The sequence below is a fragment of the Myripristis murdjan genome, chromosome 13 (assembly GCF_902150065.1).
Source record: "Myripristis murdjan chromosome 13, fMyrMur1.1, whole genome shotgun sequence".
NCBI lineage: Eukaryota > Metazoa > Chordata > Actinopteri > Holocentriformes > Holocentridae > Myripristis > Myripristis murdjan.
The window spans coordinates 26,518,616-27,018,383 of NC_043992.1; the positions used below are offsets into that span (position 1 = coordinate 26,518,616).

The following is a 499,768-nucleotide window of genomic DNA, read 5'->3' on the forward strand; positions in this document are numbered from 1 at the left end:
GAGAGAACACTGTCTGACCTTTCATCTCTGTCAAATTTCATGTCAGTCTAGCTGCTATATCAGGATGAAAAGAATGATTCTCCACTGAAACTGCTGAACTAAGTGTTGTAGATTTAACAATAAATGACACTAATTCAGTGTAATTTTACTTTTATCATTATAGTATTTTTCTAATTCATTTTATACTATATTCACTGTTGCAGACTAGATTCTCACAATAGTACCGATATTATTTTGGCTTTCTGCACTCAGACACTATTGTGGATATATAGATGTCATAAAAAGCAGATGGGAAGCACACCAGTAGCTCATCTGGGGGAGTGTGTGCCACTTGTTGAGTCCCAGCCGCAGTGTCCTGGGTTCAAATCCTGGCCCAGGTTACGTTACATTACGACCTACGTCATCTCGTCTCTCTCCCCTGTCGTTCCTGTCCCTTTCTCTACTGTGTCTATCAAAGCAGAAATGACTAAAAATAATTTTAAATCAACAAATGTGTTGCACAGTGAAAAGGAAAAAGGTCAAACATTTGTCATAGAGTCACAGAAAGTGCCACCTCTTTCATTCAGTGGGTTTGTTTAGCGGGTGGTGTTGCTCTGTTTGTGAAGGCCAAATAAACATACTGATTGAAAGAAGCTTTTTGTGCAGAAATGAAAATTACTTGCACAGGGTGTTTTTTTTAATGGGATCCAAAACAAAACTCATGCCAAGCATTGTGTCACCAGCGTTGATGTCAGTTGAAGGGCTATCATTTTCAGCCTCACACTGTATCCATTTCAGCTGAACTCAACTCAACTTTATTTTGAAGTTGTGTTGTTAAGACTTGCATGTGTCATTCTGTCAGCTATGTCACTTTCCCTCCAAAGCTGACATTTGTCTTTGTCAAGTCCTTGACAAGTTGGTACAAGACAAATTTTCCAGAGAAAGTGTCATAAATGATTTAGAGGCAGACTATTCAGTATGAAAGTGGAGGCAACCACACTTTGGTGAGATGTGCTAGAGAATGATGAATGTCACTCACTTCTCAACAGAATAAAACTTAGAAATGCCTCAGGAGTTTAGGACAACTCTTTTACCCCATCATAACGCAAAATAGGAACAGCATTTTCCTCCATTGTTGATGGTTTTTTTTGTACAATTTGACGTCAAAACATTAGATTAATAAATTCATGATTCTATGCTTTGTTGGTCTTGGTATGAATTCTTGAGGGGTTTTATCCTTCCTCAGCCCTCTCCTTAACCTTAGTAAACAAAATGGTGCGCCATCCCATTTGAAACTGCATAGTCTGCCTTTAACCCTATAAAGCCTGAACTATGGAAGAATTGGCAGAAAATTCCAATTTTTTGAAACTGAACCCTTTATTTAGTCCTATAACAAAAAAAAATAATAATAATAAAATAAAATTATATATATATAGATAGATAGATAGATAGATAGATAGATAGATAGATAGATAGATAGATATTCAAAAAATCTGTTATTACACAACCTTTCTGGTGTATGATATATGATATGTACTTGAAGTGCCAATGGTATGGTCCAGGGTGAACAGGGGAAGTGTTCAAAGGTATACAACAGTATTTTGGTCAAGTATTGATTAAACTGAAAACGAAAAACGGAATTGAAAATGTGTATCATATATTATACAAATGGCTTTATAGGGTTAATGGCACTTAATGACAACAATAAAAAAATATTCATTAATATTCATGACAGCCATTAAGTCATGGTTATGTCAGTGTTATGAACTCTCATGAACACATCTTAATGTAAAGTGAATACCATGGTATGTCACAGCCAAACCACATATAGATAGATAGATAGATACACTATATTACCAAAAGTATTCGCTCACCCATTCAAATGATCAGAATCAGGTGTCCTAATCACTTGGCCTGGCCACAGGTGTATAAAATCAAGCACTCAGGCATGCAGACTGTGAAACAAGACATTTGTGAAAGAATGGGCCGCTCTCAGGAGCTCAGTGAATTCCAGCGTGGAACTGTCATAGGATGCCACCTGTGCAACAAATCCAGTCGTGAAATTTCCTCGCTCCTAAATATTCCACAGTCAACTGTCAGCTCTATTATAACAAAATGGAAGCGTATGGGAACAACAGCAACTCAGCCACGAAGTGGTAGGCCACGTAAAGTGACGGAGAGGGGTCAGCGGATGCTGAAGCGCATAGTGCAAAGAGGTCGCCGACTTTCTGCACAGTCAATTGCTACAGAGCTACAAACTTCATGTGACCTTCAGATTAGCCCAAGTACAGTACGCAGAGAGCTTCATGGAATGGGTTTCCATGGCCGAGCAGCTGCAGCCAAGCCACACATCACCAAGTGCAATGCAAAGCGTCGGATGCATTGGTGTAAAGCACGCCGCCACTGGCCTCTAGAGCAGTGGAGACGCGTTCTCTGGAGTGATGAATCACGCTTTTCCATCTGGCAATCTGATGGACGAGTCTGGGTTTGGAGGTTGCCAGGAGAACGGTACATTTCAGACTGCATTGTGCCGACTGTGAAATTTGGTGGAGGAGGAATTATGGTGTGGGGTTGTTTTTCAGGAGCTGGGCTTGGCCCCTTAGTTCCAGTGAAAGGAACTTTAAATGCTTCAGGATACCAAAACATTTTGGACAATTCCATGCTCCCAACCTTGTGGGAACAGTTTGGAGCGGGCCCCTTCCTCTTCCAACATGACTGTGCACCAGTGCACAAAGCAAGGTCCATAAAGACATGGATGACAGAGTCTGGTGTGGATGAACTTGACTGGCCTGCACAGAGTCCTGACCTGAACCCGATAGAACACCTTTGGGATGAATTAGAGCGGAGACTGAGAGCCAGGCCTTCTCGACCAACATCAGTGTGTGACCTCACCAATGCGCTTTTGGAAGAATGGTCAAAAATTCCTATAAACACTCTCCTCAACCTTGTGGACAGTCTTCCCAGAAGAGTTGAAGCTGTAATAGCTGCAAAAGGTGGACCGACATCATATTGAACTCTATGGGTTAGGAATGGGATGGCACTTCAGTTCATAGTATGAGTAAAGGCAGGTGAGCGAATACTTTTGGTAATATAGTGTAGATAGATAGATAGATAGATAGATAGATAGATAGATAGATAGATAGATAGATAGATAGATAGATAGATAAAATTTTATTCATACCTGAAGTATCCAGTAGCTCATTCAAGACAAGAGGTATTGAGATAGACACAGGATAAAATAAGTTTTTATCCTGTGCTATTGGCAGTAAATTCTGCTGTTCATGCCTGATCTTTGACTTTCCAGTCTCTGTAGTAGCAGCATGCCAAATAAAAACGTTTTCCTGTTTTCCTGTAATTAATTGTTTTAGCCTAATTGTTGCTTTATTACTGTGAAAGTACAAAGGTGCAGTTCACGGCTTCGTCCACATGGGGCCGCTGTATTCAAGCTAATGCGACTGTTGAACAGATTCAATTCAACTGTTTACTACGGATCCCCATTGGGGTCAGCTGAGAAAAGTAAAATGCTGTTTCCACATTCAGCTGCTGAAGTCACATTACTCTCAGGAAAAGAAACTAGCAAGCTGAGAGTTTCCGTAGAGAATAAATACACAGTCAGATGACCCAGTGGCTGATGGCATGGGTGTCGCATTTCATTTGAGAAAACCTTTCTCCAGTTTGACGTGTTACGCTACCGGTTTGCGTGTTTTTTTGTTAACCTGTAAACACAAGTTAGCGTGTTTAAGTTAGTTAAGTTAGTGTGCAGCGGTTAATGTTTCCCAGCTCGACATGGACGAGCCGGACACCGCTGCCATCCTCCCCGGCGACGTGCTGTCGACCCCAGAGGAAGACATGTCGCCGAGCGGTTCGCTCGACCACATAGAGGAGACCGGCAGGAAAACATGTCGGTGTGTCCGGCCGCCGTTTGCCTGCCCTCTGTCCGTGTCGGTGGAGCCGGTGATGTTCCTCTCCATGTTTTCTCTGGCCCTGCAGGCACCCCTGGCCACCCAGTACCTGTGGGACCGCATCAGTGAGGACCTGGGCTACAACGGCACCAGGGGGGAGGGCTGCGGCGGAGCCCCCGACCCGCTGCAACAGGTCTGCCTTATATTAGAAACCACTAGGGACACTTTTCCACCATGTCCCTTTACAAGTAACCTAGTGTTGGCCACAGCTGGGGAGTAACTGCTGTGATTGCTCAAGGGCACTTAGGCAGGAAGCTGTTAACGTTACAGCTTCACAAGATTATAACTGATAGTTGTACTGTAGCTTTCAATCAGTGCATTCATGTGTGTCATACAGAAATTGGAAGTAAAATATTCAATTGCTGTAAGGTCTTTGGAGACAGTGTTGTCGCTTTTTACCATAAGAGAGCAGGCTGCACAGAGATGTGGTTTGGGGTTTGGTAACTCTGTACAGTGCTATAGTGCTGGGACTGAGCATTTCCATGTCGTGATATACTAATGTTATACAACTCTGAAGTTAGTGTCAGAGTATCTAGATTGTCACTCAACCAAATCTCTAATGTTTTCAGGAAGTGCAAACCTTGACAGCCCACTGGAACCTGTACATCAGCCTCGGGGGCTTCGCTGTGAGTCTGTTTGTGGTGACGCTGCTGGGTTCATGGAGTGACCTTGCAGGCCGCAGGCCGATCCTCATCATCTCCAATCTGGGCATGGCCGTCCAGGCCGTGGTTTACCTCGTGGTGATGTATCTGAAGCTGCCTGTGGGCCTCTTCTTAATGGGCAGGCTGCTCAGCGGCCTCTCAGGGGACTTCAATGCCATCCTGGCCGGCTGCTTTGCCTACGTGGCTGACACCAGCGACAGGAGGTCACGCACCTTCAGGGTGGCAGTGCTGGAGGCCTGTCTGGGCGTCTCAGGCATGCTGGCCAGCATCATTGGAGGGCAGTGGCGGCGGGCACAAGGGTATTGAATGGTTATTGTTTTGTTGTTACAATACTGCTGTTTGTGTTATTCATATATGTGCACTTCTGCCAAATTAAAACAAAGGTATTAGTGTAGAATTACTATCTATAACCTCGTCAGTCCCTCCAGTCCTATCCATGGGTTTGTAAGTACAATCCACACTACATGGCTGAGCTTGTTCTGCCCCACAGAACTTTATTTTAAATTCTAGTTTAAATGCTAGTTTCAAAAATATCAACTATGTCCTGATGAATTACAGGGAAATATGTATACAATGATGTATAAGACATCAATATATTTTCTATTTGATGTCATTCTTATGCCATGAACTAATGGCATCTTGGGTTTGAATGTTTCACTCAGTAAAAGCTTCAGTGAAGTGGAACCAGCAGGTACAGAGTATATATGTGGCATTATTGTGCAATATAGAAAAAAAATTCTAACTTTGAAGCTACTTAAGGGGAACTTTAAGGGAAAACCTGAGTTCAAGACATTAATTGTTATGCCATTAAGTCATTTATTGTTCCTATGTCATTAAGTCGTTAGTGATGGTCATCTCTGTTATTGGTTATTAATTTTACTTATGTATGCAGGTACATCAACCCTTTCTGGCTGGTCCTGGCTACCAACCTGGCTGCGGCTCTGTACGTTTACCTGTTTGTCCCAGAGTCTGTTGTCCCAGACCCCAGCGCCAAGCTGCTCACCACTCGCCACCACCGGGCCATCTGGAGCCTCTACTCGAAAGGGAGCATCACCGGTGAGGGTGGTGGAAATTATCAGCGGTGCAAGCTGTGGCTCTACACGTTGTGCTTCTTTTTGGTGGTGATGGTGCACTTTGGCAGCCGGGAGCTGTATGTGCTGTATGAGCTGAGTGAACCGCTGTGCTGGGGGCCGGAGCTTATTGGCTATGGCTCGGCGGCTCAGCACCTGGCCTACCTGACCAGTTTGCTGGGGCTGAGGATCATGCAGGTGTGCCTGGAGGACTCCTGGGTGGCGCTCGTCAGCCTGGCCTCCAACATAGCTGGACTGGTGGTCATCTCTATAGCTAACACCACCGCGCTCATGTTCACAGGTGAGAACTGATCTACACAAGTTTAGTCCACACTTTATTTGGATTCACTTTTGGAATTGGATTTACAATTGGTTGATTAATTAATTAATTCTGTCTTTATGGAAATTAACTCAGATTTCTTGTGGTTAAAAGCCTTTCACAAGCAATTAAGAATGTTAGCTGTTCTTGAAGCATGATTAAATCTATCTGATCAATCAAATTGACTTTGACTATCCCCAACACTAACCCAACAGAATCCTTTTAAATATAACTTTGATAAAACTTTACATGCACTTGTCTTTTCACTTTCTTCCTTTTTTTTAAAAATTTCCCTCTCATACTGTTTTCAGAAGGTTTGCTTGTTTGTGTCACAGGTCACAATGATCTTACATTATCTTGCCAGCGCTGTTATCATAACTACGGCTCAGCAAGCGACACAGTGAATATGTGTGATAGAACATTATCTCCACCTCTGAAAATGGAGGTTAATGTTTGTTGTATTTACAGCAGTCAAGCCAGGGCAAAGGTTTCACCATGAGCTTGTGATAAAAACAGGAAGAGAAAGTATTGTTTCATGAGGGAAGTTTTGAGATTCATTGTCTACTTTAAAACTAATTCCTTGGAACTGACCTTGATAATAATAGTATAACTCCCATGTCCCCACTTATACATGCGCATTTAATTTGTGTCTATGCAAGAGCAGCTGAATATTTGATCAAATGTTACTCTGTGATGTGATTTGTTTCTTTACTGTTTCTTGCCTTAAGAAGTAAGAACTTGCATTAGAGAGTTACTCTTGGAGTAACTTGTCACCTCCTGCCAAAATATGCCTTAGAATTAGGGCTTGTGATGTGTGTGGCTGATGTTTGTTTTACAATGCCAAGTTGGCAGTGTTAATCTCTTTAATGTTCAGGATTCTTTGCATTTTTTAAAGTTACCAGCAAATTGTGGGCCCAATAGAAGGGACTCATTTTCCATTCTTATATTGACAGCCTGTCAGTTTTTTAGTTGATTACGACACTTAATTAACTCTTGATGCATGTGGAGGTCCTGCTCCTGGCTGTGTCTCTGGCCCTTTTATTGCCAATTTAGCTGCTCAGGATCTCCAGCAAAGTTCTTGGCTCGTCCTCAGTCTAGGTTAAAGGAGACAAAAGGTGACTGAGCTGGTGCCATCAGGGCCCTGAGGATGTGGAGGGCCCCGTCTGCCGAGCTATATTAGCGTTATCCATTAACTGGATGGTTTGGCTTATACTTCATTTTCTGTTCCTTAATACTGTTTAATGTTATTGTTGCATGTGTGACTGTACATTACCCAGAATGCAAAAAACACCACCAAAAAAAACAAAAACTAGATGTAGCCTCCCTTCCATGTCAGCTCCCTTAAGTATTTTATCTATCACAGCCTCTGTCAATGATTACAAGTAGTCACACAAAAAATTTTACTACGCAATGTGAGAAAATTCTCCGATAGAAAAACAGTTTAATGTGTTTATGTAATCTCGTAACCAGCTGTTATTAGATTCAACACAAATATCTGTTTCCAACCAGTTTGAATCATGTGCTAGTTAATATATTTAATGTGTTTCTTACATTGCACAATTAAATTTTACAACTAGTTATTATTGCAAAAGCTCCAAAACACAGAGAAAAAGTAGTTTTGACCCAGATTGAGAGATCCATCATTTGAGTGACATCTGTCATTACCGAATGTCTGATAGCAAAAATTATTTGGTATCTTGGTTGAGAATTTTTTTTTTTTTTTTACAGACTGAATCCTGTATATTTTAGATGTATATATATGTATGTATGTGTGTATATTTAAATGTGTGAAAAATGAAAACCTGGAATATGGAACATATTGCAGTTGCAACAGAGCTTGTACTTGTAGAATTAGAGGGTCTGGTATATGTCCAAAGTTAAAATTGTGTGACTGTTTTGACTCTCAACAGGCTATGGTGTGTGTTTCCTCTTCATGGCTGCAACCCCGGTGCTCAGGTCAAAGCTGTCCAAGTTGGTGGGCTCATCAGAGCAAGGTCAGTCACTGATCGACCCTGTAAGGCCGTCTGAGCGTAAAACATAATTTCACCTGCCGAGTATACAAGATAAAGGTATTTTCAAAGAGATCTGAAACACAACAAAGTGCAGTGAGTTAAGGGATGTGTGCACTTTCACTGAGCTACTTTGTGTTGCATTTTTGTGCTATTTTTAATCCTACCATGTGACCATGACACATCTAAAAATGTGTTTGCTCAGTGTGTGATTTTGTGTATTTGTTGAATGAATAGGTGAAGCAAAACTGGGTCAGCTTCTTGCACATTGTGCCTACTCCCAAGAGATATAGCTGGTGCATCGCAGGTATTATACATAATTTGTGTTTTTGGGCTTTTTTTTCTCAGGTGCTCTGTTTGCTTCTGTTGCCTGTGTCGAGGGCTTATGCTCTCTGGTGGGTAGTAGCCTCTTCAACTCCCTTTACCCAGCCACCCTGCACTTCATGAAGGGCTTCCCCTTCCTTTTTGCTGCCATCATCCTCTTCATCCCTGCAGGAATAATTGGGTGAGTCAGGCCTCGCCTTGTCACTGCTCCAGTGCTTACCCATAAAGCAGAGTAAAGTCACTTGTAATGTTGTTTATTGTAGCGATGTGGTGTGGTTCAAAAAGCCACAGACTCTCACCAGCGTAGTTCCTTTTAAATCTGTAAAATGAGCAAGAAAGACCAGCAGTAGAACAGAAAGTTACAACTATTTACATGTGTATGTATTTATTCCTCAATTCTGTGGCATTTCATCCAGCCACTGTTACAGCTGTGACATTAATACTGTTTTTTGAATCATCTTCAGTGCCCTGCAGAATGCTTTATTATGTATTAATAATTTTAATCATGTTATGGCTACAATCAGCAGTGACAACCTTGAAAAAACAACTTGTTTGAGCCTGTAGTGACCACAGAGTTAGCTGCTAATCTTTACCTAATACAGAACAATGTTTGTTTTTTGTTGATTTTAGCAGTAAACATGGGTTGTGTCCTCACAGTATGGAAGAATGATAAATGCAGAATCAGACTTATTCAGCTCAAAACACATGGTTTCTCCTCTCTTCCCTGGGGTGTGAAAACAGGATGCATCACCAGAGGCAGGCGCTCTTGCTCTGCTGTGGCTGCTAATGTTAAGATAGCACTTCCTGAAATGGAACTAATTCAGTTTTTACTAGACAGGATGTGTTTGGAGGGACGTGCCAGTTTTTGGTGCCAAGGTTGTTTTTTTTTTGTTTGTTTGTTTTTATTTCCGCCAGCCAAAGCTTTCAATGTGCATTGTTAAGGATGAGTTGTTTTGTTTGTTTTTTTTTGTTGTTTTTTTTTTTTACATGCAAGCACTTAATTTTACATGTTTTTGTGTAGGACGGTGGAATGCCAAGACAAGAGGAGAGACAACAGAGATTCAACAGCATCCTGACAGAAGGCAAGGAGGAGAGACAAGGCTTATCACTCGCTCAGAGCTCATCTTGGTGTCAACCTGTGAGGTTAGCACCTCTCAAAGACACACATGCAGTGTGTCTGTCTGTGATGCCAAGAGAACCACAGTGATGGGGCAGCTGACTACTATTAGCTAGGACAGAAATGCAATTCTTCCATCAGTCACACCAAAGTGATCAAAACCAAGAATCAGCTCCATGGCTGACCAAACTGAAACGATTCCTCCCTGTGATAATGATTCCTCCCTGTGACAAAGCAAGCTTTGTCAAAGATTGCTGGAATTAAAACATTATAGTGTTCAGGAAGCTGCCGCACGCTGCCAAAAGCCTTTGAATGTGCCAGATGCAAAATGGATACTAAAAGGGATTCTTTCTTCATACATATCTCCTTTGCAAATAGCATTTATTAGGTATTAATATTGAACTTGATTTGCAAAGGTGATAAGTGTGTAGAATAAAAAAAAAATTAAGTCATAGCTAATTGTGAGCAGACACACCAAGACGTTTTTACACAGAAGTAACTGATTTTAAGGAGGTACAGTGCACTGTGGGAAGCTCTGTGCTACTACTTATTAAAAATGTATTACTTTGAGATATTGACATTGCTGAAACACTGGAAAACAATTTTTCAAAGCAGGACTCAGCTGTTTGTGGAAAAGCAGCCTGAGCGTGATCATTTGAGACTAAACAAGTCAATGATTTGGTGAACAAGCAGAAAAAAATTCAAGTGTACTCTTCAAATATGAAAGTGAACACCAAACAATGCTGGTATGGGCTGGCAAGCAGATAGATCAGCCTATGCCGAACATGTCCAGGGGCCTTACCATAAATAAAACCCAGCAGAGCAGCAGTCAGGAGTGTGTAGCTGCACCCAGGGGTTATTGAGTTACACTTCTACCCTCCTCCATAAAACAGATAGCCATGACCAGATTCCCTTTAGAGTCTTTCTTTCACACACAGACAACAGTGGAGAGCCCCAGAGCACAACAGACACACAGGGGTCAGGCCACAGACACATTCAGGGAACCAGAGCTGCCATAAACGCTTTAAAAGGCACAAAGGGAATGTAATATGTGCTGTGTCATAGTCTTTATGATGTTTAGCAAAACTGACTGAGCGTTGTCATAATAAATGGTACAATTACATCTATAGCCAATTGCAGCCAAAAATGATTTTAATTGTTTGTTGTTGTTGTTGTTGTTGTTGTTGTTGTTGTCGTCGTTGTTGTTTTTCAACTTCTCATGCCTCTCCTGTCCCCCTTCAAGAGCACTAGTGTTATCATTTTTTTTGAAAGACATTACTCCTCCTCCAAGCACATCACTGCATTGTCTTTACTGACACATTTATAGTTAATTCCCAAAATTAAGTCTAGAGTACAGCATATATCGTATGCACTGTAATGGGAAGTATACAGTTTAGTGTTATTGACATAATACACTCAATTCAGTGACGGTGAAATGACAGTCTTTACTTTTCCATGTTTATGTTTATTTTTATTTTTTATATTTTTTATAATGAAGGGACCAAAAAAAATAGTCTGACACTGGGAAAATGTTTCACATATCAGTATGGAAATCCTAGATGGGAGTATGCACACACATCTAAACCAAAGAGGGCAGGTACTGGGCTGAAAGCAAGCACTGCCCTGCAGTGTGTGAGCCATTTATTTGTTTATTTCACAAATAAAATCCTGCCTAATTACGTGAATTAAAAGTAAGGAAACCAAATATACACATTTACACAGTCCTTAATGAATGCTTTTCTAAGAGGTGAGCATTACAAGCAAACGATATTAAGGCAAGATCAAATCAAAACCCGGCAGAACAATCCCAGAAATCCCATTTTGCGCCTGTATGTGCCTTAGAGATACAACGCTGCATAACAAGCATGTCATTCCAAGCTACAATATCATGTTGTTGAACAATAAACATGTCCTGTACAACCTTGATGACAAAGTAAGATGCTGTCTTTCTTATTTTCTGTGGAGGCATTGCTGGTTTTCTTTTTCTATGGAGCTGTTTCTATCAAATACAGTCAGGTTACAAGGAGAGGTTTTCCACTGTCAAGCAGCCAAGCAATTACTCAACAAACACTTTTGGGAAGGGAAAGTCACCAGTGTTCGTCTTACCTAAACTAAAGTATTACAGCATGTTGTGACGGCACATTACGAGACATTCTGGGAAACAAATGGAATCAGTTTCAAGATGCTATTAATGCAGATTTACATGGATACTGCAAGTTAAATTACATCTCTTCACAACACTAAGTATTTCCTCTATCCATTTTCTCATCAGCGACAGTCTTTTGATACTGCACAGGTAGTTTTCTTAGCCTAAAACATACTGAGGTGCACTCTTTACATCTGTATTCAGATAAATTTAGGAGCGGGGTTATTTCGAGCAGAGTGCTGTGGACAGAAATGACATTAATATCCGAGACCTATTTTGGCCCCACAAAAATATGAGGCAAATAAAACCGATAACCACACAAAACTTAAGAAGACTGTACGCAAGTGGATACTTCAGAGATTGCTATTGATCATTTTGCTGGGTGCCCATGAAGGCTAATATATCACAGTTATTTTCCTGAGAAAAAGACAGAAGGCATTTACCTGATAACATATAGAGGAGTATGATACTGCAATTAAGGGACAGGGTTAATTAATATATATAATCTGTAATCTCCAGCTATTATTTATCATTTGATTTACTTTTTTTTTTTTGCATGAGTACCAGTGTCTTTAGCATATAATCTACCCAGAACTGATCAAATTGGTCTTCACATGCATTAGGGCAAAGTAAAGAAGGTCATGGTTAGTATAGACCTTGCTGTATTTGGCATCATTGGTGTTGATTAAATAGCTGAGTTCAAGCTGAGTTTATTTCTGTTTAGTTTTGGGGCCTTTGGAGCCTTCTGGGCCGTCTAGCAGGTCTTGGTTTCCTTTCAGAAAGCGCAGGATCTTCTCAATTGTGGCCTCCTGATACTCATGGGACCATCTGTGACAAGAGAAAGAAACAGGGATTTGATGATGTGCATTACAAGCAGACCAGTGGTCTACTAAGTGGAATTTTACACATGGACACATACAACAAAAACTGATATATTATTAATACTGATTCATCAATTATTCAAGGATACACATGGAGCTGTAAAATATTAAAGATGTTGATGTTAACAGAGAATCCTAACACAGAAAAACTCTGTTAAAACTTAATAAAAAATAATTTCTTCACCTTTTGAGTTATGTAATACTTTACACATCCTTACACATCCTAGATCTAGTAAATCTCTCTATAAAAATCAGTAACTCACTTTATGCCGTTGAAGTTGAGAATAGATCTCATGTCCTCCGGCAGAGACATGGGGTCAGGCCACGCAAAATTATCTGTGACAGGAACAATGTTCTTCTTGCCATTCAAGGCTGTGGCTATCTCCTGCAAAAGTAGGAAGGAATCCTCTCAGTCACTACAACACTGAAACACAGCATCTAGAGGTGTAAGACGACAGGTAATAAAAATACAAACAGGTGAGAAATGGTTTTATGTACTCTGATCTCTTGGTCTAGGGTTTGACCTCTGGATTATGGCATGTAAATGTGAGCCAGGAGTGACAGGGTTGCATAAAGCACTGTAAATCTCAGGCTGCAGTCTTTTGGCCATTCTGCAGTCTAGCCTTTTCCTACAACACAGTGACATCTGACTAGCCAAGTCAGTGCCGTCATTTACAGGCGCATTATGTGATTTACGGCATTAATCGACCTCTAGTGGTGACAAAGTAATTGCAGCAGCCATGAATTTATGACAGCAGCACTGACTGGTCTCTGATACAGGTTAGTGTAGCCTGCAGTGGACAGCAATATAAAACTGTCACAACAGAGTGCGTAAGCAAGCTGCATGGAGTATTTTACTGAAATGAAGCCCTGCATGGTGACTCTTCAGCATGCCAAATCGTCTACTATTTGCTTATGATCCATGAAATACCTAACGTCTTTCTCTACACTGCATGTATTGTTTGTCGATAAACAGACAATTTTTGGATTTCCAGAGCCTTTAAAGGTATCTGGTAAAACATTATATCATCTCATAGTTTGCCAGCTTTGATGAAATTCAACAGGAATATTTTATTATAACTACTGAAGCGTCAAATGGTACCTTGCTGGGAACCATAAGGAAGACACCAAAGTTGAAGTTTGTGTGATGAAAGCTATTTTTAGATCATTGCTCCACAGTAGTTGTGATAAAAGAGAGCATGTGAGAAAAACAGTCCAAAAACTAGTCCAACATGAAAGCTGGAAGTTGCAAATGTTTAGTCACAAAAATAGCAACAACTGGGGCCAAAATCAGACGTTATCTGCCAATTTTACCGATAAAATATATCGGTATACAAAAAAAGACAGTAGATATTGCAGTAAGATCCATTTAAGATTGCTTAAAACCTGTTATTATTAAATATTTTGTCTTGCAGATTCCACTGTTGACAATATTTTTTATATAGCGCATGAGTTGGCAGAGTAGTGTCACAGCTGAACAGGTGGTGATACAGATTGTGTTTGTTTTTCAGTTGTATAACATAAAAGTCTCCAGTGCATATTTCAATTACAACCATGTGATTAGCAACTTTGATGATTCCTTCACCACAAATTTGTGTTTATATGCATTAAAAAAAATATCAGCCACTATTTCATTATCAGCTGTTTTTTACTCCCACATATTAACATCAGTATCAGCCGCAAAAATATCTGTTCCGCTCTGTTAACAACAGTGTGTGGTTTCCAGGTATCCAGAGTGTCCCTAGATGAGGGAATGTGGTTTAATGGGGCGCTGAGGCGGAATGGTTACACATATTCAGGCCTGAAATTTCAACATGTATTCCCTCAGATATAGAAAATGAAACAAGTCTGACCTTGTGCACCCAGTCCTTCATGGCAGTGTCGCCCATGCACTTGTCGAGCGCATTGGCAGAAAGGACCAGGATGAAGTTACGTGCCCGCTGTACACTTTGAATCAGCTTATCTTCAAATTTGCCAGCTTCCAGTTTCTCCACATCTATGAAGACACTGAAGCCTCGAACTTGCAGATGCACCTTCAGGAGGCTTCGGTGGAGAGAGTGAGAAAAAGTAAGTGACAAATTTAAATTTAGTACAGGTATGGACAAGGGAAGGAACAACTACACAATCCATTTCTTTAAACATATACTATTTATATGTGTGGTATTTTTATTCAAAATCTATAGTACCTATAAAATTAGGCAAAATTTTGGTGATGGAAAATCGGGCAAAGGGGGTCCCAAAGGTCGCAAAGGCGTCCCTTGGCCGCTCACCTCAAGATATCTGAATGAAAATGGGTTCTATGGGCGCCTACGGGTCTCCACTTTGCAGACATGCCCACCTTATCCTAGTCCAATGCAATTTATTTCAAAAACTATGCAGTTTTTTGTGTGCAGTGTTAATTAATTATTAACACTGCACACAATTAATTATGGTGTTCCTCAATGCCTTGGTGTCTCAGTGTCATATTATGTAATTACATTTTTAACCAAATCTGTGTAACAAATGGTATCAACCCAAAAACTGCTGCAACAGTTTGTGAAACATAACTGAGTATGGGAATGGCTATCATATAGTTCCATTATAATGTTCTAATAATGTGGTTTTATCTCCCTCTGAACATCCCTATCCCCAATTAAAATGGGTCTAAAAAGGGTGGGGTTTGGATAAGAGGATAATTTAAAAAAACAATACATATCAAGCTGGCACCCGAGTATTGTGATAGTATCGGAATATGTATATCATCCCAGCCCAACTTTTTTGCCTATCTTTTTATGTCCCTGTGCTGCATAGTTTCACCCTTCCTCCTGACAGACTTCTTTCTCTCCCTTCCTTATTGCTTCTTATCCTGCCTCAGCTCTGACCTGGCCAGCTGGGAACCTGTCGTCCGGCGGTAGCTGATGAACACGTCGGGCCCTGGAGGCTGGGAGTCCGTGAGGCAGGGCTTGAAGGGTCTGCGGTTGGCAGCCAGGATCTTGGCCCGGTGGACGCCATTCCCTATGAGGCAGTCATACTGGAGCTGCTGGTCAGTTAGAGTCTGGATGCTATTGCGATCCACTCCTGATTGGACCAGGCCATAGGTATACTGGCGGAAACGTGGGTCCAGCTCAGCTAGCCAGTCAGCCATATTGTTTGGGTCACATGTGGAGTAGTTGGCGTAGGTCTTCAACACACGCAGGTCTCTTAGGAACCTGGAGGACAGGACAAAATGGAGGTAATGTTTAACAATGAATGAACTAGGTTTAACTTTAACTGCTTGCATCCTCAAATTGAAAGCTTTTTAACACTTACCTCTTGCGCGTGAGGCCTGTGGTCATGCCCAGGTCAGTGCTCAGATCCTGGTCTGTGATGTTCAGCAGGAGGTCTCCGTCCACCTGTAGCTCCTATATTATAAACACAGTTAAAAGATATATAGTATATTTCATCATTAATTAATTTCATCATTAAGTTCTCTATCAAGCAATTAAACTCTTTGATATTACACACCTGGAAACGGTCACAGTAGGCACTAAAGCCAATCTGCTGGAGCCACGTCTGCACTTCACAGCTCTTCCAGTTGGGCACAGATGACAAGATTCGTCTTGGCACTTCCTCCCCCATCATCCCCAGTGCCCGCTTGGCAAGGGAACAAGCTGTGCCATTACTGGAGTACATGACGATTCTTTTGAGGCTCTCCACTGCTCCAATCTCTTGAAATATCTTGGAAGGACAACAAATGACAATTGATTTATTTCAGCTCATGAAGACCTTGAGACTTAGCCTCAATGAAAACCACTAGTTATATCGCTCAAACTTGGGGCTATCTGGAAGGCATACAATGGCAGTACCTTGGTATTGCGCTGGCGGGACTTGATGCTAGTCTCAACACAAAGGTAGAAGGCGGCAATGCATTTCCCTTCCAGTCTTGTTCCATCCAGCAACGGCAAGAGATGCTGAAGATCCGCTGCTGTCCTCCCTTGCATGGAATCGGCACTGTCCAATAAGCTCCGGGCAAAGTCATCCGGGTCCAGAGATGCAATGAATGGCTCTACCAACTCCAAGGTCCCAGATTTCACCACCTCTTTCTCAATTTCTCGATTAGCAGCTAACACAGCGACAGCCAGGCATGCATGGAAGCGAATGAGCTCGTCCTCTTTAGAAAAAGCCAGTGGGAAAAGCCACTCTGCTGCTTGTTTCTCAATCATCAGTCGCTGGCAGCGGTGGCCTCCATACATGGCACAGTTGGCTAGGGCCACAGCGCAGTGGCGCAACACGGTGGGGTCTGTTCCTCGGCACCAGAAGAGGAGGGCGTCCAGGGCACCGTCGGTTATGAGTTGGACTGATGTCTCCTCTGTGTGTTTGAACATATGTTCCAGGATCCCTGAGACACTGCGAGCCAGCTGGGCGTCTTCCTGCTCTTTGGTTAGGTTAAGGATGACCCCCAGCCCCATGCGTGCAACGTAGTCTCTGCCAATAGAAGCATATAGAACATATGGTGAGGAAGTTCAGTTCACATAATCTACTATTTAAAATTATGTTAATTCAAGTCTGAACCCTGAACTCTAAACCTAAAACCAACCCTGCCTGTGTTGGAGTTCAACCAATACTCATTAACATTGACACTTACGAGATTATTATCAAGTAGATAGATAGATAGATAGATAGATAGATAGATAGATAGATAGATTTTATTTTTCAGAGAAAAAACAGCTAAAATGAAGATGGCGTGATTTTGGATGAGGTCTGTACCAAATAAACATATTTTCTGTGCAGGTGCAAAATATTGAAATAAATAATTATATGCAGCTCCTGCTATTTTGGCATTGCACCTGGCCATATTGTGATTTTGATAATATTTTGACTGATTGTTAAGTCATGTGTTGTGTGAGTGTGTGTAGTAGTAGTAGTAGTAGTAGTAGTGGTAGTGGTGGTAGTAGTAGTAGTAACAGTCGTGTTAGTAGTAGAAAGAGAAAAGGTATTAAACTTTTCCATGTTCAAGTTGACCTTCATTCAGATCCCCATTTGAACTGATTTTGCCCTTTGCTATATAAAGATAATTTGGATCATTAATTTTGTGTGTATTAATTATTTAGATGTCATTCTTGAACACTAACAGATAAACTCAAAGTGGTGAGATTAAAAACACAGGCAGTGGGTCCCCTCAGACCACTTGTGTTTTAAAATCACTGGCCTACAGTATCTCTTGAAAACCCCCTAAGCTAGTATTCAGTGTGCATGCTGACCTGTTCTCTGACACCAGTATCTGCTCCAGCAGCTTGGCTGACTCGTATGTGATCTCCACAGCAGGTGTGTTCAGCAACTGCAGGAGCAGCTCCAGGCCTCCATCCAGCCTGATCCTGTTGCAGATTTCCTCGGCCACCTGACGCCCCACGGTGGGCAAAACCCAGGCCTCCTCCACCAACTGGAAGGTCTCCGCAATGGCCCTGCGGGTCTCATCTAGATCATTAGTGTCTTTGGCTGACTTGAGTGTCTTGATGGCGGAGCGCAGGGCAGGGAGGGAGCTCTCCAAGACGGCCTGTGCGTCAGCGCTGATGCCCGGAGACACGGCTCTGGGGTCCGCGGAGCCGCTCCTGCGGCTCTGGAGCCGGCTCACATAATCTGGGACGGTGAGTCTGTCTGAGCTGAACATGATGGAGAAGTGTCGGTAGAGCCTCCACAATAAAAGAGTCAATGAAAAGAGCATCTACCGACTAGCTCAGACCAGGCCGACCAGACTGGATGCTGCGGTGTGTTTTGTTTACAAGGGCCTCCACTCTAAGTCTGTAATGTTATCGCCTGCCTACTGTGCAAACACGATTACTGCCTTCTTCCGCTGCGTCAAACAGGCCTCCAGCTGGATTCCCTGTTGTAAATCAGAAGTGACAGCCTTCAAAATTGCATCACCTCACCCTGATGTCATTGGAAATAAGCGGATGAAGGCTCACACATGTCATCAGCCCTACCAGTGCCGCCTTGCCTTTCCTCTGCCTTTCTTTTGTCTCTCGTAACAAAGCCCGTCAGAGATGACTCACAAACAACTCACCGGAATCTTAAAGACCGGGACACATTCTTTTTGCGGTGTCTTTAAAGAGATACCGGCTCACCACTGCGTCTCGGCTCGACCCCAAACTAGCACATAGCCAATAACTGTATGGAAAAAGAGTGAAATAACAGACAACAGTTGTCTGTCTCTCTACCCGCGGAGGTTATCCAGACAAAGAAGGCCCGTTGTTCGCACATTCCGCCCTAAATAGCTTTTTCCCACCGCTTCCGACGCACAACATCCCAGGAAAAATATGATTTCGATGCTCCCAACAGACCTCTTGCCTCACATCCTTTGGTCAGCATCTTCGAGGTGCATCTTCGAGGTTTGGACCGCCCACCGGCTTCAGTGAGGGAGGAAACCTCCCCCTCTGCTGACCCACTGCATCAGCACACTCATCCCCAGAGAGCTGTGTGTGAAGAGCCGGCCCCCTTGTGGAGATACAAGAGATAAACCACATGAGATAAACCCATGAGCGAGACCACTGTAGACACACACACACACACACACACACACACACACACACACACACACACACACACACACACACACACACACACATACACACACACACACACACACACACACACACAAGCACAAAATGCCAGGTATTTATTGGAGATAGTGTGGTAACAACAGTAATATAATAGAAAATTGTCTGGAAGATGGAATGCCAGTGATAAAGAAATACCTGGTAAGATGCCTATTTAGAGCCTCACATGGAAAGCAAAATATTGTAATTAGTCAGTTAATTACCAAACAATAAGGCGGTGACAAACAATAGGGACAACAGGAATTTGGTAAGTACTTGCAATGGAGCAAATTTCTAGATAACTGCTGTTTCTTACCAAGTTATTTCCTAGGAAACACCTGGCAGCCTGATTAATGGATGTTGAGGATCATAGTAGGTAGAAATAAACAACATACAAAATGTTAAGGGCTCTATAAACTCAGTGCTTAGTAGGCAGTCACAGACACAAAGTGAGTCCATATACGAGTATAGCCTAACAGAAATATCAAGCCAAATTAAACTGTAGTTGTAGCCTATAGCACATTTCATATATAAAAAGATATTATAAATTTAAGCTTAACACTCAGACAAAAATCAGTGTGTATCATTGTTCAGGTCATGTGGAGCTGCGTAGAGAGGCAGCAGAGCCTTTAAGTCAGCTCTACTGCTTACAAGAAGCCAGTGCACAGGTGTAATTTGTGATGCATTCAGTTTATTTTGTCCCATGCTGAATTAACTGCAGCTGCCCTGCTTTTTTCAGAGGAGGGCTTTATGCTGCAGTAGTCTAACCTATTTATAATAACCAGAAGTTTTTAAAAGGACATCCAGTTTAAAAAAAAAAAAATGTTTTAGCGATGATAGATTGTCAAAGGCTGTTTTCATATCCAGCAGCGCTAACACACTGAACCTGTTTGCACTCATATCAGCCCTGAGGTCATTAACCGTCTGGGCAAGTGCTGTTTTTGTTTTGTTGTTAGCAACTAGGGTGGAAGTTGTTGGCATTTGGTGACATTTGTTGAAAGTTAAATTGTTAAATGGCCAGATTGTTCTTTCCTAGCTGAGGTTTGATAATAGTTTGGGGAGGGTTGGGGGAAAAACACAATATTGCAAGGAGGTCTTAGTGATTTTCAGTACTTGATTATATAGGCAATAACACCGTATTCATAGAGGACCATATGAACTGGATCTGGGGGACAGGCAGCAGATTTGAACTGGTGTACAGGTGAGAGGAAAAAAGAACGCAGGTTTCTTATTAGGCCAAGATTTAACAAAGTTAAGGTTATGTTGTGTAGTTTTGAAAGATTGTGCGTTCCTTATATTTGACAGCAGAGGAAAAATGCACTGGAAACAAAATTGTTTGTTTCATGGATCAACAATAGGGGTGAGAGGAATCTGTTCATTATGTTTCATCAGCAGTCTTGGTGAGATGTGAGCGAGATCTCATGGCCAGTTTGTCGTGTAGATGCTCACCGTGTCCTCAGTTTTCACTAATCCATTTTCAGTCATTTTGTTATTTCCCGCCATGCTAAACTGTTTTAGGTGAACTACACAAAGCCACTCGTTTGCTCTGACATTTTCACTTTGGCCCCTCAGTGATGACACACAATCTAAATTCAGGTCAGGGCCTGTTCTTTAAAGAAGTGACCTTACAGAGGACAGAAAGGGCTTTCAGTCATAATAATGATAGACTCTCTTAGACTGCAAACAGGCTGTTCTGGTCCAATAAAAATGCAAGAAAATGATCAGAGGATAACAGTGTTGCAGTTTTCAAACTTCTGTTGTGTGTGAAATTGTGAAATTAACAATTTTCTATTGCCCCCCCCCCCACTCCCTCTCTCTCTCTCTCTCTCTCTCTCTCTCTGTTCTTTGCCTGAGCAGAAACAAGTTTGCAAAGTTTAAGTAAACATGGACGTTGGGTGAATGTCACATGTTTCCAGTGATTGGTAGCTCAAGATCCATCATTACTGTTGCACTCAGTTCACTCACACACCCACAGAGACACCATGAGGCTATGGGCCGTCCTACTGCTCGCTCTGCTAGCCACTGCATTTGCTGCAGAAGGTACGTGACATGTTAAAAATCCTTTTTACTGTTCAAGAAAGAAAACAATTCACAGTAAGTAAATACAAGGGTACAAAAAATATAGTTTTGCTGGTTGTAGATAATCTGTCTTAAGTATATTATGCATTATTTGGGGCAATTGAAGTAGTTCTTTTTAATATAATATATAACAATAATGTGCTCACCTTAAGATACTTATACTGTGGTGTACTGATTTAAAGATCCACATGAAGATATAGCCAGCAGTAAAAGCACCCATACACAAACTATTTCTTTTTGATTTCCATCACTAACAAAACTATAATTTGTTGATCACTATATCCAATCTTTGACTTCATCTCCAGAGTCCTGTATGGGCCGCTGTGAGAATGGCTTTGACTCCCAGAAGAACTGCCAGTGTGACTCCATGTGCAAGTATTACAAGAGCTGCTGCTATGATTATGAGGCCACCTGTCGCATGAATAGTAAGCTGCTTCTTAACTGGTGTTTTAGTAATCCACTCGGTCATGTTTTACCCAGTAGGAATAAAACTGAAGGAAACATGTTTAAGCCACTGATACTACCATACTTTCTCCTCAGCTCGCGGGGACACATTTGTTTTTGCAGAGGATGATGATGACTTTTTAGACAGCAGTCCCACGCCAGCCGCTGGACGTCAACTGAATGATGAGTCTCTGCCTGTTAGCCATCATCGGCCGACGCCCCCACACCTCTTCACTCCAATCTCTAGTTCTAAACCACGGAAACTACCGTCAACAACACCAGAAATCACCACAGCCACAGAGGCACCAGAGACCATCACTGAGACAGTCCCCGTTATGCAGATAACACCGACTGCAGAGAGTGCCACCAAAACACAAAAGGCCCCCATCTCACAGGACCCCATCAAAGTCCCAGTGACCCACGCGGCACCTGTCACAACCACAGCCCCGCCTACAACCACCACCACTGCAGCCCCTGACCCAGATGCAGAGACCTGCAGTGGGAGGCCTTTTGACTCTTTTATGCAGCTAAAGAATGGCTCTATCTATGCCTTTAGGGGTAAGTGATCACACGAAGAAAAAAAAAATAAATAAAAAAATAATATATATATATATATATATATAGATAGATAGATAGATAGATAGATAGATAGATAGATAGATAGATAGATAGACAGATAGATAGATAGATTTGGCATTTGACTAAGAGTAAACTTAGGGTTCCCCGATTGCTCTTATGTGGACTCAAAGCTTATGGCATTTGATGTGGTGGTACAGATTATACTTTATGATGTGGAGGATTGTTATGGCAGTATATGATCACTGTTGCAGGGAAATGTATCTTTAAAAGTACCACTGTGTGTGTCCTAGGGGAATACTTCTTTGAACTGGATCAGAAGTCAGTGCTTCCTGGTTACCCAAAGCTCATAAAGGATGTGTGGGGCATCAGCGGACCTATTGATGCCGCCTTCACACGTGTCAACTGCCAGGGCAAGACCTACATCTTTAAGGTGGGGGTGGTCTTCTTGTATGTATAAAATGTACACATGAACTGAAATTAATCAAACCATTTGGGTTCTTCTCTGCTCTGAATGCTTAAAATAATCAAAACTATCCACAGGGAAACAAGTACTGGAGGTTTGACAACGGTGTCCTGGATCCTGACTATCCCAGAGATATCACTGTGGGCTTTGACAATATTCCTGACCATCTGGACGCAGCTTTTGCCCTCCCTGCCCCAAATCACCATGGCAAAGAGAAGGTCTATTTTTTCAAAGGTACAGTCAGATATTGTGCTCAAAGTCACTGATTATCTATGCTAGGGGTCAGAAACCTTAGGCACCTTAGCTTAACCAATGGCACATTACCAAACAGTGTGCAAGAAAGGATTTGTTTTTGTTTTTGTTTTTGTTTTTGGAAATGTTGGAGTGCCTTTTCATCTGAACACCACATTAACCTGCCATCCTTAAACTGCCATTTCAAGGATGAGCCAGACAAGGGAAAATCCATCAAACGTGCCCACTACGATCGCTAATTGTCTTTACTGGTGAACCCTCAAAGTCTATTGTTGCTATGCATGTGGCCTGTAGCCTATGGATAGAATAAAATTACACATCTGTGGGAGATTTTTATTTTCATGTGGTTTAACATTAATGTCAAAATGGCATGCTGATTAACAAGAAATTTTAAAACAGGCAATTCATATCAAACAGGTTGCAGACCCCTGATCTATGTATATAGTCGTTATGTAACACTTGTGGATGTTTTGTACATTTGATGATGTGATCTGAGGTGATTTGCTTATGACAAGAGCTTTATTTGTAACATTTTTTTGGCTTCCAGGGGATCAGTATTACCTGTATGAGTTCTTGCACCAGCCTTCCCATGAGGAGTGCATCACCATTTCTGAGACATCTCCCTCCATGTTGTTCAGGCGCTACACCGACATGTACTACAACAACTACGAGCCCTTTTTCAGTGAGCTCTTTGCTGGCAGTGAGTTGGGAAAATATGAATCCCCTGTGTCTGTATGTGTTTTTGGGAGCGGGTTGAAAGTTGTCAATTGTGCACTGATCAGTTTTTATGTTCCTTAGTGCCACAGCATCATAGCGGCCACCACTTCATCAACAGGGATTGGAAGGGCATCAAGTCACCAGTGGATGCTGTCATGGCTGGAAGGATTTATGTTGGTCCCTGGAGCCCACCGCCAAGACGCAACGACTACCGCTTTGACCAGCAGTGGGGTCAACAACAAGGCCAACAGTGGAACCAGCAGTATGGACAACAGTGGGACCAACAGTACGGGCAACAGTGGGGCCGTCGCAGGCAAAGCCGTTCACCCTGGGAGCCCATGGCTGCCCAGGGTATGGCCATGGGCCAGGGCTTTGCTGAGAGAGGGATGGAAATGGGGCTGAGGCTGGCGGAGAGGGGAATGGAAATGGAAGAAAGGCTTGGACGAGGGTGGGACAGACGATGGGATCAAGACTGGGATCAGGACAGACGGAGGGACGGGTACCGCCGCTACAACAATGGCAACTATGACTCCAGATACAACCAAAGAGATGACAGGGCCTACTGGGATTTTATCAGCAGGAGTCAGCCCCTACAGAGCGTCTACTTCTTTAAAGGAGGTAATACAAATATGAAAAGTTTAACTGGTTCCCTGGGAGAGGATTTTTGGCCATGAATGTTCCACATGTTGCATAACAAGTTCTTTTAAGCTTGCTGCTTGTGTGCTCTTGCAACAAGTTCTGCCTGTCCCATGCCATTGGATGTTTTGCCCAAGATAATAGTAGCTTGTGTATCAATGGTGTATTCTGGCATAAAGACAATGTTGACAATTGCAAGCTACAGTTTTTGTGAAGCTACTATGTTTATTTATCCAGAGGTTTGCGGGACATAATTGGAAGTCATCCAGTAAATCTGCTCGACTGAGTTGTTTTGGAAGCGGGGGCAGATGGGGTCTTAGATATACCTAAAATTTAAATGGCCATTATAAAATGATAATGCTAAAAAATACTTTAAAGCATCATAAAAAAGGTTTTATCCTTTAACTCTAGGATAGTTTTATGACATTTCATTGCTTATCCCACTGCTTATTTTCTGTTTTCCAGATAAGTACTACAGAGTGGATTTGAGGACCAAGAGGGTTGACCCTGCCGTTCCCCCATATCCCAGATCAATTGCCAAATACTGGCTCGGCTGCTCAGACACCACTGGGGCAGAGAAGTAGTGGTTTCATCCCTCAATACTCACTAATGTTTGAAATGTGTTCATACGACATCAGGCAGTGTAAATCTGTGATTATGTGTAGTTTTATCTGTTTTCTGAGTCTGGACTATATGAACTGTGTGTGCAGGAGAACATTCTTTCTCAATTAAACAGACTGTACAATAGTGACTATTTAAAGTGCGTCAGTATCTTCCTAATTGCAACACACAGTACCTACTCATCAACTGCAGCCCCTATTGGAGATCAATAAAGGTCCACCCACTGCTGCACAAACAGTGCATGCATGGCCTCATCGTGACCAAAGTTCAACCAGCGGATTTTCAAACCTCTCTGGACTTGTTTCATCTGTGTTTGCTGTCAGTTCACCTGCTTTACTATCAAACACAGCAAGAAATATTTTTGTGGGGAACGCATGCATGTCTTGTCAAGAGCTTAATTTTCTTTGTGTGTGTATGTGTGTGTGTGTGTGTGTGTGTGTGTGTGTGTGTGTGTGCATTTTTTGATTGTTTGTTTGTTTGTTTGTTTGTTTGTTTTACAGTGAGTTATTTCTGTGGTGCCATAGATAATTACTAATATGGAAGTAACAAATTGCATTAATTAAGTGGCTTTTTTGTGGTTTTAATCAGTATTTTTACTTCAAATATTTTTAGTATTTTTCTCCATTTGAAATCACGTCCATCCACACCCTGAATTGCATGGGAACGATCACTTACAACAGTTCTCTGTTCTACAAAGTAACTCAGTGATTTTTAAATTTGATGCTTTTTTATACTTAACTAATTTTTCACACAGGTACTTTGACTTATAATTAAAATTCAAGCAAGGTAGTAGTGCATCTACTGCAGTAGGATGTAAAAGTACTGTTGTGACCTGTGGGTAATTATAAATTTATTTGGGACACACAGACACAGTGTATCACTGTTGTCAGATAAACCATGCAGCCATACAATTCATCACAAGACTGAAGAAGGGAATGCCTGTTTTCTCTCTGAAACCACATATATACTTGAACTTGATGATAACATTGAACCAGGTTTCACAGACCAAAGGGTCATAAAAACAGTCAACATGTGGCCATGCAATTTGTTCCTCTAAAGAAGGAAAATAGTGACACATAAATTGCAGTTATATGGGTTTCACCCAAATGAAGCAATATGCAGCTCTCCCCCACCAGAGAGGTCAGAGTACAGCTGTGGTGGAAAGAGAACTACCATGTCCTACTTAAAGAGCGATGTTGTTACTTTGCTGATATTTTAGAAGAAGTTGAAGTGCCAATGTACAAAACAGCAACAAGAAAAACACCTAGTGACGTGAAGAAAAGAGTTATGACCTTTCCAATGCAATTCAAGTTCAGGCTCTTCATTGTCACTTCATAGTTCTCTACTGCAACATAAATTAACCAAGACACCATAAGAGAAAATACTCACCAAAAGGTCATTAAAAGAGACAGTTGCAATGCAAATTCAAGCTTGTTTCTCTTAAGTGGACAATAAGGAAATTAAATACAAAATAAAGTAGCCAAACAAGTAAATGTAATCCAGGAGAAGCAAAACAAAACCAGTGGCAATGGCCAACAGGTTCGCTCTAAGTTCTGTGATGCACACATTCAAAATTACAGCTTTGCTTTGATCAACTTATCTAGATCACAAAAAGTCACCAATACACAGGGAACACAAAGGTATCATTGATTTTGAGTTTATTTTCAGGTTAAGCACGGATATGTTAGCCTTTTTGTCACAATATGTGAATATTAACTCAACCAGAACCCCGTTCAGATGATACCAACCCTCTGTTTTGGTTCCTGGGATTTTATTAATGAACACCAAATGATTTGAGGATAATAAAGCTGGAGTTATCAAATAAAATAGGAATGACTTGAGGCAGATCATTTGATAATTGCACACATTTGATAATGTTCACATGTAAATGATTCAGTTCAAAATTTTAAAATTATTGGCCTTGCTTGTGGGATTCCCATGGAACAGAATAATTGATCACAGGATATAAGAAGACACTCATTTAGTCAAGAATGCCAAATGATTTTTTCCACACCAACAGTTATTCCAAGATTAAGGTCTGTACATTTCAACAACTCAAGACAGAAAAAAACTTTAAAATTATTAGAAGAATACCAAATGTATGGTCTATATTCCCAAACAATGCAGGACGCTGCTGGATTGCAGTTTGCATTGTGCTGCTGCTGCTGCCATCTTTAGGAACAGACTCAGTGAAGAACAGTGAGCCAGTAGAGAGGCAGCCCTGTATGGCCCATGAAGCTTTGGTTTGGACTCACACTTACCTTTTGATTTACATCTTGCAGTATAGCTTTTCTATTTGTCCTGTCCTCCTCATGGTTGGATTGTGATATTTTCATCCTTAGACTCACTTGAGATTGTGATGTCACAGCTCTTATGATTCGTGCCTCACCAGTTGCCGCTGTCAGACCAGTTACTACCAGCTACCGACATTAAGACATTAAATATATATTACATTGTTGACTCTGTGATGCCCAACTGCTGTGCTGCTGGTTCCAATGGAAACTGTCTTTAACGACACTTTTAAAATTATTTGGTTTCCATCGAAGACAAAAGTCCAGGACTGATGTTGGTTTTCACATTCTAACTCAAGAAGCAGACAAAACACACAAGCCTCAATATTCACAGATCTTTTATGTATGCACAATTAACGCAACATGCAACACCTGAGCAATTATAATCTCCTGTCACCCATTTGTCACAGTACTAATGATCCCCTGAATTTGGACATAGAGATTGCAACAAATTTTGACCATGGTTGTATATTTTCTGAAAAAAAAAAAAAAATCTGACATTCTATACTTTCCTCTCACATTTGCCTTTTGATCTGAAAAAAAGCATATACATGCGTATATAATGCGTATACACTTTTGAATTTAGGCTAAACATTACTTACATTTTTTGTAGGTGACCTGTAATACATTGATGTCAAAATGTAAGCTTCACTTGTATCGAACTGTTGACCAAAACGTGTCGACAAAGTTGATTAAATTGAGATTGAGAGTGAGATTTGAGTGCATCTGTAGTTTCAGCGATGTCGCCTGATGAAGTGATGTTGCAGCAGTTATGGGTGTTTGATCATAACATTTTCATAGCTTGGTTCATCGTTCGCACTGGCCACTGCGCCCTCATTAGCAATGACCTCAGTGAGACTCCCTGCATCTGCCACTGGACCCACAGTCAGGTAGTTACACTCAGTATGTCCTGCACTGGGAGAGCCGCCCTGCACTCTGGCTCCGTCAGCCCTCACCTCGGAGCCAGAGTCAACTGAGGAGCCCTCCGGCACACTCTTCAAAATGGACGACAGCGGCCTCTTTGGAGTGCCGCTCTCTGATGACGGAGTGTCATTGGTGCCCGCTGTGCCAGGCGTGTTTAGTGAAGCATGTTTCCTCCTAATAGGCTTGGATATGCTGCCCTCCCCTGCTCCGGAAGGCCCTCCCTGCTCCCACACACTTGCACGGGCTCCAAGCTTCCTCCTGGGTGGCTTGGTAATCCCCTCAGCTCCCTTAGCCTTGGGCCTGCCAGCCTCCTGCTCCCTCTGTCTCTGGAGGCTGCCGAGCCGCCGCAGCATAGCCTGGACGGGGCCTTCGGAGCTGGACTCGACTTTAGATACGGGCCTACCCGCTTTACCCACTGTCACGTACACTGTGGTGACCTTATTTGTGGCATCAGGCGCAGGTGCTGGTGCCTGGTTCCCTTTATGGGCAGCAGTGTTGGACATGGTACGTCTTCGTCCTGCTGTCCCAGGACCCTGAGAGGTGATGCGGGACGGGGCAGCTGAACTCTTGTCTACTTCCTGGTCCCCTGCCTCACAGTTTGATTCCCGGTCGTCCACGGCTCCTCCATCCATTCCGTTTTCCCTCTCCTCCCCTTCAGCTTCATCTTCCTCCCCAGATCTAGCTGCACCCCCGTGGGATTGGTGGGCAGAGAGCATCAGAGCCCCCCAGGTGGACTTGGATTTTGTGCGTGGGCCACTGCCCAGATCCTGAGCAGAGCCGCGGCGTTCTTTGGGGCTGAAGCGGGTTCCCTCGGCAAAGGAGACAGAGGGACGTTTGGATTTGGCGATGCTAGAAGTGCGTGGGATGTTGAAGGGTTGGGCCATGTCCTCGCAGCTGAAGCCTGACGGGTCCAAGAACATGTTACATTTGGAGCTCATCTCCTGGAGCTCGCCGCCCGCCACCGCCGGGATGTCTGTCAAGGGCAGAGAGAGGGAAAAGGCAAGGAGTGAAGGATACACTGCAGGATAAAAGCTAATTACAAGAGAGATGGAGGGAATTAAGGAGTTACAGGCAGCAGAGAGAGAACAGCAGTTTGCAGAGACAGTAATCCCTCTGCTGACAACCAAAAGGGGGCAATATAAAGCAGCTGGATGACAAGTAAAGGCCTGTGTATCTCTGTCCTTACCTTCCCTCGGGGGGACGCAGTACAGGGCCTCTCCCTCCTCTTCATCACTGTCAAACGACGAGCCTTCTGTCACCCAGCCGTAGGATGGAGGCTCAATGAAGCTGTGGTTGAAGGTCAGCTCCGGGTCATGGTGAGATACTGTGTGTGTGGGATGAAAACACAAATAATGTGATGCAAATGGTGATGCCATTTAAGTTTATGTACAGCTTTATCTAGAGAGGACTTTAAAAAAAAAAAAAAAAAAAAAAAAACTTTAAGGAAACTTTTTTAAGAGGGTACCCTAAGTTTGTTCGGGCTTGCTCAGTGCATCCAAAAAACACTAATGCCAGTGTTTGCTTTGAGAATTTTTTTTTTTTTTCATTTATAATTCATAAGTATTCCTAATGCTTTGTTTGCAATTTGTTTGGAAGGAAGCCAGATGGACTCTTTTTATTATTTGCAACAGGTTTGGAAGGTTTGGGTCTGAAGAATTTTTCAGACAAACTGTTTTTCAGCTCCACTGTCTTGAACTAGCGTTGTTAACAAATTTACCAATTTCTATGCACAATATTTCACCAACTTAACAGTCAAACAAGTGCCTTGTGGACTGACATAGGCCTTGCTACATGATAAATCATATGCACTTCTTATAAACCTCATTTGTTTCATTGATGGACCAATTAAAACATCCCCAAAATGTTGTATAACTAAGGTCAATTTCATGAGTCAAGAAAGACCTGTCATTGACAAACCTGTTTGGTAACACTTTACAATAAGAGTACAACAATTAACGTTAGTTAATGCCGTAATAAACATTAAGTAACAGGTAATAAACATTAAGCAACAGTTAACTAACCGTTAACTAATGTGTCTAAGAATCATGTACTAATGCTGTTCATGCTAAGGTATTAATTTATATGTTATTTAAGGGTTATTGTAGATATTATTAATATTAGTAAATGCCATAATAATCATTAACTAACAGTTAATTAACCATTACGGCATTAATTAACATTAACTAACGTTAATTGTTGTACTCATATTGTAAAGTGTTACCAACTGTTTTAAAATTTTCCATGCATCTTTCAGGCAAGGGTCAAACTCTAAAAATGTTGAGATCATAAATTTTCTTCTGTGGACGTAAGTGCCATTAGCCTGAAGGGTTGAGAGGTGAGCTAGTGATCAGAAGGTCATTAGGTCAAACCCCCAGAATAGTTGAGCAGCTGGATGAGCAATGTTACTAAGCAACTCTCAAGCCTCACTATCCTCTTAAATAAGTTACTTAAACACTGCAGTGCACATGTAGAGCTGCTCCATGGTCAGCAGTGGACGACTATTTCACAGCTGAGGGGCTTGTCGAAATCCCATCAATGACAGTATATTACTATTGACTTGAAGTTGAAGTGCTGGCAGACTGACCAGTGACACGAGGCAAGCCAGAGGACCAGTTGGAGATACATGGCAGGGCAGCGCTGATGTTGGCCAGGACGCTGTAGACATGATATTTCATCCGAACCAACACATCTCCGTCAGCCACAGACACCCTGACGGAACGGAGAGGGAAAACAGCTTGGTCAAAATTCAGAATTTGGTCAAATCCCTGGAGGAGGGAGTCTTCAAACAAAGTGAAATATTCTGCTGGCTGAAGTGCATTCAAACTCTTTGTTCTACAGTCCAACATTCAGCAGGCTGTGTTTTTTGGTATAGGTCACCGTGCCATGGAAAGGTTATAGGTATTGAAAGAAAGGCTTTGTTACATAAAATTAGCAACAATAAAGCAACAGGATCTTAAAGCCAGACTGCTTGGTCCAAGTCATGGCATGTGCGGTCTGTTTCTGTACAGGTGAAAGATAACTCATATTTTGTGGTAAATCATATTTCTAGTAAGTTCATAGGGATAATTTTGCTCCCTCCCCACATTTGAAAAACTGTTCCATTCAGATTTTGACGCACAGATAAATTTTGCTGTCAGCAGCTGGAGAGGGACAGTACAGAGAAGGCATATAAAGTACATAGCTTATCTTGGCCCCAAATCCAAGAAAAGCCCTTAAATTTCACTAATGACATTATACTCTGGAGCCTGAGCCAACACAAACTGTAATGACGCAACAAGTAACTCTAACTCCAGCCTTACTGGTGCCAGCCCGGTCATGTTTGAGCATTTCCGCTAAGCTGAGCAGATCATAAGAGAAGAGCGAGGGAGGGAGGGGAGAGAGGTGCGGACCTGTCTTTGCCATCGGCAGAGCCTCCTCCACAGCACAGACAGCAGCAGAGCACGGCCAGCAGCACCAGGAACAGAGGCACCAGCACACCTGCCAGCAGAGCCCCGCGCACACCTGACACACACACACACACACAAACACATGAAAACACAACCACGAGACACCTGATGCCCTTCTGCTCTGCACACACACACACACAGATATGGGTGGAGAGACGTACTGCTGGGACAAGCACCCGTGGCTGGATGGCAGCTGATGCCCTCTCCGCAGTCACAGGCGGAGGAACAGTTGAGGCCGTATTGGAGCGCCGGGCAGCTGCTGTTACAACTGGAAAACAGAGTTGGCACTTATTCACCCCGCCTCAGCATACCATGATATGAGAACAGTCACTCAGATCAAGCCAAGAGGAAATTCAAGGACCTCCACATGCTCTCGTCTCGACTCTAACTATTGACTCTAACCAATTTGAAAAGCCCAAATCCATATTGAAATAGTATATAGAGTATGTGTCCTTTGGTTCTGTTGAGTGTTTTTTTAAAACAGGTTTTAAAAAAGTGAGTGTGTTGGTGAACACTGGTCCCCTGGGCAGTCACTCTATGCTCCCTCAATCCTGTGGTCCCTCATCATAAAAAGAGGAATTATTTCCATACCTGTTATGTTATATTAAAAAAGGCATATTCTGACACGTGTTCAGTGAATAAAAACTGATAAATTAAATAAGTTTGGATAGCCTTGGCATGAACAAGATTAGCCATAAACATAACATGATGCATCAGCCACTGACACGATCCTATGTACCCTCAAACATAAAATGAATAATGTTAATAATGTCCATGTCTTGTGATATAATAACAAATGCATAAACTGAAAATTGCTATTTTACCAAATACTATTGTTATAATTTAGAGCTTTATGCCTGCTCTGCTCTCACAGCCCTCTCACCTCTCTCCCTGATAGCCTGGCTGACAGACACATCTTCCTGTCACGTGATGGCAGTTACCATGGAAACAGGGGCCACAGCGGAAGTTGCAGGCGTCTCCAAATGTCCTGTTAGTGCAGGCATCCTCACACCTGGCAAAAAGACGGCATGATCCAAAAACACAAATATGCCCTTGTTACTATACTTGGGAGAACATTCCACTGACCTACATTTATCTTTCAGTCATTTATCATAAATTTGAATCAGCAGCACATATTTAACTGTTATTGTGAACCTACAGCTAACAGAAGCTGTCTCACTGGCACAGAAGCTTCCTAGCTAGATAGCATTTATTGGAAATACAACCACTTATGGCTGTCTAATTACAATATCAAACATAACACACTGTAGTGTGGCTCCTTAATTTGGCGAAATTTCATAAAAGCAACAAGTGGTTTATGTTGAATAAACCATAACACCATGCAGGGAGCCAAAACCCTTACCTCAAGCTTTTTTTGATGGTGGATGGAAGCATTAATCAAAGGCAAAATTGGAATTAAATTGTATTAAATGTAAATATAAGAAACTTGTTTTGGATATTTTAATTTAGATTTGTCAATAGGGAAGAAAGTTATATCAGTTAAGTGCAGTTACCTGTCCCTTCACCTGCCTGAATATTTTTTTCCCTTTGACATACTGCAACTTATGAGAAACATATATATAGGTATAGATATGAGAAATATCCTAACGTAATGTAAACTGTCAAGCTGTAATGTCCCAGGGTCGTACAAAAATAAGTTGTTCATTCTCCAATTATTGTGTTACTACTACTACTGCTCGATTACCATGGAAAGCAGTAGAGCTGCAGTGATTAGTCAAATAATCAGTTAGCTGCCACATATTTCGATAACTGATTAATCGTTTTGAGTCATTGTTAAGAAGAAAATTTCCAAATTCTCTGATTCCAGTGTGTGAATATTTTCTATTTTCTTTAGTTCTCTATGAAAGTGAACTAAATATCTTTGGGTTGTGGACTGTTAATGGGAACGAAACAAGACATTTGAGGATCTCACCTTAGGCGGTGGGAAAATGTGATCAACAATTTTCACCATTTTCTGACATTTCATGAGCCAAACAATAACGAATCAATTAACTAAGAAAATTATTGACAGATTAATAATGAAAATAAACGTTAGTTGCAGCTCTAGAAAGCAGAGACACTGTGCATCGTGAACTTCGTTGCCAGTCTTAGTATAGTTTCTGATTCATACAACCTTTGGGACAAAATAGGATCCTAATAAGGACTGTTCATAACTAGGTACCATGGTAGGAAGCTTCCTTGCAAGTGAGACAGACTCACAGTCTACAAAGTTGGTTGTTTCATTAACCTTCACTATGACTGGAGTCCAGCTTGGCAAAAATCACATATCTATGCATCAAAACACAGAAACATTGTGCACATGCAGACCTGGGGCCAGTCCATCCAGGGTCACACCTCCAACATCTCCCTGTTTTTGGGTCACAGGGCTCGCTGTTCTTGCAACGCGGGCACTTCTCCTGGCACCCATCGCCGTAAAAACCCAAAGTGCACAGACGGTCGCATCGTGTCCCGTTCCAGCCAGGCTCGCAGGCAGCACACACACCGTCAGTGGGAGAGCAGCTCTGGCCGTCTCTACAGTGACCACAGCTGGGCACGAGAGGCAGAGACCGATGCAAGAGAGCGAGTTAGTATGAAAAATGTGAAGTGATAGAGGCACAAAATAAATGTGTGCACACAGACAAATTTCTTCTGTTTACCTCAGTATACACCCGCTACCATACTGGCCCGCGTCACAGGGCTTGTTACAGAAGTCGCCCTTGTACCCAGGGTGGCACAGGCACTGCCCATTGACCGGGTCACACCGGCTATGTGTCAGGTCACAGTTACAGTGTCGGTCACAGCTGTGTCCCCACCAGCCTGCCTGGCACTCACACACCCCGGTGCGCTGATTGCAGGGGGACATGTAGCAGTTACAAGTGAGAGAGCACTTTTGACCCCAGTGACCCCTGCGGCACTGACAGCGGCCCGTTAGCTGGTCGCAGGCCATACCCACCGCGCCCCCGCTGACGCACTGGCATGGCTTGGTGCAGGTTGGAGTCCACCAGCCCTCGTTACAGGTGCAGTTTCCGTGGACGGGGTTGCAGTGGCTGTGGCGGCCGCACTTGCAGGCGTACTGGCACACGGGGCCCCAGCGGTTCGAATTGCAGGTGCAAACGCCGGTGGAGGAGTGACACTGGCCATGTGGGTGGCACTGGCAAACCTCACGGCAGTCTGGTGCCCAGAACTCAGGAGGACAGCCTGGCACAAAACACACCAATGGACATTAGCAAACCTACAAACTCACACATGACACATAAAGCTTCACATAACCAAACAGTGGTACATATTTTCAATCTGTTTTGGTTTAGTATTTATTGACATGCTGAAAAAAATTAAAAGATAAAAAATAAAAAAATGATAAATGAGCCACTTTATCCATTAAAACAATCAGTCAGATTTATTCTATAAATTTACAAAACTGCAATATGACTTTCATCAGTATAGTTTCAATTTTACTAATACATTTGTATTAATCAATAATTTATGCAGGGATGCTGAAATAGCTTTTTTTTAATGTAAATAAAACTATAATAAACAGCCACAAATCTCAATTCAAGGAGCTTGTGTTGTCACTGCTGGTTGTAACTCACTTGTTTTACAGTGAGCCCCATAGAAGCCGGCTGGGCAGCGACACACTCCAGGATACACACAGAGCTCATCCTTCAGGCAGGCGTGCTTGCCCTCACACACAGCTGAACACACAAGCACACAAACACACATCATCCCGGTGAAACAAGAGGCCAACCAACACTTCTATGTCAGCATTAAAAACATAGTCCCTACAGATAATCAGTTTGCTGTAACTCACGTATAGAGCACTCTTTCCCTTCTTGACGCCATCCAGTGCAACACACCAAGGTGGACGGGTCTCTACAAAAACATTAAAAGCATAATGACAGAATGGAGACTTGGCAGATAAAAGCCTGCGTGAGCTGCTCATGGGGAAAATAACGAATGCACTTGCTGAATACGTCTTATTTAACCAGTTAAATCAACTGAAAACACTCCTATTTAAAGCAATAACCTGAGGAAAAAAGAGTTACATGCAGTACAAGATACATTCAGACCAAGGAGCTGTGGGCACAATGAGCTGCTCCACAAGATCATTTGGAAGTTAAATGCCGTTGCTCAAGGACACTTCAACAATTTGTTAAAGCAAGGTAAGCCTTTTTTCGTTCACCTTCACCATTCAGATTTCCTCAGCTGGCCGGGGGATTTTAAAGAGCAAGCTTTCAGTCACAAGACGGCTCCTGACCTCATTTAAGAAAACGGTAAAAAGATGAAAAAAGGGATGTTAGTGAAGGTGATTAAATCATATTGTACCTGAGATTCTGGCAGATGTTTCTCCCGTCGGGGTCCAGTGTTTGTGAAGAGGACAGGGAGCAGCAGAGCAGAGCAGTCAGAGCTCCCAGGAGAGGCCTCATCTCCCCACCCGTCCCGCACCAAAACGACGGACCAGAAACCACGCAGTCTTCAACCCGTGTGTCCAACCTGTTGACTTTCTTTAGTTTTTCCCCTCTCTCGGTCTCTCGACTTACTGTCCACATCAGGAGCAGGACAATGGAAGGCTGTACCTATCTTTCTCTCTATCCTCCACCCTTCCCTCCTTCCCTCTCGGCTGGGTGAGTCGTCTTGTGGCTCCAGGGCAGACAGAGAGCTCCAGGCCCCTGGATTTCCTCTTCCCATTTCCTGTGGAAGTCAGAGCCACTTCCTCCTATTCATCCAGACACAGAGCTTTTTAAAGATGGACACACACACACACACATACACACACATACATACACACATGCATCAACACACACATATTCATTCATTCATGCACACCCATAAACAACAATGTTCACCTTTTTCCCAGAATCCACTGTTGACAGTCTGGGAGGAAACCTTAAGTCTCTCTAAAAGTCATGAATGTCAGTTAAACCTAAAATATTACATCATCAACTCTAGTGAGATTTCCTTTCAGCTGCAGCAAATATTCTCCTTAACAGGTTTTTAATCTAGCCTTGAGTTGAACTTTACAGTGAAACATGTGAAAAAACAAAAAGTTGATGGAATGAGATAACTTCACTTGGTCTCAATACAAATCGGTTCACTTGAAGAATTTTTTTTGAATTTTTAAACGTGCTGTGTGGAGATTTTCTATCTGGAAAAACCATGAAAGAAGTGACACTACTCCACTGGCAGAACCTCTCACAAAGAAATATTGAAGTTAAAGACCAAATGTGGGGCTAAGTAACTTTTTGACGGCTGGAGAGCTTACAGGGTTAAAGGAACAATCAATATGGATGAAAGCACAGAGTCAAGTCGTCTTAAGTAGGCAAGTAAAACACTTTAGTGTAATTACTGATCAAATGACCACCAGCATTTCTATATTTATTTATTTATTTCAGGGGAAGTGTGCTGTGAATGGCCTGCTTAAACTTGTACATTCACATTTAAAAGCTGGAAACCACAGTATTGACCACTGAGCAGTCCTAGGGGTAAATATTAAGTTGTTCATTAATTTTCCCCTTTCCAGATTTTCCATCCATTCAGCCATTTTCAATCATCCAACCACAAGCCCACTTCTCTGACTTTTATGCTGTTTATGTTTTGCACAACAGCAATGCCCTTTACTGACTTTGTCAAATATGACTGAGGCGGGTCTTCATGTTGTAGTTTCTTTTATTTTAACTATACATTGTATATATCACAGACACGCTCACATTTCAAACTTGGATCACACATTCAGTAAACCCCAAACTTACATTGCCACTGAGATCTTCAATCTGTTTTACAGGCAAAAACCTTTCCATTACAAAAATAATTTGTACACACAACATTGTAGGAAAATAGGTTTTTACAGGGAAGTCATTAGTCGTCTCCTACAACAGAGTGCCACAGCTCTTTCACTTTCTCTTTACAGGGGTCAGACGCAGCTGGTTTGGTGTGTTTGTGTTTGTGCTTTAGCTAGAGATGGCAGAGATTAAAAAAAAAAAAAAAAAGACAAACAGCATATCTCATTTCCACAAAGAAAGCACACACTTCCTTTTTAAAGCAACATAACCGACCTACAGAAGCTGGTACCCTAGTTAAAAAGTGTGTGCATGCATACACACACACACACACACACACATTTAAAAAGAGGATATTAGTGTAGCAGAATTATCTTGCAAATGTGTGTGGAGAGTTGTGCAACTGTATCTCAGTCTGTGTGTGTGCTTAAGCAAATTTTTAAACGTGCCAAAGAATGTGTACTGAAATTTGTGAACATGTAAATGTGTGCTAAAATCTGTATCCAGTTTTGCAAATGTGTAAAAATTTAATATCCAAATTATAATATATCATATAAAAATGTACTTTTAAAAAACATGAATGCGTAGACAAATCTGTAAATGCATACACAGATCTGGGAATGGACAGACAAATCTGTAAATGCACATTTAATATTATTCTTCTGCTATAACAATATCCTCATTTGACAGCATCACCATCAAAAACACATCAGCCAAAGGCCTTGTGCCTGATGCAAGAACTGACCGCTGAAGCTAAAAAACATAATTTTCACAAATTCATGTACAAGTAGTAAATTAAGGCTGGTGGAGCAAAGTGTACTCACAGATAATGTGGAGACTGCAAGATGCTTTTTACTTTATCATAAAAGTGCCGTAAGTCATCAAAAACACCCAAAGGTGGGTAGACATGGCTTAAAAATTTCCCCATGAGGTAAATGCCACATTTTCAATACCTGGAAAAATCTGATTTATCAGTTGTTAAATGAACCAATGCCCTCTTGTGGAACAGAGGTGTATTTTATTAGACATACTCCACATTAATACTGTGGACAGTTTCATTTCTTTGTGATATCTTTGGCTTTTTTTAATGTTAAAACATCTACACAAATACTTATGAGTAATAATACTTTTTCTTTTTAGATATCCAAGACCAAAAATTAAAAAAAAAAAAAAAAAAAAAAAAAAAACCTACAATAAAGAAAAATATCTTTGTTGAGTAAATTTAAAAGGAAGTTTAAAACATATTCCTGGTAATACTGTAGTACACTATAAGGTATAATCACTGTTCCTCTTATTTACGACTCCTGAGAAGGGGAGCCAGGGGCCAGCGTGAATTTTAGAAAAGAGGAAATGAGAGAAATTATGTCTGAAAAAAGAGCAACAGAGCAAAGAGAAAGCTGAGGGGACTTTTTTTTTAGAATATTATGCGTGAGACAACTTGAAAGAGGACTTCCTACACACTGATGGTGTCATTTGTGGGCTGCATTCATGAAGTCCAAAATCCACCCTGTCCTCATCACTTTTTCCTGAGCCACGACAGATTCTGCGAAACAGGTCAAGGGGGAAGGTGCAAGCAAGTTAAAACGAGCTACTGATTTGTTGTTGTTTTTTTTCCAGATCATGTGCAGATCAAATTGGGGGAAACACACCCAGAGCTCCCGGGTCGGTGCCAGGCTCAGGCAGACGGTTGCTGCTCGGCTTCCCCATTGGCCTCCGAGTCTCCGATGATCTCCCAGGTGGAGGCAGAGTTGCTCATGTGGGTGAGGCTGCGGCCGCTGCCAGACCGAGTCAGGAAACCAAAGCTGCAGCCGACAGAGCAGAGAAGACAGGCCTGAGGTCAGATCTGGTGTAAGGGCTTAAGGCTAAATATAGAGCAGGGCAGAGAACGAAGCTCTCAGGCCAGAGATGATGTCAGCAGAGAGAGAGTGAGAGAGAGAGACAGACAGTGTGTGTGTGTGTGTGTGTGAGAGAGAGAAAGAGACTGTGTGTGTATGTGTGAGAGAGAGAGAGTGAGAGGAAAGTGTGTGTGTGTGAGACAGAGAGAGAGAGAGATGGCCTAAAAACGCCTGCAGTAACAAGTGATGTGTGTGTTGCTGTGTTTCCTCTTTAGTTTTTTATAGCAGTGGTGGCTGCAGGCAGTTTTGGCTTTGTTTCCATTTTACTCTGTGGATTTAGTGAGTAGTAGTGCTTGTGCTGGTCTTATCAACACAGTCTATTCTGCCTCGCTCTATGGTCAGATATTTAATTTAAAAATGTCCTGAAAGAGACACAGGTTGCATTCTCGGTGCTGACCAGGCGAGTCTAATCATCTGCTTTCTCCACTCTCCAGGTAATCAAATTCTCACTCATGAGGACAAAATTTCACTCACTAAAACGACGTAATGTAGTAAATCACATTTAAATCAAGGCAAACAGGGACTTTCTTAGATAAGGGACAGGGTCAGGTCCATTTGTCTCATTAGCTGTAGCTGGTTGGAGCCTTTGCCTTAAAAAGTTTCTAGGAACAGTCATAGACATTCGAGTGAAACCCTGACCTGAACACTCAACGTTAAATTCCAAACCCCTAATGAAATAAACGTAATCAAATCGCAACATCTGGAGGCTTGAAAAAAAAAAAAATAGCTGTATCATTCTGACGTTATTCTGCCATCACTGTAGAAGCAGTTCACATTTTATTTGGATTTGTGTGATGATTAACATGGGATTTGTTTGATCTGCATCCACGCCAGGAAAACTAAATCTCATCCAAGTCTTGTTTTTGTTCATGAAAACTAACATGAAATCTAAAACTACTGGTGAAAAAAACCCTTCATTAACTGAAATTAATTAATAAATCCTAGTATTTGAAAAAAACTGACTATAATGTGTATACCAAAACTCACTAAAATTAAGTATAACAGTGGAGTATAATGTTTAGTTTGTGTTTTTAGTACAAGCAGAGTCCTCATTAAGCTGTGTAGTGGAAGGTAAACATCCCAGTGGGGTTGGGTTGCAGTGTACTTTAAGCTCATATGTAAAATCAGCCAGAATTTTCAGAAAACTATAACAAAACTCTAAAAGCTAAAACTAAATGCAACTAAAACCACATTTTAAAACTAACAACTACAGGTATCCTGCTCTCACCTGCTGGTCTGTTTACTGAAGCACTGTAAGCTGCCTACAGAACAGTTTTTTGGACCATTCACTTGTGCTGAGAAATTAAACAGAGAGAATTAACAGAGAAATGAAGGCTCCAAATTAGCGTAATGTCCTGCCGATGACATGTCAGATATGAGGGGCAAGAGAGAGCAGATACATGGATCTGCTCAACAAGAGGTGCCTCTCTTCTTGTATCTAATTTGGGAGCTCAAAATTGAGGGTTAACAGGGCGCATTAGTGTGGCGCAGCTGAATCTAAGAAAAGTCAAATTACATGCAAAACAAGATCATGAGCTTGTGCAAGTGCAGGTTAGTGTTTCTCCTCTATCCATTCAGCAGGGGAGAGCCACGGAGGCAGGAAAATTGCCATTGCAGGGAAATGAAAAATGTCCCTTACATTTTCTCAAAAAGACAAACATCAATGAGGACAAATCTGAACCCAATTAACCCTACCACGACCATGAACACTGCAAGACTGCTACTGTATATGTCATGTTTGGTGTTAATGCGGGGGGGAAATGGCAGAGGGTGAAGTTATGCCTTATCTGTGCCCTTTTTCAGAAATCCAAGCAGCACAGTGTGGCTGTACTTACAGGTTTCGAATGCGAGATTCCCCTTGTTTGTCAGCACCATCGACTTCAGTCCGCTCGAACAGGGGACCCTTCTCCTCCTCGTCACTGGAGAGGAGCACATGAAAATCAGAAAACTAAGAAGTGTGCATGCCTGTATGAGAGTGTGAGCAGTGTCTCAAACTGGAAGTGAAAATGATCCCAAAAATCCAACTGTGAATATTTCCATCAGCAGGCCACATTTCTGATTTCAGTTTTGGAAAAGAGCAGTGGGCTTGGAGTTGAAGCAAACATTAACACTGAAGATTAGCATAAACTTAAGATTAGGGCTTGAGGAGAGTACAGTTTTACATGCTAAGCACTGCAGCCCCCTCAAATGTCCTCATCACTAGAAACCAGTGTGTATACGTGTGAGTCTTTGTATAATTAAACATGTTTATGCGTTGTTTGAGTGTGTGTGTGTGTGTGTGTGTGTGTGTGTGTGTGTGTGTGTGTAAGAGTGACTAAAAGAGAGAGACCTGCTGCATTCATCCACACGGATGCCCAGCATCTTGGCCTTGATGAGTGTTCTCTGTTTCTTGATGGCAGAGCGGACGGCCTCCAACAGGAAGCCTGGGCACCTCTCATCGTTCAGGATCTCCCTAAAAACACATGAAACTAAATCAGTCTTTTTTCACTTATGTGTGAAATCATATATATCACAACTACCTCAAGAAGCAGAATAAAGCACCACAAACAAGGCAGTCCATATATGTGTCTCCTGATCGTAGATAACCATACAAACCATCACATTGTAGGTGTTGGTGAACCAAACCTAAAGAATATCTCTGATTTTAGTTGGCTTACCATGATATTAGCTGTGTGATTTCAACATATTTCACCTCCTGATGTGTTAAGACTATAAAATGACCCCTCCTTGACCTTTGTTTTGACCTGGCTCAATGGAGATGCACCAAAACAGACTAGTTATCCGTGATGATGACTAGCCTTCCAAAAATAAGAATATGATGATCTGCTACTTAATTATTACCTTTCGATACTGCACTAAAGGTACTTTAAACTGATATCACCTCCATTGACAAAATTAATTTTCATGAGCCAAAAGATTTCATGGCCTAAAACTCTTGTGTTGAATTTTGGCATTTTGTTGATTAGTCATATAGACACTGCCTCCCCAGCCATGAAAACAAACACACACATACAGCTGCCCCACCTCTGATAGTAGCTGAGCTCCTCCTGGACCAGGAACAGGTTGGCTTTGAGCTCATTCCTCTCGAACAGGATGTCTCGCACCTCCTTCTTAGTGAAGCACGGCTGATCGGAGTCCTTCTGGTTCCCTGCCAGCTGCTCTGTTGGCTCCTGAGACGCTGGACATGGGCTGGACTGAGGGGAGAATACACAGCAGTATTGACCTAATGCTACATTCATCCAAGCTGCATAAGCACTCCCGACTATAATCAAGACCAAACCATCAAACTTGCCGTTTATATCTGTTTACATCCCTCAGAAAGCAAAGTTCAGCACAAAAAAAAAAGATAATCGGTTCCTTTTTTAATGTAACACTCTGGGCGATATATTGATATTACATCAATATCATAATTTGAGACTAGATATCGCCTTGGATTTTGGATATCATAATATTGTGATATGACATAAATGTTGTCTTTTCCTTAAGGCTTAAAGGGATGTAGTTTCCTGAACTTATCAGACTTTTTTGTCTCTAGCTGCTAATTACTAATGATTGATAATCAAAAATCTCTTACGTAAACATCTTACGCAAGCACCAGTAGTCATCCCTATAACATCATCACAACATCGATATTTGAAACGCTCAGATTTTAGTCCATGCTGAGGCATTATGACACGTTCTGTGATTACAGCAGGCTACTTGTGAAAAAGCCCTTTTGTTGATCTTTTGTGAACTTGGGAGAACTGAAGATTTGTTCCCTGCAAACTGCTGTTCCCCGAGGGCTTGCTTTCAAAGGGAGGCAAAAATGTTTAGGAACCCCTGACCAGGAAGACGTCATAAGGTTTGCTAACAACAAGATAGCAAGGGTTCATGTTCACAAAATCAAAATCAGTGCTAAAGAAGAAAAAAGAAAAGGACGACCACACAACATCCTACATACCTGCAAAGGCCAAAGCCCCTTTTAAGTCACTCAATTTATATACCTAAACTATAATATTACAATTAAAAGGGTTGTCATGGGAATTCACCAAAACACCCATTATAGGTTTATTTCTGCCCCACAGCACACTGAGCACTTGGGTTTTGTTTCATGGCAGTACTTTGAATATCTTGGTTAACAGACATGGAAATATACATGCACACGCGCACACACACACACACACACACACACACACACGCAAGCACGCACGCACGCACACACACGTACTCAACACATTTCCATACAAACAGACATTACACATAGATTAATAAAGCTCAGTAGACACAGAAGAAATGCAAGGTGCCTGCATGCACACACAAAAGAAGCACACAGACACACCCAGACACACACACGCACACATAGAGGGAACAGCCTAGCCTCCTTACAGGGCTGCTAGTGTTGGCTTTGTCCAGCTGTGCCTGGAGGTTTTGAATCTCCTTGTGTTTCTCTTTGAGGTCGGCCTCCATGTCGGCCTTCCTTTCTACTGTACTCTTCAGCTGCGCCTGCAGCACGTTCTGCTTGTGCCGCAGCTCCCCGTTCATCTTCATGAAGCGCTCTAACTGCTCCTGGAGCTGCAGAAGTACACACACACACACAGAGTGTTGCATATGAACTCAGAGGTCCCACATTAAAATCATGAGCTTGAGGAAGCAGACTTGCTTGTAGGGAGTTAAATCTGCTGAAACATTCACAGGCACAAAGTTCCTGCTAAAAGGCAATCTAAGCACTCAGAGAAATGTGTATTGGTTATATGTCTAATAGTAACAGAGGCGAATGAGTAGGGTAAAATGACTCCATGGATGGGATTCAGACAGAAAGACTAGGGAGGGCTGCTACAGAAATTCAGGACAAGCATAGCATTCATTTTAAGTGAGAAAAAAATCCTAGGCATCCATTTGAGCAAACAGAAACTAGCTTATCCGACCATGTGCTGCTTTCCTACATTCAGTAATTCACTAGAGTCACATGATTCTGGGGAAGGCTAGCAGAGCATAAACAAATACACACCCATTTATGGCTGCTGTTTAAATGATGTGGGATATGTGACTACACACACACACACACACGTGCGAACGCTCACATAAGCAGGCACACACACAATAGCTGACAGTGAAGTCACTGCCTGGACTTGTCTGGACTCCAAAGGCAGGGTTCAACCCTCAACATATAACTCCAACTTAGCTCAGCACTCTCCTCTCATGGGCTGGTGGTTCATCTAATGGACACAGTTAGAGTGCATCGTATGTTATGCACAATAGGTACTTAGTCAACCAGTGGCCCTGGGCATCACGGTAGATGCAGCGGGAAAATAAATGGAATTTATTAAACTGATTAAACTGTATGAGAATGTAAAAATCAGAGCATGCAAGTAATAAAGAGTGTCAGTCTTTGTTTGAGGTAAGTCAGCATGGCTGAGAGGAAAATAGGGCACCTAACTTTGTAAGAACACTCATAAATATGTGTTTGTGTGTGTTTCCATGAGTTACAGTTATCATGCACGCTAGAAAAGATGAGTTCCTCTCTGCTCACTTTCAACTTCTGTCCAATCAATTATCAATATAATGGCATTTTTTTGACAAATAACCTTTAAAAATGATGTATTGTGGTGCTACAGAGAGTGTGTGTGTGTGTGGGGGGGGGGGGTCTCTCCAGTAAGGAGAGAGCATGTTCACACTTATATGTGTTTGTGTCTCCTTACCGCTTCCACCTCTTTGGAGATGGTGGTGATCTCCTGCACTTTGGCCCTCAGCTCGTCTCTCTGTCTGTCCACCACGTCTTTCAGCTTCAGCATCACCTCTCTCTCCTGCCGCTGGACACGGTCTGACACACACACACACACACACACACACACACACACACACACACACACATACACATATCATGAAATCTAAACTTGATGCCGTCCACAAAAACCCAGCAGAGACGCTCTAAAACAGTTAACAACAAAAAACATATTCCTTCCCATTTTGTATCGACCTATTTCTGTATTATATTATTGATACATTATTTAGATGAGGGTTGCCAACTGATTACAGCAATTTGTTAATGAGATACGCAATAATCTGTAGACTGACTGTTACACTGCCACTATAACAACATAAAAAATTAATGGGCAACACAGGAACCACAGCAGGAAAATGAATGGAATTTATCAAACTGAAAAAAAAAACTATTCATGGCAAAGATGAACATATTCCACTTTCTATTAATGTTTTTATTCTGAGAACTACATTTTAAGTATCATCCACTTTTAGTGTCCACTTGATTTCCATTCTAAAATTAGACAGAAAAATTAGATTGATACTTTAGTGGATCTAATATGTTTTCCTAGATGTAAGGGAGACATTTCTGGGGAGGGCTGAAACATTCTTCTGTTATTTTGCAGTGCAAACGTTGAGAAGGAGCAAAACATTTTCTTCATGACTGCACTTTCCAGGTCTCAGCCAACATTGTAAATCAAATAAGAGCCTTTTTCTGAGACAAAAACAAGTCCTCTTTTCCCTCAAGGAAACTGACTTAAGTAAGCCCTTGAACAAAATAGATCCACAAAAACAGTTGGCCTTATAGCTTCTTAACACATGACCTGATATCCTAACAAACTCAAGTGCTGCAGACGTGACAGAGGTTATTGTGCTGATTGCCCTACATAGTTTACAATGACTGGCAGTTTCAAAGATTACAGGGCTGCTTTACAACCATGTGCTCTGCAGTAGCGCCATAAAATAACAGGAAAGGCACAAATACCACAGCACACATACTGTTAGTAAATACACCTAATCTACAGCATATTTAAAGTTCACCCTAGTCAAAAGCAACACGGTGGCCTGATGTCACTGTTTCATTCATCACACAAATTACTGTCACATTCACTGCCAACGTGGCCTTTTGCAAAACGAATCACAATATTTTATCACAGCTTAACAGCACAACACAGGTTTGCCCTGCCTCCACAGCACTTTTGATGGGAACTGTCAGTGAATATGTGCAAATATGCAAAAAGGAGGGTGTAAATTACTGTCTGAAATATTTTTCTGGTTCATTTGCCCCTATCATTTTTAATCACAAAAAGTGCAACAACAGTACATCCCAATGATTAAAGCCACTGGTGGACACTGCTGTTAAAAGACTAATATTAACTGGGGATATTCTCATTTAATTTACTTTGGTCTCTGATTACAACTCATCGAACAAATATTGAGCACCTGTTATTACCAAGTAATAACAAGTAGGAGCTGATATTTTGGTAACTGACTGAAAAATGATTACTGTTACATCGGGAACATGGGACTGATGTCTGAAATGGCATCTATCAAATACAAGAAAGCTGTTTGTACACCTTCCTGTAATGATCCGTTAAAAACACACATTTTCCAGAGGGGTTCATCATCCAGTGTAATAACTACTCACTGTTATTTATTTATTTGACTTTTTGCTGTCTAATTTTTTGTGTATCCTCAAATGTTGTGTGTTTGACTGCAGACGCCTTCTGACCCACTAACGGAGAGAATTTGTACTTCTTCAAATTGTGTTTCTTCAAACGCGTGATTATATCAGTGGTATTGTAATGTGCTCTGCAGCCACCCCTCAAAACACTTGCATTGCAAATATTACATTTACCTGTTGGACTGCTTTCAGTGCCTCATTTAAACAAATTCCACAGAGCAGTTAAGGTGCTATGTTATCCAGCTACTTTTCAGACCAATGGACAAAGAGCAGGCAAAGAAATATGGGAGTTTCTTGGACTCTGTGCTAAGTTCATGCAACAACGTGTCTGCAGAACTACTTTCGGATCAAATAAAATGCTTAAGGAATTAGTGCTGGGCAATATGGACAATTATTAGTAATGTGGATAGGATGGCCAAAAGACAATCAATACATAATTTAAGTTTGATATCCAACAAACACTTAAATGTGCTTCATTCATGTTCAAACTACATACCTTCCTGTGCATGGGTGCCCTTCAGCCTGCTGTGCAGCTGGTCCCTGTCCGCCTGCAGCTGCTGGACTTGGACCTGTAAGTCCTCACATCTCCTCCTCCACTGCTCCTGCTTCTGCTGCAGCTCCTGCTCCAGAGGACAGAAGCCTGGCTGTCAATCAGCACCTCAGTCAGACAGAGGAGGCACACTCTGAAGGAGCTAGATGAATGAACATGGTCATGATATAGCTGTCTATTGTGCTGTTGGATTCTGTTGAGCTTCTACACTGATTCAACCAGGTTTGGTTTGGAAAACAGGGGTGTAAGAGCCATTATGTCATTTTGTCATTACGTGAGTGCATCAAATCACAGATGTTTTGTTGAATCAGACCCGCAATATCTCCAGAGAGCTCAGCAGAAAATCTGTCTTGCATAAAGCAGCCCTCAGGACTAGCACTCAGCGCCGCCGTATGTCTTGCTTTTGCCTGGGACAACATGATCTCCAAAGCCGCCCAGCCCCTGCAGTTTATTGAAAGTTTTGGGCCATCTCTTGACATGGGCCCAGGACAACTCACCTGGTGTTCCTCGCCTGTAGGCGGCCCCCAAGGAACTTGTCTGCATTGCACTATCATAAAAAACACTAAACATATATTTGAAAAATGCAGCAGAGAAGGCTCAACGATGCAAGTGTATTTAGCAAAGTTATTTTATTTTATTTTATTTTTTTAAATGCTCAGAATATTTCAAGGGTTTTCTCACTGCAGCGCTTCTTCAGTGCTGTGTGACCAGGATGGTGGCATGACGGAAGTCCCCCTGCTCATGCAAACGCGTTTATATCATATTTATGACAGCTAGATATGACAGAGCATAGGCTTGTCCCAACTGTCAGGGATTTCAGGGTATTTCCCATGAACGAGATGGCTAAACACCTCACAACATCGAAACACAGTGCTGCCATTTGGAACATAATGTTCCACAACGTTGTGCCAAACGACCACCCTCAACTCACTGTCGAATAACGTATTTTTTCCTCGTAAAAAGTCAGCAACACACCATCGTACAAGACACCATGTACCATGTGTTCATTAACTATATGGCAACGATATAACAGTGCTGTTATTCTTCCACCAAGCGACCTAGTTCGTGAACAACAGTAGTGGCTAACGTGGTTGCCAGGCGACACACTAAGAAGCGTATGAGTGGTGATTTATGTTAGCGCAGAATTAACTGTTATCTGGTGTACAGGTGTACAGGTGTACGGGGTTTATTTGGTACAGCAATAACTCCGCCATGTAAAACTGCCGAATCCGGTTTATAACCAGTAACGTTAAATATTTTCACAAACATTTTGGGAAGGCGTCGCCCATATTTTGCTGAATACCTGAACAGGCTATCGTCGAGCTGCCTTTCTCTGTGAGTGACACAAAGACATGAAGCATATAAACATTACGTTACTCCCCTAAAGCCAGGTAACGTCGGCATAGCAACGTTACACAGGCTAATGGAGGTAACGCCGTTGTTACACTGGTGTTACGGCTAACACTGCGGTTTCATTGGACTCGTCCGCTCCAAAGACAACGCTCTTCGATGTGACCGTCATTGTTTACAACATGATGGGGGGATTAAAGGCTACCATCTTACTCACCCGTGTTTCATTGCCGTCTTTCCCCTCCTCGCCGTCCTTCGCGGCCCGCTGTTTCTTCTGCTGTTGTAGCTGTAACGTTTCAAAGGTTTTCAACAGTTCCTCTTCCCGCAGCTTGTGTGCGTGGTTCCTCGAGGCGAAGCTCTCCAACAGCTCCAGTACTTTCACTATTTTGGGCACCAGTCCCACGGCGCTTTCTTTGCCGTAGTCATCGATAAGTTTCTCCACCTCGGTGCCGATCAGTTTAGCTATTTCATACACATCATCCACGGTTATGGCTGAACACGTTTTATCAAAACAGTGATCGGTCTTCTTGACTTCTGAGAGCTCCTCGGTCTCCTCCATGTCAGACACTTGATGTGCCGTGCACCTTATCAGCCACTGAAACCGATACTAAGCTTCACAGCATGACATGGCACTCAGCCGAAAAGAAAAGAAGAAAAAAAGACGCGAGATGCGAGGACAAGCAGACGCACACTTTGTGTATATAAAAACAACTTTATGGATCATTAGAGCTTAACCCATGCAGTGCTGCCCTAAACATGAAGATGCGACGCATTGCTCAGCCCACGCAGTGACTCGTCTGAACTTGACCCGCTCCTACCTGTCCCAACACGTCATGCTTTATATTCGTGGTCATTTAAATAGAGAGCCACAAAGAGGCGAAAGGACATCGACTACAGCGCTCCTCTGGTTTCACACGCCTGCACAGGACAGTCCTGCGGTTTCCCAGCTCCTGCTGGTAGCAGGATCCTCCTACTTTTCTGACCAATGTAATACGAGTACAGCAACCCGCATAAAACTCTCCTGCCAGGTCGTGCATAGTCTAATGCAAGCAACAGAGCGTGTCAATTGAATTTCCTTTGTGGTGCAAAGCTAAATGATAATCCGGAATATACTATATACTGTCCATTACACCATGTTAAGTGACCATAACAAAGGTATTTGTTATATACAGAAATGATCAAATCTCATCTCGTGATATCTGCATGAAGGTGCTGCAAAACAAAAACAGGGGTGCTGCTGGGTAACAGGGCGGGTAGTGAGATGGTCCTCAGCTGGAGGACCTGGGCTCAAGAGCCCTTATCAGCAAGCATCCACTCTGGTAAAGAGCCCATGAGCAAGTCACTGGATGCCTGCATACTCGAGGTGCTGTTAAACAGCAGCACTCTCACCAGATCATATCATTGCACTTTTTCTTGCAAAAAGGACAGCAACAACGCAGGCGATTACATTACCACAATACCAACATTTATAAAACTGGTGATCTTTATTTAAACCCAAGCTACAATGTCACACAATGTACAGTACAACACAGTAATAGGGAATTAACTGGGATATAAAAAGGACTTTCACTTACAATTTCATCTCTAAAGGATAAGGGCCATAACATTTTACCCTTTTGAAAACAAATTCAATAATGTGTACTGAACACTACACACAAATGCACATGTTTTAATGCGCCTGATGCCACAAAAATCAAAATACTGCACTTTCATGCAGAGGCTTTTCTGAGACAATGGAAGGAAGAGAGTGGGAATTGCTGGAACAAACAAAATAACATTTGTAAAAAAGATCTGAAACATCACAGAGTTCTTAAAGGTTGTGAGCCTTTACTTAAAAACTTCCAACATCAATCATAATAGAGTCTGCGCATTAGAAATATTACAAGGTCTGTACTGGATCGGCTCTCCATGATTCAGGCAGAGCTATCTACAAAATGCCAAAAGACCAGTGTCCACTTTCAGGCGTACATGTCCTCGCGGTCAGCGTTGTAGATTTCACCCTCCTGCAGCGAGGCAAAGTTGAGGAAGTGTGAGGGTCGGTGGACCTCATGGTAGAACTCCTTCGGGTTGGACAGCTGCAGGTCGTACTTCATGTTGGGGTCATGGCGTACACCTGTAGGCAAAAACAGTTTATTACATGTTCACGTAAACTATTTTACTTTGCTTAAGATACCTGCAGACATAAACAAGAGCAAGCAATCATGAAACTTCACATTTCTCAGCATTGCTGTTATATTATCATGTTCATAAAGCCATTTACAGTTCCATATGCAGTGGAGGTCGAGTTTGAGGATGCGAGGCAGAATTACATAAAGTAAAATCAATACAATTGACTTTATCATCAGTGGGAGTGGAAGCATGAAAATCAATGTGTGACACAAATAACTCAGAAATGACAATGGCATTACCGAGGATAAGAGGGATAATACAGGCATACCTCTCATTGCATTGCTGAGGAAAATCAAAACAAACCCTGGCTTAATTTTGAAGCACTATCATTTATGATTGATCTTAGTAAGAGAAATAAAAAGCAGCTACTGACCCATGAAGTTATAGTTCCAGGAGACCTGGCCAGGCACCATGAAGAAGCCCAGGAAGCGGTCAGAGAGCAGCATCTGCACCCTCTCATAGTGGGATGGTAGGTAGCCTTTAGGGTTGTTGCCCTTGTCTGTGTTCTGCCGGCCCCACTCATAGCCACTGGGTGTCAATTTGTAAGCTGTGAGCGTGCAGGACCCCGGAGTGAAGCTGGAAAACAGTGGTAACACGCTTTGAGTACCATTAAACTCTATTAGTACCATGAGCAGATTATGTTTTAAAGTGAAATGCATGCTTGTGTTTTTTCCTGCAACAAAAAACCTTTACAGTATCAATTTAAAGCGGTGTTGTCACATGCACTTCAATACTAATAAAAGCGCCATTATAACCTAATTGAGAAACTATGGTAAAGTCCAGGTTCTCCATTTTGCAGTTCTCCATTTTGAAAGCTGTTCATTCTATCTTATCAATTACTTTGTGTGCAATTCACAAACCTCATAATTATTGTATTTTCAATAAGTTGCCACATTTTTGTGATTGCTTTTTGCTGTAATATCACTAGACTTAAAAAAAGCATTGTGCATGAGTAGAACAACCTGTACCCATGTCACATAGCTGCACACACCAGGTCTAACACTAAATAGCCAAAAGCTCTACTTCTGGATAGCCAAATGTTGACTTATGTTCACTGTGGATGTGTGCATGGCAATAGAGCAAGTACAAAGCTAATGTAGCACTTCACTGATAATGCTAAACTACATCAGCATCAGTAAAATGTTTCTTTCTCACACAAACAAGAAAAAGACTTAGGTGGATGTATGCTGACAAGAACCCCACCTGCAAGTGATGATGATGGTCTTCTCTCCGTCCCAGGCAGGGTTGTCAGCCATGATCTTGGCGTGGGTGGTGACATCCTGGGGGGACAGCTGGGGCGACTCGTTGGGCTGAGTGTGGATCCAGCCAAGGGGCTCCATCTCCTAGTTTGGGAAGAGGACGAGGAGATTAATCTTTTTGGGAAACAAAAAGCTGTTCCCGAGTTGTGTATGGTTTGTTTTGAAAAGTTGTAATTGTCTGAGCGAGAGTAACCAGTAGCAGCCATGACAAATAACGCATGCATGATCTCAAATTGTGTGTCTTACTTTAAGGTACTCATGTCCTGGCAGCTGGTTGGGCAGGTGGACAGTCTGGTGTGTACCCCACTGTGGCACCATAACGATACAGCGGATCTCCTTCACCTGGGGGTTGTCTGGGGGACTGGTGCCATACAGGTAGCCTGCAATCTGTAACAACACAGGAAAACATTATCTACAGAGGAACTTATAGTTTTTTGGCCACAGACTTCAATATTTTTCTCTGAAATGCACTACCAAAAGCTACCAAATATACCTGTGCTCGCAAATCTGAGATACAGATGAACTTCTTGAGAACATTTTTGGGCAGGATGTAAGTGTAGCCCGTCTCCTTGATGTCATCAGATGACACATAGATGTGGTTGGTTCTCAGATGGAGGTTGGCAGCAGATATGGCCCTGGTGGACAGAGGAGTAAGAACAAGCAACTATCACTGTGACAGTATAGAAAATACAAAAACAAAATACAGTGTTTAGTTGTCCATTAACTACAAAATGCAATTAAGTTTTCTGTTTATCTGTCACAAGCTGCAATCTTGACTATATTACTCTAGCACTGTCACTGCAGTACAGCAGTTCAATGTATCAACCCCACACTTAAGCAGCTCCTGCTTTGAAGTTATTACAGCATGAAAGACCACCCAAGTATATCTAGGTGAAATTGTTTTACAACGCAATATAAAGTTTTCAGTGTCAAAAGAGACGAACTGGGTATATGTATGATTTTTGTGATGTTATTCATTTTGTCTTATCAAAGGTTGGACAACACTTGGATCAATTCATATTGTTTTAAGATATGCTACAGAGACAAATTTTGACTTCAAATTACAAATTATATCAGCATACCTGACTCTCCATTCAGTCTTGGAGGAGAAGGTCTGCGTCTCGTAGTTGGAGGTGGTGGAGGTGATGATCTCGTCACCATGCTTGTTGACAGTGCGTGTCTGTGTGGCAGTGAGCTGCGACTGCTCTTTGGTCTGCTTCTCAATCTCAGCAATTTGCTGGCGCTGCTGTGATGGAGCTGAGATCTCCATGCCCAGGATGATGTCACGGATCTCTGATTGGGTCAGTGAGGCCACGTTCACACTGGAGAGAGACAAAGGAGGGGTAACTGGAGAGTTGTCTAAAGTCTAGATTTATTCAGTAATGCCAGGGAGTACCAGCATTTATGCTTATTACAATGTCAATGGTGAGCTGGAATACTACATTCCAGATGAATTTACAATATGGCTATACTGACATCTATATGAACTTCATATTGTGCCTTAAATATTAAGCCCAGGGTTAGTACTCACTTGTTCTTTTTGCCATAGTCAGCCAGAATCAGATCCTTGAGTTGCACCTCCACCTTTATCCACTCCTCGTCAGTGAGGGTGGGCCAAATGTGGTGGGGCTCAGTGATGGTTGTCTTGTCAGGTTTCAGTATCACCTTGGCGCGGTCATTGTTGACATGCAGCGCTCGGAGGATCAGGATGAGACGGGAGAAGGCCTACAGAGCAGACAACCAAACACAAACTAGTTACATGGGGAGATAAGTCAAGATGTTTCATTGAAGCAAAGTGAATTATAAAGGGTTTAACAGAAGATATTTAATATACTTGACAACTAAACGGAAGGTTAAAATTTGTAATGCTGTTTATATGGATACATAAGCACGGATACTTGGTAACAGTTGTGAATGTGTTAAAGCTAACTGCCGTAGAAATCAAATGCACTCAAAAAATTAATTTTCCTCAAGACTCATTACAGTGAGTTGTAAATTAAAACATCTATGTAATCCTGGTATAAGTAAGCCTAACAGGAGTGTGACTCACTGTGTAAGAGGAAATTGTCTTGAGCCAGTCATCATAGAGGTTGAAAAGAACCATCTGGGGTTCAGTAGCTTTCAGGATGAGGTCTCCAAACTTCTCCACCTTCAGACAGGCCTGGAAAGGCAGCTGCAACTCTGAACCCTTGATCACAATGTTGGGGAAGTCCAGCAAGTGGACCTGCATCGGGAGAAGGACAAAGAGGAAGACAATACGTGCCATTAAGAACTGAGAAAAAAAAAAAACTCTGACCATCACAAATCTCACCAAGATGATCATCAATACTTGTCACTAACATAGAACAATTTAAATCAGTAAGTCTCACCTCAAGAGGGTCCAGCATGCCCTTCCTGGTTACAATGATCTGTTTGGGCTGCTCTTCAACAGGGAGGGAGCGGATCAGGGCAGCCACTTCTTCAGCTGTCTTCCATTTGGCCAGCTACATAAATAAAGCAAGAATGAAGCAGTGCACTTGGGGCCACAGACAGGCACTTAAGACTTTTAGACTTACTCACTACCTACAATATCCTGTCTATGAGTGTTTTTTCCCCCAACAGAAATATCATTTACTCCAAAAATTCACCATAGTCAATATTGAGGACAAAATCGGAATCAGAATAAACCGTGATAGTTACACTGGTCACCAGTTTTAAAGCAAGGCTGTACCTGTCCCAGACGTTTCTGTCCAGCCCATACAGAGGTGTGAATGATTTTGAGGAAGAGCTGGCCAGTCCTGGGGTTGAAGATGAAAATAGCCCCATTGATGGGCTTGGTGGTCAAGTTACCCTCAAAGGTCTAAAGAGAGGAATAAAGAACACATGTGACTAAATTCAAAGGAGAGGTGTGTTTGCATTCTTCAGCAAAAGGCAAAGATTCCAGCATAAATCAAGCAACAATAATAAGCTAGCATTCCAAAAAAAATAGTTCACTGTGTAAGCAGAACAGTATTTCTCTGAATAACTGGGTTACACTGGTCGCCCCCTCTCACCTTGTGGATAGTGACTCTGTACACATTGGTGTCATCCACGAACCAGATGATCTGGTTGGAGAAGAGTTCACCGTAGTTCTGTGAGGACAGGTAGGGCTCAGTGGGCTCTGAGGAGTACAGCTGCAGACCTTTGCGGATGCGCTCCCTGAGCACATACAGGGCAGGATTGGCCTTCATGATCTTGGCCATGGCCTGCTGGATCAGGGGCTTGGCTCCAGGGAACCAGTTACCATAGGCGCTGCCACCAGAGAGGAAAAGTATTTAACGTTAAAACACTATATTGTGGTTGTTGGAACACTTATTTTTGTGATTTTTTTTTTAAATTAACCCCACAGTGGCAGCAGAGCACGTATCTGCTGCCACTGTGGGCTGAACACAAGTTGAAGGACATCTCCCTAGTCACTTTGCCCTCTCTGTTTTTTGCCTTGACTGATTAGACTTTTGACTGGCAAGTCAAGTTCAAATTAGGGTACAAGCAAAAAGTATTTAGAGTAACTTTTCTCACTTCAAGAAGGCTGGTGTTAGTCACTAGAGCATATTGTAACGCTCATGTAAAACATTTTAGAGAACCAGTGTGAAAACCTGAGAAGATACCGCACAGTATACTTGCTGACCTTAGCAAGTAGTTGCCAAGAACTGCTTGATGTCAAATATAACAATTTTACTGTCATCTTTCTGGTTTATTTTAACCTCCACTAATACAACGTGAATTAAAATCAGGGAGCACACCACCACTTAGATTCATCCAACCAACAAATCAATTTCTGAAAGCATGTATGTGAATCAACTATAACCTCCCATTAACCTTTTTTCTGTTTGGACCTGACCTAGTGCTTACAAGTGTGCTGCTAAACAGTATTTAATTCATGTGCTGCTTTGCAAACCTGCAGCCTCCATAAAAGGTGATCCACTGTCTTCAAGGATTGATTTTCTAACAAGCACATTGGACACAAACAAACTTTTTCTGCATAACCTGTAGATGTCCGTTATAACTGCTCATGTATCCATGCTTGCAATGGGACTAACCTGTGGAGGTTGTAAGCCAGGTCAATGGCAATGAGCACCCCTGTGGGGGACGGGTAGATACTCATGTTGTCAGTGGTGTAGTCCAGGAACTTGGCCCTGGCGTAACGCTCGATGTCATGAGAGTCGTAGTCACCCCAGCGCAGCTGGATGTCAATCCAGTACTTCTGTGTGGTAGTGCTGTCCATCACATCCCTGCAGGTAGAGGACCACATTTAAATTGAGAGAATATACATTTTTTTATGTTCTCATGGCAGTCAGATGACATTTGCATAACGCCTAGCTGTAGATTATGAGGTTCTGAGATAGTGACAATCTGAGTTTCAACTGGACACTCCAGTATTTTCCAAGTAATGATGTACTGCATGTGTAAAGTTAGCTCCTGAACACATACTTGGAGTCAGCAAGCAGTGAGGGTCTTGAAACGTTCCACTTGTACGATGCGAAAAGGAGGATGTCTGCACAGGAGGAGTTCATCTTGTATGACTTCCTGGGGTGAATGGTCTCCTTCTGCACTGTCTCAATCTCCAGAGCATCCAGCTCCTGGTCAAACACCTGAACACAAAAACAGCAGCGTTAGTCACAATGGCTTGATTGATTTTATAAGAGTGGACTTCACTTTGGTTTGGCTGATTGCTAGTTTATCAACATAGGAATTTTGCTATTCAAATACCCTTAATCCCCCCCAAAAAACAGGCAATTTATCTAACAAATCTCACTGAAAACTGGCACTTAATTTTAATTACATTAAGGACATTTAAGTTGATCCTGTCTCCTTCAGGTTTAAATGTGATATACTGTCCAAGTTAAGTTATAAATCAGAATCAGAAATATTTTATTGATCTTCAAGGGGAAACTGGGTAATTGTCAACAAGGACATTTGTGCTATATATTCTTACGCTGTGTGAAAACAGTCAAAAAACACCCACCTGGCACAGATCCATGACGATGCTCTCATGGATCTTCTGCCACAAGTGAGCTCTAAAGATCTGAATGAGGGAGATCTTCAGTGTGGGGATTTTGCCATGCATGAAAATGCCTGTCAAATCAAGCTGCACCTGAAAACCGACGTACACCTAGGGATGGAAAAAGAGGTGGAAAACTGTTAGTGAAAAATTGTATGGACCAATGATTTTTTTTATTTTCAGGCAAAGGCAAATCAATAAACAAATCTGAAATTTGAATAAACAAACAGTTGCAACTACTAATACTAACATTGGCTCTGTTGATGGTGGGTGACCACCAAAGTGTGAAACGACGGTTGGGGATCTGGTTTAGACCCGACCTCTGGGCATTGGTCAGCTTCTTCCATTTCATGGACTCCTCAAAGCCACTGGCCTTCTCCCTGAGGCACACAAAGACATAAGAAATGGTGTTATACTGGGGAGACTTAAATATGAAACAACACGGTTAGTTGAGTAACTCTCTACCCTCTCTTCTTTGAACAGCAACAGGTTGTTAGAAGAGGCTAGCCCAGCAATAATCAAATTCTGCTGCTAATTTCAAAGGTGCATTTGTAGCATGAAAGTGCTCTCACCAGAAGAGACCCTCCCAGGTGGGGAAATAAGTGCCTTTGAAGAGTGTGTGTTCCAGGATGCCCTCCACACCGCCAAGGGCCTGGATCATATCAGTGCGGTAGTTGTTCAGGTTCCACAGCTTGCCATCGTGCCTCTGGTGGGTCCACCAGAACGGGTTCTGTTTCAGCACCTGCGCTCACAATCAATAAAGAGATGTTATGAAATGGTGGCATGTTTGTGGCACTACTGTAGCTCAATTTGTGAAAGATACTAAATTAAAGCTGCTAAAGATTTGTATACACATAATTTCATTTCAAGCCAACTCAACAATGCAGATGTGTCTCCATCGTACCTGGTACTGTTTGAAATCTGTCCTGACTCTCCAGCCCTTGTCGTAGGCCAGTGTGTGTCTGTCCTTCTGGAAGAGGGTGTTGATTCGGGGGATGCCTCTGTCCCATGAGTCCTCCAAGTCCTCCAGGGTTAAACGCCTGGGACACAGAAAACAGATTGCTATTTACCTTGCCTAGCATTGGCTTTTAGTACTGCTAAGTGCACAAAGACAAGATATAGGGAATGATTCTCTATAACACGAATATAACTAATCTTTAAACATGGCTCCTAGATGGCAAATGACTGCATCTTACAAAGGGAAAACACGCATAACACCACATCCACCTTGTGGCACACAAAATCCAACCACAAAATATCAAGTCCATAAAGACTATGAAGGTTCCAGAACATAAATTTCTGCATCCATTTAAAAAAAAAAAAAAGAAAAAAAAGTCTACATTAACCATACAATCAGCAATTTAGTGGGAAAAAAAAAAAAAAAAAAAAAAAAACAGTCCAAAACAATTGCCCATAATTTTGATAGAACATATTCACACAACAATCAATGAGCAATTTTACTGGTTTTGTATAGATATGGTTATGCGTTTTTAGTGCCTTTGTCATCTTTTAATATATGGCTTAATGCAGTATACAGCATACATACAGCAGCTTCTATGAAACCTACATTTTCGAGACAATGTTGAAGACAATGAGTGGTTTGTGGTGCTCACAAATCTAATGCACAAGGTGCTAATCTGCATCCAAGTTTAAGGATGTACCTGTTCTGGGCAATGGCCTCCTGCCTCTTGAGGGCATACTCAGCCCACACCCTCTGGGAGTCAATGAACTCACTCTCCCATGGCTGAATGTAGCGATACAGGTTAGGAATCAACTGGTCCTCTTCATGGCTCATTCCCGACCGGAAGTGAGTGATGCCCACATCTGTCTGCTTGGACCACCTGGTGTGGAAGCAAAAGACCTAATGAAAGGCTGCCCAATTTGCTGAACTGCCACAGATAAATGAATATAACATCAGCAGTTGTTAGATATAAAGTCAGCCACTATCTCCATGCTGTCTTACCGCAGGTCGGACTGTGGGATAAGCACGTGACCCATGGACAGCATGCCGAGACCACCCAACTCCTTAGGAGTGTAGAAGACTACAGGGGGGAAACGGCTGGGCATTTTGGAGTTGAGGCCAATCTTGATACGCGTCTGGATCTTGTTCTCACACTTGACCAGCAGGTCCAGGAGCTCCTGGGTGTTGACCACTGCCTCACGGAAGTACGTCATCAGGCCAATCAGAGCCGTGTTCCATTTGTTCACAATCTGGAGGGGCAGAGAGGGAATTATGACTTACTCTGACAACAAAATTAGTATCCTATTACTTTTCAGTTTTATTCAGCTAGGAAGGACGACTCCAATTTTTTTAAAGGATGAGATTGCTTGCTGACCTTGGTGAATGTTGTGGATCCAGAGGCCATCAGGATCTGACGCACTCTGTTGTGGAAACGCTGCATTGACTCATCATCCACACGCAGGAAACACTGCGCCGTCCTCTCTTTGGTAACCTACATACAGAAACACAAAGTAAGGACTCGAATAAACAGAAGTGTGACTAAGACCATCTTAACAAAGAAAAAATATATTGTACAAAGTTCCAGGTGTATATGATGTGACAGTTTTGTGTTCCAAAAACTGGGATGCACATTTTATATCATATAAAACATATGAGTATCGGGCTGTCCAAGTAAGTCTTAGAGCACTAATTTTAGGCTATCCAATTCTGATTTATTTGTTGATTGTTTTGGTTTGGGCTCCTCACCTCGTTCTGCAGGTTCCAAACACCGTCCTTGTGGGTGAACTCCTCATAGCTGGTGCGGCACTTGGGCAGGATGCGGCACTCAAAGCCACACATGTTGAAGAGCAGGTTGGGGTTGTCCTTGCTGTAGACTGACACAAAGCTGTTCTCCCACTGGACTGTGGTCACTGACCGAGGCAGACGGTTCTTGATGTCCCAGAATACTGCGCGACCACTGGGAGGGTTGGGGGAGACACCAACATGTTATTACACACTGGTTATTACTATTCACCAAATTCACTTAAAAAAAAGAAAGAAAGAAAAAAAAAAAAAAACATAGCTTGGAGGTGAACTCACAGGTTGACGTCGTGCTTCATCAGTCTCATGCGGGCATCACGGGGCCAGCACTTCTTGTTGTTGTAGCCCACTATGTTCTCATTGTTAGGATCTGGGTGCTCAGTGAGGTACCTCTGAATGAGGTCCCTGGCTTCATCAGCTGAGAACCTGGACCCAAGAAAACAACATTATTTACACTTGGAATGTGTAAGATTTTAGACATGCTCAATTTTCAGATAATAGGCTGAAAATAATAAATTAAAAAACCTTTTGTAAAACTCTTGTCTGTCAGAACTTTTGATGACTATCTCACCTGAAGAAGATGTGGATGCGGTCGATATAGCGGCAGTAGAGGCGGATTGGGTGGGCGGTCTCCGTCACCGTGTCCTGGAAACTGAGAAAGTCATTGGGCATTTGGGGCGGTCCAGCCATCTCACTGGCACGGTGCAGGCCCAGAACCAGCAGGTCCATCACCAGGCCATAGTACTGCACGATGAACGAGGCAAACTGCAGCCCCCGGATGATGCCATAGGAGTTGGTGTGGTTCATGTCCTGGGTGGGAGGAAACAAAAAACATTTAGACCAAATAGCCAACTGCAAGACAAGTTTTCTAATAGAGGGATATGAATAGAGCATAGTGTTAGAGACAGCCCCATAACAGAGTACATAATCTTAATTCGCACTATATCCAATCAAAGCAAGGAGGCACCAATAACACTTTTTCAGACTGAGAAAGAATACTCTCTCTCACCTTTGGGTACTTGATGATACTAAGTACCAAATTACTCACTTGAAATATGTCTACAGTACTAACATCTTCATCTCAAATGTTTTGGCTTTGGTTTAGGCTTTGAAAGTACAATAAGCTGCTTACATTTTGTGTTAGCAAGTTTGTCACATCTTACTAGCTTGCTGATGTTGCACAGTCAACATGTTTTTCTTTTCCGATCAACTTAACAGAAAACGGATTGCAACACTGCAATGTACATATTAGTGTTTCGTTCATTCAGCGGCATAACGTAGTGATATTGACAACGTTGGTATCAGTTTGAGTATCAGAGCAGAGCATGTAAGTATAGTAACCTAAATCAAAAGAGTAGGTTTTGCATGAGTTCGCATTAATAAGATAATCAGCTAAATGACCAAAATATAGACCTGAACTTACCCAAGTGCTAAACCAATAAAACATTCCCACTGGAGAACTGGAAGGGTGCCACTGACTGTTTATTGGCCAGTTTGGTAGAATTACCTACAAGGACTTTTGTATGGAGACATGAGAATATAAACATGTGCTTACTTTGTAGTTGATGACGACGTTGTTCTTGGCCGTCATGTAATCAGCAATGTTGTGATCCACGATGAGACGCAGCAGCCTGTTCAGCAGTGTCAGGTCAATCTTTTCATACATCTTCTCATAGCGGGACTCCAGCATGACGTTGCACTCACCCTCTGTAGTCTCCCACACATCCTGCAAGTTGTTGATGCCTGGAGAGCATAAAGGAAAAAAAAAAAAACATTCAGATAATGCTTGACAGTTGTTCCATTGCCAATTATTCCCTGAAGACTTGGCAAGATTATCAAAAGTGGCTTTATCACTTCAACTTAACAAAAATGTCAAGCAACTGCAGTGCCCTTACGCTTATGTCACAGCTATCAAAAAACAAACAAGGTTATTTTTTTCAGGAGAAGTCAAAGAGGAGCCCTGACCTTGGCACCACTTGTAGACCAAAAGTGGCGGTGGCTCAGTGTCAGCAGGTTTGATCCAGGGTGGAAAGAGGCGTCTCTTGTCTGCCTCATACCACAGGTACTGGTCCAGGTAAGCATCAGTGATCTTCTCCAGAGGTTCCACATCGTACACTGGCACAAGGTGGCTATACAGGTCCATGAACTCAATACCCACCTGGAAAAGGGAAAAGGTAGTGTTCAGGCTGAGATGGATGGGAGTGGGTGTGAGGAACATGTTGAGGTGGTGACATTGAAAGCATCTCTTAGAAATTCAATGCTACAACCTTTAAGTCTGTATCTAGTATTTGTGTATTGTTAATTTTTAACTATAAACATTAATTTCACCCAATTTATAGACCAAATCTTAAAATGCAATACAGCACCCCTGCTGTGACCTAAGTTGTGTTGTAGATGCTGGTCTGACCTCTTTGAAGGCTCTCTGTGTGAGCAGGTGACGTTTGATCCTGGACAGGGCCTCGTGGGGGTTGTCATATGCCTGTTCTATCAGACCAAGCTCTTCCCTCTGAGACTGGTTCAGACGCGATTTCACACTGGTGACACAACACAGACCCAAATTAGATAATACAGAAATTATCTGAATCTGGCAATACATCTGTTGACTAGTACTCTCTAATAAGTTCGTCATATCAGCTGTGCGTTACCTGTATGCCTCCTTGAGCCTCTCCAAAGCCAGGATGAGCAGTTTGGTGTCATGTTTGTAGGACAGCGGGGGGAAGGGGATGGGTGAGAAGCGCCGGCTCTCCAGCCAGTGCACTGTGGTGGTGTAGATGGCTACCGCTTCTTCAGCTGTGATGTACGGACCATCCTGTGGGCAAAACAATCATACATAACATTAAATGTGTGTGATGTCCTTGGACAACAGCAGCAGTGATGACAGGATGCACTGTTAATAGTTTTTATTCATGGGCAACAAACAAAAAGAACTGAAATCTAATCCACTTTCACATTTCTTTATATCTGTTAAATGGGGGAAAAGATACAATTTTCACTACTGTGATCAATGCGCTATAATAAAAATAGTTGCATGCAATAAGTCACTCAAATACAACATTCTGTTCGGTGGAGGAGACCTTGCAGGACGTCATTCATATTTGTTATTCTGCATGTGTGTTACCTTCAAGTAATTATGCTGTCTCTCCTGCTCAGCTTTCAGGTAAAGACGTGTCAGTCTCCCCAGGTTCTTCTTGCACACTGTTTTGTCCACAGTGGCTCCGCGGCGGATTCGCTCACGGTTGTAGTGGGCTGTGTTTGTCCACCAGTCAGCTTTGGCCTTCACATAGCGCAGGATCATGTTCTCAATGGGAGTGGGCAGGCCTGGCACCTGAGACACAGAAAAAGTTAAAGAATCAGAGCTGTTCATATATCCATATTTGGTGAAACACTCAGCCTTATATGCCATAACTATTTTGAGATATTTATTTCAGGAATAACTTTTTCATGATTTCATGTTATTTTTTCCCCGCACTAGGCACTTACTATAACATGACAATGTCACCCAATTTCCCCTTGGGATCAATAAAGTATTTCTGATTCTGATTCCATTGTGTAAATTAAGTGACAGAGTTTGTCTGAATTCCTCACTGAAACCAATGCATATGGCGAACTATAAAATACCTTGGGCCCAGTGCCTAGATTACTTAATTATTTTTAGAACGGCAGTTTTCTTTAGTGGTGAAAACAACTCCAGCCCATCCTGAATTCAAACAGAATAGCACTGAAAAGGTTTCAGTGATTGATTTCTGTTTTTCTGGAATCTAACAGAGCACTTTCCACTTTAAGGAGTTAGTCGTAGTCAAAGCGAGCTCTGCACTGAGCTGACCTTCCAGGGGATGTTGGCCTTCCAGCACCTCCAGGACTCGCTGAGATGCTGCAGAATGGTCCTGGCCTTGTTCTGTTTGATTCCCTCGGGCATCATGTCCAAGATGTCATGCATCACTGCAGCACGCAGTTCCAGGTCAAAGTGAGACTCCACACGCTGTTTGGTCACTGTTTTGGCCACGCCCTTTGAGTGACGCCCTGTTGAGGGAAGACAGACAAAGTTGCAGCTGACAATGGCATACTTCATGCCAAAGTAAACCTCTAAAATATGCATTGTGTGTATTTTCTGAAGCATATAATACATCCTGTGCACACCAGAAAAAAGGTGTGTGCATACCTTCAAACTGCCTGGCCAGCAGGTTACCCAGCCACCTCTCCAAAAGTGGGGTGATGCCCCTCATGAAGAACAGCCAAACTCTCCAGCCAGGAGCCCAGAAGCCACAACCTGGACCTTTGCCCACAGGACCCTGAGCAAACACACCAAAAAGAGCGTCATGAGGCCAGCAGGGAAAAAAACAGCAATTTCTTCAGTTGTCAAATGATCAAGCCAGTATCAAGTTGTGACAATATTTTTCATGCAAAGATAACAAATCATTTCCATTAACAGCAAAACACCACTTGGATAGGCTTAACTGCTGTTAGACCAATTAAACTGCGTGTGTACTTACGGTATTGAAGCGGTAGTAGATGAGATGCTTGAGGTCTTTGCACATGCGGATTTGTCTCATCAGCTTGTACTTGTAGCGATACATGCCTGTGAGCTGACCCACATGAGCAAAGATGTACTGCAGCCCATCCGCCAACTGCGACAGAGAGGGAAAATTTTAGGATTAGTTATGTCTAAACTGTGCGGTAGGATAACAAACTGAACACAAAACATAATCAAACCACTAACAAAGCCTCACCACTGAAAACTGAGAATTGAACATTTTTTCCCCCAATTCTCAAGTTGATAGAACCAAAGACAAACTGTTTGATGGAAATACTCCTTTTTTTGGTTAAACATAAACACTGAAATAGAGCACACCTTATTTCTACTTTAACAGCTGTAACTCTTCTGACCTACCAATCTTGCAGAAAGCACAGCAATGAGTGAAGTGCAAACAATTACCTACAACATACAAAACAATTTGGATAACAGACCTATTTATTGATTTATGACAAATGTTCTGTACCCAGGGTTTCCCCCAGTGTTTTATAGGTGTCTTTTTCCTGAAGACACAAGTGTCAACCATCCCACTCGGCTTCATGCCTAAACAACATCTTTAAATCACTTAATATTGAAGGAAAGCCTTCTTGCCGTATACTAGCCTAACAGCGTGTAGTATCACATTGATGTCAAATTTCTTAACTGTTATGCAAAATTTACACAGGGTGGCAGGTCTGTTTCTACCATCAGTCAAACACTGTTTGAACTGCTCAAGAGATGCTCAACATTTCAGTATTTATATAATGTTAAATGAGTCACTTAACACTATCAGACCACACTCCACTGTGTCCGGCAGGGCTGTTTGTGGGGTCACTACATTTGCAGAAACTGTACAATCAGTGGGAACAGGAATGATGCTGGCGAGTATAGCTGAGCAGATGGGACCTTGAAATTTGCCCTCATTGCTGACCTGGAATGCGTCCACATTTCCCAGCCTGTACTGCACATGACTGTCCACCACCAGCTTGCTGAGACGCAGCACTTCTCTGCACAGATGGAAGGCATTGCCAAATCTCGACTTCTTACGCTCCTGGAGAATGCAAACAAAAAGGCAAAGTTAGGCCCAAACTGGCTGCAACAGTTCTGTGTACCAGAACCTACATTAGAGAGTAAAACCATTCAGAAATTAAAGGTATATGCTTCATGTTTTGTTTTTGGAGAAATCACATAACAGCTGAAACTGGGCCTTCAAATATTTTCTTTTCACTTAAATTAAAAACCATGCAAAATGGAGTAATAATGAATGCTTGAGGGGTCACATGCGTGTATTGAGGCTTTTGTGTGTAATATGTCAAATATGTGAACAATTAAAGTGATATGGGAACCCCTTTAAAGCTCATATAGATCTGCAGGCTGCAGCCTGTACCTTGGTGGTCAGTGTCTTGACAGGCTTCAGGTTGAAGTTGTAGTCCAGATGCAGGTAGTTGAGGTTCTTGCGGTGGATGAGCAGATTGAGCATGTTGTAGCCCTGTCGACACACCTGCAGGCCCACCTCCACCCAGTCAAGTTTGGTGGACTGGAAGAACTTGGTGGCCTTGAAGGAGCGGAATAGGTACCTGGAAGCCGATAGAGGGAAAATCTTTACAAAACATCGAGCTGAAGCCAAAAATTGCTTCAGTCAAAAAAATAAGACAATACAAACTGAGAGCCAAGCTTTTCAATAGAGTGTGTTTCGAGATGCTCACCTCTTCTTCTGGGCTTTGGGTGGCCTGTGTTTGAGAGCATTGAGCACATAGTACTTGAGCAGTTTCTGGTATGACACACGCACTTTCACGGGTTGGCCAGCTGGACAGTGTTCACGGTACCTGTAAAATGACAAAAGCATTTCCCACTAATTTTTACAAATATTTTTCAATTTATTTTTCCTCAATCACAAATTCATGTCACACTTGGTGGTCCAACATGTTGGTGCCGTGCAGTTTGCTAACCAGTTCTTGATGAGGGGGATGTCAATGGCACGCCTTGTCCGGCCAGACCGCAAGTTGAAGGGTCTTGGCGCCCACAGCAGGGCAATGCCATTGGCGGTGTTGTCTGTGTAGAGTGGTGTGTCCTTGAGGAAAGGCTCCACATATTCAGGCAGTTCAAACTCCTCATCATCATCAGGCAGGGGCTCTTGACTCTGAACAAGTGCAGGAGATAGCCAAGAACGAGTAAGGGGACTTTGACTTTAAATAAACAAGCTCAAAACAAACAAACAAACAAAAAAACATGGGAATCTCATACTTCACTTGAGGTTTTACATCATTTCATATTCAGCTCCAACTAATGAAATATTTTAAAGATGGTATCTGAATGGTCTACGTCCAACTGTGACTGCAGCCAGAGATTAATACAAACAACCATTCATTTTATTATTCCTCCAGTTCTTACGCACAGGCAAGCAGACCAATGCATGTGCGCCTTTGTAAGAGGATTTTCATTTACGATTTGATGTGAGAGCATTTTATTAATCTTTTACCTCTATCAAAAACAGACGGGAAACTATCGACCCGGCTTACCTTGACAGAGTGCCTGTGGGAGATCGGGTTGATCAGGGGGTCAAAGTAGAACGCCGGCAGATCTGGATCCTCTGTCTTGATAAAGACCACGTTGGGTGTATGGTACCTGCAGAGAGAAAACAGTCACGGCTTAACTCAATCCTGTAGTTAACGTGCAAGACCTCAGTCAATTAAGACAGTCATAACAATGTATTTCATCCAAGCTGCAACTCAATTACTTTGCTTACAAGTTTGTAACTTGTGTTCCAAAGGTTTTTGCTTTGCTCTATGGTAAACTACAATGTTAAATATTTAGTTATAATACCCGGTTTTGATCTGAGTTTTCACAAAGTTTGACTCTTAGTACAAAGAAGATGCAACAGCAATTTGTTTCTTTACATTTTGTTATTTCACTGCATTGTGTACTGGTGTTGTCATTAAAAATTTTCAAGCAGATTAACTTTGGAATCCAACTATTTTTTCCAAGATTCTTAAGTTTCAAGTAAGAAAACATTTGCACATGATAAATTAGCACTGATTCTGTTAAAGTGCCATTTTTGGGAAGTCGTTGATCAATTTCTTCATTCACTTCTAGTGGACTGACCAGGTGAGGTGGACGTGGTGCGGCAGGTTGTTGTACAAGTAGGGGAAGGCGATTTTGTACTCTGTCCTGATGGGCTGTCGGATGATGATTTTGTTGATGTCATTAAATTCATTCCAGTCTTCATCCCTATGGGAGAGTGAGAGAGGGGTGAGGTAAGACAAAGATATATATAAATAAATTAAAGACTATAGCTTAGATGGTTTAAGCTTAATCTGTGTTCAAATACAAAAAATACACATCTTTTTTTAAATGCCAGAAAAAATTTTACTTCCCCAAGATTTATAAGCATGCAAGTGGTGTGTCATCATGATAATAATAAGTCTTCAGCTCTTTTAATTGTGAATGGAAGGAGGTCCTTACTGGAGGTTGATATCTCTGACCAGTGGCTCAAACTTGGGTCCCCCAGGAATGGCCATATTCAGGGCCTTGGAAGTGAAGAAGGCCTTGAGGTCAAACAGATAGAAGTAATTGTGATCCACCAGGTCAGTTAGCAGCTGGTTGGCCAGGCGGTAGAGTGTGGACATCATGGGTAGGGTGAACTGCCAGCGGCGGTAGGTGGTGCCATTCACATACCTAATAAACAAAAACAGCACAATCATGTTGAGATACAACATGTCAGAAAACATGATTCACTGTTAGATTTAGCCAAATTTGGGACCGCTGCTTGCATAATAACAGGGTAAATTTTGATCTCTCAGAATAATATGAGAATGAAAAAAGGATTTACTTGGTTGCGTCTTTGAGGGGCTGGTGCTCATAGAACCAGTCCACAACTGAGGCGTCCTCCTCAGGGTCCAACTCCATCTGGATGGCCTCAAGGGGTTCAACATCCAGGATGTTGTCAGCATAGTCCAGTGGCGGCTCCTCATCATCAAATGGTGGGAAGCGCATGCGTTTAAAGTGCCGGCGGTCACGCTTCTCACGACGCATCATGATCCACATGGCACTGGGTGGGGGGAAGAGGGATAAAGTCGATCAGTAAGAGCTGTGAAAATGTTGCTCCAAGGTTTGGGATTTAACTTATTTTAATGTATTTAAGCAAATTTCAGTAAAATCAATTACATGTAGAAATTCTACATTAGCACAAATTATGCTAATATACAATTCTCAAATTTACAAGTGCAAAATATTTAAATTGTCCGTACCCCCACTGGGCAATGTAGACAGGCTCTATGACCCAGGGAATTTCATTGACAAAAGAAATGGCTCCAGTGATGTGGTAAAGCACAGGAACATCTCTGATCTGTTCCCAGGGCATGGGCATGTTCTCCAGAAGCTTCAGCACTGCATGAGGCATGTACTTGAGGGCACTTCAACACAAAAGCAAGAAAAAAGGGGAGATACAAGATTAGCTATTGGAGTGTTACTGGTGCATTCATTTGAAAAGGATTTTTGTCTATGTATTGACATGAAAATGTAGGTGTAATTCTTAAGATAGTGACAGTGACAGATATTTATTATACATGTAACAAGAACTTACCCAAGGTAGACCCTCTTATCATGGCGAAACTTCCTATTGGTCATGTCCCCATGGTCTCTGATGATCTTACGGACATGTTCAGGTGGCATGTCCTCCTTCTGAGCATCAACAAAGCCAAACTTCCTCTTCTCAGAGTAGCGCTTTGCTTGCAGTTGCTGCCATTTCCTTGCTATAATAAATTTAAAATTGTAATGCACAACAAACGGAAATATTATCATCTATGCATATAGTGATGGTCTTATCCTTTACGACAGGAAAAATACCTGCTTAAATGTGTATTACAAGTGGGGACACAACAGTGAGTAAAACCTAACATACCTTTCTCTTGCAGCTTTTCCTCCGACATGAAGTCTGGCACCGGGGCAGGAGGGGGTATGCCGGGCGGCATCCCTCCGGGGACCCCTCTGTAGGGAAACGCAGCTGCCATAGCGCCTCACAACTAAAACAGAGAAATCAAACAGATTACAATACACACACTAGCTTGTGTACATTGTGTACATTCAGCGCAACACATTCGTGTTGTCGATACCCTAACGTTAGTGTTGCAAACGAAAAAAAAAAACTCACATAACGATGGCTGCCGTCAAAATAAGTTTGAAAAAGGTCACTTAAGCGATATTTCTAAAGTTTACTTCCTCGCTTTGTAGCGTGCACGGCTATGAGTCACACAACGATTGAGCTAACGTTAGCTAACTAACAACAATATGGCTCCGACAAACGAAACACATCGCAGCGCAATGCTTTCCGATAAAGTTAGCAAATATAACTCAACAATAAGGCGTTCATGGAATGTTTACAAAACGGCTAGCAGGATAATAAAACATTCCATTGCACTTTTGAATGTTTTTTAAACACAGGTCTCCTGGTGGCGTAAAGGCCAAGCGTGAATGAATGTGCTAAGCTAAAGCTAACATTAGCATAGCGGTTAACTAACTCACAAACGTTACACTTGCCTAACGTTAGTTTAAAAAACACGCTCACCTCCACTCCCGAGGCAGTCGCCTAACGTCGAAGATAGTTGTGTGCGAAACCAAGTTAACTTAACTATAGCATTTCTCTCTCAAGGCTGAAGAGACTTTTCCCTGCTTTACAGCCTTGTGTTGAACTCTTTCCCCGCAAAATGCAGCACGGCACGCACAGACAACGACGGCGAACACACGATGCGAGCAGGTCTATGAAATTCACAAACGTCGACTACGCTATCGCCCAGTCTCCCTTGCTACGAAAAGAGCGGTAGCCACGTCGAAAAAAAATTGCGCAAACGTATCAAACGCGCAAACCTCAAATACCCGGATGAAAGAACGGGAAGTTTGCGTTCAGACAGCCCTCGTCTCTTGCTGGTTTGCCAGCTCATGACCGCCCCTAGTGTTCCGGAGTGAGTCCAAGATGTTTTAGATTATTTGATTTTGAGGAAAATAAGCAACAATCTACCACATAATTCAAAGATATAAAAATGCACCAACCCTCGGAGCCCGCCGTGCCTCACTCAACTCTGTTCGGTCATAATTTCTTTCTGCGTCACATTTTGCATCCAGTTAATTGTAAAATTGTGTTGGACTGACTCCCCCTCCTGGCAATAATTAAACTAAAGTGACAGATTAAAGTTCAGCGTACTTTCCATGATTTCCATGATCTGTTATAAAACGCAACAAACGTAACTGAATTGATAAAATCTCCCAACAGCCGGAATGTCGACCAGTGATGAAGTGCATGAAAATGTGAAGGTAGGCCTGTTGTGAAGAGTTTGGAGGTCGACATGACGGCGTTTCCTTGCAAAAATCAAATTTCGGCAATCTTGTCCCATGCATGGTCATGTTGGTTGACTCTAGATGCATTGCCCTCTTTCCTCTGTGGCCTGCGGCTATAAATTCAAAGTGAACTGTGACAATTTGCTGTTTACAAAGCAGCTGTTCGGCCATTAGTGATTTGTTTTTATGGCTGATTTCGTTTTGGTCCCTCAGCATGTACTGTAAGGGGATGTGGTAGGGGAAATTAAGCTGAAGCTGCCAGGTGTTTTCATGCACTTTGACATGCGGCTCTCTCCTGTACACACTCTGATTTAGTGTTGACTCATGTTTAATATGTTTCATATGTGCGCAGAAATACTACGGCAGCCGCCTGGCGTCGTCCTGTGACCTGCAGACCAGCGCTGCCTCCTGCGGTGTGTCCTGCCGCCCCGCACCGGGAAGAGTTGCCGAGGCGCTCAGTCTTGTTCACCCCGAGGTGATCAGGAGGTATGGGGACACATTTCTACCAAAACTTTGTCACTTTCACTTTGACTCATATAGTCCTTGACCTTGGTCAGTATGTCTGGATTAGGGTTAGGGTGTAATTGATGACACAGTGTATTTCTTTACACCTCATGTAACTTTCTGCAGTTGCCACCAAAGGGTCCAAAAACACGGGGATGGAGCCCTTTCATATCTGTGCATACTGTCTGTCCTTTTTTCAGATGGTTTCAGGAGGAATGCATGCTTGGGATTACAGGACAGGAATAATTTGTAGAGGTGGAAGTAGTGTGAAGAGTATTTTTATTAATCCCACGCACAAGCAATTCAAGACAATGGCAAAATGGCACATACAAGGGCTGCATTTGAACCACCAAGGCACCCCCATCCATGTCACCTCTCTTCAGACAGGTCCGTCAATAAAATATAGTATGGATTACTCCCAGTTTAATTCAGCTGGGCACAAATGTAGGCATGATGGGAAGTATTAAACCTATTACTGAAACAGCCTATGTGGTGAATTAATACACTGCGGTGTCCAGGTAACTCTGAAATTTAGACATGGGCCTACTGTGTTGCATAGGCCGTATTTAAGATAGTATCCAGTAGTTGATTTAAGCCGGGACAAACCAGTATTTTCCAAGTACAAGGATACAAGGAAGTTTATTGGTCATTATACAACAGGTTGTATAATGAAATTAAAAACAAAGGCCTAGTACAAAGTACAAAGGCCTATTATTAATACTGCCTATTTTTATTCTTACTTTCTTTTATCTTTCTTGCCTTGTGGAAACTCTAAGCCATATCACATGAGTATTTACACTTTTTTAATGAAGGGTGGGTATACCTGAATGTATTATGAGTGTGTGTTCATTTCTGAGTGTTAGGACTATGACTCAATTCATTATACTTGTGTAACAGATGGGTATTCATGGGATGCATTGTTGTCAAAATATGACAGATCTAAATTGTGCATTGTTATTTCCAAAAATATGCTGCCTGGAGAATACCACTTTTCAAGCCCCTTGAGGGTTTTTAGGAAATTCTCCCTCACATTTCCCTGCTAATTTTATTTGGTATCATTTATAAAGTTTCTAATCTGTGTAAATAAACAGATTCAACCAGGTCAGCATGCTGCCCCTGCAACCTGATGCCTCCCTTGCTTCACATATTGACCGTCATGGCTTTGTGCTGTTGTCATTTATACCTTTTTTTTTTTTTCCAGATTCTTCGGCTGTGGCCTTCCAGTTCCAGCAAAGGTCGAGGGCTGCAGAGTGCTGGACCTCGGGAGCGGCTCTGGAAGAGACTGTTATGCCTTCAGTAAGCTTGTCGGACAGAAGGGCCATGTCACAGGGATCGATATGGCAGAGGAAATGGTAATGGCACATGCTTGTGCGCGCCCCTGTTGACATTGATTTCTGCACTGTCTGTGAAAATAACTCTATCTCTCTTTAGATTGCAGGATCACGTAAATACATTGAGTACCATCAACAGAAGTTTGGCTACGATGAGACCAACATCACCTTCGTCCAGGGGTACATGGAGAAGCTTTGTGAGGCTGGTATACAAAACGACTCCATGGATATTGTGATGTAGGTTTTTGACTTAAGGAAATAGCATGGTTATCAGCCTATGTGATTCTTTTTACAGCAGATTTGATGCTTTTACAAACAAAACTGTTCTCGTACCAATTTCTCCAGATCCAACTGTGTGATCTGTTTGTGTCCTGATAAACGAGCAGTCCTGCAGGAGGCCTTCAAGGTGCTAAAGGTCAGTCTGTTGGATGTTTTTAACACTAAATCTTGTAAGATGTATAACAGACTATAATTCTAGCGCTCTCCACGTGCACTCACTCCATACAGGAGGGAGGTGAGCTGTACTTCAGCGACATGTATGCCAGCAAAGTGGTTCCTGATCATTTAAAGCAAGATCCAGTTCTGTGGGGTAAAATAACTTTATTGATAACTAGGAATTTGATGATAATGTGACTGATCTGTCACCGTCATTGCAATACTGACCGCTGTGGACATCAAGCGTCCCTGCATCTCTGACGTACACAGTAAATAAAATATCATGAGTGAGGGGGTGTTTCGGACAATCTTTTTATTTTGTCTCGGCTATAGGTGAAGGAATGGGCGGCTCTCTGTTCTGGCGAGACCTCATCTCATTGGCCCACAGTGTTGGCTTCAGCACCCCGCGCCTCGTTTCAGCAAGTCACATCGTGGTCCACAACTGTGAGCTCAAAGCAAAAGCAGGTCAAGTCTGTTTTGACTTTTAATGACCTGTGTAAGCCACTTGCTTTCTACAAGTCAGAATTCAGGTCACATTTTCCTCACTTTATCTTTGCCCCAACAGGTGACATCAGCTATGCATCGGGCACTTACAGGCTCTTCAAGCTGCCCAAAAATCCAAAAATGTCCAAGGCAACAGTGACGTACAAGGGAACTGTGGCAGATTTCCCTGATGAATTGGAATTTGATTCCTCACACTCTTTCAAGGTATTTATAGGATGTCAAGTCACCCTGAAGATATTTACAACTAGACCAGTACTGATTGCATCTTATTTACGTATTGACATTTATGTATTAACATTCCCTACATCAACCTGATGCACATTTATCAATGAACAGGATATGATGTTTCTATCCCTTGTGCCATAATCCAGGGTTAGCCCTCCCATACAGAAGAAACATGCAGACTCTCATTTTGAGACTGTTCTTGAGATGCTGGATATGAGAGATAATGTTTATATTTGTGTTGTCTCTGCAGAAAGATGTGGCAGTGGAAGTGGATGGAGAGATGGCAGCAGTTCTGCAGAGTTCTCGTTTCCTCCCTGATTTCAAAATCCAGATTCTGCATGAAACAGAGCCAAACTCGGACTCAGCACCACAGGTAGCTGTGATCCTGTGTGGGTCAAGTAATGACGTCTGAATAGATTAGTCCTGACTGGCCTAAAGGCACAGTAATGGCATTGTTGATAAATATCTGCCTGAAAGACAATTTGATCCAAATTAAACAGGGGCTGAATTCTCATACAGATTAGACATTTACTTTCAAATGAAATTATTGTAATCTGAACAGTGCACCTTCAAGTACATCTCCAGATTATCCTCTCCAGCAAGGTAGTGTAATTTCTGTAGATGTAACTCAAAATGCATTTAAATTTTTTATGCTAAAAATGTTCACAAAGTCAAATTAATCTTTTCAGGAAAAAGGTCATCACTTCAACAAGGGGATTCTCAGCAGAGCACTAAACCAAAAATCCAATGAGCATGTTTAAAAAAAGAAGAACAACAAAATATTCACAGTCAGATTTTTATCTGACTGTGAATCTGTATACCTGGAGGGCTCTGATCTCAAACTCAAAAACATTTTTCTAGTATGATCTGTACCAAAATAAACGAGAAATGTGAATATTTTGTCTGGGGAAAAAAATCTGGAATGTGCTACCTTGTTACCGTTTTTTTGAATATGCTCAAAGAAACCTTTACAGCACCTTTATACTCTAAGTTTGATATCAATCTAAGATTCGTGTGAGGCTCAGATGAGGGTGGGAACGTGTTACAGTGAGAGAGTAATGATGGATTTGTCTTCCTCTTCCTCAGTACTGCCACCTCAACCCGTTTCTGCTGGCTGACAGACTGGGCTCCTCGGTGAAACAATGCTCCAAAACAGGCCAGTAAGGAGCCTGCTGGACGGCAACTGGGAGAGAGGCAACAACAAAAATATGTGTTGCTCTTTTTTTTTGTCTCTCTCTTTTCTTCATATATTTTTAGGTGCATTTTTTTAGGTCCACTGGGGTCTAAGTAATTACTTGTCCCGTCCAATATAGTGATATTCATGTGCCACAGTTTTGTCAGGTATTTGTAAATAATTCAACAGTTATGTTCACAGTAAAACCTGTAATAGTAATATAATAATATGCGTCATAATAATGAACTTGTGATTCACTTCATATTGCTAACAGTGAGTTAATTTGCACAACAATAGCATTAAATGTTTAAAGCATCATAGTCTACAAATTCTCACATGAACTCCACTAGTGACTACAAACAACATAGTACATACATTTCTGTTCTTTCTAATAAAGTATAAAAACGGTACCTTGCTGGTGTTTGTGTGGCTGTTTGGATGCGAGTCATGTACACATTAGCCAATAAAACACATCAATACACATCAGAGCCCTGTGAGTCCCAGCTGCATCGCGATTCTGAGGACAGAGACTGAAATCATTTCCAGAATCGTTTCAGAATCAGAAGCAGAAATACTTTATTGACCCCTTAGGGGAAACTGGGTAATTGGGAAATTCAGTGGTTTCGGTGCAATTTTTGTCAAAATAAGAAAAATTGTGTCTATGAGTGTGTAAATGCCAAACACCTGGAATTTTACAAATATCATTTGAAACAGTTTAAAAGTAATTTTCATAATTCTGCATAATATTACCACAGAAAAGTCAGAATATCATTACAAAAGGGGCAAAATAACCTGCCACATAACTGTCACAAAATAAGGGGAGAAAACTTGTACTGTCAGCAGGAAAAGATTGAAATACTCTACTGATGTGGCATGGTCAGAGAATCATGTTTTGAAAATCTAAGAAACAATTATATTTTTCTGGTAACATCAGAAGTTTTGGAAAATCATAAAATCCCTAGTGGGATTCACCCCTCTGGAGATTTTTTTAAGGCAACATTAATCCTTGTTTTTTGATGTAGATGTAATGTAATATAGATAATGACACCAGATGAGACTTGATTTTGTCATTAACACAATAATGATATTATATAAATTTGTTTTGCACAAGGAAGATTCATGAAAATGAAACGATCAATTATTGTTTTTCATGATAATTTATTTTTTTTGTCCATTGCAATTGATGTTGTACATTGTTTCTTAATTCAAAAAACAAGAAGAAAAAAGGTCACAAAACCTGGAATTTCTGATATATTTGAAAAAACAAAAAACAAACAAAAAAAAACAAACAAAAAAAAATCACATCCCTGGTGTAACAGTAAGCCTGTCAAAAATGAAATGAAAACAACCAAAGTAGCAACGACTGATTTTAGTCAGTAAACTATAAACAGTATAGTAAATGGGAAGATTAAGGCAGTCGTTATTATAATCCCTCACCTGAGTGCTGATAATCTACCATAAAGGATCAAGTTTTAGACGTTTACAATGCGATGAAATGCTGACATTACATGACACACTTCCTCTTCTTACTCTGAAGCTGCTGAACCTCAAGAGCCGCCACTGAGGTTGGCAACACAGAGTGGGGAACATGTGTTTACAGTACCAAAGTAAAGCCAAACAATACGCTATAACTCTGCTGTAAGAGCCTGGACATTTGAAACAGAACTGAATTTTTTTTAATTAAATAAAAATAAAATAAAAGTTAAAAACTAAACAAAACCTGAAAAACGTCAGTAGGTTCCACTGTAGTATTTTTTCCCAGTACAGGTTTTTACCTCATCTTAACATTTAACAGTTCTGTTCTGACAAAAATGGGGAAATGTACCATAGCTCTTAAAGTAAAGAGCTGAACTTAGATTTTTTTTTTTTTTTTTAATTTCCAAGTGGGTCAAAATTCTGTGTTGAAGATGTTAGACTATTTACTACTGCAGCTCCTGTGCATGTTGATAGGGCCTTAACGTTCACAATAATTAACAGACACTTTCTGTTGTGTAGCTACTCTTAACTAAAATGTCTCTGTTCAACGTGCAGCAACCTGCAGTCTGTGCAGTTCAACGTAGGAGTTTGTTTACTGTGTCACAGCAACATAAGCTTTACTCAGTGTTTGCACATGGTGTGAATTCAATAAAGCTTGACATGCTGCCATGGAAACAACAGATCAGAAGTCTGATTGGCTCTCAGATGGCCTGATGTAGGACATGGAATGATTCAGTTTGGCACTAATTGACAGATACAGAGAGAAAAAAAAAACGAAATATTTGACGTCATCATCACCTGAGGGCTGCTGCTTGTGGACAGACATCTTGTTTACATTTGAAGCCAGCTCAGGTCATCAGCTCTGAAACACACAATAGAGAAACAAATACTTCTTAGGCTGTGTTTTGAAAAGGTCTTATGTAATCAGGGTGCACACACACCTCATTTTAAACAAAACACACATTCAGGATTCACTCTCCTGGATCCGTAGTTCATCAAGCCTCTCAGAAATACTCAGCACCAAAATGTTGTGATGACTAAAAATGGTCTCCGCTCTGAGTAGGACATATGGGTTTATCAGGTGTCCTAAACAAACTGGACGAGGAGGAGGAATTCTCCTTTCAGAATGAACAACATTTTTATTTTTATTTTATTTTAATTTTAAGTCAGACACAGCCGAAACTAATCTAACAGAAAAAGTTAATCAAAAATGAGACAAATAAATATTCAACCAATTATATCAACATGACGCCATGATTTTTCCCCCTGATAAATTTGTCCTTAATATTGTGTTAATCCTGGCAGAAAAAAAATAGACCAAGAGAAGTCAAATGTATTTAATATAGCATGTTGACGTGACTTTGTCTTTGAGACCGCTTAACATAAGGCACAGACTGACGCAGGTAAAAAAAAAACAAAAAACAAAAAAAACATAACTTTAATTATAGTTTATCCACCTATTGGCTAGTAAATTATTCATCCATAGTCACACGTATTCATTTGCTGTTTCATTGTTGCACTTTTCCAGTGACGAGGAAAGACAAAGTGGCGATGACTCTCGTTTCTGTTTCATGTAGATGGACTGATGCCTTCGCCGACAAGCACCGATAAATTTTATTTTTAGTAAATCAGCATTATCCACTGTAAAGCGTGCCTGTGTTGGCCTCGCTGCAGCCGTCCCTGGTAACTCCTAACCATTTGGGACACCTGCAGCTCTCATCAACACAGACTGAGACGTGAATGTTTTTATGTGGTAGGACTGATAACATGCTTTTTTGGGCGCTTCTGACCCATTTTGTTCTCTGAGATGCTCGACACCTACAGGACATGGTGTCACTGACATAACACACCAGCACAATGGAATAATTCATGGTTATTTCTGTGTGTGACAAATGCACTAAATAAATACGTGATGTGAGTATGTGTGCAGAACTTGATTTTAGCAACACTCACTGAGCCTGTGCCTTGGTTATAATCTGGCCTGTTGCCATCATTTCTGCCAGGCGCGACACAGCCGGGTCAAACATCAGGCTGGCCGCTGCAACCACCACCTCATCTCTGTTGAAAAATGAATAATGTTGTAAATTCAGGGCAAACAGTGTGTAGTCATGTTCAGTACCAAACAACAGCATGAGTTATTTCACTGCTTCTCACTTGATGTAAAACGCCAGGAACTTCCTTTCCTCCACTTTGCCTTTGAATATGATCTCTGTGTATCCGTTCCCATAGCCTAGAATGGAGAAATGAAAGTGGCCAGCTGGATTCAGTACAATCTGGGCTTAAATATGAGGCTACCACTTCCTTAAACTCTTACCTGTGTATCTGATACTCTTCCCTAACAACACAGTCCAGAAGAAAGGAACAGACTCAATTTTTGTCGGCTTCTGTAGCATATTCAGGGCAGCTACTCGTCCTGGGATCGAAGAGACAAGAGGGAAACACAATGAGATCGATCCCCAACATCAAATCAGGTTCACCCACAGCATTCTGCTCTTCATTTGTCACCCCGGATAACAAAACGATGCCTTCTTCAGAAATATCCAAACAGCCACCCACACCAAACCACACAACATCAAACAGTGCTCCTTTGTGTGCGTCAAACTTTTACCGTGGGCTTGTGACATCTGCCAGTGACCGATGTTGACCCGCTGGTCTCCACGAATGGTCAGAGGGAAGGAGGTAACATCTCCGGCACTGAAAACATCTGGCATGTTGGTCCTCATGAACTGTTGTCAAAGAGAAATGTATTTACAGCAGAACTACAATGTGAGGTCGTTCACTTAACTGAAAAAAGCTGAACGGTTGAACTGAACTCTATTATTACTATTTCCTAAGTCCAAGCGACAGGACATTGTATTATGGGTTCAAAAGCCATTAGCCTGAAAGTGGAATTAATAACAGTCACAGTAATTATAAAACAATATTTTTCTTGTCCAAAACCCAAGAAACTAAGGGTAATTCAAGTTGACAACATTTGTATCTTGGGGCTATAATTCAAATCACCTAATATTAGCTATGTCAGCAGAGCAGTAATTACTATTTGGTTGTTGACTTGGTCGTTTACCTTGTCAACAATCACCGCCTTCCTAGAGTCCAACTCCACCTGGCTTCCCACCAAGAAGTCAGAATTGGGGAGCACACCTGAGAAACAAAGACCTGTGTTTTGTAGAGCAGTAAAGACCTAGCAGATTTTACGTTACTATGACAGGAGAAGCTGATTGATTTTTTTTTTGTGGTGTTAACAAAACAAAAAAGGTCCTCAATTCACGATCAAATTCCAAGGCATAAAAGTTAGCTCCTCTAGTTACAATCACTGTCCTTACATTACAGCCCCTGCTTATTTGTGGTTAGTGATTTTGATTAAAATATATATTTATCAGAATATTTGTGAATAAGAAACAATAATTTACCAATTCCTGCAATCACCGCGTCAGCTTCCAAGACTGCACCGCTCTTCAGCACCACCGCTTTCACCTGAACAAAAGACAAACCTTATGGATCTATGTGTCTAACACTGGCATACCCAGGAGGTTTGAAGTCCCAGGAGGTTTGTTAAACGTCTCCACAGTCTCCAGTCTCAGTGACAGAGTGAAGAGTGGTGGTGGCCGTGGTGGCGTTACCTTGCCATTCTCCCCTCTGATCTCGGTGACACTATCGCTCATGTAGAACTTGACATTATGTTCCTCCAGCATCTTAAAGGACAAAGAAAAATAAATGTGTTTTGAAATGTTCTGGTTTATAAACACTGGGTTATAATACAGATAACGATGGACCTCTGACATTATTGGCTCTTACTTTCATAGTCATCTTGCCAATGTCTGAGCCGAGGGACCGTTCATAAGGATACTCTGTGGTGCCAACCATAGCCACACTGGCAGCTTTGTCTGATAAGTAGGACGCCACCTCCATACCTGAAAAACAGTTATACATCTTATTAAATCTCTTAAGTGGCCTATAAAACTGGTAAAGACTGACTTTACATATGCAAAGCATGTTCTATGTGTAGGACAGCAGTTTTGCCTGAGACCATATTGTTTTGAATGGTAAATGCCTGGTTTACCTATGGGAGGCCATGCTACAAACATGCTAATTTGTCTATATTTTCTTAAACTAACTGCTTGCACATCTTTGTCACATGAGTCTGATGCAGTGAAACCACTTCAGAAAATGTTTACCTTGGAGGATAAAAATTAAAATTTTCACTGCATCAATGTTAAAACTGCAGGAGAGTTTTTACAAAGTCTGAAAAAAGGCAGTTCTCCTACACTGAGACATTGTGGGAAAATGGACTGAGGCATCTTGTCAGCCTAATAACGCATTACAAGGTGTGGCATGACTCATGAGGTTAAGCAAACACCAAGTAAATCCCTATAAGTTTTTGTTTTTGGACATGAACAAAACAAGTTTGATTCTGAACTGGAAAGAGAAACTGAATCTAATCACCTATGAAGGAAGCACCGATGATGACGGCCTTTTGACCGAGACAGGAGCGGTGGATCTCTTTGGCATCTTCATGAGACTGCAGCAACTTCACTCCCATCAAGTCCCAACCAGGACAGCTGAGAGGCCGTGCCCTGTGATTAGGATAAAAATGACTTTATCACTGTTGTTATGTGACAGCCTTGCAATAATTATTGAAGGGGTTTTTTGTTTGTTCATTTGTTTTTCATGTACAAATGTGTTTATGTACTCAGTGAGTTTGATGCCATTGGTCTCTATGAAAACACCCTGCAAGTTTGGTGTTGTTCCTGAAAAAACAGTTTGTGAGATTTTCCTCCAGTGGAAAATATGAAACACTTTGCTCTGCTTGAAGATTTATTTTTTTCTTTTCAACAAAAGTGTGAGAGCTTTCAGTTTAACATCACAGCCTTACCTGGATTAAAACATCCATTTAAAAATAAACTCACTGACAATGTACACTGCAAAAACGCAAAATCTTACCAAGATTACTTGTCTTATTTCAAGTCAAAAATGTCTTATTTCTAGTCAAAATATCTCATTACACTTAAAATAAGACATGATCACCTCAGAAGTAAATAGTTTTTAGACAATTTTCACTTGTTTCAAGTGAAAATTCACTTGAAACAAGTGAAAATGTGCTTGTTTCATTGGCAAAATTTGCCAGTGGAAAAAGTGAAAATTCACTTGAAATAAGTGAAAATTAGCTAGAAACAAGAAACAAATTTTGCCAATGAAACAAGCAAATTTTCACTTGTTTCAAGCAAATTTTCACTTGAAACAAGAGACAATTGTCTAAAAACAAGTTACTTCTGAGGTGATCATGTCTTATTTTAAGTGTAATGAGATATTTTGACTAGTAATAAGAGATTTTTGACTTGAAATAAGACAAATAATCTTGGTAAGATTTTGAGTTTTTGCAGTGTACTGAACGGTGTGACCGTACTAGTGCGTTTAATGGAGCCATGGCCAGAACCTGAAGTGTGATGGGACACTAGAAAGGGACGGTGTGCCAACACCAAGTCTAACCTACAGCCAGTTGAGATGAGGAGCTGGTCATAGTGCTGCAGAGAGCCATCACTCAGCTTCACCACCTTTTCAGATGGATTTACAGACACTGCCTGAAACATAAAACATCCACAAATCACTTTCCATTGCCAAAGAGTGGATACCGTAGCTCTTAAAATAAAGAGCTGAACTTAGAGTGGATAATAAAAAGATAATGCAATGCCATCAATACACAGATTTTGCTTTTTCATCTCACCTCTTTCTTTGTCCACACCTCTATCCCACACTGCTGAAAAAAGTCACTTGAGCGAAGAAGGATGTCATCGCTGTCCAGATTCATCGCCTGAAAAAAAGCAAAGCAATTTCTAATGTGTCACTGCATTTCTTAAGAACACGCCCTCTGTTTCACTTTTAAGAGAACATATAGTTTTGTTTACATTATCATCATTTGTATGAACACAGGTCGACTGTCTCTCCTCTCCTCACCTTACTCAGTTTGGGCTTGTCGAATGGAGGCAGGGTGTCTTTGGTTACCATGACGATTCGACCCTGGTAGCAGTGCTGTCGCAGCGTCTCTGCACACACCAGGGATGCAGGGCCTGCAAACACAACATGCAAGTTCAGCCCTTCCCTGTTAAATTTGTACATCAAAAGATGAAACTTTAGGATTTTGCAATCTAGACCACCATGTTTATTCAAGTGTCATCTCTGAGCCCTCTCTATCAGCCCCTTTTGTAAAATGCTGATCAATTGTCATGAATTTACATTAACTTGGACCAAAAATAAGCTCGTACTGTAAAGTTCCCTCTCCAACTTACAACCATTTGATTTGTAGTGACTCTATACTGAAACTGATTTGAAGGGTCAACGAAAATGTAGTTACCAAGACTCTACAATTCAACAACTGTTAATTTTTTCCTCTTATTATTAATCTTACAGCTACCTTTATTTGTAAGCTACTTCTCTCAACAATGTAAAGTGACGTGCCAACCAATGGATTCAAATATGCAGGGTAAGCTATTGTTGCCTGGGGTTTCTACAATCAAATGAAACCTCCCATTTTTCTTACTTTATTACGTCACATCCTTACCTCCTCCTATAAGCAGGATAGTATGTTTGATGCCTGGTACTACACTGCACATCTCCTTCACCCGCCTGGTCACCTTCAGAGACTAACAGGATTGACAATTGATAAAAAAAAAACAAACTGCTTTAGGTTGAATAATATAGGACAAAATGAGAGGAAAATATTGCAACTGTCTCAAAACTATACTTGTCTTTACTCACTTTTTTGTTGATGGACACGTACACCTTGCCATCCTCGACTTTAACCTATCAAATGAGATTTTTTTATGCTTTGGGTTGTTGTTTTTTTTTTTTTTTAAATAAATGCTGCTTCCTCTCTGATGAATCTGTAGTCTGATTTCCTCTATAGTCACCACTTGTAGGTTAGTATATCATTTGTTCAACATCTGAATTGGGTCTCTGTGGACTGTAACAGGACTGCAATATCAAATCCTGCACAATGGTCACTGATTGTTCAAACAAATTCAAAGGTCGAGAGGGATCAGCTGATAAATCTAAGTGGCTGTGAATGTACACTCTCATTTCAAAGAGTAGAGCAGCTCATTATTATCAGCTCATGACCTCTGCATGCAGGTTTTACCTTATAACTGGGCAGACAATCCAGACCTGGATACTCCTCAATATCTCCAGTCTTGACATTAAAGCAAGCGCCATGGAAGGGACATCTCACCCTGCCACCAACCAGCGCTCCTGAATTATCAGAGAACATGCAGTTAACACTATTCAAATCCTGTGCAAAGCATTTCACATCATCATTTACTCAACCTCATTAGCCACGCAGCTGGAACTGTATGAGGCTTTGAGGCTTACACTCATTCAGAGTATAATGTAAAACCTATAAGAAAGGGTCAGGAGCTTGGTGTGCTGTGATTAGTGAGACTGTCCATCAACCTGAGGACCTAAATTCAAGCATCCACCCTGTTGAAGTGCCCTTGAGCAAGACCCTGATTTGCTTGAGGGATGTTGATCTAGATTAATTGCAGCAACCCATGCACAGTGTGCTCAGTAAACAATGGTTACTCAAGCAACGTTACACCTGCATTCATCTGACATGTAAACAAGTTACTGTGTAAATACTTTCATGGTGTGTGTGTGTGAGAGAGAGGGAGAGAGAGAGAGAGAGAGAGAGAAGAGAGGGAATCTGACAGTGCATAAAGACTTTACCTTTAACTAGAGGAGCATTGTAATGAGTGCACTGGCTTCCAACAGCGCTGTACTGGCCCGAGGTACGGACCAGTAACACCTTCTGATCCTCCACGGTTACCTCCTTCATCCTTCACAAACACACAACAGCAGCAGGAGTTTGGGAGAATAAAGCAAAGCTAAAGTTAAAGTTAACCAAGGAGATGATCGAAACCACAGCATCTCTTCCCTGTTAGTCGCTCTGAGGCATTTCCACGATTCCAATCTTATGTTTTTGCAGTGAGAAGACACATAGCAGGCTAACTTACTGCCCATCTTTGAGGTCAGCTTCCTGGCACACGAGCCCAGTCACCTCCTCCTGCTCCTCTTGGTGCTGATTCATAACTGTAAGACATGGATCACACGAAGAAAAACCTGCTTATTGTACTTTACACTACTGGCTTGAGTTACACATGGATTTGAACAAACAATAACTGCATCTGCAAAGAGAATACATTACAGTATAGAGGCAATTATAAGCACTACATATAACACAGGAAATGTATCACTGTAATATTTATGAACAAATACAGTACATGTATAAAAACGTTATAATTTTCATTAAACAGGAATCTAAACAATGCTGAATCCAGACAATATGTTTAGATCAGTGAGGATGTGAGTAGTTCAAAGAAAGCGTTCAAATTTCAACAATCAGTTAAGTGTAAACGTGAAAACCTACGTAATGCAACGAAATAAGCTTATAGTCTACCACCACATACACATTTGACACGCTCCTGTCCCATGAGATGCTACGTAAGCTCCGTTTAAATGCGATGTGTTTACGTTTATCTGCTAAACACCGATGCTGTGTAACGTCGTGCCCACCTGGTTTCCCGCCTGACAGAGATCCAACTCCAGACAAATGTGAAAGCTGGGCGCATCTGACAGCTAAACCTGCCCTGGTCGAGGTTTTCACCCGGAGCAGCAGCGCGTTCATTCCAGAGCGCATCCACGCCGCGTGACCGCGTGACCGACACCCAGGCGGTGCCCCGTGCTCCTCCCTGCCAATGACGTAACAGATCCACTATCGGGGCGGTGGGTTATGGTATCATCATATCCACGGCCAGCTGAGCCTGCAGAGGTGCGATCAAACAAGAAGTCATATGAAGTTATTTCTCTGCGTCAGGGCTGCATGTTTCTGCGGAGAGAAAAGAGAGACAGATAAAGCATGAGGGCTAATAGGATAGGCCATCCTCCAATCAGATTGTTCTGCTGCTGCTGCTGTGCGTGTACGTGTGCGTGTGTATGTGAGAGAGAGAGAGAGAGAGAGAGAGAGAGAGAGAGAGAGAGAGAGCGAGAGGATTATACTGTATACATATTTAATTAACAAATTGTAATCTCAGCGTTCTTGAAATTTTTTTTGTATTGTTTAATGTTTTAATGTATTGTTGTTGTGTCCAAAAGTTTGAACAAATTGTACTTTGTTGCTTTGGCAAAATTGTTCTTGTAACTTTCATGCCAATTAAGCCCTTGCATTGAATTGAGTTGGATTGGGGGAGAGCGAGAGAGGGGGGGTATCATAAAACAAAATTATGACATGAGAAACCCCAACTTACCGTTTCTCTACATGGAGCTGACCCTTTTCTCCGCCACAGCTTTGAAAGCTTTGTAAATTATATCTTATTTCCTCTTTTTTAACCTGTATGGAAAAAAACATACTACACATGAAAATATATGGCTTAGTGCATATTCCATGTTGTATCACATGATCACTACTTTTAAATATTATTATGCAACATATTTACATTTGAATTCTGAGTTGATATACTTAAGTCCTCTGGGGGAAAGACTGAGCAAAACATAAATACACACAAATTCAGACACTCAGCGTTTAAGGTCCATGTTACATGTTTAACATGGTGTTACCCTGTAGCCACATGGTGGCGCTCTGATACACAATATTGTATAAGGAATATTTCAAGCGCTTGGCCTGTAGCTTCTGGCAGTAATAAGTGTTATGAGAACCTACTGAATGAAGTAACAGTGAAATTAAAGGAATCCATTTCAGGACCGCAAGAAGGTCACCGGACCCCAGTTTGCCAACCACTGCCTTAGATAACCATATAAGTCGACACATATTTATGTTTTGTATTACAATATTTTGAAACCGCTTGTTGTTTTCAACTGTGTGCTAATAGCTCAACTGCTATTCACTGAAATTCAGCATATGTAACTACATTTGAAATAAAACTACTCTTCCCATCAGTCCACGGGGCTTTATGAATGAGGCTGACAACAAGCAATGTTGCATTCAGGTGCTTCTCTTAAGCTTTAAGTCGACTTACAGCGAATTGAAGTACAATTTGGTCGAAAATAGCAACCAACAAATAGACCTATATCCTGTACCTAAAGCAGTTTAATTTAAACTAACGATCGTCACAGCTACTTTATGTTTCAACAAGAGAGTTTACCGGAGAAAATATGCGCTGGGCATACAAAGAAAGATGTAAAAGAGAGGGGAAAGATAAAAACACAGAAAACTGCTAAAGATATTTTTCATTGCATTGAAGCAGTAACACAATAAAATACACCGCTTTCACCAGCAGTGGCTCACAAGGCTTCAGCCCCTTCGCCCTCTAATCGTCGCATCTCCGGCCCTCCACTTTTGACGGGCGTTCATATAACTCATAGAGGAGATATTTCCGACAGTCAGTGAAGGCAGCATACCACGCGACACAAAGTAACGTGTTTATAGCCGCGCCCCTTTGTAGTAGGGCGGGGAATCTCTCTTGTTTGGTTACAGTGATGGCAAAAAGTTACACAAGCAAGGGAAGGCATTTTACAACAGGAGGGTTTCACAACTATAAAAGCAGCTCTGCGCGTTAGCCTACACTAATTACGTTTTCCGCTTATAGCTGCGAAAGTGACTCCCGGTTTTTTGGGGGGTTTATAAAAGGAAAGAAAGTCCGTGTCAGTGAGAAATCATTTGACAGCATCGTCCACGCCTCCCGTTTTGTGGAAAACAACGTGAAAACGCGCGTTTTGCTCGGGAGCTTATTTGAGTGATAATTGACGTGAACTAACAGGGTGAATATCGGTATGTTAACCTGATTTTCTCCGTCGTCGTCGTCGTTCATCATCCACACTCCTCCGGGGCGCAGTAAGCAACAGCCGCTCACTTGGGGACATTTGTAGTCCTTGAAGCCTCCAAGTCGAGGAGAGGGTTCCGTCATGGAGTTGAGTTCAGTGATTTTAACGACTGGGGGCTCCGTTGGCTTTTTTAAACTTGTCAACACTGGATTCAACAATCTGCCCATTCCCGAGTCTGCCTGCAGGAATGCATGGAAATGGAGAAATATCTCTACATCCTTCGTCCATAGTGTTATCACTGGGATATGGGCGGTGCTTTGGTGAGTGTGTTTTAAATTGGCCAAGCTAAATTTAATGTTTTATATTAAAAAAAAAAAAAAACGCGGATTAGTTCAGTTCTTTTAATGGTTTGCTGCTTGGTTAGATTTAAATGGGCTAAGCCATCTAATCTACCGGTTTTATATTGGATAAGGCCTATTGGCTTTGTGTTTATCATTTACTGTGGATTTTATACATTGTTTACTTTGTATTGTTTTTATGTGACTTTTGGCTCAACGATGCTGCCCTCCTGGCCAGCTTTCCCTCGAGAAAGATTCATATCTCACAGGGGAATAGATTTAAAGTTTACACAGGCTGTATGCGATAGGAAACAGGTTGATCAAGGTCTGCTGATTTATATTGACCGCGTGGTTCTGACATCCCAAGTTGGCAAGGTGGAATTAATTTAAAAGAAATCACAGCCGTGTCTGTCAAAATGTCCTGGACTCTTTTCATTTGAACTATTTTAGTTTGACTTCTCCTCGTTTTATCTTTTCAGCTTTTTCCTTCACCCGCAGATGGCCGAGGATCTGATAGAAACCCACTCTGCGTTTTCACATGCCTTGGTCTCGGTCTCGATCGGTGAGTATCGGTAGTCTGCTGCGCACAGGGGAAGAAGTTTGCCTCAGGCGCTTGAGGCTTTCTGACAGAAAGCCCGTCCCTAGTCCCAGCTCCAACCTTCACCTCCTCTCCTGGCAGAGGCGCAGGCAGAAAGCAGTCGAGGCAAACTGCGTCCACTGCCGCCTACTACTGGTTTATCATGAATAGATAAACTGGTGTTTTCTGAATGGCCTGGTGGGGGGTCAAATGGGGAGGGGGGGGAGGGGTTGCTCTCCCTAATGTGGTGCCTTCAGGGTCAGGAAATGACACTTTTCCCACCCCAACTCCAGAGCAACTCCACCTAAATCCATTTGAACGCAGTCTGATTTCATAATTTATGGGAAAAATTCATAGCACACATCATAGAACCTGCATAAAATTGTGAATGCTTGTATTAAAGGGAAAGGTTTTTGGTTATTTTGCTGGTTGTTTGACAGTTAGTTAAGACTTTATTTGCCACCCCATAAGACAAACAATTTTCCATTCCCAAAATGTGCTCAAATCTGAGTGCACATGCCACCCCAGATTCTCAAAATAGCAACTCACCCTGTTTTTTTTTTTCTTTTGTCTCATTAATCCTCAAAGTATTCTGGAACAGTTAATGGCACGTGAGCCCAGTTAAATTGCTAATTTATTGGATCTGTGCCGGGCAACCAGGGCTGCCCTGGGATTCCCGGGATTTTTAACATTCCCTCTCGAAACCCAGCCCTGGAAGCCGGCTGACTGGCTGCGGTGGCTCGCGTCGATCAATGGGGGACATTATGGTCGGTCCCAGGCACCAGCCATAGCCCTGTGCAGCCATGTGATGTGGGCCATGGGCAGCAACTGCGCAAGAGGTCAGTCGATTTATTATGCAGGCTGTCTGGTTCAGATGCCACTGCTAACAGAGAGTGGAGTCATCCCTGCCTCTCCGGAGCCCTCCCACCAATAGTGTGGTGTGATGCTGAGGCCATGGCGAGTTGAGAGCGGCCTTTTTGTGGACTAGACATGTCCATTCACCCCGGCTCTTTAACGTTGCAGTGACATGCCACAAATAATTATCTGCTTGTTGAATGAAGGACCTTGTCCTGAGCCCAAACCAACTCGTCACAGTGGCTATGTTTACATGCGCAAAGTAACCCAACCTATTGTTCAACTTATTAGGGTTAAGCTGTTAACATATGCTGATGCTACTGACACAAATTAACCCTGTTACAGAATACCCTTGTCCTCTTGCGGCATCTCACCCACAGATAACACAGTCCACCACACACACACAAACACACACACAAAAAGATACATTTTCCAGCCACCCACTTTGACTGGAAAGTAGGTTCAGAAAAAATAATTACACCAATGGCAAATACTGCCCCATGGGTTCATTTTGTTGCCAAGTCTGAGTTTCCACAGACGGCAAAAGCCTGAAGTCAAACGAGTAAAATGTTTACTGTGATCCATTTAATAGGGGAGTAATCCAGGCCCCTTGGCTGGGTTTCCCACAATCACAGTATGAGCTTAACTGAGTTATTCTAACAGAGTTATGGTGTTTCCGTGTGTTGAAACAAAACAAAGTTACTTGAATAACTTGTTTAAGAGGGGAATTCTCTAAACATAGCCAGCAAATCATGAGTCATTAATTTATCATTTCAAGAATCCTGTGGAAGAAGAAACTGTTCACCAGAGGTTACTTTTGACCATTTCACTAGAAACCCACTTTTATCTTTCAGTCACCATTCCAGTAAGGCTTTATGGCTGTTGGCCAAGGCAAAAACAATCTGAGTTTGATTCTCTTGTTTTCACTATGGATTAGGCATTGAACGATAGGAAAATTTCATGTCATGATTATCCTGGCCAAAATAATTGCAATTAAGATATTATCTCGATAATCATCAAAATATGCTTCAAACTCTTAATATGGCAATAAAACACACTGGAATCACTTTGCCTTACTTTTTTCTGTTGTTGTTAAGTGTGGAATTAATAGTGTTTCCATACATCTGACTTTTTGTTGGGGCTTCAAAGGCAATTGCCCTTGTGGCACTTCAAAATAGATCAGGAAATCAATATAGGACTGCATGTTAGCTTTTCAAGTCACTCATGTGAGGATGTTCATGATTATCCTGATTTACATTCATATTCTGATTTATCCCAGTAATGGAAATTCTCCACATTCAATTTTTCTTGAGTGCTTTTTATCACAAGCCGCTATAAAATCTGAGACTGGGCAGAGCTGGAGCTCGAAGGTGGCACCATGTACATTTGCCAGAACATAAAAGTAATCCATCAATTAAAGCAAATCAATCTGTTTCCCTCTGTGTCCGCCCTCCTCTCTCCCACCCACATCTGTGTATGAATGTAAACATAACAGAGAGCACTGAATGAATCCTTATAAAAACACAGAGAGTGAGATAAGAGGGCCCGGGTGAAGGGTGCTTGTATTTGTCTGTCTGATTTGTAGGCTTGGTTATGTGCGTCATACTCAGTGTATCTGCTTATAAAGGGTCATTCCGTGAAACCATTTGAATTAATGTGGAGTTACATAAGGTGTGACGACTATTTTGGCAATTTAGTGAACAAAGGCTGGTGAACTAGCTTGTAATATATTTTTTTTGGCATGTGGCTTGTGACAGCCAGACACGACAATAAAACTTGTGATGAGATGATCCCATTTCGGCCCCCATCTTGCACCTGATCGACAGAAAGGTGCGGGTGTCAAATTCCACCAAAACACGGCCCAGGCCCCAAGCGCCCCATCCATCCCAGCATTCCCATTTTCAACGCTTCATTATTTTTCCAGCGTTGTGAAAAGCCGTCTCCATGGATACGGCTGGTGGTGGGGTGCAGGGCAGATATAAATAGCCACTCTCCAAGCCACATCTTGGTTGCCATCGTCGTCGTCATGGAAGCAGGATCCCACTGACACACTTGATATGCAGAGGGCTTCTCCTGTCAGAAGAGGCCATGTTGTTTTGGCTCATTAGCTAATTGCTAAAGCTAATGACTAGGCTAAATCGTCTGTCTGTCTCCGCAGGTTACTTCATCTATGACTTTTTTGACATGGTGCTGAACCAGAAGCTGACTCAGTCCTGGGAGCTTCTCTTCCATCACATTGTGGTAAGTCTCTCCACAGTTTGTATCCGAAGGCTTCAAAACAGAGGCTGGTCCGCATGATCTCTGGTCTAATATCTGACATCCTCACCAGTGAGCTTCACCTTGACCCATTAGAGTGAGGAAACCCCCGCCTCTGTGTGAGAATCATCCATCCATCACGCCAATCTAGAATCTCAGTAGCCAGCTGACACACCCACAGTTCAAGCACAGCGTCATCGACTTAGATAAATCGTCCTCTGAAACCACACATCACCTATCTTAGGCAAACACAAAGCCTTCCTTGTCTAGCTACAAGGAACAAAGGAAGGAGGAACAAAGCGTTCCAGTATGTCACCCCCCTCTATCTTGCATCCCTTGAGCAAGTTCAGCTCCACCCCTCCTCCCTCTGGCACTCAACAGACGCCACTATTTCTAGCGGTGAGCATTCCCATCAAAGCTACCCACCCTCATGACACAGTGACCCTCAAGTGTGTGCACCTGGGGCCAGGGGAAAGGGACGTGCACTGCATTGGTGTCTCTTTGACAACTAGCTTATTACGGTCAAAACACCATCAGTGCAGGAGCCCTCATATGATGCTTGTTTTCTTCTTTTTTTTTTTTTTGTGACTTCTCCAGTAAAAGTATCTGGATGGTCGAAACTACAACAGCTAGAGCCACCAAACTCACAACCCAGGGTCAACTCAGAAGTCCATCATTCTATAATATTCAGAATATACAACATCTAAGTCTTCATTCACGTGCCACCAAAATTGACACCTACTTTCCTTAGATGGTACATATCAGGCATTTGAAATGTTCAGATTGGTCAAAAAGTCCACAGTGAGATTTGGTGTTTTACTGTATTTTGTACTGTGTGCAAAACAATTTCACCAAAATTTGATCAAGTGTGACGAACATATTTGACAATATAACAAACAAATATAACAAAACATTTAGCAGAATGCGGTGTGATTTTTTTTTTTTTTATTTTATTTATTTTGGAATTTTGCTCCCAATATTTTGACTGTTGTAAATATTTTAAGTTTAAATAGACAAAATACCCCAGTCTAGAATATGAACTGTCGTTGTCTCTAGTTATAAGAAGGAGTGTATTAAACCACGTCTCCCCAGAGATGCAGTCAGTCAGTCACTTTCTCTGGTATTCAAAGGTCCAGGGTTCAAATGCCCAGGTGGTCAGGTCCCAATTGCCAACAATGGAGCAATTTATGCATGTCGCATGTTTTCAGCTTCTTCTGAAAGCTTGTATTGAGTCAAAGACCGCCTTTTGTGCTTTGACCATGTGAATTGGTGCTTGCGGCTGTGTTTGTGATTTCTGTTTTGTTTTGATTGCCGTTCTCATGTTTGGGAAAATATCAGGCTGATCCAGAGTGGATGGGAGATTTTGCCCTTTGAGAGGAACAAAGAGAACAGCTCAGATCAGTTAACCCTTCCCCCATTCCTTTTAACCATTATAGAGGAGAAATGGAGACCTGAAGTGAAGTTATGGTATGCAGCAACATCCTGCTTGATTTTTTTTTTCTTCTCTCATGGCTGTGTGACCTATACATCCATGAAAACACAGAAATTTTTAATATCTCTCTGTTTCTGTTGACGTCTCTCATCCTGTTATATGACTTACAAGATCTGTTTTCTGCATGCGTAAATTTTAATTGGAAAGGATTTTTATGCATTTGCACCTTGCAGCAGCCATGATGTGTGTGTGTGCGCGTGTGTGCGTGTGCATGCACATTTTCAACCTGGTATGTAGAAATATGTGTATGTAGCAAGCATATGTTTAGTCACTTTATCTGAGGCTGTGGCTCAAGGCAGGATATTACATGCTGCTGGCCCTCCTGCTTAAATTTCCATGACTACAGATTTGTAATGGAAAATGATGCTGAATATGAGAACATACTAAATCCACAAAACGTATAAACACGGACAAGCCTCTCATGGATTGTCGCATGGATACATGTGACATCCGGGGTTACATTTCCCTGTTAAGTATCACCTGACAGGTAAAACATCCTGGCAGTTTAGGTTTGCAGGTTTTGTAGATTTTTTTTTTTTCACAAACATATAAAAGAAGCACGTTGAAGTCTGACAGATCTATCATTTGTTAAAACATGTGGTCAGTGCTCATGTGTATGCGTGAGTGGGTAGTGTATTGCTGCATTCACATATTGCTAATGAGACATATAGCATCTGTGTCACATGTGAGTCACACACACGTGCATGTGTGTGTGTGTGTGTGTGTGGAGGATATGAGCATTGCACCTGAAGAAGTGACACATTTTCTCACCACAAACAGGCTCTGTTGCATCTAAGCAGGTTCACTCCGGCCTGCTAACTCCGCTCTCCCCACCTCAATTACGACACACACACACACACACACACACACACACACACACACACACACACTTGGAGGAAGGCTTGCCAGATAGCCATCCCCTTTTAATCCTGAAGTTCTTGTTGTTTTTCTCTGCTCCCCTGCCTGGGAGCCCAGTGAATAGCAGCCCTGGCCGGGCCAGCTGGCTGCAGACTGTCAACAGTCTGTGAGGACAGGGAACTTCCACTTTCCCTCTCATTCACACGGCTCTCTGTGTTGGTCAGCTGGCTAACTCTCTCTCTCTTCTGTCATTTTTGCGTTCTTTCTCTCTCTCTCTCTCTTTTGCCACTCATTTTCTCTGTTCTACCCTTATCAAGTGTTTCTTTCATTGTTTCCTGCGATGTTCACCCGTCATTTTTTTCCCACACATACCCTCCTGCTTGGCTGTCCCTCAACTTCTTTGCTGTCTTGTCCTCATCTGGCCTTTCTTTTTGTGTTGCTCGCTATTGTCCTTTCTGTCTGAGAAATTGGGGGTAATGCTAAATGAGAACATTGTATTGGGGGTTCATTAAGGGTTGTAAAGCAAGGCAGGACCTCACTGCAAGCATGGGCAGACCGGATATGGAGAGTCCCAGGAGTTTTTCCGGTGGGCTTGTTGACAGAAAGACAGGGGGTGATCATAAGTGCATCCCTTTCCCTTTCACAGCCTATTGATCATCTTTCCCCATATGCTTAACTTCCATTACAACCTTCTGTCTGTTTTACCCCAGAGAGCTGACAGCAGCAGTTTGGGCTAGTTGCTGCTACAACTCAAGTGTGGCATTTGTTATTTCTGCAAACAACTTACAGCGAGGCTTGGGCAATAATTCAATGTTTCTGTGAGTCGTCTTTCAGTGGAATCATATTTTAGTGATATGGTAATTTTGATATTGTGACACACACAATTGCTGAAATGCTTTTTGCTGACACTGGACCATAATTCACTGGATTTCACTTCACCGCCATCTTGGACTAAGCCAGCTCAGCCACTGCTAAACAACCTCTGATGTAAGGAGTTGCCTGAAGGCTTTTGCCCCAAGTATTACATTACTTCCTGCTGGCGGGGCAGACTACAGGCTCTTGAGACTCACATGCCCAAAATGCCATCCATGTCACAGGACCAGCCTACAGTGGGATTGGCCGGGAGAACATGAAAGTGCAGTAGTAAAATTTTAGAAAGTTTGCTTCCAGCTGTGCCTTAGCAAAGCTTTTTGTGGTAAATCAGTGTTTTTACCTCGTCCAGCTCTAATAAGTTTTGTCACCATTTGTATCATTAAAGCTGCTCTTCCTCCTCTCTCCTTTCTGTGCTCCTATGTCCTGTTATCTTCCTTTACTGTGCTTTTATTATCTCAGATTTTCACTCCCTCTTTTCTCTCTTTCTCTCTCTCGCTCTCTCTCTCTCCACATATATATTTATATCTATATATCTCCCTCTCGCTCTCTGTAAATTATAGAAATGGATTCCTTTGGTTTACAGACTTTTTAAGCTTTTGTTGATCCCCGATGTCGCAAGACTGGGAGAAAAACAAAGTCAAACATTCCATGGAAAGTTATTTTTCCCCCCTGTTGTTTGCTCAAGGAGAGATTAGAGCTTCTTATTCCTGTCTGAGAAACATGTGGGCCCTGCCACAGTCACGTATGACGGGTTTGTACATCAAGAGCCCCAACACCATCTACCCCCTGTCACCCCTGACCTCTCGTTTCCTTTGGTAAACAGGAAGCCTTGATAGTTGTGCCACAAATAGGTTGCCTTTTAGCAGTCCAGTTCCTCCTGAAGAGATTAAATATACATGAGCCTACTGTATATATTGTCAAATAAATCTTCCATAAGAGGCTTTTAAAAATGTCTGGGAATGTAACCATAAATGTGCAGGGCGTCATGCCTGTAAGCCTGTCAGTGCCATGTTGAGAGAGCGTGGAGAGGAATGAAATTAGTAGTTTTTGCCATTGTGTCAGTGGTTTGGAGTAACTGCAGCGCGTGTGGTCGATGTAAAATCAGGGAGTTGTTTGCTGTTGCCCATCCTTGTGAAAAGCCCTCACCCCCACGTGGAGTCTGATTCAGCTTCAGTCGCCCGTGACGCCTGGAAATAGTGAGATTGTTATTACATGAGCCAGAGGCGATGGATGCCCAGCAGCGGCAGAAGTGGTGATTACTTTCATTGATCATAAACAGCATGACAATAGCAGCAAAATACATAGCAGTATGTCCCAAGAACTGAAACTTTGGTACCGAATCGATGCCAATAGTCCAAAAATACAACAGTACCCATTTTTCTACGGCACACTAGGCACCAGATGCACTTATTTAGATTCAGTATTTATTTAGGTTTAGCCTCCAGCAGCCTGTAACATATTCTTCCAGAGCTGACGGGGGCAGTATACATACGATTTACACTTGTTCAAGTGTTCGCCAAAGAAGAGACAAACACACGTGAAAGATGGAGAAGCCACTCCACCTCGGCTTGTCCAAAAGAAACACAGTGAGAGTCGTGTGTTGAAGGATTTTGCATATGAGGCAGATGCTCAGGGGATGATAATAAATTCACAAAACCTAATTTTGTATACGCCTACTGATTATTTCTATATTTATCTCATGTCTCTGCTGCATACTGCAAATGAAATTCTGTGCAATCTAAAGTTGTTTTTTAAGCACAGTTGACTTTTTGTTTGTTTTAAATAATTGAAGGCTTAAATACTTGAATGTTCAACAGATTTAAATAAAGGAGTGTATGTTGAAGTAAATTGATTTTTTTTTTTTTTTACTGTACAATCAAAATTGATATTGAGGATTGTGGAAGTTCACTGGTATTGGTATCGACAGCTGAATTTCTGGTAGCGTGACAACCCTACACAGCAGGAATTAAAAAAGGAACTCACTGCACCAGAGTTGAGTTGTGTACATACATAATTTTTGGGAACATGTAAAGTTCTGCAACATGTTTTCTATTTCCCTTTTGCAAATGCCTCTCATCCCTCTCTCATTAGACAGAATTGAATTTGCTTATTAGAGTGAAGCCAAAGGTGGTAGTCCACTGAAGCAGGAGGTCAGGAGCGTCACGAGTTAATCAGCTATTGGAGGAGCCGTGCGGTTTCTAATCACATTCTGCTCCGGGCTTTCTTTCAGTCTAACGCTGTGATATACACACTGAGATTTCCTGTCCATTGCGCTTTCCATCATACTATGTAGGGGGATGCCGCTCAACTTAATAATTCATACTGATCATCACTGACACTCATGTCACCTTTGTGAAGATTTATACCTCAGCAAACAACTCTGACAGGAATGATGCATGTCACCACTGCGCTCAGACATTTTCCAAACTACAGTTTAACAACCCAAGCGGCAAAATAAATTTGCTCGTCACTGTACACCTCTGTGGATTTCCTGTGAGCTTGTTTCTTGAAAAAGCTCTCTCCAAAGGCTTTTCTCACTCGTAGCATCTTGCTTTGCGTACATGGTGAGCTGACAAAAGGGAGAAAAAAATAGGAATATGCATGAGACCTTCATTTAGTTTTTAGCTCATAAGGCAGGGACCTTGACTTGATGTTATGTAAGTTTGAGTAATTGAGACAATACAGGTTGCATAGGTGCATGTATTTAATCATCAGTAGGTTAAGGTTGGGTGCAGAGCAAAGGTATACCAGGTGGGCTTTAAATGAAGTATTCAACCCCCAATCAAAACTTTATAGAAGCATCTTTAGCAGCGGTTCCAGCTGTGAGTCACCTCGGGTACATCTGTATCTGCCTTGCACATTGTGGATTTCTCCCTTGGAGCTTTGTTGTTCAGGACGTTTGGCTGTATGTTTACCATCATCATCTGGCTGGATCAGAAAATGTCACTGCACTTTGAGTTTATTTTTATTCATTTATTTTTGACAGAGATAATATTGTACATATAAGTTTGTGCGTTTGTTTTTACCCAGAAGATTCCCTTGAATGCTTCTCAGATCAACCCTGTCAACATTTTCCCACTTGAAGGATCGTAAAGCTCAGACCTGAGACCGGATTAATACTCATCACATGTTACTGTTAGGAGCCTGAAACTGTCTCATGAAACCATCAGAGAACATCACTGTCTCTGAAGTTTGGAAGCGTGCCACCTTTAGGCGTTGCAGCTAGAAAAGGTGACCATATTTGGGTGTCGTTCGTTATGTCTGACTAAGGTGTGACACCACACGGTGCTGAAATTCTTTGCAGCACATCTTTCCATTTTCAGCTCTGTAGAACCTGATTATCCTGCCCCCATTTGCACCTGTTGTTCTTCATCTGTCTCCCTGCTGGGTCCTCCTCTGCAGCATGTCCCGCCACTGGTTGCTCCCAGCAGCCGAATATAGCGGCGCTACAAACAGCCACCAGGACTGTGTGTGAGAATAGGCATGCATGAATGTTTTATAAGTCTTAATATCTCATTTGGTCAGCCGAAGTCTCCTTTGCCTGACCTGATTTACTGCTCAGGCTTGCTAGTTTGATTTCAGTGTTTTTGTGTGTATGACTGAGGTTGAGCTCTCCTTTATCTTGATGTGTTCAGGCTTCCCCCAGTAATTATCCTGGCATAGATGTTAATATAAGCATTATCAAGTGTGCAGTAGAATCTATTAATGGAAAATGAATTTAATGTAGAAGGTAGTATGTAATTATTCTTGTGTTTTTCACTTCTGTTATGCTTGAAAAACAGCTAGGGCTTCTTGGTATTTCATAGCAGTAGTTGAATTAGCATGTGTGGTATGTTTTTGCTAGGCAGCCCACAGACATATTTCCAGCGAGCCTGTGGACTCTGCCACTCCTCCTTTTGGCCACAGTGCCACACTTTGGTTTGACAAACCAAAGGCTGTGTTTGTTTGTTTGTTTTTTAAACATCTCCAGTGTCAACATCATATCTGCTATTTCCCTCTCCAGCCTTCATTGTTTGAGCTGGAATGTTATTAGAGATATAATCAGCAAAGTGAAACAGTCTGCTTAAGGCTGGTGTGCCCAAAGTGTCCATCCGTCTACTGACAGAGAGAGAGAAAGACCCAGTCTTCCTCAAATCCAGTCTTTTTAAGATTTTGGTTTTATATTACACTTCTCAAAGGCCTACCATGCATTTCAGGTCATCTGATGTCTACATGATTGTGACACAAGAAATACTGAGGTTAACTTCACTTTAGACAGTTTTCTGTCTTTCCCTGGAGGCACAGCATACGAGTAAAACTTTCTCTACATACGTTTTTGTTTTCAAAACAAGAGGCGGGTGGAGGCTGTTGTGAAAAAGAGCACATGGAAAACGGGGCAGGAGCAAAACGGAATGTGTGCATGAGTTCTTTGGCGGGTAAGGAATGTGGTCCGTGTGTGTGTGTGTGTTAGCCATTTCATCTCTTTGGTGGGGAACCCCCTCAGTCCCCCCATTCAGTACGTATTTCCAAACAGGAGGACTGACATCTGGCCTCCACTCAAACCTCGGTCTCCCCAGAGACGCACACTCTTACCTCCATCTTCCTGTGAGAGGCTCTGCAAAGGCGTGTGTGTGTACCCCCCAAAACGACTGTGCGCTTTGCCCCCAGTCCATATATCACACACACAGCCTTGTTCTCCACCCCCATACCTCCCATCACCTCAAAGCATTTCCCCCATCCCCCCTCGCCCACCCACCCTGGTCCGCCCCCTCACATGGCGGCAGACCAATCACAGACTCTGCATGCTGGTAGCTTTATTTCATTATCATCTCATGTTTTTGTGGCTTTCCGTCATGGTCTGACTCCCTGATATTGAGGAATTTCCTCAGCCATTGTGTTTGTCATAAACGAGTAGCACTCACCTTTTGCAGTATCCAAAATCTACTAAATCTAAAATATTAATGAGGGAAAACTCCCATTAATGTATGAATTATCTACCACCACAGTTTCACATTTTTTTGGAAATAAAAAAAATACTCTCTTAAACTGTTTCCCATTCACAGGCTCCACTACCAAGCACTGTCTGTCTGTCAGCACTTAATAAAAAGACATAAGCCACTTGTTTGTTTGTTTGTTTGTTTTCTCTTTACAGTTAACTTTATCTCCAGGACCATGAACTAGATCTCATTTTTGTCCATATATGCTATTTTCATTTGGTTTTATTCATGTTACCTAGTATGCTAGTTTGCTAAGAGGTTGAGCAAAAATGGCCCACTCTCAGCAACATTACCACGTGATATGTGACATGCTGTATTTACATTTTCTCCGTGGTTATCAATTGGCCATGATGGGAAACTGAAGAAATTGCAATTCTACTGTAAACATGGTGTTGGAATATAGTTTGTATGCATAGCATAATCATTCTAGAGAATAGTTTCATATAAGTGTTTCAAAACTTAGTGTGGACAGGGAATCAACCCCTAACCATCTACGCCTGCAGACTGCTCTGAATGGCACACTACCCATGTGCATGCCATTTATTTGTTTGTCGTTTGTTTGGATCCCCATCAATAGTTGCTACCCAAGTAGCAACCACCGCTTGGGGAAAAACAAAACCAAAAATAAAAACACAAAACCAACCCACTACGTACTTTATAGTACAATCCATATACCCCTAACCCAGAAGCCATATTCCTGCTCCCAGCACCCTGTAGATCACTTCAAACCCACCCAGGACCCTGTCAGCTTCCAAAGTGGTTTGCAACAATGATAGCGATAATTACACTAACAAAAACAGGGAAACCACAATAAATCCAGCAGACTGTATGTTTCCATTGCAGTCAAAACCCTTAGCCTACTTTCAATTAGCAACTCAAGCATGGTGTGTATAGCCTGCATGAAAACCTCATTATGTTTGGATGTGTAGGGGAGGAAAATTTGTCAAAAACAGCTGAGAGGTGGCATGAAATACAAGCAGATATATGCAGTTACATGGAGAACACTGTGTAGATGAAACCCAGAGATTATGGATTTCTAGTGATCAGCTAGTGGTAAGAAATCACATGAGGGCAGGCTGTACAGATGAAGATCCTTACAGAGCAGCAGTCTGATGTGTATGAGCCTCAGGCGACAGCCAGACAGAGCCGGGTGAAAGGAATGAAAGGCTCAGACGTATCTGTGTCTTTCTGTTCTTTGTCCAGTTGGCATGTGAAACAGAGGTGTGGTGTATTTTTAAAAAGCAGATTGAAAATATCTAAATTTGAATCTTGACAAGGGCCAACTAAAGCATCAGTGTCAAGATTCACAGTTTGCACAGTATACAGCAACCTGGGGAACTAGTCGCTGCAATAATGTTATGCCAGCTGCCATATTAGCTCTCATGTCTTTTTGAATCAGGCAGCTGGTGTTCACACGACTCTGGGAAGCAGCGTAGCAGTGAAAGTAGTTATTTGATTTAGAAAATTGACAGAAAAGGCGAGCTCCCTTTGTCATCTCTGATACACTAAGGAATGGTTAACATGGAAAAATGCTTTCTCCATTTATTTTTGATGGCTGCAAAATCTCTGTCTGGCTTCCTCCTTACACCGAATGGAAATATAACACTCCAAGGGTAATTCTGAGGTGCTGATCACTGGAAATGGACTTGGAAAAAAGGGGGGAAAAGTGCATACTCCTGCTTTATATGTATTTGTCTTTACTTGGATAATATTTCTGCCCTATAAGGCCTTCAGAATCACTTTAAAGCATGAAACACTCGTTTACAGGCCTTATGAGCCCCACACTTTCTACAAACGTATTGCAAATTTAGGCCAGGATGAAATAGTCAGCCAATAAAAGGCCAATCAAACAGCAGTGTCAGGGACCATATGACTAACACTGATACACATATACTTCTGAGCAAACTTTAAGTCATATACAAAATTGTGACAAGCTCCGCTACATATAAGAAAAAGTTCCAGAAATCACCTCCAAAAGAATATCGCAAACAGCTTAATGTTCATATCCAATAAATAAGGGTAATTTACAGAAAACATTTCAAGTCAAAATCTATATTTAATGAATGAAGTGAGAAGGTTTCAAATAGTGTTATTTCTTAGAAAGTGAACCATGCAGTGACCTCCTCTTGGGAAATGACACCTCCTCAGTGCTTCTCTCAAGGAGGAAAGTGGATGATTAAAATAAAAAAAAAAGGTGTGCTTTTGGGTAATTCCTTTTTCCACATGTGATAGAGCCTCAATATTAAGTGTAGCAACTGTGTAGGGTGTCATTTAATAATATCTTGCATAGGGAGTCCCTTACCTGTAAGTTTAATTACACTGACGACAACTGAAACATAGTCAAAATAACTTTGCAACAGCGTGATCTTTTTTCCTGCTTGCAGGTAGACCTGAAAGACACACAGATACACACACATAATCACACGTGTATTGGCTTCGATAGAGGCCGGAGGGAGGAAAAGCAGGTTGCTCTAAAACAAAAAAAAAAAAAAATGGGGTGGCATTTTTGTACCATTGATATCACAACCAGGAATGCTGTTCCGGGGTGTATGTCTGTCAGCAGCATGTTGAGAGAAGGGACAGAGGCAGTTAACTCTTTGGGCTGAGGAACAAGGTGCAGTGTTTGTTTTTCCCTCAGTGCCAAACCCAGTCGCTGAGATGCAAGGGAGCAGAAAGACCTCAGAACAAACTTGGCTGGGATCCAGCTGCTTTGCTGTGGGAATGCTAAAAGACTTAAGTATGATTCCTAAAGCAGCATTGCTGGGTGTGTGTGTGTGAGTGAGTGCACGTGATGTGAGAGCGTGGAAAGAACTTCAAACATGTCATTTTGCATTTCTGCTCAGTGTTGCTGTGTTAGTTTATTAATAATGCCTGAGGTTTGCTATGAACCAGAGTATGAGCAGCAAAACGGCCAAAGACCACCATAGCATAGACCATCAGGTTGTTGTTATAATTAGCGTCTCCATGATGATGGAAAACCTGGGGAAGTTAGGAAATTTCTGTTTTCCTAAAGACAGTTGGTGGTAATTTCTAAACCTAATTAGCTCTAAGATTGGCATTGGCAGTGGGATTTATTTATGTATTTATTTATTTATTTTTGTCAGGGATATGAGTGAATTGTCTGACATCTGGCCACCAGGAAAAGTAAAGTGAGTAAAGTGCTCAGACATGCAGAGGGTGACGCAAGCCACAGCTCTGCCTCTTCACACCCGGAGCCTGAATACTACAAGTCATCAAACCACACACATGAAAAGTGTCTCACCCACATGCGTCATGCGAAACCAACTAGCTGTTTTCCCAGTCGCCTTAAAGTAGGACACACACTCAGCCTGCTAATTACACACAGTCAGTCGATGCTCATGTAATCTTTGTCATACATGTCACAAACAATCATCTGTGGGCGTGTCCAGGGACTTTCTGACCACTGAGCAGATGTTTATGACAATGAGGCGTTGAAGTGGCTGACAACCTGCTGCTGTCCACACACACACACACACACACACACACACACACACGTCTCACTGCTAAGGTCAACCAGCCCTTAGTTATGCACTGGTGTTTTGCATTATGTGTTGCTGACCTTTGATCTCATGAGTGTTTGTGTGTCTAATCATTACTCCTCCATGTTTGAATGGTGCATATCCATCCCTCCATTATTACCTACAGACTTTGAACCTGCCAATCTGCTCATCACTGGCCTGCCCATGGCCAGATGTGAAATATCACCATAGAGCTTCCTATTTGTTTCCTCTACATCACTTTGAATAGACCCGTTTCCTTTCCCTCTTATGACCTGCAGTTTATGGAGATGCTTCAAGAACTTGGATTATCAAATGAATATGAAACAATAAATAATTTGAAAAACAGCCCCGGCTATTATATGCAAAGATAAAAGTAGAGATTTAGTCACTGAGCTCAGTGAATCTGTTACTGTTCAAACAGGGACGGGCTCAGACCTGACACGAGGAAGCACAGCTAGTGTGATTGATTTGCTGATTTGAATTCGGGAGAATTTCTCCCATCAGTCACCCAGTGTGGAATGTGCAGGGCAGCAATGTTTGCTTTGGCCAACCAGAAAAAACAAGCAAACATCCTTGATAACACAAGTGCAGATGCTTCAGCAAATAGTTTGGTTAGTGGAAAACATATTAACTTCCATGGAATGTGATGATAGGCCTTTTTTCCAAAGTGCCGATGGTTGGGTAACTCCTGCACGTAGGGTTTGTGTTGATTGGTTTTTTATACTTGAATTGCCTGAGGATTCCCGCTGCAGCCAGTGTTTTTGGTTTTCTCTGCTGCCTCAGGTTAGCGACTCATATTCATGAGACACTCACATGCACACACAAATACACGCACATCCTGGCAAGGTGAGGATGATACTGTGTGGGAAATACATTAAATTGTGTATGTGTGTGCTTGTGATTAGAGTTAATGAGAAAACTGGGCTCCCCGGCAGGCAGGGATGGAAAGAGTACTAAAAAATCAGAGTCACTGTTATTCTGCTGGAATTTTACTCAGGAAGGAATTTTTCTGTTATAAAAATCTATTTAAGTTAAAAAAAAAAAAAAAAGTTTCTAATTTCAGTAAAATTAAAATTATTAATTCAGTTACTTTTCAGAAATGAGAAATTGTAATATGTGTAATATGTGCATGCATTTTTAAATGCATGCACATATTACAGTTGTGTCTGTAAACTGCATGCTTGATTACTTTAATTGGAAAAATTAGAAATAATAAAAAATGAAGCGTACAAAGTAAGGTCAGAATACGGCTCCTCTGTGCTGACTGATCAGTTTTTGCAGTGATCCACAAGCAGGTACAGGTGGCAAGGGGAACTGAGCCCGGGAGCTGACAGGCTAGGGAAGCACAGGAGGCGGGACTAGCAGACTGGTTTAACACGACGCAGGTGACAACCCTGAACGATGCACGACTGAAAGATGGAACCATATCAAGTTCTCATCGCCAGCTTGACTCACCCATAGATTATGAGCTTATTCCACTTTTTTTGTTACTTGAATCCCTCAGTTGTGCACAGCGCCTCAGTGATATGATTAGTTAGTTCCTTCCTTTTCAACAGGTGAGATCATCTGCACGTTGTGTGTGTGTGTGTGTGTATGCGTGTGTGTGTGTGTTGCAGTTGCAGTTGTTTGCTGTCTGGTTGTTGCCTGCCTGGTTTACTCAAGACTAGTGGAATGTGTGGGATGCAGCAGGCATGCCTCCGCCTTGGTGTTTATACTAGCTGTGCAAGTGTAACATGACATGAGGAGCGTCCACAAAGCCTGTTGATACTGAGCTCTCCACCCAGCTGCTCTGAGTCAATCTGCCAGCAGGAGCAAGGAGCAGGTTCCCTTCAGAGCAACTGGAGAAGGAAAGCATCTGAGGCGGCTTTGCTCACTTTTGACCCCCGCGACTCGTTCTGGGGAGCTGCTCGCTGTTCGATCCTGTCGTGTTTATTCTGATGTGTAGGTCTCACTTGTATCACCCCCCCGGGCCTCATGGGTTAATGACGTCCCTTGACTTCCTGGACCATCCTCAGTCTTGTTTTCTCTTTTGTCTCGTCATCATTCAGCGCTCGTTCTGTCCGTCCTGCTGAACAGGCTCGGCTTGAATCAAACTTCTGTCTAGGACTCCTCTGCTTGAACCAGCTGGTTAAGTAGCAGCTGGATGCAGGGAAACTAGTTTGACCCAATTCCATTGTGCCTGTTCCCAGTCCATACAAATAATGACGGTAATTTATCATGAGCGCACACACACTTACACCACCTCCACCCTCCACTTTACAGAGCCCTTTCAGTACTCCCTCAGACATCTTGGTACACAGGTGTGTTATGATAAAGAGTTTGTTGTCCTTAAATAACGTCAGGAAGAAGCTGCCAACAGATCTGACCTGAGCTACAGAGCCGTATCATATTTTCTCTACATAACTACACTCCCTAAAGTTGTACTGATATTTGATTGGTCCACTCTGGCTCTGATGTACGTGCGCAATTATCACAATTTCCTTTTGAATCCCCATTTTTATGGAAATTAAATTAATAATAATCCTAATAATAACAATGAAATTAAAGCAAACGTGTAAAATAAACAAGAAAGCAGAGCAAGACAAAAAGAGTAATAATAACAGTGGTTAAAGGCATGAAATAAATAAATCTGCCCTTCCCACTTCTCTCTCATCTGCCCCTCTCCTTTCTTCCCTGTCTGTATTTTTGCTTGGCGCTGGAGTTTTGGAGAATGTTAAAATATTTGGTTTTCTGTCGCCCGTGTAAAGAGCTTTGTCTCTTTTTAGGCGGTGCCATGCTCACATTAGGTAACCTGCAACTCATACGCTTACACAACACTAGTGGCATTCGTCTTGCATCAAGAGTTTCCCAGGCAAACTGGGCAAATACTGAAAATAATTCCTTGACTCCAGACATCCTTCTATTAGCAAGTTTGTCCAGTTTCATTCTTATGCTTGTTTTTGGACCCAGAGTTTGGATCTCCTCACATGGGGAAGGGGAGAGTGTCCCTCACCAGTATAGAGAGTACATCTAATTGAGCCCACAGGGAGACAATGCAGGCAACAAACACCCACTGTGTTGTTTTTCCAGCCCTTTACTTGCATTTTATATACAGGTGGGCTCTGGCAGTAGGCCAAAGGTGAGATCCACTACTTCTGGTGACATAACCGAGAAAGCTCTTAACCCTCAATAAAAGTTCAAATGAAGCCTTTTGAAAGAGGCTTGAGTGTTAATTCATGGGTCTTGATTGCATTTGCCAGCTACCACACTTGAGCTCCCTGGTCTGCTTTGTGTGACAAAGCTTTTATGGCTGACCAGCATACTTCCTAAACTGATGACCAAGTGAATTTGGCAACAGTTGTATCTCTAGCCATCTGCATTCAAAGTTGAAACTTCAAAAAGTGACAAAAAGTCAAATGTGACACGGGTATTTAAAACCTTTCAGTTGAACCTAATTACCACCTGTGTTGTGAATTCTCTCTGTGCTGCTAAGGAACCCTACCTCCAGAGGGCTTAGAGACGATTTACCTTTTACGTAACCCTCTTGATTGGAGTAAAGGCCCATTCCGACCGCAGGAACTGTCCCCAGGGACGGGGAATCTTTTGAAGGACTGTCTGTGTTTCGATTGCGGGGACCAGGGAAAACTGTAGTTCCAGGGACATTCAGAATCGCCCAGGAACTTTGGGGGGGTGGAGGGGGCTTGCTGTGCAACAAAGTTTCACCTTGGGCCAACCTACCACCTGCTCACCTTCATCTTTTAAGCCTCTCTTTCTACTCTACACGGGTCGATTGATTCGGCCCTTTCACAGTTAAAGTTGAGACGCAACGAGAAACATTGAAGTGTGGGGTTCTATCTTTCAGTAATTGTTTGGAAACGTAATGCATCAGATTGTAAGTGTAGTACATAGTGACATTGTGAATGAAATAGTGGTGCCACAGGGGTGTTTAATACCCTGGTAGATATCCATCAGTCGTAGATAGAGATACATTGGTAGTGTGTCTGCCTGTCTGTCTGGTTGATTTCTAATTGGATGATAGTGGCCGAGCTGCTAGATATGAAAGCCAAGCTTCAGCATGGCTTAGCGGGGCAAAGCCAGCAAACGCTGAATCATTCTAATCATCTGATAGATCCAGAGTTTGCCGGGGTGGAGGAGGATTACGGTGAATGTGCCCCAGCCAGGGAGACTGATGGTGGCACAGGGTGTGAGAGTTGACCCTTTCTTTTGTGTACGACTGGCTGGGGCCTGGCTCTGGGCCTAATCTGTGCTCCCAGAGGAAGCAGCCACTTTGTGTTTGAGCCAAGTACCGATACCTTCTGGTTGGCTGCTAAGCAACATTGGGGTCATTGTCACCTGATGATGACCTGATTGGCCTGGAGGCACAAGCACGTCAGTAGTGGCTGCTAATAGCCTTACCTACCTTTTAAGTTTATTGCTTATCCTGTTTGTTGTGTGAGAAGGAAGAGTATCGCTAAGTTGGTGACATGTGGCTCCAGCATTAATGTGATATGTAGTGTGTCCTTTCAGCCACAGTGCTATCTGGAGTTGATGTTAGATATGAATGTCGTTGGCCGCTCATTTAGTTATCTGGTGGCAGCTCTCCTCAAATATCATAAAGAGGAAATCGCCAACATGAAAACTACACACACCTGCGCAAAGATAGAAGCAGTGCTACTTTGTCACTGCCGTTAAATCCCAGGAAACATCCTGCGATTTTAGGCTTGTTTCATTGTTTGATTTCAACATATTTGCAAGCATAACATAAATTCTCAGTTTTTTAAAAAAACTAACACAACACAGTTTTATAGTGTCTTGCAGTTGTACACTACTGGATGTCTCAAAATATTGTGCAACATGATGAAAATAAATTATAGATAGTCCTTTCTGGCACATCAAACTCCATTGAACTCACTCACCATGAATTAGGTGCAGTATTTTGCCTGTAATGTAAAGTCAGTGGTAATAAATTGATGACATTTTTTGTCTGAATGAAATCAGACAAATGTTTTTGCTGCTGTTTGGACCCATAAACTTTGGATATTCAGTTTTTATTTTATGACAAAATGAATAGGATTTTTTTTTTTAATTCCTGGTTTAAATCTGGTTATTAGATCCCTCTGCTCTCATTTAATCATCCGGTTCCCTTCAGAATCTGCAATTTTTGAATTTATTTCTAGGGAGGGTTGGTTTTTGTCCGTCTCCAGTGAGGTTTCTCAGTAGCTCATATCTCAGGGTTTGTTTTGACCTTTCCAGTCCTGGGTGGAATGTGTTTTCTCTCTCTCTCTCTCTCTCTCTCTCTCTCTCTCTCTCTCTCTCTTCCTCTGTCTCTCTTCTTCCCAAAGCAGATTAGATTTTAAGAGCTGATAAGCTATACCAAACAGCACTGGGTGATGTTATAGACACGGCGGTCTGACCTTGCTGTGTGTGTGTTGAAACCGAGTTTACTGGAAGTATATGAGCTTGTTTTTGAGCGCTCAGGCAGATAAGGGTCCTTAGGGTTGCTGGTGTCTTTTCTTTGCACTGGGTTTGAGCCGACATGGATGAGTGTTTCCGCAACACTTGTCGCTCCTTCACGTGTCGTGAGTGTCGGCACTGAGCAAAGCATATGAGTGTTTACTGATATACTGCTGATCTCACTCTGTTCCTCTCTCTGTCCTGTCTCTGCTTGTTCTGTTGGAAAGATCACAGCTTCCATTCTTGTGTTTTTGATAGTGATCAAGTAAGGGTTAGACTAAAATTGAGGTAGTACCTACAATAATATGATGCTGTTGTGTGTCTGTGCATGTGTGTGTGTGTTGATGTCATACGTTTTGCTTCTATAATAAAAGGAAATCTGTTGAGCGCTGAACACTACAACACTGTATGCTTATCTGTTTTCTAGATAAAGTTATCAGTAATTATCAAAGATGGGGCTTCAAACGTGAAGTTCGGTGTTGCCTCTGTATTCTTTTAGTAACAAGGAAATTACCACCTTTTCAAGGAAAAATGTGAAATTAAAATCAACATTATTATAGTTATATTCATTTATCTGAAACTAAAAAACGTTTAAATCAAATGTTGTACAAGTAATAAATAAATTTTGATTAAAAACATTTGTAGCACTAGAATGTGAACTTGAAAAATAAGTTGGACCTAAACAGCAAACAGACATGGGACAAAACTAGAATTATCACATCTGCATAAAAACAGAGAAAACACTGTATTAGAGTACAGATGTGCTTTTATAACTCTCCTACCTTCCTGCATCCTCCATGGTGCGTTTGATGCAATATTTTTGTTAAATGTGATCGCAAAACAAAACAACACATGGAGAATCTATCAGATGACGACTTTGCCAATGAAACGGAAAGCCTCGAGAGTCCGTGCAAGAACGCTGCCTCACATCCCTAAAGCACTGCAGTCTGTGCAAAGAACGAGCTTGGAAAGAGAACAGCGGTGCATCTTAACTGATAGTGCATCTCAAACTTTAAGAAAGAGTCTCTTTACGTGCATAAGAAGCGTGTCTTTGTGTTTTTCTTAGAAAGACACAAAGATCTAGTCTGCATTCTTGGATTTGGTATTTAGCTAAAAGATCACACGCCACCTGATTCCAAGAATTCCAGTGAGCTGATACTTTTTCCCCTGTGGACAGCAGTCTTCCTAACATTAAGTGGAGACAGACATCAGAGTTAACTTTAGATAGAGATAGATAGATAGAAAGATAGATAGATAGATAGATAGATAGATAGATACTTTATTCATCCCGAAGGAAATTCACAGTTTTCAGCAGTATCCACACATTACAAGATTAAATAAATAAGAAAATAAAGAATAAAAGATGACACCAGAGATCTAAGTACACAATGTGCAAAAAACAGTGCAAAAAACAGTGTGCATAGATGTATACAATGTGCATAGATGTAGGACATAGATGTATACAATGTGTATAGATGTAGGAATTTACAGTATAAACAGATAATAAATAGCAGCAAGCATTATAACACGCTCCGACAGAGGTTCAGAGTTAGTGTGAAACCACTCTGAACCTCCATCGGAGCGTGTTATATTGCTATTTCAGTAAAGAAATAATTTAAGTTAAAATCTGGAGGTAGTGTAAAAGCAGAGCACAAAGCAGAGTATGGTGTGAGTGTCAGGCTCCCTGCCTTCGATCCATACCTTCTCAGGTGTGGACAGATTAGCCAATTTGGCCCGTGCACCTCCCAAAGACTGTTGCACTGCCACTGCAGGGCCAGTGGGGGTGCAGAGGGGCGTAACAACAATTTCAGTGCAAGTGCAATGCTGTAGACCAGGGGTGTCAAACTCGTGTCATGGAGGGCCAAGAGGCTGCAGGTTTTCATTCCAACCAACAACTCCACCAGGTGACTTCACTGATCACCCTACCTCGAAACAGAGAGGCGTCATGTCACAGCGTCATGTCACCGCTCTTCAGGGTACAAAAGTTGGTGACATGACCTGACACTGAAGATCAGCTGATACCATTAGATGTCAGGCTGATGCCATGTGTCCCACCTCGCATACAGATATCTGTCCTTCCACTGAGCAGTGACCCAGGAGCGTGGCTCTCCCGCACGTTTGCGTTGGTTGTGTGTATGTGCCGTCTTTGTTTGTGGTTGAAGAGCCCAGCCTCCCTTTGTCGAGGTTGTGTTTTCCCTCATTGTGGCTTTGAGGAGGCAGTTTTTTCCTGCATTGTCTTTTTGTGTCGCTAAGTAAGACACTGTCACTGCCGTCAGTATAAATGCTCATCATCGAAATCACGTACAACTGTGGAAGTTGTGCAGAACGAAGAGTTAAGTACCATTTTTAATAATAATGTTTTATTTTATTTTTTTTTGGTGATCTTTTTTTTCCTTTATATAAAATACTAATTGTACAATATGCAGTGTCAAAGCTTAATCAATGACAGTGCACAACCCCTGCACAAATATCATGTGTCAACCCTTAAGTCTTGCCACACAACCAGTCCTAACAAAGTTGGCAGCTCAACCCTTCACCCAGTTAGATGTGCAGCTTTCATAATAGAGGGGAAAAAAGGGGTTGGACCAGGCACTTAAGCAGTTACACATGATAAACTTAAAACTGACTATACCATAAAGCCAGAAACACTATGTACTGATAATCATATATGATAATCTGATAATTACCTATTCGAATTATTGTGTGCATTATTAGGATGAAAAGGTTTTAAGGCCTAAGACAGGTGTGCTTTCACTTTTTTAGCCAGAGCACTGTTCGTTCAGTGTTTAGCATGATGAAGCCTTGCCACTCACAGCTCTGTGTGTCCAAGAAGAGGTGCAACTTCAAATAGCACTTGAAGGCAGCATCTGCTTGATACTGTTGTGGCAGTCGGTGAAGTGCAGAACAAGTGAGGAAAACGTGGGAGGCTGACATGAAGCAGCGCCACCCAGCTCACTCTGTGTTGTATTGAAATACAAACTTAACAAGTGTTTCAGCTGACATGAGGGTGAAACATTTAAAAATATATATTATACCACCTTTCCCCACATGCCTGTTATCACATCACATGGATCTGCTGCATTAAACAAGCCGTCATCTGATCTCACATATGCACACACACGCACACACACGCACACACACACACACACACACACACACACGCACACGCACACACACACTCACACACTCACACACACACACAGGATCCTCCCACAGAGCCATGACTGATGGCAAAGGGTATTTGCTCACAGCACAACATAAATATATATATATATATATATAACATATACAATGACCTGCTCTTCAGCACACTAGTACTTTGTTGCTTCAGACTGCTTTCTCCTTGCTGTATTTGGTTTTGGTGACTTTGCTGAAGTGCCACCATCCACGCCTAATTCAGCATGGCAGCCTGTCTGAAACATGAATGAATCTGAATCTACAGTTTTTCCTCCTGCTGCATTGTGAGTGTGAATGAAGCTTGTTGATTTACTGGAGTGAAAGAGTGGATTGGGAGCTGGCTGGACGGCCTTTTTTGGGTGATGAGCCCATTTCTGACATCCGGACTTTGCACCTGCAGCACAGCAGCTGTTCATTTCTGTCCCAGCATTATGGACACTGTGCATAATCACCCTTTTGCCTCTGCTGTGTGAAGTAAGTACGTTTAATCTATGAGTTGCTCTCACTTGGGTATTGCTCGCTGCTGCTGCCACCTTGTGGTGTGTTCGTGCTCGTTACATCACAGACTTTCATAAGCACTGCTTTGCAGAAATGAGATTCATGGGAGGGATGACCTTCCGCATGACAACGCTCAGTGGTCATTCAGTGTCACACTGTCAAAGACAAAGAAATGCAGGGAGCAACAAAAAAAACAGAGAGGGCACAGTGGAAATGCTGGGCCTCACATTACCATGAAACTGTAAAATACATCCCATTAGTTGTGTCCTTGAAACACACTGCATTTTGATTTAAGAACATAGAGTTGAGTAAGTGCAGATATGGGAGGTATGTAGCGGCAGGGCGAAGCCTGTTTGACCTTTCACAGCATGTGAGCGACATGGATGAGGTCATGTGATCCCACTGTAATGTTGTGAAACAGTTTACTGCAAAGCTTTCAGGCCTTTGTTCTTCATTTAAATGAGCCAGACTCCTGATCAAGTGGCAGTGAAGCAGACGAAACATCAATAGGATCAACGTTGCTTGCTTGTTCTTTTTCAGCAGCAGACTGAACCAATGACAGACTTTTCAGTTGGAAATCCCTTTACATTTTAAAAATATTTTTCTGTCCATTTAGACAGTTAGGGAACAGAGACAGACACAGAGGAGATGAGAGACATAAGAGAAGGCTATGGTTAGATGTGAAGAAAATGAAGATTTTGCTGAAACATGTTGGCTTCATCAATAAAAAGTTAAGTTACTCTTACCACAGTGTTGCTGGATTCCTCATCCTTTTCATATACCATGAACCTAGAGTGATATGAAGTAGTGCCTGGGTTTCCTGTGTTTAGTCAATCGTCTCTCTTTAAGCTTTAATACTGCAGCAACATGGAACTATTAAGCAGTTCAAGGAATATTGGGAAAGTCTCGCTGTTTTCTGACATCTGATAAAGTAACAGCTTGGTTACCTGCTGAAAGGTCGGAGCTGTTGTTCAGCAGAAAACAAAGCACAATGGATCTAGCTTGCAATTTGTGTATATAATTTGTTACCCCTGGAAATTTTCTCACACATTCCTCTGTCCTTGAGTGAGTTAACAGTCAGCGATAATCTACTTTCTCAAAGGAGTCACAGTTGCTTTAACTCTTACAGAAACTCTCATAAGAACATGAGTATAGAATGGAAGTGGATGCATGATTTTGATGACAAACAAAAGCAAATGTATGACTGCCAAGCAGGAGTATATAATTTCTTCCACACCTACTAGATTTGATTCCAGATTTGATGCTTACCAAATGTATAATGGTAAGCCCCATCAGTATAGACCAAATCACCGTGACGTCGTGGTAACAACAACAGCCTGTCCCAGGTCGAAAACTGGTGGTTCAGTTGAACCGCAGAGGCTTGTGACATCAGTAAATATGATCATTTCTCTGGTCGGTATTCAGCCATAAGCTAAACAAAATGGTCTGAAAAATCTGACGTTTCTGGCAAATTTATGATTATTTTTTGTTTCTGGTTTGCTAAACCAGCATCTTTAATAAGCCAAACTCTTAACAACAGCACCATCTAGTGCCAGTCAGGGTAACTGCTAGTTCAATGTCAGAGGTTCAAGGAGCAAGTTTGCTCTTCTCAGATTGAAATCTGGAAAATTGGAGCCCTTTTCCTCTCTTTACCATTACCCAACACCCACAAACACAACAAGATTTCACCATTTTTCTACCTGATTTCTACTTGGAAGATGTTTAAAACAAACATTGTAATTTGGTATATTGTTTTTTGCCGTTACGGGTGGAGAGGATAAAGGTAAGGTAAGGTAAATTTATTTGTACCCGAGGGTAGATTTGGTTGTGGTTAAAAGAATTGGCTGCTTACACACACGCACACACAGACAACATTTACAACATCGACAGAGACAGTGACATAACAGTGACAGAAGTGCTCCAGACATGGAAACATGGATAAAAAGTATACAAAAGGTGCAATTATCAAAAGACAAAAGATACAATACAGAATAAAAGCCATCATGGCAGATACAAAAAAAATAGTTCAGAATAAATAAATAAATAGATTAAGAAGGCTGTGTAGTCCATAAGTTAATGTGTAGTCCAACAATAGCCTAATTACTATTTAACGTTTTGATGGCTGAGGGAACAAAACTGCCTCTGTATCTCTTTGTTTTGCAGACAGGCATTTTGTACCTGCAGCCTGATGGTCGAGATAAAGGATACTGGTGTCAGCCTCTATGCATTTTGAATATGGTTGCACACATCCATTGTAACCTTCTCCTTCTGTTTATCCTCTTCTTCCTCCCCTGCAGGTGATCACCTGTTTCGGCCTGTCTGTGCTGTCGTGTCGCTACGTGGGCTTCGCCGTGGTGGCCCTGCTGGTGGAGATCAACTCCGTGTTCCTCCACCTGCGGCAGGTCCTGCGCATGGCCAGCCTGGCAGCGAGCACGCTCTACCGGGTCAACAGCATGATCAACCTGGGCACGTACGTGGTGTTCCGCATCAACACGCTGGCCTGGATGACCCGCTGGCTGGTGCTCAACAGGGACAAAGTGCCCCTGCTGGCCTACACCGTGGGCAGTGTCGGCATGGCGATCATGACCGCCATGAACATCGTCCTCTTTTACCGGCTGCTCAGGAGCGACTTCCTCAAGAGCAGTGCCCGAGAGGCCAAGAAGGAGAAGGAGATGTGAGGTGGCAGGGAGGAAAGGATGGAGGAAGGATGAGATTCACACACATGCACACACACATACACACACACACACACGTTACTGTACGATAACACCCTGTGGCCCAGATTTTTAAAAGCTGGGAGGTGGACTTGAAGGGATTTCCTTTCTGTGTGTCCATGCCAAGAGGTGTAATCAAATGGCTTCACTACCCATTCTCCACTACAATGCTGTGTGATGCAGGTATGGCTCATTATGCAGAAACCTACATTTCCCTTGACCTCCTGAATCAGTCAGCAAATGGCTTCTCATCAGACAGTGCGTCTGTGTGTGTCGAGTTAGCCTTGGGTGTCATCGTCTGGCTTAATGATGGAAGGAGGATTCTTTATATGAACAATACAAGGGCATGTGAAATAACACCAAAAGCCTTATCCCACAGGGTGTGTCAGCTAAATCTGCTCTAAAATGTAGTGTATGAGAAGTGGAGAAACACTGTTCACACAATAATAAAATCACCCACACACACTTATGCTGCCACATGAAGTAGCTATATAAACAAATCCAAAATATAACTAGATCTATACAGTATTTTAATAATACATATATATGAATTATAAGTATACATAATGTGGGCTATTAAAAATGTCCCACAGATAAAGGTTGTTTATCACTGAATAGGGAGTCAAACCTTTCTTCATGAACTCGTCTTTTAACACAAGCACTACAGATGTGAAGATGCCTTTTTTTTTTCACCAAACTCTCCTCAACTAAAAACCGCCTGTTACCTCAGAAAGCCTGTAGCAGAGCTTTGTCTCTTTCTAACAAATGTTTTGCTGTTGGTGAACGTTCTTCATTTTGGAGAACCAAAATAATATAAGGAAAAAAGAAGAAGAAAATTGTTTTTTTTTTTTTTGTTTGTTTGTAATTTTTTGCCACAATGGGTGAATATGAACTTGATTGTCTTAACGCTTTTGTAGTTTTGAGCAGAACATAATGAAATCCAGTGTGTGGATGTTCTTGAGCCAGTACCAATCCTCAATCATTTAATTAGATCATTTTCAACACTTGAATGAATTATTTGAAGCATGGTGTAAATCAAAAATTACAGTTTTAATAAAACACAACATTTGTTTGTCAGTGGCAGCCGGGATGCAGAGCCTCACAGTGTTAGTGGCAAACTAGTTGTGGTTCGCATTTCCTACGTCACAGAATTGGATTACAGCTTCCGGTGAGAACACTTGTTAAGTAAATTTATTTAGCATGAATATTTACCAGAACAAATCAGTGATCAATTAGTCTGAGCATCCCTAATATTCATTATAATGAAACGGCCATCTAAAAATAGCGTGTGGCTCTCAGATCTGATAAGCCCATTGTCAGCCATACCAAACAAATCAGGTTTTTTAATTAGATCTTAATGGAACAAAACACAATTAAGCTGACAAAAAGCTTCATCTGTATGCCTCCTCAAGCTCTCTCTCTCTCACACACACACTCACACACATAAGCTGTTGGATCCATTTAAAACTGGCTCATTAAATCAACCTCTTGGATCAGTTTCCATGGCAAAGGAGGAAAGAGGCCAGTTGTTAGAGCCGGCCTTCCCAGCACCCACCTCTTCATGCCATCAGCACCCAGCGGCACCCAGACGCCAGGGCCGTGTCTGAAAGCTCACACACCGGCCAAGAACATCTTGAAACTTGAAACCTGTGAAATGACAGGAGACAATTTCTGCATTATGAATGAACATTAATGTTTTTACTCTTTGTGTTTATTCCTATAGTTTTGCACCTATAGTTGCATGCTATGCAGAAGGAGCTTTCAGACACACAGGGGTAGGTTGTTGGGTGGTTGTTCGTCATTTGGCCTGTAGAGGGCAGCATACTCCTTAGTGTCACCTCACTGGACTCCAACAGAGCCAAGAGCTCCTTGGATGTTAGAAAAACAGGAGACATTAGTGAACTGTGAGGATATTTACCTGCAGATGTTCACAGTCTGTCTTTTTGACATCTTTGAAGATGTGTGCCGTTCTGCCTTTTTTATATTAAGCTGCCAATTAACATGGATGCAGGGGCATTTGCTGTCCACTTCTAATCTGATCTGGGGTCACTCTTGGCCTTCTTAGATCTGTGAAAACAGCAAACGTTGCTAGCGAGCTATAGCTGCAAGGCTGCCTGCTCTATCAACTTAATCGCATTACAGTGCTCGTATGGCATGGAAATATTTTATGCCATTCATGTTCTGTGTTTTGTTTATTGTTTCTATTATTGGGGGTTGTGTATTTGTGTATTTTTGTAATTTATTTTTACTTTAAAAAGAAGTTGTGGAGTAATCTTAAAAGATTAATGAATGAACACAATGTTCAAGCAGTTTCCCTTTTGTGAAGAATTGTCTTGATCATAGTGAAGCTTATATGCTTGTGGAAGTCATGTTGTTGCAGGGCATCTTACTACTTTGGGTCTTTTCATTTCTTTTCTTTTTGGTCTCCCAAGCTGAAAGTGGCATGCCTTTATTCATCTCAGAGGCCACAGTCAGAGACTGTTGATAGATGGAGCCCTAAAACCAGGGTGTCCAACCACATTACAGGCACAGAAATGTACATGCTCAGAGGGAATGGGCTCAGTCTGTCACTCGCAGTTACAAGGGAATAATTTAGATTTTTTGGCTCTAGTCCATATAGCATCAGGCTGCACTTTTACAGACATTAATTTGCTCTAGCACTTAAATGCCGCTGACCAAGTGAGCATCACAACACTACTTCTCATCCATCATGAGTCCAAGACATCACCATTACTGCACTACTCTAAAAAGGCACTGTTTGACCAACGGCAGTTGTAATAACTGGATTGAGATCGAAGGGCTTTATAGTCACAGTTATTGCCAAATTGCCTTTTTAAGATTCGGAGAAACTCCCGTTTTGAGTTTTCATTGTGAATGTATGTGTGCATTGATTTGCCTCCCAGCAGATTCTCAAGGCAGCTTAACTTTCTGGTTTGTTGTGACGACATTTTGGTAACATTTGAAGAGCTAATTCCTAACAAACAAGCTTCTGTTTGTGAATGTGCTGTGTAAGGCTATGATGTTATCAGAATTTGATGATGGCAGATTTGTTATTCTGTTGCTGTGTGCGTTTAAGAATTGTAATGAACCATTGTGGCCAAGCGGAGATGTCTCCTCATGTCAATGTTGTACTCTTTTGTAATCACGTGGAAGGACCTTTGGCCATGAAGCACGCTACAGTGTTGCTAACTGCACTCTAATTCTTGCCTCTATTTTTTTTTTTTATGCGCATTTGTTCCCTACCTGGCTTGGATTTCAAAACATATGATTGTCACAAGCGCATCGGACAATCTTATGATTCTAAATTTGTAGGTAGTGAGCACACACTTGTCACAGGAAAATATTTCTTGCTCCTTTTCCAGTGACAAGTGCACAAGTGACGTGGTGGTCAAGTGCAACTGGTGCAACTCCTTTATTCATTTCCATTTTTAGGTGATGAGAAGAGGTTGTTGGAGAAACTTTTGTCACAATCCACAACATCTGTTGCTCCACTTGGACCAGTTTCTTTTGCTCATCTGTGGCCATTTGTAGATTTATGTTTATTTCCTGGTGATTGGTTAATTATTGACTATTGTGTGGTATTGAAAATGAAATCCATAACAACAATGAAGACTATTACCACTGTGCAGCTTGTCGAAGACTCCTTCACTGAAGGCAGAGCGTCCTGCCCTGGGATACTGAACCAACCGAGATTACAAAGCTAAATCTTCTGCCTTCACTGAGCATCAAACTGTCAGGGTTCACATAAATGTAAATTTAACATTTTTTTCATGATGTTTTGGCTGAATTTCAGTTTTTGTATGGAAAATCCCAATTTATATGTTTCTTTGTACAATAACAACTATTTGTGTAACGTGAAAATAAAGATTAAAGAATAAATCAATAAATAAATACTAAATTGTGTGCTTTTCTTTCAGGGAGGTCCGGGCATTTTGAAAGTCCCAGCAGCACTAGGCAGCTGTACATGCATAAATGAGCAACAGACTGTATTCATGGTCAATTAGTTTTCATTATGTAACCAGCTGTTGGGAGGATTCATAAACTTTCTGATTTCCTCTTTGCTGCCTATCCAGATATGCTATCAGTTTTCAAACCAGTTTCCAGCTCCAGAAGGAAGCAAGGAGGAGTAAGACTGACTAGTTATTTGAATGTTAAATAGGACTGTTTGCCTATTTGACTAACTATGTAATTCTGCTTTGTGAGATACAGTCAGTATATCAGTAAGAAATAGTATAATTTTTTTTTTTTACCGCTATCTGGCAAACTTTTTAATTCTGTTTTGTGAAAAAAAAAACCCTCAGGGGCTCCTAAACTTTTCATACGAGAAAATGCATGTGTGTTAGACTAAGGACTGTTATTTGGTATGATTTTGCCCTGCAGAGCTGCAAGAACCTTTTAAGATTTTTGTTGTAATTTAGTCTAGAGTATGGTTATCAAAGTGGGGTCTGGGGATCTAGGCAGTCCTCAGCAGAACGAGGAAAAGGTTTATTTCACTATAATTCACTATAAATGTTTATATTTACAAAAATATGTGAGTCATAATTTGAGTAAAATGTTTTAACCTCACCACTTTGAAGTGCTCAGTGTTCATTATGAATTTTGAACATATTAGTACTTAATACAACCCCAAAAATCTTTTCATAGCAGGGTCCTCAGTTAAAATGGAGCTCTGCGGCTTAATGAAAGTCAACATGGGACCCAGACCCCAGAAAAGTCTGAAACCCCCTGGTCCTGAGCTGCAGATCTGTCTCGGAGAGCTGACAGCAGGTAGTAAATTGTAATCTGTAACTCAAACGGTAAACTTTATTCATTCCCTCACAGCACCAATTGTTAGTGAATGGTTTTAAACAGGTGCTTAATTTGATGGAGACTCCTCAGGACCCCTGGAGGTCCCCGGACCTCGGGTTGGGAACCAGTGCAGCAGACTGGGCCTAATAAGCCCTGTCCATGGTGCTGAAATCACATCCTCATCACGATACATGCAATGTAGGACTTTGTGTCTCATCTAAGTGCTGATCTGTTTCTACACTGAAACCAACACTGCACAGATATTTTTATGACATTTTACTGGAGTCATTTTATCATTGCGTTTCCCTGTAACATCCCACCGGCTCCCTATCGATCCCCTCCTTCCAGTCGACATATGGGCTGATCCCTCCAATCAGCTGTCTGTCGTACGATGTTCTCGCGTGTTCTGGTCACGATGGCTTGTTTTCATCATTTTTTTTTAACAGTACAGCCGTCTCCAGTAGCTTTATGTCTCTGTCGGTGGGCGAGCGAGAAAGGTGCGCATGTTGAAATGGACGGCGCACCTTTCTAACAGGCTTTCTAAAAAAATAAAAATAAAAATAAAAATTATATGCTCTAGTCATATTTTACAAACGAGCGACGCAGACACCCCTGCAGCAAAGAGCAGTTTGGCCAGAGGATCGTAGCACAATGCGCGGTGGTTTTTGCATTTTTCCACATCTGTGCGCTTTCTTCCTCCGCTGATCAAACGTCGTCACATGCAGCTGATAAGCAATTTAACGCCACATATGAAATGTCTCTGGATGAATGCCGCAGCGATAACCAACAGGATCTGGAGCAACACTGGGAAACAGCATGCCGGGACCAGAGGACTTGTTTATAACCCTTACAAATCATATTTCCTAGATTCTGGCAGTTAACATAATACATTTTTAAAAAGGTAAGCGGAGCGTTTTGCGTCGCTTTAATTTCTGATGTAAAGGCTGGAGTGTGATCGTATGGGCCGATACCCGCTGCGTCCCGACGCAGCTTGTAGTAATGCGTTGGTTCTCCCATTTCTGCTGATTTCTCTGCTTGTCAATACTTTATTTATAGCCATCACATGACCTCGATACAGAACTTGCACTTTTCTATGTGGCTGACATAAGCAGGGCTCACATTTAATATATCACATTGCTGCTGGTGTTCAAGCCCCTGCAATTTAGTCTGAACTTGTAAAAGGTTTTCTCTTAAAAACGTGAAGGCTGCTCTCTCTCTCTCTCTCTCTCTCTCTCTCTCTCTCTCTCTCTCTCTCTGACGCACACATATATGGACAACTGGTGATGTTGGTGGAGTAAAAAAAAAAAAAAAAAAAAAAAAAAAGTGGGGAGGAAACGGGGCGACATCTGACCTGACATTGTCCCGTGAAAGTGCTCTCGCTGTGTTGACGCAGGGCTCGGTCATGGATCCGGACAGCAGCTTGTCTCGTCAGATCCAAAGTGTGGAGAGGAGCATGGTGTTCCTCAGGCAGGAGCATCTCACCTTGCTCCACGGCCTCCACCTGGAGATCCTCTCCCTGCAGAAACGATGCTCAGGTGAGTATGTGTGTGTGTGTGTGTGTGTGTGTGTGTGTGTGTGTGTGTGTGGGTGGGTGGGTGTGGGTGGGGGTGAGGGGCTTTTTCTGAGGCTGGCAGGCTACCAAGATCAGAAACTTCCTGGGTCCCCGCTATATTTACACATCTGTTGTCTACAAACTGTACAGCTTCATGAACCTGAAATTACAAGATTCACATTCAAATGAGGCTTTACTGACATAACAGGAGTTAGACAGGCAATTAAAAAAATAATAATGTAAATATTTATAAATATTAAACACAGTATATTTGGTCATAAATTCATTTGGTTCTATCTGATGTCTTTTTTTTATCCCCCTCAGAACTCAGTCATTGATTGTTGAATGTTATTTCTACTTGTGTTATTTTGTTTTTCACAAGAAACCTTGTGGGCGGATTTGAAAGTGCACAACAGTTTTACCATCTGGGATTTCAAAATTGTTGATGCTCAGCATCCCAGTCCAAACTGCAGTCCACCTAGACAGAACCTTTTCTGATTTTTAATGATTTCCTCTTTTTAATAATGGATGGATCAGTTCCTAATTTCTCTGGTGCATGAATCAGCTTGTGTTGTTTTGTTTTTAGGCTTTCACTTATTTTCACACATCTTCTCGGTGGTCCAAAGCATTGATTTTCATGTTTGTTTCTTTCTTTTTCTTTACTACATTTTCCTCAAGACCCCCATCTGGGCCATCATTCAAACCCAAACAGTGAGAGCATGATGATGTCACGCTATGATTCCTGGACATTACATCATTTCCTGTTTGAGGCTTAATGGATATATATTACCCATTTAATCAAGCTTTGTGATTTATGGGCTCTAGTGTGTGCATATATGTGCAAGTGCGGGCACACTTACATGCATACACACACACACACACACACACACACACAGAGAGAGAGAGAGAGAGAGAGAGAGAGACATAGGCATTTAGTCAATGTCACACACACAATGCATCCCTACAAAGTCACACATACATATATGCACATACACAACCACCATGCATAATCTATACGTGCTACAGCAATAGTAATCCATATGAAGGAGATTGTAGGCTACAATGGAGTGGGGGGCAGGCAAGGGGGAGGAGAGAGAGAGAGAGAGAGAGAGAGAGAGAGAGAGAGAGAGAGAGAGAGAGAGAGAGAGAGAGAGATGGCTGAGAGCCAATATGATCAGTTGAGTAGAAAACGACCCCCCTCCACCACTTTCCAGCCCTGCTACACAGTCACATCTGGTCAATAAGGCTGTGTGTGTGTGTGTGTGTGTGTCTGAGAGAAACAGACAGCAGAGACAGTGTGTATTTCCTCCTCACAGTTACTCCTTTGATTGTCCCATCCTTTTCTTCTACTCTTCTTCTGTCTCTCTCTCTCTCTCTCTCTCTCTCTCTCTCTCTCTATCTCTCTGTCTCTGTCTCTCTCTCTCTCTCTCTCTCTCTCTCTCTCTCTCTTTCTCTCTCTCTCTCTCTCTCTCCCTCTCTCTTTCTCTGTCTTTCTCTCCACGGGGTTTCCCACTGTGAATTTAGAGGGCAGTGCACATGCTGCTTAGACAGATTGTATTTTCTTTCTTGTCCACATGGAGTTACAGTTATGATGGGATGTGTGTTGCGTGGTAGAAGAAAACAAGTCATTGTGATGCCAGAGTCAGTTCAGAGAGACCCAGACACCAGTTTGCTTCAAAAAACTGAATAAATTTGTTAAAGTAAATTCTCTAGAGAGCTTTACTGGGTTATCTCAGAAGCTGCAGCCATAAAAAATATTATCTGCAGTTCTTTTCAGCACAGATGTAAATCTTCCTGCAGCAGTTGCAATCAAGAGTCTGCTCTCCAGTTCTGTTACGCTCTCTCTCATTTACATATTCTCCAGAGGTTTCTATGGGATCACATGCACAGAAACATTAGCCCTGAGCTCCTCTAATCTTTTTGGAGATGAAACATACTTAAAGACCTCCTGCAATGACCTGAGAGTCACTTTGACAGTGTTAGAAAAAGGTTTTGCTGGCAACTCATTGGTTTACAAGGCAGTCTACCACCAGGCACAGCTGTGCACCCCCCACCCCGAGTCCCTTCTGCACACCTGGACCTCATTTTGTCTTGGACTATCGCCATGCTGGCATCACATCGGACGAAGCAAGACCAAGGTGACATCTCGTGGCTGCGACTTGGAAACATTCACGTTAAACTCGTTGCATGCCTGCACCCAACATAATTTTCATTTATGAAGTTAAAATGCACCATAAACAAACTCAAACAGACATTTGTTTATCATAAATAGGGCATGAGTTTTATAAAGAATGTCACCTATCAGTTTGATTTTTTGCCATCTTTGACTGCCAACCTCAGTGGATTCACTGCAGTGTTTGCCCCTCTCCTGAGTTGCTGACACGCGTCTCCCAAATTGTGGTGTCAAGTTTGAGATATGAGACTACACAATAAAAAAAATTATGCATTTCCTACTTGTAATTAGGAGGCCTTTTTCTCGGCTGGAATCTCGTATTTACAGTAAATCTGGCATGATGCAATTACAGCATCTGACTTGAGGAGATTCTCTCAGATTGATTATTTCTGGAGAGGAGTAAAATTTGACTGGTGTGATGAAGATACTTGAGGATGGCTGTGGCGAGTGATAATCGGCCAATAGGCTAATGAGGTTTGCAGATGTAGTAAGCGACTGCTGCCAGCTTGGAAGGGAGGCAAATGTTTGAGTTTGAGCAGTACAAAAGCTTTGCTTTTGTACTGCTGACCTCTTTCTATTGCTCCGAGCTTTCTGTATTTTCTTATCAGAATTAACATGCTTACACATTTTCTATTTCAACTACAATAAGATAAATCGTTTTTTGTCATCTGTTATTGAATTAAAAGTGCAGGGTGATAATGTAGGGAGCCTCTTTTTCGATAAGGACTTGGCAAGGTGTAGCTGTGCATGCCGAATGTCTTTAAGGAATACTCCAGTGTTTTGGGTAAAATAGACTTTTTCTGACTCACCCAGACTGACGCAAGCTGTTCAGGGGTCTTCACCAAGATCTTCAATCTCTCCTTGACCCAAGCCATCAGTGGCCACCATCATCCCTGCCCTGAAAAAGCCTGCCATCAGTAATTTCAATGACTACAGGCCAATTGCACTTACATCAGTAGTCATGAAATGTTTTGAAAGACTCATCTCACAGCACATTAAAGCCAGCCTCCGCCCCACCTTTGTCCCAGATCAATTTACTTACAGAGCAAACAGATCTGCAGCCCTCTACACGGCGCTGAGCCACCTGGAATACCCGGGGACCTGTGTTAGGATGCTTTTTACTGACTCCAGCTCTGCTTTCAAGACAATCATCGCTGACAAACTGGTTGACAAACTGTCCCTCCTCCATCTGCACCTGGATAAAGGTCTTCCCCATTAACCGCCCCCAAATCGCCAAAATTGGCCCCCGCTGCTCTTCCACCCTCATGCTCAGCCCTGACTCTCCACAGGGCTGTGTGCTAAGTCCTCTTCTCTATGCCCTCTACACCTATGACTGTACTCCCATCCATTCCACCAACACATTTGTAGATGACACCACTGTGGTGGGTAACCGGAGGAGACAAGAGAGACGAGGTTCAGAAGTTTTCTGAGTGGTTCTCCAAGACCAACCTGGCACTCAATACGAGCAAAACAAAGGAAATAGTTATTGACTTCTGAGGGCACAGAGCAGACCCTGGCCCACTCTACATCAATGGAGACTGTGTAGAGAGGGTTTCCACCTTCAAATTCCTGGGAACGCACATCTCAGAGGACCTCTCCTGGTCTGCCAACACATCAGTGGTGGTAAAAAAGACCTACTCCACTTTCAAAGAGTCCTCCGTAAGAACAGACTGAAGGAGAAGCTGCTAGTGGCCTTCTACCGCTCCACCATCAAGAGTGTGGTGGCCTACATGTGTCACAGTGTGGTACGCCGGCTGCTCAGTGGAGCTCTGCAGAGGCTCATTAAAGTAGTTCAAAAAAATCATCGGCTGCCCTCTGCCCTCACTGGAAGCCTCCAGCTCCAGCTCATGGTGCCTCTGCAAAGCCAAGGAACATCATCAGAGACCATTCTCACCCTGGACACCACCTGTTCAACCTGCTGCCCTCGGGGAGGCACTTCAGGTGCATCAAAAGGTGGACAAACAGGCTTAAGAAACAGTTTCTTGCCCTGGGCCATCAGAACTCTTAACCCCAGTTAGTTTCAGGTAGTTCCAGCGTAGTTTCATATTTATTGAACGTGCGCTTGTTGGCTATTTTAAAATTGTCTAAGTAATTGCACTGAGTTGCAATCCTAATTTCATAGTACTTGTACAATGACAATAAAGGATTTCTTTTCTATTCTATTCAATACCATTTTCACCTCTGTACGTCCAGTGTCGTTCAAATACACGATACACTGTGTAAATAAGACAGCTTTGGAATTGCTGTAAGGTTTATTTCTTCACTTTGACAGAGCTAGGCTAATGACTCCCATTGACTTCAACTCTATATGCTAAGCTAACACGATGTGCAACCCATTGGACCCAAACCACTGGACGTACAGAGGGGAAAATGGTATTGAACAGCTTGTCTCAGTCTGGGTACGTCGGAAAAAAGGTATTTTGTCCAAAACGTTGGAGTGTGACTTTTAGATAAAAATTTTCCTTTGTGTCCGTTCACTCACACATCCCTGCACTATTCATGACATGTTGCATCTGCGGAGATGGATTGTGTTTCTGTTTCTGCCCATATTTTTTTATATTCAAGGTAGAGCCACGCAATAAAACCTGAAAGGCTCAGTGAGGCTTAAGGAGATAAGCGTGACCTAAAAAGTGTTTCTCCCTGGCAGGTACACTGGATGTTGCAGTTTGCTGACTGCCTCGTTTCCACTGCCCGTCTGCTGTGTTTCATTTCTAAGAAACAGCTCTTTCAACTGACTTCCTGTGGTTGCAGGAAGTCTATAAACGCTGCAGGTAGCTGTGAGTGAAGACAGGGATTAGAGAGCCAAAGCTATCTCGCTGAAAAGAGAGAGCAGCGTCCGATGCAAGGCAATAACAGCTGAATATTTCACTGGTCGTCAGTGAGTCTGATTCCCCACTTGCTGAGGCTGTCTGTCTTTCTTCCTCTAGCCGCCCTTCCCTCCTTCCTTTTCGCTTTCCTTCCCTCCTCCCTCCCTTATCTCATTCACTCCCTGTGTCTCTTTCTCCTTGCCGTCTGCATGGGTGATGTGTTGTGCTGAGACGGCAGAAGGAAAGACAGAGGCTGTGATGGAGAGCGAGGGAGGCGAAGCAGGGCTAGAAATAACTAAGACATCTGCTGTTCTAGATAAGTTTGCCTTGCAATTAAGGGTTTACATATATCTACTCCTGGGAAAATATATTACATGATCCTCATTGCTCAATATTTAAAACACGTAACTGGTTATATAATGTTAAAGTTCACTATTTTATGACTAAAATCCTGCAATTTGCCAGTAGTAATCCACTGTAGGATTTTGTTTAACATGAGCATTTTATGTATATTGCATGTTTTAAATGGCAGTTTTCTCACTTTGCCCCCAAACTCCTTATGTGAGGGCTGCTGACTGTGTTGGTTAATATTGCTGGTTATGGAAAAAAAGGAATAGGGCAAATATGTACCACATTCATCTTAAAACTGAAGCCACACACACACACACACACACACACACACACATACACGCTATGTGTCTGTGTTTGTGTGTGCGCTTAGGGCAGATCAGCAGAATGTGGGACGACCTCGCCACACAGCAATCAGGCATGTCTGAAGGTCCATCAGGATGATTGACAGGCCAGACACGACAAGCTGAGATACAGATCTGGAATGACTCCACCAACCCCCCACCCCACCCCCATCACCTACCACACACACACACACATACACCCCACCTCGAGGCAGACAGAGGAGGGACACCACTTTCAGTTTTACTGTATTTGAGTAATGTCAGATACCAAACAACATTCTGATGTTATCTTTCAAAACAGCACAGCTTTAGACCATTAGCTTCGGATCACTGGTTACAATTTTAGAATTAATTTTTTGTTTGTCATTAGAGAAAATTAACACCCCTCAGTGTCTGAAAACACCAACATTTGTAGTGTAGTTCCACCTGCACAAAACAGAGTTTGTCCTCGTCTCTAGAAGCAAGAGGTCTCACCGTTGACAGCCGTAATTTGCTCAGCCCAATTCGCAGCCGTTCCTGGGTGTAAATTGCTGTGCTGCTCTTGCTCGTCCCGTTGACCGGCCTGGGCCTTCTTCCTCTCCCACACTTGTCATAGGAGACTCAGTTACCCAAAATATCAGGTACACACAACACCAGCTACCGTCACCTGTCCAAACACTAACACGGCCAGGCCATGTGACTTCACCAGAGAGATGTGTCATATCACACTTGATACTATGTAGCTTTTACTTTTTTTTCACAGAAGAAGCTGAAAATGTAAATGACAGTTTTCTCTGATGATCATCACAAATCAAGACTTGATAGTCTAACAAGCGTATAGCCGGTGTTAGAAAAAAAAATGTTTAAATTGAAAATCATATTAAATCATGACCTTAAAAATTGAAAGTCAAATCGAATCATTGATTTAGAGAATTATGACACCCCCAGTATACTAATCTGCATAAGCACAAAGTGTAGACTATAATAGGAACCACAGTAGAAATTAAAATTCCAGAAATTCACATGAAAACAGCAGTATCCGGTAGTTATACCGCAATGGCACTTGAAATTTCATACATATAATCACATATGATGCCCATACATAATGAATTGTAGGATATGGCACTCCTAAACAGTTTGCTTTCGGTTAAAATGGCTTTAAGTGCAGCTGACCACAAGACAGAGTGAAAAGGTGCTGTTCATTATCAAAAGCGTTAGGGTCCAAACTTAAGGTAAAGCTCTTTGGAGAGTAATACATTACTGGACAAACGTTAAAAGCCTTGCCAAAGAACACATACAGTCTAACTTTCAACAAATATTTAAATGCATGTACAACTAAGGAGAATAAACAAACAAAAACCCTGTTTACAGTTTTCCATCATAACCTGCCGCACATTTGCTGCATCAGAGGTTTGGATGAATGAGGTTGTGCAGTGCTTACACGGCACTTAATGTCATACTTTCTTATGCGTTTGTAAATGTAGGTCACTTCTTTTGCAGATGTTTATCACCTCTGTCACACTGCGGTAAAAATAGTCCTGTAGTTTCAGATGTCTTAAAACATCTTATTTGCATTGTCTGTATTCCTTTGTATCCCTTCTTGAAACAAATAGCTGCTGCTAGTTGCTTCCCACCTGCTTGCACCGCTTACTGGCTCCAGTGAGGAATGCTAACAATGCCAAAATGCCTTTTTGAAGTTACAACAGAGCTATTTCTTCCCCACATTGTCATAAGTAACATAACGGCAGCCACCCCCAGGCACCTTTGACCAAATCTGCGACTATGACACACACTCTTTGATATGAAATGTCATATTTAGATTCTCAAGTATGTATCATTAACGCTATATCATGTGATTTGCCTTTGGAAAGTCACTGGGAAAAAATGAAAGAGTGGAAAACACATCAAAGATTATACTACTGTTATGTTACCTTCGGGGAGAAAAATAATAGCCTCAAAAAATTATTCAAAATGTCATCATATCATTTTAAGAAGACATTTGAGAACTGTTGAGGATTTAGATTTAGGCTAGTACAACGTCATTTAGTGCGTTTTCTGTGAGAATTTCTCTGTCTTGTCTTCTTGTCGACTTATTGTCTTATATGCGTCTCCTCTCTGTTCCCAGAGCTTACAAGCGAGCTGAAGGTGAAGCCTCCAGGCAGAAGCCAAATAGGTATGTCAAATAAAAAAAATCTCCTTCCTGTATCTCTACTGCATCTCTTGCTCATCCTCTAGCTCTTTTTCTGAATCAGTTCTCTTTGACACTGCCCCTCTTTTTGGTTTGTTTCCTGCCTCAGCTTTAAACACAGATACACATTTCCATCTCTCTGGGGCAGTTTGCCTTTGCAGCGTTCAACCTCAACATCGAATCAGCCGTCTCTCATGCCCTGTGCCTGCATCTCTCGCTCCCTTCCCCCCAGGGACAGATCCCTGGCAGCCACCCTCCTCCCTCATTTCACCCGTCCCTCTCTCTCTCTCTGCTCATCTCCTCCCTCACACGCAGGAGGCAGTTTCCGTGACCAACCAAAGAGGTGCTGGTTAGTGGCTCCAGCGTGCCTCTGTGTGTGTGTTTGTGTGTCTGTTTATCTGTGAGGGCCTTGTGCACGCATATATGCATGTGTGTGGGCGTGTGTGTGTGCCTTGACGGGATCCCAGGCTCTAAGCTGAATAGGGGAAATTTGTCACGGTCAGACGAGGGCAGTGTGCAGATACAAACACAGCTGCAAGACTGTGGTGCCTTTGAAATAATTTGGCTCATGGCTGATGCTTGCAGGGCCAGTTGTGGTTTTTGGTGTCTGCATTCGGAGATGCAATATAGACACCATTTTGTCACAGCTGTAAAGCCTGTATTATTTATTAGGCGTGGGCACTGACACTGATCTCCTGATTCAGTTCAATTGCAATTCACAAGTTCCTGATTAGATTTGATACTAAATTTGTTTTGGTTTATTCCATATAGATTTAGTTTGCGATATTTCAGTTAAATATATAGGTTTTGCAGCTTACATATACAGTAGCTTTGTCCAAATCTTTTTTTAGCATCATGATTTTTAAATCCAAAATGCATCAAAGGCTTTAGGGAGCTCCCTGCCGTTTTGCATTAATCCATTTACTCAAAATATGTAGTTTGGTCAACTGAGTTTCTGTAGGTTAGAAGTTAATTAAATGACTACAGGATGGGTATTGGAGCAAAAATCTTCATATATAATGAAAAAGGCATAGATTAAAAAATTTAATCTCAGTATTTTAAGAATTGATATGGGATTGTTCAAATGAAGATTGTAATTAATCAGAAATGTTGTTTTGATGATGAAATGATGTTTTTACTCAGCCCTAAAATGTAAATCTTTTGAGAGTGGAGAGAGAGTGTGTCTGTTTGGGGATGATGTGGTGGGGGTGGGGTGGGGTCATGCCCGGCTGCATTACCCAGCCACCATTAGACCCCATCTCCTTTTCCAAGACAGGTTATCCCCCGTTTTATCAGCCCACCATAGCCCTCCACTCTCCTCCTCCTCCCTGACAAATTGATCCATCCTCCTTTTCTTTTCCTGCTCTCATTTTCCTTGCAGGCCCAGTGGGGGTGTCCAATTACAGCCTGTTTGCTGAGACAGAGAGCGGGAGAGAGGGAGAGAGAGAGAAAGGGATAAAAGGAGAGGTAGAGGGAAGAGATGGAGGTGTGGAAAGGAGCGTGATCAGGGAAGGTAAGAAAAGATGAGGCAACAGGATGTGGTCAGCTGCAGACACGGAGAGATGGAGGAATGGAGAGAGAGAAAAAGGGACAGGGAAGGAAAGAGAGAGGGATGATGTGGAGAGACCTGAGGATCAGATTAGGTTGTCTATAATTAGGATATGAGCTCACCCTGGGTGTGGTGATGGGCGACAGAAAACCTGAGACTGATTGGTCCCCAGAGAATGCAGAGGCCATCCTGGAAGGGGTGGAGTGGGATATTACAGAAGGAGAGGGGAGTGTTGCAATACCAGGAAAGTCATTAGAGATAGTAAAATACAAAAGTTGGAAAGGATGGTGGTTGCAGAGAACGAGAGAGCTGAAATGAAGAGAATCAGGGATGATAAAGCAGTAAAGTTTGGCAGTTTGAAATCTGAACCCAGATCATGAATTCATTTCATTATGAATTCATGACACACCCTGTTACACCCTAGTAAACCTAATATGGATTCTGCACTTTCAGTTTGACCTCCAACACCGACCGTCGGGATTCTCTTATCCAGCAAATGTGACCTAGTTGTGGGGGTCGAGGCATCAGTGGCGGCCTCTGTGGACGTACTTTCCCTGCCCTGGCAGCCTCCAGCTTGGTCAGCCCAGGCTTACTGCACTGACTCAGGGCTTTTGATTTCTACCCTCCCCCCTCTGGGGAGTTTACTGGAATGGAAGTGCACGGAGGTTGACTACAGTAGGTGGGGGGTGGCTTGGAGTATACTCGGTTCAGATTGACCTTGGTGCAGAGGTAGAGCTTCATGTGGGCAGGATGTCTCAAGCAGCAGTCATTGTTTTTTTGCCCTCCCTTTTAGGAATAATGTCTTATCAATACTAGCTGAGATGAAATATTAAAGCGTTCTGACTAACAGACGTATTGAATTGCATGGACTGGCTGGGTGTTCAGGATGGGTCTTACCTTGCACAATGATGCAGCATAACTTCACCTTGGCTGAACATCTGCTCCAGGTTGTAGAAATGGGTTTCATTCATTTGTTTTCGTCTCGCAAGGAAATTTGGTGTGTAGCACTACAAAAAACATAAAAATCACAGAACAGCAGGTAAGACAGCAGGCAGTTACTTCTCAGCTCAAAGTGGCCTTGGTGAGTGATAACTAGGTTCAACAATGCCAAAATGCCTTTTTGAATTCTTGATACCTTGACTTTGATACCATCTCCTGAACGATACTTTTTTGATACCAGTTATATACAATTCTTGAGTTTTATTTTCATCTACTTGGCATTTTTACACACTCAAAGCAATTTCATAAAAAATATAGACCCTGAGTTAATTTATCTCTCTAAATTTTGCAACTTATAGGCTATTCATTATTTCAAATTTACCACAGTTTACTTTATTCGCTAAAAGCAGGCAGATTGTTATTGAGTAGAGATGAGGAGAGAGGAGGCACTGCACTACATACTGTGGTACTGACCTGGTCAATACTGGGTGCAGAGTGGGAGAAAACATAACATTGCCATTAATACAATATTGAACGGAAATAGCTCTGCCTAGAAATAATGGCACCTTTATGCACGATCAAAGCGCATCATTAGGCATGGCACGAACACACACCATATTTGTGGGGATGTTGTGTTGACTTACATCCATTCTCTAAACCATTTCCCTAATTTTTGCCTTAATAAACTTATGCCTGACCCTAACTGTAACGCCAAACCTAGCCTAATGAAAAACACACCATTTTTCCTTCAGGCCTCTATGATGCATTAGAGAGCCAATCACCAGCAGCATTAGATCTGGGCACGAGCATGCTGCATTTTTATTGGCTCACTGACGCTGATGAGACTCCTTAGGTATCAAAACTAGGTACCCAGTGACGAGACATTTTTCAGTACTGGATAGTATCAAAGCAATTTAGCCGGTGCAATAAAAGTATTGAAGTTCGGGACCCAGCCCTATCAGTCGCACCACATGTTTTCAGACTGCCTGCCTGCTCTGTCAGTTCACTAGGTAGTGAATAACTAGCACAGCTGGCAGCAGATGGTACACCATGCCAGTTTCTATGGCAGAAGTTGACTTGGATATATTGGATGATTTGGATTTGCTCAGTCAAAGGGTAATCCTCCCCTGCATATGTGCTAAGTCTCCTGCCTCGGTCTGGACAAGCTCTAAAGCCACATACCATTTCCTAGCTCCCAGATAATCCTCAGTAGGCTTTAAGAGCAAATTGGTGATTTTCCAAGTGGTCAGGCTTGGTCCCATTACATACTTCCATATCTGTTTGACTAAGTGGCTCCCAGCCAAGATATCATCTGGATGTCTTCTGGGTGCTGCTCTTCTACGCTATTCCCTAGGATTTGGAGCTGGTGACACTAGTGGTTGACATGGGCTCAGCTTTGTACACTGTACACTAAATGTATACACACATTTATTGCAAATCACTCTGGATTTAGCGTACTGATGCTTGAATGTGTTGCCCATCCCTGTGTGTCAGAGTTGCAGGAAGAAGAGGAGCTCCTGGAGGCCCGCTGTAGGGAGGTGGAAACCCGTCTGGCCGAGCAGCAGTGCACCTTGGGAGAGCTGCGTAAGGAGTTGAGTCACAAGGGGGCTCTGGTGGGAGCTCTCAGAGCCAATCTCAAGGACAAGGAACGTCATTTTCTGGAGGAGCTCAAACGCCGCAGCCACCGCTCCACCATCCTTAACACGGAGCTGCAGAAGCAAACGGAGGCAGCAGCGTACCTCTCCTTCCAACTCCACGCTGCCCGGCAGAAACTGCACCACCAGCGAATGCAGCAGAGGCAGGTTCTCCTTGCCAGAGCCAACAATCAGGGGGCCCAGTATGGTGCTGAGCAGAACTCCATTTCTCAGGAGATGCCCACAGGACCCTCTGCTGCCTCCCCTGTGGTCAAACCCAAGCGTAAGAGTGCCAGGTCCTCCTCAGGGCAGCTGAGAGTGGAACGTGCCAGGGAATGTGTGCCCATAGAGAAAGTGACGGGTCCTGCAGAACCCACAGCCATGCCGGACCCTGCACTTTTCCTACACCCCCGTAGGCACAGAGCCCGCTCCAGGCACTCTCCAGCCCAAAGACAGCCTCCACTGGGCCTGGAACGGGAAGATGAGGAGAAGGGAGGCGGGGAAGGTCCAATGGAGCCCCAAGATGAAGCAGCCAGACTCGTGTCCACAGCCACAGCACCCCCTGCTGCTGAAACCAAGGCAGATTAGCAACTAGTGAGACCAATGCTTTTAACTGCTTTATGATCACTGTCATCATTATCTTATGTCGAACTTTTAATCATTGTCCTGCACCTTGACTGAACTGTTGCTGAGACTGGTTTTACCTATGGGGTCATATACTTACCGTGGACACTTTTCTAATACAAATGGACTTTGATGTGATCTGAGATAAAGTGCAAAGCAAACTCTAATAGACATCACTTTAAGTCACTTTTAAGTGAAATTAGGTAATTATCTGTTTACACTGGTATCACTCGCTAAATATACTACGGGGCCTTATTTGAGTGCAACCCTTTGTTGCTTGGTGGTGAGTTTGACCTTAGAAGTAGCCATTTTAGGTGGACTAACAGCCCTGCTGTGTGGCCCAAACAACTGTGTCGTTTCAAGGCCAACCATAAATCAACACTTGTGGTCAAACATTTGTCTGGCCTCTCACTGAGTCACAGTTGAAAATCTCTGCAATGTTACGCACCTCTGTGTGTGTCCTTGATTTGAAACCTACTGATTGGTCAGATGTACATTGCCCTCACTGTGAAAGAACTGAATGACAGCAGATTAGAAACCACACCAACTCACAAATACTTGTTTGTTTGCCATTGTCCTAATTTTGAATGTTTGACCACTATATATCATTAAGTTATACCGTTGTGATATCTGTAATTACACTGTAACAAATGTTTTTGTAATCATAGTGTGATTACCTAGCAATTAATTATATGTGGTTAATATATCTGTTGTTACTACAATGAGGGGAAGTGAGATCTGTGTTTTACCCTATTTCCAATGGTTGACCTTTCAATAATGCCTGTCCTAAGTGAATGAAAGGTCAAACAACAGCAGAGTTGGCCATGTACCAGTTTTGCTTTTTGGGCTTAGCAACATGTGCATGTTTTATGAGTAGAGACATGTTGAAGCACAAATGGGCTGCTATTCCTCTGTAGTGACTGCTTTGTATAAACAGGCCACATTCAGGTGATAATCCATTCAAACTTGTTGGACCATGCGTTTCACTCAGGTGTGGTTTGTGTACTATACACACAGAAGACAACTTCTTCAACTCATTTGTATCTGAGGCTGTGTTGGGGTTTCTTTTCACCTCAGGAAAAAATGGACAATGAGGCAAATAACTGTAGGTTCTTGTTTGCCATGACTGTTGGTGTGTTTTGAGTCAAAGCATGGTCTGTTATTGAAGATAGGGATGGTCTCACTATTTCTTGTGTTCCTTTTCCAATATCACACCAATCCCCAGTGCAACTCACTTAAAATTTAACTCATGAAATCATGTTCGCTAAGTAGACATGCTGTGCAGGAAGCCATCTCTGTGTGTGTATGTGTACGTGCGTCTTGAGCACTTGACACAGAGCTGTTTCCTGCGTTATGCAAACTATGCAGTTGCACAGGGCCCCTCAAGCACTAGGGGGGCCCTACACGCCATCCTGTGTTGATCTAAAGGCATATACATGTTAAACAAACGGTGGTTAATGAAGACAAATGCATTTACTGCAGATGACTACAAAAAAATAACACCTGATTTTTCTGTGTTACTGATTATTAAGACAGAATCATGGGGCAGCAAGATCCAGGCCAGCAATTTCAAACTGTGGGAAATATCATAATGCACATCTGGAATACAGTAAGTTGTAAGGAGTTCCACCCTACCCCACTCCCCTACCTGCATGGGGCCCTCAAAAAGCTAAAAATGGCTCTGACTTGACACCCCCACCCCCTCTGTTTCCAGAGGCACGTGCACATGGCGGCCCCTAGTGGTTTGATGAGCAAATAGCATCTTGAAAAGGAAACATAAAGAAACTGTACATCAAATGTACACTTCCATTCACTTGCCTTTTATGTCTGTAATCCATAGGACATTTATATTGATAATATACATCATTTTATGAATTCACTGTCCCTTCCTCTGTAATTATAGCCTTACAATACAGGAGTGAGAGAAGGGTGCATCAAAAATTAAGTGTCTGCACGAGGAAACAGAGTACTATGTGTGGAGACATAAGATGTTGTTTTTATTCAATATTTTCTTCTTTTGGTTCAGAAACACTTGTGTAAGAATTTGGGGTATTTGCTTATAAATTTTTACTTTATGTAACATGGCACTTGAAATATTTCTGATTGTCTCTTGTGAGACATGCTGTGCAAAACCATTCAAAAATGTGTCAGAGTCTGTCCATAATTGAGCCAGTATTTAAATACACATGTTAAATGTTATTGTCAATAATTACAGTCCGTGTCAATGAAATGAGCCTACCTATATTAAGATTACACTGAACTATGATTAGTTGCCGGGAGGGGCCATTACCTTTAATAGCTGATGATTAGAATTTTAGCATTATTTTTAGCAGTATACCTTCAGTAAAACAATATAACCTTATATCAATATATTTACATATTACTAATAAGTGAATTGTCAACAGCCACAAGGAGGGAACTTAAGGTATTAGAATAGATTTCATGATTGTTTAACTTAATATTTTGATTGTTTTGCTCAGTATCTTTATTAACTGTCAAATGGATTGTTTCACTGAAATACATGTTGGTTCTGTTTATTGTGACAGAATCTTTACGTAATTATCTGTTGTGTTATAACTTTATACGAGGCATATTCATGTGGTGAAGAATAGAGGACATGCTGCATGTAGAGCAGCATCAACCATGTTGGCAACTGGGTTGTCTTATGCAGAAGGAGACTGTCTGGGTGAAAGTGAAGCTGTCTTTTACCGAGGAAAATGCAAATGTGAAGAGGTTCGCCTCTTAGCTGGCAAGCCATTAGCGTGACTGTATGCACTAGTTCTCCTCAAGCTTTTTGAGACAATAATCCTAAGACTTCAAAGCGGTCTTGTTAGAACAATAAGTTCCCTTTCCAAGAGGAAGCCTGCATTTAGACTGTTAAGCTTCATGATCCAGTGCAGCACTACATATCTCATCCAAACCCAGTGGCAGGTAGATGAACCTCTCTATAGCCATCTACCGTATACTACAACCTGCCTAACAAACCACAGCAATATCTCACTTTTTAGATGATCTCTACTTTGGCATGATGTAACATCTTGGACAAATAATAAAGAAAAAAAAAAGCTACTTCATTTGAAATCCCATTCTGTATGTATCTATGTTGTGACTCAGACACTGGTGAGTTGTTTGTCTGGTTTAAGAGATTTACAATAATGAGCCAAAGAGGCCCACCAGAGAAACTAGCATGAAGTTGAATGGTGTGATGCCTTAATAAAACCGTCTTTTCATGACTCTTTGAACTTTAGAAAATCTACACCTCGTTCAGTGGCTTTCTTCCCCCCATGTTTCATAACATATTCCACATGACAAAAACATAGCAGCAAGGTAGATATTTTATTTGCACCCACATAAAATGTCTTCCATCTTTCTAAAAGTCTATATAATGATGATGATGATGTTGTTAATGATGATGATAATAATAATGATAGCAGCATTGTCTGTGTGATTTTGACTTATGGATCAGCCTTGGATGAGGTCACATAGGTTTCTTTTGCAATTCAGAGAGACATTTCAGTGTATTTGGCACCATGAAGCATCCTCTTTAATGTTATGTCACCTCTAGCAATAATACTGTGTGGTACCTCCTAGTTTTAGGTACATAATATGGTATGCAGAGAGACTACATGTTGTTCTGGGCTGTTGTATGGTTTGATTCTTGGGTAAGCATAAGCTACTGATTGATTACCGCATATACTGTGTTAGCTTCCTATTGTGATCAACTGTACACGTAATTTGAATAAAATGAAACATTGTCTAGTCTGTTGCCTGTTTGAGATCGTTATTTCTTAGTTTGCCAGTCAATCAAAAGCCAGCTCAAGTAGAGGAGAGCAAGTGATCATTTTGTTAGTGTGACACATGTAAATCACATTTGATGAATGAGGAACCCAGGGTCTGTTGTTAGAGCCTCATCTGGTCTCTACAAGACAGTTTTAAGGTGTGTGTATTATATAAAGAATAATCAATGTGATATCAAAGTCATATATCGATGAGACAGTAATAATTCAGTAAATACGGGAGCATACAAAATATTAAAACATTCTCTATGGCTGAGATCTTTTCTCAAAATATAAATACCATTAAATAACATTCGGACAAAATTGTTTCAAATCTGCATATTTATGCACTGACGACTGAAAAAACTGTGCATTTTTTAAAAATCGGATTGTTATTCGCCTTTCAAAATAACTGGGAAATGTTAAGTGTCATTATGACTGATGATGTGGATTATAATTTGTATCTTTGAGGGAGACTTTAAACTGAATTAAGTGACAAACATTTGATAAAAGCTTTCTTGCCTGCTGTGAAGTTGACAACCTTGTAGTTTTCTTTAAGCAGGGATCCTTTTTCACTACAGGACCAATTCCAACTGCTCTAGTGTGCTCACCTTACATAGATGGGACTAAAAGTCAAGTAAAAATAGTAAGAAACTTATGTTTTACCCAACACATGCATCTAACTTTTACATGGTTGTGACAAACACAGTTTTGTGCTGGTACCGATTATTGCAAATTGCTGAACTGATGAAGGGATTCATCACGTGCAGCAGTGAATGTGGCTGTCATGTTGTTTTACTAGTTGAGGGATATTTCACTGTTTTCCCCATGTTCCTGGAGTCAGACAAACTAATTGTTGCCTTTGGAGTCATACCTTTTCATGTATTTGCATGCAGTTAATCTTAGCTCAATGTGAATGAAACAAAGAATCAAATAACAGCTATCATCCTGCAGATATCTAGGAATTGTACTAAGAAGGGTAAGTATGTCTTTTTCTAAGCTTTGTCCAAGGGGAGACCCACAGTGTCAGACTTTGAAAAGATTTAGCTCAACTAGGAGTCATGCAGAGGCCAGGAGCAGTCACTGTATCTGTGTCAGCACCCTCCTGCTGCAGCCCTGTGTCTCTCAGAGAGTTTGGGAGAAGCCTGTGTGACTGACAGCAAGCAATGACATCTTGGTCAACAAGACAAAGGTGGGTCAGGAGTCAAACAAAGTCTATTTGTGGTAACACTTGGCATCAGCTGTCCCTGTGGGCTTCATTATAAAGCAGCAGCACCAGAGCATGTGGGGATTCAGTGTTTTCCTCAAAGAAAGCTCAGCAGCTCAGAGGTTTGCTGACGTGGGGACTTGAACCCAGGTCAAATATTTCTTGTCCTACTGTTACAGAGCAGGCCTGAGCTCCGTACCAGTATGCTAAAAGGCGCCACATTGTAGTATTGTGGACATACTGCCGCTCTGTCACATGTGGAACCTTGAATCCTACCCATGCCACATCGCACTGCAAAAGAAAAAAAACCCAAAAGAACAAAAAACAAAAACGTGCAATTTGGCATATTGCGCTTTCCGTAGCGAAAAGTTTCGGGGGGAGGGAAGGGAACGCAAAGGCAAAGAGGTCAAGAGGGAGGGAGGAGAAACCACGTGTGACTACCATGTACAGCACTGTCCTTCCTCGGCAGACTTGTTTTTGTAAGCTCGTACCCTTCGCATGTAGCTAGCTAGCCTGTTAGCAGGAGAGGAACCACTTTTCTCACAGTCACGTCAGAGTCGCGATTTCGACCAGCGGGTCTCTGTTGTCACCTCTGAAGCGCTAGGTGCCACACTGACCGCCGACCATGGTGAGCAAGACGGATGACATCCCGGCGTCAGTGCCCAACTGTAATCCGGTTGATCTTGCAGATGAAGGGGATGGAGCCCAGGACAGTAAAGAAACCAGCAAGACGTCGATGAAGGATTCTTGCGCTTGCGGTGAGCTCACCATGGCCAGCAATAACCTGTGATCACTACCTCCACATTAGACAGCATCCCACTGCGACAAGACAGCACTCACTTGGGGGTTTAGGTGGTCTGGTGTATTTCCAACCTTTGCAATCTTTCCATTTCCAACCTTAACGCTACTTGACAATGTGGCAGGTGTGGAAAGACCCTAAGATCATAAGTGGTTTGGGTATATGGGGTGCAATATACCCCCACCCCCCGTAGTAGTCTCCTCAAGGCTTCCACCTTGCACCCATCAACATCTGAGCTAATTATCTGACCGATGTAAACTAAAACTAAGATGACATTGCAACCAGTGGCTTCGTTGTGGGAGGGATTGGCAGCCTTCATATGTTATATCTAAATCCATCGACAGCCATGGGTCATAGTCACGAGTAGCTGGACGTGACCGGTCTGATAGTAAGTGCTATGTACTCAAGCTCCAAGCAAGCCAGGGCTAACCCAAACAAGCTAGCTAACCCTGCTAACACGGTAGCCTCCACAGTCGTGCTGAGGCGTGATTGACTCGTGTGTTGTGGCTAACGCCGGCTAATTAGCAAGCGACCGCTCTTGTGTCGCTGTGTCGTTGCAGTAAAAAGCAGATATTTGACATGTCTGCTCGACAGCACAGTTTAGTGTTCACATAGCACGGCTGGTGATCGGTGCAGGGTCTCTCAGTGTGGCACATGTTCGGTAACAGCGTGTTGTAGGAATGAACTGAAGGTCACCTTCAGTGGAGCTGCACACTGCTGCTGTGAGCGCAGGGGGTTCCCAGGCACGGCGCACTTAAAACACATGGGACATTTGGCCTACAGAGCACAGCAAGGCTCAGCTAACTCTGTGTTATTACATTATAAAATAAAGAAATTGTTATCGACGCTGTCAGGTCAGTGAAAACCCCCAGCGGTCGGCATTGCTGAGCTCCCGGCCCCCCTCCCCTTCAGAGAAGATTAGGTCGAGTGTTCCTCGACCGGGAAGCGGAAGCGGGTTGTTATAGAAAAGTCATGGTGCATGCACAGTGAGAGAAGGTTACACTCAATATATTAAGAACCCTTTAAGCTGGTAAGTGTATAAATATAACAAAGTTGTGTTGCAGCCTCGCCAGAGAAGCTGTCGTGGTTTTAATATGGAGACGGGCTGCCTGTGCCAAGCGGACACATGGCTGGCGGTGGTGGTGGTGTCGGCTGTCCATGGTGATTGTGAGCCGGTGAAGTTGACGTTATACAACTTGAGGCTCAAAAAGCTGCTGCGTTTTGTCACATGTGGGACCTTGAGTCGTCACATAAACCCCGTGTGTGTCGCAGCCTCATATCTTAGAAAAATAGACGCAGGGCATGTCGGTCCTTCGGCTGGCATGATTCGAGTATTTGTGCTGCTTAAGTCGAGTCAAACCTGCCTTTAACATGAGGCAGTGGAGGTTTTAGTTGTTATTTAGTCATCTGAAAGGCAGGGGATGGTCACTTGTTTGTTGGTGTCATTAAAACTGAGGTGGTTTGACTGGATGGACGCCTCAAAGTGATCCAGCACCAAGGCCGTCTTAGCTGTTTGGAGTGTCAGTGAATTGTTTTGACAGGCAGCACATGGCACAGCAGGCAGATTGAGGTGAGGAGTGCTGCTTGTGGGTTTTAAGGAGTTTAAGGTTCCTCTTTGTTGAAGAGTGACTTAGTTAATCCCAGGAATCATTGACAAGCTGGCTCTGCCTCTCCTGGCTAGCTCCTCTGGTTAGTATCCTCACCAGCCTACACTCAAGGTTACACTATTTCCTGTCTATAGGTCATGGCAAACATCTGGATTTTGTTTTCACCATGCTTTTTTTTAATAAAATTTATTCCAGCTAGATCTAGTATTTCTTTCAGTAATGAACTTGATGTTTTTCTAATGCAGCACAGCATCCTTTTAATAGGCCTGCATGTTCTCATTTGTTTATATTTGTATTCATATTTTCTAAAGTCAACCTTTTGATGCAGGTAAGTGTTTAATAATGCATTTTAGAGAGCAAACTGCAAACAAACCTTACAGTCATTTGCTGTAGTTATGAAAGCTCAATGCAGATGCATGACTCTGCAGTCAGGTTCTGTCTGCTCTTTTGTCTGTCCAACAGAGGATGCCACCTTGTGGTGCAACATATCTGATTCCACTAAGACCTTGTGTGTTGTTTTTCTCTGGGCTGTTTGGCAGCATAATGTTGCCATGGTGGCAGCCATGGTCCCTATTCCTCATGTCAAGGTCTATAGAGTGGATGGCTGGGCACTGAATTAATTAATCTGTCAGAGTGAGAAGTGGGCTGGAGCTGTGTGAGGCTAAAGCTTTCTGAAGAGCTGAAACAGCTTAGAAGTACAACAGTGGCCAAAGTAAGATGGCCAGCCATTTGGATTAGCATTGATTCAGGGAAACATTAGTGTGAAGGCTAATGATGCAGTAACATTGGCAACCTTGCTTGCAGGGATGTTTTGATTTGTTTCATTTTGCTATTCCTGCTCACTTTATCTGATTAGTAGTCTTGTTTGATTGCTCTCTCCTTGACCTTGTGCTCTAATTGGCTTCTTCATTGCATGGTAACTGTGCAACCTCAGGAGAACCAGGTTAGGAATGTGACTGCATGTTGTTAGGGCAGAAGAGGCCTCCAGTGGATAAGCAAAAGGTGTTGCTGGTTGTGCAATGTGACTTTTTTTTAATGAATTTTATTGGCAGTTAATGTGCTCCAGGTCAGCCTAAGAACAGCGGTTGTAGACATAAATGATGAATTCACCTTTTCTACAAGTAACCACCATAAATTACACAGATGCAGAGTCACATTTGTTTTAAGTTATTATCTGTATAACAAACACATCGGGTTGCAGCACAGTTGACCACTCTGTTTGAGCTGAGAAGCAGGGATTGAGAGATGGCTAGTGGTTTAGGTCCCAAATCAAGCTGGGCAGGATGAGTTATTCTACACTGAGATGAATACAGTAGGTATAATGGATGCACTATGGAATGATAAAATTGCTTTTACAACTGAGCAGAATTTTTGAGCTTCATTTTAATGCCGTAGTTTCCTTTGACATTATGAAGTCAAAAGATAACACTTTTTTGACTCAGGCAAATGATATTGGAGTGAACATAAAATTCCAAACCAATAAAAACATCAAAGATTTTAATGATCTCACTCCTCCGGCCTTCCCATCAAATAAAACTAACTGATATCTCATTGCTATACACTTCTGAATAATCTTTTCCCACATTACGTGGCTTCCAAATATGCTGGTTTAATAGGAAGCGCATCACATTGGGGATGTAGCATTACCTTCAAAATGCTGTTTCATTGTGGCATTATATTATTGCAGGTAAATGAGGGTCAGTCTAAATGCATGTGTTCCTCTTCCCCCTGAAACAATGGCAGAGGTGAAATTTGGCATGAAAGGAAGTCTCTGGAGCAACATGATCAGATTAAGCTTTTTATTTTAAGGTGAAATGAGAAGATGCATGTTGATGCCACTACGTCTTCAATAGAGTCAAGAACTGACAATGGTCTAGGCAAACTTAAGTAAATCACCCTGCTCATCACACAGGTGTGTAGTAAAGGAAGGGGCATGGCTACTAATCAAACAACACATAGCTTTTCAAGTAAACAAATAACCACAATCTCCAAATCCATACAGAAATCACCAGATCATAAATATAAGTCATTCATAAATGCAAGGGGCCAGTAAGAGACCAGTGAGATTTGACCTGTCTGCAGCAGTCTGTAGCTGCAGGGTTCCTCTCACCCATCACCCCCACTTCCCCTGCACTTTCTTCCATTACTGTGGGGTGAAGAGGGTTAGTTTTGCAATTCTTAGGCTTCTGGATTACCTCGTTTATCAAGTTGCAGCCAGTACTTTGTACTTTTGCTTTTTCTATGTGCTAAATGGTTGAGGCAACTACCTGCTGTGTCACTCTTCCCATTTGATATCATATGTCTGCACAGAGCAGAATATCCCAAAAGAGAAAGAGCCATGGCCTGATATGTGTTGGCCTGTTATGAAGAGGAATCATTAACTGATGGATGAATGGATGAATAAGAGGGTAGGCGACTGGTAAGCAGCCACTGTCAAAACCTACACACTTGTGAAAGAGGTTGGCTACCTGGACATATGCATCCACAGGCAAATTCCTCGAGTACCTAAACATTTTTAGTCGTATATGCCTCTATTTTAGCCTGTCGCTCACCTTTTTAGTCTCTGAGAGAAAGATAGCTGATCTTGGAGCTCAGGTCTGAAAGGAAAAGCTCTGAAAACTGGCAACATTTCTGGTAACTCTGAAAAGAAAGAACGCTTGACACCAAGCCATCCCTTGTCCTGTCTTGTAACATTATTAGCTTGTGTCTGCCCCAAACTGTTGTGTTTGGTATTCAGAGCATGGCCGGCCACTCTTCAGTGTTGTGCAGCCCCCCTCCCACCACCACCACTCCACCACCACCGTTGGTGTTGGCTTCTGCCCAATATCGTGGTCCAGTTATTATGCCCCACCCTACATCTAGCCTCTTCCCTTCAGTAACCCTGACACACTGTGTTACCCTTGACAGTGAGCAAGGACAAAGTGGCTGGCAGCAGTTGTCTCCCAGTGAGACGAAACAGTTGTCCACCACCCTCATGCTAGGCCCTACTCATTTGAATTAATGTGCCTGCTTGGCTGGCAGCTAGCCTAATTCTTATTCATGTAATGTCCCACTCATCTTAACCGTTAATTACTCCAGCAAAGGCGAAAAATTTTCTCAGAATTAGTTGCTTCATGAGTTTTCACATGGCTGTTTTTACACTCTGAGATGAAACAGTCCAACCCAGCCAGCAGCAGATTAGCCTAGGGCTACAGCATCTGAGCTAATAGGATGGATCAGCTTGGTTGTATTTGTAAATAGTAATAGTAATAAATTGTCCACTAAAGAAGAAATGATGGCTACCAAATGGTTTCTTGCAGATGTAAATTATCAGTGGTGATTGCTGATGTGGCATTGGCCAGTATCACACATGCAAGCAACCAATGTCATGACAGAGAGGGAGGCCCCTCTGATCTCCCTTGTGAATGTTGAAATCTTGTGTATTCAGTCCCTCAGGGCCTCCAGGATAAACCGTCAGCAGTATTGCAACAGGGCTGGATTTAGCGGGTTGTTTTTGGAAATTAGCAGCTAAAGGTTATTTTAGATCGGCTAGAATGCCAGGTCACATATTTTTACAGTCTGGATTAACTGTGTGCTCTTGATGGACAATTGTATAAAAACATGTATTTTATTTGTATGCCTCTTGCTGAGTGAAGCTGTTGCCACAGGGTCTCACCTTGATGACAGTGTTCTTCCTTTTCTGTTGCTTTGCTCCTATTTGTAAAAGTTTCTGATGTAATCAACCTTCTACCATATCTTGTGCTTTATTTGTGTGACTGAGAGAATGAGCGAACTTAAACAACTTTATGACTCTGGCATGTGGGGTTTGCTCTGTTCGTCCATTCATAAATATTTTATCAGATTATTGGATAAAGCCATCTAGCCTCTGGGTGTGTTTTGTTTATGCCCTGGCTGCCTGGCAGCATCTCTGTCCTTCTGTGTGGTTGTAATGTTTGTGTTTGTGGGATGTTTTACCTCGCGCGGCTTCATTCCAAGTTTATCTTATTATTCTTGTGCAATGGCAGTTGCCAGTTGCTGTGGCCTCGATATAAAAGAAGTGGGATGTGGAGTTACCCGACTTGGCAGAGCTGCTCTTCTATAACATTTCTGGCTGTCAATGAGGAGCTTTATCTTGTATTATGTTTCTAAATCAAGTTGATTAGATATTTTAAACTGTTGCTTTGTTTGGTCAGATTAATTTGAATGGTTTTAACTGGACGATGGAAAGGTCAGTGATTGCTTCTTTGTTTCTCCAATCCCAGGGCACAGTGCAGGTACAGCAATGATGAATGGTGGCGGGGCGCATGAGCACATGGAGGAGGCAGAATCCAAGCAGGATGGGAGCGGTGAGGCGGATGGAGGGGAGGAGTCTAACGAACAGGAAGTGATAGTGATCCAGGACACAGGATTCACTGTTAAGATCCAGGCCCCTGGAACAGAGCCCTTTGACCTCCAGGTATGGTTTCTGTCTGCACCGTTAGCAGTCTATTATTGCTGAAATGGTTGTTTAAAAAAAAAAAAAAAAAAAAAAAAAAATGACCACAAAAATATAACAGTTACTCAACCTCAGTACCCACCATCAGTGTTAATCTGACATTCACCTGTTGGAAAATGACCCCTGCTCCAAGACAAATGTGAAAGCAATGCTGTCCCCTCTAAACAAGCAGGTACAGGGCAGTTATAGTACTAAAGCTGAAGCAGGTGCTTGTTTACCTTCTTAGCAGTATTTCTCAAGCTGTGCTTAGCTTCCTCTCTCGTTTCTCCTTCATCAGGTGTCTCCACAGGAGATGGTGCAGGAGATCCATCAGGTGATGATGGACCGTGAGGACACCTGCCACCGCACCTGCTTCTCCCTGCAGCTGGACGGTAACGTGCTGGACAACTTCGCTGAGCTCAAGTCCATCGAGGGGCTGCAGGAGGGCTCACTGCTCAAAGTGGTGGAAGGTACAACTCACAGACTTTGATTCACACAGGAATTTTTCTTGTTGTGATCGATGTACAGAGACCTGTTTTTCTATGTAAAGCAGTATTAATGACGCTCATGGCACAAAGTGTAAAATGACAGCTCTATAATGGAGCTAGAAGCTTACTATATAGCAAGGCAAAGCTACTATGCTATTACTATCCTGCAGAGTTTTTAAGCAGGCTTTTGGAGTATTTCAGTTATAGGTTGTTTTTTTTTTTTTTAACAGTAAACACACATTTTCACCAACCCAGACTCTCGTAAATACAGAAATGTTAAGAAATGTTCCCGATATAGACTCCATGGTTTACAAAAAAAAAAAAAAAAAAAAATCAGACAGTGCCTTTTGTAGTAGAATTTTTGAACATTTTGAGTTTGGTGGTGATGAAAACAAAATATGTAGATGTCATAAATCTTGAAAGACTAGCCCAGAAGCATTTACTTATTTCTTTATTCTTTTGCTTTCAGCCTGGCAGTATATGTTGTTTATCAACAATTTACTGGTGTGTAGTTCATGTAAAACACTGAATCAAACTGAAATGCTGAAGCTGTTCCCTATACATCTGTTATTTCTGACATGCCGCTCAGTCTGCTAAGTTTGTATGAAGGTCCTGCCTCCCATTTACAGTTTTTCTCAGGTCAGGATCAGCACGCTCAGGTGTGAATGCTTTTTTTTTTTTTTTTTTTTTTCCAGAGCCATATACAGTACGTGAAGCCCGCATTCATGTGCGCCACATCAGAGATCTGCTGAAAAGTCTCGACCCTTCAGATGCCTACAATGGAGTGGACTGCAACTCCCTCTCTTTCCTTAGCATCTTCACTGATGGAGATCTGGGAGGTAGGTGACTGCCCGCATGTGCCACTAAAGATCTCCTGTATCTTGTTTAAAAGAGACCAAGGGTAAACGTATAGCCCATGTCGGCACAGTCCTGCTCAGCCATCTGGAACGTGCATTTCAATACATTATCCATGTACGTTTGTGCGTCCTGGGTACATGCAGGCAGACTGCACACATTGACCTTGTTCTTTTTGGCATATGTCTGCAGATAGTGGCAAGCGAAAGAAAAAGGGCAATGAGCTGGAGCAGATTGACTGCACGCCCCCAGAGCACATCCTCCCTGGCAGCAAAGAGCGCCCCCTGGTGCCCCTCCAGCCGCAGAACAAGGACTGGAAGGTAAAGAAAGGGGCTCCTTTCAGCTGAGATGACAAAATGCTACAGTCACTGTCTTACCTGAGTTCACTAGCTGACTCTGCGAGTTTCATTCAAGCTTTCTCAGTTATATTAATGATTCTGCTTTAAACTATAGGCATTTTCATACGTATTCATAAATACCACATTCTGTTTAATTGTGTAAACTCACCCCAAGGAATGATGAGAAATGATATGCAAATACAGTTTAATATAATGTTACATTAGTATATTATTGTAATATTATATAGCCAAGATAAACTTACTCTGTGCTATAACCTCAAAAAATGTACTGGAGGCACATTTTGCATTTTATTACTTATTCACAAGACACTTCTTCCAGACTACATTGTTAATTGTACTAACACTAGTTCTAATAAGAATAATAGTTGTGAGTATGAATTGTAGCACTAATCAAAATAAGTCGATTTGTAGAGAAAGTTCAAGACAAGTACAAAATATCAGTCAGTGAAGAAAAATAACAAAAGACTAACAACATACATCCTTCACATACATGCAGGGGAAAACACTACTATATAATAATTAAACTAATAAATTAATACAAATCTATTATCTTAAATACCATAATGAGTCAATTTGGAGTCTGATAACAAGTGCAAGTTCAAAAATGAAAAACATCAGGGTACCTTGTGAAGATTTTCCCTCAGCTAATGCTTTTTGCTCCCCCTCCCCTACAGCCTATGCAGTGCCTGAAGGTCCTGACCATGAGTGGCTGGAACCCTCCGCCAGGGAACAGGAAGATGCATGGCGACCTTATGTACCTGTACATAGTGACAGTGGAGGAGCGCCATGTCAGCGTCACTGCCTCTACCCGCGGCTTCTACCTCAACCAGTCAGTCAATCTTTTGCCCTGAGATCTTCATGCAAAGTCATATTCCCATTGTTTGGCAGTCTTATTAAATACTGTGTTCCCCTTAAGGCCCTTAATCCTTTTGAATGCAAAGTTCCCACTGAATTAAAAAAAAAAAATCTCATTGAATACAGCATCCTCGTCTCTATTCAAGTAGACAATACCAATATGACCTTCCTGTGAGCTCACATGGTCTATTAAGAGTTTCATAGCCCTTAGTTTTGGATTTATTTTGGATGCCAAGAAGGGCTTAGTAGCTTTTGCAATCTGGGTTAGCCTTAGTCAAATTAATGAGCTCTAATTGGATCAGATGATCAAGCACAATCGGGAAAGATGGTGTGGCGTTTGTAGCTGTGTTACCTTACTGAGGTTGTTTATCCCTTATTCTTATAGTAGAGTTTAAGTAAATTGTAGTTTTGTATGCGTATTCACGGAATAAAATTGAAACACCTCTTTATCTCACTATGAAAAGACTGCAAACCCACTCAGCATTCCTATTCAGGTTTTCTAAGTTGTTGAATAACATTCCAGCCTCTGCTAGTTTGTATTCCTGACAATTCATGCCTACTGATCAGCCTGTGTTGTTGCATTTGCATAGTTCTTCCTTTTTCAGTGATTTAAGATCTTTTTCAAAGGACTTAATATAGTTAAGGATAACTGTCTGTAAATAACTGCTCTCTATGTAGAGTAAACCTGAAGAAGTGTATGCAAAACAACCAAGGACATCTGTCTGAAAACTCTTTAGTGTGTGGTGATTTTTTTAAATTTAATGACATTGCTATCAACAGCACCTTAAAAAGAATGCATGGCTCTGCATAGGATATGTAGATCATATATTGTATGTGTTTTTTCCAGATCTACTACCTACACCTTCAACCCTAAACCAGCCAACCCCAGCTTTCTGAGCCATTCTCTGGTGGAGCTGCTGAGCCAGATCAGCCCTGCCTTCAAGAAGAATTTCACTGCCCTGCAGAAGAAAAGGCAAGAGCTTCTCCACAAAATCAATATCTCCACCAGGCAGCAGCCTAAAGGAGATCATGCGTTTGATCCTGTGTGTTTGTTTGTTTGTTTGTTTGTGTGTGTGTGTGTGTTTGTGTGTGTGTTTGTCTGCTAATCTCGCAGACTACTGGGCCTATCAGTCTAAACCATTTTATGCACAGTTATGACTGTATGATGAAGGATCTCTCGTGGTTGTGGTGAATCAGAACCTCTCAAGCTCATTCATTTTTTTTTTTATCCTATTGTGGTTTCGTTCACCTCAGAGACCTCAGTGATAATTTAGAATTTTGCTATTTTAATTCCTGCTCCTTTGGAAATGCAGTTTCTGTTGAAAGCCATACAATTTCTGACAAAGAGACAGAAATGGCTTGTAGGTGTTAGTGTTTCAGCTACTGTAGTAAAGTAAAACACATAAAGAGAGTACAAGAAAGAGCAAAACTGTTTGAGACGCTTTGAGAGATTCATGGTATATTTTCTGTACTTTACTGATTTATATCTGAAGTACACAGTAATTTAATTTGTAAATTGAGAAGCGTTTGACGATACAGTTGGCTTTTGAGTCTTTCCCAAGTTTTTTTAGTCCAGAAAAGGTGAGATATGCCTGGCAGAGATCTGCACTCTACTGAGTGCACTCTTGTAGTTTCCCATATGGTGAGTTTTCTCCTTCTAGTGTTTTTTTACACTGAAGGATTTGATTCCATATGACCAAGTCAGAACAGCAGAATCACTCTCCATCTGCCTTGGTAGAGTGAAAACTCATAAGTACTTAAATCATTTTAGTGATCCATTAAACTGGTGTCAGTTGCCCTTAATAAGTATTCGATAAATGTCACAACAGGGATATTTACAGTTGAATTATGAACCAACCACGTGATGCCATCTTCTTGCTGGTGACTTGCTGCAGGGTCCAGAGGCATCCGTTTGAGAGGATAGCCACACCTTTCCAGGTGTATAGCTGGACAGCGCCGCAGGTGGACCATGCTATGGACTGTGTTCGAGCTGAAGACGCCTACACCTCTCGGCTGGGTTATGAGGAGCACATACCTGGACAGGTGGGCATGGCTGAACATAGAGCTTGGAAACTGAGCATCGAGTGATCCTTTTTTAAAATATTACTAAGTAGTATTGTGGTGCTATCTCTCCAGACCAGAGATTGGAATGAGGAGCTTCAGACCACCAGAGAGCTGGCCCGCAAAAACCTGCCTGAACGCCTGCTGAGGGAAAGAGCCATATTCAAGGTACAGGAAAACCTGTTAAGTCTCTGTGCTTGCGTCTTCCTGGCACAATGTGAATGTACTTATAATTGCATACCATCCCACATCACTCACCTTACAGCTTCTTCTTTTTTCATTTCAACTTTGCCAGCTCATTTCCATTCTGCAGGGAAGAAGTTTCTGTCGTTGCGCTTATCTTAAGCTTTATGTTAGCATTGTAAGCACTCCTCACTGTCACCAATACAGGGCTGCAGACCAAAAAACAAAAATTGCTCCCTTTTCTATGGTGTCTTTTGCACTCTCTTATACATAATAATAACAGAACTATGAATACTGCAAAGGTTTAATACCTGCTAAGCACATAAAGGCTTTGCAGACAGGGGTGTCGTGGGCACAAGAGGCTCAATTAGCTGTGCTCCATTATCGTCTGCTTTGCCTGTATATTGATGGAGTCTGGCTGGCAGGACTGTACCTGAGAACTTTCACTGAGTCAGTCTCAGTATTGTCTGCATCTGATGTAGAGAGAAGGCACAGTTTGGATGGGCAGTTAGTGAGAGGAAGTCAGATATTTTCTGTTTGGGCATTTTGCCTTCCTGTCACTTTTCAATGTTCCTTGACTACATAGTGCGGTTTACCTATCACAGCACTTCGGTGAGTTTCAAAAATAAGAACAAAAACTCTTAATTCAACAACATTAATGAAGTTAACACTGTTCAAGATATATTACCCAATGAATACGTTAAACTGTTCTGTTCCTTTGCAATTCACTTGCTGCCTCTGTGCGTCCGTGTGCACCTAAGTCACTGTACAGAGCAGGACAGTACAGAAGTACGTGCGATTCTTACAGTGTAGGAAGGCAGGCAGGGGAGATGAGAGTTAAGCACAGTTAAAGCTTGCCGCTGTGCATGCCTTTCACAATTGATTTTTGCTTGTATGGGATGGTTGCCAGTGGCAACTGGTACAAAAAAGACTAGCTGAAAATAAAAACGTTAGGTGCATTGGCGAACATTTCTGTCGTCATCTGGAGCCCTGCACTAGATGCTGCTAGCCAGTAACTACCTCTTTAGTTTGCAGCTACTAGCAGATGTTAATTTGAGTGAGCAATGCCAGCAAGCTGTATCTTGGTGTGGCTTTCCCCATGCTGTGGGAAAGTGAATTTTCTGGAATAGGGGAAAAATTATGTTTTATTCAACCAAAAAACCCTGTCAGAATATTCCTTCAATGTGGCAACATTGCACACAGCTTGCTCATGTAATTGAGGCCATGGGGTGGTGTGACTCTCAAAATGATAGGAGACTAGACCCTAATGTTCAAGACAGCACTGAGTCTGTGCTACAGAAGCATATTGTAAAACTTAAAATTATTTTCCTTTTTTTTTCTTTTTCAAAGAGTATATTTTATGGCGTGAGACTGCTCTAAAACTGATAAATGTGGAATTTTTGTATTGGCAGTGCTACACAGAGCTTACAGAAACATGATAACAGCTCCACTCAGAATTTCAACAATGAAGACCAACTGGTGCTGAGTAGCGAGAACTGCTGACTCATTCTGCTGATGGCCAGTGACTCAGCTTGCCAGTGTGATATTGTGTAGCCTCTTATTTTCTGGCTCTTGAAGTGGCAAATCTACAATAAGCTTTTTCTTGGTTTCTCTCACACCTCTCTCTCTGCCCTCCTGTAGGTCCACAGTGACTTTGCGGCAGCTGCTACTCGTGGTGCTATGGCAGTGATTGATGGCAATGTGATGGCCATCAACCCAGGTGAGGAAACACGCATGCAGATGTTCATCTGGAACAACATATTCTTCAGCCTGGGCTTTGATGTACGTGACCACTATCGTGAGCTGGGTGGAGATGCTGCTGCCCACGCAGCGCCCACCAATGATCTGAATGGTGTGCGAGCTTATGGGGCGGTGGATGTTGAGGGCCTGTACACGCTGGGGACAGTGGTTGTGGACTACAGAGGCTACCGTGTCACGGCCCAGTCCATCATCCCAGGCATCCTGGAGCGCGAGCAGGAGCAGAGTGTCATCTACGGCTCCATTGACTTTGGCAAGACAGTCGTGTCCCATAGCAAATATCTGGAGCTGCTGGAGAAAACCAGTAGGCCGCTCAAGGTTAGAAACAGTGCTCTTCTCTCTGCCCTTGCAATTGTTTCTTACTCCAGTTGGCCTTCCCTACCTGTATGCATTTAAGTTTGAGTGACAGTGTTCAATCTACCGTGTGGACAATCCTGTTAGTGAAATGTATAACTTTTGTGTAAGGAGTTATTTTCACTATCACATTGATATTAACAGGCCCCAACATAGAGCTGTTTTCAAACCTTCATGCCTTGTAAACTAATGTTGGTTGTATTCTGGACAAAAAATTTAGGTTCAGAGACACGGGGTGCTGAACGAGAAGAATGAGACAGTGGAGCTGTGCTCCTCGGTCGAGTGCAAAGGCATCATTGGAAATGATGGGCGACACTACATTCTGGACCTTCTTCGTACCTTCCCTCCTGATCTCAACTTCCTGCCTGTGGAGGGAGAGGAGTTGCCTCCAGAGAGCCAGCGCCAAGGCTTCCCCCGCCAGCACCGCCACCGCCTGGCTTGTCTTCGCCAAGAGCTCATTGAAGCGTTTGTTGAGCACAGGTATATGTCTGCACTGGTGTGCATCATGTCAGCTTCAATGTGAACTTAATGTGCTGTTTATTAAATCCTGTCTGGAATAATGTGCCTCTGGGTGTGCCTAACTGCCATTTCCATCCCACTTTATCCCAGATATCTTCTCTTCATGAAGATGGCAGCATTGCAGCTCATGCAGCAGAAAGCAAACAAGGACACTAACAAGACATCCTCCTCTGATGCACCTGCTCTGCCCACAACAGAAACCTCTGAAAGCTCTTCCATAACAACCACAGAGACTCTGACAGATACGAATGCTGATGCTGCTCAGATGCAGAAACCTGCTTCTGATGCACTTCAGGCACCTGCTACAGAAGGAGCAGACCAGACAGATGGCAGCACCTCTGCCACCTCACAGACAACGACTGCCAATGCTGAAGACTCCAAGCCTGCCGCCAATGGGCCCTTGGAGCCCACAGCCACACAGAACGGGGAGTGCAAGAGCCTACTGGAGGGTAAGGAGGCTGAGGAAAGTATCCCGGAATTAGCCCAGGCCAAAGAGCTGGCGGAGTCCTTAGTTGCCGAAGATGGATCTGGTATTGGTACGTCCAAAAATACTCCCCATGGAGAAAAAGAAGCAAGGCCAGGACAAAACAGGGAGAGCTACTTTGGTGGATAAGTGCATAGCACGCAGAAGTTCTGATTTTCATCTAAATGGGCTTTCTTGAGAGAACAGCTTGTGTGTCTGATTTTTGTAGTGCTGTACATGATGGATACAAATTGCTTTTTAGCAAAGTGTGTGTCTGTGAGAGTGTGTGAACAGTATTAAAGCATCAAATACTACAGTCATAATGGCTTTTCTCCACCTGGCTAGCTGTCCCTGCTCAGTCCTCAGCCTGCAGTGGGGAAGAGCATGAGCCCCCTGTCACTCCATCACTCCCTTCTCCTGTCTATTCTAATAACGTTGTTGTTGGACGACCCAATAAATCTAGTAATCGGTTGCTGTGTTCATTAATCCAAATATGTGTTGGGATGGAAAATAATCTGATAATGAGTTAATGATTCGTATGCCCCTCGATTCACCCCAAATAATCATAATTTGATTAAACAAACTGACCTGATTTTTGTAAATGTTACCAAGTGTTTGTCATGATTTACAATCAACAGAATTGAAACGGTGTTGGTTTTTTTTTTTTTTTTTTCTCAAAATCATCAATTTCAGATATGTTTTGATTTTTCTTGGAAACAACTGTTGTCAGTCGTCATTAATTTTCCTCTCTCCTCCCCTGTACTCGATTACGAACAGACCCCAAAAGCCGTGAGGTGGTCCTCAATGCCTGCAAGGCAGTTGGCTCAATCAGCAACACTTCATTCGACATTCGTTTCAACCCTGACATCTTCTCCCCAGGTGTGTATGACAAGGATGGGAAATGTGGGAAAAAAAGTCTCTAGCTCTTGCTACAAATTGGGTATATGACTGCTGTGGAAGTGAACTATTCAGGCACAAGTGCTGAAGAAATTAAGATAAAGGATCTACATCGTTTGCCCAGTGACGTTATAGGAAGCCCTCGAGAGAGAAATAGCTTGAGGTTTATGTTTCTCAGACTTTAACACTATTTTACCACTGACCAATTATGCATAAGAATGTGTTGTTGGAGTGATAAGAGAGGACAGATAGTGACAGGTGATCCCAGAGGATGTAAGCACAAAGGTGACATTGGGTGCTGTGTTGCTCCACCAGGAGTGCGTTTCCCAGAGGACAGTGCAGAGGACGTCCAGAAACAGAAGCAGCTACTGAAAGACGCCGCTGCCTTCTTGGTGTCCTGCCAGATCCCCTCACTGGTCAGTGACACATTTACTCCCTCAGATCGAGTACACAATGTTATGCATGTCAGTTTGTGAGTGGGTGTACGTGCTGCATGCGTGTTTAATATGTATGTGTATTAAGCCATAAGCCATATGTTTGTATGCCATAATTTTAGGTGAAAGATTGCTTGGATCACAGCGCCCTGCCCATGGATGGAGCCACACTGACAGAAGCCTTGCACCAACGGGGCATCAATGTCCGCTATTTGGGCACTGTACTGGAGTTTGTGGACAAGACCCCTGCCAAGGCCCAGCTGGAACACTTCTATGTGAGCCTGAATACCGACATCATACATTCAATGTCAATGAAATGCATCTATATCTCCAATTTGTCCTATCAAACCCAAATCAAAAATTATAAAAATCCTGTGAAACTATGCATAATTATAATCAGCACTCCAAGGAAATGTCTGTTTTGTAACAGTTGCACTTTGGTAATGGTTTGAAGTTTTCCAAAAATGTTGAAAGTTGTTTATTATCTGTCTGTTAGTTATTAACTATAGACAAAGCTACAGGAGTGAAAAGATTGCTTGCTTAATGCTTAATTTCTGGGCATTTTTATTCTTAGTTCTAACATTTGCTATTTCTGAACCTCAGAGAATAGGAATCAGTGAGCTGATCACCAGATGTGCAAAACATATCTTCAAGACATACCTCCAGGTTTGTACCATTGGACATATTTTATGTAGCTAGTATAAAAGACAAAACATGTATCTGTTGTATGTTACAAATTTTGAACAAATATGAACTTATCTTCTAGGGTGTGGAGTTGTCTGCTCTCTCTGCTGCTGTTAGCCATTTCCTCAACTGTTTCCTGAGCTCTTTCCCTGACGCCGTTGCCCACTTACCTCCCGATGAGCTTGTGTCACGCCGCAAGAACCGCAAACGTCGCAACAGGGTCCCAGGAGGTGGTGACAACACGGCGTGGGCTAGCCTGACGCCCAGTGAGCTGTGGAAGAACATTGCCTCTGAGGCACAGAGCTACTATCACTTCACCATACAGTGGTGAGGGCTGCATCTGTTCATGCAACTGAAGCTAATGTTAATGTGAACATGTTAGTCCAATGCTAATAAGGTGATTGCATGTGAAGTTAATAATACTGTAACAGCTTCACATGGTAACATTTTATTGCCCCAAACTAAAGATCGTTTGCATTAATACAGTCTTTGTTTAGCTTAAGCCAACTTTGCAATTTTTTGGTTAAAATAACAATCTTACCTTGAAATTTCACTTGTACAGTGAAAGTGTGGACCAGGCGGTGGAGAAATATGGCCTTCAGAAAATCACTCTGCTCAGAGAAATCTCTATCAAAACTGGCATCCAGGTAAGATCCATTTACTCCACACTTCCCTGACATCAAATTACTAAATGGCCATAACAATCTTTTCTCCCTATTCTTACAAGTTTGTGTTTGTCCTTTACCTTCAAAGATTCTGATAAAGGAGTACAACTATGACAGCCGCCACAAACCCACCTTCACAGAGGAGGACATCCTGAACATTTTCCCAGTTGTGAAGCATGTAAACCCCAAAGCCTCTGATGCCTTCCATTTCTTCCAGAGTGGCCAGGCCAAGGTGCAGCAAGGTAAAACTTCCATGTCTCTATCAAGAGACAGGGTTGCATATATTGGTTATCACTTGACAACAGTGATTGCATACATTTTTGCGTGATCGTTTTATTTTCAGTTACAGTTTCTCAGTATTTATCAAGCAACCAGCCTGAACCATTTCATCTGTTTATTCTGAGTAAACTTCATACTTGGTGTTACTTCTCTGCCATGCCCTGGCCTACAGGTTTTCTGAAAGAGGGCTGTGAGCTGATCAACGAGGCCCTCAACCTCTTTAACAATGTCTATGGAGCCATGCATGTGGAGATCTGTGCATGTCTGCGCCTGTTGGCACGCCTTAATTACATCATGGGAGACCATCCTGAGGTAGGCTCGTTTTCACAGCATATTCACAAACCTGTGAACTCATCCCATGTCATAAGTTTTATACTTAATTTTCATAGTTATTTGCACATTTCTGACTCTGTGACAATCATGCTTTTTTCCCCCACAGGCTCTAAGCAACCAGCAAAAGGCTGTTCTGATGAGTGAAAGAGTGCTGGGTATCGAGCACCCCAACACTATTCAAGAATATGTAAGTTACACCAACTCTAGGAAGTTTTCTTGTTTCATTCTGGTGATGCTTCACATACCTGTTAATGTGTATTTGTTTCTGCTTCCATCTACTTTCAAGATGCACTTGGCTCTGTACTGCTTTGCCAACGGCCAGCTGTCCACTGCCCTCAAGCTGCTTTACCGTGCCCGTTACCTCATGTTGCTGGTGTGCGGGGAGGACCACCCAGAGATGGCACTGCTCGATGTGAGTGCAATCCTTGTAGCTATTGATATAACTCCTGTGCCTCATACGTTAGCCTACTGTTAGGCCTCAGTGTCATAACACAACCTGTCATATCTTTAAGAGTCATTGAGGTACACAAGTGCTCTCTTCATTGAATTAACACTGATTGTTTCCCATTCCGTTCTACATCTGCTTCCACAGAGTAACATTGGGCTGGTACTGCATGGAGTGATGGAGTACGATTTATCTCTCAGATTCCTAGAGAATGCCTTGGCCATCAACACAAAATATCACGGACCCCGGTCCCTCAAAGTGGCCCTCAGGTGGGAAGAAAAACATAATCCACATGCATTTACTGGCTTAAGATACTGACTTGCATTATGATTTACATGAAGTGTTGGTTCGTGTTTTTCAGTCATCATTTGGTTGCACGGGTTTATGAGAGCAAGGCTGAGTTCCGCTCCGCACTACAGCATGAAAAGGAAGGCTACACCATTTACAAGAATCAGGTAAGTACTAAAAGTCTCCACACTGCAGGTACCCGAGTTTGGGAGGATGAAATTAGATGTTAAATGCCATGTTTTGCTCTTTTTGTAGGTGGGTGAGGCCCATGAGAAAACTAAGGAGAGCTCAGAGTACCTGAAGTACCTCACCCAGCAGGCTGTGGCGCTTCAGAGAACCATGAATGAGATCTACAAGAACGGCTCCAATGCTAGCATCATGCCCCTAAAGGTGACTGCTCGCTCGTCATGAGAGATCTTATTGTGCTGCCATGTCCATTCAGCCTAAGGGTTTTTCAGTGATGCCATATATTTGTTATGCCTTCTCTTTTCCAGTTCACTGCTCCCAGCATGGCCAGTGTCCTGGAACAGCTCAATATCATCAACGGCATCATCTTTATACCTCTCAGGTGAAGTGAGAAAAGAGCATTACACTGATAAAATACTGTGTAGAGTTTTAGTTCCTAAATTCAGCCTACTGATAAGGGATATCTGATTTTAATTTGATTTTCTGTATCACCATGGGGAGAAAAGATGCATTTATTTTCGTGAGCATCTCACAAAATTGAATAAAGCAATTATTCACCCCCCAAAACTGGTTTTGATAAGGAAATCAAATCAATAGAATAAATGTAACTGAATATTTTATGTGCAGAAAGTGGTATGTGGTATTTCTTTTTCAGCCAAAAGGATCTGGAGAACCTAAAGGCAGAGGTCCAGAGGCGGCAGCAGCTGCAGGAATCTGGGAAGATTGAGGAGCACATTGAAGACAGCCCAATGGAACTAGAGGACAAAATTCCCATTGATGATTAAATGTCTAAAGCCCTCAACACAGCTACTTTCTGCTAGGGGGGAGGCCGTGATGCAACAGCCATGTCACTGAGCCTGTGGACCCAAGAAACCGAGCAGTCTAAAATCAACATTGAAATAAAGGGGGGAGGTTTGGGTCAGGGCAGTCAAGAGAACATCTGTATGAACTGTAGGTAGGAGTTAAGGAAGGAAGGAAGGACAAGGAATACAGAAATTTCCTGCAAGGAAGGAAGGAAGGAAGGAAGTAAGGGAGGGAGGAGAAAGTGTGAACAACCTAGAATCAATGTAATGTGCAATCTGAAAAATCCCCGGCCCAAGAACTTGGCGAGGAGGCAGAGCAAAAGCCACTCCGGTATCTGCTGCTTCCCATACGGTAGCGTATGAAAGAGTGATTGTAGCCGGGGAGGGAGACCAAGGATGACCATGACATTGTATACCAGAGCCTTATCCACTGTACCATATACTCCCAATACTGCTTCTGCTCAGCCCTCACTCCCCACAGCACTCTTAGCCCAGGACCACACTTTGCCCCTCCTCCAAGACACCAGGGCATAGCATTTCACTGTGGCCACCCCCCACTGGTGCTTGAAATTATAACGCACTCACCCTGTCCTAGAACTCAGGGGAAATTTCTACTGTGCACTAAGACCAGAAAACAGTCACTAAATTGGAGATTTTTCACGTGGGGCTTCAGAATGTAAATTCCCTTCTCACTGGCTTTTTTGAACCGCTCTCCAGCATTCATCCATCATTCTCAAGCGTCCCTGATGGTTAATTAAAATCGTTCCATCATTTTGTCTTTCTATCATCCCAGGTGGGTGCCTGCTGTGTCCTGTGGTTCCTATTTGTGCATACAGACACAGTGACACATTTGTGAGCTTTCAAACAATCGTTGAGATTGATTTGATTTGCTACTTTTTTTCTTTCCTCCAGTAAATAAAATGGATTAGCCTTTTGTAAAAGCGCACAAGAGGGTTAAGAAGCCATTCTAGGCCTGTTAATCATTAATTAATTTAAGCCATGTCTGTTTTATAGAAAATATATAAAAGTGGAAAAGATGTATAAATCTTTATTGGATTTAGACCGGTACTTGATCAATGTTAATGGAAACGCAGATTTGAAAACGTCCAGCTTAAGCAGTAGATTTATCTGTCTATATACTAGCTGTGTTCAATCTTCTATTTTTCCACTTTGAAAGAATATGTGCATGTGTGTGTGTACGTGTGACTGTGTGTATGTATGTGTGTGTGTGTCTCTGTAGTCTGACAGAAACTCTATGGAGTTAGGAATGCTACTGTTGCTGCTGCTGCATAGTTTCACTAGAGGTTAAGTGAGCAATGGCTTTCCAGATGTTTTATTTTTCTACACCTAGTAAACCTGTCAGATGACTGTTGCTTTTCTTGACACATTCATGGCCAGCAATGTTGTAAATCTGCTTATGTATCAATTGGCTACGACGTGAACATCTTCACACTTGATAAATTTTGTCCCAAATGAGCAGTTGGTGCTGCAGAATAGCACCAAGACAATAAAAGTGAAATGAAAACAACTGCATTAGGAGAAAAAAGGGGTTGTCAACATTAGCTGTAGTGAATATGTTGTCATTGGTTTAATTTTTTCCCCCCCATTGTTGAACCATATCTACTTGAGTGGAACTGAGACAAAACCAGCCAGGAGCGTCTTTCCTTGAGCAGTATTTAGTGCACGTCCTCGTGCTGTTTGTGTGTGTGAACACACACACAGCACCACCAAAAAGTGGACAAAGAAGGGCTGCTTCAATGTATTGTACCAAAAATGACTGATAAAGGTTTGTTTGCGCTTGTATACATGCAATGTGTCTCTCTCATGGCATTTTGTTTAATTGTTGCCGTGTCTAAATGTATGTGATTAAAGCAATAGAGATGGTGCTGGAACTGATTTTTAGAAGTGCAGTTTTTTTTTTCTTTTTCTTTTTCTTTTCTTTCTTTCTTTTTTTTTTTTTTACAAGGCGCAATTGAAGATTGACTGCTGTATTGGTTGAAACTTCCTCCAGATAAGCAAGCCTTATGAGCATTAAAAAAAGGCGAGCTTCTAAAACAGGGCAATGAAGTTCGTACAGTGATTTTCTTGATTATGCTCCTGAAATGTAACGTGATACATCAATAGCAGACCATGGTGTGTATATTTGTGCCTGTTATTTATGCTTCAGAATGGAACCAGGGTGATAAAAATGAAACCGTGACTCTCTTTTTAAAGGTAAAATACTGCCTCTTGATTTTGGTTTTCTGACCCTCTTTGAAGTTCATTATGTTTCTGTCTGCTTTCCAATCATTTCTCTTGCTTTTCCCTGAGTGTCAGTCTAGTCCTGCTCAGCCATTATACCCACAGTGCCCATGGGGTGGCACCCTAGCAGTTGTCTCCTTGTTTTTAGGAAGTACCAATGACGTAAATGATTGGGAGCGATGCTTTGCCAGTACACAGTACACACAATTATACACATGCTTCAGTTGGATTTTTGGAAATAAAATGAGGGGTATTTTGTTTTATTTTGTTCTTGTTTTGTTTTTCAGAAAAATTGATATATTGGCCCACGATTCCAAAGACTGCTACTTGTTGAACATGTCTGGAACTTGTTGAAATCCCAACAAAAATCAGTCTATTGTCTGGGGACTTTAACAGTTTGATATAGAATAAACTCAACGAGAGTGATGAAACTTATTTGCTGAGATATGTTGCTGTTTTATGGATCATTGTATTACAGTGCTTCTGTTTAGTTGAAGAGGCACTAATTTTACTCTACTAGTAGAGTACAGCTGTGTATCATTTCTGTTTTGAATTGTTTAGCTATATACCTCCTGATATCTTTTTAAGTGCATGAGAAAGTGATTAATGCCATTAGATGTGTATTACTGGTTAAGCTTCAGTGAAACAGTCCAATACGATGTATGGTTTACTTTTAGAAGATCAAAGTGTTTCCTGTTGTCAGTTCATTTGCAGTGTAATTTAACCTTTATTTGCATTGAAAATTATCTGAATGTCTCAAACACAAAGCAGTTATGGAATCTGAATGTTGACTGAAGTGTCTGCTAAATACAGATTACAATAATTCCTTATATAATCATTTCAGGTTTTGATTTGGTCTCTTATAACAAAGCTTCTCCAATGTGACGGTCCCTCTGCCCTAATCCATCTTTGATCTAAGATTACAGAGAGCTTAAAAAGAAACCATTACATAGACAGAGGGCCATCCTCATGGAGACACTTGTCTTTATTGTGGAAAAAAGGCCTCTAATATATCCCATCACCTTTTTCTACTGCTCACTGGTCATATTGTAATGTCTCTGTGTGACACTTAAAATGATGATTGTCTGAGGCTTCTGTGTTTTCTCAGCTGATGAGATTTCCTCTGCACACACCGGCTTCTTGGGCCTAGTGTTTTGAGTCTGCTTCCCCTAATATGTGGCACTTGTCTCTTGCTCTTTACAAAATAACAATCTAATTATTTTTTTGGTCTGAGTATGCTTTTATATTAAAATGAATAAAGGAAAACTAGTAAATAACTCCTGGTTTGGGTATTTTGATAAGTCATACTTCAGTTAGCAATCTGTAAGTTGCTGTAAAGTCTTTTTGGTGCAAAGTTTAAAGAAAAAACATTTGTCTCGTCACACCTCATTTATGAACTGCATGGACATTCTGCTCCACCGGGAAGTTTCTCTGTTATGCCAATTACCATAATTAAATTGATCAAACTTCATATAAAAATATGATGCCAAATGCATTGTTTTATAACAAAAAACAGAAACAAAATAATATTGTTTGACGACTGAGGAGTGATCAACAAATGAAAGTCATATCCATAAGCCTTATATAATACTGAATACCTTTATTGTGGAGTAGGTTGACTTTTTTTCTAAGTGCTCATAGTAATTGCCGCTATCAAGGGCGTGCGCGCTCCTGTCAAGTCGTGAACGCGAGCTCGTGCGCGCGCCCGACCGAAGGCGAATGCGGTACGAAAAACAAGCAAGGATTGCCGGAGAGACAAGACGGGCATACTTTACCTCCACATCACAAGATCATATTTTGGAGCGTAAATTTCACGCCCTGTCGGGTCGTGTTACAGTCGGAGACGGCTGAGGACATTCCCGGGGAGAACAATAGGGTGAGTTTAAGTAGTTTTCAGTCAAGACGCCGGCGACTATAGCAGAAATCTGGCGTTAGGTGGGGGAAAATGACGATGTGGCTGTAATTTTTGCACCTCCTTTTTATGTCTCAAAATGGCGGATAGGCCGCTTGGAGCAGCAGGTAGCTTGTCAGCAGAGTTTAACCCTCTATCCAAATGAACAAACAAGTCCAGATGAAAATATCTGTGGTGGTTAATGTCACTATAAAAACTCAATGAAATTACATCTGGACGCATGTAATATTTCTCAAGTCAGGGTGAAGTTAACAGTTGGCATGTCAACTTTGTGACTGCATCGCCGGGAAGCTAAGCTACTAGCTGACGTTAACTTTAGCTAACGCTAGCCTGGCAGGGCTAGCTGACGTTATCTGACAAGCTAACTGGCTGTTATGTCGTCAAGTCAAATAAAATAACAGCTTATTTAGATATAAAAACACGACACAGTGCAAGGTTTGTGTGTATTAGGTTTATATTTGTTTCCTCCCTCAAGTTAGTAGATGGTGCGTTTGTCACAGTCTGAAGCAGCATTAGCGAGGGTCCTGCGCTTATCAGCCTTGCAGAAATCTCGCCACAAAATCAAATGTACCACGACGCACCCATGGCATTTACTCCTACTAACGTTACTTCCATCACGATGGTAAATATCACATGTATTGCCAGGGGTTATTTTGTACAACATGGTGCATCTATGGTTTCTAGAAGGCTGCGAACGAAAGCCAGTACCGGCGTCATCTGATTTATTCTACGTGATGTGTTAGGCTAAAATCTTTTAATAGTGTAACATCACTGATGCAGTTTTCGCAACAGAACAAATTCCAGACTGATCCTCGTTCCTGTTTGTCAGTAGCTGTGATCAGTCTGTTGGTGATTGTCAGTGAAGCTTGGCTCCCCTCCTGCCATGCTCAGCTGAGGCATCCACATCATGACTGCAACTTGGTCTTGTTCATGCGGTTTGTTGGTACGGCATTAGAAAATCAGGGTGGAGCACTTGAGAGAAGATGAGTTGACATGAATTGTCACTAGCTACCAACTAACACATGCTTGCTTGTTTTCCGTTTTACCTCTTTCTTGTTCCTACATGTCGATTTAGGACCCACAATTCGGGTTAGGTATTTTTTTTGCACTAAGGGTTTGTATTTTGATTAAGTGAAATTTTGTGTAGCTCATATCGAGGGACGGACCTTTAGAGCATACAAGGCTGTTCATTGAAACAGACCGTTCTCCTTATCGGATTTGAGAAGCGTAGCCAGCGATTTTGGATGTTCAAAGATCCTTGTCTGATGTACTCCTACCATGGCCAAAGGAGTTCCCGGCCACGCCTGTAAGGATTGCGTTGCAGCTGATGCAGCCACAGTTATGGGATATTGATGAAATTAATTATTTTTGAAAATAGTCAAGCCTCAACAAAAAGCTTGGTCTTTGACTGCGTGATCTTCTCTTAGGTAAGTGTCTTTTCGAGTACGACTGACTTAAAGTCACAGGCTGTCTCAAATGCAGCAATTTTTAAGAGGAAATTGGTGCCCAATTTAAGGCTTGTATATTATTTGACAGTTAAAATCTTAGTAAATGTCAGGACTTGACGGAATATAATGGCAGTTTATAAGGTAATAGTAACATAATCCCCCAAAGCAGTTCCTGAATTTGTGCCACTAAAGTGATACCAGTGCACATACTTTATTGTTTGATTTACTTCAGTTGAATTAGTTGCAACCTACCCTGATCTAAGTAGAAAGATCTGCATGTTTCCTGTTAATTTGCTAAAAGGCTGTGTCTACTGTCCAATGTGTCTTATGTCTACTATGGCTATGTCTTTGTGAACCTCCCCAGCCTACAGCCTGTTTGCCCATTGCAATCTTTCCTCACAGACTGTTGTTCCTCAACGCAAGCCAGTCTTTGACAGAATAATACTTATTCAGGATTTGAGCCATTACAATGAATTTCCATGTAGTTTCTGTCTGTATTTCTGTGTGGAAGCCTTCTTTTTATGTTAAGGCTGTACCCTAATTTTTGATTTAACTAATGGTGCTGCTCTACTTAATAAAATTGGGTGTCATTCATACAAAGTTTGAGAATCCAGTGTCACAGACTGATTAGGATGTTGAAATGCTCCAACGTTCAAAACATGGTGCAAGGTGTTTGTGTTATTTTCTGAGTGCTGATCTGTTGTTGATAGCTCATCATGTTGATAAATTAGAAGCATAGCAGTTTTTAATCAGTACCAACATTTAATAATGATCAGATATTGGCTTGTTCTTTTCTTCAGATTTTCTCAACTGTAAAAATCATCTTAAGCTTGGTGAAAAATAGCTGACACTGACAGAATAATCTTCATGAATATCTCGATCTTCAAAATGGAATGTAAGATTAAATAGCTGGATTGTTGAAACTATTATTCTAAAGGAGAAGGATGCTGTGTTTCCCAGCGTGCTCTTTCCCACTGTGACTGAAACAAAAATGGTTAGAGAGAGGCTGTTTCTCATTGTTAGTGTGGCGTGCAGAGGAGCAGATGCCTGTGTTATTCCTCCTCTGAGTTGACAGTAGAGTAGAGGCTGACCTTCTGGGCACCCTGCCCACCAGCTAGCTGACTGGTCATTAATGACCTACTGCCATCAGCGACCACTCCCTCCTTTTCCTCCAGCTCTGGTCAATGTCGGTCAATTTATAAAAGGCTTGGTGTAATTAAATGAGTTTTTTATACATATTGTACATAACTGAGGAAACGTATGGCAGCACTGGCATGAAACTAACTCTGTATTCGATGAACCATAGAGACTGTTGAATTCAATTTAAGCAGCCAGTTACATCAGTTGCCAAAGTACTTTGTAGAATAGAAAAGCTGGATTTGAGACAAGTCTTGATGTCTGCCAAAGCGTCACAAAGAACTGACAGATTTAGCAGCTACATTTAGGATGTTTACTGCTAATATTAATTGCAGTCCAGATTGTAGTATGTTATTGTAAATAACAGCCAATAACTTGTTGGCAAGACGTGGATGCCTTGGAGGCGTTTTTTTTTTCTCATTTTGCTGCCTCGTTAAATGTTGTTTATATGGTTGATTTTATACATATAGCTGGATGATAGTATGCCGGATAGCTGTGACTGTGTTGTTCACTTATGTTTGCAGGTTGGTATGGGCACATCACTGATATGTTGTTCCTGTGAGCCTCCTCCCCCTTTAGACTCTACCCTCTCTCTCTGTGTCTCTGCACTGCTGAGCCCTCCCTTAGTGGATCTAGGCTCTGATCTGCTAATCAGACCTCTTCCATCAGGGGACTTTTGACAGTGAAGATTATGGACCTGTAGTTTAATTGGCCACATACATTTAACTGTGTGAGAGAGATTTTTTCCCATCTGGCAGCTAGTCTGCTTATATATATGTAGAGGGACAGCCAGGATGGTGAAAGTTTTTGTTTCGACCTAACACAGATGGAGGACTCCATTCTGTGGAGGCTGCATGCTGCTGCTGCTGCTTTGGCATGTGCTACTAGTCTCTTGTTTTTTGCTGCTGAAGAAAGACACTGTATAAATAACCATATAATTTAATGTTCGATAATAATTACCAACCTGACAGAGTTTCCTTGTGGGTCTTGGTGGCTGCAAATTGCTGGCTGAGCCAGACGTTTAAGTCAGTCTTATCATGAATTAGTGATAATGCTCTTCAGATGATTTCTGCCACAGTGCTCTACCAAGAGTGAGCATGTGCAGAAGCTGGACATGAGTTACAGAATTAAGCAGTCTTGCAGTCCACTCTACAGAGGAAGTTATTCATGCAGAGTTTGCAGTGGGGGACATTGTCCTTCCTGTTTACAGAAACAATAGACTGTCAGACAATATATATCTCTATCTATTTATGTATGTATCTATAATTTCTTTGAAAGAATGGATCCTAGGTGATTGAGATGAATATGTCTTGTACTTTATTTCATGGGCCAGATGAGATCACTGTGCTGTCTCTAAAACCCTATGGTCTCTCTCAGTAAAGTAACCAAACAATTTTTTTCTATATATTAGAGAAAGGTGCACATAAAAACCATTAACTTTCACTTTGATACAGTTTGAATGATAGTAATAAACACAAAGCTTGGAAAACATTTTCAGTCAGCTGCGGGTGACGTGAAACAAACATTTACTGGAACTGACACAGCTTTGTGTATCCATTCAGATCATGTGTATAGTGAGCTGCTGGTTTATGAAATAGAAACTTAGTGCAGGACAATAAACAGAATGGTTTTCCAGAGGTTAATATTATACAGCACTGTATAGTCACATTGAGTTATGTTAGTGAACATCAGAGCAGAGCACATCTGATTAAAAGAATTAATAATTTAAAACACCCAATCAGTCAAATTTACAGTTGGACCATTACCTACTTCAGTTAGCTATTAATCACAACTTTGGTCAAATTGGCCTATCATTAGCTAGTATCTTGTGTGCAAATGAGAATTTACTTCATAATAGCATGACAGTGAATGAGTATTCATCTCCTTAGTACAGGCTAATGACAAACCAAAATCGGGTATAGAAAGCTGTGAACTGAGCTTTCCAATATTTCTTACTTGATTCCTTGTTGTAGCACACTGTCAGTGTTCATCCAGTTGATACAGTTTATGCAATAGACAGTGGCCTGTTCTAGCCACAACATTTATTTTAATTAGTTGACATGTAAATTACTGTGTGTGAAGCTGTCTCAGATGAAAATATTGTTGCCACTAAATTATATGAAAATCTACAAAAGAAATAGCAGTGTTGGTGGCAGCATTGACACTGGTGGTAAACATTAATCAGAAACCCTGTAAGAGGACTGTCAGTTTTTTTGTACTGGTTGTAGTTCTAGCGCATTGGGTTTGAGAAATGCTTGTTACAAATATGCATTCTTACACTATTTGTAGTATCCTGTTGTGTAAAGGCAGCTGAGCTGGAGTTATCCATATGGATATGTTCTGGTGTGTGTGTGTGTGTGTGTGTGTGTGTGTGTGTGTGTGTGTGTGTGTGTGTGTGTGTGTGTGTGTGTGTGTGTGTGTGTGTGTGTGTGTGTGTGTGTGTGTTTTAAACACACCAAAGGTTTAGTTTCCACAGTTGAACTGTATTATCCTTTCCCTGGTTTAAAAATAGTATCTCAGTCATTGTTTGAAGAAAAGGCTGTTGTCTGCCCTCTGTACTGAGCTGGAATGCTGTGTGCCTTTTGTGTTGAGCGAGACGTTGTTCAGCTTAGAGAGAGCAGAACAGAGTATGTATTCTAACCAGTGTCCTGAAATGCATGTATAATCACTCCTTGCTATCCTTTTCATGTAATTTAGCATTTTTTGCCCTCTATATGGTTGTTGAGCTTGTTAGTAGTGTTCCATGTTGTTTGTTGGAGCCAGTCAGGGATTATTAATGTAATTTTCCTTGCAGTCAGGCGACATCAGAAGTGACATCAACAGCAGAAAATGCAGGCACTCCAGATTCCGGTTGAGTTGACAGGGGTCGATGACATCATGATGCTGGCGGCAAAGTCCAAGCTGCTGTAATTGGGAATCAGAGGTGATAGTGAGGTGACATTGTGTTACCCTGAGCTGTGCTCAGATTGTGATATTGACAAAAATCATTGTTGCAGTATGCTTTGTATTCAGCTGTTTTGTTCCTAGACACAGTGCACACTTGCATTCAGGCTAATAACATTAGTGATAATGTTCTGTTTCTTTTGCATAGCATTTAATGGGAGTGTTTTACCACTCCTTTGTTTACAGGCCTGGAAGATATGAGAAATGCAGTGAGGTTTATCAAAATATGTTCTATATATGCCCTCTCTGTTAAACATATTTCCTTGGTAAGTCACACTACTATTGAATGCTATGCTGCTGACTACTCTGTTATCTCACATTGATTGTAGATGCCTCATTAGCATTAGCATTTTTTAATCCCCTGACATTATATGCTCAAAGTATAACTTGTATCATGACTGTAAAAACTTAACTCTTTGAGAGTTTATCGTGCACTGGAAAAATTCTTGAGGATCTAATCTAGAACTATTTTGAAACATTTTCTGACAAATGATTTAACCAGATGTTTCCTAACATGGTTTTTCCTGTTTTAGCTACATGTTAGTTGAGAATTTTGACCCAAATGTCACAAGTTGGCCCATACTTGAAATATTTAGGTCTAGCCCATCCTCCTGAGTTATGCTTGACTACCTAAAAACAGAGAATGTGAATGTGCAACCTTTCTTGGCATGGGTCAGTGCGATTCTTGACTTGGCCCTCTGCTTTTGCATTGTTAAACTGGCAGAAAGAGGCAGACAACATTTTCTATTATTCAGGGAAAATGGTGTCTTAATGAGAAATAATTAATAACACTGTAGCTCCTGTCAGGAAATTCCATGACAACTGTAAAAGCAGTCAGTGCAATTTCTGTAATGGGCCCTGTATTGCACAGTCCCTGCTGGTACACAAAGACAAGAGAATCAATGGGAGGAAGATACATACCATTAACTGTCCATGGGCAGATTTATGGATGCACCACGGCTGCAACTCAGTCCCTCTTCCATCAAGGCGGACCACATTTGTGCTGAGCCAATTACCCTGATTATGTGAATGTGCAAACATTGTACCCAATACTGAAGCCACAAATGAGCTTTACAGAGAGGGATGGCTAATACATTAGTGGAAACACACATAGATGACAACTGCCAACAATGGAGGGAAATGTTAAAATGTGCAAGATGATGTCATTGCACACTGTGCAAGGGGGCACTTTTTTCTGCATTAGTCTATTTTTCCTTGTTAGTACATTATGTCATTGTAGCGCTGTTACCTTGAACCACAGCAGAATTGTGTGGCGATTGCCAGAGACCCTTGGCACACAGTAATCTCAGCATGGTCAGAGTTACACAGACTCTCAGACCGCTGTTAGGAGCTGACATCAGAGTCCAAAGGTTAGCTAGTGCCTAGGGCAGCTTGATGTCTGTAATGCAGTTAATGTTTCTCTGTCAAAAGTGTTAAATATGCAAATAACTAAGCAAATACCACTGTTTGTTTTATTACCCTGAAACTGCCTGTCATCTTTATGTTTTGAGTAAACACTAACTCTCTGAGCTGCTTTTAGGGGGTGCTCAACCTCTGTCTCCCTTTTTCTTTACAAACAGCAGCAGGAATGAAAAGGGGGAATTTCTCTCACTGATAATGGTATGCACTTGTTGACATTAGGGATGTATTAAACGCTCCTCTATTGTAGCTACCTGTGGTGTTTCCAGCTATTTTCACATGTAGCATATCTCACATTAAATATGTATATTTCTGAATTTCTGTGTATTGTTGTGTGATTGTTCTGGTGGTTGCAGAGCCCCAGGAATGGGTAAATTGGCTTTGTTTGTAGCTCTGTTTACTGGTCTGGCAGAGATTTAGTCAGCCTGGTCCCAGTAGACTAAGAGGCTTACTGTGGCTCACCCTCGATATTATAGTGAGTAACTGTTTTTAGTAAGGTGCTTTTCAGGAATACGATGCACTGTAAAATTGCTTTGCATTGTTTGACCGTTGTTGTTCATCAGTTAAATACACATCCTGTTACTCCTTGGATTCATTTTCTCGCTTTAGTAAAGTAATACAGTTTTTGTTGACACAAACAGCCATAACGATTGCGTTATGCCTTCTGTGTGGCAGCCAGCTATTGAGGAGCACTTGTAATGGATGATGAGGAATTTGACAAGAGAGCAGCCGTTATCCTAGACCCGCTCTGCTGTGTCCTGTTTTTCTTTTCTGTTGGCAAGGTGGGAAGTGAAGTAGGCTGCTGGGAGAATGTGGGTCAGCTCTTGTGTGTGCGTTGAGAGTGGAATTTGCTGTAGGAGGAGGCCAGCACTACAGGACCGGTGACATGACAGATTTCAGTTTCAGGTTTTGTAGTGTGAGTGTGGTTGGAAAAACAAAAGAACAACACAGAAGTTTAAGGAAACATCTAATACATGGGTTTTCCCATCTGTTATTGGTTGGATGTCCAAGTGTTGTCAAAGCCTCGCTAGGGGACTCACAGTCTCTCACTGGTAGAGAATCCTGTCACATTGGTCTTTGATTACACAGTTATTTATATTTGCCTCTTGTCGACAGTTTCACAAGGAAAGTGCTGCCACGATTCTTGTCTCAGGAAATAGGGCAGACACTGATGCAGCATTCTTGTTTGACTTATGAGTATTCTCATCCCCCTTCTACTCTTCATGTTATCTTTCATGCATACTTAATGGTAACTTTCCTTCTCTCTGCTTTCCAGATGCAGTGTAGACTTTCCTGGTGACTTGTCTGCAGGCTCTCCACTTTACTTGTCCCTGGAGCCATCCGTTTGGGGGGGGCAGATTTCTGCATTCCCCGCAAAGTCTGAGTCTCTGTCTGGACCGACCCAACCGCCTGTCATAGGAGTACGCAGTGCACACTCGGCCGTGTTGTTCGGATCAGCACAGCTCATCTCCTGACTGAGGAGAGCGCAGCAGCTGCACACGATTCACCTTGTACTTCCTGATCCCCCCCGGCCCCACCCACACCGCCTGTCACCATGGTGCTGTCACAACGGCAACGAGATGAACTGTAAGTTGCCATCACATTGTTGCAATGTTAGGGCTGGGCTAGAAATATCAATATGTTAAAGATACTTGAATTTTCTCCCTGTTGCATTTAAACAGAGGGATTTTCAAATCATTTGTCAGTGATGAACCATTGTGATGAATCTGCATTTTTTTAAAATTTTGACTTAAACAGGGAGGGTTTTGCAAAACATGCATGGTGTTTTTCTAGCACATACCAGCTTCACATTCACAGACTCACACACATTCACACCTGCTGCCCAGCACCACCACATTCCTCTGCTGTCACTGTGCAGCTCTACAGAAACAAATGGGGGTCATGTGCCTTTCTCAGGAATGCCTTGATGATGATTGTTTAAGGAGAGGAGAACATTACTCATTCAGATTTTACTTTTTTGTTGTTGTTGTTGTTGATGCATGTTTTGTTCATCAACGTAAAACTACACATTATTTTTCTTTATTTTGCCTTATTTTATATGAGTTTCTTGAATTAAAAATTAAGTTTAAATTAACATTTAAATTCTAGGTTATCAACCTTTTAGGCTGAGGATCTCTAGCCTAGTAATCCTAGAGATAAAACCCCAACCTTGATCAGGGATAGCATCACATTTGCTTTTATAACAATAATTTTTGCAGTCTCTGGTATGTTTGAGCCATGGGATTGCCTGGCATATTTTCAGTTCCTTTCTGTGTAGGAAAAGCACTTGGCATGTAAATAAGCCTTAGTTAATATATCATATGGATTCTGATTTCATTCAGCAAAGGAAAAAGGTACTGTTGTATGCCTTTGTGAAATTGGTGGTAGGAGAAGTGGATTAATCTTTTCATGTCCTTTATTAGGGGCCGTGCAGCCTAAGCTGCCAGGACCCTCTTGTATTCCTGCGTTTTCTTCTTCTTCTTCTTCTTCTTCTTCTTCTTCTTCTTCTTCTTCTTCTTCTTCCTTTCTTCCTTTCTTTCTTCCGAGGAAGTCCTACTTCCCATGCACGAAAAATCACCAAATTTTGCACAAAGGTCCAATCCCATGCCAGATTACCTCAGATGCAAACACAAGCCAATAGTCCTGATGGTGGCGCTATAGCAAAATTTCAAAACTTCAAATTCATAACAAATCAACCATATGTGCTACAGCTTTGCAACTTTCACCAAAATGTAGCCCTGATACTGAAGAAACTTGTGTATACTTAAACCTATCGCAAATTATGAAATCTATCACTCTGTTTTTTTTTTTTCAAAAACTGTAACCTATCTCCTCCCACAATTTTTGATCAAATGTCACCAAATTTGATACAGAGCATCTTCAGACTGTCCTACACAAATGATCCACACAGACTTTTGATTTATCAAAAATTGAGCCTATGGTGCATCAGAATGTTTGACTGTAAACGGTACTGTAAACATACACTTGCAAATTCTTGGCAAATAAATCTTCAATGTTCATGAAAAAAATTGACAAAATTTTGTAGTCGTGGTAGATGATGTGTGGCAAATTTCAGAACTGTATCTCAAAAACTCACTTTTTGACAACATTTTGAATTTTGCTCTCGTGAACAATTGGAATCAATGCAAGAATGGCATTTTTAAACATCAGTTTTTCACTTATGGAGAAAATCAGTTATTGTTAAAAACAAATAATCAACATCTCCATGCTGTCTAGATGCAAAATGTGTATTTTCAGATTTTTGTCTTAATAACTGAATTTTTGACAACTGTTTAAAATCTGCCTTTCCATGCATGGATGGCTGCTGTCCTGCATGTAAGTGATTGGCTCAGTCAGTTTGTGAAGCTACATATGAGATTTTAGCTCAGTGAGATAGAGGCCGGTCCTTGGTGTTGAAGATTGCGAGTTCAAGCCTCAGCTTCTGCAACATTCCCATGTCTGAAAACTCACCACATTTTGCACAAAGGTCCAGTCCATGCCAGATTTCCTCAGCTGCCAACACAAGCCAATAGTCTTGATGGTGGCGCTACAGAAAGCCTCTAAATTTCAATACTTTAAAAATTTTAAATAATTTAAAATAAATTTTAAAAAATTTATAATAAATCAACCATTTGTACTGCAGCTTTGCAATTTTCATCAAAATGTAGCCCCAATACCGAAGAAACCTTTGTACCCTTTACAATTAAAGTCAGTTTTTCACTTACGGAGCAAATCAATCATTGTTAAAAACAAATTACCAACATCTCCATGCTGTCTAGATGCAAGATGTGTATTTTCAGATTTTTGTCTTGATGACTGATTTTTTTTTTTTTTTTTTTTTTTTTTTTACAGTGGTTTGAAATCTGTCTTTCCATGCATAGGCGGCTGCTATCATGTGACTGGTTTAGTCAATTTGTGCAGCCTCAAATGAGTTTACACTTGCCAATTAGCTCAGTGTGATAGAAGATGGCCCTTGGTCATCGTGAGTTCAAGTCTTAGCGTGATTTATTTATTGTTGCAGCTGTAATTCCCATAATAAGTGGTGATTTTTGAATGTTATATCCATTTAATATTATTTACACACATTTTGCAGAGCAAGTAAGGGCACTAAAAATTTCACAATATAATTCTTTCAATTATGTTGTCTTCTGTGGTTAACAAAGTTGTCAAGATCATAAACCACCTAACTAATTATATGAAAAGCAAATGCTTTCCCGGGGACTATTTTCTGGCGAGAGACTGTTTCTCTCCGCCCCAATTTCCAGTGATTAAAGTCATCAAAAACCAACAATATTGCTGCTTCTGTGAAAACTAATGACGTCTTTTTTTATGGTGATGAAATACTGGTGTGCAGAAAGCTTGAAATCTCAGGAAGCAAATTTTCATGTCATAGTGGAATGAATGGAGTCCCATGGTTGGAAGGTAGGAAAAATAAGATTGGAGTTCTAAAATACGACAGCTTACATCAGGAAAAGATTAGCAAAAATTGCTGTTAATGACTCTCAGGTACTCGGCCATTTGTTTTGCTGTGGTTTATTCTTGTTAGCCTTTGCTCTCTGAAAGTTCACCCAGTCTGTCAGCCTATGTTATTCTGACACAAACCTCTAATCAAATTTAAGGGCCAAATTAGCTTCTGTTATTTTGATCTAAACCAGATGTTCCCTAATGCTGCCTAGTGACATGAGTACAAATGACAATATCAAAGAGCTTGCCGAATGTCTTTATTTCATGGGCCAGGCTGCTCCCATGAGCTCCATTTCTGTAGCTGTGCCCACGCGAAAGGGACAGTTCTTGAATATTGAAATTGCCCCACCCACAAATCATCAATACCCTGTTAACTGTACCAGAGGTCCAGAAAGCAAGGCCCCTCGTTACAATTGACTTCCTTTGATGTGGAGAAAGTGTTTGCTTGTAGCCAAGAATACACATTGGTGGAAGCAGTTTAAATGGGGAAATTTTGTCTTTCTTCTCCCCCTCAGGATGATCAGTGAATGAGCTCCTAAGCTCCCCAGAGATGTGCCGCCCAAATGTATTTATCATCCACCAACCCTGCACCTGAAAATGTTAATTATTCAGAAACTGTCCTTTTTGACCTTATGATAGAGGAAACTTTCTAACGGCACCTGCATATCCCAAAATACATTTATGGGCCCAAATTGCTTGCTTTTCCCTGAACTAAGCGCAATCAAAAGTGTTTTTATTACCAGTTTTCAAGGACTGGATATATTTTGTCAGTACGCACTACCATTCCACTGGGAAACCATGTGTCTGGGATGCCTGAAATATGCCTACAAATCCTTTGGCATAGGCACTGATGTGTGGCATACAGACAAAGAAATATCTGCGTGTGTGCTGTGCAGCATTTACTGAGCAAGGGGGAAAGTGAGAGAGTTTGCAATAATGGGGGTGAACTCTATCTTGGCCCTGCTGAGTCTGTGAACTCAGTCATTAACCCCTGTGGTGAGGGATAAAAAGGTTATGTCCACGTCCATGTCCATGTCAGATATATGGGGACGAGGAGATGGGATGATCTTGCTGAGCCTCAGCCCTGTAGTAATCTCCTCTACCCAAGCAGTGTGAGCAGACACATGTTAAACCACATTTTTGAATAACACTCTTAATAGAAAGCTGCCTTTCCATTTACATAAACAAAATAGTGTTTAAGTCATAATCTTCTGTATATGGATCAAGATTAATTTGCTTTTGAGATTAACTGACCGTACAGATCATGATTTTACTCGCCTTTTTTCCCCACCGTCATTTAGAATGGCATCAGCTTTCACATGACAAGGCACTTATCATTCTTAACAATGTTTCTCTCTGTGTTTTCAGATTAGCCCCTGTGGGCCTGGCCTGTTGGTATGGAGAGTGCTATTGGAATGCTAATCTTCATGCTCTCCTCCATTCAGGGCATTTTTTCCCCTCTTTCTCCTCTGTTGCACAAATTTCTGGCCCCATAGCTTACAGGAAACCAGTGTGGAACCATTGCACTACTTGAGCCATGTTCAGGCATCTGTTGCATTCCAGCCATCAGACATGTCTGTTGGCTCATTTAACGCTCTCCTTGAGTCCCATGCTACCCAGATCTCATTTCCCAACCAGCGCTCTCCTTTTAGGAAGCCTTGTTGGAACCCCAGCCGCCATTTTGACCAAAGAAATATAGCAGAGAAGGAAATGGGAACTGTGACCCGCTGACTGTCTGCTGTTCACACTAATTTTTCTTAGGGCCCTTTTATTTCTTTGTCACTGGCCTGTTTACCATCACGAAACAAATGCATTTTGTTCCCAGTGCATTCAGGCCCTCTCTTCACCCTCTCTGTTTTTAAGTTCCAACTGCTGGATAGCAGCAAATGACTGCAGGAAGTTTGTCACACCTCCAGTGACTTTACTGTGCAATCAGAAAAGATGTCTTTTACCGCTACATAAAAGACTTCTGAATGGTAAAACAGATCTACAAGGCCAAACAGTTTATTTTCTGTTCCACCTTTATAATAGACATTGGCGTGCACTTTTGCAATGGCCAAAACATGGTCAATTTTCTGTTAGACCCTTATCGAACTCCATAATCCAAAAAGAGTGGTTTTCTTTGTCTCTTTAACTGGTGCTGTTGTCAGCACCTCAGTCAGATGCTGTGATTGCGTAGCATCCTCACAACAGCTCTATTTTTGTGAGCATAGCCAATGAAAAGCACATTTGTGTTTCTTTGCAGGGTCAGAGGATTCATTCCCTCAAGCTTATAACAAAAATAGATACAGAACACAAACTAGCCTCTCCCCTGAAACACCCGGAGGCACCCACATGCAGATGTGCTTTTGCTATAGCCCTTTTTTTCATTGCTTTACAAAGAAACTCCCCTCAGCTTGCTCCATGTCTTCAGCTAAAAGATGGTTCATGTGACTTTGTGCTTTTTCCATAGTCCCCTGGCTGTGAATGTGATGACATAACAGAGTGAATGCTAAGCCCTCTGCTACTGAAGGGACATTGAACTGACGGAAGCAGTGGTACAACGAAGCACAGCCAGTGCAGAGTGCACCATTCAAGCCAGTGCAATCAAAAGTTGGCAGTAGCAAAGTAGAGTTGTCTGTTTAATTAAGCAGTGTTTTTCTGCATAACACTAAGTTCAGACTGGACGTAGAGGTGCCACGTAAATTCACACGTGTGCAGGAGCTTGGCTGTTAACACCAGAAGTGTATTTCTCAGTGCCGGAAATATGTGAACCCTCTCTCTCTTTCTCCCTCTGTGCTGTGTCTATCTCTTAGTGTCTCTCCCTCTCTCATTCCTCATCTCTCAGTTTAGACAGAACTGTCAAATGTGTCTTTTCTGCATGTCCTCGCTCTCTCCCCTGCCTTTCCTGTCTCTCTCTTCAGTCGTTATCAAATACGTCAGAAATGCCAAAACAATAATCTAAAAAAAAGAATCAGCAGAGATACTATTTCTAACAAATATAGTGGATGGGCAGATTCTGAAATTTCATGAGAAATGTGGGATGGGCAGGAAGATCAGAAGGGTTGGCAAGCATGTCATATTTGACAGTGGACAATATATTTTCAGTGTGTTTTCTATTGAAATTCACATGCACAGAAAATAATGCTGAAACTGGCATTTCAGATCACAGGCTGTTCATGGAGCTCTGTGCGTCCAGTCTGATCAGTCCAATTGGTTAACATGGGCAGTGCTTTCACATCCTATCTGAACCAGCCGTAACACTTGCAGTGATATTAATTCCATTCCTTTTTATAATGACTCAGATAATAGCTTAACCTTTGCTCATCATCTCACCCTTTGAAGTAGTGATTATGTTGTCAGTCATGCTCATGTTGTAGTGGCTGTGTTAGTGCTATGCTAGTTTGGCCCAAAAATGCTTTATGTGGAACACTCTGTTCGACATGTGCCTAGTTTAGCCTTGCAGTTTTTGGGTGTGACAGGTGGCTCTGGAGGGGGATACAGTGCACACATTTGTTTACACATGCACACACACATGAACACACATGGTGTGTTCCTGAGCCTCCCTCTTGGTATTCAGTTTGTGGCTGGGTGCATCTGTAGGGGGTCTATCAGCAATATGGATCCTATCTTGCCTCCTGACTGACGGACAGATGGATGGGCATGATGACAGGCTTTCTGTATTGGATCAACCACACATAAAAAGGATTTGTGTTTAGGAAGAGGCCCAGTACAGCTGATGTAGAAGCCTGGAACTGGATGTGAACACTGGTCTGTGAAGGGTTTGCCAGTATTGGCTGGCTGTAGTGCCTCTGACATTGTGCTTTCCTCATCGTACCAGTTTGTTGTTATTCAGCTTTCTTATCTGTTTGCTTTTGTATCGGATATTCCTGTTTTGTTTTATTTTATGTTATATTATGTTATTTTATTTTATTTTGGGGTAGAAATATTAGGTGGTTTTGGGCACAACATTGAAAATCATTTTTGTGAATCTTAACTGCCTTACTAAACAACCTGCTTTTGTGAATTAACTTTGAATTGATGATACATTCGTATTATGGCAGCATAGCATTCATTTCCTTGCACGTATTTGCTGTATGTTCCTTTTGTAACATAATCAAGTCCTTAAGAGACAGTGTAGCTTTTCAGATGCATCATGCATGGCTGTGTTCAGACAGACTAATTGAATTGAATCAGGCATTTTTGTGTATTGATTTCTTTGATCATCCTTGTTAATTTCTGTGTGTGTGATGAGGAGTCTTGTCCTGTGTGTTAGCTTGCTTTTCTGAGCTTGAATGATGCAAAGCTTTATTGGATTTAACAGTGTACACTTTGACTTCTTAAAGTTGTGGCTTCAGTTCAGTCCACTAGATTCCATGATGGCAGATTGATAGGGAATATTTGTATGATTACGTTTTCTGCATATTTTAGAAAAAGTGTGTCCCTCTTTAATGTGTTTTGGTGTGTAGACTGAAGTGCTGGCTTTTTAGTGCCATGCTGCATTTCTAACACAGATACATACACAGGCTTTATTGATGAAGAGTAGTTACTATTATGTCTGAAGTAGAAAGACAGTTTGAATATTAGTCTTATTTCCACTGCTCTCCTGTGGAGTCATTGGATCCCATGGAGAGGGAGCTGGCTGTTTGAAGTTCTTTGCCGGCCTAAGGGTTGATCTCCTTGCCAGTGCTTTTAACTGATCCTAAAGCAGCCAGCTTCATTTCTGCACAACCTACCTGTTTCATAGTGGAATTAGCAGCATTATGCTAATCACTCCTCTAAGAGGCTTTTAAAAGACCAAATCAAATGAAGGGCAGAAACTTTTATGGACGAGTTCCATTTTCTCCGTTTTTTTTTTTCTTCTCCATTTGAAATTATAAGGTGGATTAATTAGCTAGTTAGTCTGGATGGTGAATGACTCTGGGTGATATGTTTCATGTCTTAGTAACCACAGTCAGGGCTTCTCTTCACTAGTCAGGTGGTTGATTTGCCACAGTTTTCATGGAGAACTCTCCATAGCTATGGAAAACTGAATAATCCTGTATAATTTTTCTGGAATGTTTCTGGTAAGAATTTCTACCTGACATGTTATCATTTGTTCAGTAGCAAGAGCTGGTAAGAGGGAAGAATAGGCTTAGCACTGGTTTTGCCAGACTTGTGGGGGTAGAGATGGCTTGGAACAAATTTCTTCTTCCCATTCCCACTTTATTCTTCACTTTTCCCCCTCCCCCAGTTAGAGAAATGGCTTTCTGTTGGTGTACCACTTTTCTTTAGCCAGCTTCCACTCCTCTCTGTGTCCTCGCAGCTTAGCGGACATTTTACCACAGGCAGCCATAATTCAGTCCAATAAGGAAATCATAGTCCCATACTGTGGTAAGTTACCATGACCTTTGGCTGAACACAAAAGCAGTTGGAATACGCAAGTAGCTGACCCTTGCTCTCGTCAAGGTACTCAAAATATTTTTTCTGTTGCAATGCCTCATTGCAGTCTGAGTTAGGTAGTGGGTTTGCTGTTTGAATATGTGTGCTCAGTAGAGTAAGTGGTTACATCACTACACTGCCTTACCTGTTTGCACAGAGGTTATCTTCACCAGACCAGCCATCGGAATGACTCCACTGATAATCAAGCCTTCATAAAAGACATCTGAGCACCAGGGTTTACATTAGCTGATATATGCTGCCTTTTAGCTGATACAAAGTGCAGTTGAAAGGCAGATGAAAATGTCATCTGCCAGTGAATAATGTACAGTAATTGAACCACACTGAACACACACACACACTGTTACTGCAAGCTGTCTCCAGATTGGTTGGGGCTACACACTCAGCTCAATGTTTCAGCCAGTCGGCACGCAATATGCTGTGTATTTATTGGGTTATTTATAGAAATTAAAGTAGCCTTTTCATGGCTTTCTCTGAGTTTCAAGCAGAAATCGTGGTGAAGCTCCAGTCTGTCAGCTACATGGTGGGCTTTGAATTACCTGTTTCTGTCACCGTGTTTCTAGCACCAGTGCGGGGCTCCATTAATGTTGGACGTTTAACAATAAGATCTCTCTGACAGCTGAGTCCCATGAAGCCACCAGACCCATTTTGAGGCAAAAATCAGACAAATGTGGACGCTTAAGTACTATCTACAGTTTGATAATTTTGTAAGTGAAACCACAGTATTTAAAACTTACATTTGTTTTCTATAAATATCTGAAAATAAGGGCCATGAAATCCATATCCAAATCACCAAATATCTCATGGTTCTGTATCACCACTAAATCCATTCACTTCCTCAAGATAACTATCCACTGCATTCATAACACTGGGTGAATTGCAAGCTCAGAAGTGGGTCTGCCTGTGTGGGACTCATCTGCTGTCAGAAACGTTTTTTTAATTGTCTAGGAGAGTCCTGTATCAGTTCTGTTTGCCTGTTTGGGGCTTGGAGCCACCAATTTTTCTACTTTTTAACTTGGATGCCTTTGTATGTTGCACTTCTGTGACTGTCCAGAAATTTGGATGTTTATCAGAAGAATTTGCAGTTTCAGAGAGTTGCTGAATGAAGTTGACAGCTACAGGCTTTGAGGAACAAACATAGGCTCCAGTCTGTTGTGTCAGATTTAATTCATCCCTGGCACAACCAAAAACATGTCTTTGTTACTTAACTAAACACATTTCAAATATAGGCTATCTAGCAACACAAAAAAAATACATGTCCGATCTGCTTGGATTGAATTTAGGAATATCACTGGCAATATAGGCTGTCAAAACAAATATTCTCGTGTAAACCATGCTGGGCACATTAGAAAATATTCTGCCCTTTTGAAATGTGTCGCTACAGTGCCTGTGCATCACAGTGCATTGATACATGCCTTCAGACACGACACACAAAGACCAGAAGCCAAACACTAGGATATACAGCCCATCTAAAATAATCCACAGAAAGGTGAATTTTATATGTACCAAGGGACCTCTTAGAGTGCAGACTTTAGCATCGTCTTTTAAAACATTTATCAGCGGTGTTGAAAGATTGAACAGGCCCATACATAGTCAAGTCTCGAGTTGCTGTATTGTAAGGTATTCATATGGCAGGGGCAGGGAACCATGTGCCATGAAGGGTCGAGAGTCAGCAGGTTTTCATTCCAACCAAAAACTCCACCAGGTGATTTCATTCATCACCTCACCTTCAAGCAGAGAGGAGGAACTAATTAGTGAAATCACCTGGTGTAGTTCTTGGTTGGAATGAAAACCTGCAGACTGTAGGCCTTTTATGGCACGTGGTTGCCTACCCCTGACATGGCACTGGGCAGTGGCCTGGCTTGCCAAGTAAAACTCTGCCTCCTGTTGGAGACATGATTTATTAGAGTGGTTGGGGACCATTGGTAGCTCTCACCATGAGAGTCTTGCATACATTCTAACAACCACTGTTTTCTTGATTATATATGTAGCTTTTTATTGTAGGGGTAGCCCTGGGTGTCCTTACTGAAATTCAGCATAGTTTGTCCACAAACAAGGAAATGCCGGTAGATTGTTTGCTGCCTGATTTATGGGACACATGGAACAAGAACATGGTCTGTTTCATCTGTGAAAAAGATTCACATGTTTGCTATTTTGAAATGCGCATGTGCCAGCCAGGGAGTCTAACAAGTTAGATAAGTGAAAGTTAAATATAGGTTTGTGCTGTTTTGACTGCCAAATTTGTAATGCAAGCAGTTTTGTCATTGATATGCAGTTGGCCACTGTAATATGGTAGGTATTGTCAACCTATGCCATTAGCCATGCTAAAATATCATGAAATGGGCCACTATTAATTGCTTACATGGCCCAGCCCTCTAATCTTCCTTTGAACCCGTTGAGCTGCAGTTGGTTCATTTCGCAACCCATTTAAAACATCTTAAATGTGGAATCATCACTTGCAAGTTTAATTGATAAAACAGGTCAGATGTTTTTTGTAAGTTTTTTCAGTATGCACTATAATAAGATGTTACCCAGGTCTGAGCAGTGAAGGAGGCTCTTCAGCAGACTGATGTAGAAGTGGATGTTTGCCCAGTGGGAATGGGAGGAAATGATGTCACTGGCAGAAAGGCGGGCTGGCTGACTCTCCTCTCTTTCTTCTTAGATGGATGAAGTCATACATTCCCCCCACCCCCTTGTCACTGGTTTGTTGTTGCCTTCTCGATTCTGTAAGGGTTTATCGTCCATGAGACAGCGGCGCTACACTGAGTGCTTCTTTGACAGTCCCAGAGGAAGGTCTGACTGGCCTGGCGTAGGCCTGATGGAATGACATTAGATTCCTCATACTTTTAATGAGATATTGTGGGTGTAGTTCTTCTGTAGTTGTTGACTGATGATAATAGTTTGGCTGCCAGGCATGGATATTCAACTGCGGGAGCCTTGTACACACATTTGAACAGGCAAAGTATAATAACCAGCAGTACATGCTTTCATCTATTGTTCCTTTTTTCTCTGTTACTCGTCCTCTGTCCACTTCCTCACCCTGCCCTGCCCTTTTTTCTCTATCTCCACATCACGTCATCAAGCTGTGGGCTGCCAGTATCCATGGAAACCAGCCGGTGTGCTCTCCTTCTGTCGACATTAGTCCGCATCTTTCTCTTTTCCCTTCTTAGTCCTCCCGTCTTCCTTCTCTTTTGGGGCACTTGCTACATGATGAAAACTTTATGTTGGTGCATTTTTGTTTTTCTCTTTGCCTAAGCAATAAAGGTAGAACCAGGGCAAAGCAGGGGTTTATGGTGTTGTAGGAGTGATGTTGATGTCTGCATTGTGTGCTGCACCACCTTGACAGATGTCCACTTTGATTTTGTTTTCCACTGTTACTCAGCTATGCTTTTGCATGGATTTAGGCGCAAAAAATGAGCATTATCCCCCAATTTTGTTCACTAGCTATGGCATCACACAGCAACACAGCTAGGTTTGTGCTTGGTATTTATTTGTTTGTGTGCTCTATGAAAAAGACACTTACAATACTTTAGATTTGATTGACCTTAATTAGCTCACTCCTAGAAATTACACAAATAAACCGCTCCACCATGCGGAGACTTATTACAAGTAAAGTTGTGCATAATCTCTATAGCACAGTGACTTTGCTGCTGTTGTGTGCTTCTCATTACAACATTACTGAGTCCTGTTAGTATTGTTGTTTACAAAGATAAATGAGGACAAGTCAGTGTTTTCTCTTGCACTCTTTGTTGTCTCTTGTCTTTCCTTGTGTCTCAATCTCTCGCTGTGATGGGCTGTTTTGGTGCTCACTGAGATAAGTCTGTACACAGGACATTTTTTGTTCAGCAGCCGTAAAACAAAGGAATCACTGAGTTGGTGCTTTCCCAGACATTCACCTGTATCTGATGCTGATATCAGACTAATACCAGACTAAAATAACATGTCACACAATCACAGGCTTCTTCCATTTCTAATCAGTTTTTTCAAATTGAATTACCAGAAAAAATTACTAAACCATGACATCAGTCCTGTCAAAATTTATGAAACTATTGAGATTGTATCATATAAAAATTTCTTGCCTGCCACTATGTTGATGGATTAGATCTGTCTAATTGAGAGAAAAAATTGTTATATCTCAACAATTTAAGATAGTGATCACACAATTCTTCAGATCAACACTGGAAATTTCCTTGCATTATTGCTTGGTGCTGTCGGCTATATGGAAGCATAAAGGCACACACAACCCTGCAAACACACCCACAGCACATCAAAGCTACCTCTCTGTCTCAACATCCTTCACGTACTTATACACATGCTTGCACACACCAGCCCTCCCCTAGTTTCTCCGACTTGCAGCAGACAGGCTGTCACAGGCATAGATAACCTCCTACTAACCTTGAGCTGTAATAAGGCCTGCTCCTGTTGTCTGGGATTCAGGTGGGCAGAGGGAGAAGGGGATTCAGCACTCCACACCACACCAAGAGGGCAGAGGGGCCACAGGCTGGGCTGACAGATTGTGCTATACCACCCCACCCCCCACCCCCACGTTGGCATCTCAGAGCCCTGCCTGTCTGACAGCTTGGCTGACTTCTCTTGGTTTTAGTGTTGGGGTTCACATTGGCAGGGTGTACACAGGGGTGCAGGAGGTGAGGACGTATTGTATTACCATTAGATGAAAATATCAGTGACTTTTTGATTATCATTAATCGATCAATTAATTGTCTTTTTTGCCCCGGCGGTCATTTTCTTGCTACATACTTAGGCCTGTTTTCCTTATGAGGCCAACATTTTGCCTTTGGCCACCTCTCCCTTGTATAAAAGGCAAGCTCTTTCACAGTGGGGCTTTCTGGTAAAACAAAGGTTAAACAATCCACAGTTCTCCCTCATGAAAGTCTAATTGGACCGAGAATAATAAAAGCCCAAACTATCTAGACTGAATGACTTGAGCTCCCTAAATAACTCTTGGTAAATTTAACTTCTGCTGAGGCTGCAGTCATAAACTAGGTGTTTGTGTTAGTGTTAGTGTGTTTGTGTGTGTGTGATAGAGAGAGAGAGTGTGTGTATGTTTCTCATGTAGCAGCCCAAGAGACAAAGACGGGAAGAGCTTGTGGGTAGCTGCTCTTCTCTGCCTGTGTAAGCTATTGTTTGTCCTATCTGGATATCTCTCTCAACAAATTTTAACCAGGAGGACAGCATATGGTCCCCATGGTTCTCATGACATTATCCCCCACTACTGATGCATCGGTCAGTTCTAAGTTCCAAGATGCTTTGCACTATATTTACCTAAAAATCTCATTTCCATTTGCAGTTCTGGGATAGGTAGATGTTTGAAAACAAAACAAAACAAAAAAAAAAGACATACAATAAAAGCTCAGAGTACAATGACAACATACAATACAAAAAAGACAATGCCATCACAGATATACAATAAGACACTTACAGAATCACAAAAGACAGCTTAACCCTCAATTTTCTCTTCCCCATCCACAAAACTATAATCATACACACACTCATACACATACACACACAAGGCAAGAGAAGTTTTGCTAAAACTGTATAAATTAATGGGGTCATTTTGAACATTAGTAACTCACCTGAGTGCATAATGTTGCATAATGCCAGAAGGGATAAAGCATGTTGGGGGGAAAGTTAGCTAATTTATTATGGTATTTTATATTGTTGTTATTTTAATCTTGTCAGCCCCAGACTCACCCTCAATTATTGATAACTTATTGCTCACCTCAAATCGCTCAAATCTGCATTTTACGCTTGGGACCCGAGGGTTGAGGTTCAATCAGTGCATTAGGATTAGTGATTCACCATCTTTGCATTTCAGATTTATGGGAATGCTGGCATCTTTAAATAGATATTCCTTGTGTTTGTCTGCTTGCTTATGTATCAGAAAAGATAAACCAGAGGAAAATATCCATAGCCAGTAGCTTATTCAATTCAGTTCAGAGGGATTATCCTACTTCTTCATGTCTCGCTGTCTGTCTTTGTGTGTATGTAGGTGTTGGTGGTCTGTTCACTGCCTCTCATTTCCCCCAGTATCCACGCCATGGGGAGTCATCCTTTCCTATTATTTGCCCAGAGCAACAAGAGCTCATTATAGAGCCCAGACAGATGTGCTCTTGAACTGTGTCAAATGGGCAGAGGTGTGTGTGTGTGTGTGTGTGTGTGTGTGTGTGTGTGTGTGTGTGTGTGTGTGTGTGTGTGTGTGTGTGTGTGTGTGTGTGTGTGTGTGTGGAGTGTTTTAGTCAGTGCTATGTGAGACTTTTATGCATGCCTAGCATTTCTATTTGTGGGTAAGAGTACGACAGCTTCATCCAAATGAGTGAAAAGCATGTAAAATTTAAATCTCTTTGTCTGACATGTTTCCTGTACAAGCACATTTTCTGTCTTTATTTTGCCTCTTTTGAGTACAACTCCATCATTGTGGCCATTTCTCATTGTACTTGACCCATTATCTTGGCTGCAAATCAGGAGAGCTAATTGTCGGTTCTTTTGTCTATTTCAGAAATCGAGCGATAGCTGATTATTTACGTTCCAATGGATATGAAGAAGCATATTCCACTTTCAAGAAGGAAGCGGAATTAGATATGGTGAGTAAAATAAGGATATGTACACACCGGCACATTCAATCAGACTGATTTATCTAAACAATATGCCTTGATTTCCACTTCATGCCATATTTTAGTTGACGTGCTGTGTGAATGCAAACACCTGCACCCAATTACAGTGGTCTGATTAGTGTGTGTATGCTACTTGAGCTAATGCTAATTGAGTCTATAAATTATCATCATCATCATCATTATTATTATTATTATTATTGTTGTTGTTGTTAGTAGTAGTAGTAGTAATATTTTTGGTCAGTTGTGTAAATTGAATTCACACTATCAGTTGTGATAATTTTCTGCACACCAACAGAATGCAGCTATATTTTATCTTGCATCATAATCTTTCATATCAGCTCTGCTCCTCATTTATCCACCTATTTGGATCTATCCTCCTCCTTTGCATCCTCTCCCTCAAGGTTTTTACAGTGAATCCCTGTTTGTAACATGTGATCCCCAAAATAAACTTACATATTCAAGGAAACTCAGAAAGTATTGTCAGGAATTGTTATTATTCTCACAGATCAAACTTCATCCCTGGGATTATACTATTTCCAGTGCAGGAACTGGAGTACTTCTTAGAAAAATGGTGCTTCTGAACCCTGTCAATCATATATTCTATGATCTACAACTCAGCCTCTTTTTCTGCATCTTCCAAATCACACCCCACCCCCAGTGCTTCTCCTCCTCTCCCTCTTTATTCGCTCGTCTCGCAGCCGCTTTCTCTGTGGCAGCCCTGTAGATTCAGGCTGAATAATAGATGAATGGCACAGAGCGATAGGTGCACCCTGTTAGGTTCTAGTACTCAGCTGGCACACTTTGGCATTATTATGCTGAAAACCAAGTCATTTTAACACCTTTTCCCTATGGTCCTGTTTTATTAAAATTGTGATTACTAAACCATTTGATATTCTGGTGTGCCATTATGACAAAGACGTGGTTACGTTTTGTTCACTGTGAATGGTCTTCCCTTTACCTAGGCCCTTTGTAGGCTTATGGGTAGCAGTTTAATGTAATGCTACATGAACCAGTGTGTGCCAGCAGAATTTTAGTAGAAGGGGTAATTGATGTGGGTCATGCTCTTATTCTGTTTTTGCCTGGCAAAAGCCTGCACATGTCTGCATTTGCACATATACAGACACGGATAGATATTCGCTGCCAGTGGACTGGCAGGCTGCAATTAAGTCTGGCACCGCCCATGGTGTGTGTATGTGTGTATGTATGTATTGAGCTGGTGTATTGATGCCATGGGCAGTGTGTCCAGGCAGATGGCAGATCAGACCATGGCAGACTTGTCCAGACTGCGTTCCCTGATCTCTTACTTGTACTTCATACTTCTCTTCTCCCCTCACACCTCAAGACTATGGGCTTATATTTGTTTTGCACACATCACATTTGTCTGAGGGAGCACCCACTTGCCAAGCAGTAGTGGTGTAGCTTTTGATTGTTGATGCCCACAGCTCTCCACACCTCTGCATTGTCTACTTTTGTTTCTAGAAGAGACTGAGGAGCTGGCTGTGAAATTGGAGCGCAAAGCTCATTTTCTCCCTCACTGACACCCATGGCTGCCTGTCAATCTGGGTTTTTGATGCTTTGCTAGTTAGTGACAGCCCCAAGGCATGGTTAAACACGGTGCCACCAAGACTGGTGTAGTGGGGGATGTACAATAAGCAGACATTCACGCACGCACACCTCTTGGATTTATTTTTTTTTTTTCATCTTGCCCCAATTTCAAAAGTACTTACTTGAAAATGAAATATGCAGATATTTTACAGGCTGTTTTCACGGCTAGCTGCATAAGTACTGAATTGACAGCACTGAAATTGTGTGGTATTGGTGAATGTATAATTTCACGTTTTGAATTGTGCAAAGCTGTTTTGTTGTGTGTTGATGGAGTAACTGGAGAATTAGAACGATAGGTATCTGGAATGCAAGTATTGGCAAAGTCCATTTCAAAATCATGGACTCTGGATTCCACATGGTTCAGCTGCAACAGGTATGGGGGCAGGTTCACACTGTAAGGTCAATTCATACGTGTGGAACGCCGCCTTAGTGTCGCCTTAGCTCCCTCAGCCTCTGCGGGCTAAGCATGAGCCACAAAAACGTATGGCATAGCTACAGTGGTGGTCTGATGCAGGAGTACAAATTGACCTTAAGTGTCTGCAAAGCTTCTGAAATGTCTTTCCTTGAATTATTTTAACTGAATTTACACATCAGCCATTTTCATATTTATTAATTCAGTATTAATAAATATCAGCAACTCTTGAGCAAAGCTAGAGACCAAATGCAAAAGAAGCATTTATTTGCAGTTTTCAAAGTTACAATTTGAACATTGTCTGCAGAGAATACATGGCATTGCCGTTTTTTCCCCCTTGGCTGCAACTCTGAAACATAGTACACATTAATTTGTCTTTTACGCCCTGTTCAGTCTCAGCCGGCTTTTATGTAAAAGGTAGTGGCCGGAGGCTGGCTGTTGGCATTAGGCTAACTGGTCTTAAGGTGGAATCATTCCTCTGCCCGCCAAGGCTGCCTCAGGTTAACTTCACTGTTGCCTCCTGTACTGGTTATGTGGCTGTAAGCTGCCTAAGACTTTCTTGTCTGCAGGCGATTAGCTTGTGGGAGAGGGATTAGGACTAGAGTGTGTACTGTACAGTAGGTTGGTGGTGTCTGGCAGTCAAAGTTGGCCTGTGAGGTGTGTGTAAATAATTCCCTGCTCCTTATTACTATGGCCAAAGACCCAGCATGCCACCCCAGCTGGCAGTGCGACCACCTCCTGTAGGCCTCCCTGATTATGCTAAGATCATGATTTTGATTGGCTTCTTTGCCGGTTTGTCTGATTTGCTTTTTTTCCTCCATTTCTACACAGAATGAAGAATTGGATAAGAAGTATGCCGGCCTTTTGGAAAAGAAATGGACCTCAGTCATCAGATTACAGAAGAAGGTTTGTAGTTTTTTTTTTCCCCCAAGAATGCTTGTGGGGATTGTAGTCTTGTGAATGCTTCGTGATACCATTGCTGAATCCTCTTTTTACACTTATTTAAAGTCTATGAAGGAATTGAAAGTGTTGATTTCTGCTTTTACTGTATGACAGCCTGTTTCAAAACACTGAGATCCCCAAATTGAACAACCTCAAAAAATTATTGAATCTGTATGTTATGACTCAGTATGTTACATGTGGTCCTCTATAAAATACCCCGCATCTGTGTGTTCTTCACTTTCTACCCCAACTTTGCTAACTGAGCTTGGGTGTCCTGGGCAGGTCATGGAACTTGAATCCAAACTGAATGAGGCCAAGGAGGAGATCACCATGGGCGGGCCTGTCAGTCAGAAGCGTGACCCCAAAGAGTGGATCCCACGCCCACCAGAAAAGTATGCGCTGAGTGGCCACCGCAGCCCAGTCACCCGTGTCATCTTCCACCCCGTCTTCAGCGTCATGGTTTCAGCTTCTGAGGACGCCACAATAAAGGTTAGTGTTGCTGGATGACTAAAATGATGGTTAGCCAGTGGATTTGTTGAGGTAATGTTATTAAGGGACTGCTATTGCAGTTATCCCTGCCTGATGAAATCGGATGGGGAGCACTATAATATGGTGTGCGACCATTTGTCACAGCCACATAGCTTCCAAAGGGATGCTTGGATTTCCATCACTTTTTGTGTGAAGGTTGATCATGGGCCAAGGAAAAAGTGGCTAACTTTTCACATCCCTTGTCTAAAAGAAGCCATGATACCAGTGGGTATAGCATACCACAGAAAGTTCCATAACTTCCCAGTGGATTAGTGTAGCACCATGAAACTTTGATGCAAAGTTTGTCTTGGGCTAAAGAGCAACAAATGTTTGATACTGATTGGGCATGCCCACCTCCACTTAGGCCACACCCACTTCTAGTTGAGCTCTTTATTACAGATTCTGGACCAGAGGTATTATCTCTACTGACTTTGGTTCTTTTGTTTGTTTATCTGTTGATTTCATACCATGTTAAGTGAATGAAAAATCAATACCAGTGTGATTTTTTTTTTTTTTTTTTTTTTTTTTTTTTTTTTTTTACATCCAGCTGCCTCACATAGTACTGATTAAAGTGTGTGTGGGTGGGCGGTTGGAGGGTTGCATTATTAGTTGGAGACAAAATGTTTTGTTTGTTTTTTTTGTATTTGAGAAGGTTCTGCAGGTTTTTGCCACAGCCAAAGACTACACTATTTGATTCCACTAATTTTATTGAAGTTATGCTCATCAGTGAAGGCACCGAGTGTGGTCTTTGGTTGTAATGAAAGCTCCCAGCCTTCCCCAGGACATGGTTTGAGATCCCTATACAGGTACTTTTTCCACTGGAACATAACTAGGCTTTGTGCAAACGCAGCACTCAACTTTTAACGAAAGTGCATTACAAGGTTTCCAAAGATTAGCCACATTAGGTAACAGGGAAAAGTGGATAAGCCTTATGATAAGTCTCATGATAAGCACAAGACATCTCAGTTTTGAAGGGATGAAACAGGCCTCCCATGCTTATCTGATATCTTAGGTTTTAATACATTGTTCACCAGACATGTAGTAACTGAAAAGAAGCACTATGTGCATGACAGTGATTTAGGATAAAGATAAAATTGTACTTCAGAATCTACATAACGGTAAATTAAGTGTCTAGACACACAAAACAAGGTGTTATACATGTGTACACACAGCCATGACCTACAAGTTCACTGTGGTTGCACAAATGGACACTGCTGACCTCTGTGGGACCCGTTAAAAATGCATCAGTTTTCACCCGGTCTTCAACCCTTCCTTTTGTCTTTATTATTAATTGGCAGTAACCTTTTTATGCCCCACCACTCATCTTCTGACTTTCACAATAAATATGAAAAACTGGAAAGCGAGGTGCTGTAACTAGTAACTAGTAACTAGTCTAAATGCCAGCCGGGCATCAGCTTCCTGCTTCCTCTCTCCCTCTGTTCTCCCTCACGCTCATCATCCCTCACTCTACTCATCCTTTGCTTCACTGTGCTTTCTTTTTTCGAGACATTCCCTGGAATACGCAACTTTATCTCTGCCTCTGTCATCAGTGATTTCTAGAATCTAGATTCTATATATAAACTTCACCATATAGTACACACAGTCTTCCTCTGATTTTTTTTCTGCAGCAACCCCACCTCCTTGCCTCAATTCACAATGCCAACACTCTCTTAGCTGTTTGTTCTGTATGATTTATTCATGAGACAATCAGAGACACATGTATATCCTCTATTTGACTGCACTCCCTGCAGTAGGGATCCCCCCTCCCCACCCCACATTTGTCATCTCCGCTCTCTCTTTCCCCAACCTTGTCCCGCCATCCCAGAGAGACCCTGGCTCTCAGCATCCTGCTTCCTCCTGCTTCATTCATCTTCCACTTAAGCATCGGCTGCCCTACCATGACCACCCACCATGAGATCCATCCATCCATCCCTGAGTAGGAGCCAGGCCTGGGCCCAAATCTACAGATCTGCCCTGCTTTTATTTGTTTAATTATTTTTTATCCACTCCTTCCCTAGCCTCGCCTCCTCTTTCTGTCTGCGGCCTGGCCTGGACTCCCTCTGTGCCCTAGTTTTCTCCTCCTCTGTTAAATCTTTAACTGGGGGCGCAGGACTTGCACCCAGCCCACTCTTATTCTCTGTTACTATCTTGCATTCTTGTCCGCTTTCCACTCCTGACATTCCAGTGAGGCTGCCTGTGCTTTGCCTCTAGTCAAAAACTCCTCCTCCTCTTATTTCTCTCCTCATTATTATGCAGGGTGTACTTGTCGCAGGGTTTTGCTTTCTGTGGCCATACCAGTCTTCTTTTCCCCCTCTCTTCTTACTCCTTCTCTGCTTGTGTTGTCCCTCATTCCTTTAGTTGTGTCATTCTCTGACCCCCATTCTACCCTTTTTTTCCTTCCCCCTCTGTTTTCTACTTCTGCATCTTTGGATGGGTAGCTGTTACCTTGAGCAGCTCACACTCATATTATGTAAATCATTGGGCCTTAAAAGCAGAGCTATGCTCACTATTCTCTCTACATGGAGAAAACCAGAAGCCAGGTTAATTGAAACTAGGACAAAGAGCTTGGGTGTCGACTTACCAATCACTTACCTCAAGGATGGCACATACAAGGACCTTATTCCCTTTACTCTTTACCTTTCAATGACAAAGACCCAAGACATTTCCCCCCTGGAAGAATGTAAATTATTCATCACCATTAAATGGGGCAAGGTTCCTTGGTAGCTGTTTAAATATTGCCCTGTTCAACATTGCTAAATGTGTGTAGATTGTTAAACCTTGTGTAGTTTTTCCATTTCGTTCCAAACCTTTATTTAGCTCTCAGAAAAGCACTGAGATCTCCCTCATTTTGGTGCTGCTGAGCAGCAGCACACCTGGAGGTGAGAATGAAATAATAAATACATAAAGAGAAACATGTTTACATAGTCACACATGTAGACATAATTACTTATGCATGCATACATACATCATACACACAAAACAAATGATTAATTAAAACAAAGAATAAGGAATGGGTTAGCCTGCAGTAGCTTGATCTACTACAGGCTAACCCCTCCTGCATTTTGTTCCTCATGGCCATCTGCACCGTGTCTATAGCGTCCTGGGGGGGAGGTGGGGGTCTCCTGTCACCGTCTGCCCAAATTCCCCCTCCCTACCAGAGGATCCAAGTAGGGCTTATCCCTCCACAACAAACTGTCTGCTTGAAAACCAGAGGAATAATGTTGCTCTCTGAGGGTAGAAAATAAGACATACTAAGGAGTGTTGACTCCATGTTCTGACTGAAATCCAACTGGCAGTGCCATACTCAGCTCAATAAACTCTCTTAGCATATACTATTCACAGTATCCTAACCTTAACCAGCATCTCAGTATTTTCATTACATGCTATTGGCAAATGTAATGTGTCAAGCAAACAGCAATAGCAATACCCTAAGCTTCAATTCAGCATACCAAGGGCACTTAGAAAAGTTTTCAACAGAGACTTACAGTGGCCCGTCAACTAAAACTTCTATCAGTACCCATCCTCCTCCCATACTGTACTGTCTGTGCCATCTGTTTTTCCCTATGCTTACAGTCATCAATAAGAATAAACTCTTAAAATAAATCATTTAACCCACAAACATTGATATTCTCATCCCCAGCTAATCCGATTGCATCACCTCGTCCCTGATCTACAAAGCACTCACAATCACACATTCACCCCCATTCCTTCTGGCTGTAGGTATGGACAACCCATTTGCGGAAAGGCCTCTTTTGCCTTTGTTCCTACTGCCACATGAGCTTTAAATACACTATATGGACAAACGTGTTGGGGCACCTTCACATTACACCAACAGGAGATTTTATGACATCCCATTCCAAATCCATAGGCATTAATATGGAGTTGGTCACCCTTTGCGGCTACAACAGCTTCCACGCCTCTGGGAAGGCTTTCTAGAAGATTTTGGAGTGTGTCTGGGGGAATTTTTGCCCGTTCATCCAGAAGAGCATTTGTGAGGTCAGACACTGATGTTGGACGAGAGGGCCTGGCTTGCAGTCTGCGTTCTAGTTACCTCATTTTCACTGAGATCTTCAGAACGATCCATTCTTTCACAAATGTTTGTAAAGGTAGACTGCATGGCCAGGTGCTTGATTTTATGAAACACCTGAATTCAGTGATTAAAAGGTTTGACCCAATACTTTTGTCCAAATAGTGTAAGTAACCTTCCCTTAAGTTCACCTTAAGTTCTCTTGTATCTGTCTGTCTGTCTCTCATTGTATCTATTTTCCATCTCTCTATCTACTCAATATATAAAGGCTTGGAACTCATTGAATATGTATGTAGTGCCAAAGAGAATTGTATGCCAGTGCCAAGCTCTGAGGACACCTTGGTGTATAAGTTACTTTTTAATCAGGTATTTTAACAAAGTCTTTGTCCTCGCTAAGCTTGTTTTATGCCAGGCTGCTCAGCTAAAAAACTGAATGACACGGGCCACAGATGATGTGACATTTGTGGGCTTACCCGGGTTTTGGGAGGAAGATGAACAGCTAAAGAACATGCGTTTGTGCAAGTGTTAAGAATAGTATGTGATTATGTCTTTATTTTAGCAGTATTTATTTTCTAAAATCTCATCTTTTTCTAAGGATAATAACTGACCATTGTTTTTTCCATCAGGTGTGGGATTATGAGACAGGAGACTTTGAGCGCACACTGAAGGGCCATACAGACTCCGTGCAGGACATCTCCTTTGACCAGACCGGCAAACTGCTAGCATCCTGCTCTGCAGACATGACGATCAAGCTGTGGGACTTCCAGGGCTTTGAATGCATCAGGACCATGCATGGTGAGAAGACAAGCAATTTGGTGAATTCATTTTTATCCAAAACATCCTTCCTGTTAAAAGGGTTAACACCTGGCCTGATGATGCTAAGCTGGTATAACTGCTTGAAATGAGATTTGGCAGTGACTTCAAAGAAAAAATAGTTTTGCCTTTTGGACAGTGAGGTTGCTTCAAAGATTCTTTGTTCGAGTTTCCATTTCAGATACAAACTAGCTTGCATTTGAACACAACTGCCACAGGCCATTGAGTTTCTCATTTAACCCTTGAAATTGGAGAGCTGTTTTGAAGTTGTGAACGGTGCGGTCACAGCTCAAATCATGGATTATAGATGCTTGTGTGGTGATTGTACACAGGGCTCAGGTGCTGCAGATGCTGCTCATGATGAAACGCAGGCAAGCCTATGTCTGCTCTAATTCACAGCAATGCATGCTGAGCTTTATTTTATTTTTCTCTTAACCACAAGTCTTATCATTATTACTTGTCTGTGAATCTGCTGTACCATTGTTCATGTCATCTATGAAACAGTCCTTAGGCAGCACCCCTGACCCCCCCTTCCTCTCTCTCCATCCACCCCTCCCTCTTTTAAATCCTAATTGATGAGTACATTGCAGCAGCATAGCCTACATGTGTCCTGAGGCCCTGCTGATTTAGGGACCACAGTATGAGTGGAAAAAAATCTATCTATCTATCCATATCTATCTATCTATCCATCTATATAAAAGAAAGAGAGAGAGGTTAATATGTATTTTATTTCTTATTTATGTAAACCTCACTGGAACTGTCTGGAGACACCTTCACCACCACCACCACCACCACCAGCTTAAACCTATTTAAAGTCTCAGGAATTGACATTTGGTTCTCTTCTTCCAAATTCTGCTGTTATTCTCCCAAACTGTGTGGCTGTGAAGCAGACATGAATAAATATGAATGAAGTAAATAAGCCTATCCAGCCACCATACAAGTAGCACTCAGTCATACTTAAGCCCATGTTGGAGTTGTAAATTCTGCAACAGCATTTTACTACTTGCCAGTCTTTTTTTATGGTGGTGGGAGCTGGCACACTCAGTCAGTGGGAGCTGGCACACTTCCCTCAGACAGACAGGCTGTGTTCACGTCTCACAAACATCTTGGAGATCAGTCAGTCTAACGCTTTCTATTAAAATGAGCCCACTGGCCTATTCTACGCCCGCCCCTTTCTTTCCCCTCTCCATTCCTCTTTATACCCCTGTCTCCATTCACTTGTTTTTATCCATCCTACTCAACCTTCTCTCTTTTTGTTCTGCTCCTCCTTTCTCCCCATTTGTCTTAAAAAAAAAAATCATGTGGCTAGCTGATTTGGTGGAGTAGATTAGTGCCGATTTGGACAGCTCTTTAATTATCCTCTTCAGCACCAGATAGCATTTTTCTCTGTAGCTGCCACCCGTGATTATGGTCTGATGGCGCGTACACACACGCCCACACCCACACATTTACACACATACAGTTAAGCTGGCCTTTCAGAACATACTTACCGTTGTCTTCATCTGTTTAGCAGCTTAAATATGTCCTCACATCTAGGTAATTAGACATCTCTTATTCTCTCCGGAACAAAGTAAGCCCCAGCAAACTGGCCGCCTCACTTGTCATTTAATTGGCTAATTAGGCCCAAACTCAAAGTTGTTGTTGTTTTTTTTTTTTTTTTGGCACAGCTGGTAACCAAAGACATGTTAAAAAAACATAGCTGGCAAGTGAATTTTGTTTTTAATTGCTCTGTCAAATGGAAGAAGTGAAGGTTAAAAGGACTGTGTTTAGACATGCCTGTTATTGTTCCAGCTATTGTATTTTACACTAACATAAAATGCCAGTTAATTTGGATAACTTTGCTGACAAAGCATGTATTATTCTTACAGTTTTTTTGAGATGTAGCTAAATGCCATTGGCTTCTGTGTTTTTCCTCCCCAGGACATGACCACAATGTTTCTTCTGTAGCCATCATGCCCAACGGAGATCACATAGTTTCTGCCTCAAGGGACAAAACCATAAAAATGTGGGAAGTGGCAACTGGGTATGCATCAAAGCTTTGTTCAAGCCTTTTTTTCTTTCAGTATGATATCATGCTTCAGTTATCACTTCTGCCATGACAACATGGTGACCACTTTCTTCATCTCTCTGCCCGTCAGCTACTGTGTGAAGACCTTCACAGGCCACAGGGAGTGGGTCCGTATGGTGCGGCCCAACCAGGACGGCACACTGATTGCCAGCTGCTCCAATGACCAGACGGTGCGCGTATGGGTGGTGGCCTCCAAAGAGTGCAAGGCCGAACTGCGAGAGCACGAACACGTGGTGGAGTGCATCTCCTGGGCACCAGAGAGTGCCTACCCCACCATTCTAGATGCCACAGGCACTGAGGTAAAGCTCTAAATGGACTTTGGACACTCGTCAAATCCAAGATCTTCCTCTCACCTAGAAACAAGTCTGGCCTGGGCCAGGTCCGGTTCCAAATCAGTCACACACTAGGTTTACATAGATTCAACCTCTAGCAAGGGTGGATTCACGTAGATCTACATATGCTGAGGTAACACTGCACAGTTTGTTTAGAATTTTATTTTCCACACAAAAATTAAAATAACTACTTTTTAACATATACTGCAACATTCACTGACAATTCTAAATCTACAGTACAAAATGAAACAAATAAATAATGAAAGGGACAATAGATGTACATCAATTTGAAACATATAATTTCTCAGTCTGTAAAACTCCAAAGCACAATTTTTTTCCCTTAAATTTAACCTGCAGTGATTTAATGAGGAAACATAAACCAAAGGGCCCATTCAAATGGCAAGTAAGTTGCCCAGTTCATCTGTCACACATTACTGGCACCTAATGAATCAACCTCCCATTTTACATACACACTTGGTGTTTTCCGTAATTTGTGATGCCGTTTTAAAAACACAGATCAATCCAGCTTATTTAAAAATTGATGACAAGCAGCACAGGATGTTTTCACCATTTTCAGTCGAAGGAAACTGTTGCTTCCATGACAAAAGAAACTTTCCTTTTTCTTTCATATTGTATTTCAAAGCAGCTGCCACCGTGTCTACACCACAAGTTGCTGAATATCTCACTAAGGCTGAAGCGGTGCCTAGATTAATTTCTCAAAAGGAATAACACAAAACAGTGGAGCAGAGCAGAGGGGCAGTGATGAGAGGCCTATTAGCGGGTGAGAAATGGTAACACCAGAAACTTTATTCTGGGCTCTGGCCCAACTGGGACAATGACGGACCAATCAGCTGGCCCAAGTCAGCATCTTATTGGCCTCAGGCCATCGGTCGGTGCTTATTGTCATCCCTTGCATTGCAAGTTGCACATAAAGCAAAGAGTGGTGGCTTACTCATTCTTTCTTGAGTGAAGGCAGGATTGTTTGGTAAACCCCTGGTTGTGTACCAAACAAATAGCCCAACAGTTTTATTTTGACCATCTGTTTGTGACAAATGCTATTTTCTCACCCTATCAGGTGATGGAGAAAATTTTCCTTTTCCAAATGCATAGCCATGTTAGTGGAGCTCACACACACTGCCTCATAGAGTGACAACCATGTGCACAGAACAGAGCTTGAAATGCTGAGTTTGTGCATAGACACACACACACACACACACACACACAAGCTCACGCAGGGTGTCAGCAGTGCCATGGCCGTGGGTCAGCCCAGGCACCCTCCTCATACCTTGTGATCAAGTGTGTCCAATTCTCGCCTTTTCCAGTTAAAACAATATTAGTCCTTGCAGCAAGAGCCCAACTCTGGGTGCAGTGAAAAACAATGTTCCACTTGCAAAGAGGCTGTCTTTGATGTTCTTTAATTTCTTAACTGTCACGGTGTTTAATCATGCACAAAAAATGGTAGATGATAAAAGGGCTGGGGGAGTTACTGAACTTGGACACACCGCAGGTTAGAGAGAGAGAGCTGCTGACGGATGCAGATGTTTGCACGTGCTTTCACATGAGCTGCCAGAAGAGTAAAACTGACTCACTCCCAGGTATTCAGCGTAGTCTGCTGCTTTGAAGACGGCAGCTTGTTGCTCATTCAGCAGAACACGTTCAGGGAGAGTGATTATGAGATTTCCACTGACATCATTTACAACAATTTTCATTCCAGAACGGTGAAATGTACCTCATATATATAGATTGTCTTTTAACAGTCTGCCAGCGTAAATGTTTGAACATGCCCTTCCCTGGCACTGTTAAAATGGTTAGACATGTAATTTCTTCTTTTTCGTGTGTGCCTGATACACAAACCCACATGGTAAGAAAGCAGATGCTTTGTTTGCTTAGCACCAAAGAAAAAAATAGTCTTTGTGCAGACAGTACAATGCTCTTGATTTTTTTTTTTCTTTTTTTTCTGGTTTATCGCATTGCCTGCCCATTGCATGGAAATTAGCTAATTAGTGTAAATTGGTATGTATGTGGTACATGTACTGTAGTGCATGAGAAGTGATCGCACGCCACCACACAGCTCCTTAAAGACTAACGCAACTTTTTTTTTTTTTTCCAAATTAATTATACATTTTGTTTATTTTATTTATTTTTGATATTTAAGGGTGCTAGCAATTTTGTTATGGAAATAAAATGATAGTATTCAGTATGTTAACCTGTGCAATTCAACTCTGAAATGCTGATTTGCGCTTGTATTTTGTATTGTCTTTGCATCATAACTGACACAAAATTGACCTTTTTGATTTTTTTTTTTTTTCCCCTTTTGTATTTATCAGACCAAGAAGAGTGGCAAGCCAGGCCCCTTCCTGCTGTCTGGCTCCAGAGACAAAACCATCAAGATGTGGGATGTTAGCACTGGCATGTGCCTTATGACACTGGTGAGTATTACATAAGATGATCTCGTGTTAACTAATTAACTTTTTTAATCCAGTATATAACCTAAAAGCAGTCTTTTTTTTTATATATATATATATATCTCTTAGATCAATCATCCTATCAGTTAAATGAATTGGGTTGCAGTTGGCCTCAGCAGTAGCTAATCTTACCAATCTGTCACATAGGTTGGCCATGACAATTGGGTGCGCGGGGTCCTGGTCCATCCTGGGGGCAAGTTCATTGTAACTTGTGCAGATGACAAGACCCTAAGGATCTGGGACTACAAGAACAAGCGCTGCATGAAGACCCTGGGTGCCCACGAACACTTTGTTACCTCTTTGGGTAAGCAGGCCCTTCGCCCAACTCCACGCTTTTTTTTCCCCCTCCTCTCAGAGAGGAGAGAAAAAAAAAGAAGCTCCAGCCTCTTCTTTGTTTTACCACTAGGTCTCCTGAGGTAGGCGCCTCCCTATTCCACCCGCAGGTTGATCTTAGACACACCTCTTAGTGGAGCAGGGGTTACCCAAATCTGCTTTAGAGGAAGGTTGAACACTGGTAGCGGGAAGGAGCCCCAGTGTCTCCCAAAGGCAGTTTGTTCAGCATCCTGGGGGTTGCTGGCAGCTGGGGTTTAAGAGGTAGACAAACGCTCCAGGATTTTCCCACCTCCCCCTCCCCGTAGCTGCGGCTTTTTAGCAGATCAAGGCTTGGGAACTCTCTTGAGGAGCCTTCCTAACTCTTCAGCCAGCTTTGCTTGGCAAGCCGTTTGAAACCCAGTCCTCTTAAATCCTGCCTCAGCCAGAGAGGATATTGCCGTAAGCTATTGATGTGATGAATTCTGGAGCTGTTCGGAAGACAAAGCACCTTTTGTTGAGGCTGCTGAAAAAGGTGTTTATTTTTGCCTCTTAATTTATTGTTCTGTGCGTGTACATAAAATACCAAAAGTACTTCACCCTTCTTCTGTGAACCTCGCCAGAATAAACCAATGGCAATCTGCTTTTCAGAATGTGTAAGTTGATGATGAGTGACCTTAAGTGTAATGTTTGATAGCTGTGTTACATTGTCCTATATATATATGTCCTACTACAGGGTGTTGTTTCATGCGTTAAAAAGTCTTATATTCAATTTCTATAAATGTCAGGCCATAAAAAACATATGAGGTTAGTCTATTTGTATTTGTATGAGGTTTTAATTTCAACACATATTTTATCTGATTTCATTCATCCATCTATTTGTTTTTTTGTTGTTGTTGTTTGTTTTTTGAAAATGAATCAAGTTCCTCTGCATCAATGTCAACATTTCTGATTTTGCAAAACTTGAAGCCTACTGCTATACCTAATAGTCTTTTTAGTTATTGGTGCACTTTCCTGTTTAGAAAATGCCTAATCTAGGTTAACCCAACTCATTTATACTGCTCTGTCGTACTTGTACAATGAATTCCAAGAAAATCCTTGTCCTTAGCTGTCCCACGTTCTGTTTGGGAAAGTAGTGGTCTCATCTGTTACATTTTACTGTCTAGCCTCAAGGAGATTTAGAATTACAGTTTCAGAGAATCATCTAGTTAATAACCAAATATATTAGTGCCTAAAACGTCCTGCACTGGAAAAAATACATTGTGCTTCTCTTTACACTTAACTGCAAAGCTTATTCAAAGAAGAAAACAAAATAATGCCCAAAAATTGGTCTTTCATGTTGGTAAAGGTCTCAGGAAGCACTCATTCTAACCGTCTGATGTCTGTAGACACCTTGTATCATCTTCAGTGTAAGTTTGTTTCCTCTACTTTGCTCTGTAACAATACCTGTTTGTTTCCTCCTCAGATTTCCACAAGGCTGCTCCCTACGTGGTCACTGGGAGTGTAGATCAAACAGTAAAAGTGTGGGAGTGCCGCTGATTCGGACCTTGGAGGATTGGACCACCACCCCAATTACCCAAGCGCTCCTCTGGACCCCACACCCCCTCCTGCCATCGTACCTGCCCCCCCTCATTCCACCCCCACCTAAACCCCACCCACACATCTTCATCTCCTCCGGCTGCACTCACCCACCATGGTTATTTACCCATTGCGCTCTCTGGTCCAATAACTATTGTCCTTCTATGTAAATTATTCCTGGATGTAGATCGAGCTATTAAATGTTACACAAAAAAAGTATTCTTGCATGGTAATCCAAAATTGTATACTGTAAATTTACATAACGTTGTCTAGAAGTACCATAGGTTTAACACGGGGCTGGCCGTCTGTCACGCAGCCTTACCGACCAACCGAAGGCAGATGTTTTTGACTGGGTGTAAAATGTAGGGCACTAAAAACCGATAATTTAAGAAATGACAATGTCTTTATGTGTAAGATTTATTTTTGTCTATTTTTTTATTTAGGATTTTTTTTTTTCTCTTTGTTATTTTTTTCCTTCTCCTTTCACTGTCGTAGTCTGTTGGTTCCTAGCTTGGTGAACTTTTGAGGAGGAGAGGAAAGGCAAGAAAAGGAAAAGTGTAATCCCCTAATGGAGATATGATTGTTTGTGGGGCTTTGTTATTGGAATAATCTGTAGCTTCGTAACATCACTTCTGAAGTGTGCATACCATTTCTCTTCATGTGGAACTAGATAATATTTTAATGGCTGTATATACGAATGTTTCAAACTTGTCTTTGGACCTTGGGGGGTTGGAAAGCAGCTTTGTACTCTTGTCATGGTGGCACATCCTAAATGAGTGTCCCCTAAATGACTATCCCATTGCTAAATTCTGCTTTGCAGTCAAGAATCAAAGTATTTTTCACTGGCTTTTTTGACCAGCCATGCTACGCTATACTCCTGATGCCCAGTTTAGCAAGCACTTAGGCTTAATTTTAGTGTGGCTCTAAGCATGAGGTGCTGCTACCTCGAATGCTGCCCCATACCTGTTTGGCTCTTGCTGCCAGCGAGCGTCTGGCTTACAGTAGCACCTGGGCCCTGGCACACTTCAGGGATTATCTCTTTTAATCTCTAAGGAGCTTAGGTGCATCTCCCTTTGTGAGATGGTGCACTACGATGTTACAAGTCAGACTTCTGTTGAACTGAGTCGTCTCTGTCTCAAGTCCCCTGACTGATGAGTTCCTTCCAGGGTTTTATCGTCTGTGTAGCACAGGAATTATGCAGAGTCAATAGATGCTCAGTCGTCCCATGGCGCCTCTGTAGGTGTCACAAGGGTGGGTGAGCCTCAGCCCTGCATGAAATACACAAGTCCAAAAAACAAACAAACAGAGGCATGACAGAGTCAAAGTGAGCCCCCTGGGTTTCTTATCTGGGATGTGCAAAGATCTGTAATTACTGAGGGGTAAAATTATATACTCTGCATAATAAAAATGGTTCTGAGTAACAAATCAGTTTTCTGTGAAAATACGAATTGTAAAAATAGCTTATGAAGAGTTACGGCAAATTTGTATCGTCGCCTAAAAGGACGAAGTGGATGGAAATTCAGGAATAGTGAGGAAACGCTAGCAGCAGACATAACTAAATCACCTGTGTAGATTGTGTTTTCTGCAGAGGAATCTAACGCTGAGATTTGTCTTTTATTGTAAAGAGCTTTTCACCATTAAAGGCAGTGCAGCTCCCTTGCTTCTGATCAGCCATTGTGTTTGGTTTTGCACCAGACAGGGTTTGTGCCTGGGAGCAGTGAGGAGCTCTTCAGGAAAACCCTGCAGACCATCTCAAACTTACAGATGTCTCCTGAGTAGCTTTCTTCAAATGTTCATTTTTTTTTTAAATCTTGGTGGAACATGCTAGTAAAAAAGAAAAAAAAAAAAGAAAAAAATTGGTGGGATGATGGAAAGTTATTGTTATTCAGTCCATACTGTAGAAACTAACCATTCCATTCCCCTTGGAGGAATAAAATAGGACATCTTGCTTGCTGGCAAGACTGTTCCTTAATCTTGCACATCCCTGCTCTCATTTAGTCTTTGGTCCTTTTATGATGATCGAAGACAAACATTTTGAAAACGCTGATAAATTCATAATCATAATTTTTTTTTTTTTTTTTGATTCGCCTCTTCATTCCAATGCAGTTTCCTTGATAATAAAGACTTCCACTGCTTAACTGATCTTATCTAGCTTCTTTGCCAAGTTTTCCTGTTCCTGTGTGTACTGGATGTGGCTATCTGCTGCTCGGCCTGCTAGTGGCTAGTGTGAGCGTGACGTGACCTGTTGATCTAGCACTGCTGCATGTAAACCTGGACCAGAGGCAGAGCTGTCTGGTGGGGCCAACGAGTTGATGCTCATGTTCCTTAGTGTAGCAGAAAAATATTCTCTCAGTGCTCATCAACTGCAGGAGCCTCATTATGTCAGTGACTCAGTGCTAATTGGTCCGATTGGCAAGTGGAGAAACTGTTTCGTCCCAGTTGGCAGGTGTCTTTGTGTACATAAGTTGTGCACTGTGCCAATTCACTTGGTCTCTCATGGACACCAGAAAGACTCCCTACCAGACAGGTCAGCTGGCTTGATTATGTCAGACAGCTCTGTTATGTGGTTGTAGGAAGACTGGTTTTGTTTGTGTGTGTGTGTGTGTGTGTGTGCGTGTGTGTGTGTGTGATGCAATTTGAGGGAGGCCAGACCCACAGATGAGCTGCCTCCCTCCCTCTTCTGTAAATGCGATGGGATTGCGGCAGACTAGGATGTCCCAAAGGAGAAGCCCCCCTCTCCTTCATGGGGGAACAACCACTAACGTCTCCCTTTGGTGCCCCCACTCAACCAGGGTCTGTTTTCTGCAAGCTGCAGTCTGTCACAACTCCTCTGTCAAAGAATTTGGGCAAAGAATCAGCTCTGATTCTCTGTTGACTCCCTTTTACCAGACATTTTGTAGTACAAGCTGGCATGGCCCTGAAAATGCCAAGGTGTTAAATGTTCTAGCTGAAGCCAAAAAAAAAAAAAAAAAAAAATGGAGAGATTGTTTGGACAGTCTGGTTGAGCTTGAGAATTCAGACTCCTTGGACGCGTGTGTGCGTCTTGTTGGTGCAAGACAAAGCGACTGACCTTTTGAAAATGACACTTCTCACCTTTTTGCAATTGGCTGATTTCTGGATTACACTACCACACGCCTATTCAAAACCAGGCCAGGGAATAAATGGAAATTACTCTTGACTGTTGATTAAAAAAAAGAAAGAAAGAAAAAGACACACAGGCTCCCTTCCTTGTTTCAGGCAAGGAAGAGGGTTTAATTAAAGGTCAGAACAGTGTGTTCACTGAAAAAGCCACAACACAGCCTTTGGTGTTGTATACACATGTGCCCTGTTGGAGAAACCCCTGTTGCCATTCGCAGGTCCCAAGCAATCCCTGTGCTGCACCGGCTGGGCTGTGCGGGGGGGCCGACGGACGAGCACGCGCTGTCTGTGGGTCCTCGTGCACAGCCTCGAGTCCACCTGTCCACTGTAACCTGCCTTGTGAATAGAGATGTGAGGGCCTCAGACTCCACCGGCTCCAGCAGGAGCTCATGTTTTCGCTACTTATGGTCTCACTCTTCACACAGCGAATTGTTAACAATATATCTGGATGTCATTATTGTTTGCGACATAATAAAAGAAAACTCTGCACTTGCGGTGTCTTTTGTCATCTGTTCGGCTCTGTTTGCACGTGTAGCCTTTTTTTTTTTTTTTTTTTTAAGATGGAGTAATACTTAGGCACGAAGCACTAAAACGAAATGTTATTGACTTATGGTTATTGATAAATGGGATTGTACCATTCAGAAGTTAATGAGCTGCATCCATAATAGTTATGTATTTATTATTATTATTATTATTATTATTATTATTATTATTGTTGTTGTTGTTGTTGTTGTTATTATTATTGGTAGTAGTAGTCGTCGTAGTAGTGGTAGTATATATTTTTAATTTTAATTATTTTAATACAGGTTTATGTGTTTCATATGAATGATGCGGTTGATGTGAACGTCACCCGTTTCGTCGCAGGGTAGTGACGTTGAATGAGATGGCGGAAGAGGCTGCTAGGGGTAAAACGTTTGAGCAACGTGAGCCATTAGCAGTGAGCGTGTCAAGAGTGTGAAAAAAAGCGTCTGTCGCCACTATTAAAAGCTTCAGTAACAACAAGAAAAACTGCCGTACAGGTAGGCAGGCGCTGCTGTTAGCATGTTAGCGATGCGTTAGCTCCACATTAGCCTCTGCTAGCAAGGTGCCCCCCTGGTTTTAAAGTTTGTAGTCAGTGGTTTTTTTTTTGCAGCGTATCAAGGGAATGAAGTGTGTAGTTCCCATGTTTGCGAGACAGTGTGTGCTACACTAAAACATCTGAAATGTGTAACTTGAGCAGCACTTCTCCATGTAAATAACAGTATCAGCTTCATCAAGCTTGTTGTTTGTAGTGCAGTGTTTAGTGTGTGTGTGTGTGTGTGCCCTCTGCTCCCAGCTCAAAACTTCCCGTCAAGGAAGGAGACATGGCCCTGAACAAGTCCATGCATCCCCGGAACCGCTACAAAGACAAACCTCCGGACTTTGCCTACCTGGCCTCCAAGTACCCGGACTTCCAGCAGCATGTGCACACCAGCCTCACTGGCCGACCCGTGTGAGTACACCAAGCTGCTGCTAACATTAATGTAGGTGTTATTGCACAACGAGACTATATACAAACAGGTAATAAAGGAACAACCAACATTAAAGTGTCAGGAAGGTGTTGGGCCACCACTAGCTGCCAGATCAGCTTCAGTCAACATATAAGAAATAGAAGAGGGTTGGGCCGATGGATGATCATCCTCCACATCCTCTTCCATCGCCAGTGGCTGACAGCCGTCCACCACTGAGTGATGTGATGATGGGGTTTCAGTTTGGTGTGGGTGGCCGGTACTGTACTGGAAAATGATGGAAAACATATTAAGGGTATGAATCTTCACTGGCCTCTTGATTCGCTTTGATTATGACTCCCCCGTCAACGGCTGCTATCATTTTTCATCAGTTAACACAAGCAGTCAGATAAATTTGAACTACATATTTTATTTAGAAAGTGCTTTCAAAAATCTATAATAATGTCTATAATATAAAAGCTGCATCTTTTCTATACCACTATCTGTGTGACCCACCTCAGTACATAAACATTACAAAAACAAAACAAAACAAAATATCATAAAACCTTCTGTACTGCACTACATGTTTGCTGTCATCTCCAACAAGCACAAAACGATGCGGACTCCTGGTGCGGACTGTGCATATGTCCTACTAAACGCTCATGACTGAGTTTCTCCAGCTTGCAGACACGGTGGTAAATTTCCCACCGTTGCTGGGGCATTAAGTTGGACTTTGTTGCCGGCTTCCTGATTCTTGAGAGAGACTGAGTGAGCTGAGAGCACGAGAGAGAGGGAGAGAGAGAGAGAGCAGCGGTGGTCGAGCGAGCTAGAGAGTGAATGAAGAGAGGGAGCAGCAGCAGCGAGAACAAAGCAGTGAATCAGAAAAATGAAGCGTTACTCTCTGATTGTGTCATCGCCGTTAAAACACACACTCACACCGTCATACGGCCCTGTGGGAAGGCACTGCAGTCTGAATGCAGCCTGCGGCGTGGTTCCTCCGCAGTCAACAGAGCGCGGCAGCGTCGTCATTCTGCGCAGGAGGAGCGCACTGTGCATGCGGCCGCAGGAAGTGACCAGGAGCGAGGGAGTGGCTGAGCACAATCTGCCATGCAGGCTTCCGCTGCGGGGAAAATTAGGTTTCCAGACAGCGTGCATGATTATGTTCGGCCACTGCTAGGGTTCCAAAGGGGCAAAAAAATTGCAGAAACTTTCCAGAAGCTTTCCATGGGAAATTTAGCTAGGGAATTTGGGAAATATTCCAAATTGGGAGCTTTCCATGGGAATTAACAGGAATATTGTATCATACAAACATAAATATGATTGTTTTGTTTTGGCATAACTAGACATGCTTGCTAACTAATACACCTTTTAAAAAATGACATTTTTGAGTTTGATTTATCTGTGAGTGTAACTTTAATCAGTTCTTCCATTGAGCAATAAAAACCATGAATACAGAATTAAATAAACATATTCCCTATGCCCCCCACCCAAAAACAAGTCCGATTCATAATGTAAAATGAAAGAATTTTCTTTCAAACCTCTCAAGCCTCTGGTTTCTGCATTTTTCTGCATTTTTCCTCAGTCCTTTCAGCTGTCAGTGGCTTCTTACTGAACCTCATCAACATCCTCTTAAACCTTTAAGTTCATTGTAACAGGCTAACCTGCAATTTTGCAAATTTCCAGTTTATTCCCATTGATTTCTGTCATTTCCCATATATTCCTGTTAATTCCCATGGAAAGTTTCCAGCATTGAAAATTCCCAGAATTTTGCAACCCTTGTGACTGCATCGATGCAGAATCTTCCGTATACGCATCGTGATGCATCTTTGAATCAAGAAATCTGCACACCTCTAAAACATAAGCCGTGTCTTTCACACTGTGCTGCTGCAGGTTCAGCCAGCAGCAGCTCTCTTGTATTAATATGATCTGCGATGTGTAAATGCCACTGAATGGAAAAAAATAGTACACCCCCCCTCATCTTTTTTTTAAAGGGAGGAATGTGAGCGTAGAAAAGATGCAGTTTGTTGTGGTGATGCCAAGCGGGCACAGATGAGCAGCGGGGAAGACTCTGTCTTTCAAGACAGATGTTAAATGGATAATTTCAGGAAGTTTTCCGGTGGTTCATCACCACATGTGAATATATGATCAGACTGTGAGCAGATCTCTCTGTGTCTGAAATCCTCCTCAGAACATCTGGTGGCATCTGCTGATTAATAGGATGGTGCAATAAATAGAATTTGTTGATTTAACATGTTTTATACCAGCATCAGTTTGGTGAGAATATCTTTTCTCAGTGTGAGTCATTACTCATCAGAAACCTCAACCAGAACATCCCAGAGTCCTCTCTGATTTGTAAATATTGCTCCATAATGACGTGGGTGTCAGTGAAGGGCTGGATGTTGGCACACACGTTTTGTAAGTGAAATCTTTTCTGTTACAGAGCGAGACAATACTACAGTTACTTTGCTGTGTAGATCTGTTCAAAGATTGTTGGGCAGTCTGAAATCAGGAAACAGTGAACAAAAGAGGCAGTTTATTTTCATTCAGCATGACTGACAACTAGAGCGGCGATAAATAATTTTTTTTTTTTTCAAACATTTCATGATTTATGGTTTTAATCTAGATTTTTCTTGTTTTCCACTAACTACAACTACAAACTGATGGGAATCTCAGTGGGCATGATCATGTGACCAGTGAATTCATGCACACACTTCTTGACATGCATGTTTGACAGAGTGCTCAGCTGCTTTTATAATGTTACAACATGCATAGTTAAAAGCTTGATTTTTTCAAATCAGCCGTTTTTTGCATCGGTTTTAAACATCAGTCCAGTTTAACTGATTTATCGCCGACCACGACTGACAACACACAAATGCAAAGCTAACGGAACAATAGTGAAAGGTCCTTCTCATGATTGCCTGGTTGTTAAGAACGGTAATATGTATTAGCATAGAAGTATCGGGAAAATAATTTTAGCTAAGAAGCTTCTTCGCAGTGGCAGCAGCAAGTAGTGTAGTGAAATTCATAGACGGGCCTTTGTCACTGGGACGGCTCAGCAGAAGGACGTGATGAAGATGATGCTGGCGTCACCTCACCACCTTCCCTCTGTGACTCTGAGCCCCGAGCCGAACGTCAAGCAGGAAGTTCACAGCCGGTTTGCAGAGCAGTTCTTCAGCCTCTCGTGTCCACACACAAGATCTTTTGCAGATATTTAATCAAGCAGTGTACACAAACACCCTCTCACCAACATGCCAGCTCAACTCATACACGCCCTGAGGTACATTATGCACACACACGCACACACACACACCGCCTCCACCATGAGTACTCATATCCCACCTGACTCAGTCTCATCTTTACTGCTCGTTCAGCTTTTGGCAACAACAGGAGAACAAATGATGAATGCAACAGAGTTTTACTGTCTTTGTTTTTCTCTCTCTCTTCTCCGGTCCGTCCTCTGTCTGCCTGCCTGCTTGTTGGCTTCCTGCTTTGTGAGAGAGGCTGGGCTAGGTTTATCTAAATGACTGTTACACCCCAGATATTTTACTTTCAACTGAAGATTGCCTTGGAAATTTCCCCTTGTTTCCCTCTGTACTTAAACCAAATATCACTAATTGAGACCAGTGTTGGATTCAAACTGTCAGGCCACTGATGCTCATGCCCTTCTCACTAAGGCACTGCTGAGAAGTCATTTTATGAGCAAGTCCAGGCAGAACAAAGGAAAAGTACTGTATGTCTGATGGGATTAGTGGTGTTGACGTCAACCAGCGCGAGCTCATGATTGCTTCTGTGGGAGAGTTTGCAAAGCACCGTGAAGCACAGAGATGATGTCTGTCCTTTTCTCTCTGTTTCCGTCCAGCGCTCCTTTTCTCTGCACGAGCCATTCAGGGCACTGGAAGCTGTGTTTTGGATACAGCATAAAATGTGGAATTTTTTTTTCTTTTCTTTTATTCCAGCTGCCAACCCCTGTACTCCTCTCTGCTTTCCTTTCCAGTTTGACACATACTCTGGCAATGATTGTGCAAAAATTTGTAACTGCTGCTCTTTAAAATAAAGTAAAGAATGCAGGGGAAAGCTTTTATTTCCACATGATTTTCAGCTAATAAACCAATTCAGTCATGAGGATGGTAGAGAATCATTCTTAGGCATAGATTGTGCAAGACAGCTTCCATTTCAATATCACAAAGGTGTTCCTAATATTTTCTTCGTTGTATGAACATAATCTGTCGACAACTCTCTCTTTTTTTGTGTTTTTCTCCTCATACTCGTCTAGTTATGAGATTAGCGAGGCAAGTGCCACCTTCATTTAGAAAATACTGAAGCATCAAAGAGAAGAGCAGAAACACTCACAGTTTCAATATTTGGTCATTAGATACGTTGGATTCTGAACTGTAACTGGCAGAGCAGCTGTGATAATATCCAGTGAGGAGGCTGTGAAATCCGACGTTATCCGATCTTAAAATTGCTTATTGCTGTTTAAATTTGGCTTCAACCTGCCGTTTTTTTTGCTGAGTTTTGTAAAATTGCTTCAGTCTATTGTGCTGATTTTGCAAAGTGGACATATTTGCTGCAGCGTCTGTATCCATGCATGTTACCATTTAAGCACAGTTGTATTTTTAATGAAAAGACATTCCAAAAAACTTTCTTCTTCGTTAATTATGCTCTCATCTTCATCATGGTAACATGTTGTTACTATTATTATTATCCTTTGTTTAATTTGTGTTTATGGCAGGTGTATTTTAAACAATTTGTGCTCTCTCTGCCTTGAAACCTTGCATTGCTCAGTTTGAGACGCGGTCTTGGTTTGGTGCCTCATCCTTTTCTTCTTTGTCATGTAAAACAGGCACCAGGTCAGCTCGGTGAGGAAATAACTTTGTGTTATGCAGATGAGTGTGACGAGGTATCGGTGGCAGGCGTGAACATCTGCGTGCCACGGTGAACATATTGTTGTGGGCTGATCTTTTGTGGCTGTGCGGTGGCCAGTCAGCCGTCGCTCTGACGATCAGGCATGAGCGTGTGGGCTTGCTGCAAACCTCAACTTGATGTCCATCTGTGACAGGTGTTAATTAGAGAGCTTCACTATGTGGCGTTTTTCTGTCTGTGTTCCTCCCTGACAGGCAGACAGACGCGTGACAAACAATGGGCTGACAGTGTTTGGGCGTGCTGCTTAGCATGGGATTAGTAATTAGACAATGAGGGAATTAGCCAATTAGCTAAATCCCTCGTTTTAACCATTTGAGTCATTTTTTAACCAGCAGGAAAATGTGAAAGGACACGGTAATGAAGCTGTGGTTGCTGCTGGTAAAGCACTAGGTGTGTGTGTGTGTCTGTATCAAGTCCAACCATGGTTCTGTTACTCAACGTTGTTATAGTTTTGCATTTTTTGTTAGTTTTTTTTTTTTTTTATTGTTTTCAATTTCAGTTTAGTTTTAATTAGTTTCAAAGTGTGTTTTCTCTAGAACAGTTTTATTTTTTGAAAATGGATAGTTTTAGTGTAATTTTTATTGGTTTCAGTATTAGTTTTTTTTTTTTTTTTTTTTTTTTTTTTTTTTGCAATATGGGGTATTTGTCAAGTCTGGCTTGTGTGACTGCAGAAGGATATTAGCCATCTGCTGGTGTAAAACTGGCACAGCTAAAAAAAATCAGAAGGTAGATTTCGTATCCACCCACAGCACAAGGCTTATGTATGAAATAAACTGACAAAGATGAAAAAAAGACATTTTCTCTATAATTTAGTTTATTTTACTTAGTTTTGTAAACTTGCAATACAGTTTGTTAGTTATCTTTTCTTTTGTAAAGCCTCATTTTTATTTTTTATTGAAGTTAATGAAAATGTTTTTTCACACCTAGTTTTCATTATTTGATTAGTTTACGTTAACCACAACAACGTTGCGCAGCACATTGTACTACGATTGGATTTGCCCTTCATTCAGTATGGGCGAACAGGTGGGAAACAATTCCTGACCCGGCCTCCTCGCCTGAAACTTGAATGCAGGTTTGAGATTAGTGTGTCGCTTTGCGGCGGGCCGCCCGCTCTGGTTAGCTGTCACATGCAGAGATTTGGCACTCGCTGGCAGTCAGCGAGTCTCCTCGCCTCCCAGTCTGTCACTCTGTTAGTGGAGGGATTAGAGTGTTTTTTTGTAATTCCAGATGAATTCATCTACTGGGTTTTTGGTATTTAAGCAGTCACTTTAGAGGATGAGAGTAATCTTGGGGAGACACTCTCTCAATCCCCAGGGGAGATATGTCTCTGCTCATTTTGGGATCCTCGCTGGAGAAGACTGATAGTGGTGGGTCGAGACGGGGAATTCAATCCAGCGGCGGCAGGGGAAAGGGATGTGATTGGAATTGAAGTGGAAGTGGGGAGCAGATGTAGCCCTAAATACTCTGAATTTTGGCTTGTTGCAGTCGTACTTTTGGAGGGTGGAGGGGGGGTGTCAGATCAGATAGAGGGACAGCATTAGGAAGCATGAATGGATATTAAAAATGCAACAGCCAGGGTGACATTTAATTTGGAAGTCATATTTTTCATGTAGTGGGGGACGATCATGTGTGGAAGGGGTTTTCACTTCCTCAATTAATGGAATGTTCAATTTTCACACCAGGGTCCTTGAGAAATACATTATTAAACCTGTTCTTGGCAATAGAGAAGGTAGGAAGGAATAATTATGACCCCGTGAAGGATTATGCCCTTGTGTGTGCCATGTTTTAAATTGATAAATGCAAACGTGCCGCAGTGGTCAGCCGCAGTGATTCTCCAAAGCACACTGGTAATCTAAGCAGCACCATTACCACACATCTCCCCTCCTGATATCTGATGGAAGAGATTAGAAGGAAAGTCATGGCCCCAGGTAGGGCATCAGCTTTGCATTTTTCACTTTTTAAATCCGCAGCTGTGAAGAAACCATTTTCGGCTATGACTTCTCCAAACCCATCTTGATAGCTAGGTAGAACATTAACCTACCCCCCGTGATTTATCTGAAAACCAATTAATTTGCAATTATAATTTGGGTTATGTTGGGGCTGGCCACAGGGTTTCTGGTAAGCAGCTGCAATCAGCTTTCTCGGGCTGACACGAACTGATCTGATTATAGGAACTTGTGTGATTGGTTAATTTGTCGCTGGCAGATGAGTAAACTTCAGAGGTCTGACCTCCTTGATGAGATATTACCATCCTCGATTTCAAGTATTCCTGACGCCCGCCATCACTGAACAGAAAAAATGACAATGCACAGTGCAATTAAATGTGGCGGCTGCAGAATGATTCTTTTCTAATCATGTATAGCAATTTTTGTTTACACGGTTAATAATCTTAAACTACTCAAAACATTTAATTTAGCTCATCTGATGGTGTAAAAATGAGTCAAGATGTTGATACAAGTATGTGAAGAGAAGACTGACAAAATCCTGGTCATAATATCTAGAAAAAAAAATCTGGATCATAACCTTAGCCGTAATTGAGCAGTCCTGCCTTCTGTTTGTTAAGGAAATCCTAACAAGCTCAGCAGGAGCCTATTTGCAGAATTGCAAAATAATTCAAATGTGTTGCTCCGTATTGTGCACCGTGCAATGTTTCTTCCCACTGCTGTAAGCACTGTGCTGCAAAACTAATTTCCTCTAAAGGGTAATAAACTAACACAGACATTCACGACCAGTTCAGCTGTATACTTTTAACCAGTGCTCTCATCTGGGCTTTTCTGAGTGAAAATGTGTTTTGCTCAGCATTATAAAAAAGTCCTAACATGGGAGAGGAATCAGCACAAATTTTTCTCAGCACGTTCACAATGAAATAAGTGTACCTTGAAGGTGACCTCTGCAGGGAGAGACAGAAAAAAGTGTGCCTGTGTGTGTCTGTGTGCTTTCATGCTGATCATGTAGCATGCCGGCAGGAGGGTGGAGGTGAGATGGGGCTGTGGTCTCCTGTCTTTCTTAGCAGGCAGCCTCCCCCTGGTACAACTAGGTAGTCTCATTCATCTATTTGAACCTCAACCAGGGACTGTTCTGCCGCTCAGCAATTTTTTTTTTCTTCAAGTTTTTCTCTTCAGCTGCATCATGAGCATTTTCAACTCTCGTCCTCCACACCTCCCATGTTCTCCCTTTGCTGATGTGCCCCCTCCACATACACAAAAATATTTCCATTCCATTTCTCATCCTCTCTCCCTCCTTTCCTTTGTCCTCCTCTCTCTGCTTGCTGCTGCAGAGAGAAACTGCTCATCATAGCCCTCTGGCAGGTTCAGGATCCCAAACTCCCTGTGTAATTGTCCACTGTCTCTTTCATGACTCACACAGCACAGCTCCCTCGGCTCCTTTTTACCTGCCTCAGCTACAGTATATAGCCAGACACTTCACTGACCATTACTTGGAATAGTGTTTTGTTTTATGACCCTAATAACTACACTTACACAGCAATGCCTTGCCTTGAGATTCCTGCCTTTTTTCCTCCTGCACAGCTGTCCTGACATGGAGATATCTTGTCAAATCACGACTTATTGGCGCTGGTTTGTCCCATCCTGTACACCGTTTGCCACGTTACGGCGTACCCAGTCAGCGACGCACCTACGCAGAGGCAGAAAACGTAAATCCCGGGCACGCTCACGCTCTATCTGGCATCAGCCATTGCTCCAGCGTGGCCAGATTTGCGTGCTCTTCCTCAGCTGTGCAGTAGGTGTGGTTGCTATGGAGACATAGCATTTGCAGGCAGCGCTATTGATGGGAATGATTGGTCTGCATTGCACACGCACACACACCCTCACACACACAGCAGCAACATACACACACTCATCAGGTGCTATAAATAGAAGGCCTGCTCTGAACAGCCTCACTCTGTATATTGATCCTAATCTAATGATGCCTCTGAGGAGAAATGGGATCGAGGGCTGAATATTAATATAAGAAACGGACAGATGAGAGGAGCATGCCGTCATTTGGAAAGGAAGCGCCTTATGCTGATGCATCACTTTCCCCCCCTTCGCCTTAATTCGTCCTCCACTTAAGAAGTTTTTAATCTGCAAATTCTTCACCGGTTCATCTTTTGTTAAAATGTGTTGTGCATCCCCAAAGCAGCCAGGTGTTGGCGTTCCTCCTGACACTAAAGGTCACACTCTTTCAGCAGCTGATTAAACTGGACCATTAACCTAATATGTTCATTAGTTATAGGGACACTTGGTAAGATTGATTCTAGCCTCTACAGGTAAAGTGCCTCTCGTTTGTATCCATCCCACACCTGACCAGCGGAGAGTCATTTGTCTTTGTTATCACTCCTGAATGAAGATGCAGGCAAGATTTGGGGATTAGACCCGATTGGACCCAGAATTTCTCCCTTCCATTTTGTAGTGAATCTTCTTTACGAATTGCAGCTGAGATAAAGAATCCCCCTCGATAGAAAACTTCATTGTTGGAGCCATGTTTTGAAGTTTGGCCATCACCCAGGCCCAGAAAGAGAGAAATAGAAAAAAATCAATGAATTATTGAGCAGCAGCAGTGTGGACCTGAAAAAATTCAAATACATTAACTAGAGGTTGTTTTTTTTTTGTCAATTTATTTGAGATGATCCAGAATTTGCAAATGTTTTTATTATATATATGTATTTCATTTTTTAAAACTAGAAGGTAGAAGGTAAAACCAGAAATGGTTATCTAAGTAAGTGTTCAACCCCCTTAATCAGTCCTTGGCAGAAGCACTTTTAGCAGCTCCAAATCCTCATGAATGCATTGATTAGCTCAGCACATTTGAATTTCGGGATCTGAATGTTGGGATTTCCCACCATCCTTCCTTGGCAGTTTGCTCAAACTTGATCAAGTCGGATGAGGAGCAGATGTGAACAGCTTTCTTAAAGTTCCCCCCACATATTTTCAGTGGGATTAAATCTGGTGTTTGGCTGGACCACTCAGAGGCTCTCGCATTCTTGTTTTTAAGCCATTTGGCTTCATGCACTTAGTCATTGTCCTGTTTGAATATAAATTGTCGCTCCATTTGTAAGTGGAAGTGCAGAACAATAGCAATATATCATTTTGCAGTACGATTATCAAGTTTTCAAATTGTTTTTGTTGTTGTTGACAAGTATTTGAATTTTAGTTTACTAGTTTTAATCTTTGTCATCTGCTGAAATATTTTTTGTTTTTGTGAGATTATAGTAATTTATTTTACATTAGTATTAGCCAAGTTTTAGTCAGAAGCACTTCTGATAATTTTAGGCACAGTCATTTTATTCAATGTAGTCTAATGACAGGACACTGTTCTAAAAATGCTGTTGCATTTTCGGAGCTGCCTTTGATAATTATTCTGACCAGTCCTCTTGTTTGTATTAAGGTGATTGCTCTTTACTAATATTTTAAAATGACTGAGCATCATTTTTAACACTGTATTAACTTTACACCTGAAACAATACAAAGGATAAAGTCTGCCTTAAGTATGTCAACATTAAAGCTCATAAATAAACACCAGGGCATGCTCTCTGATTACCTGATGTGCTTGTTAGAGCTTCAGTGCTTTACACCAAAGATTCACAAGACGAGTTCAAAGTTTCAAACGTCTGGTCTGCAACTTTCTGAAGCCTGCCAGTTTACACCGATGATACTAGACAAGACCATGTATTGTTTCCATAGCAAAGACTCTCTTTACTTCAGTGTTTGTGTCAGGTTTCTGTAGCTGGATAATTTGGAGTGCAGCTCCATGATGCCTTCACAGCGTCAGAGTATCATCTGTAAAGTTTCATCATGTTTAACTGTCAGTTCAGGAGAATGGACACTCTCTACCTTGGCATTCCTTTTGGAGGAAATGAAGAGTTTATTCCTCTTCAAAGCATCAGTGTTTCCCAAGGTTACACTGAGAATGCTGTGTTATTGCTGTGCTTTGAAATTTTCAAGAGGGATATTCTGCACTCAGACTAACAGTGAAAGCAGCTTAGCTGTCTGTTAGGTTTTCTATCTTGAAGGCAAAAGGGGGGGCACATTTTTCGGTTGTTTGTGCCTGTCTATTAGTCTACATTGAATAAAAAAATATTTTGTTTTAGGTTTGCGATTTCATAGAGCAACTTATTAACATTATTGTTTTGTCATCATGAAAAAAAGGGTTGTCAACGGCTATTTTTCATCCTAAAGAAAATGGTTGACAAAATGAACAAAAAAAAAAGTTAATTAATTTAAAAAAAAAAAAAAAAGTGCAAAAAAAATTGTTTTCATTTTAAATTTGGGCTATAACCCCACAAAATGCAGAACATTTTTAGGGGAATAAATACGTTTTCAAAGCACTGGATTTCAGACTCAGCTTTATCTTTATTGGTGGTAGACTTTTCAGAATATGCTCACACCAAACTTCTGAGGTGCCAGACGCTCTCATCACTGAGAAGTGTCTAATTACATGAGCTGAGGTGCGAATGCGCACCTCAGCTCAGAGAAGCTTTAATTATACCTATCTCGCCCACTCACTGGTCTCCCATACCCTCGCCTGCTTTTGTGACAGCTGAAATCATTAGGCATGTTGAGAGGAGAGGGCGAGAGAGCTGAAAGTGTGGGACTGGGAATTGGGAATAAGTGGGAGGTCTGGAAATGTTGAAAATGTGAATTTTAATGTCATTAGCATGGGAGTGTAAATTGATGGGCTGCTTATCTGACTATTGTTCTACATCAAAAGTGTGTGCCTGTGAAGAGAAGTAATGGTGAGGAATGCAGAGAACCAGGCAGGAGTGGAAGGGGGTTAATGGAGTGCTGTGTTAAGAGTAAAATACTGACAGTGATGAGTAACCTCATTGAAGAAGCAAAGGGTCCAGTACAACTGGTCACCAAATTGAAATCATTATCAATTGTTCATGACTATTGACTGTTAAGTACAGAGTTTAATAAAGGTAGTACATTTTCAAATCAAAGAGCAGTATTTGCTTTTGCTGAAGATTAGAAAATGCTGTATTGCTTTTGATTGTGGCATGATGGATTCAAGTTGGCATATTTGATTCTCTTCCAGCGTGAATTTCAAAGAGCCAGAGGCGGTACGTGCGCTGACCTGTACGCTGCTGAAAGAGGACTTCGGTTTGACCATTGAGATTCCTCTGGAGCGCCTCATACCCACTGTTCCCCTGCGCCTCAACTACATCCACTGGGTGGAGGACCTGATCGATGGCCAGGGCCAACCGCGCAAGGGCATCGACATCGGTAGCATCACACGTCCCCCTTTATATTCATGTTACACCATTTGTGTCATCAGCTTTCTGTATTTCATCCCACAACCTTTCAGATAAATATTGCTCTACTCATCCTAGACTTGTTTTAGATTCTTGATCACTTCACAGTGATTGGCACTATGATTTTATACATAAACTTTAAATTAACAATTATAATGAGTGTTTCATGTTTATGTGGCCATAGAGGGTTTCCTCTGGATTATTCTTGAGCAAAGTTCATCTCTGGGCCTCTTGCACAAGTCTGTCCCACTTCCACAGAGAGGCTGGCTGCCAGTGGCACAGACCGACAAAGACAATATGCCTGGTAGCACTTCCAGCTGGTATACAAAGCCCATCCATTTCCTGTGCACCTCGCACTTATTAGCCAAGTCCCCATCCACATGTCACAGCTTGTTTGCCGCTCTATCCATCAGAGATACAGCTGCCTGTGCTTGCATGTATTGTGATTATGTCTGTACATGTGTGTGCATTTGTGTGTGTGTCTCCATGGCTCCTTAGAGCCAAGGGTCACTGATTGGTGACCCCACCCATTCTGTAAGCAGATTGGGGCTGTCTGCTCCCTGATGGATAGCCGCTGGCATTATCATTTCCCCCTGTCTTTAGCTAATTGATGTTGTCTTACTCCCCAGTGGACCTCTTTTGAGGTCTGGTTAGACTATAAAATGTGGGGTTTGGCCTTTGTTCGCACAAATGATTTGATAATAGCAGCTTGAACTCCCTTTTTATCCATTATGCCTAACAAGTAAGAGAGAATTTATTAGATTCATGCCATCTCACTCAGTTGGATATCCCTCTCTACCAACGGTTATTTACTTAAAACAGCTTCACGGCATATTTGCATTTTCACTGAAAACAATACCCATTCATCATTCTAAAGCATACACACTTATTTGTGTGGGTTTTCGTGTGTCCTTTTTCAGGCACTGGAGCATCGTGTATCTATCCCTTGTTGGGCGCCACTATGAATGGCTGGTACTTCCTTGCCACAGAGGTAGATGACATCTGCTTCGACTATGCTACAAAAAACGTGGAGCAGAATAACCTCTCTGACCTCATTAAAGGTAAATGTTGTGCACTCATCACCGTGAGGAAAGGACAGATCACAAGAAATCAGCTGACTACCTTAAAACAGCAGTTTCAATACAATATTTATTACAAGTCTCATCCCAAGATCTGTGTTGTGATTTACCAAAACACCCATCTTACCATTTCAACTGGTCTTGCATTTGCCTTTTTGTGTTGTTTGTCCTCTTTTTGCAGTTGTCAAAGTTCCCCAGAAAACGCTGCTGATGGATGCCTTGAAAGAAGAGACGGCCATTGTGTACGACTTCTGCATGTGCAACCCTCCTTTTTTTGCTAACCAGCTAGAAGCTAAGGTATGAGCCGCCGTGTCCTGAATATGTTTGCTTTTTACTGGTGTCTGAATCTTAAAAGCCTTTGAATTCAAAAGGTTAAGCATTTTTGTGCAACTTCATTTTGCTTCCTGAGAATAAAGATAGCGTTTGTTTGCTGGCTAGAGTGAGCCTCTAATAGCTCTAATAGTTTTATCTTTATCTGTGTGTGACTTTTTCCTCTCTCCAGGGGGTGAATTCAAGAAACTCACGGCGACCTCCTCCCAGTTCAGTAAACACAGGCGGTGTGACGGAGATCATGGCGGAGGGCGGTGAACTGGAGTTTGTCAAGAGGATCATTCATGACAGTCTGCAGCTCAAGAAACGCCTGCGGTGAGGAATAGAGCTTGTCTCTGGCCTGAAATTTTTGCCAAGCTTTATTTTTTAGCCGATTGAGGGGGGTTGGGTCTTTAATAAACTAAACATACCCTTAAGAGAGAGACTGACCTCCTTGACCTTATCAGGTTCTGTTATGAGAAACAATAAGCATTTACAGTCCAGAGTTTGCATTGGCAGACGGTGGCCTAAGAGCATTGCAGTTTTGCTCTTTCAGGCCTAGTTCAGACTGCCAGACCAGATCTGTTTTTGGCATGTCCAGGTTGTATATCCAGATTGATCTTAGGGAGTCTAGATCGCCAAAAACCACATGAAATGCATTTTTTGTTTTGAAATGCCATTCCAATCAGGTTTCTACAGATGTGTCTCAGTCTGGATGCAAAGGCCGCTCAAACCGGATTTCAAACTTTCTTTGGCGTCGCTCATAGCACGACACACAACGCCGACATCAGATTCAGAGTGACAGTAGTGACTCAGAGTGGTGAGCAGAATGCTGTATGGAGAACGACACAGAGAACAGCAGTGCATGGACAGATGCTGAAGCAAATTGTCTGCTGGCACTTTGGGAGGAGGCTTTCTTTACATTTCTCACCAACATACATAGTTACTCACACCTGTGTCGTTACCACAGCAACCCATGCAGATAGGTTGGTGATGTCTGGACACACAAATCCGACCTGATCACATGCAAATAACAGTGCGGACGGTCTGTCTTAAAGATCTGATTTGAGAAACAAATCCGTTTTGCCTGCGGTCTGAACAAGGCCTTAAAGAGCCTTTGATCAGCTCAAGAGGAGGCTGGATGGGAGTTGAGAGCTCCAGTGACGGGGAGACACCAAGAAGGAAAAGGGCGCAGATGGGATGCAGTGCTGCGATGGAGCTGTCACCCAGAGTTGGTTTAATGATTTGGCACACGCTCACCCCTAGCAGTATCCGGATGCCCACAGGGAACAGCTGTGTTTGGGTGGCTGGGGTGGCTCCAGAAACCCGTCACCGTACCCTCCCCCCATCACAAGGGCTGTCACTGGTGCAGCAGAGTGAGACACGGATGGAGGGAGGAACCGCGAGGTGCTATTAAAGCTTATTAGACATGCCACACCTGCTTGGCCCCCTAGAGGGAGTGCAGTGTGTGTGTGTCTGTCTGTGTGGCTTTGTAATTACAATGCACAAGAGTGTGTGTGCTCTATGCAGTGCTGTGTTCGCTTCAGTGGAAAGATGAGTGGCCCTCAGAGGGGCTTCACTTGCCGCCATGTTAACACCTGTACGCTCTTGTGTAGCTGAGCATTGCAGTTGGACGCGGAGAGGAGAGGCTGCCACCAAGAGAGAGAAACCGCATTCTCCCTCTCTTCCGCTCTTGTTCTTCTCCCTCTTTTCTCTCCTCGGCTGTCTCTCCCCCTGCCGTGTCAGGCTTGGGGTTTGGGCCAAGCCAGCCAGAGCCGGCTGTCATTCCCAAAAGCATGCTGGGACACCAGAGCCACCAGGTGTCCATGGAAACACAGCCAGCTTTTCTGATTGGCCCTTGGAGACACCCCCTTCTCCTCCTCCTCCCAGCTCTCCTTTCCAACAACGCTAAACTGTAATTACTGCCAGATGGGGGCGAGCCACCTTGGTTACCATTACAACACATGTGCATACACATACTACACAGGCTCACACACACATATACCACAGTGCCCAAAATGGCAGTTAGGAGAAAGAGATGATACTCCCTATTCAGCGTGCCCTCTGCTAAGTGTTCGCTGCCATTGATATGAAAATTACCATCTCTGGTAACAAGATTGTAATCACGTCCTCGCTCGAGAAGACCCCATGTGAAGAGTATGAATACAGTTGGGATCTTCATCCAGCTGCTATGGGATATTTAAAAGGGTCTCGTTGGAAGAGGGAAGCCAGGGAGCTGTCATGGGGGCAAACACACATTTTAAGCCCCCCCTGCTCCCTCTTTCTGCTCAGAAAAGTGGGAAACATCTGTGGATATTAGAGCTGTTTAATATTTCATTGTGTCACTTCAGGAGGAGATGGTGCCCCCCCCCAGCCGTCCAACCCTCTGGGCATTTCTCCACATAGGCATCTTCATGCCTCCCTGACTCGGTTTACTCTGAATGCCCTTCACTGCAGCCTTTTCACAAGTTAAAAATCAAACAGATCTGAAGCCCTGCAAAATAATTGATACAGCTGAGTGTTGTGATGTCATTTTTTCCAATACTCTGTACCCACCCCCTGTATTGATATGTATCGTTTATGCGCTTCATTTTCACGTGACAACAACCCTTTTATGAACCATGTCCAGCAAATTGTGCTAAGTGTGTTTTAATAAATTGGAATGGGAAGTTTGAATTAGGGCTGGGTGATATATCAAAATTATATTGATATTGTGATCCAAGAGTAGATATTGTCAGGGATTTTGGATATGGTAATATTGTAATATGGCATCATTGTCGTCATTTCCTGGTTTGAGCTGCATTACAGTGAAAGGATTTCATTTCTGAATTTACCCTTCTAGCTCTATGATTGTATGCCTCCACCTACTTCTTCGTCATATCCACATTAATATTGACTTTGTCAAAGATTACATTGTGTATAAACATCTTATGAAAGCACCAGTACATCATATATTAGTCTAATGAGGTGTTGCTCAGTATGTTGTGTTTTAAGCTCTGTTTATACATTTAGTCAGTTAGTTATTGCAGTGTGTCCCAGTGTGGGCCATGTTTTGTGATGTGTATTGTTTTCCTAATGCCAATGCCGAGCCCTCTTTTAAGTATGTAATTCTGTGGTGTGGCAGTAGCTTTTTTATATGCAATTTATGTAAATACTTTCATTTTTTCTGCAAGCTATGGCCACTGCATAAAGATCACAGGGTTGCCTTCACAGAAGCTAGTAAGAACCAAACACACCCTGACAAGATTGGTGAAAATTGGCCAGTTTTCCTGCTAAACTGACTCCCTGATGTGTTTATCTCTCCTCCATTTTCCCTGGCTGAACACTCTATAGGCTGCGTATTGATCACAAAAAGCCTAATCTTTTTATTGCACTGCGGAGAATATTGATTCAGTTTCCAACATGGGACAGCATCAAAGCAGCTTTTCCTCTGCTGCTGACCCACCTCGCTTCATTTGATCTCTGTTGTGAAGTTCATGCCTGGGCCATCTGCCCCTAACACATCTGAAAAGACACACAGCTGGTTAATATGGATTGTTCCTTCTACAGGTGGTACAGCTGCATGTTGGGGAAGAAATGTAGCTTGGCACCTCTGAAGGAGGAGCTGAGAAAGCAAGGGGTGAGTAGCCAGAACAAAGGCATAGATCACAAGCACGCAAACATGTACATCCACTGCAGTCAATAAATATTACAAAGCATTCATAGTGTGTTGGACGCGGTTTGTGCATGCAAGCAACATGCCCAGAGGGTGAGGTTGGGTAATAACTTGTTTAAACAGCGCCTTACCCCCCCAACTCCCACCAACTGTAGCCCAGCTCCTTTGGGACGGCATGTTGATGTTTTGAGTTGGGGTGAGGGGGATACCCAGTGGACCGTAACGGATCAAGTCTCTCTAATATGCCAGCTAAGCAATGCCACAGACCAGCCATGAATGAGCTGATTTCCATTAGCAGTGTGTGACTGAATTGTGAAGCACTGTGTAGCTACCATCCATTAGCGCCATTAGCCTAACTAACAGCCCGGCACTTGACTCATTACTGATGGAGGCCTCTGAGCCAATGCCAGTCACTTCACTCACATGTACAAGAAATGACTCAGTGGGCAGAACTGGGAACAGACTGGCATCAAAGCAGCTTCACCAAGCCTTGGGTCAAACCTCTGTCAGTCATCCCAGATCATCCATTTTACCCCCAGCCTGCTACCCCTTTAAATCGTCGCTCCTCTGGTGGTTTCAGGGTGCCATCGCTGCTCATCAGCAGGAGTGCAGCCTTGGCTATCAGCCAGAGAAGAGGATCCTTCCACATTTTAAAGTGTGTGTAAAAAGAACCCTAGCCCAGTTAATATGCAAATGTTTTGTGCACCTGGCACTCCTTTTTGTCCGCCTCCCCAGTCACCTCCTTGTCTCGTTCCTTTTTTAATTTAGCAAATGTTAACCAGGCCTCCTTGTAAAAGCCTCATCTCTCTGATACAGTGCTCTTGACCTTTAACCTTTATCTTAGAGACACTCCCCCCCTCGGCCTCTTATTTACTGAAGCAGCCCTGGGAGACGATTTTAAGTGGTACATTCTGTTCTGTTTCAAAACGGGCTTTTGCACAATATTCGTGAGCATGTCTTTTTTCCCATAATGAACTTTTTTTTTTTTTTCAGCCACAGTGAGACGTGGAGCTTGCTGCAGCAAACACTCACAGTGTGCACAATGTCTATGTTTGCATGTATTTTCTGGCTGAAGTAACAGCGCATATTCTTGATTTGTTTAACGGTATTTGCTTATTTAAACCTGTTTTGTATTTCTTTGTTTTCTTCTTTTTACCACGAGCATTCTTCTTGATAACATGATCTTTAATCACACTTCACGCTAAGTGACTACAGACCTTTGAATGTGATTGTCACAGTATCAACATCAATTATTTGGTCCAAGACATTGTAATATTTGAGTTTGTCCATATTTCCATGTTTCCAGATTAGATAATATGTATAAGCCTGTAGTGATGGCTCATATCATGCAGGAATACAGACACGGCTCCAAATTATCTTACAGTTTCCTTTCAAAGACAAAGTGGAACCCTTTTGCTGTTTTGCATGACTTAATTTTTTTCCAACTTTTGCTCATCACAGTGGCTCGGTTTGTGTCACCATCCATCCTGAATGCACAATTACTTACTTCTCATAGACCTTGAATCTGTTGGTTTTGTGAAATTGCGTCTGGTGAGCCGCTGGCGTCAGAATGTTTTGTTGTGTCTGACTCTGGTTTTTGGCTGTGTGTTTTCTGTGTGCTCAGGTGCCTAAGGTGACCCACACAGAGTTCTGTCAGGGACGCACCATGCGCTGGGCGCTGGCCTGGAGTTTCTATGATGATGTGATCGTCCCGGTAAGATGGTGCAGATATTGTGAAGAACTCTGACCATGCTGCCCCCCTGAGGCTCAGCAGACTGTCCTGCAGTCATTCTGTTTCTTGGGCCGCTCCCCACCTGCTGCTGGACGTTTCCAAAACCTCCTCAATAATGTACCCCCTCTGTGTCCCATTCCATCTTTCTCCCCCTCTCTTACCCATGTCCTCCCTCCCTGCGTCCAGCCACATTCCATTAGACCCACTTATGCCACCCTCTGGGGGGGATGTTTACCTGCTTTTAATGTGCTGTAGCCAGGCAATAGAAATAGAAATAGCAAAAATAGTAAATAGTAAAAAGCACCATTGAGATAACTCAGCAAAATGTTGCAGTGGTGAGAGAGATTGAACAAAAGGAGGTGAAGGAAATGGGAGGGGGGGCCGGTTACTAGGTGCAGAAGAGGAGGTATGATAAGGAATGTTGCAGACTCCTTTTTGTTGGGTTCCTCTGGTCTGTGTTGCTTTTCAACATAAAAGCAGTTGAGCAGAAAGATTGCCCTACATTTTCTACTGCACCCTTGCCTCCCCCTCCTCCTCTTTCACTCCTGTCCGCAGTCCTTTACACACGGGAGCTGCACAGCATCATTACTAGGCAGACCCCTCAAGTGTGTTTGTGTGTGTGAGTGAGAGAGAGAGACAGAGAGAGAGAGAGAGTTTATGTATGTGCAATTCCATGCATGACTGAACGCCTAATTCTGTGTGCGTGTGAAATCATATGGATGTCCAATATATGCATGTGTGCGCGGGGGGTGTTCATTAATGTTTCATATAACCTACAGTATATGTGACATGCATACAACTGTGACCTACTTAACCCTTTCCTACCAGGAGAGCACCCTGCACAAATCAGTCTCTCGTCTCTGTTTTTTGAGCTGGCAGATAACACAACAAATTCTCCCCTGCAACAATAGCCTGGCACAAGGACATTCAACTCTTGACAAACACACCTAATGAACTGATTGATATCTCTGGCATCACAAGGCTGACTGACATCTATTCTCTATAGCTCGCCGTTACTCATTATGTGGAGGATGTTGAATGGATACACAGATGGAGAGGATGGAGGGAAAACAAGAGAAAGGTGAAGAAATCTTAACAAACAAAAGGAAAGGACTGAGACAATGGCAAGTGAGATCGGGCACGTGCAGACAAGAGAATGAATAGGAATTGCAAAAACAATAGACTGCTGAAGAATTCGAGGCTCTCTGGCAGCCCTGAGGCTTGTTGTTGTTGTTGCTGCTGCTGCTGATAGTGGTCTGTCAGAGCATCATGTGACTTAGACAGGGCCCTGGGCAGGAGGGGGTTAAGCAGGGTTCAAGGTTCAGGAAAGCACCAGAGATACCAGAGATAGAGGCGGTGGAGTCTGGGGGTTCAGGGAGTGGGGGTTGGAGAGAGCAGAGAGTATGGATTACAAAATATGCCCAAAGTAGCTTTTTTTAAATTTATTGCATTTTTTATTTATTTATTTTTTTGTCTTTAATCTGTTTGTGTGCATGCATGCAGGAGGGGCAAATGGATGATTTAATGACATCTTATCTGAGGAGAGCTGCTTTTATTGTACTCAGGCTTTTTACTGTTTTTGGTTTTCAAAATTAGGGCAGGCTTTTACAGTGGGGTCGTCATTACCCACAGAGCAGGCAAGTTAGCTGTTGGTGTAAAAGCCCTCGTGTATGTGTGTGTGTGTTTGTGTGTGTGTGCATGTGTATGTGTGTCAGAGATGAATCGAGGTGAGACTGGGTAAGTCCAATAAATAATGGAGTGAAAGAGCGGCAGAGTCACAGAAGAGGATGTGATTTAGTGGAGAGGAGTGCACCTAAAATTGTACATGTGGGCTATGTAGGTTATGTGCTCTTTGTCTGCGATTCTATGATTGCATCTGTACATGTTGACTCTGTGTGTGTGTGTGCTTTTGTATTAGTGCATTGTATCTATGTCGAGGATGCTCTGTATGATCAGACAGGCTTGTCTAGATGGATTTTATTGATTTCTTTTCCTTCTCTGATGACCTGAAAGGCTTTCAGAGTGGGGGGGAAACAAAGCAGCTGTTAGAAGCCACCAGACAAGGCATCATCCTTTGATAACCACAGCAAACATGTCAACCCGTGCATTAAATATGGCCACCTTTGCTAAAGATGTGTCTGCAAAATTATTTTCCGCTTAAAAGGCTGACAGACCATTTAGTTAGTGTGCCCATGTAGAACCTGCTTGTATTTCCTGTTAAAAAGAATAAGACAGGAAGCATTATATGAAAGATTAATAGAAACTTTACCCCTATATCAGAGCAGCAGCATGAAGGTCACAATCTGCTGCCTCTCTGTTGTGTTTGTAGGTCAGCTGGCCGTGCTGTCTGCAGTGTCGCTGTACTTTGTGACTGCAGACCCCCGCTGTCTGCCCCCCGTCAGTGGGCCTGCGTGGGCTTGCGAGTGTAGTTTGTCTTATTGGCTTCTGCGCACATGTAGAGAGAGAGCGCAGCAGAGTGTGTGTGTGTTGTATACAGACACAGTTAATGACCTTTTCCGCCATTACAGCGTGACACTGGTGGTGGATCAGATACAAGCAGCAGTGTCCAATTCGCTGCAGGTCCAGGTAAAGCTGAAATGGATTGGGCTCCCTCTTGTGGTGTGTCTGGATAGCTTGCCAAGTCCTGCCATCTGTTGATGGTTTGTCCTTGCTCGAGGCATACACTGATGCCACCGGTTTTAATTCCAAGTATAAGGACATATTGAGCAGTGAAACATTATTTTCACTATAGGCCATTAGCTTGGAATCATCAAAAAGGATGGACACACATCATAACTCAAACTGCTTTGCTTTATTTTTTGACATATTAGCCAGTGACTCTTGGGATCAAATGTCAGTTTCTGATACATTGCTGTGTTAGCCTGTTACTGATCTGATATCACACAGATCAGATGAGACCCGTTGATTTCAGTGGAACAAAAGGTTGCTGCAGCAGTAGGTAATAAAATTAACCAGGGAAAAACACACCAAAAATATGCAGCAAACATGAAAAAATAAGCAGTAAAATAAAAACAAAGCAATAAAAAAAATTAAATAGATTTTTTAAAAAATGGCAGCATTACAGATGTTTGTTAATAAGAATTTCTACACTCGAAATAGACTGTGGGTGGGAACTATGGAGGAGTACAAGTCTGCAACTTCTCACATGTTACTTAGAGATGTTAACTGGCAGCCATGATTGCTTAGTTAAGTAAGAATAGCAAAATTTAAATGAATTACGTTAGTATCAGTGCAGCCTTTCTTTGTCTTCAGATCTCATAGTACTGGCAATAGCATGACCACTGTCGTGTTGAGGTGACAAGACGAAGGCAAAGAGTCAGAGGTCTGAGCAGAAAGATGGATTGACGCAATTAGTGAGGCATCTGTGATATGACGACATGGGAGCCATCGTCTCATGCAGCATGATTCCCTTCGTCCATCAGGCCAGATTTTACACAGCTGTGGTGAAGTGAAGAAGTGATTTGTCTCCTCACCTCTTTGATGCCCTTGGTTTTATCAGCCACCCCCTTGTTGCCTTTATGGCCCTGACCAAGAAACCATCAGTCTTGCTTTCCTCATTTACAGACTCTATTGTCCATTTATATAATAATAATGACAGCATTTTGGATGAGTTGTGTCTCTACACATCACAGTTTTATTGTGATTGTAGTTTAACGAGTAAAACTCAGATGTACTGGATGTTTGCTGTGTGTGTGTGTGTGTGTGTGTGTGTGTGTGTGTGTGTGTGTGTGTGTGTGTGTGTGTGTGTGTGTAAAAACTTGTGAGTCTGCCTTAATTATGTAGGGAATGGGAGGTATGCATGAGGAGTAGTATCAATGCCAGTTTATGATTGGACAGCCACAGGGTGCTACAGTATGTCAGATCGACAGCTCAGTTTTTTATAGAGAGGTGGCAGGGCAGCTTCTTAAAGACGAACACCACACAGTGTAAGAGAACTTCATATCGGCCTGACAACAAGCTCCTCCCCTGCCCTTCACTTCACTGGTAGATAAAAGTATCCAAGTTTCAGATCAGTTGCGTGAGTGTGTCTGTGGCTGCAATCACCACTGCAGCAACAGAGACAATTAATTAAAAGCTTACCTTATGGCCAGTCTGTCACTTCACCACATTTTTGTAATCCAAGTAATCCGACAAGAGCCTTCTGACGTTGAAATGTATCCCTCATTTCCACCCCGTCCCCCCAAAAAACAAAAACAAAAACATCTCCTGCCTTTCAGTTTCTACAAGCAATCTGCTGTGTATCCAGAAGCCATATTTTGAGCTGCGAGCACAAATGGAGCACCTTCTAGTGGTCAGAAATTGCGAATTTAAAGTTGGCCATAGAGGAATGGTGTAATTGACGTAAATTCAGCCGGGTGTTAGACTAAATATTTTTCTCCAGTCAGTCATTTTTTCCAGTGAAGAAGAAAAAGCCTTCTGACCGAGACGTAACTCAAGTCAGTGAAACCAACTTCTTTTTATCTAGCACCTCTATGTGTTGTACAGACTGAATGATGTGCATGTATACTACAGCTAAACAGACTCAGACAGTAGTATCTAATGCAGTGTAATGAAGCTTTGTCTTTACTGAATATCTTGGAGACTCCAAAACAGATTAAATGTTTCCTGTTAAGTTTTGTTTCTACTCTGATTTTGCTCTGATGACAACTACCAGTATTTTATTATAATCCAGTCCAAACATTCACAAATATCTTTGAATGGTTCTTCAAGGAACTCGCTGCTGCAAATTGAATGATCTTCCTTCTGCCTTGTGCATTTTTCGAACTATCTTTGTTCACTGCCATCTGTTAACGGCTTTCTGGCCATTTACGTTTTTGTCCAAGATTCTTGTAATGACATCTTAATACCAAGATAGATTCACTCAGTCAGTCACTCTCAGCATCTTACACAGACGTCCGATCTTTTAGTTTACTAGTCTGTTTTGACAGTTTATTAATACATTTCATACACAATAGTACCACAACACAGAATTATTTAAAACACCAAAGCGTATGAAAACAGAAAATAATGCAACAAAAATAACTGCTATAAAATTATCTATGTATAATGTTCATTTCAGGTGATGCAGTTTGAAAATGCGCAAAAATAAACTATCCAAAACAAATCTGTGTCTCGTTCTCTCTGTCCCACCCTCCCTCTGGATTTGTCTGTCTGACACTTTGCCTCTCATTCTGTGTGAAATTTAATTTTGATCATTAATCAGTGATAATTAATGAATATTATTTAATTTTAATCACTTGCATTTTGTTTTACTCGTCTGTAAGAACCTGTGTTGCAGATTTTTGGTTGATTTTCTCCCCTCTCTTGTCTCAGTCTCCCCCCAGTAAGCGGCGTAAGCTGGAGAAGGCCCGGAAGCCACTGTCGTTCACGCTTCCAGAGGCCGGTCTGAAGGAGCTCCAGGCGAAGGCCTCGGCTATCGGCTGCACCGCCCGCAGCCCTGTGGACAGTATCGCCGGTCTGGTGGAGAGGACACTCACTGACCTGCGGGTAAGGATTTGTGAGGCGCCAATACAGTTTTAAGATAATTTGCTGATTCATATTTTAAAAAGACTATCTACATTGGAGAATTTCCCCAACATGGCACATTTTAATATTGGCAGTGACCTGAAAGACATGAGTGATTCCAGTGTGCTCTCCATCGGTCCTCTGCTCTCTAACCTGAGTGCTGCATTTCATGTGGTTGATCATAACATCCTCGTGTACAGACTAGAGAAATGTGTGCTTCTCTGGTACGGCCCGATAAATAAGTTCAGCTTTTATCTGATTGGAGGTGATTTCTTGTATCATAGGTCAGTACTCCTCTAGTCTGTGTGGTGTTCCACAGGGTCCGATCTTTGGTCCCTTCCTTTCAATCTTCACATGCTCCATTAAGTCCAGTGAACATCGTTTCATGGTATTGAAGACACTAATCTTCAGATTTCACAAAACTTCATAACACAAAGATAAACAGGAGATTAATTTCCTAAACCTTTTTGAAAGATAAAAAAATATTGATTCCATGGAAAGTTATTTAGAAAGCAGCAGCTGGGGAAGAGGAAAACCAACCAGCTCCATAATAAAGTTTTATGTTATTAATTTATTTAAATCCCTCAAGAGCCTGACCCTATTGTTTTTTTTTTTTTTTTCTCATTGTAATTGATCCATTGGAGCCAAATAAATGTCTTAAATCATTTTAACCATCCAACCACAATAACCAAAACGACTTGGGTGGCAGTCTGTATGCCTCCTTCCTCTGGAACAGCTTTCCAGCTGATGCCAGAGTCATTGAAACGCAGATGCTTTAAAGACCAAATTAAAAACATATTTTACTGTTGCATTTGACTAAGTTGCAACAGGCATACTTGAAGCAATATTGTGTGCATTTCTTTCAGTAAAATGACCCCTTGCAATGTGAGACTCATCACTGTGGGTCCTCTTTCCACTATACAGTTTACAGCCAGCCTGCTGTTGCCTGGTTTTAGCTATCTAAATAAATTTATCAGCCAAGAATAAGCTCCTCTTCAGTCCTTGGTCCACTCCCTCACTGCTTCAGCTTTATTCAAAGCTTCTCTGAAACAGCACCTTCTTAAGATAAATGAATCCAAATTTCAGATCAGTTGCACAAGTGCCTCTGTTGCTGCAGTCAGCACTGCAGCTACTTTCTGTTTTATATAAGTGATCTGCTGGGAAGGAGTGTTGTTTCTTTACAAAAGGAATTTGTACTTTCAACACCCTCTAATAGTCAGAAATCCCTTAGTACAGCTTTAATACCTGTGCTAATACACAGCTTTGTACTTAAAATGTTTTGTACTCAAACTTCCATCTGTTTTCTGTTCTCTTTAATTATATTATTTATCTTATTCAGATCTGTAAAGCACTTTCAGCTGCATAATTTTGATTTGATTAAAACTCAACAGTACAGACCACATGTAACATCAGAATTCATGGCAAAGTGACTTGGACGATCTGCCATTTTCACAAGGGAATATTTGCAATCAGTACAGTGATACTAAACTAAACTAAAATAAGTGAAGATAATGAATCTGATTGGTACATCACACACACTCCAACCATGTCACATCAATGTGTATGTGTCCCTTCTACTTTGTGTGGTACTGCAGGTGCTGCACAAGCAGGTCCCATGCAGAAATCAGCAGAAAAGCCTCCTTTTGACTGCGGTGGAGAACACATGGATTCATGGGCGTCAGAAGCGACGTGAACAGACACGTCAGTTGCGGGAGCTTCCCAGAGCACCTCCTGTTGTTGGAGCTAGCTTTCAAACCACCTTGACCACAGCTGTCCCTGCTGCTGCCCCTTCCTCCCAAGCACAGCCCTCCTCCTCACAAAACAGCGACACCCAGAACAGCAGCAAGAGCAAAGCTCCGTCAGCACAGGAGCTCGCTGCGCAGCAAACGGCCAACAGCAGCACCTCAAACGAGACAATCAAAGAACTGCAAAACCCAACTGATGAACAAAAAGACGTGTTAGAAAAGGCTGCAGATGTGGACATGGAGTCTCTCACCTCTGCAGAACCCCCAGCACAGTCAGCACCAGCCACAGGACAGGAAGCTGGACAAAAGGAGGCTCCTGGCGTTGCACATGAAGCAAAAAGCAGCTTACAGGAAGTACTGCCCTCAAAACGACCTCTGAGCCCCAGTACAGCTGAGCACTTCCTTTTCAAGTGTCTGCTGAATGTGATGCCTGAGGAGAGTGATGTTGTGATTGAGATGCACTGGGTCGAGGGTCAGAATAAAGACCTGATGAACCAACTCTGCACCTATCTGAAGAACACACTCCTCAAGACTGTGGCCAAACCTTGAGTGGCAAAGATCACTGGAGAAGTACATTGAATAGAGCAGAGTCCTGAAAAGGGGTCAAGTAAAAATGTGAAAAATGCTATTTTTGTTTAGAGAACAGGCTTGAGTGCCCCACTTATGCTAAGTTGTGTTTATGTTTTTAATTTTTAAGGACAGTTCAGCTGATTCAGCTCTGGACTCAGCTGTTTGTGGTGAAAACTGCACTGTTGAAATCAGTGATCATTCTAATGGATTAGTACGTTATCTACTGTTTTCCAGGTCATATGAGCTGACTTTCTTGGGTCAGCAGTTTTCCTTCACATTAGTTGGTATGTCCAGCTCAAACTTGCCAAGAAAGTATTTTTAATAAATGTACATTTTAGTAACATACTTGATAATTTGTGCATCTGTAATTTTCTAAAGCTGTTTCGTCCCCTCCAGTGGTCAAGTTAGATGGACTGGATTTTCAGATCTTGTAGGGTGTCTACATTGCAGTGGCCTTTGATGGCCACTAGAGGCCAGAGAATATCTTTCCTATTCGTCGGTCACATTCCTGTCATTATTCATCTTAGATAAAGCCCTTTAATTAGCCCCTCATTACAAACTGTCTTTGTGAGTGGACTTCTGATGACCATTGATCCCTGTCTGGTTTTTACTTTGGCTAATGATCTTTTTTCATCCATTTACACGAGAGCCAAAACTACAGGGTGTTCCTGGACTCCTTCAGTCTTTCCTGTGCCTCGAGAGCCTGCACTATTGTGGTCCATTATTATTAGGTTGTGGCTGACATACTTCCTGATTAGAGCTGAGTGAATAACAGGAAAGGAGACCTGAATATCCAGGGCCATGTGCATGCACATGCACATTCATTGTTCGGTTGTGTGCGTGTGTGTATGCGTGTGTGTGTGTGTGAGAGAGAGAGAGAGTAAGTGAAAGAGAGCATGCGCGTTTCCTGCTTGTACTATGTGTTCTGAAAGCTGTCCCTGGGTTATGCTAGGACTTTGACTTCACCAGTGAAAATCATGTGAGAGTTGGGCAAAAGTAGAGCAGTAACAGACTAGCACTGTCTCTAGGTTTGTCACAAAATGCCTCTGCTTCTTCTAATAATAAGCACTTTTATGCAGTTCTGATCCATCAGGGGAAAACAAATGGAATTATGGTTACGGTCACATTACTGATTAGTTTTGGTTTACTCTCTCAGAGCAGTTTGGGAATATTTGTACTGAATTCTGTCCAGTTGCATACACAAGAGGATTTGTGAAAGGGCTGTGAGTTGAAAGGTGATTTTGACATTTTAAAACCAGTCTAGCCACAGCCAGGCCACTGCTGGAAGTGTGGTCTGACCTAATGAGTTTAATTTCAGTTGTAAAACATGCAAACCAGTGTGTTATGGTGGGAGGTTGTATGCATGTGTCTGGTTATTCTTGTTTCATATTTTCCCCCCAAATAGAAATGTCCTGAGCATTGAATATTTCATTATGAACTGATACCGAAAGAGATGGCTCACCACACTTCACCCACACACTTTTGTTTTTGAGAGTACAGCAGAGCTCAAGCTTTTCCAAGCGTTTGAATCAGTTTGGGTCACTAGTGGGGTGAAATCCCATCAGGACAGATAGCCTGCAGAGAATAACTGTGAGCAGAATTCAGGCTGTCTTCCAATTTGATTCAAATGCTTTCCGGCATCACCCACCTCCCTCAACTCCTATTGCTTTAATCAGGTGTCACTGTGGCCTGGACTGGCTGTTCTGCTGTGATCAAAGATGAACTGGAGTGGACACTTTAGCATATGAGAGTCGGCGCATCGCTTCACCTGCAGGCAGCATTCAAATCGCTGCTGTCTTTGAGCCGGGGAGGCGGGAGAGCGATATGAAAATGATGTGCTGCATTGTGCCCATGTGTGCAAGCGCCATACCTTGTTGTTCTCCACGGCGATTGGTGGCTGAGCGAAATATTAATGAGATGTAAATTCACCTGCAGTCGTGGTCACTTGCAAATTGCGGAGACACGCACGCCGACTCATGATATGATGTCTGTCCTGGCACACGACAGTAACTAATGTTCACACTGCTCAACTAGCGACTAGACATAAAAAGTGAAAGGTTGGTGTAATTGACAAATGAACGTATGAACAAACGAGGGGTGAGTTTTGACAGATAAGGCGCTTTCATGCGCGAAAACGCCGCAGTCACGACACATAGGGAACACGCACGCATGTAATAAATACAATTTTTACTCGTCCATAAAATTGTTACTAAATGTTTCCTTTCTCCGGGCCATTTTGAGGAAAAGTAGCAGAGCGAAGTGGTTGCCAAGCGGCGGGAGCTCTTTTTTCTCTCTCTCTCTGTTTGGTGTATTTATAGAAGCAGCTGTGGTCACACGGTTGATTTTACAGTAGAAACCCGTCGTGACCGGAACACAGCTGAAAACTGTTTGATTAAAAAAAAAAAAAAACTGTTTTATTAAGGTGCTGCCGTCCAAGCAGGTCGCCTTCCATGTTTTCTCGTTTCCCCGCTGCTGTGCTCGGGGAGGGAGTGTGTCAGTGGGCGGTCACACACGGTGCGTGGTTCACAAACCTTATTTGTTTCCTACTACTTTCAGCGCCATCTTGTTGCAACTCTTCTACGTATGTGGAAGTTTCTACTGAGGGGAATATCACATTACCCTGTTCCAGCTCCACACACTGGGAACCGCTCCCCATATAGATAGATACACAAGCGCCTGTCGCGTTTGCTTCACCGTTTTCCTCCCCATCTCTTAATAAAAAAGTCACATTTCCAAACGGAGAGAAATGAGCATCGAAACGCTCTTAGAAGCCGCCGAGTTTTTGGAATTGCAAGCCCAGCAACAACAGAGAGCACGTGGTAAGTTGGCTTTTACAAGAAATAATACACTTTATGTATTTCCTTAATTATCAAGTAAGCCTAAACGCGCTGGAGTCTCCAAATAAGTTACATGTGCCTCTGGAGGATAAAAAAATCTCCCTGTCAGTGTGGGTGCAACAACTGTTTCAGCTTTATTTTATTGCTGATAAATGACTGCTGAATGAAATATATCACTGTGCACCTTGCTGTTTTGTTGCTTTTTGTATTCTAAGTTGTGAATATCGGAAATAATTTGGTTCAACTTTCACTCAGTGGTATTTCAGTTTTACTTTCATATCGCCGCGCAGAAGCCGTGTATCTCTGTTTTATTTCAGATCCCATGTAGACTAATCTTACAGAAATAAACCTTGTATGTTTTTATGGCATTATTAAATGTGGGCGACTGCAGCTTGAGGAGTCACTGCATTGAAAGCCGCTGCACAGACACGTAGAGGGGCTGTCCATTTGCAACAATGGTAATAACGTGAAGCGAGGTTTGTTTATAAAGTTGTCGTGATCGCATAACGAGGGCGCGTTTTGCACAGATCGATGCGCTCTCGTGCATACGGGTGCAAAACATTTTGAAAGCACAAATACAAGATATGTGACGGATAAAGGGCGGTGGCGGAGGGGATGCCGAGCTCGCTTTACATAATGACCTGACACCGCCGGGGTATCAAATGACGCCAGCTCTCAGGCTTCCCCCCTCTGCGCATCTGTCTCTCTCCGTCCCGCCGCCCCGTGCCGTTTCCACTGTTGATACATTAGCATCATGATGCGCACCCGCGGTGTTTATTTGTTTGTTTTTGTTGTAATGTGATAATAGAAACTACGCGGCGCTCCGGACGCTGGAGAGCTTCAGTTTTGACTGTCTGTCGGTGACGCGTTTCAAAGAGCCACGCCCCATCTCTGTAACACACCGAGGGACAGCCCTGCTCACCACGTGCGCGCCGGGCACTCCTCCCAAAGATTGTCTATCGCGAAGATGGACACTTCGTTTGACGCGTCCGCTCTGCAAACGTCTCTACAAACTGATCTTATCTGTACAGTCGAGACAAATAATACACAGAAACAATATCTGAAAGAGGACAGCAACAAAAAACAAATATGATGATGTCGGTGGTTGTGAGATAAGACTGGTTTTTCTAGTCACGGTAGACTTACAGCAGTCTAGGAAAACAGTGTTATTACATTCACGCCTCCTCCCTTCTCGGATCTCATCCAGCTATTTACAGAGCTGGTGATATGGACAAAATCAAACATTACCGTGTTTGAATTTGATATTTGATATGACGTGATATTTTTATGGTAATGTAGGCATGACATGCAATTCATGCTTTCATAAAATATTTATACACACAGTTTGTAGGCTATGTGACAATCAAATCAGGTAGAACAAAATAGAACAGTTACAACAGTCTAATAAGTTCAGAAAATCACATCCTTTTTTTTTTACTGAAATGTAGCCTGTAATATAGGGACATGGCAACACTTTAGCCAAATCATGATATTATAATGTCCAAAACCCTGAAATCACAATGATGCAATATTGATATATTGCTTCAAAACTCTTAACAAATAGTTTCATTTTCCACACCACTTTTGCTCAGCAGCAAGCCATTTCTCACAGCCTTTTCTTTATTGGCTGAACGAGAGGAGACAGTTTTCTGCTACTGACCATCTTTATCTTTTATTTATTTATTTATTTTCTTTTTTTAAATGAAGTTTTTTGCACCCGGAACTGCCACAGAGTGAGAGCTCCTGCTGGATCCTCCTCTCAGCTGCTCCTGCTCCACTGCATGGGTAGAGCTGAGGCCTCCTCCCTCCTCCCTGCTACTCCAGAGCAGGTCACTGTGTGGGGGAAAGTAGGGCAGTGTTTCTCTGCTATGTACTGCTGCAGTTATATAATGACAGAAGAGAACTCTCTTGTTTTTCTAAGTGTTTTAGCATATTTCCTCTGAGCGAAGAGAACCCTCAGTTTCATGTGTACTGGCACTACAGAACTGAATCTATCAGCCAGTTGGTATCAAGTGTAAAGAAGCCGTTCACCACAAAGCATAGCTAGTAAATCCTGTCCATAGTGAATAAATAAATGTGTAAATGAGAAAAAATGGTTTCATATGACATGTGGAACCACTTTAAGTGTTGTTCCTTAATATATGAAGTACTTCTACTTATACAGTAATAACTGCGGTGTTATCATTTAAGTTTCCAGCAGCAGGGATTAACCACTCGATGTGAAAAACTGACTGCTTTATCTTCACATATAAAATTGTATATTATATCTGCTTTGATATAGCACCGTGTTTGCCCTTTATTCAAAGCCCTGGTGCCAGAGATAAAGGCCGTGTTTGCTCTTGGGAGGAATTCAACTGCAGTATAATTCATGAACGTGCACCTGAACTTTGAACTCTTCACTGTTCGAGGTCACGTATCATTGCGGTAGATTGTAATTGTGTGGCAGGCTAAAGGAAGGAATATACAGTGGCACCTTAAAAGGGTTTAATCCAAACCTGAATCACCGGTGTTGAGCACTGAGTTTTCTCTAAGCTCATAAAATCACAATCTTAACTCTTCCAAGGCAAAGATGGTGGTGGAAATTTCTGATACAGTTTTCAGTCAGTTTCCTATCCGAGGCACTGACTAGGAGGTATGGTATTCTTCCTTCTAGCTGCAAGCCTGCACTCGTGATAGTAGTTGTTCCACTGGCTACCCGAGAAATTACATGGAGTGGCCATAAATGAGGTTCTTCGTTATCTTTATGGCCGTCTCCTTGAGGACAAACAGCTGTATTGTCAAGAAACTTGAGTGTCAGAGCTTCTTTGTACCTTCATAAATATCTGTTTCCCTTTTTGCCAGAATTCCTGAGACCGGCCGGCATTACCTTGATTTTAGTGGCTACTAATAAACGTCCTCATATTTCTTTACGTCAGCCGCTGAATTGAATCTTGAAGTCTACGGGCAAGGGACCGTTGTTTAGCCTGCTGAAATGGCCCTGCTCCACCCCTTATTGATGTAAAAGACTGCTGCTTGCATCTGACGGCTCTAACATCACAGCTGCCATAGCAACTGGATGGCCCCTTCCTCCCGCATCCTTACATGGCTCTCGGTGGGAACCACACATTGTTGGGGGGTCGGCGGGGGTGTTCTCGCGTATGATTGGATGGCACAAGGCTGATGGAACTCGCCGATTCCACCCCCTCCTTTTCAGCGAAATGTATTATGCACACATTATTGAGCGTGTCCCTTTTGTCCTCAGCATGTCCACGCAATTACCTTTTTGTTTATCACATCAGGCAGCGTGTTTTCAGCTACTGATTTTCAAGTAGGGGTAACAGGATTTTCTCTTCGTACACGAGTAACAAGCCTGTCATTCAAGACTTGGATTATTCTGTATTAATTGAAATGTTTTATGTGGCTCGCTCTGTGTCGGCACCGTCTTAGGTTAGCTGTTCGTGCAGAGTCCAAAAAAAAAAAAAAAAAAAGCTCTCCCAGTTGTACATTTTACTTCCAAGATGTGATCCTCCCATTTTACCCTCTAAAACATGACTCAAATTATCTCCTTAAAGCTTCTTATACGTCGCAGACGAGGAGTTGGAGGGGTATTTTCTCAGATCTGTTACTATATGCATTTAGGGGTGAATTATCTTTTCCCAGTGTGAGGCTTTGTTTGGAGAATACTGGAGCAGAACTTGTCACTTGCAGGCAAAATCAAGCTGCACCTCTTTCCATGACGTTGTCACTGGACTACAACTGTGAGCAACCTCTAACAAGGAGCAAACTCCTTGAAGCTACACAAGGCAAAAATCTGATGTACAAAAACACCTTCTGCATAAATCACAAAGTGGGTCTGCAACTGAGAGGAGCGTCACGTCCTAGCTAATTGAGATTCAGTAGATTTGTTGTGTTGCAAATGTAACTCTGAAACTCTGATTTGTATTTACACCTTTGCCCACGGGAAATGACAGATCAAAATTTCAGAGTGATATAGAAAGTGTGAGGACTTTCCATCTTTTGCCTCTCATATCTTTTTAGTAGCTTCCGGTATAAAGCCACCACAGAATGACTGGGTAGGTAAACAGTGCAGTTCACTGAAATCACCTTACGTAATTGCATAATTTCAGGGTATTTAAGTTCAGATGCTATTTTGAGGGCAGATACTGATTGATCATTAATTTCACAAATTGGGTGATACCAATAAATGCAGTGAGGCTGATTCACAATTTGTCTGTATTAAGCCTGAAGGTGCAGTGGTAAGTTAAGGGAATTATCCTTTATGTTGGCATTTTCTTTTAGGTAAATTCCTGGTGGCTTTTGAAAATGAAAAGCAGGTTTAGTGGAGCAGCAGGTACAAATAATAATACTAATCCACCACAGATATTATCCGACAAATAGATATCCCAAACTGTGAGAATACCTTGTAAGCAATACCTCTTGTATTGGGCACACACAGTCCTCATCACTGTGAAGCTTGTCCGACCTGGTTCAGATCTGCCACCAGTGACCCAGGATTTTGTGGGAAACACTCAATTTATTCCGACCCATTGCAGATAGGGAAAATTTACTGGTGTGATGTAATCATAAAACAAGAAAACTGCCCTAATTTCCAGTGTCTGTTTGCACTGTGCACAGCTTCCCCAAGAGTGGCATAGATCAGAGAGAAATAAAAGAAGACCAGCAATTACATATTCAGATACAAGTTCTGCTTAACAGAAGGTGGAGGGTCTTCTTGCTTATTATCTCAGGCAGTTGCATTATACATGGTGTCTTTTCAAGCCATCTGAGATCCTTCAAAGAAGGACAAAGTCTAGAGTTGTGTGTGTCGGGTGCGTTGTATTTCCATTAATGCCTTTACAGGAAACCAGGAACATGGAACAGAGTGGAAAAGAAACTCTAGAAACGTTTCTTGGTTGATCTTTCATCCCTGGCCCATCTCTGTCATAAGTGTCAAGTGTCATCAATGTCACTGGGTCAAGGCAGGCAGTGGGACTTCATGAGTCGATACTGGTCTATGTATTCCTGCTGGTACTGAGGATTTATTAATGGTTTGTCAGTCATTTTCTGGCAGTTGTTCAGCATCAACTGCAAATAGGCCTAAAACACAGCCTCTCGTAGGCGACAGCCTAATTGAATGTAGTCTTTATTGTTAATAGAATGTCTCTGTCTTTAAATAGATGTAGTGGCCCGTTCATGTTTTGTCAGGTGAAACTGTACTTTGAGGTGTAGCAGTGTTTTGTTCAGCCTGGAGTGGGCGTGAAAGGAAATGGTGGGATTTGTTATGTGAGCCTGTTATGATGCCGTGTTTCTTCCACAGAGGAGAATGAGTTAAAGGAGAAGCTGCGTCTGGAGCTGCTGGCAGAGCAGAAGCACTCTGTCAACTATACCTCAGCCATCCACATCAACAATGTGGTCAAATCAGAGGAGCTTCGCGTCGAGTGCCGCCCGGCCCCCGTACCGCCACCGCTGCCTCCCCCCTCCATGCCCATTACAGTCATCCCCATCCCGGTGGTCTCCCCCAGCCACACAGGATCACCCGCACTGCCGACGGCCACTCTCTCTCCTCCAGCCGTTCCACACCTGGCCTCCCCGAAGAGCGACCCCGGCTCCCCTCAGGAGCAGAGTACCGCGACTCTGCCTCTGTCTCTGCAGCCCAAACCCGAGCACTCATCCTCTGTGCTGGCCTCCAACCACAAGCCACCTCAACAGAATCACCTCCATCACGCGCAGCTCATCGCCCAACCCAGCAACGCTAAGCTGCAGCACCAGCCGCTCCAGCAGCTGCTCCAGCGCTATCCTGGCTCCATCGTCTCGCCTCCACAGCAGCATGCCTTACTTCCCCAGCCGGGCCCTACGCTCCCGCCGGCCCCGCTGCAGAACAGCCCAATCAACCGGGGCAGCCCCCCTGACGACGGGCGCCACCATGACAGCAAGAAGCGACCTGGAGGGTATGTCTTATGGTTTGTCCCTTTTTAACTGGTGGAAATAATAATTGAAAGGGTTAGGGTTAGAGTTTTATAAGCATGCTTTACTACATTGGTAGTATACCATGTGATACGTAGCAGAAATGAGAAACTCAACTTTTAATTGGACATCCAAAACAGAATAATGTGACATTTTATCTGCCTACATATATGTTGGTGAGGCAATAGAGGTAGAGTTTTTAAGAGTTTTTTTCCTCCCCTATTGTCCCTTGGGATACCAAATTCTTAATGTGCTTTAATCTGTGCTTTTACAGGGCAGGCACAAGAGAAGTGCATAACAAGCTTGAAAAAAACAGGTGGGTTCAACCTGTCTACATGGGCTCTTCTCTAAGTGAAGATTGGAGATTTTATGCACACACTGGGATGTGGCATGTAGCAGATTTTCCTCTGAAGTTGACATGTCTTAATGTTTCATTGGTGTTCTGATTCTCAGTTCTGAAATTGAATGCTATGATCTTTTTAATCAAAACCTATTGGGATTGGTGTCATCAGCTGTGTGACCCATGTTTAGCCTTGAATTGAAATCCTTAATCTGCAGTGAAACCAAGGCTTTTCCTGCTGTTTCCATTGCCTCAAGTCCCCTTTTTGTGCCTTTTGTCCATCAGACGAGCACACTTGAAGGAGTGCTTTGAGACCCTGAAAAAGAACATCCCCAATGTAGATGAAAAGAAGACCTCCAATTTGAGCGTGTTGAGAAGTGCCCTCAGATACATTCAGGTGAGCTGATAGTTTCTGAGGCTTTCTGAGTTTTCTGATTGGTTCTTAGCCCCTGAATATGTAAAGTTTTTGGCAAACGTTCTCATGTGATCAAAATATTGTTTGGCTTCTGGTGTGCTATGACTGTATGCTTTACTTTTGAAACAATATTCTATACAATGTGTGCATAATATCTTTTTACTGCTGTGATATGTGCACCATTAATACGGATTAGGGGACAGATGGAGCTAAATGCTGTTTTTTTTTTTTTATCGTTTTGTCTGTATAAGGTAAATTACATTTATGGCTTTAAGTGATGCACACTTCTGTGTGTTGTGAGCTTACCAATATGTAACAAGCCCTGTAGTGTGTGTAGTGGGTCAAATGTAAAATGCACACACTAGTAGGCAGGCTCAGTTTCGTTAGATTTTATTCCAGGCTGTTGGACAACTTCCTGCTGGTGTCAGTCAGGTGTGTGGTGTGTGTAATACTGCCCTGGAATCACATTATGTTAATTATTATTATATTTAATTATAGAGGGCAAAGTTTATGGAGTTTGTTTGAGTTCACATCGCTCCTTTTTGTCTTTGAATCTGAGACACGTCCAAACGTCCGCCTTAAAACTTGTTGGTGCTGACTTCATGGTGCTCACATTTACTATTGAACTGACATACCAAAGTTTAATCAAGTTTGCTTTGCTGCAGTACAACATTTTTATAATAAAAAACTGAAGACAAAATATTCTCTTCTGTATTGTAACTGATTCACAAGTTTCAAAATCAAGATTTACAGGATATTCTGACTGTGTGCCAGGTTGACTCAATATGCACTTGACCTGGGACTCTTCCAATTTAACTCTTTAGTCAAGTCTGTTTTGCAAATGTTACTTTATAATATTGACTTTATCTCTCAAAACTGCAACAGTTTCATAAAAACTTCAGACAAAACATTCTCAGTATAACTGATCCACATGTTTCAAAATCAAGATTTGCATAATTATTTCTGAATCATGGGAATACATTAATGATTTATCGCAGTAAATAAATACAAGCCCAGTTTATTCACATTATCATCAACAAAGTCCTTGTTTGTCGTAGTAAAAGATGTTGTGGTTATTTTGATAGAGCAGATATGACAAGATACAAGGCACCTGAGGGGAAGACTTGGATGTTGAGTTGGGTTGTCAGAAAGACGAGCTGCACAGTAGTGGTAGTTAAACCGTTTCCCCTGAAGGGCTGTGGTTTTACTATGGCCCACAACACTAACATGTATCACATTTGATATTATCTTGCTGTCTAACTTTCTTCAAGGAGAGCAGTTTTTTTTAAAGTGTCATGAGCAGACGGTGCACACACTCAGCAGCCATTGCCTAAATTTTAGGGTCAGGTGTGGTCATGGGAAGGAAACCTTCAGTGCGTACAGGAAATGAAACCAAAACTTGTTCCTAAACAGTCAACAGCAGAAAACAGGACCTCCTTGTCCACCCCCATCGTTTCCAGCCACAAAGAGCAAGACATTACGATCAGAGGAGGGTACATTTGGTTGTTCTGTAAAAACAAATGATTGCTGCATTGTCAGCCAACATGTGAAGGTGCAGAAACTAGTCCTGATGTAAAACATTGCTCTGGGCAAGGCCGTGGCCACTACATTTGATGTTTTTTTCCCCCGTTTTCCCTTTTTTTTTTTTGCGTTGCTTTGTCTGCTTACATCCCTGTACACAAGGAAATCTGTCACATGATAGTTATCCAGCCACTTTTGAGGGGCTAGGCGTTCAATATTTTGACTGTGGGCCATGTTGACACAACACCCGCTTGACCTGGGAACTGTATCAAGAACCCGGCTCAAAACAGGTCGAGCAAATTCCACCACTGCTCTAATTTTAACTCTTGCATTCAGTTGTCATCTCTTGGGTGTGATGCAGTGATCCAGGTTTTACAGTTAGAATGGCTCTTACTTGGATATAGGAGGTATTACATGTGGGCCGGCTGATGATGGGACTTGCCAGCACAGTGAGAGGGCCGTAAAGGAACCTGTTGCAGTGGTGACTGCACGGTCAACACCCGAACAGCATGTTATTAGAGCTACATAGCTACTTTATAATTACTGAGTAAATTAGGGCATTTATTAGTTTTTACACCTCTGACAAAAAACAAATATTGTCCAGTAGCAGATTTTGCACAATAATAACATTCCTGCTTTTTGTGTTGTCTTATTAGCATCCCTTATTACATAACCCTGGCAGATGTTCAGGAATGTAAAATTTGAGGAGGTCTCTGCTACTGATTTCATGCTCTCAGTGGCAGGAGTCTGATTATTCCTGTCTGTGCATGGCTACTGAGAGAAACTAGGACAGCGTGAGTGCAGAGCTCAGTTGCCCAGTCTCCCTCCCTCCACCCTCTCGCTCTGTATGTGTGTGTGTGATTAAGCAATACGGTGTTCAGTGTGTTGCGCTCGACTGGCAGACTGACCTGCATCTCTTCACCCCCCCCCCCCCCCCCCCTCCCCCCCATCAACAGCTGAGCTGGACTTAGGATGTATTTAAAGCACATGGACTGAGAAACAAACAAACATCTAGGGCTGACGCCATTTTCTTCTGTAATGTTAACTGTTCCAGCCTCACCTTTGTAGTGTCGTTTAAACATTTGTTAAGTTAGACCGCAAACTTTTTCACTTTGTGCTTCAAAGTGCACAGTAAAAATCACTTTGACAGATCAGTGAAGACAAAGCAATGTATGGTAATTGTGTGTGTGTGTGTGTGTGTGTGTGTGTGTGTGTGTGTGTGTGTGTGTGTGTGTGTGTGTGTGTGTGTGTGTGTGTGTGTGTTTGTGTGTGTGTTTCCCTGTGTGTATCCGGTTACTGTACAGTTTAGCTCCTTGATAAGTTTAGATGCAAGTTCCAGTTTGTCACAAGGTGGCTTCCCCGTCTGTTATTTGCCAGGCTGGCTGTGTGTGTGTGTGTGTGTGTGTGTGTGTGTGTGTGTGTGTGTGTGTGTGTGTGTGTGTGTGTGGAAAGGGGGGAATAAATGAAGGGAATTTTGGGACATGGATAGGTAGGGGGAAAAAAAGCACAGCATGTACCCTCTGTCATCGTGGCATGGGGTGGTTTGGGCACGCGTGTCCTGACTGCATGCGCCTCTCTCCTTGCATGCTCCCCGCTCCCTCCCCTGTCCTCACCTCCTTTTGGACTAGCAGCACAGAGGCAGTCTGCACGCAGGATGAGCACAGGAGAGCTTCAAAAGAGGCTTTAGGCCAGGGATTACATTTCATTTTGATTCACTACTCAGCCTCCAGTGTTCATCTGCGAGTGAGTCGAGTTTTTATCTGTGTGTCACTAAAGTGGCCGCTGCGCCTGGACTTTATCAGTTTCCCCTCTGAGTGTTACGAGCCTGGCCAACAGCCACACTGTCTGATAAATTTCACTTCCTCATTTCATTTCTCCTTTGCTGCATAGCAGCAAGTGACTCAGCAACCAGAAATCAACCTGTCTGATAATAAGGAACAAATGGATTCTTTTCTTACTGGTGTCACAGTCTTTCTTGTTCATGTTGTCAAGGTCTTTAATATAGATTATTTTCCTTTTAGGGTTGTGGTGATTTTTTAATTTTTTTAAATGAATGTATATAAACAGTTGGAAGTGGGATTGCTGTTTCCCTTGAGCCTGTGGTGGCTCTGCTAAAGCTGAGGCTGTGAAATAAACCCTGATGTACCGGAGCTCCTCCTCTCCACTCCCTCTCCCTCCCATCCTGCCTCACTCTGAGCTTTTAAGGCCACATGAGCAGCAAGCACATGGCTAGCCTGAGCCGCGTGACGTCACCCCCCGTGCTGGGCCCCCGCCCAGCCCTGCAACAGGCTGGGCTGGCCGTACCACCGGGCTTTGCTGCCAACAGGAGGGAGGGAACATGGGTTGGTAAACACAGGGCTCGGTTTACTCATCTCGCGCTTGATTTACCCTCAAAGCTGACTGAACTTGTTCATCCAGTGCTAGCTCCCCAGTGCCAGTTTAAAATGTGTTCTGCCATCTGCTGGGGAAACTTTACTCTTTAACAGTATTTCGTAAGAGTTCCTTGAACACTTTTGAACACATTTTTTTTCCACTTAAGTTTGATAATGACATCTGGTTGAAGTTTGTGTGTTGCTTGTCTTGAAGTCCCATCATTTCTTCGATGAAAAGTAGGTCCAACAGTCAATTTACTTCAAAGCCTTGCCTGAAGGCACAGCCACACTGATGGCTTTGACATAGCCATATCTCGTCAGACTTGAGCATAACATAATCTGTCTTCCATGACGACTGAAAATAGAGTTTTACATTCTGGATTAGTTGTAGTGGAATGGGGCACCTCTCTGGTTTAAACTGAGTCAGGCTCTGCATTTCTGCTTTGAGTCAAGAACACAATCACACTCAATGTTTGGTTTTTGCAGTGTCATTCTTGGTGCTGTGTTCATTTGACTAACCTGTAGCAGCAGATCAACAGATGGATGGTTATAATATTGCTGGCCAGTTATGGTTTGCGTGTGTGTGTGTTTGTGTAAGGAGTATTACAACACAGCTACATTAAGGGCACCTCAAAATTAAATGGAGACAGATTTTCCATGTTAGTTGTTGTTGTCTCTCCCAGTAGCAAAGCATGAAAAGGTTTATCACAGACTACTGTGTTGTATAGAACTGGGCTGTTGACGGCTGCACAGTCAACTTGCAAGATGGGGTAATTAGGCCAGTTATGACCAGCACAAGCTTGCACATGAGAAATTGTTTGCAAAAAAAGGCATTTGGCTTTTTCCACTGACAAGCCTTTTATTGTTGAAGTCAGGCGCCACGTGAAGCTCTGTGTTCCAGCTTGAAGGCACAGTAAGACAAGGGTTTATGGTTACCACACGGTCACAAGACCTCCATACAGAAGCCTGATCAGTGAGCCGGGCAGAGTAGCATGTCTGCAACGTGGCCTCCCGTGCTCCTGGCCCTTTAAGAAAGCCAAGCCTAGTGCAGTCTGTCTCTGGCTGCTGCAAAAGTGAGTCAGTGAGCACAGCTTGTTCTGCTCTCTTTCAATCCCCCGCTATCTCCCGCCCTCCCTCTCTCGTTCTCTGTGGGGCCATGTGCTCGGCACTCGCATTGCTTGTGACAGCGTTTGAGCAGTGTTTACCTTACACACACACACACACACAAACACGCACACACAAGCACGCACAAGCGATGCAGTCTGTCCCCCACGCTGATCTACTTTTTCACACACACACAAACATGTCCTAGGCGGGGCCTCATCTCTGCAAACAGGAGGGGGGTTGAGGGGTGCGGTCATGTGCAAGGAAACAAAAGGTAATTGGAACCTTGCCCCCCTCACCCCCCTCACCCCCTCCCACCCCTCCTCTGCCTCCTCCCTGTTTCATGGCGTGGATCGCAATGCCGCTGTGACCATGTTAGCTGCAGTGCTGCTTTTGTAAAGGGGATTTCTTGCCAGGAATCGTTGTGGCACATGAGACGGGCCTGGTTGCGTGACTTAGGGGTGATAAAAGTCATGTGCAGTCCATCTGCTCTTGACTTGGTCTGAGGTTTACATGGTTAATCTCCTACTAGCTGTTACTATGTTCTCTGCCCCCTCAATGGGGTTAAGAAGCAAGAGTTCTCCTCTCCCGTCATGAAATCGAGCGACGTTCTGCTAAAGCAACGAGCCTCATGTTGGCTCTGTTCGTAGCCGGGCAAGTTCAGTGGGTCTTGGTGTTTGTGGAGCATGCTCTCTCTCTCTCTCTCTCTCTCTCTCTCTCTCTCTCTCTCTCTCTCTCTCTCTTTCTCAACCTCTCTCTCTTTCTCTTCGATGACTCATAGTTTGTGGCATGCACAGCTGTGGCGCCACTCTGTTAAGTGCTGCCTGCTGTTGCGTGTGGGCAAAAGGGGAGCAGCGTTGAGTATGCAGACTAACAGACTGTCCCTTTTCTCTGGTGCACATCAACACCGTCCACATGTTCCACAGGTTTCACATGTGTTCCCTGCATTTGCATCTTGCCTTACGGACAAGTCCTTTTTACTAGCCTACTCCTCTACGCACAGTATGTATAGCATGGCAAGCCTGTAAAGCCACACTCCCTCTCCATGCATGTCAGCAAGTGTTTTTTTGCAGCTATGCTCACACTCGGCCACAGGGAAGTTTTTCCCACAGTTCACAAAACCTTGTTCTGAAACGTGCTATCAATGATTTAAAGAAAATCAAATCAAACCTTTTGGTGTACAAAGGTGCTCACGGTCTCTTAGGTTACCAAGGAAACCTTCAGAGGTGTTCTGCTGTTCCCATGACAACTAACGAGGGCATTTCAGTACCTCATTTTGTGAGACCAAAGATGCTGCTAACGTGTACAGACTAAAGTATTTCTCCCAGGCGTGCCTATGTGGAAGATATACTTCATTGTTACTGTCCAGTCAGATGAGTTAGAGGTGCATGGTAGAGGACACATCTAACTCATCAGGTAGTGGAACATAAGATTTCTGCAGGCAAATTTAAGAGTGCATGACAAAAGTGTTTTCCTCCTGTGTATTTGGTTCCATCTAACTGTGAAAAAATAAAACAGTTGGACTGGCTTGAGCACTGCTGCTGTAGGTTTTTACAACACCACTGTAATACTGCCATGTAATATATCATGTGCAATCGAACGAGGCTGCGCGTCTCCTCCTCCTAGTATTTTATTTATTTATTTATTTATTGTGACTAGTAGTGGCTGTACTCAGTTTTGCTTCCACATCTGCTTTGATTGATTTTTTTTCTTTCATATGTCATAAAATTGCAATTTGTAATGAAATAATTAACTTATTTATTTATGTTTTGGATGAGTGAGCTTAATTATAGTGACTGTAGGATTTTGGCAGTGAAGGTAATATTCCTGTTTTGGTAGCCCCCCCACTGCTGAGTGAATACAGGGGAACTGCATGACTGTGTGTGTTGGTGTGTGTGTGTGTGTGTGTGTGTGTGTGTGTGTGTGTGTGTGTGTGTGTGTGTGTATGTGTGTATGTGTGTATGTGTGTACTAGCGTCTCAAGCGGGAAGGAGCCCAGTGTTTTTGCACAGACAGCCTGACCCTTGGAGCTCTAATCCTGGATAAAGACTACAAACAGGTGCTGAATTAGACCAGGCCTGCCTTTTGTCCCGCTTAGCTATTTATACTAAGGTTGAACATGATGGTTAAAAAAAATCATGTTTTGATCAATCTTACAAATATTGCTATTACGATATGATTCACAATTGTAGTAGGAATGATCATTTTTGCATTGTAATTTTCATTTTCACTGAAAAAGCTATTAAAATGATGATGGATTTCGTTTGGGTGTCTGTACCAAATAAACATGTTTTCTTACATTTGAAAAATACAGTTTGAAGGCCAGGGCATCTCTGTAGCACCATAACACTTTATTTACAACGTTTTGTCACACTTTTTAACTTTTATCAAAAAAACTGCAGCTCCAGCGATTTGGATATGGCACTTCTTGGCCATAGTGTGATTTTGATAATATGTTCAGTCCTAATTTATAAACATAATCCACTGTTGATGTGCACACACCCACACTAAGACAGAAACATCTCATCCACTTAGACATGTACCTCTTTTTTTAGATGCATACAGATCAGCCAGACACAGACTGGCACATACACTCACACACACACACACACACACACACAGATACCTGTCACATGGTGGCATGAACACTCACAGGACGTTCACCCTTTGGGCAAATGGTTTTATGATCCTGACTCATCAGGTTGCTTCCAACAGAGCAAGACCGCACACTGATTTCCTCAAGTTTCACTTCACTGAGCTTCACCGAGGAGGCCAGAAATTGTGTTTGTATATTCAGACACTGCCTGTCCCCTCTTGAGAGAATGGCTTAAAGTCGTCTAATTACAGGCAGTGTTTCATGTGAAAACGCTAATCCCTGCCAGTGTAACTCCATCCTGTTGGTATTGTGGCAGAAAGTCACAGTGTCTATTCATTTTGACAGAATTGTGTTCCACATTTGTTTATAATATTTGGGAATGAAACCTTCTGCGTGTCATGGGTTAAAAAGGTGTGTGTTTATGGATAATCATTTGCCATTTGTTGACTCTCTGGAGTTTTCACAATGTTTTGAACTTCATCTCATGACTTTACTACTGTTGGCCTGTAGTGGGGAATTCTACCTCAGTTTGTTTGGTTTTCCTGTGTGTCAGCTGACGGGTTAAGGGAAATTGGGTCACAGAGAGTCATTGCCTGGAAGGACCTCCCACTTTCCATGCTTAACTCCTTCCTCCTTTCCCTCTCGTCTCCTCCTCCTCCTCCTGCGTGTCTCTCTGAGCCTTTCCTCAGTTTTACTCTACATGTTTTGTCAGATATATATATATATATATACACCTGTTGAATAGCCAGAAGCTCAACTTTGGACATCATCAGGCTATTTGTTGAAGTTTATTAAATTATTAACTAATCAGACAGTTTCCTGGAGTGCTGCTGTTGTGCTCTCTGGTTTTGAGAACAATATGTTCCTTGTTTTTTAGGCATCTGGTGAGAGTTGATGATAGCCTAAATCAGCATGATTTATTGATTTTTAGTCGTTGAAAGAAACTTACTTCGCCTTTAGTGGCTCAGTTGAATTGTTTGATTTTTTTTGCATATATGACGAAGCTGATGAAATTCTCTGCTTATGTATGCCATGATATTGTTTGCAAATATTGAATGGGAGTATTCTGTAGAACAATATATGTTGATATAATATTGTACATTGTGACAGTAAGCAGGCCATTGTGAAAGCGAGATCACAGGAAGCGGATTATGCAGCAGTTGCTGTTTACACATATATGACGTTGATGGGTTTTCATGGTGCGTACAAGGTCTGGAAGTTGCCCTGTGATTATGCATTAAAAATAAAAAGGGGCAGAAAGTGATTCTTGCCCCTTCATTTTCAGGGCTGCTGGTCAATTCCAAATCACGAACACAGATGAGGAATGTTGTGAATTACATCTGCTGGTGGCAGCATCTTAGAGCTACTCACTAGCTGGTATTACAAGTTCACGATGAAGAGTTTTATTCATGCGTTCAAGCCCCTCCACTGACTTCACAGCCATTCGGGGAGGGAGATCCTTAACCATTTCCTGCCTTGTCCGTTCAGACATTGAAGCGGAAGGAGAAGGAGTATGAGCACGAGATGGAGCGACTGGCCCGGGAGAAGATTGCTACACAGCAGCGATTGGCAGAGCTGAAAAATGAACTGAGCCAGTGGATGGATGTGATGGAGATCGACCGTGTGCTCCGACAGACAGTGCAGCCCGAGGAGGACCAGGCCTCAACCTCAACTGCCTCAGGTACACACTACACATCAAGGCCTGAAGTCAGGGAGGGGTGAGGGGCGGCCCACAAGGTGCAACCTTGATCTAACCTCTTGTTAAAATATTGTGTAAAATTGGTCATCATTACCAAAATATATTACCTTAAATACATGAGCCACTGAATGGGGGGAAAAAACTCTGTACAGTACGGTCTCTGTGTGAGGCAGTGCAGTCCTCCCAGCCATTGTATTTCTGTTGGTCCACAATTTTTGTCATGCAATTCTTGCGATCATTAAAGTCAGTGTGAATTTAAATGTATTACTGAGTTCATCCTTGTCTGTTTTGTGTTGCAGAAGGTGAAGACATCATGGATGAAGACCTGGATGAGACTGTGCCCAGAGCACCTACTGCCTTACCCACCGTGCCTCAAAACATGCAGCCTGAGCTGCGCAAGACTGTAACCCCAACCCCAACCCCAACCCTACCACCGCCCACCACCACCACCCTCATCACCCAGCACATTTCCATCCAGCACAAGGCCCCGCTGCACCCACCTCAGCTGCAGCCCCAGCCTCAGCCAATGACTCTCCCACAGCCGGCGTCCAAGCCTGCAGCCCCATCGACACTTACAGCCACAACTCCCAACACTACCACCACCCCGATCCAGCCTTTACTCCCCACACAAACACAAGTGGTGACCACCCCCAGCCTGCATCCCACCGTTATAGCCCACGCCTCAGCTTCCCATGCTTCAGTCATCCAAGCCGTCAACCACGTCATCCAGGCAGGGGGCCCCAAACATATTGCCCACCTGGCTCCCTCCACTACCACTAGCTCTGTTCAGTTGACTCCTGGCCATCAGCCTATTGGCCACATCACCGTGCACCCAGTGGCCCACCTGGGCCAGCACCTTCCCGCCCTGTACCCCCAGCCAGTGGCCGTCACCCAGCCAGCCATGGTTGGTCACATCACCCATACACTCACCCACGCCCAGGTGAACGGCACAGCGCCTAGCCAGCCAACAGCCACCATCGTGGGCAAGCAGGCAGCGGTGGGTGCCCAGGTGGTGACCCACCACCCACAGCTCGTGGGCCAAACGGTGCTCAACCCTGTGACAATGGTGACCATGCCCTCCTTCCCCGTCAGCACCCTGAAGCTGGCCTGAATGCCCGCATCAGGAGCGGGCCACAGACGGGCCAAAGAGGCAGGCAGACGGAGACACCTCCAGATACAGGTGAACCACGGGCCTCAGACCAAGCCATCAGCACGACCCACAGCTGAGGGCACCAGAGTTGCTAGACACCTCACTGATCCACAGAACCATGTTACATTTCAGAAGAATTACATCAACTTAAAAGCAACTTGGAACATTCCAGAAAAAAGCTGCAGACCTGTTTCAGTGTTTGTCTACCATGGTATCGTAAGAGGTGAATGCAAATCTTGATCATGAAGTTGGGATATGCCAGGCTGCTTATATAGTTCATGGTAATCATGTTGATTGTGTTTGGCAGCATACAGAACAGTGGGAAGAATCCAGTGGGCAGATGTGCAGTTTTAACCCCTCACCTGCCATCCATCATTGCAGATACTGGAGCAGTAGTTTCGAACGAGCGAGTCAGATCTCTGTTATTTCACACAAGACCAGTTGACATTTGACTTAATTGAAAACACGACCATAAAGAAAGAGGGTAATATGGGCTAATGCCAACACAGGATCCTGTGATGGCGTCCCTGTAAGTGGTGACTGGTGTCTAGACTACCACAGATTACCACTGCAACTACTGTGGGATTATCTAATAGTAGACGGTGCACTCAAAAAGCTGCACTGGGTATTGAGACCTGTGGCAGAGTAGGATCAGAGTGCTCAACCCGCTATAAGGAGCACACTGAGAATGTGATTTCCCTCCTCCTCCTCCTCCTCTCCAGCAGAGGCACATGGCTGCAGGGCGGGAGCAAAAACACGGACTGAACTACCCCTGCTGCTGCGAAATTGCAGCGGACAGTGAAGCTGCATATAGCACTAGCCCCCCCTGCTGTTTCTTTGTGTCCACTGTCGTAGTTGTATCCCTGTGAAGACTGAAAAATCCTCCAGTGAGACTGTGCAGAGGGACATCATTCAAACAAGGGGCCATTAAGAGTTAAAGAAAGGGCTACAAAGTGTGGCTTTGTCAAGATTAAGCATTTTAGGGGTAACGGCTAGTCAGGATTAAAGCCAGTCACATTGTTTTGGCTTGTTTTCCTCATCTCCAGTTTATGTCCTTTGAACAAACTGTCTAGACTGTCAGTAGACTGAACAGTCTACTGTTGATTGGTCAAGTCTGTTGTTTTTTTTTTTTTTTTTTTTTTTTTTTGTCAATGAGGTTGTGCATCTGTCACGGCTGCTGTTTATTCAAATGCAGTTCTGAAGTGTGTCTAAAACAGGATAAAGATGTGACCAGTTAAAGTTTGCATGCATGTTTTTATTTTTTCCAAAAAGCTTTCTTGTCTGTTGAATGGTTTGGTTGTGGCTTACATGGGCAGAGTAGCATGGAGGCTGCTTTTTAGACAAACCATAAAGGTGGAAATAACAGTTTAAACCCATATCAGAATTAATGGGCATTTCTGGCAGTGTCCAGATGCAAAATGTCTGGAGAGGATATCAGAGATGAGGTTAAAACTCAACGTTGCCGTGATTGTACACAGTGAAGGAGCTGAGTGTTGAGTGGAAAATAGGATTTTGGTCCAAAAGTATCGTAAAGTATATGTCTGTACTGCCATGTAGGACTTGTTTGCATGCTTTGATTACATGCCATGATTGTGGTGCATAGTTGCGTCGGTCGTTTTGAAAGTGAGGCGCACCATGGCAGTACTATTTGTTGTACTTTAGTAAACATTGTAGGCTGGGATACTTTCACATGTCAGAGTAGTAATTACATTGCAAGGATGACTGGCAGAACATGTCGGCCTGTATCTCTGCCATCCATAACTTTTGGTGACCCGGTACACTTGACCTTACCCAAGATGAGTGCACCAGCACCTTTTCTACCAACAAAATGACTGCGACAGCTGGCATGAAACCAATCCATCTTCCTGCGAGATGACCCTTTCCCCATTCTAGCACTGTGAGACCGAGTTTGTAACAGTCCCAACGAGCAGAACAGTTTACAGTCGTGCATAGCGCTTGCTGGGACAGCAAACCGCTGTGCTCTCCTACCTTAATCTGAATGTATCAATCTGTGAAAGGATACAGAGTAGCGCACTCATTAGAAGTTGTTAAGCCCTGGTTTTTAAGAAAAACAAACTTTATTAAAGTATAAATTGTATGTAAATGGAATGTACACATTCAAAATATTTTGTATTTTTAAGATTTACTGTTACTTGTTCCATCTGTAAAACTTCTGTTCAGTGAAAATTTTATAATCTAGCTTTTTTTTTTTTTCTGGGACCATGTACAGTACTGTATATCGGGGGTGACTACTACACAGACCTATTTCCACATTGCTATCACAAAAAGGCACTTTGGAAAGTATAGACCCCATTAATTTTTTGGTATTTTGTCATGCTTCAGTATGATTAAACAGGCACTTACTGGGGATGGTGTTTTTTTTTTTTCCTTACACCCTGCACAAAATATTCTGTTAGAGTGGGAAACTTTGAAGTGAAAATATAAAATGAAGTTAACACCTTTCTGTCTTATGCAGATAATGCTTATTAAAATAATTTTGAAATCATATTGTGGCAAAACAAAACATGTAAAAGTTAACGGGGATTCATATACTTGATAAAGCAACTATATAATTGTGTGTTTTCCCTATGGAGAAAGTTTAAGTTGTATATTGCCTGTAAATTTTGGGCTGCATTTAGATCTAATTGTCTTATGTAAAAAGATTGGGAGGGGGGGTGGATCTAAAGATGCTTAAAAATAAATTGTATTATGTTTACGAATGTCTTGAGGCACTATTTTTCTTTACCAACACCAAAAAAACATTTTTTGTATTTCAGTCAGTGTCCTGTTTGGATTCTAAACATATGCAGAAGTACGAGCATTTTAATTGCATTTGCAGAACCAAAGCATGATTGACTGTGAGACAAAGTGCCGGCACAGTGGACTAAACCGAGAGCGGCTCCAACACAAAGCTGACAAACTTAAGCAGAGACACACAATGCTCAGTCGTGTTTTGAAGTCGCACAGCAACAGATTCGCAATTTGAGCTTCACATTGATTCCCTATAATAATGGATTTAATTTGGGAAATCCAAGTTGAGTTAATGGTTAAAAAGTTTAAGTCATCTCAAGCCATAACATTTCATTTCAAACTGTACCTTACAAAATGCATTAAAAAAAAAAAAAAAAAAAAATCATTCAACACCTTGATGTTTTCACCTAAACTGTTCATGAAGTAATATGTGTGCATTTCTAATTCACTCTCTACTATTACATGTCTTCACTTAGTGCATTTTGTTTGTAACAAAATGTAGAAATGTTGTCACTTCATCATTTATGGGTTAGGGTTAGCTTGTGGATATTGTTGGGGGGAAAAAAGCATTTTGAATTTCAGCTGCCACACCGCAAAACGTGGAAAAACTGAGTCAGAATCGCTTTATTGGCCATCAACACGTGTGAGAAATTTGTTTTGGTGAGTTGGTGCGGCACTGAAGACACGACACACACAGTTCTGTCTGTCTGTGTCTGTCTGTCTTGTCTGTCTGTCTCACCCCTGAACACAACTCACAGTCAAATGGAGGCATGAAATTATACTTCTGTTTTATTACAATATTAGAATTTTTACATAGTGTCCTCTCCATCACATCACATTTATAAATTTATTACATAAATATATTCCAAAAAGTAGAATGACAACCAAAAACAAATTTCATATAAAAACAAATTAAGAAACAAGAAACCAAGGAAATACCTGACTGATACTTGCTTTTGATCGTCTCTGACAGCTGGGGAAGCGGAAAGAAAATAAAAAAATAATAAAAAGTTCAGGAATGTAATTTAAAAGGAAAAAAACAAAAAAACAAAACATACATGGGTCTTAAATTCAAAACATGGCAGAGTCATTTAAATCACCAAAAATAAGTGTTTGCTTTTCACACAAATGCTTCGCAAGAAACCGCAACTGGGATGCAAAACAAAAACGCCTAAATGCACTCAATAATTTTGATCATTATTCTTAGCTTTCATGGGTTATTCCAAAACAAAATTATTTTTATTTTTCTTAGTAACACGTCCATAAGCTGGGAGGGATACAGAATCCACAGTTAAATGTAAAATAATTAATGTGAACTTTGCGAGGGAAAATCCAAAACTGAAAACAAATTAAATTCGTCAGGATTGGCTTTGGTTATATAATTAATGTTCAAGGTTACGTCCTTGTTTAAAGCACATGTGCATGATACGAGTTCACTGGAACTGAAGTCGTTTCCAACCAAAATAATGAAGAAAAAAAATCTTCAATCTCAAGATCTTTCTCAAAAGTTAATTTAGATGCATATTTTCATCGTCCATGGAGATTATAATCAAGAAACTGGTCATTCCTCTGCAGTCTGAGTTACCTTCACAACACATGCAACAATAAACACACTGCATGGCCTCTGATGCGACCCGTCACTCATACTGTCACTTCATGCACAATAAGGGTCTTGTCTCACCGAAATCCTTGAATCATAAAGCTGCACTGGCAGGTATCAAAGCTGGTTAATGATGACAACCCCCCAGGATGCGGACTGGCTGTCTCAGACTTTGAGAGAACTCTGCTTTGGGCAAATCTCCACCTCGCCACACTGCACTCATCATGAAGAGAAAACTTATCTTACATATTGATTTAGCAATCGGTGAGCGGTGGACTGTTACTCAAGTTAAATCGAGACGAATCAACACTGAGCGGAGCTGCTAACATCAAGCTTGTGAGGATGCATAGCTGGGTGGCTTCATGATAAACACGCTGGTACTGACAAGACAACACTTAACTGCAAATTAAACTAAATCCTCACATCAAGATGAAGCCAAATGAACCAACGGTAGCCTCTGCTGAGGGAAAATTACACAAAGAAAACCCACACACACTCATTTGTACATCAGCCTAGGTCACCATGACAAGCAGTTCTACTATTGTGTAGTCAAATAAACCCAAGAACACATAACAGATGTAAATGATAATAAAAATGTTTACAAATGTAATATTATATAAAATTAAATTATTACAGTATGTATGCAAGTTGACCTACAGAAATAAAATACAAACAATAGGCCTACTAATAAAAAAGAAACACTTGTGGGAGAAAAATGTGCTTTGAAAAAAAAAAAAAAAAATCCTTGCACCAGTCAACCAGTCACTTGCATGTAAACCTTATATCAAGACCTTATGTGGAAAAACAAAATCAATCCGTTATAATGTTACTAAAAATAAGATATATGAAACGTCCCGATGCACCCACTTGTTTCTATGCCACTCATTTCACCAAGACAGCGGACAACACGAGGCGTCACACTGGACACCGGCTTGGACAGGCAGATATGTATTTTTTTTTTTTTTTGGGACAGGGCTGAGAGGACAGGAGGAGGGTGAGGAGTGTGTGCTCTGCTGGTGCCAACATGTCTGACAGTCTGGAGAACATCTCACCGTGCCGCCCCGCGCCTCCTCGTCTGCTCCCTGATGCAGATGTAACGTGTTGGTGGTGAGGTGAGTCGTGGTTGGGTGGACACTTGGGGATGTCAGCGTTCTGGGAAAGGTTTTCTGGGTTGTTTTTTTTGTTTTTGTTTTTGTTTTTGTTTTTTTTTCTCCCCCAGTTTAAGAGAGACGTGTGCATGCGGCAGAGCGACCAGCGGCCTGTGTTAATAGGCTTCCTTCTGAGTGTGCATTTGTTCCTGGATCTTCTGCAGCATCTCCTGCATCCGCCGCAGCTGCAAGGCAAAGAGACAGGAGACACATGTCAGTGCGGAGCCATGATGGACAGTTGTAAGGGTGGGACAATAAATCAATACTTCAATATATCACCACACTTCCTCTTGTGATACATTATCAATACACTCGTGCCATGCATCGATATTTGAGTTTTCAACTTTGCATTCCTATGAGGTGCATTTGTTCGCTGCCTTTAGCTATTTGAACTGGAACTGCTCTGTCATGTTCCTGTTGCAGCCGCTGTGCAGACTAAAACACTGAAAAACACGACTGATGCCTGCGTATTGGAAAAGTGTGCAGCCTTTTTCCTGGCATCTTTCTCCTCTTCAGTTACAAATATCGTGATGTATCATAGCTTATTGTCTTACAGTATATCACATATCGCAGAATCGCCTGTGTTGTGATAGTATCGCCAGTTTCCACCCCTAGACACTAACACATCCACATGATACATACTTTTTATACATATATATATATATATATATATAATTTTTCCTGTCACATTTGTGGTAGTGTGGAGTCAGGACGTTAAAGGTGTAGTTTTCAGGCTGCATGCCCCAGAAAAAGCTTCTGCCTGAGCACGCACAACTCAGCTGATCACATGTCACAAGTCAATATGACTCGGGGGGAGAAGTCTCGATCATGTGACCTTTGCTGATGACTGGGACTGCTTTGTCACCCACACTAAAATATATAGATAGATAGATAGATAGATAGATAGATAGATAGATACTACTTTTCTGCCCCATATCTTTCAGATTCATAACGTGATGTAAACTTGTGAAAAGTGAACCAAGCATTTGCTGCCAGCCGGTTTAATATTCGACATTTGTGTTGTCTGCGCTGTGATGTGACTGCGTTTCACTTTGTGTGCTACAGGCCCCCAGGCCTCATTGATACACATGCATCACACATTCAAAGATAGCACAGTGATAGTAAAAACATAATATTATAACAGAAATATTATGTTTCCAAAATTTTAATGTTGGTTACACAGAAAATATCAAAATAAATAAATAAATAAATAAATAAAAATAATGTAGGAAAAAATATTCACTTTATTTGGTGGAATAAATAGATTTCTCAAAACTAAGCGGGAGACAAAACACAAGGGGAGGTGATACTGCACCGTGGACACAGAGGTACCATCACTTGGCTCAAATGCTGAAACTTATTGATTATAAATTATGATAACGCTGGTTCAGTAGAGGGATTTCTGGTAATGCATTGTAAGTATGAAGCACTGTGTTAATTGTGATTCTTAAATATTTACAGTGGCTGGGGATCACAGGTTTATATGAACAGTATGAAGGGAGAGCAGCTACACTGTGCAGCATCTCGGGTGGGAAACCAAGAAATCCCTCTGCTCACTGGCACCTCTGCTGATCTGGCCTATGTTCACATGTGGAGGGGTTCCACAACTTTCCCAGGACTATTAAGCTCTCTCCAAACCCTCGCTCTTCCCACTGCTTCCTACACAAAACTCTAATCCTAGGTGATGCCACAGATATGAGCACCACTCAAAGCTCCAGATGACTTGTGAGAAACCGACTTTATGTTTATCCTCATAAAATCATCCAGATGTTTAAGCTCATAGCATGTAACCTGACCATTCAAACAGGGATTATGGGAACATCAGTTTGTCTGTGTGCTTCACTGATTGACTGGATGAGACTCAGCAGAGTCTTCCTGGTCCTTCTGCTCTGGCTGTGCCTCTGAGCTGGGCTCAGGCTCTGAGTGCTCGAGTTGGTCTGAACTGTGCTCGGCCTCGTGCTCGTGATCGTGCTCGTGCTCATGCTGCTGTGCCGTGTCCGGCTCGTGGTCGGCATTCCGTACCTCCTCGTCTTTCTCTCGGATGAGTTTCTCTGTCTCGCTGTCCGTCACCCCCGGGACCATGGGGATGGGGAAGTCTGTTCCGCTCTCCCTGGTCAGCTTACTGCAGAGATACAGGTCGCAGAAAATGGTTCAACATTTTATATTTACAAAAAGTAGGAAAATGCCCGTGCACAGTGACAGTCGAGGTGCTGGTAGTGTGGAGGAACAAATTAGTAGGGAGAACCACATATAGTGGAAACATACCGCACACTGGACTGTGTCATGAGGATCTTTTATTTAAGTTCAGAGCAATGTGTTTCGCTGGTGGCTTCTTCAGGCTAATGAGCCTGAATGTTTCCATTATACTTACTATACTGTTTCCTCTATGTTTCCACTATATGTGGTTCTCCCTACTATTTTATATTTACAGTTTATTAGAGGAGAGTGATAGAAATGTCAATCAAGGGCTTTTCGGATCATTTCATTATGTGGCCACTATTTCATCTTTCATGTTGTTTTCAAGCCGAGTGCCTGTTATCAGCTGATTGTGTATCCATGCAGGGTGCAGCATGGGAGCAGTGGCTACAAATTTCACCATCGCCTTCCGAGTCTTTTAGCCCCAGGCGTTTAGGGCCCAGTTTTCCGTGCTGTAATTGTGTCCACCTGAGACCAGACCAACCCTCGGTGCTTCAATACTGTCACCATTACTTGGCCGTCATTTTTGTGGGAGGCAATCATCTGGTCATTCTCTCAAGTGAACAGAAACACATTGTAGGCACAGCGCAACACAAAGCACACCCAAATACACCTGGACCGTTTCATTATCTATGCTGGATGCTGTAGACTGTCAGACCTCATTAACATCTTAGAGTCAAAAAACAAACCAAAACAACAAACCAAAAAACAAATAAGAGAACCACAAAACTGGAAAACAGAAAAGTTAATGTATATGTGCCAGAATTGAATCATACAGCCTAACCCATCAAATAAATTGTTAATTATTTCACTGTAAATTATGCAAAAAAAAAAAAAAAAAAAAAAAAAAAACGAAATAAAAAAACAATAATGGATACATCGTTTGTGCATAAAACTATGAAAACAGAAACACATGATCGAAGCAGAGAGAGACAAAAATAAATGTACTCAGAGAAATGTCTTATATTTGATGCCGGCACACAGTAAGACCCACAAATTCAAGCACTGTGTAAGCGTTTGTGTGTGTTCCTGTGTTTGTTTGTTTTTTTTGTTTGTTTGTTTTTTGTGAGCATACTTGCGGTTGCGCTCCTTCACCACCATGCGGGTCATGCTCTGGATGCACTGGGCACGATAATTTTCGTAGTGGGTCTCCCGCGTCACGTCCTTCAGGTCCTGCATGTGGGTTCGTACCAGCATGTTCCTCAGCTTCACAAAGTCGCAGTGCGCCGAGTTCTCCACTGTCGGGCACGACACAGAGAAGAGTTTCAGCTCAATCAGGAGGGTTTTGCAAGTAGCTCAGAGGAGTTGAACCAGAATCACTTTTCCTAGACACTGTGACTAGAAACAAAAATGTAAAATAGACCCCTTAATGAACCTGCGGTGTGTTTGTGAGCACTGTCACTAGCAACATTTCTAAATGTCGTCCGGTGTCCAAACAGGGTCAATTTGTGTTTTCAAGAGCAAACTGCAGCAGCAGGTGTTACAGATGCTTTAGGAGTCTGAATCGTACCTTCCACGATGCCCCAGGGGTACAGACGGCCTCGCACCCTCTTCCCTTTGGCCTCCACCACCGTGTTGCTGCCAATTACTGCAAAAGGAATACTCTCCTTGTGGGGAGAAGAGAAAGGGCGGTAATGCTTTAAACAGATGTGGGTGGGGAGGGTGTAAACATGTTGTTAAGGATGAAGCAGCGCAGCAGTGAGTGGTGCTGTGCAGATCTGGTTCTCGCTACCTCAGCAATCTTTCCTTTTCTGCTCCGTTCTTCTTACTCTCATTCTGTGATCTAATCCATTATTCACACATACACTTGGTCCCCACTCCTTAGCCACCCACTGTGATTAACTGCTAAGAGAGTTTGCTACCCTCTCACCTCTATATTTCTGTTTTTCATTTATTTTATTTTTGCCCCCATTTTTTAATATTTGTTATCACCATATCTGCCATCGCTTCTCAAGAGCAGAGACAACAGAAACACAGCATAATGCCACAGTGACAATATCCTCACTGAGACCATACACTGAGGCAGCCATCGAGGTGTCAAGGTCATGTTGTGTGGTCTGTTTGTTCATTATTAGGCAGTATTTATATGCTCATCTTAAAGGATGTAATCAAACAAAATGTGAATCTTCAACAGAAACGAATGGTAGTTTAGCCGCCCTGAAAAATAAAATGAAAAAATAAACACTGCTAATGTTGTGTTTTCTACAAGAAATGCTTCATCTCTCTGTTTTGGTGCTATACCAATTTGAAATGTGAGCATGATTTTTACGTCAACATGTAGTAAAACTGAATGCTGAATAGCTCGTTTGAATAGCATGTCAGTAATTGCAACTGTTAATCTGATCTAATCAAATCTGACAAATATTCTTGTGGTTTTCGACATTAAAGGGGACTGATAATGAATCTTTGGCTCTCTCTACAAAAGTATAGAGCTCTGTATGCCAAACTCCAAACCACATGTGCACTCATGTTTGGGAGCTCCGGCTCTCACTTTCAGCTCCTGGTCCTGCTGCTTGAAGTCTTCGTCCTCGTCAGAGTCACAGTCAGGGAACTGGTAGATCTTGATACCGTACTGCTCGATCTCTTCTCGAATCTGAATGGACGGGAATGGAGAAGAGTGGGTACGCTGACAGAATGAGGAACACATTTGGAGCATAACACTGTGAATAATTCCTTCAGTGATGACAGCAACAGAAACAAAGCCTATCATTGTTCACCAAGAAACTGATAGATGAGCTCTGGCTATGTCCTGACTGCAGGGTGATGCTTATTAATCATTCATTCACGCAATGAAATGCGTGTGGAGATTGAAAATATGCAGATTAGAATCAGTCTTGCCTTGATTTTCTTTTTCTTGACCTCAGTGGGGGTGAGTGTGTCGGCCTTGGCCAGGATGGGGACGATGTTGACCTTCTCGTGCAGAGCCTTCATGAACTCCACATCGAGAGGCCGCAGACTGGAAGAGATACAATACGTTCGTGATGCACTGAGCCACAACACACTTTCATTCCCAGTCTACAACAATACATACTCTGAGCTCAATCAATACCCAAAGTCTTGCAGGCTTTCATCATGATTGAAATACACTGTTTGTCATTGGATGTGTTTCATTGTTATTACAAGCAGTGGCTATAAATTCCTCTGCTGAGTTAGTTACTCTGTTTGTTTGCCTGTCAGTGGGACATCTCAAAAACTCATAAAGGCTTTTCCATAAAATCTGGTGCACAGGTAGGCCGTGTGCCAAGAGCAACTGAATTGATTTTGGAGCCGATCCAGACCTTGCATTTCCAGCCCTTACAAGATTATCATTTTTTAATCCATTACTACAAAACTGAAAAACAAAGACTTGATTCCAGATCTTAGGAGCATATCTGCAGGTTCAATTTCACTTCAAATTTAAGTGATAGCTATGGGAATGTCCCATCAAGGGCAATGTCTAAGGCTTGTCAACAGAGGGAGCAGTGTCCCAATTAATGTGACTGTATAGATGCACTGCAGCACTAAGTTTTGTGGTGTATTTCTTCTTCAATGAGCACTGTGATGTGAAACGGAGCACGTGCCCACTACACGCACAAATGCACTGAAAATTACCACATCAGCACTCAGTACAAACGACGGTGGGACGCTTCAGCATTGCACCAGATGTAAATTCACCTGAGGGCAGGGGAGAACAGCTTTAACTCTAGGGAAGTGCCTGCTGCATTAACAATTTATGGGGCTGAATGCGCTGCTAGTAAACACTGGTACACTAGGCACTTTTACTGTAAATCTCAATTACTCTGGTGGCTCTGTAAAGAACAATGTCTGAATTTTTTTTTTATAAGAGAGATTGAATGAGAAACTAATTTATGAGAAGTGCATTGAGATAATGTAATGATAATGTATCTTTTTGTGAAGATAATAGGCCTGTGCTCAATACAAGGAATCAAATACAAGGAACAAGCTTCTTCTTTTTCTATCAAATACTGTGGTTAAAAAAAAAAATTCCTTTTTCCCCCAACATCAGAAACAGTGAAAGAGAAAGAAGGTGAAGAAGAGGAGGCCCGTAGCTTTGTGATACCCGTGTCCGAAGGGTGAGATGAAGTAGAGGCAACAGTGCACACGGTTGTCCTGGATGTTCTTGCGGTTGAGGCCGCTCTCGTCCCTGAAATACTGCTCGAACTGCTGGTCGATGTAGTCGGCCACTGACTTCCAGCTGGAGAGGAGACAGGCAGCTCGATCACTGAGGCAACGCAGACTGTGCAAGAGCTGAACTGTCACGCATTCGGCTACAGAATCTAAAGTTATCCATTTATTCTGTGTAAACATTTGCGATTTCATTTTTGATTGAGGTCATTTTATTCAGCAGGGATTTTCAGCACGCACCATTCAGTGTTGTTAACAGCATCTCCGAAGCCAGGTGTATCCACGATGGTGAGCTTCAGCTTGACGCCTTTCTCCTCTATATCCACTGTGTGCTTGGTGATTTCTACCGTTTGAGTAATTCGCTCTGGGTGGAGGGACACAAACCATCGTTTTTACATAATAATCACTTCAGTGTTCACTATTTGAGAGAGATATTATAGGAGCATATTATATAAGCCAAGTCATCAGATGATCTTGCTCTAAGTCAGTGAACAAAAATAAATTCAGAGCTGTGACTTCCTCACCCTCGGCATTGAGCAGCTTCCTGTCCTTGTAAAGATCTGTGAGGAAGAGGCTGTTGACCAGGGTGGACTTGCCGAGGCCAGACTCCCCTTGAAACAAAGAATAACAAGGACTCAGCTGTTAGCAGCCTCTTCAAAATCACAAGTGGCCTGACATGACTGCAATTCCATATGAATGTGAGACTAAATGTCCACTAATAAAAGCAAACTAGAACTCACCGGCCACCATGAGGGTGAAGTCGAAGCCCTTCTTGACTGATTTACGGTGCACTTGGTTTGGCAGTGTGGCAAAACCCACATATTCCTTGTCCTGGTCCTAAAATGACATTAATAAAAGCCAGAAGGTCAGTCAGTACACCAGGGAAGGGTAATGAGTTCGCAATGTACATTTGGCAGTGTAAAAATAACAAACCACTCAAAACATTTGGCATTCCCATTCACATTGATATAGCACAATATATGTATCGTTAGGCAATTTCAACTTTCCCACAAGTATTTTTTCTGATTTTGACCTTAACTACAAGTCAAATCCAGCGTAAACAATGGCACACAAAGCAATGCCGCCTTATATCAACAGAGCACCGATCACAACCCATTCCACCCGATATGAATGAACGCAAATTATTCTTTTTATCAGGGTCAGAATCAAGAAACAGAACCAGCATCAAGTAGTGTGATCTTCACGCACACTGTTGTAGCCAGTGAACTGAAAACAATCTGTTGTTGTACATGCACATTTCAACATTTTCTACAGCGTCACCATGAAAGCAGCCTAAACCGAAGACTCGAGATGCTGTGCTGCCTCTCTGGATCTTGTGGCTGCCCCCCTGGAGTTACCTCAGAAGCATCGTAGGGGTCAAATCGAGCCCAAGGGCTCCTTGGCCTGGTGGGGCTGATGGGGGGCGGCAAGTCAAACTCCACACCAACGCTCAGTGGAAACCTGGGATCTGAATCCGACTGCGCCCGACCCGCCACAGGGGGCCGCAAATAAGACGGGGTGTGGGGACGGTCGTCGCCCTCAGCCTCCCTGTCATGAGTGTGATGATGGTGCTTGTGGTCATGGTCATGGTGGTGGTGTCGGTGCCCTCCATTGTGGTGAGGGTCTTGCATAATGTTCTCCAACTCTGAGTCATCTGAGTGACTTGAATGCTAAGGAGAAGTCAAGGTTGAAAGGGGTGGACGAGGCGGTGCAGAGGAGCAGACAGAGTGGAGGAAAACAGAGCGGTCGGGAGGAAAAGTCAGGTAGAGGAAAGGCAAGGAGTGAATGTAAAAGCAAAGTATTAAAGATCAGGAGAGCAGAAAACGCATATCTGAAGAATGGCCTGCGGTATTTTAATGGTAAAGGGAAACAGAACAGGTTGTTTGAAGTATACAAGTTGGCCTATATATGTTCTGCTGAGAAGACTCAGACAGTGGAAGGAAGAGATGTGATGGTCTTTCTGAAGCACAGTTACAAGCTACAGGGTTGAAAACATTGTATTGTCAGACTGTGAATATTTAATGCCAGTGTGCAATATTTTGAAGTGTGACACCTAAGAGCCAAAGAGGTGGAAATCCTTGAAAGACCATCAAAATGAAATCAATTTGTGTTCACTGCCAATATCAGCGAAGATGTTCTTTACCATTTCTGATGTAAAACTCTGCCCATGATCAAAGGGTCAGTGGGCACTCTCATTAACAACCTTCCTGAACTTATTAGAAATTTATTAGATTAGAAATTCTTTCTAAAGCACTGATAAGACGGATTCCTCTCACTCAAGTTCTTTAGTGGAAACAAAATTCATTCAAGCACGAAGACAGAGGCAAAGGGCTGAGGAACCTCTCTCACAGGTGAAGAAGCATCACCTGAACTCAGCATGGCGTGTACATTTCAAGTGACAACTACTCTTCATAATTATTAATGAAGGATAACGTTGGAGGTGAATGATCATCCATATAACTATCTCAGCAAACAGAGTTCAATCAATTAAAGTGGACCTCTGTAACGACTGCTGTAAAACTGACATGACTGAATTTAGGAATGAGCCTGCAGTGTTTTATCACTTTCAGGTTTCACTGTTAGAAATGGATGACCATTAGATTAATTTTGTGGAGGCACTGCATGTTATTAGACCTTTTCTATGTTTTTTTTTTTTTTTTTTTTGTCAAGTTACCTTTATCTGATTTGTTGTGCAAACGTCTCCACAACAGTGACAACTAGGGTGCTTCACTAACGCATTTCTGTCATTACATCACATACTTCATTGCAACTACTACGAAACTGCAAGGATTTCAAAAGTCACTGTGTATTAAATCATCACAACACTAACTAAAAAAGATCTCTGGTGTGTAGCAGTGCCTGTAAGAGGATCCGCTGCTGAAGTTCGGGCTGCTGTGTGTATTCTGTACTCCTGTTACCACAGCTCTCCCAGCCCCTGAGAGATTAAAACCTCCCTGGCTAGCCTAGCACAAAGATAAATAATGCAGTGGCACAGAGAGGGCAATGAGGCCATTTAACTCTAATGAGAGTCAGCAACAACAGTGCCCATACTACGAATTGCTATTGATGTTATGTTTATGCACTTTACGTTAGCTGAGGGAACATGGAAGAGCCAAATGACTCAGGGTGGCAATACCGGCCAAGTACTTCATTTGTTTTCAGTAGAATAAATAAATAAATGAAACCCTCAGTGATAGCTGTGGCTTGACAAGTAAAGATAAAGCAGGAACAGGAAGGGGTGTTTTGACCAGCGGTGGAAAAAGCACCAAAATCCTTCACTTGTGTAAAAATACCAATACCATAACGGAAAAACAGTCCATTAAAAGTGAAAGTCCTGCATTCAAAATCTGACTTAAGTTAAAGCACAGAGTGATTAGCAGAAAAATGTGCTTAAATGTGAAAGGTAAAAGTAGTCATAATGAAGAATGGTTCCTCTCACAGTGTTAAATTATTAACGCATTAACCTGTAAGAAGTGTTTTACTGTTGTAGCTCTAACCGCTCCATAAACAGCTGTGAAGCTATGCATCACAGGATATTTTACATTTTGTGTGTAAAACCTTATTCTGCAAAGGAACTCCTGACAACAGCTGCCAGATAAATGCAAGGGGAGTAAAATGTACAATATTTATCTCTGAACTGAGTGTTTCCACAGAATGGAAACACTCAACTACAGTGCGGATACCTTGAAGCTGCACTTAGGTGAAATATTTGAGAAAATGTATTTAGCTATGTTCCATCATCACTGGTTAACAAGAACCTTAGACTGAATTGTTACTGTGGTTCAGCAGATAACTGGAGATGATGCTTCTTACTGGTGAATGACACACTCAGTATTTACATTTAAAACTCGGTTGGGGGGAGATTGCGGGGGCGTTTTTGGGGAGTCACTAATACCTGTTCGGCTTCATGTTCCCTGCTGTGATGAGGGGAGGCAGGGTGGGAGTCCTGCTCATCTGAAGAAGAGTTAGCCTCGTGGTCACTGTCCTCCATTGCAACGGGGGCTATAGTGCACTCTGCAATCTCCAAACCAGGAAAGAGTATGCATGTGGGATGGAGATTTAGCCGGACAAGGGAACACACGCATCAGGGAAGAAAAGGAAGGAGCACGACCCCAAGAGAATCCACCGTGGGATCATTTGGGTTCACAGGAGTGGCGGAAATGGGAGTGGTGTTACAAGAGGAAAGCATTACGTACAGCGTTTATGCAGAACAGACGAGGACAAGGTGGATGAGGAAGAAAAAAACGTGAAATGATTAAATAAAGGCAAAGTAATGAGCGTCATGATGCGACTGGAGAACTGATCGCAGGTGCCAGAGCAGGCAACACGATTGTCCAGTTGAGTAATCACCAGAGTGACTGAACTAAAATTTTGTTGTTTTTTTAAACTATTGTTTCCACAATCTCCAAATGTCAAGTTGGTCTGATCTGGCCGTCTGCCACTGCAGCACCACCTAATGTTATTTATTTTGTGGCAGTGCACTTACTTTAACATCCTCTGATATCGCTCCATTCAGTGCTTCCAAAAATGCACCACTCTAGCCAGTGTCAGCGCCGGCAGATGAGATTATCTGGCCCAGATAGAGTTATGTAATGAAGAGAGTCATTGAATGTTTGATGAAAATTAAAACACCAACGCAGAACACACTGACAGACACCTCTGCTCTGATTTCACTTAAATTTAGACCCATATTAAAAACACATTCATATTTACAAAGCACATTTACAAAGCAGGAAATTAAAGAAAATCCAATTTATACAAAGTATTTGCTTTGTGGAGTCTATTCCTGGTACATTAACACAGGCTCTCAAAAAAGCCAACTCTGAATCCAACATAATCTAAAGAAAAATACATATTTGTATTATTTTTATGATAACAACTTAATATCGCTATTGGATTTATATATATCTTGCAATCTGCATTTGATTTAGTGCTTTATTATAGCCTAATGTCCCTACTGACGTCACTTGGATGTCTGATGCAAAGTGCTGACTTGAATTTTACATTTCACATCCTTCCATGATTGCTAACCTCTGCCTGAGTTAAAAAGGCTTCTCATGTAAACGTAAAAACGTCTTCTGTGTCATCCTTAGAGGGTTTTCCATGCCATCCATTCATGGTTTACAGTTTTAATCACACTGGGATTTGGAGCTTAGGGGCAGAGAAGAAATCGACAGTTTGACAGCTTAGGAGGCCTGTGACCTGCTTTTCTTTGCTATGCCCAAACCACAGGGATCAATGTCCAATCACTTCTTCAACATGGTTCGTCCTGTGACCTACATAGGACAGCTGGTCAATAGGAGCACAGATTTAGACATAATGCTCATTCAGATTTAGTACATTTTGCCAACTGGCTTTGAAAAGCACGAGGGACTGAGAGAACCAGAAGAAACATATATGAGTCAATCTATTATTCAAATTCCAACATCTCTAGCTCATGGAGAAAGGATTTTAAAATCACAAACCCAGTGTTCCTCAACAAAGTTGACTGTAGCAGTCACAAAACCAGAATAAATGCAAGACCATAACATTTGCAAAAACACACCCATCCCCAAAGTCTACATGAAACCTCACCTGCTCTGTTGCAGCGTCTAACCTGTGGCACCCTTTCTAAGAACAAAAAGGCTTTTCTTCTTTCCTCTGCAAAAACTGCTCTTCATGCCCAGTCCAGCCGCCAGCGGGAACAGGGACCGGGAGCCCCTGCCTTTATACACCTCCCTCCCAGAGGACACAGCGTCCTTCAGCCCCATCGAGCCACCCAGCGCCCCAGGGACCTTATCAGCACCATCGACAAGCTGCATGTCACCATTCACAGGCTAAAGCCCGACCCTGAACCTGCAGTGGAGTCAACACACTGGATACAAGCGCTCCGGGAGTGAATCCACTCTTTTGCCGTGTGAACTTAATATTTCACCCTCTGGCAAAGTGCATAGAAATGCATATCTAAGTGTAACAATGCAAATCCTGACAGCAGGTTTATAACAGAGGAAAACATATTAAACTGGAGCGGGAGCACACCCAACATGTTGACCACACCAGAGGACTAGAGTCCCCTGATGCATCGCTGTAATCGCTGTGATATATAATAGGTCTCTCTGAGCCAGCACACTTGTTTTCTTCACATAACACAGAGGCAGAATTAGTATGAACTCTGTATCATAAAACAGTAAGCTTTTTTCCTTATTAATTATGCAAATGTATGCATCACTGCTCCAAATTCTCATCAGATCGTCTTCTCTATAGAGGAAACTTGTAGTGTGTATACTTGAGTATGAAGCTCACATCATGTATTTTTCTTATCTATTTTTTTTAAATTGTGCACTGCACACAGGCAGAAGCAGATGCCACCATGACATCATGTCCCGCACCATGTACCATGGCAGCAGAACATAATAAGATGCAGAGAGTGATGTAAATGCAAAATCAGTGAATAAAAAAACCCAAAACAATTCACTATATCTAATATTTGGGAAGTGCTCTAGGAGTCTTCCTTATTCATTTTTGGTATGTAATTAACTTAATGGTGCACCGCGCTCTGGTGGAACATGTAAATATGCTTTTAACCAAATTCAGTGATGCAGACACTTTCCTTAAGTGCCGTTCCTGAACACTGACCCCGCTTTTTGAGCTGGCTTCCTTAAGCCACTTATATCTGGTTACACTAACTTTAAAACTAATTGATGAGGCAGGCATTGCTGTGTGCAGGTACTAAACTTACTTTCCACGAAGCGCCCCAAAGCAGCTTTTCTAAAGGGAATTGACAAAGTCAAAACTGGAGCACAGCACAGCTTTTTTTTCCCTCTGCCACTGCACCAATCAGGCTATTGCTCCATGGTGTAATTATCCTTGATATCAAAGTCTTAGGTAAGACCACAGCCGCAGCTGAAAAGGATTTAAGACATACTAGAAATTAAGATATTTCATTGTAGATGGGACCTTTCTTTCTTTTCTTTTTTTTTTTATCTGCCTGCCGGGCTGCCGGTGTTGCCAAAAACACACTACTCTTCTCTTGAGCTGTGATATCATGACAGTGAGCTGGAGGGGAGAAGAGAAAGTAGGTGTAATGGATCTCACAAGTCAGCAGATACACCAGATGAGCAGAGCTTAAAACAGCTCAACAACAAAAGCATTTGTAATGGAGAGTAGTTATATCAATGACATCATCCTTTCCAGCCAGGCAGACCATCCAGTTGGAGCTACTTGGTATGCCTGGCACACAGCCCTCTCAAGTAGGCAAAGCTCGGGTTTAGCGTTCATCTTCCCATTCCCTCCTTCTGAGCAGCAAAAGGCGGGCTGGAGAGTTATTGCACTTCAATAATCATAGCAGTCCAACAGAGGAGAGCATCAGATTTTACTGTACTGCAGTTTTTCCACATACATACTTTTCCCCTATGCTCTTTCCCAACTTTCTTAAGCCGTGTGAGTTTCTCCCACCAGACAAGCAGTATAGCACCAGATCCTTCGCCGGGATCCAATTCCCTTAAGTGCTTGTCTGACCGAGCAAAGTCTGATATTCTAACCCTTCATAGCTTCAAAAAAATATAATAGAAATAGAATAACACTTTAAAAATGTGCATGATAGAGCGATTTGACCTGAGAATGTGCTATATAACACTGGGACGTGTCTCTCTGAGTTTATTGCCTACATTTTGGTGTTAACAATATTGTATGCATTGTATGTGACCAGCTAAATGTGCCTACTTGCAAGGCTCAGTAGTGCAAATTTGCTTTACCTGTTAAAACTGAAGGGAGGAGACACACTCACAGAGCCCAGTGGACAAGTGATGGATCATTGTGTGTGAAGCCAATATGTCAATATGCTTATGAAACATACTATTGACATATTGCTAGAAACATCAATATACTTCTAATGAGCCATACCAAAGCAACAAAGCCACACCACAATTGTCATCAATACTGTAACAAAACGGCACAAATATTTCAAGACCCTGGCCTATTTGACAGGGAAACATTATAGTCCAACTTCATGTAAGACTGACAAAAATTGCCCTTTATTCTTTAATCCTAATTACGAAAACAATCTTCTATAACTAGAGTAATAATCTAGTGGGCTCTGACATCAATTTCACACATTTTCATTAGGCTACCACTTCACAGCCAGCCTCCCGGTGGACTAAGTCTCAGCTGAGACCTGCACCAATTATAATTTCCATAAGTGGCCAAACTGACATTTTGGCTCATCTGGAGGATTAGCTCATTACGATTATTAGGTAGCCTTTAACATTACTGATGTCATAGTCGTCAAAGTCTGTCAGCGATGTCCTGATGAAACAGGAAAAACAGAGCAGATTTCTTGTACTTCAGACCAGATGAAACCAGATTGTGACTGGTTCAAGTCCAAGGTGGCATACGCAGCTGAGGCCCTTAAGCGAGACACGCGACTGGTAATGCCTCAGACAGGCTGGCTGCTCGGGCAGAGCAGAAGCTGAATAACAGTATGTGACAAAATAAGCCCTTTAACAGCACAGAGCAAGTCCACTTGGTATTAAAGAATTCTTCACATTAGTCACACTACAAAAGGACTCATTTCTACAGATTCACTTTACTTTGCAATTTCATGTCCACAGACTGTCATGGAATAAAGGAAACAAAAAAGAAAATCAAGATGCGGTACATTGTGGCACTTTGTGTGTGCACACTCTCTCCTTTGGCATTTTCTGCACCATCAATAGGAACATACATGGCAATTAAGCTGTATGCTGATGCCTCACAACAGATAGGACTTCCACGCTGAACCCTGGCCGGAGCCCAATCTCAGATCTCTGACCTATAACAGTAGTTGTTGTGGAATGTCCTGTTTGTCATGTGTAATGACTGTGCTGGAGGTAAAGCAACAATTAGACCACAGAGCGGCTTATTACATAAACAGTGTAGGCCATACATTAAAAGGAATCCAATATTTTCTTAAATGAACGCTAATAAGCAGTTTCTGGGGCAAGAGGCTGGTTACTCTATTACAGAAAACAAATACCAGCTTCCACAGTGTTTCAATCAAAGCTTATCAAGGAGACCATTGTGGCAAGCATTGCCTTGGTCAAGTAGAAAAGGAAGCTCTTTAGGATGTCAGAGAGAGGAGGGGCGTATTTTATGATGGGACTGAAAAGTTTCTGGTTAGCCCAGGCAGTCCCTGAGAAACAATTGTAGGACATGAAACCAAATTCAACATAAACAAATTGTGTGGTTGACAATATGCAGCTTTGTTAATGTTGGATCCTGGTAGTGGGTTTGGCTGCCACGCTGCTGATGGATGATGATTTGTAGCAGCTCTCAGGGGAAAGCCCACTTCAAATGCTCTCTATATGACATGGGAAATGCAATCAGAAGCTGCTGAAAGTCATGAAGAAACCATGCAGCTTGTTGTTATTGACCTGGTATGGTGAAAGGAGGTTTCAACTTGGGAGGAAAATTCAGTCGACGGAGCCATTTATACTCTACAGCTACAATAATTTCTCCGATATTATTCATTGAATTCTAAATCATTTTCCTTTGGCAAGCTCTGCATTTTCCCGCCCCTTTTGGCAGAAGTGCTTACTTCACTCTGTCAGTGAAGTGAACAGTGTGAGGGATTTTGCAAAGGCAGACTGGGTGGGGGTGGTGGAGGGTTCATAATTGACTATCCGCATACGCTGTGGTCTTGAACCCCACGTGAATCGACTTTTTCTTTTTTTCAGAAATCCTGTGAGTATAAAAACGTAAATTCAATGCATTCACACCCCAAATTTGTATTCCTCCTTATAATGTGAATGTTGAGGAATGCACAGGCCGAATACCAGTGAGATTTCCCCTTGTGGTGAGGCCAGTAGCAGGTGGTGAAGTGAGCATGTGCGCTCTGTGTGAATGCTGTGGTTGTTTGGATGGTGATAGCAGGGCTCTGTGTGAGGTTGGCTCACTTCACAGTCAGACTGAGAGTCAGAGAGAGAGAGAGAGAGAGAGAGAGAGAGAGAGAGAGGCATGCATGCAACTATAGAGCTCATTCAAATGTGCCATCACTGGACTGAAATCAAGTTTACTCTGCTCCTTGTACTGTAAACAAAACTCCAATGCATTAGTTCCATCTCTACATCCGGTAAGAAAACAGAAAAGGCTATTAAGACACACATTTCCTTCTGCTCTACAACAGAAGCATCTAGCTTTGCTATTGTATCACTCCAAGGAGGCTGAAATCCTGTGGATTTGCGTGCCAGCATCCTCTGACAATAATATCCTGACATCAGTGCGTGCATACCTACCCAAAAAGCATTCCCGTCAGTGTCACGGACTGAGCAACAACAGCTGGCAACCTTCAGAGGTTAAGACACTCGCCGCACTCTCAGTGCATTAAGCTGTCTCACCTGATCAATACATGAGTCTTAACCTCTTAAAGAAAAAGACAGCAGAAAGAAATCAAGCAACGTTTTTAAGGTCATGGGAAAAAGGCTTAGCAGAAAATGTCATTCCTGCTGTAAAATCATATTTGAGTACGGAGCCCAGTCACATGAGTCCAGATGAATGACCCAACTTGTCTGCGATCCAAGTCTTGCATAATGAAGAGTATGTAAACAACCCAGGTGTAGATATCCATATGGCCATGCAACTAGCTTCATTTCTCTTCCTGTCTGTGCTGAGTGGAAAGGAAGGAAAAAAACACACACAGAGACTGCACAACAAGCTATTATCTTACCACACACAAACACACATAACAGCAGGGCCAGGAACAATGAAAACAGCAAACACATACCTCTGAATCACTGTTTGCTTCAGAATTTGCTGCCATATTATCCCTTTAGAGCCAGTGGTATCCCCTCAATCTCCCCAGCCAGCCAAAAGAAGACACACACAGATTAGCAGCGAAAAGGCCCTGAAAACCTCCTCAGACTAAGTATCACTTCTTCAGTCTCAGGGCACCCCCTCATTAAATATGCACACCTATTTTCCCTGCCTGTCCAATGAGAAGGCATCAAATTTGCCCAGCCACATTCCCTCCACTTCTTTTTTGAATAGATACACCTTCTGGCTCCGTTTCAGCCACTCTACATGTGGAGCATGTCAACAGCTCCGCCCCCTTTCTTTGCTTTGGTCCAATTAGAGGAGGGCATGCAGATGAGAGGCAGCTGGAGCGGCGGCAGCTCGTGTCTGCAGAGCCGTCCTGACTTCAGAGGAGACGCTGCTCTGCTGGGAGCGTGACAACATCTGCCCTGTCGCCTCCAAAAAAGCCTCTGCTGCCCTCATTCCTGAAAGCCACGAGTTTGAGATCTATTGCCTAAACATCCAAAAACACACACACACACACATACATGCACAATCAAACACACACATGCATGAATGAACACATACAGTGCTGCCTCTGTTTAAACTATCCTGGTGTAATTGGAGCTGTCTATGACTGGAATAATAAGGTTGTAAATTAGATTGGATTAGATGGCTTGACATGTCAAATTTCAAAAATTCAGGCTTTGCTCTTTGGTTGCTGACCATCAGAGGATGGGAAACAACTAAACAGCAATATGGATACAACTCCTCACAAAGGCCGTCTCATCCAGGCCAGGACGCTCAGCTGGCGGTATCAGGGACAGAGTGGCACTGCAGAGAGCAAGAAGAAGCCTGTGTGTGCGTGTGTGTGTATGTGTGTGTGTGTGTGTATGTGTGTGTGGAGAAAGAGGGTGAGAGAGTTTTTTGTAGGGTGTATGTGGCTTGCATGCTACAAAAAATCTTTTCATCTGATACATACACAATCTCTCTCACACACTCTCTCTCTCTCTGTCTGTCTCTCTCTCTCTCTCTCTCTCGCACACACACACACACACACACACACACACAAAGGCCACAGTACAAAGCTTTTCCCATAATCTGTCCAGAGCACTGTGCTTTGCTAGTCTTGTAATAATCACTCATTCTTAAGGAATTAGGATTTTGTGATTATGCTATTCCTTTGGGTCTTGCACAGAATGTCTGTTTTAAGTAAAGTGAGCAGACTCAGTGACTTAGCCTTTGCAATGTCAGCCTCTGTGGTTCTTGTGTAAAAAGCCAAGCAGGAGTGAAATAAAGCACTACATGACTGTGTTCCTGCATCCAGTGGACTGTGATAATCCCATTGCCTTACCGTAGCCCTTTACTGTCTACTCTACAAAGCCAGAGATCTAGTTTGAAAGGCCCAACTCGTGTCTGGGCTGGGATCTAATCTTGGCATTTCACTTCAACATGAGAGAGAGGAGGAGAGGAAACGCAGAGGCAGAATTCAGCTGAGAATTCATTTTCTGCCTATGGGAGGAAGAACTGAACGTGACCTGATCCCAATCTTAATAGCCCTCGCTGCCGAGTGTGCCAATTTATACAACAGTAATAACTACCATAAGCAGCAGGCAGAGCGCGAAAAAAATACAAATAGTCTCAGGTCAACAGACGTGGTAGACACACAGTAGGCAAATCCCACTGAAATTCCTATAAAGCTGACAAATGTACAGCACTGACCTGAATGGGGAGGGACGGCAAAAAAAAAACAAAAAAAAAAACCTCACAGACAGAAGACAGTTTCTACTACTTCCTGTTCGGAAAGATTGTGTCTGGGGAGATGACTTTATGTCCACTTTAATCCTCTCTGGTTGGCCCTCATCATAAGTGTGATTATTATGGATTGCCTGGAAGAGCTGACGGTGCCCAGGGGATGGCTTTAGATATACAGCACAATCACTGCATACTGCTCCATACACACACAGTGGCACATGCACACGCACACACACACATTAATGTAGATAAAAACCACACTCTTGAACTAGTGCAAATCTTTTACTTGACCATAGTCTATAGTGCAAACCTACACAGTGTAACATTTTTACCTATCACTATATGAGAATAAAAACTGACTAAGGTCAGCTAGATTTGCTTGTTAAACAGTTTCTTCTCTACTTTATTAATCTGATCTTGTTCTGCAAAAAAATAACTACCACAGCAGTGTGGGGGTACCTCATCTTTCTCATTCCTTCTTCATTTTTTTTTTTAACACACATACTTGCAATTAACGTAGGCCTGCGAACACACTAAATGAAGGCTCAGACAGACTAGACATGACAATAAGTGCTGTCTTTGGGGCTCAGAGGATCATATTCCAAGCCGTAATTAAAATGTCTTTGCCCCTGTTTACATTGTAAGGTCATGTGGCGCGGGGCCAACGGGGCAGGAATGAGTTCCTTGATAAAAGCCATTGCACGCGGAACAGGAGCCAGGGCAAGCACTGGTATTCCAAAATTTTTTTCCAAGACCCCGAAAAGGCTTCACCCTGTGACCGGATGGGAGTCTGCTCTACTAATTGCATCTCAAATGCTCAGCGAAGACAGTACACAAGGTCACATCTCTACATGTCTCTGTGGCATATGCGTATGCAGCAGCACTCTCTCAGCACAGCATTTAATTTGCTCATTGCAGTGGACGCACCACTGCAAACACACCCCCAAGGGAGCGGGCACTAAATAGAGGGTAGTGCCATCTACTGTTGGAGACTGGAAACAGCTTGACTTATATGAGCATTGAAGCCTGTGTGTGTGTGTGTGTGTGTAGTGCTTTTGTGCATGTGAATTCATATTCAGTCACCAAACAAGGCTGGGAATCTGAATGCTGCAGGCATCCATCGCCTTAAAACGAAATGCAGTGTCAGTGGGCTGTGATCACCACAGTGAGCCAGCTGTGACCTCTAATGGCAGCTTTATTACATAACACTGGGCAAATTATTGTAATTCACACAGCGGTTTGGTAGTGGTCTCGTGCTGCAAGCTCATGCATAGCCTACATAGCAGCTCTGAACACAAGGACGACATTCACCCCAGGCACGGAGAGTCATACGACTGTCTACAGCAGGCAGGACAGTGCAAAGGAAAGCTCACAAGGAAAAAAAACTGAATGAGATATGAAAATTTCATATAAGAGAAAGACAGAGAATATGCAAAAAAATCCATTACAAGCATATTTCCTCCTGAGCGGTCTGAGAAACATGTACATGGTACAGTAGCATGCAGTGTACACCGACTCTCGCTTCAGCAGATATCCACCACCTCTGCAGGAACATAAATATTGTTCCACAACAAGAAGGAACCGGGAGACGCTGGATCTGCTGAACCTACACTTCCGACACTTCCTCCTCCATTCAATTAAGGTTCTTTATCTGACACAGAAAGATTCCTGTTGGAAAGGAGCTAAAGCATTCCCTCACTTTGTTTTTTCCCCCTCACAAGGTGGCACAGTGCAACAATGGCTCATGTGGTTCTGCCGCAGAGGTATTTCCTTGGGTGGACTGAAGAAAGGGAGAGGCAATTCCAGATTAGGAGCGAGGAATTCCATTGTTCAAGTCATTTTCATCACACTGAACATTTTACAGTAACCAAGAGAATTGAAGAAATGAAAGCCACTGAATAGTTCTTAGTAGTATAGTACAGAGTACAGTATATAGCCATTACATTGTTCTATAACTTGTTGGCAATATTTACAGCTGGTTTCAACTTGATGAGAGCCTGGTCAGCCCCAAAATCCATTGCCAGTGGCCTCATAATAATCTCATTCAAATTTAGGAGCTTTACTTAAAATGATTTTAAAAAATGAAGCATGTACCCCATAAGTCACTGTCACAGTCAATCAAATTAGATGAACCAATGTAACAGGTGAAGTAGGAGATGCACACTTGTGCCTGTTTCATTTGGCAAGATTTCTTGGTTCTTCTGACATTGCCACCTACTGTGTGATTCACTTGCCACGCTTGTGTTCTTCAAACTGTTGGTGAGGTCACCAACGAGGGGGATTAACACGTTTTACTAGTGAGCCGGAATGTCATGTGGTCAGAGACCGATGCCAAAAATGTTCCAGAGGTATTTTGGAAAGTCATTTACAGCATAGAGATTTCAAATAGCTCTGTTCTAAGTGGTTCCACTTATTCAGTCGGAAATGTATTTCCTGAACCTGGAAGTTGACCACAAGCTCCATGACTCTGGGCCACAGCAATGACAGCAATGGTGCAATGTTCAAATACCAGATAGCAATTTATGACGTTATTTTTGGCTGGACCAAAAAAAGCCTGGGTAGCTTGTTTATTAGCTTATTAGCTTGTATATCACACAGAATGACAAGCCCCACTGATCTACACGCCCAGATTTGCAGCGACTGTCACTTCTGCTAACATCCTTCTTGAAGTTTGACGCTGTGGCCGAGAGTGTGTGAGAATCCGCCTCTGCGGGTGAGATGTGTAGCAGGACACAGATCTGATAGTGTGATTAGCTGGAGGCTAGCTAGACCTGTAAGTATTATAGTTGTTGTCATTGAAACTTCAGAGCCTGTAGATGAAACGTTGATAATTAATGACAATTATGAAGAAAACATGGACGTTTTTTCCAACCTCGCAGAAAAGATGTAGCCTGCTGGATGCTTATCAGGCAATTATCAGCAACAGAATTAGGATGATATCATGCCAATAATTTTTTGTCCATTGTTTTTTTTTTCTTACGTTTTCTTTTCCTGCTTGTTTTCTTCATGCTGTTTTCCTTATTTCTTGTATATTTGCATGCATTTTGTGCTCTATGGACAAAGAGTAGCTGTGACCATTTGTAACAGCTAAGAGGGATTAAACTAAACTAAACTAAAATGACACTGAATGGTGTGTTAACACAGGAAAACACATGATGATACCACATGATATATCAAAGGGCTAAAAATGGCTCCCTCTAGGCTGGTGCAGGGCAGGGTGAACTAATTTGGATGCTGTTATCCATAGCTTGTCCTGCATGTACAAAACAGTGTCAGTGAGCAGCACACACTCTCTGAACTACACCTGCTGTGCTGGTGGCCCAGCGGAGAGTGTGATTTCCAGCTAGGCCAAAAGCTGTCTGCAGCTCATTTTAGCCACTTTTTTTTTTTTTTTTTTTGAAGATTCCTCTTGTGGGAGTTACGACAGGACTGAACACAGAGTTGCAGGCAAAATAGCAGAAAATATTAGGTATTAGAGCCCTGTGAACTGTATTTATAGTAAGTGTTATAAAAGAATTATTATTCTGGGGGTGTCTCTCATGCTCCATTTGTAATCTGCAGCTACAATTAAGATAAACATATAGGGGTCTTAACTGCACCATTAGTAAGAGCATGGATAGTGTAATGTAACCTGCCTAAATTAAGGAAGAATGGTTTAAAATTTAAAGCAGATTGAGCTCTTATCAGATATAGAATCACCTTTCAGAGAAATCAAGCACAAAGTCTCTCACGCAGGAATGTGTACAAAAGCTGCTGAAAATACACTTCACCTCTGTTTCAGAACCCACAACAAAGGCTCTGCTTTTTCCACTTAGCTCAGTAATTGCACTTTATCCCACAGCCTTTGGCACAGACCTGGACATTTAAACTACTAGGCCTATTCTCAGCCATTATCCAAAATGAGAAACTGGGATTATTATGTCTATTGGTTTTCAATGACCCCAAAATCACTGAATAAACGAGTGCTGAATGACGAACAAACCACAGAACAAACTGCCTGCCTTTGATCCAGTCTAGAAAGGTGATGTTAATGTTTATTTAGGTTGGTTTGTTGCACCCAAACAGAATAGGGAAAAACCAACACCTGAGAGATGAAAAGCTGTGACAGACAAAACAAGCCCACCATCTGTTGGGTGGTGAACTCTGTTTGCCCCAGCGAAAGGGAAGTCAGCGGGCTGTGTGGCCTAGCTTCTGCACCACTGCATTCCTGCCTGTCTATCTCCCACACTACGTGAACACAAAACCACCCTGTGTGATTTCTGGCTCCTGCACGGCCTTATCAAAATGTTACCGAGCAGGGTCAAGACTAAACGAAGAGCCATAGATTTGCTGAAACAGTGTTGGCATTGTGTGTTCAGCAGATGCAATAAGAGAATTGATGTCAGCGTCTGGACGAGACTTCCTGGCTTGCCAAAGGTGCCAATTGACTGGAAACGTACACAAGCTAAGCTATTCCTAGATTCATTACTTTTGCAACAGCAGATTTAGCAACCCCAGTTGGCGGATCCTCCTGAGGCAGGCAGTGTTGGAGGCTGACTGTTCATTACATCACAGGCACTAAGCATCCTTAAAAAAAAATGACTAAAATAGAAATGCATCACTCTCTTCCCAAATGAAATTTAGATGATCACTGAATGGGTTAGCAGCTCAATAAATACTATGGATCCTGTTGTGTAAAATTTTAGCATGGGCTCCCAAAATTTCATGAAATGACCACAGTATATGCTCTGTGCACGGAAAATAAGAGAAATGCATCTTCTCACTGCAAAAGGATTACACTGCACAGGCAAGACAACAAGAACATGCAGTAGTTTAACCTTGTTGTGCTGACAGGTGCTGTGTTTAACCTTGACCTCCACCCCAATAAAAAAAAAATTCAATTCCCAACTCAATCCTAGAAAATTTTCAACTATGACTTAAATTTTTACTTGGAGGGCAGTTTTTTTCTTTTTCCACCCAATCTTGAACAAATTGTTTTAGCTGCTGAACTTAAGCAAGTGTTTTAGGAACCAAAACCTGACCATAATCCTAATTATAACTTTATTTAGTCGTTCTAGTTGCCTGAACTAATCCCCAGCAGCACCACTCGTTGCCTCAGTCACAGAGCCCTCTCCCGACAGGCAGAAGGTAAAGTGCAACCCAAAACCTGCAGTTATATGTGCACTTTAAAAACGCTTTCCGGCATCTGCATTCAATTTGCACACGTCACCTTGAACAGCTAAAATCACTCGACTGAAGACACGGTTCAAACGGAGCAACTCAAAAAACAGCTAATTTTTCAGGTTTCAGTGTTTAATACGTATTTCTCTATTGTTGAGAGATTAAACATGTACAGTTGTACTTCGCGGTTTCCAGAAACAAACCTCTCCTAACCCACTGGCCTCCACTGAGTCCTTCTTTTAAGCTTTTATATCATTATGTCATGTCTAAATGCACATCAAACACCAACAATAACATCTGCAGTGTAGTGATCTGTTGATCTGTTATTAAATGAATCCATGTATGGTGGCTTATTAGAGGAGTCGTGTTACTTTGAACAATGTAAACATAATCAAACTACTGCCTTAAAATTATTACTCCCTGTAATCGAGTATTGGTGAGCATGTCAACATGCTCAACCAGAGAGTTTAATTAAAAATGCAAGGCTTTCTTTAGTTGTCCATATGAATGGTCTGCATATTGTCTGATTACTTAAGAGCTTTAATGAAACATGTTGTAAGATATATAAGATATGTAGGTTATATACAAGATATTATTATTGAAAATTAATTATCTCTCTCATTGTCTGTTGCATGTCTCTAGCTAGATTTTGTTGAACATTCAAATTGAGGTGTGCCAAACCAGCAGGTCAGACTTCTCAATAATGTTCAGGAAATGCCTTTCAGAAAGCCAAGAGTGTTTCAAAAGAGGATCATAACGTTCTGGATTATCTGCATGCCAACTGCACAATGTCGCTTGGGGACTCTAGGCAACACCGTGTACCTTAACAACACATAAAATAAAACACACTAAGCACACTGGTCCCTGAAAAGGAATGTGTCTATAAGTACATTTTTATTGGATGACTTTAAAAGGGGGTGTGAACAATTACAGTGAATAAGAAAACACAGGCTTAGCTTTTTTCATAAGCAGTCAAAACATTCTGCATCACGCTATTTGGGGATTTACTTAAGATGCTTGTGTTATGTAGACAATAATAAGATGTATGATTACACACACTCAAACGCACACACACACACCAGACTTTACAGTATTAGTTGCTAGGCCTATGTGCAAACACCTTTGGCGCAGATAATGCAAACGGTCTGGTCTTGCATGGTCCCTGAGAGGCAGCCATTAAAGAACCCAATCCAATGCCACACTGGCGTTGATGAAAACATTTCCATTCAAGCAAGAACAAACCAGATGTGTGAACGGGCTCAATTCCTCTAAACCTGAATAATTCAGTGTGATGGAGTGTGATCCGCTGTGCTGCAGTCATATGACGTAACTCTGCAGACACTGAACACACGTTGTTTCCTCTGGTGACTTTCATAAATAAAGTTTCAGATGACCCAGGAGATAAATATACACTGGGTAAATATTTCTATCCCGAGACAAACAGCAACATGATTGGCAAATCTGGATCCAATAATTCCAATATTTATCAAGTGCAACAGCATAATGTTTATCCTCCAGGCTCAGTCTTGTTTTGAACTCGTCACTCACCCACCCTGCTCCCTGACCCCCAGGCTTCCTGACGCCGCTCCTGGGCCGTCTGGGGTGCGACTGACCTGTTTAGTGGTTATCTCCAGAGTGAAAGATCATTTTGGTCATAACAGCTTAACTGAGTGACAAGCAGCAGCCCAAAATGAGCCTCCTGGCCTTTGTGATTGACACTCCAGACATGAGGCTTGTCTGGAGGAATCCCTGGGTGTTCACATTATGAAGCCGTTAGCATAATAAGCAGAAGGGCTCTGGTCCAATCTCCAGCTGACCTTTAAAGTTTCCAAAAGTCTCTGCACCCTGGGGCTCAGTGCTGTTGGAGAGACTCGAGGTTGTTAAGACTAAAAAGCCATCGTCGAGGAACATGGTCGCAACATCTGGGCTTCACCTGTGAAACCACCGGAGCCAAATTCCCACCATGTGGCCTCGACAGTCAGCATCATATCTCTCATATCTACAAAGCAGCTGAGCACCGGGCCTATTCTTCACCCAGGTTGAAAATCCATGTGTTCTCTTGTTTTATATCATATTCATAAAGATATTTCACCCGAACACAAAGCAGGATGGATTATTTGTACTAGCTGTTAATGGGGATTCAGGGAATGGTGCTAAATATGTGCCAATCAGTGGCTTGAACCCTCAACAGATGGTGATGGTGTCTTCTGGGGTGGGGCCTCTCTGGCCTGGGCTCCGACGTGAACTAAACATAATTGTCCCCTTCCTCCTACTCTTTCCATCTGTTCTCCTCCTCCCGGATGTGATCTGTTTCTCTAATCTTGCTGCCCAAACACACCAAGAGCCACATAAAAACACACACACACACACACTAAAAAAGCATGAAAACCTCAGCACATGTAACCATAAACAATCACTCACACACACACACACACTCACACACACACACACACACGGTGGGCCAGGGCTCAGATGCCTCGCCAAATGACTCATCTGTGATGCCCGGGATTTTAACACGTGCACTTGAAACGCACATTGTGCTAGCTCAGGCACAGACACTATGTGCCCCTTCACGTGAGGCGCACACTCCTGTCTACCACATTTTGATCAACCTTTTTGTTTTTTAACCACCGCCTGTCCCATACAGACATTCAGCCACATACTGCAGTATGTAGTATGTCCTTTGACCACCAAGAAGATATATAACTCTCATGACACACATATTCCAGGTGGAGCAATTTAAATAGGTGCCAACAATGTAGAGAATCTCTGAGAATATAGTATTTAGGTAAAAAGAAATGACTCATAAGATGAACAAGCATACTATGAATTGAATCAACAGTGACTCAACAAATGTCATGCCATGTCATGTCATAACTCACCTTTAGCAGTTTTTTTTTTTTTTTTTTTTTAAATCAAATGTATGTGACAAATTTGCAAAGATGAAATGAATGTTTATGTTGTTGCTGTCACAAGGCACGTACATGACTAAGTGTGAAGTCTTCACCAGAATTGGGCTAAACACTCAGGTTGGTGTTTTGACAGCTCACTGGGAATTAGTGCCACATTTATTCAGAATTTTAACTATAATGTTTGGGTTATTATCATTGCCTCCACAGATTTAAGCTATACCTTGCTATACCTTGCAACCAGATGCATGAAAGGCAAGATTTGCTCGGACAGAGCACACAGACAGAGTGAATTCAGACAGTCCTGTGCATTAAGAAAGCCATTTTTCTCTATTAAAAGACTCCTGATCGGTATGGATGATATATCAGACAGACAGGCACAATGATAAACAACTGGTCAGAACATCAGATTAAGTCAATGTCAAAAACAAAAGGCAGATTGACAAAAATGCCACAGCTCTGTCTCGTGCCCTTCTCATTATAAACTAAAGAGAGGTTAAATTGCGATTGGCTACGGAAGGCTTATACTGTGCAGCCTAGCATATCTCACCTCTCATCGCAATATAGATGACATGCTACACTTACCATTCTGCAGACAGCCCAGACAAACACACACACACATGCACGCACACACAAACACACACACACGCCTCAGCAGAGGACAGGGACAGCGAGCTGCTCCAGGTTTGTAAAGGCAAACCTTCTGCGCCTCCAGCACCGGTAGAGCTACGCAGTCTTTTACCGAGACACGAATAATTTTATGCTGCATACAGACACATGCTGCATCCCGGGCTCGATGGCTGGTGCTGGTAAAAGGAGCAGCACAGGCAGTGGGGGAAAGGACAGGACTGTAAAATGTGACAGAGAATTTAGACAAGTGTGAAGGTCAGAGAGAGGGAGAGAGGAAAAGCTCTGGGTGTGTGGGGGGGTGCAGCTTACTGTAGTGCAGTAAACTTCAGAAAACACAGGAGAGGAGAGATATCAATCACCAGGCATGGCTGTGCTCTGGACAGGAGGGGAGACGGAGAGTTTAGCTTTCAGAAAAGTAGATTCCATAAACAACAATAATACTAATAATACCACTGACAATATACAACAGTAGAGAGTAAACATGTCCTCCCCCACATGGTGCCATAGCTGCTCAAATTAATCTTTTAAAATTATTCAGAACTAATGTACAGAGTTTGGTATCTGTCTGTGGAGACCTTTGCATACTGTCACACACACACACACACACACACACACACACACACAGACACACACAGACACACACACACACATACACACACACACACACACACACACACACACACACACACACACACACACACACACACACATCATATCGTAAACATCACTGATCAAATTTTGACTAAACTTATGAGAAGGATGCATCTCCACGTTGTGTTCACTCCATTAGGCCAGTTAATTTCTAAGAGCATCTGATTCGTGTGGCAAGTTTTGTGTCAATGGGGCTGCTGATGGAAGACCTTGAGCCTTTGAAAATTCGACCTTTAATCACAGCGTCTCCATCAGGCTAATCAATGTCAATCAAGGTTTAATTATGTTGTCCTAATTAGACCAATCGGTTTAATTTGAAAGGATAACCATATGTGTGAAGCTGGTTTTATGTCAGTCAGTCTTGGGGTTTGTCATACAAATAACTGTAGAAAACTTTAACCTTTAACATAAAACCACATTTTGTACCCTCTCTTCCTAAGACAACCCCGTCTCCTAAAAATTACATTCTCATACCACTGAGTTGCATTTTCAATTATATTTCGAGAGGAACGTATTTTGTTGCAGATTACATTTGTTTGTAACGCATCACAAGCACGTTTGTAATCACTTAGTCTTATGTCCTCACAAGGAGGCAGGCAGGGTGACATATAACTGACTTTAACCCGAGCAAACCAAGTTTCATGGAGCCACAGTGGTGCTCATTTGTTGCAAACTTTATGTTATGTTATATTACGTTACAATACGATAACCAAGTGGTTTGCATGCCTGAGCCTAACCACGTGACACTGAAACACTACAAAAGCCAGAAAGACAGATATGTCTTTCTTCTCAAGTTTGCAGATGACAGAGACATTTAAGACTGATCATTTAAGTCAGAAAACCTCTGCTGCACTGCTCTTGAAACTTTCAGGTATGTTGAAGCTCTGACAACACCCAGTCAGTGATGTCACAGCAGGTACTTCACGATTGACAGCTGCTAAAAATAATGTGGCCACATCGCTGATTAGGTGTGGCCAGAAAAAAATCCTTTAAGTTTCAAGCCCTAGAGAGCAGTGCAGCAGATGTTTTCTGACTTAAATGATTTAGTGTTGAGTTACTCCACGTACCAGGAGGAAACAGGCCGCCTATCATCACAGTGAGGAACCAACAACCTGCAGCTAAGCACAAAAAACTGGACATTCTGGTCACTTCAGTCTTCAAAAGGAAGCCCACTCCACTCCCTCCCTTGGAAATACACGGCATCACAGTCAGCAGGGTCTTAAAAATTCCTAGGAACCTTCATCTGACAGGACACACTTAATTAAATTTATGATTTGCAAATCAGTATGCAAGAAAATCTTTTTTATCACTAGTAATTCATCTCAATTATGGCACATGGTTTTATGGTTTATTGAAAGCCTAATTGAATAATAAACTTGAGGCTAATCAGGGGTGCGGCCACTGCCCAGTACTGCATCAACCTTCAGCTTTAGCCACTATGGTTTCAAATCTGAGCAAAGAGCTGTAACCTCTGGTTTGTTTAGCTAACTGCTACCCTGGGCAGAGTGTTTGGGTACATTCAGTGGGGCATGATAATATTTATTTAGGCCTGGCATTGCCTGCTCACTCACTCACACATGTAGTAGCTGAGGGGTAAGCATGACAGCCTATGATGATGCAGTGTCAAAGTTAGCACGACTGTCCCTCTCAGCTCAACCTTTAAACTGGCCTACTGGATACATTGAGTGGAATAAGGCAGTTTACTCTGTCAGTGCTCTTCATAAATTGTATTCATTGTGCCTCACAGTCATATCACCATCACCATTCCCACTGAGCTCTACAATCATCATCTACAGTAGATACCACTGAAAAACAGCATGAGCGCACACCAACCTAAGAGATGAAAACATTTGCTATTTTCTGAAAGATGCTTAGATTCTAAAGATTTTTAAATCCCATTCAGAGAGCATTAAAGAAATATGACACAAAATGTGCGTCAGCAAAAGTGACACCTTGAGTAAATGAGGTGTCAAAAGGGCGTCAAAAGGAAATGGCACCGATCTAGTGAGACACCTGCAGGGTCTCATACAGTGTGAAATTAAACCGTTCCCCCATGAACCTGGAGGGACTAATGTATGTATGAATTCCTGAGAAGCATTAAAGAAACTACTTGACGGTTTTATAGTTTTGAAAATGACGATATTACAAGCACACACTCATGGCCATCCAAACAGTAAAAACTACATTTTTCGCGGAATCTCGACTAACAGCTCAATGTTGCCAACTCTTAGCTAGGAAATCCAGTGTTTCAACATCAACATTTTGATTTGGACAAAGTTTCCAGTGACTGAGTGAACTGACAGGCTGAGGTTTATATCAGAACCTCTGCAGATACAAAAAAAGCACTTGAGCAATAAATGTCAGACAGAAGCTAGCCCTTTAACTGGGGGTTATACGCCTGCCAAGGGTGCGTCAGTAACTGGCATGGAAATATTTCTGTGAAAATAAGAGTCAAGAGGAGGAAACAATCCAAAGTTATCCGCGGTGCAAAATTGGGTCATTGCACCATCAGAAAGGAGCTGTGATCTTTGACAAGGCCAGTCACCAAGATCAAGTAGGATGGAAAAAAAATTTGGTAAGCACGGATGAATGTGTTGATTAAACACACAGGGTTCCTGTGTAGACAGATTTTATCTCCTGCACACAAGAATGGAAATCTATTTATCCTTATAATGATAAAAAAAAAAAGAACCTTTCTGACAAGCATTTTAACACCAGTCAGTCTAGTACTTACTCTCTGTCTGGGTTGACTAAAGCTCAAACTCATTTTTCTTCTTTGATGATTTAGCTTTGCAATCAACTCCAAACAAACCTGGCATTTCTGCACAGTGTGAGATAAACTGAATTTGACCCGGCCTCTCAATAACCTCATTATCTGATAAATGCCATGGAGAAAATGCTGGAGAAAATGTCCCCTCAACAGGGACATTAAGAAGCCTCTTCAAGGGGCCACATTCAGAAACTCCCAGTTCGCAGTTCTTCCAGTCGAGCTCAGTGGAGTGATCGACTCCACTGTTATGCAGAATTAGGCCCTGGGTCTTCATGCCTGCTGGGAATATCAGTCACTGAGCCATCATGGCATAACATGACAGAGATGGGGAGAGAGAGGCTGGAGTGAGAGGTTGGGGAAAGAGAGAGTGAGGAGGAATTAAAGACAGTGATAGATAGATAGTGAGAAAGCTTTGAGCAAGGTACCAAAACAAAGAACATCTTGAAACTATCTACAGTTGTAATTTTTTCCCCCTATTGCACTGGCTCTTATCAATCTGTCTTCCTCAAATAAAACCGCAAAACAACAGAGAATCTACCAGCCGCCCTATGAAGTGCAGTGTAAGAAGCAGAGGTAAAAGCCCTGAGCCTCCACTTCAACTCTGCTCCATTTGAATATGGCTATATAATATAGTAACCACTGCTATGCAAGAGGCTGAGCTTTGCATGAAGAGAGGCATTTGGGACTTTCAAAACGGCTTGTTACTGCATCTGTTGCAGTAACACGAGCTAAAATTTTTTTTACATTCACACACACACAGTGCGGTACTCAAAGCAGCCAATCCACCAGATGTTCATAGTATAATCTACACAGCCCAAAATAGCAGATTCGTGTTACACATATACAATGGGACCAAAGCCTGCACGAACCAGAATGAACAGAATTGCTGTATAGCCATAAACAAAAATGCTGGTGAAGCTACAAATGCCATGGCACGACCGATATGAAGGGTACATATTATATTACTATGCAGGCCAAGTAAGAAGTCCTAACTCAAACACATTCTGACCGCAAACCAGTAAGCCCACATGGATGCATTACAAATCCCAAGCCTGTTATTACACAGCAGTATATTAGTAAATTGTGGACTAAAACTGCACAGATAAGAAGGTAAAATGTGATGTAATATCTTCGGATGTAAACAGACATTTAACTCTTCAGCGGTGCCGTTTTTAAGCAGCTTGTAATCTGCAAGGCAAACTGCAAATGAGAGGGTGAGCCATACTGTAGCGACGGGGTGAGAGTGTGTGAGTTAATCTGGTCGGGAATATATAGGGTTCATGGCAGGCCATCTGGGACTGGAGAATAAGCATGAAGAACAAGTAGGGAGGTCTGGCTGTTACTGTGTGTAAGTGTGTGTATGTCAGTGTTTGTTGGAATTAGTGTGTGATGGTTTAGCTTATGTGGCTCTGAGTGAAGCTGTTAACACCAGCAGGGTGTGTGTGTGCGTGTGTGTGTGCATGTGTTTGTGTGTGTGTGTGTGATCACTGATGCTTGCATGTTCATCTATCCATCTGTGCGAGTGGACAGACTGCTGACGAAGCAGCAACAGTGTTGTGTTAAAAAGAGACATGAAGCAATATTTTAGTCTGCCACATCTGTAATGTAAAGAGAACCACATCTATTTTGGAAGAGAGTTAAACGATGTACCATCTTGCCTCTAACTTTTAAAAAATGGCTTTTCCGTCCAGTGAATTTATAAGACTGAGCTGGTGTCTGTGAGTGTTTTTCTTTCCATTATTAAAACAAATCAATGGGATTAAGGGGATCAAAGGGATTAAGCTAAATGTTCAGCATGTCTGCATACAGATCTCTGGAAAATGCTAGTAGGTACTAAGTACTACCATCTGATAAATCACTTTGAATAAGCATTGGATCATTACACATACATTTTGTTTAGCTGTAGAGAAAGTCTGCAGGAGAGGGAGCTATTTCGAGTCGTTAACTGCAGGGCACTCAGAGAATTATCACAGGTGTACAATTTGTGCTGCAAAAAAAGCTCATACTGAGGCAGTGCACCTTTGAGCTTCAAGCCACCAAACTAGATAACTTTCAAATAATTGCTTTCAAGAGGGACGTTATGAAATCTTCACTCATTTTTCACAACAGTCTTCACTGAAGTACACTTCCAACGCGCCGTAAAACGTTTCGCCTGATAAATTGAAAAAGCATGATTTATGGGTCTTTTAAGGTCACATTATATGACCTAACGTACTTTCCACTGTGTGAATCACATTTTTTAAAAAAAAAAATCTTGGAGCAGCAGGCTGATGTAGGCGGCAGGATACCAACAGTTGGTACTTTCTGCAGGGAACTCTGCAAAAGTGGGAATGGATGCCCCTACCTCACAACTACAGACATCCTGTATGAGTGGAAGTTTACATACATGAACAGCAATGTCAAAAATGCATAATTTCTTGGGAGGGACTTTTCCTAGTTGTTGGGAGCAGGAATCTGATTGCTGACCTTAGTCTGAATTCTCAGGCTAGCTCTATTAATAGCCCAGACACCAGCAAGCACAAGACTCCTAAGTCAGCTAGCAGACCTCCTCCATCAGGCTGTGGTTTAGCCTGGATCGAGCTGGACTAGCCACTAGATTAGGAAGGAAAAAGAAGTGCTTCTGTGACACCTTCTCAACTCCTAATGGCAAAAGCTCTAATGCTGCCACTATTGCTTCTTGATAAGATAAGGTGGCATGAAACACATCAGACATTAGTAAAACCACTTTATATCAATCTGCATGGATAAATACAGAATTTTGGACAACATGAGCAGGTTCATTCTTAGGAAAAGTCTGATATGTGCCAAGGAAACTGAGTTTCAGTCAGTGTCTGTGGCACATTCTACAATGTCTATATCAGTAATTCCACTGAGATCAAATCTGTGCCTTTCTTAAGCAGAATGGTATGCTTACAACATGACAATGCACAAGCCCTCAACGTTTCCCTCTCATGGTAATGCTGCTGAGAGAGGGGCACCCCCTTTTGGCACGGTGCCCAGGCAAATTGGGCAGCAATGTGAGATAGAGACACTGCTATGCCATAACCAGACTGTTCATTCAGAGTGGGGAAAGCGGGCTTTTGTCTCCACAAACACAGAAAAACTTCACAGTAGTGCTGCCAGAAAGGTCCTCTGAGACGACTGGTGCGCTACAGCTCCAACACTAACAGAAGCTGGTTGTAAATCAGTTAAACTTTCCTTAAGATTAACAGCATCCTGAGCCAGCCTTCTGGACAGGCCAGACTCCCCCAATACTATAAAAAATGTCTCTCTGTGTCTTTTGTGACAGGAATTAAAATGACTTCAGCTTGTTTGTACTACACAGGAATTTAAGTGATGTGTTGGTGTGAAGCATGCTTTCTTTTAAAGTGCTGTGGGGCTGACACACATTGTTTTGCAATGTTATGCAATGTCAAGATCTCTTTCTCCTGGCCCACTCATGCCATATATTTTCCCAGTGAGAACAATGTCACAGTCATCAAAGTTGAGTAAAAAAAGGCCACAGCTGTCACTTTAGATAAACATGGTCCTGGAGCTTCATCGTGTTATCCTCTTATAAGGTTTACTTCCATTGTCTTGAAAAAAAAAAAGTGGGGAGGGAAAAAAAACAACACTGATTGGTAGTTAACTCTGACAATGGTCTAGCCACAAATACACAAGTTGGTGAAACTCTCGACCACTTCACAACTGAAAAAAATTCACAGTCACACTCCATTTTAAATACTCAAATGAAAAGTTGCATTGTGTGTCCCTTAGCTTTTTACGAGGTCAGATATTTTAAGCGTCAACATTTTTTATGTGTGCTGTAATTTGATCCCATCGACCATCACAGGTTATGGACAGATCCTCCAGGGCACTCTCGAAATATGTCACATTCCTAGGTAACATAAATATCGCAGACAGGCGGCACAAGAGGGCGGGTGCCAGTCTGCCGTGCCGATGGCAGCGAAGGAACAGGTGGAGTGGAAGAGCAAGGACAAGAGGAGGGCGGAGAGGATCCCTGCAAGAAGAACCTATCCGGTAGTGGGACACTACAGGAGCCTGAGGGGCTTGAAATTCTTGAAATTAGGACTACTGTAAGTATGGACAAAAACACAAACTCATCCAAAAACGCACAGCTTGCCTTCACTGCTTCAGAAACTATGAGTAAAATATTAAGCAAGGGTCCAAAATTAACACTTACCATGTCCCAAATGCTGGTAAAAATCTTAAGCGGACTGACTCACTGGCTCCATACCAAGTAGCAGCACGGCGTTTGACTTCAAAAAGCTTTGCAAGCATGCAGGGTGACATACAGTGCCTATGAAAAATGTATATTAGGCTAATTATTTTGGACAGAGTAAATTATTCTTGTCTGGTTTATCAACCCTTGGGAGATGAGCAAAAAAGTTACACAAAATTCAACAAAGCCGAGCAGGGACTGTCAGATACTATTGTAGACTATTATAGAGTCTTATGGAGTATTTGTTCAGCAGCAAATCAGAAGCACTGCAAATGTTTCCCAATTTCTTTTAGCTTCCCTGCTGGCAAAATGCAAGTCTGACTTGTGGTTTCTTCCCCTGGCATCTCAAGGAAACTGACAGTTCCAGGTCAGCATATCTTCCAGTTGAACAAAGCCTTTCGAAGAAGCAAATGTGAACGTTTGTGTGCATGCACGTACACACACACTGACGTTAACGAACAGTTGTATCCCCGAGGGAAATATGGGCGTTTTCTTACAACACATACACGAGTTGCTCAAGCATCCTTCTCATCGCCTCAAAAAAAGTATGCAGCAAAATAAATGTTGCTAAAGTCAGATAATCCTGTATTCCCAAGTGTGATATATCAACTGGTAAGTGTGTTAGAGAGAGTCGAGGTGAAGTTTTTACAACTGGTGAATAACAGGAAGTTCACCTGTTTGTTTTTCAATTTGAATGTTTCTAGTTGGGCAGATCCTTCATTGTATAGTGACTTGAGTGACGGCTGAAGAAGAAGTTTGCCCAAAGTTGCTTGTGGGGGAGAAAACTAACTTTTGCTTGGTAGAATTGAAGGAACTTAGATCGGTGCATTTGGAAATAATGTACCACTTTCTCACCTACTTTTGCATTCACACAGACAGACACATAAAAATGCAATTTAGTGCTGGTTTTCAAAGTAAGAGTAAGAAGTAAGAACCATTTTCAGAGTAACCCCAGAAGACATGCATTAAGTAACAAGAAAATGAAGACATTTTGGGAATACAATCAGGCTCATTTAAATCCAACAGGTGTAGATGTGGAATAACATATGCGAGTTATCTGGCGGCCTGTGAGCATGCAGCTGGAAACACACAGCCTCAGGCCAAAATCACTTTGTATTCAGAGGATTCCTGATTTTGGGGCCAGAGGATTTCATTAACTTTGCTGTTTTCTGTTTCGTAAAAAGAATGTCACAGTCAGTGCTGCAGTTCTTTTAAACTGAACAAAATGTTTTGGTGCTCCAGCCTCCGGTGTGTCTCTTCAGTGTCCATCTTGAAATAGGCTAAAAACTGCTTAAAAATATCCTCGCTGTTGAGTGCAACCCCATTCTTTTTAATAGATATTTGATGGACGGATAACTGGACTGAGCGCAGCGGCCTACCTACAAACCCCGTTTTCTGTGTCATCGTCAATTTTTTTTTTCCACTAAAGCACTACTTCAACAACAAAGAAACCCCTAAAGGATACTCAGAGGAAGGTTCACAAAAGCACCACTGCCAGTGTACATCACCCCATAAAAGGTTGCCAGTGGCAACCTGTTAATCTGCTAAAGCTACCGGATGTTTTTCCAGCTCCCTTCCAATGACCAGGTCTCTAAAAACAGACTGGAAGAGGTTTACCAACAGTAAAAAATAAGGAAGTCATTAGCAACTTATGGTGTTAAAATACTAAGGGGAGCTCCATAAAGCAGTAAGTAATGGGCAACCACGCTCTGTGTCCTCTTAACCTTTGAAGATCACATGTGCACAAACACACACACCATCTGATAAACACCTTTAATTAAAAATACCTCACACAGAGTGCGAGTAAATGAGGATTTTGTGTGCTGCCAAGCTAAATGTGTGTGTGAACATGTGTGTGTATGTGTGTGTGTATCAGGGGGTATTTGGAATCCCTGGCAGTGAGGGTGGAGGCCTGTGGAGAGAAGATGGGAGTGAAGAGTGATCCTGGTGTGGTCAGAGTGCCTCTGGATAATAGAGAGGTCAAGATGCCACAGGTATGTGAGTATAGTATGTATGTGTGGGGGTAAAAATGCAGAGAGAGCCTGAGTGAGTCAGTGCTGTAAGTGAGACGGGCTATGTCAGACAGACAATCAAGTTATTTCATGCAGGAGAAAAATCTTTGAAAAAAAAACAACAAAACAAAACAAAGATTCTGAAAAGGAGGGACAGAATCATGAGAAAGAGGGGAAAGAGGGGAACGGGCTTTGGGACGGAGCGAGGCAGGAGCCACGTGTCTCCTCTTTGATCCGTCAATGAGATGCACATGTTGGTGCTCACCCAGTTCCTGTGATCCCAATTCTCACAGAAGGAAACGTCAACCTCTTCCTTCCTGAATCCGAGCGCTCACACACCCAGTGGTCAAGTCCAAAAACACTTTGTATTTCAAACTGTTCAAAAACACACTGCTCCAGTTCAAACTCAGCCTCTCAGCCTCTCGCCTTCTGAAACGTCACGGCTGCTGTGATCTGGAAGTCGATTCAGAGTCACGCTGTCGGTGCAGCAGAAGGCCTTATGCAACATGAAGCAAATCAGTATCCAAACAGTGGCTTGAAGGTCAGTAGATTATTGAAACATGCAGGGAAATAATCAGCAGTGGCCATAAGCTTCTAAAACATGGTATGTAGCAGTAGTACACACTTTGTTTTGTTTACATTTGCTTGGGAAGAGTTTGAATTTCTTTCCAACAAGAGTCTCAAAAGAAAAATCATAAAGACAAAGCTGATAAAGTTCAAAGACACTAACAATCACTTATTTGAAGACAGATCTTAAAATACCTGATTGTTCACACACAGGCTTAGAAAGATAAAATTTTAAAAAATCATATTGCAGAAGGAGCAGATCAGGTCGCTGTTCGTTTCCAGCACTATTGTTTAAATTTTATGCGAATTCACAGCTAATTCACCTACACCATGAGTCATTCACACACTTTGCCGCAGAGCAACAAGACACCACATCGTCTAAATTTGTCTTTTGACAGGGGAAAAGACAAAGCTGCAGCTGAGCCAATTAGCCAGCTTGGATTTATGGAAGTCATGAAACTATTCACATGAAACCACAAGAGCAGTAAATATTTACTAAATGGTGGCGTGCCAGTGTTGGCGGTTACGGCCGGTGTCTGGTTTCGGAAGGGCTGGCTATGGAATATGTGTGTTAAGGCACACACACACACACACACACACACACACACACACACACACACACATACACAAAGAGGGAAGAAAAATCACACACAGTACCCAACGCTAATCCAGCAACACTCCTGGTTCATAAAAGTGCACCTGGTCTCTGCTTACCCCCATTACATTTGGGATCCATTTCTGACACTGTTTACACACAGTGTGTGAACAGCTACCCAGTGTGTGTGTGTGTGTGTGTGTGTGTGTGTGTGAATCTGTCTGTCTGACACAGTTGGGGTCTCCTGCTAATGCCAGCAACAAGGTCCAGAGGTCTACGTGTGTGTTCAAGTGTGTGAGGTTAAGGGAATAAAAGCCACAAAAGGCTACTCCCTCTACGGCCATGACTGATTAAATTACTAATTGATTGATCCACCCGCACTCAATCTCTCAATCTTTTCCAGCCTCTCTTCCCCTCTGTCTCTCTCACACACTCACACACACACTCACACACACACACTCTAGACCACTTCCTTAATTCCAATTACAGTAACATTCCCTTAATTTTGTGGTAGTGTCTTAACTACTGGCCCACTCCTCTCTGCCTCTCTGATCCATTTATAATCATGTTGCAGAGTGCTAACTAACACACTCTACAACCAAGAGCTTAAATCTGATCGTACCATCTGTGCATGTTTTGTCTCTGTGTGTGTATGTGTGTGTGTGTACTTGTAAATGCTGCATAGTGATGACCAGAATGCATCCATTTTGGGAGGTGAGGATTTTTTGGCCAGTTCTCACAACTACAAAGGCAAATTCTGTCTTATTGCTTAAAGTTAGGGTAAGGGTTTGTGTTAGGCTGGTTTTGGTTGTGGTTAAGATTAGAGGGCTGTAAAAAATGAATGGAAGTCAATATAATGTCCTCAAAAAGATAGACAGACAAGATGGTGTGTGTGTGTGTGTGTGTGTGTTTTGATGATGCTGATAGTGAGGATGGATAAATACAGTATGTTGAGCAACCCCACTTGTTTCTCTGCTGTTTTTTTTTTTTTTATATTCTATGGGGATTGGTTTGGGCATGCTACATACTGGTGGTCTGCTGGAGCCTTCCCCTTCAGAGAAATTATCATCATCACTGATCTCATATCTTTTGTAACTCATTTTCTTTGAGGTTTGTCACCATTCACTCTCTTCACCATTCATGGCTGCTTCTCATCTATCTTCCCAACATTGAACACTAAACGTATATTTTTTATACCTTTTTCACTGGCCGTTAACATCTCTTACTACAAAAGCGAAGTAAGTGACAGGAAGTCAGCAATTTAACATAACATAACATAGCATTCAACATAAGACGACGCCCGCAACAGAGACGTTTAAAGTTTAAAAATGTTTAACGTTATACAAACAAACTGCTTTTTATGCCTTTCAGATTTAAAGGAACAGTTCACTGTAGTGCAATCTATCCATCCAGATAGTTTGTGTGATTTCCCAGGGTTTCCAGTCTGACCCAAATACGTGCACCTTGGTGAAGGATAGACGTCACTTGCTGGTATTCTTTGGCAGAAAATAGTTCCCAATGAAAGTCTTAGCCCGAGGGCTGTTGCTGTTTGTTTTTTTGTAAAGAGCTGCTGTTGAGTTTTTCAAATGTAAATTTTTGACACAAACTATCTGGATGGATAGACTGCACTAGGAATAATTAGGAATATATCTTTATTTGTGTTTTTCGTGAACTCTTCCTTTAAACTCTGTATAGGGAAGATATACCACAGGGCTCATTTGTTCTCAGTATAATCCAGGCCTAGAAGTGAATCAAGACACAGTGTTATGTTCTCTAGGGGCTAAAACTATCCCGTGCTTCATCCCCAGTCTCCAGAAGATCTCCCTGATCTTCACCATCTCTCTTCCTCTTCCTTTTGGCTCGCCTGGCATTTCCTCCCGCTGTCCTGTAGCATGGTGGGAGCATCTGGAAGTGTTTTTTTTTTTTTTTTTTGGATGGTGGAGGGGTGCAGCAGCTGAGGAGCATTAGCCTCAGCCATGCCGGTTCTGGGTCCTGTCACCTCACCTCTGTCTCTATACATAACTGCACACACGCACAAACACACAAACATCACTGGCTGAATCTCAAGATGTCAAGCTCGCATCACATTTGATCTAAAGTCACTAAAATAATTAAAAGACCGAGAGCAAGGTCAACTGTCTGCTACTGCTGAGGGATTAGAGGATTTTGAATCTTGGATGTTAGCTCTCCTTTGAAAGACTAATCTAGAAATCAGACAGATTTGTAGTATATAATCCTGTGTGAGATGGCCGCAGTGACATGAGGTAGATTTGACACCAAGGAAAACAAATATGTATCCACCAGAGGTCAAAGCTGCAGTGGAGGGGTAACTCATAGACCTGCAGATGTATGAAAGGGAAGTCTTGAATCAGCCAATTAAGTACAGGCGCGTTACTTTCACTGAGCACAATATCAACTTAATCCAGGTTGTGGTCACTATACAACAATCATTACGATATTTTTTTCAACTTTACAAAAACACAGGACATCAGTTGCTCTGATGCCAAAACTTTTACCGATGTTTCAGGCCGTAATTAGCCTGGTGTGAAGCCGTGCCTTCACAGCGCTTGTGCACTCCACGATTTTGCTCCCATAAGCAAGAAAGATAAGATCAAGGCATCTTGGCTCCCAGCCCAGGCCATCCTACCAGACATCAGGCTGGTAGATACACCGCCTGTATGGAATTTCACTGCAGGAATCAATTTGTGACACAGGAAAGATGGGATTTGCTAGAGTAGACAATGTTAAAGGGAAATTCCACCTTTGGATACTGTTACACTGCTGCATGCCATCAATCCGCGATGTTCAATGCATTCCAGGAGTTGTTCCGTGATGGTTGTGATTTATTTTTTTGGTGCATCCACATTCCCTCAACCTGCCCTATTTACATCTGTTTCAGCCATTTCCTCAGTTTCCCACAATGCATGTTGACAAAACTCAGGAAACTTGCCCGAACTTGTTGCACTCAGCTGTTGCTTTTTTGGATGAAGTGTGTGACAGTTTTCCAGTGGAGTAAAAGTCAGTTTCTTACTCAAAATCTGACATGTCTGGCTACCGTTGGTGCAGAAATTTGCATCTTTTCTGCTTCTGTGACAGATTTGTATTTGAATTATTGATGGTGAGTCTAGAAAAAATGCCTTGCTCTTTGATTTTGATTTTGATTTTAAACAACAAATCCCTGGCAGCGCTGGAACTATCTTGACAGGACGTCACATCGTCTACATTTAGCCAAATCAGCATCAGTTATCCGCTGTCAATGGAAGTAATAAAAATACACCACCCAACAACTTGGCGAAAAGCACAAATGCTAGTTACATTGCCAATAGCTGTTTTTCAACTGTATGAAAGTGTTTTGTGGTGGACTGTCCCTTTATGGAGTGAAATCAACCACTAGACACCCTAATCTGACTGTTTCATGACACTGCAAGACGAATTGGACAGACGTAAGCAGAAAGCTCATGAATATCCTCAATAGGCTGATTGCAAGTGGGATAGCAATGACTACATCCAAAAGCGTAGTCTGACAAACCGAGGAATTCAAAAGTAAACACAGGAATTTAAGAATTGTCCCACAGGGGGTAGAGGCCAGCAGAGGATGCTGCACATACTATAGCTGTACAATTTGAACATGGATTCCCAATATACCACAAACATTCAGCAACCACATCGATGTTATGAATTTAAGAGTGTTGACAACCATACAGTCAGCTCCTCATGCTATTTGACTTCTAGTCAGCATATCAGAAATACTGTAAGATGCATATGCTGTCACAATAGTCCTTGATGGATTGTTTCAAGTCCTGTCTCTCACAGCATGATCATACTAAGCACAGCACGCATGATTTCAAGAGGTAATGGATCTTTTATTCCCACAAACCTTGACAGTCAAACCAACCGACTGACCGGTAACCTCTGTCATGACCTCAACACCAGCTCCCACTTCCTCCCAGAGAGCTAATCATCTCTAGGAGTGGTGGGACGGGAAGGTGCTCTCTCTGGCCACCGTGGTTCATGCCTTGCTAGTTGAGCGCTGGGTCCTTGGTGGGGGCCATGGGAACTGGGCTGGTTATTATTTATAGGGGCTGGGGGGCTTGGCAGGGACTGCTTCTATGAGGCTTTGGAGGAATGTCTGGGGTCGCCTTCTGACCAAAACTTCTGCAGGATGCTGAGGCTGGAGGTTAGAGGGCTGCTCGGGCTGACGTGGGACATCTGCAGAGATGAAGGCACAAGCCAAGTAGCTTGAGGGTCTGGTGAGCAGGCCCAGCGGGGACAGGAAGGACTCAGTGTGCAAAGGAAGTAAGACTGTCAGAGGAGCACTGAATAGGGTGAAGCAGTAAACCGATATTAAGTTAGTCGCTTATTGAAACTAGAAGGCAAACGGTAAAGCGCATACCTCTGCCAACACTATGCAACTGTCAATATATGCCAGTTCCACATGCTGGATATTCACCAAAAGTTAAGCATACCCCCAACCACACCCCTCTTTGGCCAGTCAATGTGAAAATGATGTCAGTTCTTCCTTGCCACATGTCCAATCATTCCACAAAGTTTCATGATGTTGCATGAATTTGTTCTGAAGTTACATACATTTATATGTGATGCCACACCCACTCCCACACACACCACCTCAGTCAGTCAGTGTGAAAAATTAATTACTTCTTCTTTGCCCCATGACCAACCTCCCCACAAAGTCCTGCTAACAAACAAAGAAACAAACGCACAAATTGAATGGGGAGAGAACATAACACCCGTGGATGTCATGAGTTTGGCTTCCCAATTCAGCCAAATCTAACTGCAAGTACTAACTTGGTAGAGGGTACTGGGCTAAAACATTTGAGGAAAGGGATTAAGTGTCCCCTAATCATCTCATCCTTACCTGCCAACCCAAAAGTTCTTGCCTGAGAAAAACATATACAACTCCTATTTAATGCATGTGGTAAGAAAAGGAGCAGATAAAATCTCTATGTAGTGAAATGGTCACCTCTTTCTCACTGTAAAGGGGAATTACTCAAATAAATCAAAGTGGGTGCTACAGCTTTCATCTGTTCATTTGTTTGTATTTTGTCACACAGAAAACCTCACACACCACTGGTGAAAGTGGTGCGTTTCACCACTGCACTGACTGGCCCAAGCGGGGCGCTACAATTACCAACATGTTTACTGGTGGCACTTTCACAAGAAGCAGTTTTCATTTCATTCCATTCAGTTAGCAACATGCTGAAGCAACATGAATAGTAGGACTACAGTTTTAGACGGGAGGAGGTGCAGTAGTTTTACCCCACATTAATCCACATAATTATTATTGACTTTAAGGTGCATTTGCCTGACAGTGCAGTTTCTCTTCCTGAGGAGTAAACTGGCTCCAGTGTAAGAACGCTGGACGTGACGGCTGCTAACGTCCAAACCAAACTCCTGTTCAAGCAGCACACACTATTCACCATCTCTTAATTGCGATCTTAGAGCAACCTCGGCTGTCAACACAGTGTTGCGTGCCTGCTCCCTAACCCGATTGTTTGCCCTCTCATCAAACTGAGAGAGCCCCCAGGGCCGCCTGTCAAAAGCAAACCCCACTGCTACAGCCTCAGTGTCTGCATCACTGTGCCGTCACAATGATCACACAGCGAAATCTCCCCACAAGCTCACAGTATTAAGCCCACACACTTTGCCCAGCGGAGAGTTATACAAAATGATGGGTCAGGTTTCACCGACAAGTGATACGCCAACCTCTCAACTACCAAAGGGCTCACGAAACAGAGTGGGACCATTGTTTGGCCCGGGTACTTGGATGTAGAGATAGATTTAGTGAGATAATGTAATGGATGATAGAATTACTGCGCAGTCTTATGCATAACATTAACATTTGATACAGTGGTTAAGCGTCACATGATAGCAAATATGACAAGATGTATGTTAGGAGGATGAGAGAAAACTTAGAGTAAAATGTTCCTGCAGCAGGTCTGAGTCTGAGGCAATTTGTCCTTATCTGACAAATCTGTGTTGAGCCATAAATTACCGCTATATTTTGACATAACTGACAGAAAGTGAAAAACACCCCGACTCTCACCAGATCATGACTAAGACTCTAGACGCTGACCTGCTCTTGGTTTAACTGCTGTTGATATTTTCACAATTATATGTATGTGTTTCTTCAACAATGACAGCAGGTTGGGGATGTCAGTCAGAGGACGACTGGGTGTGGTGCCACATATCTGCAAGCTCCACATTTGCAGTGCACCGACACAATGAACATACACACACACATACACACATACACACACACACAGGCAGTGACAGCTGGGAAAAATGGGAAAAACAGACACTGCAACAAGAGAAATAGAAAAAAATGAGGGAAAACTGGCATCTGCTGCAGTAGCTAGCAAGCTAATGGGCTAATAAAGTCCAAGTATAGACTGCCTGCACTTTGGCTGCAGTGACAAGGAGCAATTGAAGGCATGGGAGCTAATGGCTAGTTGAGTAAAAGCCACACTGGAATGCACCATGGTGTGTGTGTCTGTGTGTGTCTGTGCATGTGTGCGTGTGTGCGTGTGTGTGTGTGTGTGTGTGTGTGTGTGTGTGAGAGAGAGAGAGAGACCCCTCTTTTTCTTTTTCTGACAGTGAGATCTGTCGTCTGCCTTACTACGCTCCTCTGTCCACATCTGTCACTGCCCAGGAATAGTATGACGTCACTCTGTGTATGTATATGTGTGTGCATGCATGCATATGTGAGTGTGTGTGTGTGTGTGTGTGTGTTTTGTGTGGCATTTTAAGGCTAGCAAAAGGAAGCCACAGTCACCCTCTTCATCTACCACACCCCGGAGCCCAGCCTGTGCTGCAGCCGCGAGTGTGGACACAGCAGAAGAGCGCTTTAGCTGTGAACGTCAGGCTGCACTGAATGATGGCTTTCTGAGAAGAGATATATTGTACTTTATAAAGATCACACGACGGGTGTGGTTAAAAGACCAGAGACTATATTTATGGAGACTTGGACATCTGTCTGTTTAATCACATACCCTGCTAGAGGTGTGCCAAACCTTTATCAGAGCATGCCATCTGTCTTGTTGGGTGACTTGAGCGAGAAGTAGCCAAACAAAACCATCACCTGACAGAGAGCGAGCAGGAGTCTCTGCGCCTGTGACAGATGGTGTCCCACTGAAAATTCCTCACATGGCGTTCCCTCTACATACATTGCAGCTTTGTCACTTAGGTCTGGAATGCTGCTGAGGAAGGAACCTGGGCTTGTCACGCCCATACGGATCCACTCCTCTCCACCCCCCTGTGAACTGTTTGGGCTTGAAAACAAACACACACCCCTTTCATCCCCTCGTCGGCCAGGCCAAACACAGCTGTGGGGCCATGGGATGTATACAACAACATGGAGAGGAGTTGTGAGAGGGAGGGGGTTGGTTTTTGACATTGAGGTGATAGGCTGCTAGCTACTGGAAAAGCTGCAGAGAGCAGGAGAGCCACTCTTCAGGAAAGGAAGGGCCAAGTTGGCTTGAGGAACATCTCAGCTAACAGCTAAAAGTTAAAAACACACAGAGTGAAGCACTTAAAACCAGACAAAGCAGCAGGCAAACGCCTCACGAGAGCAAAGCTGACACACCTACAAACACAAATGATCCTCAGTTGTCACTTTGCGTGAGACAAGGAACAAGAAAATCTGGGTTTTAAGAACACACCTAATCCTCCGAGGTGTCGAGTGAAACCCCGAAGCACACAAAGCAACATTTTGTCCTCACAGCAAAAATTCAATTACTCACTGTGTTTAAGTGGGAAATGTATTTGCTGCATGTAATGAAAAATCAATTCAGTTACAAATTGGATAGTGGGCCTCTAATTTTAGTTCAACACCTTAAAATGTCGAGATCCAATGACACTGACTCCACTCCTGTCAAAAAATAAGAAATAAAATAAAAATACTGTGAGAGGAAAAAATATTCAAATAGCAGTGGCCATTGTAGGATACACTGCCTGACTTGACCTCATCAACAAACCACAATGGCCTCATTTTGAAGAGATAATCGAGGCCGGATCACCCATCGACAGTGACCTACTTCAGGTTCACAGCAGGATTGAGGAAAACTCTGTTTTCTTACCTCGTCATCTGGTCAGGCCACAACGATCGAACAGCAAGGGGAAGGATGGTTGCCGAATCCACATCCAATGGTTGACAGAATTCAGAAACATAAGAGAGGAACAGAAAATCATTATTTACAACAAACAGGATTTGGAAAAGTATAAGAGATGACAGTTTTGCATATGGTATCCCACAACCTTGTAAAGTCAGGTGACATTTTTGGAGACTGCGTGAGTGGGAAGCTGGTAATAATCTGAGGACAACAGATGGATGTCAATCTGTGGTTCATTCAGTTTTGTGTTAAGCAGCTCTGACAGGTTGTGGTTTGGCTGGGGAAGATTTTCACAACAGGCTGAAGATGAATTCCAGGTTTCCACACAGATATTTGCACAGGACTAACGTTGAGTGAGGTCTTGCGCAGTCAGCTGTTTAGCCAAGCTGAGTAGACATAATTATTATCAACACAGATAATGAAACTATTTTTAATTAGGAAGATTTTAACAGTATCAGAGTGTGCATGCACTTGTTGGCACCGAGAAATATGTGATACAGTTTGAGTGAGGATGTTGCAAGTGTCTGCAAGTATTTGTGCCTGAAAGACTGCCTGAAATTTGGTCTTGAGTCTGAAGTCTGTGTGCTTTTGTCGCCCGAGTAAATTGGGGTAGTGGCTCCTGGCATATTTCTAGATTTAGGCTGGGCGGCTAATGACATCAGCCTCCTCTCAGGAAATGGAGCCTGACTGAAAACAAGCTCAAGAGCTGCAACAGTATAATTAAATAAAAGATAGCCTTTATTGAGTCTTTATTATTTGCTGAGTGACACATTACCATTTCCAGACACAGTGCACATAATGGGTTGGCAGTAGACCGCCGTCAGCCCCAGCTGGTGCTGCTGATGGGGGTCAACTGCCTTGCTCAAGGGTACACAGCAGGAGTGAAGCATGCTCACTAATGACAGATGCAGTTAGCTAAAAGTCTGGCACTTCTAGATTAGTTTGCCCCTCCAGGAATTAGTCCGAGGCAGACGCTGGTCCAAATTAGTCATGATGTCTCTGATCTGATGGTTCTTTCAGTGGCCAGGAAATTTCTTCACTCCAAGCGCTCCGTCTTTAAATATACTATCAATATTACAATTATTCATTCATTCATAAACCGTAAGCAGTCTGCAGAGCATACTTAGCAGAGAAGGGGTACATGGGTTTAGAATATGATGGTAGCCTCCAACACCATTCATGACTACTTCTTGCTACTGAATCTGGCAGATGGTGCATATAGCCGCTATATAATGTATGAGCTGCATGCTGCTCAGTCTCTTTCAAACAGAGCTGACATCACTACACATTACACATCATTCAAGATGCACTTTTGGAGAAATTACTATGGCAGGGTAACATGTCAAGAAGTATTCTGTTCATGTTGACAGAGGGAACAAGTGAACAGATAAATTAGACATTCACAACCACAGCTCTCCCAAAACGTCTTCCAGTTTGGAGTCGAAAACATCTTATTATAGAGTCGAGGCTCACATGATCAATCTTCAATTCCTGTGTTGCTCTATAATGGCTTCTCGCTTGACTTGTTAATTTTTTTGTGGTTCCTCCTCTGACCCACACGGAAAGGTCCTACACCAATGATGCTGTTAGTGCGGCCACAGCGGTGGGGTGGTAGCATCTCTCCACCAGGCCTTCTCTGAGGAATGCTGCTGACTGTGCCACCCTCCACACCACGCACTTTCCTACTGCTTGTGTTTTCCAGCTAGACTTCCTTTTAAAGTCTCCAACAGTCACCACTGAGTCTGGCCTGAAGTCATGGCTTGGTGTTATCTCGTGTTGAAAAGGAACATGGCTTCTGTATTTATGAAGTGTGTTATGATCTCTTAATAAGGCAGTCCTAGTTTCTAATTCAGTCTAAAAGTTCACAAGTTCAGTTTGCAGCTAAAAATAGGAGGGAACTGAGAAATTAGAGTTTTGCTTGAGTCATCAAGCAAGGCATCTTTGAATTTAATGAAGACTATTGCAGTGATATGTACAATATGTACTATTTGCATGGTTTCAATGGCAATTTTTTTTATCCGTTTAATGAGGGACACACATTTGTGGCTTCATTCTTACAGAGGAAGGCCAGTAAACTAATTTATGCATGGTACTCCAATAATCTAGGGCAGTCCGAGGAATATTTCTCCTGTGAGTAACACCAAAGTTAGAAATTAGAGAACTAATATTTGAAAATGTGACCACACCAAGACATAAAATCTGGAGCTGCACCTTAGAGAATCAATTTGGGTTGATTTTCTGGTCCAGAATGGGTAACACTAATACCGAATTAAGCCGATCATAAATATCAAAGATTCAGAGAGGCTGCAAGATAAATATGGCATTCACTGTCTATCAAGCAGCTCTGCATTTTACACTCTGATGGCATCACTGGCTCTAGGCTTACAGAAATTCACGGTATTCTGGCTAAACCAAGCAAACAATAGACATTCTCCAAATTAGTGCTATTCATCTCCATATGAAAATGCCTGCATGTGAGAATGCAGTGTGCCCTGTTCACAGACGGAAAGGGCCTTCAAACCCCACAGGATATCACATGTCAAACAGTGTGTCTGTCTCTTTACAATCTAGAAACAAAAAGGTGGCTATGTTTAATGTCATGAAACTTTTGACTACTAATGAATTTGGCACGAGCGAGCAAAGGTTGAATGAATGGGCACTGAAATGTTTGTAATGTGTGTTGGCTAGCTGCAGTGCTGTGGGGCCCCATACACAGTTATTTTGCCAGTGTGTGTGGTGTGCTGGTGTGAGCATGCTTCTACCACATAAAAACACCTGCTGTCGTTGAAATCGGATCATTTTAAAGAGGAGTACCGCTGATTTTCAGTTTTTAGCTTTTTTTCAACAATAAGATGATTTGGTTTGTATTTGCATGGCTTTCCCACAGCCAGAATAAAGAATTTATAAATATGGGTCAATATGGGTAAAATGAAGATTAACAATCACAACTCGCTGCTGTTTTTAATGCATATTCAGACAGCCTTTCAGTGAATAAATATCACTGTCTTATCGGTAAGGAAAATATAGTCTTTACATCAATGTGCCATCAGAGGTCAAAAGCTTGTTTCTGTGGCTCTGGGTTTGTAAGAGAACTGTTCATTTTCACAAAATGATTGTGTTGCTATAGGTCCTCAGGCTAACACAGGGACATTCCTGTTCCTTTGTGTATGTTTTTATATGTGGCTCCCATGTGACATAACAAAAAGTATGTGGTTCCCATATGGCAAGGACATTCAAAATAGAAGTGAAACAGTCACTTTACAGAAATAAGACGTTCACTCTGCTTGCAGATTATACACTTGCATTACACGCAGTGTTCCAGGATAAAAATACGAATGAGAACAAATCTGAGTCGCAGCAAAAAGACAAAGAAGTGTCTATTAAGTGATCAAGTGATGCAGAGGGACGTGACAGACTCAACATAACGGCTTGTGCCCTCTCTCTCTCTGTCTGTCTCTTTCTTTATCTCGTGCCCACAATCCCCTCTCTCTATCACGGGGCAACAGTTTGGATCGACCAGATGTTTCAGTGTGATTGGAACAGAGGGCACACTACGAAAATCCAAATAATTACACTGGGCCAGATGGGCGTGCCAGCCCCACTACGCCATATCATGGCGCTGCTCTGCCTGAAATGGGACAAATGTACTTTATCTACACAGATGGAGCACTTTTTTTGATAAGTATTGCTGAGGGCTAATGTCAGACCACCAAAGCCATTTTCATGCATGTTATGTCACAGGTGACCAGTGCACAGCTGACACAGTTAAAATCAGTTTCACAGAAAGACCAAAAATGCCTTTGATGTAACTAGGATTGTGCAAAGAGAGGAATGTAGCTCTGAACTTGCAAATACTGTTTAATATGTTAGATGTGTCAAATGCAAGCAGCAGATAGTGTCGTCTGAATCTTTGTGTATAAAACAACATTTAGAGAAAAACAGAAGAAAGCCAATGACACATCCAAGTGTTTGCACATGAATGATTTGCCTATTGGCCAAAAAGGGTAAAACTGCCTGACATGAGGAACTGAGCCAAAATTGCATGTTTTTAGGACTGCTCTAAAGTAAACAAGCAGACACTCTTGTGGGGCGAGTCTGTGCGGGATCTGATGCCCTCTTCGGGGAATTCTCCATCCCAGTCCGGCCCTTATCGCTATAACAAGCAATCCATCTATCTTGGTCCAGAAATAGTTTTGTGTGGCGAGTCTTGGTACCATTCCTGCATAACTACAGAATTACAGTGTGCTGTCTGCCTCCCGTGTCCCGTACGAGGAGCTCAAAATGCCAGGCTTTTTAGGGATTTTGTGTCTCCCACATATGACTCCCAGCTGTGCCGCCTGACGAAATTTAGCTCTGTTTGTTTGTGCATCCTGGCCGATCAGCTGACTGCTTACAAACAACCCTGGATACATTTGAGCAGGCCGACTTGTACACCACTAACAACAAATGTCACGAAATGCGGGACAGTGAGGCTCTTGTTTTTTGTTTTTTGTTTTTTTTTTTTAGATGCAATGTTGCTGCCTCGCGGTCCGGATAAATAAAAACACAAGTAAGCGCCACAGAGGAGGTCGGCTCTGCTTTGGGCCAGTCTGTGCGTGATGAAATTTACCTAACCTTGACGCCTGACATCACCAATGTGCCATCCCACATGCAGAGGCAGTGTGTGATAGTACTCACCGTGGTTGAACACTGCGGACCGAAACCGGTTGTTGCTGGACGAATTTTCCATTTCGCAAAGTTTTATTCAGCGCCAAACGCAACGAGCACCTCTCGTCCGTCCCGGGTTCGCTCTATTCCGTCCGTGCTGCCTCCTAATCTGGAATAAACTGTGAATATAATCTCACGAGCAGTGTGCGCTGCGTTTGACCGGCCAGGCTCGTCCGGGCTTGTGGTTCACAGCAGCCTCTCCGAGCAGGGAGCGTTTTAAAAGACACAGCCTCCCTGACAGGCCCGTGACGTCGCCAGACACTGTCCGCAGAGGCAGCGTCGGAATGAAAACAATCGCACGTGGACGCGATGGGCAGGGGTGACGTGCGCCCCTAAACGCACCACGGAAAATAATTGACAAAAAAAAAAAAGACAGTGACTTAAGATCATAACAGTACATATCACAGCAAAACGATTTCACAGCTCGAAGCCTGAACTGCAATATTGTAGGAAACCACGGGGGAGGGAAAATACCAAAAAGTTGGACATGGTCTCTATAAACGCCCTATTGAGAAACACCGAATCAGTTTCAATATAAGTGTTGGAGTAAAATCATAGTGATTTATCATTAGGCTACTGGTAGATTATATATGAGGAACCCAGAATATCACTATACTATAGGTCTTATTCTATCCACAGTTTCATTACTACTACTACTACTACTACTACTACTACTACTACTACTACTACTACTACTATTATTACTATCACCACGACTAATACAAATAATGATGGTAATAACAACACTGATGTTGCCGCTGGTAGGACTATCATCAGTAGTATAGTGTACATTATGTAATATAGAAGAAGTCAAAACCCTTGGACTAAGATCATCTTTATATATTTTCAAGCAGAGTTTTAGTTAAGGAACTTTAGTCAAGGAGATGTGTGATGATATTTTTGACTCTGCTAGTCTCCTTGGTTTCATTTTTGTTATTTTTTTTTCCTCCTATAGAAATGAATGGTGGAGATAGACAGTGACATCTGGTGGTCAGCCGTACACTCCTGACAGATCAACTCCAATCAATCCCTTTTATTTATTTATTTATTTATTTATTTACTTACTTACTTACTTAACTTTGAGGCTGAGGCACCAGCCTTTTTTTTTTTTTTTTTTTTTTGAAAATGTAGTTTGTTTGTTTTTGCACGTATTTGGATACTGAGAAAGTATTCATTCTTGTCTTGCTGGCTGTGGCTGTGTGTGTAGCTAAATATCTCAAAATAACCTGCAATTCAATTCAAATCCATATCAGGGCAAAGCCTGGGCAAATGTCAGTATTAGCTATTTAAATCTGTACTGCCCTTTATCCCTTAAAGGCAATAGACCCAGGAGTAAAACACATCAGCATTAATTAAGAAATACATCAAGTCTTTAAGGAGCAACAGTTTTATTTCAGCTGTGACAAAAAAACAGTCACCTCCTCAGATTCTAAATGTTCACGTTCAGGATTAAAGTGCAGAATTGTTTTCACAGCTTGTGTAAAAAATTAAATAGGACACAAAAAAAAAAGAAGAAGAAATATAATCCTAAAATATCAAAACTGACAATGGAGATCTGGAAAATATAAATATGATACAGAACAAGACGAAATCTCATAATATCAGCAATGATATTCAATCCACTTGAATCAGGCTTGCACTTATGATACACACACACAAAAAAAACCCCCAACCAAAACAAACAAAGGAAATCAGTTCAAAGAACACGTTTCGAGTCGTTGGCAAGGCTAGCTTACAACAAAGGCACAGCATTGTTCAGAGGTAACGATCCTTTGCAAAGAAGTGCTGCTGCAACATTCTCATCGATCATCAACACATCCACACGGACACATCTAACATGCTCGACATGGCTCACACAGGAATGGAGATAAGATACATGGCAAAGCCGCTCATGTACATGCCCACGGACAAACAGGTTCACCGAGACGGGCTCACTCTAGAGAGGAATATTTTGCCTGTTGGGTTATATCAGGACAGTGGGGGGGGGGTTGCATGCTCCTCTGAGTCTTGATTAGAGAATACTGCTTTCCTGTGTCGCTGTGTTAACTGAATTGTAAAGTAGCTCCAGAAAATTACGGCCCTGAGCCAAAAGGGGGTACGATGAAGAGCTGGATCACAGGCCAGTGTAAGTGCTCTATTTATACGAGGGGCCAACAGTGGTTGAAGCTTCTATGGACATCACATAGTGAAAACAAGCAGTCAGGAACAACACAGGACATCATTCACAAAGGACCAGTCTGTAGGCAGCAGGCAGAGCTGGGTCACCGCATCCTCTTGGTAGCAAAGACAAGAAAGCTGTGTCATTCAGGATCCATTAAACTGGCCGTGATGCTACTTTCAGCTGAGACTTTTTTTTTTTTTTTTTTAATTTTGTTTTTGTTTTTTGCTTGAAAATGAAAATATAGTCAATATGACCATTGGCGCATGAAGCTCAGATGTACAGCAGTTGTAGTTGACAGGAAAGTTGCAGAGGGATGGAGCAGTATTTACAAGGGTCCTGCAAGAACTGCAACCACAGCCAAAAAACGATTCGAAACAAGCCACATTGACTGTAGCCGCACTAATTTCCAAGGAGTCCAGTTTGTTACCAAGAGGATGAATTACCCAGAATCCATTTTTTTACGATTGAAAGGCTCTATCAGTGTCTTGCATTCATATAACTACCTGAACCAACATTTTTTAATTCCTTATCACAAGTAGCCCAAGAGAGGAAAATAAAAAAACATGGCCTCAACCAGCCATTTGTTAATATAGTGCAAATTAAAGTACTCAAATCTATACAAAAAGATTTCAGTGGTTATATATAAAAACAGATGCTGTGTTTGTTTGTTTTTTTTACTCATTTCCTTTTTAGCCTGTCTTCATTTACTTTTGTCTTTTCATTCCATTTTCTTATTTAAAAATCACAATATTTAGAGACAAAAATAGCTTGGTTTAGTAGCAGAAGTAAATACACACAGCTAAAAGACCATGCAGCTCATGAAAACGAGAGTAGGAAATGACAAGATTCTTAGATCGTAGAGAGGAAATCAACGTTAGAAGAAGGTGCGAGGGAGGAATCTGACAGTGAGAGAGATCATTTCTGAGGAGTGCGAAGGCGCATGTTACAATATATGCAATGCACAGAGACAAATATAAAGACAGACACAAACGGCGAGATTTACAGCAAACATTTACATGTAAACAAAGAGTGGGTTATCCACAAAAGGAGAGACAGTTGCGTGGACAGACAGCTGACACGATGCGGAGGTACCTGTTTCCACCACTTCCACGACTGAACTACAGTGAAGTGTGTGAGACGAGAGCAAACTAGTAACAACTCTTTGCCCTCAAAACTCTCAAGTATCATCAGATTTGATCATGATACAAGGATTTGGTTCGACAAGGCTGCGCTGAGAGTTGGTGGGTGGAGGGATACGACAGAGAGTTACACTGCTCTCAAGTGAGGGTAGGGTGAGCTTTTAGGGTGCTAGGATTACTACTCTCCAATATTTAAAGCCCCTAACCAGCCGCCATGGTGACAAGTGTAAATTATTAAAAAAACAAACAAAAAAAATGCCTGTGCCCTGTTAACTGCAGTCAAACCTTTTCTCTCCTTATTTTCAACTGGTCGGCCAATAAAAATATGGCAATGTAGCATACGTATATAAAATATGTTTTTACATTTACAATATTTAAAACATTTACAATGTTACCAGCTATGTACATCGCTATGACTCTGAATGCGTAAGATATCACGTCAACATGATTATGTAACTGCTTGTGAGATCGGGAGACGATGTACCAAATTTATGCAAAAGATGTGTACCTCGGAGTTTAAGTCAGTGCTACACAATGTAAGGGAGGGGGGCAGCGCAATAGACACCGGCAGGCCGAGTAATAACATTCTACTGTAAATGACCACATGTGGCCAGCTGCATGAAAGGGGAGAGGGATACGATGGACAAGGATATGACCTGACGGTATTATTTACAGTCATGCACTTTTACGAAAGCTATCTTAAGCTTCAAAGGCTCGTCTTGACTATATCCTACAACTGGACAATGTGTGTGTCTGTCTCGCATGTAAAATGGGCCCCTCTCCTTTTTGCAGTCTTCTCAAGCTGGAGTTTTGATATGCAAACCAAAAACAAAACCAAAATCAAACCAAAGTCACACACACACGCACACACACATACAGAAACACCTGCAAACATGTACTGTACAATGCACTCTGTAGGGACCCAAAGGGAGTAGGCTGAATGTTTTACGCCTTGTTTTTTTTTTTTTTTTTTTGTTGTTGTTTTTTGTTTTTGTTTTTTAGGACTTCTTCATCCCCATGAATATACACCTTACAGTAAGTACAGCAAGTAATTGTGGATGGCATGAAAGGTGAAAAAACCCACTGGTGTTAAATCTACAATGCACATGATTCAGGAGTAGAGTCATGATTTCAAGGTGGGGTCTGATTGCATATGACTTGTTCCTGTTTAGCTGAGGGTGCAGCAGAATCAAGCTATAGCAGTGAATTGTCTCTTGATTTGACTTTGAATGTGTGTGCGCGTCTCACACAGGTGGCTTTTCAGATCCACATTTTTTTTTCCCCCTGAGTCTGCTCGTTAAGCCGGAGCCAGCCTGTGCCAGCCTCTGCCCGCTGCGTCCGCCTTGGGGCATGGAAGGGTATTTACAACTGCACCTCCTCTTGGGCAAAGCAGCACCAGCCACTGCACCGCCTGAGGTAGGTGGTTTTCCACACCGCCCTTACCGATGACCACTGTAACGCTTTCCGTCACGCTCGCGGGGTTCATGCCAATGTCCCACTCCTCCTGTCCGACCCAGCCTACTCAGGCTGCTCGGGGTGGGGGTGCAGGCCGTTCTCAGAGCGGGTGACGCTGTGGTTCTCCCAGAAGGCCTTGTGCAACTGGTCCAGTTCAGACACCATGGGCAGGCCGATGTCCAGGTGCATCTTCAGGTTCTCAAGCCACTCCTCCAGTTTGGTGAAAGCAGGGCTGAGGATAAAGCAGACAGTTAGCAATCTTTGATTCCTGACAGCCAAGTCCAAAATATCATTTCATCTTCATCTGAAAGGACTGGCATGGACCTGTTTTGACTTCTCCCCAAGAGTCGTGAATTATTTTGTTATTAGGAGCGAACAGCACATTTTGCTTGTTGCGTCCTCATGTCTGCTTAGCAAGTTTTCCCTGAAAGTCACATCAGTGTGCAGTCGTTTATTTTGATGTTTATCATGATCGCATCTGTCTGACACAAATATCGGATGCGTAAGTGTGTGCAGAATATACTTTGGTTGTTCAGAAAGCAAGGCTGCCTTATTCCAGTTCGCTCCCTTTCATGTTGAAAAATATGACAAAACTTCTCCATGAAACTTGAACATTACTAGGAATCTGTAATTCCATCCTGTGAATACCTGGCTCGTACGCTCGCTAAAATTACCATAAAACTATTAAAATCGGTGCACTTTCAAGGAACTATTTTTGCAGGCGCATTTAAATTCTGCTCAGCTGCTCTTTTCAGCTCTGCTCCAAGTGGCTGATTGACAACTCAGAGGGCAGAACCCATGTAAAGTGGAGGTTGAAGGAAACTCTTCCTGACACAGAGTAGAGACAGAGGGAGCGCTTGATATTCAGCCTGGCATCAGCCTGAACTAAGCAGCCAGGTCCACAGAGGTCACTCACATGTCACCAGAGCACTTGGGAGTTAACAAGAAGTGGATTCAAAAACTTATTGATTATAATAAAGTCAAACAGTAAAGAGTTTTTCAAGTTTTATGGAGCGCTTTTTTCACATTTTTGAACATGAGGCAGAATGAAATTGGTCAAATTGCCAAAGTCGCAGTTACCTAAGTTACCAAAGCTTATTCTGTCACCAATATTTATGGCTGACAGATACAATCACAACTGTTGACAAGAAGTCAAAATCAATCAATCAACCATTGTTTATTGTCAGACTCAAAATAAGACTGGTATGGTATTGTGGTCCTAAATTATTTTTTGACTATTTTTGATTTTATTATCTCATTGCTTTTCTTGACATGTCTAGCAGCGTCTCAAAGTGACAAGTGTTCAAGATGTCTGACCGTTTGTCTGCGTCAAGGTCGCAGCACATAGCAGCCATGGGAAAGAAGGCGGGGGGACAGTCAGGGGGACAGTAGTGCTCCAGGAAGCCAGACACATTCAGTCCAAAGTCCACCGCCCTGGGGAGGTAGTCTGGGTCTGCGTTCACCCTGCCGATTATCTGGAGAGAAACAAAAGGTACACTAAATATACTTCATCTAATTCAAAAGGAAGATCTCTGTCCTTTGATAACTTTGGCATTACATTTATACATTTCCAGCAAATAAAATTAAAAATTCAAAGCTGACAAAACAACAGAGCATTTTTTGGGTTGCATTAATCAAACAATAACCGCTGCTGAATCCCAAAGGACTGCAGGAAGGCTGCTCACCTCGCAGAGCATGATGCCGAAGGAGAAAATATCCACTCTCTCATCGTAGCTTTTTCCTGCGAAGGAATAAAGGACAAAATTGAGATTGCTGCTAATTTTGGCATGAAATTTTAAAAAAAAGGGTGCAAGAAAACATCTGGAATTAATGTTTTGTGAGGTATATCATGCACAGCCAGCAGCTACTTTTGAAATGCACATGAACACCGTGTTTAACCCCATATTGCTCAAGTGGAGCCTGATCAATAGCAGCAAGATTTTGCTAGGCAACGTCCGGGTGTGGAATCTGTGTAACAGTGTGAATCAGTGGCTGGATATTATTGGAAAACAGCAAGCAGACTCAGCAAACATCCCCTGGCTGCTGATCGTACCGTGGATCATCTCCGGAGCCATCCAGTAGGGGTTGCCCACCACGGTGTATCTCTTCCTGCGGTCGGGCTTCTTCAGGCCTGGCAGCTTACCCTGGGACAGCTTGTCCTGGTGCTTGTCTTCCACCATGAGCCGTGCCAAGCCAAAGTCTGCCACCACCACCGTGTTGTTCTACAGAGCAGACAAATGAGACAGACAGCCATATCATAAAATGTAAATGTTATGCTATAAAAAGACACTGTGCAGAGCAGCCTGGCCTACATCATGAGAGAGAGAGAGAGAGGGAATAAAAAAGGATAAAGCACCAAGGCAGTGTTTCGCCCTGACAATCGTCTAACCCTAAACATTATGCTGTTTGAGGTTCAGCATCAAGCTGCTCCTTTGTGTCGTTGTCGATTTACCAAACAGTGTCGACAGCAGCTCTATAATTCAGTGTTTTTTTTTTTTTTCCACGATGTATGTATAAAGGCTGTCTTTATTCTACAAAGTTAAGATGGAGGTTTACGTTACACATTGCTCATGTGGAGTGTGTGTTTTAAGAAGGCTTAGCCTGCTGCACCGAGCACTAACAAAGCTCTTCTGTGTGTGTTGCAGGAGTCTCTCAGGCTGGCTCTGGGCTGTCTTTACAATACACAGGTGCAATGTGTTAATCCTCAAAGAAAACATGCACACACACACACACGCACACAAGTTCTTACCTCTCGGACCAGACAGTTGTGAGAGTTCAGGTCTCGGTGGATTATGTTCATGGAATGCAGATATGCCTGAATGACAGATAGATGGACAGATAGAGAAAGGCCGGTAGAATAAAAAAAAAAAAAAAGACAAGAAAAAACAACGGTTAAAGTGGCAATCTTAAACCCATGCCAAGTGGAACAATCCAGCATTGTTTTGTCTCATATCCAGAAGCACTGGAAGTACTGTAGCTAGCGTTGTACATGCGGTAATCCAGTCATGTGCTGCATTCATCATTGTGCTCATATCAAAGGAAAACATTTAACCCATGGTCTAATCCTGCAGGAATTCATGCTGTGATTTCCATAGGGGGGTTGAAAATAGTGTGTATAGGATGAATGGTGTTGCAGTTCAAACAGATGGCCACTAGGGGGAAACAACAGAAAAGAGAATAGGGACTGCTACACTCATTATGGATGTGACTCCACTGTGACTGGGGAGACTCTGTAGAGGAAATTGTTGTTGTTGTTTTTTTTTTTATAATAGAATCAGCCTCTAGTTTTGCTTTCCCCTTTTAACTGTTGCAACTCTAATGGATGAATTCCTGTTAAAGTAGTTTTTTTAAGAAAAAAAAAGGATTATACTTCACTGGCACATACATGTACTGTATCTGCTGGTTGCAGTGCATCATTGAAGCTAAATGGTACTGGGGAAAATATTCAAATCCAATATGTCACTACTTCTGGTGCATCATCAGTAAGAAAATATATGACGTCTTGTCATTTCATACACATTTCCCTGTAATTCAGCAGGACATGTTTGGCATCTTTGGAAGTCTTTGGGATCTCCACTAGAATTCAAAATGAGGTTCGGCCGCCCTGCACTCATTTGTACCGATGAACCCATTTATAGCCCCGGAGGGGCTGAAACTCACCATCCCAGAAGCGATGTCCTTGGCAAAACTGACTCGCTGGTTCCACGGATAGTTGCTGTCCTGTGAGCACGGAAAATCTGAATTACATGCTCGGCAGTCACTTCTCATTACTTATTACAAACTCCACACTTGTAAACTAAAAGGGACTCCATCTGAGGCAATCAAAGTCCAAACTGATTACTTTTTTTACACAAGGATTTTGAAAGCTTAACATAGAAGGTGCTCTCACCATTTTCTTGATGATGTCCCTCAAGGTGCCTCCCTTGATGTACTCTGCGATGAAGTTGAGTCTCTTGTCCTTGTACAGGACACCGATGAACCTCAGCACGTTGGGGTGGTCGAGGCAGCGCATTACCTTCACCTGACAAAACCATAAAACGACAGGCATCTTCACACACGACCGCGCACGTCAGCTCAGACCTCAGCATCACTGGAAAGCACCAATAACAGCCACAGCATTTCTTAACAGGAATGCCACTCTAGGATATTTTTAGCTGAGCGGATCTCAGCTGGTGTTACACTTGTTTGCTGTGATCTCAAATGGCCTGAGGTTTTGCTCAACTGCTGCAAAACATTAAGTCAAACAAAAAAACATTTTCCTTAAACTTTATTCAATAATCCCTTTAGCCAAATCTTTCCTTTTAATTTAATGTGAAGCTTGTGTTTTATAGCATTTTTGTATCAATTTCACCCAATTTTACCAATCTCTGAACTGTGCTGTTTTCCAAATGTGGCTCAAAAGGTTGACAGATGGATAATAAGCACTCCAGTTCTATCCTACTTCTAGATTTAATATTCTCGGGTTAACTAAGGCTTTGCACAATCACCTCTGACACCTTGAATACTTCACCTCCCATTGCTTTTGTGCTTTAATCAAAACAGTTTTAGCGACACCAGCAAAGCTACTTTGATCCCAGCATGGTCCCCCACTATCACTGAACTCAACACTTTCAAGTTCTTTTTACTCTTTTTTCCATATATATATATAGTCATGAAGAGTTAGTGGATTGGGTGCAATTCCAGTTTCTGTATGTGTTTTCATGTGTGCATATTTACAGTCCTAATGCTCATTTTCTAAAGCATATCGTAGTTATTTATCTTTTTCATGAAGTAGCTTTGACAATGATGGATTACCAATCTCAAGCAAGTTTCAAGTCAAGATTTCAAGTTGATTTTCATACCATGGTGAAAGGAATGGATATGGAAGGCTGCTTGGGAGGTACAGCGGAAAAACACATTTAAACATTTCAGTAACTATGGCATGCTTTGGAAAATGGTTGAAAGTAATGTAAGGTATTTGGGCAGTGTAGCAGTGTAGCAAAACATGAAAAGAAACTGGGGACTAAGCTGACCAGAAAGTGTGGTTTGGAGGCTACAAGTACTACCCTGACACCTCGTAACAAGCTCTCCTCCCTGAGGCTTGGACATAGAGTGAGAGTAGACATGTCATCATTATAAACACACGTACACACATGCGCAATCCCTGGATCTCTTGGTTGAATCCAGCCATTCAGCAGAGCAAATCAAGCGAGTCGTACAAATGTTTGGTGCATTCTTTGCGAACGTTCACCAGAGATGCTGCAGTGCTGCTCTGAGCCATTTTGACTTCACAGCAACATAATATAAGACTTGGGCCACCTACAAGCAGCAAGAGGCTGTAATAATCATACTTATGGTCGGGGGTTTGTTTTATAGCTGCCTTTTTTCCCCTTAACTCTCCAATCTAACACACCAATTACAAAGAAATGACTGTGTTTGAGTTATCAAATAAAACATATACACACACACACACACATACGCACACTGGAACAATTTTCCTCAGCTTAAGACGTTTCAATTAGAGGGTTGTTAACTGGTTGAGCGCGTCTAAGATACTGAACATCAAACAGCCAGTGTTGGCCACAGTGTCCGTCTCAAAATTACACAAAAGTTAAGGGTGGGCAGTCCCTGGAGGGCGTAAATTCATGCCACTTTAGGGGTAATAATCCCTCCAAAACCCTTACAGGAGTCTATAACCTCTGTTATGACTCATTCCCTGCTATCTTTTTAACTATGTGGAAGCACAGGAGACAAGTCAAGGCTTAGTGTGGTCAGTGAAATAAGATGTTTTTCCAGTACATTTGAAAAGAAGGCCCCAGTTTTCGGACTCCCTTTTCTTTGTCCTAGATCAAAGGTAGCTCCGTTTTCATTATTTTAACTTTCGTTTATCCAGGGTAGAACACCGAGAACACTTCCTTTTTTATCAGCGATGTCCTACATTTACATTGAGGAGCTGCTAAATTTAACCACCATCTCCTGCTGTTAATTTATTCCCTTTGTCCAGATTTGCCTGGTTCATCCACGAATTCAAACCTGCAACCCCCCAGCAGCGAGACTGCCTTTTTAACATGTAGGCTGCTGCCTGTCCTCAAAGTCAATAATGTTTCACTTAAATTGGGTTAGTATTGAATCAAATGGCTTATGATCACATTGCAAATAGATCATCTTGTGATGAGAGTTCAAGGCTCATCGATTTCAGATCTCAGTTTCACAAATGACTGTTTTCTGCTGCAGAGAAGAACGTCAGAGATTTATTGTTTGTATTGATCCGGCCTCTGAATGGACCAGAGTACATTTTATAATCCCACATAATGCAGGGACTAGGAGTGTCTGTCTGCACTCACCTCTTTCAGGAATGTCCTCTGTGTCTCGTCATCAAAGCGAATCAACTCTTTCATCACCATCACCTCCCCTGTCTCCCTGTGGGTCACCTGCGGCCACATGCAATGACGCAATTAACCAAGCTGTGCCTCAGGCAGCAGTGGATGACATTATTGTAACCCAATACTAACAATATGTGAATTGTTTTTAGTCCACCTATCTCAGCATGAGACGGCAAAATCTTAAAATATCTCAGATGTTTCCTCTCTTGCCTCCCCGCCACTCAAATGAAAAGTAACTTCCTGCATTTCTCTCACCGCCACAAAATTATCTCAATGCTGCCATCTGCTGGACATTTTACAAATGACTACACTGCCAGTCTACATTGTCTATGCACCGTACATGTGTGCATACTGTATGCCAATTTTTTTTTTCCAAGGATGGTGAAGTCATTTGGGTGGTCATTTTGGGTTATTGGTTATGGTTAGGGTTGGGCATAAGTTGGTTATGGCTAAGATGAGGGAAAGGCTGTAAAGAATGAAAGTTGGTCAATTAGGTCATGACTTCGCCATCCTAGGGAAAAAAAAATATTGCACACTGTATAAGCAGGCATGAAAATGTGTCTTCAGATGTACCTTGATGGCCTGCCCAAAGCATCCCTTCCCCAGCACCTCTCCATGGATGAGGTCGGATGGGCGGAAGATGCGGTGCGTGCGGTTTGACACGACACGGAGCGACTCGGAGCGGTTGATGTCCTTCCTCTGCGAGAGCGGGGATGCTGCGTTACTGGAGCACGGCGACTTATCAATGCTGTAGCTCCGCCTGAGGGTGAGAGGGGAGAGGGGCACAGGGGCAGAGACAGAGACACTGTGTAGTTTTTCAAAACAGGTGGACATGTTTTTGATATTGTCTTCAGTGGACTGGTTAATGTGAATATGATGCACAAGTTACTGCATATGTATTAGTATTATTACATACTACACTTATTATATCTTGTGTATCCGTTCTTTCTTTGTCTCAGTAAATTATACTGAGTCAAACTGCAGTGCTGCTGTTATTTTGCACATCTTAATATCCTCATGCTGTCATACATACATGTTCCAGTGATGGAAGTGTTGGTTGTGCATGTTTAGATCACCCCCATCTGTTTTATTATTATTTTTTTTCTATTTGACTTTTCTTTAGCATATCCTGTTACTATTTGCTGCTGCAATGACCCAGTTTCCCCATGGGCCCATTTAAGTGCCATCTTGTTTTATCTTATCTGAAAGGAACACTCCAACGTTTTGGGCAAAGTACCATTTTTCCGACTTACCCAGACGGAGACAAGATGTTTGATACTATTTTCACCTCAGTACACCCAGTACTTCGGTTCCTGTGGGTAGCATTTTGTGTCGTGTCAAAGTGAAGAATTAAACCTTACAGCAAGAGGACGTACACTGGTGGAAATGTTAGCGAACATCTTGTCTCAGTCGGGGTAAAAAAAGGGTATTTTGCCCCAAATGTTGGAGTATTCCTTTAATTAAACTGATTAATATGGTGAGGAAGCTACTTTTTCACAATGGGATGCCTGAGATGGACCTGAAGATGGACAACTGGAACTAAAAGAATATGATGACTTCCTGGTGTTACATATTGGGGTTTAGTGTCATGATGACTGAAAATATCTCACTCCAAAATCAGATATTAATTTGAAAAAAGTAATTGCTGGTACCTCTTATGTAATGGTTTCTCATATTAAAGCAAGAGTCTTTTTCTTACGTGATGATGCGAGAGCGCAGACTGTTGATGTCGGGATTGGGGGGCTGGGTGATGGGCAGGATGGGGCTGGGTCCCTCTGACAGAGGGGTGGACAGGGGCTCGTCTGCCTGCTCCTCCACCTCTGAGGAGCCCCCCTCCTGCCCCTGGCTGTGGGGGTCGTGTTCGATGGTGAGCTGGAGCAGCCGACTGGTCTCCTGGATCAGCAGGTCGATCTGGAGGCGGAGAAGCGTCAGAGGGGCCAGTCAGTCCAGAATTACAACATCAGTGAAAAGCCCCGATGGACTAACTGCATCAAAATGCAACATGTTGCTCGGTTTGGATATTACATGTTCAGAATGAGATCCTAGCCTCTGTTCTCGGCGATGGGAGTAAACATAAAGGACCTTTCCTCCCCAGGGAAATCTACTCTGGATACGTGGAGTTTCAGCGATACAACATGCTCTCACAAACTGAATTAGGATTGCTTTGCTCCTTCTGTGATGGATGAATGTGTTATTCCTTTGTGATTTTCCCCTCACAAACAGATCCATTTATTTCATCAAAAGCTAATGAAATATCAACTTCTAAGCATTCCCAGGATTACTGAAACAAACATTTTTAGGACTGCTGAAAGACAATTTGCAATTTTCTCACTTTAGTAACATGAAAATGTAAAAAAAAAAATCAAGGTAGTCCTCCAGATCCCATTGGATTTCAGACTAACAATGTGACAGTGCGGTAATTACCTCATCCAGAGGAACATTGTGAATGGGCGTGCCATTGATTTCCAGGATCCGATCTCCAACGTGAATGGAATTTTTCACATCGGGACTGATGCAGTCTGCGTCCACCCTGGATAAGGAACGATAACAACCAGTTAGGGAAAACGGCAGAGGATTAATCATTTTAAGACACATTCAAATCCGCTGACAGCTCCTCAGGACATGGATATGGTATATGATAAGGTCTCACTTCATTAAAATGACAGTGACTTTCATTTCTCATAATTTCCTTTTCCTCCGATTTGATTCTGCATGAATTTTAAATAAGACCCTCTTATCGCCCTTTTTTTCCATTTCTTTTAAGCCTCTCCCTCAGATCATTTGCCCACCACCTTTCATTTTCTGATCTCTCAACAGAAGCTTTTCCCTTCCCATTCCATCTGTCTGTCATTCATTCACCATCACCATCTGCACTTGTGCTATTTACACATGCACACCCACCCACACACACACACACACACACAGATGGACTCACTGCGAGACTCTGACGGTGTGTCCGTGTTCGGGGCTGTAGCCGTTGGTGGGGCTGAGGGGCTGGTCGATGGCCACAGAGAAGCCCCGCCCCCTGCGTCCATTGTTGCCGTCGGCAGAGGCTGGGATGGACACCAGCGTGACTGTGTGAGGGATCCGTGAGCACGGCGAATCCGGCAGCGACACCGGGGTCACCACAGTCTGGTAGTAACAGTGACCGCTGGAGCCAGAGAGAGAGAGGGAGAGAGGAAGAGGAGAAAACAGGGAAGATAAAAACAAAAAACAGAGGGAATGGGGAATAAAAAGAGAGAGGAAGACAGGACGAGAGAGGGACAGAGGGAAGCAGAGAGGAGGGAAGTTGTAAGAATTCGTCATCCGCAGAAAATGGAAATCCTCGTGAGGTTGATGGCTATGTAATCCTCCATCATGAGACAACTCACGGTTCTCATTCCAGCAGTTTTCACCATATCACATGTTACTGGGCAGCCATTACCTCAGTTTGCTTTGGGACACTGGGCGGCCGTTGTTCAGCAGGAACAGTCACACACTGACCTTTGATAAGCCTAAACCAATTTCATAACTTGAGGCAATAAACAAGTCTCTTTCCCAAAAACGGGATGACTAGAGTGAGATCAGCGAGGATTCATGAAATAGCTACCAAATGATTCAAACCCAACAGATGCTGCCGGGCTCACCTCAATCTGAAAGGCCTCTTTTTTTAAAAATCATGTTTTCATTTACTTTTCACAGCTATCAGATGATAAATTTTCGTGATGGCTGATTTTCATTCATGTTGTGACCCAAAACAACCTGGCCTTGTGACCTACAAATCTCTAGATAGAGACAATCCCTCATGACCCACATAAAGCAGAGTCCAGTCTGTGACTAGTTTACAATCACTCGTATATATGTGCCACATAATTAGATATTCAAAGATTCCCTTGTTTAAAAAATATTGCCTAGGTTGGATTTAATTGCTGTCTTCATTAATAATTCTACCATAAATAACAAAGTGCCACTGTAAAGATTTTCTTGCAGAGATTTCCATTTTGGTCACACTCAAGTACAATAACTTTATGATTTAAAAAAGACAAAATAGATAAAGCAGTGTGTTAACTGTGAATACTCTGGTGTTTTTTCAAGTTTTTGGAAGGTGTTTTTCATACCTGATGAAAATGAATGGCAGTGATTGGCTTGTACACAGGGCAGGACATGTTTTCTGACATTTCAAACTGCAGACGACAGTGTACACACACCGCTAAAAAAGTGTGTGAATGACAGAGGCAACAAAAATGATCTGTACAAGCTTTGGAGAGAAAGGAATCATTCTTTAAAGTCTGGAAGAGGACATTTCAACAGAGGACAACGTCTGATCTGTGCTGCGTGTGTATCTCCATGCAGCATCTTAGGTCAGTTTTATTTACCAGAGTCGGTTTCACACTGAAGCCTCTGTTAATTAAACCTGAGGCTAATGACAGTCACACTCACAACCCTGGAGGAGCAGAGGTCAGCAACAGCCTGATTACTAGGCCTTAAGCGACTTATGCTCTCAATTCGACGTGACTGTAATGTTACTGAGTTTAAACCTGCAGTTTGTCTAATAATGACATTAAAACAGACTGAAGTTGGTGTCGAGACAGTTGACAGCACACTTTTCCTACAGACTTTTTGCATCTTTTTCTAAAACTGCTTCTGTGGAGTTTGAATTTAAAGGAAAGCTTCAGTATTTTTCAGCCCAGGGCCTATTAAAATGCACAAACTGCACAACCACACCGCAAGCTTTAGTGAGGAGAAACTTAACACTCAGTCGAAGCTTATTCCCAGCCTTCAACAAAGTCCAACAGGGCACTTGTTTTTGGGCTCAAAAGTAAATCTTAATTTTTTTTTTTTTTTTGAAAATGCGAAACTCACAACTCAGCCAAATACATCTGAAATTTGTCATCTCAATAAAAGGTTGCAAACAGTGCTTCCTAACAACCTTTACTTAGCACCTCTGGTAATACATTGCCTTGTCTGCATCCACACTGCTCTGCTGCTGCTAATGCTGCGTTCACAGGAAATCGGACATTGAAATATCTGTCTTGTAAATTTACAATGGTGTCAACTTTGGATAGATAAAATGCTCACAAGAAGCAGAAACTATGATTTTTTTTTCGAGTTCACAATTCAGTCTTGATAGCAGGCAAAGAAAGCACCCTTTGCCACCATCTTTTTGGGTGGACAAGTTCAAGGTGTATTTGAATGTGGTGTGAGTTTCCCACTTTCAAAAAGGTTTATATGTAATGTCTCTGAAGCTGAAAATTAATTCCCGGTCAGACTGTGTTGAAGGCTAACAGGCAGCTGCTTGTCACTGTAGGTTGTGCTCTACAAAGTTATTCAAACACCAAGGCTATCATTTAAATGCCTACACTTGTAGTCTGGCCTAGTAGCTCCTTGGTAAGAGTGTGTATGTGACTGGAAAATTCAGTACGTGAAGCAATTAGTGTGTGTGTGTCTGCCTGTCCATCCAAAATAGACTGCTGTGTCAAATTTCACAACATAACCTCGAACATTTGTAGCAACGCTGTGGTTTAGGAGATTTCTCTGTCTTTGGCCCCAGCTGCTTTCTGAAAGGACGATTTCACCACGGTTCCTCATGGAGCAGACAACCGGCCTTTGAAGCCCAAAATAAGACGGATAAATTTAGGATTCTGTCAGTCAATGACCGCTGTAGCCTCTTGGAACTTTTTTTTTTGTGGTTTTGGTTGCACATCAAAGGGGCTTCAAGAGGATTAGTTTGTAGAGGGAGCTAATTGAACCAAAACAAGTAAAAACTGACTCGGGTGAATTGAGGGACACAGAAAACACACCGCTTACATCAGTGTCAAGGTTAAGCTACGTGCTGCTTAACATTTCACTGGTACAGCATCAGGCTAATAGGAAGTTAACAGAGAGAGGGATGTGTCACGATTAAGTGCATTACACTAAACACTGAGTACCACATTAACTCTCACTCCAGGCATTTTACAGTCCAAATGCATGATTGCCATTTTTATATAATTTGCATATACTTCACTTTTGTATTTTCATTTCCTTTGTGCGAATGCTTATTTTTTGTAGTGGCTGCCAGTAGGGCTGGTCAACATATAGAAATCTTATTGATCCCGTGATATAGGACTAGATATGCGTACATAATTATATCTATGTATGCTAACCTGTGCAATAACACCAGCACACACACGTCTGTGTGTGCAAAATATGTGCAATTGGGCAACGTGCAATATTCAACTTTAGCACTTACGCACTTTAACACTTATATCACTTTAGCACTCCAGCACTTTAACATCTAATGGACACCTTATTTTTGGTCTGTCATGAGCAACAGGCTTATTGTTTATTTATTGTTTGTTTATGTACTGTTCCTATTCTTATTGTTATTGTATCTTGCACCATTTACTGGTAGTGCATTTCTGTTTTATTGATTACAATGATAACATCAACCTGCCTAGGGACAAAGGATGGAAATTAGCTGCTCGCTACAATCCTACATATTTACACGAAAGTGTCCATTAATATGTATTGTCCCTGATTTCTTAATCAAATAAATAAATACTCAATACTCGATATCATCTGAGATTTCCCATATTGTATTATTTAATATTGTGATGTCTTCTCCTGGTTTTAAAAGCTGCATTACAGTAAAGAAATGCAATTTTCTGAACTAGAGCTGACTGTTCCAGCTGTTTTATTATTTGTCTCTACCTGTTTGCTCATCATACCCACATTACTGATGACTGTTTTAGAAAAATCTCTTGTGTGTATGTATCTTATGAAAGCACCAGCAGTCATCGTCGCAATATCAACAGAGGTATTTGGTCAAAGATGCTGTGATATTTGATTTTGTCCATATCGCCCAGCCCTGACAGCCAGCTCAAATTCCTGTTGCAGCATGTGTATCCATGGAGAATAAATGTGATTTTGATTGGCCATGATAGCCTGGTGTGTGAACTCTGCATGTCCCTGTCTTGGCAGCCTTGCATGATGTTGTGTTTGAGGCTCACCAGTAGAGTTTGGACCTCTCCACCAGGGCATATGTGTCGCCGTCCCCGATGAAAGCCCTGCAGTTCAGACAGGTGAAGCATTCTGGGTGGTACTTCTGTTCCCCTGCGACCTGCCCAAGACACGACACACACAGAGTTAAGTGGACATCCTTCCATTTGCACCGAAAAAGTGACTACATGCTGAAACCTGAACACATTACAGTCCAGCAAGTCTCGTTTGGCATCATCTGTGGAAAGTGCGGAAAGATTGACGGAAACAGCACAGCGTTGCAAAATGTATGCACTACACTTGTTCTCTGACCTACAAAGAAAAAAATTCACAGGAGAACATAAACACAGCAGTGTGTGTTGCAATCAGAGCAGCAAGCAGCATGATGCCAAATAACCGGTCCGAGAAGCAGGGCGAGATCCGGTCACCAAGGCCAAAGCCGAATTACAAGCCGGGAGATTGAGTTTACTGCTGCCAGATCCCCCTCAGAGCTTACGGCAATTTTGCAACCAAGAGAGGGAATTGAGTTATGGCCAAAAAACAGAGCAGGCAATGAAAAGATTAAGCACACACACAGATCTGGGGATGAAGCTGCATCTGGAGATTTCAGCTCAGGGTGTCTGTCAGACCCAAAACGATCGGATAAGTCCCCAAAGAGGAAAAGGTCGACTTTGCATCATCAACACTGAGAATATCAGTTCCAACCTGCGCCTCTCATTTTCCTGTTCCTCATTAAATCAGTTTGACCTTGCAAGGTGTTTTCTGATCAACCAAGCGTCAATAAAGCGAAGCCACCCACAACACTCGATCAATACCCGACCCTTTTTAACTCCTTCAGGTAATATTGTGCCGTTAATGCAAATGACCCACCCACTCCCCTGCCAATTAAACACAAGTCCTGGTCTCATCGGCTGGAGGTTGAGGACCTCTTATTAAGTCCACCAACGCCACACAGTCCCGAGAGGCAGGGCTTGTGGTCTCATTTTGTGCTGTGAGTGGCAGAAAAAACTTGTAACGGCTGGGTCCCCTGACAGCAGCTCTCAAGTGCAATCATCTGCAATTCTAATACAGTGAGGGGTGGGGGGGTGGGGGGCGTCCTACGTGTGGAGGGGCGCAGCAAGGGGGAACACTGAACAAAGAGTAATCAACGAAATATGAGGCAAAAACAAAGAAATGGAAAAAACTCAAGTGATGTTGATTGTGAAATTTGGGAGATATCACTGTACATGGTTTAGAGAAAATTCTTGGATCTTAAAAGTTTCACTCATTTTTATTTGGAAAAAGCCTGTTTTATAGAGAAACTGCAGATTAAAATAGTGAGAAACAAGATGAGGTAAAATGGATATTTTTCTAAAAAAAAAAAAATACAACTATAAACTTAAAGTCTCCCTACACATGAAGCACAATGTCACTGCCTCTTTCCATCCCTAATCATAGGGTATAATTTGTAAACCGTATTAAGGACAGGACACGCTTAATGTATTGCTTGTCAGAAAGCTGCGCTATTGCCTTTGTTTTGTCTTTGAAGCATTTAGCTGAACCATCATCACAGAGGACATGGAGCAGACTCAGCCGCAGCTGTCAGCTGCACCCATCAGGGTAAGCCTCATGGAAATTTAAAGCACCACTGCAATTTGCCTTAACTGAGAAATTCTGCTTGTGGACGGTCAATAAAACCAATAAAACAAGAGCAAAAGATAAAAGCAAAGTGGAAAATGGAAGATCAAAGAATTAATAAAATCAATGTCTGTAGCCATATGTCTGCCCCGCCCTCCTGGGAGAGTTTCTCTGGAAACCACAGCACACAAACACACAAAAACATGCAGAGAGTCCTCAGGGCACCACACAAGGAAATTAATTAATGACTTTTAAAGTAATTAATCAAGAATCTCCTTCCAGCTAAATACAGACAGAAAATGCTGCATCTGTTAACAAGTGCTAACACTTTGCTATGAGAGAGATGGAGAATGAAATCATGGCTTAAAGACACAGAAGGTTCAGAAAGGCATTTTCTGCTTTCTTTTCCTGTGTATTCTGTATATTTGAGTGGGAAAAAAACGAAGAAAACGACTAGTAAACGAATAGTAAACATCCAGATTGAAATGTTCTGCAGAGGAAACATCTATGTAATGGGACAGAGAGCGAAGCAAATAAGTAGAAAACATGTAGCCGTGGGGCTTATTGACTGACTGGCTTTTGTTTTAGTTTGCTCCCCCAAGCCGCCTCGTTTTAAAAGGGGTCATAAACAACAATTACCGCCTGACATCTTCATGACAGCTATGATCACAGGAGTATAAACACACCACATCACAAAACAGGGAGGCCGGGTACCAGCGACACTGTAACCAGAGGTGAACTGGGTTGAGTTTAAAGTCTAACAGCAGGCTGAGGCTGGCTGGGCTCCAACGAAGATGCAACATTAATGTGGAGAGGAAAAGAGCTTTTCAACATTCAGAAGTGTTTTTTGCTTGGGGATTTTTGCTTTTAGCTAATAGTGAAGAGAAAGAGAAAGTTTAGCACAGAGAGGGGTGTGACATGCCAAAAAGGTCCAGATCCAGATTCAAACCCAGGACTCTGTGTTTACTCAGACAGTAAAAACTAATATCATGTTAGAGTTTTTCCATTCTACTTTTAGAAGTGGGATGGTTGTGATTTATTATGAGTTTTGTCCTGTCTCTGTCATTCTAAAGCGGGTTGTAGGCATCAAAAGTGTTTTTGTTTTACTAAGTTTTACTGTCATGTAGAAAGGTCGCCGAAGGCATCTATCATATAACCACAACGTCCTGCATGACAGCCCACAACATTTATTTCTGTATTTGTATTTTAGGAAATTGTGTTTTACTGAATTATAATAGATATTTTAATTATTTTCATTTTCTTCTGCTACAGCTGTTTCCTAGTGTGTGTGTGTGTGTGTGTGTGTGTGTGTGTGCTACCCAGGTGTGAAACCCAACAAATGGAGAAGACAGGAAGAAAGGACAGCTGGACGGAGATGAAGACACGGTGAGACACTGCACAACATAACACTGTGGCTGCCATTTCCTTGACACACTGATACACACACACACACACACACACACATAAAAAAAAAAAAAAAAACAGGTGCACACACACACACCCCCATCTAGTGTCACATCTGACCAGCAACAACTGCTGTGCAGACACCCAGGACATTCCTCAAAGTGTAAAAACCAATATAGAGCGAGGAAAAAAAACACGGTGCCATATGACTAACGATGTGACTCACCTCTCATTTCTATTGTAGTGACTGGCCCAAATAAACACCAACATGCTGTGTGGTAAGAAACCACCTGACAGCTTGACCAACTGTTTCCAAAAGAGGCTCCAAACAGACTGAAACACGGCATGCATTTATGCCCCACTGGTTCCTCTTTTCATCTTTGCTTGACGTTAGAGGCAGTGTGTGTGTGAAGTGTGTGTGAAGTGACGCCTACGTGTGGAAACCATTTCACTCTGTCTATATTATGTGTAGTTGTGTGCACCAAGCTCTGCACAGTGTGTATGCTCATGCTGTTCTGTGTTTATACCTGCACTAAGTGTGTGTGTGTGTGTGTGTGTGTGTGTGTGTGTGTGTGTGTGTGTATGTGTGTGTGTGTTAGCCGGTCATGTGGCCTCCTGCTCCTCTTTAGTGACAACAAACCAAATCATGAGCACATGTTTCCCCGTGGGGCAGCGGGAGAGGGAGGGGGGGTCAACAGGATCCAAGAGCAAGGGTGAAGGGTCAAGATGCCGCACCCGAGCAGGCATCTGGAAACAGTGTGCCGCTCAGTTACCGTGGGTAACCGGAGGCTCTCGGTCGCATGGTTAGCCTGACCTCAAAAAGATGACAGTGAGCCAGAGTGCTTTTGATGGCACAGGGAAATATGAAACTCACTAAAGAGTAGAATAAAAAAAAAAAAAGAAAGAGAACAAATAAAAAGATTCCCTCTGTGCACATTTTCCCTACATCCCCTGAGCAGTGGTGGCCCGGCTCCACTGTGACACAACTGTTTGTAACGGCAACAGAATTGGCACTCCGGTACAAAAACATTAATCTTGCGCTTTTATTTTGAAGGTGAGATCCATGTACTTTTGGTCTCAAGGCCACTTTACATGTCAGTGTCAAAGTGTTGCTGCTGATGTTGATGTGACCCTCACATGAACTGTGATTGGTCAACTTGGACTCTTGGTACTTTTTTTGACGAGCGTCAGGTGATTTTTACTCATAGTACAGACGACATAGGAGCTGGTAGAAGAAAACACGAGCTGAGGAGGTTTGGAAACATGAACACAAACATATGCAAGATTTTGTCCCGAAATTATAAAGATTGTTAGATTTCACCCAATTCATTGTGAAAAATACCTCAAAACATCGTTTGGACACTATTAAATGTGACCGACTGTACAATCGCTGTAGATGCGATTATATCTGGTGCTTTTATCAAGGTTTTAATGAAAACTTCAAACTGCAATCTAGCATGTTAGCGATGTACGCACAGACTTACTAATGCAGAACTACACCATTTGTTCCGGCTGTCCATGGTGACAGTTTTGACGCAGAAGAATAAATCAGCCTTTACTCTGGCTGCATTGATGTCTCTGCTCTGACATCTGGACATCAAACCTCCGAGTGAGGAAGATGACAGAGCATCACACTGTAAATCTGTCACACTGATATAGCTGTTTCATGGTTTAAATGATGCAACTGCAGTCCACGATGCTATATTTTTTTATGGCATGTTAAGAAACTGTCTTTATCAAATCTAATGATGTGGCTGTAGCTGTGCAGCACTTTGAACAAATAGCACAGCGCTAATCGAAGCTAATGTTGGATAAAGGGCAGGGGAAGTACTGGTAATGCTCAGTAATCTTTAGAACAATCATCAAAGTAATCAATTAAAAATAATCATTTGTTCTAGCCCTGTTTTCTACAAATAAGCCAGAATTAATGAGGCTCCACCATTTTCACTTATAATTTAGTAACATAATTACAAAACGAATCAGGGGCGTATGCTTGTATGAATATGGAATAAGGCCTATGCACTTTTCTTGTAAAATCTGCATTTTACTTTTTTTTTTTCATTGATTCCACATTTTTTTTTCTACATCATTTTTTCCTTCTCAACAACCAAAGTGCAAGCAAAAAAAAAAATGCTTTCACACTCATGAAGTGTTAATTCTGCTGTGTATGAATGAGGAAAGAATCAAGTTCAATTGTGCTGCACTTGAGGTTTATTTGTTCTAATGAATGGGCTGAATTTGGAAATTTGGAGTCTGCACCTCTATATGATAGTGTGTGTGTGTGTGTGTGTGTGTGTTAGCCTGCATGTGTGTATCCTCAGGTTGGCTGTGGACTGTAAATGGATAATTTTAGACCAACTAGGGAATTTATGACAGTGTATTACTGTCTGCAGTCATGGTCACTAAACATCTCAACAACATGTTGATGACCAGTCATGGATTCTCCGCTATCACTGACTCATAGTTAAGAAGAACTGTGTGGTTACATCTAGTTTCCTTTTCATCTTCCTTTGGGGTTGTTTCCTGGGGTCTGCGCATGATAACATCTCAGTTCTCAAATGTAAACTATAATCTGTATGATAAAAAAAAAATTGTAATTAAATTCAAATGTGGGAACCTCAACTGAAATTTAGTTTTTCTACAATGAAATTACAAGGATCATTTGCACTATTGCTAACCTCATTTGTGGGTTTGCACAGCATGAAGTTCCCACTGTTTTAACTGAAATATATTCTACACCAAATGACAGCAGTGATATGGCTAATATGGACCATATGTGAATACATTTGTGTATGTGTGTGCACATTTGTGAGTGCATGTGAATGCATCTGTGGCTATGTGTGTTTATCTGCGGTGCACCAAGAGCCAGGGGCCTCAGTGTGAACTCCACATGCTGCCTGACCCCTTACATCAGCGAGCCCGGTGTAAACACCAGCCAGTGTCCTCTGACTTCAACGAGCTGCGACTAAACGTGGAACAATGACCTCACATCATCGACACCTCGATGTGATGAAGGAGCTGCTGCAGGAGACGCTTCCAAATGGCTGAGCCAAATCACAGGAGATCTGGCTCTGCTTAACCTCCTGTTTGATGGAGCGAACTTCACCCCAAGGGCTCCCACAACGACAAAGCTCAAGTTCAGGCTTGCAGAATCAACATGTCACTACAGCGGTATCAGAAACACGTGCATCAGGTACCTGATACTCCCCAAAGAGAGAATCAATTCTAGGTCAGACGCCAAAAATGTACAGGGTGGAATTCCAAAACATTTGCTGGGGGGCTTAGACACCGAAAGCTTCAATAAATGAGGAAAAAAAAAAACACTCTGTACAACCCCAACTGCACAATCCCACCAGACCATGCTGTGGCTTTTGGGAGCCAAACAGGATTGTAATGAGAAGATGTAATGACAGATAAAGACGTAATCCTGTTATAGGACATAAGGAGACAGATAGAGACTAAATCTTAAATGCAAATCACCCACAAAGGTTTCCTGACTAGGCTAGATGTCATTTCGCCTCTAGTTTATGTGGAACTCTTTGAGAGCCAGGGCAAACACAATTAGGCTGAGAGACAGAAAGCGAAGGCCAATAAACAGTGGCCCACATTGATGCTTGCTCAGTGGAAACCCCCCTTCTGCCACACACAGTACAGTGCAGTACCACAGCATATACAGTACAGGCCTCCGCTTCAGAAATGCTGCTAATGGACCCAGCCTCTTTCCCCCCCATCCTTCCTCTTATCTGAAAGCCTGGCATCCAGCTGGGCTGAAAAGAACCGACTATTTAGTGTCAACTGTTTGTATGTGAGTGGTACACAACACTGTGCAGCACCACAGTTAGATGACAACTGCGATCCATGTCTAAACAAACCGTCCGACTTCAATTCTACTTGTATCTGGGACTGAATACGCTCTAATAATAGCACATAAGCGATGGCTCATCACTTTTTAATGACATGAAGAGGCAAGAAAAAAAATCTAGGGCGCCTTACAGAAGGAGAAGAGCAGATCTGTAATTACTGTACTTGGCAACGCACTGATACGCTGACACACACAACACATTACTAGGTTTATGTTTTCAGTATTAAGTAGAGAAAGATGCAGTGAGTGTAAGCAGCAAGCCGGTAAACGCTCTCACCAGCCACTTGAGACGCCAGCCTCCTCACCGGCTCGCTGCTTCCCACCCGGGTCTGTCACACACACACACACACACAAACACAAGTCCTAATAACCCACATCTTACCTTCTTGTCCCTTTTCCACAGCCTGAGACAGCAGAAGCTCCAGAAAAACAAATCTCCCACCATGTCAGCAAGAGCCGGCCGCTTTCTGTGCTGCTCTAGTGCATTCTACTGAGGCAACCCCGCTGTCACAACAAAACACTGGCAGCGGCCAAGCCGGGGAGAGAGAGATGCCGCGGGAGGGTGGGAGGGAGTATGACAGAGAGAGAGAGAGAGAGTGAGTGAGTGAGAGAGAGAGAGAGAGAGAGAGAGAGAGAGAGAGAGGGCAGCCCACGCCTTTGCAGCTGAGCTCATCTCTGAAGCGATGTCACTGCTCCACGCTCCCCCCGCCTCCCTTCCTCTTTCTCTCTCTCGCTCATTTTTAGTATGACCTCATCGTTTCCTGTTTGGCCCCGCCCACCCAAGCACACGCGCCTGCCGGCTGCTCCGTCTTGGTGTCTTTCGAAAATTCCCCACCCCTCCTGCTCCCCCCTCTCCTCCTCGTGTCCCGTCTGCCCACCCGCCCCTGCCCACCCGCCCCTCCCCCCACTCCTTTCCCCCCCACTTTCCAAGCAGGGTAAAGTCACGGCTGATCAGAAATCACATTTCAAAACAAGTGACAACGAGCACAGTGAACAAGCTCCCACAGGGGAGTGTAAGGGTGCGTTGTTGATCATTGGCTCTGTTGATGTTACTATTCAGTTTGTTTGTTTTTTTTTTCATTTGTTTAATTTAAAAGTAAAATTTAGTAGGTCAGCAATATAAACTTATAGGGGTGAAACAGAGGCAAATAGAAAAAAAAACTGCTGTCCCTGTAGCAGATAGAATAAATTATGCTCTCTGTGATGATCACTTGATTGCATGGCCCCGTTACATTCCAAATTGAAATTACTTTAAGTGGATATAAACATGAAATTTGTCCTCTGCATGAAAGCCAACCATGGCTGCCCATTATGAATAATTCAGTTTCATAAAATTTCTTCTTCAAGCTAAATTCAGGCCCTGTAAGAAGTAGCTTTTGAAGGTTTTAAACTGAAAATCCTGTGAAATGATGTAGATAATCATGTGCTCTTTCACAGTGGACTGGAAAATATTTGTTTATCCGACTGAGTAACTTGTCTGAGTGCAGCGTCTCCTGCGTCTGTGGAAAACAAGTCAGTTCACACAGACACACGGAGCAGAAGCTGTTGAGGGCTGAGCCCTCTGATGTCACGCCCACGAAAACAAAAAAACAACAACAACAACATCTAATGCTGAGTTTCCTGCCACATGTTAGTGCATGTGTAAATATGTATATTATGAACTACAATTCATAATATACAACCAGCGCCAACAACATCTACTGAGGGCCATCGACCATTAAGCCATTTCAAACTCTGCTGTCGGCTCCTCGTTATCGTTACCTTGCATCGAGTCACATATTGAGGCGTTCAAGCTCTATTCAGTAAAAATGAGACTTGGGCGAAGGTAAATTATGACGTTACCATGATGCATTCAAATGTAATTGAGAAACTTGAGTAAATACAGCTGTTAGAAAGAGAAATTTGTTGATTGTTCCCACCGCAATATATAAAATAGATATTAGAGAGGGAAACATGATCTCTGTAACTTCCTTACACTAATTTTAACCAGTAGCTTATGATACATAATTAAAACTACTAATGTCAAGTTTTTTTGTTTTTTTTTAAACCACAACAAATATATAAATAAAAATACAATAATTTATCTCCCAAACATTGGAATCGTGTGCTTTTATGCAAATAACCACTACAGATGACAAGAACAGTAAAAAGAAGTAAAAGGACAAGACTCAGAATTTTAGACAATTTACACTGACACACCAATTTGGTATGGCACATGTTATAGGAGTAGTCCATAACAGCAACCCCCCACCACACACACACACACACACACACAACATCGTCATGCACCAATTCAGTGGACATCGGCCAGCCCCACAACACACCAAGACCTGTAAGAGCTCACCAAACATCCATGAGAGCCACATGTGTAAGACACATGTACCATGGGTGTAATGTTAGCACAACGTCTTTCATTTAGGTGCTGTGTGCAGATTGTAATCATGCAGCGTTGGCCTGGAGTGTAAATTAGGACATCTGGCGGGCTTGTGTGATCTTTATTAATAATATCCGGCTTACTTATTAGCCCTGTCCTTCATCCCTCCCTTGCACACTGTCCCTTCCCACTTTTGTCCTTCCTGCTAAGTCACTCCTCTGTTATCTCTCCCCTCTCTTGCTCTCTGCCTCCCTTTCTTGTCCTTCCTGTCTCCTTTCCTTCATGTATCTAATGTGGCTCAAGTGTCTTCTCCACTATAATGTCTACTCCTTCAATTCTATAAGCCAGAGGGGCTGTGGGAGTGGGCAGATATTAATAGTCAGTCAGATGCACTCCCTGCACTGCCTGTTGCTTTTTATACTGGAGCCAGAGAGACAGACAGCAGGGAGAGACGGCTGGCAGGCAAAAGCCCTGATTGAGTTAGGAGTTATGGGAGTTGCATTAGTAACTGGATGGTGGCGATGAAACACAGACACACAGACAAGGCAGGAGAGCAAGTCATGCAGGAGATTAACAAGCAAATGACACAACAGCCTGCAAGTCCAGCAGTGGACTTTAAATTGCTGTTAAAGGGCAGATTGTGTATTTAAAACCAGGCTACAAAGTGCAGCAGTCGGAAATACATTAATACAACACTGAAATCAGGTATCAGCTCAGTTAAATGCTTGTCGATAACAGAGAATTCCCCCAAGAGACGTGTGTAACATTTTACAGCAAAATGAGCAGATTGTCTGACTTTATAATTAGCTGTTATTGATTGCTCTTGCTGGTTGGTAGTCTCTGAACATGTACAAGAACATGCCGCCCTTGAATACTCTCCCATTGCTCAATATTATTATGTGATGTCCAGTGCACTCCTGGAGTTATTTTGTGATGAAGTGTTGCAATTTCTATTTTTGTTGTATCCACTTTCCATCAGCCTGTCCACTTCTACTTCAGTTATTGATTAGCTACATTTCCCAGAATGCCTTTGACATCTTCTGTGGAGCTTGAGCTGAATTTGTTCCATTCAGCCGAGGGTTAAATGTGTTTTGGAGGAGACAGCGACAGGATGAAGAAGAGCATTATTTCCCTCACTAAAAAAAAAAAAAAAAAAAAAGAAAAAAAAAAAGAGAAAAATCATGCTTGAGAGTGGCTTCTTTTACTCAAAATGCACCATGTCTTGCAGCAGCACTGCATTTATGGTCTATCAAGACTAAAGTCGATGGAGAAATGGGCATTTCTATTTCTTTTACCATGGATTGCAATGGATGATGACTCTATAAAGAAGCCTTTCCTCTTAGATTCTGAAGGACAGATACCATTTATGTGTGACCAGTTATCCATGGGAATACAAAAAGAATACACCACCCAAAAAGATATAACCAGGAATGCAACACACATTGCAAGTAGTAGTTTTTAGCAGTGTTTAAGTGGTTGAGTGTAATTTGTTCCCTGTAAGCTGAGGACTCAGTAGGATAATTACTATCAGCACTGAAAAAGTGGTACAGTACAACCTTAAATGATACCTGACCATGAGGTATTGAGCGGAGCAGCAAGACTGCTAAGTGGCTAAATCAAAACCACAGTCCCATTTCCCTGTAACTGACAATCAGGATGCGAAACTTAACAGCCTCCAAAGACGCCTTGGAGGCAGTTCACTATTCAGATGCTGATGTCCTTTAAGAAGGAATTGAGAAAAGCTTGGTAAAAATATACTGCCAAAGATTTCTGACAGGGGGTTCCCACGCCTGGAAAATACCAAAAATAAACTACAACAGGCAAAGCTGTTGAAATCAGTTTCTAGAGGGAGGGTCAGAAGCTAAGTCTTGTTTTTGTCAGTCCTGAGACGTTTCAATATAACTCAAACATTTACAGGAACTGCACTGACTCAGTTCGAGTTTGGCACCATGAACATGAATAACACCCTTCAAAGTGAAAGCCCAGGTACTCTCCCCCAAGACAGCAATACTTGTCAACCTTGACAGTCCAAAAGAAGGGAAATTTTCACAAGGATAAAGGAAATGGTTGGGGGCACAGGCTACTGAAAAGTTATTGGCTTCTTCCACATTTTTGTCAGTTGTGTCTCAAAGGTCTTTGTTTGTGTGATTTCATTTACTGTAGCTCTACAAATGACACTGTTTTGCCTTTGACAGGTAAAAATGCATTTGTCTGAATGTCAGACTCAGCAAGAACAAAAGCAGTCTGCCTAACATTGTGTTCACTGAAGACAGAAATTTTTGGAAGTGAGAACTGCAGATTGAATTTTAGGTGTAACGTATTTTGCTGACCATTCAGAAACAGCAGTGAAAGTTTATGGCCATATAGTAGATGGGCAGACTTTGAAATTTGAAATAAGTATGGGGGGGTTGGCAAGAATGATGAGCAGGCACCCATCCTTTTTTGTTTCTTTTTTTTTTTTAATAATTATTTTTCTTGTTTTCATCGAGAGATGATACAAATACCAGCATACTGTATACTGTATTCCTCTACTCCACAGGGTCTTAGATCACACTCACAGTCACCCTCATACTCATACCCCTACACACACACACACATTTACCCACTTAACGGAAGTACGTTCCTATCCCATAGGTCAGCCCATACATATACCCATCCCCATACTCTTCACACTTCCACTCATCCACATACCATTCATTTCCACACCTCCACGTATACCATTCACCCTTCCCCAGACACACATACACAATTACACACATACTTCCACACACACTTGGTTCCTGTTCTTTAGTCATCAAATCCAGTCTTTATTCTTTAGCCAATATGTTTACAAGGCTTCATAGATGTCCTGCCATACTTTACTAAATTGCTGCCTTTTGTTCCGATCTTCATGCATTGATTTTTCTATGTTTAAATAATATTCCATTAGTCCCTTCCATTCTTGTAGTGATAGGGCCTGTGTATCCTTCCAGTACTTTAAAATAATTTTTTTATATACCAAAGAGGAGAAAAGGACCTTCCATCCTATAGGGTATTTCAGATTGTTTGTCTTTTGGAAGATACTGTTCAGAGCTGTACATGAGCAGGCACCCATCCTGTCGAAGTGTCCTGGAGCAAGGCACTGGGTCCCTACCGGCTGAGGAGATGCCGCTCTGGGTCTGTCCCTGAACTGACCGGGGGAAGTGGAAGGAGAACTTTCCCTTTAGCGATCCACAGAGTATTGCAAAATTGAATATGCAAAATAATTTCTATGAGCCAATGTTAGGAGAGACACTGTGAAAGAGCATTGTGTTACGCCCAGGTCAACGCATCCCAGGATGTTCACGAGGTTAAATCTCCCCTTCTACAGCACAACTCAACACCTCACATGGTCACCCTGCTGCCACCTTTCCCTAGAAACCCCGAGGAGCGGCCTGTGTGTTGGTGATGACATCACCAACATCTGATCCTGCTGCTGAGAAAAACTCCAAGGACAAACAGAAACATGATAAAATCTGAGTAGCTACAGTATCTTGCGAAACACTGACTGCACGCTTGTTTGCTCTGCCTTCACACAAACTGAAGACAAAACAATGATCAGACATGCACACAAGCAACTGCTGGCAGACTCCCACCTGAACAATGTGCTATCTCACACCCGTGGGAGCTGCTGAAGTATAATGCAGAAGTGGGACTTTCCACTGGTTTAGTGGCCAACCAGTCTCATCACAACACAGAAAAATACGTCCATTGCTTAAGATTGTTCCATAAACAGAACATCACTTATATTCAGCTTACACTGTAAGCACCAGGTTAAGTCAAGCAGGCATTTGTCACTTGTATATGAGCTCCTAATCCTGTTGTCTCTCTGTTGGATTGCTCACAAAACCACATGTAGTACAGCTACTGGATACATGCATGTGGAATAGCAATGGAAAAAACCTTAACAAGGAAGACTTAAAGTCATGTTAGCTTTCAAAACTTAAAGAAACCATCAAATTACAACCCTGTAGCTCCTCTTCACCAATTCAGGTTACACTCTCATCTGGCTGTGTTCATACTGTACTCATATGAGACCTAGTATTGCCTGGTGAAGTCCACGTTTAATTTATTTCTTTGTTTTTAATCCCCTTTTAGTTAAGCGTTCACTTCCTACTTGTTTAATGCGGCCCTAAGAAAAGAGGACTTGCTCTTGTGGTCCAGCCTAACTTCTCTAAATGAAGTTTTAGACAGCCATTACACAATTTAAAACAACACACAAGGTCAATGAGGGATTACCAAAGAGCGTGGGGAGGGATTATAGAGTGTTGATTCATAGAAGTGCCTTTTCACAAATGAAAAGAACTTAGTGTTTGGGATGGTGGGAAGAGTGTTTCAACGCTGCCATTGTTGAAGCACATCTGTGTGTCGTGAGTCAAAGTTATGACAGACTGATCCGACACTTTTTGACACAACTTCCAAGGACATGATGTTTGGGTTTTCAGAGCTGGTACAAGCTGATTATGATGCCAGATATCTCAAAAAGTCATGAGGACTGGCTCGTGGTTTATGGGAAATTCTTTCATTTCAGCACCTACGGTTTGAATACTTCTTGTAACAATTTTGAAATGAAAACATAGGGAAAGCCCCAATGGTTCAATTCAAAGTTCAACTTGCTTGGCCAATCGAGGATCAGTTCTGCTTGTCCATTGTGTATTGTCATTGTTTTAGGGTAAAAAAATAACTACTCTTGAATAGAGTGAAGCAATGTAATAATGTAAGATAACTGAACAGCGAGAGTAAAAAACAGGTTACAAAAAGAATTGAACAGAACTGTCAACATATCTGAAATATTTAACTTTCAACACCTGAACATTTTTTAAACTATAAATTGGACCTGAATATACTGACTGTTTTCATGAATGAGCCAATGTTGCATTACTGATAGATTTTCTACAAATGTAACCAGCAGTAACATGATGAACGCTGCCAAAATATTACTGGGACCCGACGATGGATTGTCAGTTCACAGTTTGGTGTTTCTGGCTCATTCACTGGCTGTGTGTTTGTGTTTTTTTCAGTGCCATTGAAAAAAGATTGGCTAGCTTTATTGAAATCACTGAGAAATGAAAAGTATGGAACTGATTCATTATTTTAAACGCAAGGAAAATGCAAACAACTTTCACCATCTCTGAGCTGAGGTCTCATTTGATTAGTCAGAGAGAGTACAGGAGAGCAGGGGGCAGGCCAATGGCAGAACAGAGAGGCAAAGATTTATCTGCTGGGTAAGAGACAGAAAGACGGGAAACTTCATTTTGGGCAGCAGCCAGTCCGCTGGTGCCCAAGCCATCGGCCAGTCTTCACTGTCGGACCCTGGGCCCATTACAGCCCTGAAGAAAAGCTGACTGAATCTAAACTGAATGTGCAGACGGATGGAGGTATCGAGGATGTGTCAGTCAGCAGGGGGGATGGATGGAGGGATGAGAGGAGACAGAATTCAATTTAAGGCGTTGACTCAGTGTCCAGGACATAAATCAGACACAGTAAGGATAGTAAATAATCGAGTAAGCCCCTCTACCTGAATTAGTGCTAGATGATTCGAGGCTGGAGATGCTGATGAGAAGAGAGGCTACAGACTGAGACTGCAGAAGCTGAATACACACATTCAGATACACTAGCTAACGCCTGCATACACAAACCGGACCTGCATGATACTTCCTTTACTTCAGAGGCTTCCTGCACATTCGAAAGTCAGTTATCAAGGATATATCATGATGGCCTCAACATTATACTGTATTGTTTAGGCTGTATATACTGTGCACATATCATTTTGGTCCATCACTATGATGATAATATCATAAAAGGGCTGGACGATAAGGACCAATACAAATAACAAGATATCTTTGACAGAATATCTTGAAATCAATTTTGTGATACTATTTTAGGGATGAAAATTCGTGCCTGCGTAAGATATTTTCTCAAGATAGTGTTGATAAACAATAATTAGTAATGTGGATATGATGTCCAAGCAAGCACAGGTAAATAATAAAAAAAACTAGAACAGTCTAATAACCCTTTAGAACCAAGAAATGAAATCATTCATGCCATATCACAATATTACAATAGCTAAAATCCCAGATGATATTGAGATATACGAGATAAACATTGTTACAAAACATGAAAGAACAACATAGCAAGGCTTCCACTGTAGTGCACATCAGTGTGCCAGCACTGACAAACTCCCCTGGCATGTGAGAGATAATCATGAATGGATTAACTGTTCCCCTTACTCATTTATTGTGCTTCTCCTCTCTGGTTGACCTAACGAATTCAACATTTCAGTCCGCAGACTGTGACTCATCACTGCATCACCCAGCTTGCTGTGCTTTCACTGCGCTCAGCTCTTTCAGGTGCTGTGGCATCTGCGGGGCTGACGTATCAGAGTGTGACACCCTGCTAAAACTGGACAGGTGTCGAGGACGCTGCACGTCCCACGTCCTTCCTGCATGTGGCAGATACAACAGGGACATGGACACAGGAAGCCGACCTTGGTCTGCCCGTCTGTACCGTAATTCAATTGGGTCTGAGCGTCTTGGCAATGCAACGTGACTGGCTGACCCCTCTCAAACTGTCTAAAGTGTGACTGCAGAGACAGTCCATCAGTGTCTGTGCACTGTAAGAAGAGCAATGAAGAGAGGAGGGAGGAGGAGAGAGCAGAGGAGATCTGGGGCTTCTTTCTCTCCAGCTAATTCACTTTAGAGTCTCCTATATGCCTCCATGTCTGGTTCATTACCAAGATTGCACTGCAGAGGGCAAGCTGTATGGATGAAGTGTAAATGACACACACACACTCACAGTGATAGATGCGAGGCCTGCAGAGAGCGACACAGACATGAATAACTTCTGACAGATACCATCAAACTGGCCATGACACATGACCCGCAAGAGGCTTTTTGCTCCAATATGTGCCCAAGAGGAAAAGCTGCATGAGCACAGACAGTACGTCCAAGCGACCCAGGTTTTTACTGTAACCTAATTTCAGTTTTAGAGGACTCTAAATGAGCCGCATATTGTTTTAGAAAACGTGTAACGTAAAACAAGGAATGACAGCAAAGACAAATCATTACCTCAAAAATGGGATTTTGTTTGCCACCCACAAGTAGCACGTTTGCTCTCACTGAAATAATCTAAAAGTACAGATATTACGCCTCAGATTAAAGCTAAAATGTAAATGTTTCATGGTTACATTATACTATCTCACTGGAAACAACACTCCCTCTTCAGGGTACAATTACAGGGCTACAGTGCTGGTTGCAGAGCCTGAGTCACTGAGTGGTGCAGTACAGCAGAGAAGGTCAGCGAGGCTGTTGTGAGGCTAGGTCAAGGTCGGCAATAAAAAGCCTTGACTGAGTAGGATACAAAGAATACAATGAAGCGCGGAGGTAATGAAAGAGGTTACAATGACATTCTCATCCACTTTAGGTAATAGACTCTTTTCATTCTCTAAGGGCAAACGGGGAATGCAAAGAAATAAAAGTTCCCTGCTGGGAGAGATAGAAGAAATAAAGGAGATGCTCCATTCACACACACACACACACACACACACATACACACACACACGCTGGTCAAATCACAATGGTGTACAGATAAGGAGGAGTTGCTATTATGTTGATATCAGCCAAGGTTATAAGTACTTGTGCTGCACTATAACAATGTTAATTTCTCATAACTTGCCCTTGAGTGACTCCAGAGCTTAAATAGCTCGTCTTGGTAATGAACTGAACCGAAAGACGTTATCTAAGATATTTAAGTGAAAAGCGTCACAATGGTGGGCAATAGAGGACGTAAAACAATGTCTTGGTGTTTAGACTCAAGGTAGAAACTAAAAGACATTACAACTGATAAGGGAATCAGAATTGCAAAGCTAACTTGTAATATAATAAAACAAGGAATGGATTATTTGAACATAGTGGAGACTCTCCATCTCTTTCCTGGTCACCTGGCCTAATTTGCAATACAAAAAGATCTATTTCCATTTTGGCTACCTGGCTTCCCTGTAGCAGTGCATGCATGTGTCCATGATGGTACACTTAGGAAATACAAAATTCCCCATTGCCTGCAACTGACACACAAACGCCACTCATTTAAGTTAAATCCCACTTCAAACGGCACATGTGAGCACTTTAACGTCTAGCTTACGATGACACCTGCTAAAATGCAACGAGCTGATTAGTGTTCTCCGTGGAACTCGATTTCCCTGACATGCGAGCTTCATGCAAAGCAGAAAGGCGGGCAGCTTTCCACAACGCAAGCCCTACATATTTCCAAATACACTTGGCATGCCTTTCATATCACTGGCTGCCATGGCTGATAATTCTAATTTTACCTCAGTGGGTGCTGTGAACACAACTAACAAGTAATACCAAAAATACCTCAGTAAAGTGTACCAGTGGTGAGTGAGCAGGGAAGAACATGCACTCAACTCACTGCCAGGCTGCAGTATCACAGATTACACTACTCTGGACTACTGAACACTGATAGGGCCTATTCACACGGGCCACATTATTAGATATACCTCCCAATTTAGTCAAACAGCTTGCTCCATCACATGGCTGTGAGCACACACTGAGAGCCTTGCCTCTCTGTGATTCCTCCCAAGACTTCTTCCTTCTCCCCTCTGTTTGGTTACTGGGCTTATTTTCAGAGGATTATTCTTGCCTGCTATGAGGGCTCAGGTGTCGTTTTTGTCTTCTATAAACTGGGGGCCTGTGAAGCCCTAAAGACTGCAGCAGTGATTAAATGAATGAGTAGGAATTTACTAAAAAAAACAATGCATAGACTCATAGAACAATAATTCCTCTCAATCATCACTTATGACCCATGTGTGACGGTGTGTGTATCTGCGGTGTGTATCTGCCTGGATTTTCTTGTTTTGCGAAGGAGAGGATGAAGTTGAGGAAGTTGGCCTGTTTTCTGTTGGACAGGTTGGAGGCAACAACAGACAAATCCTACTCATTTTGCCTTGAAGGCCTCTAAACAAACACGGACTTCAAGCAGGAGCCACTCCTGCATCCACGTTCCCAGGGTCCCATGTGGTGGTTATTGTTACGGTCAGAGTTAACGTGTGTTAACAGATTATTGACCTGGGGAACGAAGGACCCTGGACACAAAGGATCTTGGCAACTTTTGACACTGGGAACTGGCACCCTGGGATCATGGGCACCGGGAAAATAGGTATGCTCCTCTTAAAGCGTCCAGACAGGTTTGAGAAGCTCAGTTACTGTTCAAATTGAACTTAGAACTGCCTCATAAGAGACTCTGAATATCAAACACATGAAGCCACATTATAACAGCATTATATGGTCCTATTATATATTTCCTTTTCCGTCAGCTGTCAAAGTGCATGATACCTTCACTAATCAACAGATACACACAAAGTCTCCATTGATCCTGGTATCCATTCCATTCTATAATGCAACACCACTTGTCAGTGGAGGCTAAGCTGATTGTTTATCAGCTCTCCAGCACCGTGATCTCTCCTGCACCTGTCCCTCTCTGATTTCCTGTATCACAACAGCAGCTCGAGGCTTTCGCTGGTGGTCTGTAAGACAATCTGACAAAACTACAAAAGACATCAGGGTCAGTTACAGGTCTGGAACAGATCCTATGCATGTTTACATAGACAGAGAAGTGAAGCTGGAAATGTATTGACTAGGGTGCGCGCGCGCGCGTGTGTGTGTGTGTGTGGACTCCTGTATGTATGTATGTGCATGCTGTAAAGGAGACAGCTCTGAGCTGTAACTCTAGGTTTGTCTGCAAACAAAGAGATAAGGAGGCGCGGAGAGATGAGAGGCTTCTGAGCCCCGCAGAGGGATCGTCTTACCATGATGAGGCCGGTAGTGATGGGGTCGTTGCAGCCGTGGCACAGCTCCCCAAATTTGGCCCAGTAGTCCTTCTTGCAGAAGAGCCGGCCATCTTTTTCATAGTACCAGTGCGACAGTGATGCACTGCACTCACAACACCTGACAGAGAAGCAGGGACAGAAAGGAAATATATGAGCAACGTGATTAATCTGCATGAAAGATAAGAGAACATAATTAATTTCATAGAAAATTTCAACATTAATGAAACATCAAAATCAGCATCAGACAAGCAAACAGGAACACAGCAAAAAAGTCAAGTGACCCCCTGCTGTATAATGGCAGCCATGATCACATATTGTAAGATATTTCTACATCAAGCTTCAAGTAAAAAGCACATAAGTAATAAGCATATTGCCTGAAATACCAACATTAATACTTATATACTTACCTAAATTAATCCTAATTTAGGTAATTGGCAAGTACAATTGGTTAAAGTCACCCTGGATTTTGTTTTTTGTTTTTATATGTGTGGTCTGAGGTGTCTGAGACATTACAAGCTTTAGGCCTTTTTGCCCAGTTGGTGGCGCTGTGGTGGACCAATCATTTTCATTTTGCAGATATTGGATGAAAATGTTAAAATTCTTCAATCCCCAGAGGTTAACCAAATTTGACCCAGCAGTGTCCGAGCTGCTGAGCATGGAGCTCAGGACGCTTGTTGGCCTGTTGGTGGCGCTGTGGCGGGCCGATCAGATTTACAGACAAAATGGCCAGTGTCAAAATCCATCATTCCCTCCCATGTTTTGTCCAAAACAGGCCACCAGAGGCTCAGAAATCATATGGACCGACGAACAAATGAAGCCCAATCCATAATCATTTCTCTGATCTTCAATGGTGGGGGACAAAAATGTAATTTCAAACAATACAAAAAATGAACAAAATGATTTACCAAATCAAATAAAAACATGTGTAACATATGACTCGAGTTCCTGGGAAAGTAGAATCACTGTCAGCTCATTTCATGGGTCATTTCACAGAAGCAGCAGGTTCGGTGAAACACCACTGACAAATAAAATGCCACCATGCAGGAACTTTGCAGGAACTTTGAAAGCGCACAGCAGATGAAGTTATTATTGTGATGACACCACGACACCATTTTGCTGCAGTGCACCTCATAAATCCACACTTAATGACACCCTGCAGGGCCCCAAATTATAGTTTTCCTTGTGATAATAAGTCCCTTTGTGGATCTACTGGACACCACCCCTATGTAGGTGGCACCGGGAAATGAGATCACACTGACACACACACAAAACTATGACTAGACCTTAGAAAAACACAGAGTGAAAGGGAAGAATGCTACACAAAGTTGTGATAATGTCAACTCAGTAGAAAAATGGCAGGCGCTAAAACAATACGCTTTTTATCACAGAGGGTGCGTGTTCAGTCACACACACACCCTTTTGTGAGCACATGTGGGAGGTCTTAAATAAACATTAATTCAACCATACATGAATGTGTCAAAGTTTCAAAAATGAAATGAAATATACAATAAAACAAGCCAACGCTAAACAAATCCTCATCCTGTCCATTCAGTAGCAAATATTTCACCTTGCTTTGAGCTGTGCTTGTGGTAATCTGTTTTGCAGATTCTGCCTGGTCCATGCCTTTATCTGCATTAAGCTCTACCTGCGGACTGTCTGTCACCAGAGTTGAAAGTGGGTGATTGCGAGCTGCTCTTACGGCCCCGAGCGGAGCAGAGAGACGTGAGACTGATAGACATCAGATGCTGACAGAGACAGACAGAGTGAGGAGTGAAGGGCAGACGAAAAAGACAGGGAGGGAGTGCGCGGGTGTTTGATATCATGGCGGACAGGTTGTGCAGCTGAAGTAGGACAGGTGTCGGGCAAACACACACACACACACACACACACACACTTTACAAATGCACTTAAAATGCATTCGGCGGCCTGTAAGCTGCTAACACATGGAGACACACATACACGCACACTGACTTGACATTTAAGCCAATGATAAAAATCAAGGGAAGGAGAGTTGTTTCCTCCTCGGTGCCAAGAATCAGTGATGAAATCAGTTCCACAGAAACCCGTTTGTTACGTGACACTACAAAAGCTCATCTGTTCAACAATTTAAGAGGAAAAACAAAACAACAAAAAACAAGAGGCATCAGCTCAAGTTGATTCATGCCAGTAGGACAGGTATGAGAATGTGTGTGTGTGTGTGTGTGTGTGTGTGTGTGTGTGTGTGTGTGTGTGTAGGGCTAGGTTTTGGGAAGGACGTGAAACAACACATACCCTGATACATGAGTCATGATACAATCTGTATCCCATATCATTGCAATATTCTGCAGAACTGGCTGGATATGCATGAACGGAGCTTAAACAGTGACAACTCCTGAATAAGGTGCCACGTCATTCGTCCAACAGCCCAGTAATCCGAAACCCCAATTAGTCAGCCCACTTTTCCGAAAGCCCATTGCTCTGAAAAAAAAAAAAAAAATGCGCAAACTGGAGTTATTGGAGCTGAGTGACTGACGGTGCTATGTGAATGTTGCATGACCTTAACCTGAGGAAAGTCCTGCCTAAACATAACCAAAGTTACGGAGAGTTCATTTGGGGTTTTGGAATAATGTGGAGTCGGACAAACAGTCTCCCTGAATAACACCTGGGTAATAAAATGTACAACAGACAAAATGATCAATCAGGTGACAAACTAGCTCATTTTAATTCAAAAGTCCCATTCCAATTTATTAAAACAATTAGCACAATCCAATTAGCACAGTGCACTAAAGTGTTGTAACATCATATGAAAATAGAGGGCACCACCAATACTTGATAAGAAACAGCTCTACAGAATGTTATATATTATAAAAAAGTATTATCAAAAACCTTTAGACTCATACACACATTTTCACCATGTGTGTATGAGTGTGTGTGTGTGTGTGTGTGTGTGTGTGTGTGTGTGTGTGTGTGTGTGCATGTAATTTGTAAAGTGGGATTATCCCCCTGGGTACGATAAACATAATGCTTACAGTTAGGTGTGGGTGTGAGCATGTTTTCTATGTGTGTGTGAGTACACTTACTCATATGTGCTTGCATGTTTGTGTGTCTGTTTGTGATCTGTCTAAATCTCTGTGTCTAACAGCCATGACTAAGTGAGTGTCTTCAGTCCCTCCCAGTGGAGCTTCCCTCCCATCAGCCAGCCGTCTGGCCGAGTCCCACTTCAGGGACTGGCTCAAAAGCATGAGCAGAGTTTTCACTGCAGCTTGAATAAAAGAGTACGGGGTTTCAAAAGGAGCAGACCGGCGTTTTTCTCTCATCTTGTCCAAATGGTCTGACCGGCAGTCTGCATGGGGCTCAAGCCACAGTGCTGCCTATGCCAAGCTGTGCTGGTAAGAACTAGTAGACTGGACTGCAGGTTTGGTCAGCTTAAAAGATACTACTCTATTATATTTTTACCTTGCCTAATGCCACTTCACTTATTTCTACAGATGGGCCATCAATTTTCTTTCAGTAAGCTGTGTATTTTCAAGCCATCTCAAAAAGTGTGCTGCACTAAGCCGGTTCAAACCTGTTGTTTTGTTGATCTAGTTTACAAAAAGCAAAGATTTAATACTATTAAACGCTGAAAATCTACACAGTGAATACAAGAAAATGGTCACACCTAAAGAATCAAGTCCTTATTTTAATCAACTGATTACACCGGAATAAAGTGAATAAAGAGAAACTGTATCCAGGTCAACCTGAGCTTCAATTAAAATGGTTGATCTCCATGAGGCACCATCTATCAGTGGTTTTCCTGGAGGTCAGCCTCTGTCAGGGCTGGGAAAAGGAGGGAGAAAAAAGACAAGGAGGCAGATTCAGCTGGGATATGGCTGGAAAAAGAAATGGCTGGGGTTTGCGCGAGTGGCACTGAACCAGTGACTGAAATCATTTATGTACTGTGACTACAAGGGCTCAAATCTAACCCAAATTATGCAGTTACAATTTTTTTCCACTCCCTTTTCTCCCTCTCTTCACTACAGGACTTGAAAAATCATTAAAATGCTGAGAGAAGTTTGCTTGCTGTCTCTTGTAAAACAAGACTGGGGCTGTTTGTAATGTTACAGCTGCTGGTAGCAAGAAACTCATGCCACCAAAACCCTTCCCACATGACTCTGCAGCAGCAAAAACCTGCTTTTACTTCGCCTAAGGTCACACACCTGAGCAAGCATGGACACAAGTACATGTATTTGGATGCAGAGTTTGCCATGAGGAGCAGCTCGGCATATTGTGACGGAGCCTGCTTCATTTATGCAGGAGGTTTGGGAGAGCTGGTGGGAGGAGAAGAGTTGGAAGTGGGTCAAGATTATCAGAAGACACCACAGCAGCGAGCCGGTAGCCGCTCGGCTGTCTTGGCTGTCTGCCGCTCAGTCACCGCCTTCCACTGCTCACAGGCATCCTGCTGCCACAAAGTCATGCCTGGGGCGGATCTGTGCAGACACACACAGATGTCTTTGCATGTGTGTGTGTGTGTGTGCACAAACACCTTTATGCATAAACGCACTTTCATTCATAGAAAGCACATGCGCAGACACACACAGGCACCACCGTGTTGCTCTGAGGCTGAATTCCTTCATCCAAAATTCTCTCCTGGCAGAGCAGGGAGTGGCAGCAGAATATTAAAGATAAGAGTGAATACATTAGCCGCTCCCAGATGGAGACACCAAATTTCTTGCTTCAGGACAAAAATGTTATCAGGGAGGGGAAAAAGTCAGGGAGGGACTCTCACTACCATGGATGAAAAATACTCCTCCACAATGAAAAGTGCTTATTTTAAGAATGACCAAAGAAGTCTCTGTGACTGTGTGTGTGTCGGACTTTCACTTGAGAGTGCACATAGGCAGGGGTGTGTAAGAGGATTAGCAATGTGAAAGACTCAGAAACGGGTCTTTGCCCCCTCTACTATGATTATCCAAGAGCTGGTTGGCTGAAGAACTATTCACATATTTTGGCAAGCTCAGACGCCTTCCTGTGACAAACAAAAACAATAAAATGACAAAAAGAGGCACACACAAAAATAAAAAGGTAATATAAGTTATAAGTAGGAGTAAATTAAAGCTGACAGAGGTCATACTGGCAAAATTTGCACTGTTGGCTTTATTTGTACAGTAGCTTTTGTTGTCATAATGATGGTCAAGTTCAAGTTTATCATAATGATGGTCAAGTTCAACAGACAGAGGTTTTATCCTCTTCATCGGCCCTTACAGTCAAAGGGCTGACGAAGAGGGTAAAATCAAAGAGAGAGTGAGGAAGATGTTTGTATATAAATAACTTTAATGAACAAGCAAGAGCAAACAGGATAAATTTCAGGCAACATAAAATGCAGCTGTATTCCCAAAGGGCCGGGAAGCCGTCAGTGATGGTGAGCAGGAGGAGGGGGGAGTGCTGTAAATTTGCGACCCGTCTCACTCCCTGCTCAAATCCCCTGATGGAATTAGCTGAAAGTGCCTGGGAGTGTAATAAATTCCACCCTCGTCCTGGCCCCTCACCTCGCGCTCCCCGATTCCTGCACCCTCTGGCCCGGACTGCAGTGACTTCTGCTCACCGAGAGAGCAACACATGGAAGACTAGTCTCGATAAATTTAAATCTACAGAGCTTGAAGACATCGGCGTATGAATGATGAAATCTTTAAAATAACCCTTTGAAAGTCTTGATGAATCTACCCAAGTTGAAAAACTTTGAATGAAATTAGGATTACGATCATATATGTTAAAGGTTAAACCATTTCCCTCCATTCCAGATGTTAGCAGTTCAGTAATATAAACAAAAGTGAGGGAGTCGGGATAATGAGTGAAATAATTTTTAAAATTATGAGACAGCAGATGAATTACCCATGCACAGCTTTATGTGAATACACTGTAATTCATATTTATTATGCCCAGTGAGATGATCTCATTGGACCATTGCATGGTGTAATATGTTTTGAACTACTGTGCATCCCATTCATCAGGCAGTTCACTTGACCTGGGTCAATACCTGATGTGATTAACTGGTCCCAGGGTTGAAATGTGTGAGCTGATGATGAATGGAAAAACTGCAGGGTTGAATGAATGGATGGAATGAGCTTCCCTGTGCGGGCCCGCTTCTGCGGAAGGGGAAATATAATTGTATTGGACAAGGCATCAGTGACATGGATATTAACAAACAAGAGGAGGTTAATGGGGAGTTACATGTTTATTAACAAATAACAAGGAAAAATATGCCTTGTGTGCATTAATATGAGCACATGCGTACACATTCAGTACATGCACACACACGCATACTGAAAAATGTATTTGCATATATTACCGGTTAAATGAGAGGCTATTTAAACTGCATTAAGGGCCTGTAGACACCACACACACATACACACACAAAAGCTAGCCACAAGACAAAAATGCAGGCAATTACTCTTCGGGGCTGCATTTTTCAATCATTTTAGGAGTAATGTCCGCATGTTTGCTAAAATGACATGTGGACCTTGGTGGTTTGACATGCCAGTTGCGTCCTTCTGTCTTTAAGCCCCAAAATATGGATCTGCCCTGCAACAGCTGAGCTAAAACGGGTACAAAGACGACAAGCTGTCTTTATTTTCTGCTGTCCATACACGTGCTTTTGGGAACACAGCAGCAAATGTCGAGCTCCCATACATCAGTATGCTGTCCTTTTGTTTTATATATCATTTATCTAAACTGTGATTGATGATCTGCTTTTCAAATGAGCCCTGTAATGCTTTACAGCACTGGAGCTGTGATGCTGAACCTTTCTACAGCACAGCACAGCCTCCCAAAATCTAATATGACTCCCAGGCTAACTTTGCTGACGATTCACTTCTGGTCAGCATTTTTACAGCATGCCTCTGTGTGTGCGTGTGTGTGTGTTCGTGTGGCCGCAGGTCAGTACATGACGTGCAGGCGGACACAGCCAGAGGAAGCAGAAGGTGTGTAAAGGAAACACCGTGCGTCCTGGGAGAGTCTTGGAGGAAGGCAGGATCACCGCTAACTGACAGATGAAATGATGAAAGATTTACGAGGCAGTATTGGAAGCTACACCTCTCCCTCACACACACACACACACACACACACACACACACACACACCCACACCCACGGGTGGGTGTATCTCTTTATTAATTATTTATCCCATCTTCCATCATTTGTGTCAAGCCTAGAGCCACATCCACACCCCATCCATCTGCCGACGACAGCAAAAACTCATTGACCACTTATGATCAATAGGCTTATTGATCGTAAAGGCAGCATCCACCCTCCCAGCATTTCAGTGGCAATCATGGAATTCAGACGACATCTTTAATTATTCAGCCTGACGGCAGCGAGACGAATGACATTGTTTATTTTGTGGGTCATCAAGCCCGTCTGAAGAGCCCGTAATGGAGGTGAAATCGGCCGTCGTCGTTTGCCGGCTGAGCTGAAAGCCTCAGCAGCCAGGAGAAAACATGACCTCTAAGAAGGAGAGGAAGGGGGTTGGGGGATGGAGAAACAGACACACACACACAAGTGGAAATCAAGCTGAGGAGACGGCAGACTGTCTACGGGAGACCCCTCTCCTCCTTTTCTTCTCCTCTCTCCTCACTCCCCCCACTGGGAGACATAAATAGACAGGGATTCCTGGTCTGGTGCCAAGTTTTCGATTCAGGCTTTCCATCCAGTAATTAAACCTATCAGACTGATTTTATGAGAGGTAAAGCTACACAAGCCTATAAACACACCCATCAACCAACACACACACACACACACATACACGATGAGGACACATTCATCACATTCTCTACCTTCTATTTAATTTCTCCCTCCCTTCTACCCCTCCGCCTCCTCCACATCCCCCCATGGCAAAGGAGAATTCCAAGGCGATGATGTCACCCCAACACAGAAAAAAAAAAAAAAAAAAAAAAATTACCTCATTACCACCCCAACCCTCCCAAACAGTCCCTCCCCATTGGATGATTTCAAACCCTAACAGGAAATCCCTGAGCCAATGGGGCTGCCAGCTGCCCTCTCTGTCTTTTCCCATGGCCTTTAGCAAATGCAAGCTCAGCACGACCGGCACTGGCATTAACCCCTAAAGTGCTGCATGCGCTTTGGGTTTTTGCTGTCCTTGAGGGATACAATAAAATAAAAAACAAAAAGAAAAGAAAAAAAAGCAGCAGCAGCAAAGGAGAGCAGGTTGTGCATTTTAAATGGTGGAAATAAGTGTGCCAGCAATTGCCTTGGCTCTGAAATGGTTTTTGAACAATTGCTTTCGTCTGTGGGAGGCACTTTCTTTGTTTGTGGGCCCCCCGGTCTATTCAGCCCGGCCCGCAGCAGGTAAATAGGAGTCGGACGGCTTTGGCAGACTGCGAGTGAATAGTGTGCATAGTAGCAGTTTCCTTTGTGAGTGCTAAGCCCCCCCACCCTCCCAAATGTCTGTCAGCAACTCCCGGAGCATTTAGTGTGGGCCTTCTCACATGTTCCACTGTAGGAAAATGATAAGAGGGTTTCAATGAACTATAGTGACCAAGGGTGATTAATAATGATTCAGCATGATTCAAGAGAGGTGGAGATACAGGTATTCAGTATCAGGCTATAACAGGGCATCGCTTTCAGAGTAGTTCAAGAAGAATCTCCACAGGGCTACAGATAACACGTCACATCTAAAACGATATTAGGTAATACACAAGTCTAGAGATCAAACTAACTCACTTGTTGGTATACTTGCTGACCTTGAGAGTCTCGAAACAGGGACAGTTTTGAAAGGGAACGAGGGGTAATTCACCTTCATTCATCCCCATTTCTTGCATTCTGGCGACTTGCTAGGCGTATAACTATGAACTATGACAGTACAAAAAATCTTTTTTCCCCATAGAAACATACTGTATTTGAAAAAAAAAAGAAGCAAATTCAGAAAACAGAATATAATTCCACCATCTAAGTCTGAATTCACCTCACACACGCCTACTACTGATTAAAATTACCTTCTTACCATACGAGACCTGCACAATGTGCCAAACAGGAGCAGATGCTAGACAAATAAAGTTTCTCTCTACTAATCAAATGACCTGTGTGGATCTCACGCTGCTATCTGTGCAATAGTTTACCAAGACCTTACACATTAATTAAAACTTCTTATGACTAATTTAAAGGACGACTATGTAGTTTCAGATGGGAGGGCACACCACTTTGTTTACTGATGTAGAGGATGAGGCTGAGGAAGGATAAAACCTCTCAGGTTCATGCCAAGACTAACAATCCACCTTTAAATACCTGAATACATGAATCTAATGTTTTGATGTCGAATGTTCACAAAACATAAACAGTAGAGACATAAACAGAGAGAAATGAGCTTATATTTTTGGTTATGATGGGGTAAAGAGCTGTCTTTACTCCTGAGGTAATTCTAAGTGTGCCGTTCATCATTCTGTATCACATCCAAGGCTGCCTATAAGTAATTTATTGAATCATCCAAATCACAGACAAATTAGAAGCCTAACAAGAGTTTCAATGCCAGTGAGGTAACCACGGAGACCGCATTTTTCGTATTTTATTTTATCAGCCTTTTGGCAACAACAACAATAGTGGCAGTCTCACATTTTTTGTTTTACTGTTTGTAACAAGCACAGTAAATGGGCAGATTGTGATATTTGATCAAAATATGGCAGAGATGAAACTCAGGAAAATCAGGGGGGGTTGGCTTGTTGGAGATGAGTGATGTTGGTGGCAGGCAGGGTCAGAGTAGGGAGCAGTGCTTCACGGAAATTTCAGGGTTTCTCAGTCGGTCACCTGAAATCAGTTCCTCTGATTCCACTTTAAAATGTGGGACTTGTCACTGCCTCCAGCTGCCTATTGGATCTCTGCTCTGTTGCCATGGCGCCAAAGCTCAAAGCTGAGAAGACACCATGACTGCCAGGCAGGCGGCTCTTTATCTCACCGACACATCTAGCTGGCTAATGTTAGCACTGTGCCCTGTGAGCGAACCTGACCCACAAACTACACGTTTCAGCATTTTACAAACCATGTACCGTGACCCCTGGCAAAGAAATGCATAAATATTGAAGAAATAAGAGAAAAGATGATTGTGACGAGCAGGAAGATGGACCACTGATCATGTGGTGGTCAGTGTGCCAGTAGTAATGCAAATACAAAAATGTATACATACTTAAAAAATGATTTCAGTCACTAAGCTGGAAAATAACATGCTAGTATTAATAAAATATGAAATATACAAAAAAAAAACATTGATTTTTAAGCATGTGCATTGAGAGCATGCGCTGCTTCATTATACTTGTCTATTACTTTGTCTATACAAGGAAGACCCTTAGCTTAGCACTCCATAAATCAACTTAAATTAAGGCGACTTCACCAGACAGCATATTAACATGTCTGAATCCAGATGGCTGAAAATATAAAGGTCGAACACAGAAAATAAAGGGGCAGATCCCACAAAACAGAGCGGAACAATGTGGACGTTAATCTTGCCCTCTTTTTTTTTTTTTTTTTTTTTTTTTTTTTTATCAAATGCAGGGTTTTAAGTCTAGCGCTACCTGTTCTGATATGTGCAATAAAAATGAATTTTTCAAAGCATAGTTAAACCGTTGCAGTGCCTGTCAAAGGTTAAAGATTAGGAGTGGGTGTTTAATCAAAGAGCACCCACACACAAAATTACGCCTTTTTTCCACTTTGCCTGTGTTATCATCAGGTGTCGACCTTGAAACGTTATGGAGGAGAGAGAAACACAGACACTGCAGAGTGGCATTGGATGAGTCTAAAAGAGGAATAATAATCATTTCAAAGACGGCCGAGTTCACCCTGAGCTCCAAGTCCAGGTGACACCGTGGAAACTTTTGACAAGAATGATGAGCTTCAGCCCCGATTCATAGAGGAAACAGCTGTGGCTGTCTGGATCCCAGCTCTACCACCCAGTTCTCCAGTATGGATGAGATCTTACTATGTGCTAAAAGTAGAATTAAATAAAACAGATACGCAACATTATGAGGCTTGCCTTTGTCATGGTGAAGCACTGTGTAACATCTATTTCTAACACACTCTGAAACTAGGGCCAGTTATAAGCAGACTGCAATGTATTCAACGCTGCCACGTCTCTGATTTATATCATGGGTGAAAAATATTTATAAATATTTTGTAACAACTTAAATGTGTTCTCCGCAAAATTGGTGAGGGATAAGTTTAGACTCGACTGGCAAAACAAAAAACATGCATAAGCACGTATACGCTAGCAATTTTGCATAGCACAGATTTAAGTCCTCACTCAGCAAGTTTACACTAAGCCATTTATAAACCATCAAAATATTTCACATGTAAAAATTAAATTAATAAATAAGGTAACACTTTACAATAAGAGTACAACAATTAACGTTAGTTAATGCCATAATAAACACTAAGTAACAGGTAATAAACATTAAGTAACAGTTAACTAACCGTTAACTAATGTGTCTAAGAATCATGTGCTAATGCTGTTCATGCTAAGGTATTAATTTATATGTTATTTAAGGGATATTGTAGATATTATTAACATTAGTAAATGCCATTCATTAACTAACAGTTAATTATCCATTACGCCATTAACTAAAGTTAACTAACGTTAATTGTTGTACTCTTACCATAAATAACCATCTTACCATAAATAAATATAGATTGATAGATAGATGATCAAAAGACTATAATAGAGTTTCGGTAGTTTCGGTCTATTTTCTTCTGATTCCTCATTCATGCTGGTAGAAAGTGAAAAAGCTGAGCCGTATGACATGTTTCCCTGAAAGATAGCGACTGTAACCCCAAGCCACAACGGGAGATTGCTGGCAATATTCTGTACTGTAAGTGTGCTAACACTTAAGCGGGTCCGCCCTTAAAGCCGTAAAACACTTCACCTAGCAGCCTCTTCCTCGCCATGCTGAGTGACGTTTACAGATAACAGACCCCGAGCAAAATGAGAAACAAAGTAGCTAACCAGTAGAATCAGTGTGCGGTCCATGTCACTCGATCCACCAGCACAGAAAGTGCTCTTAGCAGTGCTTTTTTTCTCTTTAAAATAAATAAATGAATAAATAAAACAACACTACAGGCGGTCACATCCTGAGTGGATCATTTAGTAGCTGGAACATGAAAATTCAATGCATGCTCAAGGCAACGTGGTCAGGTGACCAAACCATCAAGGAGAGGATCGATGCGATGTGAATCCTGAGCCCAGCTGAAGGACAAACTGAGGAAGGAAGAGGAGGAGGTGATGAAGAACAGAAAGAGGAGGGGACCCCATTATCTTGCATAGGGAACATAAAACACACCACTGTGGACAAGAAATCAGATATATGTTTTAAGGTTCTCCAAGTTGCGGTGTTTCACATCCTCAAGCTGAAATGTCATGTAAACACCTACACACACACGAGGTGGTGCCACAAGAAAGAAGTGGACGTTGACAGCGGGATCCAGCTTCAACTTTGCGGGAGTTTCATTGACGTCCAGCCAAATAAGTGTGTCTCAACATGTGTGGGCTCCTCTCTGCTCCCTGCATAAATGACTGTATTTTCTTCTTATTTGAAAAGTACACATTTTTTCTACTAAATATTAAATGAGAAAAGAGAGAGGGACCTCCAGTTAGAAATGATGAAACGATTATGTCATGATCTGATATGCGCCATTAGGTTTACGATTCAATACAACCGTATGATGTTGTAAATTAAGTATGACTGTGCGTTTATTTCTGAGCCACACATCTTTCTAACGATGCTACTGGCATGCTCGAATTCAAATAATACTAATATGCTGTCATTACAAAGTACAAATAATACAATTTACGAGTCTTGTGATTACTGCAGGATAAAATGTAACTCATATCACAATTTATTTTTCTGCCCCAACGATACATTGTCACATTTTTGCATTGCGAAACATCGAATTTTGATATATGATCTCGTTCCTCTAGTGTTGACTGCTGTCGCCACCATTCATGTACTGCATATATAAAGTATGTGAACACAATTGTGCAAAACTACTATAAAACCTAAAAATATCTCAATGCACACAGCAGGAAACGAGCGCCCACACTTTCCCAGTGGGTTCTTTGGAATTATGGAGGATAAACCAGACGTTATGTGATAGCGAAAACTAACAAGTTTCCTCTATGGCAGCCTGGCTGTACTGGAGAACGTGCTTATCTGTTCCCTCACACACACACACACACACACACACACACACACACACACACACACACACACACACACACACACACACAACACAAAGAATCAGCTTAGAGTCAGTCAGTGGAGAGGAGCTGCTGCGATGCTGTGAGCCTCCTGCAGTCTTTATCCTGCCTCTTTATGTCAACCAGCTCTCGTTTGCATCCATCCAGAGACAAGAGCACCGAGTCACGCCTGAGGTGTGCACGCTATACACGCGTACTTTTACCAAACTGGTCGAGGCAGATGGCCGCCCACCCAGAGCCGGGTCTGCTCGGGGTTGTTTTCCCGTAAAAGTTTTTTTCCTTCACCGCCGTCGTCATGAGCTTGCTCATGGGGGAGATTTTGCTTCACTGGATGAGCAAAATTTGTTGAGTCTCTGTAAATTGCCTTGAGATAACTTCTGTTATGATTTGACGCTATATAAATAAAACTGAATTGAACTGACACTTGTGTAGGGCAGGTTTTGAAAAAGTCCGGTATGTGCTACAAAGTGGCAGTAAATGACTGGTTTCTTTGCTTTATACTATTATATAAGCTTTGTTTTATAAAGAAATAAGAGAAATGAAGTGTGATGTGAGGTTTATGGAAACATTTGTTGTTATGAACCTTCTACTTGTGTGTTTCAACAGCCATTATATCAATGGTGGTGTGAATTGCTTCAGAATTAAAAAATAAATAAATAAAAAATACCCCAACATTTTAGGCAAAATACCCTTTTTCCGCCTTACCCAAACTGAGACAAGAAGTTCAGTACCATTTTTACATCTGGGCTCGCACCATCAAAGTGGAAAAATAAACATACATCATAAACAGAGACACTAGCTACTTGTTTATGGTATTTTTAAGCTTTGTGTTTCAAACTATTTCTTTTATCTTCACAGTGTGCCAAGAATAAATGTAAATGTGAACATCAGTATGAGGCGTGGACTAGACCAGTGCAGTCACATGGAGCTGGACAGAACATTTCAAATCAACACACTAACCATTTTCTTCATGTTTTTTTTTTTCTTATTTCTGTCAACAAACATTGATTTAAGACTCATGAATGCAAAGGTAATGTTAGGTGTGATGTTGCACAAAAATCCGCTTGTTGTCGTTTTAGACAGCAGAACTGTGCATCACATCATCTCAAAATCCCCATTTCACCGTCATGTGTTTCTACTGAAAGACAATTAATGATACTAAGTTCTGCCCTCGGCCTGTGAAAAATTTGTGCCACATACGGAGCAAAGGAGAGACGCTGTGATGGACACGGCGCCCTGTCCCGATGTGCGTTACACTCCACACATTGTTGGGGAAGTGGTATACAACTTGGAGAAATGAGTACACAATGTAAACACAAACCACAGCATGAACCGTTAAAGCACATCCTTCTGAAAGACATACTACTGAACAAAGACTTGGATGAGGGCAATAACTTAACATTAACATTAACCTTTAACTCCTTTTTACACACTAAATGAATGTGGTCATTGTCTGTCACACAACTACTATAAATGTCATTATCTGAGCGTGACACTTTGTGAAAACAACAAGAAAGGAAGTGAAACCAAACCACTTGACTGTGAGCATCAACACACACAGCACAGCATCGGTGTCGCCGCTTTGTAGGCACTCAACTTCTCCATTAACAAACAAGCACATACAACACCTGCAACTCTTGTCCGGGTCCAGTTTGTTTTAGTTAAAAATGCCTGTAATGACTTTTTAAGATGGATATGCTTCACAAATCAAAGCAACAAGGCTGTTTGTAAGTTCAGTTCAGTGTAAGTTCAATCAGTGTGAGTTCACTCGCCCTAACACACTGTTACCTGTGATATCGTCTCGCATCCAAACACATAACTTCACCAGTCCACTTACTTTCTGCGTCTGAGGCGATTCCTGCAGCGCTGGTCCTTTCGTGACATTCTGTCTGTGAGGGAGAAGCCCGTGTTGTGACAGTCAGGAAGCAGACTCATGTTAGCGGCTCTGAAGTTCAACTGGCACAGCGCAGACCTCAACCGCTCCCCTGCCTCACCGTCACAACCATGAGTGACACTCTCTCTCACCCTGTCTCTCTCTCTGTGTCTCTCTCACCCTGTCTCTCTCTCTGTCTCTCTCTCTCTCTCTCTCTCTCTCTGTGTGTCTCTCTCACCATGTATCTCTCTCTCTCTCTCTCTCTCTCTCTCTGTGTCTCTCTCACCCTGTATCTCTCTCTTTCTCTCTCTCTCTGTCTCTCTCTCACGGTGCAGCTGCACAGTGGGGTCATGCTTCTTTATCATCTATTTCCTGTCCTCTGCTCTTCCTTTGGGAGCAGACGTGACCCTGCGACATCACAGTTCCCCGTCCCGTCCCTCCTCCCACCGCTTCAGCAGCTTATTTCTTCTTTTTAACCTTGTGCCGCGTTTCACTTCGCTCTCTGACCTGTACCCGGTCCCCTGCCTCTGTAGTGAACCTCTATAGTGCACTGCCTGCTTCCTATGATATCTGACACAATTTAAAGTGCTGGCAGCAGAGAAACTAATTTTTCCACCCATTATCTATTAAACACTTTTATCTCCCTTCAACTAATTTAATTTACCAAACTCTTCTCAGGATGCCTGGGGTGTTTCAGTTTGGTAGGATGCTGCAGAATCATACTCAGCCAATCAGGAGGCAGGTTAAATAGAGATGGCATCTTTTCTTTTATCTAACATGATCTGCTAAATTGACTGTGCCATTCTTTTCAGAGCAAAAGGTATCTCTCCAGTTAAGGTGCAACCAGAGCATCTACAGGTACTAGAGGGTTAAATTGAATGCTTTCTAAGACCAAATTTCAATCAAATGACAAAAATCATCTTTTCTCTTTCAGATTTTTCTTTTCAGAAGTATTGGGGATAAAGTATGAGTCATGCAGAGCATGACTCATTTGGAGAAGATTAGATGGATAAATACAATTACATTAAATGTTTTTTTCTGAAATTAAGATGCCATAAATTCAGATTTAGGACTATTTAATGACCCTGGTAACCTCTGTACAATGAGACGCTGAGAAGCCAGAATACAGACAAATCAACCGTATCACATGTCAGCAGCAAACATCCAACACTGGGACACACTGTGATCCAAACACAGGCACAGAGAGAAGTGAGGTGCGGCTGAGAGCTGAACCACTACCTGAAAACTGAGCAATACTTCTGCAAAATCTGGAGGGATGCTCTCAATCTCAATGCCAATCTCAATCTCAGTGGCTGAAATTGCACCAGAAACATGACAGCACGTGCGTATGTGTTGAATGACACAGTTTCTTATATATTCAATAGGGAACTCTTTTCATACTTATTTCAGATGTGCTCGTCCAGCATACAGATAAGCTGTTCGTTCCCCTCTAAACAGTTCTGCTGGCCCATCCTTGCTTACTAACTACATTCCTTAGGAAACCCTGAACGATTTCACTCTTTTACATCATTTGTGGATTTCGTTCAGTCAGCGCTGTAGTATTTCAATGTCATCCACTGGCTAAGAATTATCAGCTAGCATATTGACTGTCCCACCTCAGTAAATAATCCCTGGCACTGTGAATCCTTCTTTTTTTGGATGAGCCCTTGCCTGTCTGTCCTCCCCCCCTCCTGGCATGCAGCCTCTGTTACTAAGCAAAGTTTGGATGCAGGTAGAAAACTGCTGAGTCACTGAGGCTCGTCTGTTGCTGAGCCAATCTCGACCGTACCACAGAACCAGGAAGCAAAATCCGGTCCACAAGCAGCTCTGACCAATAGGGCTTCATCGACCTCACCAGCAGGGTGACGACAGCTGCAGTTTAGTAACCTTTTGTATGCTTTATCTTTCCTAAAATGCTCTGTATTCTCATAATGGTGCAAAAAAAACACCAGCATGGTATTTTTCTCAGAGCTGCGGCTGTAATGTTCTCACTGCAGACATGAGTCAGGGTGTAGCAGGAACGGACGAGAAATCAGAGGAGAAATCTCACATCCGATTGTGCATGAAAGCAGAGGAAGAGCTCCACTTTGTGTGTCAGCTCGTCCTTGAGCTGCCTTGCCCAAACTGTACACATTTCTGTAGTGCTTTTAGTAACAGCTGTGTATTTATTATATCTCAAGGTGCACACACACACACACACACACACACACACGCACACTGGACCCCTGTGTATTATCAGAAGGCATGTTTACAATCTGCACGTTTTTAAATGTGAGCTGGATGTGAACTACAACCTGTAGTAAGTACACAAATAGTGATTGTTGTCGACTGCTGACAAAGCACCGGCGTTTGTAGAGCCCTGGGGGCGGCTGGTGGGGCGCAGTCAAACAGAGGCTGTTAGACTGGGAACAAGAGGAAACTGCAATGTACTGCAGAGAGACTGCAGCAGAGTCCAGCAGTGTCAAGAGAAGAGAGAAAGTAACTACACACAGAGACGATGACTATAATATTTACCGGAGCAGCATAAAGAGCTGACTTTTTATTGTTTTCCCTGATCCTTTTTTCTGTTTCATGTACGTCCCTTTAGCTGTTTTGTTTTTAATGTGGCTATAATAAAAAGGATATGTAATTGATGAAATTAAGGATATGGGTGATATTCAGAGAAATAACAGGATGCTCACAAGATAAAGTATGCTGGTGATTCAGATTAGATTGTTTGATTTTTTAATTAAAAAATGACAAATGGAAGGGATAAATATATGACGTGCAAAGTATTGCTCTCCACTGGAGCCTCACACTGATCAAAAATCCGCTTGTAAGAGGCACTACACACCTTCCTAACGGGGCTGTGCCATGTCATATCGTTCATGGTAACACAGGATTAAATTTGTACACGCAAAAAAGTGTCATATCATGATATTTACAATACAGCAGCATGATGACATGTTGACGCGTTTGCATGCCCTACCGCACAGCCTACAGCGTCTCTCACCATAACAACACTCTGAGCGGGAGTCAGTTCGGTGTTCTCCACACCTCCTGCGTATTTTAACGGTCACCCAAATATAATTAAATCTGCTCAGGGTTTCCCATTAGTGCCATTACTTTCACATCACTCTCAGCCCCCCTTTGTGGTCAGCATCAACATGTACGTATCTGGCACTTAGGTTTGCCCAGACACACAGGGCCCTATCTTGCGCCAGACTCCCTAAACCCGCTATTTGCGGATTTAGGATTTAGGAAGAGGCGTTCCCCCGTAAAAGTTGCTATCTTGTGCACCTCCCGCTATCCGCAAAACACCTCCGCTACCCGCTATATTATGAATAGGCGTGTTTTGGGCGTTATGCCAGTTAAACCAATCAGTGTGCCAGGTGCCATTGCCTTTAAGGGCAGGATGCGCTATCCTAAATCCTAAATCCTAAACCCGCGATGGAGAGAGGGAGGTAGATTTTCTCAGGGCTTCTACTGAGGCTAAAGCAAGTTGGCTTTATATATATATATACATATGATATATTATATTATAGGCGAGTTAATTCGGGAGGTGGAGCCACATGTGTCCAAGTGGACGTGTCACAAGGTTGTACTGATTGAGTAAAATCCCCGGGCCACACCACACACACACAAGAGGCAGAGGTGGAACTATGTGTAAACTAATTTATTGACAAGGTAGATTGGGCAAATAAAATATTTAAAATAAAAATATAGCACAGCTGCTGGCTTATGATAAAACAATAAAACGTGCTGGCGTAAGTGTCCAATTAAAATAGTCTTTCCTCTAAACAGTCTATATGAGTAATATACTCAGTCCATTCCGGCGGCGTCCCGGTATCAGTCCAACCGTGTGCGTGGTGAGGCTCCGTCGGGGCGCGCATTGAAGCCGCCTGGGCGCGCTCTCGTAACAGCCCAAACTTTAGGGATAGCGGATATCCGCTATCCCTAAAGTGTGTGCGCAAGATAGCAACCTTAGGGATAGCGCATGAAACACGCCCACGAACACACCTCCAGGCGCAAATGACGGAGTCGGCATAAGGATAGCGGGTAGCGGGTGGCGCAAGATACCGTTTAGGGATAGCGGAAGCTCCTAAATCCGCAATTTGCGGGTAGCGGGTAGTGGCAGCGGATAGCGGGTGGCACAAGATAGGGCCCAGAGTCTGAAACTTGCCATTAGTAGAAGTGGGTATCAAAACCCGATGTGTTCACGGCACCTTAAACGCCTCGCCACGACAGATTATTGGACAAAGGAAGTGTCAATCAGTGCCATGTTCCTTTCAACTGTCATTAACAACCACCGCAGCTCACCTGGCTGTTGTGAAAATGGAATCGCAGGTGAAAAAACTTGAGGACTCAGGTTGTGTTTTTCAGTTGTGTTTTCCGGTTTGGGGGGGCAGCAAGATGAGTAGGGTAAAATAGAGTAAAAACAATAAATTAAGGTGGAGGATTAACTAGAATCAAGATGGTTAAACAATGCTAATGTATTTTTTTCAACTATTACTCCCCCTGCTGTACACTGTCATTGTGTGGGAAACACTGTAGTTATTGCCCTAAATATTGTTACCGCAAATTATCATGAAATATCGTATATTATTTAAGTCTACATATCCCAGCCCTTGTTCCTGCACCCGGTGGCTGCATGGTAATGTCAAGTCTTATTTCAACATGACCCTTTGTACGAAGGCAATAAAATTCACCCAGGAGCTCCCTGACGGGAACTCCTCTATCGAGTAGCATCTAGAGTCTGTGGTCCAAGTCCTCACAACCTTTTCAGAGACACTGAAACATTGTTCTGTGCAGCTGGCAAACTATCAGGACTCAGAGAAACACACTTCTGTTCTGCAGGAGTGACGGGAGGAGAAAACATCTCCCTGAGAGAAGAGGTGGGAGGAATTGGGGTCGATGAAATAACCTTAGTAGTTTCTGCGTGGAAATTCAGAGTTGAAAGACGGAGTTCTGCACAAGCACTGAGAGGAAAGTCAGGAGGCACCACAACCTTTATTAGTGCTGGATATTAGGATGATACCTCTTACAATAAGGTGTTTGGTAAGCGCCCCAGTGTTTCCAAATCCTGGCAACATCTGATCAGTCATTTCTCATGTTTTTATGCTGCTCTTCTCAGGGATCACTTTGCAAGCACCCATTCACCAGGGCAGGGATGTCTTTTTCTTTGGCTTTCCTGCTGATGAAGTTCTGATTTTGAGTTTCTGCTTGTGCAACTTTTTTTTTTTTCTGTTCAGCCATGCAGCTGTTTCTGGTCCTATTGCCTATCCAGTTCCTCTGTTTATTCTGAACACAGTATAATGTGATGTAAAACACATCATCTCCTGTACAATAGAGGTTTTATCCAAAGAAGGACCTGTCAAACCCATAATATATTTAGAAGAGCAAATTTAAACTTTTTTCCCAAAGTTTGTCAGTAACTGGGAGTCAAATCACAATTCTGTTGGATCAATTTGGCAACAGAGCAGCAAAACTGATACATTTATCTAAAAAGGTTATTAGTTCAAAATCTCAAGAGAAAATGGAACCTACCAAAGATAAAAAACAACAAAATTTTCTGTTGTTGTTTTTTTCCACACAGCAGAATGTCAGATCTCTAACAAAAAAAAAAATGCTTGTTTGCTGAAAGATGCAAAACACATGGCCGAGGCCTAGTGTTTAATAATGTAATCGATCAGTTCTTTGTATCATCCAGACCTTAATTTAGTAGTCAGTAGTGGCAGTGAATAAGTGGCCAGGCTACATCCATAATGGGCAGAAAACAGCCAGACTTCTTTGTGGCCTCCAAGTTAAACAGTGGGACACATGGGCCGGGCTTCAAGCTGCAACTCAGAGAAAAAAAAAGCAACCAATGGGAAAGCAGTTTTCAGTGAGAGCGCTGAAGCATTTTCCCATGAAGCTTAGAGCTTGCTGTAGCGGGTATTTTCTGCAGAACAGTTTTTTTTGTCCTGTACCCCAGGGACTCCCTCCAGTCCCCAAATAACACTCTCTGCACTTTCATTTGTCATTTCCCTCTTGTTTTTTTCATCTCCATTTCCTTTTCATTGAGGTAATCTACTGTCACAAGACAGAGCTCTGCAGTTGGACTGTTTTGTTTGAGACATTTTTGGCTCTGATTAAAGCTCCCCTTCCCCAGTGCCACTGGCTGGGGGCTGGGAGCACAGGCAATTTTCCACGGGAAGTCTTGTCTGACTACCAAAGCCGAACTAGCAAAGATAAATCCTCCTTTTTCCACGACAATCCTTCCCTCACCAAGGAGCTGGATCTGGGTCAGAAAACAATCTCCCCTATATTCTAGACATGGTGTGTTCTGAAAAGAAACAGCGGACAGAGCGATGATTTCTAGCAAAATAAAAAAAAAGAAAAGAAAGAAACAACAGTGGCTTTTAGATGTGACACCAGATCAAATGGCTTTGCTGCCATTAGTTCAACAGTTCTGCTGTGTGGCTGTGTGAAGCTGTACAGCGGGCGGCAGTGGGAAGCTGACATCTGACTTCTCAAAGGAGTCTGAGGGAACTGGCACAGCAGTCAGGGCCGAATGAGCTACACATGGAAACAGGCTGAGCTCTCTGACACGTCACACCTAATGACAAAAAAATGATGTAATGTTGTGCATGCACTTTTAGCCTGTGCACTAGAAAAGCCACATGCATAAAGATGGAAATTGGTTGCACACACATACATACACAAGCACACACACTTAACAAGAGCCTCTCCACTGAGACCAATTGCAATCTTTCATCCACGGTGCAGCAGCCAGATGTGACTCCCTCCCTCATCGCTGGTCCATCTGTACACTCGCATACAGCAGACACACACACACACACACACACACACACACACACACACACACACACACGCATACACACACAAAGCGCACAGCCATTGAGGCCTCTCCCCGGTGTCCCAGATACCCTCCTCAGATTTCCTATTCAGAGGTCCAGCTAGTGGAAATCAAAGCCAGACTGAGCGGTGAGGCCAGTTTTCCACGCTGCGACAGCCAATCTGCCAGCCACGTCTGATTAGCAAAGTGAAGTGAAGAGCCGGTGACGTGCAGCTGGACACTACCTGCCTCAGAGACGTCAGGCAAGAGGAGAAAACCTTTGACGACCAACAGACAAAACAGCATCACCATCAAGAGCTCAAAAATCATATTTACGACCTAACTAAACTGGCAAAGAAGAACCAAATGTTATAACGTGAAAATCTACACAGTCAGTAAGTCTAAAGAGCAAAAGCGTGCTGATTTCCAGTGGAGCTGAATGCTTGAAATGACATACAACAGCAAGATAATCATTTCAGGAGAACTCCTCTGTCTGCGGGGAGTTGTTTGATCTGCAGCCTGAGCTTTAGAAACAAGGTGAGCGAGAGAGAAAACAGGAAGGGAGGGAGGGTGGGGGGGTGATGTTACATAACAGCACCACAAACAGCAGCATCAAAAACGATGTCTTATTAATAATATCTGGAACAGACTAAAAAAAAAAAAAAAAAAAAAAAAAAAAAAAAAACGCCCCATTTTCAAAGTAAATAACTTCTCCTGTTCATCTTAATGAGCTCGTCGGTGCTAATGAGAACTACCGGTGCGTGTTCATGTGTTTGCTGCGGCGGCGTCGCATGTTGCCTTGCGTCAAAAAACACGACGACATGAGTGGGTTGACAAGCTGGAGAACACGTATCCTGAAAAAAAAAAAAATCTGCTTGGCGTTGTTTTGTTGGTTCAGAACCATTTTGGCTTGTACTTACGAGGACAGCTGCACACAATGAAGAACGACAAAGATATTACTGATATCATTGCTTTTTTGTGGTAAAGTGAAATAAATTCCACTAAAACATATTTCGGGCTACATATTTGTGTTTTTAGATGTTAACTAAAAATTCAAATTTTCATTTAAGCAAGCCTTGCACAGCCAAGCTTTGATTTGGTTTCCACTGTTGATTGGATCAGCCATCTGTCTTCCATCAGCAAACTCAAATGCACCATACGACACGGTATGAAGGTGCTGAAGTTAAACACGCAGCAGCAAGTGCGATGGTCAGAATGAGCGAGCATGTCGGTGCACAAAATTTGCCGCTTTTCGTGAGGAAAATCTACCCCGTTGTGCTGTTGTTTCCGTTTTTGAGTTTGTGGCCGGACGCTGATTCCACGATTCTCGACACCTGATTTGATATCACGGTAAAAACAGAAATCCCATGCAGAACATACATCTTTCCGTTAAAATTGTGTATAAACAGTAACAGTAACAGTAATTTAATTTCAATTCAATTTCAATTTTATTTATTTGTATAGCCCAGAATCACAAATACAAATTTGTCTCAAAGGGCTTTACAGAAAAATACAACATCCTCTGTCCTTAGACCCTCACATTGGATGAGGAACAACTCCCTAACAGTAAGTAAACAAAAAAAGGCTGCATTAGAATATGAACATTAATGCATCAGTGCTACGGATACTATTAATCACGCTGGTATTGATTTCAGAATTTTGGTATTGACTTAGTTAAGTACTGATTCTTGTGACATGTCTACTTCCTAGCATGGCAGATGCCACTGCGGAAGTCTCAGATTGCATTGTGGTGTGCTGATAGGACTGACGGCCATTAGCCTGTATGTCTGAGCCATCTGGGAATCCATTCTCATCCATGTGCTCAGCTGCATCCAGCCATAAAAAACAGGAGGTGACGGTCTCTATCTATGTAACGAGCAAGCGATCTTATTCATATCTCCATTCACGCCCGAACATCAGTGTTTTAAAGTCTGCCCGGGACACATGAGGATAAGTTTGATAATCTGAGCTCTCCGCGGAAGACGGCAAGAGAATAACAGAGAGCACTTAAGGGGGATTTGAGCAGCTGGATTTTAATTTGAACAGTTAAATACCTCAATCTCTGGAAAAACGTTTGAATCTCTGGAGTGGACAGAGAAACAGAGACGAGAGCTGACTGGTAGAGAACAGACCGCCGTGATCAGTGTGTATCATTATCACAGGTTTCAGTGGAGTGGAGACGGCTCTCTGTCTGCACCCCAACCGAGCTGTGAGAATGAAGAAAAAAAAAAGGAAAGAGAGAAAGGAAAAAGTTCTTTGGGGGATTATTGTGAGATTTTTAGGCTAACGAGAGCCTCAGTGGATTTCTGAGAAAACAACAGACTGGTTTGGTTGAGGCAAAAGGGCTAAAAAATTTGAATAGCTTTGTTTCACAATGTGACGCATGCAGTCTCACCACCCACACACATACAAATTGGGAAGCATTGCAAACAACACACATGCACACAGGCGCACACACACACACACACTTGGGCCAGCTGACAGTGTGTTATAATGGTGAAACGGTGCAGTATATACACACTATTGTGAATTAACTGAGAAGAAATAAAGGACATTGTGTGGAGACTCCTGACTGAGGCACATGCAGACCAGCTGTTCTGCAAAATGCACTTTGCTAATCATATCAATCTATAGTTATGCTGCAGTGTGACGTGTAAGAGATGGACTGCACTCAACCTAATGCACAGGATAAAGTGCCCGAGACTGAAACATAAACCTGCCCATTCTTCAACATACAAAGCTTTCGGAAAGTAAAACCGAGCACACTGGCCGCTGTGGAAGCGTTGATCATTATGGCCACTCCCGGTCGATTGCTAGATCTCAACGCCGGCTAATTCCTGCCAATAGGAGCTTAACCAAAGTAACTACAGTTGCTTTTGGTTGATTGAGAGACCGAATTTGGTCCTGAAACTCAAATTGACTTTCACAGAGGAGCTGAGCTGGGAAGACGTTTTGCTGTTGTACCTTCGTGCCACTGCAAACAGCACAACAGGACTCAAATGTTATCGGAAAAAACCCCTGCAGACTCTGAAAGGCAATGCACTGGCGACTTTCAAATTCTAGTCAACGTCAGATAATACCTTTCAATATTCTGGATGAGTTGGAGCTGCTGGTCCTGTGGCCTCACGGGAGCATTTTGTCCAATAAGCACATACCGCTAGTGTACCTAAAGCTGGAGCGTGTGCACTTGAACAGAGATTAGATACAGACCTGAATGTAAGTGTGATGTGGAGCGCAGCGTATGTACCTCTACACGGGTAAGGCAGCTGTGTGAGCTCAAATGTCTCACTGCATAGCCCAATCTGCTTTCATCGAGCAGGCATGCTGCATATGGAGCTCGAGCGAAAGTTCAGGCAGAGGACTATCTTATGCTCCTGCGCAGGCTTTAGGTATATGTTATCCTGCCTATTCCTCTCTCACACACGCTCATTCATAACTCTCCCTTGCAGCTAATGTCTGGGGCTGTCGATCGAGCAAGATCAGTGGTTCACGTTGTTTGGTCACGTCTGTCCAACAGCATAGCAACACTCCTCCCTTGTGAGCCTATCATCTTGCTGCTGGCTTTTGTAAAAGCTCAGTTTCTCTCAGTGCCTTCAGTGCTGTCTGCTGCCGTTCACACATCCCTCCTCATGCCTCACGAGATGCTCATCAGCCACCTTCACCACCAGTGTCTGGACTAATTTATCTACTGTAATAAACCATATCTTGCCCTTTCACCTGACTCTCCTGATTGAAATGGATCGTGTGCCTTTGTAAGTCTGTTTCAATTTGGATAACTTCCAAAATCCCAAGGTTGTCTCAAACTGACTTTTCAGCGATGTTCGGGACATTTTTGGGCATAGTCATCAAGTCAAGAACAAAGATGGAGGAAGGGGGTAGGATACTAGAAAACAGAAAAGATAAATGCACAGCAGAGAGGACTGATTTCAAAAACAAGGGCGAACGTGGGTTTATAAACTAAAATTGTCTATGTTTCTTTAAATGGCAGACTGCGTTTGCCATCCACTTGTTCTGCGTCGGTGGTCTTCTGCGGATGCTGGTTCCTCCGCCTCAGGGCTAGATGCTGTTTCAGCTCATACAGATGAGTGACAAGTGTGGGAGTGTGAACTTGACTGAATGGGGTGGACGTCGCACTGACAGTTAGGTTGGACTACAGTTACAGTCTCCAGGCCAAACACAGATTATTGCAGCTTTAAGCCGAGACAGACAGCAGATCGAGGAGAGAGTCAACTGGCTTCCTTTGAGGAGTCTAGAAATGTGTTTTGGTGTCTTCGACGTCCATATCCATTGGACTTTGACTGCAAGATGATTTGGTTTTCACCTGCAATATGCCGACAAATGACAATGAAAATCCTCTGGACTGTGTGAAGTTTACTCGTCTGGTCTGGTCACAGTCGAGCACCATGTGCTGTAACACACAACAATGGCCAGAGCTCTTCAGTCCAAATCTGAACTGAAGTCAAGTGATAACGTGTTCTGCGGGCTGAAACTTGACAAAGTCTGAAACTGATAACAATACTGTAATCTTAAGTATAATAATAGAGGTATTTTAACAGTACTTATGGGTATGGTTCCTACTCAAACCCAAACAAACCTGAAAGAAGCTTGAGCTCTGTTGGGCGTGTCTAGGTTCAGAGGTTCAAATCTCTAAAGCTCTATCTGTTCAGCTCTCATGTCTGGTGTGTTTTTCCTCATACAGCCACCAATAAACACCGGCCAAACGCAAAGACTGATGGGAAACAAGGAGAGGACCAATTAAGAGAGATTTTCCCACAAGAGGGGGGGGAGAAAACATTTCCACACAGACAAAAAAAACAAAGGGAGTCTGTTCTCATTTGTCACCATCTTATTGTCCCTTTTTCCAGAAATGGCAGATAGAGGGAGGAGGAAGAGGACGTGGCGAGGCAGTTTCTCATGTTACCGGAACATCAAAAAGACAGTTAAAAGAGCGTTTTCAAGGGGGAGGACAAGTGCACAAACAAGTTCAAAGGCCCCCGTTCACCAACACCTCGACTTTGAGAGGCTTTGCCCCGACTCGGTACCGTACCTTCACCTCCTATCTCCTCTCCACAGGGAGATCCTGACAAGACCACATCAAGTCTCAAATGTGGTCATGTTGATATGCAGCAGGCTGGAATTCAAGGTTAATCATTCAAGGGAACGTAAATACAAAGGTAGTGAGCTCCTGGTAAATGCTGAAAACAACCGTAGGCAATGCTTTTCAACGTCAAGGCGTAAAAAGGTGCAGTGTCCACCGAGGTAACAGGATTTACATGCAGCTAACACCCAAACCACAGTCACCCATTCATTCACCCATTTTAACTAGTAAAATCCACCGCCACCCTTTAAATGTGTGTGTGCACTTTGCAGCAGCTATTCATGAGTTTTATGTTTAAATTGTAATGTTGGTGAAAGTTAGCTTCATCTTCCTCACTAGCATTATAAAGCTGCTGTCGTTTTTATTTTATTTTATTTTTTTAATTCAAGATGAAATAAATATTTTAGATGACCTGCATGTGATGCAATCTGGAAAGGAGAGGCTAACTTTAACCAAGCCACCTTAAATTTGGCGTGGGGTCCCTTGGTGGTTGACGGTACCTGAAGCAGATGGTGTGCCAGTCGGTGTTGAGGGCCTGGAGGTACTGCTCATCATAGATCCTCTGTCTGCATCCCGCACAAACGGGCAAGCTTCCGCCAGCTGCAGGACACAAAACGAGAGGGGTAAAATGAAAAAAGTTAGGTATGAGACAGAAACCAAAGGGCGCACGTATACAGGTTCATTTCCATGGCTTTACAATTCATGCATGTAATCAATACCTTTGCTCTGATGACATGCAATAGCTGATTATTTGTGTTTGCATGTCTGTGGGATCATTTCCCCACTTGGTTTCTTAGGCAAATCAGCACCTCTAGCTGATAAGCTCAGCTGAAGCGGCACCAACACCAAGTGAGAGCATGTTGGTGCACTGACACGCGCCTTCATCATTACTGGCAGACTGGAAACACAAATATCAGCAACCTGTGACAATGAACTAGTTGAGGTGGTGTACACAGATGGCCAACAGAAAATTTGAATTAGAGCAACACTCATTCTAGCCCAATCTGTTCCAAGCTAAAAACGAACACACAAGCCTATTAAAGCCCGTAACTCTGAAAACAAATAATAGTTTTCGACAGGGTTGATTTTTGGGCTTTCTGCTGAGAGTCTTTCTGAAATGCGGCCGCTGCTGCCGGGGGAACACACCAGGCTGTAGCTTACGTTGGCCAACTGAGCAAAGCTGCAGCTATATAAACCATAACACCAGACAGCTAAAAATAGTTTCCATGAAATGACCCTCATTAGCTGCAAAAAAAAAATCCCCCCATTCTCTAATGAGGAAAATGGTACTTATGATAAAGGAAAATGAGGGTTACTTTCAGGAAAAAGCAATTTGGCTTATTTTGGAACAATTTATTCTGCAATGCATCAAATAGAGAACACCAGTGTGCGTGTGCGTGTGTGTGTGAGTGTGTGTGTGTGTCATCAAGACTGTGAACCCTAACTGAACTGCTAATGTAAATCTGGTAGGAAGAGGTGGTGACAGCAAACAAATAGCAGACATTAGGCTACCTCATCATCACGGCAAAAATTCATTTGTACATGAACATACAGTACTGCACCATCACACTATATCAAGAGTGACAGGCGGCAATGTATCAGCTGAGACAGTAAGCAGCAAGAAATGGATCAGCCATATAAAGATGGCCACCATTTGGTTTGATGTTATCACTCATCCATTAGAGCAGAAGTGTGCTCATTCGATCCAAACTGGGCTCAGTTGCAGAAAAAAGTCAAAACTTCCAGCAAAAACACCCGGGATGCTCTCACTTGTTCAAAGCCGAAACAAATGCCAAGTGCAAAACTTTAATTAATTGGCCAGCAGTGATGGATTGTTTTCATTGAACAGTGTGCACCCTGGACCAATAGTTTGGGGTAACTGGATAAAATAACACATATTAAATCCTTCTCCTGGGTGTAAAAATGTAGAAAAATGAAACAGTTTGCTTTTACTTCTGATTCGTTGCTAAGGGCTTTGGCTATGAGATCTTAGTCTGGGATAAATATCTGACAACAATACTCCATTTTATCCCAGTATCAGCACTGATTCCTGAACTGGATCAGCATTGGTGCTTCTGTAAAACAAAAAAACAACTTGTCGGTAGAAATGTTACAATCAGTTCTCTGGGAGCTTTAAAGCAAGTGTGGGAAGATCCTATTATTAATCATCCCATACCCTTCTTTCATTTTGGCTTCTCTAGAAACAAGAACCCGCTGACCTCAACGTGCTGAAGTGGGATAATCATGGCATGAATACAAATCATCTTTCTGATCCATTTTGATACGCTGTTTCCAACTCATCACACCATCCACTGCCCAATATGAGCTGGACTGGTAACTGCAAGAGGAACAAGGGGTTATAAAGATGGTTTTTACTGCTGATTCCTCGTTTACCTACTTCCTGCATTATCATTTACAACTTCCTCACTCCACTTCCTGCAGATCAAGTGTCTAGTTTCACCTGAGCTCACCTGCAGAACAAATATCAGCAGTCAGAAGTATTTTTGTGGAGAAACCATGAAAACTGAGCAAAATGCACAAAAACATACACAGCCTGTCTGTTTTATTTTTTTCCCAACATGAACTAGGCCTAACAAATTTTTTCAACATGTATAATTGTGTGTATCGACACCAGGCTCGACTTCGGTGTTTGGCAGCAGTGTTGTGTGGTTGGCTCGTTTCTGTAATGCCTGAGCGAGCAGTCTTACTGTAGTAGTTTTATTGACTGTATTGACTAGAGGTAGGTCTGCTTTGTGCTAATGCCTCTTCTTTTTTCCTCCTCTCCTCCCCCCTTTCTCTCTCCACCTTTCTTCCTTTTTAACATGCACACACACACACACACACACACAGACACACTTACACAGGTGCACAAACTAGCACACACACACACACACACACACACACACACACACAGTCACAGGTATGGAACCCCACCCTCCCACCCACCTCTTTTTCTGGCAATTGACAGAATACCACATCCATATCATCAACTGTAACTACAGCCCTGCCACCGCCCTACTTCACATTCACCCTAACATCACACACACACACACACACACACACGGTCTCACACTCGATCACCTTCCAGCAGATGAGCTAAAGCCAGTGTAATGCGATGTGACTCACACATACCAAGGTCTCCTGAAGTCAGCTGAACCTGACTGGCAGCTGTGCCACCAGAGGCATGACAGCCCTACAGCCCGAGCGTTTCCCATGAAGCCCTGCACTCAGTATGGCAACACTGAACACTGAATATGGTAACATCGCCTCTGGGGCTAGAATAACTTAACACATGAATCAAACCGACTCTCTACATGGGGATTTGTGGTGTAGAAAGCAGAACAGGCTGCAGGGGAGGTATCTGCACTGAACATGCAATATGTCAGGGATTACTTACTCTTCACACTGATGAGGTGAATTCAAGTAAAAGCTATTATGCCTTATTTATTTCCTTAATAAATCTGTAATTACCACAAAGGAGGAATTGTAGACAGAGGATGGGTTAAAGAAGGATTTCTAAGTTGAGGGTGGTGCAAAAGAGGCTGCATCTCAAAATCAAGAAGATATTATTTTGTGCATTCAGTCTGATGACTAACTTTGCAGGACATCTGGCCAGCAGCAGTCACCTCTCACTCTTTATAGCATTTGCAATACAACCGGCTGACAGGCAAAAAAAAAAATGCAGCATCTTCAACTTGTGTATGTATAAACCAGTTTCCAATTCAAGGGTGTTGCGGGGATCACATGCACCTACTGCAAAACATGACGGGTGCCTCAACTCGGAGAGAAAACATGGCTACAGTTGCAGCAATGCAAGGACACAGCCTCCCTGCAGACACCCCGACGGTACAGCGAGACTTACTGGCTCACATGCAGGCACCACATGTCACCCAAAGTAAAGCGGAAAAAAGTGTTTTACTTATGGTGGATTTGGGTGGCGCATCCTGTGTGAGGAAGCGGCAGAAGATGCGCTACACCGTGTCTGCATCTCACGCCCCGCCGCTTGCTGGAGACGGCAGCAGGCAGCAGCTACCAGCCGCTCCGTGGTGCTCAGACTCAGGCGGGCACCTTACCTTCCTCCTCTCCCATGCGTTCGTCCTTCCAGGTGCAGCAGAGCAGCATCAACCTCATTCACTCTCCGACACGGAGCTCTGGGAGAGAGCCGGCTGCCTCTGGTCGACAGATACCCGGTGTCCGGCCACCACAGCCCGGCGGTAGTGTTGCTCGGTGTGTCGCCCGCGGCTTCTCCCTCCTGCCTGCTGCGAGTTGATGCGGCGCTTCATTAAAGAGAAGCGCTGGCCAATGAAGCGCTCCAGCTGCTGAGAGGAAGCTACGGGTTGGCCGACCAGCAACACTCCCTGGAAAACTCGTGCAATGTGTGTGTGTGCGTGTGCGTGTGCATGTGCGTGTGTGCGCACTTCCTCACTGGCAGCAGCACGGCATGCAGATTCAGTAACGCAGTGCACCCACAATAGAGCACTGTAAACATCAGAGTATAGTAGTTACTGCAAAAACTATGATAACAAGCGTCTAAATTGTGTTATTGTTTCTTAAGTAACCTCTCTGGAGGGAAATCGCACAGCAGAAATGTCTGACTATGTTATTCAGTCACGACTATGTCACGACTGACTCAGTGATATCCTTGAAGCCATGTATAGTGGCTGTGGTGCTTTATTGTCATTTTCTAGTGATCAAATAAGAGTTTGGGGGAAATGAATGTCTAATATCACTATACTACCCATAATTCTAACAATGTCTTCATACTGGGATATATATTTTTATGAGATGGTAAGATTTTGTTATAGGATTACTAGGGCATTATAGTTTGCAAAGTGCTATAGTGTTAATGTTAAGCTGCAACTACAGTTTTTGTTCGTGGAGCAAATATGCTCCACGAACAAAGTGCTTTCTGAGAGTTATTGTCATCTACTTGAAATTTGTTGACATTTATTTGAGAACCAAAGCCATAATCATCTAAGTGTCAGAATCTAAACTTTGCCAACTTTGCCTTTTTGTTACGTCTTTGCTGTCTTTCTTGCACAGACAGAAAGAAAACAGTGACGCAGGGACATGCAGTATGTAGGTCCCAGGCTAAATTTGACCTTCTGCTGCTGTAATTTCATGGTACAGTAACAACCATCTGATCCAGCGGGGCTCCTTAACTGCTCTGATCATCCTTCTGGGCAGGGACGCGAGCTACAGTGTGAGATGAACTTTATAAAACAAAACAAACAAAAAAGACAGAAGTTCTTTAAAACATTTTATTTTGTTATCTAATGAAGCAAATAAAATGCCAGGGTATCCGGGAACAAGTCACATGTGTGTCGTGGACATTATAAAAAGTGCAAAACCACAATGTTCCCCCTTATGAATCCCCACCCGCCAACACACCCGCCCGCCCCAAAAACATCAAAAAGAAAAAAAAAAAAAAAATCAAATCAATGTTTTAAATAAAGTATCCCACGGCACAGGTGACAAGGTTTGACCTAGCGAGGCTCAAAGACAGTTCTTACACAGCACCGAGTGAAGGAGCTTAGGCGAGCTAAGGTCAAATTAGTACAAAATACAGTACACAATTACAGAGAGAGATGGGGTCACTTGGTAACAGAGCTCATGAACCTTTGGTCAGTATGTGTAGGAAAGCCTTTTTTTTTTTTTTAAAGCAACTCAAGTAAATAAAGAACAATGGGAGCTCATGTCTGACATGGACAAGGGGCCAAACACACCCATTAAACAAAGTCCTTATTCAGTATTACGTTTCTTAACAGTGAATAAATGTAAAAGCAAAGGAAAAACAAAACACCTTCTCCTTATTCCATCTCATACTTTTGTTTACACCTTCCTCTTAATAGTAAAGCAATGAATCAAATAAGGAATGGTGCAGACAATCTTGGATAATGATGAAATGACAAGTTGCATAAATGTAAATAACTGACTAAACATTTGAAGCTGACTAAAGCACCCTATCCCGGACTCCAGGACAGTGACACATAATTAATACATCAACATTTTGCAATTCATACATAATGTACATGCCCGAGCAGTATCCAAATATTTTTTTTGTTAGTTCTTAATCTGTGACATAGTCTACTTGTAGCTAAAAGCATAAAAATGACAATTCTGCTTTTCCAAAGGAAATCTATCCGTAACAGTAATAAACATACTGTGCTGAATCAATCGCCTTTTTAATTATCTTCAGCATACCATACTTCAGAGCAGAAAGCGCTCCTCATACATGACAAGTTTGGCAACAATCAAGGTAAAATGCCGAGGAAATCTTAACTGCGCGGCAACTACAATGGGCAATGTTACTGAGAGCAGATGGGCTGGACAGAGCCACAATCCCCGCTGCTTTTTACCCCATGCAGGCCTAAAAATAGCAGCAGAGAAGATGGGGAGCCAGGAGCGATTCTGGGAATGGCCCGAATTCATCAGCTCTTGGACAGGCCTCTACCAGCCCAGCCCCTTTTAATATATCAGAAATGTGAAGACCCTTGGCATTGATAAGGAGTGCGCAGTGAGAGGGACGCACTGCAACAGTAAGGACAGCGCACCTCACCGCTCACACTGACCCCTCCTGTCTTGCTTTAAGCTTTAAATGGGAAGGGCAACCTTTCACATTCCTGCCCCCCCACCTCACAAAGACAGCCAACAGTACAGACAGTCTTTCGCACGACAGTACAACCATATGCCCAAATCACACACACACACACACACACACACACACACATGCACACGCACAAGCACAAACAAGCATCCTTGCATGGGACCACAAACACATACATGAGTTGTATTTGACCGAGGGGAGCGACCTTGGCTTGTCTGTTAAAGCTAATGAACTTGTCCACATCTACGATTAAAAGGCACTATCAAGAACATAAGTCACATCAGAACGTGTACAAAATTCTGGGTCGGTGGGTTCCTCATAAAAAACAGACGTTGCAGTCAAGTAAGTATAAAACATCTTTACAAATTCTCTAATGGGGGATTTGTTGGGATATAAAATGTACATTCTAGATCATGCAGTAGCACCATGTGTTTCTTGAGGTCACACTGTATCTCAAGAGATCTTCTACTTCCTCCTCCCACAGTATTTGCCCTGGCATCCACCAGCACCACCTGGAAGAGAGGCCCATCAGAATAGCTGTCAGCATTTAGACTTCTTTAAGTGTATCTATAAATATGCCAAAAACACTACTACTGTCAGTCTTGCCAGGGGACTAATTTTACATGAGAACTGGCATCCACTCACACAAACGCTTGTTTTGCTAATCATGAAATCCTCAGCACTTTTTGTGAAATTCTCCAAGTGTTTTGCTGTGGTGGGCCGCTCCACAGATATGGCAGTGCATTGTTGCCATAATGAGAAATAAAAAAAAAAAAAAGATAAAGAAATGTTTCAGTTGCACAGTATAATGAGGCCTTTTTCTTGTTGTAATGAGGCAGTTTTCTTGTTATAACTATATTTTCAAGCGATAATGATGTCTTGTTATTATGACATACCAACTTTGTGCTCATTAAAACAATAAACTTCCCATTTTAACAGCATGCTGGCTTATCTCATTCTAAAAATATTTCTCATTATAACCAAACTCAATAACTCATTATTACCCAATTTCCCCTTGGGGATCAATAAAGTATTTCTGATTCTGATCCTAGCAAAGCAGGTTGGTCTGGGTTGACGGTGGACGCCCTGGGAGCTGGTAGTCGGCCTCTCAGACTGGACTGAGGCATCACCGCAGGACGGCTGACAGTGATATGCTGTGATACCATCCTCTCAACCCAACGATGAAAAGAACTTCATCAAATCATGTAAATGAGCTAGTCTCAGTTTATGCAGTCTACGTATTTTGTTTTCCCATTGGGCAATAACAGATATTTCCCAGTTTCTGATTTCTCTTTAAATGTTGTTACATGAGTTTCATGTAATAAGGAGATAAATTACTTCATGAAACAGGATACGTTTCTTCCTATAACAAGATGAGTTAGTATATTGTTATAAAAAGAGAAGATGTCACAATAACATGGAAATATCTTGTTTTAACAAGAACAATATCTCGCTGGTCACCATGGCAGCAATACCTTGCTGCACACAGATTTAAGCTCCACCTCACTTTGGTTTGCAAGATGCTAACGTGTTAAAGTCTTTGTACCTCTGAAGGGCCCTCCTCCTGCGCCTCCGAGGAAGCCCTGCAGTGGACCGTACTTGGCTGCTTTGGCTGCATAACAAGGAAAGAGCAAAGCCACCAACATGAGCTGGTTAGTCAACTAAAGACGTTCTGCTGGTCTGCAAATGTTTAATGCCTTGTGGTGTTCCACAAGAGTTTTGCCTCCTATCCCGGCACAGCTGAGTGAACTTTACGACTGTTGGACATGTGATGTTTGACCACAGTGTCCAGACAGCCAGCAGCACCGCTCGCCCGCCCGCCTAGAGAGCCAGTTACGTATATACGACGAACAGGGGACCTATTGATTTTCACAACCAGTGAGGAGATCCTGTGAAACCCATTACAGATGGTTTTATTGATGAAGGTAGCAAGTCGTGAACAGCATGGGGTACACAAAAGGACAGAGGGTGTATGGTGCTGTTAATGTGGCCAGTGTTGTATAAATACATGATGCACACTGATGTGCTAAACAGCAACAGCAGCCGATCCCACCAGACACTACAGTGGCCAAAATATGTAATGCAGCCTTTGCAATGTATGCAATAATACTGTTTAAATAACTTTATAGATGTCAAACTATAGAATTATGAGCATGTGCCTCTCACGGTGCAGTATGACATTTAACAGTTGCTGAAACAATGTGATATTATTCCTATAATGTCAGAGGTGCCAAGAAAAGGCGAAGCAAATGGACTTTAATTAGTGAAACAATATGCTGACCTGAGCACCTTCTCCCCTGGCACTGTCATTATGCTGCGCGCTCCTAGCAACCATATGGACTTAAAGGGGAATGTCAACCATTTTTAAGAATTCACATATGTTGTTTCTGTGCCTTAAGACATATCACAGTTTGTTAAAGGAATATTCCAATGTTTTGGGCAAAATACCCTTTTCTGACTTACCCAGACTGAGACAAGATGTTTGATACCATTTCCACTTGGTACGGTCAGTGGTTCAGTTCCTATGCGTAGCATTAGCTTAGCATAAAGGCTTGAAGTCTATGGAAGCCATTAGAGTAGCTCCATCAAAGTGAAAAAATAAACCGTACAGCAACTTCAAAGCTGTCTTTTTTCAATCGAAGTATCATGTTTATTTGAAATACATATCTTGGAATTTTAAAAAAGAGAGAGAAAGAGAGAGTTTTTAGGAGACATTATGCTAGATGGTTGGAACCATGGTTTACCAAATTTCCCCTTGGGGAAAGTTTTTGTGATCTGATCTGAACTACAACCGCTGCACACATGTATCCTTCCATCTAGTGCAGAGATCCACACGCCATTGAAGGTACAGGTAGATTGTGCTACATACACAGTGTAAATAAGACAGCTTCAGAGTTGCTGTGTGGTTTGTTTTTGCACTTTGACAGAGCTAGGCTAATGACTTCCATAGACCTCAAGTCTTTATGCTAAGCTAACACAAAATGCTACCCATAGGCACCAATTGGACGTACAGAGGTGAAAATGGTATTGAACATCTTGTCTCAGTCTGGGTAAGTCAGACAAATTGTATTTTGCCCAAAAAATGTAGGCATTCCTTTAAAGCTACAAATAAGATAGAAATCTGTTGAATTAGTGATGTCATTGAGATGTAAATTCAGGAGCTGTTCCATTGAAAATAAATGGTGCAGTGATTATGTGGCATCATAAGAATACCAGCTTGGTTGTCACAGCAAAAGTTCACATTCTGTTATCATTGACAGAAAAATGTTACTGTCACTGCCCCATTGATTGTCTATGGAGCAGCTCCTGGTTTTAAATGCCAGCCAGACGTCTTGACTGAACCGTCCTCAGCCACAGAAATAACATGGGAATTCATGAAGTACATGTTCTTCCTCTTTACCCAGAAATGAATAAATATGGCTAGATAATACAGCAAATTCAAATCAACCTGACCCTCAACTATCTACCTGAGCCACAGTTACAGGACAGGCTACATCCGAGGCCACTGAAACCTGGAGCTCAAACCAGTGAATGTGGTTATCTAAGAAACCAGTCGAGCTTTCCTTGAAATAATCCCACTGGCAATAATCTCCCACGTTCATGAAAATACAGATTATCATGCGTTTGACATACTGGTTGTGCCGTGCCATCTGCACTGACAGGCACACTCGGTACCAACCCCACACCCCATCCCGCTCCAATCTCATCCAAATAATCTGACATGCTGCCCTCCTCTGCCAGTGAACTGTGGAATTTATGAGAAGGACACTGAAAGAGAGATGAGTTGAGGTGTAGGGGAGAGTCAGATGATTAAAATGGCTTTTCAGCCTTTGTTAATGTGGTGTTGTGTGTGTGTGTGTGTGAGAGAGAGAGAGAGTGGAGAGACAGAGTGGGAAAGTGTGTGTTTGGTACCTTGTTGAGGAGTCAGTGGGGCTGGCACATATCCACCTGAAGAGAAGAAAGGGAGATTTTATTAAAAGGGGTTGAAGAGACGGCACCAATGGATTAATGATCAAATGAGCCCACTTTGGATCTGCCACAGTGGTTGACAATTTGAAAATGAAAAGTTTTCCTGAGCAGGATGTGTTAAGGGAGAACTATGGCACACTGTTTTCCAGCTATTGCTGTCGCATAGCTGCATAATCCAGAAATGCTCTTTTCTGTATTGAGATGGTCAGATATCACACAGAAAATAGAGCAGAATAGAGAGAAAGTGCATTGAAGAAGCTGAATCTGAATGAACTGAGCTTTGACATAGACAATACAGCTTAATTTTTTCAATATTTGCTTTGCAAATGACAGAGAGACTGTGAATGCATTTTTAATTTGTTGGACCGTCTAATGTCATCCAGTTAATTTATGCAGTGGAGGCTCAGGGGAGAGAAATGCAGACCATGGTCATTCAAACACAATTTAATTCCCAAGTGCAAAGCCAGCCTCAGATGTGTTATTATGAAGTTGAGAGTGAGTACTTTGAAATAAAATGTTTTTATGCATTAAAATTGAAAAGCCCTTAATTAGAATTTGATTGTTTCATTTAAAACAGTCAAGTGAATAAAAGGAATTTCCCTTGTAAGTGCACGCAATCAGAATTTTACATGTATTCAGAACAAAATTAATTTGTAGCGTCATAAGAAATCAGGACTTTTCAAATTTAATTTGTGATTAATAGCTGTGGCCAACATTTCCTCTGTGTTGCTAGATTATAAAATAGTAATATATGGGAACTTGAGAAAACCAAACCCACATGGTGAAAGTGTGCAGAAGCTGCAGTTGCTTTGCATAAAGGTGAAAGTGACCGTCGTAAAAAGGAAGGAGAGCGAGAGGGGGTCGAGGTCATGACATGGCAAAAAAGCAGGGCGAAAAAGCCATAAAATATGCATTCTGACGATGCGGTTTCCTCATCCTTTACTGGATACAAGGAATTTTAACAATAAATTGGGGAAGGTGGCACTTCCTTTCATTCATCAGCAGTTCCCCTCTCCCTTTCTTTTTGAGGTTAGCGCTACAGGGGAGGCAATTGGTCAGTTTGCCTGTCCACCCGTCTCTCCACCTGGGTTACCTGTCTGTCGGCAGTTGGGCTTTAGTCCGCCTCCTGATCCAGAAACAGGGACCAACAGTTAAAGATTCATCTGTGCTCTACATGCTGGCCTCTGTGAGGCAGGATTTGATGCCAGCTCGCTCACAGACTCTAATGTCTGCCTTCTCGTGACAGTAAAGTAGTAGTTTACTAGTAATTACACTGAAACAAAGATGGAAAATACTGCTGTGAAGTGTAATACTGTGCATCACTAAGAGTCAGAGATAGATCATTTATACCACAAAACACAAATTAAAAAAGGTCAAACAAATGCTGTGTCCAAACTGTAGTTTTTGGTTCCTCTGTTCTTTTGGGGAGTAGCCAACATGTTTATAGTTAACTCCTCCTCCAACCAGCCAACCAACTCAGTCATTTTATTGTGCCTCTCCATCGTTCATGATACCAGAGTGAGTTATCAAGCTGTGTCGATACTACTGACACTAAAAACATCTGGTATTGGTATTGTTTTCTAAATTTTGGTATTGATTGGTACCTAAGTATTGATTCTTATGACATCCCTGTCCGACTCCACATGATAAATGGCTCTGTTGTGTCTCCATTTGGTCACTGCCATTGATTAATGGCACAATCGATAGCCCTGTATAGAGTAGTGTTCACCACCAGGACCCTGAATATTATGCTGCATATCTGTCTGGAGTGTGGAGTCCATGAGCCAATATCTGATCTGCATGTTAGTAAGTACAAGTGTACACACACAGGAAGCCTGACTGTACCTGGGTAGACCTGCTGTGGGTAACCTCCTCCATAACCAGGAAGCACACCCGCTCCACCTGCAACAGTAACACAGAGTCAGTAACAACATTACTGTGTATAACGTACAGCTAACATGACCTGGCTCATTTCAGCAGAATAATTATGTTGTTGTGATGAAATCAGTTCAAAATAAACAATGTAATGTAAACCACAAGGTCTCATCAGCTCCTGCATGTTAATGGTGACTATACAACCCCATAGCACTTAGACTGGTAATAAGTACAGTGAATATGCCAACCAGGCCTTATTTACGAGCTTCTAATAGAGTTTGTTCTCCATTGGACAAACTGCGTTGGCAGCCGAGGAAAGTTATGCCATCTGTGGTAGCATATCACACAAGCAGCGTGACTGGCCCCGTTTCAGAGAAAATCTCCCGGACCACCGGGAGGAGGATTAGGGCTACAAGGCTCTCTGACCAGCCTGTGTCTCTGGGGCTGTGAGAGGAGGCAGCAGGCTGGGGTTTCTGCTGCTCCACTAGGGACAGGGTGAGGAAGAGGAAGAGGAAGAGGGGCAGGAGCTACACTATGTAAATGTGCTCTGCTGAAATGTGCGCCCTGCAGATCCGTTACTGTGTATTTTTTGTGATTAAAAACATCGGGATCTTTGATATATTCAGAGAGAAAAGGAGTGAAGATTTTTCAACAAAGCATGCGCCGGTCCTCCACCTGGAGTGTATACGCCGCCAGTTCCAAGACTGCCATAGCCTGTTGAAGTGGAAAGACAATAAAACAATCATAAGAGACTACCCATAAAATGTGCATGAATTGTGATTTACTGTACAGTATAGATGAGCTATAATAATCTTTATGTTTCCCCCGCTGTCGCTGACTCGCCTGTGTTTACCAGTCTACAGTAGACAGGGTGTTCAGGCACCCTAAAGTGACACATAGCCATTGGCTCAGCTTATGTCACTGTAACAGCCTCAACCAACTTCCCTGGCAGAGAGCTGCCGTTATGGGCCGGAGCCCTCCAGAGGATTATGCTATCTTCAAAGTCACGCTTTGATGTTGTAAAAGCCGTTACTAACAGTAATCAGTCTCCACAGGGAAATGCTGTGTGCTTCTGACTTCCTCCATTTGTAAAAGTCAGGTCTTAACAGAACTGAAATACAGATCATTATCTGTCCTTAATGGAGCTCAGGAGTCATGAGATGGGCTTTGTAAAATAGTTACATTGAAAGCACAAGCACAAGCATAAAGAAAAATTGATTATTTAGTATATGGCTTACAAGACCAATTATATTGCTACTGTTCAGGCTCTAAGAAGAAATATGGCTGTGTCATACTTAAATGGATACCTTGGTATTATGAATTTTAGTCTGTTATATTTCTTAAACACGGTCTTTGTCACAATTTATGGGAAACGCAAGTTAATCTAGTCACGGTACCCTAAATAATTAGCATGGCTTAGTAAAAAGATTAAAGTAGGGAGCTGAGTGATATAGTGAGCAGGGAGACCATGTTTGAACTTGAGGACTCAGGTTCTATATCTGGCCCTGACCCCTGACCTCTCTGATTAAAACCCAAAACGAGAATATCCCTACAAGGATCTATTAAGTATTACTATAATTGAATCAACTATTTTACTTCTGTTGTGTTGTTACATTAATCACTGTAAACACTTTGTAACCTGCATTTAAAAATGACTACAAAACAACCACAAATTTCAAAAAATCGACTGTTCCACCTGCAGGAACACAATGATTCATGTGTTATAGCAGCAGCTGGCCGGCTCCAGCACCTGGTTTGGGTGGTTTAGCTCCGACACCGACACCGGCACCTCCAGGTCCAGCTCCACCAAGTCCAGCAACTCCAGCAGGATACGTCAAGCCACCTGTCACAGAAGAGAGAAGACCGCCTTAGACATACTGATGAAGGACCAATCCTAAACAAATCAGTACAAATTAAATACACCTACAGCTTTCCATCTAAGGATTATAGGCTGGAAAAGAATTCCTTCATTAAGTAGATCAGCCTAGTTTCCAAATGGGAAATAGTTTTCTGTTAAGCACATATCCTGTCTCCAAGTGTCTTTGCAGGAGACAAGACAGTTGCGGTGATGTGAGTAGTGCTTCCATCTGACACACCAGTTGTTTTCCTTTGACATAATGCCCAGCTGGCATCTCATCCCTGACACTGTGCCATGCACAGAAACCGCTATCAGCACACTGGCCATTTCCTCTGCAGAGGAAGTGCAGGGCGATGGCATCTCTTGACCAACCGTCACTTTGAGCGTGAGGCAGAAATTTTTTTTTTTTTTTTTTTTTTTTTTTTTTGAAGCTGGGGGAACGTTATGTACAAGTGCTGCCAGCCTCCTCCTCTCTCATACATACCCTGTCCATAAAATCGACCATACGGAAAGTATCCCCCTGAATAATGATGACAGAGAAAAGCAGCTTTATTTTCTAACAAGTGACCTCATCTCCAGGGACTGGGTCATTCAAAGGATGGGAATAATAATAATAATGATGATAGCATGTTAACAACATTATAACAAAATTCTCATGGCAAATATTTGAATTTAACAGAAAGAAACAATGTAATAATGTCTATAAAGGAAAATAAGGGGTTGAGTTATACTTTTTACTTTACTGCAATCATCGTTAGCTAACACTTCCGTCTTTCTGGGGTTCACAAAAGCTTACTTTTTTACACAGTAATTTAAATCAGGATGTTACAGATTTAAGTTTCAGTATTCAAAAGGTAGAAAGTTTGAATCCGAACCTGTGCCAGGTCCAGCTGCCAGCGGGATGCCTGCTCCTCCTGTTCCGCCCACAGCTGCAGAGGTCACAAAACAGCAACATTTGAGCCTACAGAAACTTTCACATGTGACTGATTTGGTGGATTTGAATGAACCCTGGACCCAGTTAAATCCCAGGTATGAAATAAGAAAAATCACACATTGGTTTGCAAACCTTGGAGCTGTTTGCTCACACCAAGAACAGAATTGGGCAAAAGACAGAAATAAAAAACAACATATCACACAACTAAATGAGCTCATTAATCAATGTTTGTTTTTAGAAGGTAATTTATCTATTTTCTCATACTTCTCTGAGGGTCTTTGTACTTTACAACATGAAAACAATCACTGTATCATGTCACTGTTCAAGCAGAAATGGCAAGGCGTTTTAACTTTACACATCTGATGTTGTCTAATAAATGACTGACAAGCTTGAAGTGTCGCACACCTGGGGTCTTCAAAGGCTTAGCTCCAGGCAGTCCTGCAGCTCCAGTTCCAGTTCCTGCTCCGAAGCCTGTGCCAACACCGTAGGGGCCTGAAGCACAGAGAGTATGGAAGTGATTTGGACAGTCATGCCCTCTAAATATGTCCTCAATGAGAAATACTACTCTACTGAAAAAAAAAAAAAACACACTTAGAAGTCATGGCATGCCAGATACTGAACACAATTCCAAAACGTCCCTATGTGTTGGTCATTGCAGGACACTTACTTATGTAGCCTCCATAGGGGTAATAGCCTGTTCCAACGCCTGGCCCGGTGCCTTTGGGGTAAAACAATGAATGTCATTTGACTAGAAGGGTGGCTCTAAAAGTGAAATACCAGTAAGTAGAAGACAACAAATCATGATTAATAAGTAAAGTGTGTCTATTGTGGTCAGAGGCCTCCATTTCCACTGGTGCTTCTCCCACTACAATACATTATACTGTCAGATTATGTAAAGGTCTTCCAAACAGATTCCTAGCCTAATAATACTTGCCAGGCAAAAATTAGAAACACACTGACCCCTAATACTACGGGTCTATCTTCCAACTCTGCGTACTAGGCTTATACGCAAGCAGCAGTAGGGCTGGAAAAGTCTACACAAGTAAAGTAGACTCATGAGGACCAAGGAATTTATGCTTTTCAGTGCTACAGTATCAAAAACACATTGACCTTTGGGTTTATTAGTGCATGCTTGTATCCAGTGTCTTTCAAAGTGGCTTCGTGTTTGAGGCCTTGACAGAGATGGCTGAAGGTCAGAGGTCACAGTCACAAGTCATAGCAGTGGACACATAATAATCACATCTATCAATAGTCTGTGGGTGTACACTGAATTATTTCCATTCTGAAATAGGATAAACGCCACATACAGCGGGTCACCTTCTCTGCTTTCTCGCTCTGTGTCTTCAAACCCATGATTAACATTTGATCATGCATGCGCTCAATAAATTATGCTGACAAGCTGTCTGCACAAACAGCGATGTGCGTGCACCTGCATAAAAGTGCAGACTGGACAAAATACACTAAAAATTGCCAACCTGTTGATGCGCAAAAACGATGACTATTCAGTCAAATGGGGCGTAATTAGGTGGAGAAATGTCTGACGCAGCTTTTCATTGAATATCAACTACTGGTGTTATTGATTCAAGTTATGCCATTAATTTAGCCGTCTAGACAGAATACAATGGAACAGAAGGGCACAGAATACAACAGAATAGAATAGAATAGAATAGAATAGAATAGAATAGAATAGAATAGAATAGAATAGAACTTTATTGACCAGGCTGAAATTTTGTCTTCAGCCACACCTCAGACAAAGTAAAACATAAATTAAAAGCAAACATATCATAACAGTATAGAATCAGGAAATTGAGAAATCACCACCAGCACCACCAGCAGTGTAAAGTGCTGGGCAGAAGGGAGGATCTCAAACCAATGCTGAAAGGAGTGACTATTCACAGTTGTACAGCTCATCCTATGGCTTTAACATCCTGCCTTTTATTTTTCCAGCTGCATTAACAATCGTGTTCAATGATTTTCTGCTTTTTGTGTATAAGTTTCCAATCCAAACAAAGATGTTGAATCCAACACAGGCTGACATAAACCCTCTCTAGGCCCTCTTGGCTCACACTAAAAAAAACACTGGTGAGATAAATACACTCAGGGGTGTGAAACAGGTTTAAGATCTCCATACGTCCATGAAGTATTGATGACACCATGAGGAAATCTGGAATCTTGAATGACAGGTTCTAAAGGAACTGAGTGTGTGTGTGTGTGAGTGTGTGTGTGCATGTGCAATAGTGATTGTCCCATTCATGAAGAGTGAACTCAAAGTTATAGTAGCAAAGACATTAGCTGACAATCACTATATTCAATCACACACACACACACACACACACACACAATCAGTTAGTATATCTTGTCGTTAAGCGAGTTTCAGTTTCTGTAATTATAGAAACTGTTTTTAAAGTAGTGTTTTGCTAATCTGATCTTCAAACATTCATTCATTCATTCTAGCAGGTAACCATAATTTATGTAGCAGCTGTGTAATTTCACCCTTTGTGTGTTACTACTTGAGAGTCTAATGTAAACATTTCCTAGTGTTGATTCATATGGACGAGAGACAGACATTTTGTAATGCATATTCTGTTGTTATGCATGCTGTTATTATATTAATACACATATGTTGCTATTATATCATTACAGGTATATGAGCAATTGATTGATGGAGGATGTTTTGGGAATTTTGCAAGATCATATGAAGATATGATAAATGCATGCTGTAAATACAGCACGAGCATGGCCCACACAACTAGGCCATCATATTGTATTGTTGCCTCTCAAAGGCATCCTCACCTGAAGGTATGACTGGTTTGGGCGGCTTGCCAGCTGTGCCAACACCAACACCTGAAAATATCAGTGTTTTGTCATCAGTATCACCACAATCTCACAGACCGCAGTGGAAACAAACACAGCAGCTGTGCTAAGTTTGGCCCCACCAAGTGGCCAGATGATGTAACTCATCATGTTAATCAAGTAAAAACTTTTATAGGGTTATAATAATGCTCAGACCTCAAACTGATAAAAAAAAAAAAAAAAGACATTTTTGCCTACCTGTAGGCTGTTGTACTCCAGGTGCAACTACATGATAAGAAGAAAATAGTTATATCAAGTATCTAACAATCCATTTTGCAAAATAGAATTTGGCTTATTATGTTGGTTTTATGCAATACAGATGCCAGGAAGAAAAAAAAAAACAATGATGCAACTATACAACAAAAAAGTAAGCAAAGGAAAAACAAAGAAAAGCAGTAAAAGAAAGCTCAAAGCTTGTTTACAAGGGGTTTAGAAGGAAAACAAATAACCTAGTTGTAGGTATATTAAATTGACTGACAAAACAATTAAAGCAGTGGGCAGTAGTATAAAACAGAAGAAATAAGAAACATACAACACACAAAAGTAAATGAAAACCACTCTCACCACCAGACGGTGCTGGAACACCTGCCCCACCTATGACACAAAAAACACAAACAAGCACACATTGAGCTTTACACCATATCTAGTCTTGCAGAAATTATTCAAAAATGTAAATGACAGACTATCATGTGACTCTGGTTGATGGGAAATGTTTGATAAGAGAGAATTTTTTGGCTATTTACCAACACCTGTCCCAGCTGTGGAATAAAAGCAAAGATCATGAGCTTTCGGCAAACAATCTTTTTATATTCTTCTGTACTTTAAATGTCATGAGCAATAAGACAATTTATTGAAATCTTTTTCATATCTATGACTTACCACTAGGTAGAACAATTCCAGCTCCAACTGTCAAAATAACAAGTTAAAAAATGTTGAGATGAATAACTGTATTAAATACAGTAAATACAGTAAACCCAGTGAATAATCAGAATAAGAATGGAAATAAACTCATAAATAAACTTACCGCCTGCTTTCACACGTCCAGCACAAGTGCAAAAAGAAAAATTAGTCAAATTCTACCACAGCAACATTTTGTTATGCTCTTGTTTTGTTTTTTTATGCATTACAATCATAAAAACAATTGCCATTGATGAAACTATAAAACAGCACTTAATTCTAATTGCTGGAATAGAATGGAATGGGAATATCAAACATAGCAACAAATTGGCAGCACATAACCTTCAGTGCAATACAAAACAAACATTGATAGAAATAGGTAGAAAATCATGTCAAAAACAGCAGACATACAGAAAAAACAATTGGTTGCAAGGTAATATTCTAAAGCAGGGGCTTCCCAGTAATGTAGCCTACATATTAAATTACACAGTCGATCACATCTTGATACCATTTCACTTTTATGACAACAATGATTTCAGTTGCATGAAATTTAACCACTGGAAATTTTCCAAAGAAAAAAAAAATCCCCTGCTCTAGAACTGCAAATAATGTAAGACTACAGCTATTTCAAGAGAGGTAACCGAGTGCAAGCATCTACATTGTCAAAATATAGATTTGCAAACATTGTCTAAGAGCAGCTGGATCAGGAAAGGTCACCATCCAGCATCAAACTATCACTACCTCTTTAAAGACTATGCACAATGAAGAAATTATGAGTCAGGTATTCAAAAATGTTAGCTATGACAAGCATTAACGGGATGCATCAAGCGCAGTGAGCTGTTAGTGAAAAGGAAAGGCAGTGTGCAACCAAAACATGGTTTAGAAAAAGAGAAAACCTGAGGCTGTAAGTGATTCAATATTCGGTGGGGCACAGACAGGTTATACCAACACCTTTTAGAGCATTACATGACACCTGGCAGTTCAGTGCAGCTGCCATGTTTAGATAAACTTATCGTACAGGGCACACAATAAAATTCTTAGGAAGGAATTTGTTGAAGTGCTCTTGGCAGTAAATGCCTTATTCATTGAGCTATATGTTATCAAATACTGACATACGGTACTAAATAGTACCCATGTAGCGCTTATAATCCCTAAATTTAAGTGAAATAGTCAGAGACAGTCCAATCAGTATTCAAGAAGATGAATGACTCTCCAAAAGGCAGAAATCAGAGAAAGAGAGCTTGGACTCAAACCATTAGGATGAAAAATCTGGATGCAGCACCAAAGATAATGAATTGGAGTATAGTTTAGTAGACCCACAGAGTGATTGTTTGGGCTTTTATACCCAAATGAGCTTATTGCCCTTTGTAATGTTATCAGTTGTGTTACAGAAAATACAACTTTGTCCCCTAAAAGTGGTTAACACACTTACAAGAAAGGTAAGTGACTCTCTGGTGTCTGCTCTTGGGGGAAGCATTCATGTTCACAAGAACTAACTGGACTGTCCAAAAGTATTAGAATAATAAAATGGATAAAATTTTGCAAATTGACTTATTTTCCCCATTAGATGCCACAGATTTCATTTCAAAGTCAAAGGTTGTTCATGCAAACAACAAGTCTTACTGGGCTGTGGGACCTCTGGGGCCTTGCCAGTTGTGGCAATAGGCGTGGGCCCTGCCAAAAGACAACAGGTTCCAATTTCATCCACTGTGCTTGAAACAGACATAATGTGGTGGGAAACCAGCATAGGCAGGAGCCATAAGGTGGACCCTGGCGCTGCCACGGCCAGGAGGGTGTAAGCTAGCGGTGGTCAAAAGCTGGTAGCACTAGCACACACAACATGTCAGTTTTGTGGGCAGGGAAAAGGAGAGAGAAAATGTGGAGGGCATATGAGAATGGGGGCACAATCCTGGTGCAGTGACCCCAAGGTGGAGTGCAAATGGCAGACAGTGGTGGAAATGATGTGGCAGGTTAACTGTCTGTGTATTGCTGAGGTCCTGCTAGGGGTCTACTGAGGAAGTCTGAGTGGGCCTCTGAAGGTTTAAAAGCAAACAAAGTTATTCTTTAAGGTTTTATGTTGTCTATGACTGCCAGATAATACTCGCCTGTTGAATTTAAACTATATGAATATAAAGTACCAGAGAATCATCATCTAACTAAGCTTTTGGCAGTATAGCTTTCCTCACAAATGAGTTACTAATGTGAAAGTATCCTAATAAAAAAGTAGAGTAAATGCCTTTGGAAATGGGCAACATTACAACTGTACCTGGGCTGGGAGTTCCACTAGGTATTAGATCCTTTGCTGTAAAGAGCAACCAAAAGTTCACATTTAGTCAAAAAATAAAATAATAAAAAATAGCACAAGCTAATCAGTGAATATTGAATCTGTACACTAAGCCTTGCCTGGTTTTACCGCCACAGGGATGCCAGTGCCACCTGGTACTCCAACAGCAGCACCTTCAGGAACGCCACCGACAGCTGTACCTGGGGTGGCTCCTGGCACTGCCACTCCGACTCCTGTGATGCCTGAACCAGGCACACCTAGGGCCGCATGTTGAACCCAATATTATGTCCAAAGAACATGCAGTGTTTTATAACATGCAGACCCGCTGTGGTGGGCCAGTCAGATTTATATGGGAAATCCTAGACCTCAGTGTCAAAATACATCATTCCCACAAGTTTCATCCAAAACAGGCCAACAGAGGGTCAGAAATCACACAGGATGGATCAATGGGAATTTGAATGGAAGAACAAACAGAAGGAGCCCGATCCATAGTCCCTTTCCAGATCTTCAATTATGGGAGACAACAAACTATGTTGTCGATGAACGACAGCAAGGTGTATCCCCCAAACGACCTGAATCCTTACTGACACCTTGTCATTATTTAGTTCAACAGTTTGGCCAACCAGTGACAAGACAGTGATTTTTTTCACAAACAGATTTCTTCCTTTTTTCTATTAGCTGCCTTTGAGGATTTTTGGGGAGGAGTTTTTTTTTCTTGCTCACGATGATGATTTAGGTCAGGTTGTGTTGTTTTTGTCGCTTTAGGTTTTTGTGGCTTTATATCAGCTGTGGACCTGTAAAGCCCTTTGAGACTGTAACTATGTTAACAGGCACTAAATAAATATGAACTTGACCTTGAACAATTTGGAAAAAGCAAGAATTGCAGCCGTTAGTCAAAAGTGGTGGAAACCAGCAAAGGCAGAGGCTATAATGTGTCCAGCAGCGTATAAGCTAGCAGTGGTCAACAGATTAGTCTCAGTCAAAACACAACATGTTTTGTAGCTGCTTTGAGGTGCTGCTGAGACTCCAGTCAGTGGCGTAATTGGTACAGTGTGTTGTCTTCTTTTATGAAGAAGACAAGCTTGTCATCAGTGTAAAATGGTGAATCTAGAAAGAAGGCTCGGATTTTGCAGGACTTATGCCAAATCCTGGTGTTATAGTTGTGAATCACTCTGGTGTTACATCCAGTTGTAGCTGCAAATGAAATATTTCTCAAGATGGCAACACAATGCCTACATCTGGCTACTTATCCATAAAAATACATAAAATACATCACCAAACAAAACGACATGCCCACAAAATTCAAAGTTATTATGCAGCAGCTGTTCTTAACAGATTTTAAGTGTTAAGGGGTGATTCTTCTTTTCTAAATTTTAACAATTTAAAAATTTCAGGGTTCTTCTTACCATATTTTGGTGGTTTTACACCCGCTGGATATCCTGCTGGGAAAAAAAAAAACTTATTTAAAAGTTTCATTGTGGCAACTTGCATGAACCCCTCAGTGAAACAATTAGTCTTTCATACTATATTTTCACGATACACACCTCCAGCTCCAACCCCTCCTGGTGCAGGAGCTACTCCTGTTCCTCCTACTGCTCCCAATCCTGCTCCTCCTGGAACTGCTGTGGTGGAAAAATTAAATGAAAGATGCACTCAAAAAGTACAATTGCAGTTAAAGGAAACCTAATCAAAATCAGTCTACAGACATTAGTAAATGTGTCTGAATGCGTGTTATGTATGCGTTTCTTCCTACTACTACACTACACAATAGCCTGAAGAAATTGTTTAGCCTGTAATCCTGAAAAATTAGCATGTACAGTAGAAAAACACCACAGACAAAACACACAAAAACAAAAATAACCTGGAGTGGTGGCCACACTATACATATAAACAAGTGTGCAGTATGAATGCAGCAGATGAATAATAGCTCCAATAGTGCAGAGGCAGTGTTCGGTGACAGAGAATAAAGTAATCAAGGCAAAGCAAAGTATGGTGCTCATGAGCATATGCTATATGATAGACAGGACATTTAGATGATTCTGATTATCGTTAATTAAGAAATGTTAACATAATTTCAAATATAACATCTTACCATACTTGGGGGGTTTGACTCCAGCACCAGTTCCAACACCTAATAAAAAAATCAACTGTCAGGAATGTCTGTAGCTCAGTGTACTGTCTAACATGTTAATATATATATATAAAGGAAACAGCTGATTCCTGTTTCATTTCCAGAACTTTCTCTTTAGTCATAATGTCAATATCTGACCTCCATATCCGATGCCAGGTACTGCGACCCCTCCTGGGACTCCTCCTGGGACTCCTCCTGGGACTCCTCCTGGGACTCCTCCTGGGACTCCTCCTGGGACTCCTCCTGGCACTCCTCCTGGGACTCCTCCTAGGCCTGCTCCTGAGTGCATAAGTATTTAATAGGAGATACATATATGTTGTGTATAAAATGAACAAGTGAAAGAGTAATATATGACAGCTGCGTGCCTACATAAATGATGAGTCTGGCAACATCATGAGACATGTAAATCATCATGATAGCTAAAATGAATCTAAAGGTTAGATCACAGTCTCACCAAGTTTAGGAGGTTTGGCACCACCAGTCGCCAAAGCTGCAACAGAAGACCCCTCAAAGAAGTTAGATCAAAAGGCCCTGTGACTTTGTCATACTCTTAAAAACTCTTCTTTTTTGCATCTAAACAACGACAAAAAAAAAACTAGGGGTGATGCTTACATCCATATCCAGGTAAAGAGACTGGGACTCTACCAGGAACTCCTCCTGCTCCTCCACCGATACCACCGCCTGGGAGAACCCCTGTACCACCTGCACCTATGATGCAAATGATAAACGATGTAAAAACACAGTACACATTTTGTTGTGCAATATCTTTTTCATAAAAATGTTCTTCCCAGCTACCGTATTTAGCAGCTTTGGCAGCAGCAGAGTATCCTCCGGCTCCTATTCCTCCTGGTACTGCTCCCACTCCTCCCAGTCCTCCTACTCCAGGAACCACTCCTGCCCCTCCTGCAACTCCTGATGAAAGAAAACAAAGGAAAACACTCAATACAGTATAGAATTTTAAATATTGGCACTAAGGCTGCATATGATCATGTGTCCATCCAGCCATAAATGTTATGTGAACAATATACAAAATTTGGCAGCATCACGCTTCCATAATTTGACACATTGTGGTTGAAGCAGGATGTTGCAGGGGGACATAAAATGGAGTGGGTCTACTCAAAAGTTGTCAGTGGTGTATGCTGATGTGATAGCAGTGTCTGTTTGCAGAGAAAGAGACAGTTTTATATATCAGGATGGACAAAGAGGGCATTGTTAAAAAATCTGTGATGGCATTTATGGGTTGGAATATTTATGGTCTGCCACTGGTTTGCCATGAATAACCACTAAAATATACTGTTTTCCAGGGAGGAAAAGAGGGATTTGCACCTGTGTGGAATACATGAAAATATGTTGATTTTTTTTTTTCTAATTTTCGTGAACTATAAATTCAACACAGAATTCTAGCCAATATGAAGCTATGCCCAACCCAGCGTGCTTTGTTACATTTCCAGCACAATATGTTGGACTAATGTAACTCAGCATGTGTTCTGTACTGTTTTTACACAGCAGATGAGAAACTATTCACCTTGTGTTATTTTCATCCCAGGACTGTATTAGCCAACATCAACACAAGATACTAATATCAGAAACATTCTAATGAGAAACTTTTCCAAAAAATAAAAAAATAAAAAAATAAAAGAGCAACATGCTGTGCATTACTGCCCAAGTTTTATATAAAATAAAGCACTGATGGAAAAATACTCAAGACATTGTACCATATTTGGGTGGCTTAACTCCGGCTACCCCACCTGGCACCCCTCCATATCCTCCAAATCCTAGGATGGTTTACAGAAAATATCAATGTAATGTTACAACTTTTTTGGCACACATGTAAAAGTAATGTATATAATCACATGTAAGAATATGTAATAACTTTCTGAGAGAGGATGTAAAAGATGTAATTAATGTTATATTTGAAAGGTTTACCACTTCCATATAGAGAAAATATAAATGAGGAAAATGTAAATGATCATATGATGAAATCTCACACCTCTCATTCACATGCACACTAAACATGTCTTCATCTTATAGCTGCAGAACTTTTCCTCAACACCACCAAAGCTTTTTACTCAGTCATGCTCATGTAAATAAAAAGTTGGGTAAACAGCCACCAATGTGAATAAAAATGTCTTACATATAAGAAAAAAAAAAACCTCATTTATGATTTTGGGAGATCCTGTCATTAATCACTTGCTATGATGTTTTATACTATGAATTCAAGTAATAAACATTATGCCAGCCTGAAAAGGTGTAGAACTCAGTTTAGGCTGGTTTAAGCTCAGCTATATTACTGCTTTTTCCATCACCCCCTCTCTACCCCATTCCTGTCCCTCAGGTATCTTTGTTGGCCTATCACCTGGCCTTTGGTATCCTCCACCAAGCACGCCACCAGGAACTCCTCCATATCCCACAGGCAGGCCAGCCCCAGCTGCAGCAGCTGCAAAGACACATAATCTGTGATCATCCGCACATTATAATGAGCAAAAGTATGAAGAGATGGGAGACGTTGCATTACTTCCACTACCATATTTAGCAGCTTTAGCAGCAGGAGAATATCCTCCAGGTCCGACTCCAGCAGGTCCAACTCCTGCAGGTCCGACTCCAGCAGGTCCGACTCCAGCAGGTCTGACTCCAGCAGGTCCAACTCCTTGTACCCCTGTTACTCCTGGTCCAAGTCCTGTTCCTGTGTGGAGGGCACACATTTACCAGACACACAAGTTTTGTCTGGTAAAGCTAGTAAAATGAGAGTGGTGTGGCCAAATCAATGTGTACTGAAGCAGCAGAGTTTGGGGCAAAAAGGGTTGTACATTACCAACGAACACAGGAAGAAAGAAATTCACTCAATCTGCACTTATTCCTACCATATTTAGCAGCTTTGGCAGCAGCAGAGTACCCTCCAGGCCCTACTCCTCCTGGTACTGCTCCTCCTGTTCCTCCCAGTCCTCCAACTCCCCCTAGTCCTCCAACTCCCCCTAGTCCACCAACTCCTCCAAGTCCACCGACGCCACCAAGTGCTCCTGCTCATAAGGTTGACAGTGCAACACAAGAGTAGTGGGTTAGCTTTGCCAATCTAGCCATAAAGCTGTATATAATACTAATGCCAATTATATGCCACACCATATTAAGCAGCTTTGGCCACTAGTAAACATAAGTACCATAGGTTTTTTTCTGGTAAAGCTAGTGAGAATAATGAGAGTGGTGTGGTCAGGTTAATCTGGACTGAATCAGCAGGTTGGAGCAAAGGAAACTGACAGAATAAATTAGCAAAAGCAGAAGAAGTTTCACTCATTCATTAGAAACTGTCAGTATTAATGCCCACCATATTTAGCAGCTTTGGCAGCAGCAGAGTACCCTCCAGGTCCTATTCCTCCTGGCACGGCTCCTCCAGCTCCTCCTAGTCCTCCAACTCCTCCAAGTCCTCCTAGTCCCCCCACACCTCCCACTCCTGCCAGTGCACCTACTCACAAGGTTGAGACAAGACAAGACAAGACCAGTCAAGAGACAAGACATGAGATGACAAGAGAAGACAAATGTACAGAAAATGAAGTCTGCTCAGTCTGTTATTGATCATGGTCATAATCATGATCATGATCATGATCAGAACATGCCGTATATTTAAACATTGGCCTTGGAAATGTACAGAAAAAAGCATACACATATGCTTTATGTATAGACACCAGCCTACCCATCACTTGAAATGCTCATGACCAAGCTAGGCCTAAAGCTGTATGTGAATGTTAATGCAAATTATAAGCCATACCGTATTTAGCAGCTTTGGCTGCTGCTGCTCCTCCTGGCACTCCTCCTGGCACTCCTCCTGGCACTCCTCCTGGTACTACTCCTGGTACTACACCTGGTACTACGCCTGGTACTACACCTGGTACTACACCTGGTACTACACCTGGTACTACGCCTGGTACTACGCCTGGTACTACACCTGGTACTACGCCTGGTACTACACCTGGTACTACGCCTGGTACTACGCCTGGTACTACGCCTGGTATTCCAGCCCCTCCAGCTACCACTCCAGCTCCGCCTGGGACTCCTGTGGAACAACCAGGTCAAGTTTGTTGATGCAAATGCAGAGACTGACTTATATTGCTGACTTATACTACTTATTTGGAGTCTTAATTTCTAAGCAGTTTAGATCATAAATATTCTCACCATATTTAGCGGCCTTGGCGGCTGCTCCAACACCTGCTGTAGTATATTTAAACATATGCATTAAAGTATATGTTAGAGCATTAAATAGTATTTCATTCCAACCACAAAAGAAAAACAGAAAGATGATATGAATAGTTAGATTTGTTTCTGTAATTATAGAAGATGTCTTGCCAACAGTAAAGTAGGATATCATACCTCCTGGCACTTGCCCAGGAAAGAATCCTGCTTGTGGAACACCACCTGGGCCACCAAGGACGCCACCCAATGGAGCAGCTCCACCTGGGTATCAAAAACGAGTGTTGAGTTTAGCAGAACTGTTGCACAGCCTGTGTATCTTTTATTATTATTATTATTATTATTATTATTATTATTATTATTATTATTATTATTTGTCTTGGCAAGAAAACACTGTCTTGATAATAACTGTGGTACCATATTTGGCTGCTTTGGCCTGAGCAGGTGAGATTCCTCCTGGCCCAACTCCTGTACAAAGTGAAAAATATTGGTATATTTTGGTGTTCCTTTGTACCTTTCTGTACCACAACACTTTACAGCATGTAAGTAAAATTCCCACCAGTTCCAGTGGGAAATCCAGGCTTAGACCCAGGGCCAGCTTTTCCACCTGGAAGCCCAGCACCGCCAACACCAAAGGCTCCATAACCTGGAACATTATGATGAGACACATTATGAACTCCTGCATCCCCACTGATGCTGCAGTTGTGTCAAATCACTGCAAAATGTTAAAATCTGTTTTGTACCATAGGGAAGTTTGCCACCACCAGGTTTTTGTCCAAGGGCGCCTGAGTAGAAAAGAAACAGAAAACTCAGTCTGGAGTCATGAGACAGAATGGTGGTTCTGCACACATCCGTATATACACAATGCATTTTAAGAACGTATCTAAAATAACAGTAAGTTAAACGACAGTTATCTCACACATTATGCAACAGCTCAAAACAGCTGCAAAATGTTCAGTGCCTTGCATGTTCAGTTCCTTCAGTGATGTAAAACTAATTGTATACAGTTGTACTCAATGGCAAATGTGAACACATTAAACTGGTTAGTGAGTGCAAAAGATAGTAAAGATTTGAACCAAGTAGGTTATTACTAATGCATAATTTGATTTTTAGCTTGTTCGAGTTAAGAGTTAATATCACTACTTACCAAATGACATTTACTGTACTTGTTTTTCAAAACTAATTAAAGCGCCAGTAAGCCATTACATATAAGATGTTAGATAGTCATCTTCACCATCAAACATATAGCATGTTCTTTGTAGGTTTCCAAATGTCTAAAGATAAAAAAAAAAAAAAAAAAACGAGGCAGGCCAAATCAGGCCATCATATAACTGTAATTAACTGGCCACATGAATACTTTTGGAGCCATTACCACGTAAAAATGAGAGAGGAAAATTGCGAACCAAGAACACACAGTAAAATTGTCAGTGTTCATGTTACTTTGAAAGCAAATTCAAATGTTTATATAAATCCAATCAGTGCTTATTAATGCTGGAAACTTTGTGAAGTTGTGTCAGCTCACTCAGCCCATATGTATACAGTATAGAGTATATGGTGGATTGGAGGCCATAGAAAACTTCACTTTGCAACATACTGTACATGGCACCCTTCCCTGCTAGAAACAATTAAATAGATCATTTTAATGATAATAAGCTTTTGCAAACCTGGTCTGCTTCTCATTAATGGCAATCAGAATCACCCTGATGAGAATGGGTGAGTTGGCAAGCACAGAGAGCTTTAGTAATGTAGCTGTGTTGCAATGGGATTCCTCCTTTAAATGATCTACAAAGCAGCCACTGGGGTTATTATTCTGATTATGCGGCCATCAGTATGTGGATGGATAGGACAAAAGGAAACAAACAAATTTGTTTGTCCTTTCTGGGGCCACAAAAACAGATTCTCCTCTTCCGTTGAAACATAATTGGTAATAAACCCACCATACACAACCTTAGGGGAGTACCCATAGAAGTGCCTCTTGGTCAGGCCATTAGGCAAATACGACTGTCTGTGCACTGGAGAAAAAAGAGCTGTACACCAATAGTGGTCAGGAGTTCAAACAAAATAGTGGCCATCAGGGTATCAGTGACAAAACAAGGATGCACCAGCTTTGCAGAGTTACTAGCTTGATTCAGACGACATACCTTGCACTTTTGGTGATTTGAGAGGGTATCCATGGAAAACTCCTGGTTGCATTGGTCCACCATACCCACGGCCTCCAGTGTTACAAATTTAGGGAAAAAATGTGTTTGAATCCTGATTAGTGACAACAAGCAACCTACTTAATTCTAAAAAACTAATAATGTTTGTAATACTGGAATAATGCTCAAGAAATCTACCAGCTCCTGGTCCTGCCTGGGCTCCCCCTGGCACTGTGTAACAGAAATCATTTCAGTTAATCAGCTGAAGCAAGTTCACTGCTACAAATGCAGATGGTACAAGTGCCATTCAGCAGCCATGAGAAAGACTGAAAATACCAGACAATACTCATGAATGAAATATACTGAAATAATTTTAGACCTTACATGATTTAGGACTCAGGCCATTGCCAATGGCCACCCCAGGCAGAACTCCACGGCCACCAAACCCTAAAGGAGGCACAAGCATGATTAAATGGCCACAATTACACTACCGCACCACACCAAAGTACTTGGAAGGATAATGTTTGGTAAAACCACTGGCAAGAAATACAGCAGCAGAAAGATTACTAAGACCATTTCTGGCAAAGAAACACACCTTGTCCCGGCAGCACACCACCTTGGTAAAGTCCAGGCACACCCACACCTGTCACAGTCAACATGACATTTACAGTGTTTGCCTTTGCAAATAACTGCAAATGATTCAAATGTGTGGCATGCTAATCATAGGCAGATGCTCTCTTGTGGTCTGCATATATACTCTCTTTATAATAGCCTTGGCCAGGCAAACTTTGTGCCCCTAAATCCTTATGAAATTTTTTTTATGGCAAAAGCCAATAGAGTGTTTGAGCTGACACAAACCTGGCACTTTAGCAGCTTTCTTTGCAGCAGCAGCAGCAGCAGCAGCAGCAGCAGCAGCTCCGGGAAGACCTGTCTGTGGAATAACAGGCACTGAAAAAGAGATGAAGTAATATTTAGGTCATCCAGGAGGTCACTGAGGCAGTGATCTTATTTTGTTCTGCTGCTCTTTTGCATACTCCTGTCACCATGATTTTGGCTCTGTAACCTTGGATCATGAAAAAACATGTTTCCATTTCATGTTTCCAATTCAAAGAAAATAGCAAATGTCCATCTAAAGATTGCGTGTGTGTGTGTCTATCTTGCCTCCAGCAGGCACTGCAGCTCCAGTTCCTGCTCCTCCAGGCCCTCCTCCTGCCCCGATAACAAAACCTCCAGTCCCTGCTCCTAAATAAAGTGTCCAGATATGTTAAACTCATACTCAGTTAAACCAGTCATTAATACGTCTGTGGACATAAGTAGGTCCGATGACCACTAGAGGGCCCTGTGCTATTGGAAAGGAGTAATGAGGAGGTTGTGGCCTGTGCCAGACCTGACCTTTTTTGAAGCGAGGCAGACCCATCAGGCTGACCAGTGGTACTGAGACCAGCTAATCTGGCCTTACTAGCCTGTCATCAGCCTCATGATCAAAAGCAACATGGCTTACTTTTAATCTAATCAGGAGAGACAGCCAGTATGCATGGCATTAGCCTTGCCTCATCAAATGCTTCATTTCTTTGGCAATCCCTTCGTGCAGGAAATGAGCTGTCAGCTTCAGTTGTAGGGGAGCTTGGCAGCTGGATAAAATACATTCATTTATTTGTTTAACCTTCCTTTTCAATCTTACATTCCATACTTTGCCGAACAGACGTTGCGCACTGCCTGTAACTATGTGGCCTGGGAGATTTGGTGGGGAATAGTTTGGCAAGACGATGTTTTGTTTTAACTGTGCTTTCTCAGTGAAATGGCTTGTTGCAGTATTTTGAGTGTCGTGAAAACAGCAGATTCATTTACGGACTGGAGTTTTGTCATTTGCCAAACAATACTTAAGAGTAGGCTCTTCGCCATATTGCACTGCCTGCCAGTGACAGGCCTCTTTTGACTTCATGCTTGATCAGTCTGCCTAATTTAAAGTAAATCATGTGCACATACACTGCACATGCTTTGAGGACATGTCTGTCTTTGTTGAGGCTCATGCAATCCGAGGCTTGCAGGTACATGATAAAAATGTACATTTGTTTGGCAACCAGTTCTTTTCCTGTCGAGTTAACATTAATGTGAAACATTCATTTTGGCTCCCTCATAACGTACAAAAATGAAGATCTATCAAAGACTTATAAAGCTTTGTGTCAGTATTCAGCACCCTTCATGGTTCTAGCTTGTCAAACTGAGAATCAGCTTACCTCCTTGTGGTTGACCTGCTCCTGCACCTATAAACAGAACAGCCACAGGATCTAATGATAACATTTAACACTATTTATCATCACAGATATGTGTAAATGTAAGACTTGACCATTAAAATCCTTCATAATTAGGATTTTAATAATTTCTTTTTCCATGTCCTTGATTCTGCCTCATTTCCTTGGTGACAAAAGAGCAAACACAGACTATGCAAGACACATACAAAGTATGTGGCCAGTTTCGACTCCTGACCACTCACCTTGACCCGGCTGGAGGCCGCCTCCTGGCACTCCACCTCCTGGCACTCCACCTCCTGGCACACCGTAGCCTGAATGATACAACAGTGAACATAGTGGTGTAACAGTTGACGTGGATGATATATTGATCACTAATTAGCAGGGGCTTGGCCAAGGCCTGTTTAAAAAGAGTCAAACTCATGTTCAAGACATAGAAATAGTGGGTTTCAAATAATAGCATGAACCACCAATCATCCCTCAGTCTCTTGTATTCAGTTTGGTCCCTCAGTCACTTAGCTTCAACAAGCCCTGTAACAAAACAATAAACTTCATGTTGTACAACATGCTGTGCAAGTTGTCTCAAATACCAATCTAACTAAAATGCAAAAATATCATTACTGATTTGAAAGTTCTCTACTGAACTTGGTTTGACATAAGGCACTCAAGTGGATCAGCATCCTGATTGGTTGTGTTTGGTTTGAAACTGTTATACATGCCTTTCATGTTGAAAGGGTTAGATGGCACCTAGGGAGCCCCACTGTCCCCTAAGGATATTTTAACCTTTGCTGACCTCTTATCCTTCAGTACTAACTCTTCTAGACATGCCTACTTTTAAATGTTCCAAGGACTACAATGGCTTAAGTGTTCCTCTGGAAGGATGGTCCTAAACCAGGGGGTTGGGACCCCTCAGGGGAGGTTACAAGACTTTATGGGGTCATGAGATGATTTATGGGATTAGGAAAAACAATATTTCTACAATTTATTATCAGCTCTATTTTGTCTGGTTCTTCCTCTCATTTTTGCCTTTCTCTTGTGAAATGAAGAATAATCTTAAACCTCTAGGCCTCCTCTGAGGTCTGCTCCTCTGTAGACCCATTTGTTGTTTCAAATGAAACAATGATGAATCAATCTTTGGTTGAACTGTTCACCACTCTGCCTATGCTTACCTCATTTTAAGTGGTCTCAAACCAAAAAGATTGAGAACCACTGGCTTAGAGGAACACTTCAGCCTTTGTGCTGCATCGGGTCCACCTCCTGGAATATCTCCATACTTGCAAACAATTAAATGTAAGTTAATTCTTGCCTGAAAGTCAGGTGAATAGCAGCTGGCACTTGCAACTCATTTGAGGAGCCCCTTAAAGAAATTGTTTTGAGTCTCCAGTGCAATGTGATTAGCCTCACTGGTTTTACCACCAGCTGCTTTGGCTCGCTAGTCAGTTTTTTCCACAAGGAACCATATCTATTCTACGCATTGGCCAAACAGCTTGTAGGCTATCTGGTTGCTTTTGCTCATTGGACCCACACTAAATGATACCAGTTGTCCAGCGAAATGAAATCAGGGAAGAGACTATGGGTTGGCCCCAATCCATCTGTCTGTCTGTCCATCCTTCTGTCTGCTCAACCATCCTTTTATTCGTCACGAACAATATCTTGGACACCACTGACCGGATTTTGACCAAAGTTCAAGGAATGATGCATCTCATTACTCCATTCTGGCACTGCAATGTTTATATGACAGACCGATCCAGAAATTTCAGACTTTAGGGGTTACAATAAACCACAGAAAAATCTCATTTGTTCAGGATGTTACACTAAATTCTGGATGTGCGAGCATGGCCTTTCCACCTTTGCAGGGATCTTTAATCCCAGGCGAAAATGAATAAACAGTGTCACAGAACGGGTAACCTTAGTCCTCTGAGGTTACCTTTGTAGCTGAAAGAGCCAAGACAAAGAACCCGTGAGTGCCCCTCAAGCTGGCCTGTCCTGAAGGGCTGTATCTTTGTGAGGGGAAAGGACACCGGCATGGGTTAAAGTACCCTTAGTGAAAGGCAGGGCTCACCACCAGCTGTCCAGTATAAGGGTGTAAGGGGCTCAAACCAATCTTATACGAGCATGCTACTCCTATATTATGAGCTGTGTCTCACTCAATCTCAGAGAATTCCAGACGTTATCTGCTATCTGCTGTACCTTTTTTAGCAGCCTTCTGTGCAGCCCCTGGGAAAAAGCCCCCAGGTCCAGCTCCATATCCCCCATATCCACCGTAGCCACCTTAATGGGACAAAGGGGGGAAAGGATGAGTGAAAGATAACTGCACTGGCCGAGATTTTTACATTGTGGGTGTAAAAACCTCAGTAGGACATTTTAACGTAATGCTGGGTTGGTGGGATGGCAGGATGATTAATTCTTTTCACATTGCATTGAGGCCCAGTAACCTAATGTCACACTTATGTTGGCACACACCTCCCACACCAGTTCCAACTCCAGCTATAGCTCCAGCTCCAGGCTTCAAGTATCCAGCCCCTCCTAGGCCTCCAGGTCCCAGGCCACCAGCCCCAGGACCCGCAACTCCCAGACTCCCATAGCCTGGAAAAAGAAACAGTAGAGACAGGCATTGAAGAAGTGAGAGAGAGAGAGAGAGAGAGAGAGAGAGAGACAGAGAGACAGAGAGACAGAGAAAGAGAGTGAGAAGGAGAGAGAGAAAGGGGGAGAGAGAGAGAGAGAGAGAGAGTTACTGTAGGGGGCAAAAGAATGGGTGAACGACAGCAAACAAAGATTCTTTCTTCAAGCCCTATTTTCTTCTACAGTGTGGCTATACGTTACTATGTGCCAAGAGTTACTGCATAGAAATGAAAAAATATGGCACAGCATCATGTAAAAGCAGTGGAGGGCCCCAAGCTGCCATTATGGTCTACACGGTCAGTCAGCCTATTATTTCGCTTCGGTTTCTTGAAGATGAATTCCACACCTACAATAATTCAAAATCTAAAATGACTGTAGCATTGCTTCATGACTTGACATCAGAATGTCATGTTTATTTCCCCCATGTTTATTTCCCACAAATAGACTAAAGACATTTTCATCAGGTGACCGCAAACTGAAGGTGGCACATATGCATGCTTACTTCAGGTCATGAACTATACTGTACTGTGGTCGTTTGGAAAAAGAGCTGATCCTTGCTTATCGGAAAACACAGTAGTATAAAAGGGCTGTCGAGCTGGTTATGGCGTATTCTAAACACTGGAGGGAGCAGTTTATTCCTTCTGTGACCAGCCAGGAACTAGGAGCTAATCTGCAGGGTGCAACAGCGTTTGGTGTGTCATTAGGAAATCCACAAGAGGAAAAAAGCCTCCCTCCCATATGGTAGTTATGCATGAATAAAGTCATTTCCCAGCTTGGGTATCTGTTTGCTGACAAGAACAAAAAATGTGGGAAGAGGAGGGAGAGAGAGGGAAAAAAATGGGGAAAGAGAGGAATGATGTGGAGTGCACTGTTCACCACCTGCATCATTTTCCAAATTCCTTCGTGAATTGGAGGAGACTGAAACATATTTCTGACGAGAGCTCCAAGTTGAGATGCGGGGCCAGTTGATACAGTGTTCAGGATAACATTCCTAGAGTATTAAAGTTAATTTGTGCTTTAATTCTGCAATAAATCATGTCTTGATTTACTTGAAGCCTTAAGTCATATGCAATCATAAAAAAATGAAAAACCAGTTGCAGGCTTGAGTTGCCTATTTAGGACTATTGGGGAAGATATGGAATTAAATCTAATGTTGACAGGCAAGAAGATTGGTGGCAGTGGCAGTGTAATTTAGTTTATGAAATACATGTTGAGCTTAATGAGTTGTGTATGTTTGAGAGTGAGTTTACTCAAGAGTCTTGACACCACCCAGGCCCAAAACACAAAGAATTGACAGACTGCAAAATTATAGATGAATGCTACCACTTATATATATATATATAAAAAAAAACAGACGAATTTGCATATTCTTTGTGTACTGGAACAAGCTTAACAGCATCATCAAAAAAGCCCCATAGGCACTGAAAATAAACTACTGCCTTTATTCTCTGTCTGTGATGGTTTGCTATCCTACTGTCTAAATACATAAAAACGGGCACATACCTACATTACAAACACTGGGAATAGAATATTACTTAAAAATACTGTATGTCCATGATCTTGCATTGCAGTGAGAGCAAAGATGATGACTAGAGAATGAATAATTCATTTTTAGGAATAAAACTCTGGTGTGAGGACAGCTAAGTATGGGAAACAAGCTGAACAAGGGCAGAGTGAAGAGGGGGATCAGAGAGGAGGGTGAGAGCCTGGAGACGCTCCAGCAGGGTGCAGGCAGTGATGCTGAGGAGGTGGAGGAATGTGCTGGGAGAGGGGGAGAGAGAGAGAGAGAGAGAGAGAGAAAGAGAAAGATGGAAGTGTGGGGTTTCATGACCTAGACAAAACAAATGTGGGCACTGGCCTTGCCAAGCTCTTGGCAAACTCACTGAGCATGCAATGCGAGCTCAGACACTAAGCTAAATGTCCTTGGGATAATCCATCTCCTTCGAAGCTTTCAACTCAATTCTTCCCGATTGCTCAACCGTCCCCAGGCACACTCGAAGTAATAACAACAGCAATGGACTTCTAGTATAAATCAGGGTGATCTAGGGCTTTGTCTTCCCTAGTGTTTCTAACACTGACTCAAAGAATCTGCCTCATTTGTAATGTGCAGCACATACTGTAGGAGTTTGGGTATGGATAAGGAACATGAACATTAAAAGAAAGTGACAGGAAAAAGATAGTTACAAGAGACACCTGAAACATCAGCCCTGTAAAAACAAGAAGTCTGGCTCAAAATTCTCTTTTTAAACTGGAGAAGGGCTGGTCTCTCCTTGTTGGAGACACAGAAGATTCCCACTGAGCACTAGATGTAATTTTAATGTTGCGTCTCACACAGCCAAGGTTCTTTTTGGCTACATGCAACCCGAGTTTTAAATAAAGTAATAAACAAAATGTTCCTAATATAAGTAACGCATGAACAACTGTTAATATCAAACAAATGTACCAAAGAAGTTCATAAGCACCAGTTCGTTCTTTATGCTTTTTGTCATATAGCTCAGAAAAAATAGTCTAAGACAGGGCCGCCCCTCCCTGTTTGTACGGCCTCATGTTGTGCTGGGGTAGCAGTTTGTGAGGCCCCCGAGCCATCGCTTGCGAGGCCTGCACACGCCAAGTCAAGTCAGTGGAGGTCTGTCATCTAGCGCACGCATCGCTGTAATGATTGACAATCAACATCTGGCCAATCACTGCTCAGAGCCGGACAGCTTAAGTTACTTTGTTGAAAGACACAAAGGTCTGGCTCCAAGTATTATATTCTATGAAGGATTATTATTCTATGAAGTTTTTTTTTGGAAAACATATTTATTTCCATTTTTTTTTTTGTTATTATTAATTGATTACTTAATTTATTTTTTTTATCAGATATTATTTATTCTTAGTAATAAAGATTGTTATGCTGGTGTTTTTTTATGCTCTGATTTTGTGCCTATTGTAAAATTTACAGGCAGGGAGGGAGCGTACAACAGTGGGAGCCTCAAACACAAAATTTGCTTCGGGCCCCAATTTGGCCAGGGGCATCTCTGGCCCAAGACATTAAACGTCTACTAAACTTTCTCTTTTAAACCGTATGCAGCCAAGTTTTAGCCCAGTTGTCTACAGCCATTTAAACCTCTTTTAAACATTTAATCAACGTAAAATTGTTCAGTGGGTTATGGAATGTCTGGTTAATAACGGGCTGGTTTGAGGTATGTGTGTGTGTTTGTCTGTGTGTGTGTGTGTGTGTGTGTGTGTGTGTGTTAGGAATATAACTGTGTGAATGAGAAAGAGAGAGAGAGAGAGAGAGAGAGAGAGAGAGAGAGAGAGAGAGAGAGAGAGAGAGAGAGAGAGAGAGAGAGAGAGTGAAGACAGCCAGTACTGTGGAGAGGTTTCGCTTTTCCTTCCATCATCTGGCCCACCTGTGCTCACATGTGCATGACCCAACCTGGCTCTGGCAGTTGTGCTCAGGGTCGAGCACCACCTGCCATACTGAGCTCAACTCTCTGATCTGAGATCAGGAGACAAGATGCAGACCTCCTGAAGTCAATCTGCACACACGCACAGACAGTGTGTGTGGATGCGTCTGTGTCTGTGACCGTGAGTGTAGGCCTTGGGCGGACACCGGGTTCACAGAAACAAAACATCAAGGAAACTTGCCACAGAGCTTAGTTTCCTTTGGTTTCCGACATTACTAGACACTGGGAAAATAAAATCGCTCACAAGTGAAAAATGCTGTCTTGTAGCTCATATGTTTTTCTGGGTGAAAATCAGAGCACACACTAACAAACTCTGGATCACTGCTTGTTTGGCATCCTCCACCGACTGTATATTTGAGAGATAGAGGCTTGTACAAAAGCTCTCTGTTTTAACCATATTTACCCCAAATTGTCAGCTCAAATAAGCAGGCTTGTGTTTGAGTGCTATTATTACAGCTTGTCAGCTCACACAAACAGATCTGTCTTAGCTCACACATTATTGGAAGTCTACACTGGTGTTGTTTGTTGTAATGAACCACACACTTGGAATCACTGCACCCTGACCTTGACTGCTAATCACTGCTTTTCTTTGGTGCTGCTCACATTTATCAGCCAATGGGCTTGTGCTTGCTGGTTGCTGACAAGTCAATGCAGTGGCTGATCTCTTGGTGACACCCAAGCTACAGCAGGAAAAACTGAGAGACTTGAAATCTCAACAGCCCTCGGACATTGGACTCCAAGAGGTCAAATGAATGCTCTGAGTAGAAGATAGAGGGGACCGAAACCCAATACTACACAGGAGAGTGAACTGGGGGCCAAGGAAAGTGTAAGGTAACTGATGCAGTACTGTAATTCATCATAGTTTCCCTCCATTAAGAATTCCAAAATTGAAAAAAGAAGTGTTACAGAAACAGGTTTAATAGCCATTTTCCGTTCAGAGAAGACCACTTGCTTTCACAGCTGTGCAGTGGCAAGTGCATCGGAAGGTCTGTGAGTTGAAATCCAGCTCTGTGCAGCAGTGAATTATTCGGTATCACAAACAATTGTGGTAATTCATTTGTTGTAGCTGGTTTGAGAATGATGTCAGTTTGGGTACAACAGTAAATGTAAGCCTAAACCTTGTTTGACAAAGGAGTAGTCTCCTTTCCAGTAAAATGAAAACGTGATGAGGGACAAATTGGACCAGCTTGCAGTGATCTTTGCCCACTACCAGGGAGTCGGCTTTGGTACTAAAACCGAAGACTGACATTGGGATAAAACTGGCCAGACAGTGTGGCTGGCTCTTTCAGTCACCAGTCATGTTCTCAAACTCGGGTGTAGTTCAAGTGAGGGATATGAGCCAGTGTGAACAGAAGGATCTGGTTTCAGTCTCACCACTGAAACATCAGACTCACTCTCTGTAGGGGTTAGGTAAGGTAATCTTCTGTTTTAGAATCTGAGCAATAGAAGAGACATTAATCAAAACAGTGTTTTTCGCCTCTCGCTTTCTTTCTCCCGTTCTTTCCCCCATTTTCTCCATCATGCTCTTTGTCTTTCTCTGTCTCTCTTCTCTCTCCCCCTCCTGTCAGTGTCAAAGAGGCAGCGCGCATCAGACCTGAGGTGTTAAAAGCAGCAACGGGAGGAAGCCAAACGTGAGGAGGGAAAAGACGGATCCACTTTCTCCCTCCGTTCCCTCCCTTTTTCTCCCCCTCTCCCATTTCGCACTACTTTGTGAACCAGCTGGGGCTAGGTGAAGGGTTTAATTTAAGAGAGCGAAGAATTCCATGGCAAGTTTCCAACGTAACTGACGGCAGACGCGCAGATAGCAGACTTCGAAGTTAGAGCTTTGGAATCTCCAGGAGATTTCTTGGACTTGTTTCTGGCTGTCTATTTTTTTTTTTAACTCATATATAACCGGGCAAGTGGACCAAGAACATGGACGGATTTACAACAAAGACATGCGGGCGTAGTGGCGGACGAGTTGAGAGCTACACACTCACACTTTTCTCCCTTAACACTGTGCTCCGAATTGGAAAGTCAATGCACAGAAATGACAGGTGCATGATGTTATATGGTCACAGAAGATTAATGAGTGTCTTCAATTGAGCAAAAGTCACGGAGGGCTTATAGTATAAACTATCAGATCAGCATGTGTTGAAGTGAAGGGAAGTTGGGCAACATATAGGCAAAAATGCTGTGATTATCTGTAATGTGATCGGAAAACTCACATGATAACTTAAACTTGAAAGGCTCTCTGGAGAATGAGCTTTTTGTTGTGATTGACAGGTAGAGTCTGTTCTTCGGCTGTGGTCCCATATAAATCTCCACTTTGTAGGCTAAGCCCATCATTATGTCCTTCACTGTCATGACACCAGATTTTTATCAGTATCAAATTATCACATTGTGGCAGTTCAGAGTTGGTGGATGGATTGCGTTTTTATGAGGTAATGCAGGACAAGCTGGATGAAAGCAGAATGATGCGAGCTGCCGCAGTGATTCCAGATTGTGTGAGACAGGTCGACGGACTGAGAGTTCCCTTTGCCTCCCCTCCACCTCCCCTCCCCTGTGACCTCCCCTGCTCCTTGTCACCTCCAAGTTCTCCATGCTGTCAGTCACGGGCACCCAGCTATGGGAAGCACATGCTGGACTAATTAAGCATTCACAAATTCAAACCAACACACACAAACTCTCTCTCTCTCGCTTGATGGTGTGAGGCAGCCAACTTTGACGGCAGGCCCTTTGATTGTTTTCCCTTTCCTTTTCCATGGAGTCAGTGACACTGTCAACAAGAGGTCCCAAAGCCTCAGCCCTCCTCCATGCCAGATGACCCCAAGTGCACAACTGTCAGAGCAGGAGAAGGGGATGCAATTCATCATCACTGTGGAAAATCTCCCTGTTCTGTGGCCGGTGCTTGCACGGGTGAAAAGGCTTTGTTGAATTTGGGAACATCCCCCTTACAGACACACTCACACAGACACCACTACACACATGGTGACGCACATGCTCCAAGGGGGTGAGCAGCCCTTACAAATAGCTGCAAATTAAGGGCAACCGTAAAATGAGCCATTGCACGTATTTGGACTATGGCACTTCCACCATGCCAAACCACACTGCCCTGCCCAGTGACGTCCGTGAGTGTCTGCCTTCAGCACCTTCCTTCACCTCAACACAACTCCATCTCCAGCAACACATGGCTGATTACACACAGATCTGTGTGGAGAACATAACTGCTGTCCCTAATTTAAGTTGTGCTCATTCATGCGCCATACATCACAACACATCCACTGTGATGATGTCATTGTTTATGCTGCAACTCATACAGAGCTTAACACGCCAGGCTATCAGCTTTCAAGCCGACCACACAGTTTGCACTGTTTCGTTGTTTATGTGAGAGATGAGAGACTCTGATATGCTTCTTTTTTATCCACCTCTAAAGGCAAGCCACAATTGCTGTGCCAAAAATCTCCTCAGTATGTCTGAGTATGTAACCTTTGAGACACTGCTCATATTGTGGGCCCATATTACCTTGGCACACACTCACATCATGCATAAGTATGGAAAATGGACAGCATTTGTAGTCTGCTGATAACAATGTATGCCACACACCTAATTATGGCAGAGGCTGCCATGCAAAGTGCCAAGCTGCCCTTCAGAAGCGGTTAGGGCATCAGTGTCTTGCTCAAGGACACTTCGACATACTCTCTGAAGGAGCTGAGGACTGAACCAGGAACCTGCCAAATACCAGTCAACCACTCTACCGCCTGAGCCATGCCACCCTTGCCAAAATGTAGGCAGGCACAGACATGCACACACTCTGCAAGCACTAGTGTACACACATGTGCACACATGGCCATGAAAATCTCTGCAGCAAATGAGTGGATAGGTAACCAAATCCTCTTGGACACGAGCAATGTACAGACACTTAACCACAAACAACTTTTAATTTCTGAACAGTATTTATTATGTCTTGAGAATCTCATTGTTGCAAATAACACATAGGGCAAAAATAACAGTCAATAAAAGGAGCCTGTGGCCATGGTATGTAAAGTTGGCCAAGTATATTTCCTCTCCCAGATGGTCCACATATGCATCTCACTGCCATTCCACTGAATACTTTTCTGACAACTCAGGGTTGAGAAGAAAGAATAACCTTAGACAGGCCAGCTCGCGGCAGAACATGACATCGACACATCGACACATTGAGGTTAGCTCGACTGCGTCAGCCTCAAAAGCATTTTCCGAGTTCCTCTGTCATTACGCACACGACAATCATCGTGAAGCCGTCTGAGGCATCTCACTATGGCAAACACATGAGATTAATTGTTTCAGTGCTTCAACTGTGGAAACGCTGTTTACCAAGTTGAATATCAAAGTATTGCTGCGTGAGCTGAATGGCCAAGACAGCAGGTAAGTTGTGGAAGTGCTCCAGTGCACCATCAGAGCAGATCATCACCTCAGACGCCCTCACAGGATCTTACACAGATGGTACAGTTTATAGACCTACAGTTGAAGTCATTTACATGCTGCTAACAATATCCATCTTCACAGGTCATTCAGTCTGGTATTACGATCTTGTTTTTCTCAAAACAGAAAAAATACCCATAGAGGGTGAGACAATTTCACTTGTTGAATGAAAACCAACTTCTTTCAAGAACTGTCTTCATCAAGTGATTTTATGTTTGTACTAGTCATGATCCACCTTATCTCAGAAGAAGAAAAATACTGAATAAAGATTAAACTGCAACTATAAATAATCTCTAATGATAATATCTTTTGCAGTTTTTTTAAACAGTTTTGAGACTCATTTCTGCTTTTGGATTAAAACTTACATGCGATCAAAGTGCAAAACAACATTGTCAGGCTTAGTCGGACACACATGGACCTTCTGACCTACAACACCTCTCGATCCACCTCTACCAATGACTGCAACAAGGTCGCTCCAGGGGTGATCTGTCTTCATGGACGCTTAGGGAAATAAGAGCAAGAGATTTCTCCATTGCTGTATAAACATCACTTAGGCCCTGCTGCCAGATGGACAAGGAGAGCGCGCCTTGCTCCAGACCTACTGGCAAACGGAGCTGGGGAGAGGTTGTGGGAGCATGCCAGGGGATGGCTCATCAACTCACACAGCGAACACCAAGAAAAAAAAAAAAAGTACAGTGGTGGAAACATGGTCACTAGAGAATGACCACATGAAACTGAGCAGGGCTGCCGCAGCAAAGTAAACTGTGGTTGGCCAATGGTAAAAATATTGGTTTACTGTGGGAAAAAATAACAGAGCTGTGAACCGTAGCATATGGCTTGGGTGACTGATTTAACACCATTCAACAACTAATAACCCCCTTATCTTATCTAGCTCTACCCCTTATCGTTTTCATTGAAGTGGTGATGACAGTGCTAAATGTGGTGTGTGCTGTAATTCTTCAGATGATTTAATGAGATTCTTGAAGATGCAGATAATACCGTCGGGTGGCGACTTTAACTGATGGGAAATGTGGAGAAAGAAGTATGCAGCAAAAACAAACAAAAGCTGTGGGTTGTGTGTGTGTGTATGTATGTGTATGTGTGTGTGTGTGTGTGTGTGCATGTTGAGGGTGGGTCAGCTGAGAAGTTACATGATATGAGTGATATGAATTTTATTTCTTTGCAGACTTCAGCTTGGATTCCAGAGATTCAAAGCTTTGCACCTGGCCTCATCATAGGGCAGATTAAGGAGAAGACAAGAGGAGTTAGGTGGGTGGAAACAGAGGAAAATGCCTTTCTTTCACATAGCTCTAATGTGTCTGAACAAGCAGCATATGATTTATGGCATGTATGTGTGAAATGTGTGTGTGTATGTGGTGCAGGATATGTCCCCAAACCAATGCCAGAATACACAAACAGTACACGTGAATATATGTGCATGTGAGCACATCTGCACTCACATACATTTGTACTCGCGTACATATGAAGATCATAAACATATTTGCATACACTCATGGTCATGCACATTCACATTCACATGCACATTCTTCCCAGCCTCTGACAGCTCAGAGGACAGGTCTGAGCTCCAGTAATGAAAAACATATGTGCTCCAGGAGACGAAGCCTCCTCCAAGCTCATTTTCTGTTGGCTAACCGCTCTCATCCTCACCTCCATCTATCAGTCTACTCTCTCTCTGCAAGATTTCCAAGGGTGTGTGTGTGTGTGTGTGCGTGTGTGGGTGTGCGTGTGTGTGCGATGTGAGTGAATGGATATATATTTTTGTGTATGTATGTGTGTGCTTTGTAGATGACATATATGTGTATGCCAGAGTTATTGTTGCTTTCCATCCTCCTCACATCACCCTGTCTCCTCTCGATTCCCCCTTCTCCATTCCATCTTTCCACTTCTTCGCCTTTCCTCCTCTCTCTCATCTTCCTCTGTAAGTACACTTCTTCAAACAAAGACCCTGTTATGAACCAGACCAGAAGATAAACCAGAAGCCTCAGGTATATCAGCGGACTGCACTCCCAGGAAGGTGCACAGTCTAACATGCAGCATGATCCTACTTTTATAATTTAAAAAATCTGGTCATTGAAAAGCTCTGAATAAGGGTTGTGAAACAGCGATGCAGATGAGCTATATTCCCAGCCACAGTGTGGGACACGGGGTCAAACACTGATTCTAGTGTTGGCAAAAGGCTGTGACAACTGCTTGGACCCTGCTGCCTACTGAAAAAGCTCCTCCCGTGCAACACAGCCTTGTAAATCATACATTTTGACTATTTACTGTGATTATTTATGACCCAGCAGGTGAATTAAAAGATTAGGTATTGCATACATATTCTGTGCACTGTATATCTTTCCAACTTACACAGAGAGATACTTAAACAATGTACACACAATTTCTTAGATGTCGTATCTTTCCTGTAATAGGTCTGATATTGATGCTAGAATAATTAGGCACACAGGCACACAGGCAGCACAATTTCTCTGTTTCGTCTCGTGTTTCTGGTAAGTCAAATGTGGACACATGGATATCCCACCCAGGCACATCGTTCCACAACCTAAAACAGACCATTGCATTGGTACAATGAAATTACAGCAACAACTGAAACAGTAACCTCTGTGTTTCTTGTTAGCCGCCTCCGCACTAAGTGTTAGTGACAAGAGGCTAGTCTGCAAAAGCCTGTCTAGTTTTGGCAATCAGTCTGTGTCTGAGGATTGAATCCACCTTTGCTTGAGGGAACACAGGAAAGGAGACAGTGTCCAACAGCTGCTCAGAACAAGAAATTTCCCTTTTTCCAGCTTCCAGTGTCTTGTCAAAGCTGGATGCTGACAGGATTCACAATTAGTGTAGCATTTACAAGGTCCTGCATGAGCTACGCTGCAATTCAGTGCAGTCACGCCACTCACATCGCCAGCTGCTGTTCTCCATTACACGCCAGGCAAGGTGTATATCTGAGGAATTCAATGACATTACTCTGCAACCGTGTACGTGTGTGTGTGTGTGTGTGTGTGTGTGTGTGTGTGCTGGGGCAGGTTCAAGTCCCTTACATATTGCAGGGTAATAGAGAAGGGTCGACCATTTCCTTTATGCAGATAGAATATAATTTTACTTGGCATGTTTTCTGCAACACAAGCCAAACACTAACTAACTGATGCAGATGGGTTCAACCTGCCATTGTGTGAAATCTCCCTGCCGGTGAAATGCTGAAGTACATTTGTACAGTAATGGAAAATCCAATCCTGAACTGCAGAAAGTGTCTCAAAATCGAAAATCTGGATTGCTTCAGGCAGCGTTCATCTGATGGAATGGAAATCTCTCATCTGAAAAGTCACCTTTGATGGGAGCCATAATCAGTGAAGACTGAATCTAATTAAAGCCATGAAGGGGAACATGTTACAACCCCTTTGTGACTACCAGCCTCTCCTTCCATTTCAAAAGGCTGTGCAACCTTAGCCGACCCTAAACTGTTCATTCAGTGTGGCATTCGAACTTTTCCCTTTTTTTTCCACACTAAGGTGGTGGTATTAGAGAGCATTTATTTATACATTTACAGGACCCACATTGCCCTAATTTCAAAAGGACAAGGAACTGCTTGTAAAAGTGCTTGCTTCCTTTTTTCTCACTAATCTAATTTCTGCCATGGAGACCAGGCGAGAGATGCAGAACTCAAGTGCATACAAAAGCCAGGGCATTGCTTCCCAAGAAATGCTCTGCTGATCCCAGCCAAAGTCAACTTCCACCTAACACTGGATATTAGGTCATTTTCACAAAATGGCTCTCTTGCAACTCAGTGACTTGTAAGACAAGGGGGGGAAACCACTCTAGAGGGACCCTGGTGTAACCTGCTCCGTCTCTTATCAGACGATTACTTGGCTCCTTATCTTTCTCAACACATAGAGGTAGGCCGAGATTATATCAGCAATGCTTACGGAAATTTAATGATGGCCAAACACTGCTAATGCACCAATACAGTGCAGACTGAAATACAGCAAAGAAAAATATTTACCGTACAGTATCGGGGAGAAGGGCTGTGGTAACTTTCAACAAGGAGGTTTCCAGATATTGTAAGGGCCTAACATTACAATAACATTAATCAGTGCTCTGGCACCATTGTTTGGCAGGCGTTGATGGGAGTTTGCACTCTGCCAATCATCACTCGCTAATACAGTAGAGGTGTAGGAGTGGTAGAATCTGTACAGTATGGTCCCACCCAGTCAGGACGTAAACCAAGCACCACAAAAACAGAGGGGCGATAAGGAGATGTTGGTGACAACCAATCAGAAGAGTCTGGTGTTTCTTTGCCACTGCCCAGAGTCTGTGCTGGTCTCAGTCTGCTGTTGGCATGTGAACTTAATGCATTCTGCACACATTAACATACTTTCCTGCCTCAAAACAACAGATTTTATTTTCCTTCTTCCTCAGCACTTGAACATTTTCCATGTTGTAAACAACAAAATATGCTTTACTTCCATTATAGTGCCATTTCACAGCTACTACTCTGTGGTTACTAAGTGGCATTATTAATTAATTATTCAATAAACCTGATAGAACAAAACAAAACAAAACAACAACAACAACAACAACAAAAAAACACAGATATTGTGTAGTAATACTTACATTCATAAATCCTACCCACACCAATACAAAGATATTGCTGCTTACCTGGTTTGGGGGGTTTTCCACCTGCTCCTGTTGAATGAAAACCAAGTAAATAAGTTCTGTGAGTTTATACCTTTGCCTTGCAGTATCAAAACATGCTTAATGCAATGTTTGGTAAGATAATGCTTATTTACAGCAATTTTGACTAAGCATTTTCACTTTTTAGCAGCCATGCTTGTATGGAAATTCATAGAGCCAATGAAAAAAACAAACAAACTGGCAGGCCTAAGAGACTGCAGTCCCCATAACTAATATAAAAGATTTACAGCCTAAAAACCTGTGTTTATAGTGTTTATATGTGTTTCAAACACTGCAAAATAAACACTTATGATATATATATATTTTTTTATTCTATGCTGAGGTTTTACTTTTCAGGAGGAGTTGTTGCCTGTTTGCAGCTAATATCAAAAGGCCTGAAAATCAGTAATGACAACAGACTGAAGGGGCAGCTAATGCTGGAGGTTAATTGCAAACACTAAAATGAGAAATTCTTTTTTTTCATACCTGCTCCCAGTCCTCCAAGGCCGACGCCACCGGTCCCGACACCACCTGGCACTAAACCGCCGGGGCCCACACCTCGACCCACTCCATATGGTCCTGCTGCTAGAGTCATACAGAGATCATCATCACCATCATTTCAAATCATTACTCCCACAATCATGATTATCATTATTACTAACCACTTTAAGAGATTTAATTACATGTATGTGAAATGTGCAACAGACCTCACAGCTTCATAGCTCACACCTCATAATGCCATCCAATAAACTGACTTAATAACAGTGGTTGGCCCTGAACACATGTTTACTGCCACAGCAATATCCCCAGGATTTAACGACTCTTAGCTTGTGGTGTTGTGACAACATGGAAGTCTCACCATGTGCTTTTACCAGCCTTACCAAAGTAAGGATGAGTCTCGACAGGAAACGTCCTCACACCACCCATCTGTTGATGCTTGTTTTTATTGTTTTTGTTTATTTTTATTGTAAAAGTTACACTGTTGCACACTCGGTTAAACCTTAAACCTTTGTCTTTCGTAAGCACCAAGACTTCAATAGTCCCATGATCTCATCAACGGCATTAGCACTTTCTTCCTGGAAGCATCTGAAGCATCTGTTAAGCACTGCTGGGGCTAAAAAAAGAGGTGCCCGCTGGACACAGGGTCACACTTGTTCAGCAAATGGGAGCTGAAGCCGTGCCAGGACATTGCCCGGTCCACCACCATGTGAAACCAGTTGGCAGTGTGGAGAGCGCCGCCCCTAGTCCTCAATCGTGGTGGTGTGTTGTAGCTGAAGTGGAGTGTGTATGCAGAGCCCTGTGTGTCTGCTATGAATGCGTGATAAGGCGAGTGCCAGATAGCGTACTGTCATTCAGTGGCTGTGCTCAAAAGCCTGTCTAGGCCATGGCAAGATATTCAGGGCCTGAAAAGATCAACTGCACTTCTACGACTAACAGATGACAGGAGGAATGATACATTTGATTTACATTTAGTTAAAAGATAATCATTTAACCTTAAAAGGCTATATCACTCTGATCACAAATCATTGAACTGACATCACTTTAGATGATTCAAAGTGAGCGTTCGCTAGCCATGCCAATGCAAGCTAATAGAGCTAAATAACACTTCCATGAAAAACTGCTTTCCAGACTGTTTCCTATTTCACAGCATAGTTTATGACACGCAGAAAAATAAAAGAGGTCTTAATAATCTTCAAAGAAATGCTCCACTGATTAGCTAAAAAAAATGGAAAAAATGGACTTTCTCATAACCAAATCACCAAAATGTTGGTCCATATGCCTTTTTTGATGGACTGGAAGAACACAAAGTTCATGACAAACCAGATGGGCTTTGTAAAAAAAAAAAAAAAAAAACCTCAGCCTCTTTAAATGAGAAAAGTATCGTAAATCTATTGTCTCCTTTACTCACCTGCAGCTTTGGCTGGTTTATAGCCTGCAGGGACTCCTCCTTGTAAAACAACAATCATACAGAACATAAGAGTTATGGTACATGCAGTGAGTGATGTAATGGACAGTTTTGTTGTTTCTGCAGTTCATCACTACACCAGATGCCTTTCCTCTTACTTGCTCCAGAGGTGCCAGGAAGACAATTGGTGATATCTGGTGCCACTTGCTCTGCTCGCTTTTTGTATACTTACTCATTTATTTAGGCATTTAATTATTTATTTACTTGTTCAGTGATTTCTAAAGAGGAGTGGCCCACCCTCCTCAATTATTTTATTTATTGTTCTTGGGGGAATGGAAGGTGCGAGAGAGACAGTACAGAATGTTTGCACAGGCCAGCACAACCTGAGCTACAAATCAAAAACCAAGCAGTCACTGGTATATGGAACTTTATGTACTGTATTAGTGGACGGAGCCAGCAAGGTTGTATTTCATATGTATTTGTGACCTTGCTTTGTTGTAAAGAGTTAGGCTAATAGGCCACAGCACCATATGAGGAGAATTAAAGAAAGAGGAAAGGTTTGAGGGTTTTGCAGGGGAAGAGAAGAGGCCTGTGTGAGCGACTGTTTTGGACTATTAGAAGTTCCAGCCTCAGGGGTTGACCCCAGATGTGAGCGTTTGAGCCATCCAGGCAGCTGTGAAATGTTTAGCTTATTCGGTTTGATGACAAACTGTTGCAGAGACCCAACAGTATTACAATATATTTTGCATTTTCTGTTAGGTTTTCTTTTCATGCTAAGTACATTAACTACACTTCTGTTATAGCCCTTATATCATCACATTTACACCAAGCAAGCAGGTTTTACATAGATTTATTGTCTCTTTTTTTATCCAGGACTACCCGCTGATATAGAGGTGACAAAAAAAGGTGACACTTTACATTAGCAGAAGTCCTGCACACTATAAACATAAGCCAGAGCCAAATCAAAAATTTTTTTTATTTATATATGTCCTATATATAATATGTCCTATCACACAGTTTAAAGTTACACTGAGGTTACAGCTGCCTACCTCCAGTGAAATGTAGAGCATGTCTGGTATCATTGGATCTTATGTGGGGTGCAACTTAACAGGTGACCTGTTTATACTCTTCTGAAGCTGATAATTACCCAGCAATAAAGGCTTCAGAGTGCATCACTGAAATTACTGGTCAACCTGTTTACACTGAGCACTTGTCCTGGATGGTAGTGGGAGTGTAAAAAGGGCAATAGTTTGATGGGCAAAAAGTTTGGTTTCAGATTAATTTCACAGCTACAAGTGTTTCACTGATTTCATTTCAGTTTATTAAAATGTTTTGTTTGTCTGCAGTCATATTAATCTAAGACTTTGATTTATTTAACTATGATAACTTTGTTAAGACAAAACAGACTGTGACTGTGTTCTGCATTATTTTTTGTCTCAACAGTGTCCAGACAGACAATGAAGGCTGTGTTACCTGGAAGGAGTCCAACACCTCCTGGTGCAACACCTCCTGGTACAACGCCTCCTGGTGCAACACCTCCTGGTACAACTCCAGCACCAGGTGGTACATACACACCTGTGACACACACACACACACACACAAATATAAGTGATCTTTCACCAAACACTTGAACCGCTGTCTAAAAATGTGGCAGGTATTCTGTGGCCATTGCTGATTTAATAGCATTTCTCAGTAATGACCCCATTCATTAGACAAACATTTTTCCAACACATTCATCATCTGTGACCCAGACAGCAAACCTGAAATTTGTCTCTGGCATGCACCTCTGCCCAGGGTCATAGCAGTGATGGAGCACACACTGAAACATGAGGGTCAAAGCAAAAAACAAAAAAAGAAAGAGGAAAAAAAAGGAGGAAAAAAAAACAAAAAACAAAAACAAAACCTTTATGAGCTTGATTAAGAGAAAATTCCAATTGTTTTCATTCTGATGAGGTATTGCAGTTGGAAACCTTCTTTCAGCAAGCTGCACCACTGCCCCCCCACCTCCTGCCTTCCTTGCCTGATTTCTGGCTCCAGCCCAGAGTAACTCCTGAGATGGTCGTTCTGGATCCCAGACACGGTGGCCTCATGTGAGCAAGTAACAACAACAGAAACAAAAGAGAAGGAGGATGAAAAAAAAATGACTCCAGTTGTTCTGGGACAACTAACAGCTAAATCCAACGGGACCGGTGAGCTAAGGCCAAAATTACAACGTTATATTTTTTGAAGGAAAAACCTGGTTTGTATCACAAGGAGCACAGCGCAATGGAGAGAATGGGGACTGTAGGACGACGATGATTATGTTTAATGACTCTTACATGTGTTGGGAGGCCAATTAATTTAAAACACATGTCATAGGCGTTCATGTGTTTATTAGCAAGTTGTGTGTGAACAGCGTGCTCTGGTGCTCTGTCCACTGAGTATGGCCATTAGGGAAGAACATTACAAGGTATTACTGTCTGCTGGAGTTTGCTTGTATGGATAGAGACACATGAAAAATGTCCTTTTCACTGATTTGACCTTGTGGAAAAAGCAAGAGGCGAAACCCCTATGCAGTGTATTAAGTATGTCTGCATATTGCTCCATTACGTTGGCAAAGGCATTGACCTTGCCACTAACAAGCTGTGACAAGCTAAATGGGTTTGTGCCACCACATTAACATGAATAATCTTACTATTACACTGCTGGAGTCTAGCATATGATTAGTCAGGGCCAATCGACGCAGGAGACCAGCACGGTGTGAAATTCAGAGACATACTGTAAGACTCAGTTGGTAATACTGTAGCGTACATAGAGAACCACAATGTTTGAGAACAAAAAAAAAAAAAAAAAATTAAGGCAGGGGAGGGGCTTAATGTTGAAGCCAAACTGGCCCCTGAAGAAATGGAACAAGAAACGCTAATAAGTTCACTGATGTCTTCATTTCGGCTGGAAAGTTAACATAAACCGTGAAAGTCTACACTGGAGAAACTAAAAGTGTTGATGTAACTCAGAGTTGCTTGTGTTGAGGTTAGTGAGAGCAGCGTCATCGTATTGACTTAGATCCACTGAAATTGCCCACCAAATCAGATTAAAACAAGACAAAAATATTTGGTCTACCCAGTGTGTTTTTGTTTGAGAGAAAGACTGTTTTTCCTCGACCAGTGAAGATGATGCCAATAAGGATTAATGGAGGATGATCATGAACTCAGGGACCGATGCAGCCTAACTGTGTTGATCAGGTAGTTGGAAAACCACAAGCTAAAGTTGTATAAAACTGTATAAACATCAGTGTAAAGCAGCACTCGGCACTGGGAGTTGAGGTTTGAGTGAGGAGAAGCTGTAATCGTGCAAGGCTCAAACAAAAATAACCAAACTTTGACCTGGTTCAGTGGTCAGAGCCTAACATCCAAAATGCTGTATTTCATTATCAGACACATAATTTAAAGCAAGTGCAACTGTGTGTATGTGTGTATGTGTGTGTGTGTGTGTGTGTGTGTGTGTGAGTGTGTGTGTGTGTATGCTCATGCCGCTGGCTCTACGGCCGAGCTCTCAGGTGCAGGCACCACACTATGAGGGTGGAGTAATTGTTCTCCACTCTGCTCCTTCATTTCACAATCAAACGGAGGATTTCCTGTCTCGGCGTTGCAAGCGAGGGAGAGGGGGAGTGTGTGTCTGCTCCAGCTTCCCTCTGGTCAGGATCCCATCACACTACTGTACCACATTTACAGGGCAATGCTGAGAGTGCACTGGGTTCACACAGCCCAGACAAATAAGGCCAGCACTGACCTCTAATAAAAGTGACCCGACCTGGCGTATAAATTTTAAGATTTCTTTTTGAGTTTCATAATTATCGTTGTCACCATCATCATCGCACACTCTCATTCTCCGTGAACTCTGTTAGGTCGTGGGAATGCGTTGGAATGTGTGTGAGGGGCGAGATTGGCTTGTAAGAGCACAAGTGATCAGCCGTCGTAGAATTTATTTTACAGTTGACTGCAGTCAAGAGTTCGCTTTCTGAGTGTTCATGATAAGATTAATGTTGGTGAACTTCAAGCCCTGGGAACGAACATTTGAACGTTTATTACTATGTAGTAACTCTTACTGGTGAACCGACGTCACTGAAACAATGGCTCACGGATGAGCGGGTAGAAAAGGTCAAATACAGCCTCACATGCACAAACCCATCAAACATGAGAATGCTGAGTTACAGGACATAAAGCTGCAGGATATAACCTTTCATGATAAAAAATAGCTTTAATTTCACTCTAAGTACAATTTTGCTATGTGGGTGGGATTTACAAACTGCTACGCTAGTCGATATGATGAGGGAATAAGGAGGAAGCGTTATGAATTATTGCCAGTTACACACAAAAGTAACAAGCCCTCTTGCCATCATGTAAATACAGTCACAGTGGGAGTTGTGCTCTGAGGAACATTTGCTTTTACTGGTGTGGAGCAGCGGCGTGCTCACCAGGAAGCGGAAGTTTAGCCAGTGTGCGTGACACCGTGGCGTGCGGTTATAAACTTTGCAACACTCGGGTCTGCTTGCTTCTTTGGCCACCAGACCTCAGACCAGCTACAAGCACATCGAGATGAGAAATACCAACAGGAATCCTGAGAGTAATTTGAATTGATCAGTTTGGTCTGTAATGGGGTCTGACCGCTGGACTTGGAGTCCATGGACGTGCATTGCATTATGGACCAGTGAGGGTAATGCTGGTGGATAAATGGGTGTCTACACTGTATTTCTCCCTGTGCGACTGTTGAGTGTGAGCGCAGAACGACCGCAAAAAAAACCCTTAACCCTTCCCCTGAACTAGATCATTTTTTTTACATAATGTTGGTCCATGTTTTGGTTTCTCCCATTCCATTGTTCAAAATTTTGATAAGATCACGTAGAGTACCAGACACTAACTAACAGGTGGAAAGGGCGTATCCAGCCTCCAGTATGTTTAGCTTTGTAATATGTCATGTTTTGAGTGCTAGCCTGGAAAATAGGTAGTCATGTCTATCAAATGCTTGGCGCGCAAGAGACATTTCATTTATTTTGTCTGAGCATCAGTACTGAAGATAGAGCCAACCCAAATAAACCTCCCCTAGATAAAAGAACATATGTACAAATAATTGCACTTATGGAAAATATATAAAGGCTTGGAAGGTGCATGCATTTTATATAGGATATGGGTTACTGAGCTCACAAATAAGGCTTTGTAACAGCTGAACAGCAGAAGCGTTAATGAATTTTAAGTCAGAACTTATTTTAGTAGTAAACCTAACCAAAGCCCATGACGGATTTTTCCCTAGCACCTCCCATGTTAATGACACCCTTTTTACAATTGCTGTTTGTGACATGAAAGAACGTAGTTTCACTTCACTTACAACAAGCTGGCAAATAATATGACATTTTCACGACCCTGCGCTGTGGGTGTTTAATAATTGGTCTGCTTTACTGAATATTTAAATGCCTGAGAGTTGATGGAACAATTTGCATGGTACTTAGGCGTGCAACACAAACTACATACACAACCACACAAAGTCATTACTGCATTCCCCACCCATTATTAAAGCTTGAGTGAGCCATTACCATTGACGATCACACAGCACTGTGCTCCTTTTGCTTTAAGTCCTGAGAAACTTTTAGTGTTTTTCACTGTTTCAACCACCTGATGTTTACAGAATTCAACACTGCCAATTCCATCACTGATGATGACATGAAAAATGTTTTGGCAAACTAGAAACTGTGTGCTGTGGTCGTGACCTATCCAAACCACCAGCTATTACTCCTTGGCGTCAGATCTCAGAGGTGGAGGTTGTGTTGTCTCTTAATGGAAAGCTCTCATGCTCCAGTCAGGACCGACACTGCAGTGGAGCAACCACTGCGGTTCTTGGCAAACTTGCATCGCCTGTTATCAGACACGTGACAGCCGGCCTACTAGTTGTCGGCCCTCTCACACTTTCCAGAGCACGATGGAGGGGAAGCAGGACAGCTCTATAAGCATCTAAGGAGGTAAAAAGTGAAATGGGTAAAAACATCTGAGGGGAAATTGCATTAACTCTTCTCTCTCTACCCAGTCCTTGCCTGGCCCTTCCTTCACCTCCACCGAGGTCTGAGGCCACCAGCCCAAGCCTCTGCCTCCACCTCACTGCCACATCTGTGTAGCAGAGCATCAATGAGAGGTTCAAACAAAGGCAAATAAACACAAAACACACTGATGACACTATTTTAAAGAAGGAATTTACAGGGAAAAGGCCTGATTCTAATCTAGTTGTCGCTCCGCTGCTCGCCCCTGAGTGTCTTTGGTGAGTCTTTTCCATTGGGAGCTGACAGTGGATCACCACAGGATTAGGAGAGACATGCCTTTGAAACTGAAAAAAATGATTTATAACAGCTGTGGATTCCTCCTTTATAAGTATTTCAGAGTTTGTATTGAGCGTGACGAAAACATAAGCTACGGTCTACGATAACCATCGACCATGTGAAATCATTACAAGCTAGTGGAATAAACACTGCATATTTTGATTTGTTTCCAGAAATTGGCTTTATTTGATCACACAATACAGGAGGGGACTCCTAAAGAATCTCTAAAGGAAACTCTAGCACTTGCAAACTGAAAAACATGAGCCAGTTTATATACTGTCTCACTGTCTTGGTGCCTTTCTATACGGTAATCCATCAAACATGAAATTCAAGGCCAAATACAAATTATCGGCTGTAACTGGACAGAATGAGCTGTTTCAGTGACATGGCCCAAGAGTAATTCATATACTCTGCAGCAGTTATGGTGCTAAATATAAATAAAAATCAAATCAAATCAAATATTTATAGAAAATGTAGTTTTTCTTTCACTGGCTCAGGCCTAAACTGACTGATGCCAAAGGCTTAATAGTCTATATTTACCAAAGGAACATTTCTTTTGAGGGTATTGAAACTAATACAACACACTGTATAATGTTTTCATGCCAGAGGGCTGTCATTAAATTGATATAATGTGTTTAATAAGAATTTCCATTTTATCACCAGCTTTTCTACAGTTCTCAAGTTATGACTTAGCTGTGCTTTCGCAGTGCTAAAAAATACACAGCATTGTTTTGGTGCTGTTTCACAGTCCTCCTGCCATGAATGAGTAACGACATGAATACTTTTCATATGTTTTCGTTGATCATTCCATATAAAGCAGACCACCTGAAACACAGGGAAAATTAAAAAGCTATTAGCCTGTCCTGAATAACAGGATGCAGGTCTTTTACAATCCTTCATGACTGTCATAAAATTAAACCTGACAAGTCTCCTCAAAGATCTCACAGATAGAGCATTTTCATAAAAATCTCAGCATGAAATCTCTTTCTTTTTCTAATCAAACACATTTCCTAAGGAAATGCACATATTTATTCAAAGTAAACCAGAGAGAGTGTTTGGATAGTACGCAGCGGTGGTTCAAGAAATGCAACAAGCTGAGCACATTCCTGACAGGAGCCAGTTCAGATTGTTGGCCCGATGAGGCTGCTCCTAACAGCTCACAGCCTGGTGAGGGCTGCTCGCAGAGTGGCTGGAATGAATCATCTGAGTTAATGTGCTTCTTTGTTGAACACTTGGCACTGGTTGATCACAGACCAAACATCTGACCGGGAGATGCTAGGACTGGCATTTACCTACAATCGAAAACTAAGGGCAAACCAAACCATGAGCCGATTTCTGTTCAAAGCCACGGCGAGGACTCGGCGCGTGCGAAACCTGTGACATTTCATATCCAAGCACAAAGCATGTCAGCCATTTATTTATGAAGGCAACGGGTTGCACTACACAGACCATCTGTGTTACAGTACACATAGTAAAACGTGATGTGTGTATGCCGCCATGGAGTTACACCCTAGACATTTCCAATACACTCCTTTTGAATTATGTGTCTATTAAAGCAACTCACCCATCCCAAAAAGCTGGTCTGATTTCTACAACCCTCTCAACAATAACTAGAGTGAAACTGCAAAACTGCAAAGCCAAAATGTTAGTAATCATTCCTGACTTCGAGTTTTGATACAGTAGGTGATTTCCCGGCCAGGCAACATGTTTTGGTGTAAAACTGCACAACATGGATACTTTGTCCAGCCTGTTAACACTTTCCCAGCACAAATGCCAAAATCAGACATAAATATGGTGGAATAAAAGCTCTTTCACAATAGCAATCCTTTGTCGCTCACTGCTGGTAACCCAGGGGCTCCTACCCAAGTCAGCATCGAATGAGGTCACCGTGAAGCAAACTACACCAAACCATTCAACATCAACAAATTAAAATGTCTCTGTGGGTCCAGCATTGAAGACGTGCTGAGCCCAATTACAGAACCTCTGTGTCTTCCTCAGGCGCTGCTCTAAAGGCCCTACTCCTTTAATTCCATTGAGTCATGAGACACCAGGGTGTCACATTATTCCACTTTGCTGTGGCTGGCACCTCACTCTGCCAGAGGAAGGATTAGGGCCAGAAAGGTGATCACAACACACGCCACCAATAAAGCCTGCAGCGACACTCACTTCACTTGCAGAAGACAATCAAATTGGGTATCTACCAGCAATTGTGGCCATTTTGCAATCCATCGCTACTCTTGTCCGACAGCCAAGGCATGCCATCCAGTCCACAATGATTTCATTTACCTTCAACTGCAGCCAGGGGAGTGTCACTGATGGGAGAATTAATGTATTAAATTCCTCTGAAGTCTTGAGGCTAAACTTGGCCAGTGCCAAATGAGGCAAACTGGCTTCCAGCAGTAAAAAAAAATTAAAAAAAACACAACTTCTTTAATTCTTATGAGACTGAAGAAACAGAGCAGCTATTTTTCCTTTTTCATCTTACACCGGCCTCTGTTCGTCAGAATTGTTCCGTTAACTGTGTCCATCATAAAAACCAAACTAATGACTCTGGTGCACGTCTGCCAGTTAGTTGTTGAGTTTGAATACGACATACTGTACATGGAGGTGTGAGCTAGAGAGGCGAAACACTTGATACAGCCTTTGCATTTAAACTGTAAACTTTACAGTTTAAATGCAAAGGCTAAGTTGCTGTAATTACATTACATATTGCAGCTGTCCAACCAAAAAGTTGTACCTCCAAAACTTTTTAGAAACTAAGGAAAACAGTCTTTCCTCTACGCTGACGAATGTACATTTTTCAGTTTTTATAATTAATTTTGAAAATGTTTAATGGCTCCAAGGTTGTAGATCTTTGTGAACCCATAGAAAAGTGTACAAATACTCAAATGAAGTTAAAACATGAAAATCACCAAAACTGGAGATGCAAAGTTTTCATTGGACAGTGATGATATTTAATAGAGTCCGCAGAGAGAGGCTGCAAAGGGACACATGTGAGGACAGCGCAGGTAGCCTGATTTAATTCTCAGTTCCAGCAAGAATTTTATCCACAGTTTGAAGAGCTTGTTAAGTTCTAGGCCTGGATTTGATTCAGCTACCTAGAGTAGCTCTCAAAAAAGAGGCAACCGAGCACGAGCTGTCTCAACACAGATTTATTTTGATCAGAATAACATCCAACTCACTGTATCCGTCCGACAGATGTTGTTTGTTTGTAGAATGTAAGGAAAATCTGACTCCTTCATCACATGACAGGAGACCGATGAACACACTACCTTACACATGGTTATAGGGTAACATGACAAGGGGCATATTTATTAACAAACTCCTTCCCAGATGTTCCCACAAGGACTATAAGTCATTTACACTTGTCGATGGAAAACATTCAGAAAAGGCTTGCATTCCAACTGATCCCACGTTTTTGCAAGCGAAGGGGGCATTTTCTGCACCAAAACACTAAAAGACCGGATTGGGTGTTAATGAGGCTCATGTTACTCACAGATAATTGACCCCTGGACCAAACTGCGAGTAAGTTTTTCAATGTAGAGTGCACAGACACAGATGGAGCTGGTTTGAGCACCTCTGAAATGTTTGATATGGATGGCTTCAGCATTCACTGGAGATCAAAGTTTTGCTCCTATGCCAATATTGATATTATTTGGCTCAGTTCGCGTGCTGTAAATTCTGTCGAGAATGCCTCAAAAAGTTCAGCTGAACTTTGTTTCGGTCAGTGCAATGGGCTGACCGTTTAGGCTGGCACGGAGAAGAAGGGATAAATGTGCTGTGATAGTGAAAAGGGCAAAATCGAGTTTTAGATCAGCAAATCCATGACCTGACGGAGCCAAAATTTTGGAAAATTTTAGTTTAGATCTCAGGGGCTCAGGACAGATTTAATGCACATTCAAAACGTGCAGGTGCCGAACAAGCCTATAAATCAAACACATAAGTCAACAAGGCATCTTATTGAAAATTTTAGTATCACTGTAGTTCATTTAAAAGCACAATATTGCACGTTTCATGAAGACGGTGTGGCTGGTGTCTGTGGTGTCCAGTGGATCAAGTTTTCCCATTACTCTTAAAACTCTGCATAGATGTTGTCAACATCATCAAATTAGAGGAAACCAAACAAGATAGCAAAAGTAAGACTATATATGGGCAAAGTATTCTTGTCAGGAATCTAGCAAGCACCAGGGGTCTAACCATAACTCAGTCAGATTCTTTTGCAAAGATGCTTGGATGGAAGCCGATGAACTAAATACATCAGTGATCCAAAGAGATAATACTTTTGAGGAAATAAATACAACTAAAAGACTTCATTTGACTCGAGCAAATTCAGTTCCAGGGCATGCTTTCCAGCCAGGGGCTGAGTAGCAACTCAGACACGCTCTGCAATAAAACAAACTGAGAACGAAATCAAAGCAACACAGAAAGGAGATGAGAGGAGAGGAGAGAGAGAGAGAGAGAGAGAGAGAGAGAGAGAGAGAGAGAGAGAGAGAGAGAGAGAGAGAGAGAGAGAGAGAGAGAGAGAGAGAGAGAGAGCAAACTCCCTGGCTGAGTAAGAGTGGGAGGAAAGGCATGCTCACTCTCTCTGAAATAGATAACCGAAACTACAAACTGAGCTGAAATGATCCCCTCAAATCTGCGTGCTGCTGCTCTCAGAAGTGCAGAACGATGCTGTAACCTCGAGGGAAGCCCCGGTCAGAGCTGTCATGAAGACACTCACACACACTCAGATCTATGTGGCTGTCTACCTGGGAGTTTATCAAGGGTAAATGTAAAGTATGTGGGAGGAAAGAGGGAGCAGCTGGAGTCTCCTCTGCCTGACGTGCCGTAGGACAGAGCCTGAGCTTCTCTACGAGCCTTGTCACACACAGTGCTCTATACTGACTACAGCCACATGAACACACACTGTTTTGCTGGTGTGTGCATGATGACTAAATGGTCAGTCTAGTGAAAGCTTTCCATTCTGATCAATACATGCTCTATCTAAAAATGCATTTAAAAAATATATACACTTGGAAAACAATTAAATATTAGTACCATATTATAATCAATGGCTGTATATCTCACAATTGACAATATGTTGCATTTTAAAGCAAAATTAATGTATAGTGTTGTGTTTTTCAAATTGCTATACTGTAAGTGAAACTTCAAAATATAATATCAACATACAGATATTTTTTCCATATAAATCATCTGAAAATTTTAAAGGAGACTTAAATTATGTACACATTAAAGACTTAAGTGAGGATGTCAGAGTTAATATGAAGTCATGACATTATAGGTTAGATAATGAAGCTGCTCTTGTATGACCCAGCTACAATTCAAATCTCTGCTAAAACTCTTAACAGGTCTGAATCTGAAGTCCAGGACAGTAGCAATGGGCATGTCCATACTGAGCAATACAACTGTGTTTCTTATTATATATCAAGGGATAGTGCGTTGTTCATCTGTAATGTGATGCAACAGACTGTTGTCTCTTGGCCTTCGAGTGAAATGGAAAGTCTGACTATCTAAATTACAACACCACTTGCAGATACTTGTACAGAGGGTCAGATAGACTAAACATTCTTTAATTACTGTAAGTGCTGCAGGAGATTTGCATTAATGCACTAATACATTAAAATCACAAGACCAGAAATAAACTTGAATGTGTTTTATGCAAATTCACAGTGGTTTACACCTGCAATTCTAGTGGGTTTTATATATTATCTGTAGGGTTTTACTTAACAAGGGAACATAAGTAACAATGCACACCAGACACTTTTCTTAAAACTGATAAGACTGGTAAAATAAAACTGCTTTAATGGCTATAAATTTTCAGCTTATATCACAGAGGGATGAAGGCAGGCACAGACAATAAACTGCACCTGTTCTACGCCTGTGATTGATACAGCAGAGAGCGTCGGCTCGGTTCACCTGAGAAACACACTTACCTCCTTGAAGTGAGGGCTGAATCAGAGCTACGAGGAAGAGTCCGCAGAAGAGCAACAGAACGTTTCTGTTAGCCATCTCGCTCCAAAATGCACCACCCCTCTCCCGATCAGCTGGTTTTATTCTCCTCAAGGTAATTACCACTAGCCCAAAGCCTTAAAGAGTGGAAAAAAAGTGAAAAAAGGGAAAAGATATGGGACACGACGTAATTAAGAGAGGGCAAAGACTCTGGTTCAATGGATCACTTTGCTTTTTTTCCTCCCCTATGTCTGGTGTTGCTGTTTTTATTCTGGTCACTCCTGCCAACAGTGCAGACTCTGTTGCCAGCAAGGAAAGAGAGAGAGAGAGAGAGAGAGAGAGAAAGACAGAGAGAGACACAGAGAGAGAGAGAGAGAGAGAGAGAGAGAGAGAGAGAGAGAGAGAGAGAGACACGGAGAGAGAGAGAGACCCCCCCCCCCCTCCCTTCTCATCCAGAAGGAATTGAACTGTCTGCCAAGCATTTGCATGGACATGGAGAGTACTTATCTTTCGGAGTCAAGACAGAAACTGAGGAAGAGCAAACCACATACCCAGATAATTACCTGTTTTCCATGGCTCTCCTCTTCAGCTGGTCGGTTTTCAGCCCATGCAGTAACATTATTTCTTGATGTTTTTTCTTCAGCAAGTGGTCCAGAAAACTTTGAAAGTAGAAGGAGAAAAAAAAACACAGCAACTATCAGCATGTGTCCACAAAATATCAGCACAACACATTACACAGTCTCCGGCTGCCTGAGTTGGGCTGGAAACAGCAGTTGCCGTCTGCCTGTGTGTGAAAGTCAGGCAGAGCGGTTCTGGTTAGGCAATGAGAAAACTATCGGCATCGCAGGGAGATGACAGAGTGTGGAGAGCTCGGGAAACATCAGCCTGCTGGTCTGTGCAGTCTCTAAGCCAATTCATCAAGAAACTTATTCAAAAAGACAGGCATGGCAATCTCCACCTATTGCAACAAGGAGCAGTGATGGAGTAAGAACTAAGATCAGTGCATTTTCAGCTTTGGAAAAGCTTGGATGCTTGACTTCACTGTCTCATGATCAGCAGGGACAGATAGGACTGACCCCTGGGCCATTTATCGTCCTAGAAAGCAATATAGCAATGATTTCACCACCAGCCTTACGTATGAGCTCGACACAGGAGATCTGTGCATTCTGCTTATGGCCAGAATTCCTCTTTTATGAGTTTCCAAAGTCAGAGCCCAGCATATTGTACAGATATTAACAGAAAAATACAGTGTGTCGCTCTTCTTTTCTGAGAATACCTGTGTATAAGAGGCCACGTTTCCCACCTGAGCCCTGTCAGCTGCGTTTAAATTTATCAAAGTTCAAAAAAGGTCAAACTCACTGAGTAATAAAAAAAGCAAAGATACAAAATACTACACCGTATCTTCCAAAGCTGTAAACACAAAATCAATAAATCTTCTGATTGATGAACCACTTCACAGCTATTGTGTCAGTAGGAGGCTCGCATACGAGGTCTATCACTAACAGGACGCATCCTGTCCAAACACCTGTGAGGAGCAGCTTCGACTTGGCCAGACGCCTCCAGCCATTACTTAAAAAACACCTCGGTGCTGACAAGGCCGTCATTGTCCATCTTTCTCTTTCTCTGTCCCTGGCCACATTTTTGGGATTTCAAACAGAAGGGACTAAGCAGAGGTACTTTTCCCAAGCAGAAGCGGCAGCCAAAGTCATTACTCTCTCAGACACAAAATTGATAGACAGAGTTGTTGTATGCATGCAAATGGGTCCTGCTTTCCAACACACACTATCCCTCATTGTAGTGCTGTCTACCATAAACATCTATATTCCCTCATGTTGATTTTCTTTAACTTAGGCCCAGACTGTGACCGGTACAAGTTGTTTGAGACCTTTACATGCAACTAACAGAGGACTCCTTCATTTCATTTTCTCCTTTATCCCAGTCAGTTTGAAGTCAAAGTGATTTCTTCACATTGGTGGGAAATCAGTTTGTTGCCATTACTGAGGGAAACAGAGGGAAGTCAAATTATGTATGCACTCATCCTTAACCTAAAAGGAGGAAATCCAGGGGTCATCTTGACAAGCCTATGTCACCTAAATGTTGCAGAAATGACCTTGTTCACTCATTTTCTAATTCATACTGTAGTTCTCATAAAGTTTGTGGTGCTGACATGCACATACTGAAGGTTAAGGAGCATTATTCTAAGGTGCAACAAGTAACTGGCTGCCTGAAATGCACACAAGCTGCATGCACAGTGCGCCAGCAAGCAAATACCATGAGCTGCTAGACTTGGCCCACACTGAGTGAACTTTGTGGAACAGAATTGTTTATAAGCTCAATGAATTGTTTAAATTTGATTTAGCAATTTTATTTAGCACTCCTTTTCTCAGGGCACACCTGAGATCCCTCGAGTGCACCTCCCCACACCAGTAAATGGCCAACTCAAACCTAAAACTGCCTACAAAATATTCCTATATCATACATGTTGGAATGATAATTTCTACAACGATGAGCAAAACATCTGTTTCCCCAGTGAACTCATCGCACACATTAAAGTCCAAAACATCTATTACAGTCAATAACAAGGAAACATTTGAACTCCTCTCATCTCTTTTGATTACAGTATCATTAGTTACCATCCAAACATGAGGAGGACACTGACCTAATGCTTCATTCTGCATGGCTCTATTCTTTCCATGTTTGATTTAAGACCGATGGCTCCAGCTGATGAGCCTGTTTGGGAAGCAGGAGTGTATTCTGGACAAAATGAGTGTTTTCCTCCATTTATTTGTGAGTCCAAATGTCTATTTTAGCTCATGTCTGGTGCTCCTCCTTTGGGCTAAGCTGAACGGTGTTTTTGCCAAAAAACGTTGAGATTGTACATACACCCTGGGGGAGGACAGAGAGCGGTTACACAGAACTAACGGTTATAAATTAAATCTTCAATTGAGGGCTCTTCATACTTTATCTGTGTGGAGAGAAAAGGTGAGACAATACAATGGTGCATCACAACCCATATTGTTTTTCAAGCAGGCAAATTTATTACAGGGGGTGTTTCAAGGTAATTAATCTCACTCTAGGCACAAATGAAAACTGATAACCACTATGATGAAGTGTTTTAAATACACAAAACTGTAATCTAATGGCCAAAACAATGTGATTTGTTTGTCTGTCCAAGGTCATTATGATCATGCATCTATTCATTCAGAATAATTTGGCTAAAATACTATAAAAGTCGCTGAAAAATCCTGTGCTTTCCTGAGCTCTACAGTACCGTAGCTAACGCCATGCATGTCATTCATTTTCTCCACAATCTGCAAACCTAGAAATAGCTTTTCTGTTTACCCTGCTAAGATGACACATACGATTTGGTTTGGTTGTTAATTTTCTGAGACACATTTGGCACATTTGGTAATAAATCAAAACATTTAATTGAGTCACATCTTTACGCTGTGCACATGATAGTCACAAGGGCTCCTTAAATTTAAGTCATATGAAAACTGTAAAGAATGTCCAAAAGGCTTTGCTCTTAAAGTGTGGATGAAGGACTTTGGACCTAGGATTTGATGAGGTGCCCAGCATACCTCTGTTCAGAGTGATGCACTGGTTGAGATTAAAGAGATTAAATATGCAGTTAAAAAATGCAAGAATACAAGATAAAATTCTAACAAAATCATGCAACAAGTTCTCAACTTTCAAGAAATTTGAAAGTTTCAAGAAATCCAAATCTAAAGTGGGACTGTACAAGTGTGTTCCAGCCCTCCAGTATAATTAGACTGGGTGACTGAATGTGTGTTGCTTTGGCTGCAGCAAAGGTTCTCCTATTTCTTCATTGACTTAGAAAAGTTGTTATATATGGAGATTCCTGAGTATGAGTATATTTTATGCAAAGGTTTGTCCTTTTAATGTTTATGTCCAGTTTATGTCCTTAATCCTTCATTTCGATCCAGTTTATTACAAGTCTTACACAATGCCACCACGGTCCCAGAAATAACTTCTGTCCAACATTAAGTATGCCACGCTGCCCGAATGCACATAGGGACTAAATATATTTTGTCATCCAGAACTTATATTTATTTATAAAGCGAGGTCCCTCTGTCTCAATACCACGTGTCATGTACTGTACTGTGTGCTGTGCAAGGTGCCAGTACAAATTTGCAGCAATGCCAACAAGACAAATTCCTGCACTTTAATTGCATTTGACAAAGTTTCTGATTCAAAGTTTATATAATTTATATAGAATTTTTTATAATCTTCATGACGATTAATACAATTTGACTAGTGTAGACAAAACTGCATGCTGACTGTTGTACATTACAGTGCACTTTATGAGAAATACTGGTAACGGTATGTGTAACTTGTCTAGTATTTTGCAGTCTTTTTATATAATTGTTATAGTTATGTTATGTGTGTAGTTATGTTTGAACAACTTTTAGGGAGCACTAATTTCTAGACTGAACCCTTTGTATCCTGAAATATTCAGTATATTCAGTAAGCATACAGCATAGTGGGGAAACTTAATAAATGTGCTGATGCACCCTGAACAACCTTGAATTGAAAAAAATGTAAACTCTGCTCCTCCAGGAGTCTGTTCACAGTTCCTTTGCCTCAGCTGCCTCAGTTGAGTCTCCTGTGTGCGCCAGATCACAGATGGCATCCAAAACATTCATGACTGTTGAACTCACTGTCCATCAGTCATCCTCTGGTCAGATTCAACCACCATCCTGAGCTGCATCCAAACAGAATCTCATCAGCACAAGGTCTTCGTAGGAACCGACTTCGAGCAGGTTGAGTCACTATTTTATGCTGCCATTTATTCACATGACAAAAGTTGCAGATTATTAAGTTGTTGGCACTCATGAACACAGAATGTGGCTTCAATTTTAAATATGCATAAATCATGTCTCCTCACTCATTTGCATGTATAAAACAATACCCGCCCCGCCCCTTCTAACCCACTCACATGGACATGATGTAACGTGATAAATCCAACATCTGTTCCCTTTCCAGAAACATATTGTTTTTATTGATGGCATCGCCAGTGAGATGAGTTGGCTGCTTGGACCGATCTCAGGTTCAAAAGATAAAGATGCTGATGCAGATGGTGTTATTTTCCTGTGTGTTTCTTGGAGCATAAGGGGAAATTACTGCTGAACACTCTGGCCATAGTGTGGTACAATGATCCTTTGTTCACTGGATAAGTGTTTACATCTTGCTGTGGGGTGCTGCACTGGCTCAGATCTGAGATAGTTATCATCCAATAATCACAGACTGAAGCTGGCCGGCCCTTTAGGGTGGTCCTGGCATGGGGCTACAGCCACTACATGCCACATTTCTATGGACTTTGTCTTCATTTAACGTGCAGGTGACAATGTCCAGCTCAGTTGAAGGCCCGTCTTCATTGCATTGGTTAAAACTCACCAAACAAAACTGGCAAGCCAGCCACTATGGTCAGACCGCAGAGGAAGACATTCTCTTAGCTTATGTCCGCCCTCCCCGGCTTGCCCACTGGGAGACCGCAGAGTGGAAAACTGTCACATGACGACAGACGACAAGTGCCAACAGTACAGTGCAGACAGTGTTCTCTGTGACATTTAATGAATTGTAGTGTCACCAACAAACACAGACGCGCAGACTGGCCTGCCTCCAAAGTGCATTACAGACATCCAGACCGCACTCCAGATGTGGGCTCTCTGTGGTGACATTACTCTGTGTGCGAAGCAGCTTCCAGCGTACATCGCATCCAAGCCCAGGCACCCGGGGAAAACTGATGAGTTCTGGTAAGACCCAGACCAGGCAGCGGGGTGAGTCATGTTTGGCATAAAAGTTTTCAAGACTACACTTTTGAAAGAGTTTTGCATGAACTCCAGTTCAATATCCCAGTCTTTATGTATTTACTCTACTACAGCCCCTAAATACCGCTGTTTACATGGCTTTCAATCACATACAGTAAGCAGTGGAGACCAGGCTCCTTACATATACTGTGAAATAAAATACAGATGTATTTATGTGTTTGTTTGTTTATTTAACAGGGGCAATGTAACTTGACATCGGTTACACACTGACATGTGAAACATATGCAATACATGAAGGTTTTTTAGCGCCAGCTAAATTACGACCCCTGTCTCTGGTTAGGCTTTTGACAATTAAAAACATCCAACATTACCAAATATAAAGGTACAGTCATAAAAATTGAAAACATACACCTCTTAAACTGTTGCAGCTCAAGTTCGACACAGTCACAGCTATGTGGCCTCTGTCAAGCGTCAGTCTGACCTAAAGAGGTTTTGAGGAGGGGAACTTTGTAGTTCTCCATTTAGAGAGTTTGCTCTGTTAGAATGACAATGATTACTCAGTTTATCAGTTTATCTTACACCTGCTTCATTGAGCAATACATAAAAACTAAATATTATGGTGGAAAATAAACGATTGTCACTGTCTTTAAATCATGGTTATGGTATTTCGACATGCATTTCCACTCCATCAGTCACTCGGGAGGAGCGCTTCTATAAGAGCCAGGCTCTGTGTGTGTGTGTGTGTGTGTGTGTGTGTTTGTTCATTCCTGTATAATGTTGTTTATAATGTTCATTGCTTAGACAAATTTTGGTCTGTAGTGCTTAGGCTGCAGCAGGCAGTACTGTGGAAGTCAAATAACTGTCAGCTGAGTTGTGCAGCCACATAGCAGGAAGTAGCTTAGTGGTTTTCAAACTGTGGTAGCAAAGTCATAGAGTAAATACAACATTTTGTTTGATGATTCTCTTGGTTACACCAACACTGCCATAGTAGTTTGGTGTTAACAGGTGGAGCTTGAATAGTCAACACAGTCTCACTTACCCCTTTCATGCAAATCCCTCAAGCACCAAAAAAAGGGCTTTTTGCTTCAGCTTATAAAATGATATGTTCCCTTACATTGTCTGAGCTCCCAGTCATAAAAAGCGGTCACCACTGAGATCATGGGATGCACCATATTTTCAGGTCTGCCTACTTTACCACTATCTAGCACTACTAACTATAATTCTAAACAAAGAAAAATAAGCACGAAACATAAGTGTAACAGATGTAAAAGACTGGTGATTGTGGCTTCAGAGTCTGCGCCTAGAGTAGGGTGACATTTAAGTGACATAATTTTTAAGAAGGCAATAAGGTCATAAACATAAAATGATCTCAGATGATGTTTTCTTTGTCCATTGTGAACGAATAATTACAAAATTGATTTGGAAAAATTTGTAAACTGTCGTCATTATTACACATACGGTTTCTCAGTCTGTATAATGGTTTCCACTGCGTATGAATTAAAAGTTTGGTGTGTGTGTGGTATGACTATGAAATCCCTGTGAAATCTTCCCATGCCATAGTGTGCCCACACTGACACATGCACCACCCAAAGTTCTCACTTATCCCTCTATTCACATCGAAACAAAAAAAGCAGTGTTGGCTGAGGCAATGGCATAATTCATAGTGAAATTTATGCTTGATTGTTTACAGAATGTTTGATGGTGTGCTTATCAGTATGTTTCTCAGGCCTTTTTTAAGACTTAGGGCCATGCTGGGCCGGCATTGTGCCACCAAAAAGCAAGGGAGAGAGTGCAGGCCCTCGGCAGAACTCAAGGGCAATACAAGATGCTGATGAAACGTCCTTTCAACGTCTGAGAGGGTGCACAACAGCAGACATGCTTAGGATACCACAACCATTAAGTGAGATGTTAACATGCTGATGTGGCTCAACCACGACATGAACAAAACCGAATAAGCAAACCTCAAGCCAGTCAGTGTTCCCATGCATTCCTCAAAGCTTTCACAGCTTAAAAAGCAGGCAATGAAACTATCAAGGAAAAAATATATTGAAAATTCTTGTTGCTTAAGATCAAATTTATAACATCATATATCGCTTAGGCTTAGATTTGACCCATTTCTCAAAGCTCCATTAAGTGCACTGACACTCAACCTTTCATTTCTGATAGGCGCACTAACACACTTCCTGGACATTGTTATAACTTCCTTATGTCCGCCTTAACAGATCCTTTGGTGCCAGTTCTGTGGCCAACAGGGGGAAGTGTGCCGCATGTAGTGTGAGTACATTAGTTTACTTAGTGTGTGATCTTAGTGTGTGAACATGAATCAGTGGTCTTTTTTCACAAATACCCAAGGAGGAAAGAATTTGACAAACTGACCCAAACCATAGATAAGCTGGCAAGTTCTCAGACCAAGTCAAAGCGGGTCACACCCACAAAAGAGACACTTGCCAAAAATCTGCCTTTTAAAAACAATTGAGAGGAACTGCCGTATCCACCTTGGGAACCGACTGAGGCCCTAATCAATCAAGAAGCGAGGCCCTGTAATCACATGCAGCTTTCTCTCTCTCTCCTTCTCTGTCTTTACCTTTGTCTCTCAGGGTTCAGTCCTGGAGCACAATAGTCCTTCAAGTTTTACAGAATCATAAAATGCAGGGGGAGGCTTGGGCAAGAATGACAACAGTAGTGAAGTGAGCGACTTGTGGTATTGAGATCCGCATGCCAAGCAGTATCGGTTATAGCGATGATAAAAGCAGTAAAATGGTTTCCATTTGAAACCCCAGTAAAATAAATATTATTGCAACCTATCATCTTATAATGGGGAACATTCATCTTTGATGTCAGTTGCTTCAAAAATCACTGCAGTCTGTCAATTTCCCAATTCACTGTACACTTTAGATAGGGTAATGCTCCATTTGTGTGTGTGTGTGTGTGTGTGTGTGTGTGTGTGTGTGTGTGTGTGTGTGTGTGCATTTTTTTTTTTTTTTAATATGTCTTGGGGAATTGTTTAACCAAGGGGTATGAGCATTAGGTAGAGCCTCAAGACTGAAAAGCCATACATTACAATGGGCCAAATGACTTTCCAACTGGCACTGACATCATGTTTATCCACCGGAGGGAAGATGTCAAGGCACTGACAACATAGTCTCTGAGTGCAGTATGCCAATGTTGAGTCATGGAGCGAACACTGGGTTAAAAGTCCTGAATTACAATGTTTTTATCTTCCTTGACTGGCATGACAATAATATTAAATAATGAGACAACCTAATCAAGCCATTGTTATAGTTGGCAAACCAGCAGAACAACATGTTGTAATTCAAACTATGGGAATGGTGTATCATTCACCATCTGAGGTAAAAGCGCGCTGGACAAAAAATTCCCAGGTGCAACTCATTGATCACACCAGGGACTACCATTAAACCCAAGCCAAGTTAAGTACTGTAAAGTGGACAATTTCATGGCATTTTAAACTATATAAATATACCTGTGGGACGCTGAACTGAACTCAAAGTGCAGAATCGGTTAATGTACAGTACAGATATTGTTCTGTACCATACTGTCTGATCACGACTCATTATCACAGTAAAAGCACATTTTGATCCAGGCAACACAAACTCAAACATAATTGCACCTAATTAGAGATAACAGTAGTGAATTAGGCAGCCAGAATCCAGTATCAACCAAGTAAATGATGGCCATCAAACTTGTGTAAGCATCACGGACAGGGAGGGAAGATATATAATGCCCTAGAGAAAAAATGGTGCATCTTTCTGTGGCTGATATTAAGACCTGTCATCAGTATCAAACAAATAACAAACAAGTGATTTCTGCAGAGGTGACTGGTTTCAGCACAGCACCAGTGAGCCGTGTCATTCTTTTGAAGAGGGCCGGCAACTTTCAGCGAACCTTTGCCAGGTCTCTCAGCTCCTCTGTTCCTCGGTGTGATCCAGTTCAGATGTAAACTACGCTGAATTCAACAGTGTTGGAGGTCTTGATCGCTGTGATGAAATGCCAATCAAACCTTGACTAATTAGATCTATGCCTAACGGATGGATTTTGCTGCGGCTGTATTCTCATCTGGTTGTGCTTAACAGCTGTTAAATCTCGTGATTTGAGCACTGGAATAAGTAAGGGAATTGTGAACTCTATTTGAAACACTTGCACATGCATGATTAGCAAAATGATCAGACATTTCCCATTGATAAAAGTACAGACCAGCCTTCACTGCAGGATCAATACATCCCTGTTGTGCAGACACCCCCCAAAATGTTGTCCTCTTGATCCTTAGATTGCAGAGGCTGACAAAACCGATATACAATAAAAAATATTTTAAATTACATAGACACAACATTCATGCCCACCTCAGTGAAAATGACCATTTAAGTTTCTTCACATAATGACTGCGCATTAAATCAATCCCAACAAGGGAATACTAGAATTTCACAATGCAAGGAGTAATCTACGTGTGTGTGTTTAGGTGATGCTTTGTAAACAATGACAGCAGAGACATAGATAATTATGTGATTACATTATAATGGACATTTAAGACAGTCATCTGTCTCTGACGTCTGAAACAAGACAAGTTGCGGGGAGGGAGGTATGTTTCTGGACTTTGTCTTGGCTCGAAACTTCGATCCCACAAAACAACATAAATACTAGCTGTGCTTGAGGAGGGCCCATTTAAGCTGTCAGGAAGCCCCAGGGGGACTGAAATAACTGCTGCAACAACTACTCTTTTTCAATGATAATAATGCAATAAAAGCTTCTCTTTTACATGTTTTGTGCCAGCATCACTTATATTATGAGGAGCGAAGTGATGTACGAGTATAGTCCATAAACACAGAGCTTGAGTGACAGAACTGTTCTGTTACTGCTGACTACATTTACGTGCAATAGTCCATTCTTAATAACACCGAAAATATATTTCATATGATGATTTGTTCAAATGCAGACATCTTAATTTACCCTAAGTACCTCACTTCAACGAAAAGCACCTGATTCAACTGTTATCACAGCAGTGAATAGACGTCATCAGTCGTACTCCCCCCACAGGTTTGGGTTAGTGGGTCCTTACTGCACCTTCTAGTGGGTCAAAATTAGTGGAAGGAATAAAACTTTTTGTGTGTCTGCTGGATGAGAGAAAATTACCAGACACCTGATTTTTTTTTTTATTTCCAAACAAAATATGAAAAATACCGAACCCACACTGTGCTTACGACCTTGTGACACTTTGTAGTTTCTGACTGCATACTGTTTAAGATTTTTTGTGTCATCTACAAAATAATTTATACATTACTTTATGGAGGAATACAGACAGCAATCAGCACAGAACATGATTTTGGTCTTCAGGCTTCACGCCAGCTAGATGCTACACTGGCTGTTATTATCAAATTTTCACTTCGCATTGTGTGTGTGTGTGTGTGTGTGTGTGTGTGTGTGTGTGTGTGTGTGTGTTTCTTTTGACAGATGTTTTTAGCCTGGTGATGTGTCATCACGTTGTTTTGGACAGCTGACTATTGTTAGATCATTTTAATCTCCACAGAAACATAGGAGGTTTCTGCTCAATCGTTGTGTCGCTGCGGAGACACATGTTTCGGCTGACGATGAAAGCTGCCCAGTCAGGCCGGCCTAACCAAACCCCAGGAATTGTGGGAGCTGTTCTGTGATTGCTGTAAACATGTGAACTTAACATGTACATTTGGGGGGATTTTTCAGGTGCTTGATTGTTACAGGACAATGTGTTTGGTGAGGTTGGTCTGTTTACATGGCACTGGCATGATCTTCTTGCATTTGGCAGGTGGTTAGGTGTTAGTTTCCCTCCCGGGTGTTTATGGCCTATATGAGGTACATGCAGTAGAACAATTCAAGGAAGGTTGTAAAGCAGTCATTTCACAATGTGTGACCACAAATTAATAATTATTACATGTAATAAACACAAAACTAGCTAAATTGTTAAAGCTTTCATCTACTGTTTGAATATATTCAGTCATTATGTCTGTGATGTGTGAGAGCATGAATAACTTACAGTGAATTTATCCTAAAATGGAGCAGCATAAAATATTATGGGTGCACACAAGCGCAGTTTATGATAGAGAACTTCAATGATTCCATACAGCCCCTGGGAACTTTTTAATTTGTGACTGCAGCAAAGGAAGGTGTATCAATAGGTGTATTGTGAGGCAGATTATCAGGACCAAAAGATGTCATTACTGAGTGCAGCCATATTTATACAGTCTCCCACCAGTTTGCTGAGTTTTTCAACCAGATTACAGCCACAGGTACAAGGTGTCATTGAGGATTCAAGCTTTTTCAGAAATTTACCCTGCTGTAGCTCATGTTAAGTATCTATCACATTATGTACTACTTTGCTGGACAGAAAGTGATCCATTATCTGTTGTCATGTGATGATATTATGTGACATGGATATTTTGTATAGTCATTTGTCATGATTTACAAACCTTGTTCTCTGACTGACTGCAAGTACGCCCTCCCTGAGTGTCTTTGGTTTGATCACTTTGTATATTACAAGTGTGCATTTTCTTTTGTTTGAGAACTGATGATTATTTATTTATTTATTTATTTATTTTTGAGCTTGACCACATCTTTTCAAATTGTGCCTCATGTTGGATGCACATGTTGGATCTTCTTCCTTTTGTGTCCTGTGAGCAGGATCCTTTCATCAATCTCCAGCACCATGTAAACCACCCAATACATAATAGGCCAGAATCCTCTTTGATGGTATATTTACCAGAAAATGTAGTGATCTCTCCAGCCAACCTAACTTAACAGAACAGGACAAAACTGCCAGCTGATACTGCCTCAGTGCATGACCCCTTATTTGCTTTCCTTTGAACAAAGAGCCATTGTCTTTTTGTGCCACAGAGGAGGCATGTTGATGTGCACTTATTGGTTGAAAAACCAGAAGAAAGAAAAAAGAAAAGCATTTCTCAGGAAGATGAAAGTCACATGAAAGAACACTCAAGAGGTTTGGAGCAAAGTGCTCCAAATATGCAATGCTAAATGAATAGCAGGAGCAGCTGTTGTGCTTAACATCTCCTGACCACACAGGTGGACACACTCTGCTGTACTGGACTAGATGCTACAGCTTTAACTCGTTTTTCTCATTTTTTCATCACTTTACGTCCTGTATATGTGGCTATGTCATCCCAAAGTAATCTGGTAATGACATTTTGACAGATTCATTGGTAATATACAGTACAGTGGCTGCAGTACAGAGCTGATGTTAACAGCCCAGAAAAAACCACAGGCCATGAAAGGAGTGAGATGAAAGGTGGTGTGATGAGGAAGTGCCAGTGTTGAGCCAGTTGCCAGAGACGTATTAGATGCAGGAAATACCTCAGAGTTCCTTACCTCTGTTTATGGTGGGTGGCTGATTTATTTAGATTTTGCTTGATTTTAGTTGTTGCGTCACCCTGATTTCTGGTATTTTGCCACTATAAAACTGCCAATCTGACACTGGTTATTAACGTGAATCTGCTTGTCCTGCATGTGCCCATTGTCTGTTCTCTCCATAAGGCAGAACATTCCCTGGGCAGCTGCTAAAAATCGCACGCCAGGTCGGATGTTTACCTAGACTGAGATCACATCAGATAAAAGTCCTCCCTGTGCCACAGTTTGAAGTATCACTAACAGAGCAAGGCCATGCTCTCTTTGAGAAAGTGCAGCAAGAGCCTTTTAAATGCAGATTAAATCAAGCTTCAATAAAAATTCCTCAAGTCCCAAATCGATGACCCCCCTTGTTCTCTGCAGTCCTGTCTTCCTTTGTGTCAGTTCCAAATTTACACAACTTTCCCGCACAAGCAGGCCACCTCAAAGCAAAATGTATTTTGTTGCACAAAGGGCTATCCATTACTTCCTTAATCTACGTTCATTTTCACGACATCAAAATAGGTTCTTTCCAGTGCTTATTGTACTCAAATCTGCCCAGCCTCTTCAGCTGTGGTGCAGCTTGAAATATGCAGCATGCAGAGACATCCTAAACATTTCAAGCAGAAATGTGTCTCAGGGCATTCTGAGATTAAAATATCTCTTCATTCAAGCGTGTTAAGGAATCTGTCAGCGACTGTCTGTTCTGTGCTACATGCACGTTGATCAAGCTTATCTGATTAACAATAATACTAAAAAGCATGCTTCTCCAGTATTAGTGACAGAAAAGAAACTATACACTGCATAAAAATTGGCTAAAAAAAAACTGTTTCACAGAAAAGTACCACTTCTGGGGAAAAAAGAGAAGGTGAAGCTCAGAGTTGAGGCATTTCATTCAAAATTAAGATGTGACTCATTCCAAACATGTTAACACAGTGTGAGAATATAACATAGAGTTGACATGTAGGTGAGGTTTCCTTTTCTTCTGAAGATATTATCACACCATATTGGTAGCTGCTTCACATCCACACATGCAGCAGTGCACATTGTAATACAATTTCTCCTACGATTTTGAACTTTCCTGAAATCTCAGGAACATCTGCTTAGGCAGTGCTGTCACCGGAAACACATTATAGAAATCTGAGCCCATGGTTGTTTGAGATACATTTCTAGACATCAAAATATATTTACCTGTGTAGGTGAATATGGTTTGGATATTATTGTGTTGGCAGCTGCTCTCTTTGCTATGAAATTATAACTGCCTGCTGTAATATATCCATGCTCATATCCATGCTTGCTTGGGGAAGCTCTGTGAATGTTTATTTTTAAAGCTCATCTATAAAGACCAAGGCTTCAAACTGGTTTAAGGAAGGAAACAAAAACCAGGAACAAAGATCAAAAAAGTTACTGGAAACAAAATCATATTTCTTTTCTCCAGAGCAGAAACCTTGCTTTGAATTCTGAATAACTGGTTGACGGGCTGTTATTTCCTTCGGTCCATGTTTGATAGGTCGAAGTTGTTTTCTAGGCTACTATTCTCAAACTCCCCAATGTCAGATCCATGTCATATGTCATCCACGAGTAATGCTACACCTCGTTACCATGATAATATGTTTTTCAGTTCTCGACACTTATAAATGTTTCATTAGATGGTTGAACTTGAGGTCGAATAAGGTGAAGTTTCTGTGGATCCTGTGTGAGAGTTTTTCATGGTCGATACAGTCTGACCTGTTCAGTAATATTAGGCTGGGGGAGGAACACCAGAACAGACATGATAAAATGCTGGTTCTGCTCAGGACAAAGTGTTTGGGGGAAAAAAAGTCTGTCATCTGTAACCAGTGGCGTCGCCTGGCCTGGGCATCCGGGGCTCTAGCCCCGAATGTTTTTTCTTTAGCCCCGGATAATTTTTCCTCCTCTCTGCGGTTTACTACGGAGTAGGAATATAATATCACCGTGCGCTATTCAAGCGGCATTCGCGGCAGGTGCGTTTTTGCGCGGACGTATGCCTAATGTCGGATGTAACAATAACAACATTAATAAAGTTATACTGTTAATTTACCATACATCGGCGCTGTCACACTGTGTCCGCTTTGGGTGGAGATAAAAGGCAGGTGGATCAGGAGGCAGCAGGGAGAGGTAGGCTATTTCTCCAGGGAGGCCACCGGACACAGTGGGTTACCCGGCTGCTCATATATGAATCCCCTCAGGCTGTCTATGTTTTTTTTCGGCAGCATCTTTGTGATTTTTTGTGCATTCGTTGAAAGACACGGTGACATATTTTAGGTAATTTCGTCGTGTCGAATGCTGAAGGAGTCGGCCTTTAATTTGCGGTTGCCCTCATTCGCCCTGCGTCCCATATGAAGCTGCACGTCAAACCAGACTTTACAGACAAGCCCCCAAGGTGTGTCTGAACTTGGTGCCTGAAAGTGCTTCATCTTCTGGCAGTCTGCCTCGGTTATGGCTTGGTGGTGGGAAGATTTGTCACGTCCTTCTCGGCGGAGTTTCTTTACCACACCGGCGAAAACATTGATGCTGGTGGTGAATTCAGCGTCTTTTAACAGACACCAAGCAGCTCCTCCAACCACTCATCCAGGCTCAGGCCACCCAGCAAATCAAAATTCACCACAAAGTCTGACATTTTGTTCACAAAAGTCTTGGAACAAATGTGACCTAACGAGGAAGTTGAGCGCAGAGCAGTTGGTTGCTAGGCAACGCCGTGTCCGTTTACACTGGCGCAGGGATATTTTGTGCTGCGGTCTGCCAGCAGGTTACACTGATTTTACAACGGCATGGACCGCGGCTCAGCCAATCACATTTAAGGATGGGAAGCACCCATTTTATAATGCTTAATTATTGCATTTAAGCAGATCATTACAGCTAGCGCGTAAGATTGAGAGAGAGCAGAAGGTGGAGAGAGAGAGAGAGAGAGAGAGAGAGAGCACAGAAGATGGAGAGGAGGAGATGGAGAGTGAGATTGAGAGAGAGCAGAAGTTTGGAGAGACATTTGTATATTGTTCATTGTTAATTCTGAAAATAAATGGGTGTTTTTAAAGTAAATGTTGCAGTTTTTTTTGCAAGTAAAAAAAGGTGCCAAAATGCATGAGAAAGCATAAAAATAGAGCTTGTTTATCAATTTTTTTCCGGGGGAGAATACAAGGCAGTGGGCTCAGCCCCCAATGTCCTGAGGTCCAAGAAACGCCCATGTCTGTAACGCTGATGACCCACTGTGCACTAGAGGGAAGGTCATGGAGTCACCCAAATTGCAAGTTTCATCCTTTAGCCAAATCAATGTTATCACAAAATTCAACTCTTACAACCACCACTGCCAGTTTTACAACATTTTGGCCTGCTGGTGGCGCAAGAGGAAACAGTTGTCATCATCTAGCCAACACAACCTTAGTGTGCTAGATTTAAAAAAAAAAAAAAAAAAAACATGACTGCTGGAGGCATTAGAAGGAAGGTCATGGGGTCACCAAAATTGTCAGGTTTCATCCTCTGGGCAACTTGAATGCTGTCATACTTTTCATGGCAATGCAAAAGCTTTGTGATACTAGTATGCTGTATTAACAATTTTACCAGTTGGTGGCACTAGAGGTAAGGTCCAAGGGTCATCAAAATGGACAGATGTCATCCTTTGGGCAACATGGATGTTGTCATGAAAAGTCATAGTGATGTACCAAATAGATGAGGTGATGTGGCCCTGGACCGCTGACCGACCGACACGGTGGTGTATGGGCTCCTGCCTCCCAGCAGGACAAAAAGAGAAAAACTGCACTGTTCAGCCTCAGTAAAGACCCTTTCAAAGTCTGCCATTTTGCGCCGTTTGTAGATTTAGGCTTAGCAAGTCTTTCTGAGCCAGTTAGATTTTAGATTAAAGTGAAAATTAAAGTCACATGGTGCTGGAAAGCAGGCACAATCCACATCAGCGGCAAGAAGAGATTCGACAAGGCGATTTGTATTGCCGATTCACAGGTTGAGTCTGCAGTATAAAATCTATACAAATTAATCTTGTGAGCCATATGGATCCGATCTGTCCTTAGTGATGAAGGGTTTGTGCTGCATGGTATACTTTATATTGTAGTTGGATTTGGAACAGAAATCTGAAAATGCTGGAAAAGTCAGAACTTTATAGGAACCTGGTCCTTTACTTGATTGATTTTGCATGGGGGATTCCTTAATAAAACACAGACGGAAACACAGACAACTGCAAAAACGAACTAGAGTACGGTTACTCCATACAGACTCCTTTTTATATCTTTGACTGACCTAAACACGACTTATATGTCGTACACTTTACCTTCCACTGATGCTGACCCTTCACTGATGAGCCTTCCAGATCTCATCATCACTGTCTGCATTTTATTCCCCTGTGTAATACTCCAAACAGCTGCCAAAAAAAAAAAAAAAACACCAAACAAAATAGAAAAGCACAGTCTCAGACACAATATGCTCCCGGCTCTGTGCGTAACCCTCAATGGTGTAAGAAATGGTTGGCTATGAAAATGGTAAGGATTAATTATTCAATGTACACATCCTCATTCTGTCTGTTTGTATCTGTGTGAGTCGGTCCAACAAATCGCTGCAGCTGTTCAAGATAAAGCTGTGACAAAACACCGAGATGTTTGGGTCCTGGATCCATGACGCTGATTAATTTGTCGTTGACAGCAGGGGAAGATAGGATTATTGTGCAAGAACATATGGTTTGTTGCTTGGAGAATGCGTATACTAGTTTGCATGTACCTGTACGCTGGTCTGTACAGATTTTCTTTGATAGTAAATCTCACACCTCATTTGGTCAGACAGTATTGCAGCCAGAGAAGCTGCCCCGAGCAGAATCCACAGATGCAGCTGTGGCACTGTGTTGCTTACAACAAAAGCTGCTCACAGTAAGTGCACTTTACTCTGGGTTGCATTAAGGTGAAGTTAGTTTTCAACACGTGGGCCTGCCTGAGATCTATTCCAACCATACCGCTGTAATCCAAATATTTCCATCGGCCCAGGAAGAGGCTTTCTGTGCCGGCATCTGTTGAAAAAAAAAAAAAAAAAAAAAAAAAAGAATCCAGTCCCTAAAATCCAAACTCCTTAGGACATAATTGATTCAATCTTTTGATAAATCTCTCACCCTTCACACTCCTGGAGTGGGCTAACTCAGGTTGTCCGGAGCAGCTGGCCATGAAGCTGATGAAGTGCCCACCGCACTCCTGAATCTCCCACATTCTCTATTGTAGAAAACAGATAGTGTCTGGCGTGTTGGCAGCTGACTTTGAATGGATGCTTGACGGTAGCAGCACATGTAAGATGTATGCCAGGATGAAATATTGATACACACGCGCACACACACTCACACACTCCTATGCAAACATAAATGCACATTCTTGTCTATTTTTTAATGATTAATGATTAATTTGTTCATTAAACTGAACGATGAGTAATTATCCACTTGGGAAAAGTGTTTTCATATGCTTCCTGTGCACCTGTTTTTAGCTGAATAATTCTCTGAGAAATAGTCACGAACCACTGTCTGAATCTGTGTGATGCACCTGTAATTTTCTCCTTGTACAGCCAAACATGTTGAAAGTTCATTTTTAAGGTCATGCTCGTGCTCAGGCTGAGAATACATCATACTGAGGAGCGTTACCTTTCATGGAGTAAAAATATGTTGACCATATGCATAGCAACATCTTTCTTGTATCGTGTGTCATCATTTTGTTCGGTGTATACAAAATGAAAAATACAACCAAATTTGCTCTGTTAGGTGATGAAAACAAAGTAACATCAATTAACAGACTGTTCTAAAGAGGCAAGAATACATTGTTTGCTGCCATGAAATTATTAGTTATGATGCATTTACAGTGAAATACTTTTGACAATGTAATTTACATGCATATTTACTGGGCCTGCTTATCACAAACCTGCAAGTAACAAACTGCTTAATTACTTACACCTCAAGCTACCTTAAATTAATTTTCTTTTACATGCAGTTACTGTTGTAGTTGCATGTTAAGTACCTGAAAGGTTCAACACTAACAACCTCAATATATTCATTTTACCTTCCTAGTCATTTTACCTTCTGTCATTTTATTGTTTCCTTATGGGCAAATTCTGACCTGGAAATATCTGAATACTCTATTGTGCAATTTATCAGGGGTATAACTGTGTTCTAGCACAAATACACAATAACTTGTTAAATTTACTGTCATTAACTAAAATGCCTTGCTTCCTTACCTTTAGTTTTTGCACATTATTGTGTCCTTAAATTGAAGTAAGTGATCAATTCAGCCAAATGAGCCATAACCAAGTAATTTAGTGGCTTGTAAACTGATACTATATGTTAGAAAACAGCATCTGCAAGAAACCCTGAGGTTTTATACATCATTTATAAATCACGCAGAAATCACAGCCTGGGAGAAAATCATTTCTCTTCTCTGCCTGTTACTCAAAAGAGGCCAGGTCCCAGCTGCACATTCAAATGAGTGTAAGGCCTCACTGCTTTAGGCAAAAGTGACCCAACATATCCCATTTCATTTCCCCTTAAACATGTCAGCTTTACATGTCACGCTGTACGTATTCAGGGAGAATTAACTTGAGTCACAACAATGATGATACAATTAATTTCCAAAATGAAGAGACAAGTTCATCTAAAGTTCATCTGAATGTCACTTTTGCTCTCCCGCCTTTCACGCACAAAAATCACCTCACTCGCTGTTTGACTGAATAAGCCTAACAAAAGCCAGGGAAAGCCCTTGATGCAGTGCAGTTCTTGAGTGATAAATTCCATCACTGATTGTTTTGATGATGCTGGTGGAAATCTGTTGTACACTCTCCCTTAAGTGGGAGTCGAGTTGATTCTGATGACTCAATTAGCCACGAGATTTCCATTTTTATTATTCTTTTTCTTTTTTTTTGTTTTCACGCTCCTCAAACATTCAGGAGGAACGCCTGTCTGGCAACAAAAGCGTCACAAGGGTATAAAGTGAAGATGAACTGCTTACAATAGCATTTTTTTTTCTTACTACAGTTTGCCATTTTCTCTAAGAGGGATAGTCGGTCGAACACCCAAACTGTTTTCAGAGTCTTGATGAGAAACAGAGACACCTCTAGTCTCTAACTGATATAAATATATATCTCAAACTATCTGACAAGCCACAGAACAGCAGCACTGTGCACAGCAAACTAAACGTTTAATGCAGGAGGAAATTCAAAAGAGTTTTAATAATATTTCCAAATGATGTTTGGTTTCTTCTTCAGTTTAAGGACTGATCCAAAAAGACCTTAATCATACCAATGTGATGTCTGACCATGCCCCAGCTTTCACTATCAGATTGTGTAGATCAATTTCCCTCATAAAAGTAAAGGTCTGGATTATACAAATTACTATTCCAAATACTTGCTCTTCCAAGTTATGCAGTCATGGAGAATGGTCAAGTCAGGAAAGAGCTTATGTTTGATCATCCGCCTTAAGCCTCAAAGGCGCCACAAATTTCATTCCAGCCTTCCAGTCTTGTAATATTTCCAATTTGCACAGCTTAGCATTGCGAAACATGTAGCCTAAAACTCATTCTTCAGCCCTGTTGTTAATTATGACCCCTGTTACCACATGTCCCCAAGAGGGGCTGTGCATGATTTACGCCATGCTCGAGAAGAAGAGTGTGTTGTGCATCATCTAGCGTGCTGAGTGTCTGGATTGATACGGACGGCAAACACGACCAGCTGAGCCCAGAGACGTGCAGCCAAGTCACCTAAAACAAAAGTTGGAGGAGTGATCATCCTGTATTTTCCACCAATTGTTTTTTAATGAAAGGACAAATGTAAGGGCTCATTTTTTTCACTGAATAGCTGCTGGCTTATGCTTTGTACTGCAGTGCCTCCAGAGAACCCCAGTTTGGGAAAATCATGCAATTAATTAAAGGAACATTAAATAATTTATAATCTTCATCAACCTGTTTCGGAAACAAGCGGGAATTGGCACAACATCCGTAGAATCTATCTCCTTTACTAGAGTCCTGCATGGGCCTAAAATTTAGGCCCTAGCCTGGACACTTGGCGCGGTCCGAGCCCAAACGCGTATAAGAATCATTAGCCTGAGCCTGACACAAGCCTGTTGTTGTTGTTTATTTGTTTACCACAGGCTATAAAGAAGGCTGCTATGTTTAAACAAATTCAAACATGATATCAACACAATAGAAAACACTTCCAAAGCATTACCAGTGTTATATGTCATTATGTGTCATTTCAAGCAATTAACAGAGTAAAAACAAATAAACCCTGCCCTGGCTACAAAGCAAAACAGCTGGTCATACTGTATGCTATTATGTGATGAGCATGAATTTAAACATCAAAGGCTTTACCAGAGAGCATGGCTAAGTTTCTTTGCTCCAGACATTTGCAAGAACAGTAGTTCACTGGGCCGCTATTTTCACAGCTTCCTTTTGTTTCCAGCTGCCACCAGGCCACTGAAGTCAGCCGAACATAGAGCTCCACACAGACTGCCAAATAATGTGTTTTTGCATCGGGTTTATTGTTGTGTCTTCGAGTTTAAAACAGCTGAAAATTAGCATACTGTTTCTCTGTTTCTTTGTGGGATCGGTAGCATCTGCATCTGCTGCGTCTGGTGAAAACCTGTTTGGCCTCACTGCCACCTGTGCCACCCTTTCCTGTCCAATTATCCCAAATATACACATTTTATGTTTTAGCTACTGCCACCTAGTGTTGACACCAGCACTATTAAACATCCACTCAAATCCATAATGCCACCAGCAACGACTAAATAACTCCTACAGGCCACTGTAGACTATTGTGACGAAAAAGTACATCGGTAACTATTAACGATTTCAGCGCAGTCATTATCATGAATAGCCAAAAGAAAACAACCTAAAAATTAACTCCATCCCAATAAAAAACATCACAAAAAGAGAAAAAGTCTGTCTGCTGGCTGAAGTCTGTCTGCTGCAGAAGGAACCATCAATACGAAGTTAATGAGGGAAAGAGTGACGGGTATACGTATGTTGTAGAGAGAGAGAGAGAGAGAGGCTGCACTAAAATATTTTTGTTTTAGAATATTTTTTAATTTATTGTATTAAATTAATACATTTTTGATAAACATGGCTATTAATTTTACAAAAAAAGTGAAAATTGTTCAGAAGTCAGGCCCAAATCTGTTTACTCTGAACGTCTCATTTATATCTGGTGATCATTATCAACATTTAATCCTTGTTTGCTCACTCTCAGCAGCCATTATAGGCCTTAATGTCCTGGTAGGGAAATCTGTCTTTGCGATGCCCTTCCCAAGGTTCCCTCTATTTCTTTCCCTTGAGAGATTTATGTTGGAGTTTTTCCTTGAGGGTCGAAGGTTGGGGTGTGTCATTTTCATTTATTGTTTTCACACTGTGGACGTTGTGACGCCCTATTAGACGTTAAGTGTAATTAATTGCTATACAAATGAGCTTGATAAAATAAACTTCTGCTTTTTTGGCTTGAGAGCGGGACTTTAAAGTCTTCATAGCTGATGGTCTGACGCCATTCTCAAGCTTGTAGCTCCGTCCTTCATCGTCGAGCGGCTGAAAGTGGCAGTAGGTGAGGGGGAGGGGATCAGGAGTGCATTGAAAAGCTGGTGATCAAGGAGTTTTTGTCCCAAAGCAAATTACAGGCCAGAAGAGTACTGAAAGCCAGAAATCCTGATGAACAAATGTCAAAACAATCAGAGCTGACCAACATTCCTGCCAACCGTCAACAGATATGTTTGTCATTTTGTTTTGTGGAGCAGTAACCTCTTCCCATTTAGGGTAACATTAACTGAGTTTGTTATTTGCAGGTCTAGTGATATCAGGGCAGCTAAATGCCCTCAGAATATTGTAAAACAATACAATGTATGCAGCGTCAGAGCCATTTTATCTCCAACTTTACGTTCAACTTCTACTTCAAGTTATAACGTGATGTCTAGGCCATTTTTCTAGCTAACTCTACTAAATGCATTAAAGTTATTGGAATGCTGCTAATATGGCAAGTTAGTTCTATGACATAGTCGACTGCATCGTTTCAGTAGTTGCTTGGACACTTTGAACACTTTTTTTAAGTTTGTGATTTTCACCAGACATTTATTCCAACTGGAAAAGATAAATATTTTTCAATCACTTTCCCTAAAGTGGTTTGTTAGCATCATCACGACAGTTGTTGATTCAAGATTTATAGATGGGTGGGAGTATTTGGAGTGTCTAATGAAGAAAGAATAGCACCAATATTTCAAAATGCTGAGGTATCCATTTATCTGATACTCAAAAACTTTAAATCCTTTCATGTGGTGCAACAGCTGATAGTCTTTTACCTGTGATGGAGGTGACTGTAGATGTGTAGCTGCTCTCAAGGCTCATACAGATTAGTTCCTCCCATGAAAAGCTTAGGTTAGAGTTCAGCTTTGGAAACTTAAAGAACTTAAGTTCAAGTGAAGCAACTAAAGCAATTCTGGTTAATCTTAGGGAGAGGATTTGGTCATGGTTAAATGAGAAAAACTTGAACTTGGATACAAGATCTTCACTTGCAGTAAAAGTCTTCTTGATATGAGAAGGCAATCAAACCCACTTCCTGAGAGCAACCGTGAACTCCTGCCCTCCTCCAATGTCAGAGTGCTGCTCGTCTCTAATCATGCCTCGGTGATGTGATCTGCTCATGATGGGAAAACGTATTTCTCTCACAAGCAGGTCTCTGCGTCATGAAACCTGACCTTTGGTTGCTGAATTCTATCCCATATGCAGAATGGTAGCGTAACTAAAGAATTATGCTGTCAGGCCTGGTTTGCAGATTTTTTTAATGAATTTTTTTTTTCTTTCTGTAAGCAAGCACTCAGTTTAGCCAGTATTTATTGGCACTGCAGCCCTGCCAGATATGAGCTGTGCTGCTAGGGGTGGCAGTCAAAGAAAAGAGAAAACAACGGTTTAAGAGTGAACATTTCCTCACGAAACAGATGCACTATTCAACTCTGTGAGAAATCAGCAGCCGAGGCCTTTCCCTGACAATCCTTTTGGCACCTAACGGCGGAGCGGTCCCACATTCATATATCTATAAGCTGGCCTGTTAATTGCTGGATGTGGTTCTTGGCATGAAATTATGGATGCTTAATGGGGCAAAACCAGTGCGTAATGTCTGTGATATGTCCAGTGTACATGCTCAGGAAGGGTTTGGCATTATTGTTCTGTGTGCGAGCTAATGAACTAAAGCACTGCCAGCCTGGTCAAAAAGTAGGCACAAGGGGAACAAAAACACCCCCCGACTCTCTGTTACTCCCGCTCTCCTGAAGTGCCTCTTGTTGTAGCAGCTGTGCTCGCCTGGGAGGGAATGACGAGGGGAAAATGTGAACTAAGTTGTGCCCAAGATGTGCCAGTATTTTTCTTTTTTTTTTTTTTTTTGTTTTCAAGTTACTAATCCTTTTTTCCGCAGTCCCGTCCATATTCTAAACTGTTTGTTGTCATGTTTTGTAAGCAAAATCTTGTATTGGTGCAACAGGTGGCAGACATTACACTTTTTTTAGCAGCACTGACTGTCCCATTGGTGGGTTTGAGCAGCGAGACGACAGAGAGACTGACCTGTCTCGCACGACTTGCAGAGGCTTCGCCGATCAGCTCCTGCTTAGCCGACATGCCCTGAAAACAGAATCAGGGTTACCAACAAACAAACGACTAACCAAATCACTCAGTAATTCACGTATTTTTATGATTCACTATGCAGACCTTGCACCTGATTCAACTGTCATCATGCTGTTGAATGGAGGTCATTAATCACCCCCACAGGTTTGGGTTGGTAGGCTCCTGCTGCACCTTCTAGTGCAGCGGCTCTCAAACTTTTTTCAATAACGTACCCCCTTTGAAACATTTCCTCAGCCAATTATATATCCAACACAGGCAACAGCATGTGAAACAACAACCTGACACTGGCCCTGTTTTTGCTGCTTTTTTCACTTCGTTCTCCTTATTTTCAGCTGCTACACTTCAACCATGAAGCTGTTTTCTTGATTTATGATTTCTGGCTTCCTGGTCAGGGTGAACAAATGTCATTGCTAGATGATTTAAAACCACAAACACACACATTTGACACCTTTGGTAAACCTGCAGGGCACACTGAACACGAAATGTGGTTTATCAAACTTATATTACATTTTTTTTTTATTGAACCTATTATAGTATAGGCTAATTATTTTAGGAATTATGAGATGTGTTTTTAAATATCACGTACCCCCTGCAGTACTCCGACGATCCCCTAGCGGTACACGCACCTCCACTTGAGAACCACTGTTCTAGCGGGTCAGACAGCTGTTACCATCCAGGCTGTTAGCTAACGTTACCTAGCTAATGTTAGCGAATGTTGTGCTAATTTTCCTAATATTAGCTATTACCTTTTTCTAACCCTAACCATCACAACAAACCCTTTCCTAGCCCTAACCCACACCTTTTCCTAACCTTAACTAAGTAGCTAATGAAAGCTAAGCTAATAAAGGTGGCTAAACCTAACGGACCATAGCAATGGATGCTAACAGCTTCTGACCCACCAGAAGGTGCAGGAGGGTTAAATAAACAGTTGAATTTTACTTCACTATCACCATATAAGATATTTCTACCAGCTGAAAATCAGTTGCAGTGTGTTTTCAGTTTTCAGTTTCAAAAAGTTAGGGATATTTGGCTTTTGGGTGAAATTTATGGAAAATATAAAAAGTTCACACTACAGTGATATTATATCATGAAAGTAGGGCATTTAAGTAGAAGCATACACTGGTGATTTCCTCATCTCAAACAATTTCTTGAAATAAAAGCCAACAACAGTGGTGGATATACCACAACAAAAAATGTCAGTGTCAATAACTTGTCATGTGCCCTTGAGCATCAATTACAGCTTGACAACGACGTCTCATGCTGTTCACAAGTCGACTTATTGTCTGCTGAGGCATGGCATCCCACTCTTCTTGAAGGGCGGCCCTCAGGACATTGAGGTTCTGGGGTACAGAGCTCCGAGCCTCTACACGGCGACTCAGCTGATCCCACAGGTTTTCTATGGGATGCAGGTCTGGAGAAAGTGCAGGCCACTCCATTTGAGGTACCCCAGTCTCCAGCAGCCATTCCCTAATGATACGACCTCGATGAGCTGGAGCATCAAACACCTGATGTGAATTTTGCCGTTAAACTCCTTGTTAGAGAACAGCAACTTGTGCAAAAAGTACTGAAACATTGAACAGTTGGACATGTGCATTCAAAAGTTTACAGAAGGTCACATTAAGTTCACCTGTAAAGGTTATAATGCATTTTAGGTTCATCCTGAAATTTCACCCGAAAGCCGAATATCCCTAACTTTTTGTGAGTAGTGTATATATATTTGTACCAGGTCGATGGTGTCCACATGCTGGCTGCATGCATTATTTGCACGGTGAGCGCCGTTTCAAGCGGCTGCAGGCAGGTAGGAAACTGAAGAGCTCACTCGTACTGTATCTGCACTCGTACATTTTTTCCACCCCTGCTCCAAGCATTTGGGGCTTCCAATCCTTTGCTTCCTGCCAAAAGAAAAAAAAAGGACACAATTTGTCTGTATATTTTTTCCTTTTATTAAATAGTAATTTATTGCAGCAGGGTCGGCCTCTCTCAGGAGTCTCAGCGAGAGCGGGGATCTCAGCAGACGCTTCCTCTTTAAAAAGCACCGCTGAGGACTATATCTTGTGGCCCCGTGCAGATATATTAATGGGGATGTGTTTGGCCACTCCAGCCGGTCATGTTTCAGAGAGAGTTTACCACTTCACAGCACTCCAAGGCAGCGTTAATTCTCAGGTCGGAGCAAATCTAGTATATCATTTGGCTGAGCTTGCATCAGGAACTCGTTTGTTGATTCACTTTTCAGCTCTTCCTCCTCAAGAGATAAAATCTTTATACCAGTCCAGGTGGTGCATGATTCAAGATGTGGTAGCCTCCATGGACTGCCACATCCTTTTTAAAGATAAAATGTGGTCATATTTCAAAATGTAAATAAAACATTAGTGGATCTTCTTTTACTTTACAGTATCACGTCATAATAAATAAGGAATTACAATGAGGAAGAACAAGGGGAAAAAAACCCAAACCAACGTAAATCCAAACTAATACTGACAAATAACTTACAAACCTTGGAGCCACATGGATCAGCACACAAGAGAATGCAAATGGCTTGGAAAACAAACAAATGGGACTGCGCTCGGCGAGGCAGGAGACCTGTCAAGAGACAGGAACACTGCTAAATATACCGCAGTGGCATCACGCAAACTTAAGTCATTTCCAAAATCATATCCAGGAATGCAGATGGACGGTCTTCAGTGAAGATGTGATTATTCTTGTCATCACGGTAAAATCTGTCTTCCTCCAGCTGGACACTGTTTCAGTCTGTGATTTTTGACAACTGGCAGCTTTCCTTCTTGACATCACCCCGGGCCTATCAGGAGCGGGCTGGGAAGGTAGCAGGAATTCAGCATTAATGAACACCAGCTTCCCAGGCATCTACTGCCAGCGGGTACGCAGCATGAACATAATTGTCTGCACTAAAGCCTTCAGCCGGCTGGCACGCCGCCGCTGCACCGGTGGCTGCCCCCGTTCTCCTTATCGCATCATGTAATGAGCGGCGGGCTGCCTGCACGACCGCTCAGCCTGCTGGCTCCCAGTGCTTTTATAGGTCCTGAATATACACAGAGACACAGCTAGACAATACATACAATACAATACAGCTAGACATTATTTCTGTAATCATGTCTTTTTTTAAGCTGATGAATATGGAAACATGCAAACACAGTGACTAACTCAGTGTAACTCAGTGATTGAATAAAGTAAGTGATTTTTGTTAGTGTGTGGCAGCTTTTCAAGATGACTTTTGGAAATCATTCAGATATAAAGCAACATCGTCAAAGTGTCCTCAGTCAAACTCAAAGCCCAGTCTGCTGTGGGGATCTGAGGGGAAAGTTTACAATTTGGATCAAATTTGGAAACTGAGACCACGTTGCTTCATTTTCTAACATACTGTTGATGCAAGCTGTGGTTGATCAGTTTTAGAGATTTTTGTCAATATTTATTTATTTATTTATTCCTGTTTTAATGTAACATGTTTAAATTTATGTAATTACTTTTATTTTAATGTAACAATTGTTTATTTATTTATTCTTATTTTTATTTGACATTTATAAGTTCATTTATTTTTGTTTTAATGCAACATTTATTTATTTTCTGTTTATTTTAATTGAACATTTTCAGTTTCTTCTCCTCTTTAATCTCAAAATGGGGGAAAAAAAACAAACCAAAAAGGACACAGATTAATTTTTGTTTTCGTCATTTTAGTTTGAGTTATAGTTGAGGTTTTTTTTTCCAAGACATTCAAGTAATGTTTGTAGTTGTATTTCAACAAAACACAAAGAAAGGTTCATCATTACATCATTATGTTTTAAAGTACAGCACTAGCAAAATAAACAGGAGAGAAGACAGAAGGCCAGGGAACTGGACATGTCAAAGCAGACAAATAAGCTTCAAGTATGAAAGGTTGCCATTTCTTACAAAAAAATGAATTATTAGATCCTCTAAATCCATTTTTTTCATTTTTCCAAGAGTCAAGAAATACATAACATCTTTAAGCCAGACAGTGAGAAATGGCGAGGCGAGAGATTTCCAAAGATTATTTTCTGCCATGCCAAAAGAGAGCAAAGGCAGCAGCGTCAGCGGACCTATCTCTTGAGCCGCATGAGAGATGTTCAAGTTGAAGAAGCGATTCGGTCGTACTCTGACATTAACCTTCGATAAAACACCAAAAACAGAGAGCCAAAACATCTCTCAGATTGGGAAAAGGCCCAAACCATGTGGAGCGAGCCTGCTTCTAAATCAACTTAACACATAAGCATTTTGGACCATGATATGGATACGTTTCAGCCAACCTACTTTTCATCTCAGTCTTCAATTAAACATCTGTCTGCCAAATTACAGCAAAGTAAACATATGTATATAGTGTTGCATATGCATGTTTTTCTGATCTCAGGTGGATAAGTTGGGGCTGTGGCATGGCGACCATGTGAGGGGCATTGGAAAGTGTGTGTGGCTCGGTTAATAAATATGGAGGAGAACAGGTTGACTAGGAGGATGTTTAGCTGGGATAAACGTATCACTGGTCCATGGCCAGAGAGGGATTCAGTGAAATCATCTCCACTCATGCAAATGTTAATATCTACATGTTTAAAGAAGCTGTGTTCAATGAAATTAAGGAACAGTGAACTAATCAAATCTGGAGTAAACCAAAACTGGGAACATTTAGGATGATAAAACATGAATATGTTACAGAGAATTATGTTTCATGTAATTTAACTGAGAAGTCTAGATGATTATGTGCCCTGCTGAGAGGTTATTCTACCACTCAGTGTTGAGACCGGATGCTGTATTCACATGGAGGAAGACAAATGAATCTGTTCCATGTGTTGGTTTAAAGATAGAGAAAATGAATACCATATTGTTTTTCAGTGTCCTTTCTATTGGAATCGTCCTAATATTTTTGTTGAATGCAGTGAACAAATAGATGTTTTGTGATGATTCACAAAGGGTGAGCTGGGTATTTACTGATGATACGTGCTAAAGCCTGGGAGATGAGAAAAAAGCTCTTTATCAGGATACAAAGTAAACTTTACTCTGAAAAATTTTGTATTTGACGCTGTATTCAAAACTGTGTATTTGGCCATATAATGCTAGGGCTGTGTCATGTTTCCTGAATGTTTGTTATCACCGGACAAAGTTCTTTATTTGTTGGCTAAGCGCTCACTAATTTGGCATTACACAGAAATAAAAAAATGTATTCATTCATTCATAAGTGTGATTATAGCTTCGTCAAAACTAATATGGAACTGTATGGTTTACCTATACTTGATATTTAGCCTGTTTAATATATTGTAGTGATGAATATTTTATATTCTTAAAAATTAAAATCCATTTTGCCATCCTTTGGCAAATTGGACAGATTGCTTACCAAATGTTATCAGTATCATGAAAATTACAACAGGCAGCTTACAAGCATGAATACCTAATATGCTTACTTGTACCTGGTGAATTGTGAAGCTGATTAGTAAATAGAAATTCACATTTTGCTAACAAAATGTCATCAACAAGATAACGTCACATATATCGTCACATTTCAAGTGGACAAGAACAAACTAATCTTGAGAACAAAAGAGCAAGTGAGTCATGACAATCCCATTAAGGCTGCTGACTGAAAACTTGTATGCCTAGCTGTGCAGTTCGAAGCGATTGAGGTGCTGTGGCTATTATGTGGGGCACCGCGCACAGATCCTTTGGTGTTACCATTCACTGTTAACCCTTTCACCCTTTTCAGGCTTTGTGTGACATTCTGAGAGGGACCGCCTTTCCCAGGTTTTTGAGGGAAACGTTAACAAACCTCAGTGCTCTATGGGCTTCTATGGAATGCTGTTGGGTCAGCAGGTTTGGACAAAAGGGCCCCTGGTAGCCAGGTATAAAAGGAAGGCTTCAAACAGGTAGGGAAGTCAGTTCACCACCAGCAAGAGTAACTCCAACAGCAGCAGCAGCAGCAGCAGCAGTGACCAAGCTGTCAAAATGACCTCCACCGGCATGAACATGATGAGCAGGATTGTCTTCTACGAGGACAGGAACTTCCAGGGCCGCTCCTATGAGTGCATGAGCGACTGCGCCGACATGTCCTCCTACCTGAGCAGGTGCCACTCCTGCAGGGTGGAGAGCGGCTGCTTCATGGTGTACGACCGCACCAACTACATGGGCAACCAGTACTTCATGAGGAGGGGCGAGTATGCCGACTACATGAGCATGATGGGCATGAGAGACTGCATCAGGTCCTGCCGCATGATCCCCATGTACAGAGGCTCCTACAGGATGAGGATCTACGAGAGGGAGAACTTCGGAGGCCAGATGTACGAGCTGATGGACGACTGCGACAACATCATGGACCGCTACCGCATGTCCAACTGCATGTCCTGCAACGTGATGGATGGCCACTGGCTGATGTACGAGCAGCCCCACTTCAGAGGCAGGATGATGTACTTCAGGCCCGGAGAGTACAGGAGCTTCATGAACATGGGCATGGGAGGCATGAGGTTCATGAGCATGAGGCGCATCATGGATTCCTGCTACTAGATCAGTCTTCTTGACTCTTGTGTGCAGATGAAGTCATGTCAATAAAATATTCATAACATTAAAGAAATTACAGTGTATTTCTTCTGTGGTTTGTGTGTAATCAGTCACTGTATATTTATTGTAGGACTACATCAAGATAAACACACGTGTCATACATCTCAGAAAATGTGTTTTAAAACTATACAACCAGCGACAGGGATGCAAACAGTGGTAAGCACACTTACATTCAATTTAACCCTCTTTTTAATTACCACTACATCCCTGTCGTATCTGTTGTATGGTTGGGGCTAGTGGTTGCTGCACCATTTCTAATCTAAAAGACAGGAATCCACTCTTTATGCTCTTATCAGGATGAATAAAGATGTTCATCCCATCATTTAAAACAGCCCTCCCCTGTGTAACAACACTGAGCTGCAGCAATATTTAATATACTTTAGTGCATTACCAAGAATAACAAAAAATAACTAAAAACATTAAAAGTCTTCTCAAGAACAGGTGTTGAATGTTTTTCAGGGGAAAAAAGAAAAACAGTATTCTTGGTAGGCAATCATACAGAAGTCGTCATAGCTGAAATACGCCTGCCATGTGGTCAGCTGGTTGAGAAAACTGGCAAGAATCTCCTCACGTTGTGAATCATACAGGCTACAGTACATTCTTGTGTAAGGGCAATTCTTGATATATTTTGGTATAGATAAAAAAAAAATCCTTGCACTCAGCCACCTCACACGATTTGCAAGAGTCCATATGCCATTAAAATAAGAAACAGTGAGCAAAACCTGCCAAGTCCAAAATAGAACTGAGGGGTGAACACACAGAAACAAGAATAATAATGATCGTTTGTGCTTTTATTGGTTTCAACTACTTAGATGTTCTGTAAACTCTCTGGGAGATACTAGTATTAAAAGAGGGGTTCCAATAAATGCAATGATTAACTGAGTACCACCACTGATATGTTGTACATCTGTAAGCTTTTCTTTTTTCTTTTTTTTTTTTTTTTTTTTGATAGAAATCTCCCAGGCCATCTGTGAGAATATTTCTTTCTACACTGCCATATAATTTGATTCATATAAGCTGAATCAAAGGATTTTTTTTCAGTCATAACTGTTCAAAAGATCTGTCTAAATCAATTTTCTACTCAAGATAATAACTGTTTCTCTGGAGATATTACAACTTTACACCTCTTCATTGATTATGAGACCAGTGATATTAATGGGAGAGTACTGTACTTTCAAAGAACTAGATAGGGATTTTATGTCAATGAAGTATCTACCTAGGGGTCTGTAAATCACTTAATAGCTTGTCTAAGAGTCACTGGTGGAATATAAATGACTCACGTCTTGGCAGTGTCTCACCTAACAAATACTGTTTGACAGACATGTTAAGGATAAGAAAATTTTCTCAGCTGTTCCAGAGCAAACCTTCAATGTCTCTACAATGTTTTTATGAAAGTCTTATTGTGTGCAAACAGGAATGCAGCCACTTAATTGGCTTCAATTATTTATTATCATTTTTAATCAGATGTACTTGAAAAGGTAGTCAGGAATCACTAATGAACACAGAGTATATTTTTTTGTCCGATGACCGAAGATGGAACCCTGCACGACTAAACAATTTCTTTCAAAAATGTTCACTTTACCTAAAGAATAAAATGGTCTATGTCAAAAAGACACATTAGCTACAATAAAAATTTGCTGTCAATTAACTTTGATTTCTTAGGATAGAAATGTACTACATTTGATACTTTTTACATCAAGAAACAGTAAAACATCCATTCACTTGTTTTCTCTATCCACATGTTCCTTTTCAGTGAGGCTGGATCCTGGATCCCACCCCAGCATGCACTGGGCAGAGGGCAGGTCATCATCAGTTGCAGGAGTAATAAAGATAAAAGACAATCACATTCATGTCTATGACATTTTGGATATACAGGTTCACTTGACCTGTGTGTCTTTGGACTGCTGGAGGAAAGCCCAACAAAACCCAACATGCAAACTCCACACAGACGGGAACTGAACAAGAAGGACCTTGGAGTTCACTTTTAATTCACTCTGCTGTGATTCGCAGTGCTGCCCATTAAGGGTAATATTTATGTTACCGTACCTAGAACACAAAATGACCATAATATATCAGCAGGGATTCATAGGCGGTGTCAACCGATGTAATCACTCCACTGTTATACCAATGGGAACTGAGAATTCAAGCTTTCAAAACTGCAAGTCTGGCCGATACGCTGTTCGGGTAAAAGGGAGTTATGGTCGACCTTTGCAAGTAGCTCAGTGGCTAAAGGGCACTAAGGTTAATAACCAACAGCTACAAGTTGGACTGCTAGACACTTGGTTTGACCAATAAGGTGGACCAATATGACATATTTTATGTCTTTGGTTGGCATCACAGAATGAGACTGAATGTAATCCCGTTCCCCTTACTGGCTGATCCTGTTGCTGTTGTGTGTTTGCACATTCATCAGGCTGCTGCAGCTGACAGGAACAGGAGGGTGAAGCAGGGCAGGGGGCTGAGGCTGAGGCTGAGGCTGAGGCTGACAAGCTTCTGTTGGTTGCCATTAGATGATACTAAAGAGTCAATTGTACCTACTGTTCCTTTAAAGCTACACAGGTTGGGCTGGATTTAAGTAACTCAATTTGAGACTTAATTTCTTTCTTTCCAGAGCAACCTGGTCAAGAAATATGATAAACATAAAAGTTGCAACCAAACAACACCAAACAATAATAAAAATTAATGACTTGAATTATGAGTCCTTGCATTGTGAATAAATAGAATGATTATCTGAGCCCCACGTATATATAAACCCCATTTATTTGCAATTCACAACCATAATGAAAGCATAAATGTAAGCATAAATTCATATATAAGCCATGTGTGGAGGCTTTATCCAAGGTAATTATATAGTCTGATGTTATTACCTGGTAATATTTCCATATCCATATTCCATACATCAAAAAATTCCACTGACAGTCTTTTACTTTGACAGGGGCAAGAGTGTCTTCAGTGTTTCACCAACACCTCAAAGGGCTCACAAAGATATTCTGGCAGAGGTCACGCTTGATAGTGGCCCCCACCGCCCTTCTTCCCTCTTGAACAAGCCCTTTCTGCTACTATGGACCACTTTGTCTGGGTCATTGACATAATTCTTTTGGCTTGCCCCGCTGCTCCTGCCGTGCTTTCTCCTTTACTCATGCTGTTATCCTTGGTGCGGGACGACTGCTTTTCGTCTGGCCTAATCAGTGCCCTCAGACTCTGCAGCCTGATCTGTCAAGACTGCTGAGCTCTGGGAGGCAGTGGCAGCTTGATACAGAGAGAAGGCTTGTTGGCAGATAGATGACTGCACATGACGCATGATCCCTGCAGAACCTCATAACACAGGCTGCTGGCTGCATTAGCTGTACATGTAGGGAAAAAAACACTAATTGGTTGGCATAAACTGCACAACTGCTAATCTGATCATAGGAAAGCCATTTATGTCTTATTCAATAAAACTACACATCTCCATGAGCTTAATAATGTGCTAATTAGTGTGTCCGTGTAAAAACTGAGGACAGCAAACTCCTCTGGTGGTAATTCTCCCGACTAATTTTGGTATGTTGTCAAATAATTGCAGAAAATACATATTTGTGAAATATGGCCAGGCCTTCCAAGTTGCTCTACTTGATGTCAGCCACTGGGGGGCTCTACTTCAAAGCTACTGTTAATCATACTGTAAGGCCAGCATAAGCCTGGCCTCACCCCTTCAAAGATGTGTGGCATCAAATGAAAAAGCAAATATATCCTTTGTCAAAACGGAGACACTTGCAAAAACATAAAATAAGCAGTGAAATAAGCAGCCAAACCCTTTGTGTCAATGGTTCGTAAATTGTCAAATGCAGACTGATTGTCTTGTCAAGACGTTTGACAAGCAGGACAAATTGTGTTACAGAAACAAAGCAGTCAGAGTTTAGCGCAGACTTTTTCCACTGATCTGGCCAGGAAAATAACTCAAAAAAGCCTTCCGCACAACAATAGCATGGTACGTATCTAATGGACCCTTTATGTCCAGACATGTTAGATCAAACTGCTGGCATGGAGGTGAAAGGTTTGATGAGACTTGGCAAGCCTCAGTGCTCTGGGTTTAGGATCCTTTGTCTCCTGGGATCTGTAAGAGCACTATTTTTGCGTGCGTGCATGTGTGTGTGCGTGTATGTGTGAATTTGGAGGAGGAGTATGTATAGAAATTTATATGCAGTATACACTATATATAATGTGTTTTATATTTCCATGGAACATCAAAGGATGGGTTAACACAAATCTAACATGTATAAAGGTGAAGCTGAGAGTGAAAAGGGTGTTTTTCTGATAGGCAACCAGATATAAATACATTAACTATAGGTAATTATGAAACTTGAAATAACTTGAGTTAGTTTCACAGACACAAGACTATATTAAAGGGAAAAAAAGTCAAAATTGCAAGAAAAGGTTCAAATACCACGGGGTTTGCCATGATATATTACTTTGGTGACACTTTGGTGGAAGAGCAATAGTGGGAGAGTGAGAAAGTTGTCACCAAAAATAATTTGAAAGATCAACAGATTATTGCATGATAAGGGTGTGACTGAAACAACAATACATTACAGAGTTGCATTTTTAAACATTTAGCAGTACACAGGGCAATCCTTTCTGCCATAATCCAAACATTCATACAGAGGACTCGTGCATATATAAGAAATACTATGTCCTCTGAGGTCACAAACAGGGATTTTAGAGGACAGATGCAGAAATGTACAGGGTCATCAGACAAGCAGCAACATTCACCAGAACCAAGTCTGAGTGTTACAGTCTTGAGTGTATCACAGAGGTTATCAAATGGACGCTTTCCACCACAGATGTTTCGCTGAATGAGGCCGCACGGCAGCTCCAGTGATTTCTGCAATCCCAGATCCCGGGACGGCTGATACTGCTGGCTCAAAAGAGCCCGCTAATCAGATCAGAAACTGGACTGTAGCAGCAAACAATTTAGCTGCTGATTGAAACAAAGTAAGTGCTGTCATGAAGCTGTTACCAGCTCATTAATATCAACCTAAGGCATATACAGAAATTATCAACCTTCGTGAGGGCTATGTGAGACTACTGACGTGTCAGCAATGTTCCTCGGGGGATTCAAAGTACACAGCATCTCGTCAGTGGACATTTACAATGTCCAAGTTACAAAAGTTTGATTTATTGCTGTAGAAGAGATGACAGTGCACCTCCTTGCCGAGGTGCAAGTGCTGAAATAAAAAGTTATTTCTGATATCTTGGTGTTGGTTTTCAATGATAAAACTGCTGAGGCGTACATAAAAATTCCTATCATTTCCCTGTGACACATTTTTGGAAGTGAAGCACTCCGAGATGACCTGGTTCAAAAGGTGTCCAAAACACTTGTGGGCAGAAACCCCACTACAGAGAATACTATGATAAAAACAGGCCCTTTCGAGGAAATTCAAAATGCCTGCACGCTGTCAGTGTCCGTCTATTTCAAGTTTACAGTGTGATTTTGAGGTCAATAGAATGAGAATTATGATGCAGCCACGGAGCATCAACATGGAGAAAGTAGACAGCATCAACAAACTGGTTAAAAGGCTTGTTCTGTCTATTTCTGGACAGTAGCAGAGAGGACGATGAAGAACTACACTCCATAATGGACAACACCTCCGGCTGCTCGGTGCACGGCTGCATGCAGCCATGGAGCGACTTGAGCCTCTGGGTCATCCATCCAAAGGGCAGCGCAGAGTACTTGAAGCATTGTTTCGTGCTGAATGACTTCCAACTGCACAAAGCTTCCCGACACACCGGCCCCAGTGTCGGCCAAACAGGAGGGTGAGGCTGAAGCGGGGCGCCTGTGCTGCTGACACGAGCTCTGCTCTTACATTCCCGTGCTCTGGCCTGATGTACACACCAGCTGAATGCATCTCTGTACCTGCTGCTCATATGAGTCACAATATTCAGTATTCATGGACATATTTCTGCACCTATGCAACCTCTGTCTATTTATCTGTCTATGTAAGTAAATATAGATGTAAGTATAGGTATAGACATATAGCTCTACATGCGTGCGTCTGTGTTTAGAAAAAAACAACATATACATCTGCTTTGGCACATTGTCATCTGTGCCCAGTACATGGTATCTTCATCTGGAGTTGTAATAAAGATGCTTCTAATAATGAATTTACGTAGTTCTACACATTTAGACACTTCCTGTACTTATGTATGGGCTTCTGAAGACCTAGTAGTGAACAATTTTTTTTCCTTCATGATGGTGGGACTGATGGCTGTGTTGTTCGCTGCCTTATTTAAAGGTGACAGTTTGAATTCAGCCAAAGTAAAGCCCATGTTTATCAAGGAATGTGCATGATCTTATGTCAGAATTTCAGCCGCAATCACAAAGTAAAATTGGGTGAATTTTTTGATTTTCAGGCATGAAAAATTAAGGTACACATTGGAGCAGGTGGGCTTTGCTCTCTTTTGTCAATCAAAACTACATGACAATTTCAGTTTTTTAATACAGATTACATACACATAACAAAATGCATAGTTACACTACAAATTCATTCATCACCCAAACACAACATAACTATCAGAATCACGCACAAAGCAAACACAAAATACAAGCAAAACACAATAGAGAACAAGACAAATTATGCAGACCCATGCACTTTCCGGAAAACAAAAACTTTCCCCATATCTCTTTCATTTCCTGACCTCCCACACCCTCCTATTTACCATAATTTAAAATGATGTTGCTTTAACCTTGCCTGGCTAACACTACACTCTAGAGACTATCTCTAAGTAGTGACAGCTCCTCGCTGTCCCACCCAGTCGGCGTCAGCTAGGCTGGCTTTAACCAAAAAGGTCCGTCCATTCTTTAAATCCTGGCGCCTTGGAGCTCTTGCAACACTTCAGGACCAGTCGGAGCATTATTTATACACCCAACCCTGTATTTTAAATGTTGCCTTGTTTATTTTGCTGTGTATTTTGTCTTTACTGTATTGCTGTGACATGGTATTTGATTGCCATTTTATTGTGAAAGGAAAGGAAAGGAAAGGAATGGGAAAAAATGAAGCAAAACAAAACAATGCCATTTGCCAAAGACCTCTCCCCCAACAAACTTGTTTTGTTTTGTAGGTGTGGGTGATGTAACCCCAAGGCCATCCCCTACATACTCTTGTAGTTCCACACCTGTAAAATTGGACATTTCTATAAATATTTGATGCAACAGAATCTCTTGTTCCCCGTCATCTCCAACATTATTGTTTTGTTTTAATCCACATTCTGTACAACACAGAATGTGAATGTGAAATGAAATAAAACCTCTGAAAAGGTTTTAATTTAACCTTCTACTTCTGCTTTTTGTTATTCAGTTCCTAGATGTATATTTCAAATACACATGATACACTTTGTAAATGAGACAGCTTCAGAGTTGCTGTGAGGTGAATGTTTTCACTTTAACAGAGCTGGGCTAACGACTCTCATAGACTTCAAGTCTTTATGCTAAGCTAACACAAAATGCTACCCACTGGAACTGAACAACTGGATGTACAGAGGTGGAAATGGTGTTAAACATCTTGTCTCAGTCTGGGAAAGATGGAAAAAGGGTATTTTTCCCAAAACGTTGGAGTATTCCTTTAAAGGTGTCCTCCGAGGTATCGTGTGAAGTCTAAACCAAGGCTGACGGTACTCTCAGGAAGCTCCACTCCTCAAGGTGGACATCACATTACAGCTGACAGTCAAGAGCATGGTTATTTTAAGTAATAACGCAATATCTCTCTTGGACAATCTTTTTCAGTATCAGTATTTGCCTTACAGCTCCAGAGACCACTAATCTGCCAAAGTAAAGAATAATGCTAATTTACAGTAGGTTCTCTCTGGGGTTCAAGCCTCTCTCAGTATGAACTGTGACAGAAACCTAATCCTAACAACTGTGGCAGTCCTGGTTCATGAACAAAACACAAACTATATCAGTACATTAATGTCTTGGCTCTATGACATGTCCTGTCCTTATATTAAATAGGAACTGAAGAGTAAGTCTCTCCAGAGAAAACATAAGTTGCAACTTGAAAACTGATTTTTATTAAAATAATATGATGGCTGTCCAGTCAATCTGCAATGGTTTAGAGTCACACTGAACTCTGAACCAGCTCTCAAGCTCCCACGGGGCATTATCTGGCACACTGCTTGGGACAAAAACCTTAATGTAATATTTTTGGGCATTTTAGTATTTAATGTTGAATTCCACTGTTGCACACTGAAACTATACTGAACTGCTTATGGCAATTGAAGGAAGCAATTGAAGACTTTTGACCACTTCCAGCCTTCCGTATAAAACTACTGTTATGGTGAACAGTAAATAATGAATTACTTATTTACTTCCTTATTGATGCAACATGAGAAAGCTGCCAGAAGGAATGGAGGCCATCCACAATCATCTGCTGCAAATCTGTCAGCCTGCACACCCATTTATGGGGTATAATATTCAAGAAAAAAAAATGGATAACCCGCACTTGCCAAAGTCTGTCTGAGACAAACACAAACAGGCCAAGAATGTAAGGCAGTGCTGACATATTACTGTTGACTTGGAGCATGAGACGGTCATAGGGCTGATGTGATTTGTTTCCAATGTCATGCTTTCTTAGCAACGACCAGACTTTTGATTTCAAATGGAACTCAGCCTTGGCAATATCAAATCATTTGGACTGCACTGTGTTTTTTAAAATTGAGATTAGACAGCTTGTGTGTGTGTGTGTGTGTGTGTGTGTGTGTGTGTGTGTGTGTGTGTGTGTGTGTGTGTGTGTGCGTGTGTGTTACGACTCATCTGCAATGAGTAGATGTGGTAATGTAAAAGTTTTTTGATCTACAGTCCAAGATGAGTCTAACTTCAGCAGCCAAAATAATTGCAACAAAAGCAAGTCAAGGAAACCATTGACCTCATTATGAATGTTTGTCTTATCAACCAGTCCAACCATAATTTGTCAGATATTACAAGGAGAGTCTGTTCTTGTCTTTACGTTCACATGTTCACCTACAGAGCAACTGCGAGGGCCTGAGTTTCACTGCTAAAAAACGAGGAAAAAAGCTCGGTGACCTTTAACAGTGAAAAGCTGTCAGGGATTTTCAGTGTCAGAACGTCATATGATTCCTATGATATGGTCTGGCATGTTTGCGCTGAAACAACTTTTCACAAACTTTATCAATTCTCAGTGAAATGGAATGAATTCATCATAAATCACCTTTTCATCATCAATCATTTACATGCCCGATTCAGACCGTTCCACTTCTCAGTGTTGTTTTTTCTTCTTCTTTTTTTTTCCCCAAATGTATTGCAAATGTAGCGAGTGAGCTCTGTGGACAGCAGGGCCAAGAAACAATGCGAGGGTCCTCTCCAAGTGTTCATTTGAAACACACGACCGCTGTGGGAACACAGACTCTGAGCGAAACCAGCACCTGGTACTGAGCATCACGGCCTGAAATCACCGCTTCTACTGCCTTTGAGTTACTTTTGCAAAATGACTAAATGACATTTACAAATGAGGCATGTTGATCCACTATCAGTTAAGAAAGGCTGCGTTTTTTCCCTCTTCTTTCCCCTCAACTCAACATAATGCTTTGTTACACAACAACTAAAAACATTCATTAATATGGCAAAAATTGCTTTCTTTGCCTTGAGCTTTACAGCACAGTGTTAATTGAGAACCTATTTGATAGGATTATCAAAATTAGGATTATTAAAATTTCAGCCACTGCTTTTGGTAATTTTATCTCATAACTCATATATAAACATGTCATCCATTCTTCCCAATGCACCAACATAAGAGAAAATCCGACCACTTGCGTATTGTACTGTCCTACAGCATATCATTGTTCTCAGTCAGTTATGAAAGCACCACTTGCAGAAAAATCCACTATACAATATAATTCACATGATTGTATGGATTCAAATTAAATTTAAATGGTGTTTTTGTCAGTATTTTGTACATGATTGGGTGTCATCTAAAGATAAAAACACCTCTCAACCCAATACATTCCCATTCCTAACTACTGCGAGAGCAGGACCAGAGGTCAAAAAAAGGTCAACCATCTTTTTACTTTACCGAAAGACAGCCATTTATTGTGCATTCCCCCTGTGACTTTGGTATTTGGCCATCTATTTTCCATCCAAAATTCTTTTCAGCTGGACACATTTCAGGTTTATCTGGTTATTATGTCTAGCAAGTTATCAACATCAATGATATCTGTTTTATATAACAAGCGAATTGATGAAAATTAAAGCATAACTTTGCTTCCACCTGTACCTTCCAATTCAATTTCATTTCTGTGATTTCCAAAGTGTTGGCAGTAACACACCACTAGTCAATCTGTTATGACGGATTTATGACATCCGTGCTGAAACTTTTGGCCCGTGTTTGGCCAGTGTTTTCCCAGAGTCGTATTCCCAGTTGGATGCACAGAATATCTGGAAGTGTTGTTCGTTCTGTGCGACTATCATGCAAAACCAATTTGCCTGAATGTAAATGAACGACACGGGAAGCACGAGGTGACAGCCGGGGTAATTTCACATGACCTCTAGTATACAAGTTAATCAATCACTCTCGGTGCCATTAAACATTCCCATGAAAGCTAAACACAGCAAAAAGACATAAGGCCCTACCCAGAATTCTGCAGTGCTGGAGTGTGTGCTATCTGTCAACACACTGGCAGTATTACAGTACAGCGGTCTTCATTCTTGGTTTGTCCAGGACTGAACGGGGAGGCATGGCTGTGCGCTTAAAGAAATGTCTTCCAGATAAAGCATGCACAAGTGACTCTCATGCTGGCATGTAAAAATCTCAAATGACCATATTTCACTGTTTGGGAAACACACTGAGAACGCTGTTTTAAAAGAGATTATCTGTGGCACCTCCTTTCTCATGTGCGGGCATCTCGCCATGCAAGCTTCATCTCCACGGTGACCCTCCCTGCCCGCCTTCATTTGCATGTAATTTTCAGTCAAACTGAGAAAGACACTTGAAACTGCCACTTTAAACACATAGTTCTAAATTTACTGCTTCAAAATAGAAGGCCATTAAGGAAAAAAAAAAAAAAAACATACCGAGCTCATTCAGTTTTATTGTAAATGGCAGACTCCGCCGGCTGTAGAAATAATGAAGGGCGCCCCAAGAACAATTGGAATGTAGCTGCCTTTGATTTTAAATGTTATTTACGGTTTTCATGATGTGCCTGTCAAGGTGTGTAAGTCCTCACCATCTTAATATTTCAGATGAGGAGTTAGACGAGGCACAGACATGCACTCTATAATCATTTTATAGATGGTGATGTAATTCATTAAAATGTGAGAGGAGACAGACTTGTAAAACGCCCAACATCTGTACGCAACATAGCCACCATTGTTTGCTCAGTACGGCATTTATTTCTACCACACAGGGCGATGCCACTCAGCTAGAGGAAGCAAGTCATTCCACAGACTAATGTTACAAATAAAATCATCAGAGCTCTCTCTCTCTCATGCAGTGACGATGTTGGACGCCTCATGTTTTTGTGTAAAAGGCTTCAGATCGGCATCTCTGACATCTGCCTGTAAATGTGGTCATGAAGCTGCTTCAAAGACTATAATTTCTAGTAGCTAAACAATAATAATTAATTCATTATTAATTTAAAAATGCATGTAATGAATAATTAATAAAACTGAATAATGATTTATAATATTAATACATATTTTTGGGATGCAACAAATCAGTGAATCGACTGTCGCTAATAGGAACTTAAACTGAAGCTAACAGGAAGCTCAACCACAAACAAACTTGTTATCTGTTTTTTGTGCATAGATTTCTACTGTATTCCTCAAAAGCTATAAAACAAACACCCCACAACAGTTATGTTTGGAGCTAATAAAAACACACACACTTTGTTGCAACTAGGTAAGAAGTACCAGGTTTTGTATATAAAAGTGTAAATTCCTGCACTTTGCAAACTTCCAGGAGGCAATGAGGAACAGGTTTAAATCTCGGTAATCCTGGATATGTTATTACATCAGTATTGGGAAGTTAAGTTAGGAGGTACTCAAAGAACATGTTTGGACCAACCTATACTGCTGGAAGAAAAAAAAAATCATATACCATGACAGAACAACCACTGAGGAAAGTATTTGCTGGTGTTTTCTTTTGTCACGCTGACGCTGAGGCCCGGATGATGGAGGTCATGCAGTTTGGGACCGTGATCTGCCTCCGTTCTGTCAACACAGAGACGAAGGTGGGAAATAACAAGAGCAAGTGGAAAGCTAGCTGCCTCATTTTTGCCACCTGTTTTCCGTCAGCGTATGGCAGCCTCACAGGACCCGTGCATTCCTGTGCTCTGACTGGATATGACCACAAAACAGAGGTAGACTGCTGGTGAGGCAGGTGGCACAAAACACACAAACCATCCACACACACCCAATTATGACTGAAGGAACGATTGTGACATTTCCTCGCCATGACCAAAAAGCCCGAGTGGTAAAATGTCTGCTGGACATGAAACATGACAGCTTTCACAGTTTTCCAAAAGTGGTGATTTAGTGCCTATGATTCCAATCTAAACAATAAACAAACTTAGCTCAGGTTGCATGCTTGCCATGTGCGAGCGTCACAGCAAACAAGTCTAAGTGTTTTTATAGAGTCACAGACGCCAACAACACCTCAAGTCGTTCGCCAATTTGGAGCACAGGGATGTTGCAAATCTTGGAAAACACTTTCAACTGATGATTTATTGATCATTTCATTTATTTACTGCAATAGGCACGTAAGTCTTGAAAGTGTGTGGATGCATGCTGACAAAATGCGGTTGAGTAATTGATTAGATGTTGTTTTAAAAAGTACAACACACAGCCATAGTCAGTACAATGAAGTCAGGACGGGCAAAGTAAAATACTTCACAGCTGTATACACATGTTCATCAGGGGGTAGGAAAAGTAAATTCACATTTGTCCTTGATCAAGCCATATCTTATTCATAAAGTTGCATTGATACTCTTTATTTAGTTTTATAGATTGACACCTCAAGGGCAATTGCTTGCACAGCTCCCACAACTTTCTTCTTGTATGCAAATTGTGTTTGATGCCATAACGAGAAAGGGGAAGATAAATGAAGAACAGTTTCTGACATGTGTGGGATTTTAACAGCAACAAATGAAATTTATGGGAACAACCGCTCCGCACAGAGCTCGCCCCTGTCAAAACGAGATGAAACTTGAGCACAGATATAAGGTTTGGATAGCCCACAAAGTGACTGTGTGCAGGTTATGTGAGCGCTCTGCAATATTTCTCACATTCATTCTCGACAGTTTTGTCATGGAAATGGAGCCATGCATACAGCTAACAGCTTTAAATGGATGTAACACATACTCTAGTGCTTTATAACAAACCACACTGCTGTATATTGCGTAATCCTGTGCATGTGCGGATGTGTGTCCATGTATGTAGCAGGGAATATGGAATAAGCGATGTTTGCTAACACTCAGTGTTAACTGCTAAGCCAAGTCACCTCATGTATTCGCCACAAGGAGCCAAAGATATGAGATCACATTCAAATATGATCTCATGTTTGAATGAGACTTTTCATCTATATGTCATCACCACAAATGCACCGTGGGAATGCACAGGATCTGCATTTGTTTAAATTTTTTACTATCAGTCACTGGAAGCGCCACCTTCTTATAATGATGGATGTCTCGTTTTGGAATAAACACTTCATTTTTTTTTTTTTTTTTCATAGTTTTCAGGCATCAGGCAAATACATTTCCGCATGAAGTGGGCTGGGGTCATGCAGTGCAGTCGCTTTTAATCCGCCTTGATACATGTTAAGGTGCAGTTGCTTCTCTGCAAAAGGAATAATAATCCTTTTTCTGAAGTGGCCTCCAGTTGTTGGTTCAGCTGTACGATTGTTGTGGGAGACTTTAGGTATTTTAGTCTTTGAAAAATGCCAAGTGTACGTTTCAATTACACAGATTGTCAGCAGTTTACCACCACGTCAACACTCCCTGGTGTACGAAAGAGGAATTTGAACTCTTGCACCTCAGATCCACAGAGTCCAGAAGAAACAATTAGCCCGCTTGAACGCGTCCAAGTTGTGTTTACATCAACTGCGATTGCTTCTCTCAGAATTTGGTAGACAAACCAAAATTTGTAGTGAAAATGAAAACAAGGTGTGAGGTGAAGTGCCTACATATTGATGTCTTTTGGGTTGGCAGAACAGATCTTGCTGCATGCAATCGAGAAACTATGAAACAGCAATCAATCTGCAGCGCAACATGCCATGCACTGACTTTCCTTTGTATGCTTTGACAATAACTCAACCAAAAAAGGGCACTAAAGTAGATTAAATACATATAAACGATAAATAAAACAAATTACAAAAAAATCTAAATGTTTACACAAATTCATCAGCTGAATGAAGCTGAAAGTGGTTGCTGGACAAAACAAGACGTGATGAAAATAATAAACCAACATACCAACAAGAATACTTGATCTAACCTTAATGACCCCCCTCCACTGCAAAGACACTAATTATGTTTATGAAAAAGAGACTAACATGCACATGTCAAACTGAGTTTTCTACCAAAGACTAAGGCACTGTTAACAATAAAACAATTCACATCTGGGTAGCATCATAATTCAAAAGACTGAATCAATCCTCTTCGATTTCAAGGTCATGTTGGCACAAAGCGCACTGAATGATTACATTTGGTTGAGTGCTTTGCCTCTCAGATGTTGAAATTGCGTTGGAGACATCAAAGCTGGATTGGCAGAGACAAATGCCCCGTACACGGACAAATAACATCCAGCAACGGTATTTCTAAAGAACGTTACATGTTGACAAACCAGGCCGCTGCGTTGCTCTCATGATTGCAGTTGTCATAAGACTCAGTGCAAATGCAGAGAGAGGGATTCACAAAACCAAAGCAGAGCACAGACTCGGCACAGGCCTTTATCAGGTGCTGGGACTGTCTCTGAAATGATAACAAAATGACGGAGTGGACCCCTCCCTGGCTCCTGGACAGCCAAACTCAATGTAACGTGCAAGTCAATAGGCAGCTATTAAAAAAAAAAAAAAACCTTCACAGTTACTGTTTTGTGCAAATTTTTGCCATTTCCAATACACATATCCAGCCACCATAGAAGTGCTCAACCAATATGGATTTTTCAGATATTTAGAGAGCAAAGCAGCTGGTGGCCAATATATGATTGTGACCCGGCCCAAAGGGTGGACACAAACAATTTAAAGTTCAGAGAGAGCGGAGAGACGTGTATTCGGTTCACAATTAGAATTTTATTGTAAACGAGGAGACAACTTCAATTGGGTGGGACGGTGAAATAAACCAAAAAAAAAAAAAACCACAGTCAAAGTTTTATTTAACACCAGCTAAAAGACAATATGAATTGCGAGATGAGGCATCTGCCCTAAAAACTACAGGAGAGAAGAAAAGGGGGCAGTGGGTCTCCTGCGGGGAGGTTCAATTGCAGCCCAGGGTACACCCATGCATATGAGCACACTGCACGCCACACGATCCTAAGAATAAATAAAAAAAAGAGAAAACAGACACCAAGTGACCACCACCATCAAATCATAAACCACAATCACACGGCAAGCCAGAGGGGCCCAAGTGCTCCCCGCGGGTCTCCACACTGCCTAGAAAACACAAAGCAAAACTACACTAAAAGTCAGTTGATAATACACTAGTTAAAAAGACATCTTCCATTCCAAAACAGTACAAAGTTCAACATTGACATTCCTGGAACAGTCTTAAGGGTCGCAGGTACATTTTCACAATTCACTACAATCTGGCTGGAAACACAAGAGGACCCTCCAACATTAATCCCGGCAAAACAGTGTTAGATTTCATCCAGGCAAAGCAGCAGTCTGGCAACCAGGCTAGAGGGGGGAATTGACAGTGTAAACATGACAGTAGCAAAAAGAGGGACTAGACCTCCTATTTTACCATTCAAAATTGTAATACCTTTCCACCTTGGGGAATTTTCCACCAATAAATAATATGGCTGCCCTGTCCCACACTGGGGAACGGCACACGGTCAGCTCCTAGAGAACAAAAAAAAGATCACTCACTACATTTCATGAGTCCAAACATAAACCAAATTTAGGGGACTGTGGCCTACCTGTCCAATGTTGGCCTAAGCAGCACGCCTCAAGATCACTGATGTTTCAGCTGCAACACCACTCTAAATATAAAAAATACTAATTCAACATCAGCCACAAATGTCTGCCAACACATGCAGTCACCCACAAGCTTACCTGCACACACAACCCTCCCTGCAGCCACCAGGCTTCAAACAAAGAGGCCCTAATTGTCCCCACCTGGGCTTATATATATGTAACCCTGCCTACTAGGGGCGGTGCTCCCCACACAGGCCAGCCCTCACATAATGTCAATATAATTTATTTATTTACTAATTTCATGGATTCTGATAAATTACAACAGTTGAATAATAACAAAGGAAACCCAAAATTATTGAACTTAAATGAACCTTAAGTTGACATTTTAGTTATTGCCTGCTTCAGTCTGTTTGGTTCAGTAAATCTGCACCCTGTCTGCAGTGCTTGTATTTTTAATGAAAAAAAAAATGCATCAACTAAATAAAAATCCACAGGTAATCAAAAGTGCATTTTTTTTTTGGAAAGTTTAGACTTTTTAGGAGACTTTTTTCAGTGTTTAACGTTTTAGTGCACTTAACTACAGCATTCATCAACAGATAAGAGGCAGCAGTGACATCGCTCCATCACAGCCACACTGACAAAATGCCAGACATCGGATCCCCGCTCTGGACAGTACGATCATTTTCCATTTTTTGAGTTGTCTTGGCAGCACTCTGTGGTTTTTGCCCATATTTGCAAAATGTTTGCTTCATACATAAAAAGGATTTAGTTATCTTGGAGGTGAGAGGTGAATTTTGTTCCATTCATTTTCTTAGCAGCAGGATCTCCCTGTCTAATTCTTGGGAAGGGTTTCAGGCATTTTCTTACTCTAATTCTTCAATCTGTTTCTCCAAACAATGCAGCCTATCCTCATTATTTCTATTTCTATTGGCCTTGTGAGTGATGCCGATCATCTCAAGATGCCAGATATTAGCCCAATTGATTGGCCAACCTATTAATCATCATCTGGCCATGAGACTCAGGCGTCAGTCGGGTTAATGTAAGCCGTTCCCCTCTTGGTTGCCACAGCTCATTATGCCCTGACCTGCTGACCTGACGATGTGTGTATTGCCCCAGTTATTGTCCAGTATTCAGTATCCATTCCAACTAATGGCTACTAAAGAGCCACTTATTGTGTATTCCTGACTTTAGGTACATTACCCTTTTGTGAACAAATGTGTTTGACAGAAATAAAAAAGACAGATTCAATAGATGCATCTTCCAGGACCAAGCTCTGGAGTGGTCGTTTCCCAAACTTCAGTCATAAGGGGGTAAATCCCACTCCAGTAAACTTTTCCAACTTTGCGCCTTCCGGATTAGTGGACCAGAAATATGGTAGACCTATGATTGCTTTCCCAGAATTCACTGATATAGAAATATTGTTATCAGTCTGCAACTAACACTAGTGATCTTTTGGTCCATTAAAAGGTGCAGAAATTGTCAGAAAGGTAAACAGTGTTATCCTCCTTCTTCAGGGCGGCTAAGGTTGGGGACAAATGTGGAAATACAGAAGAAATGTTGTTCATACTTCTTGAGAGCATGTGACAAAGAAATACCATTTCTGCAGTTACAGAGCATATTGTATTTGTTATCATACTGTTTTAATTGTTTAAATGATACTGTCTATGTGATTTAATGCCTATTGTTTTCTGTGGCTCTAAGACATTCAAATTTCTCCTGGGAATAATTTAAGCATACCTACTTACCACATGTATGGTGACATAATTAACTAGCATTGTTTATTTGAAAGTGAACCTTTAGATATCTGGATTTCTAGTTATGGTTTGCAAACACCATGTTACATAATGCTTACACAACAATGGGCGTTAAACTAAAACGCCAGAGCATGTGTTGTCTCATGATAATTTATATCTAACAACAGGACAGTGATAATGAACCACCAGTTAATATGAGAGTGAGCTGACTAAAACACGGACATTATCTGAACACAAAACTAATATCTGCGACAAAATGGTCAGTTCCCGGTGAAAAGCAGCACAGAAATTAACCCTGTCTATTCCCTAAAGTCGAGATGGCCAAGTCATAAAGGTGGAATTGCGCTCATCCACTTGGCTGTTGTTGCCATGAGCTGAGGCCGTCCACTGCGGCTGCCAGAGGTCGCATTACATCACCTGAAAGCCCTCTATTGATGAAGAACCCAGAAGTGTGCTCTCCCCTCGCAGGACGCCATCTGAATAGATTTGCAAAGATAGTTAGGGCAGTTGTGTGAAAATCAGAGCTGAAACATTAATATAGAAAGTGTCACAAAAATACAACTTTTATCTGTTTTACTTTTGTTCATTAGATATCGCCCAGGCTCTGATGAAGCTCCAGGTAAGGAGGAATGAGCTGCCTCAGTCTCACTGAATAATCTGGACGGGTTGATGCTACTGCAACCGTGCCAAAGCACAAATAATTTTTTCTAAATAACTTATGGTATTAAAGAGGCCGGCGTGTTCTTGTTCTAAATCACAGAATGTGAAGGTCTGTATTAGCTGGAACAAAATGTGAAGGAAAAAAAAAAAAAAAAAAAAGCAATTGGGCTGTATCGTTTTTACACAGACTAATAGTGCTGCCGTTATCGCACGCCAACCGTAATCTCCAAGCTTATAGTTAAAAACTTCTGTTCAGGAGATGGGCTTTTGGATATGTCTACACATCACATTTTGTCGATTAGTCAGTGGTAACAATGAGGTAAAATGTAAGCACGCACGAGAACACTTCCAAACAATGTAGTCACCGGATATGGTTTTCTGTTTCCCATGAGCTTCACTGAGCAACGCACAGCCTCCATCACAATAATGGTGTTTCTTACCTGCTTAAAATCACTTGTCATAATCTGACATATATCTATCAATGCTAGCGATTCTAAAAACAACAAAAAAGATGATGCTTCATTGACTTTGCGGGGCATTTTTCCTTCCTGACGTTGCTGGTTTCGAACATAAGCAGGAAATTGCTCTCATATGGAGGCAATGTTTTGCCACATTCTGTCAGAATATCGTTCCAAGATATTGACAGAATCATCTCTTTTGGAGAGACTTCTCATGACCTTGCTGGAATACCCTGCTGGTTTGGAGATGTGTGTGTCTGAATAACAAACAGTATAACAGCTATAAGAATATTATCAAACAAGCAAAAGCCACAGGAAAATAAACCCTACAGGATTTCCCCCTTCAAAGTAAAACCATGTGTTGTTGTCTCCCACCGTGAGCAGACCCTCTGACAACATCTTTTCGGCTTGCGCTGTCCTGTGGTGACATGTTCTGCGCTCTTGCACATGAGCCGGGGTCGCTCGCTTAAACCGGGACAGAAATCTAGGGCATCTTTTGAAAACAGCATTCCATCAGGATGTTCATTCAGACAGAACAAATGCTTAAAAAACAAAAGCTCAAACAGTAAATCCAAGATTCACTGCCATCCTGTTTCTGTAAAAAGAAAAAAAGAAAAAAAGAAAAAAATCTACTCAACATACTGCTCTGCTCTTATAGATCTCAACTGAAATTTCATTCAAGTAAACACAGTATTTCCAGATAATAAATTTCAGATGTGCAGTTTGGCTCAGTGCTTTTGAACAGCCCACTGCATGTGACCTAATATTGGAAATATTTTGGCTGAGTGAAAAGTAACATGGTGTCAAATAAAACGCTGATAAAGTGTTGGTGTTTTAAGAATTGTAACTAATGCTGAAGCAACAGTGAATGTAACAATGAATATTAATATTGGGTATTAATTCATGTTTACTGAGCTATTAACTAATGAAGAATGCCTCATTATGCTCATGTCAAAATTCTCCTTTGGCCAGATCTCCCTCTTTTCTTATCATCAGCTCATTACTGATATATTAACAAAGCATGCCAACAAGTATACTCAGGTCAAATTAGCCATTTATCATTGATTTATGTGAAAGTGTTTATTTCATTTATTCAAGCAGAAGAGGTTTCACTTTTCTTGAAATTGTCCTCATGTATATAAATTATGGCCTCATGTTTTAAAGTGCTTAGATGAAACTGTTTTTCTCTCAAGATAAATCAGTTCAGTGCTATAATATAAATACATAATAACACAAATACAATTTTGCTGCTCCAATGTTACTCAGACACCGACATCTTTTTTCCTGCCTTGGCAAAAAATGTGAAATCAATATACTTCAAAAAAGGAAAGGTGACTTTTGTATTAACTGTTGCTGATGTATACAAATATGCTCCTTCGTTTTTCACATCAGATTAAAACCCAATGAATCTTAATGCAGCATTTTAATAACGTTATATGTGGAAAAACTTCTATAACTTTAAAAGGAACGACTGTGGTAATCTGAAGCGCGTGCAGCATGTTAAACAGGTATGAGACGGTCAATTCCAGCGTTTTCATCCACAACCAGAGGAATCATGTGCTGAGGTGGGCCAAGAGCTCATTCCAGCCAAAGACCACGACCGATGATTTCACTGATTTATTCCTCCTCTCTGGTTGACGTCGTGTGAATCAGTGAAATCACCTGCTGCAGTGTTGGGGTGGAATGAACACCTGCACAGCCTAAACCCTCCAGCACACATGGCTGTTTATCCCTGATGTACCACCCACCAAGCTGCCAAAAGGGAGTTAAAAACTGGCAGGTAACTCTGCCAACTCCAACAACCGCACTGGTGAGAGAGATTCCCTAATCCAGTTTCTGTATGAAAATAAAGCTTCCACAAGAGCGAAGCTTTGATTTGTCAGTGCTGTGATGTGGGTCCAGAACCAGCACAAGCACAGCTTTGCCCTCTCTCTTGTTTATAGTCCGCTGCATGGGCTGTAAACAACAAACTGTGGTCAAGTCAAATGAGGTGAAGGTGAGTCTAGAAAGATAAATTAGATGATATTTACAGCAATAAAGAAGCTAAAATGTGATGTTACATCAAGGAGCGTGGGAAGCTGAAACTGAAATAGAAGCATTTAATTTCAGCAGCCTCAAAATGAACATTATGTATACAGCCGCAGGGCTTTGATAGAGTCAGGGCTCAAGACTGTTAATTGGTGTTGCAACACATTTCAGTCTCAAGTCAAAACAGCAAATGACAGTATCATAATTACAGCATTTTGCAACATGTTATATAACCTTCTCACTTATCAGCTGGATCACTGCACTTACTAGCAAGAGCACTCATTTCATATCAGTACATATAACTATTATTTGTGTCATTTCCAGTCTACCCTAGGTCAACTGGGGTCATGGCATCGCCGTTTAAGCACAATCCTTAAATGGTTTAGCGATGTATTACTATGTTCAGTGACAGCCTCAGTCAAAATGAGTCTAACCTGTGCAGCAGATGTAGCCACACCCTTTCCAGTAAGCTCAAACAGCCCTTGCAAGTAAATCATTGGTTTACCTGCTAAGAAGGGGGTAACACCTGCTTACAGACACCTGACAGAACCGATCGACCTGCTGCACGTGTGAGACGTCTTGCGAGCTGTGAGATGATCGCACTCGATCTGCTCTCTGTGATGAACTGTGTCAGGATGAGCTCTGAAAATGACTGAGGTCATGAGATCACTGGAGGGGGAGGGAAGGGGAGGGTTGGGGACTGTGACAGAAACTTACGCAGGAAAGCCTCTATCAATATTGTTACAGTTCCTTCTGGTTGCCAATACATTCTGATAAATGCCATTAATGTGCCTTTAATAGGAGGGAGGAGAAAAAAAACAACAGCCCAAATTGTTGGTGACCTGAAGTAGGGGCCAAAGAAAAATGGAGGCAGATGAAAACACTGTGATAACTTAATGGGAAATGGAAAGCAGGTTGTGACTGGCTTGTGTTTGACCATGAAAACAGCACACACACACACACACACATACACACACACACACACACACATTGAACATGGAGGGAATACACAAAAAACTGAATTGATTTCTCTCCTCCTGTCCTGTTCCACTCTCTGTCTCTGCTTTATTGTACATAATATTCTCTCCATTATTGTCACACTTAGGCAATATTGCATGGTCGACTGGAATAATACAATAAATACACGGATAAAAACTTTGTCGATGCACATGGTGAAATTAGGTCAGCGCGGCAGTAAAAATAATAAGTTCCAGTCCACTGTGACTCTGAACAGGAATGAGTGGGTATGGAAAGAAAAAGAAACTGAATGAATGAATGAATGAATCAGTGACTTTTTGTCTTTAGGCTGTTTCTAAAGACAATTTTTGGTAATAACTTTTGTCAAGAACACTCAGAAATGAAGCCAAATTAGGGCTGGAGAGTTAATCGAAATATTATCAAAATCTTGATTTGGCCAAGTGAAATATTCAAATGGTGGGAGCTGGAATTATTCTCCTAAAGGCCAAATGTGACAGAATACAGATTATAAACGAAGCATAGAAGCACTGGCCTCCAAAACATTTTCTCCAGACATAATAAAACATGTTTGTCTGGTACAGACCCCAGCAGAAATCACATCATCGCTTTAATAGTTCTCTCAGTGAAAACAAAAATTAGGATGGAAAAATTATTATTCTCACTAAAATTGTGAATCATATCGTAATCAGTATCTGTCAAATTAATAACATGACCCCCACACACACTATTGTTCAGCTCCAGGCCAAACATTCACACTGTAAAATTGTTAAACGATGGTGTTTTTTGGGTAATGTCTACTTTTTGGTCAGTTCTGCTCAGTGCTATACTATTTAGTTCATCTATTAATGGTACATTTACAGTTCATGCAAAAATAACACAAAACTTTTGCATTCCTTTTTTGGTAATAGATAGAAAGATGATAAAGAAAAAACAGAATAAAAAAATAATAGTTCAATCTCAACAGAGGCAATCTAATATGGATAATTCAATAATAGCAAATTGTGTTCAATAATCACGAGAGAACATCTGGTCTGAAATGTCAGCAAAGGTTTGGTCAGGATGAAAGACAGAAACTATGTCGGCCTACCATTCATCCATCAAATCTCAACAGCGTGTTCACTCACAAATGCCCACTGTTGAGCAGCAGAGCAGGCGCCAGCTTGGCCATGCTGTTTGCCTACCATTTCATTAAAGAATAAGATCAGCGCAGCGGCCTTGGTGCCTGTGATGTACGAGAAAAACACTGGTGTAATCTGTGGATACCTCTCTGTGTGTCTTTAGACATGATCTAAAGCCCAAATTGCTTCCAGACAAACATCTCGTAGGTGAAAGCAGATCTGGCTGAAAAAGCCACTCCCGCCCTCTCAAAATCTTATTTTGGCCTTGAACACTGGCCACTTAATTTTTCATTCACACCTCTGACCTTATGTCTGAGTATTACTGTATAGGGAAAGCGTGCAACACTTCGGCAGCTGAGACAGAAGGGGTAGACAGATCTGGACGTCATGAAATACCAAAGCAAGTACACAGGATTCCTCTATTTCCCAGGACCCCATTCTGTCTAATCTCAGAGCTTGCTACAGGGAACGTTTAAGACACACACACACAGACAAAAAAAAAAAAAAAAAATCAGACTACGAATCCACAAACAACATTTAAGACCTGTGCTATGCTCAAGCTGAGGCCGAGGACACACTTGATGAAAAGTGTTTGTAAATCCCAAAGGTTTTTCCCCAGATATGCCTGTTCGTGGTGATAACGCTGGCATTCCCTCCCATAAAGCAGAATAATGTGTTTATGTAGTTTCCTATAACAATGAATCAACAGCAGTCTGGGTATTACAGAACGAGAGACACATCACACCATTAAAAAAATGACAAAAAAAATGGCTGCATTTGGACTGCCAGCTCAAACAATTCACATTGCATTATTTTATTTCATTTCAAAACATACAACGTCACACTCCAGTTTGGTATTACAACAACTCTAATTTTTCGACTAGCCCCTATGTGCTTGTCATAAGTTTGCATTTTGGATCTATTTATACTTGACGCATGAGTCATCAGTGCTGTATTACTCTCCTTTCATAAGTAATGGCTCCTTTCAGCAGTTATAGGCTAATCACTTAAATAGTATCATTAGACTTTTTTTTTTTTTTTAGTTTTTAAGTAAGTAGCATGCCTGTACAAACATGGTAAGTCTAATGGATGGGAAGGCATCGAATGTTTTTTTTTTAAGGAGAATTTTTCTCACTGGCCTACATCAGGGCAGCAGAACATCTGGACAGGGCAACCACCCAGCTGTGAGACTATTAGTTCACTACCACTAAGAGTAAATGATCGGTAAATGTGACAAGTGTTTTAAAAATCCACAGACAAGTCCGAGAAGCGAGAAGTGATGAAACACCAGTTTTAATTTTAGGGGTAAAGAAAATATTCTTCCTTTCTTAATAATGGGTCAAAATTAAGTCTCAGATGACCCACATTTGAGAACCATACAAAGTAGTCAGGCTCACTTGGCCTCCAAAGCCAATTCTGCATGACGAGCTGCAGCGAAATACTGTATGTGAAATGTATAACGGTTACGTACTGCACATATACCCTCACAGAGCATCTGCCAGTAAATCCAGTCTTGTGGTGCTGGACACTGAAACTTTGGGTTTAACAGCCTTGTTTGAAGCCTTTTGCTGAGGGATGAAAGAACATCTGTGATTCTCTTCTCTCGCCCAAATTTTCCCATCTGCTTGAGGGATTTAAACTGACAACTTTCTTCTGAAAATACACAAAAATCATCACAATGCTATGACATTATTAATTTACAATATAGCACCAGTCGTGCTAATATTTACTCCACAAATGCATTCCCCTTAGAGTATTATTTTACATCAGTTTAAGCCACAGGAATCTCACTGTAATGTGGAATTAGCTCTGTTTAGGCCACCCAAGAGGTGACGCCAGTAGCGCCCCCTCCTGGTAGGACGTAGGCTGCACACACACGCACAACTTTAAGTACAAATCTGGTTGCACCAAAGAAAGGACAAAATGCACAAACAGGGTGATGCTAATTTACAAAAGCGTGGAGACTTTGAAAGTGAGTTGAATGGAACATGAACCGCTAATTACATATTTCCAAGTCTGGATACATATTTACAAATCTCTGTATTTATTTGTAAATTTAATTGTATATTTACAATCTCAAACACGCATTTGAAGATTCAAATATGCATTTGCAGATATGGACTCAATTGCAAATGTCAATACACAAATCTGGGTAGTGTGGCTGTGCAGATCTCAATACACTTTTGAAAATTTTAGTATATGTTTACAAATGTCACATTGTGTGTACACAAGTCTTGATTCCTTTCCATATGTATACTGCGGGCACTGCGTGTCATAAAAGTGACTTCACCAAAGGTCACTGTCTCATATTCAGTCTTAAAAACTTGCATGATGAGATAATCCCACTTGTTTCTAATGCAGATTCACTTGTATAAGGAATTTTCTGAGCACAAGTGTAAATCTGTTGAAACAAGGCAAGCAGATCAGCTTTTTGATACCACAGGTATCAAGAAAATTACACTTAACTCAAGAAAACTCTGAAAACAAGTCGATTAGTATTGGAAACAAGTGGGATTATAAAAACTCTGGCATATGTGTTCACTTGTTTTCAGAAAAACAAGACTTTAAGATTTTTTTGCGGTCTAGGGAAATATACTGTATGTTCATGGTGGCACAGAATCACAGTGCAGAAACGGGTCACTGTTTGACCTGAGCCTGATGCACAGTGTCCTTTCAATAGACAGCAATGTGCACAATGTTGTAAGACACTGTTTTGATGCTTACTTAGTTTTACAGTAATATAAGGTTGTTTTAAAACACAGTTCTCTCTCAAGATTTCAGAAAACAGTCAATGTATGATTCCATAACATTTCAATTGTAACTTGGATACGCAGTATACCACTTGTAAAGAATATTAATTTAAGGCAATGGTCATTTTTTAGATTACATTGCATTATTTCTTTGCATAAACACAGACTGCTTCTAGGGCATTAATCTACTCCCATCAGACATGATGAATGTTTTAAAGCCACTGTATGCAGCAATGTCTGCAGTTACTGAGCGCAGTGCCAGGACAAGATAAGGAGTTAAGACTGTAAACAATATGTCCTAGGCATTTCTCACAAGTCCGACAGCATTTCTTGGAGAGTGGTTACCAGAAAGCATGTCCACAACGCAGCCAAAGATAACAAAAAGAGAGAAGAGGGAGGGGGAAACTGAAAAGACAGCCGGTTAGATAATTTGGCTTGGAGATATCCAATTTGTTGAAGATCCACCCAGAACATACCATATAATACACGAGTGACTGGGCTGGAGGACTCAGCCATGTGGGTTCAAGAGAGTTAAGCAAAGACCAGTTTTTCTAAACGCCATGATAGATGGCATCCATGGTTTTTCCTGCACATTAGTGGAGGACTTATCAGCTGTTTTCACAGCTGCTCTCAGAGCCCTGGTCCAGAGAAATTCACAGCTCTCAAAGATTAAATCTGAGTATATTTTATGTGGTTTAGAGCCACAGGGAGGGACACCACCAGGCAGCCTCAGTAGGCGGTACCGGTAATTACAACAGGTTGTTATTACCAATGTAGCCTACCTGTATGTAAAGGAATGGTCAATTAAAAATGGGACTTTTTTCTTGCGAAGAAGTAACTTTCTTTATCATCATCCACCAAGAAGATCTGAGAGTTCGTTAAATCCAAAAATCTAACCACTGAAAAAAAAAAAAAAAAAAAAAAAAAAGAGAGAGAGAGAGAACTGAAATAGCTAGCAGCCTTACTGGCATTGTGACAATTTGTTGGCAAAACAAAACAAAACAAAACAAAACAAACAAAAAAAAAAATCAGCCCAGTTGTGAGTGACAATGTGACAATCCATGAAGACATTGTTGCTAGTATGTTCGGACTCGCTACAAAGTGCTTTGTTAGCTTTCTTCCAATGTGAATTGTTAAAATAATCCTCCGTAAAATTGTGGATTCCAGCTTGATCTCACAGAAACACATGACATGACCATGACTTTCTTACACAAATGTCAGCCTGAAAACAAACACCTATTACTCTGAAGGCCCATTGTTCCCAAAATGTGCATGCTGGAGTCCCTGTTATACCTTAATCTGAAGAAAGCACTGCTTAATCTTGACCAAATTTATGGATGGGGATTGTGAAATACAGACTCATACACAGCTCGGCTGAGAGTAACATTGCCCTGCAAAGAAAAAAGATAACAACAGGACTTAAGAGGAAGCAATGATGATTTGGATTTTTTTCCTGTTAGTTTAAATCTGTTTATCTGAAGTGGTAAGTTTGTCAGCCTACTGGAGTGTATTTGAATGGACTGCTTCTTAGATTTAATCTGGATATCCTTTAGCCTGATATTTATGGGATGCTCTCAAAGCCTTTTTGAGAGGGTACATTATTTCTAGTGAGGCTTTTAGCATAGAGAAGCTACTCTAAAGAAATCAACAACTGATTTCTGACTTTTATAAGGAATTATACCATTCCAGGTCCATTAAAAGACCCTATTTCCATTCAAAATATTTTAAATGAATGCAGTCTTCCTTCTCAACTGAGAGGGCAGAGATTTCTTAAATAAAGCTATAACCTTGGAAGTACAGCCTGCAATTAAAGGTTCGAAGAACAGCAAGATCCAAGGGCCTGATAACTATACTGTAGAATTTTTCAAAGCATGTAAACAACTATCCCTCCACTCCTTCATGATGTGTTTACCTATGCATTTGAAAATAAAGAACTTCCACCAACAATGCATGAGGCATTGAGGCACTGTCATTCCTCAGAAGGGCAAATACCCTCAAGATGTGGGCTTATACTGTCCTGTCCTTATTTTCGTGTAACTCACATACACACATATTTGCCTAGGTTCTGCCCATGGGACTGAATGAGGATTTATTCCTAATTGGCATTAATTTTCTAACTTGACACACAAGTATCAGATGAAGACCTAGTCATTGCACTTGAGACAGAAAAAGCATTTGACCAGGTTGAGTGTAATTATCTTTTTGGTGTACTTCACATATTCAAATCAGGAGAACATTTTATCAAATGGATTCAACTACTTTATAAAGGGCCTTGACAAAACAAACAATATCCCATAAATCTGCACTACACAGAGAGACACAACAAGGTTTTCTGCTCTCGCCTCTCTTATTCGCCCAAGCATTAGAACCTCTTGCCAAGAAAATATGAACGAAACTTCTTATATTTAGTTATGACAAAGACACAGCACAAAATAGGATTTCTCTATATGCAGATGATATATTATTGTATACTGAAAAACCCAGAGGTGAGCATCATGTGAGTATTAGAGACAATTGCTGTTTTGGGCAGTTTTTCTGGAAACTGTATTAACTGGAATAACAGTAAAGCACATAGCACAACCCACACATACTAAACACATTTCCGTTCAACATGACTCCCAGCAAATTCATCTATTTAGGTGTACAGATTACTCAAAAATACCAAGACTTCTTTTAAGAAACTTTCTCTCCTGTCATTTCCAGATTGCCGTCATGTTTAAAATACTGGCAGAACTTGCCTCTTTTCCTTCTTGGCAGTTAATTCCATTAAAATGGTTTGTTTATCTCAGTTGCTCTACTTATTCCAAAATCTCCCAATATATTAAACAAATGCCTTTTTTACGAAACTACTTTCCATCATCACCTAATTTCTCTGGAAGGACAAATGTCCCAGATAAAAAAATAAAATAAAATAAAATAAAAAAAAATTTAAAAAAAGATGTATTTGTGCAAACCCAAGATGGAGGGAGGATTTGAATACGGTAGCCAATTTCATTCGCTACTATTGGGCTGTAAATGTCTGTGTCTGGATGTTTTATTTTCACCCTCCCATGGCCTCTCATAAATGGCTACTACCAGGGAAGAGAAGACTGCTCCACATATAATCCAGGGACTATTCTCTTATCTCCTTCCAGACCTCCCAAATCTAAATACCAGAGTAATGAAAAAATATACGCATCAACTTGCAGCTGGAGGCAGTTAAACAAGCATGTCAACTTGAATTCTCTAGCACTCCTGATGCCAGATTATGGAAACCTTTCATTTGCACCATCCACCTTGGATGTCGCATTTGAAATTGGGAAAGACACTACAAGTTTGGATACTGAGAGACATTTTGCTTGATTTTAACAACTAGCTGACAAATTCAAATGACCAAGATCTAACTTCTTCAGATACCTTCAGATAAAAGACAGTTTTTGTAAGTTCATACCAACATATGAGACTATATAACTGACTCCACACTTTGATCGGTTGTCAAGCTCTCTTCATATATTCCTTGCCTGGTATCTATCCTTTATACAGCTTTGCAGGATTACAAGGTGGAAATTCTCATATAACAGAGAAACGGGAAAAGATCTAAAAATACAGATTATAGGGGAACAATGAAATCATAGTTTAAAACAGATTAATGAATGCTCTAATATCAGACACTGTCTAATGCAATTAGACAGTACATAGGTTGTGCCTCTCCAAAGCTAAGATAAATAAAAGGTTCCCCTCTGCTCCTTCTCTATGCAATAAGTGTTAATCTAATTCTAAGATTAATCGAATCAAATCACTCTTGTATACTTCTATATAATGTGTCCTAAGATTCAGATGTACTGGTGCAGCGTTCTTTTTCCCCCTCCATCTACTGTGTTCTTCTCTGCAAGTCTTAAAAAGAGAATGGTGTCTGGTGTCTCTCTCAAATGTTGTACTAACATCTATCAGGACAAGAACTGAGAATTCTCAGGCATCTGCTGTTAAAATTAGGCATAGAGTACTGCCCAGGTGTATGTGTACCAAGAAGAAATATGGAAACTTGGCCTCTGTAATAAAATGGACAAAAGGTTTATGACGCATCCCGAAAACAGCATTCACTCATGGCACTAACATTAACATTGTATTTGAATAAAAACATGCAGAAAAGGCCATAATGGGTAACACTGGAATTTTTTATCCAATATGACATTCTGTATCTTATGTCACTGAAACTGCAGTAAAATTCAGTAACAGGATATCAATGGAGGTAGGTAGCTTATACCGCCCCACTCACCTCAAAAAAAAAAAAAAAAAAATCTTTTGGACTTCCCATGATTTTGGATGCTTTAGATAGATTTGTGTATATGAAATGTCTGGGGCTGCAGAGTTGGCAGGCAATACCAGCTTTCTGGATACTGTAAAAGCACAGAGATATTTTCTGGGCACAGGAGTATAGTTTCAGATGTAGGAAAGAGAGCTCTTAACTTCATTTCTTAACTTTGTGCTGCAAGATAAAGCTCACGTGGGTGTGCAGCCACACTCATTGTCAGTGTAAAGATTTGTAGTCAGCTGATGGCATGAACAGTCTCTTGAAGAGAGGTATTCCTAATAACAAATACAGATCAGACCTAAAATCCTATGATATGAATCCTGTAGGACTGCTCATGTATTGATTAACATGAGCAAGGACGCATGGAGTTGAAAAACACAACAGCGTGATCACACAATAAACACATTCTACCAAACAAATAATCAAGTACATGAACAGCTGGTGCAGTGAAGCGTGTAGCTCTTTGTGAAAAGCTGATCTCATTTCTTCCATTAATAAAATTTCCCCTTTGTACATTAATGCCAATGCCAAGTAAGTTCTTTAAAAGCACAGATCAGGCAATACAGATTAATACTGACATTACTGCACTCCATTGACTCCCAAAGGGGAAATTCCACTTTGACTTGCCTCTACAGAGCAGCACCCCTGGAGATTTTGGAGATTCAGAGTGGCTCAAAAGCCCCTAGTGGATGCTCGCAGATCCCTGGTCCACCGCTCTTGTGCCACATAGCTGCCATATTTTTTTTGCATTCAGCTACACCTGAAATTTGCAAATCCAGACACCAAAGGAATGCAGTAGTAAATACTGACAAAAGTATGACAATAAAATCCCCCCAAAGTCCCAGCTGCCAGTTTGTTTTTGATTGCATTTTGCTTTTCAAAACTGATTTATGTATTAAAGTTTGTCTTGATGCTGACAGATTTTGGCTGGGCTCCATTTGAACATCCAATACTCAGTGGGGCTATGTGATAAGACAGAACTAAACAAAATAAAATAGTGCAACTTGCAGAAATGTTGGATGTTGTCCACATCATTGAAACCCTGTAATTGAGATGAAAAATTACGTATCATAGGTACAAAATTGCAAGTAATACAATAATACTTTGAATTCCCAGACATATCCATATTTTGCCGTTTATTCTTCAAAAATGTCTCCCTAAGAAACACTCCCTCATGATTCATGTCTTTGGACTTAACTGAAATCCCTCCGAAACAGTTTGCTGAATTCCAGGGGTGGTAAGCATTCTTCAGTCTAAAGTCAAGTAGATTTCAACAATATGGTCCCCGTTATCTCCATAGTCAGCCTTTCAAATAATAAATCAATCTGAAATCTACTGCATTCTTCCATACATGACCATTTCCATCATCCACATGCAGCTGTTTGGTCACTACAAATGTTGGCTTGAGGTGCGCTCTTCCTTTAATGCCTTATAATAACAGGGATCTGGATTGTTACTTAATACATTTATTATCCAATTTGCCACAGGGATCAGTAAAGTTTCATCTCATTTCATCACTTGCCATTTGTGCGGTCAGAAGTCCCCACTCAAGAGTACAGAGCACCTAGCCACACTCATACAAGGAGATTAAAATCAGCCACCAAAGCTCTGTTGAAAGGCACACCCTCCCCTCGGTGACATCTATAGCAAGGTCTCCTAGCTTAGGAGAGATTTAGGAAAATTCTTAGAGCAACCCCAAGTAAGGAAGGGGCAGAAACTTTAATTTTAGTGTCTTAGTGAGGAGGTGATGGTTGGTCAAAAAAAAAAGAAAAGAAGAAGAAGAAGAAGCCTGATCTCAGAATTTAGTTTCGATTAATTTTCCTCTTTTATGTAATGAACATCTCTGTTGAAAAAATTGTAAGCCATTCTTTAAAAGTAGCCTACGAAACATTTGAAAACACAGGCCTAAGTGTGTAGTAGCCAGCTTATATGCTGATTATTGCTGATATTTATTTGCTTATGTGTATTTTCTATGCCGGTAATTTTAGTACTGAATCTGTTTGACATTATCAGGGGGAAAAGGCTCAAATAATCGATTACACCAACAAAACCTATGTACATGAATTGCCTTTCGAGAGCCTGCATGGTGCGGACATTCAATGGAAATGTAATGAAGTGCATCACAACAAGAGGCTGTGGAAGTGGTCTAATTGTTAGTGTGATCATGCTGCTTGATGAACATCTGCAGAAGACCAAAGTCATCACTGCTGCACTGTTGCATTTTTCTGAGCGGCTTAGTGTTGTCATCACTTTCATTTTGTGGTGGTACTGTGTTGGATGGGAGATGGGACCACAACAAATATTATCCCTGCATGATCCATAATCTGAAGCACTTCATTAATTCACTGTCATTCAGTGAATCTTTCTCCTACCTCTTTGCCATTCCACCATTTTTTATCCACTGCTTAAAAAACTCTTAAGCCTCACTGAACTCCTCCATACAGTGTTTCACCTTGCAAGCTCTCTTAAGGGCTAAGATGCTTTGTGAATAACTTTTGTTTTTACCAGGATCTAGTCTTGGCTGCAAGAGGAAATTCTTGGAAAACGTCACAATTCCAAGAATTCTCCTTGAATTTCATCACTAGGAGCCACTCTTTCTATCAGGAAGCTTGATGAATGCGGCCACATTGTTGGCCACATTCACTATTTGGCGCTATTGTTTCGTGGCAGTAAGATGTGTGTGTCCTGGAAGTGTACCTCTATTTTTTTTTTAAGTTTCCTTGAAATATCCAAGTTATTTAGTTGTGTTTGGGTAACATTATATTAAATGTGTTTGCTAAGTTAAAGTGCATTTGTCATATCAGTGGATTATTTATGTTATTCATGATATATTGTTTCTATATTGAAGTAATAGATTTGGAATTGGCATTAATTTTGCTCGGTTTGCAGAGTTAAAACCATACACACTCCAGCCAGTATACAACAATTGTTGAACTGCTCAGTAAATGTTTTAGCATTGTTTCCTGACCACAGTCCATCTCTCAGTGGGTCATTCACACATGCTCACATGCCCTCCAACTGGGTTTAGGACCTGACATGTCCTGTCACACTTGGCTGCTCCTTCCATTTCCAATTAAAGCAAATGGTGACTACTATTACTGGCTGCTCTCAAAATTGGATTACCCGTTGCTTCATTTAACTGAATTGTTCCCCTCAAATATGTATGTAAATTAAATATTAGGTTTAAGCGACATAATGACATTATTGCACAGGCCATGCACACATCACCAACCAAAACCAAGTGGTTGTGGTGGAACTGAGTAGTCCAAGATGTAAATTTGCAACACAAGGATTGCTGGATGGTGGTGATGTCAACCAGATTGGTTTTATGTGAGATGTGACCTTTTAAAATTTTAAATATCCCTAGGGCGCCCCCCTCTGGTCAAGTTAAGGCTGTTAAGTTTATGACTGAACTTTCAAATGCTGTCCAATCTGCAAGCTGTTGTGTGCTATTCCCTCATCCCTTAAACTGTGATCACAGTCCAAAACAATGACCAGAGCTCATAGTTTGACGTGCACGGTGCTAGACCGTGTGAACCAAACCTCACACGACTGCAGTGTTTGTTTGTGGCTTTCTGGTTTGTCCTTTGGGCTATTTTTGGAAGGGCACTGCAGTCTTGCTGCCTGACCTTAGACACTTTAACACATTTGATTGCACAAGTGATGGATGAGTTAGGGCCAGGTTTGCTTTAGTCGTACCTTATCAGCCAGTGAACTACTGGTCACTATGGTAGCCATACTGCTTGTAAGACTGGGACCCTTTAATTGTGTTGCT

At 42.0% G+C, this 499,768-nt stretch overlaps 18 protein-coding genes and 1 long non-coding RNA gene across 32 annotated transcripts; 10 read left to right on the forward strand and 9 right to left on the reverse strand.

Moving 5' to 3' along the window:
- The first annotated feature begins 3,501 nt into the window (after window positions 1–3,501).
- Window positions 3,502–10,953, forward strand: slc46a1 (solute carrier family 46 member 1). The gene is made up of 6 exons (XM_030066212.1): window positions 3,502–4,074; window positions 4,511–4,902; window positions 5,496–5,974; window positions 7,903–7,986; window positions 8,350–8,506; window positions 9,347–10,953. Exons 1-6 carry the CDS (start codon window positions 3,766–3,768, stop codon window positions 9,399–9,401), a joined length of 1,476 nt encoding a protein of 491 aa, XP_029922072.1. The 5' UTR covers window positions 3,502–3,765; the 3' UTR covers window positions 9,402–10,953.
- Window positions 10,887–18,356, reverse strand: sarm1 (sterile alpha and TIR motif containing 1). The gene is made up of 8 exons (XM_030066210.1): window positions 17,689–18,356; window positions 16,294–16,912; window positions 15,953–16,165; window positions 15,758–15,849; window positions 15,331–15,657; window positions 14,323–14,512; window positions 12,733–12,854; window positions 10,887–12,416 (listed from the first exon to the last, which is right to left on the reverse strand). Exons 1-8 carry the CDS (start codon window positions 18,147–18,149, stop codon window positions 12,299–12,301), a joined length of 2,142 nt encoding a protein of 713 aa, XP_029922070.1. The 5' UTR covers window positions 18,150–18,356; the 3' UTR covers window positions 10,887–12,298.
- A 270-nt stretch (window positions 18,357–18,626) lies between these two features.
- Window positions 18,627–24,950, forward strand: vtna (vitronectin a). Its single transcript, XM_030066211.1, has 9 exons — window positions 18,627–18,974; window positions 20,878–21,060; window positions 21,405–21,524; window positions 21,640–22,101; window positions 22,413–22,552; window positions 22,663–22,819; window positions 23,385–23,537; window positions 23,636–24,172; window positions 24,656–24,950. The coding sequence occupies exons 2-9, from the start codon at window positions 21,003–21,005 to the stop codon at window positions 24,772–24,774; spliced, it is 1,746 nt and encodes a 581-aa protein (XP_029922071.1). The 5' UTR covers window positions 18,627–18,974; window positions 20,878–21,002; the 3' UTR covers window positions 24,775–24,950.
- A 2,473-nt stretch (window positions 24,951–27,423) lies between these two features.
- scarf1 (scavenger receptor class F, member 1) lies at window positions 27,424–36,015 on the reverse strand. Its single transcript, XM_030066209.1, has 11 exons — window positions 35,796–36,015; window positions 35,281–35,342; window positions 35,063–35,164; window positions 34,130–34,670; window positions 33,801–34,019; window positions 32,356–32,484; window positions 31,634–31,740; window positions 31,416–31,527; window positions 30,611–30,735; window positions 29,213–29,350; window positions 27,424–28,999 (listed from the first exon to the last, which is right to left on the reverse strand). Exons 1-11 carry the CDS (start codon window positions 35,894–35,896, stop codon window positions 27,873–27,875), a joined length of 2,763 nt encoding a protein of 920 aa, XP_029922069.1. The 5' UTR covers window positions 35,897–36,015; the 3' UTR covers window positions 27,424–27,872.
- Window positions 36,016–37,118: 1,103 nt separating this feature from the next.
- rilp (Rab interacting lysosomal protein) lies at window positions 37,119–49,397 on the reverse strand. 2 transcript variants are annotated; one of them, XM_030066214.1, is made up of 9 exons: window positions 48,682–49,397; window positions 47,061–47,184; window positions 44,820–44,941; window positions 43,507–43,692; window positions 42,166–42,335; window positions 41,471–41,593; window positions 40,977–41,060; window positions 40,370–40,436; window positions 38,940–39,048 (listed from the first exon to the last, which is right to left on the reverse strand). In XM_030066214.1, the coding sequence occupies exons 1-8, from the start codon at window positions 49,021–49,023 to the stop codon at window positions 40,382–40,384; spliced, it is 1,206 nt and encodes a 401-aa protein (XP_029922074.1). In that variant the 5' UTR covers window positions 49,024–49,397; the 3' UTR covers window positions 38,940–39,048; window positions 40,370–40,381. The 2 variants fall into 2 exon arrangements, with proteins under 2 accessions (XP_029922073.1, XP_029922074.1); XM_030066213.1 differs by lacking the exon at window positions 40,370–40,436 and having other exon boundaries at window positions 37,119–39,048.
- A 531-nt stretch (window positions 49,398–49,928) lies between these two features.
- On the reverse strand, window positions 49,929–69,906 carry prpf8 (pre-mRNA processing factor 8). Its single transcript, XM_030066649.1, has 43 exons — window positions 69,747–69,906; window positions 69,084–69,204; window positions 68,766–68,934; window positions 68,431–68,595; window positions 68,013–68,231; window positions 67,646–67,858; window positions 67,286–67,411; window positions 66,703–66,808; window positions 66,133–66,323; window positions 65,890–66,009; window positions 65,571–65,760; window positions 65,115–65,234; window positions 64,164–64,298; window positions 63,833–63,962; window positions 63,497–63,693; window positions 62,792–62,998; window positions 62,319–62,482; window positions 62,081–62,207; window positions 61,639–61,831; window positions 61,229–61,416; window positions 60,245–60,483; window positions 59,953–60,099; window positions 59,620–59,830; window positions 59,249–59,365; window positions 58,876–59,123; window positions 58,574–58,753; window positions 57,817–57,952; window positions 57,485–57,654; window positions 57,163–57,292; window positions 56,877–57,023; window positions 56,342–56,502; window positions 55,951–56,142; window positions 54,925–55,162; window positions 54,603–54,731; window positions 54,262–54,375; window positions 53,943–54,116; window positions 53,424–53,617; window positions 52,975–53,214; window positions 52,386–52,527; window positions 52,139–52,279; window positions 51,837–51,976; window positions 51,007–51,209; window positions 49,929–50,577 (listed from the first exon to the last, which is right to left on the reverse strand). The coding sequence occupies exons 2-43, from the start codon at window positions 69,190–69,192 to the stop codon at window positions 50,423–50,425; spliced, it is 7,017 nt and encodes a 2,338-aa protein (XP_029922509.1). The 5' UTR covers window positions 69,193–69,204; window positions 69,747–69,906; the 3' UTR covers window positions 49,929–50,422.
- Window positions 69,907–70,115: 209 nt separating this feature from the next.
- On the forward strand, window positions 70,116–74,948 carry LOC115370162 (arsenite methyltransferase). 2 transcript variants are annotated; one of them, XM_030067053.1, is made up of 10 exons: window positions 70,116–70,489; window positions 70,866–70,999; window positions 72,219–72,369; window positions 72,449–72,585; window positions 72,694–72,754; window positions 72,856–72,937; window positions 73,117–73,248; window positions 73,349–73,491; window positions 73,763–73,885; window positions 74,599–74,948. In XM_030067053.1, exons 1-10 carry the CDS (start codon window positions 70,454–70,456, stop codon window positions 74,674–74,676), a joined length of 1,077 nt encoding a protein of 358 aa, XP_029922913.1. In that variant the 5' UTR covers window positions 70,116–70,453; the 3' UTR covers window positions 74,677–74,948. The 2 variants fall into 2 exon arrangements, with proteins under 2 accessions (XP_029922913.1, XP_029922912.1); XM_030067052.1 differs by having other exon boundaries at window positions 70,119–70,489; window positions 72,694–72,763.
- Window positions 74,949–75,838: 890 nt separating this feature from the next.
- Window positions 75,839–87,902, reverse strand: aifm4 (apoptosis inducing factor mitochondria associated 4). 2 transcript variants are annotated; one of them, XM_030067206.1, is made up of 21 exons: window positions 87,793–87,902; window positions 84,725–84,972; window positions 84,166–84,241; window positions 83,879–83,988; window positions 83,295–83,404; window positions 82,916–82,960; window positions 82,719–82,800; window positions 82,115–82,227; window positions 81,885–81,971; window positions 81,650–81,741; window positions 80,606–80,736; window positions 79,958–80,073; window positions 79,783–79,854; window positions 79,573–79,636; window positions 79,227–79,303; window positions 78,771–78,888; window positions 78,477–78,575; window positions 78,317–78,392; window positions 78,116–78,220; window positions 76,961–77,024; window positions 75,839–76,872 (listed from the first exon to the last, which is right to left on the reverse strand). In XM_030067206.1, the coding sequence occupies exons 2-20, from the start codon at window positions 84,846–84,848 to the stop codon at window positions 76,994–76,996; spliced, it is 1,728 nt and encodes a 575-aa protein (XP_029923066.1). In that variant the 5' UTR covers window positions 84,849–84,972; window positions 87,793–87,902; the 3' UTR covers window positions 75,839–76,872; window positions 76,961–76,993. The 2 variants fall into 2 exon arrangements, with proteins under 2 accessions (XP_029923066.1, XP_029923065.1); XM_030067205.1 differs by having other exon boundaries at window positions 75,839–77,024.
- Window positions 86,656–115,666, forward strand: tlcd2 (TLC domain containing 2). The gene is made up of 4 exons (XM_030067208.1): window positions 86,656–87,249; window positions 87,747–87,829; window positions 90,858–90,940; window positions 114,081–115,666. Exons 1-4 carry the CDS (start codon window positions 87,071–87,073, stop codon window positions 114,459–114,461), a joined length of 726 nt encoding a protein of 241 aa, XP_029923068.1. The 5' UTR covers window positions 86,656–87,070; the 3' UTR covers window positions 114,462–115,666.
- Window positions 115,667–119,776: 4,110 nt separating this feature from the next.
- ccdc92ba (coiled-coil domain containing 92Ba) lies at window positions 119,777–136,476 on the forward strand. Its single transcript, XM_030067207.1, has 4 exons — window positions 119,777–120,186; window positions 120,679–120,820; window positions 128,614–128,661; window positions 132,659–136,476. The coding sequence occupies exons 2-4, from the start codon at window positions 120,688–120,690 to the stop codon at window positions 133,384–133,386; spliced, it is 909 nt and encodes a 302-aa protein (XP_029923067.1). The 5' UTR covers window positions 119,777–120,186; window positions 120,679–120,687; the 3' UTR covers window positions 133,387–136,476.
- Window positions 136,477–138,819: 2,343 nt separating this feature from the next.
- cluha (clustered mitochondria (cluA/CLU1) homolog a) lies at window positions 138,820–161,691 on the forward strand. 3 transcript variants are annotated; one of them, XM_030067202.1, is made up of 27 exons: window positions 138,820–139,163; window positions 145,053–145,246; window positions 145,563–145,734; window positions 146,448–146,591; window positions 146,800–146,927; window positions 147,641–147,795; window positions 148,669–148,794; window positions 149,717–149,864; window positions 149,958–150,050; window positions 151,707–152,141; window positions 152,398–152,657; window positions 152,787–153,232; window positions 153,937–154,038; window positions 154,372–154,472; window positions 154,613–154,765; window positions 155,094–155,156; window positions 155,257–155,501; window positions 155,737–155,821; window positions 155,928–156,081; window positions 156,291–156,430; window positions 156,558–156,638; window positions 156,738–156,863; window positions 157,044–157,165; window positions 157,258–157,351; window positions 157,440–157,574; window positions 157,679–157,752; window positions 158,026–161,691. In XM_030067202.1, the coding sequence occupies exons 1-27, from the start codon at window positions 139,031–139,033 to the stop codon at window positions 158,153–158,155; spliced, it is 4,239 nt and encodes a 1,412-aa protein (XP_029923062.1). In that variant the 5' UTR covers window positions 138,820–139,030; the 3' UTR covers window positions 158,156–161,691. The 3 variants fall into 3 exon arrangements, with proteins under 3 accessions (XP_029923062.1, XP_029923063.1, XP_029923064.1); XM_030067203.1 differs by having other exon boundaries at window positions 152,787–153,145; XM_030067204.1 differs by lacking the exon at window positions 138,820–139,163 and adding an exon at window positions 140,144–140,234.
- Window positions 161,692–162,100: 409 nt separating this feature from the next.
- On the forward strand, window positions 162,101–204,493 carry LOC115369837 (lissencephaly-1 homolog A). The gene is made up of 11 exons (XM_030066527.1): window positions 162,101–162,290; window positions 170,550–170,860; window positions 185,673–185,757; window positions 188,636–188,710; window positions 189,029–189,235; window positions 193,928–194,096; window positions 196,035–196,137; window positions 196,253–196,481; window positions 198,842–198,943; window positions 199,127–199,283; window positions 200,754–204,493. Exons 2-11 carry the CDS (start codon window positions 170,829–170,831, stop codon window positions 200,825–200,827), a joined length of 1,233 nt encoding a protein of 410 aa, XP_029922387.1. The 5' UTR covers window positions 162,101–162,290; window positions 170,550–170,828; the 3' UTR covers window positions 200,828–204,493.
- A 369-nt stretch (window positions 204,494–204,862) lies between these two features.
- Window positions 204,863–232,611, forward strand: mettl16 (methyltransferase 16, N6-methyladenosine). 2 transcript variants are annotated; one of them, XM_030067472.1, is made up of 10 exons: window positions 204,863–205,023; window positions 205,320–205,475; window positions 217,429–217,616; window positions 218,566–218,706; window positions 218,906–219,021; window positions 219,227–219,369; window positions 222,583–222,652; window positions 224,313–224,402; window positions 229,755–229,928; window positions 231,542–232,611. In XM_030067472.1, exons 2-10 carry the CDS (start codon window positions 205,348–205,350, stop codon window positions 232,238–232,240), a joined length of 1,749 nt encoding a protein of 582 aa, XP_029923332.1. In that variant the 5' UTR covers window positions 204,863–205,023; window positions 205,320–205,347; the 3' UTR covers window positions 232,241–232,611. The 2 variants fall into 2 exon arrangements, with proteins under 2 accessions (XP_029923332.1, XP_029923333.1); XM_030067473.1 differs by having other exon boundaries at window positions 204,868–205,023; window positions 205,339–205,475.
- Window positions 232,612–234,560: 1,949 nt separating this feature from the next.
- mnta (MAX network transcriptional repressor a) lies at window positions 234,561–254,953 on the forward strand. The gene is made up of 6 exons (XM_030067201.1): window positions 234,561–235,080; window positions 240,395–241,025; window positions 241,316–241,357; window positions 241,667–241,778; window positions 250,877–251,069; window positions 251,387–254,953. The coding sequence occupies exons 1-6, from the start codon at window positions 235,008–235,010 to the stop codon at window positions 252,196–252,198; spliced, it is 1,863 nt and encodes a 620-aa protein (XP_029923061.1). The 5' UTR covers window positions 234,561–235,007; the 3' UTR covers window positions 252,199–254,953.
- Window positions 254,954–255,759: 806 nt separating this feature from the next.
- On the reverse strand, window positions 255,760–309,173 carry septin4b (septin 4b). Of its 5 annotated transcripts, XM_030066921.1 has the most exons (13): window positions 269,632–269,731; window positions 267,953–268,078; window positions 265,416–265,727; window positions 264,798–264,894; window positions 264,582–264,668; window positions 264,298–264,421; window positions 263,993–264,127; window positions 262,771–262,888; window positions 262,424–262,525; window positions 261,443–261,539; window positions 261,008–261,170; window positions 259,759–259,858; window positions 255,760–257,921 (listed from the first exon to the last, which is right to left on the reverse strand). In XM_030066921.1, exons 2-13 carry the CDS (start codon window positions 268,046–268,048, stop codon window positions 257,853–257,855), a joined length of 1,500 nt encoding a protein of 499 aa, XP_029922781.1. In that variant the 5' UTR covers window positions 268,049–268,078; window positions 269,632–269,731; the 3' UTR covers window positions 255,760–257,852. The 5 variants fall into 5 exon arrangements, with proteins under 5 accessions (XP_029922781.1, XP_029922778.1, XP_029922779.1 ...); XM_030066918.1 differs by lacking the exon at window positions 255,760–257,921 and having other exon boundaries at window positions 258,958–259,858; XM_030066919.1 differs by lacking the exon at window positions 255,760–257,921 and having other exon boundaries at window positions 258,958–259,858; window positions 267,953–268,071; window positions 269,632–269,729.
- Window positions 309,174–310,281: 1,108 nt separating this feature from the next.
- limk1a (LIM domain kinase 1a) lies at window positions 310,282–377,348 on the reverse strand. 3 transcript variants are annotated; one of them, XM_030067226.1, is made up of 16 exons: window positions 377,177–377,348; window positions 373,604–373,703; window positions 346,086–346,224; window positions 326,999–327,108; window positions 322,963–323,178; window positions 322,452–322,557; window positions 321,727–321,938; window positions 320,601–320,787; window positions 319,989–320,075; window positions 317,555–317,686; window positions 317,326–317,385; window positions 316,415–316,480; window positions 315,719–315,887; window positions 315,351–315,406; window positions 314,983–315,140; window positions 310,282–313,897 (listed from the first exon to the last, which is right to left on the reverse strand). In XM_030067226.1, the coding sequence occupies exons 1-16, from the start codon at window positions 377,232–377,234 to the stop codon at window positions 313,729–313,731; spliced, it is 2,025 nt and encodes a 674-aa protein (XP_029923086.1). In that variant the 5' UTR covers window positions 377,235–377,348; the 3' UTR covers window positions 310,282–313,728. The 3 variants fall into 3 exon arrangements, with proteins under 3 accessions (XP_029923086.1, XP_029923088.1, XP_029923089.1); XM_030067228.1 differs by lacking the exons at window positions 373,604–373,703; window positions 377,177–377,348 and adding an exon at window positions 361,153–361,288; XM_030067229.1 differs by lacking the exons at window positions 346,086–346,224; window positions 373,604–373,703; window positions 377,177–377,348 and adding an exon at window positions 334,253–334,409.
- A 1,976-nt stretch (window positions 377,349–379,324) lies between these two features.
- On the reverse strand, window positions 379,325–434,670 carry elna (elastin a). The gene is made up of 49 exons (XM_030066375.1): window positions 434,454–434,670; window positions 423,654–423,755; window positions 422,184–422,222; window positions 420,761–420,859; window positions 420,260–420,286; window positions 407,541–407,663; window positions 407,268–407,348; window positions 405,323–405,391; window positions 405,066–405,092; window positions 403,990–404,070; window positions 403,687–403,776; window positions 403,424–403,471; window positions 403,213–403,275; window positions 403,027–403,059; window positions 402,832–402,903; window positions 401,434–401,475; window positions 401,250–401,336; window positions 401,108–401,158; window positions 400,871–400,954; window positions 400,676–400,711; window positions 400,272–400,556; window positions 399,831–399,968; window positions 399,373–399,528; window positions 399,036–399,194; window positions 398,868–398,948; window positions 398,227–398,286; window positions 397,307–397,423; window positions 397,124–397,219; window positions 396,966–397,001; window positions 396,650–396,790; window positions 396,473–396,511; window positions 395,925–396,002; window positions 395,787–395,819; window positions 392,224–392,226; window positions 392,079–392,105; window positions 391,943–391,957; window positions 391,764–391,793; window positions 391,398–391,424; window positions 391,140–391,190; window positions 389,014–389,064; window positions 388,752–388,838; window positions 388,288–388,341; window positions 387,897–387,932; window positions 387,305–387,397; window positions 386,230–386,268; window positions 385,525–385,581; window positions 383,623–383,658; window positions 381,257–381,322; window positions 379,325–380,222 (listed from the first exon to the last, which is right to left on the reverse strand). The coding sequence occupies exons 1-49, from the start codon at window positions 434,527–434,529 to the stop codon at window positions 380,176–380,178; spliced, it is 3,468 nt and encodes a 1,155-aa protein (XP_029922235.1). The 5' UTR covers window positions 434,530–434,670; the 3' UTR covers window positions 379,325–380,175.
- Window positions 434,671–465,201: 30,531 nt separating this feature from the next.
- Window positions 465,202–465,790, forward strand: LOC115370042 (gamma-crystallin M2-like). Its single transcript, XM_030066835.1, has one exon. It carries the CDS (start codon window positions 465,236–465,238, stop codon window positions 465,788–465,790), a length of 555 nt encoding a protein of 184 aa, XP_029922695.1. The 5' UTR covers window positions 465,202–465,235.
- Window positions 465,791–481,169: 15,379 nt separating this feature from the next.
- Window positions 481,170–482,138, reverse strand: LOC115370551 (uncharacterized). 2 transcript variants are annotated; one of them, XR_003929254.1, is made up of 4 exons: window positions 482,095–482,138; window positions 481,959–482,021; window positions 481,802–481,881; window positions 481,170–481,716 (listed from the first exon to the last, which is right to left on the reverse strand). It is a non-coding gene; the product is annotated as an uncharacterized LOC115370551 (long non-coding RNA). The 2 variants fall into 2 exon arrangements; XR_003929253.1 differs by having other exon boundaries at window positions 481,170–481,881.
- Between the last annotated feature and the right edge of the window lie 17,630 nt (window positions 482,139–499,768).

What these genes read in the sequence shown, in the direction of transcription:
- slc46a1 (XM_030066212.1), top strand. Translation starts at nt 3,766, where the DNA reads ATGGACGAGCCGGACACCGCTGCCATCCTCCCCGGCGACGTGCTGTCG. An exon ending in CCCCCGACCCGCTGCAACAG is followed by an intron (nt 4,075 to 4,510) that starts GTCTGCCTTATA and finishes TAATGTTTTCAG; the next exon opens with GAAGTGCAAACCTTGACAGC. An exon ending in CAGTGGCGGCGGGCACAAGG is followed by an intron (nt 4,903 to 5,495) that starts GTATTGAATGGT and finishes TTATGTATGCAG; the next exon opens with GTACATCAACCCTTTCTGGC.
- sarm1 (XM_030066210.1), bottom strand. Translation starts at nt 18,149, where the DNA reads ATGCTCTTTTCATTGACTCTTTTATTGTGGAGGCTCTACCGACACTTC. An exon ending in ACAGGTTCCCAGCTGGCCAG is followed by an intron (nt 14,513 to 15,330) that starts GTCAGAGCTGAG and finishes TCTCCACCGAAG; the next exon opens with CCTCCTGAAGGTGCATCTGC. An exon ending in TGAAGGACTGGGTGCACAAG is followed by an intron (nt 12,855 to 14,322) that starts GTCAGACTTGTT and finishes CTACTTTTGCAG; the next exon opens with GAGATAGCCACAGCCTTGAA.
- vtna (XM_030066211.1), top strand. Translation starts at nt 21,003, where the DNA reads ATGAGGCTATGGGCCGTCCTACTGCTCGCTCTGCTAGCCACTGCATTT. An exon ending in GGCCACCTGTCGCATGAATA is followed by an intron (nt 21,525 to 21,639) that starts GTAAGCTGCTTC and finishes CTTTCTCCTCAG; the next exon opens with CTCGCGGGGACACATTTGTT. An exon ending in CGTCTACTTCTTTAAAGGAG is followed by an intron (nt 24,173 to 24,655) that starts GTAATACAAATA and finishes TCTGTTTTCCAG; the next exon opens with ATAAGTACTACAGAGTGGAT.
- scarf1 (XM_030066209.1), bottom strand. Translation starts at nt 35,896, where the DNA reads ATGAGGCCTCTCCTGGGAGCTCTGACTGCTCTGCTCTGCTGCTCCCTG. An exon ending in TGGGGCTCACTGTAAAACAA is followed by an intron (nt 34,671 to 35,062) that starts GTGAGTTACAAC and finishes GTTTTGTGCCAG; the next exon opens with GCTGTCCTCCTGAGTTCTGG. An exon ending in TGGCTTGCCTCGTGTCACTG is followed by an intron (nt 29,351 to 30,610) that starts GTCAGTCTGCCA and finishes CCACACACACAG; the next exon opens with TATCTCACCATGACCCGGAG.
- rilp (XM_030066213.1), bottom strand. Translation starts at nt 49,023, where the DNA reads ATGGAGGAGACCGAGGAGCTCTCAGAAGTCAAGAAGACCGATCACTGT. An exon ending in CGTGTGGATGAATGCAGCAG is followed by an intron (nt 41,061 to 41,470) that starts GTCTCTCTCTTT and finishes GCTCCTCTCCAG; the next exon opens with TGACGAGGAGGAGAAGGGTC. An exon ending in GAATCTCGCATTCGAAACCT is followed by an intron (nt 39,049 to 40,976) that starts GTAAGTACAGCC and finishes TGTCGGCTGCAG; the next exon opens with CTTTGGTTTCCTGACTCGGT.
- prpf8 (XM_030066649.1), bottom strand. Translation starts at nt 69,192, where the DNA reads ATGGCAGCTGCGTTTCCCTACAGAGGGGTCCCCGGAGGGATGCCGCCC. An exon ending in GTCTACATTGCCCAGTGGGG is followed by an intron (nt 68,232 to 68,430) that starts GTACGGACAATT and finishes CCCCCCACCCAG; the next exon opens with TGCCATGTGGATCATGATGC. An exon ending in TCACTGCTTGCTGACTCCAA is followed by an intron (nt 56,143 to 56,341) that starts GTATGTGTTCAG and finishes CTCTACCTGCAG; the next exon opens with GGATGTGATGGACAGCACTA.
- LOC115370162 (XM_030067052.1), top strand. Translation starts at nt 70,454, where the DNA reads ATGTCGACCAGTGATGAAGTGCATGAAAATGTGAAG. An exon ending in CACCCCGAGGTGATCAGGAG is followed by an intron (nt 71,000 to 72,218) that starts GTATGGGGACAC and finishes TTTTTTTTCCAG; the next exon opens with ATTCTTCGGCTGTGGCCTTC. An exon ending in AGGCCTTCAAGGTGCTAAAG is followed by an intron (nt 72,764 to 72,855) that starts GTCAGTCTGTTG and finishes CACTCCATACAG; the next exon opens with GAGGGAGGTGAGCTGTACTT.
- aifm4 (XM_030067206.1), bottom strand. Translation starts at nt 84,848, where the DNA reads ATGCGCTCTGGAATGAACGCGCTGCTGCTCCGGGTGAAAACCTCGACC. An exon ending in ACAAGCCCAAACTGAGTAAG is followed by an intron (nt 81,972 to 82,114) that starts GTGAGGAGAGGA and finishes GCTTTTTTTCAG; the next exon opens with GCGATGAATCTGGACAGCGA. An exon ending in CGCGGTGATTGCAGGAATTG is followed by an intron (nt 79,304 to 79,572) that starts GTAAATTATTGT and finishes TTTGTTTCTCAG; the next exon opens with GTGTGCTCCCCAATTCTGAC.
- tlcd2 (XM_030067208.1), top strand. Translation starts at nt 87,071, where the DNA reads ATGGAGTTGAGTTCAGTGATTTTAACGACTGGGGGCTCCGTTGGCTTT. An exon ending in GGGATATGGGCGGTGCTTTG is followed by an intron (nt 87,250 to 87,746) that starts GTGAGTGTGTTT and finishes TTATCTTTTCAG; the next exon opens with CTTTTTCCTTCACCCGCAGA. An exon ending in TTCTCTTCCATCACATTGTG is followed by an intron (nt 90,941 to 114,080) that starts GTAAGTCTCTCC and finishes CCTCCCCTGCAG; the next exon opens with GTGATCACCTGTTTCGGCCT.
- ccdc92ba (XM_030067207.1), top strand. Translation starts at nt 120,688, where the DNA reads ATGGATCCGGACAGCAGCTTGTCTCGTCAGATCCAAAGTGTGGAGAGG. An exon ending in CCTGCAGAAACGATGCTCAG is followed by an intron (nt 120,821 to 128,613) that starts GTGAGTATGTGT and finishes CTCTGTTCCCAG; the next exon opens with AGCTTACAAGCGAGCTGAAG. An exon ending in TCCAGGCAGAAGCCAAATAG is followed by an intron (nt 128,662 to 132,658) that starts GTATGTCAAATA and finishes CCTGTGTGTCAG; the next exon opens with AGTTGCAGGAAGAAGAGGAG.
- cluha (XM_030067202.1), top strand. Translation starts at nt 139,031, where the DNA reads ATGGTGAGCAAGACGGATGACATCCCGGCGTCAGTGCCCAACTGTAAT. An exon ending in GAAGGATTCTTGCGCTTGCG is followed by an intron (nt 139,164 to 145,052) that starts GTGAGCTCACCA and finishes CTCCAATCCCAG; the next exon opens with GGCACAGTGCAGGTACAGCA. An exon ending in CGCGGCTTCTACCTCAACCA is followed by an intron (nt 147,796 to 148,668) that starts GTCAGTCAATCT and finishes TGTTTTTTCCAG; the next exon opens with ATCTACTACCTACACCTTCA.
- LOC115369837 (XM_030066527.1), top strand. Translation starts at nt 170,829, where the DNA reads ATGGTGCTGTCACAACGGCAACGAGATGAACT. An exon ending in TCATCAGATTACAGAAGAAG is followed by an intron (nt 188,711 to 189,028) that starts GTTTGTAGTTTT and finishes TGTCCTGGGCAG; the next exon opens with GTCATGGAACTTGAATCCAA. An exon ending in ATGCATCAGGACCATGCATG is followed by an intron (nt 194,097 to 196,034) that starts GTGAGAAGACAA and finishes TTTCCTCCCCAG; the next exon opens with GACATGACCACAATGTTTCT.
- mettl16 (XM_030067472.1), top strand. Translation starts at nt 205,348, where the DNA reads ATGGCCCTGAACAAGTCCATGCATCCCCGGAACCGCTACAAAGACAAA. An exon ending in GCGCAAGGGCATCGACATCG is followed by an intron (nt 217,617 to 218,565) that starts GTAGCATCACAC and finishes GTCCTTTTTCAG; the next exon opens with GCACTGGAGCATCGTGTATC. An exon ending in AGGAGCTGAGAAAGCAAGGG is followed by an intron (nt 222,653 to 224,312) that starts GTGAGTAGCCAG and finishes CTGTGTGCTCAG; the next exon opens with GTGCCTAAGGTGACCCACAC.
- mnta (XM_030067201.1), top strand. Translation starts at nt 235,008, where the DNA reads ATGAGCATCGAAACGCTCTTAGAAGCCGCCGAGTTTTTGGAATTGCAA. An exon ending in AGCAAGAAGCGACCTGGAGG is followed by an intron (nt 241,026 to 241,315) that starts GTATGTCTTATG and finishes GTGCTTTTACAG; the next exon opens with GGCAGGCACAAGAGAAGTGC. An exon ending in CTCAACCTCAACTGCCTCAG is followed by an intron (nt 251,070 to 251,386) that starts GTACACACTACA and finishes TTTGTGTTGCAG; the next exon opens with AAGGTGAAGACATCATGGAT.
- septin4b (XM_030066918.1), bottom strand. Translation starts at nt 268,048, where the DNA reads ATGGAGGACAGTGACCACGAGGCTAACTCTTCTTCAGATGAGCAGGAC. An exon ending in TCAAGAAAAAGAAAATCAAG is followed by an intron (nt 262,526 to 262,770) that starts GCAAGACTGATT and finishes CCGTCCATTCAG; the next exon opens with ATTCGAGAAGAGATCGAGCA. An exon ending in CCCCTGGGGCATCGTGGAAG is followed by an intron (nt 261,171 to 261,442) that starts GTACGATTCAGA and finishes CGTGCCCGACAG; the next exon opens with TGGAGAACTCGGCGCACTGC.
- limk1a (XM_030067226.1), bottom strand. Translation starts at nt 377,234, where the DNA reads ATGAGGTTGATGCTGCTCTGCTGCACCTGGAAGGACGAACGCATGGGA. An exon ending in TCACTACCGGCCTCATCATG is followed by an intron (nt 327,109 to 346,085) that starts GTAAGACGATCC and finishes TGTCTTGGGCAG; the next exon opens with GTCGCAGGGGAACAGAAGTA. An exon ending in ACAATGTTCCTCTGGATGAG is followed by an intron (nt 321,939 to 322,451) that starts GTAATTACCGCA and finishes CTCCGCCTCCAG; the next exon opens with ATCGACCTGCTGATCCAGGA.
- elna (XM_030066375.1), bottom strand. Translation starts at nt 434,529, where the DNA reads ATGGCTAACAGAAACGTTCTGTTGCTCTTCTGCGGACTCTTCCTCGTA. An exon ending in TGGATTTCCCACTGGAACTG is followed by an intron (nt 401,159 to 401,249) that starts GTGGGAATTTTA and finishes CACTTTGTACAG; the next exon opens with GAGTTGGGCCAGGAGGAATC. An exon ending in TGCTAAAGCTGCTAAATATG is followed by an intron (nt 398,949 to 399,035) that starts GTAGTGGAAGTA and finishes GTGTCTTTGCAG; the next exon opens with CTGCTGCAGCTGGGGCTGGC.
- LOC115370042 (XM_030066835.1), top strand. Translation starts at nt 465,236, where the DNA reads ATGACCTCCACCGGCATGAACATGATGAGCAGGATTGTCTTCTACGAG.